Here is a 417,337-nt window from a genome sequence, read left to right as displayed (position 1 = left end):
TTTACACCTTTTGCTATAAGCAGTGGCTTTAAGAGCAAAAGCAATAGTTGGTCCTTATGATGTGGAGCCAGTGGTTTGCCTTGATTTGAGGCGTCATTCTTTGGTGCTCGAGGGCTCATTTCCTACCATGGCCAGCATGTTTATTTTCTATTTTATAATTGCACAGACGGCAGTGGAGATTACCTGGATGGTGTGGTGGTTCTGAGCGTGGGCGTTAAAGATGCGGCTGCACTGTCCAGAATTTCTCTGTGCCTTTGGCTACAGTAGTTTAAAGCCTGAGCTTTTGGAAATGGAAGGATCATATTGTACAGACAGGGCTGGTAACGGTGGTGTTACCTGCTCAGGTAGAATTAAACATGCAAATCACTGCAGTCTTCCCAGAAAGAGGAATTTTGAAAATGGCTGGGAAATAAATGAACTCTGGCACAAGTGATTTCTGGCTGCTTTGGCCGCAGGCCTCCTGTTGATAGAAAGTTTGGCTTCAGGTGTTTTTCCGAGCTTTTCTAAGTGTTTATTCTTGGTGCCTGCTAATACCTGAGACCATATTCCTACCTGGCAGTGGTGTGTCCACTGCATCTCTCCTTATGTCTTCATGCCTGCTCCACTGCACTGTGAAGGGTAAGGCCGCTGTACAGCCCCTCACGCCTCTGGATCCCCACGTTGCCAGGACCTGCACCTTACCCGGGCTGGAGGTGCCCCCAAACCAACCGACCGCTGCACAGCGCCCCATATAGTCTTAAAGCTGTTAGAAATGCCTTTGTACTTACACTGCCCCCCCGCCAGCCTGAGGTAGGAGCACAAGGCAAAGCCCAGGATCTCCCAGCAAGCCATGGTGAGTGCACACCCAAGGGGCCAGTCCTCAGAGGCAGCTTCTGTGTGTATATAAACACCCATCCACCCCTATGGACCCTCTGTGCCACTGCACTACAGCCCCGCTGATGTTGCTTTTGTGGGCTGGAGGCCAAACCTAAGGAAATATCTCAGTCTAACAAAAAATGCTGAAGCCTCACACAAGTACGGGAGGCTGAAATCATATTAAACCAGGCATTAGGGCCTGTTATCGGCCACTAACGAGAAACCTTACACTCGTAACACACTGGGGAATGCACAAGGCTCAGAAAATGCCAGCAGACCTTGAACTTCTGTGACAGGGTGGTAACAGTCCAGCCAACAATGGCAGACTAATGGCCAGAGTGGCCAACCTCTCTGCCCCGCTGCCTGCTCCCTTCAGTCCCTGCTAACTGCTGGGGAAGCCAAAACAGAATTGAGAAGTGCATCAGCCAGTGAGGACAACATACGCTACATCGCGCAGAAGGGAATTACTCACTGCCAGAAAGTGGTTTTTCCTGCTGGCTTTATTTCCAAGATGGCCAGCGAGGCTTGATGCTGAAGTCACAGCACAGTATTTTCATTCCCCTTAGACAAGCAGAAGGGCAGCACCTGCCCGAGGGACTCCAGCAGCATCGAGAGCTTCCCCCAGCACCGCCTCGGGCACCTTTGCCCTGCCCTACACGGCCACCAACCCGGCCAAGGTGCACTTCCCACCATGGAGAGATCTGGGAAGGCAGCTTCTCCTCTTCTCAGGTGTGCTGCCAGCGGGTTTAGATCCTGGGAGTTTGCCGAGCTTGCTTGAGGGCTTATTAGCCAGCAGTTATGACAACAACAGGCAACGGCTCCCTAACATCAGGAACGATGGCCATCAGCAGTGCAGACAGGTCATCAGCATCTTAGTGCAAGTTCTGCTTTCCCACACCCTGGGCATGGTGGCTGAACCCTCAGCACTCAGGGAACAGGAGCAGAGACGATTCTGTCCTACAGCAGCCAGGCTGCTCACTGAGTTCACACATAGTCCAGAATTTCTGTCTCCATTTCATTTTCACTCCCATCAGAAGGCTTGAAGTCCTCTTCCTCCTCCTCCTCATCATCCTCATCCTCTCCAGACTCATACGCCAGCTGCTCTTTGCCATCTTCACTGCTTGTTGTATTTGAGAATAGAGCTTAATTGGGAAGAAAGACAGACACTGTGATGCCTCTCTCAGTGAAACCTGGGGGCATTTGCAGTGGAGTTCATAAAACGCGAGAGGCAGGCAGAAGCCGGAGGGGCACAGCTAATGTTGCCCATCTTAATAGAATCTGATCAAGCCCAGAGCAATCTGTCTTCATACTCCAGGAACGCTACAGCAGATCTGCAGTGCTGTGCTTCCTCTCCTACCTGATTCTGACCTAATTCACTGGGATACTGCTTTGACCCAGCACCACACAAAAATAATTTCTTCACTTCTTGTTCAATTAATAACATTAATAAAAAGGAAAATGCCACCAACAGATACATCAGTAAGAGTAAGATCTTGATGATCACTGTACAAAAACATTTAAAACCCGAAGGCTGTGATAGTGGGAAGATGAAACAGAAAACCTTTGCTCCCAGTCTTTCCCAATCCCAACCCATGTTCACGCTGCAGGACAACAGCCTCAGCTCAGACTGTAATGAGCTGGAACACAAAGAACACCAGGTGGAGCACGAAGGAGGCGGCAAATACGGGAACGCTGCTGCCCCAGCGCTGGCTGCAACATCCTTATTCAGCCCACAACCTCTCAACACCCTCAGGAAGGCAGTAATACGCTGCAGCAGTAGGCAGTGAGGCAGTAATACACTTTGATGTTCAGAAGTACCCTTACCAGGTCTTGTGGATCTGATGATCTGCTTTATCATCAGGGACATGGTATCTCGCAGATCATCACTAGTCTTTGGAAGGCACCACCCATCCCGCTCTGTGCATTCTGACTCTGTGCCGTCATTCCGACGGATGATTTTCTGTAGGCTAAAAAGCAGCAAAAGGAAAGGAAATGTTAACCTTCTACATTCAGATGTAGGCTTCTTCAAGCGAGACAGACTGTGGCTTACTTCCATTTTACTTCACTGAGTTGGAATAGCATATTTGGTTATTCAGGTAATTGTCATATTGGAAAGGAAGTTCATGTGTGAGAAGCCTGTTCTATTTTTACTCAGAAGCTAAATACCTCTTAAGTTTCTGGTCAAGGAGAGAGAGAGGAATGGACTGGATATAAACAAAAGGCTTTGAAATCTAGCTCTAACAGAAGACTCAGCTGCCAGTGTGCAGTACCTTTCCACATTCAAATCACAGAGCTGGTAGAACATCTGCCGATAAGGGGGTAAGGCTCCTTCTCGGAAAATGTAGATGGATTCCTAAGAGGAGGAAAGAAGGAAAGGATTAATGCACATTTTATGGTGTAACAGGACAACTGGCATAACTGAAAAGTACTGCCAATGGACTGATTCAAGAATAAGGCACTTCCAACACAAATCAGTTCCAAGGCATAGGTCTGCATATGGTAAAAGATAAAGCTGAATGAGGAATGCAGCAAAATTTCACTGCAGCCATAGTTGTGCAGAGAACACACTTCATCTCTTCAAACTGCAGCTGTCTGCAGCCTCTTACTGCGTAACAGTGGATCACAGGTTTCATTCTAGCAAAAAGGGAAGAATAAAAGACTCCTGTTTAAATATTTATTTTGCCTTGCTGGATCTTGCAGGACAACCTGATAAACACATGGTGATTTTTTTTGCACTTCACCGCCCATAACATTCCAGTTTTATCAACTGAAACAAAATGCTCATCACATCTAAGACCGGGGCTGACAGTACCAATCCCATCTTGCAGCACGTAAGAAACACATTCAGTGCACAGCCGGTGGAGTTCTGTAGTGCCGTGTACAACAAGCAGCTTCCCAGGTAAACCCGAGGACATCAGCTCACTCACAACTGTCCCCGTAAGGACTGACAGAATGGGAAACACCCCTTTTTCACTAAGCTATTTCAAGATTCTTGTCACAGAGAGTAATGCTTACCTTCAGTTTATACCTGCTGGAGGCCGGTTTTTTTGCACCGGATGCACCAGACGTACCAAGCCCCTGTTTCAGATCGTGTACACTGACTGTATGACTTACTGACAGACAAAAAAAAGAGAGTCCTAATTAGGGACATCTTTCACTCCGTGGCTTTGTACTGTCACTTCTCTTTGTTGATTCAACTTTGCTGTGCAGCAAAACCCAGACCAACCCAGCAACTGAGCATGTGCTGCTCATTCTTCAGAGACGTTACTGGACAGTTATGGGAAAGGTGGTGAGCTTGGCGGGTTTTCCGCAGCAAATATGTTCATAATTTTAACATTTTCTACTCTCCCTTGACAAAGAAAAGAGAACAACTCTCCCCTTACTCTGCACCACCACTAAAGTGAATGCTGAATTCCCAGAACTCCTGTCTGCTAATAGATACTGTGGCTCAGCCAGACACACATCCAAGACTCTCACACCATATTATAACCAGAAATAAAGCCCCAGTTTTGGCTCAGCTAGAACACAGAGATACCCTTCACCACCTGTGACTAGGATGGGGTAAACAAAGAAACAGAAGAGCCAGACAGCCCTTCTGCTGGCACAGCATACCTTGCTTCTTGACAGTGATGGGCAGACTGTAGTTATACGTGCTGCGTTTTGCTTTCACGGGCATATCATTAGGGGCGTAACCTAGAGGTGAAAAAAGAAAACCAATAATGAACTGAGGGCAAGCACCCTGCAGAGTATCCCTAGCTCAGTAACAGAAGTGCTGGACTGGTGTGTGAATGGCTGATCCTTGGGGTACGGTGACTTCAGCAAGGTGGGGAGAGGAGAAGTATCAGATCAACAAAACCCTTTCACTTGGAAAGAGGGAGATGTGATCTGATGGTAATGACTGGATGCCAGCTGTCAGGGACCTACCAGATGACCTCAGAAAGTCCTTGTCCTCAACAAAATCAGAGCAGGGGAACCCTGCGTCCCAAGGTCTGAGACCTGGCATCCTGGACAAGATGTTGAGGTCCTTGAGGAATAGCTACTGTGTAAGCAATGGAATGTACTGCTCAGTGCCTCCCCTGAGAGGGAAGATGGTGTGCTGCATCTACCTGGGCTTTGAACAGGAGGAAAGTCAGCCCACTGTCCACTGAGTCTGGAATGTGCCAAATGAGGAAAGACATATTGCATACAATTAAATAAAGTATTAAAGGACTTTACAGAAGAACTACGGTAAGCAGTGAGCTCAAAAGGTGTCACCTTCATCAGAGCAGAAATATGGCAAAAGTGTTTGAAAAACAAGTAAAAAGAAAAGTACTACCAAGATTAACCAGAAAGCAGAGAGAGCTTCTCTGTGGGTTGGGCCCTTTTACCATATTTCATTCCACAGCGAATTCGGAAATCCAGCACTTGATAAATCTTTGCTTCAGGGTGTTTTCTGGGGTCATACCCAAACCTAACCCACAAGCTTCTCCAAGGACCTGTTAACTGCATAAACACACATGGGGGAAGATGGTTAAAAAAAACAGTAGCATTGCAGAGCTTCTTATAGAATTCTAGTATTTCCCCTCATTGCCCAGAGATTATTTCTTTTACCAGCTCTTCCTTCATCTGCCACACCAGTATTTATATACTGAAATTGGGGCAATCAATGCGTCAAAGCACAAATATTTGTGTGCTTTTACAAACTAACTTGCAAGATCACAATGAAGTGTTTGTCTGGAAAAATTCTGCTACTGTTGCCAGATGAACAGTCAATTTGAGTGTCTGACTGAACTGCAAAGCTGATTAGAACCAATGGAGCAAACAGGTATCGAATCCTCCATGGATTTAACTTCTGTTCAAAAGCAAGGGGTTCCTTCCCTCTTTCTCTTTACATAACATTAACCTCAGGGACTTAGTGGTAGGACCTAAGACACGGTAAAGGACCAGGAACACCCAGCTGATGCTCCCCTGCTTTGCCTCCTAAGAGCCTCAGACAGGCACGAGGGCAGATGTACAGACTTACCATGTAATAGGCCAAATACGGCAACAGAAGTTTCAGCTTGTCTGGGTGGACACTGATATTGGCTTTTACTGCATTCCGAGACCAGACAGGACGGACTTCAAAGAGCTAAAATAATACAGAAACAACCATGGAACAGTGGGAAGTGGCTTACCAATGGCAGTTGAGCTTTCCAAGTGGACTTTCTTCTGTATTGGGGCTTTTGGCCCATAGTATGAGCTATCAGAACAGTAATGTAAGAACTAGTGGCACAAAAAAGGAACTTACTGTGAGTTGGCTGCAAACACAGACCCAAATCTTGACTTGCATCATTGAACTGAACACAACAGTGTCAGTGGCATCTACTGACACTTGCTGTATCAGTCAGTTACAATCACCAAGAACTTTTGGAGAAGTCAGAGAAAATGGCTGCACGCAGATTTTTCCTACACAGCATGCTGCAGTATAGTGCTCAGCTCAGGAGTAAGGCACGTACCTTTCTCAGCTCTTCCTCCACCTTTTTATCCACAGGATTGGTGCACATTTTCTTCCAGGTCTGTACAGCAGCATCCAAAGGTTTAGTTGGGATTTCTTCATCATCAAAGTTCACAAAGATAGCGTTGTGCGGGCGACGGGCCCTGCTGAGGCCAATCAGGTTCTCACCAGACACCTGGGGATTGTTGTATCCCTCCCTAAGAAACAGGGAAAGGATCGGGTTTGCTTTCTGCCTGTGGCATGTATGGATTTGGGCCTTCACAGGAACAGACAAAAATGGAAATTTGTGCTCGATTTCAGAACAGAAGGGACTCAGCCACGTGAGCAGTGGGTTGGTTTAACTTCGGCCCCATCTCCTTATCACATACTGGTAACAATAATGAAGACTCTTGTGACACCACTGAGAAAATTTAAATTTAAAAAAAAAAAAAACCTGCAAAACTACATCCAGCTGCACAATGACCCCTGTACTATCAGGCAGAAAACCCTCGGGCAGTTGGCTACTAAGCGGTACAAAATGCATTTGCAGCACAAAAGGCTTCACCCTCTGCATTTGCTCTCCTGTAGTTACTGCAGCTCAGCAGGGTACAGGGACAAGGCAAGATGGAAATGCAGTTGAGATAATATTTTTTTTTCAAGTGCCGATGAAGGCCTACAGTGAGAAAATGAAAGATGTTTCCTGTGGGAGATCTCACAGATTGTTCTTCTGGCAAAACCAGCCGGGGGCCAGGAGGGAACAGGGCCGGTGAGCGCGGCCACAGGAACATTTGGCATCACCTCCTGCGCCCTCTCCCCTCGGCTCCAGCCCACGGGAAGCAGGCAGACAGCCGGGCTCACTGCCCCCCGCGCTGCCTGCAGGGTGCTGGGGAGGCAGCCGTCTCCACCAGATCACCAGGTCCCCTCACCGGGCGAGTCCTCAAGCGGACTTTCGCTGAGGTTTCTGCTGCCAGGCAGCTTCTCAAGCATGCCGGCCCCTGTTGTGCCAAATCAAGAGGGATACAACAGAACAAGGTGGCAGCTTAAACAGGTGAAATAAATACATGAACAATGTATTTAGTGCTGCTTCAAGAGCAGAGATCCTATAACAACAGAGATTGGAATGGATTGGAGGCATCTTCAAGGGATGAAAAAGGAAAAGACTGTTAGAAGTATATATCAAATCAGCAAAATGTTTCACTACCTATCCATTCCAGAACCAACACAGCTATTTACTACACTGTGAGAACAGGCACTAACCGGTGTTGTATATCTGGCCGATAAAAATAGTCAACAGGAGTGTCCAGACGTGAGAAAATTGGTGGCGGGATGTAGAGAGGTAATTCTCTGTTGAAAAATTCTTCCTTCTCTGGTTTGAGCATTAGAACTTTGTCATACATGGAGGTTTGTTTGCCATCAGGACCAGAGTGCATTGCCAGGTACTGGAAATCAGACATTCCTGTGAGAAACAAAAGTTAAAATATTGTGAAGTTTGTTGTGAATATCACAGTATTTCTTGCAACACTCAGCTTTCAGGAGCAGGAGTCTGATAAGTTCATGCGAAGGGTTACACAGCAAGGAGGCTGTAACAACAGGACACTTGATTTACCTTCCAGCCTTGAATTGTCTATAGGGAAACACTTCCCCTTCCCCACAGATATGCTCGTCTTTAAGCCATGTGGACACAAAGCTATTACCTTGAAATCTGTAAACGGTAGTGACAGTCCCAAGAATTTCCATTTCGAACTGGACTTCTGGCTGGATTTGTTCTTCGGCGTCCAACTGCTTCTTCTTCTTGGTCCTCCTCTTCACCTTGAGCAGCACGGTGGAGGTGGGGAAGCGATTGGCACAGACGGGATGGCAGTAAGGGTCCTTGGGGCGGAAATACAGCTCCAGCCTTTTGGCAGGGTCCGCGTAGATCTGTCGGCAAGGGCGGGCACGGGCTCCGTCAGTCTCCCCTGGGCTCTGTTTGGCCCCACACCCTCAACCGCGGGCACCCGCCGTCTCCCCTCACAGAGCCTCAGGGACGTGAATCCCTGCTCCACCGCCACCACACCTGCGGGTCCCATCCTGCCCGACACCTCCCGCCTCCTCTCCCGTGGGCAGCAGCGGCCCAAGCGAGCGGCCTCACCCCAAACCCACGCGTGGAGCCTGCGTGGGGACACGCTGGGCCTGAACGGCCCCGACATGGCGGGTCCCACAGCGGGGGGCTCCCTGGGCCGGGGCTGGGCTCCCCGCCCCACAACCCCTCTGCTCCGGATACAGCCCCCCCCCCCCCAGCCCCCGGCGTCCCCCTCACCCGCGACACCCCCTGCTCTCCTCCCAGCGTCCGCAGCATGGCCCCGACGTCCCGCACCAGGCCCGGGTACTCCACGCACACCAGCCGCGGCGTTCGGGGCAGCTCCAGCACGGCCGAGCCCCGCTCCCCCCACTCCCTCCCCGCCGCCATCGCTCCCCCGCCCCGCTCCCTCTCGGCAAGCGCTTCCCCCGCCCCGGCCCCGCGGCCGCGGCACAAAGGTTCCGCCGCAGGACGGTTCCTACAGCGGCGGGGCCGGGCCCGGCGTGGGGGGGTCCGTGGGGTAGAGCGGGAGGAGGAAGAGGAGGAGGAGGAGGAGGCCGGTCGTCCTTCTCATCCAGCCCGGGCCCGGAGCTGGAGCTCCCCAGCATGGCCGGGCCTCTACCAAGCAGGGACTTGTCCCCCTAAACCAGTGTGGAAAAACCTCCCGTTTTGGGTTGATTTTGCCCTCGTTGAGCTTCTGAGCTGATTTCTGTGCACGTATGGCAACAGCTCACCGGTTGGTTTGCGTGCCTAAATTACAACTGTAATTATCTAAGAGCTGGTTTTTATTAGCGTGGATGTGGATGGTAACGCGGGGATATCCACAGGACAGGTCAGGCTTGGGCCTTCCTGCCAGGCTGGCAACGAGGAACAAAAACCCCAAGCCCAAACCCCGAGCTGGCAGAGCAGGCCGAGCCGCGGCCCTGTGCGTCAGCAGCTTCGCTGGGATGTTGTTGTGTTACGGGCCGGGGGAACACACTTTGCCCAGGGCCTGGATGTCACTTGCTGCCTGACCTTAACGTTAGGGAGAAAATCCTGACACGGCAAAGACACAGAGAAGCCGGAATCGCTCAGTTACAAGCAAGCCTTTAATGAATTTGGCCTCTCTTTAAAAGGTGTTTTTTCTTAGCTCCACAGCAGTTCCTCGGCCATGGAGATATTGGCAACCTGCGGCAGGCTCTGATAGACCGAGTTCCAGAAGTTCACGTACCGGGATCTCAGGTTCTGCTTCACGGAGTCCTTGTTTATCTTGTTGTTGATTTCCAGGTAGTAAGTGCTCTCGCTGCTGTAGGGCGGCCAGTTAACCGGCACCTCTGAATTCCCTTTGTTGGGATCACTGGGGAAAAAAGGAGACGTGGAAGTTCAGTTTTATCAGGGCAGCTTGTGGATGCAGCAAGGTTTGTGGTGTTCGGCAGAGACCCCGTCTGCTCAAGTGAGGCTTTAAGGGAGTGCCAAGAGAGAGTTTGACACTGGGAGAAACAATAGCAATTCTGCCTGCTAGGAGCGACTTGCCAACCTGCAGTCCCCCCCAGCATCGTCCCTGGCTGCACGCAGGGGCTTAACTCTTGTCTAAACGCCGGCATTCAGAAGCAAACCTCGTCATTAAGTTTAAGCAGTTTACAAGTTCTGAAAATGCTTTTGCTGTCCCCAGTTATTCTCTGGATGAGGAGGACTCAGCAAACTCCTCCACTGGGAGACACAGAGCCAGACTCACAACAGAAGCACAGACAGAGGACACCTCGCTTTTGGGAATTGCTCCTGAGAAGGTAATAGGCAAAAGCAGCAGGTTGAAGTGCTGCAGCAAGCCGCAAATGTGGAACTGGAATCACTCACCCTGTCCTGGCAAAGTTGGTCCAGTAAGCAATCATGGCACTTGAGACAGTCCTGTGCTTGGGCAGGTAGCCCAGGGGGGTGGCAAAGGGTTTTCCAAACACGTACTGCAGGTCATCAGCATGGTCTGCCCCCACCCAGCTTGGGTAGATGGGCATTCGGGATGGCTGGGAGAACAAGTAGCTGTATGTCTTGCCATTTCTGGGGAAATAAAATAGACTTGCTAAGCAGCTGCAAGTGGAGAGCAGAGAAAGGGGTGCAGGGTCATAACCATGCTCCAAATACCAGCTGAGCCAGAGATTCAACCTTGGAAGATGCTCACATGCATCTAAGAGGTGGTCTCAGGAGAAAACATCCTTCTATCCGGTAATTCTTAAGTCCCATTTCTGATTCTCACCCTAACCCTCATATCATCCAACTGCCATGTCTCATGGCATCATACATTGCTAGGATGAAGTTGGAAGTTTTTAGGAGGCAAAAAGTTGTTTTAATGGGAATGTAATACGAATTCCTAGCATGACTCCCATGCAGCATTAGAGAAATAGTGTTTGTACAAGCTATGTGTGAGCATGTACTCAGTACCAAAAAGCCTGCCTCCCTCAAGTTCAGCCCTCTTAACCCACTCCTCAGCCCCTTGTGCTGGAAACACAGCATTTCAGCCCCCAGGCAGGTGTTGGGCTCCTGCCAGGGCTGAGCTGCTCACCGGGCATTCTGCAGGTGCAGGTTCAGTGCCCACTGTGTGGGAACCAGGAAGATGTAGTCAGTAATCACATCCACCACTGTCTTCTTCATGGTCTCCTGATCCGGTTTCTCACCCCACACTTGCGTGTAGATATTGTATGTCGCATTGGCTCCACGCTCACCCCTGTCCACAGTAAGTCCTTTAAACAAATTATAGACCTCATCCCTGAAAAGACAAGTAGTATCAACTAATTACAGACCGGCAGCTTCAAGTGGGGCAGGGCTCCTGGAAATGGATCCCAGCTCCCGTTGATGTTCACATCCAACCCTGTAGTTAGCAACAGTTTAGTGGAGTAAAAGCCAGTGATTTCATTCCAGGTCTTAGACGGTGGGCAAGTGCTTCCCAGCTTTCTCAGCAGAAGAGCTTGGGGCCAAATTGGCCACAAACTCCTTCTGTCCACAAAGAGGAGTCTCACGGGGCGGGTGCCCAGCATGTCTGGCATGTACCTGCTCTGGACAGAGAGCATCAGGGCTGCCAAACCTATCGCTGGTGCTGAGTTCAGGAGCACCTTAAAGGTATATGGGGAGGCTTCCCCACTAGCTGGTCCTTTCTCTTGAAGGCTCTGGACTTGGCAACATATGCCCTAGGCACCCTGGCTTGGAGTGACATCCTGTTTTGAAGGTAGTGCCCTGTCCACTCAGGTCTAAGTCCTTGGAGTTTGAGGACTACATAAGGTTCCTCCTCTTACAGGTTTTAAGGGCATCACTTACGCAGTGATTTTCACAAGTGGGCGGTTGATAGCAGGTAAATCAATGCCAGCAAAGATGTGTCCATCCATGTTATTGATCCCGGCAATGTAGTCAATGTCAGCAGCATTGGCAAAGAGTTTCTCAGGCATGTCTGGGAGGAAGTCTCCATCGATGACAGGAGTGAGGGCGAGTGTGTGAACCAGGGGAGCTGCAGCAGAAGACAAAACCAGAGTCTGTAGGAGCTGAGAAAAAACAGATGTGTGGCCTGGCATACCCCATGGCTCAAGGAACTGTGGAAGCAATAGGCTGAGGTGAATGAGAGCTTGGGTGGTGACTCCAGCGTGACCACAGGATCATGTTCAGTAAATCTCATGCCTGTAGGTGGGGGAGAGGAACAAGAGATCTGCCAGCCGAGTACCAGCAGGTAACATCAACAATTCCTCTCCTCCTTCCCCCAGCCCCTGCCCAAAAAGCCCAGCCAAAGGTAGGGAAGAGCAGCCTTCTCCCCACCCCATCTGGCTGCACTCACTCATTGCCAGGCCAGCCGGCTCCGACCAGTGCAGCTGCACAGCGGTGCCTTGGCCACTCTGTACTGGGCAAGGCTAAGCGCTGGGGCTATTTATTAGGAGCATGAGGAGAGCAAGCAGGGAAAGAAATCCCCCCAGGCAGCAAAAGCAGAAGCATCCCCTACCTGGTGTGAGTCCCACACTCCACCCAGCGACTCAAATGAAAATAGCAGGGTTGTGGTCAATTATTTTTTTTTTGTTTGTAAGCTGTGTTCTGGAACTGCTCTTGCTGCTTTCACAAGACAGAAAGCCCAAAGGGTTGCTCTGGGGCCAAGGCATGGCCCCTGGGTAATTCCTCTGCCACTGCTGCCATTGCATGATGGACAGCGTTCATTCAGCACAATGTGCACCCGCCTGCAGAAATGGGACTGCAAGATCTGTCGTTGTTGTCCCCTTTCTGAAGGACACAAGCACTGCTTCAACAGTCCTGGCAATCGCCCCAGTGTCCCGCCAAAGGCATGGTGAGCCCTGAGTGGGTGGTGGACCACAGCTCGGGCCGGGGGACTTACAGGGCAGGTTGATCAGCTCCAGGTGGTAGGCCAGCGTCACAGCTTTGGGGTCGGAGATGCGCAGGCAGTGGGCCAAGGTGGTGGTGTTGTCTGTGGGGCAGCCCACATTTTGTGCAATCTGAAGGAGGAGAGAGAGAGGAATCTAGCATTACCTTCTGAAGCCAGGCTTCATTACTGACGTGATCGAGGCAGAAGAGTGGTTGGTTTTACTCTCAAAGCAGCGTGTTTCCAAAGCTCTGTTTGGCAGCATGGTGCCTGCTGAATCCCTTTCTAGTTATGCTCTTCTCTAGGGAATCACTTTTGTGGTTTTTCCATTCCCTCAGGCAGGACTTGCATGTTACCTTTTTAGCCCAGGCAAGAGGGTCCTTCTGGATGGCCCAGCTGCACAGACCGACGCCGCTCTGGCTGATGGCCCTCTTGAACAGGCCCTTGTTCTTTGGGGTCAACGTCTGGGGTGCAAAATAGAAACAAGAGAGTTTCAGGTACAAACTCCTGAAGAGAATGTCGCCTGCGAGCTCTTGCACTATTTCACAGTCTCAGTTAAAGTTAGAAGGTGATATGGTGAGAAGAGGAGCAGAGTAGGGGGACGTGACAAGTAAATACTATTTCACCAGAGGTCCCAAAAGTGAGGACAGGTGCCTGCAGAAGTGGGGCTGATTAAACTGAAGAAGGAGGAGCAGCTACAAAGTGAAGAGGCTGAGCATTGCTGTCCCCAGGCAGGAGAGGATGTTAATCAGGTGGCATGTGGAGGAAAGCAGTGGAGTGCCAAGGGGACCATCTCTCCTGTTTACAGAGAAGAGAAGTGGCTCTGGTGGGGTCCAACAAGGACAACACACCTGCAGGGAGACACTGACAGCACCTGCTGATTCCCCAAAGATGGTGATGTTTTCTGGGTCACCCCCAAAGGCCTTGATATTCCTCTTCACCCAGGCAATAGCCATGTGCTGGTCCTTCAGCCCGTAGTTCCCTGAGTGACAGAGAGGACCCACCATTGAGCGAGGGCACAGCAAAGCTGATGAGCTGGGGACCCATGACAGGGTCCCCTGGAGAGGGAGCAGCTCTGGTACCTGGCAAGTTTGCATCTCCAGTGCTCAGGAAGCCCAGGGGCCCCAGGCGATAGTTGATGGTCACCACGATCACGTTGCCCCGCACGGCGATCTCCTCACCATCATAGAGGTAGTTATTGAGGAAGTTGGCTCCCTGGCTCCCTCCTACAAGGAAGGCACCACCGTAGATCCAGACCATCACTGGCAGGTTGGTAGAGACTGGGAGATGAGGAAGAAAAGCAGCGTGAGCCACAACATAGCTAGAAGGTGCTTCCCATCCATCCCCATCCCCACTTGCTGAGCATCACTCCACCTGGGCGTGAACAGACATGATGCTTTGCATTTGCCTATGGCCAAGAAAGTCCACACTCTGCAGAGGAGGCTGAAACTCCCAACAGGCTGCAGCTGAGGGACATTGGTTGACATGGCTGCCACCTTTCCCTCTGAAAACCAGTGCTCTTGCAGTTGCCCACTACAGGAATGTAGCTGCTGAGAGATGCTCCAGAGGAGTTAGGGCACACAGAAGGTAGCTTTAGGTTAGATATAAGGAAGTTCTTTACTGTGAGGGTGGTGAGACACTGGCACAGGTTGCCCAGAGAAGCTGTGGCTGCCCCCTCCCTGGAAGGGTTCAAGGCCAGGTTGGACGGGACTTTGAGCAACCTGGGCTAGTGGAAGGTGTCCCTGCAGGGGGGTTGGAACTGGACGATCTTTAAGGTCCCTTCCAACCCAAACCATTCTATGTTTTTATGAATTTGTCCACAAAAGGCAACTGAGAATCTCCTCCCCAGGTCTCTGCCAAGCACATACTGTGTCTCTTCTTTTGAGGGATCCAGATGTTCAGATAGAGACAGTCCTCACTCCCACGGACATCAGTTTGTGTAAGTGTCATCTGCATGCAGCGATTTTTGAATTTTTTTGCCTCCAGTGTTCCTGAGAGGAGAGAAGGAAGACAGCAGGTCCTAGTTAGAGGCATCAACTCCATCCTTTAGTTGCAGGCTGTCTGTCCATCCATCCCCTCCTCTGTGAGCCCAGTGCAGAGGCATCAAAGCATCCCCCGCCACTGTGACCGGTCTGAGGAAGTGACAAAGTAGGACCCTTTCCCATGTGAACTAGCTCTAGACTGCAAAGGCATGGGGAAGGGAGATGCAGGTGCCATGCTTCAGATTTGTTTCTTCATGTGGTTGTTTGAGTTGCTTGGGAACACTCAGAAATAGACTCTCATACCCACCATGAGACTAAAGGTTTCTTCTTGGGACTAGATGAAAGTAGTAGATGAAAGCAGGCACCAACATCTTTGGCTCGTCAATAACGGACTAAAGAGAGAAGTGAAAATAAAACCCCAAACCAAAGCATTCAAAAGCTGGATCTTACCATCCCAGCCAGGATGAGGTTGGGGGTCTTCCAGAGTCTTTGGAGGGGCAGCAAAGGGGATCCCTCTGAAGATGTCGATGTAGTCTCCAAAGAGTCCCAGTTTTTTATTCTCACCTTCCACAAAACCGCCCTCAGTGTACACCACACCCAGCTACATGTGACACCATTGAAAAGAGAAAATCCATTGCACAGTTGTTCATGCCTCTGGCATGTTCCCACCTTGCCAGCACCCACCCCTCGCCCTGGCCGGTCCCCCCAGACAGACCCACTCGCAGCCCGCCTTCCCCAGCCGTCCCTTTGGAAAGCCCACAGGTGGCTGCCGCCGGTGATGTGCCCATGGTGATGTTCTGCAGGCCACCCTTTGGAGCAGGCAGGCAGCAGCAATTCCCCTGCAATCCCAAAGATAAAGAGCAGAAGGTGAAGACCTTCAGCCTCAAGATGTAAACCAGGCCACACCTGACACAAAACTGTGCAGGAACTTTTGGAAAAAAGTCGTTGAGAGACTTTGCCATGTTTAGGGCAGGAAAACACCCCACCTTGGCTGTCACGGTCTGCAGGGCCTTTTCCATGGGCTCAGACCAGACATAGAGGGAGTTTGCTCATTCAGGCAGGCAAAATGTCTGGCAACCATAAGAAGTGCTTTTGTACTTACAGTTGCAGCCCATGCTACCCCGAGGTAGGAGCACAAGGCAAAGCCCAGGATCTGCCAGTGAGCCATGGTGAGTGCACACCCGAGGGGTCAGTCCCAGGTGGAGGCTCATGTATATATAGGTAGGAGTGCAGCTGTGTGTCAATGCCATCACCCAGTCTTGGCTTTAAGGTAAACCAGGGGAGCCTCTACAGACTTGTCCTTCAGTAGGCTGAGGCCAAACCAGGGCTGAGGTAGACTCACGTCACTGTGTGAGAGCCCTGCAGATGTTGCTTTTGTGGGCTGGAGGCCAAACCTAAGGAAATATCTCAGTCTAACAAAACTCCAGAGAACATAAAAAATGCTGAAGCCTTGAGGAGCCTCACACAAGTACGGGAGGCTGAAATCATATTAAACCAGGCATTAGGGCCTGTTATCGGCCACTAATGAGAAAACTTGCACTCGTAACACACTGGGGAATGCACAAGGCTCAGAAAATGCCAGCAGACCTTGAACTTCTGTGACAGGGTGGTAACAGTCCAGCCAACAATGGCAGACTAATGGCCAGAGTGGCCAACCTCTCTGCCCCGCTGCCTGCTCCCTTCAGTCCCTGCTAACTGCTGGGGAAGCCAAAACAGAATTGAGAAGTGCATCAGCCAGTGAGGACAACATACGCTACATCCCGCAGAAGGGAATTACTCACTGCCAGAAAGTGGTTTTTCCTGCTGGCTTTATTTCCAAGATGGCCAGCGAGGCTTGATGCTGAAGTCACAGCACAGTATTTTCATTCCCCTTAGACAAGCAGAAGGGCAGCACCTGCCCGAGGGACTCCAGCAGCATCGAGAGCTTCCCCCAGCACCGCCTCGGGCACCTTTGCCCTGCCCCACACGGCCACCAACCTGGCCAAGGTGCACTTCCCACCATGGAGAGATCTGGGAAGGCAACTTCTCCTCTTCTCAGGTGTGCTGCCAGCGGGTTTAGATCCTGGGAGTTTGCTGAGCTTGCTTGAGGGCTTATTAGCCAGCAGTTATGACAACAGGCAACGGCTCCCTAACATCAGGAACGATGGCCATCAGCAGTGCAGACGGGTCATCAGCATCTTAGTGCAAGTTCTGCTTTCCCACACCCTGGGCATGGTGGCTGAACCCTCAGCACTCAGGGAACAGGAGCAGAGATGATTCTGTCCTACAGCAGCCAGGCTGCTCACTGAGTTCACACATAGTCCAGAATTTCTGTCTCCATTTCATTTTCACTCCCATCAGAAGGCTTGAAGTCCTCTTCCTCCTCCTCCTCATCATCCTCATCTTCTCCAGACTCATACGCCAGCTGCTCTTTGCCATCTTCACTGCCTGTTTAACCAAAGAAAGCCCTCCTGCTGGCACAGCATACCTTGCTTCTTGACAGTGATGGGCAGACTGTAGTTATACGTGCTGCGTTTTACTTTCATGGACATATCATCAGGGGCGTAACCTAGAGGTGAAAAAAAAAAAAAAATGAACTGAGGGCAAGCACCCTGCAGAGTATCCCTAGCTCAGTAACAGAAGTGCTGGACTGGTGTGTGAATGGCTGATCCTTGGGGTACAGTGACTTCAGCAAGGTGGGGAGAGGAGAAGTATCAGATCAACAAAACCCTTTCACTTAGAAAGAGGGAGATGTGATCTGACGGCAATGACTGGATGCCAGCTGTGTCAGGGACTTACCAGATGACCTCAGAAAGTCCTTGTCCTCAACTTGCCCTCAAGAAAATCAGAGAGGGGAACCCTGTGTCCCAAGGTCTGAGACCTGGCATCCTGCACAAGATGTAGAGAACCAGGAACACCCAGCTGATGCTCCCTTGCTTTGCCTCCTAAGAGCCTCAGACAGGCACGAGGGTAGATGTACAGACTTACCATGTAATAGGCCAAATACGGCAACAGAAGTTTCAGCTTGTCTGGGAGGATGCTGATATTGGTTTTTACTGCGTTCTGAGACCAGACAGGACGGACTTCAAATACAGAAACAACCATGGAGCTGCACACAGCAGTCTCAGTGACGTCTACTGAGACTTGTTATATCAGTCAGACTTCGGATTTGCCCATCATTATCCTCAGAAAAACCGACAATGTCCGTCCAGCAGCCAGTCTACTCTCCAAAAGGGCTGGAGAGCTCTGCAGAAGTCACATTGCAAAATTTATTTTCAGAACATGGGCAGCTCTAAGGAAGAAAATTTCATAGCCCTCAGTGGCATTTCAGATACATGCCACTCACTTCCCTGACGTGACATTGTCATGCCTTGACAAATTTTTATCCCATCCATCATTTCAAGGGCAGCTGCAGTTGTTTAGGAAGCCAAATATTCCTGTATCCCTGGCAGAATATGCCAGTACAGACCTTCTCATTTGATAGATTAGAGAACAGAAAAAGCAAATGTGTGTTTTTCTAAGGGCACAAAGAGCAGCTGATATCGAATGAGAGTGGAACCCAAATTAGGGTTTCTGGCCTAATTCACAGGCCCATATCTCAGTTGTTAACAAGGTTAAACAGGAAATGCAATCACAAAACCTTCAGAGAAACCAGCAATAGTTACAACCACAATTTTCGGCAAGGTCTGCATGCCACAGTATAGCACTCAGCCCAGCTCAGGAGTAAGGCACGTACCTTTCCCAGCTCTTCCTCCACCTTTTTATCCACAGGATTGGTGCACACTTTCTTCCAGTTCCATACAGCAGCATCCAAGGGATTAGTTGGGATTTCTTTGTCCTCAAGGTTCACAAAGAGCGTTGTGTGGGTCATCCTGAGGCCAACCAGGTTCTCATCCAACCCCTGGGGATTGTTGTATCCCTCCTGAAGAAACAGGGAAAGGATCGGGTTTGCTTTCTGCCTGTGGCATGTATGGATTTGGGCCTTCACAGGAACAGACAAAAATGGAAATTTGTGCTCGATTTCAGAACAGAAGGGACTCAGCCATGTGAGCAGTGGGTTGGTTTAACTTTGGCCCCATCTCCCTGTGGATTTTGGAGTCACATAGTGGTGACCATAAAAGACTCTTGTGACACCACTGAGAAAATTTAAATTTAAAAAAAAAAAAAACCTGCAAAACTACATCCAGCTGCACAATGACCCCTGTACTATCAGACAGAAAACCCTCGGGCAGTTGGCTACTAAGCGGTACAAAATGCATTTGCAGCACAAAAGGCTTCACCCTCTGCATTTGCTCTCCTGTAGTTACTGCAGCTCAGCAGGGTACAGGGACAAGGCAAGATGGAAATGCAGTTGAGATAATATTTTTTTTTCAAGTGCCGATGAAGGCCTACAGTGAGAAAATGAAAGATGTTTCCTGTGGGAGATCTCACAGATTGTTCTTCTGGCAAAACCAGCCGGGGGCCAGGAGGGAACAGGGCCGGTGAGCGCGGCCACAGGAACATTTGGCATCACCTCCTGCGCCCTCTCCCCTCGGCTCCAGCCCACGGGAAGCAGGCAGACAGCCGGGCTCACTGCCCCCCGCGCTGCCTGCAGGGTGCTGGGGAGGCAGCCGTCTCCACCAGATCACCAGGTCCCCTCACCGGGCGAGTCCTCAAGCGGACTTTCGCTGAGGTTTCTTCTGCCAGGCAGCTTCTCAAGCATGCCGGCCCCTGTTGTGCCAAATCAAGAGGGATACAACAGAACAAGGTGGCAGCTTAAACAGGTGAAGGTCTCCATCCCATCTCCACCCCACACAACCAACCTCCCCCGCCGTCCCTGGGCTCCCCCTTTCCCCTGGGTACCCCCCCCACAGCAGCCGGGGCGTGCGGGACACCCCACCGCCATGGAGTCCCTGAGTCAGGGTTGGAGACATGTCTGTGTGTGTTTGTGTGTGTTTGGGTGTCAGTGTTACAGCCACTGCTGTTCCTCCTGCTTGTCCCAGCAGCTGTGTTCATTCTGTGAGATCTCTGACACGGGGCTGAAGCAGAACCGCCAGCCCCAAATACCCAGGAGCCATGAGCCGGCCTCCCTCTCCAACTCGATGAGCCTGGCTTAGAAATTGTGATTAAAAAAGAGTTATATATTCGCTGTTTTCAGCCTGTAGGGTGCAGTAGTACCACATTTTGATAGAATCATAGACTCACAGAATACCAGGTTGGAAGGGAACTGTTCTGGTCCAACCTTTCTAGCAAAAGCACAGTCTAGACAAGCTGGCCCAGTACCCTGTCCAGCTGAATCTTAAAAGTGTTCAATGTTGGGGAATCCACCACTTCCCTGGGGAGATTATTCCAATGGCTGGTTGTTCTCGTTTGAAAAATTTTCCTCTTGGGTCCAACTGGAATCTCCCCAAGAGTAACTTGTACCCATTACACCTTTTCTATGTGACTCTTTGTGAAAAACGGAGTCTCCATCTTCTTTGTAGCCACCTTTAAATACTGAAACATGGTGACAAGGTCTCCCTTTTTCAGCTTAAAAACTGTAATTCCCTTGGCTCTGCCACTTGAGCTTTAAGAGCACACCTGATTATTGTTAGACTTGAGAGGAAACCCCCAAACCTGTGAGAGCAGGTAGCAGCACTGCACAGGGAAATGCTTTAAAAGGAGACAATTCTGGCATTATTTACACCTGGCTTACATAGCATTAACTCCCTGGGTGAGCTTGAGAGGAGGTCTTCTGGCTTGTGCTGTGGTTGCTTCCTTTGTGTTTCCTAGGGAAGAGCAGCAGGCACTGTAAGTGCATTCACCAAAACCCTGCTCCCTCTGGGAGCCCTCGGAGAGGGGGCAAGGAGGTTTCGTGAGCTGTAAGTTGTTGGTGAGGTGAATACATAAATATTCATGGAGAATATACAAACTCATAGCAAGGTAAGTCAGTCCTGTATTGCAGTGTCAAAACACTGATCTTTCTGCTGGTTAATGAGGTAAATCAGGTGGAGTGTAAAAGCAATGTGAGACCAAAGTCAGCTTCAGTTTATCCATCCACAATACCCCTACACACGGTTCCCGAGCTCCCTTTTCTTCTGTGCTTATTTTTTGTGTTGCATTTAATCTAGTGGAAGGCTGTATCTCTGTGTCTCTCAGATATCAGCGGGCTAAGAGATTCCACAAACATGACATGAGCTCTCCCTAAATTGTGAACTTTTTTTTTTTTCATTGGGATTTCATGGCATTCTTGGAAGAGTGGGCTCTGACTGGAGTGTCTGGACTGAATACCATTAGGGGAAATATTGCGTCTCCTAGCTAAGGTCTGGCTGAAGTTTCTTCTTTACTTTCTCTTCTACAGACTGTGTACTATGAGCTGTTAAGCTGACACTGTGTTCCATCTGAGGAGCAGTTACAGCAGGAAAAAAAATGTTTATGGAAAAGGGTTATAATATATAAATATGATACAGTGGCCAAAACTGTCAGAAGTTAGAACATTATTTCTAACTGCCCTCTGCAACACCTTAGATACCAAATGACTTACAGAACTTTTTTTTCAGGAACAGTGATGTTCAAAGTGCCTGATAATGGGGCTTCCAAACTATTGAAAATCTTGGCTATGGAGACCAGAAACTCCTGAAAATAGTTTGTTTGGTGGAACTTTGTTCCAGTGTAAACCAGAATGGACTATTCAGCTTTCAGCTATACCAGTAAAAATCCATATCAGCCCTGTGCAATGCCCAGATAGCAGAGGGCAGAATATGCTTCATTTCCTTCCACATTGTGATCTCTTTTATTGTTAGCAATGTTTCACAGTGTAAAGAATCCAAGTTACAACCTTATTTTTCACATTATTATTGCCTCCTTCCAAAAAAAAAAAAAGTCTTTGACAGGCCTTTCAGTCCTTGGATCGTGCAACTTCACCAGCTTTTATCTCCCTCCTTTGAGACGCAGTTTTTGCCCGCTCATCTTTGTAATCTGACATTGTGATTTGTTCACTTGCCTGCTTGTTTTTCTCCTCGAAGAAGATTTGCTGAATCATTGGGGAGGAGGCAAGAGCTCTAGAGGCAGCTGGTGGCCAGTGATAAAACCACGGCCACATCCAGTCTTCAGGGTTTGCAGATGACAGCCCTTCAGTTGAAGGCCTGAGTCACATTCCCTTCCGAGCTAAGATTGCTGGGGACTTTGGGATTGAGGAAGTGGGGCTGAGGAGGTGGTGCCCCAAAAATATAAATTATTGAACCGTCAACCACAAAGTTTGTGTTGTATGTCCTGCAAAATGTATAATGATGCTGTTGAGAGAACTTGCAGGCTAGGGGCTAAATCCTGCCAACTGTTGTATATTGTGCCCACCTCAGTGGGAACACATATTTAAGAAAATAGGGATTTGGCTTGAAATATAGTGTGGAGTAGCTGCTTCCAGACTTGCAGTAGCAAGGTGTAGTGTGAGCAAAGATGTGCCAGGGCTCCAAGACAGTCATAAGCCTGTTTATTTGGAGAGGATGCACAAAATTCCACTGGTACAACTTACACAACTGTTTGTATGAATTTTGCCTGCTGCCTAATGATCAAAATAAGATCTGGGAGCTAAAATGCCTTGTTTTACTTTCTAGGTCTTTCACTCACTCTCTGTATGACTTTGAGCTACTTTCTCTCTACCTGGTTCTTGGTTTCCTCGCAGTAAAACAGAGATAAGGTGTTTCCATCTTTGTGGAGCATTCTGAGATCTTTAGGCAGAATTTGCTATTTAAATGAGGAGCATCATTAAAGAAGATAAGAAGTAAGAAATATCTGAGTCCTCCAACACCACTGTTGTGGCACTATGCAGCAAGCACGTGAACATGGCGCTCTGACTTTCTAGCTAATTGTTTCCTTAAGTTCCAGTTAAAATGGGAAACCTCAGTTGTCCCGTGTGCATTCAGTCTGAAACAAAAGGGTTTTTGCTCTGTCAGCTCTGCCTTTAATGTAAGGCACTAGAAAATGAGTTTTGTGCATATTTTTGTGACCATCTTCCAGAACTTGGAAATAAAATCTTACCAATAGTACATGATACTTTTCCCAAGAACAGTGTTTTAACTTGGGATGTTTTCCTTAAAATTATACTTCAAGGAGGTAAGGTAGAAAGCTGGTTAAGAAACAAGACTGGAAGTCCAGGTGACCTGACTTCCATTTCTAGTTCTCCTACTCAAATTTGGGAAAAGATTTTAAAGTGAAAACTGCATATCAGGTTGGTATATCACAATGCAGAGACTTTGCTTTGATGCTTTATGCCTTTTTTTATGGGATTTTTCACAGTCCTGGGTGCTGCTCCAGCATGAGATTACTGTGCATCTGCAGCAATTCTACCTAGCTCTTCTCTGTGGATCTCGGAGCATGTCCGTGTTATTATCCTCACTTTGCAGATGGGAAACTTGAGACACAGAGAGGGGATAGTGACTGGCTCAGATCAGCTGACAACGGCAAAGCCAGGAATACAATCCTCCTTCTTTGAGTTGAGTCTCATATTTAGCATGCTCCATGATGCTATGATATCAGAAAATGCAGCTGCAGTTTCTGGGCTTTCTTTGCCAGGTGCTGTCACACCTGGGTGTCCATTGAGCCTGACTGATTTACAGTCAAGCTACTACAGGCTATATCTAAATAAGGAGCTGGGGCAGGGATGTCTGACTGACACATGGGTTCACCATGTCCACACTCTCAGGATGGGGCCCTTTCAAGAACAGGAATGTTCCATCATCTCTGACTTCCCCTTCCCCAACTGAGGAAAGAGATAACTTCTATTTTATAAAGAGAAGAAACCAGCAGACTTGACCACTGCCAAAAATCCTGCCAAAGCTCCTAATATAGAAGGGCCTGGGATGTAAGATAAAGTCCCATTACTTTAAATTTATTCAAAAGGAAGGCAGAATCAATGGGGTAGGGGGTTTTAACTCCTCATTCTTCATGAAGTAGTCTTGAACCTCAGAGTTGTGTTGACCAGCGCTAAATGTGTCTGTTGTATTTACAACTTGCTTAGGAGCCCTTGATGCACAGGGGAATTAAATGGCTTCAAGGTTGCTCATGGCCTGGAGAACAGTAGATTATGGGTTGGAGAAGAAACAGCTGTGAGAAATTTGGCCTGAGAGTGGTGCAGAAACCACAGGGGTGTGACTCATTTCATGTAACTTTAGATGTCTACAGATACTAGGCTCCCTTTCTCTTCAGGGAGAGAAGTAGGTTCGTTGAAGGCATGACCTCTGTCCTATTTTAGGTATGTGCTTTAGGAGGAGCTAAATTGCTTCCTAGATATGTTATTTACCAGAAAGGGACCCTTTGAGTGACTGTCTCACGTTGGACATATCCTGGCCTACATAAGTGCTGCAGAAGGTTTCCTGACTCATACCCCACTGAGGGCTTGGGACAGCACTTGCACCCAGGCAGCCAAGTATGAACACATCCTCCCAGCGCAGGCTCAGGGCTTGTCCTGGGGCCAGCTCTCGGTAAAAACCCCTGGTATAGGCAGAACCCAAGCCACCAGCTTGAACCCAGCCAAAGCCCCAAAGGTGGGTGGGAGGCAGGATGACAGCTATCCATACGGTCTAAATGAGCAGTGACCTGGCAACAGCGTGGTCTGACAGGCTGAAGAAACATGGTGTGTTGAAGCTGTTGATCTGATGCTGGTTCTATCCTGCACAGCCCATCCTCAGCAGGGAAACCAAGCAGAGGATGTGCCACGCAGGGATGTGGAATCTCTTATTACCCTCCCTGTCATGGCTGAGGTATATGGACAGGGAGCTTGCACAGGCCCAAGGGAGCTCATACAAATGTAGGAGAGTCTCTGCTGTGATCTCCAGCTGTATTGATTTGGTTATTGCTGCCCTAGGAGTAGGTGTGGGCGAGTATTTGCTGGCCCATACTCTTGCAGCTCAGATGGGAATGGTCAGGTTTTTCTTGTTCTATTCACTTGAGGCTTTTAACTAATTTTCAGAAACAGTAAAGGGGAAACAAAGCAATTATCAGTACACCAAAAGTTAGTGACTAGTGTTATTCTGAAGTGCTAGATTCCCCTCCCAAACCTAGGGAAGGCAGCGTGGGGGAGAGCTGCTGCTCTGGGCACTGAACAGGAGCAGCTTGCTCAGTAAGCATCTGAATTGTTTGCTGTAAATCTGACTCTCCCCGCTGGGCAATGTTCCTCAGAAAACCTTCCCCGTGCATTCCCTCAGGTCCCTATGTTCACATTTGCAACTCTCATGCTGCACTTACCGGGGTTATTTGCATGGATAGGGGCTCCCTGTTGATGCCTGGGTGGCAGAAGCGAAGGGCTGACAGGCCTTTCCTGCCAATCTGTCTGTTGTTCAGATGAAGTGGTTGGAAAGTGCTCACTCTCCAGTTCCCTCTTTGGCTCAGGCACTCTGATAAGGCATGGGCTGTCCTATCTTGCCCTGGGAGCTGTTCCTCCTCCCTAACAGGCCCGCTTCGCTGGCTGACAGTTAGCAGCCGGCAGTGCTTGATAAACTTATCAGACCAAAGCTGAGCTCAGTGTGCCCTCAGCTCCTCCCCAGCCTCAGATTTCCCCATTCTTGGGGACTCTTTGCTCTCTGGCTCCCTTGCCATCTGGTACGGTGAACACAGATCACCCTTGGGCCAACAGGTCAAAATCAGCCCAAGGACCAGATTGAAAAATGCTTGTATTGAAGCAACACCTTTAAAATGAGGCGTCAAGTGGGTTGTTCATAGCATCCGTATCCAGCTCTGTCTCTCTCCCAGGAATATTATTCACCAGTGTAAATGCTGCTCATGTCTGGTTTATCCTCTCTGTGTTTCTGCTCACCCTGTTTCGCCGCTCATTTGACAGTTTAGTGTTTTTAACGTAGCGGTCTCGCTGTGCACGCTTGGAGGATTTCTTTCCAAGCCAGTTACAGAATTGGGTTGCTTTGCTGAATTAAGTTTCTATCGGTCATTATTAGTATTGCAGTAGCACTTAGGCGTTCCAGCTGAGATCAAGGCTGTGCAAGGTGCTGTATGTGGAAGATAAGGAGGGGCAGTCCCATTCCTGACTATCTTACCGTTGAAATAAACAAGTGAAATGAAGGGGAGAGGGGGAATTATTATCCTCTTCTCACAGATGGGGTGAAGCTTTTTGTGAGCTTTATAGTGCGCTGAACAACTTCAGAAATCCAGCGCTCACGTCTTGCCCGAGGTCATGCAGGAAACGTGTGGCAGATCTCAAGTCTCAGTTCAGGGTTGCAGCCTTACGATCAGGGTGTCCATGGTGACTGTTAGTTGAAAATGGTGGCTCAGGAACTCTGCAGGGATCTGTGTTTTCTTAGGTCTCATCCAGCACAGAGACTGATTTAACTGTTGTTGAATAATTTTGGTGTGGCTGTTCTGGGCTGTCTTCTCTGTGTGCGCATGCTATGCCAGGGCAAAAGTGAAAAAACATCTCTGCTTTTTGAGCAGAATAAGTGATAAAAAATTGTGTGTGGTGTACTTTTTTTATTCTGTAGCAGCTTTGCAGGTCAAGCTCCCTATCTGTTCCCAGGTTAGGCCTTTAATGGCAGGCAGGAATGTTTGCAAGGAAATGTGTGTATGCAGCTATTTCTGGGAGATTGCCTAAAGCCTTCAGGTTTCCCCTTGTGTGCTGTGCTGATGGGCTAGATCTAACCCACTGGTGTGTCCCCATCACCTACAACTGTGTGGCCCTGCTGCGAGGACAAGGGACTCTGCTCTTATCTTTTTTTTTCACTGAAAACGCTTTCTCGTGAAGTCTAGGGCGGGAAGCAACTGGACTCAGCATGTAAATTTTTTTTTTTTCCAATACAACCTGTACCCAACTGGAGCCTAATTCTTCCCTGTCCTTTCTCTCTGTTCCTTTTAGGCCTTCCCTAACCATTGCCAACACAACATGAAAACTTCAAGGTTTTGCCTTCTCTAGGATTCCACTCTGTGGAGGTTAATACAACCTGAAGATAAGCTCCAGTGTAATGCTGTGCTAGCTGGGAACACACCTCTGCTTCCTGCAGGTGTCCCGTGGCTCTGTCTTCATTAGGAAGAGAAAGATGCATCCCGTGTCCAAACTTAAATCCACCCTTGTTCATAATATTTCTGGGCTGCTGCACTCGGTGCTTGAAGGCTGTCTGGAAGACACAGAGTCACCTTTCTCCTTCTGACAGATGCCTGAGGTTATTGCTTTGCATGTCTCTCATTTGCTAAACAAAACAGCCCAAAGACCAGGATTTTCTTTCCCTGGCAATAAAGGGAAGAAGGTGTGAAGAGGGCTGGGGAAGTACAGGATACAGGGCGGGCTCAAGAGAGAGGCAAAACCAATCAGCTTTTTCTTCAGCCACAAAGATTAGTTGAGATTTTGCTTTTTATCTGTTTCCTTGATTGACCAACCAGAATGTTTTGTTGTTTTTTGGGGTTTTTTTTTGGTGCAAGCGGAGATGGTGGGAAAGGGGTGTTTTCAGAGCAGTCAGAACTGGGGAGGATTTGCATGGCTGGAGACCAAGGCCGGGTGTGTTTGGAGCTGGTGACAGCCACAGCCTGATCCCGACAGGTGCTGAGCATCCTTGGGTACCCATTGTGTGGATTCAGTAGCTCCAAGGATCAGGGAAGCCCTTTGCTGCTCCATGCAGCAGGCCTGCCCATGGCTGGTGTGTGTTGGGAGAGGAAGGCTCTCCCCCAGCCTGGTGGGGTGAGGTTTGGGTAATGCCAGATCCTTCCCTGCTCCTTCACCTGCATTTCCAGAGCTACAGGCGGTGCGGATGAAAGCCCAGGGAACCATGCAGCATGCTGCTGTCGGCTCCGGAGCAGAGCCAAGCTGGGTCCTTCCATCCTCAGGAGACAGCTCTCCCCGATCAGGGATTGCAGTCAACGTGGGGCTGTGGGGCTCTGCCTAGTTTTTCCTTCGGGCTGCTGACATCCATAGTCCTCAAGGAAGGACGGGGCCCAGCAGCATTACCTGGTGTTCTGAAAGTGGCCCCTTGTTACTCTAGGAAAACTCTGCAAGTTAATTCCCTCTCCTCTTCCTCCCTTCTCAGGTCATGTCCTGACTCCAGCCGTACTGTCTTGCTGGCACCTTTTCCAGCTGGCCTCCACCCACAGCCTGTGTTTCTGGAGATACACTCCCAGCCCCTGTGGGAAGGGGTCAGCCTGCCCCCCCAGCTGCTTTGGCCACAGACACGTTTTCCTGAGCACAGCTCTGCAGCAGCATGGCCTAGGGCCATCCCAGTCTGCTTCTCTACTTGCTGCCCACCCACGTAAAGCAGTCCTTGCATCTCCTGGGGATGTGCTCACCAGGCTCATCACAAATATAAGGGTAAGGCTGACACTGTCTCCTCCGGTGTAAGTGCTCTTCAGTAATCTCTGGGCTTGTAACCACAAAAATGGTGAAAGCAGCTGCCTGCCCTAGAGTTCTGGAGAAATAAAAGACAGGAGTGGGGTGATCTGTGCTTTGTCAGGAGGGAGAAGCAGGCTGGAGAAGCACAGCCTTAGGACAGAAGGCCCCAGCTGCCCGTTGAAGGTTATACCTCCTCTGTACCATGGAAATCAAAGATAGGAATGGAAATCTAATGGATACAGTAGCTCTTGTTCAGCAGGCTCAGAAGAACCAGCTGTCTGATTTGTTTTTATGAGTTGTTTTACAGGCAGTCTTGCCGTGGTGCTGATCAGTGGGTGCCAGCACTTCCCTCCAGAATGGCCAAAATTGGGGTGTTTCAGATGAGTCAGACACACCTGCTGTCCCCAGGACACAGACGGGGAAGTCTGTGCTGGTGTGCCCATGTGTTTTGGGGCTGGAGGGTGTTTGCTCCTGAGCAGTTCAGACGCTGACATGCTCTTTAAATATTTCTGTTTGCAGATTTGTGAAGGACAAGGGGAATAACAAACATGGTTTGCATTTTTGGCAGCAGTTTTAATAAGCTGAAATGACTTTACCTTGAGTAAGGCTTGTGCATGTGTACACGTGTGAGAGTGTTCACACGTGTGTGTGTGCCTGGTGTCATGGTCAGGCCCTGGGGTCCAGTTCCCTAAGCCCAGTTCTGTCACGGGTTATACACCTCCCCTGGAGTCCCTGCCCTCAGCAGGTTCTGGCGTGACCCAGGAAAGGACAGCAGAGTTTTAACGGGGGCTTTGGTAACACTGTCTGCTGGGCACACAAGCCTGTGTCATCTGATGTGGTTGTAGCTGCACAGCCCTCTTGCTCTGCAGAGCTGACTTGCCATCACTCTGTAGATAAATGTCCCCTGATCCCAGGCATGGAGCGTTGTTTGTGGCTGTTCTGTAGCCCATAGGCCCCTGCTCCCTGACTTTGAATGCTTTGATATCTAAGTTTAGGAGCCCTGTCCTGCATGTGAATTTCCATCTTTATTTCCACTCAAACCGTGTGGGGCAGTGCTGTATTCTTTCCCTTCTCTCCCCCTCCATCCCCACTGCTTGCAGCTCCACGGCCAAGTATGAGCCTTTCTTGAAATGGATGTTTTTAACATTAAATACACTGCGTTAGTCCAGTTATTGGGAGGGAACAGATTTATCATATAAATACCAGCAGGCCTGTACATGTTGTCACTGTCTGGTATAGTGCAATAAAAATATACATTAAAATAAGTATAAATACATATTTACAGTGTACAAGTAAAGCCAGGAGTACAGACTCTGGTTTGAGCTTCCAGAATGCATATTAATGACTAACAGCTTAGGCACAGCATAAAACAGGGGCAAGTACACTTTAGGTCTTAGAAAAATAACTTTGGATTTACAGTGGTGTAACTGAGTGTAGGACAGACATCATCTCTCCTGGCGATAAATGAATTTTCCACTTGGACCGTTTCTTCTTTGCCCATGATGGCAGCTTTTTGTAAGCATTTGGAGTGAAATGGCTAGTGCCACAGTTCTCCAGGCTAATTCCCACTGGTGTCATTGTCCAAGGCCATGTGTTCAGGCATGTAGTTATGGAGTGGGCTGTGCCCTGCTACAGTGCTCTGCTTAACTGAAAGCTCTTGTCTTGTTAATGCTACAATAATACTTTGTCCTTCCTGTTAAGAACTCAAGGGACTCTACAGACCTGAGTGAATGACTCCACATCACCAGGGGGGGTGGAGAAATAAAAACCCAGTGCAGTCACTTGCCATATAGTGCGAATGTAGCAGAGCTTGGAGAGGAACTGGCTCTTTACTTGTTCCAGTCCTTTGCTTCAACCTCTAGACCTGGAAGAAGGAGGAAATACCACTGCTCTGTTTGTATAATATGTGTAAGGCACCTGCATACTATGTCACTGCGTATAGCCTAGGTCACTTCCTCCTTTAAGAGAGTGGCTGGAAAGCAGAACTCTGGCCCTTGACATCGATATCCAAGGGCCGTTCCTGACCATGCAGTGACACAGGACTGCCCAGGACAGCTCTAAATCGGTATGTCCAGCATGCAGTGAAATATTGTGGGACATACCAGCCTGGATTCCAAGAGCAGCCAGTCTCTCTTGCATGGTACTGAGACATGGGGCTTATTAGTTTATGCCTAGTGCTGTGGCATGGCTCTTCCCAGAGCTCGCTTGGTTGCCACTAACCCAGGATCTTTGCAGCACGGTGCGTATGAGGAATGCATGTGGAGACCCCTGTTATCAGCTACGGATAGAAGCTGATTTTTCAGTATTTTCCTCCCACTCCAAGCTAAAAATACAACACAGTTAACTTGTCATTTGATCACAGTAAATGTTCTGCTGAAAGAAAATGACTTTAGGTGTCAGTTGCCAGAATTTATGACCTGGGCAAGTCTCTGCAGAGGCCCTGTCCAGGTTCAACACAGCTCACTGAATGCAATCTATTTGCATGTCCTAGCCTTATCTTCCTAACCATCAAAGCAGAACATGGGTACAGCACTAGCTTGGCACAGATTGTTGCTGCCACTAGCCCAGGAGTTCCCACCTCACTGCTGGTCAGTCTGATGAACCGGATTCTGCACACTGTGTAAACCCAGAGTAATAGTGGCTTTGGAGGAATTCCTCTGGATTTGCACTTGAGCAGGTGATGTCAGATCTGGGCTGGTACCTGTTAAAATTGAAAAGCGAGAGCTCCCACAGGTTTCTTTGTCACCTACTGGGATGTGCAAGGTCCTGGGCTGCCAGAACACCAAAGCCAATGTCAACTTTGCCAGTCCCCAGGGGAACATAGGAACCTATATGAGTTTTATGAGATGGGCAGCCTGATGCTGGATGGAAATGCTGGGGAGAGTCTTCTTCCCTGGAGCGTGCACTGGCAGTGGGAGCTCCAGCAAAGACCTGGTGCCAGCCCTCACTTGAGACTGTGTTGGGTCTCCCGGTGCCTCCGCAGATCCACCTTGCGCTGGAAGCCCTTGGCACAGAGCTCACAGCTGAAGGGCTTGAAGCCGGTGTGCTTGCGGCTGTGAGTGATGAGGTTGGAGCTCTGGCTGAAGGCTTTGCCACATACCTGGCATTTGTGGGGCTTCTCCCCTGCAGGGCAGAGAAAATTGTAAGCAATACTTTAACAGCTGAGAGAAGGGGGATAGAACTGCCCTTTAGCAGACTCAGACCCAACTGGCTGTGTTCGGGCAGCAGGGTGCTGCCAGCCCAGCTGTCCTGCTAAGCATCTGCACTCTGCTCCAGCACCAGAGGAGTCCTCTCCAGCTGTGTGAGCCAGGCCCTGCCTGCATCCAGGGCTGGGTACAGCCTTGACACTCACTGGAGGCTGGTCAATAACCATCTCCTTGTCCCACAGAGGAGGACATGCATCTTGGTGATGCTTAGACCTTTGGCTGTCTTACCGCACAGGGAAGAATGACTTCCCAGTGCCTCTGGACACTCCTCCCCAGTCCAATACCTCTGTGTCTAGGGACTATGTATGTGTTTCAACACGATGGACTCTAATTTGCATTCTCTTATTAGGAATATTTTGTTTCTCACCGGTGTGGATGTAAGTGTGTTTCTTCATATCCGACTTCTGGTGGAAGCGCTTGCCACAATATTGGCAGGGATAGGGCCGTGTGTCTGAATGGATCAGGAGATGAGTGGAGAGGGTGGAAGAACGTTTGAATGTCTTCCCACACATCTTGCACTCAAAACTTCTTTCCTGTTAGGGAAAGAAAATCATGGGGTGTCTGTGGCTGCAAGACATGTGACAGAGCTTGAAGAGTGTTAAGAGTCTCGAGAATAGTAGATTTGATAAGCAAATCTCCTCAGCTCATGGACTGACATGCTAGGTACGGTACAAAGAGAAGGTGGGGAGGGTTACTTATGGAAATGGATTACATCTTGTGATCCAAACTCCTGCACCCTTTAGGAGGAGGCGAGGCACGGAAGAACCAGTAGCAATGATCCTCCCCTCCCATCCAAGGAATTCTCAAGGGCAGTCTGAGATTTGTGAGGCCAAGATCTATGATCTATGGCCTTCAGAGCTCCTACCACTGTCATTGGGTGCTACAGGAAAGCCATCACGTTTGTAACCTAGGAAATGTCACTTCCTTTATAATGGAGTAAACAACAGCTAAGGTCCAACACTCATCAGGTCCGGACAGCTGGTTCTCTGGAATCATGTTACCCACCTGGGAGTGAATATTGGTGTGCTGCTCCAGGCTTACAGCGTGTCCAAAGGTTTTACCACATACTTCACAAGCAAAGGGACGGGTCCCACTATGAGACCTTCGGACATGGACCTCTAGTCCATGGGGAGTGGAGAATACCTGCAAAACAAAATGCCAGTGATTTTTTTGACATAAGGCAGCTGTGTCTCCCTCTCTGTTTTCAATTCCTTCTCTTTATTTGAATCTTCCCTCTCGTGGGCCACGTGAACTGCATCCTTCCTAGCACCCTTGTCCCCTAGTCAGGAGAACAAGTAGGTACCATTCTGAGCCGCATGCATTGCACTTTGGTGTAACCCAGTGAAACACTGATGTATGCAATGAAAATCACTCCAGCCCCTCCCCGTCTCTAAGGTTCTCCTCTGTGACACACCTTGTTGCACTTCACACAGTGGTAGGTCTCCAAGTCCGAGGAGTAATGCATGCTGTAATCCAGAGGGGGCTCGGTGCTTGGCAGGAGGTGGCTTCCATACAGGCTAACTGGGTGTTCCAGGAGGGCTGACTGCATGGTGGAAGACATCTGTTGGTAGCTGTATGGAAAATGGAAAGCATCCCAAGAAAAGCTGGTTTTGTAGAAGGTAGGGGTGCTTGTTGTGTTAGCGCAGTCTTTGATCTGCAGACCTGGGATGGCCATCTCTGAATCTGCGAAGGAGAAGTGAGTGTCATGCCATTGCCTGTAGCTGGGCACCAGTAAAAAAGCTCCCCAGGTACCATCCCCCCCATTTAATGTCTTGCCTGACCTTGGGCGTTGCAGTTGATAACTCCTCCTTCTTTGATTTGATTCAAATCCTGATCCCCACACAAAGTTCCTATTATGACTTTGATTTCAATCTGAGGAGATTTCAATCTGATTTCAGTCAAAGGAGAGGGGATGCTAAGGGAATATGAACCCCCCTACTAGCCCTGCTTCATGTAGTGTTTGAACAAGTATCATGTGGACACCTGCCTTGACCCATGTAGCACAAAGCTGCATTAGTCCTTGAGATTTGGAGGCTCACTCATTAGGTATCATAGCATCATCCTGCAGGGAGATGCTGATCTAGACCAGAATCACAAAGGGAAATACAGAATGCTTTTGATGAGCTCTGCCAGGGAAAAGTTTGACCATTGATGTCAAAATAAGAGCTGCCATTTACTGAAAATCTGGACCCAGTTGTAGGGGCTCCATAAGCCAGCCCAGCCCTGACCTCTTTTGAAATTGTGGTCTTGGGTAGCAGACCTTGAGCTGATGGGCCTGGCAGCATCCTGCTCAGGTACTGGACAGGGATGCTTTCTTCCTTCAGTTCAGATGGGTCCTTTTCTTGCTTTGGAACCACATATTCCAGGTCCTGTTTCTTGATGTCCTCCAGTGTCTTGTCTCCTATGGCTGTAATCACACCGTAGTGTCACAGTTAGTTTATTCTAGCTGTTAAGAGAAGAGTCTGTTAAGGTGGGTTTTGTACTTATGTATGAACTCATGCTTGGATACGTGAGCCCATGCTCAATTCCCTGAATAAGTGCAGAGTGGTGCAATCAGCACAGCAATCAAGGTCTGTCCACTGCTGACAAAGGGAAATTCCAAGCAGGATGAGATAGGCAAGGTAGAGGGGGGCAGGAAGAAATTACAGGACCCTTGATACCCTGTATAGTTAGAGAAAATTAACCCTAGAAGGCCACATGTCTGTAAGAATAATGTCCCTATTTAAAACCATTTTCATTTGTGTAACTCTCAATCACTAACTTATTAAGCTCCCCACCCCTCTCCTAGGCGAGTTTGGTATTGTTAACCTGAATTTATGGACAGCCAAGTAGGGAAGCAGAGAGGGGAGGTAACTGCTTACACAGTTGAAAAGGTGACCACAGAGCCTCATCTCCTCCTGCCCATACTCCCATTTCTTCGTGCTTGTCCCAGCCCTTAAAGAGACCAACCAGCACTTGTTAGAAGTAGACTTTATAGTAAGTCTAAAATGGACAGAGATCCAACGCATGTGCCTCCTTTCTGCTGGAGATGGGACTGGGGTGCTGAAGGATGTATTCATCTGTTATCCAAACCCTCTTGTGCACCAGAGAGACACAACAAATGGCAGGAATTGAAATGAAAATGTCACGTCCTTTCTTTTTTATCAAACTTATCATAGGGCTGGACTCTAATTCGATAGCCAGGGCTAGAACAAAGGGTAAGTTGATACTTGATTTGAATAAGGAAAATTTGAATGGTGCATGAAGGAAGAAGATAATTGCCATTGCTGTGGCCCTGCCACTGCATGGATGGCTGTGGGAGAGCCTGAACAGGAGCAGAGGGAGGACAGCAGGCATAGGCAGAAGCAGTGTTGGTTGGCCCTTCACCTGTGAGTGTGCAGGACTCCTCTCACAGTCAGAGATCTTCCTTGCAAAACAGCAGGAGGAGGTGGTAGCACACTGAGGTAGAGAAGATGTAGGTCCAGAGAGAATGTGGGCAGTGAACATAGCAAGCCCAAGATGGAGGTAGCAGAGTTGTGAGTTTGTAGAAGACTGACAACCAAGCACAAGCTCTTTCCCAAATTGTTAGTTGCCTGAAGTTGGCCATCTTTCCCAAGTGTGACCAACACCACACAGCAATCTTGTATCTCAAATCTCCCCAGCAACCCAGCAGGAAAAAAAAGGGAGATTCTAAATTTGGTTTCAGTGGAACAGTGTGGATTTGGCCTAGAGAAAGAGGGCACACAGCAGGGGATCAGTTTGTCCTTAGACTGACATCCCCATGGGAAGCCCTTAGTTGCTCTTTAGCTCACTCATCCTACTCCCTTAGCTTGCCTACTCAATTATTGATTTGCCTTGGTGTATTCTTACAAGCTCAGTGGACGGATTGACTCACCAGTGAAGGGAGAGGTTATTGGATCCCACGTGAGTATAGGCAGGTCATCTTCCACAAAGCGGTGCTGATGATAGCTATGAGCCTTTTTGCTCTTCACCAAAAAGGAACGTGGCATTTTCCATTCACTGCCTGGGCAGAAACACAGAAAAACAGCAGGTAAATCTCTGTGGTTTGGGGGATAATTTCTCATTTGTTTCCCCAGCACATCAGGTCTATATGCAGGAGTGATGAGGATTAAAACCCTTCTGCTGCAGAGACAGAGAGTTCATCTCAGAGGTCCAGCTGAAGAGGGGGGAGTGGTTGCTTGGGTTTAGGTGCTTGATGGATCTCAACTCTGGGGAAAACACATAGCTGTGGAGGGGGCTAAGTGAAAAAACTTACTGCCAGACAGTCTCTGCCACCAAACGTAGAGATGGGACAGCAGACCAAAGATGGGATTGCAGATTACAGCATACTCCTTACAAATTACACTTCCTAATCTACCCCTAGGTTGAGGCAAAGGATTATTGCTATCTTTATATTGTATTGAGTGCTGTGTTACAGACCAGAACTGTGTCTGTGGCAAAGATACATTAGGAGCAGGATCTCTCTGTTGTAGCTCTCTGCTCTGGCTACAGGACACGGTGCACCTCTGACCTTACCCTCCCACAGAGGACACGGTGGGAACCGTGGGTTGGACATCAACCCTTTAAGAACGGGTCTGTCTTAGTGTTTCTATCGCACCTAGAAGAGCGCAGTCCCAAGCTACGAGGTGGGCTCCTCTGTGAAATTGCTACACAATAATTATAGAAACAACATCAATAATAGCAGAGGCGCAGCGGAAAATCACCACAGCCGTGATGTGTGGTGGGTTTCCTTCTTGTTGGCCATAGCTTGAGTATTTTGTATTCTGGCTGACAAACAACAGTCAAGCAGAGGCAGAGCCAAAATGCTGGGTGAGAGAGGTTACCTTTTGGATCTGACTCAAATATCACAGACCGTTGAAATGACGGGTTAGGAACAAACATAAAATGCTGAAACTTAATCACACAAAATTCTCTTGCAATGCATCTGTTATCTTTACTACCCAGAACCCAGCCCGCCCTGTGCCCGTTCCCCATGGCTAGTAACTGTTCTTGTGTAGGCAGTATGACAACAGGCTCAAAGCTGTGTAGGGCAATATCAGCTGGCACCTTATTTGCATATGTATTTGCATTTTCCCTTGTAATTGTTCAGGACAGTGGCATTAAAAGCAAATCTTGCTATATTTCATATGAAAAGTCAGCAGTAAGTCCTGGCTCTCTGTTGATGGGAAAGTACATTATTAAGTTTTGGTTTTTTCCTGAGAGCTGTTGAAGAGTAGCCTACTTTGTTCTTTTTTTTTTTTTTAATAAATAAGTTTGCTCCGGTTAAGTAAGAATGACCTGAAACATTTGTGTGAGTCAGGACAGAGCAGTTTGGGCTCCTGGAATCCCAAACAGCCAGGGATGGAAAAGGTCTGCTCCCTAGGGTTCAGAAGTGCCTGCATGCTAAATATAATTACATAGCCCAGTGATGTTTTGTTTAAAGGTCCGAGGGCACATTTACAGTGGTGCCTACGGCTGCAGGTACATGTACGGGGGAATTCACCCAGCGAGGTCTGCTGTGGACAGGTGGATTGCCAAGCCCACTGCTGTGGGTGAGAGTCAGGTGCTCACCAGCCCAGCTGCCTTTGGAAATGCAGTTATAGCTGTCTTTTTAAATCTGGTCCAGCATTCCCAGTTTCTTTTATGACTTTGGGGATAACTCTTGGTGTCTCCAGCCATTTTTTCTTCTGAAATGACTCACCTGTTTTTCTTCATCTTTTCCCAAGAAATTTGCATGTAACTTGAGATGAATAAGAGAAAACAGAGGCCAAGAGTAGATTTGTTAATTTAATTTTAGAAAGAGGACAAAACAGTACCAAGAATGAACCGTCAGTATGCCCTTGAGGGAAGGGACGCTGAAGTACATTGCTGTATTTACTCTTCCGGAGGTTCCTTCTAAGTATCATAAAGTGTATCTCTGCCTGGCGAAAGGCTGCGGGCACAGAAATACTTCCAGCTCAGTACAAACACAGGCGTGTTCTGCAACGGGTATAACCCTTTTAGCAATGTGCTCTGCTGAGCCTGGGCACCATGGATCCTAGCAGAAGTGCTTAGCTCAGAGGGTCTTGGTCAGGCCCAAATGGGGTGTCTGTGCCTGGAGCCGCACTCTGCACTCTGCCCCAGGTCCTGCCACAAACTCTATACGTGGAATTTCCACTCATGTTGAAGGGATTTTCCCATGTGGTGGGGCAGGACTGTGTCCACAATGGAGGGTATTCATACCAGCAAGCTTTAGACATTGGCTTTCTCTGCCTGAATTAACCAGTTAATTTCCCTGGGCTTCCTACACAGTGGAGGCAGCAGCTCTGGCAGTAACTCTGAATGTAGGGAGAAAGCCTGCACTCCCTGCCCACCAGCAAGAAGACCCTATGGCCTATTAGCCGGGCTGGTTAGCCAGGTAGATCAGAGGACTGGAGATGGGTGGCATAAGCAATCTTGCAGTGTTTTATGGTAGTCCCCATACGCTAAGTGTGCGAGGGCACTAAGTACAGCCCCTCTTTTTGATGGCGGTTGAGAGGAGATGCACATGAATCAATGGGATTTTTCTGGATGCATTTGCCCCAGCATATGTAAAAGTCAAATTTGGTCCAGTATCTTGACTGCTGATAAGGGCCTCTACTGAGCACAACGATCTTTAATGTATTACTGAACGTTACAAAAGGAAGTTACCTTCCCCCACCCCATTTTACAGAGAAAACAGGAACTGGGAGCCCAAAGCATAGTTAATTAACAACTGCATTGGACTGTCTTTGTGATTCACACAACCAAGTTAGAGGAAAGCTAGAAGCACAGATTGTGAGAGAAAAAATACTATCTCTCCTTGAAACTCAAGATTATCAGTAGTGAGTGATCAGCTGCTACTAATGGCTAATGATATTTCACAAGGAATGTAGTGCTATGGACAACAGACCCTGCTACATCTTAAATTCATTGAAGCTTCCGACAGAATTTAGCTTCAACCTTTCGTTAAAAATTAAACTTTATTTTTATGGAGTCTGCTCTCGCCAGCCTCTGTGGCAGCAGTTTCTACCTTGACTGGCAAGTGCACAAGTGAGTTCATTGCTTGGGCAGGAGTGCCTACACAAAGTGGAAGTGTTGTGGCATTTTTTGATTCAATACAGGGTATAAAATCAGTAGCCAGATAGCATTGACATTCTTATTTACCATTCACGTAGCTGTACAATAATGTTGTAGTAAGCTGCCCTGAGGAAAAGACAGCCAAAAGGACCCAAGGGAAAAAAACCTTCTTCACTATTTGAAGCACCTTAGAAGGGTTTCTTTTACTAGCTGTAAATTCCCCAGTCAGATCTGAAAGCGGACCCAGCATTCGTGTGTTCCTCTCCTATGTTCAAACTCAAAGTTCCTTCATCCTCAGTGATGCTCTCTGGTGATTTTGCAGAGTATCACATGTAAAACTGTAATGTAATACTGAAACACTGGAGATTGTGCAAGAACCAAATTAAAAGGGGGTTTTTTTTAGGGGGTGGTTTCTGACTTCAGGATCCTAATTTCACTTGATCCTACGTTCCTCGTGAAGCCTTAACTCCCACTTCACTGCACAGCAGCTTGCAGTACCCAAACATACAGGATTGGACCCTTTGATATCATTTAGAAGAAATTCATGTTCTCACTGAATTAGATTATGGCGCTGTTCTTTCTGGTTCCCTCAGTGAGAGGATTCCTAACACGAAACACTGTATTTGGGAACAGGTGTTTGTGGGATTGTGCCACACTGAATCGGGAACCCAATTTGCAGCGTAAGTTCCATTCTAAAGCTGACTTTCATCTTCCTCTAAATTCAAGTAATCCTATTTTTGAATTTACAAGGTTAATTGTAGAGATGAAACCCTTTTTCCCACTACACTCAGCAGAAATACTTAATTTTAACTTGCAATCGATACATGTGCATATAAGTTGATGAGCGCACAAAGTTTTAGGCTAAAAGAGGCTTATTTCCTTCCCATTGCTTAATTTATATTTTAATCTTAATATTGCTTTTTTTCTGTTCTTTCTGGCAAAGGTGAAGCTTCCAAAATAAAGAATAGTCTTTCAGAAGACTACATTTTTGAAGAAAAAAGCACAAAACAGAACATGACCTGTGTCTGAAATTTTTAAGACCCCAAATAAAATAAGAGTTTTTTGGACTTTTTATGGACTCCTGACTCTTATGAAGTCATATTCACAAAGAATTTCAGCTCTTTACAACAAAATTAATCATGCCTTCACTAGTCCACCCTTGCAAAATCAAATGTATTTTGAATGTGGCTTTTTTAGTGTAAAAATGAGCAGAACATTTTTAATTCCTGTGGTAAAACTGGGCAAATATACATTATGGCAGGGGTAGCAAACTATGGTGGAAATTTTGTCCAAGAAGTGGAACGGAAATGCTTGTACATCTGTAGTATCTAGAAAAAAATGTTTAGAATATAATTTCAGCATTTGTTCTTTAGAAACCTCATTTAGCCCCTAGTGATGGTGGGAATGCCACTGGCTTTAGCAAACTTTACCTTAGGCTTCCATAGATAAACAGACGTATATAGTGCAATCTAACAAATTCTATGTCCCCTTAACGTATAGATGCGCTTACTGTGTGGACTTGCAGATCATTTGCTTTCCTGCTTAATGTATTGAATCAATCTGGTGGTATATGAGGAGCGTCTATAAATAGCTAATTCCATATGCTAAAAATTGTTACACTAATCAGCCTATACTTACAGAGGATGGGAAAATAATAAAATAAAAGATAGATTTGAAGCAAAAATCCTAAACAGGAGAGACTGAATTCTCATCTAGCAAAACTGGCACAGATTAACTGATGTCAGCAGAGGTGTGCTGTTTTCTGAATTTAAAGGTCTGGCCCTGTAAAAGAGCAATTAAAAGGAAAGATATAGTATGCCCTCTCCTCAATGCTTAAGTACAAAAGTCTACATCTAGAAACTATTCCTGCTACATGGAGCTTGCTGGGACACAGGTATCTGAGACCATTGTCACATCGTCAATATTTTGTTCTAGTATTACCATTTTCACATGTGAGAGTGAACTAAGTATATGGTATATAATTTTAAAACAGTTTGATTAATTTGAATTAAGTGAACCATTATCATTAAGGATTCCTCAGGACAAGTGACTTAGACAATGGAATATGTTACACATTTGCAAACACAAGCAAAGAAGAAGAAAAAGCTTAGAAAAACATATCAGAGAAATGAGAAAAACAGTGAAATTAAAAGTGTTTAAAAGAATAAATCAATCACCTGTTTGGGGGACTGTGCTTTACTGGATTCGCCTTGAAACCTCCCCAGACAAGCGAGACGTCGTCTTCTCTCTGGACTCCTCTTCCACTTTTTCACTTAGTCGCAGTCTGCTGAAATAGATACTTCTCCTTTTTTCTCTCTCAGTTTTTCTGCCCCTGTTCCCCTCCCTGATTTTTCAATCAGATTATTTGTGTCAAAATCTGGCGGTGAAGAAACAGCCAATAGAGAAGCAGAGCCCAGAAAGTATTTGCTTATCAAAACTTTCCAGGACTTTGAAAACTTGAAGAGAATTCACGATGCCCAGCTCAAAACCCTAGGGGCAGCACCCTTCACTTTCTGGGGCAGCTTCGCCTTCTGCAGGAATACTCCTCTGTCATATTGACAAAGAGCATGACACGGTGAAATAATGTACAAGCAGACATTTGTTATTTTGTCTTTTCTTAAAAAAAAAAAAAAGAATAGCTCTTAAGAAACCTGTATTTTTACACACATTCATCCACGCATCGTATCTTTCACAAACAGACACACCATCTGTCTCACATGCACACACTCACATACTTCAGTCTCATAAACAAAACCATCTAGCACATATGCACAAAATTATTTTATTCCAGAATGGATCTTGTATCTCTCCAATTTCCAAGGAAAAAGGAATAAATACTTGCACAGTAATAACTGAAAGAGATGTGTGTTAATCAGCCTTCATTTTCCTAGGCATATGTGTGTGCAATCCATACATATTTTAGGCATTGCTCTATCTATATACAGCTGTATATAGGATATAAATATAGATTTAAGAAAGCTCATTAAGCAAGCTCATTAACAAGCATCTTTGCAAAAAGCTCTTCAAGAGCAATAATAAGAATTTGCACTTCTATCACTTGCTTTCAAAAAAGGTTTGAAAATGGGTTTGCAAATGTGAAATAATTGACTGCCAAACCCCCCCTGTAAGGGCAGGACGGAAGGAGGGAGAATGAAGCAGAGGCAGAGTGACTCTTCTTAGATCGCCCGGTTGTTCTCTACTAGAGGTGGAACAGGAGCAGTGATTTTCTTCTGAGAATCCTTGTGCATGACTCTATTTGGGGACAAACAAGGAGAGCTGATCTCCCCAAATGCTTGGGCTGGGGCGGAGGGGGGGGGGAAGTAATTCCTTGATTTCACCCATTCTCTGGTTATCACAATCTTTCTGACTCTGCAAATGCACAGTGGCATGAGCTGTATGTGGCCTCGGTTATCCCCTCCTGCACTTATAGCACACTCTGTGCATGGCTGGAACTGGGACAGCAAAGATGCCTTTCAAGAATTTTATAATTTAAGATGTATATAAGCATACACGCAGCTGTTGAGTGCCAAGTACTAGGACATCACCATCAGAGAAATGCCTTTATATCACGGCATTTTTCTGCTCCCTGTGAGCTTTTAAATGCATTTCACTCTTTTCTACAGCTGGTTGCATTAAACCAGGACTCAGCTGGGTCCCTTTTCCTACTGCAGCTCAGGGTGGTGAAAGCATCGGGAAGCAATAATCGTTTTTCTGCTCTGCAACAGGGTCAGCAGTAGCCTGGTGTTTCCCTGATGGAGCAGACGTGGTCCAGAGACACTTCAGACTCACAGCGGAGGCATTTTGCATCCCGCCATGGCAGGCGGTGGTGCCAGGCCTGCTGGCCCTCGCGCTCTCCGCCGGGACAGCCACAAGTCACAGCTCTTGTCATCGCGCCCCGTGCGGGCACCGCGTTGCCCCACGGCACCGGACGGGCTGTGCAATGCGTCTTGATGCAACTCAGAGATAAGAGTGTAGGTTTCACCCACATTGAGAAAGATTCAGATTTTCATCTTAACCCATCTGTCATTTACTGAACATAATTAATTCTTGTTGTTTATAGAAGCAAACAATCCCTTTTCCCTCTCCCTCCTCCTCTCCTTATTTATCTAGCTGGGTTTTGCATGAAAGAAACGTTCCCAAGGCATTGTGCTAGCAAGCTGATTTGCATCCTCTTAAACACAGGCATTTGAAGGATTACATTTCCCGCTACAAAAACAAGCATTGTAACAGAAAACCAAAATGTACACTGCAGCTTCAGGGTTTCATGTGAAGACAGTTACAGGAATTAAACAAAACAGGAAAATGACAAGCTGCTGAAAGGACTGAGATGTTGTTTTATGAAACATTGGAGCTGGCTTCTGCCAGCACCCCTAAGCAGACTTTCCATTGACATAAAGTGCAAATGGCTGCAGAATGTGGCTCTTACACTAGAGACAGTAAAAGCAAGTCAGCTGCACAAAAAAATTACAGAAAACTAGTTATGCAAAAAAATCTAATAGCATGTTCAGTAAAACCTCTCCAGCCAGCTGATTTGAGAGGTGCTCCAAAGAGCACTGGGCACAGCCCTCTGGAGAAGGAGGATGGCTATGTCGCCCAGCGTCAGTAACCTATACTGCAAATAAAACATCTGTGTCAGCTGTTCTGTTTTCCCCCCGTAGCCATCATCTCGCAAAGCCCAGATATAATTGCATACAAACTGATCCCTGAGGTAATGGGCACAGATATTCTCTTTTATGACTACTGCTATTATCACTACACTAGAATGCCTGAAGAGAGATGGGGATATGGCTGTGTCTGGTTCAGCTCTTGCCCACCCCCTCTCCCTTTATTTTACTTCAGGAGTTCCTACAGACCAAATAGTTGCAGGATGGGAGCGCAGTCAGCCACCGCCTTGGCTTGTGGTGTTCTTACTCTTCCCTAGATTTCTGTTTATGGCTTCTGTTAAACTTATCACCTCTCCTCTCCTCTGAAATCACCATCAAAAGGCAATTTATACAAGCTGAATTAAAAAAACAGAGTGCTGGAGATGCGTTTGGGGCTAGAAGGACCTTTCAGCTGACCCCGTGTGGTCATTCTTATTTCATGTTCTTCCTGTTGATATAATTTTCCCTGTTCTCTCTTCTTGTTTCAGGGCCAGCAGAGAACGGAGAGCCGCAGAGGGTTTATCCGGGCTCACATAGGCTTGTGTTGGCCCTCATCCACAGGGGCCACGGCTGGATGTACAGTGAGTTGAGCTTGCATCCGAGGACAGTTTAATTGTGTGTATTGCCATGAGTTCTTACTACATGTCATATGCTCCGCTGCATCCTAAGCAAAGAGATTATTAAATGTGTAACTCAGTAATAATAAACAGGTTAATTATAACACATCATGTCCATTCTAATGCAGTCTTTTTCCCTTTCAAATCTAGCAGCAACCCCCTCCTGTAGCATCCATGTTTTCTTTGTCAATTTGAATGTTACAGCAATTAAGTCACAGTAAAATAACACAACTAATTACTTCCAGCTCTTTTCTGAGGCTCATCCTAATTTCCACTCTTTTCTGTGGCAGATTAAATAAACATGTCTTCTGCACAGCAGGAAAAAAATACCATCACTCAGTCCAGACTGTAATAAATATTAATTGCCATGCACAAGGCAGGACTAGATTAAAAACATGCTGGCTCCAAGCAACTCTATCTCATCCAGAAGCAGGATGACCTATTGCAGGTGCAGCGTGAAGGAGCTATCTCAGCCCTGCAGGGATGAGAGCTGTGAAACACCACGGCTAGCGCCACTGAAGTTAAAAATCAACCGATGCTGCTCAGATGGAGTTCTAATCTGCTTTTATTTTCTTACACCTAGTTTCTACCTTGCAAATTTAATGTCTGCGATTCCTACTGGCATCTGAGGACGATTTATATGGGTTGGAGAGTTAGATCAGCAGCTTGCCAAGCACCCTCAGCACCTCCCCATGAACCACTCCTCCTTGGACAATGAGGAGCACCAAGACCCAGCCAGGCTGGGGACTGGAACGTTAAGAACCTGTTGGTGTGGCATAAAAACCGAAGGCTGGAGAACCTGCCTTGAGGTAATTTCCATTCTTCTTTCCCAGACTCTGGATTTTTCATGAGAAATAAACCTTATCTAGAAGGAAGGATGAAATGTTTTTATGTTGTATTTCAGCAAAAGAAAAAAAAAAAATCCTCATCCAATGGTTTGCATGAAGCATGCGTTATGTGGCCCAAAATAGGAGGAATGGAAAGTTTTGCATGTTCGTGAAGCAGAAAGCAATCAAACTTTGGGTGCCGGTGCTGGAGTTTCCTTCTGCAGTACAGTACCCGGTAACGTTACTACACACACACACACACACACTTTTGAGGCCTTTTTATTCCCTTCCAGTGCATTTACACACTTAGAAGAAAAACACCATGCTTTCAGGCAGGAGTCTGGAACCGAGTTGACGGGGCGGCCCGCGGAGCCGCCGCACAGCTCCTCAGCCAGCCTGCCCTGAGGGAGAGAGGGCGGGAAAGCGGCCAAGCTGAGGCCCGAGAGCAGCCGGGATCCCGACCCGCACCCCGGTACGCCGCGGGCGGAGGGAAAACAGGGAAAATACAGGCCCCTTCTCGGTGGGTGCCGAGAGCCCACAGCCCGAGCGCCATGCCCGGGGCGGCCGCGACAGCCCTCCCGGTCGGGCCTTGTTTACCGGCCGCCGCCCGGCCCCGCCCCGCCCCGCCCCGCGTGACGCTCCCGCCGCCCGGGGCTCCTCGCGGCACCGCCCCCAGAATCACGCGACCTCTGGGGGCCGCATCGCTCCCGCGCTGAGATACCTCCGCCGTGGGAGGCCGGGTGGGCGCGACGGTCGCCACCCCAGCCCTACTCCCCCACGGGGAGAAAGGCCCTTTCAGGGGGGAGAGACGAGCGGGGCGGTGAGGGACCGGCGCGGCGTCGGGCGAGAGGGGAGTGAGGCGGGGTGGAGGGACTAGTTTGTGCGGCGGAGTGATCCGAGGGGAGAAGCGGCCTGTGAATGGGAGGGGGAGGGGGAGGCAGGGCCAAGATGGCGGCGCCCTGTGGGCTAGAGGAGCCCTGAGTGGTAAACAGCTAAGGGGAGGAAAAGGAGAGGTGAGTGCGCTGGGCCTCCTCCTTCCTCCCCCAGCGGGGCGAGAGCGGAGGTAGATGGGGGGGATGGAGAGAAGGAGGTAGAGAACAGAGAGAGGGGGGAGGTAGGGAGAAAGGGCTCGGGGAGGAGGCGGCAGGAGAAAGGGAAGGGGCTGGGGGGATGGGGAAGGCGAGGGTAAAGCCTGGCGGCGGGGGGCGATGTTCCCCCCTCCGTCCCCTTTCCCTCCCCTCAGCCAAAGTTGCTCTTGGTCGCTACCCGCCCCCGCCGCGGCGGGGCTGCCCGGGGAGGGGGGGCTGGGGGCGCTGCCCCCCTCCCCCCCCCCCCCCCCCTCCCGCAGGGTGCCCACCACCAGCCAACGCGCCTCTTTAATTCAGCAGGGTTTATCGAAAAAGGTTCAGCACCTCCGTTTCAAACGCTTGAGTAGCTATTTTCAGACTTCTTCTGCCTCAGTTACTTGCTGAGGAGGTTCCCTCGTCCGGGGTTAGGTGTGAAAGCAGTTGTTAAAAGTCTGTCCCCTTGGTGAGGAAGGCTTTTCTCATTTCCTTGTTCGTGGGTAGGTAATGTGAAGTCAGGATGTTGTTTACTTCTACAAGAAAACATTTTGCTTCCTGTTATCACAAAGAACTTAGAAGACTGCAGTTCTGAAGTTTTCGCCCTTTGTTTGCTATGGATGCAGCCTCTATCATTGGTTTATCAGTTTAGTCAGTGCTTCTCTCCTTGTTTGTTTTTTTTTGTTTATTTCTTTTTTTTATTTTTTTTAAATGAGTCTTTTACAAGGCAACGAGTGAAAGAAAGAACATGCCTTAAAGGAGTATATGATTCAAAACCCGTAGAAATGACACAGAAACCAGGATCAGGTTTTGTGTGCAGAGCTGTTTCCAGAACTGCTGTTTCCAGAGAACCTTCCAGTGGATGTTAATACAGAAGGTTTTCATTCTTTGTCCTGACTGATCCTGTAGTTTCCTGATGTTAACTTCTGTGTCAATTTGTTAGAAATCCGTCATAATTGAAGGACTACTAACGTGTTCCCATTTGGTGAAAAAATTCCTCTTCAGTTTACATGTATGAACAGCTAGAAACTGAATCTTTGAAAACTCAAGAAGTTTTAATAATTAGTGCAAGCATTGGGAATACATACTTCTGTCTGCAGTTGACTTTACTTTGCTCAGCAGCAATCAGGTACTCTGCTTATCAGCTATGCCATGTTTAAACTTAAAATCATGAGCTTAAAATCCTTTACTCAGGAAAACACTCTTTTGTTTTGTTTTTGTTAGTGCATTTTGTTTGGGGTTTTTAGTTAACAGCCTAGTCAGCCCAGGACTAAATTGTCTTTGTGGGGAGTTGCACAGACTTACTCAGATGAAAATATAGTCAGAATATCTAATGTGTCATGAGATAAGCTTTAATTAAAATGATTTTATCTTTGGCTGTGTTTAATTCTGGCTCCTTAACTCTCTGTTACTTGAGAATTTACTTTTATGGTGACTAATAAAAAGTAGCATTATTAAAGGGTTCACATGTGAGAAATACTGTCCAATTGCAGATGTTTTGGTGTTTGAACAACCATTTGACTTTAACTATTTGTAGTTTAAAATGAATGAGAGCCCCTTTTTAGAGCTGGACTGCTGGGACGTTGACTTGTACTGATCCCTGAAATTCTTGCAACTGCCAGACACCTTATATGAGCTGGTGGTGTGATTACCAAAGTCAGTCTCTGTAAGAACTGAATAGCCTATAGCACAAACACACACATATATATATATTTGGAAAAGACACCTTCTGTAATAAGCAAATTAAAGAATCAAAGAACTTTTCAATGGTGGAGGCAGGGGAGGGGTACCAGATTTTAAGGCATGTTACAGACAGGTGTATGTTTTTTGAAAGAATGTTACAGCTGGTCTGGTATGTAGCTTTTATATTTTCGTGTAGTTTAATAAACATAATGAGGACAAGTAATAATACTTCCTTTGTTAGCATAAGCATTTCTTTGGGTAGCACATTAAGACACAGAGCAAACTTCTTGCAGTGGTGAACTGCTATCACTTTCCCTGGTATTCTTTTCTGGCTTTAATTAAAAAGTTACACATCATTCGGTATTGTTCTGTGTAATGCCTACTTTAATTCTTGGAATAGTTAAAATGCCTCGACAGAGCACACTAGGTAGTTTGCATTGGTTTCAAGATTTACTGAACTGCAGCCTAACTCTTTGAATATATTTAAAGGTTTCTTTTGGTGGCAAAAAAACTGCTGCAGAGATTTAGGAGTCTCACTCCTTGTGTTACTGCAAAGTCTAGAGCTCTCTGTTTACCTGTTCATAGTTTTAAAAAGATTCCTTAGTTGAACTTACTTTCCTTGTGTACTGTTAATTAAATTGGCACAGAAAAACAGTGCTTGTTCTTATTTATTTATTTGTTACTAATATATGCAGTCGTGTATAAGGAATTGAAATAATTCCCTCTCAGGTTAGTAACTGGCTTGTTAGCCTGGCTTCTGCCGAAGGGTTAAGTGTCAGCCCTACCATGTTGGGGCTTTTTGCAACATTCATTGCTTTTAAACAATTTTTCCTCTGACAGAAATTTGATGGGTAGCAATTAGCATAGTGTATTAGCGCAGCATAGTTTCAAAAGAATCTAAAAATTGCTGAATACGATTATCTCTCATTGTTTGGGGTTATTGGGGTTTTGTGATCCTCCTGTTCCTGCATCAGTTAAGCACCTGTAATAAAGCACAGGAGAATGTATATAACATTGAGTTATAACTATAACTAATTATTGAGTTGAGGAATGGGGTCTTCTATCAGATTGTAAAATAACCAGAAAAAATAGGGACTGCTAGAAGCAGCCAGACACCTTCATTCTTTAAAAACGAATAAATAAAATGGATTGTACTGCCAATTGTAGTGATTGGTTTGAACTGAGCTTTAAAGTGTTTGGAATTGTTATTTCTGGGTGGTGAAAAAGGGAGTGATCAGCTGCTTACTGTCCCATTGCCACCAGTGGTTTTTCTCTCTATTGTCACTTTTCATTCATTGCTTATGTCAATTCTATAATGGTAGTGCTTAGTTTACCTGTGAAGAAAATGTAAAATTGAGTGTTGTTAGGAAACATAAAGCAGGCTTGGATTTTTGTATATCAAATGGGAGGGAGTAAGGTTTGTCCTTTCATAACAAACATTGCAAAGATTTGAGTGAGAAGGGCTGCTTTGTTGTCAATCTGAATTTTTCTTTGAAAACAACAATTGGTGCAAAATAATTCTGTCCTCATTCATGGCCTTTGCCAAAGCAGTACGTGAGAACCTTACTCTACCTGCAGTAGAAATCGGATGGAATAGTGTGAGTCTTGAGGTCTTGTGTTGAAATCCCTTTTCTCTTGGGGGTGGTGGTGGGGGAGCAGGGAATAACCATTTACTGGCATGCCCCAAATTTAACTTATGATTAATGAAGAGGGATGAAATGCTGGTGTTGATCCCCCCCCCCAACCCCCTAGAATAAGTGCTTCTGGTGTCTGAATTTCTACATTGTTACAGCAAATGCTAAGGATGTTTTGGGAGGAGTGTGCATTTATTGAGTGTGTCCCCCTCCTCCCCACCCCTCAGAGAAGCATAACTGGCACTACCAGCTGCTTTTTCATTTGGCTTGAGATAAAAATACACTGAACAGAAGAACATCTCTTGACAGAAATACTTACAGAAGTCAATCTTTTGGAATACTCTCTCTCTTTCTCTATTTAGCCTTTTCCAATGAATATTTTTACAGTCTTTTCCTTTGTCTTGAGTTTGTAGTTTAACTGTATTGTCTTGTGGTTAAATTAGCTACTGAAAAAAATTTTTAAAACAAATTGGTTCTTGGCTTTTTGGCTTCTCCTTTTTTCTCCTGTAAGCTGGCTCCAAAGTTGTATTTACCAAATTTTTAGTAAATGCAACTAGAATTTGTCTTTATGAAAGCTCTTGAATATAAGAGTAAGAAGTTTGCTATTGATGTTATATCTTCTAGTGAGACTAAAGTGTTGCATTTTAAAAAGTATTTAAACAGATCTTTTTCATTCTTTACTGTCTAGTGCCTTGGATCTTTTATAAAAAAACCTAAATCTAAAAGTTAGTGAAGAATCAGTGACTCAAACCATATGGAAAGATACTGACTTGGTTTTAATCCTGTTGGTTCCAAGTATGGCTGTAGGGATGTAGAAATTCTAATAGGGGAATGATTACAGCAGCTAGGGGTGGAAGCATTAAAGAGACTCATCTAGTATGCTGTGTATTTGAGAAGAAAAGACATGGTTGTGATATGATACTGTAAAGATTTGAGGGAGATCTGTTCACCACAGATGTATCAATCCCAGATACAAAATACTGGGGCATTCAATGGATGATCTCGCTGTTTTACAAGGTAATGGAAGTTCCTTAACCTGGCCTGTCCCGAGTTCCTTATCTACAAGATTCGAAAATTGCATCACAAATTGCTGGTGGGACTGGTCATAAATCACACTGACACCATGGGCCCTGGGAGCTGCACTTCATCTGCCAGAACACAGTGCTTTCTGAAGTTAAAGGCCTGTTGCCTGTAAAGTAGTTATTCAGCTGTCTTTGCTTAAAAGAAGTGTGACGCGATTTAAGACTATTGCTGGTATTTCCTGGTTTGTTCATTTGTGTTGGGCATCACAGACCCAATATGATTAGAGGATCTCAGCCTTAGTCTTACTTGGGTTTTCAAATCTGTTCCTCACAAATGACTTTACAAGAGATCCTGCATTGAGAAAGTGGTGATTTCCTTTTTTTTAAAATGTGACTGTTTGTGTATAGCAGGGTGACATTATACCAGTGTTTATATAATTTCAGCAGATAAACTTTCCACCTAGTGAAGCACCTATGTGTAATACTGTCCCATTTTTAGATCTGGTATGAAATACTTCTTTAATATTTTTGAATACAGGCTTTTGGAGTGGAGATCATGATCGACTGATTGACAAGTTTATTTAAGCTATGTTGGATTTATTAGCACAAGGTCACTTGAGCCATCTGTTTTAGTTTAGGGAACTTGGGAAATTATTAGTTACTTATGTGTATAGCTATCGGCAACTAAGCTTGCGTTATCAACCTTGCTTTTATCTGATTGTAGTGTTTGTGTGTGCCGACAGGCCAATAGCATAAAGTTTGAAATCCTCTTACCTACTGAACATTTAAACCAGTGTTTTTCTCATCTGTCTGGAAGTGTATTGTTGAACCTGGCTTCCAGAACCAATCTACAGTGTCTGCAAAGGCATGTTTCTTGATTTCACCATGCTATAGTTTTTCCTCCGGCAATACCAGAATTAGCAAAATCTGCTGTTGAGGTTTTTACTGGTGTGATGAAGATCTGGTCCAAGTATAATAGTATTACTAGAGGAAAATAAGAAATAAAAGCATTCTTTTCACTCTGATGGGGGACGTGGAATCAAAGAAAAGAGTTGACAAGGCCTTTATGGGGTAAAAAAGCAGACACTAGTGTTTATGCTGCTTTAATTCTCAAAACAGGTTTTGCTTGCAGCTGGTTTGGGGGTGCGGTCATGCATCTCTTCGTTAACAAGACTTTAAACAACTACTTCATGTTGCTTAGGAAGCTGGTGAATCTATTGCTTAACCATAGCTGGGACTGTATCCTGATAGAAATTGAGGCACCCATGTTAGCAAGCCCTTTACGGCCTCAGGTGGTCTCAGAAATAAAGGAATAGATTACTTGTAGTAAACTATTTCCCCGTATGTAGTTCTGCATGCATTATGGGTGTCTCAGTGTAACTGTGATTTAGTAAATTAAATATTATAGTGGTTACTAGAAGCTAAAAAAGCAGTCAACTCCTGAAAATGAGTAACAATGTTGAAGGTTGACTCCTTAGGTTGTATGGATGAGTGGCTTTAAGCTTTTTTAAAGGATGGTGTCACTCTTTGAACATTGCTTGCCTTCTAAACAGCAAGCTCTTTGAGGAAGAAGTTGGAAGCTTGGAATTCTGCACAATGTACAGTTAAAAAAAAAAAAAAAAAAAAAAAAACCAACCACAAAACCCCAAGCCACAACAAATCCCAGCTCTAATATTTTTGGAAAGCAGAGATCCCTTCTGGTTTTGAGTAAAAAGCAACTCTTTTCCCCCACCTCAAGTTTCTGTTTTATTATCTTTAGTTGAAAGTCTTGCTTACACTACCAGCCAGTTTTAAGTTTGCAGTTTTTAAGGTCTTGCCAGCATGGGACTTGAAATAGCATTTAAATCTGAAACGCTTCGATTAGCAGACTCTGCTAGCTGCTTGTAGATGAACTGACATTTTATTTGGACTGTTCAGCTATGCAGTATGAACACTGAAAACTGAGGGTAGGGATTTTTTTGTGTTCTGGAAGGGTGATTGCTGGAACACTTAAAGTTTGTTGCTAATGAAATGCCTGTTGTGAGTGTGGTGCCATATTATCACCTTTGAATTTGCAATCAGTGCCAGATTAAGTAAGCTGATGTCTTGTGGCCCTAATAAAAGTGACCTTGGACAGTTCTGCAACTATGGAGTGATATGTTGCAAATGACAAAGTTTACTGGTAGACAGGTTAACTCCTGCTGTCCAGTAACATTGTTAAACATAAGCTTTCAAGAAAGTAATATGTATATAAGTAGTTACAGCATTATCATTTAAAATAGAGCACTGATATATGGTCCTTGACTAATGTCTAACAATGTTCTAAAGACCTAAACAATTACACTAATTATTCAGAATTTGTTAGGATAAGAGACTTCTTTGTGTGTAAGATTTTACCTACCATAAATAAAACTCCTTAGCGGCTTTTGAAGGTTCCCAGTACAAAACTACAGTCTTGTGAAAGCCATCTAGTTTGAGGCAATTGCACAGCTTAACCTGCAGACAATTCTGGAAGGGGCAACTGTGCAACACCTTTTGGTGTTTTTCAAACTAAGGGCCAACTTTCCTCACGCAGGAGGTACATAGCTCAGCTATTCTTAGTAAACTTAATGCTGTCCTGAATATACAAGGTTTGATAAGGAGTTAAATAAGTTGTGCCTTTTGTTAACCTCTTCATGCTTTTTCTTTATTAGTGATCATGAAAGGTGTGTGGCTGACGGCATTGGAGACAGAAGCTCAGCTTGTCCACAGAACAGGTGCCGTATACAAAATTGCAGTAAAAAAAAAAAAAAGAATGTAAACTTGACATATGTCAGTCTTGTCTTCCATGGAGAAAGTGAAAAATGTATGCTAGTTGGAAGTAGGAGGAAAGAAGAAACCATTGCTAATTAGGTGTGATGCAAAGCCACATTCTTTCTGCCACTGGGAAAGGTTCAGCATAGGATTCTTATGGATGAAGAAAAACTTGATTCATTTTGTGACAGATAGATAGATGTGGTACCTGAATCCCTCCGTTGGTGGTACATGGGAGAAAGCCATTTTAAAAGCCTGAAATGGCTTAGATTTACTCCTGCTTAGTACTGTGAAGTTGACCAGTCACGTTATCTGCATACTTTTGCATTTAATAATCAATACAGTTTTCACACTGCAGAGTTTTTAATATTCACAAATTATTCATGTGAAAACAAGGTATGTTAAGGTATGCTAAGCTTGTGATTTAGTATGCACCGGGTGGCTGAGGAGCAACAGCTGTAGTAACCCTAACTGAGTTTCCTAACAGCTGCAACTTGGCCACATTACAAGTATTAAAGCACAAATCTATTAGTATGCAATAATGCAAAGCCAAGGGCAGTGAATTTCTAATCTAGCCACAGGAGTGGAGAAGGATCCTGCGATGCATATTTTCTCCAGAGCGTAGACCATTATGCAAAGGACTTGAAAGGTTGGTTGAGGAGGAGTTGCTGTAAGAAAGTGAGAGTGAGTGATTCCAGGGAGCTATTTGCATTTTATTAAAAACTTTAGTCTTAGTTGACTGACCTGGAGATCAAATGAAAAAAATAGGGTAACGGAATGCTCTGACAGTCTATATATGCTGGCCAAGGTCTTCTGCAAGACTGATTTAATGTCTTTTAAAAAAAGATTAAGAAAATCCTGCTTGTGACTCGTTGGCTTCTTCAGAAACCTTTCTCTTACAGCTTTTGTTGCAGGTGTGTAAACTCTAGCAATCTAGAAAAGAAATAGGGAAGTGATGAGAGATTTAAGATGGAAAGGGAAAAAGGAAAGTTCATTCATCTGCTCTCTCTTCTCTCCTAGTCTGGTAGAGAGGCACCAATGAGGAACTTCCTGAAATTTTAAACTCCACATTCATGTCAGTACGTGCATCATGGCACAGCAAGGAAATGTTGGGGAGCTCCTCTCAATGCTGGATTCTCCAGTTCTGGGTGTCCTGGAAGATATAACAGCTGCGTTCAAAGATAATCTCATTTGTGGTATGTACCCTTTTAAGTCATTTGAGGAAGGGTTTTTCTTTTACACCAGTAAAGGTAGAATAATGGGGTTTTTTCTGTCAAACGCAGTCTTTGCAAATGCAGCTTGAAAGAAACTCTTGATAATTGGGTTTGAAATTGCTTTAAGGATTGAGGCTTCTCTTCAGTCCATTTTGCTTAATGGCATGCCTCTTGGAAGGTCTGTTGTATAATTGTTAAAATGCTATTATAAAATGACTAGCTTTTCCTGGGGCGTAATCTCAAGTTGTGAGCTGATGAAACTTCATTTGTCAATTTATCATTTGTGTATCTAGAAAAAATTAGGTGTTATCCACATTATGGGAACTAGTGGGATTTTGTTAATTTGAAAAATAAACAACAAAAAACCCCAACCTCAAACAAAATAACAGACCCAGACTTTCTGGAAAAATGGTTGCTGCTATTAAGGCATCCCTTATGTTGATAGAGCCTTTTCAGAACATGAGAGCACTGTCATTGTCCTTGTCCCTGAACTTGCTCTCCTTTATCTGCTGAAGGGAGAGAATGTAAAGTTACTCCTGAACTCGTTACCTGTACTGGATAAAATACGCTTGCAGTTCAGCTGCCTCTAGGTTTTTAAGGTTAAACAGTAATTGTTAGTTATTAAAAAAGCTAGCTACTCTCCCTGAACTGAATGCAATTGCTTGAATGGTTAGGAACTAGAAAATGTAGTTGGGAGATCTCCTTTTCCTAAAGGTCTGGTAAACACTAAGTACTGGTTTATGTTATAAATTGTGTAATGGTTGTTAAAAAGTTGTGCAGTGTCCCTGTAAGAAATGCTTCATTTTTAGTGTATTGAGAATGTATGTTTTTTTCCTTGGCTTTAAACAAACTGACAGACCGGGGACCTATGCTTGTGAACAACCTGGTGGACTATTACTTGGAAACCAATTCTCAGCAGGCACTGCATATACTGTCCACGCTGCAAGAGCCTCATGACAAGGTAAAAAAATCTTGGTGTTAAGTATGGCAGATTTTAGCCTGGTATTGAAGCAGCCTTTAAATAGCACCTGTTAGAACTCTGTTTTTCCGTTATGGTATAGAATTACCTTGTTGTAGAGATGTGGTATCTGTAGTAAGAGTAGTTAAGCTTTAAAAAAAACTTCAAAGGTCTCCATTTCTTGGATTGCTTAAACTGTCCCAGTTAAGCAAAGAACCTCTATAAATGAAAGGTTTCTGAGCACTAGTGTTGTCTCTTTGCAGTGTTGCTGCTTGTCCAGTGCTGGATGTGTTAGCCTAAAACAAGCTGGGTATTTTGAGAGCAAGTAAGGATTTTTAAATAGCTTGAGAGAATGGCACTAAATTGTTTTACTTCTGCTGACCAGAATTTTTTTGTTATTTATTTATGATAAACATTTTGAAGTGCAGTGACTGCTTCTGGACTGAATAGTTTGCATTTCACTACCAGCAGACTTAAATTTATTGCTGGGTTTTATTTGCTCTTGGGTCCTGTATATTTGTAAAATGCCCATAGTTTCCATCATTGGCAATGGCAAACTGCTGAATATAGATAGGTGAAAAAGAATATATATCGATTAAATATAACTATCTTTCCTTTTTCTACCACTCTCTGCAAAATCCTCTATCAGCATCTACTGGACAAAATTAATGAATATATGGGCAAAGCTGCTACCCGTTTACCCACTCTCTCTCTGTTGGGACACGTGATAAGACGACAACCATCTTGGAAACACAAGCTTTCTCAAGCACCTCTCCTACTTTCATTGCTTAAATGTCTCAAGGTAAGAACTGTCAGTGTTGTCCATAAACACTTGTACGCCTGATGTAAACATACATAAACATGCAAGGCATTTGTTTTCTGTTTTTGATGTCATTTAGTTAAGCTGTGAAAAGAGATAAAATGTTGATCAAAATACTGAGCCACAGTGGGATTACATGAACTAAATACTCTGCACTGATCCTGTTATTACTGGCAATCTTGTTTCTAAAAGCCACTGTCACTTTATAACTTTGAGTTAGGAAAGTTTACTAAAACTTTTCTAAAAGCAGGTTAAAGACAGGGCCATTGGTGAAGTTGATGGATGTCTTGAATGTGAACTTAATGAGAAACACAATAACACCCTATCAGTGCACTCTGAAATTTGTGCATGTAAGGTAATATACTTGCAGTGTAGATGGGCCATGCAATACACTATTCCATGCTGAAATTACCTTGGAATCAGCAGACTTTCCCTTCTTAGCTACAGACATGCTGGATTCAAGGAGGTAGCTGTTTCCCTGAGCTTTTTTTTTCCATCTGCAAATTTTTCAGTTATAATACTGTACAGCGTTGTAACAGTGAATAAAGAATGGAAAGTGTTTTGAGACCTAGAATGCGTTGTCAGTAATATTATTTAATATGATAGTGAAGAATTTGTATTAGTCATTTAAGTCACATTAAAATGCATGATGTAGTCAAGTGCCAGTGCTCTTCAAAACAAAACCACAACTAATTTGTAATGAATTTGTAAGAAGAAGCTAAAAGTGCTGTTACTGGGACTCCTGACCTGCCTGACAAGACTTCTGTTATCCTTTTCAGTGTGAGTCTTACCTGATCGTGAGAGGAGTGAAGTGTGTCAGAAAGCTGGTGGGAGTAGAACAGACATGTGGAAGTGCTAGGGATGCGTACAGCGGGATGGGGATGGACATGAAATGTGCTGTGAAAGGTTATGTCTGACTGAGGGAGAACAGAGGGTGTAGATGACACAGAGGAAAAAAAATCCATAACACTGAATATGTCCGATCAGCCCGAGTGGCTCTTGGGAGATACCAAGACCAGCTCAGTGGCATCTGGCTGCAGGTTCACCTGTGCTGTTTACACCCCTCTCCTGACAAAGCAGAGGAGCCACCAAGGAAAATGCATATTAAGCTGGGGAAGCAAGTAGTGATGCCACTGAGAAAGAGTTTGAACATTTTCTGTGTCCTGTCCTAAAATCTGATTCTCTATTACTGTTTTGTCTAGCTAAAGATTTTTACTGCTACATCCCTTTCTCTCGGTGTAAGCCACGGGGTTCTAGTTATTGTTTGAATTACTGCTTTATGAAATATTTAGCAGCCAGGTTCATCAACCAGGTTAAATAGAAAAGCTTTTGACCCTTGCATTGGTAATTGGCCGACATCCTTGAACACCCTGATCAGATTTGCAGTTTCTTAGGCTCTAAATGCTGTGTGTTCTTAGCTCTAGGAAGGAAGGAAGACAGTACATAAGATGCCTCACATACCAGTAATTTTTTTCTACTCAGTTGTGGAACTGTGGTGATGTTCCCTGTTTAAGTCAGTCAAGTCTTTATACAGAAAAGCAGCAACAGCAGAATAGGGGCAAGAACCCCAAATCTTTTTTTCTTAGTGGTGGATGAAACAGACAATAATCTTGGTTCATTAAATTGTGGTAGGTTTCAGAGGGACTGTTTGAAAGTAGAGAACTTTTTCCATGATGATGATTCAGTGTTTGCTTCATCCTTGGAAAAAATGAAGTTCAACACTTTTAACTGACTAATGCAGGTTTTCTCCCTTCTTGCAGACTGACACAGATGTAGTAGTACTCACCACAGGTGTCCTAGTGCTAATAACCATGTTGCCAATGATTCCTCAGTCTGGCAAACAGTACCTTCATGATTTCTTTGGTATCTTTGGGCGTCTCTCAGCCTGGTGCTTGCAGAATCCAGGTGAGATTTCAATTTTGTTGCATGCAGTTCTGGTTCAGTAGTATCCTTGTGACTTACGCAGTTGGTGAGCACATTCTTTTGTGAGACTTTTAATGGTCTGAGATTATGTAAATGCAGAAAATGATGCATTAAGCCCACAAGCTATTCTGTTCTTTGATAGTTAGCATCAGGGAGTGCTTTGCTCAAAATTTAGAAGTCTCTTAGATTTTTTCCATGTGGTGCTGCTACTACATGAAGTTTCACTGGTCTGAAATGCTACCCTGATGACAGTGAAAAGCAGAGATTGATCTTAATGGGTAGAGAAGGGGAAATGCTAACATTTGAGGCAGATACTTGGGAGCTTGAGATTCCCAGGTATGGATGGGGAGGGGGAAGAAGCAACATGTAAGAGTTTCTTTTAATGTGCAGCTATCAATAGTCATGAAAGTGTTGGTAAAACTAGTCTTCTCAGTTACAGCATTGGTTCTGATGAATGGGTTTTGCTGAATTTGTTGTAAGGTGTCTGATATCTAACACTAGCGTTATCGGTGTATGTGTCTCATGGCTGTATGAACAAATGCTGTGTTAAGCACACAGAGATGCTATTTAGAGGGCCATTTTCCATTACAAGTAGGATTGGAACTTATAAGATGACTAGTAAGATTCAAGTCTGTCATGATTGCTTTTTGCGGATACAAGCTTTTAGTTTTTACCTTTGAAGTGAAGCAAACCTTAGTTTTCTTTTTTAATCATTCAGTCAGTCTTGCAAACTCTGGCTCATTATCTACAGGGGTTTCAGGTTTTAACTTGAATTAAAAATGCTGTGCTTTGAGAATGACAGGATACTGGCTGGAACTAATGGTCCATATCATAATTTTTGGTTTTGCTGTGAACTGATGAGTAAGTGTTGCCTATTCTCAGAAGACTTCACTGTTTCGCTAGGGACTATTCGTATCTCAGAAGACTTGTTCCAGTTAACATTTCAAATTTAAAAGTACTTTGCTTGCATTCTTATAAGTTTTGCTCTTTTCTCCAATGTAATGAAAAAGATTCTCACTACTTTTTGCAGGTCATGTGGCAGAGATTTATCTTGTCCATCTTCATGCCAGTGTTTATGCTCTCTTTCATCGTCTTTACGGAATGTATCCTTGCAATTTTGTCTCCTTTCTGCGTTCTCACTACAGTATGAAGGAAAACTTGGAGACCTTTGAAGAGGTAGTCAAGGTAAAATGCTGCTCATCCCTATATTATCTGAGACAAGAAATTCATAGCTGTATAAAGGCAGGTATTTGCTAATTTAATACACTGCATTGATTTAACTGAGGGCTGCTCAACAAAACAGAATAAAAACTGGCTATTGGAGGACTGAAATCTCAGTTGGGAGCAAGATCATCTCTTGAAGCTGTGATGATATGCATTAGCTTTATCTGTTAAATGTAACACTCTGAACTGTTGGGATCAGTAGGTTGCTCATCAGCTTTGTGTAGTTTAGTGCAATCAGAAACTGCTGTACCGATAATATGTACTTCTTCTTGCTCTTGCTCATCCAGCCAATGATGGAACATGTGCGAATTCATCCAGAATTAGTGACTGGATCTAAGGACCATGAACTGGACCCACGAAGGTATATATGTTCACTCTGCTATTAGGAAAGGCTATAAACGAGCAGCTTTTAGCTGGGTTATTTCAGAAGGCTTACAGCAAAACCTTTTTTGTCAGCTACAGTGTGTGCCAGTGGTGTTTTGCCACCCGTGGTCATAGGTACACCAGGTAAATACGTAGACTTTCTTCATCCAAGCTTACAGCTGGGTGAATAAACAAAAACTTGCAAAAGGCCATTAACAACAATGTTGGGGTTCTAAATTAATTTTGTGTCTGGGATAGTCTGTCTTCTGCTTAACAGTTAACTTTGTCTTAATTTTATGACTTAACAATGAAACATCCTCATAAAGTTCTAAAAGAATTTGCTTATAATGAATAAAGAGAAACTACCACTGACCTGCTTCATTGGCTTAAGGTTTGGGTCTTTTTTTTTTTTTTTTTGGTTTGTTGAAGTACTTGGTGGGATTTAAGTGTTTAAAATGGCTTCAGTGTGTCTTGTTTTGGTACCTAGATATTGGTTCAGTTAACAGATCAATTCTTTTAACAGGTATGTCTTAACATTATCAACTGTATTAGTTTTCTTTAGAAATAGGCTCATTTGCCTGCAGCAGCACCACTTGCTGCTTTTCTCTTGTCTCCACAGGCCCAGCCACTGAAGAGGAGAAATTGACTCTTGTTGCTGCACAGTAGTGCTCTTGCCCTGCTTTTCAGAGCCACTAGGAAAACACTGCTAAATGGGAACCTATTGAATATCACAATGCTCAATTTTGCAGGCTTCGCCCAGACAGGGGGGAGGGTGGCACCACTAAGGAGTACAGTTGGCACAAAACTACCAGTTGAAGCCTTCTGATTTGGTATCTCGCACATAATATCTTACATTCAAAAGCAACTCGGCCTTTAAGAGACAGCCTTCTGTGCTTTCTCTTCTTTACAGTGAACTTTCATCCCCTGAAATATTGGGCAGATCTAATCTGGCTACTGAATTTAGTGAGAAAAAGTTTTCAGAATGAAGGAGGTAGTAATAATAAAAAACATTCCCAAAACTTGGGAGGAAAAACACAGACCTGAAACTGGCATTGCAGATGGTGTTTGCTTAAATAATATAAGATTCCCTCACTGCTGCTATGTCTAAATTTTGACTACCAACATCTGAGTCTAGTTGAGCTGATTTCTACAGCTGCTGAAGCTCAGGATCAACCAAGTCTTCGTATGCTGTTCCTCCTTTCCAGAGTGCTCCATGGCAGACCTTTATGGATCTCTGTGTCAAAGCTGTTTGTCTTCTCTTTGAGACCCCCTCTTACAAGTCATCTGGTTGCAATTTCTGTATGGTGCCTTGTTCCAGTTTTGGCTGGGAGCATGCAAAGCTGTCTGGAACAAATGAGCCATCCTACGAGCCAGTTCCTCATATCTCCAGGAACTCTTGTTTGTAACAGTAATTGACTAACTTACTCTTTTGGATCCAAAAACTGTCTGCAGGTGGAAAAGACTAGAAACTCATGATGTTGTGATAGAATGTGCCAAAATCTCCCTGGACCCTGCAGAAGCCTCATATGAAGATGGCTATTACTCTGTGTCTCGGAAACTCTGCACAAGCTCAAAACATCATCAAACTGACCCCAGTGCCAGCTATTACATTGACACACAGAGCAGCTATGGTAAGATCTGCCTGACAGCTAATGGAAATACCCAGTTCCTGGAGGAAAGCTGGCCCTATAGCAGAAAGACATCTTACTAATTTATCCCACTTAAAGTCTGATTCTTAGGCACCAGAAAATAAACCGTCATTAAAAAATATATATATATGCGCTGTGGTCATGCAGACATACAGCATGTTTGCAAAGTTGCCTTTCTACTACCACTTTCTTCCCCGTCCCCCCCTGCCCCAAAGCAACAAACCAACCAAAACACAAAAAAAAGTTTTAGTGTGTAATATATTCAATAGATAATTTCTTGGACTGGAAAAAAAGTCTCTTGTTTGCCAGCTACAAATGTGTATGTTGAAAGGATCTGAAATGCTTTGCTTAAATGCCTTTAAGTACTAGCCAGAAGAGTCATTGATTTGTGTTTGATGTGTTGGATACTTTTAAATTTATTACTTTTTTTAACTTTCAGGGACTTCTACCCCGTATTCCACTCCTCGGCTAACACTATCACAAATGCCAGGGCAGCTACCTCAGATTCTGAGCCCACAGTCAATACGGCTGTCAACTGAGCCACAGCAGGTAAAGCAGAAGATAAAGCACAGCATGTTTTTAATGCTTTGCATTTTGTTTGTAGTTTCTCGTGACACTCTTAAAAATTAGCATTTCTGAGAAGCACTGTGAATTCTTCAGAACTTAGTGTACGTTTCGGATTTAATCCCCATCTGATTTCCTGTGTCAGAACCTGGATGCAGGTGTGTCACATGTTCCTTTTCTGAGCTTCACTGATTTGTGTTTACTGTGTATTACTTTTATACAGGTTACCATCTGGAGTCCTTCTGCAGTTTGTGGTATGACCACTCCACCAACCTCCCCTGGAATCGTCCCATCGGAGTCATCCCAGTCTGCATCACAACCTTACAGCAAAGCTTTTGGCACACCTGGTATGTGCTGAATTTTGAAATTAGGCCTTCAAGGTTTATTACAATAAAAACTCTGGCTGTAAATTTGCTGTCAGCTTCTTAGATGGGAATGCCACACCATGGCTTAAGTCATTACTTCTGTGAACTGAACATCTGGTCATCTAGAGCAGTGCTAATGCAAACACTGAGGTAGGAAATAAGTCACAGGGAATTAAGTGCCCAAGTCTGAAGCAGGCCTTTTGGAAACTGCACTTTTATCTTGATAAATAGGTGAAAGAGATTTAAGAAGTAAATGGTTGAGATAGTGTTTAAACATGCAATTCTTCACATACAAATAGTGTTTAAACATGCAATTCTTCACATACAAATAGTGTTTAAACATGCAATTCTTCACATACAAATAGTGTTTAAACATGCAATTCTTCACATACAATATTCAGCTGAAAGGAGGAAGTGGGAGCCTGCTGAGAAAACTTCTGCTCCTTTTCAGCAGGGGGGAAAGGAACACCTTTGGGAACGCCAGCCACATCTCCTCCACCCTGCACGTCAGATGACTTTGTGCATATTTCACTCCCTTCAGCTGCTGCCACACCTCCTAAAAAGGTATAACAAGATTCTTCTGCCAAACAAATATGACTTTTTTTTAATTGACTTGTTATATATGCAGTGACCAGAACTGAGAAAGAAAAATCAAAGTAACAAATTTACAAAAAAAAAAAAAGTTGCATTTCATTGCAAAAGCTCATTTTCTTCTAAGTTTAGACAACTATTGCCACTTCCAGCTGCACAGTTTTGACAACTTATATTGGTTTGCTATTTAAGCTATCTGTTTGCAGGAATTTTCTTTCTATGAAACTGTCCAAGAGGTTTGTTTCCAACAGATGTCTGATGTAAAGAATCTACTTTGGGTTTTGTTTTGATTTTTTTCAGGAGGACAAACCAGATCCTGGGAGGCCTTTACTGTACCGACAGCAAAATGTTATAAACAGCGATAAATCATTGGGTAAACTCAGTTTTCCTCTCCCCATTACAATAACCTATTGTAAACTAATCCTAGTTTTATTGACACATGTTCCAATTGCCAAACACTTTTCCACAGGTTTTTCTCTTTTCATTTTTTTTTCCACCCTGAGTTCTTTGTAGTTCCAGGATCCTGCTTTAACCTGTGATTCAACTTAAAACTTTCTTGTGATGCTTTTGATTTCATTTTAACTATCCACTTTCAGAAATATCTTGCAGAATATTTTTTTTAATTGGCCCTCATGCATTCTTATGCATGTTTAAATATACAGATCTACACTGAAGGCTAAAAAAGGATGTTTATTTTTGTTAAAAAACCTGATTCTTTCAGGGTGAATTTTTTTATTAGAAGCAGCAAGTTGTATATGAAGTCTTACAAGTTTTATGTCACATGTCTGGATCAAACTGTAAGGCTGCAGCCTTACATAAGGATAGATGTGATGCTCCCTTTTAAAGGCTCTTGGAAAAACTTTTTCTATCTACAATTATATTGCTGTCCTTGAACCTTTTCTAAAAAGTCCTGTGGAATATTGAAATCAACAGTGGATGGTTGAGGAACTCAGCTTCTAATAGGTAAATCTAGATTCCATTTTCTGTTCTGTCATCTACATCTGTGACAGCTGTAGAAAGGGCTTTTGGCAGTGTATTTGAGACTTCTGTACTGTGAATCTTTACCATCCTCAGAGTGGAGATGATAGTGAAATTTAAAGCTGGTTTTCCTTGGTGAAGTTGTATGGCAACAATGGGATCTGAACTTTCTGAATTACAAGTTAAGGACAGGCTAGGTTTTTCACTGGATTCTTAACCTGTGACTGAGCTGCGAGCATGAGGTTTCTGTCCTGCATGCTTTAGTGTATATCTCCCTGGCAGCTGTCTCTGTTTTGATCAGTAGCCACATATTGTCAAGTTTGTATTGCATCAGTTTACTAAACTTTCTTTTTTCAGCTAAGTACTGTGTCCTTGTGCAGCCAGATCAAAAGCTGAAGGGGAGTTTAATGCTGATGTGGAAGTATAGTAGTCACACTACACTTTAGCCACTTTTTAAAATTGTTTAATGGGTAAAATTGCAAACAGCATATCCTTATTCATAGAAGCGGTTGCCTACACTTGTGCAATAGCAGATGTTAACTTTATAAAATTACATTTTGGGATCAGAACCATCCAGTGACTGATCTCTGAACTGATTTCCACATGGAATGGAGCAGGGTTCAGATAGCTTCCTCTTTGGGGAAGCATCTGAAGGAGGGACAAGCTTATTCTAAGGACCTTACAGCAGTAAAAGATTTCTGGTTTGTGCTGTGATAAGGCTGGAGGAAACAGCATCTTTATAACTAACTTTGCTTTTTTCTTTTCTTTTCTTCAGACACACCCAGTAGTAAAAGTTCAGTAACCTTAAGTGATCTTCCAGAGTTTTTAGGTGGTTTGTCTTTTGAAGATAGTGCTGAAAAGGACCGAGAGGAAGGTAATTTCTGTCATTCTTAGATATATTGTAACTAAGGAAATGTTTGTAATGTTGAAATACAGGATATGTAATTATGCTCCCCCCTCCCATCCTTCTCAGATGCAATATCTAAAGAGATCTCCGAGATCACAACCGATGCTGAACACATGGTGCCTAGAGGAGGATTTGACTCTCCATTTTACCGCACAAATGAAAGTCTGTCAGGCTCTCAAAAGAAGACCCATTCAGTAGTCTCTAGTGTTCAGGGACACAGTCAGACCTCTGAGCCTTTAACATCTTCTCTGGACAAGCCTGGGCCTGAGAGTGCACGGGAAACACCCAAACAAACATTTACTCCTATAGACAAGCCCTGTGGAGGTTCAGGTGAAAGCCCTGCTGGTAACAGGGAAGGAACCTCTGGGGAGACGAGTATTCTCACTCCCAGCCCTTGCAAAGTACCAGCACAAAGAAGAGTGGTGTTTGGGAGTGGGCAGCCTCCCCAATATGAGCACCTTTTTGAGGTTGCATTACCAAAGACTGCCTACCTCTTTGTTGGCAAGAAGACTGAGGAGCTGCTAAAGAAAGCCAAGGGAACGCAGGATGATGACTGCATGTCCTCTACTTCTCCTGTGGAAGTACTGGACAGGCTGATACAGCAGGGAGCAGATGCACACACTAAGGAGCTGAACAAGTAGGTGACTGAAAATCTTACTTTGCATACTTTCTTGTTATTCCTTTTTGTGCTGGCTTTATTTTGATAGCTGTGCCTGAAAAGCAGGTGTGTCTGGAAATCTGCAGTGAAACCATATTCTGTGAAACATTACTGTTAACAGCTAGGGGTTCTGGGTTGAGGGTTTTGGTGGTAACGTGTTTGCTTTGAGAGAAAAAACAGGGCTGTGACTGTTTTACTGCCTTCACTGACAGCCTGGGATGAAGAAGCAGGGCTGGTGACTGTGCTGCAACTGTGGTTTGGGTACTACTGTTAGTGAGATTTGCTTACTTCATCGGGTTTTAGTCCCACAGTAGACAGTCAAAAGCAGATGTAGAGGCCAACGGGAGATTGACACTTTCTTCTTTCTAATATACATGAAGCTAAGAACTGAAGAACCAGATTTAAGGTTTAAGTGTATCTGCTGTATTCCTTCTTTTCACTTATTATCCTGTATTCCACTTTGCTCTTAAGCTGTTTTCTATGCCTGAGAGAATTTTTCTCTAACTAGCAAGAAATGATGCCCTCCATCACCTCCCTTCACAACCTGCTGCTTGCACGGTTCATCCTTATTCCTTTCATACCAACTGGCCATAATTGTACTTTTATTAGGCTGTAAGCTCTTTTGAGATGGGCATTCCATTTTAAAGTGACTTGCAGAGTGTTTGCATATTTAAACTTACTATTTAATGCTGCATTTTCATTTTTCAGATTGTCTCTGCCAAGCAAATCTGCTGACTGGACCCACTTTGGAGGTGAGGAAGTTTCTCGTGTTTTGGCAATCTGTTCCTCTATTATTAGACTTGCTTAAACAATGACCTGCATACTTTTTCTGCTGCATTAGTAAAAAAAAAAAAAGAGAAAGATGGTGCCCTCCATTAAGTCATGGTTTATCTGCTTAGCAGATAGACATCTGTGTTCCAGTGGGATGAGCTGCTGTTTTTCATCTTTGAAAAGTGAAAACTGCCTTCCCCACAGTTCTAGACATTTCTGCTTTTGACCATTTAAGATCTGCTAGCCTTCAGAGTGATGCTGATCATGTAACAGATCCTTTCACCTTTAAAACACTACTTGAATCTAAACCGATTGTTTTTCTTGCTGCTTCACCTGTGTGTCATGGTTTTGTGCTGTTAGGCTTCTGTGGTGATGGTGAGCTTGGCTTTTTTTCTTAATAGAAGGAACAATCCATTTGAAGCATGTACGTGTTGCTCTGGGAAAAATGTTTTAAAATTTTAAGTTTGTGTTGGAGATCAAATGGAGCAGACAGATTTTTAAGTTGTCATTTCAAAGAACTCGGATTTGCTTATTTTAAAAGATACTTCCCATATGTGGAACAGGGACAGTACAGTTCAGTAACGTCTGTCTTCTAACTCTAATGCAGGTTCTCCCCCTTCAGATGAGATTCACACCCTGCGTAACCAATTGCTTTTGCTGCACAACCAGTTATTGTATGAACGCTTCAAAAGACAGCAACATGCCCTTCGGAACCGCCGACTCTTGAGAAAAGTGATTAAAGCAACAGCACTGGAGGAACATAATGCTGCCATGGTGAGCAGGGGTACAACTCTAGCAGTGATTTGAACACACTGGTGCTAGAACAAATATTAGTTGGTTTGGCCAGTATCTCAATTAAAAAAGCAGCCTCATTTCTCACCTTATTAAAGTCAGTGTTTGTGGAATGACTTGTGGACAAGTTACATGCACTGAGATTATTAAAACCAGTAGCTTCTGTTTGACTGTAGGCACCTGGCTCGGTGGATGCCTGCACGCTTGACCCCTGCCAGCACTTACCTTTGGATAGTGTTAAAGGCTTCACAGATAGTGGAGCGGTTACTTAATGCCCAGCTAGACACCTTACTGCATTATTTGAAGAAGTATTGTCCTCACTTCTCAACGAAAGAGTAATAGCAAAGAATTGGAAAACTCAAATGTTCTTTTCCAGATGTATTTACTATGATAAAATTTGAAGTTATAAGTGCATTGAAGGATGTCTCATTACAGATTTAGGCATGTTTCATTCTGTATCTCCATATTATAGCTAATTCCATCAACAGTTTCACCTTTTGGTAATTCAGTAGAAGAGCCAAAAATAGACTTCCAAATAGTTTTTTGGGAGATGAACTGTTGCTTCAGCTGTGAAGTCCAAGTCCCTGTTGAAAGCATGAGGTGCAGTGGAATAATCTGCTGTTGCTCATTGTGCCTTTGGATGTGACTTTGAGTTTTCAGGCTGTCCACTCTGTCATCATTTAATCTCTCTTTGAGCCAAAAACCAAACCAAACCCCAGAAGCCTTAAGAAGCTCTATATAGAATGTTCTGTCTATGGATAAGTGTTATGCCTGCATGCTAGTGATAGCTTTACTTAGCTAGTGACTTAAGACAGATGTTCTAACTGACAAAGCAGGTGTCTTGTCTGATGCTTTGTATGGGGTTCTTAACAGAAAGATCAGCTGAAACTACAGGAAAAAGAAATCCAGGCCTTGAAACTGAGTCTGCAGAAAGAACAGGCGAGGTACCACCAGTTTCAGGAGGAACATGAAAATATAGTGGCTCAGCTTCACAGCCAGATCAGACAGCTGCAACACGACCGGGAGGAATTCTACAACCAGAGCCAGGAATTGCAGGTATGAAGCACGACACTGAACAAAATTATGTTATCTACTTACTGTGGTTTTAAAAATAACCTTTCTAATAACATGGCATGAAATACCTGAGAGGAAGTTACATATCTCTGTTAGAGATATTCTCGTAATTCAGAATAAGACAGTGTGTAACTGGAAACACCTAATTTAGTCATCATCCTTTTGTAGTTCTCTTCTGTCTTCAGTTTGGAAAAAGGAAAATGCAGTTTCTTAGCTGGTTTGGGGACTTTCACAAGCACTCAGTATAACTTGATTTACAGTGCCGGGGGTTATGGCCCTCCAGCCATATGCCATTGCGAGTCCTTATGAAAGTTTCAGAACCCTGAGTGAGTTTGGTTTTATTTGAACAGACCAAGCTGGAAGACTGCCGGAATATGATTGCAGATCTGAGGTTAGAATTAAAGAAGGCTAACAACAAGGTGTGTCACACTGAATTGCTGCTTAGCCAGGTTTCTCAAAAGGTAAGGAAAGTCACTGTTCCCAGGGTCCCTTTGTGTCTTTCTGTTTGGTTTTTTATGATAATTTGTATCAGGTGCTTTTCCTTTCTTGTTCTGAAAGAAGCCTGTGTTTAGTTGTATAGAATCTGATAAAAATTGCACAAAGACAACAGAGAAACCTATTTTGGTGAAGAAGCTTTGAACTTGGTTCAGAGACTTCTGAAACTTCTCATTTTGGCTGCTTTTTCCACAGTAGGAATTTGCAGCTTGAGCAATATGGACTTGTATTAAAGCTTTGCTAAGACTTGGCATCTTAGAGATCTTGTTTATATCAGAAATTGAATGGACTTCTGTAAGTAGAAACATGGTTGTGTTAAGGGAAGCAGTGCCTGTATGGTGAAGTTCTGCATGGACTGTCACCAGCTTTATGAAAGCTAAGTTATTTAACACTTATTACCAATGATGTATTGGATTCTTATCTTTGTCTCCCATTATAAAAATACCCTGTGAACACAGAGCTTATCGACTATGACTCCTACTGAACTATTCATTCCAATGTTTGATTCTGTTCAATTTCTCTTTAAAGCTTTCCAACAGTGAATCAGTGCAACAGCAGATGGAGTTCTTGAACAGGCAGCTTCTGGTTCTTGGAGAGGTCAATGAGTTGTACCTGGAGCAGCTGCAGCACAAGCACACAGACACTACAAAGGTACGATCGCGGAGTTGCAGAGGAGGCCTTTTGGGAAGACATGGCTTGAGGTCATCAAGCTGTTCTCAGCCTGGTGTTCAGAATGAAGGAAATGCTTCATAACCTAACAGATACGTGGTTTTGAAATGGATTTTCAAGGATTGGATTTCATTTTTAATCTTCTGTTCAGATATTTTTGTGCACCATGTCATTACGAAATATCTTCAGTGCGCTGTGCTTGAAAGCTACGAAGGGGGTGTTTGGGAACACCCGAAGTCAGTTTTAGCCACTTGATGTAAATTCTTAGCAATTTTTTCTTGCCAGAGGCCAAGACTTCACTGTGTTCTTAATGTAATTGGCAGCAGATTATTGCTGGTAAAGTAACATTGGGCTCTTACATTTGTGAAAGTGCATAATGTAGGGTTGTATTGCTAGAATTTGTAGAAAGATCTTAACTGGGGTTTTACCAGGTTTTGTGATGCACTGTTTTTAAAACGAGCAGTCTTACTCTTCTCAGTCATTTTCCTCGTAAGAGTTAGTATTAACTTTACTAAAACTTCTGTGGTTCATATGGTTTTACTTCCTGACTTCAAAGAAACCTTTTTTTAATTAGAAGTAAGTAAATTACACAACAATATAACTGTTTCTGCGTGAGAGCAAGTACTTAAATAAGGTGGATAAGCAGCCAAAAAAAAATAAAAAAAGTCTTTTACTGGTATTTAATGAAGGTCATGTTGCAAAATCAGTTTTAAAATTGACTTTGTGTATCCTAATCTGGTGCAGAACTGCCAAGTTTGCTTTGCTGAAAAGGGGTTTTCATAAGGAACATTAATGTGCTAATAAGTTCCAGTGACGGATAGTTATTTTCACAGTAACTTAATAGCGTGCATCCTCAGAGTATCCAGTTTTCTATATCTGTTTTTAGAAATGCTTCTTTTATTCCATCTTGCTTAAAAATGTGCCTATTTATAGCATCAGAAACATGTCTAAATATTAATAAAAATAACACATGGTCAAATTATACTTTAACATTTTGTTTTTTTACTTCAAGGAGGTTGAAATGTTGCATGCTGCTTTTCGGAAAGAACTGGAGAAAGCGAAATTGTGTGTTCAACAGCAAAGCCAAAGGCTTGATGCTTCCCAGAAACGGATAGCTGAACTGGAATCTCAGCTTGCTAAAAAGGACCACCTCTTCCTGGAGCAAAAGAAATACCTGGAAGATGTCAAAATCCAAGCAAGGTTGGGGTTTCCTATGTAGAATTTTAGCTGTGCATTGACAGATGCACTGTCATAGTTGAGGCAGAATCTGGAGACACTGGACCTGATGGATTTTGGTTTCTTTTTCTGTTCAGAGGTCAGCTGCAAGCAGTAGAAAGTAGGTACAAGGCCCAGAAAAGAATCACACAGGCATTTGAGCTGGAGATCTTGGATCTGTTTGGCCGGCTGGAGAAGAGCAGCCTACTGAAAAAACTTGAAGATGATAAAACAGAAGCAGCTGAAGCAGCAGAAGAAAGGTAAGGCTGATGATGTAAAATATGGTGGACTCATGACCCAGCTCCTTGGAAGTTGATATCCTTGTGGAATTTGTAGCACTTGGATGCATCATCTCAAAATACTTCTGTTACTCCCCTTTTTTACAGACTGAATCTGTTTCAGGACCCTGCCCAGGTTACTGCGAGGCATTGACAAAACTGGAAGTGCTCATAAAGTACTTATCAGATAGCTGAACCGTTACTCAAAAGTTTGAGAGGAACCTCTGGGTTGTCTCATAGACCAGTCTCTTTAATCTAGATATTGTTACACTGTTTTTTTATGTGTGTCTAGGTAGTGCTGCGCTTGCCTTCAGATCATACCTTTTTTCTTTTTCTACATCAAATTCTGCTACAGCATCAGGGTACTCCCTTGCATGGCCAGCAGATCTGGGGTGATCACCTGTATTTGGGTTAGGTAAAAGAAAGATCTACAATCCACAGAAGATGTACAGATCTCTTCCTTTACCTTAATAGATCAGGATCCAGTTCCATTCTGCTTTGGGATTATTGTCAGCTTTGGACTTAAAACACTGGATGTTGCAAAGCTGAGTGTGTGACACTTCTGGTTACTCTCTGTCACTTCTGCTTTGCTGCAAAACTGTGAGAGGAAAACTGTTAAAGTACATGTGCGTAGTAGAAATGGAAAGTAATCAAAGTAACCTGCCTTGCCTAGCATTTCCCTTTCCGTTGTAAACGTGCTACCATTTCCTTGACACTGTATCATCTCTCTTTCCAAAACAGGTTGGATTGCGGCAATGAAGATACTGTGGCGGGATACAGTGAAGAAACAATTGGTAGAAATGGAGAGACCAAACCTCCCAGCACTCGAGGGAGTAGTAGCAGTAAGGGTGGCAGCAGCAGTGAACTCTCCACCCCAGAAAAACCCCAGAACCAGAGATTCAGCAGTCGCTGGGAGACATCCGTGTTGCTGGAGCCCTCGAATACTGTCCCACTGACTGTAGGTTCACTCCCCAGCTCCAATAGCTTCCTTGGAATGAAGGCACGAGAATTATTTCGCAACAAGAGTGAGAGCCAGTGTGATGAGGAGGGTGTAACCGTCAACAGGCTTTCTGATGCTCTAAAGACTGAACTATGTAAAGATCCAAGCATGGAGACAAAGGCCCCTCCAAGCCCCGATAACCTTAGCCTCTCGCCGAAGATCCAGGAAAGCAGTGTTGGACAGCTTCATATCATGGACTACAATGAAACTCATCATGACCACAGTTAAAAAGGAAGATAGTCAATCAGTGTTATTTTCATATTCTTGGCATAGAACAGGAGGCGTGAATGCAAGTTTAACTAAAAGCTTTTATGTTTCTTTGGTCTGAGCAGCTAGCTCATGCAGCGGAATAGGATTGATGTCCAGAAACGGAAGAAGGCTGATGAATGAATGCAAAGTGGCTTTTTGGGTCTGGAATTGAAACGCCCAGCCTAACTCTTGCTTCTTTCTCAAATTCAGTCCTTAGCAGCGTGTACTAATTTGAAGGGACAACTGTTAGCGTTTGCAAGTATTTTTTCCCTTTCTCCCTGTCCCCAGTTGAGTGGCTGCGTTTATGAACTTGAGTGCAATATGAGGCCAAATTAACATTTGTGAGTCTACTATGAATGCTTTGTATTATTTCCTTGCAAGCTTCCAATTTAGAGCAGTTAATTGTGCTGCCTGTCTGGGTGACTTCGGTTGCTTTCATCCTGGAAAGAAGCAGCACTGGAATTTCTAGTGCATTCATCTAAAGGTCTCTATTTTGCCTGTCCACTGTCCCACATCTCTCAGAGCCCAGTCTTCGTTAAGTTGGACTCTGACTGAATACCTAAATGTTTAAAGAACAGTGTACCTCTGCAAAACGATTCATTCGCCCTAATTCATGATCATTGTTTATATTGTCCTTAACATTTCCTGGAAAGTTACATTTGAACAGACACTTAATAAGGAACTGGAGCTTGTAATGCAGAAGAGACCGTATGTGCTGAAGACTTGTTAAAACACTAGCTTCTGATCTTTTTGGTATTTTAAGTGTTTACCTGACAGACTGGTACTGACCTCAGACTGGTTCGTATGGGAAAGCAACTGGGGTGGGAGAAGAGGGAGAAGGAAGCTTTACTCGAGTAGGGAGAGCATGCAGAACATGTATGTAGAATTGCAAGCTTATGAAGATCTGCAGAAGAGCATTTATTTCTCTAATCGGGGAAATACTCGTGCTGCCTGACCCTCCTTCATAGTTCTGGTCTTTGTTCCCGGTCTGAGCAAGACCACTGTGTTTTGAGTCCAAGAAATTGGCTTCGTTCTTCCTGGGAATACGTTTTCAGGCTTGACTTACAGAATATGGTTTCCTTTGAGTGCTGTTCTGCTCAGACTGCAGGACATTTTTCAGCTCAGCAATGTCAATTTGACTCTAGGTATCTCCCCTTTGCCCTCATCCCATTTCCTAAGACGACGAGGCTGAGGAGGAAGCCTGCTCAAACTGAGAATCAGGATTCTGTCGTGGAGCCTTTCTGCGTTAATCATGTTTTTAAGTGAATGATGAGCCTTCTGTGAAGGAGGATTGTGGGATCAGGGCTTGTCAGTGGTCAGACTCAATCCCCTGTGAGACAGAACAGAGCCTGCTGTTGGGAAGGCAGTGTGCTTGCTTGAACGTTAGACGTATCTGGGTCCAGGCACACTTGGGCACATCAGGCTTCACGGTTAGCCTGCATCACACGTGGCCTCTCCTTAAACATTCTGTGGGTGGCAGCTGCTGTTTAAGACCTGTCTCAAATATAAATCAAGTTCAAGTACACTTGCACTTGTGGTTCAAATTCCTTAACCCCAAGAGGAACGGGACTCTGTCAAAGCAGCTGGCAATATGCTAACTTGCACCTCTGACAGTGCTTTTCCTCCCATTTCCGCTTCTTCCAGACACCTAGGGTCTAAATACATTTCTGCCTATCTAAATTATTCTCAGTGTCCTTTCGGTTGGTCAGTCCTAACTCTGAAAGTAAAGGTGAACTTCAGTGGTTTTGTCAAAGCTTGAATCTGCATGGAATAGAAAATAGAGAGTTGGTTGTAAGTGACAGACTGGTTTTGTCGACATGTCTATAGGCTTTCTAAGACTTAGTGGTAGCAAACGTGGTAGCGTATGTTTCGGTCAGATTTGGAGGTTTCCTGCCCCTCGCCCCACCGGGTCCCAGCCCCGGGAGTGAGCGGTTTGCACATTGCCCTTAAGGGCCGGCTCAGCCCTTGGACGCCGTTGTGTGGGAGTTGTTCCTTCACCCATCCTTCCGCTGGGCCCAGCCCAGGAGAGTCTCGCTTAGGTGACGACTTCACTTGCGCTGAGGAGAGGCGGTTTTTGTTGTCGGTTACAAAAATGCCCTGGCGGTAACGCAAGCTCATTGATAAGGTGGCTTTTTTTCTTCTTTTAAAAAGGATTTTAGCACCGGGATAGTAATGGAAACCACTTTAGGTTTGTTTATGGACCACAAAGATTATGGAGGAACAAATTTTGCAATTTTTTTTGTAAGTCTAAAAATCACGGATCTGCTGTATGTAGTTAACTTGCAGTTCGTTTGAAGGGGTCCCATCAGTGAAGTGGAAACAGATTTTTTTTTTTAACTGACTGCTTTTAGTTAAATCTAAAATTGCTGTCTTTGTCAAGTTAATCTGTTCCCTGCCTCGCTCTTTGTAAGCATGTTAAACAATCCACATTAAATGCCATAAATATGAAATACGAGGAAATGGTACAATCGTAAGCTAAAGAGAACTTAAACCAAAAGGAGGTTTTGCTGTCCTTATTAGAATGTTCTAAAATGTCAAGGCAGTTGCTTGTGTTTAACTGTGAACAAATAAAATGTATTGTTTTGCACTACTCTGTGTTAAATTCCCTGCAAGCCGACCTCTTTGGGACCGAGCTGTGCTGAGAGAAAACATGCAGAAGCGAGTTCAGTATCGAAACATCTTCCAGGATCTGCCCAGTACAGAGCAGATAAGTGGTTCTGCCCCTTTTTGCATGGGCTTCATCCTCAGAAGCTCAGTTTTCTGCATGGAGCCAAAGCCTTTCTTCTTCTGTGAAAAGCTCAACAACGACATGCTGGTATAATCCATAAATTAACTGCAAACAATTCAGTACTGCAAAACTGCATCTTGGCTTTTTGTGTGTGTTGTTCACGTAGTCTAGAGACTACACGGCGGTCAGACAAATGAATAGCTGAGAATGTCAAAGCTGGGGATGCTCTCAGAAGCCGGCCGGCTCGCTCTGTCCCTGTTACTGCTTTTCTCTTCTGTACCCTGCTCAGGAGTCGCTGTGCACACAGGAGGGGACAAACCAAGGGGAACTTTGGGGCCACTTTACTGTAAACAACCTCATAAGATCATTATTGTTTCGTTTTTCCTTTTTTTTTCTAGGCTGGCACTTTCTTACTGCGTGGTTTTGGTTGGGGTTTTTTTTTGTTTTTTCCTGAAATAAATGAATATTTGAAAGGTTGCTCAAAGCAATTTAGAAATTCATACATGAACCTCAACGTGAAACTCAGCAATTTAAGGACTGAGTCTAATTCTTAAATCTGAGCAAAAAGTGCAAGGGGATGGGTACCAGTGACATTCAGTCTGTCTGAACACGCTTTGGCTGAGTAACGGTGTTTATGGAGAATTTTATATAAAAGTTACATAAACATTATCTTAGGGTTAAGGGATATAGAGAGTTGTTCTGGGGCCTTCTGCCTTGGGGTGAGTTCGACAACACAGTGTAAGTGAAATGGAAACAAAGCAGAAAGTGAATTTGACTTGCGCTTACCTTATTTTGAACCCATTTTGCACATCCCTTAACAAGCTTAGCATTGAAAAGTAGTGCTTGGCAGTGTAAAAAATAATCAGATCTTACCCAGAGAAGTACCTCCACTAGGGTACAAAAAGAGAGTAAGTACTTTACCTTCCTTACTCAGTGCTAAGTAGTATGTTTAGTGGTTTATAACACAGCTAATAAACATGCAGTAGATGTTAGGGAAGGAAATAATTTCATTTCCTGATTTTAAAGTATCTTTGCTGATTGATCTTTACTGTAACTGCTCTGTGGATTTTAAAAGTAAGTGGTTTCAAAATAGTTTAGAAAAGCAGCAAGAGTTGAGTTACTTTCTCCATACATGCAGGAGCTCTGCCAGTAAAGCTTCGTTATTGTTCACTTAGGCTTTACTTTTCAGACAAAACTTTATTCCAAATAATTTTCACTGATGCTCTTTGTCATCTTGGTGTCTGTGAGCCTGACTTGGCTGAACCGTTTTGCTCGAAGTTCCTCGGCCTCCCTGCGTGATCTTCCTCCTCCTCCTCCTCAGGCTTCCTCCAAAGAGGCCCCGCGCAGCCTTCCTTGACTAAAAGCTCCTTTGAGCTGGTGGGTTCGGTTCTGGGGAAAACCGCGCCCCCCCGGTGCCCCCCTTCCGCGTCCCCCCCTCTCACTGGCCCGGGCCTTTCCCGGACGCGGCCACTAGAGGCCCCACGAAGCTCGCCACTCCGCTCCCCACCGCCTTCAACGACATTTTTGGGAGACCGAGTTTCCCTTCTCCCTTGAATCGCCCCCTCTCGTTCCCTCAGGAGCCCACCGGGCTCTGCGCTATCCCCATCCCCTCGGCGTGAGGGACGCAGGAGCCAGATATTTAACCTACAGAAATAGTTTGACCTGATTACAGGTTGACAGAAGCCTGGTTTGACCTTTGGCTGAATCAAGGGGAGCACAGAGGTAACTTAGAGCCTACAGGTGCCAGGATTCTGTTGAGATCACCTACCACCAGCCCATATCTCTGTTTCAGTCTTTGAACAAAAAAGCAGCATTTATTTCCTCGACTGACAGATCTCTAGGTGAGTCAGTCTGCTGCCCTGCCTGGCTTCTCAGTGTGTATCTTGCAATTTTATGCTCCCAGAGTCTAAAGTAAAACTTTATTGCACTTCTGTGTTTGGCATTTACATCCTGTTTATGTAAATTCTTCAAACAGCTTGATTTGTAGTAAAGAAAAACAATTCTTCCTGTATCTTTTTGTCTTTTGAAGTGTCCATCCACTCTGGAAGAGAAGAACTTGTATGGAAATTAAGTAATTTGTCTAGGTGTTTTTATGAGATTTAACTTTGCAGTCTTCCAACAGATTCTGGTCATGTCATTACCAAACCTCAGACTGCAAGTTTTATGCACTCATTTTTCTGCTTGTGTCTTAAAAGTTTGGCTGCGTAAGACTGATTGAGGATAGGGCTAGGCTAGAAATGATTATTAAGGTTTGGGAACTGCGTTTCTTGCGTGTATTGCAGCTTTTGTCAAGCAGGAATGGACAGCACTGGCAGTTTGAAGAGCGGCGTTGGGGAGGTGGTAGCCTGGGTTTGATGGGACTGTTCTGACAAGCACTTTGTGCTGTACTGTGAAAGCTGAAAGTGAACTACAAACTAGAGAAAAATGTGGTCTCATCAGAGCTTGTGTGTTGAAATTTAAACTATATGACAGGGTGAGGATGGCTGGAAATGCAATCTGGGAATAGCATCCCTTGTGTCCCCAACACTTGGCATCTTTCAGTCCACATAGCGTGTACTTGTTTTGAAAAACTTTCCAAGACAGCAACTGTCATCGGACACTTGTCTTTGCAACATGAAACATGAAACACAATAGGGCAGCTGCCAGCAACTGATTTTTCTGCCTGAAGCTGCCTCTGCCACAGGGCTCTCAAGTAAAGCCTGAGGGGGTAACGGTCCCGTTTAGCTGCTGTGGCCCAGGCAGTGCCCAGGAGCCTCTGCCTGACCCCAGCAAGCTTCGTGACCTTTCTGAGTTCACCAAGGTTCAATTCAGTTGGATCATGATGTCTCCTGAAAACAGGCTTCTACTCCAGCGTGGGTAGATGTATTGTATCGCAGTACAAGTGGAGAGGGAAGGGAAAAAAGTGTAAAAGAAGGTGGGGTTAGGTGAGTACAAATGCTCCTGAAAATACTTCCCCTTTCATCCGAGCTATCCTTCCTTCCTATGCTCCCTCCTCTGTATTAATCCTCCCTTCTTTTTTGGCTGCTTGTTGCCAAAATCTGGTCATCTTAAGGCAAAAGCTTTCAGTTTTAGCAAACAGAGCCAGGTATGCAAAGGGAAGTTGTTTATTCAGTAGCGTCTTCCAGCAGGAAGCAAAGAGCAGGAGCTAAATTGCCTGTGGAAGGGGAAAGAGCAGTCAGATACTGGGAAGACACCACGTTACTGAGATCTTAAGTTTGTAGTTAACAGTGCTTGAAGAAAAGCACCACTGAAAATGTGTATCAGCTCCAGAGAATGAGCAGAGCCTGGGGCTCTGCTGACCCTCCCCAAGCAGGCTGGGAAACAGACCCTCCCCACCAGGCTGTTTTCAGCGCTGGTGTAAAGTCACTGCGCTGGAATTGCGAGCGCTGTTACAAAAGCGGCGTGAGACTATTTCAAACGCCTTGCAGTTTTAATGAACTAAGCCTCATAACATCCTTGAAAGCTAGGCAAGCTGAATTCTCATCTCGAAAAAGGGAAAGCACAGACATTCTAACGTGCAGTTTGGAAAGGGATGATCTGAAAATGGCCACAGCTTTCTCAGTCTCTCTGCTCCCACCAGATCCCCGTGAATCACACTGACTGCAAATGACTTTGTTAGTTTTGCAGAGCTCTGGGGAGGACAGGGGTGCTTTAGTCAAGTTTGGATATTGCCAGTGCACCAAACTAAGTGCAAAATGAAGTTTGTTGTCCTTTACATCTCTAGCTCTGACAGCAGAGGAGTCAAACGTGTAAGGGAAGATGTTCTGAGGGGTGTGTACTGGCAATGGTGTGAGAACCTGCCAGGAGGATGCAGCAGAGCACAGTTGGTGCAGCTGAAGCACGCTGACTTTTTCTGTAGCCAGTGGCATGTAAGGGAGACATTAGTGTCCTGTAGACTTTGATTCTTTGGTCCAAATAACCAGGTAATTTCAGTGGGGGTGAGGGAACTTTAGGGATGAGTCTAAATCTCGAACACAGGTCTGAATCCATAATGAGAGGCCTTTGCTGCTCTGCATCGCGTCCTTCGGGCACGCAGGCTCTTTACACCCCGGCTTCAGCGAGTGAGGGGGTGTTCCTCAGAATGGAGTCTGAGAAAGTGTAAAATCCCATTTCAAGTAGCTTGCCCAAGATTCGTATCTGCGTGATTAGAACCCGATTGCTCCTGACTGTTCCAAGCTCTCCCTGCAGTGCTGGTCAAAGGGAGCAGCTGTAGTGCTACAGCTGCTTCTGCTGGGATATGACTTCGAGGAGGAGAGCGGAAACATCAGCAAGGGAAAGAGTGTGTACCTGTCCAGGGCTAACTCTTCAGAAAGCACACTCAGAGAGGAAGGATCTCTAATATTTATTTCACTGTCTTTAATCAGCCATCTGATTAAAGGTGGGAAGCAGAAGATGCATGAACTTTGGTCCTTTAAAAGGCGTGTCTACCTGGGGGTTTCCAGGGACGTTTAAGTTTCCCACTGTGGTTTTCTGTGTCATTCAGGTGCTTCTTCTGGACATGCTTACTCCCCTGCACTTGCACATTATCTTTGTCTCTAGCTGAGCTCTGAGCTTTGAGGTGCACAGAAGGAGGGTTTTGGGAAATGGCTGCCCTAGCTGGTGCCTCCTGGGGTGCCCTCTTCTCAGGGATAGCACTTCCACCACTCACGTTATGCAGCACGTCCTGTGGGAGCTTCTCGGTGTGGGTCACCCACTCCTTCATGCAGTCTAGAACAATGGGGATGAGGCTCACCACACCTCCATAATGATTCTTTGCCTCATCACAGCTCAGGTGATTCACAACGTCATGGGGGTATCTGTGGGACAGAAGGAAACAATTGGCAGAGCAGTCCAAGCAATGCAACCCTGGTGAGCCCACAGTGCTGCCCTGAGACCCCCCAGGAAGAGCAGAAATGCACAGGCAGCCATTTCCCCAGAACAAAAAGGCACGGATAGAATTGTGTCTTGAGAAGGGAGTCCTGCCAAAGGCAGCCTGCTGGCTGCGGGGCTAGGTCTGGAAGAGTTCAAGAGTGCATACAGGCACTTGCCTCACAGAAATCAGCTCCGTGCAGAGCAGGCGCAGGAAGAAAGAGGAGGTAAACTGCCTGAGCATTGTGTGGGACTTCAGGGACTAACCTGCCTGTATGTGCCCTTCCATGCACCAGCAGAAAGAATGAATAAACAAACAAAACCCCTTCTGGTGAATGGAGGCTGGCAATGTTTTCCCAACAGCTGGACTAGTAAACTGGGTGGCACCTTGTGCCCTCACTAAAGCCAGAAGGGTGTTGTAACAGAACTGCTGGAGAAGTGGGAATGTGCATTCTTGTGACAGTTCCCCAGCACTGACAGTTGCCCCAAAGAAACTGAGCTGATGGAGAGACCTACTTGGCCCGGATGGTGCTCAGGTCGTTGTTGTGGCTAAGGAGCAGTTTGCATCTCTCCAAAATGCCATTGGTTATGGTGTTACCGGAATGCGTGGTTTCCAGCTTGTGGCAGAGCTTGCTCAGATCATTGCAGATGTTTAGGAACGTGTTGAGGATACGCCTGTCTGTGGAACTGTTACAGTGATGGTCCATGTAGGACTGTACCTGTACATGGGGAAAACCAGAGTCATGCGTATTAAATTACGTTTAACTGATGCTGCAAAGTTGTTTAGGTTAGTGATGAGAAGCTGCTTTCTCTTGTGACTCTGCAGGCACGAGCCACTATGGAAACCGCAACACAGTGGCAGGTAATGAGATTTCTTGAGCGTGCCCGAGATGTTTGCTTGTCATTCATCATGACTGAAGGCAGCTGGGGTGATGGATCTGCTCATCAGCACACCAGTGAGCCTTCCTCCTTCTTTGAAGAAAGTGTAGGAGTACCACAGCCAAAGCCACAGCTCTGCTGCAAGAAACAGGTTGAGCGTGGGCAGAGTTTTCTGTCTGCTCTGAGTGGGGCACCCTCTGCCGCTGCCATGGCTGCTGAGGCAGAGTGGGGTGGGGGGGTGAGGGCAGCACCCAAACTGGGACTGGTTTGGAGTAACAGTGTGGATGTGTTTGCACATACAGGCATTTTTGTTACTCAGAGTGAATGGCATTGCATGATTAAGAGATTGAATATCTTCTCCAAAGAAATTACAGGCACTCAGACATGAGTGGTCAGAACATAAAATACTGAGTGGCTGGTTGGCAGTCAGAGCCAACCAACATCCTCAGTGCTTTCTGTAAGATTTCAAGACAAGAACGAAGTAGCTGTTCCAACAGCAGTACAGTTCCTGCATACGGAAAAGCCATGCTGTGTGCTTGGGCAAATTCTCAGCAGGTTTGTAAGAAAAATAAAAAATGGCCCCTAAGGGTCCATTTCCACTACAGATCCTCCTTCCACACTGTTGGCTGAGCATTGTGTCCTTGTGACTGGCAGGATTTTTTATCGCTGCTGTGAGCAGAAATACTCCTAAAGAGAATAGAGTTTTAGCCTGGATGTTCACTGATGGGATAACAGGACTTCTTTTTGTCCAGATAAAGAACAGAGAGTTAATGCACCTGCGTAACCAGGATGGGGACCAGGACTACAGGAACAACGGCTGTGAGGGCTGCCCAGCTCTGCGTTAGCCAACTGCTGATGTTGAGCTGCAGCCCAGGGAGTTCAGGGGCAGCCCCTACACTGGGCCAGTGTCATGACCACAGCCATGGACTCACTGGGTGATTTGAATCTCAGGCTGAAGCAATGACTGAGGAGCTTGTCTCACAAAACCACATGGGATTTGACTGTATACCCTCCTCCGTGTAGAGGTCTTTAAGGAGCTGTTGCCATTGCCTGACGATGATGTGCTCTTCAAACTTTCCATCCTTCTATGCTTTCCTCTTTTCTCTGAGAAATGTTATCACTCAAGACTAAAAATGCTACCACATACAGCTTTTAGGGGTTAGAAATGCAGCCATGTTCAAGTGCAATATAATTTTTTTCTGTAGTGCCTATGTTTACGTGCAAAGAAAGCTGGCAGTCAAGTCAGCTGTGGGCTGAGACCACACCTAAGCATTTGTTGCTTTTATTCTTGTGCCCTCCCATGCAAAATGAAAAATGGGGTTGGGCTGATTCAGAGGAATGGTAGTGAAATAAAACGGATGTCTGGTTTTGTCCCCAGTGAACTTTCTTTGGTAGTGGTTCAGTTCCTGCACAACGCATCAGCAGTACGTGCTGCAGCAATTGCTCCCTGTTCTCCCCAGTGACATGCTCTTTTCACTTTCCCATCCTCCCCCTGGGGTAACACAGTTACACCCTCAGGGCTACCCGTGCAGTTGAGTTTGCCACCACTATGTTCACATGTCCCTGTACCACGATGCCATGGATCAGTGTAATTGCTGCAGCCGTTACCTACGAGGTTTCACCCCCACAACAAGCAGGCCTTCCACCTCTGCCAAGAAGCAGAGTCCAAGCTTGTGCAGTGCTGCTGAAACACTGGCACTTTTAAAATCAGGATAATGTTATACAAAAATCTCAATGACTATTTTTGGAAAAAATGGTTCAGTGTAATGTCTGTTGTGATCCTCTTCAACGTTATGAGCAAAGCCCTTTTATTAGAGTCAGGACTTAAAAAAGACAACCAGCTCACTTCTGTGTCCTAATCCTAATAACAGCTTGACTTTCACTCTGGCTTTGGCATCCCTCTGGGTTTTGTGTCTGGGTTCTGCTGTCTCAAATCCACAATTCTAATTTTATTTAGATTTTTCTTCCCCCTCTGTCTGCAGGTGGTCTAAGTTTTTCGCACTACTTAAAACATCCCAGTTATAAAAATTCCAAGACAATTCACTTACCAGCCCAGAAAACCTCTAGACCACTTGGGACTTTCAGCCCTCAATCCATCATCCTACCTCTGTAACACAGCCATTATTTTTAATAAGCACTATAGAAAGATACAGCAGCACCGATACCAGGGGGAAGAAGCAAGCAGTGCTGGTTACTACAAGTTAAGGATTACAGATTCCATGTGTGGCTGGGGAAGGAGGGTTGGTTTGGTTGTTTTCTTGTACCCTCTATTTCTGGCTGTGCCGCAGCAGTGAAATGATGGTGTTAAACTAAATCATAAAATGATGCTCAGCAATAAAATTCCTTCTCTGTAAATGGGAAGACCTAACACAGGTATTTCTCTCCCCTATTTAATCTTTTGCCACTGTTTTGCAGAGTTACACACAAATGTTACTAGAGAGTTTTTGTGCATCTTCCCTTAGTAAAAACATTTATTCATCCCCGAACTAGACCCAAGTGCACCACAGCACTGTGTTGGTCCCTGTTTTCATTGGCAGAGAACTTTGTGCTGAATGCTTTGTACCTGGCTGATGCTTGCCACAGGTCTGATCATGTCATGTGCGTTCTCTCGGGTGTGTTGCAGCGCTCCAATAAACGTAAACTGCTGCTGCAGGAAGAGCTTGTAGTTCCGCTCTATGTTTCTTAGAGCCTCTTTTACCTCGTTCATGTTTCTCCCTCCTGGATTTTGGGAGAGAAACGAAGCTACTTTACAGCATGCAATTCTACATATGTAACTCCATCTTTCACCTGAGTTGGAATTGTGTAGGTTAGTGAAAAACTTAAAAAAAAAAAAAAGAAAAAAGAAGAAAATAAGAGAAGATATATTGTATCAAAGCTCTGCAGTCCCAGAGCCCCAGACAGTAAGTCAATGAGGTAGTAATGATGCTGCAAAAAGAGGTAGAGAAGCCAGAGGGGACCACTGACAATCAGATGCCATAAACCCTAGTGGGTCTATTGTAAAGATAATGTGGCAATGCATCAAGCGCACGGCTCTGAAGGGACCGAAGGCAGAGATGGCTTCTCTTACCCGGTGTAAAACTATTGCCCAAGCGGCTTCAAAACTCGAACATTAATGGCAGCCAGCTCGGCGGGCAGGATACGGTGCCGCGCTGGGGAGGCCCGGGGCCATGGTCAACCCCGGCCCTGCCCGCCCGGGGGGGCCCCTGCCAAGGGGCGGATTTTTCCCCGTGTTGCCCCAAGGCAAGCCTTGCCCGCACCCCTCCTCCCCGCCGCCCCGCCAGCCGCGTCCTCCCGCCCGCCCCGGCAGCTCCCCGGGCCCCGCGGCTCCCTCCTACCGGCCGGTGCAGCGCGGCGGGCGGGCGGGCAGCGGCTGACCGGGCCTTCCCCGGGCGCCCCGGCACCTCCGGCCGCGCCGCCGTCGCCCCGGCAACCGCGCCGCCGTCTCCCTGGCAACGGCGCTCCGGGGTGGGGCGCGTCGCTATTCGATGACGTCACCCCCGTTGCCGTTCGCCAGGCTCTGAGCAAGGCGGGGCTTTTCCGCGTCGCGGGATGATGACGTAGTCCCCAGCAACGCGGCGGTGCGGCTAGTTGCTAGGGGCGGCTATGGACGCCCCCGCCCGGCCGTGGCCGCCGCCGCTGGGCGTCTACGCGGAGGAGCGGGAGCTGTTCCGGCTCCTGCAGGTGAATGGGCCGCGCCCGCCCCGGGGGCACCGCGGGGACTCTCCCCACTACCCCCTCCGGAGCGCGGGGACGGCCTGGCGGGCCCGGGGGGGGCGGTGAGGGGACCCGCGAGCACCGGCCTGTCCCCCGGCGGGGGGTGGCCGGTTTCCTCACGGCCTCCGCCGGCGGCCGAGCGTCCCGCGGTGCTGCCCCGGGGAAGGCCCGAACTCCACCTCGGGTGGGCCCGAGAAGGCTCGTGGGGGGGCAGCGCCGCGGCCATTTCCCCACAGCGGTCGGTACCGGGCTCCTGTGGGAGCGCGCGGGCGGGGTCTCCGTGTGAGGGAAGGTGCACCGGCCGAGGGCTCTCTTAATTAATTATTTTAACAATAGCCTGGCAATTGTTAGGGTTCATACATGTCATTTTTTGCGGAAGAAAGTGGCAGCCTCTGCAAGAAAGGTGTTGAGTCCATGAAAGGAAAGGCAGGCTTGGCAGGACAGGGAGGAGGAGGAGGCGGTAACAAATGAAGCGCGGGAAAGACCGAGATGAAGGGTTTTGCCCTTCCTGAGACACGAGCTGGGGAGGTAACGTGCGCGTTGCAGCCCCTTTTATCAGCATTATCTGCTTAAAATTCTTTCTCCTGCTGCTATCGTGGCTTTTCTGTGGAGATGTGTGTCAAAAATAAAGAAAAACCACACTTCTAACATCGTTGTGATTTCAGTAAATAGCAAGATTGGTTTGCCTGCCTTAGAGGAAGGCATGTTTTGTTCTGTAAGTCTGGAAAAAAGCCCTTTTGTCGAGTGTGGGGAGGTTTGTGCGAGCGGCTAAATATTCTGGTGCTGTTCTGATACGAGAACTTGCTAGAGAGACTCCCCCTGTGTACCTCTGCGAACTCTGGCTATGTTATAAAGTCTTTCTACTTTTTCACATCTCACGAAAAACACACAGATGCTTATTTTTCTTTCCCAGTCTTTTTTTCACTCTTATTTTTTTTAATGTAACTCAAGGCCATTTGGAATGACCAGTGTGGTGTAATATTCGTGAGTTTTTAGTGGAAATACTGTGTTTTGCATGCCATGAGACATTGAATGCAGCTGCAGGACCTCATATTACATAAAATGCTTATGGGATTTACTCAATCTTCTTCTCATGCTTCAATTGTATTCTAGCAACATAATGGTACAAACAAACACAGCTTGAAAGTATTGTCCTAAACTTAAATGTTTACAAAACCCTAAATGTGAAACCTAAAACATGAGACCCAAAATGTGAACCTCCCCCAGAGATTAACAGAACTGCTTGTGTAAAATTAAACTGAGGTTAGCAGAACTGAATAAAATGAAGCATGCCTGTAAGTGCTGGTAGGACTTGGGCACAAAACAGTAGAAGTATCAATCACTGTCAGTCTGAAAAATTTTGAATCCTAATAAGACCAGATTTTCTTAGGCTTGTTATTTTAAAAGCTGCTGATAATTGTACCAAATTCAGTTTTCTTAATTTTAATAAATGTTGCTGGAAAGTAGTAATTTTTAAATGAACTTTCAGTAAAACCAGAAATGTTACACTTTATACTCTGTGCTACCCAGACCTTGAAGCATCAGAACTTGCATGTGGAACAGTTTATAAATAAAATTGAGTGTTTTAATTATTTTAATGAAGTGGATGAAGTAGAAAAGGAAAATAGGCCACTCCAATAAAAGACAATCAATTGGTTAGAACATAAAATTTTATGGAATATACAGACTTTATGGAATTTACTTGCAAATATTAAAGTGTTATGACTGATTTTTAGAAAAAGATGTCCTATTCCAGTGCGAGCATTTCAGTAGATAATCTAAGTCAGAACATTAGTTGCTGTTTGATGACTAGTTTTAATTACAGAATTCTTGGCTGTGCTGAAATGTCTTGTAAGAAAATCTATGGAATTGGTGCTTCTCAGTGTTACTTCTTTCTCTGCCTGTAAAGCCGGAGTCCTCACTGAAATCAGCAGAAGATCCCCATTGCTATCGGTGGGAGCTGAAGCAGGGCCCTGTATAACTGCAAACATTTGAGAAGGGGCTCCGAAACAGACATTCAAAGAAATGCTTTAAGCCTTTCCCCCCCCCGCCCCTTGCTTTTCATGTAGGAGGAAGACTAATACAGTTACAAAAATGAGATGTGCTGCTTTTGTGACTTTGATTGGTTACTGGTTTTGTGTGTTCTGCAGGTCTTGTCTGTTCTGCAGTCCTCTAGGCTAGTCAGAAACTTGTGGGAATGTGCTTGAGAAGGAGGTTTAACTTGCCCTGCAGAGATACTAATTTAAGTTGACTCTGGTTTTGAAACTCCTTGTATGGTTTTTATATCAATGCTGACTCAACCATTATCGACCCCAGACTGCTCAAGCCAAACCTTTCTGGTGTCTGTATGTATCATAAATAAGCCAAATTGGTAATTTTCTGACAATGCTTTACTTCAGTTTTTCAGCATCTAAAATAGATTTAGTAGTCTCAACTTTGTCCATGAAAGGGGCCTTAAGAAAATAAATAAGCATTCATAAACTCTTTAAGATCCTCGTTGTAATATTGCTGTAAAAATGCAATATATCATGACTGCATAGCTATGTTAAATTTCCCCCTGACTTTGTCCTATTTTCAGAACATGCTTGAAGAACTATTAATTCATAAGCCAGATGATCCCATTCAGTATATGATAGACCATTTAAAGCAAAACAACGATGATGGTAAGTGAAAATTGAGACACCATAAATAGTTCCATTCCTTATTTGTAAACAGCTGTTTCGAAGCTGCGCTTCAGTTGGCAGATGATGGATAAAACTTTTCAGACTGTGTCTTGAGGGGGGGAGAAAAAAAAAAAAAAAGGTGAGCATTTTGGAGTTGTTATAGGTAAGATGCTTTTAATTTCTTTTTTTAGTGGGTAATCTAATAAAAAATGCACTTTAACAGTTATAACAATGAAACCCTCTAAGGGAATAACAAAGAGTTCGAGTGTATCAATTATTAATGTGTTCTGTGCCCCATCTGATATTTCCTGTTGTCTTTAAGCTCGCTAATTACTCCTTTTGTCAGGTGTAAATTTGGTTTCCTATTCTACCTGGGCTGGCAGATTCTCTGTTTTTTGATTAGTTAGTTACTAGCTGCTGTTAATGAGTTCCACTGCTCAGTGGCATCTCAGATGAAGGAACAGTGAGCACGCCTACTTGTATGTATAACAAAACCTGGTAAATTGAATAGGAAGTCTGTATTCTGCACAATAAAAGCATGTACACTCAATCAAATTATTTGATTTACAAACTGTTCACCCTTAGGCAGATTATATTTGGATATGCACAACTGAACTATAATTTTTGTTCTGCATGAGCTGTCAGGGATAGCTGGTGTCATGTTGCTTTGATGAGTCTTTAAAACCATAGTAAACCATTATGAAAGTTCTGCTGCAGCATCAGTGAAATCATTATCACTAGAGGTGCTGTGAGCTCTTCGTGGTGGTGATCAGATGGATGTTGATTGAAATGCTGCTAAATATAAAAAAAAAAAAAAAAAAGTCCTGCAAATTGTGTCCAGCCTTTTCTGATGCAGGCAGCATGGGTAACCAATCTGTTTTAAAGACCCATGGAAAATATGTGGAAGAATTTCATGTGGTTTGATAGAATGCTGATAAAATTTCTTCACATTAAGCTAACATTTGTTCTTAAGCTCCACAGTATTATTTGAACAGAATTAGGCAGGTTTCCATTTCATGACTTCAGTACTTAGAGGCTAAAGATAGAACTACAGCAGTTGTTTGTCAAAGGAAAAACGCTGTCTGCTTTTGGTCTGGAAAAACCTATTAAGAAAGGAAAGGAACTCCCAATTAAAATTAAAACCTAAATGTTGTTTTAAGAATAAATTATATGGAAAATAATGTAGCAGAAATCTGTAGCAGAGTTGATTTTACTTTTTGATCATGGCGGAAGGTGCTGACTATTTAGAAGAAAAAAAAACCTTATTAGAGCCATCAGTAGAGTGATGAATTTTCATGATCTTGCCTTGCTAGACAGTTTTAGCCCTAGAGAAAATTTCAAACAGAGATGTGTGGAAAAGAAGCATTGCATCTATCCCAGGTGTGAAGTTAGAAAACCTTTTTAATTAATAATAGGATCTAAAGTATTCTTAAAAATATAAACAAGTCTAATGATGATTATAGCTTACAACTGTCTTGAAAATCTCACAGGTCAAATGTGGGGCTAAGTGTTTGTGCTTAAGGCTCTGTACTATTGTTCTTTCATGTGTTCCTTCTAAAAACCTTAAAGAACCGTATGAAGACTGGTAATTCTTTCATATACAAAGATGCTAGTTTTCTGCATTGTATCTTGGTTTGTGATAATGAAAAAAGCTTTCAGGATCCAAGTGGCATTTCTGTGAGTTCTTCCTTTACAGTCAAACCTCTGAAGAAATGTAAAAAAGTTCTGCGAGAATGTTCATCATGTACTATGTGCTTTTCCTGTTTGACAAAGGATTTCTCTTACAAGTTCAGCAAATTTTGTTGCATTAATATTAATCATAGAATCTTTTGGATTTAAATGGAACTCAGTGAGTCCAGCTGTTCTTTTGCGTTATTCCGGGATTCATTTTGTTATTGCTAAAATCATTGTTGAATGTTAAAACGCACTTTACTTGGAAGAGTAAATCCTGTAACTTCTCATCAAGACTAAACATGGAATGAAATATGATTTGTTACTGAAGAAAAAGGCATTTTCTAGATTTCCCTGACTTCATTTAGCTGCTGGTTCAGACCTCCAGTATTAAATACTGACTATTTGCTGATTGGAAGGGGTTAAACATTACATACAGTGGTGTCCCGGTTGTGCCCTTGTGTCATATGTTTAGGGAGAATGCTTTAGAGGAGTCTTACAAGTGTGCAAATGAGTAAATCAGTGAATTACACTGCCCCATCTGCTGCCAGCCACTAAGCAGAGAGAAAACCAGATTTAGTACAAAGTGAGCATTTACAGTAGCCCTGGGCAATATTAAAGCGTGATATGGTGTATATAATGGTATGTTTCGTTTTTTATCAAACGTTTGTCCAAGAAAGCTGTGTATTAAAGCTTCAATACCTAAGGGTTTTCTTGTGAATTTTAAATCATGCTCCTAGTTAAACCTCAAAAGGATCTGTGGATGGAAAGGTTTTTTGATTTTCTTTGAAGTGGTTTGAAGAAGTTGATTAGTGTTGGCACCCGAGCACTCTTTTATGACGCTGTTTATAAATAATTCCTAAGTACCGGGCTGGAGTTTCAAGGTGTTAGATTAAAAAAAAAAAACCCTAGGATTTAATCACATTACATTTGAAAGAAATTAGGTGATAAAAACAGCTGATGTATCCTTTTAAAGTATTTTTCTACATTGTGTACTAGTTCTGTTGCACTTGCAGGAACCAATAAGGGGGGAGTTTTTCTTAAACCTTCCAAGTCAGATAACTTTGTAAAGATGAATCTGTAATTTGGGTTTCATGTATGTTTAAAAATTGTACCTGCCCAGTAACTGTTAAGTGCATGGAAGGCCTCATAAAAATACATTTCACATCCTTCCCTGTCTGCTGCCATCAGACATTGTATCTCCCTTGATTATCAAGAGCTGAAAAGGTTTCTGGGTGAGTAGGTCCCTCCTCTGTTTTGACCTATGTTACTCCCAGTAGCATCAGTCCCTTCTGTATATAGTTTGGTTTGTTGTTTTGGGGTTTTGTTTTTTTTTCTTTCCCAAGGTATAGGGGAAAAAACATCAAATATGTTAATACAAAATGACAGTTCAAGGGATTGCAGCCCAAGGTGTGTTCATGGAAAAACTCCCAACTACTTTTCTAAGAGTTACTCCATTTTCCCTTGTTTGTCTTGCCTCTAATTCATTCCCAGTGAATCTTACAATGGTAATGCCTGTTGTGTTGCCTGTATGCATTAGATTAAGAATTCCTCAGAACTGGCATGCATTTTTTGCACCTTGCCCCCTCAGGGAAAAGAGAGGGACATGCAATAGAGAAACACAAGATACAGAGATGAAAAAAAATTACTTTCAACGATTACTGGAAAAATGGAAGGTAGCTGTCAAAAAGGGTAGAGAGAGAGTGCTTAATTTTGCAATATCTAAATCTTCTCTGAACCCTGACACAACCTATTTAGGTGAAACTAAAAAGTGAAATTGCATTTTTTGTGATGAGAGCCAAAAGCTTTGACAAAATAAAAAGTATTTTTACTACCATACTGTGTAAGGGAAATGAGAGAAGAGTCAATCTCAAGAAGTCCCATCCAATCTCAACCATTCTATGATTATGATAATAGTCACTCTTAAATAGTCCTGTCCTGCGTGTACAAGCTAAAATATTTTTTCATCACACAATGTGTTAGGTCTAAATCAATGTTTTGGGAATAAAAGATGAACTCAGATAAGGAAACATTCGTATTTTGTGCTCTGGTTCACCCACTAAACTATCAGTGTGTTTAAATGTGGCATGTTTAGTCAGAGTATTAATCTCATTGACCATGGAGGTTAAAAGGAGACCTATCTGGCACTGACTTAGTGTTCCCCTGTTCCCCCTTTTTTTTCCCCAGTGAAGCCCAATCCTGAAGTCTTCATTCAGGCAGATTTCCAACTGAAAGGATTGTTTCATTGTGATTGCGTTTATATTACGCTGTGCAGTTGTGGGAAACGGGCTGGGATCTTTGCTGTTCTGCACCTTGACATTCACATATTCTTGTTTCACAGCTCCACGAATTTGTGTACTTGGTCCACCTGCTTCTGGGAAAACTACAGTTGTAAGTACACTACCTTCAGTGTTGTAATACTGTGCCCTTACCTTTTGACTTTCTACTGAGCTCAGCACTTGTGAAAATTTTATTTTCAGAAAATAATTTTTAGAATTATCTAAGTGATAGAAGACAAAGTGAAGGATGGCATTCCTAAGGGATATGCCTGTATATTACAGTACAGGTTAAATGGAAGCGTTCAAGTGAGCTCTCTGAGAACTCACTCAGGCAGCGGTAATGCAACAGAATTCTGTCTGCCTTGTTTCCCCAGCTTTTTAGAAGGACTAATTAATCTGGGAGGAGTACCACAGTTACACATTTGTGGTATTCCTGTATTGTGGATTGCTCTATTTGCACAGCCAGTTGTCTGTCATGTCCACTGGTACCACTTAACTGAAAATGTCAAAGTTGTATTTGAACCACAGAGAAAGCTGACCACAGAAACTGCAGATGATGGTGGTATGTGTGTGCTAGGAAGAATGCTTTCTTCTCTAAAATCTGTGTTATAGTACCGTAGATGAAAAAGACCTTATTCAAACCTGTAGACTTGAACATCTTTAAAAAAAAAGCTATTTAGTTACACATATAGTCTGTATACTTAAATGGAAGACTAGGAAAATGCTCTGTCTTTCTGCAGCCTTCTGAAAAAATGCTTCACTTTCTTTCCAAATATTTTGACCTGTATTTTTTTTTTCCTTCTTCCCTCAGGCAATGTGGCTTTGTAAACGTTTGGATGCCATACGTATCTCTCGGGAGACTTTGTTATTCAAGGAAATATTAGCGCTGACAAAGGAAGCAAAAGCATATAAAGAAAGGAAACAGGTGTGTAAGAGGATATAATAATAGTAGTTCTAATGTCACAGAAGAGGAATTATGTGGCATTCCCATGATTTCTGTTGCTGAGTTGAGTGGATCAGAGTAAATGTTCTATCTATGGTGGTTTGTACATCGGGGTGTGTATATACAGGTACAGGATCTTTCAGAGAAGAAGGGTAACCTCTGCTAGATAAGAAGATATGAACAAAGATAAAAATGTGTCAGGGTGTAGAATAGCGGCAGGAGAGAAAGACAATATAAAGTAATGGAGGTCTTGAAAGCATTAACCTTAGACATGAGCAACAGAACTGAGAGAAGTCCAGGTACGCACAATAGAATTCAAAGAAGGGTTCATTATATCATTAAACAAAGTGTCTTCTATTTCAGCATGTTTGATAATATCAATAAAATAGGCATGAATCTCTGAGGTCTCCTTCGGTACAAAATGCTCTGGAAAACATGTACACAAAGAACTTTTTTTGATCTGACAGTGCTACTTAGTTGTGCATGCTTGATTTCTCTGTAGCATGACACAAATAACTACCTTGGCGCATTAACTCAAAAGGAGTTTGACAATCCAGTTGGTTACTGAAAACCCTGGAAGCTCTGAAGCTGAGGCAATAGCAGCCAACTCAGGAGATCGTTCAGTTCTTGGGTTGATGCACTCTACCCAACTCCGAGTCCTTGGGTTGCTCCAGACAGGTGGAGCTTCACTGTGGGCCTCCTAACTAATGTCCAAAGAAAGGTTTTTCCCGATGTTGTGACTCACAGGATTAGTTGATGAGCAATGTAATTGTCTTGTTATTGAAGTCTAGTGACAAGTAGATTGGAAAAATATGTTGAAAGAATATCCTGAATACACAGAAGCATCTCTGCTTCTAATTCCTGCCTTTTTAACTGATTCCTTTCTCCAGGTGTCAAGGTGTTCCATGAGTAATAGAATGAAAGAAGTCTGGGTTTTTGTGACACTCTCTAGCAAGTCCACTAGTTTGAGTTTATCTTTTCCCCCTTGCCACCTGTTTTCATAAAAATTTAAGCAATTTCATCTCTGTGAGAAATCCACGCCCCTGCTAAATTTGTTTCGAATTGGCCAACAGCTTCATAATTTGCTGAGATGGTAGATGGTGTGATACATAGATTAATTTATTTTTCCATAGAAAATTAGGCTGAAAATAGGGTAGTGTTTTATTACACTGAATTAATGAATGAAATTTGAAGATGCCTCAAGTAATATACTTAAAGATCTGAGAGGAAAGAGTTTGTTGAACCCACTGAACTTCCTGGCAAAAAGGTTTGGTTTTGGCTGTGATGATATAAAATTATTCTTACTGAGAATATATACTTTGAAATCTTTGTTCTAATTATTAAAGATTGTTTTGCTTGGTTCATAAATTTCAACTTGGAGGGGGAGAATTTAAAACAAAAATTCCCCTTGGTTTAATTACTGTAATTATTAACATATTTCAGACTATACGGATGCACTTTCAAGGGTGTCCTTTTGGGCTTATTTGATTTAAAAAGATGGATGGTGCAGAAGATGAAAGTCAAAAATGTCAAGGCTAATCAGGTAGTAAGGAGAGCCCGAAGAGCAGAATCTGGTGGTGGTTTAGTGCTGTGCAGTTTGCCTTTGTTTTTGAGATGTTAGATCCTAGAAGAACGTTTTCACTAAATTATCTCTTTTGTTCTTTTATATGAGTTTGATTCTTCAAATGTAACTCCTAAAACTAAAAGGGAACTCGTTGCTTCCTCTAGATCAATGCAAGCTTTACAATGACTTAAAATGTAGCCAATTTGTCATCTCAAGAGCTGTATTTTCCCTTACTGATTCATGTCTGCTGGCTAAATCTACTGTTGCCGTAAGTGACCCCTGGTTCTGCTGAAGCAAGTGGTAAACTTGACTCCTGTAGCATACGTAACATCCATTAGCACTAAGAGGGTTTGAATGTCTATTCAGGAACAGAACAATACCTGTGTGTACTATCTTTGATACAGCCAGGGCACTAAAAAGTTGTTGGCCTGGCCAAAGCAATTTAATAAATGGGAAGAGGATAAATGGGAACTAAGACAGTGTTTTTGAAAGCCTGCTGTGAAGATCATATAACACAATTTAATGTTGTTGGAGGAATATTTCATGCGTATAAGGTTACTGTGGCTAAATTAACCCCAGTGCCAAAGGTCGTTCATTTTAGGTCAGTAGGCCAATGTTACTAGATCTGGGCAAACGCTGCAAAAAGGTCTGCAAATGTTTGTTCACATATTTTACTTACCTTTAGCCAAGCTTTCATCTCTTTTGTGTTCGCTCTCAGTGAACATTAAATCATTTGAGTTTTCCTGGCACAGGAATTCATGGAAGGTGTATTTAAAATATGTGGTTATTCTCTGAAGTTCAATTTTTAAAGTTGGACATGCAATCATTCACTAACACACACCTGGCCACTTACTAATGAGCAGAGCTCAGGTAGTGAATTTTAAATATTGACTGTTCAAAGCAAAATGTGATCGTGCTGCATGTAAAAAATATTCCAAAAAGTAGTAAAATATTTTTGAATATTCAATAAATTTGAAGAACCACGAGCTATCACTAAATATTCCATGAACAGAAAAAGAGGCTACATTTTTGGATAAATCATTGCAAATTATTCCCTCATCTCTAGTTATTATAATGTTAATAGGAAGCACCTTCAGGTTTTTCCTATAGTGAAGACTAATGATGAGCTATTGCATGTTTCACTTTTCCTGTTAACTGGATAAAATAAGAAGTTGAAAGAACTGTGGTAATTGTGGGCTTGTGGGATGGGTGTGCTCTTAGCGCTATACTAAAGTGCAGTTAAAGTGCTTGCCTACTACTTAATGACTTAAAACTGCTGTAGAGTTGCATCATATTCCCATGCTTTTTAAGAAGAAATATAAGAAAAGAGAGGAAAACCCAAGGCATCCTTATCTATGCATGTTCAGCATTCTGATCTATTCCAGGACAAGCCACTATGAAGGAACAAGTAGGAACTGTCCCAGTCTTGTGTATACATAAAAAAGACCAGCCTTTCATGTGTATTTATATGAACAAGCTACAAATAATAATTCTTGGAATACTAAACCAAATTTCTTCAAACTTGGCTGCTTTTCTCTCCAAGGTTGTTTTCAGAACAAATATATCCAGAACTTCCAATAAAAATGTCTGGTGAAAGTGCTCCCCACCCGCCCCCCCAAAAAAAGTGTAACAGTTTTACGAAAAGATCACTGAAATGTAATTCTGAGTAGATCAGGCATGTAAGTTGAAGTATGATGTCCCTGAAATACCGTGGAATATTTAAAATTAATCATGAATGATTACAGTTTTCCAGCTGTATGGTAATAGTGATTAAACCAGCATGCATAGAACAGTGGTCTGAACATAAACAAAATACAGTAGCAGCAGGTCTTTCCATTAAATAAACTGAATGCTGGGACAGGCTCCGAGTGCCTTAGATAAGATACGGTTCTGCAGTTATCAAATGTCTGTGTGTCATTGGCCATTATTGCAGATTTCTGGGAGGTGCAGTCCCATCTACCAGTCCCATGATATATTTATGTGAATGTTTATGAGAGAGGAATTGTAAATGTGCTATCTGATATGTATCAGAGTTAATGATTTCTAGTTGAATAATTAGGCATTCAGCAAGCAACCTATTGAAAATAATTTTGTAGGCCACTGCTCAGTAAGAGGAAAGCTGACCAGGAAATGAGACTGGAGTTGAGCCACAGAGAGCAGAAGGAACTAAACCACTGAAGTACCCACATGTCCTTGATTGTTTTTGTGCAATAAACCCCGCTCCAAAGAGAGGACTAAGAATACCACTGCACTGAAAGAAGTACAATTTTGGTTTAAATTGGTCTGGCAAAGCTCAGCAGAGTGGACCTCCGGCAGTCACTAGCCTGTCTTGACATGACACATCAAAGAAGTAAGAAAGACGCTAGCTGTTTCTGATAGCAGCGTGAGGTACCTTTGGAAGGTGACAGACTCAAAGCTGCAGACCTGGGCTCCAGCAGCGAGAGGCTGCAGGAGGCTTTGACACACCACCCTGTGGGACCTGCTGACTTTCAAGAAACACAGCAATTTCTTTCCCTTTTTCTCTTCCACCTGCGTGAATGTTGCGTTATGAATGGCTGATATTAGGAAAGGCACTGAGAACTGGGGACAGTAGAGATAAACAAAACAAGAAAACTCACTGCCTGACTGGGCCACCTTGTCCGTTCCACAGCCAGACCGGTCTCTTTTGTGTATTCTGGAATGCTTTCTCCACTCTGAAGTGACTCGTGTGGTAGCGTTTCCACCGCTTCTGGTGAAATTGTTTCACGATACAATGAAGAAGATTGTTATGAAATCTTTCCACATAATCAGCTACACTTTCATTATATCAATCTACATTCTTTTGTATAGCATAAGCCTACAGAAATACTCTATATTTAGGATTATGCCCTTCAGACTGTTTGGTTAAAAAAAAAAAAGAGATGGGTACCCACAATATATGGAACTGCATGGAACAGAGAGTCAAGCCCACGTCGTTAAGTGAAAGATAATTTTTTGACTTGGAAAGTAGAGAACCTGACTACAGAATTTTTTTCTGAGTATTCATTTTACCAATAATAACAGAATGGATGAGACTGAGACAAGGCATTTAACCAAATGATTAACAGCTGTTCTGACTGGCATGGCCAATGGTTTAGACTTTATCGAGTTAAACTGGCTAACATAGAGTTTGTTTAACCAAGTTCAGTGTAGAATGAAGGCCTAAATTAACAATATAGTGAAGAAAATTCTTCCAAGAAGGAAAGAAGGGTATTTTTAATTTCTAGTCAGGAAATCTAATATAATAATGGAACAAATATTAGGAAGGGGGAAGGTGAAATCTGTGGAGGAACTTTGTTCTTCTGTCAGATAGCAAATACTGTCTTACAGAACATCTCTAGATATGGGCAAAGTAATAGTCACAGAAAGAAACAGCACTTCTGAAAATATTGGCACATGCAGTTTCAATTCTGCTTCACAGTCCTGAGTTTAAAAATAAACGAACTTTAACATTAAAATTAACCATAAAATGTATTTTAAATAAACTTTCTGGATGATGAAAGAGCAAGAGTTACTTGAAACTATGAAACAAATCCGAAAATCAGACTCTTTCTGTTATTTGCTCTGTGTTTGAGATTCTCCTTGTCTCACGTGATATCTGTTAAGGTCGCTAACGCTGAGTCCACTGACACGTGAAGTCAGTGGGTCAGATACTTGTGGTAAAAAGGACTACTTGGGGATGTGATGTTCTTAGGGATCCCTTTGCAGGTCTGGTGTCCAGTGTGTGTGTTACTGTGCAAAACTTGGCACTGCTTCCATGTTAGCGTGCAAAAAGCATGGATGTAGGCTTTGTGTTCAGCTTACCTTTAACACTGATTTCTGTGCCCTTATTAACTCTCTGATATATTAAGTTAATGACTTGAGACTTGCACAGATTTATTTATTTATTTTTAAGACGACATCTCACTTCACCTTTAACCGGAATATGCCTGCATGGTAAAATTCCTTTTGAACTCAATTGTGAATATTCAGCCTTTTTTTGTTCTTTCTTTAGAAAATTCCCAATGCGCTTTGGGCCAATCTGATCCAGGAACGTCTGTCAAACGTGGACTGCATCAAACAAGTAAGAATTGCTCCTCAGAGGGCCGGTGGATAAGCACTTACACAACTCGTGCATAGTAGTTAGCATTCCGAGTCCTGAGCAGAGGAGGGAATGGGGGCAAATCATTGGGGGCTCTGGAGCGGATTGCTTTCTTGAACATCAGCAGAGGGAGTTTGGAGCTTTATTAACAGGATAAAGGGGAGGATGAGAGTATGCATATGCTAATCTTCTAGCACAGAGATGATCAAAGGCTGAACAAGCGTAGCTTTGTTGATTGCCTGGGGCAACTGGCAGAGATACAGTGGACAAAACAGATAAACAGAAAATATATAAAAATCAATATGTTGAGATTTTAACTCTTGTTGAGGAAAGGGGGAAAAAAAGAGTCTAACATTACTCATTTCAATTTTCTTTATTTCTCATTGTGTCTTTTTTTTCTTCCTGTGTTAGGAAAAACTGCATTTGAATATGTTCTCTTCTAGGTAATAATTAATACGTTCACTGTTAGTTTACACAAATAGGCAACTGAATAGGTTTAGCTGTATTCACAGATGTGTGGCTATTATTTTTCCCTATGTGTTTAGCCTTAACATAGGTAGAGACTTAACGTAGAACCAAAAGAGAACTTAAGTAGATTAATATTGGTTGAAATTAACATCTGGACTCAAGGAAAGCAAAATCTCTTGTATGTGTTTCCTTTAAAATCTCAGATGTTGTTATGGTTTATTGAGTCCATTATCAGCCCATTATAAGGGATTATTTATAAGAGACGTAATCTAATGGATAAAACCCTGTTTCTAAACAGTGCTAAAATACAGACTACACATTACTTGATGCACTTCTTGAGAGGAAGAAGTCTGGTTCAAAGTAGGTGTTACGTTAATGAAGGACTAAACAGCTTTTTTCAGATGAATAGTATGTGATTTCAGAACAGGCACTCTGTCACACCTACACCTCTGGGTCAGGGGATGACTAGTACTTCCTGACCTCCTAGAGAGATTGCAAGGCTCATAGTTTTATTAAAATCTGTTGCTTCTCAACATCATCATTATCTACCTTGTTGGTTGAATAAAGCAGGGCTGATAATTAACATTTCATTGAAGTGTGAAAATTGCTTCCTAAAGCTTCTCAGCGTTGGGCACTGAAAGAAACCAGAAATGCTGAAAACCTTATATCTTGTACTTCTTTCTCTGTCTCCATGATTTTTGGTGTAGTCTGCAATGATCTGCACACTGGATCCTTCCATCCATGTAAAACAAAATCATCTTGGGGGCTGGGCCATTGCCTTGTAGTTTTTCAGAAGCACAGAGGTGTCTGTAGAGAAACATCAACAAAACTAGCAAGAAGAATTGAAAAAAGTTTTTGCTCCTGGTTGAAGGTTTCGGCTTTTAGAACTCAGCTAATGTGAACGATTGCCAAAGCCTTCATGTGCTTATGTGCAAAGTCAACTTAGCTAAAGCCACTGATGGAAGTGGCTTTCAATGGACCTGCCTTGTGTAAGCTAGATCAGATGGTCAAATACAGTCTATGAACTGTGGAAAGGATAACTTGGTCAGGATGGTAATGAATAGCTGGAGATGTAATCTTTTAAATTGCTCCTGCCTGAGAGCTTTGATAGAGGACACGTCGCTGTCATATTTCTGTTGTGAGCATATACCTATAGCAAAATAGGTAGTATGCTGGTCTCTAAGCAGTAGCTTAGTACTAGCAATAGCTAAACTTTCACTTACCCCATTATCAAATCCACTGGTTGCATGAGAATTTAATTTAGAATACTACCTGCTGGTGTTTAATGTTACTGAGAAAAGTCATTAAACTAAACCAAACCTTTCCTTGCCCAGCTAATCTTGTTCTTTTGCCAGGTCATAGAAGAGTGCATGACAGTGCCCTTATTTGCACTGAGAAGTGTCTTGTTATAAAGTCCTTCTTTTTGAATCAGTAGAGAAAGCTCTGGAGGAGTAAAAATAAGTTTGTGGCTGATGTTTGAACATTTTGTTGCATTTTTAGGTAAATCCAGGCTTAACAAGAGACTGTAACAAAACTTTGGCATTGGCTCCCATACGTATTTACAAATGATGGTATAGGACTCCTCCTCCTCCAAAGAAATGTGAGCAATTGTTTTTATGAAGGGAAATTCATGAAACAGAAACCTAGCTCATCTCTAAATTATTCTAGATTTATACCAGATATAAAGCCCATTGACATTCATGGGGTTGAATTCCTGCAACTTTGGAGTAACATAGTGATGAGTTGAACCCTGCACTTTAAACTACACCAGTATTTGCTTACACGGGGAATTGCCAAGATGTTAGGATTTTAAAATGTACTGGCAACTCTAAACTGCAAAGTGTGGATTTTCCTGATGCCCTCTCCTGCCTTCTTTCCACTTACAGTGAACTAATAAAATCTACTTCACCATACACGTTTTAGGCAAAATGCACACTGCTGTTAGTTCTAACTCTTATTTTCTTCCTAAACCTAGCTGTTGTTTCTCTTTGAGTTCCCTTCCTACACTGGTATGATCGAGGACTGGGGAGACTGTGGAAGAATTTTCTAGTTCATTATGTTTAAGAACACGACCCCCTCCTTTTCCAAATGGACCATTTTTTGTGTGGTTTAGGATCCTGTGTTTCTTGCTCCATGCTTCATCATCTCGGAGATTGAAACATTGATTTTTGGATCCTTAGAATGAAAGGAGTAAAAAGATTTGTAGGAAACCTAAAGGTTATACATTTTTCTCTACAAAATACTGTATGCCTTACTCCGTCTATTAATTTTGAATTTACAAAGTAGAATTAAACTTTCGCGTTGTTAGTCACTGTGCTTGAATTACATGGCTCTGTCTGATTTCTCTTGAAGGTCTTTTTAGCTGAGCTATTTTATTTTATTTTATTTAGACTCACAATAGTTATTTAGCACTCCAGATCAAATATCTGGTAGTATTTAATGTATTTGTTTATCTGTACTAAATTCACACAGGACTTAGGCCTTTCAATTGGCAGGAGAACCTGTTTAAAAACAGGCGTGTGGTGTACCATCTTGCTCATTTTTGTGGCATTTTGAATTAAGGAGGGTAGCTGAGGAACACCTGAGAAATCAATATTGTCAGCTCTGGATATACTAGCAAACGAGCAGCAAAAAAAGACTATGAATGTCAACATTTTTTATGTAAGCAGTGCAATGAGATATCATGGATATACAGCAAGTCAGCTGATTCTATGATTTACTACCTTGTCTTAGTGGCAAGATGTGGAACATCTATCTCAAGTCAAACTTCTCCTCTAGTGAGTATGTTTAAAATATCTTTAAACCTGTAGAAATGAAAGTAAGTTAGAAAGATGATAAACCCAAGAGAGAAACTGCTCTTCTGACTGCTAACTGCCAGGCTTTAGGCTGGTTTCAGACCCCAAACACAGGCCCCCTCAGCTTAACACTTAACAGCTTCTCTGGTTGTGCTACTCGTAGTTAGCAGGTAGGATAGAGGAGATGCCAGGGTATCCCTGGTGTTTTCAATAGCTTTGTTAAATATTTTCTCACATGATATCTCAAAGGTAGTAGTTGCTGGGGCAATCTGTCCTCTAATAATCTCTGGAGGAGAGCTGTTGGATGGCAGTAGTTGCTGTAAACTAGCATGTAGGTGAGTAACTTCAGTTTAGGGCTTTTATAAGACTAGCTCTAAAACCTCTCCAACATGCTTATTTTTCCACATAAGTCTCTTTGCCTGATTAAAAGAAGGTGTGTTTTCAACAGCTAATTTTTCCAGTGTTTATTGTGATACTGTTACGGTGAGTTTTACTAACCATCAGCGTATAAGCAAAATCCATTGCTCTCCAAAGGCTGCATCCACACTGTGCTTTTTTTGCCCCATGCTTTCTATAATTGTTGGCATGATTCTAGTTCTCCTTTTAATGGTGAGGGAAGGATCTCTCAATGACTGTTATTTTAAGTATTAGGTCATGTAAACTCTGAGGAAGGTGACAAGGTGGTTAAAATGTCAACAGCTGCAGTGTCCTGCCTACATTTTATGTTCCTGTTGTTATCACCAGCAACATTGAATCAGTGCTGGATATCTGGGGGGGGAAAACAAACCCTTTATAAACCTTCCCTGACATTCAGCAAGAATGGAGTGGATGTTATTGATCTAGTTAAGTTTTCAGCTATTTTTAGGAAAAACACATAACTGACTTTTCAAAGTTCTGGAGGTTATCAAAAGTCTTTTAATTAATAGATACTCATTTGTGGTCACTAAAACTTCCTCGCAGTGTATATGTCTTTTCAATTTGAAAGCAGATCTATGCATTTTAATTGCAATATTTTCCCTGTGTGATTGGACATAGAATTAATGCTGTGGATTTTTTACATCATTGAACAGATTTATGCCATTTCTTTCAAAACATGAGTCAGCATTTTTTTTACTGAAAATGTTAATAGATTAGGAGCAGTATGTTGGACCAGAGTACCACCAGCTGTTTGTTTTATTTCTCCTTGTGGTGTCATTGGCTTGGCATTAATTGTACAGCTTTCATCCCAGTGACAGTAGGAATACGGAATTTTTTGTGCCATTGTTTTGACACTCACAGGTTTATGGATGTCACAGGCATTCTCTAAGGAGAACATTTTTATTGATCAACAGCTCTGCTGAGACTCTGTGTTATGTGTTCTTTAATACAAATGTAGTTAGGACTGTGAGGGATCAGACGGGTAGGTCTTCCAGCATACGCAGAAAACTTATTGCAAGCATTATGTTAGAACCTGGGACTTGTGAAGCTGATATGAAGACTTTTCATCTTACAGGGTTAGTACGTGTTGGCTATGGCACCTCTGACTGCTGGTGTGGGGGGAATTTATAGAACTGGAGGAGGCTAGTGAAGAGATTGCTATGTGATGGAGTTGTGAGAGAGCGAGCTGAGCAACCTTCCTGATGTCTTAGGACCATTTAGAAACTAAGCTTAGGCCAGTGATTCACACAATGAGCGGCAGAATTACTTTTGATTGGTATTAACAGTTCAGAAGGGTAGTGGCTAACCTTGAAAGGGAAGGCAAAGAGAGCAATGGCTACTGGTTCTTTTTGGGTTTACCCTGGCAAATAAAGATCGTCATGTTGTCTCTGTGAAACCCCGTGCAAGGATAGTGATGTTACATAGATCTCTCTGGGGAGAGAATCTGCCTATTCACCATCTTTTTTATTTTCCAAGAAGAATGTGGCTTTTTTTTTTTTAATAGCTTTGCAGCCTAACCTACAAAAATAATGTGGGGAGTTTCTTTCTAATGGGAAATTTCGTGAAGTTTGAGCTTCTTCTGTCATCCATACTGCTAATGTTGATGGACTGCAGGAGTTGAGTTGGCAATATTTCTACAGCACTCCTCATTCGGCATTTTTCTGAAAATCTCAGAAATTTTAGATCCATACTGGCAAAGCTATTACTGATACTATTTTTTTTTTGCACTATTGTCTGTCCCCTTTCTTCAGATGGGAGTGAAAGGCATGAAATACTTTTTTAGAAATACTGAAGATGTGGAAAAACTGTTGTGATGACTTGTTTTCCCAAAGGCAGCAGCATTCACGACCTTTGATCTTTATGCTTGTGACTGAGATTGTTCAGATGTGCCATGTAATTCACCATAATTTCTTTACGCTATCCCTTTTCATTATTATAAGGCAGTGCCAATTTTGGATTTTGTAATTAAAAAAAAATAATTGAGGATGTACGGATTAAGTAACAAGAGAGAACTTGAATACCCAAGTCATTATTATTGGGGTGGAAAGTGTGAAAATATGTAGGCTTGGTATTATAACTGAGAGTAGTGCCAGCAAAGGAATGAGATTTACATTTGGGAATGACCTTGAGCATTTCCTTTTCTCCAAATTCCTTAAATCTGGAGAGGGAAGTGATGGCTTTGAAAGTACTTCCTTGTTGCTGCTTTTCAGCATGGCACGGGTCTCCAAGGAGCACTTCACCTGGCATTAAGGCAACAGCAGAATGCTGTATTTACAGCAGTCTTCATGTGGGAAAGGATTGAGGTTCCCAGCTGAAAGAGAGGGAACAGTGACCACAGAGTAAAGGCACTGTGGAATTACTCACTTTTAGCCTTTGTTCCACACTTGATGTGATAAGGTGCAGTCCATGCACGGATGTAAGGTTACTGCTATCAAGAACAAAAAATAGATGGCTTCTTAAAGAAACAAATTTACCATGTGAAGTTACTAATTACACTTTAATGATAGTCAGGAGGGCAAAAAAGACCAGTGTTTGCATAAAGCATGATAGGCATATTTTAAGTCAGGTCTTGCTCTGCTGTGTCTTGCTTCCTCTTGCTTCGTTCCCAAGCCACACTCCCTTTTTACTCTCTTTTTTCTTTCTTTTTTTTTTTTTTTATCTGTGACATCTGCTTGGAGCTTGTCCCTCCTGTGATACCATACTACTTGCAGCTGTTCAGACCTCCAGCTCTGAGCTGTGCATGGGGTGCCCTGAGCATACGGCCTTTTTGATGTGTGATAAAACAGAACCAAGCCACTGGGGGTATGGAGAGGGAATGCAGCAGAATATCAATAAACCTGTTCTGAACAAAGCTGCAGCTCTGTGGTGGAATAGACATTTCACTGAAGTGTCAAGTAGATGGATAATGTATTCTAATTAGGGACTGACTGATACCCTGGAACTCAGAGACCTTTGGAAGTAAGATCCAAAATGCTAACTATTTTTGTAGCGTGTGTTTATTTTGCATTTGTTTAATGCCTTAAAATGTATTTGTTGCAGGAAGCTATTTATTGAAGCTGTGTTTTCTTACATTGCAAAAACTTTTAGCTATAAAATTGCCTATTGCCTGTTTTAAGGACCACTGAAATTTGTATATAAACCTCTTGAAGTTTGCTATACACTATTAAAATACAATATTGTGTTTACTGCTTGTTGCTCAATATGTGATTATGAGCAATAAGCTGTAGTGATGACATCCAAAGCAATGGTTTTGTGGGGTGGTTTTTTTCATTTGTTTTGTTTTAGTTTCCAACAGTGTTGCACTTGGAGTGGAGAAAATGAGTCAGATTTGTAGTCTCTGTAAAGTGGCATAGATTTATTTGCTTCAGACCTCTGATGCCACTTCTCCCTAGAAGAGGATCTGGGCCTATATATATGTTGTACAGGCACAATATATTCAGAGCTAGTACTGAAGTTCCTAGCATACTGCTGAAAATATTGTGCAGCCTTACCTCCTGCAAGTCCCAGGGGGTAAATTGATTTCTCAGCACCTGTGTGACCTTAGACAGTGGCTCATTCTAATTTGATAGAGCAAACACTGGGAGTGGGAAAAATGGCTTGCAGTTACTTGAGTCTCTTATTTTCTACAGATATCAGCAGGATGACATGTTCCTGAAACCAGGCTAATTAAGGAATTTTAAATAGTCTATTTTCTTGTATAATTGGATTGTCCCAATTTCCTCCTACAGAAGTCATGGAGATATACTTCCCTGAAATACTTCTAAAACCTTTGGACCCCGTAGTGACAGAACTTCAAATTTATGTGGCAGATGATAATGATTGCTAGCTAATGCAATATTAAAATATCTTCTTTATTTCAGTACAAAGATGGTTTCCAGGTTTATTGCAGTATCACAAAGTTATTTTGAGGTATAGGGTATAGTGACAAGGACGTGTGGTTAAACAACTCACAAGTAAATTAGAGAACGTTCAGAAGATTCAGACTTGAGACTGGGAAGTGGATTAGATTTCAAATACTGCATCACACGGAAACTGAGTGAGGCTGCAGCTCTCCTATGGTATTTCACAGATCTGTAAATGTTTTTTTAAAGATGCTCAATCCAACACTTAGCTGGCTATAACAAGGACTTAAGGGAGCAAAAGGCTCTTTTTTCTTTTTTCTTTCTTTTGCTCTGTTGCTTCATTAGCTTTGGGAACACGGGTTCCATTACTGTGAGTTTTCCTGTATAATTTAAGAAAATAATGAAAGCGTGCATATTTTCCTCAGTGTTCCTGGCATTAAATCTGTCTTTAAATTTGTTTAGCCTCTTTTTTATACACAGTGTGGGCTGGTATCCTTTTGAATATTTCAAAACTGTAGAAATTGTTTTGGGTTGTTTTTATTCAAGATAGAAGTTTATTCTTTTTTCTAAGATTGAAACATGAAAAAAAAAATCATTGCTACTATACACACGTTCCCTTTGCTCTGTGGCAGTGGTGTTAGTGCATGCCATTTCACAAAAATATCAGTGCTCCGTGTTTGCTTTCTTCTCCCACAAGCATCCATAACAAATGGTGTGCTGATCTGGGATCAGAATGAGGTATTTTTTGTGCAAATAGCACTGATAATATTTAGTGATAATTTTTGTTCTTTCTCTTCCAGGATCAATAACTCTTTCATGGTTTTGTTCAATAGGGATGGATTTTGGAAGGCTTCCCTGAAAATCAGGAACAGGCATGGATGCTGCAATCATCTGGCATCATTCCTAGGCATGTTGGTAAGCAGAACAAGTTTTATATGTGATTGGCATCCAGTGGGAGAGACTAGAAGTGTTTCTCCCCAAAAATCTGCAATAAATTCAATGCCAGTACTGAAGACACCAAGGTCACCAGACAGCAGAATGTTTCAGGATGGTTCAGATTCACTCAAAAACTTGAGGTAACCTGGGAGACTTTAAACCCTGTCTTTCACACATGAACCTTTTTCTTCTTACACATTAGAGTCCTGTAAATTCAAGACCACTCCAGCAAGTGTCTCTGAGCAGCTATATGTAGTTTTGCTTCTGTTGTAGGGGTGGGTCTAAGTTTTCTCAGACTTCCATTTCTAGGAATCAGCCTTTATCCTCAGACCAAAACAACTCCTCATGTACTAAATACAAATTCATCCTTCTGTTGAATTAGAGAATGCAAACTTTACTCCACCAAGTGAAGTGGAAACCATGATTTTAAGCTTGACCTTTCAGAGTATGGGTGGATTCTGACTTCATTTGAGGGAAGTATTTGTTTACTGGCAAAGTGCTGATAGAGAGGACCTTGACAGGTGCCCTTGCCATCTAGAAGCCATTTGTCTCAAATTAATGTAGTTAGAGGACCTACTTAGAATGTAAGAAATTATTATGATTGTGTGGAATACACTGTAAAATGATAAATGTAGAGCTTGCCGGTGGATAGTGAACAGAATGTTAGCGAACTTGATGAATTGTCACTTTGGATTTGATTTGGATGAGATTCGACTGTTAATGAAGAATTCAGAATCACTGCAATAGAGTTAGGCAAAACTGTTTAATGTCTAGTACTTGCATGTATTTTTAATATAGCTAATAACATCTGAAGTTGAGTTTTGCTCACAATTATATCTGTGCTACCAAGACCAGAATGAGAATCTTAAAGCTCAGTCTGTCTAGTTAATCAAAAAGAAGACTAAGAGGAGATGAGATTTACGGTGTGTGAGTACCTTAATAGGGAAAAAAGCGTCTGAAAGAGCTATTTGATTCAGAGAAGAAAGTCATAAGAACAACTTGTTTGAAACCTGTAATCAAATGCACTGAATATAGTAATTAAATTACAGTTTAACTGTGAGGATGATTAGCCAAAAGCAACCTAGGGAACTGAGAGATTCTTCACCTTTTGGTGCTTTTTAATCAAGTTTGAACACTTTTCTGTGAGGTTATCAAAAATTAAGTTTCCCTGGTCTTGCTACCAAAGTACCCGGGTGAAAAGTAATTGTTTGTGGTATAGGAGAGAATTGATCTAGAGTGATCTGTGGGTACTTCTGTCCTAGGCTCCAGATACAGGATAAGTGAGGAAGAACCTTGTTAACTGGTATGGATGGCGGGGATAGCTCATGGGTACTGGACTAAGATTAATTTATATTTTATCCTACTATACTGCTTAGGAGGTGGAGCAAAATTCTGATTAAAAGTGAAGTATTTGCAGGTAGAATACTGGGAAAGGAGAATGAGGCAAATGTGCTTGAAACGCATTCATACCTCTAAACAGTTACAGAAAATAAAGCAAGTAACTAACAACAGCTACGCTTTTTTGCTTTTTTTGTACCTAGTTGTGCTTTATGCTCCAGACACTGTGCTGATTGAGAGGAACAGTGGGAAAAGGCTTGATCCCTTCACAGAAGGTGCAGTATGTGTTTGTTCCTGATCTCCACTAGAAACTGGAGTGTTGCTTGGTCTCAGAAACATTGTAATATCACTGGGATTAAAATTTAAATGGTATCCCTTTAAGAACTAGTAGGAATTTATAATTATAAATTTAAACTGTTTGGAAAAATTAATTGTTGGCATTATGTTATTTTCTGTGCCAATAAACTAGGGGAAAATGTAAAGCTCAGTCCTGAGCCTGCAAACAGTAGACTATGGCAGTACAGAATATTTGAAGGTTAAATCTTTCCATATGAGCTTACATTTTTCTGTGCATCTTTGCTAGATCCTGGAGGTTTTTTTGAGGTGCAGGTATGCTTTTAGGTATCTTCCATTAAATTACTGTCATAGACATAGCTCTGTGTTGTCTGTTGAGTATTGTTATCAGTCATCAACCATGAAATAAAATCCTGACCGCTCAATAAAAAAAAATCATGTTGGATATTTTAGGAGTGGAATTAGGAGGCATGTTCTTAACTAAAGAAATGGCTTTTATTTGCTGTAAAGGAGATTTTGCTTATCAATGGTCTTGCTTAAGGTTCAGCTGAAGAATTTGAAGAGCTGTCCCCAGTTCCTGCTTCTTACTCATCGTTCTGTCTTGGCTACATGGGTGGGCAGTTACCTTGGCCGCTTCCTATCTGTGCATCTGCAGAGTAATGGTCAGCTGTCAGTACAAGCAGGGAGGGAAATGCACAGGTTATTGCTTGTACCACAGCATAAAGCTTAAAACAAGGACCTTGATTTTGTTTAGGAAACATTCTGGAGCTGAGCAAGACCTATTAAATCATCCTGTTAGTTCCTAATCAGTGTCTAACTTCTAGAGGTGTACCATACGACCTTTGACTGGCCAAGTGATCTGCTGGTACAGCAACGTTTGGTGGAACCAGAAGATCTGTCTGAACAGGAGATATCAAAGAAACTGATGGAATATCACAGAAACTTCCCTGGGGTTTTCCAGATCTACCAGAAAGTTTTGAAATCAATCAATGCAGACCAGCCTTCCATGGATGTCCTCTCACAGGGTAAATATGTACCTTTATGGCAAATCTGACAGTTGATTAAACTCTTATTTGAAAGGTAGCTCTTAGCTGTTAGAGACAGTCTGTAGGATTAGGATTAGTCAACACAGATGGCTCCCCGCTGAGTTGCATTCTCTTGAGTACAGTGTTTGGGCTGTTCCTGGTAATCATTTTACAGGACTAGAGTAAGTGCAGATAACTGGAAAGTCTTAGTTCCACAGTCCTGCCAAGGAACAGCTGGCTCAGTAGAGCAAATGTCACAGTTACTTCTGCGAGAGTCTCTTCTAAAAGGCTGCATTGTGGCTCAATTGGTAATCTCCCAAAGGACTAGTACCTTCCACAAGTCTGATAACAAGAAGTAGGAGTAGCTCAAAGCCGGTAACATTTCATTATTTAAAAGCTGTTTGTGCTGGTAGCTTTTCTGTTCAACAATTCTTGTTTGCCTTTGCTTGACTGTAATGCAATCTGACTTTTAATGTTGATTCTTCAAGAAGAGAATAAGGAAACTGCCAGAAAGACCAATTGATAATGTACTTTGTAGCTGTCAGTCTGTAGATGATCTGTTATATCCCAGTAATTTTGCATCTCAAAAAGGTCTTTTTTTAATAACAAGTGCTGCACTTTTAAGATAAACAAGTAGGAAGTTTATATTCTGAATTTACACATTAATTACCTCTAAATTACTTAATTAAATTTAAAAGTTCATATCATCATTCATAAAGAATTCATGCCTTGAATTGTAAATAAAAATGTGAGTGCCTGAATATTAATTATTATTAATTAATAATGTAGTGAGATAAATTGAAAACTGGAATGAAAAAATCCTCTCTAGATCTTTTTTCTGCAGTGCATCAAGCAGCCAGATTTTTTTTTTTAAAGAATAATTAGATGTGGAGACTGTCTAGGGGATCATTACTCCTAATTAACTTGGTTATTTACTGCAAATTAAGCATCATTTGTAAGCAGGGTGCTTTGCCTGTAATGTTTGTGCTTTCCAATACACTGGGTTATGGAAAATGTTCAGAATAGCTAGAGCACTCCTTGGGTAGCTGATATTTGGTTTTTAGCAAACACTATTTTCTGTTATGATTTCCCAGGGTTTTTATTAAGTATTTTTATTGCTACAGATAGAGTTAAAAAAGAAAGAGGAAATTGCTCATCGATATTAGTATTATTATGGATTGCTTCATACAATTACAAAATTTTGTAAACTCTTAAACTTTAATGCAATTACTGCTAACATATGCTAGGATAGGTGACATCAAATTCAGTTGTACAGTGCAGTATCCCAGTGCAGTTTATGGTGCTGGAGAAAGAGATGTATGCAAGTTTGAGCTGCAGTTTGAGTTAGTTTCTCAATACTTTAGGTCCACTATCTAGAAATAGGAGAGTTTGCTGCAGAATTGAAAAGAATTTATGATACCAAAGTGTCTAGCAGAGGGTCCTCAGAAAAATTATTATTTAGTATACAGAACTATGTTAACAATCATAGTTAAAATACTGATCCTTATGATGTTTTCCATCAATCCTTTTGTGTTTGTTTTTTTTTAAGATGGGCTTAGGATTCATATAAACATTAATGTCTAAGCCAGTCCTATTTGTTAGACTAACAAGGACTCTTCAGTCTAGAGCGTCTTTTATTTGAACTGAAGATGTCTAGGCTAACACTTAATTGTATCCATTGCAATTACAGAGGAAATCGAAGCCTGTGTAGGTGTGCCCACTCTGCTTTAGTCATGGCTAACCATGGCAGTCAGGGGACGGTGGCATGAAGTTTAGCCTTGGCATTTGAATCTGTGATCCCTGGAAAGCTTGCCCAGCTTGTGCTGAAGCTTGAGCTGCTCCCTTCACTAGTATTGTTAGCCATGAAAGGGGCACGGGGAGTAAGAGTGTTTCGCTATGTCCAAATACAATCCTAATTTGTCCTCACTGCCAAGCCATATCTTCTTTTAGCTTCTTGGTGATCTATCAGGTTCTCTTTTGAGACTGGAACAAAGTTCAGATCTCTGTAACACAGCAATGCTGATGATGCTTCACACGTCCGGTGGTCTTTCCAAAGCTCTTATAATCTGTAAATTGACCTGAATGTCGTATTTCCTGCGCAATACAAAATGTAAAAGAATGATGTCCATGAAACAGAGCGGAATCAGACAGAGAAGCACAAATGTCCTACGTAAAGGACATGCAAAAACGATGGACAAAAGAATAAAATCATACTCAGTTATATGTTGTCAATGGTGTATTGTGTCATGACATCCTATGCTACAAGTCTATAATATTGTAATTAGGAGTCTGTTAATCACACACACAGCTGGGTAAATGTCATATTAATTTAACATCCTGAGTTTTTACACTTAAATATTTGTTCAGAAACTGCAGAAAGTATTAATATAATTATATCCCTCTATAATTTGCATGGTAAAACTGTACCTATCAAGCAAAAATTACTTCTGCTAAAAACAACATGGTAAAAGAGCAATTATTAATTGAATCTGCTCTTTAAAATGGTTTGACATCTACTGATGAAAGAAAGTATAGGAGTGTAATGATAGTAAGATTTCTAAAGTGCCTCTCGGTGTAAGTTGCTGACATGACAGTTTTGTCAGAGTCCTGATTTTGGTTGGAGTATGTAGAGATTTCAGTGCTAAAATAAATTATGATCAACATGACAACATTTTTTTAAAAAAGAGAGAAGTTAATCAATTTTTTGTTTTGTTTTGTTTTTTTAAAAAAAGGAGGATATAAACTGTATTTCTTACCTTCCTCTCATGTTCTAGTTCTTACCTATGTCCAAACACGGCACCGATCAGCCGCCCCCTTTACACCACGGATTCTCTTTTGTGGACCCCCAGGCAGTGGGAAGAGCCTGCAGGCAGCACTAATAGCTCAGAAATACGATGTTGTCAACAGTAAGTTCTCAGTAAATATGCACTTTGCTCAATTCCCCCTTTCTCTCTTCTTGATCATTTATCTTTTGCTGTCTGTCTTTCTTACTTGCTCATAAAATTTCTCTGTTTGTCCATTGCTATGGATGTCAAATTTTTGAGGGAAGTGAAAAGTATTTCAGTGAAGAAATATAAACCAAGAGAGCATATATTCTGTGACAAACCAGCTCTAACATTTTTTTATTCATCATTTTTTATACCCATTACATCAGTATTTTTGCGAGTGTTAGATTCCGGTAGTGCTTGGAATTCTTCTGTGGATCAGTGGATCATGAGTAATGTCTTTGCAGTCTCAGCTGTCTGACCAAAATTGGGGCACTTTTAAAACAGCATTTACTCTGAACTTTAATGAAGACTCAGGTTCTGTGCATCTGAAGTAATGTATTAGAAAAGGAAGCAATTATTTAGAAGTGTATTCTCATTCTTTTGTAAAGGAGGCCCAGAAAATTCTATTTGAGTCTTGTTCATAGTCAACATGCTAATGTTGAAAAGTCCTATAATGTGAATATACAGCTTGGTGATTGGATCAATGAAATGTTCTAGAATGTCTTCTAATAGTGGAGTAGCCATAAATTATTTTAAACAAATGTCTGGTTATCTGTAAAATTTGCTGATTGGTCATATCCTCTTTGTTAAGTAAAATCCAAGTTTGTTTCATTAACGTTCTTTCAATGTATCCCAAATGAAAAAATGAGAATTACGTAGATAGTGAATTTTATCTTTGGGAGATTCTTTAATAAGTGGAACCCAGTCGTCCGTAGTGATGTGCCAGTTTGTTTGTGTCTTCCCTGAACTCCTGGTGAAGTCAAAAGATTTCAGTGAACCTGGATTTGGCTTTACATGTGAATAACAACTTCATGATCTGAGCGGTATTGTTTTCAATTACAGGTTTAGTTGATCTGCTCAGAAAAGAAATAAATTTTTTCAGTTTCAAACTTCAACCTTCAGAAGAAGCCATATGCTTTCCATAGAATCATTCCAACTAATGGCTACATCATGGGTTTGTGCAGTTCCATTAAAGGCACAGAAATTGCTATGAAACTGTCTGCCTATTGGTTTGGGATTTTAGGTTTAGTATTTTTGTATTTTAAATCTTTGGTTTAGTGTTTAAAAAAAATACATGAATGTGACTAAAATGATATCCAGTGAACTTGAAAAAGGTAAATTTAAATTATTTTAAAATCTATATTACAATACTGATAAGCATTAAAAAAAATTGATAGAATGTTTATGCTATCAGTTATTTTAATATTGCTGGTTTATGATTTCATATTAAAAAGAAATATTTGTAGATTTATTCAAAGCTGTATTTTTAATAATTGTATAATTGGCTTAATGAAAAATAAAATGTTTGAATGTATTAAAGAAAAATTAACTTGTTCTCATGTTTCTGATTTTTTTTTAACTTTATTTCTGAAACTGCAAGTTTGATAGTGTTTTCATCTAGGTCAAAATTCCCATTTTTTTAGAAGTAACTACTATGCGAGAGAGTTGCAGCTCCCTTTACTAAATACCATTACCACTGCTTTACCCATATGTTGAATTTTATTTTAAGTATATTGTAAACCGATTAATTAAGTATTTAGTATTTTAAGAATTTAAAACAGAGATGGAAGACCATCATTTTTCAGAATAGTATTCAGCATATCCCTCATTTCCAATTAGGCCATTGGGATTGAAGCACAGGCTTAAAAATTTAAATCTTTGTTTAAATAGCCTTATGAATTGTACTGAATTTAAGTGTATACATATTAATTGTCTTAAGATGAGGTCTATGCACTGAGATTCTGTGGTGTTTTTACACCATTTATTGTGGATATGAATTTGCTTCTCCAGGACAACTAGTGACTGTTAAAATTGGTGTTTGTCCCTCGTCACTTCAAGATTAAACTTCATCAACTTTATCCAAGAAATGTTCCTGTGGAGCATTCTTACTCTTTCTTGTGCCAAACAGTGTGATTAACAGTGATAAAGCTGATGAAAGGGCTTGCTTCTTTTTCCATTAAACTGAAGCTGCAGGTGTTGGTGCTTGTTGATTTCAAAAAAGGGGGAGTCAACTTATGATTATTAATTGAAAGGTCATGCAATAATGTACAGAGTGACTGTTATCTAGTATGTACCAAAACTTGAGTTCAAACTAGGACCTGTTGTGATGTTGTGTAACCTCTCCATGCCTTAGTTCCCTCTCTGTAACCTAAGGGTCAGGACTGTTGTACCTAAGTCATGTGGGGCAGTAAGACTCAATAACTTTAGTCAGAAAGTGCTATCCAAGCCCAAAGTAGCAGTATTTTATGTACAGTTCTCCTGACTAAAACTTTAAATCTGCATCTCCTGGTGTTCTGTGTATTTGAAGTCAATGATAATATTGCATTAGCACAGTTTTTTATATATAATTCTTACATGATCATTAAATGATCCAGGGAGTCACTTCCTTGAACTGCGTATTACCCTGCACCTCCAACAGTGTGGTTCAGATGCTGTTCAGCAGGTGTAACTTTATTCAGTAATTATAAGTTTATAAAAAGTGAAAACCACTAGCAATCCCTTGAGTTATTATTTCAGAAACATATTTGATTAATATCTTTCTCTCTATCTCTGTTTTTAATATGTTCTTTGCCAGATGTATTCTTTTTTATTCAGTATTCTCCCCTGCTCAGTCTCTTTGCTTTTCGCTCTGCTTGGCCACAAAAATGTATCCTAACAACAAACCCAAAAAACCTACAACTTTTATTTTATTCAGTGACCTTATTCCAGTATGCAGCTTCTGGGTTTTTTTCTTTTCTTTGTTGCCTCCTTTTTAAAATTTAACCTTGTGTCTTTTTTGTTCTTCCTTCCTGTTAGTTTGCTGTGGGCAACTGCTAAAGGAAGCTGTTGCAGACAAGACAAAACTTGGAGAACTCGTTAAGCCTTATATTGACAGTGGATACCCAGGTAGGGCACGTTGTTGTTTCATTACACCGTAGTTACAAATTTGTGGTGAAAAATAACTTGTGAGTGAATTTTTCTTGGTCAGATTCTAATCTGAGTTACATCAGAGTAATCTGGAAGTTGATTAATTCCATTCATGACATGTGATTTGTAGCACTGCGTAACAGAAGTTGGATTTCTAAGCTCTTCGATAGCTTCAAAACAAATAGTTCGCTGTTTCAGTGAAATTCAGCTTTCTTGTACACATTCCAAAATTTGAATTGCATGTTTTTATCTCTGAATCAAAATCAGAATTCCGATGTAGATGTATACATTTAAAATGTTTAAACCATTATTTAAAGCACAATACAGTGTTTCATTTTTATTTCAAGTGGGCTCTAAGTTAAAGACTCTGCTTTTATATGTGGATTTTGACTTTTAGATGTACTGTAGATTCTCCAAATATTTCACACAAATATTTTAAACTTAAAAATAAAGTTTCTTTGCACTTAATTTCTATCAGCACTTTTGGTTGTAAGAAGGGACTACCACAAAGAATATTTAAGCATACTTCGCTTTTGGAAGGCTCTGCAGTGATTTCAGCTAAATCATAAATACTGTAAGCTCCTTAGGGCAGCAGCTTAAACTTACATGTTTGTTAGTTGTCTTGCACATGGATAGCTGTCTGTATGTGGTGGGTATTAAAAATCAGAAAAGATCTGTAGTTCTAAAGGATAAATTGTATTTCAGTAGGGTGGAAGAATGTTTATTTTGCCAAATTACAATGGCCTGCAAGAGGAACTTTCAGTCCTGATTCTGGCAACAGGCCAAATGGTTACCAATAATACAAATATAAGGAGACAGTCTTGCTGAAGATTGAGAAATTTAGGTTAAGCTTCAGTATTAATGGAATTTTGAGCAACACCCCCCCCGAGCAAAGAGAAATCTTCATTGTCTTTTATTTTTGGCAAGGAAAGTAATTTGGTGAGGTGGAAAGCTTGGAAGTCCCCTTTTTTGCACAATAGCTTAATTCTGAGACTGAATTACACAGATCTGAAACATGAGCCTATGAAATTAACTGAGGTTCCCTTGATACCTTACCAAGAGATTCAGTACTTTTCTAGGCATTTCAAAAAGACCTTTGGCAGCCTGCAGCTTTGGGTATTCTATCCCTCTGTCAGTCATTTTATCAAGCCACAAGGTAATACATTTTAACTCTAAACTTCATCTCTAGTGAATGGATTGCATTTATTCGTAATACAGGAACTCGGCTAGTTCAGTGCATTAATTTTCTGTGGCAGCCACCATATTGCTGAGACTAGGAGCTTATGTGGGAACCATGGGAATGGAAAGCATGAATCTACGGCCTGAAAGAGAGAAGCTGGGTCCTCTGTAACACAGGCACAGAGATCTAGGAGAGGATTTTCTGATTTAGAGACACTGCTAATCAGAATGGGCATTTAACTCAAAGGCAAGAGATCTTAGCGTATATTAATAGCAACGTATCCTAGATCTTCGTGTCTGGAAGTAATTTCTTTGTGTGTATAGTCTGATTGACTTGAATGTGGCTACTTGTGTATGCAGTCTAACTCACATGTGGAGACAGTTTTAAGTTCTGGGCCCATGTCTTTTTCATATTACCCATTAATTTCAGAATCTTGTGTGTATACTGTAATTTCACTTCTCATCTCTGTGAAGTAGAGGACAGCCACTGTAAAAACCTTGCTCTCTAAATTTCAGTTATGGCTGAGATGGGAGTTTGGATGATCTGTTTATTCAAAGTCCTTTAAGAGCTTTCTTTACTAAAACGCTGTTTGTGTATTTTATAAACTTCATCTTAACCATTAAAGTTCCTTAAAGGAGATACCAAAAGAATTCCCAGTAGAGTAAAATAATTGCACAGATTGTAATTTTTAGCCCGTCCTAAAAATATGCACATCCTTAGTCCAAGGGAGCTGCTTTCATTTTAGGAAAACGAAATTGAAGTTGTAATTCCTTTCTTCCTCCAAATTAGAAATTATTTCAGATTTAGATTAATTTTTTTAATAAAGCATGCAAGGATAAAGCTGTACAATGATTCTGAATGTTAATGGAAAATCATAACTATATTTCAGTGCATTGTGGTAAAAAATTCTCCCTTAGTTTTTGCTTATATGCACATATATTTTATGTGGTGGGACATGCTACAAAATTAAGGGCTGAATAAAAATAAATATTATATAGCAGTACCAGAAATAATAAGTTCTGTCATTTTGCTAATCCTCCTCTCCCAGGGATAACAAAGAATGAATTTACATTAGTAAACACTAACGAGAATTCATTACTGCCCTCACAAGAGGCTTGGAGAAAATGAAACAACATAGTGTACTGAAGAGGAAAGATGGGCAAAGAATCCTTGCTGTCTTGCTACAGAGTTACAACCTGGTTAATACAGAGGAAAGATCCCCACACTATTGTTGACTATATTCAGTTTCAAGAAAATCATGTTTGAAAAGAGTTAGTTTAGTCAATAGCAGACAGTGATATAACTGGAAAAGCAATTAGAACTTCAAAATTTCCATTGCGTTTCTAGTTATATACTAAGTAATCTTAGATGTTCCTTTGGGCGAGGAATCATGCAAGTGGTATTACCCCAGAATACGCTGGAACCAAAGACAGACCACAAAAAATATATGCGTTCAAATCATTACTAGTCAAAATGAAACTAGTGCCATAAAATCTTGAGGACACGCCTCATATATTCTTAAAATGCTTGCCCTAGGGACTGCTCTGTGTGGTTTCCCTTCTTGTGGACACAATTGATTGCATACAATTAGTCATTTAAGATATGCCAACAGGGTATGTTGCGGTGTCATAAAAAGGCTCAAGAACCAGCTTATTCAAAGCTAACTCATTATTGAGTTATTGAGGCTGTCCACTGTCTATTCTGTTCTAGTTCTGGTTGACTAACTCAAATCGCTTCTTGGGTTTAGGATTCGGAAACATTCTTTGTATTGTTTTTTCCTGTACTGCTGCTTCATGTATACAACATGTATTTCGAGAACAGCCCAGACAATTCTATTATTCACCCCAGAAGGCAACTCAGTGCATTTCCATTTTCTGTATTTTCTAGTGTTGGCTGTCTCATAAAGACCTTATCTCCTGCTTTATCAAACTTCTCAGTTTTGTATGTGGAGATTTATTTTGCATAATGAAGGTAGCATAGATATTTTTGAGCCCATTAGTTTTTTAATTCCCAGGACATTCTAATCTACAGTTGGTGCACACTAGATACTGAAAAATGCATTTTCAGTGAAAAGTTCAGCAACCTGACTGCTTTCTGTCTGTCATAAACGTAGAGTTGTTTTTTGGACAACCAGTCTGAAATGCACAGACTTTTCCTTCAGGGTACTGTGGTTTCCACTGAATACTGGGCAGTTATTGCTAACTATACTCTGGGCATAAAATTACCCGCATTGGAGTCTGAGACCAGTCTTCTGGTCACTAACTCCAGTTAGTTTAAATCTTGTTCAATAATGCTAAATTTAGCACTCACCGTTTGCTTGGGCAGCCTAGGAAGACTTCCATTTGGAGTAAGAGGTGAGCATAGTGGCCAGAGCTCTTCCACAGGCAGCAAGACAACTCACAGAAATTAATTCATTCAGATTGATTCTTTCTGACATGTTGTGAAGAGACCATTCCATAGACTGGTCCCTCCCCTTCTAGGAATTCAGGCTATGGACAAAGGATGCATATGTAGATAGCCCATTCATAGACTCCACAGGCTTGATGAAGACCTTTATGCAGAATTCGTGTCCTCAGGTTGCTGTAATTCTGGGGAGGGCTAGCCTGCCTTCTGGACCTGTCTCATTGAAAACATGGGCACGCATTAATTTAAAGTTCCATCTGCAGGCTCTATGTTCACCGTTTTAAAGGTGTCTGTCAGAATTTGATACCCTGGGAGAAAAAAAAAATGTGGAAAGCATATCTGCTCTTTTCCCTCCTAAACATCCCTGGTGTTTGCCCCTTGAGATGTTTGTATTTTATTAATGAAAATAGAAGCAGAAGCATTTTGGCACTGGGGGCATCACGAAAATAGGAAAGGTCATCAGTCAGTTGAAAAGAAATTAGCATCCCATTCTGTCTGTTCAATTTTCCATGTTTTCATGGTAAAATAGCATGGAGTGATCACTGCTAATTAATATATCTGTTTGCAAGACTGCAATAAATGGACCAAGGAAAGTGAGATGACAGGAAAACATCAGGAAAAGACCCCACTCCCAAACCAGTAAGATTCTGCTTTTCAGCTGGGAGAACTGCTATTAGTTCAGGTAATTGTTTTTTTCACCAGAATGAAGATTCAGGTGGTAAAGAGAGCTGATTCATGGAAGACAGCTAACATTGCACTGTTTGCAGCCTGTTAGGGTTGAACACATACAATCTGTGTTGGTTTTTTCCCTTCCTTTTTCTATTTTTTAAGTAGTAATATCTGAAGCTATCCCCAATGGCAGTCTGCATGTGGGGGGTAAAATCTGGAATTCCCTAATTTCTCCTATTTTCTAATAAAAACTATTACTGTACAAATGTAGATTCCCCCCCCCCACCCCCTCCCATTTTAAATTGGAATGGTTTTAAAGGGGTGCTTTTTGGTGTAGCCTCTGAAAGTTGGGGTCCCCTGGTGATTGTGATCACAGTCTCACTGAAAGCACTTGGGTTTTTTTTGACATCAAATTAATATTCTCATCACTAAGTGTGAAGTACAGATTTGACAATAGAGCAGCTTCCTCTTTGTTAAAAACTTGCAAAGAGTTTCAGAGTTGAAAGGCTGAGTAAATCTTTATATCTGAGGAGGTAAGCTTAGTGTTATTTCTTGTTTTTAACAGCGCTGTACTGGCGAGCTGCAAGCTGTCTGAACATTGGAGAGAGACCCTTTGGGAGCTCCATTGGTTTTCAGCAAGTCTTTGCATGCAGTGTGTTTGTACTAGCTGAAGACAGCGCATGGCTCTCTAAATAATTTACAAGTTGATTAATAGACTCACATGGGTATAATTAGAAGAGGGAGAGACAGCAGCTACAGTAACGGGTACAGTGCTTGGGGGAACTAGAGACTTTATTTTTTTTTAAAGAAACTTTCTAGGGTGCTGGGCGTTTGAAGATAAGTTGGGAAGAGCTCAGTGCCTCTTCTCTTTTGAAGTGGAAATAGGACAGTTTGAATCCGTCGAGTTTAATTTTTCACAAGCTTTAGGGGCCCTGCAGTGCAACTCCCTTTTTATTATTGAAAAAAACTCTCCATTTTTCTTTCATTTTTCACACACATGCACACACACACACACACACATATACACACAGATCCCAAACAGTAGCTAATAAACAAATTGATTTTCTACTTTATTTAAGTTAGCTTTATAACGATGCTATATGTTCACCTATATGTGCACCTCAATCACAAATATACTGTGTAAAGTTACGGAGATATTTATGAATACACCATACTTTAATTTATGCATTTTTAAGAAACCTTCACCTCTGTTTGACAATGCTTTTGAAGTAGCTCCGTTTTTCAAGTCAAACTTTTGACTTTTCCTCTGGGACTGCTACAAAGGTTTTTTTATGGAAAATAGGTAGCAGTCTTCTTTCCTACTAGGAGAAAATTGGTGGTCAAGAGAACAAAATAAAATTTAATTTTTTTTTTCTGTTTTAGGTGTCCATATCTTAATAAAAGATGCAAGGTTGTAGAATAGGAAGTTTTACATGAATGCATATAGGCAGTAACTTGTCATCTTCTTTCCTGAATTTTACTTTTTTTATGTGTTGAATCACTACAATATGATAAATTAGAGTCCCCTTTTCCTTTATTTGAGAATCTAGAATATATTTTTTTATTCTACACAACATGCAACAATCAAAATTGACATCTCTGGCTAGCAGGTATTCAGGGCTGGAGTAACACTTTGGAGACTTAGTCTATGAAGACATTTTTAAAGGCCACCGCATTTAAGAGTAAAAACAAAACAAAAAAACCCATGCCAAAAAGCCAACCCTGGAAGCCAGACCAGACAAAATAAATGTGATTTTATTTAAGAGTCTAGTGTAGTTGTTTTCTGGAGGAATTGTGATAGTCAGTCAGTTAGTGGATCTGGTTCTGCCTATATAAATTTTGCCTGTCGCCTGGTTTTGCAGCAGTATTCACCATTATTATTGTTAGGGGAGTATCTATAGTCCAATATTAGGCATCATAGCTCACAGGGATAGGGCTGCTGGAGTGCGTGGGTTTGCGTGAGGGAGGGGGTAAAACAGGTTGTTAAAATTAAAGTGTATCAGATGCCCACAGTTCCCATTTTTGGTCAGTGGGCATCACTGTGCACCACCCAAGTGCCACAAACCCTCAGGGTTTGAGTGAAGTTGTGGCCCTTAGCCATGCAGGGCCTCATGGTTATCAGGGGCTTTTAAACAGCAAAGCACAATAGAAATACTAAGCATTAATCTCTTCTGTTTGTTTTGTTCTTTATTGCAGACAGTCATTCTTAAAAACTTAAGTGGTGGTTCCTTTCCTGCTATTCTTCTTGCAGTACTAGTTCCTCAGCAAAGGGCTGCTGAATTGAATTCTGTTTGGAGTTTGGGATGGGGAAATCACATGAGTTTTTATAAGAAAACTGGAAGAAAAAGCATGTTGCATGTTGGCAGCATCCCTTTTTATGGTCTTTGGAGTTTAACATCAAGTTCTGGCTTTGACTCTGTTTCACTGGGTGTCATACACACAGAATCAGGCTCCTGTGTGAAACAGACTTTTTTAACAACAAGCAAAACATTTAATAGCTCTTATGTATCACTTTACATTTTTTTAATGTGGCTGGTAGGTGTCAGGAGGAGCGGCAAGGGGATGCACAGGGCTGGGCAGCTGATCCCACTGTTGGGGATCCAGAGTGCGTGCTGGGACCAGGCACCACTGGCGAGGGACAGCAAAGCCCTTCACGTCCTCTCTTCTCACCGCGCGGTGAAGCGGTATTTAGGATAGAAAGCCAAGATGTTTTTCACCAAGATTATCAGACTAAATTATTCTTTTTTTCATATTATCACTGTCAAAAGGGTTTTGTAGGCCAAATTCTATCCTGTCACAAGCCCTGTATTCTTCTGTAGAGCTGAACTAGTTTAGAAATAAGGAGGAAATAGGGAACTTGGTTGATAATGGAAATGATGTGTTAGATGGGTTAGAGCCGCGGTCGCAGTCTTGTGTCTAGCTGTATTCCCTCTGCAGAAGCTGAAGGAGTAAAAAGAAGTAGCGCAAATTTACTAGTTTTAGAAACTTTCAGGTTAGAAACATCCCTGTGAGGTAATTCACAGTAGCTTTCATCTTGCAGGTGGGTAAACTGAGGCAGAAAACCTAAATCAAGTCTGCAATCAGTGAGGGAGCGTGGATGGGAACCCAGGTGTGTGGAGCTTGACCTCCGTGTCAGCCCACTAGATCATCCCGTGACTCACTGGGAGCCTGTGCCGTTAGGCAGCTACACACAGACACCGACAACATCACAGAGGCTGTTTTTAGGGAAAAAAAGCTTTTTGTGTTTGTATGCTGGATATTCAATTTGGATTGAATTTCCATTGCTAAATCTGAAGATGCCACTAACAGGTAAAGCAGCGTAAGGGGCTGGAATCTTTCCTAGTCACTGCATGTGATCAGATGTAGATTCCTGAATCTCTGGCGTGATAACTGTGAGCAAGCCCGGTGTGCTCCTTTAACATGCGTTTCTGAAAGTCTTGCTTTATCACCTATCATTTGATCAAAGATTTGGGACCGTACCTACTTTAAAAATGGCATCACTTCCTCTTTAATACAGCTAACTCCTATTTTACATTATGAAAAACTTTAAAAAAAAAAAAAAGGTTTTAATATATTCGAAGAAACAAAAATATTTAAAATGTAGAATTTTATATATGTGGAAAATATAAGATATTTAATATTTTATCATATTTATTTTACTCTATTAAAAGAATTACTCCAGTTCTTACAGGAGGCCATTCTCGGCAGTGCTGTATATGCAAAATGAGCGAGCGGAGAGTGTGTTTCTGTGTAAATGATCCCTTTGACGACGTCCCTAACGCGCTGGGACGGGACTTCGCAAACGCCGCTCACTGCTGTTATTTGTTCTGCCGCCTCTTTATTTGCCGCCTTCGCCTCAAACCCGAGAAACTCGGAGATGCCGCCAGGCTTCCCCTGACAGCCCGCCGGTGCCCGGAGCTAGGGAGGACTCGGGAGCGCTCTCCGTTCCCGTGAATTACCGACATTTCGGCGGCTGAACGGCCCCTCCGCAGCGGCGGCTGCTGCTCGCCGGGCGGGTACCGGCCGCCGCCGCCCCGCGCTGCCCGCCGCGCCCGCCAGGTGGCGCTAGAGAACAGCCAACGGCCGCCGCGGGGGCGAGCGGGGCCTGGCGGCGGCGAGCGGGGCCGGGGCTCGGCTCCCCGGGGTGAGCTCGCCCGGCCTCCAGCCCAGCCCGCGGCGAGGAGGAAACGTTCCCCTTCGCCTGGCGGCGTCGGAGTGAAAATGGCCCTTTTCGTCCCGCCGCCGCCGCCCCCCTTTGCGTTGAAGACGCGCTCGGGTTATCTGTTGTTATTCACAATAAGCACAGTCGGCTGCGTGCTATGAAATGGAAAAATTGCCCGTTTTCACAAGTCTGGCGTGTTGGCAGGATGCAATTAAAATATTGATCAACCTACAGGATGGTAAATCACTGTTAAATCATTCTCAAACACATTAAAAACGAATTGATGCAATGTCTGAAGACCTTAATGTGGGCAAGGAAATAGAATCCTTCTCTGAAAGACCCGAATAAAATGACCCATTGTGAATAATCCAGAGTTTATAGAGCAATAAAATAAGCAAAACTCATGCTTTGCTAAATTTAGGATTTACAGGACAATCCAGGAAAGTAGCCTTTGGCAGTAGCTTATACTCAGGGCAAGATGTTAACTGTCAAGTACTGGGATCAAGCCTCAGGCATCTGAATTAGCTGTGAAAGTCTTCAAACCTAGCTAAAACACAAAAAAAATCTCCAAGAGAAGGATAAAGAGTAAATGGACAATACTGTCAAAAGGACCTTAAACTTTTTACAGCACAAACCTGACAGAATTTACATCTGCAAATGCATTTATGCTGTACTTAGAATTGAGGTTTTATAGGTTCGGAGAAGTGAGTCAATACCCTTCAAAAGTCTTTTTTAAAGAGAAAGATATGGAGGAGGAATCAATTTAAATATGATAATTGTATAGCTTGGAGCACTGACAGCATTGAAGCTATTGGAGAATAGTGCCCTGTAATCTCTCAAGTAGTGTTTTTGCATTTCAGACTGTGCCTTTAATGTTCTGTTACTTTTGTCTCGAGCAGATGGTATGATTTTGTCAACTGATTGCCTGATACGGTTTTCCATTAGTCCCGCAGATCTATGGGTTGGGTAAGAGCTAATAGGCCACACTCCTATGAGTTTCATGAGGAAGTACTTTTCATGAGAAGTACCTTATACTTGTGAAAACCTTTGAAGCTCTGGGAAGTAAATTTATTTTTTAAATGGTCTGCTGGAAGGTGCTGATTGACAGCCCTGGCGATAGAAAATCTCTAGGTGTCCACACAGCAGTTTCAGCATGAACAGCAGCACTTTAAGCCTGTTCCCTGTACCCTGCCTGATCATACCCTTGAATTGATTAGATCACTTCTTAGGTCCACAGCTGCTAATTCAGCTGTGTAGTCTAGACCATTAACATGGTCAAGACAGGCTGGGAGGTAAAGGAGATGTGGTGTGTAGTACTGATGTTAGGCAAGAATGTATGCATGAATGCATTGCATTTCTATCTGGAACTGGCTGTGGCCTCATCCTGCCGTGTACACCATTTCTGAGGTTCACTGTGCCCTTGGTCCACAGCTCTGTACAGTGCTCTCAGCACAGGGTAGCCCTGTAGCTCAGCAGCTCTGCTGCATTACTTCTGAGGGGTGAATTTTACTCCTGTACCTTGATTTCTTGCCTTAATAGAGATGTGCTTCCACATTACCTAATCTGGATATCTCTTTGTAGCACATTGTAATTTTTACAAGAAACTTATCTTTGGACTTCTCTAATGATAAAGTAAAATCTCTCTAGAGTCTCATTCCCCCAACTTTCAGAGTTGGTAACTCACACAAGCTGATGTTGAAAAAGAATTGATTATTCAAAGCTCTTGTGCTTCATAATCTACTTAAAACATGTAGATTGACTGTCTCATCAGAAAAGCTCTAAATTTTACTTTCCTGTATAGCCCGTTGGGTCATGTGCTTAAGGCCAGGAGACCTCTGGCTAGTAACTTACAGAGTGTGTGCCCCTCCAATTACAGGTTATTAATTTGCCTTACATTCAGGAGACAGTTCCACATGAGTGAAAAGGAATACCGTATTGCCGAGTTCTTCATTACCTACTCTGTCTGTACCACAGCAAAATAAGAATAATACTGATTTCTTTCTTCCTTTTTTCTCTTTTTTTTTTTTTTTCCCCCTCTGGTCTGTGGAAGATGTTTTACAGTTTTAATGCAGCTGTTTTAAGTGTGACTGTTCCTGTTCAAGGGCAGCTGATGTACTTTGTAATGCCATTGAACAGCCAACAAGCTATGTTCCCCTATTGTGTTGAAGTGATAGGTATGTTTGCTAATCAAGAGGAGAGCAGAGCTTGCTGTCTGACTTGTTTATGTTTTATTTCTCACCATCAAGCTTTAGAGGGAGGCACAGAAAATATGTAAGCATCTATATTATTCAGTGATGTATATATGTACATGAGTGTACAAACAGTCTGAAGTGTATTGCTGATACCTTCTAGTCAGTCATCACTGAAATTAGCAAGGTGTCAGGGTTACCACATATCCCCAGTATTACTCAAAATACCCCAGACCTGGCATTAATTGTCACTGCATCTTCATTTTTTTTCCCTCTTGTCAATGCTTCAGTTTTGTTCAAAAGTAGTGACCAAAGTGGAGGATTTCCATCATCAGGATTCACAGAAGGCCTGTGGGAAGTGATCAGATAGAGGAGATGCTGCTTGGTTCCCATAACAATTGCTTTTTAATTTTCTTGTAGGCTGTAGTGTTTCTCCTTCCCATATGCAGGATGGAAGGAGTTTGGCCTCTGGAACTGGAGAATCTCCTACAATCTGCTGGAGGTTCAACAGCACTGTATACCCACTTATTTCTCTGTGCCATTCCTGGGGCTTTCAGCCTCTGCCCTGGTTCCCTGTTCATCTCACAGGGATGTCAGCTCCAGCAGAATCCTACCTGCAGTTTTACTCAATTTCTTTGCAAAACTTTCTTTAAGCATTCTGAAAATGTTTCAAAAAAACTATGCAATTTGGCATCTTTGTATATCCACGTTAATGATTCCAGTAGGAATGGTGAAAAAATGAAGACAAAAAGTTTAGTGCTGCAGCCAGAAATTCAAGACTACCAGGAAAATTCCACTGGTCTTTGCATGGAATATATTTTGGGGAAAGAGAAGGTGGAATGTGTTTTTTCTTTCTTCCTACCAGGATGTCTTGGTTTTGTATTAGTTCTTGTAACCTGGAGGGTAGGGAGAACTGCCCTGCAAAGAGCACTGAAATTCTCCTGTTATCCCCTCTCTGCCCGCCTGCAGCTCAGGTCTTAGATAAGTATCATGTCTAATAACGTTTCTGCCTGCTGCTGCACTGTTGTATAGTTAATTTTATGAATCCTGTTTTTAACCGAATGCCTAGTTTTGCATTGTCATTTTGCTCTCTGTCAAGTGTCTGGTTTTATTCAATTCCTTTTTTCTTGTAGCAGATGCAGAATATTAAAAAAAAAGTTAAGGGGAGTAATAATGTGAAGTGGGTATCCTCAATTAATACACCAATCTGTTTTCTAATTAATTCCCTGCGGTTTTCCTCCCTTTTTGCTGGTGCACTGAATCCTGACTGCAAGTCTTTAAACTCAGTAATTTGATTACTTAAAGGAGAAGTAATGAATTTCATGGTAAAGGTGTCAGTCTTTAGGAAATGTTAAATTTCAGGAAGCAAAAGGATTCTATTATTGTGGTTTAAAACCTGCTTGTACCCAGGGTATAAATGTGCACTGCTAATAATATACACTACTAAAATACAGGCGCATTCCTGTCAGCTAGTCCTAAAGCGAATTGCATTGTTAGAAATCTGATGCATACGCTCTCCTACAAGCACTTGTTGTTGTATTTTTGTATGCAGATGCGATGCCAGGGTGAGTATCAAAACATCAACATTCCATGATGTGGATTTATGTAGCGTTTTTTATCGCTTGTTTCCAGTAGAGGCAACAGTGTATTAGACATACTGTACAAATAAAGAGAAGGGACTCTCATTGCTTTTTGAAAATTGTTTTGGCTGCTTCTTTGGGAAGTAGCTTGAGGTGATTTTGCTGACCATTCTCTGCGGTTATTTGACACTAAGCCCAACACATTGCAAGAGTCCTCGGAAAATTTATAGTCACTCTTGTTGAACCTAATCATTTATTTCTTCTGTAAAAAAAATTTTGAAAAAATTACAAGATACACATTTAAGTATCTTGATTGAAATATTTTACTTTATGAAGGCTATAGTGAAAATATGCAGGATACCTCCTTGCCACTGTGTCCCATTAAATAGAATTTTAAAAGCTGCATAGTAATCATAATCCCAGTCAGCATCTTGCCCTAAAGAGAAATAATAATAGAGGAAAGAGACCTTTTATCTCTAAAATTAGGGAGTCATCAATGCAGTAATTACAGTAGTTGAAATACATTTTGGAAATTTATTTTCAGTTATAAAAGCTTCCAGCCTTTGGGCAAATTGGAGAAATATTGCATCTAGCCTGCTGTGGCAGAACCATTATCATCTGCTAAGTTAAATATGGAGGACTACAGAAGTTTCTTTCCTGTTTTAGGATTTCTTTTACACAACTTGGGTCATTATTTTTGCATTTTGATAAGATTGTGTCACACGCTTCATTGTGACATCAGCCCAGTATGGCTGAGAGAAAAAGTATTTTGCAAAATTATGTAGGCATCAGTTTTTACCAAATACTTTGCTTTAGTCCTGCAGTTCCTTATGAGTTTGGGGGTTCCATGAGAGCGCAGTAAATATGCAAAAGTCAACATTAGCTCTTCTCTCCAAAATCTATCATAAATGGGAATAACTCTTTGTGTTTTAGTTCCTGTAGCAGTCTAACCAGAAAAAGTAGTGTGTATCCTCCTTAATTGCAGACTCGGCATACAAAATAAATGTCATCTTTTTAATCCTTTGCAGTCCCAGACAACCTTGTTATGAAGATCCTGGCAGCACGCCTAAACGCACTAGACTGCATGACCAATGGTTGGGTGCTTTATGGCTTCCCAAGAGACGTAAAGCAGGGAGAAGAGCTGCAAAAATCACATATTATTCCAAACAGGTAAGATATAAATTTAGCAATCACAACATTACATATATGAAAAATTTGTTTGTGGAAAGATACAGGTCTTTATTGACATTGTATAGGCTATTGCATCTTATTTATTTATTGCTTCCTTAACTAGAAAAGGGGTCTTTCTCCTGGAGAGTAGGAAATAGAGCATTGGCCTTACAAATCCTCCAGATGGCCAAACTGTGGGAGAGAGAAGAGGTTTGTTCTTCTGGTTATTTGTTTGAGTTGTCTCTAAAGGCAAACCATAAGAAATGGATTAAAGTTTGGATTATATCAGAAGGTGTATTTTATTTGCAGCAGGAGGGGGGATCTACATCTTCTTTCTTTAGCATTGGCATAATATCATGGAAATATATTAGTATTGTGAGGAGCTCATTATGAGACTTTTGGGTTTTGTGAAATAATTAAAAACAACATGAGAATTACATTTTATTTGAGCTATAATGAAGTGTTCAGAAATGTAATATAAGAGAAGTGAGCATCAAAAGAGAACTGTTATGACTGCCAGGCAAATAAAATGGAGTTATTCTACAGCTGGTCCAAAGGTGGTGAGGATTTGAAATGCTGGTGTACTCATCAAAGCTGAGAGGCTTCTCCATTCCCCTCCAGGGATTCCTGGTTCAGTCCATACCACCGGCTGACACAGTGGCCATTCCAAGAGCATATATGTTGTAAATTTGTAGTCTTTATGCTTCCAGGAAGCTTATTCTTATCTAAAAACTGGTAGTGGGAAAGGTGTATTACCCACCTAAGTGTTTTAAGTTGGCAAAGTTATCCTTCCTGTGTGTTCTGTGTGGCTGCCCTCAATCCCCTCCCCACTGCTGTAGAGGGTGTAGTGAAAAGATGTAAAAGGGTAGGATTAAGTAGGAGAAAAGAGGAGAGTGAACAGGAAGAGAGCTAGCAGTCATGCCATCAGGGTTTAAAAATGAAAGTATGTGAAAATAGCAGTAGCTGGATTAAAAGTAAGGCAAAATACATCTTAAACAGCAACCCATTTCATGAAAAAAGGAAGAAAGAATCTTGAAATTTATGCTAAATTCAGCTAAATAACATTTCCCATGACTTATTCTTCATGTGCATATAGAAGGTAGATCCTGAGTCCCTAAACATGTATCTGAGTACCTGAGATGAGTGTGAATACTCAAGTGTATGCTCCTTTACAGGATTGAGACCTCATCAGGTGAGGAAGAACAACTCATTATAAAATTGTACGTGTGGAAATTTGGCGCCGATACATTTGCTCAGCTTCCATTTTCTTTAAAGATCTCTGCACATTCATATCTGAGTTAAGAATTTGGCCCCTACTATTTTATACAGGGGTTGAAGTAAGGGACAGAAATAGACATCATGCTACCTGATTGATTTTGGAGCTGATATTTTCCATGAAACTGAAGTAGTAGGTATATAAGGGAGAGAGGGTGATTATAAACAAAAGGACATATTGCAGCTAGGATAGCAGGGCAGTAATTCAGTTTCAGTTGTGATGCTAGTTATAAAACACTATCTGCAGAGGTGGTGTTTCTGACATCAGGAGAAAAACCTGATAGAATTATGGCCTTGAAATCAATCTGGGAATAGAATGCAGAAATCTATAAATCAGACACAGAACAATCTACAAAGTCTCATTTTTAGGAGGGCTCTGTTGATGAAATTAGATTAAAATAAATTTACATATATATCAAGTTTATTATTAAAATCTAGTCACATCAGTAAACAAAATTATTTGTGAAAGAGTATGTTACTCTGTGTTTTGAACTCAAAGTAGACCTCTTTGGCTGATCAGAACACAGAGTTATTGTCTGCTTGTCAAGTCACAAATCTATTCCTTAGAGCTAATAAATGGTTAGTGTTCAAATACTATGTTTTATCTGACTCCCACCTCATAAAGCTAGTACACATAATACTAAATTATACAGCATTGAGCAGGATCAGTCTCCTGACTCCTCCATCTTACAGAAAGAAAAACAAACCTAGTAATTGATGGTAGAAAAGAAGGAAAATAAAGTTATTTGAAAACAAACAAAATGGGCTATAAAGTTTGTTAAAATGTAATAATAAAAAAAACTCATACAGCATCAGCCACTGCATCCAAAGAACTGCCCTGGAACAAAAAAGAAAATAATTCATTTTCCACTGAAAAAGTAAGGTACAGAGTTTTCTTTAAATTAGAATTTGCAGTAGAGCGAAGGCTTGCTTACAGACTGGTACAGGAAGACCTGCCTGTATCAGACAAAACCTGTCTACCAAAGCACTGCTCTTTCCGTACTCGGAGAAGACATGTATTGCTTTCTGTGTTCCTCCCTATGAAGCAGTTTCTGCTTAAGTGGACAGGATCCTAATCGTATTGAACTGTGGCAGCCTTTAGGGCAAATAAGAAGCTGAATCTATTAGTGGTCTCTCAGCTATCTAGTAAAAGAACACCATTAACCACTTAGTGCCTACGGTAAGTGGGAATCCAAATACAATTACAGGTTGGTGTCTGAAGCTCAGAACTACTGACGCAAAGGACTGAATTCAGTTCCTCATCCAAATGAGTGTAAATAGGTATTTTAGCTTTTTTTATTGTTAATGCTTGAACAACAATAAGAAATATATAGTATAGCCATGGATAGTTCTAATATACCGAAAACTGTATTTAATATCTACTGAAATATTTCTTATCCTCTTCTGCTCTAACTCAAACTTACAGTTAAAATAAAATTCAGCAGCAACAGTGTCATCTGTTACATATCTCTTGTCATTAGCTTCAGCTGGTTCATGACCAGCTGTCTGCTGGTTCCAGGCCAGCTTAAGGCAATCAGCAGTTTAAGGATTCCCTGAGCCAGAGGGTCATCTGGACAACTGTCTAATAGCCCATTTTCCTTGACTTTATAGTCTCTTTTTCAACACTGTACTTTTCACCTCCACCAAATCGTGTGGAAAGGAGTTTCACTTTTTCACTGGGTGTCATATGACAATACTTCACAGTGTTTTTTCCAGGTTCCTTTCTCCTGTTGAGAAATAGTTATACACATTCCCTGTTCATGTCTTCTAACGCTCCTGATTTTATAAGTCTCTTGTATATGCCTGTTCAGTCACCTCTTTCCCAGGCAAAGAGCATCAGTCTGTTTACCCTTTCATTTCCTAGAAGTCATTTCACTCTTCTGATCATCCTGTCTCCTGTTCTTTACCTTCTCTAGTTACTCTAGCTGTTTCTTTGCTGAGATGGGACAACCAGAACTGCATTCAGTTTTGAGGGTGGCACTGTGTACTGGATGTATATATATTGCCATAAACATTTTTTTATTTTGATCTTAACTCCATTCCTGATACTCTCTTAGATATTATTGGGATAGATTTTGGAAGAATGTCTTGTCTGTGTAGACTATGGTAAATATACAGTGGCTCTTTCACTGAAAATACACTGAAAAATCACAAAGTGTCACAGATCTCAATTGAGTGTGTACAAACTCAGCAAGGAGCCTAAAGACCCTGTAACTCAAGGTCTCTGTAGTTAAAACTGTAGCCAGGATTGTGTTCGCGTTCTCCTCAAGCCGATAAAGCAAGCCCTTCCATCTGTGCCAATGGGCTCTGCTAAGTGTGTCCTGGGGTTCCCAGTTCCTCTGTTCCATCATTTCCTTCAGTTTTTTCCATCTGATGTGAATCCAGGGCCAATTGTTACACATTTCAGTATTGATTAATTATATTACAGTAGTATCTACAAACGATACAAGTGCACAGAGCTGGGCAGGGAAGGGATGAACTTGAGGACTGACCTAATAATGCATGTATAATATGTTTCAAATATCCATTTTTCCAATATTAAAGTTTTTTCTTTCCCAGTAGAGAAAATAAACAGCACTAGCTTCTCCAGTGCAAGTTTTGCAGCAGTGGTCTTCAAAACGATATGGCTGTATCCCCGATTATGTCATCTTTTTACATAATATATTTAAAGCTTCTTTTTCATCACACTACTAATACTAATACAGGTTCGTATTCAAACAGTTTAGGGTAATGAAGTTCCTAATTTCTAAGGTAGAATCTGTGAATATATTGAAAAGGGAAAAATTGGAATGGAAAATTTTTTTTTTTTTTTTTTTTTTTTTTTTACTATTTGGTCTTTACATGGGGCTTTCATATTTCTGCAGCTGATCCCAGTGTGGATTAGGGACAATAAACAGCCTATTAATGGAGGCCTGAACTGGGAAATGGAGTTTGAATCAGCAGCAAAATTCAATGGCTGCCGAAGGTTAATAACTCCATTACTATCAGCTCTATTTTTCAGCCATTTGAAGAGCTAGGTGTTAGCCTTATCTTACTCCTCATTAATTGAGCTAATAGAACCCCAGTGACCCTACCATGCTGCTATTATCTGAGAGTTTACCAGACATGGACTAGAATACTTATCACTGAATATGTATTCCTCAGATTCATTTTTACATCAGAAATATTTTTGTTAAAGATTGGCTGTCTTCAGGTTTCTTTTTGTCTTTTCATTTCCTTGCTGCCTTCTGTAACAGCTACATATTTGGAAATTAAATGTAAATGACTTAATTAAAATCCTATCAAGGAACAAGCTAAGTCCCAAAATAGTTGCATCAAGGAAACATAATAGTGATTGAATTATTCTGACATGGAAAAATCTTACAGGGCATTTTTAAAATTTTGGCCTAATTTAAATGATGGATATTGTATATTTATAATAGATGTGGTTTTAATTGATGGCATACAAAAATCTGATGAGTAACAAAGAAGAAATGTTATATCTCCTTATTTTCTGCTCATTTTCAGGGCAAAAAACAAAAACAGAAAAATGATGTGGTAATCAAGGTACTAAATCGTTACAATAAAATTTGTCTGCACCAGGGAGAGAGAAGCAGTAGGAAAATCCGACATATGTAGGATTTGGCTTAATTTATAAATAGAGTAGTAAAAATAATAAGCAATTCTCTCTTTCAATCATTCTAATTTTTTGTCTCTTCTGATTAGAAAGCAGCTTGCTCTTACCAGAGCCATTATATGGTTGCTGGTTTACTAACTGTTGTCTTCACTAATGCTAATTGGTTTCCTTTTTATTATCACTTTGCATATTAGTGCTCCCATCTCAGCTGGTCTCTTCCTCCCCCTCACATGTTCAAACAGACTGACTGGTTTGGTAAAAACTAAGGGGCAAGCGGGAGCTAAAGGGGCAGGATCTTCTTGAGGTCAGTGGTACGCTTATGAAATAGAAACGTATTTTGGAAAGTGTGTTTTAGGTGATGAAATCTTATTTGTCTTCCCCACCCCAGTGGAGGTACTCACCCTCTTAGCTATGCTGACTCTACATCAAGTACATGCATGGCCACGCTCTGAGGGAGCAGAACACCTTGGCCAAGTGATAAAAATGATAAGGTTTTTTCCCCAACCAAAATCCATTACAGATTGTGCTTATTGGGCAAAATTAACAAATCTTCCTCTCACCTGGACTGTTGAATGACTCGTCTGCTTCACTGAGTGAGTGGGAGCAGTTTAATCCACAGTTGCTACCCCTGTAGCCTTTTCCAAGCTACAATAATTCAGGCATTGTGTTACCTCTTGATGCAAGTGTTTTGAGATTTACCCTGTTCATTGACAAGATTTTAATGAAGTCCTTTACCTTTGTTTCCTGATCTGCCTCTATTGCAAGAGGCATCTCTGAACACCCCATAGGCAAAATATATGAGGGAAGCTCCCATTATCTTATGTGTAACAGCCGTGCATGTACAGCCATGCAGGTATATGTTGCTCTGGCATGAAGGCTCTATTAAGCAGTCACACCCACAGGCTACTTAATAGTGACAACTAATTCTCTACATGTCGTGCAAAAATCTGCACACAGCGAGTCTTTTGTCCTACACAAAACTGATGGAAGCAGCTCCTTACGCAGATTTCTGAGGTTTAGCTGTAGATGGGGAGTCCATATTCTCCATTCTCCCTCTCTTCCTTAGTAGATTGTGCTCTCTCTTCCTTCATAACATAACACCAATCTGAACAGAAGCTCTTGCTATTAAATAATCCAAAGGATAGAAAATTGGATGATGACAATAAAAAGATGATGTCACTTCTGCTGCATGTTCTGCCTGACCTATATTGGTACCATAAGAGCCTTTCTATCCTGGGGAAAGGCGTTAATATGCATCTTGAGCCAACAATAGCAAAACATCAAATGCACTTTTAAAATCCTTCTATGGGCTTTCTGTAGGATGCTGTATTTGCTGTCACAAGCTTATTCTGCTCCAACAAGAACAGGAGGTATATTTGGCTTCAGTTGTGGGAGGCAGGTATTATTTTTAGAAGTTACCTCATACAAGCTCCTTTTGATGGCTGGAGTGTTTGGTGAAACCCTGAATACAGCAATTAAGGAGATCTCTGATCTCAGCAAGCTTCCTCAGTCTCCAGGAAGAGAAAGAAGAAAACCTTCTATTTCTAAGTCAGTATTTTTATTTTTATTTGCTAAGGACCCAAAACCTCATGCACAATCCTTTCAGTCTTTTTGCTACTGAAATGAGGGATATTTTTCTGCAGTAGCTGTCTCTCACAAATGAGGAGACATTAGGAAACCTGAAGACTTTCTATCCTGATTGCCCTTACGTTGAAACCATTTTTCTCACAAGATGCCACTAGTATCAAGGTTGCCTTTCTGAACTCAATACCTAACTGGAGAGATAGAGAGAGAGAGAGAGAGAGAAAACTCTGGAAAGGCAGTAGAGTCCAGGCTACTTTTCGTATCTTTGGCAATGGTAGCAAGTTTTAGATGAGTCAAACCAAACCAGCAGCATCTCTGCTTTCTCCACATGGGAACAGATACAGTCAAACTGTGAAAGCTCTGGGTGTAATATTAATGCTTTCAGTGCTTCTTCACAGAGTGCCATAAGTATCCATGCTTTCAAGCAGAGGTCCTGGCTCCTCCTTTAGCTGCCAAAATTAGACACCTGTGTAAGCAGCAGCAATTTGAACAAGGTGACTTTGAGTAGGTGGCCTTGGGTTGTATTTGAATCTTGAAGAGTCAAAGAACTTCGAATGATGTCAAATTCAACATTACAGGAAGCTTTCTGTTTGAATACTTGACTCTGCAGTTTGGAGGGAGCTGGCTAAATCAGGCAACATTTCAGAAAGAGTCAAGATCCAAGAAGGCCTGATTTGGTCAGCTACACGAGTCCTGTGACTGACATGCTCTCAGTCACTTCAGGACAAAGGACTGGCTTGCGTCCCCACAGACAAAAACTATTTACTGTGGGGTATAATTATTTGAGATTGTCTCTAGTTCCTAGAAGAAACTGAAGATTTTTACTGAACCTAGTAGGCAAGTTCTCACATGTTTGCATTGAAACCTTTCCCGTATTACTGAGGAAGCTGAGATGAGAGGTGTCCTGTGGTCAGCATTGGGAGTTTGCACATTTCCATCTTGTCAGGGCAAAATATGTCCTGAGAGGAAACCTGAGAGCTGTCTAAGAGAAGAACCAGACTTTTAAAATCCTAATTCACAATGACAACTTCATGGTACTAATCTCTGCAAATCAACAAAGGTTGTTTAAGGCATTCACCTAAGACACAACTTCTGTTTAAGGAATGAAATGAAACAGTTATGGAAATCAAAGTGTTATCATTTAAGTAGTAGTCAAGTCATCTAAGCTGTGCTTTTCCCCTCTGCGCTGTCTTTGCTTAGGTTTTTATTCACGCATTTTGGTCACCAAAGAACATCCCTGAGAGCTCACTGAACTCACAGAACTGGGTTCCCTCGGGTCTCCCAGTTTGCTCTCCATTCATCTTGCTCTCCATGACTGACTCTCTGCGTTGGGATCCAGCAGTATTCAAGGTGCTGTTTGAGTGCTGCAGCACTGAACCTGAGGGGCCATCCTGCAGCTCTTCTCTGAGGCTGTTTGGTATAGAGTCACTTTTAACTAAAAATTTTGCTAACATGTAAAAGATGTAGCTGCACACAGTCATGCACCATCAGTTCATTTCGTGGAATGTAACACTGATTGATCTCAGCAGGGTAAAATATGATGTGCTTTGTCAATTCTGAATATTTCTTCATGGACTAAAGCAGTCATTTTCAAAACTTTACCTTGATTTCCTCAGTAGTTCATACACAAATAAGAACCATATACATTCAAGTCTGATTTTGTAGGATTTAGGAGCTTTTTGGAAGGAATATACTGGTTTCAAGATCTGACTGGAACCAGAATACCTTTTGAAAAATAACTGAGGGAGAAAAACTTTAAATATAATGGTTGGCAGCATTTTAATTTGCATTGGGTAAGAGAACACATATAGATAAAACCGATGAGAGTTTTGCTTGTGTGAGAACTGTGGATGGAGACTTGGTGTCTGCGAAAGCACGATAGGAAAAGAGGGCTGTCCAGTGTTGTCAAGTGTCTCACATCGTGTTGATCTCTTACCATTTACTTCAGCAGCGTGGTAGCAAAAGTTGGCTGAATATTATTCTGAGTAAAGGTAGAAAGGTTGCCCTTACTGTACAGGTTAAAACTGAGTTTATGAAAGTCTGTTACTGCATTTGCTGTCTGATATTGAGAGCACAGGGGCAGTACTTTCAGAGGAACTACATTACAAATGTACATTACCTTGAACTCCATGATTACTAGAATTCAGGAATTCTGGAGTAAAAACTTAGGACAAGATTGTGCCAGCTGTGCTCTGATTTAGTAGTCTCTTTGGATCTGAGACTAATCCCAGAGTAAGCCATTACTGAGAGCTAGCGTGGCTGGCAAAATTGGCCCATCCTGAAAACCACAGGCAGAACAGGCATTGCGCTTCTTTTGCTTAGATTCTCCAAGCTGAAGATCTGGGAAGACAAGTGCATCAGTCTGTAGCAAATATAATACAGCTTGGGTGATTAAAACTGTCAAGTAATATTGCATATTGAACGGAGACTAGTTCGTCATTACCATGAGGATTAGAAAGTGTAATCTTCATTAAAACATCAGTGGATTTACTGCTGTTTGTCTTGGAACAAGGTATTTGCTCAGAATTTTCTAGTAAGTAAATTTAGCAAGTGCAGGGCTATTTAAGAGAGTGGAGCTGAATACTGTCATAGCTTATTCTGCAGGAAAGATGTAGGAATGATCCCTTATGTCTGACAGATGCCCTGGATCTAATTCTGTTGGCCTGGATCACCTGCAGTCCCATAAATGTATTAATCACCATCACTTAAATTGGCTTCCTTTGGCTCAGGTGTAAGTGGTGACGCAGTGTTTTTGTGCTGTGTAAGGATCATCTTTTCTGTCCCTAAATACGTTATGTTTACAAAATTCTGTATTACAGAACTCTGTCCTTTGTAAGGCTTGAAATACATTTTGAGTAAGGCTTTTAGCTGTCCCACAGAGGCTTTTCAAAGTTATCCTTTTCTAATGTGCTGTATTTCTGAGCTCAGTAAGACTACTATCATGGTTTGTGCGTGATAAAAATTATTTTTTAAAAAAATTGTAGTCTAATATTGTCCTGATATGAATGTTGATTAACATCTCACTGATATGCACTGAGTGAGCGATCCAGAGGACAGTCTGTTCTTTTGATGTAACTGACCAAAGATCAAGGTACAGCAGGTTAAAAAATAATTTTTTAATTTAACCTTCTACTAAATGCTGCTACTTTTGTGAACATAATTTAAGCTGATTTTCAGGCCAAGTATATAGGAAAAGTTCCTCCTCACATACTTGCAATGAAACAAAAGGATTCGTATTGGCCATGAATGTGCCCTAAAGTTAAAGAAAACAGAAACAAAATAAGGAAATCATGTGGTTTCTCAACCCCTTGAGTCCTGTGGGGTCTTCAGATTGACATATATTTTTCTTAGCAGTGTTTGCAGTAAAACACTGAACTGTCGAAGCTTAAGTGGTGGGTATGGTGGACTTGCCATATTTTTGTAAAGTTTACTTTCTCCTTTTAAAAGTATGGTTTCCTCACAGAATTCTGACTCCATTCGCACATTTCTAACCTCTATGCATGAGACTGCATAGAATTAACTGGTACAGGAGCAAGCCCTTAGCTTCCATTCCATCATTCAAAATATAATCTCAGCTTGAAAACCTGCTGACATTTTTTTTTAAAAAAATGTTACGGCTAGTCCATTATACTGAATCCAGGTTTTTATTAAGTTTCTGTTAATAAATAGCTGAAATGCATCTTGCTCAGTGATTATTAAAGAATTCCTTGTATTCCAGTCCTGTAATTCTTACAGTAAGTAGCTGTTACTTGGAAAAAATCAATAAAACACAGCAAAAACAGTGGTGGCAGGAGAGAAGCTTGGGCATAATGACAAGGGAGAACTAGGAACAGATTAATTTCTTGAAGTCTCTTCTATGTCCTTCTTTGGCTGTGTATTTGCATTGCAAACCTAGGAAGTTTGGTCAGTACAGCTTCCAAATTGTTCTGTCTGCAAAAACTTGGGAGTAGCTTCCTCTGATTTATTAAGCATCATGTTTTACTGCTATGTGTAGGAGAGCTCCATATTCAGGATGAATATCTGTTTTTAGTTTCTGCCTTGTAGAGAATTTCTCCAGTGGTTGCTAAGTTTCTTATCATGCTGTCTTCCTTCCCCCCACCCCTACCTGACCCTGCTATAGATCTCAACTGTTGTTTTACCTTGTTGATGTTTTGTCTATATTTGCTTTAACCAGATGCCCCTCTTTGCATGCAGCACTGGGACTCATCCCCTCTCTCCTATCAACAATAATTAGCCTTGTAAGACTAATGGAAGAAATCGTGTCTAATTACCCTGTTGAAGGCCCAATTATGTTATTAACATTTGTGGGCTATAAGCTAATGATGAGGAGAGCCTCTCATTTGCATAGCATTAAGTTAATTGAGCTGGAAGCTATGGGGTGGATAGCAGTGATGATAGCAGGATTCTGTTACAGAATGGATAATGATGACCGGAGCAGGACGATTCACCTGACAGGTTTATTAATTAACGGCTATCTGATTACCTAAAAGAAATGGCAAGTGGCAGTCCTTCTGAAAGAAGCTGCAGTATTTTTTTAATGAAAGATGCTATATCACTGCTGATATTCTGGGGTGATTTATGGTAATGGCAGTGTAAGCTCTTTACCAAAGCCTACACAAAAACCTGTTCTGGGATCCTCCCTGCCCTTGCAAAAATGTGCTGCAAAGGTCTGGTATTTCTGAATATGCCAAATTCTTGCATGGTACATGAAGTAGGGCTGTGCCAGTGACTTTGTGTGGTTGTATGAACAGTGTATTTTGAAAATCCTTAATTGTTATGTAGTCTGGGAGTTTTGCCCTTGAAAGAACTGGAGGATTTGATTTTGTAAAAGGTTGGTTTTCGTTATGGTGTTAGGCAGGATTCTATGTTGTTTTAGGGAGAAAATAACTATAAACATTCAGCTTTTCACATTTTCCCAGTATGTACAAACTGCAAGTGAAGGTGAGTGCCCTTACCTTCAATTTATTTCTAGGTACAAACAGTTATGCAAAGTTGTTAGGCCTTTTAAGGAACAGGCATCTTTTTTATTTAAAGCAGTTCTAAGAATAAAAATCCATCTTTTTCTTTTTGATTAGATGTCAGGTTCTGTCTGGTTAATTCCAAACACATTGTAATTCACAATAGATTTAGACAGAATCTTGTTTGAACTATAGTATTTTGTAGATGAAAAAAATCCCTCTGTTTAAAAGTTGCCTGTGCAATCAATCCAAGGCTGAGTGACTCGCTGCGCAGTTACTCATTGTTAGAAACCCACACCTCAGTTCTGAATGTATCTGAATGTCAAATACAGCTTCCAGTCAGCAGACCTTTATAGGTTTTTTCAGCTACCTTGAAGAGCCCATTATTAAATCACGTGAACTCCAGACCTTACCTACTGACTAAGATACCCAGTTCGTTCTGGAATAACCTTTGATCAGACTTGTCCCAGGAAAAAAAGAAAACACTACAAATCTTAACCTTTCGGAGGATGACTTTTTATCCATTTAGGTGACCTGATGATTAGTGTTTCAATAGTAACAGATCTGTGAAGAGTAGAGACCTATAGATGAAATACAATCACCATTATTTTGCTGCTGCAGAACTTAGATGCACAAAGTCTCCCTGCATGCTGGGACCGGCATTTGTTGGGTACAGAGGAGCTCAGAACATTGCCTCGATCTGGTGCGGTAAAGAGACTAGAATTTTAGTTTACTAGATGTAGATACATTCACAAATCACCACAGGCACTTTTGGTCAAAAGGAGAATTAAAATGAAAAATCAAAGGTGAAGGAAGTAATCTGGGAGAACAGCTCCTGGAGCCAGCTAACAGTCTGCTCTCTTAGGGGTTGTGACTCGGAGCTGCCTGGAAGAATAGAGAGTCCAGTTGGTTACCGCTGATCGAGGGCAACTTACTCTGTGTAGCTGTGGACACCTGTGTGGTGTGGAGCAAGTGAGGGAGAACTGTTCGTGTAATGTTTACAAGGAGCATCTTCCATCTCCTTCCAGCACGTGATGGTACAGAGCCTAATGTCTGTCATTGTGTAGAAATTACCTAAAAAGGTTGTTCAGGAAACCTAGCACAATAAATAAATGCCTTTGCTGGAATTTAAACCCTACATCCTCCTGGCCCTCATTAGCTTTCTGTAATCACTAAGCCACACAGTCAGGGTTGGATAGAAATATCTTTACTGTATAAATTAGTTTTTCTGTAGGGTGTTCTGTAGTTCACTAGAGTGCCTTGCTGTATAAAATAGACAAACACAGCATCGAGCCAAGGTCTGATAGATCAGGAATTATGTATTTAATTCAGAGTTCTGTATAGAGTGCTCATAAAAGCTTGATCATGATAGAGGGGCCAATAAACATTTGGGAACATAAATATTTCTGTAGGAAACGGCTTTGTGAAACATTTAGTTGTTGAGTAATAAGAAGAACAGAGAAAATCAGAAGAATAGAAATCTCTAGGTACTAATCTGATGGGTTATATATGTTGCAATGTTAATAATGTTGAGAGAAAATTTTTATGGGACCAGTAGCAACAAATATGTTGAGTCCTGTACTTTTTACTAATGTCTTCATCTTCTTGTGCTTGCCCCACTTGCTATCTCTGCTGCTCCAAAATTCAGCTTTCAACCTAGAAAAGCAGTGAAAGAGACCTAGGGGTGCTGAGCTACTCCTCTGTTCGGGCACAAGGGTGTAAGTCCCCTGAATTAGCATGAGCTGAGTGTTCCGAGCAGGCAGGGCAAAGCCTTGGAGTCTCAGACCATGATCAGATGTTCACTAGAGGAATGGATCAAAATCTACAGAAGCCCAGGCAGCGATTGTTGTCAGGGGTGAACTGCAAGGGAAAATATAACTATGTGAGGATTTCAGGGGAAATTATGCTCTCTCTGTCTTCTGTTTCTCTGGAACATCCATTACTTGACTATTTAGGCATCAGTCCAGCCAGACAACACAAGGAAATAGATTTCAGAAAAGCGCACATCAAAAAGTATTTTAAATGGCCAAATCGTAGAACAAAACATTCTGGCAACACAGCTGGTGCTCTTGTCAGCCTCTAGGCTAGAAAATAAGAGGAGAACAAGTAAGAAAAATAAAAACAACCTAGGAATAGCTAATTAGGTTAGAAGTGATGTTTTGGCTGCAAGGATTTTGAGGGCTGTAGAGAAAAATAGAATAAGATTAGAAAATGTTTGTCCATCCTGGATGACAGATGTGGGAGAAGATGTAATCATTTGTTACTTCTCTTTTTTCCTCTGAAAACAGCAGCAGCAATGAGCTGGCAGGCACAGTGAAATGCAGTTAGCAAAAGTAATGGGAGTTGAAAGTTTGACCTTTTGTGATGGAAATTTGATATGAAAAAAGGGTCTTTTGATAATTTCTCTAGCCAATCAGATATGGGAGATGTCTTGATCCTGTTTCCTCATTTGCATGCTGACTGATCTCATTTGAAAACCCAATCATTCAGAAATATTGGGACGTCAACAGAAATGTTACAAGCAAGGAGCTGTTTTATCTGAAAGGTCTGCAGGATGTCATCTCTTGTTTTTCACTCCAGTGGCCTGATCTCTTCTTCATGATTCCATGTTTTTATTGGCAGGATAAGTTGAACATATTGAAATGCAAATAGCCTTTTCCACATTGAACCAAAATATAGGAGGGTTTTTTTGGTATGATTGATTGTATCCAGGGCGCTTGAAAAGCAACAAAGAAAATATTTGCTGCAGTGCCTCTGATTTCTTGACATTGCCAAGTTCTGATGTTTCCTGTTAGCAGTCATTGGCAGAAAGTGATTCCTGGGCCTGTGTCTCACCTCTGCTTTTTCCCCGTGTAAGGCCCACATCGATGCAGCTCGCTGGCTCTGGGACTGGTGCGTGATGTCATTTAGTTTGCCTACACACACATACACACTTTGTTGTTATCCCAGGTGCTGAGTGTCGTAAGTGTATTTAATGGATTTTACCAAATTGCAGATGTGTTTAATCCAACAATGGTTTAATTCAAAGCCTACCAAGATCACATGTTGGCTTTCAACTGTGTGTATAACTGTCCAGATGATTATCTGGCTAGTCAGATTTCAGATCCTAGGCGCTGCCCGCTTAGGTGAGTTTAGGATCAACTTTATCTCCCAGACAATTTAACCTTTCTATTTTCTAGAACAGGCAATCCAATTTCCATTTTACTCAACCACACAGTGGTTAATGGCACGTTTTCCTGCTGTGTAACTGGTGTCATTATCCCTTATTTCGGAGACTGCCTATTAAACGAATGTCTTAAGCCAAAGTTTTTCATTATTTAACCCAGAAGCTAGGGGCGAACTAAGAATATATAGTAGTTCTGGATACAGGAAATTATTTAAGATTTATTGGCATACTACTTTTTTAATGTCAGGGTCAAGCTATGCGATATAATTTTTCTTTAGTATCCCAAGATTTTTTTTTCCCACCTGTTTCTCCACCTGGACGATCCCTAGCCTGCTAATCTGAGTGCTGTCCTGGGAAATGGGATGTTCAACTCCTCCTTTCTGGGGCTTCTTAGGCTTGCTCTGCTTTTTAGAAAAAAGTAAATATTCATTGAATGTAAGTCTCTTGCCTCCTTGCATTGAACGGCAAAGGTATTCTGCTTTTCTGGTTTGATGTAATTCTTTATACCTTTATACAAAACAGAACAATTTCAACAGGAGAGCAGAGATGGATTTTCTTAGTTTAGCGTTGTGTCGCTTGGCTGGGAAATGGTTCATAACTGGAATGTCAAGATGAAGCTGGCACATTTTGAAGAGTTATCCTGAGCACCAGCTGTTGGCTGCCCCTACCTAAAAAACCCTTTCTTAAAACTGGCTTGATTTTGCACAGAGTTTTGCTTCTGGCAGACCAGCACACCCTCTTGTTTCTCTGGAGGGCAGATGTGGAGAGGGGATTCCAAGCTCTGTGGTGTAGCAGGTGGAGCACATGAGGAAGAGAGGCACAAACTGGGGCGTCACTGAAGGCATTCTGCAGGGACCACTTCCCAAAGCCAAATCCCAGAGGGAATGGGTGTGATGAAAGGGATGAACCTGATTATAAGATTTATATAATAGGATATCTTGAAAGTCATTTAGTTGGTGTTTGTACAACACTTGGAAATGTAAAGCTCTAAATTAGACAGGAGATCAAGATTTCTCACAGTGTTCCTCAGGTGGGTGACCATATACCTGATTGGGGATGCACAGAAGTTTTCAGTCTTAACCATTGGGCTACAAAAATAGCATATTTACCCAGTTTGTTCTTTCTTCAATAAATTTCAGGGCCTAACCACAAGTTAGTGCATGTGTTTGTGATATTTATCTGACAGTACCTAATTTCTTCAGCAATACATGTACTTCTGTATATGGGTTGGGGATTTCACTGCTAGAAGAACATGCCTGGTTTTGACTGAGGACAGAAGCAACTTGACTGATAGGCCTCTTCAAATCAAGAGAGTCTGTTTCATCAAATCCTCTGGCCTGTCAGCTGGGGGGGGAGCGCTTTGTAAAACAGCAGAAATGGTAAATTCCCCCATTCCTTGTGTAATAAACTGAAGTTGTGGTATGACTAGCTAGTACGACTCAGCAGCGCTCTGAATTAGATATTGAGCATTCTCCCAGATGGGAAATCAACCTCCTTAATCTCTTATGTATTTTAGAATATCGAACCATATGAGTTAAAACACAATGTATTTTTCTTGATAACCACAGCAATCTAGCTCCTCCTTGCTGGATTTTTTTGAATATACTTCCCTCCCCACCACCTACTTTTGCTCCTCGGTATTAAAAAAAAAAAGCAGTTTAGTGTACCAATATTTTCTCTGCAGTGAAGTCAGAATAGAATATTAGTGTCCAAAAAGTTGTAAAACAAAAGACTATCATATGTTGCACCTTTTAATCATGTAATTGCTGAGTGACATTTAACTCTGAGGCTTTAAGTTACTCCTTTGTCAGCCAGCCTTCTCCTTCTGCCCCTTTCATTCCTCCCTCCTCCTGAAGCAACCTGCTTTTGCAGAGTAGTGCTTTAACTACACTGAAGTTTGGCTGGGCTTCTACATATTACAGCAGCAACACGAAAGCAAACAATTGAAGTATTTGAGAACAATGAAATATGTATGGCTATCTGTGACAGCCCTATAAAGCAGAGCAATTAGCCGCGTAATCCGAGAAAGCCAAAGCGACCGGCAGCCCACGGTTCCCTATTAGTTAAATGCTTTTTGTACGTCCTCATCCCATCAAATCAACTAACACTTCCTTTAATTGGTTCATGAATTATACAGCTTGGCTGCATTATAATTTAATCACCAGTAAACATTCCTGGGGCCCGCTGTAAAGTGTATAGCGCTCATTAATTCCTTAATTTCAGCAGATGGAAGGGGAGATCGGATGAACGGTGGCAGTACAGAGCGCCTTGGGCAATGGAAGAAGGAAAAAAAGGTGGGGGGCCGTTTAGGTTTTTTAAGGGCTGTCAGAAACTCAATCTGTGAGCTGTCAGCAGCTTGGACCTGTTTCCCCCCGCCTCCCCCTGCCTTCACCCCACCTACTGCTGCAAGTGACTGACGGATTCATATGGAGGCTTGTCAACCCGTCTTTAAACATCAAGCCAGCGGGTAAACCAAGCCCAATGTAAATTAATTCTTGTCTTACGGGCCCCCCTTTCTCTGTCCCCATGAATATTTCATGGCGGGCAGCATAAATATTAATTCTAATAGCTCTGCACAGTGGTTATTATTTCTGTTTTATGACAAATATTCATAAAATATTCAGGACCCTTTTTTAGAACATTTACACACTTGATTGTGAAATTTTCCAGCTTCCTGGGGACACAGTAAACATATTGGGGTTCTCTTGATGGACTTTTTTCTCTCTTAATTAATACTATGCCACATTAATATTTAATCAGATTTAGTTTTCTTTTCCCCAGAAGTGAACCCTATTACATTTGAGGATTTATTTGACAGTATTTAAACAGGGAATTTTTATTCCCTATTATGAAATTGGTTTCCTTTGACACATATATAAAATGACACCTTATAATCCATTCTTTTATTCCCTCCCCTTGCCCCCAAATCATACACTTTTTTGGTGTCAGTTCTTTATTTTATTTTATATACCAAATATCCTACCAACAGCAAAAGCCAGTGTTTAAATTATGGGGGTGGGGGGAGTTTAATGTAGCATTTTATAGGAACACTTAAGATTAAACATCATTTATTATAAACTTGAGTTCATTTATTTAATAAGGAAGAAGAGTGTGGGTTTTCTTGTTAGGAGCAGAAGCTGCTAGAGGAAGGCTGCAGACAGGTAGCAAAGGCATCAGTTCTGATATGAGTTTGCTAGTGCTTAACCCTGGAGTTCTTGCTCCACTCAAGATTTGCTTTGCAGAATCTAATTATTGCAGGGGAGGGTTGCAAGCATCTAAGGAAACATGACTGCATTTGGGGAAGCGGGTTCGGGTTCCTGACCTCGGGCCTCCGGGGCTGCAGAGGCTTTTGATTATCTGAGACTGAGTTTGATTAACCTTGCGGATAGTGGAAATCGTGCCAGCCACATTACTCTAAAGCAGTGCTGGCTGCCATCTTATTCTGTGATTCATAAAGCACCGCTGGAATGAACTCCAGGGGGAATGCAAAGATGCTGGAATAACAGCTGAGAGTAAGAAGGAGACAATAAAAATGAGGGGAGAAATGTAAAGCAGTTTTGAATGGAGGTACTAATGCATCCAAGCCACTTATTACATATGGAAAGCGTTAATATTGCCTTCTCAAAAGAAGCTTTAAAAATGCATTGAAACCCCTAGTATGAAAACATTTGCTCTATATATCTGTGCCTTTCACTGTGCTTATGTAATGTTTACACAGCCGGTAGCTCTTCAGACCACTGTCGCGTGGAATGGCTCTCGCTGCCAAAAGGCCTGGGGTTCTTCGCTGGTGTAAATCTGTGTGACACCAGTGGAGCTACTTTGCTTTATCCCAGCTCGAGATCCAGCCCATTGTTCTATAAAACACACAGACAGTGCTACCCAGCAGGGCTGCGCCTGTTCCTGCTGCGTAAGCTGGTGTGGCACCCGCTGAGAGGCTGCTGAGATACCAGGCTGGTGGGGTGGGATGCGGGAGGGACCCTGCCACCTCGGCTGTCTGGACTGTTGGAGGCTGAGCACATCTAACGGGTGGGTGGAAAACATCTAACGGTCATTACTCTGCACTGCTGGTGAAGGGAAGAGACATCTGCAGCTACGAAGGATGTTGTTCATCTCGCTCCCCTGGTCAGAAGCCACGTCCTGGGAATAGGGGCCCACTTAGCTGCCTTTTGTAGTTATTCGACAGAAATGCATCCATTTGAAAAGAAAGATCCAGTGTCTGGAAATAGCTTGTCATCACATGAGTCGTTATAGGAGCTCAATGAGCAAAACACTTGTGCCAATTAACCTGTGTTTCAGTGTTTATGCAATGTGTTTTCCCTTATGGTCAAAACCTAGAGGGTGATATTATTTCCCAAAATAGAATCAAGCATCTTTCATCAGAAGATATCCCAGAATTTGAAAGACGTCAGTGAATAAAACCTCCCAACAGCTCCTTTCATAAAAAAGAGATAAGGATCATTTCATCCATTGCAGAGACATGCAGAAGCAGTATTTAGGGGAGGAAGCAAACGAAGATCCATGTCCAGTAGTGCAGCCTCAGAAGATCCTTTGTAGTCTGGTTACCCATGGGCAAAATACCTCGTTTATCACTGCATTGAGAGAAACCTGAACAAGAACGGGGAAAAGGTAGATGGGATCTATATTTATTTTTTTCTAAGTTTACTTTTCAAGAGGGAATTTGGGGATGCAGAATGTAATTATGGAAATAAAACGTGCTGAGGATCCTGTGGCCGGGCCCTTAGTTCTTGAGAAGAGGCCTAGCCAAGTTTTCAGGTTCAGTGTGTCTTTGTACTACAGGAAAGGGAGCATTTTTCAGGGGAACTGATTGATCCAAGTCAGGTATCTTTGGCTAGAAAGTCAATAAAGACAATATGACCTGGGTTTTTGCTGGGATTAGTCACTTGGATTCAAATCTGAATTTGTACCCGTCAGCTTGAACCACTGACTTGATTTGCTGTATTATTGTGATAATTCAGTGGTACTACCCAAGAAAAAGACCTTTTAGCAATGCAGATTTTTCTTGTATCTTGGCCAAGCCTGCCTTCCTACTCCTGTCTGGCTTGTGGTCCCTGTATGATCCAGAAGTTTGCACAGTTTTATGCATTTTTGGAAAATTTTAAAACTAACAAATGTGGTCAGTTTTAACAATAGGTCTTACCATTTAGCCAAATTCAAGGCAGTTTCTAGAGATGGCCCTTGTCTCTCTGCCAGTTCAGTCCATAACACCCCCCAAGGCTTTCCCATCCTTTTGCAAGAACTGTGTTATTTCCTTCTCCGCCTGCTTTGGCTCTGTTTTATGAACCAAAGGGAGGAGCTTGCGTTTGTGCCAGTGGTCACATAAGGATTTTACCTGTGGTAGCCTTTTAGAGAGCTACTGCATCCATACAATTCAACAGCCTCATCCTTTTCAGCTTTATATCTCAATTACAAAAATTGTAGCCATTACATTGCCAGAACTAAGTCCTCCAGGAGAGTTATTTTCCATGGGGAATTGTGCCATAGCATCAGATAACACTGTATTGCTATCTCCATGTTGAGTAAGATGTACTGTACCTTATGAAAGGCTCAATTTTCTAGCCTTGAATTTGACATTTCTATTTGTCTGCCTGGAAAAGAGAGTAACTTTGTGTCCCTTCGTCTTCTTTCTCTCCTGCTTCTCCTTCCTCTGTCTTTCTTGTGCTCGCTCCCTCTTGCTCTCTCTTTCCTGTTCTCTCTTGCTCTGATTTAGCTGGAGTTTTGTCAAAGTTCTGCCAGCAAAGTTTGCTGTAACTTTGAGATCACACAGGCATCTGATCTTCACATTCTTCTTTTTTTAAAGCAGACTGATGTGGTACGTTGTAAACTGCCAGGAGCACTTGCTAATTTAGTAGTTAATGACAGTCACAGAGAGTGTTTTTCTTGCCCCTGGAGAGGTTTTAGACACAGCTGGGGTAGATTTGCCACTATCAATTATGCACAATTTTAAACAAGAATTGGCCAGCAGGGGCCTCTTTTTTTTGCAGAGTGTGGAGCGTGAAGAATGGGAATATGGCAGCTGGTACCTGCCTACGAGGGAGAAGATATATAGGAGTCAAGCAAATAAGGGAAAGATTAATAGCTTACTATTTTTAAAGTTGCAGTTTCAACTCAAAAGTTTAAATGCTACATTAAAAGTGGCCCAGTGTTGTTTGGTGTTGTGTTGTGGGTTTTTTTTAATTCAAGCATCCTAACTTTATTGAAAAGCTTGATCTGGCTCTAGTATGGTCACAAGCAAGTCAGTAGTCTCTGTTTTTAAAAGCCAGCTAGGGAGTAACGATTCAGTCTCAGATACCGTGTTGCATTATCTTTTCATCCTTAAATGAAAACAAAATATGAATTCAGTTAGATCTAATGGTATAGGTTGAATTTCACAGACAATAATTTTACAAAAATGGCTTGGCTTTGGGCTCCCCTCCACCAATGTCAATCCAGAGCAACTCCAGGTAATGGGAAACGCCAAGGATAAGAATCTGACCTAAGTAAATAGCTCAGGTCTAGAACAGTCAACATCTGGATCTATCTAGGTCAGCCTCATAAAACAGCTATGTTTAAATTACAGGACCAAAAAGAGAGGAAGGCCATAGCTTACAGGCAGAGTTTTAGCTCTCTCGAGATGTGAAGGCAGCTGGCAAGGCAGTGGAGCCAAGCTGGAAGGTGACTGTCAGTACGCAGGAGGAGCGTGCCTTAATCCCTAGCTCAGTGATACCAGAATTGGGGCACACAGCACTTGCTTGTCTTACGGCAACATTCATAATTTTTCCATTATAGGTGCTTTAAGTCGGTGACATTATATCCACAAAACAAGAAAACCACCACCAAAAAAATCCTCCTGAGGACAACTCTGAGCACTGTCAATTGTTAATAACTTGGATTAACTAGGTTGGTTGCCATCTGGAACAAATGCAGTTCAGGATTAGATGAATGCTGTTATGTAGCTCAAAAAACCTTTCTTCACATATTGTATGGTTGTGACACATTTTTCCAAAAATGCTTTCTCACAATCAGGCATGAAATAAAACTACCACCCATACTTTTACCTTCTCCTCTCTCCGTTTGCGAAGGGAAACCATCAGGATGCCCTGGTGACCTCTAGGATCTTAGGCGATGTTGTCTGAATAGTCAGAAGCCAGAAGCGATTGGAATACCCTGTTGGAATGCCAGATGGCTGGTAGGAAAACAACGTTGTATTCCAGCTGTTAGAGGCCGTATATATTTCATCGTCATCTGAAGGCGACTAGTTCTCATTCGACTAGGTACACAGTGAAGGTGTCATCAACATTATTAATTTGTTGGAATTTAATCTTTCTAATGTATCTGAAAGCTGTAATAGATTAGATAAGTGATGTCAAGTACAATGAGCAAGAGGCAGGATTTTGACACAAGATTTTTTTTTTCCTTTTAACATTTGTGTTCATGGTTTTATTATCTGCAGAAGCTAGGTGACAGGACAGGACCTTCTCTCACATCCCTCTCCCTGGAGAGGGAACAAAGGGGAGAGGACAGAGCTTTGCTTACGCATCACTTGGCTTCAGTCCTGCCTGTAGCAGCAATGTTGCCACTCAGTGGTAAGTTAGGGGGACGTTTGTCCTCAGAGACCTGGGCTGAGAGGCTCTACCGACTTAGACCCCAGCGCACCAATTTGTAACTGGATGCCAGTGGTTTTTTGTTGTCGCTAGGTAGATGCTGAGCATGAGGTGATGCAGGAGTGAGGGTTCTTGGTGTGTCTCTGCCCAGCCCTCCCTGCTGTGCACCTCGTGTTGCTGCTGAGTGACGTTGTTCACCTGTTGCAGAGCTGAACTAACAACTTGCCAGCTCTGAAAGAGAAGCTGCGCCAGATGCTAATCTAGCAGTATAATGTAGTATACTTTGATATGAGGCTGTGTTTCCTTGCCTCCCTGTCTACCAATTCTGATGACATCTGTTTCATATTTCCCCTTGATAGAAGTTGTGACACATTACAACATACAAAGCCTGGCTGATTCCTAAAGCAAGCTTTACAGAGGATGCATTTATGTGAAAAAAATGACACTCAGTCTGTGAAAGGGGCCAAGCTCTGCGGGGAGATGAATCCAATACTTGTAGGGACTCATTCCAGTTCCTGCTGTAAATGCTGGATCAAGGTCGGGGGTGCAGCCCTCTATCTTACGAGGATTTCCAAGAGAAATCCAACAAACATGTTACCTGGGCAGCTGGAGGGTCAAGTTTGTTATGTGATCAGAGTCATAGTAGCCTGAGAACGGGTGAAATGTCGCTCAGAAATACCTTGAGGAGCTGAAGGAGCTGTATCATATACCCAAGGCTAACACTTCACAGAGAGTGCATACATGTAAATAGGCTTTACTCATGTGAGTAAGCCTCCTGGGGCTGCATAATAGACTGTGTGTGGTATGTGTCTCCCTCAAAATGATAATAAAGCTTTCTAATTGGAAGTATTTTAAGTCTAGACAGTAGTTCTGTCAGTGTTTTTCCCCTTCATCTTTTTTTCCTGCTTTTGAACGATTCTAAACTGACAGCCCTGGGGAGTGTTGTTCCCTCTTATCCATGGGAGATGTATGGTATGGCAGGGTAAGGCATCCCACCTTCCTCTGGAAGGACCATTGCATCAGGAGTTTAGGCTGTTGTATAGTATATTCTGTGTGTGCCACTATATAACGCGTGTGGGGAAAAAAAATCCATATTAGCAGGGATGTCTATAGTCTCCCACATCTTCCCCCTACACTCTTCTTTAATGGTGACACCAGACTGGATAATAAGAAGCATCTTGTATAAAAAAGAAGGGAATCGCAGACAAGGCTTTCAGGGTTCATTTTGTTGGCAGCTTTTTAAGTGGAGTTTTTTAGGCTCTTCTGTTTCAAATACCATAATACTTTTTGAGTTAGTAACTATGAATTACGACAAGCTTTCTTGATATGCCAGGTTATAATCCTTTAGTGGTTTTGTTTATTTCAGAATATAATAGGAAGCCGTATCAATTATCATGACTGTATAAATGTTGTTCCTCTCTACTAGAATATTCATCTTGAGACATATCATCAGATGTTACCTGTTCTGACAATCACGTTTTTGTGCCATTGTTGGGCAACAGAAACAAAGAAAAACAAAATGTTAAGAGTGTAAGGGATAAAAGAGTGTTGAAACTGTTGTTCTTTTCCTGTCTTTGGAATCTCCGAGATCTTGAATGTTTTATTCCTGGCTGTTATTTTGTTACCACAGTGTGAATAGAAGTCATTATCTGTAAACATTTGAAAAGAGAGATGATTTTCATAACTTTAAATCCTACAAAGGATTCTAGTAATCTGCTATGTGCATGCCAAGGTAAAACTCAGCCTTTCATCTGGTCTGATCCCACCCAGTCAGTGTAAAATGTTCCTTTGGTGAATGTCTAAAGCATATAGTATCTTTTGTGAGAGGCAGACAAAAACAAAAATAGGAAGCCTGGCCTTGAAGGCAGCAGCAGGAGAAGGTGTATTATAAAGAGAGATGTATTTACAGCCTTCAGGTCATGCTTAGCTGGTAAAAGTTTATTTTCGTAAGTTCTCAAAGGAAGACTTATTTTTTATGTTGTTCTGAGTTAATCACTGAATGTGATCTTTGTCCAGATCCGCTTTAGTGTCCAGTAGCTGGGGGACAGGGGACTCACGTCTTCTCATTCTCAGCAGTTTGTTGAGAATTTTCTGCTGAAGAGCTTTTGAACTAGAATATAAAATTAACAGGATTGTTATAATGAACCAAAATGCCAAGGAGGAGTCAATGTGAGACAGGCATAATGGTTTCTACACAACAGTGTAATGTGACTGGGGTCAGTAGTGGTGTATATTGTTTTCTGGCTCTGCATCCTTGATTCACATCAGGGCTCTTGTGTAAACTGTATGAAATGGGTTGGCAAGTCCCACTCCATCCTCTGGAGAAAAGCTCTTCATATCATGGAACCCACACCACTGGCACTGAGCATCTGACTTTTTAAGATGCTGAACAACTGTGTCTTATTCAGACTCAATGAGAATTGCAGATTTTGATCTTAAAATGAAGCATTAATATTTCCTCTTCAAGCGGTCTCAACAGCAAGGCTGATTGTTGAGCAGGTTATGCCATACTGAGCTGCCTTCCTTGCCCTGGCGCTGTTCTCTGCAGGTCTATGCTAAGAGAAGGGACGGGGAGTTCTCAGCATCATAACGTCACAGGTATTCTTATTACTCGTTCTGCTTTTAAGGATGCAGGACAGGAGTGGGAGACAGGAGGACTCACACCGTGGGGCTGTGTGGGGAGGCAAGGGCAAAAGAAGTGGAAGTGGACTAAAACAGCAAGAGAAAAATCCCTTTCATGGGCACTGAGTTGTGCAGGGCTGTTATTAAGGAAGAATGCATAATTCTGGCAGACAGGCTCTTTTTCTGTCCTTGACAGGAACAGTAGCAAATTTTTATTTATCTTTTGCAGAATGTCATTGTGATTATAATTGCTAGTTGGGTTGAGAAGCTGGATCCAGAGAAAGTTCAGAGGTAACTGCTGGATTGTGAGTGGGCTATGATAGAGCCTGAGATAGGCTCCAGCTGTAGTTCAGTCACTGTATTGTCCAGTGAGCCCTGCCAGTGCCTCAAAGAGCTTCTGGCTTGCTGAGCTTGGAGACTAAACAAGATGTGAGGAGAAGAACCAGAGAAGAGAGGTCCTGGGCATATGCTACTGGTTTCTGATGCTGCAGTTTTGAGTGGTACTGTCACTTCCACGTCTGTGTGTGCCATTTGTTTGGGTAAAGATTAACTCACACTCTGAAGGTCATAAGTGGTGTTCTCAGGATGTTAATGCACTTAACTGTTATGTTTTCCATAGGGTATTTTTCTTTAATCTCCCCTATGACTCCATCATGGAACGACTGTCTCAGCGGAGGATTGATCCTGTCACTGGGGAAAGGTTAGCACTCATGTCTGATGTTTAACATTTTTCAAGACTGCCAGTGAGATGAAAGCACCAGATAGACTTCACAGAAGTCTGAGGAAACTCAGGAATATTGTGCTTTTGCTTAGGGATTCCTTAAAAGAAAAGTTAAAACTTTCATAGCTACACTAGTACCAACCCACCTACCTGCTGCAGCAAGCTCCTGTTGTCAGAATAGGACATTTTAAAATCTTGGAGCCTGAAATCTACAGCAGCAAGTAGCTCAGGTCTAACATTTTAATGGTAACTAAATTGCTTGGTAAAATAATGCCGAAGGAAGATGTCTGAAACCTAGCCTAAATGCAGATGGTTTTCAGACATTCCCATGGGCATTTCGAAGGCTTCCCAGCTGCGGAAAATGGAAAACTTGCTGCATTTTACTTCCCCCAGCTCCTGTGATGGTTCTGTCTGCTCTGAGATACTGATATATTTCCTGCTCAGTAGAGCAAACTGAGTCACTGAGTCGCTGTAAGATTGGGTCAGCTGGCGCTCGCATCACCCTGCCTCACCAGTGACCTTCAGGTTTACTGTCTTCTCCACCCTTGTTTTTTGGGGAACAAGTAACAATGAAATATCTTTCTAAATAACTGCTGGAATTGGTGTGGATTTGCTACTTCACTTGTGCTCTGTTTTTATGATTCCTCACACTTAAATTGTAAACCACTGTTTTACTTTTCTAATGGTGAAATGCATCCTATTGAGTCAAAGACAAATCCTGAACCCTCAAAGATTAACGCCATGAATACTGGATTTGTCCCAGAGTGATACGTAATTATTCAGACATCTCACTCGAGGTGCAACATTAACTTGTGACAGCAACAGTGCTTTGCTGTAACTGTTCTCTTTGTTTTAGTAATAAGTGATCAGTTGTTCAGAAGTATGAAGCAAATCATTCACACATCTTTGCATTTCTTATCATTAGGATTAGCCTGTTCAGTATCTGCTCCAGTTAACACGCTTCCTTCTTCCAAACTCTGGGTTTTATTCCTTCCAAATTCATCGTGAATTGAATTGGTTTAGATGCTGCGTCTAATCCTCGGCATTATGTTAAACCTGCACTGCTGGCTACAGTGCAGTGAAGAGGGTGGCCTTCAGCTGTGTTCTAAATAATTCTACTGTGGAACGAACTCTGTGTCCACATCATTGTACCAGCTGGAGCTGCAGTGCAGTTCTGTGCAGAGACAGAGACTCTGCTTCTCTCCTCTGTTTTGCATCAATCCCAACAGTTCAGAAAATTTGGCTGTACAGGAAGAGGGATAAACTCTTCCTGCATTAGGGTAGGGGAGACTTTTACTCAGAAGTAGAATTACTGTGGCAGGAAATTTAAATACGTTTGCAAAAGAGCTTTTAGCCACTGTTGGGAGCCTTTGGCAATGCAGAAACATTGTCAGAATTCTTTTGGTGTCAGCTGTCTGGGCAGACGGAGCTGGAACTGTGGCACTGCTACATGATTCTGGTGATGAAAACCTCTGTTTTGCAGAAGCTTGGTGACTAGTTGAGTGAATCTACAATTGTGAATTCAGGGAAGCCAAATTCTGGCATTTTGGAAATTAGAAATAACCAAAACCTCACAGTGAATTTGTATCTTCAGCTACTATAAAAGATGTTAGCAATTATATTCTCTGTGTTATCTGCCCAGACCAAGGTAGAGTGTTTGTGTCTTCTTAACTTCTTCCAGTGATGTTTAGCACTAACCCTCCTTGTAGTGGCTTGCCAAGAGGAAGCATACCTGTCCTTCAGGCCCCAGCCTGTGGTGATCTGCAGACTGTCCAGTGAGGGCTGTGCTTCTGCTACGCTCCTGCCGCTCACTGGAAGCGCTCAGCCACATGCCTGCTAATAGGAAACACTTTCAAAATTTAGTATTGGTGATCCCGGCCCTATTGCTGCGCTTTTGAATCTTGGCAGGAAAGCCCCCAGTGTCTGAGAGCCTTTAACACATTTTAAGTTACAGGCCCTTCAGCAATGCCTGGACACAGGGCTGTTTGGGCTCACCGATTCAGTGCAGAGAAAGCACTCAAAGTTTGGCAGTTTTTTCCTGACTAATGTCCAGCATCAGCGTAACAGTAAACCACAGCGTATATTTTTAACAGGTGCTGAGGTTTAAGGTTAGGCTTTTTTAGATGCTTTTTTTAAAGATAGGAGTCAAAGATTACAAGTAAAACATGTTACCTTGGGATTGGGTCTGGAACAGATCTGGAAAAGCTTCTGAACCTGGAGCACCAGGTATGTTGTAGGGATTTCTCCACACCTTGTGTGAAGTATATAAACACTAGCATCACTCTCTCAGTGTTACCTCAAGAGAAACACTTGGCTTTCGAGTATCCAGGATTCTTGAGAGCAGGAATGACAGATTACTTGCCCTGAAATTTCCAATCATGGTTTTAAAACCCCAACCTAGAGTAGAAAGAGGCACTTCCAAGGAACTGTGATAGGCAAAACATGGAGTATCTTAGGAAGTGGTCACTGTATCCCCAACTTGAGCTGAAGCTGCGGCATTTGTATCTCATCTCCAGATACCACACTACATTCAGACCAGCACCCACACCGGAGATCCAAGCCCGCCTCAGGCACAACCCTAGAGACAAGGAGGAAAATATTGAGAAGCGTGTGGAAACCTATTACAGGAACGCCAAGGAACTGGAGGATTTTTATGAAGATGCCTTTTACGTCAACGCTGACCAGGACCCTTATGTTATCTTTGAGTTTATAGAAAGCTGTATCATTAAGCCACTTCCATGCAAAAAAGTGAAAAGATCATAATTAATAAGGATGATTTCTGGAACAGTTAATTTTAAACTTTTCCCTGTAATGTTTGCAGTCCGGTCACTGAAGCAGCCACGAGTGAAGTCAGCCAAGGGAAATAGAGGCCAGAAAAATGTGGAAGCCAAAAAAGGGGTGGGAGCCTCAAAAGAGGTGGGAGGCCAGAGGGAAGTAGAGGCCAGAAAAAAGTGGAGGCCGAAATAAGGTGGGAGAGGTTTTTTTTTTTTTTTTCCTCTGGTTGGCTCTGGCTGCAGTAAATGCTCAGGTAAGTCTTCTTAACTGGAAAATCCTTGATGAAGAGCCCAGCGCTCTGTTAGCTAGCTCAGACTCTGGCCATGGAAATGCACATTCTTAATGCTTCTAAGAAAGGGGTGTGATTTGTTGTGATCCAGCAGAGCACTGAGTTTGATTACTTTGTTATGTCTCCTTCTATCCTCCCTTGTGTATGAGTGTGAATTCCTCTTGACCAGGGGATGGGGAGGAGCTTCAACTTTCTCCTGGAACCCTCTGTCTGTGGGAAGATGCAGGAGGCACGTGTCTTCTCCTTTCAGTACAGGCCTCCAGGAGCCTTTTGGTTTTAGGTGACTTCTCCGATCCTATTGCTGTGAATAAGTTTGGGTCTTTGTTGCTGTCCTTGGTGGTGTGTGTCTAGGTCTATATGGGGTGCTGTAGAGATGTACGTGCCAAATCTCCTCCTTGCACCTGTAAGTTCAAGTGGGAAAACCCTGGTTATCCAGATGGAGATATTGTATTATTTTCAGAGAGTTTAAGGTCAGAATTTTCAATACCTTTGGGGGGTTTGGTGAATGTGAATTGGACTTTCCAGCCTTGAGGGCAGCTTTAACAATCTCAGAATAAATATCTTTGAAATCTAAGAAAGCCAAATCCTCTGGCACCAGCAACACAACTCTGTGCCTCTTGCGTTGAGAAATTCCAGCTCGTAGTGCCAGGCTGAGGCAGAGGCTGCTCCCGCAGCACAGGGCCCAACCCCAAACCCTCACGTAAAGCTGGGCAAGGGCATTTATAACAGTCCTACCTGTTACAAATGTGCTGTTTGGTAACCTACTTGGGCAGCTGTTTTTTTATGCTGTTGCTATAAAGATATGCTGTAGCATGCATGCATAATTGGGAGCCCTTCTATTAATAATACATGGGAAGCTCATCTTGCTAATATCACCTTCATCTGAGTGTTCCTACTAAATATTTTGATAGATGAAATGGATAGAGAGTGTATTTAAATACTGTTTGTACTGCAGCTAGGGTACAAAAGGGACAGTGCATCTTTAATTAGACAGGTACATCTGCTTAATTAATTTAGCTGTAAAGCCCTTTTTCCTCTTCATTCTTTCATCTATATGCGGACGCTATATTAGTTCCGCTCTGCTGGTTCCATAGAAACTGAGAAAAAGAGCTCGTCTCATTGAGATGCGCTTGGCATGTCTGGGTACGGAGTCTCAGGTCAATGGTCAACCCCCAAGGGTTTGCAGCAGGCCTGAAGTGCAGAACGTAAGGGTTAGCAGAACATGCTAATACTCATGTAGAACTCTCCCTCAGAAACAACTAAAACAATTGACATTCATTTAATTACTGTAAACGAAACAGCCCCTGCATCACTTTGCATAGTAAAGCCTGTTAATACCAAAAAGGTTCAGTGGGTGGAAGGAGGAATTAGGCTTTTATAATTGGAATGCAACACTTGAAAACCAATTTGGTAACTACGCTTGATTTTATTAGCATCTTATTCTGGCAAAACAAATGTTGAGCAATGAGAAAAACAAGGTAAAGAGGAGGTGGTAAGAACGCAGCAGGGACCAGACGTTACTTATTGTACAGCTTGCCCAGTTCTGAAATGCACATCTTTTATCACTCCGCTTTCCGAAGACGCTTTGCAGAGAGGGCTGCTTGGAGGTTGTGCTGTACCCTATATATTATGCTGTTAATTACGGAGTTCAGCAACAAATGAGTGTGTCCAACTGTTCCACAAACTTTCATGTCCGTCTGCTCCAAACAATATTCAGTGCACAGCGGTGGAGGGACGCTGCAGCACCCCCAGGTTGGAGACCCCGTCCTCAGGGCTCCCCTGCAGCTCTTGAAAGATTTCCCCCGCTGCCTCCTTTGGTGTCTCACCTTTCCCCACAAGGCTTGGGTGCTGCTGCCAGCACAGAAACCTTAAATGTAGCTGGTTTTGCCACCATTCACAAGGTGCTGTAGAGGCTGCGGGACTGTAACGAAGGGAGAGCCAGCCAGGCGTTCGTACGGGTCCTTAAGATTTGGTTTAGAGCAAAGACAGGCTTGGCAGGTTCCTGTGCCTCAGTTCTGCTTCCCAGAGGGGCAGCTGGAGCCCAGCTGATCTTAAGTAGGAGCGACCTGTGGTTATGACCCCGTAACTGCCCATCTCTGTTGCAGTTGCCAAAACTGAACCTGAAAGGTGGCTCTTGCCTTGTCGTACAGACTTCGTACAGAAAATGGGCTATTCCCCTCTACAGGCAGGCTCTCCTGGGTTATTCTCCTCTTTCTGCAACAAGAACTGTTTGATTCTACGGAAGAAAAGAAAAGGTGATGTCAGGCCCCTTCCATCAAAGAAAGTTGGTTCTTTAGTAGAATTGTTTTCTGGAGCTGGAGTGCTGCCACGCGGCGGTTCGGGAGGCCGGGGAAAAGAGGGGTTGAACTACACTGGCGAGGATAAGGGAACAGTTGTGTGGCTGTAGGGCACTGTCAGAGCCCAGGTGCTCTCCCAGGCTTCACCACTGGTGTTCTGTGACAGTGCTCACAGTGAGATTTTTAAGCTGTTTTGTTTTTTTTTTTTAAAGTGTGAAGGCTTATGCTGAAGGACTGAGTGCTTAACTACACTGCTCTTGCCAGTCTCAGCTCTTGGTGCCCCACGCCCCTCCCAGGAGTTCAGTCCCTTAAAATACAGACATTACAAACAAGTACTTTATTTATTTATTTAGAATAAAAAAGGAGCAGGATTACAATGCTACTGTTGCAGTATACAAAACATTCATCCAGGTTTGTTTCACGTTTACAAAATGTGCCATATACACAGCATCAATATTCACATCACCTTTGTCAGACCCTCCCAGGAACTAAGTCTCAAAGGAAAAAATCCAGAAACTAAAGCTTAAAACTCAACTTTGCTTTTCATTCAGGCTGGTGACCGTGTGGTCGGCCAGCTACAACACCCGCACCCCAGAATGGAATTAAAGTAGCATGAAGAGATCAACTAGATTAGCGGAGCAATTAAATTAAATTCTCCTCTGTGCAGTTCCATTTGGATGGCTCTTGGGTTTTCCCTTTTCAGGGCTGGCTCCTAGTTTTGTGTTAAGAATGCTGCAGGGCTGGCACAGCCCTGAAACTCCTGCTGGGGGCTCTCGGCAGAGGTGAAGGTCCTCCAACACACATCTGGGTTGATTCCGCTGCAGCCTAGGACAGCACGGGGAATTACTCTGCTTTCTGTAGTGTAGTTAATGCTAATAAGTGCCCCACGTACCAGCACTTAGTGTGAAAACAATCCCCCACGTGACAGAGCAGCAGGAGTTCCAGGTTGTTTGAGTGAAGAGTGGTAAAAACTGAGTGAGCATTAAAAAACAGTGAGAGAATGAGAGTATTCCAACTGACAGCAAGGGTCTGGGAACATCTCCAGTGTAGAGTTAGAACTGAGTACAGCCAAAGATTAGCACAGATGGAAGTTTAAGTGAGAGTATGTATACAAGGCCCTCCTCCCTTAGAAGTGAAAACTAAAGCTCTTGGGCATCGCTGCACACACATCATAACCTCTACAAGTTGTGAAAAACTCTCCTGGATTGAGACTTCCAAGAGAAGACTCGACTCCATCTTGTTAAGACTCCTGCACCTTGGACAGATAGGACAGGACTCCAGATGAACAGAGCCAAGCTCAACTTGTCCTTGTTTACCCACACAGAAGGAAAAAAGCAGCTTTCCAGCCTGGTGTTTGCCAGCAGAGCTGTCCCCTAGCAGGCACCTCCATGCAGACATTTGTACCAGTTCTGGTTAAAGAATAAACCCTGCCCACTGCGATGTATAACCAGCGTCATCTGTGTGTTTACAGGCCTGATATAGAAAGCTTCAAAAGGGAATGTAAGGGGGATGAGGACAGATGTAGTATTGATAACTATTGTGAGCATCTCACCTTTATTTACTGGGAACCCATAAACCCCTTCTTCCAGTTAATTTAGATGCCCACTATAAATCTTTTGCCACAACTACAACACTTTGAGGCCAAGACTGCTATTGCCCTTACTTCCAGCTGCAAAAGTATGAACTAGTGCTCTGCAGTAACAAATCTTGAAGTTTATATTGTTAAGTATTAGACTGCTACTAAGTACACATTAATAAAGTGACTGCCAGAAAGAATTCAATAACCAGCATGAACGAGGTTGTAAAATGCCAGCAAGCACTTTGTCGTGATGGACAGCAGAAGCAGGCACATGGTGGTCTCTCACCGACGTACCCAGCCCCACTCGTGTGGAAAGGCAGAGACCAAAGAGGCACCTTCCTCTTCCTGCAGCCACCGTCCTGCCCCCCTGAAGAGAATCTCCTGCTGGACACATCTCACTGGCCTTGTACAGGTCTGGCACGCAAAGTTTAGATGTTGTCAAAAGAGCAACAGCCTCAGTGATTAACCCCGCGCCGTGGCGAGGGCTCCGAGGAGCATGGAGGGGCTCTCCCCTCGCTCCCTCCCTGATGCCCTACCTGGAGGTGGCAACTGAGACTCCAGCAATGGTGCCTGCAAGGCCACTGCTTCACAAACTGGGCAAGTCATGCAGGGAGGGCTCCGTGTTTTGAGAAACTACTTGTACAAACAAGTCTCCTGTAAATGTTAGTTTAGGGCAGAACAACAAAAGTGTGATTTGTTAGCCTTTAACTAGGACTATAAATGTTTGCATTCAGTTCTTTTATGTCAAGAAACCCTTAATGAGGATAGAATAAATGGTGTTACGCTGCCCATAATCACTGATGATACATTAGCCAGTGGAATACCTGGTAAGTTGAAGAAAATCGGGGAAATACTTACTGTCTGTATATATGCATTAGCAACCATAATATTTCTTCCCTAGAAATATACAATAGGATTAATAGGATGGGGGAACATACAAAAGGAAAGGCTGACTGAATGATGAAGTCCCCAACCCAAAGCTGAACTGAGGTAAAAGGCAGCAACGAGTTCCACTGTCACCAATTCCAGAGCAGGAGGTGGAGTTTGGAGACCCAGGACAGAGCCCTCATGACCCCAAACTTTCAGCTTAGCTCAAACAATGGCATCTAGCACCAAGGTACAGTGCAGAGCTGTTCTGCTGAGGCATCGCACCTGGACTGGGCCTGCACTTCTTCATCCCAGTGGAGGAGGGAAAAACTCGTTATCAGCGTGAGTAGCAAATCTTAACTGCTATCAGAAGCTACTTATCAAGGACAATGCCACGTTAGCTTCAGACACAAAACACAGCATCTCTGGCTATTAATTCTCAGATGCAAGAGCAAGTACCACAATCCTTTTTAAAAAAAAAAAAAAGCAACAATGCATCAAGAACTGCTTAGTCTCTCTGCTGGGGCATAAACAGCCACAGTGTTTATTTCAGCACCAAATGGCAAAGCAGTTCAGGAGAGCGAGCCTTCAACTATTCACTTGTTTGAGAGATCTGCCAAAACTTAGTGAGATAAACTCTGATTTTATGGAATTTGTTCGTTGAATACTTCACCTGGTGTCTCAGATCAGACTGGGCCTTAATATTGGATAGCTCCACTACGAATCAGTTTGGGAAGGCAACTCTGTTCATGGCAAAATAGCTCGTAGCTTCCTCACCCACTCACCTGCGCCGTGTGGGGTGAAAGCAAAGGGTTTGGTTAGGACCCCGGGAGGGATAATGCATCCAGGGGCTGCTGCGGCCCTGCCGGTGCTTACAGTACTCCAGCAGGAACGGGACTAAACCTCCACATTCCCAGAACTGCAAGTCATGAGTCCAAGACGGATAAAAGGTTTCCTGAAGGAAGTCTCTCAGCTGTTAGCTGGGCAGAAAAATCCAGTAAGATCAGCATCAGAGGTTAAATGTTACTGGTCTGAGGTGTGCCGTACTATTCAAGCCTACACTAGTTAAAAATACACTTCGGGACCAGCAATGGTTTAAAAAACAAAATTAAATCACAATACCTCTTTACCTGTTGTGAATGGGTCAGGGTGAGCAGTGAAAGCTTTGTGCTAAAGGATCTCCACTGGCATGCAGACAAAGCCGACATCATTGGCTTTAAAATTCCATTCTCCCAGCAGTCATAAATCAGGTTAAATAAACTGGCAATGGTATAGTGAGTATCTACTGCCTTGAAAGACAAGGAAAATAAACATTAATGCTAGGTGTACTAGAGCTTCTGCATGTCCAAAGCATTAAAACTCAACCCAGGGAAATTCAAGGGAAGTGCTGAAAGTAATCACCAGGAATTAATCTAATGATATCATGCTGAACCTTTTGGTGAGCCAGACTTAAACATTTCAGCAGATCAGGGTATTATTATGGTTTCTAAGCCAATATCAGAGAAATGTTCTTTGACTTTTTTTAAAAGCACTTACACGTGGTTCTGCAGAGTGCTCTCGCCTTTTCCAGTCAGGTGAGTTTCTGAATCAGAACACTTACTGATGAACTGCTCAGGGCTGCCTGGGCAAGGGCCTGCAGCTTCCACTTCAAATGTTTTCTCTACCACCATGAATAATCCTGTTCAGCTCATATTGGAAATTGATGTTCTGTTCCCCCCAAAACCCATCAACGCTGGGAAGAGGATAAATGCTGCCCAGGTACAGTACCTGCCCCCAAACTACGCACACGTTAGGTATCAAGGTTACTCTTTGCTTTACTAGATGCTATCATGATCTACATTTTCTTTCTTTGCAGACACACTGAAGTAATTTCAATTTTCAATGCACAGCAATAAAAAACTAAACATTTCTTTAATACAATTATGATACCACTTCCAAGGATATTTACAAACAAGGCTAATTATTTTACAGATGAATGTGCTTCTGCTGTTCTGGGCTACTATATTAATATTCTCAGTCAAAGCACTGTCATGCTTAATGCATGAAACACCGAATAATAAGGACAGCTGACTTGTTTTGATGTTAGCTGAAATAAATTTGCTCCTACTAAAGGTGAAGGAACGTTAAGAAAATATGCATAGTCATTGAATCAAGGAAATTAAGCACCAATCCACACATGCATTGCTGGAGACTGATACTGTCAGGACAATTCCTTGACTTTTCAAATAGCTACTTCACACACAATTAGAAGTGTCATGAATCACAAACAGGGCAACACATCTGAGTGTCCAGATCAGTACTCTGAAGAATGTAAATACATAGACTTTGGATTATTTGACAACATGGATTTAAGTTAACAAGACAAACTGTACTAAATAACCATACACACTTTGGAGGTATTATTCCTCTAACACTGCATAGGAAGTCAAAAAGGATTCTCCTGCTCCCCCGAGGAACTAGATGCCAAAGAGAGAAAGATTTTTTTTTCTGATAGGACAGTTAAAAGGCAGAATCAATTTCTGGGCTCAGCCATGCTACATCACTGGCGTATTTATGAACCTCTTGATGAGAAGGTCGAGGTTATACAAGAATAGTTTCACCACACTCCATGACCACCTGTGGAAGCTTTACCTGTAACATGTCAGCCATGGTGGTGTTTGGGTTTGGGCTGTTCTGTTTGGGTTTTTTTTCATTGCATCATTATGAAAAGAGAAAGTGTCAGCTGGGAGTGATTACTTGTGTGTCAAACTTCTGTAGAACTCAATTATTGTATGAGGGAGACTCAATTCAATTGAAAAATAAATCGGTCATGTTTTTGGTGACTGGACACTGGAAAAGATTATTCCTGTTGGTAGAGGGTTAAGGGAAACAAAAGGCATACACATTGGCAAAAGCTAGGAAGTAGTTAGAGCTTAGTTCAGAAAAAGAAAGTGGGGCAAGAGACTTAGAGCATTGGAAATTATATATATATTAGTGTTTAATCTAGTTGCTATTAGTTTAATAATTATTACATTTAAAAATTATTCTTACTGATCCATATTTGACTCAGGCAGCCAGTATTACCCTTCTGACTGCAATACTGTTAAGACTTAAGAGGCAGTTATTCTTCTAGACTTTAAGTGAAACTAATATAATGGCCAATTTCTTTCATATGGCTGTAACTGGCATACGCTTCACTCTGCAAGAAATTAGAACCACAAATTATTTTGATAGTTTAATATTCTGCAGCAAATGCCAGTGCTTGTTAAAAAGCAAACGAGCGCACTACAAGCTGAAGCCTTCTCTACCCACCAAGACCATTCACGAGGCAGCTCCGCTGTTCCCGTCCGGGGAAATCACCCGCTGTCGGGCGGGAAGGACAGTTCACAGCACGTCCTTAGCACTTCAGTTCCTTTTCAGTAAAAGGAAGCGTGTGCGGCTGCTGACGCTTCAAGGGGTGCATTTCCAAACCGCTTTATAAACTCACTCTTCCAGGTGCACTCCTGTTTCTGGAGCATGGAACGGGCTCTGGACTTAAGGAGTTCCTAGAACCTCCGATGTTCTATTTACAGGGCCGTGGACAATGTCTTCCCTCTCCAGTAAGTCTGTATTCCTGTGCTCTGTATCCTTCAAGACTGAAGGGACCTTATGCAGTACAGAAAATACTTTCAATCTTTACATAGCTTTTCTCTAGAACACAGGAGAATCACAGAACGTGCAAGGTCCTTGCAATAACCGCTTGATCCATTCAGGATCTGCAAATAAGAAAACAAGTTGTTTAAAGCTGGAGGTAGAGGTGAACACAGGAGTGACGCCCGAGATGGACAAACTAAATAATAATCCTGAAACAGTTTGTATATATTCACCATGCAGGATTAACTGAGCATTCAGAGGAATCCAACTCCAATTCTGTCATGAAATTTCAAGTAATGCCATCTTAAATCCCACTTCAGTAGGGGACAAGATTAAGGTGAAACAGTCCATGCTGTATCACTACATCTCATCTTGATAGCTATATAGGAAAGAATTTAAAGGATCACCATGCCACAAATGTAGCGTCCTCATTTTCTTAACCAAAATTAGATCCTTCACATAATGCAGTCCTTGGTTCCTGTTTCTTTGTCCCTGTCCTATGGAAGGAAATCAAGTTTACAGCCCCTCTACGGAGGTTTAAGTTCTGTGTTGATCCTTAGTGCTGACTGGAATACCCACATATTATGGGGAGAGGAAAAGTATCACCTACACTTTAAGACAAACTGTTAGAGTACTTGATCATTTTTTTAAGTGCACCAGTTGGGAAGAAAGCAATTTTCTTGCACAGCTTGTTGTCCCTCCTCAAACTCTGAAAATGCAAAGCCAAAAGGCTGACTGGCTCCCAGAGCCTGCCCTTATTGTCTCTGAATGATGTACTTATGGCAGGTCTGGGACCCACCCCAGCAAGGTGCCAACTATTGCTTAACCTGTGCTGGATCAATACAGCTTGCACTGAAACAGAACGTCAAAGACCATCAGCTCCTGCAGAACTGCATGCTAATATATTCAACTTGAATATAAACTAACTGTTGTAGCACTCCAGCATAGATTACGTGTTTACCCAGCGCTCATTAAAATTAAGTATTTATAAATTAATTTCTGCAGTCACTATTTTGTAATTAACGTATGCCACTAATGGATGGACAACAACAGGACACTGTGAAATGCAGAGTGCTAGTGCTTTGCGTGATAAGTGCCTGAAAGAGAAAAGTCAGTGAAACCAATTCAAATCATTTTGCAGATAAAATTTAAGAATACATAATCCTGCCCCCTTTGGCTACGGGAAGAGTTTACCTTCTGGGGTTGGATGCCGTGCAATGCTGTCGTGAAGCAAACACCTCCTGTATACCAAACTCTGGCAGGATTGGTAGGTTAGGAAGCACCTGTGAAAGGACAAGTAGTTTTATCAAGAGGCTTGGGGTTGTATTGTTTTGTTTTGTGACCTGCTCCTATGCCCTGGCTGGAGGCTGGGTTCTGTTCCCAATGGACCTTGCTTTCTGAGAGTAAGGGCTGTAATGAGCTACATGAAACATGAAAATTAATAATTTACTAACTCAGGTAAATGAAACTTCACAAGCGTACCCAGTTACATATGGTCATGAAAATGAAAAAGGCCAAAAATCAGTATACCACTGAGAAAAGTTTCCTCATTAGCCAAAAAATTTTAGCATACAGTAGAAGAGGTGAAAAGCTTGAGGGTTACTGTACAGGGGAAGAACCAGGTGTCTCTTTAAGGCAACCACTGTTTAGCCAAACTAGCACATAGTATCTGTTAGGCAAAGTTTTTAGTTTCTGACAGACTACTGACTTGCCAAGCCTCCAGGAACAATCACCATGTACCCAATACATGGGTGTTGGAATATTTCCTTTTCTAGCTGTCCCAGAACTTGTCTGACTTCTTAAACTGGCTGTTCCCAGTGATTTGTTAAATCACTTTGTTTCCAAATGCTGAAGGAGCTAGAACAAACCCTCCTTCATGTGCTGTTCCAAAGGATGACTTGTGCTTGATTTTCCCTCGCCTACTTTCCCCTGCCCCCATCCTCCCCCTGCCTGAAGAAAAAAGTTAAAGACGATCAAAAGCATTTCATTTAAAAACAGTGTACTGATAAGAGAACCAAATCCAATCTACAATGACCTCTGGACAGGTAACAGACAGAAAAAATTGCTTAACTGCAGCATGGATAACATGCTTCACAAGTCCACCACTAAGAAGTGGTTTAGGGTAGCTGTTTAAGTATGTTTCTATTATCCAGAGGAGGGCAAAAACTTTTTAAGAACCAATTACCTGAGCCAAATATGTCCATTGGAGCAGACTGCCTGTTTGCGATCAGTGAATGGCAGGATCTCTTTACACAAGCTGCAGTGCTCTGGAAAAGTCTGTTTGTTCATTTTCTTTAAGATATGCCCAATCAGCACCTGGGAATACACAGCAGTCAGCGTTGTTTACAGCAAGACAGCTGCCTAGTGAAAGGTGGAAACGTCTCTCAGGATATTGTGATTTCAGAATATAATACAGGATGCAAAGATCTATGCTCTTCACTGAATTCAAAGAAATAAAAGCCTAAGAAATAGAATACATTGATAGGTATTAATTTATCCTCATTTTATTGTCACCTCCTAAAGATTTCTGTCCCACAATAAAGGGATGCAGAACTTAAGAGCAGTAGTGTTACGTTAAGCTACTTGCAAATTTAAAAAGTACTGAAGAAATTGTTATTGTACTGCTTTAGAAGATGCCACTGACCGTTACAGCAATGCTTTCACGTTCTCATGTCTATCACAATGGATGTGCTAAAAAAAAAAAAGCCCTGTTCATAAACTACCTGGATGCATGTCATCAGCAGTTATCTTAGAGTATACATAATGTTTATAGTAGAACATTTACGTGATCAAATTTGTCTTTGACATTTCAATAGATATAAACCACATCCCAAGGGCCTTTAAAATGTGACAGCAAACTGAATAGATAAAATAGAATTTGGAAGGCAGCTTTTAATCACTATAAAAAGAAGAATCTTGTTAACAAGATAAGAAAAGCAACCTCTCAAACCTCCATTTGTAGTAACGGCATGCTAGAAAAGCACAGCAGCTCTGCCAGAACGCTTTCCCAGGGAATTACTGGTGGCCACACTGTGTGCCGCTTGCTTGCAAGTCCAGCAGAGAACAGCACACCACCTCAGCAATGGAAACGTGCTTCCTTCCTGTGCTTCCTTCCTGTCTTTCGGGATGCAATGTAAAGGTTGATTTTGAGAGTTCAAGCGATTTAAGGGCTTAGGTACTGAAAAGAACCGTTCTCTGCTCATATGAAGAGGTACAGAGACATCTGAGACATTCTTGTCATCAAGTCTTAAGAGCTGGGAGGCCCGTGGCAAAGCGTTCCCATTGAAGCTTCCTTTGTCTGACATCTACATTCATGGCCCAGCCAAGCTTCCCTGATCGCTTATTTCCTGCCATCAGTGCTTACTCTACACACTGCCATAGGCGGATACTGTCCTTGCAGTTATGCTTTTATTCTGGTAGGGAGCATTTCAAGTTTGGGAAGAGTTCCTATCATGGCCAAGCATTCAGTTCTGCTTATTTATTGTAGTTCAATAAATGCAAGCGTGCCTGAAGGTTCAGGCCGTGTATGTTATAACAAAGACATTCATTCAGCTTGCTTAACCGAAAGTCCTGCATAAAAGTTCTGAATCACTGGATTAACCTCATGGAACACAATCACTTTCTGAACTTCTGTAACTGATCTTGCCACTGAAGGCTCATGGAGCAGTGACAAGACCTGATGTACCACCTGAACGGTCACAGTACTTTCAATTATAAATACTGCAACTCTTAGAATTAGAACAGCAAACTAACTGCCTAGAGGAAATACCTCCTAAGTTTAGTTCTGTAGAGATGATAGATTAAATAAGCTTAGCCATGAAAACAAGCATCCCTCTCAACCAGTACATGTTCTAAACCCACCAACAGCAGCGGAATAACCACGGTCCTCTCCCTTGTTCTGCCAAAACTCAGGCACGCTTATTCTTTATTGTACCTGATCCAAATTTCAACATCTGTATTTATATTCCCTCCTACTCCATAATTTCAAGGAAGGACAACTTACGCTGTATGCTCTATAGAAGCTGACTGGCAAGGATGACATGATTACAGTTCTCTTTCCCACCCAAAGCTGTATTTTCATTTAAGGGTATGGAGGGGAGAGAAAGAAGTAACTTGTAACAGCGAATCCCCAGAGCATAGAGGTGCACTTACTCGTGCTGTTCTGTCATCATAGCCATCATCGGACATTAAGAAGTCACAGACTCCTCTGGTGGGAATACTGGTGTTTTCTGTAATCCATGTGTGTAGATAAACTTCTCCCAACACCCGTTTCATGTGCTCTCGTGTCAAATGCATTTCTACTGCCTCAATTTGTGCCTGTATTTCAAGAAGCTTTTCTTCCATTGGCTCGCGGCCTCCTATGTCACTTGACTGAGGAAGGGAATCATCTGCAGTGTCATCTATGTCCATACCTTTGCCCGTGTCACACAGGCTCTTCTTGCTGGCTTGTTTAGAAGTTCCTTCCTCTTGATCATCTTCAGTGCTGCCCATCCCTGGGGAATCCGATATCAGGATTTTTGCATCCTCATGTGACGGTCTCCACATGACCTCTGAGGGAGCTTTCTGCATTGACTGGTACAAAATCCTCAGGAGAAATAGCTTAAACCGCCAGAAGTAAGTAGAACCACAGCTCTCAATCTTTTTATCCAGTGCTTCCTGTAAGAACTGAGGAATATGCTTATCCTTCAAAATTTTCCAGCGTACAAGATCCGTCAAGTCCACTTGCCGGAAAAGGTTCTGAACGGAAGATTCCAAGAGCTGCGCAGCTGCCTCCTCAAAAGTCTTAAGGGTTACAAACTGAACCTGGTAGTTTTTGTTAACCGGGTGCAGGCCGTTAGTCATCCCCTCTGTCGTAATAACGGCTAAGTACGCCCCGCATGGGCTAACGGCTATTCCGTGAGTCCTGACTGAGCCAAACACTTCTGAGAGCTTAATCAGCTGGTGCTCAAACTTTAAAGCAACGTCCGTGAATATAGGAATCAGCTGCCTCACCTTTCCGTCACTGGAGCACGTATACACCGTGCCGTTCTGTTTGTCTGCAGTCATAGATACAATTGGCAAAGAATGAAGCCCTGTCACGTGGGAATTATGGACATTAAGACCTGCTTTGGATATCAACAGGAGACACCAAAATACGTAGGCTCCTCTCGCAGCCACCACCAGGCTACAGCTACATTTCTGGTAGGGGTGGTAAAGAGGAATGCATTTGATACTGTGCACTGGTAACTGGTCCATTTCTTGCCATAAGACTACGGGTTGTCTCAGCGTAAAGTAGCCTTTGACTGCTTTTAGGTTGACAGGAAGGATCTTAACCGGTCCAAAAGCACTCCCCACGATAAGTCCACTCATCTTTCGGTTGTTATGTTCATATTCCCACCAAGACAACACACTTGGGGAATTTATTCCGGACTCTATGGTATTGCAAGAAGTAATTGATTCCTTACCCAGAAATGGAAGCTGAAATTGCCAAACTGCAATGTTACCGTTTTCAAAGAGTACTGCTAAGAGCACGCTGCCGACATCCCGGCATTCGTTGTTGTGTTTAACCTGCTGAGTGGTGCAGATGCCCGACCACTCCATGCGCACTGGAGTCTGCATGCTGTGCCGTCGCTGAAATTCAGAGAAGTCTCCTAGTTCTCCCCTGGGAGTGTCAGCCTTAGAAAGTTTGTAACTGGCTTCGTACAAACGCTCCCCGTAGATTTCTGTCAGGTCCACCAGCTGCACCCACTGCAGTCTGTTGAGGTTTGCGTGGATGGTCAATCGATTGTCCATGGTTAAAGCTGCGAGCAGGCATCTCCCGTTCGCGTCACAGCCCAGCGGTGACCAGCTGGAATATTTGAATCCTCGCATGGGCGGCAGCGACTTCCCCTCGGGATTGAACACTCGATCTAGCATAAAAGTTTGGCTAACCGTTGGATCCACTGAACTTGCAAACCTTTCCTTACATTCAGCTACCTCCTTTTTTGGACCAACCTAAAAGATAACAAAAAGAACTTAAACAATAGTAGAACTTTTTTTTAAGATGAGTTTCCTGGAATTAATTCCCACTTGAAACAGAACATCCCCTATCACAACCCATACTACACTGTCCCCATGATTGATTAACATCACTCTTAAAGACTTAAGCTTCATTGTTGGCCTGAATTTGTATAGTTTTGACTCTCAGCTACTGAATCTTTGGTGAATCAAAGAGCCTGTTTTCATAGTTCTCTTCTGAAGTGTGTACTTAAAGATACTTGGCGTAACATTCAAACTGTAAAGCACTCAGTATTTCAACTCAAGTTATTCCATATTCTCACTGCTCTTTCGGAAAAAAAATTCTGATCCAGAACAGAACTATTATTTAATAAGATATTCACCCACACTTGCCATCCCTCCGTGCCAAGAAGTGTGAAAAGTCAGATTACCCCCTGAAGCCCAAAAATCCCTGCTGCAAAAATCTTTCAGCCTAGGTAGAAAACCAAGAAATTCTTGTCACGTCCCGCTCAGACGAGGGAGACTGAAATAACTGTCATCAAATTACCACAGCTCAAATGATTCTTAGAAAAAACTGATAAACTTTAGAATCCCTGAAATCCACTTGATCCTGGATCATATTTCACCCTGACATTACTGGGCTACGCATGTGTTTTTCTCCCCTACGTTTTTAAAACGCATCAACGCATGAAAGACTGCGCGCACTGCAAGTTGTGCGCGGGGCAGGAGCAGCCCAGGGGGGAGGCGGCCCCGGGGGCTCCCCCGCCACCCCGGGGGGACACAGCGCGGCAGCCCCGGGCCCCGCGGAGCGGGAGGCGGCCGGTGCCCGCCGCCGCGGCGGGCTGGGCTGGGCTGGGGGGGCTCACCTTAAGGAGACAGGCGGCGGAGGGCGCGGGCACGGCCGTGCGGTGGATGACCATCTCCTGCCCGCCGCTGTGGACGTCGCTGAGCTGCTCCAGGACGGCGATGCTGCGGGCCGTGCTCACCGACACCCGGTGGTCCTCCGACCAGGCCAGCGGCTCCAGCCCGCTGACGCCGTGCTGCAGCCGCACCGCCGGCTCCCGCCGCACCGCCGTCAGCCGGAACCCGGCGCTCGGCGCCGCCGCCGCCGCTTCCTCGACGAGCGAGTCGAGCCCCAGCGGCGGCTCCTCCTCCCCCGCCGACAGCGAGGGGCTGCCCCCGCGCTCCGCCGCCGCCGCCATCTTACCGCCGCCTCACGGGCCGCTCGGGCCGCAGCGCGCATGCGCCGCCGCCGCCGCCGAAGCCCCCGGCCGCCCCGGCTGGGGCTGCCCCGCCGCCGCCTGCGCCGCCCCGCGGGCCCGGGGCCGCGGGTGGGAGGGACGGGCCGCGCCCCACCGAGCCCCTGCCGTGGGGCGGCTGCGGCCGGGGGTCCCGGGCGAGCGGCCGTGCCCGTGGGGCGCCCCCCCGCCAGCCTCCCCTGCGCCCTCGCGGGCTGGGCCCGGCCCCAGGGGCGGCCCCGGGGCCCTGTGCAAGGCGACGGGCCATGGCGGCAGGCGGGCCGCTGCTCCTCAACCTCAGCTCGGCGCCGCGGGGCCGCGGGCCCGACGCCTCCAACCGGGTAGGTGCAGCCGGGCGGCCCGGCCCCAGCCAGCCCTCGCGGCCAGGGCTCTGCCGGGACCCGGGGTGGTGATGTGGGCCGGAGCCGCGGCTCTCGGCCTGACCCGACCGGGGCGGGGGGGGCACCGGCTGGGGGCTGGCCCGGGGGAGCCGTGGTCAGCAGGAGGGGACCAGAGCCAGTCTGAAAAGTTATTAAATGGAACCTTTGGCTTTTCCCCTCCGAGATGGGTCGATGCCTGCACGGGGGCTCGGCAGGGAGACGGGCCCGGCCCCCGTGGGGGGGGTGGTGGAGGGGGAAGACTCGTCAGGGAAGACTCGTTGGGAAGCGGCGGGTCCGAGCTTCTGTGAGGCTGGGCTGGGGGATCGCTCTGCGCCTCCCTGGCGCTGTTAGCGGCTTTGGGCTGGCGGGGGCTGACTGCTGCAGCTGGGGTGATGCTCTTACAGGCCTCTGCCTCGCTTAGAGATGCTCAGAAATGCTGCGAGGAAGGGGAAGTCTTATATTTTAGAATAAACTTCTGATTGTGGGCATGCGATGAGCTGCGGGAATAGGTGCTTTCAGGTCATAAGTTTGAGGAGAGGAAAACAAGAATGGGTTAAATAGACGTTTTCAATTTTAAATTTATTGTTGCAGTGGTTCTGGGTTGTTTCAATTGTTCTTCCGAATTTTTAAAGCATTCTTAAAATACTGTGCAAAAGTATGTGAGAGTTCAGCGATTGCCAGGATTTACCCTGATTATAATAGGTACTTTGAGGAAGAGGACCACCACCACCAGTTTTCTGATGGTGAATGTTGGTGGAAGGAGGTTGGGTTTTGGCTGGTTGTCAAAAATGTGAAGAAACAAGTGAAAAAAGTAATAGAGCTTGAAAACAATATGGTTCGTAGGAGGACAAAGAAAATCTGTGTGCGGCTAGGAGTGAGGAAGAGGGCAAAAAAGTGGGGCAAGGTTGTGCTGGCATTTCATGTGTTTCAGGAGTTTTGCAATTGTGTTGGGAAAAACAAGTTCATTGAAAAAGGGGCTGTGGGACACTGAAGAGCTCTGGGGACCAAAGGAAGTTAAATTTAATGTTCTTCACTGTTCCTAGAGGGATAGGGGGAGCGCAAAAGTTTTTCTTAAGATGACTGTAAGATCAGTAAAATAAATTATTTGCTGCAGCAAAAGAAATAAAGAGCTCAGAAATGCTGAAAGCTGGCAGAAACATAAGTTGGAGTGAAGTACAGGCCATCCCTCCTGCCCACAGAAAGGAGGAAGCCTACAGGGATGGCTTTAATGTAATCGGGAGATTTGCAGGGCTTTTCAGAGAGATTTTTAAAGTGTGTTCCACTCAGTTACTGGAGAAGCTAGAGGAAATCCTTTAGAGATGAGCACTGTATATGACTTTAGATTTTTCTTTGCATTTCAGTAGTTTCAGCGGTCTCAGGCATGGTGGTGAATCAGAGTAGGAACTGTCTAGCCTCAAAAATCAAACTTGTTTTATTTAGTCGTGGGGTAGGGATTCAAAAAATAAGGGATCTATCTGTGGGCTGATGCTTATATTCAACATGATATCGTGTTGTTAATTCTCAGTCACTAATGAATTCTTGCTATCTGGTTTGTTTGTTAATATTAAAGCAGTCGAACGCTCTGAAAAGAAAGCTTCAGTCCTCACATGGAAACCCACCTTTGAAACGTAAACGTAAGCCATCAGTAAACACCTTCAAGAAATGTGCTACGGAAGCTGAAGTCAGGGAGAAGGGAAGTTCATCACAAAAATCTCTTCCTAAGAAGCAGTTGACTGACAACCGAAATGAAAGCCAGAAAAGCAAACCTTTCATTAAGACATCCAGCCTGTTTAGAAACAACCCTGATATCCCAGAAATTCACAGGTATTTTAGACAAATGAGAGGAAAAAAAACCCTTTCAATGCCTTGAAATTCAGTGTCTTGAATTTTTGCCTTGCTTAGGCAAAGTGGTTGCTGGGTACATGTAGTTTCGTTGCTGTTTACATAGAATACTGTTGTATAATTTTTAACCACGCCATATGCTTTGCTTTGTTTTGGTTTGTTTCCCCTAACTCAGAAAAGCAGTGCAGCAGGTGCAAGAAGATGTTTTCACTACAGATTCTTTTAACCAGTTGGACCTCCATCCACATCTGGTGAGTGTCCAGAAGGCTGTGAGCCTTGAAAAATGCTTTTTTGGGTGGGGAGCAGGTTAGAGAGCCAAGAGGTGCACCTTTATTCATGGTGACTTGGACATGCTTGCCAGTACTTTGCCTGATGTTGTTGCAGTCTCTTAGCTCAGTGTGCTGGCTGGTGTCCTGGCCCGTCCCCAAACACGCTGTCTCAGCACCAACCTTACAACTGTTTGCAGTTTTAATACCAAAAAAACACAGAAAACTCTTTGGAAGTGCAGTATTTTAACAAGTCTGATATTTCATAATGTGCTAGCAATGGTGTAATTCTGATGAACCAAGAAGTATTTGGAGGATGTGGGAACTTTTACATCCAGTTGCCCTGGACCAGTAATGTAGAGAATAAGCATCAGTGTTGTGGTTTTTTCCTCTATCTTGTACCACAAGAGGTAACAAAAGGAACAGTTTGACAATGAAACCTGTTTACTGCTCTTTATTATCTCTCTAGATCTCCACCATAAACACCGTCCTAAAGATAAGTAGCATGACCAGGTAAGCAAATTCATATAAAACTTCTGCACTTTGCTACTCCTTAAAGCCAGTCATCTATGATTGTTTCATTACCTGTAATTGGTTTGTGAAGACCACAGGACCTCTAAGCTGTCCCATTTGCCATAGGGTTTGTTGCTTTCAAAATTTGGAATGAGAAATACCTTGTAAGTTACACAGCAAGTCAGTTGTCATGGCTCAAAATGGAACCTTGGAGTCCTGCCTTCTGATTTGGTACTTGAATCATAAAACCATCTTTTTTCAATTTATCACCTCTGATGCCTGTCTAGTGGCTTTCCTTAGAAATCACCTCTACTGATGTAGCTGCACAGCAGAGATGAATGCGTGGAATTTGGGGTAAAACGTTTTGAAACAGTCGCTGTATGTTAAAACCTTAAGATTCTATCCTGTTGCATTCGTATTTCCTAACCTGTTTTGTTTGTCACACAGTGTTCAGAAACAAACGATTCCTGTGCTCCTGCAAGGCAAAGATGCTCTAGTGAGATCTCAGACAGGTTCAGGTCAGTATTTAATTGTCACTCTCCTTCCCTAGGGCATGTTAAACCGAATCCCAAATACAGAACCAAAGCCTCACGTTCCCAGTACAGCTCATAAAGTGACGGGCTGGGAAGCCTGGCGTGGGGCTGCCGTGACACAGGCAGATGCTGTGCAGACTGGTGTGACAACGCAGTGGTGGGACTGCACGTTGATGTGCAGCTGCCAGCCACTGCCTGAGCCTCTTCCTGGGCTGCTGCCAGGGTGCCCATCCAGGAGGCCAGCAGAGCTGAGCAGCACACGCTCTCCCCTTACAAACTTAAGTGCTTGTTTGCAGCAAACTATGTCTGGATGTCTCATGTCCTTGGGTGGGTGAGGATATTTATTTAGATAGATCGCAGTCGGATACCACCACCTCCTTTTTTTTTTTTTTTTTTTAAATTTAACCCTTTGGTGAATTGCCTGTCAATCTTCCGTTCTGGAAATGTTCTACTTAATTAAAACTTTTCCAGACTCTGACCTCAGTTGAAGAATGGTAGGATGAGCGGTACTTTAACTTGCTGGAGTGCTGTCATGGTGACTTTTTTTTTTTGATGGAAAGTCTTCCAATTTTCTCCCTTTTAAAAAGGTAAAACGCTTGCCTATGGGATTCCACTTGTACAGTCTTTGCAAGGAATGGAATCCAAAATACAGGTAGGTGCAACAGAATTAAATATATTTGCTTTTGATATTGAGATCAATAAAAATAAAATCCAGCTCTTGTAGCCATCAGTGTCTCTCCTTGATACAAAGGTCAAGCAGTCTCCCTTCCCCTTTTATTTGTGCATGTAGCTTATGTGATCGTCCTGTACTGTTGAGATCCAGAGGATGCAAGAACAGTGTTACACATTCCCCATTGCTTCATGCAGTAGGCTAAATTGTCAAGTTTGGAGTAAGTAGAATGCAGAGGAGGCGATGGTCTGGAGGCTGGGAGAACTGGAAACAAAGGTTACTGCCATGTCTTTAGGACTAATAAGTTTCTAATCTTGACGTGGAGTAAAATTTGATAATTGTCTCCAACTTGAATCCTCTGGTTCACCAGAAAATGCTGCTGCAGATCTGCCATCTCTTGTGTGTTTCATGGAAAGAGGTGATCCTGACTCTCCTTGTGGGTTGAAATGTTTCCAACCCATCCTGGATTGTTACTTCCTGCAGCTGCTACCTACAGATTGTTGCTGTGCATCAAACATGAGAGTTTTTCTGCAGCTCAGAAATACAAGAGTGAAACAATATGTGTATGGAATAAAATGTTAGGTGTGACTGTGAGCAGGTTTCCAAGCAGGAAAGAGAAGGCAATGCAGTACTGATGTTTGAAAGACTGTTGATTTTTTTTTTTTTCTTTTTTTAAAAAGCTGGGAGTAGAGAATCCCTCAAACTGTGTGTACAAACTTCTACTAAAACCCTTCAGAATTCACTTTGTTGGCTAATAGCAGTTAGGCGTGGAAGTGCTCTATTTATCAGTGCTTCTTAGTGGACCTCTTGTCTTCTCTGTTTGCAGCGCAGTGATGGGCCTTATGCACTCATATTAGTCCCAACAAGAGAGGTAGGTGGCCTTTTTGCTTTCTGATTCTGTCTGAAGCTGAGTGTTTGAACACTGATTTTTAGTGTGTAGATGTGAGTTCACCAGGGACTTAGGAAACACTGTCCTTTTGCTCAGATCTTGCCCTCACAGAAGGAGTGTTTGCTCTCTGGATGTGTGTTGTTATCTTTGTTCAGTGTCATACCAAAGTAAGAAAGAAGGAATCTCTAAGTTTTCCTCATGCAGTTGGAAATAATTGTGAAGCCTGGAGAAACTCTGTAGCTCAGTGCATGGGAGGGAGAAGCTTGCCTAGCTCACACAGGGGGAGTAAGTAAATCCAGTGAAATCAGCTTTGCAAATGGGTAGGCTTATACAAACGTTTCATTTTTAAAGCCCTTTTTTCAAATCCATAAGTGAATGCTGAAGATGAGTCTTCCAAGTGTTGGTTTCTCCACTGAGCTCTCTTCTATTTGATTTATATTATTTGCAATTGCAAAGGCAATTTCAGAGGAGGGTAACAACCTTTTTTTTTTGGTATGTCAAATGATAATAAGTTCCATGTGGAGAATTGATTGCAGGTATCTAGTTTGGGGCACAATATTTTATGCAACCTGCAGTGCAGTATCTCAGCTCGGTTCTGTGAAAGGAAAAAGCTCTGAAGCTATTTAAATTTTTACAGCAGCAAACTTACTGTTTCTCTAGGATGCTGTATGAATACTAAGCATGTAGAAAACTGTTCATAAGCTTGTTTAAAGGGCTGCCATTGAGAGTACTTATGAAGATAATTTGTAATTACAGTTGGTATTACTTTTAATTTGTATTGAAAGCAATGGCTTTTCTTGAGAGCTTGGCAAATAATAGTATATAGCAAGTGTAGTCAAAGCATCTAGAATAGTTTTACTCCCATAACTAAGCGCTGCTCACATACACATTCCATGAATGAGTCAGGGTGACACCGTTGCCTTTCTTGGTCATCTTCGTTGCACAGCAGAAATGGCTGTCAGGCAGCACATGAAACCCAACAGCTAAATGCTTCCTACTGACCAGACATTTAGGTTTGCAGGGTTTGTGCATATGACCATCCCTGTTCTGCTGACTGGGAAATGGAGAGGCAGAAAGATCCAGTGGTGTGATCACTAGGTGGGGTCAGGTTTGGGAATAATGTGGTCTGCCCTGACTGCCAGAAGATAGCTAACCTCTGGGCTGTGTTTCCTTTTCATAGCAGTTTTCTTCCAGAAATTGTGCAGTTTTCTCTTTTACTCTTCCACTGGAGCAAAATCTTCTGTGGCTTCAGCTTGTTATCTCCCTGGGGTATTCACAGAAGCCAGCAGAAATCTCTGTTGTCCTGAGAGCTGGCTTGTGGAGCTGAACCAATAGAGAGTTTTTTGAACAGGTCCAAATATAATAAATGAAAGATTATGCAAGAGAATAAAATAATAAGCAGCTCCCAAAAGAAAAATTAAGGGTGTATTTAGAATTCTAATGATATACATAACTAGATTAGCTTACAGATTTTTGAGCCAAAGGGGTTTGTAGTCCATCTTTGTAGTCCAGGGACCTTTTCAGAGCTCACTTTCTTTTGTTGATTTCCATAGCTTGCACTACAAAGTTTTGATACAATGCAGAAACTACTTAAGGTAAGAATTTATTGCTCTGTGTTCTTATTTATTCCTTGAGCCTCTTGCTGTAAGATGCTAAGCAACTTCAGTTCCTGTGAATTCAACTGCGTGTTTGAGGAAATCCAGCATCTGGCAAGATACATGGTTCTTAAAGATAAATCTGTTTGTCTTTAAGTGTGTGATTTCCCTGTGACATGTTTTAAACTATTAACACGAACAGTTAAGTTATTAATTATGGCACCTTGGTTGCACGTGTTTTCATAAACAAGTGTTGATATTCACAGTGTTTTAGTTTTAGAAGTACCCTTGTTTCAGTCTGAGTTATGAATGGAAACTCTCACAATGACAAGCACTGTTTTACTGAAATTAATACTAGACAGATGGGTTTCAGATGGGGAGTAGAACTTGGTGAACTGCGTTGCCAATTGAATGGCTGGAGAAATTAAAAGGCTTCTAAAATCATTAAGTGATAGTGCTTTCCTTTTAATTGAGGCAAAGTATCTTACCATGGGGCTAGAAGGTACCTACATAATTTATCTGATCCATATTCCACACTCTCTTCTGGTTTTTCCCTTGAAATAAGGCAGCACTTTCCAAGTCTTTTTTTAGTGATGGAATTACCAAGTAAGATTGTGTTGTGTCATGCTGAGGTTTAAAGTACTTCAGTCTTCTTCCATAGTAATTAGAAGTTACTACGAGTGGACTTCTGATGTTGTTCAAAGGATGAAATCAGGACTGACCCCCTCTAATTTTTCTTTGTCGCATATAATGCGTAGTAACCATCAAGTCCAGTGTAAACTGTCACACTGACCCAAAGCAGAAGATTTAGGCTGTGGTCTGACTGGACCTTGGAAGGGCTGGATGATGGGAGAGTGTAATATGAATATGTAATTACTGAGAGAGAAAAAAGCTGTTTGAGCTGCTCCTGATGCAATTACTCTAATGCCTGCTAAGGTTTTATTGCCTGGATCTTGCGTGAACATCTTCCTTATTTTAATCCTTAAAAATTGAAAATCTTTTTATAGAAACTATTTTGTTGGAGCGTTTCTGGCAAGCAGTGACCCATGCAAACTTAAGCCTATTTACCAGTCACGCATTTGTGCAATCCTTAGAAGCTGTGCTCTGCTCCTGTCCTGCATTTCCTCTCGAGGCAATGGCAGTACTGTGCTTTTGATTATCTCCCCTGTAAATATTGGGCAATATTGGATCCAGTGAAGGATCAGACCTCATTAAAGTAAGTGGCAAAAACTGCCAATATCAATGAGATGAACATTAAATGTTCACAGACATGGTGAGTGTGTGCATGTAGGTCTGCGTACATATACATAAACTTTATAGGTCCTGAATTTTTTCTTAAATTTTCCTTGGCCATGGGAATATATTGCTTAAAGGCAAGATGAAGAAATGGGATTGTAGCTTGTCTTTGAACATTTAGGCTACATGGGGAGAAGGAAAAGAAATATTATTATGTGATTGGAAGTGGTGCAAAATGATTGCATTTCTGTCTTCCTAGATGATGTGGGAAGCAAGTTACATGTCTAGAACTAAAGGTGCCATTGATATGTAGCTGTAGGTGAGAGAGTGCAAATAGACTGTATCTGTTAGATCAAATCAGATGCACACTGCTGTCAGCCCCAGTCTGTCCTCTTTTTGCCAAGAAACATGATTCTTTGATTGGGCTCTGTCTTTTTATTAAGAGGAATCTATATTGGTCTTGGTTTTCCTTTCTGTAGCCATTTGCCTGGATTGTGCCTGGAGTGCTAATGGGGGGAGAAAAGAGAAAATCGGAAAAAGCCAGGTAGGAAACCAACTTAAATTGTATTTTGGGTTCCTCTGCTCTACAGTGTTTTTATCTGTTACTCTTCTTTAGTGTTTTTCTTACTGGGAGAGAGGATTGTGAGTTTGGATCAAGCTGTGATCCCTCTGGATCTTACACAGACACAGTGACTGGGTCAGCAGGAAGTGTTCACTTCCCCCAGTTGGATCTATTTCTAAAATGTTGATGAGCCTTCTGAGATGATGATCTCTTGTGTCAGTATTTTTTTTCTCTTCTGACAAACACATGTATTTGCTTACCACCGAGTGCTGTCTACAGTATTTGTTATGGGGGAAATTGCTTTCTGGAGGAGAGATTTCCTGGTGTTAAAAATCTCTTTCTTTTCCCTTTTCAAGAATTGAATTGTAAGCTGGTAATCCTAAATGGAGTTTTAATTTCTCTCTATATAAGCATATATAAAAAGAAGTTTACTCTTGACAGTAAAAAGAAATACTCAATTAGAAAAGAAAACCTAGCTTGGATATTTTAGACTTTTTAAAATATTACTAATATTTCGTTCCACGCTGTCCTTATCACTGAGTATGCCTCTGAGTATCAATTATGATCAAGGATAAAATTTAGCTGTGCAAGAAGTTTCTGTTTTAATCAGTGAGAAAATACTGTCCCTGCTAATTTTACTATGGCCATGATTATTTCCTCTGTAGGTTCCAGTTTCTCACTCTGGGTTCCTACTCCAGAGTTATTCCTAACCTGTATGTTTCCTTTTTTCTTTCTTTTTTTCTTGTTCATTTTTCTTTTTTGTGTTTTTTGCTTGTTTTTTTAATCTAAACAGATTACGTAAAGGGATAAATATCCTCATTTCAACTCCTGGTCGCCTGGTTGATCACATCAAGTCCACAGAATGTATTCATTTCCGTCGCACTCAGTGGTTGATTATTGATGAAGCAGACAGGTAAACTTCCAAGTCTTTAGATACGGAAAATAGTTATGATACCCTCTGCATCATAATTCACTAAATATTTTAAAAGAATAAGAGAGAGAGCGTGTGTGTGATCTTAAACCATTCATGCTCAGTGGCCTCAGCCAAGCACCAGATGTCTGAGATTAGGAAGAAATGGTCCCCTTTGGACAGATTATTGTGCAGTTATTCATTGCAGAGATTCTCTCAGTGTCTTCTAACATGTCTGACCCTGGCAAAAGTTGAAGATGGAACATGAAGCTATACAGGCCAAAGATCTGAGCAGCTCTAGCACTTCCACTCTTCCTGATTGGCTCATGTAGCATTGAGGCTTTCTCCTCATTCCTTCCTACAGCATCTTTTGTCACCTCTGCTGTCTTTGTAGGATCCTGGATCTGGGCTTTGAGAAGGACGTAGCTGTGATACTCAATGCTTTAAATGCCGAGAGAGACACACGTCAGAATGTCCTGCTCTCAGCCACCCTCACGGAAGGTAGGTTATAGACAGGTGGTGTCTCTTTTAGCTGAATAATGCACAGGCAACTGCAAAATAATTGGTTGAGTCTGATTTATTACAGCCCAACCTGAAGCCCTTAGCAGAAGCAGAATAACACCTCTTGATTTCTTTGGGCTTGTGACACTTGCCCTTCAATACTGGAATTTCTGTCAGTGTATTTACTTACATGCATGATCCCTACATGTGTCTGTCCAATTCCAGAGCAAAGTCAGTGTGAACCTCAGAAACACCGGTTTGTTTGTTTGTTTGCTTTACAAATATAGAATTAAGGCAAAAAGCTAACGGCAGGACAGGACAGGTGGTATGTGATTTGCTCAGTATCATACAAGAAGTCAGCTGCTGGGGCAGGAGTTGAGCCAGGCCTCATGATTCCTGCACTCTTGATAGAGTGAAGATCTGTTGGTTTTTTTACACACACAAAGTTAAAAAACAGCCAAGTGCTGTCTGTCTGCATTTATGTAATGCATATTATGTATTATATACATCAGTGACATGTAATGTAAAATAGCACAGTTGACTGAATTAGTGTCTTGTGATGCTTTTGGTGGAGTCCACAGCAACTAAGCCTGGCTAAGCCCTGAAAAGTCTGAAGTTCGGGGAGGTATTCTGTCAGTGTCCGAGGCACGGCTTATTAGTTCCTCGCCCTTCACAGCTTTTCACTGGCATTGCATTAGTTGTTTTATTTATGTTAATATATCATCACCCTCCCCAGCAGCACCCCAGACTGGACCTCACGTATTTTTTATTTTCTGTGATTCAGGAGTAACACGGCTGGCCGATATCAGTTTGAATGACCCCATCAGCATTTCCATAGCAGATGAAATCCAGAAGGGACTCAAACCAGCATCGCACACAGATAGACAAGCCAGTAGTTCATCAGACTGCATGAAGCAGGAAAACTTTGCTGTTCCAGAGAAGCTCAAGCAGTATGTCATGATGGTCCCCAGCAAACTGAGGCTTGTCACGTTGGCAGCTTTTATCCTTGAGAAATGCAAGGTGAGACTGTTTGCATTTATATTACTAAGTAGCCCTTTGCCCTTTCCCACTCCTTTATCTGTTACTCTGTCAAGGATAGCATGGATTAGATCTGGGGCTTTGAAGTGCATCTAGCGTATGGAGAGCCACAGGAGAGCTGAGGTGCTGCTGTGTCTTTCGTGCTGGCAGTGAGATACCTGTGCAGCATGTACTTGTACTTCTTTTGTGGGCTCAGTATTTGGTGTCAGACTCCGTAATTCTTTCCTGGATAATTGTATCTCTGGAAGTGGAAGCCACCTAGACCTTGCAATAATCAGGGAATTGGGAGAGGCCTGGGAAAGTGGTCATGTGCAACTTTCTTGTTTTTCTTGCAGTTTGAAAAACACCATAAGATGATAATCTTTTTCTCCAGCTGTGAACAAGTGGAATTCCACTATGAGCTCCTTCTGAAGGTCCTTGCAGGAGGGCTAGAGTCACAACAACCTGGGCGTTCATCTGTCTCCCCCGCACACTTACAGCTTCTGCGACTGCACGGCAACATGGAACAGGAAGTAAGCATTCTCAAAATGTCAGGATACAGCGTTTTATTCCTTATTCCCTATGATATATTATGTGGTTATTTTGGGGGGGAGGGCAGAAGAGAGGACAGAGAGTCATTTCACCTCTAGGGGCCTCACTCTTCCATCTGCTAATGAGAATAAGAATATTGTCCCACTTCTGGAAAGTACCTTGGTAGCTATATCTGAAAAACACAGCTGAAGAGGCAAGAGGTGTTATTTCAGTAGGCTGAGGCAGCCGTTCTGTATTCCCAGTGGGTGCGCTTAAACCATTTATGTATCCATGGTTCTCTCTCTCATGCAGTCAAGACAGGCTTTTAATGCCAAAGGGAAACCTCATCCAAGCCCCAAAACATTACTGCCCAATAAGTTGCACCCATTAGATGAGGATGGAGCAGTTTGGCTTTGGTTTTGAAGAGCAGTGTCTTGACAGACTGCTCGTTTCCCTGGGATGGAATAATAGCAATATAACAGTGATTACCCCAAAATAGGTCTAGGTTTTAGCTGGATAGGCCTGAGTGATGAGATTGGAGCTTGCTACAGAGGGCTGAGATGCCAGGAGAAGAGTGTCAAATGAACTGTCACTGCAGCGTTTCTCTCAATACCTGAGGGACCTCTCTTGAAAGTTCAGCCCCTGATCCTGCCCTTGGTCTGTGATGGAGAGTTACCGCTCTACTCTGAGCTGCACAGCAGAGATGGTAAATGAGTAGAGCTCCTCTGATGAAGCAAGAGGTGAAGAGCCATTGTTTTTCTCACTCATTCCCATCCTGTGGAGACCAGAAACATGTGCTTTGCTGTCCCTGCAGTCTGGCCTTTCCTCAACCTGCCTGCCTGAGCGAGTGAGCAGGCCTGGTCTGGCCCAACTCTACCCTGACCAGCTGTTAAGCCAACAGAACACCACTAAGTAGCTGGCACCAGGGGAAGGGTTTTGCCTTTTTAGTACCCAGTGTGTAATTAGTGCTTGATGTCTTCAAATTAAGAGCATTAATGGAGCTAAATTGTGGATCCCATATGGTACTGCTGAGCACGGCTGCTGTCATTGTCAACAAGATACAGCGTGCTCTCTTCTTTAATTTTTGTCAGCAGAGGGTTCAGTGTGTCGGCAAGGCCCAAGTTTTCCTTCTTTCCTAGAACAGTACCTCTAGCTGGGAGTCAAGTATGTAAGGTTTCTTCTATATCATCAACATAACAGGACATTGACTTAACTCCGAGCTAGAACTCTGAGGAGGAAGGCTTGAAACATGGAAAGAAGGATATTTTGGAAGGAGGAAGCAAAAGGGGCAGGAAGGAAATGACTGTGGTGTCTCTGAGGCCAGAGACAGCCTGAGCTCTGAAAAGGAAAAGAGTAAATGGAATCAGATCAAGGGAATGTGAGTGTGTGGTTGTTTCCCACAGCTGAGGAGAGGGAGTGTAGGTGGTACTGGCAAGCAAAGACCAAATGAGGCCTTTGGTAAGTAGTGCTCAGAGGTCATCTTGTTGATAGCAATTACTGTTGTGATGCAATGTGGGCTGGAGAATCAGTTTTTGTTGCTTTTATCAAGAAAAAAACACCCCCCAAAACAGTTAGTTAAACTAACTGAAGTGTGCTTAGGAAGATTTTTGGGACTGACAAAGCAGGAGGTTTCTGAAGGTAAATGAGGAGCTGTACTGGCAGGTTCCTGCAGTTCTGGGGCTCAAGGCTCAGGCTGCTGGCAGTGTAGTTTGGAATCTGGGGCTGTGGACAGCCCTGCCTGGGAGCCTGAGCTCGTGTTAGAAAGTGGGGCTGCAGGAATTCTAGTGCAGACCAACGGTGAGGACAAGGCTGGGGAGCGCCCGCCTCTGACGCTCCTGGGAAGGAACAACCTCCATCCCCGTGTCAGCAGTCCTGTTCGTGGCCCTCATGAGTACCTTCCCTTCTTGTGGGAAGGCCGTGGGAGGGTGCCCTGGGAGCCCGGTGGCAGCTGCCTGCAGGGCCGGGAGTCCTGCCTCCATGCCCCCTTGGGCAGGGGTTTCTGACCAAGGTCTCATCTCTCCTGCCATGTTACTTTGGAGACTTATCCCACAACAGTTCACGTGAGCAACTGTGCAGCTGAGCATCCCCGATACTTAATAATTACTGAGTCAGTCCAGTGACTGCCTGCATGCCCCATTGGGCACATGATGAGGCTGATTTCCTGTGATGTGACTGTATCGCTGTGTCAACAAAACGGGCTTATCCTGCCCATCGTGTGACTGGACAGACAGCCGTTAAGATGTCCAGCTTTTTCTTGCATTCACAAAAGCTTGTGTTGCCCATAAAGTATGTCAGTGCTTCTGTTGCTGTCGCCTAATCTTTTGTGGATCCCTTCTCCATGTAAAACAGTTACTGCTTTTTGACATACACAGGCCATGCTTCTGTGCAAACTGTGGAGGTGTTGGCTGCTTTGGTTTGACCGAATGCATTCAGGCTTGCCCCAGACGCTCTCCCTTCCTACCGGGGACCACACTTGTATGCCATAGATTTATTTTTTCCGTTTGCAGGAAGAGTCTGACTGGAACTCATGAAGTCAATTCCTTTGCTTTTGAAGCTGTGCATGATAGAGTGAACAAAGCATAGTTGTTCAATTGTTACATTAGCTAATTTGCTTTATGTTTGATTATAAAGTACATAAGCACTCTTTTCATTTTTCTGTTTCAATCTTCTAGGAAAGAACAGAGGTCTTCCAGGAGTTCCTAAAATCCAAGACTGGCATCTTGCTTTGCACTGTAAGTAACTTGGAGTCCCTTTGCAGCTCCACGCTAATGGGCCTGTCTGATATCTAATGGTAGAACAGAGGATTTGGCACTGAGCTCTAATTCCAGCTCGCTGTCTGACCTTGAGGAAAGTCATCTCCTTTTTCTGCATTTCACATGTTAAATAAGGAGTGGTGCCCTCTTTGCAAACTGTTACATGGTCTTTTGCTGCAAGGTACCATATACAGAAAAAGTGTCTGTCTTATACAAGAGGCCTCTAAGTATTTTGCATGGTCTTATGTCTGGAAAAATTCGTTCATTTGAAGTTGGAACCTTGCCCTCTACATGCAGTCAGTAGAACGCAATCCTAATTTGTAGTATGCCCCATAACTGCCAGGTAAATTGGATGTAATGTGATATTTCCCATCTTAATGACTACCCCAAGGTTAAAAACAAAAACCTGCAGGGATGGAAGGGAAGCCCAACCAGAGAATGGTGTCATTAGAAATGCACATGCTCTGCTGCTCTCCATGCTTTGCCCTTCAAGCTTCCTTCAGGGGTGCTGAGGGAGAAATTGTTGTCCTCCACTGAAGTTTGCTGGCACCCTTGTGTTGTGGTGGCACCTTCCACTTCTCCTTTCTGACCTGTCAGTGCCACAACTAGCCTGCTGCAGTGGTGCAGAAGGCTGCACGATTTGCTCTCTAATAGTGGCAGCTGTTGATCTGAAAATGTGTGAATCTTGGCGATTTCTACCCACCGCAAACTTGTAAATTACAGCGATCGGGAGTAATTAGAGCTGAGAAACCCTCTCCAGCTCTGAAATGACTCCTGTTCTTGCAGCGCATTATTCTTAAAGGAAACTAGTTGCCATTTTTTTCCAAGTGGGGGCTGAATTTTATCTTATTTTTATGCCTGCAGTTCAAACGAGGACTGCCATGTATATAGGAGTGTTTGATTTAGCATTGCCAAATTACGTATTGTATCACCTGTAAAATTGTACTTGTTACATGCTGGTCTTGGTCCTCCTTGGGTGTACAACCTTTCAGTGATTCAATCAAGGTCAAAATGCATCTTTGCAATGCATAAGTGTAACTATAACTTGGTTTCCCTGTATATGGTGGTAATACTTAAGTGTCTCAACTGAGGAGGATAGCAAAGCTTAAATCATTCAGTGGCGTAGATTAAGTGTTTTGAAGATAAAAAGTGTTTGCTAAATTCTAAATAATAAATAGCTAAACTTTGTTATCCTTCATGCACATGCTGTCTATAACAGAGAAATTTCAGGAACATGTCATGTTACAAGACATGTTCCTGAAATTTCAGTTTAATGAGTTTGGAAAGACGGTGAATGCTCAATTTTAGACAAAGAGAAAACAGAATCATTGCAATCACTGGGATATCAGTTCTGGGTGAGACCGTTTGAAGGGGAAATGCAGCCCGTGGCAGGAAAAATCTGCCAGGAAACCTACAGCTGTTGACAAGATAGGAAGAACAATAAGTTGGATAAAGAAATCCCAGTGGATGGGATCCCCCTCTTGAGACACTGGAGATGTGGTTTGATTTCCTGCCATGCCACAGACTCCGTACAAGTGGATGTGGAATTGTGATGACAAGGCAAGTAGCCACATGTCAGCTGAGCAGCGATAGTTGTGTGTTTGCTCCTGACCTGTCATAAATGGGAGGTAACGTGAATTAATCTGGATTGCCGTGAAGAGGCTAGTGTAAGGTAATGCATCTATTGTAACCCTCCTTCGTTTCAATCTAAGCTACTGTGCATTAACTGCAAGGCAGGGATGCAAATCCTGACAGTTACAGTTACTGTGGCTCAGCTGGCACATGCTTAGCACGTTAAGCACAGTAAGTTGTGTGTCTGAGTCCAAAATCTCTCTGTGCTTCAGCTCCCCATCTGTAAAATGGGGATAGTAGCACTGTTCTATCTTACAGAGATGTTGGGAGGACAAATGCATTGAAACCAGGAGGTGGCCTGTTACCACAGTAATGGGGACCATATGGACACCTTAATATAGAGATACACTTTGCACCAGTCCCACATTACAGGTGCCTCCCCAACGCAGATGTCCAAAGGGCAGCCAGGCACTGTGACCACCTCCTGCCTCCGAGGGCATTGCTTTTTCTGACACTTTTCTTCATGCCGGCACAAATGTTCTGCAGAAAGATGGTTCTGTTCTTTTCATTGCGAAATCATGTTTTGTGCCCACAGAATTTTGAAACCTGGCTCACAAAAGAGCAACACAAATAATGTTCCTGTCCTTCCCTTGTCCCTTATGCCATGTTCTCCACCCATCTTTCCGCTCTAGTAAGCAATGGGACCTGCTGTTCCTTTTATTAATTTGCTCTATGTCATATGTATATTAATATATTCCATAAAATATTTTTGCCAGACAATATAAGCTGGCAGACAAGAAAATAAGGAAGGGCCGTGTATCTCAGAGGGTCTCATCCAGATTTATTTCTCTCTCCTTCACTGAAGTTCTTTGCGGCTTCCTTTGGGATGTGCCTTTTAAACAAGTTCATCTCTTCCAGGGAGAGAGGAAAGATCATTTGGAGATTGTTTGCTGTTTACTCAGTCACGCTAACTCATCTTGCCAGTTTTCTGGCGGCCCCAGCCAAGAGCTTTCGCCTCTGACAGCTTCTGTGCTCTCTCCTTCCTCCTCTGATTACGCAGCCCAATCTGTCACCCTGCCGACGGGGGTCTCTACCCTGCTGATGGCTTTCCACACTCGGCAGTAATGACTTTTGGCAGGCCGGGAAGGCGCGAGAGCTTCTTCCCCAGCTTGGAGAGCCGTTAGGCCCTCTCTGCCTGTTAGCTAAAGCACTTTGTGAGGTTCTTTGGTAAATAAATGAGTCATTTTAATCCAACTGACAGCCTGGCACCTGAGCAAGCTGCCTTCCATCTGTACTTCTAGGCCTCATGTAGGCAGCCAATTGTCAAGCTCAGGGCCTTCAAGACCTCACCATTGAGTGTCTTTCAAAAGCAACTTTAGCAATTTCCTTTGCCCTAATTAGATTGTGTGAGAGGGACTGAGCAAACCAAGGCCCTTGCAAAACTTTTGTGGCTGTGCTGGTTCTGGTCTTCTGCAGCAATATGCCTCGCTTTTGGTGTGGCCTTTTTGCCCTCCGTTCCCTTGCACCAACCCCTCTGTACCCCACCACCACAAGCACAGGCTGGTAACGCGAATTCTTAGAAGAAAAAATTTCAGCATTTTTGGGGATCCTCAGGTGGGTTGTACCTTGATACTGTGCCATTGTGTGACTTGGAACTGGGATCAGGGCGGGAGCGTGGTTAAGGCTTCAGATTATTGTGTATGATTCGCATCTGGGTTTTCTTTAAAATTGCCCTGTTGTAGATTATTTCTTGCTCCTGTAAGATGGTCACTTAATTCTCCCTTCCATTGCCCATTGAAAGCAATCAGCAGTGACCTGCTGAGGTGTCGTATTCTTGATTTCCCTGTTATTAAGGAGTGGTGGTGTGAGGTCATGCATGGAAAGGGGAATGCCGTCGGGGGCAGTGGGGAAGGGAGAGTAGTACATTGGAAATCTATTGGGCTTCTTGAAAGAGTACTGGCAGCGGGTTAGTGCTTCTGTGTGTGGAATAAATATAACGCTAGTAAAACTGGGTAATTGTTGCTTGAGCTGTATTCTCTTCCCTGGTAAGGTGACCCACAAGTATTTTTCTAAAGATCTGAGAAGCAAGAAGCTCATGGGCTCTGCCAGTAGAGGAAAGCAAATCAACTCAAACTTTTTATCATAATTCTACCTTGCTGCTGTCTACTAGGGTCTTTGAGGAAAAGAAGCTACAGGAGACGCAGGTGGACTGATACTGAGGAATCTTTGAGAGTTTGCAAAACACTCCAATTACCAGTAAATCCCAAGACACTTCTGAAAGAAAGCCAAGTTAAACCCCAGGAGAATAGCTGCTGATATGTGTCAGTAACAGCTGAGTGGAGTTGGTGGCATTGTGAAAGCAGTAGTGAAGACAAGGCTGATGATGGGAGAGAGCCTCCTTCTAAAATGTTGTCCCTGGCTATTTATTAGGCTTTTGGTTAACCTTTTCAGCTTTCCTGCTTGCTTTGGCAAAGGCATGTGAGAACAATACTGTCAGTGACAGTAGTTTCCCAAACAGAGGTGTTGAGAAAAGGTATCTTAGAAGAGGAGAGGAAGAATCCTGATGGATGAGAGGGATGGCTCCTGCCCCTGCTGTCTCCTCCTCCTCCCCGTGTTGGAGGTGCCTGCTCCTGACCACGGGGATGACTCGGCTGCTGTTTATTTTGGGTAAACTGACTCTGTCCCAAGGTCAGAGCCCTCTCAGCAAACACAGCCTCTCCTAGACTACTGGGTGTGAGAAAGAGCACAGTATAGGAAAAGACCAAAGACTTGTCAGCATGGAAGTATAGAACAGAGCCAGCCAGATCGGAATCAGACGTCAGCACTCCTGTCTGATCGTGCTGTAGAGTTTATAATCTTGTTATCCTGGTAACTGCTGTACACGTTCCCCGACTTGATTTATTTCCTCCAACCTCCTTTAAATGGCTTTTTGTACATCTGTTCATTCTGACTCTGGGAACAAGTCGTTTCTTAATGAGCGTGCTGGAGCGAAAGTGTATATTATTTCAGAGTGGGCGCTGTGGAAAGTGTCTCCTCTTTTACTGCAGTTGGAGCCACAAAGCAACCTGGCTAGTGCTTATGGGAAGGCCTTTGCTGCCAAAACATCAGCTTCCTAGTCTTTTAACGTGTGTGGGAGTTGCATGAAAACACTTCAGTGGGTGGCTGACACATTTTTAGTACATTAAGCTCCTGCTTACGTTCTTAATATATTCTATTTTGCAACTAGCTAAAAGATACATGTGTTCCAAAACATTTCCTAACAGAGTTAAATCTGCACACCTGCTCTGCTATTGTGCGTGGTGAATGTAAAATCCAAGGAGTATGTGAGGACATTACTAATGAACAGAAAATCAAGAAGGGAGATTGAAACCTGTTTACACTCTCTCTCCATTTCGAATAGTATTTAAACTCTCTTTTCTCTTTGAAAGAGTATGTTTTTTGAGCTATACTGGCTGTGGATAACTAAAGGGTCTCATTCAAGTCTTTCTCCAAGTTGAGGGGTTTTCTCACCAGCTGGCACATCAAATAACACTCCTGACAGCAGCCTCAGACTCTTCTTCAGGACTGAGTTTTGTTTCTCCAAATCAAAGCCAGACGGGTGAAAATCTAAGGGATTTCCCCTCTCCTTGAGCTGTCCTCCAGCTTCCTGCAGATTCTGTTAACTTGTTTGTTGGCCTTTTATTGTAGGGCCAGGTGACCTGCAAGTCATTGCTCCTTGACTTCAGACCATCACCTGGGAAACGACTAATTATTTGTAGATGGAGATCAGTGCATCTTTGGACATTCCACTCAAGGCCTAGAATCCTTGACCATTTGCTTTGTGGCCATTTTCCTTTTCATCATAAGCAGCCTGGTTTTAGTTCTTAGGCTTGCTGTGGAGAAAGGTGTGCTCAGATACAGTGTTGCCTTCCAGAGGTTTAATTCTGGTTTGGGTAGTAGGTGCCTACAAGCAGATCTGTTTTCATCAATGAAACAAACTGAAGAACCAAAGGTATCACTGCCATTAAGACAGTTGATTCTCTCAGGTATGATGTGAAGGGACTGTAGCAGACTGCTGTAATTCAACACCACTATCCTGAAATCGGTAGTTTTATATCCTCCAGGCTTTGGGCCATAGTAGTGGATTATCTTTTATTGTATTAATCTGTTAACAATATTCCTTGCATTCTAAACCTTCAATATTATTTCTGACCTTCAGTCCATCTCTCCCCAAACTAGGCACATAAAATTCCTACTTGTGTTGCCAGTTGTTTACTGGCATAATTGCCATCCCAGAAGAGTTCTTACTTTGCTGATATTTTCAAAGTATTTTTACTAAAGTAATTTCCTTATTCGTTTTAAAGGATGTTGCAGCACGTGGCCTAGACCTGCCTCAGGTTACATGGATCGTACAGGTAGGTTTGCTGTGTGCGTAGGTGTGTGCGTATGTATTAAGTGTGGTCTTGCTCAGATGAAATCCCTTTCCAGTCCAGACCCTCTTTCTGCAGTTTGCTGGTCTTTGTGCCGATGCCCACAGGTGTGGGAGATCCACGTGTTCCTGACTGCAGGACTGGGACTCAGGGTTTTGCTAGGATACAGTATTGCTATCATATCTTTGGTTTTGACAGTCTCTTTTCCTCCTCAATAACTCCAGTGTTACCAGCTGTGTAATAATATTCCACTCGCTGGGAGGAAACACCCTCTGTTTCCCTCCACAGGAAGCCAAATCTTGTGAAGTACTGGCCATTTCTCTTGCAGTTCTGTGTTTCTATTTTTCTGAGCTTGCTGGGGAGGCAGTTCCATAAGGAGTTTTAAGTGTGATCCTAATGTTAAACATTGAGTAGCCCAATAGTGTCTGTGCAATGACCTGAATGTTTCAAGCGAGGCTTTGCTGCGTTGGGGCTGGGGCTGAGTAGCTGTACGCATTCAGCTTTCAGTAGAACTGCATAGCTCAGATTTTCCCTGGGAAAAAAAAAAAAAAACCAAAAAAAAACAACAACAAAAATCCAACACTGCTGCATTGCTGTTGACAGAAATATTGTCTTTGGAAAAAAAAAAAAAAATAGAAACTAAGGGAGATGGATTGAACCTTAAAAATAGCAACCTGTCATTTCAAAGAGGAAGCTGAGAGCATGAAGCAGATTTCATTTTTATAAAAGATTTATAATTAAAAAAAGGTTAGTTGAATTGAGGAAAAACTGATCCAGAGATTCTTGTGTATCAAGTGACACCTGGGTAAAAAGAACAGGGCACAGAGCCTCCACAAAGCTTTTTAATTTCTACCTCATCCCTTCAGGTAACAAATTTGATTTTAATTTTGTGTTTTTAAAAAAGAAAGATTTTGTAGCAGCTAGCTAGTTGGAGAAGGCTGAGGAAGTGAAGTCTTTAATTCCCAGATCTGTATAGTAATATAATTTAACCAAAGATATAGTTGCCAGTGTTAGAACGCAGTGCAAATTACCTAAAGCCCTGGGAGACTTCTGTGTGTCCAGAAGGCGAAATCTCAGCTGTCCTGAGAGCTGTGTCCAAGAGCAAGGACCTGCAGGGAGCAATTAGATTGCTCACAGCATCTTACTCACACCTCTAGCCAGTAGAAACTTTGCCAGAGGGCACAGGTATAAACACTAGAGTGGGCTTTGGTTGTTGGGTTTTTTCCAGTTAAACTGCTGAGGGCTCATTTCTGAGCAGTATCTCTGTGCATGTTCATTTTTCCAGGAAGGGGGCTGGGGGGCGGCGGGGAGAGAAGAATAGGGGGAGGTTAAAGGGAGGGAAATATGTCACCCTTTATCAGATCTTGCAAATGGCTGGGCAGTTTTGATTCCCAGTGAAGTAAATGAGAGGCCCCACTATGTCAGGGGGGGCTTTAAGCAACATTTTCATAGTGCCTGATAGTTGTGCATGGGAGGACGGTTGCTACCTGTATCGTATGCTGCTGAAGGCACTTAATCCCTCATCTCTCTTAGATTTCTTCTATCCAGTAACCAGCTATGATTTGCTTTAATCAAAACAAAGCAATTTAGCCCAACTCCAAATCTTAATCCATTTTAATTTATGTCTTTTCTCCCAAATGCAGAGCAGGCAGCTTCCTGCACTGTATGGGCAGTCCTGGGGCTTTTCTTGGTCTGGGTTTTTTTTTTTTTTTTTTTTTAAGGAAAGCAAACAGGTTCCTGACGTGCCTGTATAGAAATAAAATGTAAAAGGCAAAGAGAGACACTGAGATGGGGAAACTGTCCTATTATCTGAAAGTTGGCCAATGTGTCACATTCACATGTCAAAAAACTGCTGTGGCTGAGGGGCTGAGTGATGGTTACAGGGATGAGCCCAATGGGCTCTGTATAAACAGGCCAATTCCGAGGGAGGTATAGCATGTGGGTTTTGCTAAGATCCCTTTTGTTTCAGATGAGCGGGCTGAGTGTCTCGTTTATAATTAACATGCTGTGTTCTGTTAATTCCTCCTTTCCCTTCTCATGTTCCCTTTTGAAGTATAACGCTCCGGCTTCACCTGCGGAATACATCCACCGAATCGGGAGGACGGCTCGCATTGGCTGTCACGGGAACAGCCTGCTTGTCCTGGCGCCTTCGGAGGCAGAATATGTCAGCTTGCTGGCTTCTCACAAGATTAAGTGAGTCAGAAACGCGAACAAAAGTTTCAGCTCATCCTTGCTAATTAACCTTCCATGGCACTTTCAGCGGGACTGTGTCTCGTGCAGGTTTTAATAAGAATTTATTAATTCTTGTGATCCAGGACCGGCCCCAGACTAGCAAAAGGAGAAGAGGAAAGTGTGTGAAAATCATCAGCCTGACAGATTGTGTGTGAGTGAGTGTGAGGGTGAGGGGCAGAGAGGAGACGATAGTCGGAGATCCTTTGCACTCCATTGTTATCTCTCTGGCCCTGGGTTCAAACCGTGGCTATGTGGAGATCACAAGTCAAATGAGCCTGTCAAATGCTAACTGGCCATCTGCCTGCATAGCACCATATTGTCAGAGATTGTGCTTTCTCTTCAGGAGAGATCCGGTGGAGAAATAGCTAGGGAGCTGTGGGTCATATCTGGCAGGTAATTGGCCAAGATGTGTTGTGTAAGTGGCTTGTGACAGGAATAGTAGAGGCTTTTGCAAGTGGCGAGTACCCAGTATGGTCCTGGAAGGCAATAAGGGGGGTGGACTCTGCAGACCAGAAGTGGGGTGTGCTTCCCGGCTAGCTGAGAAAGCTTCTCTTACACTGGCTCTAGCTCAGACTTGGGAGTGGGCAGTAAGGAGAGCAAGCCAGGCTGGGTAAGGACCAGCCCAGTGTGCAGTCAGCTACCTGATGGCCAACACGTGATGGGATTTTAGTCCAGCTCTGGTTGTGCAGTGGTCCTTTTGTGAAGAAAAACCACAACTTGCTGCTCAGCATTACTAGTCAGGAGTACTATCAGGTCTCAAGCCTCCTCAGCAGTCAGCTGGATATATGTGACTCCCCTTGCTCCCTGCACTGCTGTCTCTCAGCGTTTCAGAACATCAGCAAAGTAGAGTCCCTTTAGTGTTCTACTAGTGTTGATGGAGCCCTGTAAACTCATGCACAAATTAGTTCTCTCTTATTTCTTGTGTTTATGTCGGGTGGAGCTGCTTGGAGTCAAATTTGGTTTTGCATCCTTGAAACAAACAAATGTTGGCAGTAAATACAGGCTTATTCTAGGCTGTGAGCCATTTAGTGGTCTAACAAAGAGCTATCCATCATCCCAGGTAACTATCTATTAAGCAGACACCAGCAAGACATGGAGGGCTAAGCTGACAGGGGTTTTTTTCATGTAACAAACAGCACTGACATTTAAAGGTGAAATCCCACATAATTGTGAATTTTTAACTCCGAGTGGAAAGTTCTATTTTTCTATTTTACAATATTTTGGAAGTGTTGGAGGAAGGAGAGGGAAATTTCCCTCCTTTTTTTTTGTTTTAAATGTTAATGCTTTTATCCAATTTGGGGTTTTTTTAACAAGTTTAAGGAGCAGTGTCACTCACACTGCTAATTATATCTGCTAAGGAGACCTGTTGTTGAGCTAGCCATGTTCTTCGGGAATCTGTAGAAGACTGTGCTGAATGAGCAGAGGGAGGTTTATGTGAATTTTTTTTTTTTTCATCCACTTCTCAAATCAGTAGAGCCAAAGAACTCTGGGGATTGTCTTTTCTTGTATGTTTGTTTTATGTTCTTCATAAAATGTGCTGCCTCGCAGGTGAGGGACTTGCCAAAAAAAAGGAGTATAATTTGCCTTCCTTGACCCCCATCTTCAGACGGAAGAAAATGAGTGTCTAATTGGCACGGGTGGTTGATTCGGCCTGTTGGCAGTCATGTGTCCTCCGCTCTTCCTACATAGTAGCTCATGGTGTGAGAAGGGGCAACGGGATAGAAAAGAGCTGATGAATTACAGAGAAGATGCAGGAAGGCAGCTTGAAGCTAAAGGCAGCAAGTGCCATCAGCACAAATTGCCGTTACCCTTCATAAACAGAGCATTATGGTGATAATCCTGACAATTTAATTCAGTGCGAGGGCGAAAGACAGCATGTGTTGGACTGTCACTGATCCTCTTAAGCACTGATAATTTTTGTTTCTTTACCCTAAGTCTTTGTAGCTTTTGACTTGGACTGCACAAGTTACTGGAGTTTGCATTTTTTTATTCTTTGCTTAATTTTTAAATCTCTTGGGTTTTGTTGAGGATGGATGTGTGTTGTGAATTTTTTTTAATTTGTTTTTTCTTTTTTAAATGAAATTCCTGCTGGGTTTATTGAAATGTAAATACTTCATAAAATATGTATTTCTAAGAAGACAAAGCATGAGATGGGTCCCCGCAGCCTTCAGCTGGTGTAAATGAGCAGTGCCGTGCTGATTTACAGTAGATGAGGATCTGACCTAGAGTTTTTTCTTAAGCCCCTCCACCCACCCCAGCATGCATGGGAGTAAGTCCAGAAATGTTGAGAGTCGGAAGTAATGAGAGCAGACGTGGCTTTGTTCCTGGATGAAAATCCACTTCGGAATTAGGGATGACTGCCTTTGAAATTGGAAATCGCTCGCAATTAATTTTCACCGGTACCTGAAGCCTCTCCTTGGCTTCCACTGTGGAAAAGCAACGTTAGCCTTTGCCAAAACGATCTCACTTTGGCTCTGCTGAGATCAGTAATTCCCGTTGGGGCTCAGGAAAGCTGCATGCCTCTCTGCAACTTTCTTTTCGGTCTTTGTGTGGCTTGAAGTTGTGGCTCCTGTACCTGACTGTACATGTGTACGTGCATGCACGTGCACACTCATGTTTTCTGTACATTTCCTCTTTTCTTTTTTCTTTTTTTTTTTTTTAAAGGTTAGACTCCGAAATGTTCTGTCTCGGCTCTAAACGTAACTAACAGATTTTCCTTCAAAGGGAGGAGGCAAGAAGCAGAAGAAAGTCAGTGAGGTTCACTTTTTTTTTTCCCTTACATCTCTTTTAGTTCCTTCAACTGCAATCTAGCAGCGCCTGCCTCGACAGCTATCAGATAATTTCTTTATCTCCTAACGGCGGCCTAACTAATTTATAAAGGAAAACGCATCACCGTGAAGGCACGAGTCATTTCTCTCCCTTCTCTACGGTTGTGCTTGCCCCCCTCCCCTGCTCCCCTCACATGATGCTCCCCGCTGTGAACCAAGTTCGCATATCTGTTAGGCTGCGAGCTGGCAGCGCGCCAGGCGAGAGGAGGATCGGAGAGGGGGTGACATCTCAGACAAATCAATGTCAAAGGTTTGACGTTTTCATTCATAGCGGTGTCAAAGGAACCTTTGGGGGGGATGGGGAGGTATACTTTTCTCTTGCTTAAGTGGTTGCCATTTATGTTTTAATTTACTGTTATACTTTTCAAAACCAAACAGAGAAACCCTCAGTTGTCTTTTTATGCTCCATTTCCCTTTCCTCCATCACTCCCCCCGCCTTTCTCTGTATCCTCTGCGGAGGAATCTGCTACATCGTGAGTCCCAGCTGCACAGCAATGGGGCTTGTCTCCCATATAGGATATCTTCTGGCCACACTGGCCTGTACCTTCCAGGCTGGATGGCTATTCCTCTGGACCATCTCTTTTCCTGTCCTTATGTTGTGGTGGTGAGCTGGCTGAGGTTGAAGAGGCAGATTACAAAAGTAAAGGTATTTGTTGCTTTAACTGGGAAGGACTGGGGAACGGGTGAGGATCACGGTATGGCAAAGATTCCTCCGTTCCTCCTAGCCAGGTTTTTAGAGATCTTTGAGGGAAAAGCAAGGGGATAACCTTGTTGTTATGATTTCTTTCTGTACTTTACAAATTGAAGAATATCAGCAATGCTTCCTCTCAGAAACCACATACATCTTTCTGACCATCTGAGATTCAGGACGCTGAGAACTGTTGGACCCCCAAGATTTCTCTCTTCCTTAGACTGATGTAACCCCAAATGATCTCCTTGGCTTCCATGTAGTATTTATGATTTATTTTGGTATAAAAAGGAAAAGAATCTCTTTTCTAGAGATGACCTTTGCCCATTGCTGAAAATTTGGGCCCACAAACTGTAGCTTTTATCATCTGAGTAATTCCCTTGGAAATGGGACCCAGTTTGGATGCAGCTGTAATATTAATGGCCTGGAGCTGCACAGCTGTTCCTGTACTGTCACCTGGTGTGCGTGTGCCCCACAAGACAGTGTTAAAGAGGATGAAGAATTTCTAGTCTCCTGTAAATGCACCTCTAAGTAGGACCACTCACTTTAAAATGAAGCAGGTTTGTAAGCGTTTCCAGTATCTGGGCCATAACAGGACCCAGCAGTGTCTTGCTATCAGGACTGGAGAATAAATCATCTGGTTGAATCTACAGGAGGAATGTGAGTCGACAGAATGAAAATAAATGCCCGATGTGAAGCCTGACTAGGACAGCTGACTGAGTCTCCTGTATTTAAAAAAAAAAAATGCTATGGGGTCCCTAATGGGCTGGGCTTTGGCTTTACACTTCAGCTGAGAGGGAAGGTGAGTTCTCAGAATGGGGAAGGAAATCAAGCCATGTATTTGATGTTAGAGGTGGCTCTTGAGGCTGTAAATGAATTGGAGAGTGTGTGTGTCCATCGGGAAGTGTGTCTCTGAGCTTTGACCCAAGTGACATAGCAAGAAGTTAGAATGATGTAAGATTTTGTGGGAAAGAGCGATGATGTGACCAGAGGGAAGGAAGCTGCAGGAGAGTTGGCTTGATAGGAAATGTTCCTTGGGATCCTGTTGTTACCCTCTGAGCTTGAGTCACTATGAGAAGGAGCTGTGTCTTTACACAGCTTTAGTTTTAGCTCTTTGGTTTTGAGAGCGTGGTTGCTAACATGGGTGGAAACAAATGTCTGTAAACATCAAAGCACTTTGTCCCTTTGAATGAGGGTTGAGCAATGTCTAATTCCAGAGATTCTGGAAGGTAAACTGAGGGAGACAAGACGTAGGAGAAGTAGCAAAGTAAGCAGAGCACATCTTTCCAGCCTGCGTGTGTGTCTCAGTCAGTCTCTTTCTCACACTTGCACAAGCAACCAAGTGCAGACACCTGCTCCCTGCCCGTGGCATCTGATGTACAGTAAAATGTTTGACACCCTCTGGGTTCAAGGTGGAGGTTACAGATCTTATTGTTTATAGTTGTAAAGCAAATCTATAAGAAACATTAGTGTTATGAGCTGCTTCAACTCTGGTTTGAGTTTCTTTTAGTGGAAAACATAAGCAAATGGTTCCCAGTTGTCTTGGTGCTTCTCAACGCAGGGAAAGAAAAATTATGAAAACAACAGACATATAATTAAAAGCCTAAATTTTTTCTTTAATCAGTTACTCTGGTTGAGACCCAAGGAGACTTTCAGTGAACTGAAAGTCCACCCGCAGTTATTTTGATGCTCTGTTAGAATTGGAGTGTGTGTTGATGACTTGTAACAGAGACAAGATTGGGGGTAAAATTGTGTCTCTGTTTCAGTGAAAGCACCAGTTTAGCTGGGGTCAAGATTTTACAGTAGTTACACTTTTAAGGGTTGCTGAGGGAGTGTCTGGGGTGAGACCTTATGTATTTCAGGGAAAAATTCTTAAGTTGAACATGTAAATCTCAATCTTTTAGCTATCTTTTATCAGCCTGTGGCTCATTAGACACTATATTTGAAAAGTAGGAGAAATGGTAATTTTTTTGTCTTTGTTGCCTCAGTGTTTCAGAGATAAAGATGGAGAAGGTATTATCCACCCTGATGAAAGATGATCGCTTCAAGTTGCACAGACCAAGAAGCAAGGTGAGTTGTTATGCTGATTTGGAATTGCTCCAATTTTCATTTACCTGTTAAACATCACAAGTATTCCTCCCTTAGCTTCTATGTTTACAATATGAGGGTTGATATATCTGCAATGTCAAGCAGTGCAAATAATTCTAGAATTGCCTTATATCACAATTGCTCAATCTTTAAGCTGTTGTCCCCAAAAAGCAGTTGCTTCTAACTCTTCAGCAAATATTTTTGTTACAGACAGTGAATGTTTCTGGCTGCAAAAGCTTCGGGCTTTTTTCCCCCACAGTGTTTCTGTTCTTGGCTTTTCTGCACTAAAATGCTGTTGGAGATCACAAACGACACTACTTCTCTGAAGAAATAAGGCAGATGTATTTGGTGATGTGTTACATAGGTTTTTTTTATTATCTGTATTTACTTGGAGCCTAAAACAAAGCTCACTGTGTTGACAGGCATCTTTTCATTGACTTCGGCAAGCTTTGGGTCTGCCTTCAAGTTGCTAATTCACAGAATTCAGTCATTTGCAATTGATGTCTCAGGCATTTCTGCATTCTGGCAAATTAAATCCTCCAAGAACCCTCATTTTGAATGGAAGTCAAGAATGTGTCAAGCATGATGCAGCATGCTCTTTTTTTTCTCTTGTTGCTGTTTTGCCTGCTCGTTCTTTCTGTTATACCATGTATGAGCCTTCTTGTTTCCTGCAGATGACTGTTACGAACTGTGGTGTTCTTGGTAAACATGCTTTTGAAAGATGTTCAGTTTTCCTATGTGCCCTATATTTCACAGAAAGCCAGATCTGTGGCTCATCTGAGATACAGCTCTATTTAAAGCTCTTTCCCACCACTGCACAGTTTTTCACTGAAATCAGCCTGTAATGCCTATATTTTAAATGTCTGGAACATGCGTAGGATACGGCTTCTTAACTTGTTCAACAAATATGTAAAAGTTTAGTCGTGCTTTGTCAGTGCAGAAATTATTTCAAATAATTGTTGTGTGTATAAATACTTCCCTTTTCTCCCAAATGTGCTTATAGGCAGGTAACTTTGGGTTTCCTTTGGAGACTTTTTCAACAATTACATTTATGCAGAAATCACACTTTAAATTTGTTGCTGATGTGGGACAGAATAGTATTTGTACTGGGCTTGAGGACAAATGTTATTGGATAGAAAGTGAGCAAAAAAGAACATGTTTTTTTAGGAAATTATGATCTGACTTTTGAAAAGTGACAGGAGAAAATGCCTGCTCAGTGTTGTTGAATGTCAGAGCCCAGTACTTGCGCGGGTTCGAAATCATTGATCCATTTGGAACATTCTCTCCTAAACATCTCGGTGCCTTCGGAACAGCAATAAAAAGCTAACAAGTCTGTTTGCTACCAGGACTGATCAAATTGGTATTTCTACCATGCTTTCAAATTGTAAAATACTTTACATGTATAAGCACAGAATATTCTAAATACTCTTGGTTTATCTTTCTCCCTTTCCTTCAAAAAAAATACAAAACCAAACGATATTTGCAAGTAGCTCTTACTCTGGTTTTTGCTCAGCAGCACTGCCCGGGCATGCTCTGCCATGCCAGGCGCTGTACAGGAGTACGTGTACAGAAGGAGCTGGGTCCTTTCACTTGCAGCCAAAGGTGGGATTGAATTCCTCTCTTCCTTCTGCCATCAAAGCAAATGGGGTTTTGCTGCTGACTTCACTGGAGCTGAGATATACCCGCTCTGGCTGTAGGATGGTCTGAATCTGCTGCAGGAACTTATAAATACAGAATAACCTATTTTTTTATGACTCAGAATCTGAAAGGATTGGGACTAAGAAATAAGTTTCTCTTTATGGAAAAGATTCTGTGTCATTTAATGGGGATGAAATTATAGTAGTTCTGTCAATATCAAATAGGCTTCTTCAGGAGTTACTTGAAATATATATATTAAATGCAATCAAGGATTCATGCTGTTTGTTAGCTTTGTATTTTATTGCCATCAGAGGCTCTGTAAGTGGTCTGCAGTGCTTTCTCAGAAGCTGCAGGGGCGTGTTTCCAAGTTTTCAACAGGGTTAATTTCTGTTAAGTTTGCTGTACAGTAAGCTGGGAATGCAATGGGACATTGCGTAGGCCAGAGAGTGATTGAGGACTTGTTAGGAGGAGCTGAACCTGATCCGTTTGTGATGTTGCCATTCGAGAGAGTGTTAGCTTTGCTTATCAGCTCTCCATGCATTGAGTCATGTATATATTATGGTCGTGCACACAGGAACCTCATTATAATGCTCTTCGGTTCTCGTTGCCTCAACTGAAGTCCATTATAAGTACCACGTTGGAACATGTATTTTTTGGGCTTCTGTGTACAGCCAGGGAGCAAGCTGAAGTGCCTGTAAAATGTATATTTTATATTTAGGTATATAAAATATATATGTGGCTATGTCTGGGTGTGTGAATGTTCACCTGCCTACAAAGAGAATAAATTTGATCTTTCAACTTTTATGGAGGGGGGCAGGGGAACTTGGTGAGTTCTAGAGAAGGTGTGTGGAGGTTAGTAAAAAGTTGTTATTAAAACAAAATCCTTCATTTTGTTTTGAAGTATAATGGAAGCAGGAGATGTTACAGCCTGGCTTTTTGGCGCTTTTCATCCCATCGTTTTTTTTTTTTTACTGTTTCTACGAAAGAACTTTTCTACCTCAGTCTAGTTTTACTGTATTTCAATTCCTTCTCCCATTAACATATTCTCTTAATGAAATCAGAAGCTTTCAGTACTTATCCCAGCCTCTCAAACCTGAAAGCTGCAGTCTTTATAATCAGAAGTTCCCTTCTTCTGAAAGAAATAAGTATGCCTCTTCCTGGTGTGGCTGGCGTTTGGCGGAGTCCCCTTGATGACTTGAATCAGTTAAATAACACTGCATCCAGGCCAGTTTCATCTTTAGGCTCACGGATATTGTTATTGATCACAGTCATTACGCTAGTGGTTAGGGATCTGCCAGAATAGGCTCTTATCCTAAGCAAACATGTGGTAGAGAAAGTTCTCCTATCCCACTATTTCTCCATAATGGCAATAATGCTTCTTACTTAACAGATGTAACAAATTCATCTAGATGGAGAGTAGATAAAGCAAACCTCTGGGGTAGGCTTTTATCTTTTGGGTCTTGGAAAAATGTGTAAGGTCTCAAATTAATTGTCCTGTTCATTCAAACCAAGATACGAGCAGGATTAAAGCTTGCTTGTGTGAGTAAAGCATACAGGATGCCTTCCAGTGCACTTCCAGTAGCACTGTTTTATTTGATCTGTCCAGACACTCACATGGTGTGCAGGTTTTATTTTCACGGTTTGGCTCTAAGTCAGTTTTAAATTTAGATTTATTTTTTTATTATTATTGTTTTGGTTTTGTTTTTTTTTTTTTTTTTTTTTTAGATAAACCTCCCTGAAAGGCAGGAATCAAACACGGATTTTTTTTCATGCCCATTAGGGGGCAATTTTAAAATGAGATCTGTCTCAAGGGGCTGAAGGGGATAAAAGACAAGGTGGAGATGGGAGGAGGGGAGAAGCTGTTTTCTGAGTACATTATGTTTCCTGCCATTTGCTTTTTTTCATTTATTTCTCTTGGACTGACCTCACACTTTGGAAATTATGCACCTAGTTTCTTATCCCTCATTTTTGTCTTACCTTTTTTTTTTTCCCCCCAGCACCAGGAAGAAGAGATGCCTCATTTTGAAACCTAAAGGGGGGAATAAGAAAAGTCCTTTGTAATATATTGCCATATTATCACTAAATCCCCTGACAGTTGTGACACAGAAGCAAGTCACCTGTCACTTAAGCTTGAGGTCTCTTTAATTTTCTCCTGGAATTCGCACCAGGCTGTCTTTAATTTGAGGCCTTTATTGGAATTCTGAAACCTTTCTGCCTCCCCGGTGCTCAGATCTATTCTGAGTGCTGTTACAGAATGTATACAATAACCAACAGAGGGATTCAGAGGGGGCTGAAGCACTGTTTATTTAACACTCTGGAGGGATTTTCGTGCTTATTCGGTCCTGGCTACCCGGCTTTCAATATCGCTTTGACAACCGTTATGCCCTTCTCATTAATTTTAAACAGTTAAAACACAGGAAAAAGAGAAAAAGTTTTCATTATTAAAGTGCTTTACTTTTTAATAACAGAGGATTCTGTCCGCCAGGGGAAAGGGCAAGCCTCACTAATTTCACATTCATATTAAAAAACGCTGGGAAGGTGACACTTTGTGCTGCCAGGAGGCTTAACAAAAGAAAAGTGATGGGGGCTAGGAGGAGCAGGTGGGGGGAGAAAGTTTTATGTTTCACGTCAATGGAAACTTGTTAGTCACAGCAACGAGTGTCCACTTCGGGGAGGCAGCACCACTTGTAGTTTATTAAGCCTTTACAGAGGCCCCTCGACTGGAGACTGTCTCAACTGATTAATAGGCGGACGTTAAGTCAAACTAAAAGGATCTGTGAAACGATGTGTGTTGTGAGTCTTTCTCGAGTGGACTGGGAGACAGGTAGCAGAGAAGGGAAATCTGGGAGACTCATCATGGAGGCTTAAAATACCCGCCTTGTCTTTGGAGATGCAGATGGACAGTTAGTCCAGGTAGGGAGTGAGCAGGAGCTCTAGTCCCCACGTGTGTTTGCTTTGTTGAAGAATAACCCAGTGGCTGGAAGCTGTGGGATCCTGAGTTCAGAAGAGGGCACTGTGCAGGGAGTTTAAACTACATTCAGGGTCTGTCTCTGGTCAGATTTGCTGTTAGGCTATAGAGTGGCAGATCTGGGTCAGCAAAACATTTTGTTTAGGGTGCCAGCAGCATCGCCTGGCTTCCACGATCACTGAGGTTCGCGGTGTCAGTGTGATATGGTTCCCCTGGACTGGCAGCAGTGCTGACACGATGCTCGCAGCTGCGAGGGAAGGAGGGTTTTGCAGCATTAGCATGCAAATCTACCAGGGAGGAACAACAGGATTGTTGCCTTGGCACAGGCCTAGCACAGAATCCTGGGAGCTGGATGTTTGTTTTCAGTCAGCCCTGGTCAGATGAGGGGGTTGACCAGTATCAAGTTACTGCCTTGGATCTGGCACTCTTAGACTTGGATGCTGGTTCCTGTCTGAGTAGCTTTAGAGAACTGTGGCCCTTTCTTTGGAGAGGTTCACTTCCATGGCTGCTTGGCTTTGCACTTTGCTGTCAACTTTCTATCAAAAATTCTCTTGTTTTCTTCTGCTCGGCTACTTTAGAGGGAGATACAGCCTCTTTTCTCCTCCCAGTAACAGCTTGGTCCCAGGAATGATTGTTTTCCTGAACTGCATCCTACAGTCTGATCCTGGGGAAACATGAGCACATGCAAAATTGCCCTTTTGGTCTAAGTTTCTTCTGTCATCCCTTTGGTGCAAGAGGCTTGTCTTATTGTAGAGGAACCACGTGACGGCAGTTACAGTTAAGTAACTTGTTGACAGTGAGCAAACTTCATGTAGGCATCGAAAACAAGAAGTTCATTTGGCTGGCTTTGTTCACAGGTACTAAATTTTGTCTGTTCTCTGGAGCTTGGGGGTGAACATAGATCTCCTGCCCCATAAGTGCCAAGAACAGGCCAGGTGTTTTGGGAAATTGCACAGGGGAACTTGCAACATCAGTCTAAAACTGTTAGCACGGAGTCTGAGGGGAGTTATTCCAAATAACTCCAATGGAAACAAGCAGTGGTATCTGGCCTGTGGAATCTGGGGGGAAAAAAAAAAAAAAAAAAGGCAAGGGAAAAAGATACGTGATAGATGTTAGAAAACACAGAATTAAAATTGATTTGCTCTCCTCACCACACAGTGCTCACTGGCTGCTTTGACTTTAACGTCTTTATCTGTATTTTTTTCCTCTAGTAATATTGAGAGGATTACCTTTGTTGGCCCCTGGGTGGTTACTGTGTGATTTTACTGTTATTAAATCTATTGTAAACTGCTTCATTATTCCTGACTCAAATTCTCTCTTTCCTCTAATCCTCCCACCACCCTTGTAGAAATCCTGTGGCACGGGCCCTCAGGAAGTCCGGGAGCGGGCCACGGTCTTGCAGACAAAATTTGAAAATTACATTCACTCCAGCGAGGGGACTGTCCGGTGGGCAAAGAAAGGTCAGTGCATTTCTTTTCAGTTTATTCCAGAAGGGTTCATATAAGCTGCCAAGGTTTTATTCTGCGGGAGGCCTTCAGGGAAAAGGCCTGGAAGAAACATTTTGGGGCCATTGGGCTCTGTAGGGGGTTGAGATGGGCCCAGAAGGCTTTGTGATGATATTAAATGTTAATTTCTTGCATTCCCATATTACGTGCAAATGAGGTTTAATCTTGGCTTTCAATAGGATTCACATCCGAGGGCTCTGACCCAGTCGCATGAGCGAATAGATTATGTGTGTTATGCTGGAAGGTCATGGGTGACCTGCTTAACCACATCCTGGTGCAGTACCCGTTAGATGCTTTCAGTTTACACCCGGGATGAATTTGAAGCCTGTAAGACAGGATGCCTTGGGAACAACTCTTAACAGGCAGGGATCTTAGGCTGGGGTTGTTGTGTGGGATGGGAGAAAAATGTGAGAGAAGGCAACTACTCAGAAAGGCAGAAAGAGGAAAAAGTGGGATGGATTTAATAATAATTGTAGCTAGGGGTAAATCTGGGATTTGATCTCCCATCTTTGCCGAGCAGGATGCGCAGCGGTTGTGATTGAGCGGTACCAGAAACTTCCCTTCTGCTTCTCAGTTTGGAAAATCCAGAGGAAGGTGGATTTTAGGGAAAGATTAAAAACTTGCCAGGGATATAGTTGGAAAACAAACACTGAGTAGTCTCCTGAGAGGATCCAAAATGGTGGTGCAATGTAGGAACCCCTCTTCTGTGTCCTGCTCTGTTGCCCAGTAAGGCTGATCTGGGTGCACCTGAAAACTGAGTAGCTGTTGTAAAGGGAATGCGGGAAGTCAGGCCCCAAAGGTCCTTGACAATTACTTGGAATTTCGTTGTTAAATATTGAGACAAGTCCACAAAATACAAACTCTCTATGCAAGAGACTAAATGACTCTTGCTCACAGTATATAGGACTAGAGCCTTTCCCCTTTTTTTGAGCCTCCTCTTCCCACATGTCTCCCTTCCCCATTGTTTTCTTTTTCACCTCATTTGTCACTTTGATCTGAGTCAAATCCTGCTGTCTAAGCTTGCACAGAAGTCCTGTTGATGTCAGTTCTGCAGCACTTCCAGTTAGGTTTGGATGAGAGGGGTCCTGATGAGATGAATTTTAATGGTCTACATGATTTCTGTTTGCCATTATATATACCTGCTGAATGCGTGTGCGTACAAGTGTACCATATGTGCTAAACTACATAAATCACCTACCGAGGGATCCAAAACCAGTGGGGAAATGGGCCTGTGAGCTGTACAATGCCATCATAGAACTGGATAAGGGAAGGCTGTTCTCAACTAGAAGTTAAGTTCAGCATTAAAATGTTTGGAATAATGAGAAGTGATTGTTCAAGGGTTCGAAGGTGCTGTTTTCTTCTGAATGCTGTACTAACTTGTCAGGCAATGACATAGCAGAACGACTAGAGCTCGTACTGTAACTACCTGCTTACCCCAAATTATTCTGCATGCTTTTAACGGTGCATGGCCATAGTGGTGGACGAGGTATTTGAAATGCTCCTGTTCTGCTCTTTGCTCTGCCCTGTGCCACTGCATGTCTCTGTGCTGATTCTCACTCCCCCTGCCCCCAGTTGCAGTGCTTATTTCTTTCCTCGGGGTTTCAAAATACCTTTCTCCTACAGTGAAAGTGTTAGAGGCTTGCTACACAAGCAGCTTGCTTGCACCCATTTTCAGGTGTGTTGTGCTACTTGACTGGTGTAATTACTTTTTATAGCTGCACTTTTAACTCCACAACCTCAAAGCATGTGGCTAATATGATCAAATCCTTGATTCTGCATGGATGAGCTTCTTGTTGCTCCCCTGGGATTTCTTATACCCCATGCAAACTTCTAACCTGAAATGATTGTGACAGGGGGAACAACTGAATGGCTCTGGTCACACTTAGAAAACCTCTGTGGTTTCTCTCTGTGCAGCACATGTCACTGTGCACACACACACACACCCCCCCACGCACACTTGTTGCTGATCTCAGCTCTAATAACTTTTTTAGCCACGGACAAGAAGTGCACAAAATATATCAGGAAATGCTGAAATGTTGTGCATCCCATTTATCTTGTACAGGAGCACTCCACCTCTTTTTCCTACTCTGCTATCTACATATGCAAATTTTCCACTGCTGAGTGGCTTCCATAAGCCCCCTTTTCCTCCCCTCTGCGCCAGGCATCATGAATAATTAACATGGCAGCTGGCTTTTGCTTTCATGGCAGACAATCAATTGGAAACTGTGCCAGAGATGCATTTGTTTCTCTCTCTTTTTCTCTTTTTCCCCATTTTCTGACCTAGTCAATGTTAATAAGCAGTGTTTTCACTGCAGCCTGCTTTCAAAAGGCGAGTGGCTCCCTGCCCACTCACCCCTTCTGCCTCTTGGTCCTGTGTCTTCCAAACTCAAATCAAATGGTTCAGTGAAGGTGCTGCCCTTCAAACTTGATTGACTGATCAGCGGTGAGGTGGGTGGGAGGAGGGGTACGGCTGGGCCCTGCTACCTGAAGGCTGAATCTCATGAAGTGTGGGGTTCCTTTTGGGAAGTGGAGGACTCATCCAAAGGGTTGCATGGTGATAGGTGTTCTGTTTTGGAGCTGTGGGGACAGACAGAGCTCAGGAGACTGATCCTTTGTGCCACTGGGGTTACAGAAAGGGTAAGGAAGCAAACCCTGCTTTTCTCCTCCATGTTTCCCCATTTTGTAGCCAACAGTTGAGCATTTTGCCTCTGTCTTCAGCATAAGTGTGTTGAGAGGGACAGCAGAGCTACAGGAGCCCACTGCCGTGGCACGATGCTTGAATCTGTGGTGGTTTTAGAGCACTCTTCCTTCCTGTTCCCACACGCTCTGTACGCTGGCAAAACGCCTCCACCGGTTTATCCAGCCGTGCGGCTGAGGCTGCGCTCTGGGGCCAGCACTGGGAACTGGCTGCCAGCTGAGAGCGTGGTGAACAGGTTATGTCACCTGTCTCACTTTCATATCTCATTACTCTCTTGTCCCCTGTTTAAAAAATAACCAACAAACCAACCTATCTAACCTCCATCATATGTAACGCTCTCTTTTTTTTTCTTTGACTTTCCACACTTCCATTTCCTTTAGAAAAGTGGGGATGCACAGGTGCAAAGGACCAATCTAAATCCACTCTCTTACATGAGTGCAAGTCTGAATCCCACCCCAGGCCAGTATACAGTTGCCTTCAACTCATGTTGGTGTGGCAAAAACTGTAACAGCTGAGGCAGTTTGCTCCTGTGGCGTTAAGATGAGGTACCCTTGATGTGAGCTATGGCCTGACCAGCGCTGTTACCAGTCTTTTTGAGTTGTTTTCATAAAGCTCTCTTTGATCACAGAATTATAAAAGAATTTCAACTTTTAAAAAAAAGCTTTTAATATCTGGCCACTGTAATTGCACATAAAAGCCAGGAAATGTGATTCTGGCAGCACTGAGGGGTCTAAAGACCTGATAGTAAAGATTTAAAGAAGAATCACACCCACAAAGGTCTTCATTTAAATCTCATGGGGGCTGTAATGAACATTAGCAGCTCTGAGCTCCTTAGAGGTGAGATGGTTGCAGGAGCTGAGGTTTCGACCTGCTGGTACAGGAGGGCTGTTAGTTCTGCTTTGGGTTAGTGTCTTGCAGCTCTCGCTGGTTTTGCAGGCTCTGACTCAGGACTGGATCTGGCAGTTGTCTGTCAGGACTTTGGGAAGAGGGGAGCCTTTGCCACTTTGATTCTCTAACTGATCTGGGGAGTTAGTACCAGCAGCCTTTCCTATCTGAAGAACTGTGAGAGGTGAGCTCAGCCTTCATAATAACAGGATCTTTAGTATCCACCATTTCAAATGCTGTGAGAAAGACAGCTATATTAGCTCCAACAGGACCAAATTCGGAGCGGGAGCAAGTTTGTTTTGTTCATTTTGAAGAGTTACACCTGCTTATAGCGGGTGAATTTGACCAATAACTTTATGAAAAAAAGCAACAGGTTAGGGTTTTTGAGAGCATTTGAGCTGGTTTATAAGCCCTCAGAAGGATATGGCCTTCAGATGAGACACCGAGATGGGGTATTTGGAATTTAGCATTCTCTTTTTGGGAAAACACAGGTCTTCTGATGCTCAGGTGCCTCTGAAAGTAGCGTTGTGAAATTGGGAAGAAGGTGCAAAAAACTCAATCTTTTCTTCTCATCGATTGGGAAAAGGAGTTCGCTTTACTCAGTAAACAGAGATTTGATGGATTCCCAGGGTCCTTCCAGGAGCTGATCTGCTAAAATGACATTTTTATTACTGTTCATAAACTCCAATCTCCGGCTGCTGCCAAGAGATTAGACATAAGCTGTGGGCAAACTTGCTGGTCCGGTGTCTCAACAGGCAAGGGCAGGAGAGGTTAGAGTTTAGAGCTTGCTGCTGTCAGGGGTTGAGAGACAGAGAAAGATGTAGGTGGTGGTTGGAGTGAGGGCTGCGAGGACACAGGAGGTTTAGCAAGCAGAGTAGCAGCAAGGGATTGAAGGGAGGCATTTTCTGAGCTGTGGAGTTTCCTTACTAAAAGTCCCTCTATTCCCCAAAGCAGGGAGGACAGCCTGGGTGTAGTTAATGTTCCGGGTATGTGGAGGAGCAGTGGTAGTGTTCATATTAGTGGATGATCGTCTTTAGAGCAATGAGCCCTGAGGGAAGGGCATTACAGGAATATAAAGATGTGAAGGGAAATTTGCACACAATTCTATTATTTTTCCCTTTCTGAGAAGGTGAGCTCTGTTCTCAGTGTGATGATGAGTCAGGAAATCCATCTGGCTCTCAGATATTTATAAGGGACTAGCTAGTAACTGGTGAAAAATACATGGGCTACTGGGACTGTAATATCAGAGCAGTCTTCCTATGCCATCTCCATGCTTTGCTTTCCCTCTCTTCCTCCCTGTATCTCTATTCCCTCTCTCCCCTTACCTGCTACCATTTGATGTCAACGACTCGTCATGTGAGATGTGCTACAGACATTGTCCTTTCTGGCTAAAGGGGCATCCCTGCAAGAGGCAAACCTAATGCAACTTAATATAGCTTTGTTTCAGTTCCTAACACTCCTCCACCACCTACCTTCCCCTTTCAGGATTGTACTAGTACTATACAACCTTCACAGATTTTTAACATACCAACCTTTTCTACCAGCTGCTGACCAGAAGGTGTCCCAAAGGACAAGACCAATGTTCTTTCAGCTGGAACAGCTGAATCTTTAAGTATATATATATAAAAAAATGCAGTAGCAAACAAAATTAACTTTTTTTTTCTCCCCCCTCAGCACTGCAGTCTTTCCTTTGTGCCTATACCACCTATCCCAGAAACCTCAAGCACATCTTCCACATCAAATCTCTTCACCTGGGTCATGTGGCCAAGAGCTTTGGCCTGAGAGATGCCCCCCAGAACCTGACTGCTCTTCCAGCTGCAGGCTCAAAGAAGAAAACCAAACCAAGACCAAAAAGGTAGGCCAACTTGGTGTTCCTAAGCCGAGGAACACCACACGACAAGCTATGGTGTGCTTTGCTCCTTCAAGGTGGTTGTGCTTGCTCCAGGAATCATAGAATGGTTTGGGTTGGAAGGGACCTCTGGAGATCATTAGTCCAACCCCCTGCCATGGGCAGGTCACGTGTGATTGTTCCTGAGATGCTAAATCATGTTGAGCCATTGGCTTAGATTGCATTGCTCTCTCTAATGTCTTTAGAGACCCTAAAAATTACATTTATTAAACCAACTTGGTTGAACATTTGAGTGTGGATTCAGTTTGAAAACACAAAAAACAATAAGCAAAACAAAAACAAGCAGCTCACCATCCTTTGAGTCTCATGAGCAGAAACAGCCTAATTTTTATTTATACTTCACTCAAGAGCTATGTTGAAGGATGAGGAACAGTACAGGCAGTGAGACTTCCCATAAATTGGAGTGGTTCTCTTTCTGGCAAAGGTCTTGGTTTCTAGAGCTCCAGCAGCAGTCCCGTTGTCATGGCCAAGCACCTCCATTGTAGAAGCTGCCAGATTTTTTCACATCCCCCCCTTCCAGTCACACAGTCCAACAGAGAGCTGTGATCCCTGGTGCAGGATCGCATGCAGTAGCAACTCTTTGTCCTCACCCCTGTCTAGGGAAAGGTGCTCTCAGATACAGCTGTGCTCATAAGTACTTGCTGTTGATATAAGGCATGGAATGATAAAAGCATCAAGGGAACACCAGAGAAATTAATATTTTTGCTTCTCAGATTTGAAGTTGACTGTCCTGCGCATTATGAGCAAGGCTGTATGAGTGCTGATTTATCTCACAAGATAGCCTCTTCCTTCCTGTTCTTGACAAATACCACTGCATCAGGAGCAAACTATGTGTATTACTGTCTTTAAAGGCCTTCTGTGGCCTCCTCTGGCCTTTTTTTATCACCTTTTCTACACTAGACAGGCAGTCTTTTGTAGGCTTTCTCCTGCAGTTCCACCAGCAGTTTCCTGGCTGTCAGATTTGCCGTGGGACAAATTGTGTCCATCCTCTCAGAATGGTCAGCTGCAGCTTGGACTGCTTATTCTTCTCCCTAAGAAGACATTAGCTTAGTATGTGAAGGAAAGGGGAGGCCTGCAGTGTATTTTTTTAGGAGTTAATTATATGATCAACTGTAGTTATATAAGTACAAGCTCAAATCAAAAAGCAGATCTGTTGGTAGAAATGATCCTTCTACAAACTTGTGTTCAGCTGCCTGTAGATTGAAGTAGTTCTGACAAAAGCATTTCTGCAGAATCTTGTGGGATCTCTCCCAGAAAGAGTCTGTAGCAAACCTAGAGTTACAGCTCTGTCCCCTTTGGTCTGTGGACAGGGCTTTTCCTGGGTACTCCTTCCCTGTGTAAGGAATTTGAGACTCCCTGATGCTTCTGGAGGAACAGAGCCCTGAATTCTCTTCTCTGCTTGAAATGGAGCTGGAGGTGCTCAGTATGTCCCATCCTAGCTACTTTGGGTGGGTTCCACAGGATAAATAATCCTCCCTTTTGAGATTACAATGTTAAGGGCTTGCTGTCTTCCCTAGCACAACAGCAGGATACAAACCTCTGACTTAGCAGTGAAATAATTCAAAGGAGGAAAATAATTTTTCTTTTATCAGTATCAATTGTGACTCTTTCCGTGTAATTGTTGCTGCAAACTCCATTATCAAACGTTAGCTGTGCAATTAAAGCACTAATCCACGTAATTGTTCCTGGGTTGGTGACATCTCTTGCACATGTATGTATCTTGGGGAAGGGGGAGGGGGGAAATTGCAAGGGGAAGGGATTTTAAAATAAAAAGTTGGTGACCGCATTGTCCTGCTTTGAGAAGCCACCAGGGACAGGCCACTGATCTGCCTCCTGCTTCAGCTGACCCTCACCAGCAGATGGGCAACAGGATGGGAATGCCCCTGTGAGCAGGGGATTTAACGGAGCTTTATTTCAGGAAGAATAGCCTGATTAGCCGATAAAGAGCATGTAAGATGGTATGGGGTGGGCTTTGATGTCTTGCTGGCCCAGCAGGGTGTCAAGCTATGACTGACAGTAGCGTGTCACAGGATTACTTGGCCTGCAACAATGCCTCTCTCTGTTCCTATGATGTCGCTACTCTGTTAGAGCTACTTTTTCCCTTGTTACAAACCTCTTTTAGACGGCATTCCTCCTCCCCGAGTCTTCATCCTATTATGGTACAGACAAGCTCAAGATACAGTAGGTAGTTTATGCATAGGACGCGTGGGGTTGGGGGATGTGGAAGTGTTAGGACAAATGGTCTGAGAGTGATTTGAAAGCTCATTTGCACGTGGATCATATAATTGCAGCTCAGGGAAAGTGGACAGACTTTGCACAGGTTCGTCACGGCTCAAGCTCCAGATTTCAAATCCGGGAGCATCTGGAAAGTTACGATTCTGCAGAAATAGCCAAAGTTGTGACGTGCAACAATTGTTCTTGCCTGTGAAACTTGTTTCTAATCAACTTTCTCTGTGTGTGCTTAAAAAAAACCCAACAAAACCAATAACAACAAAAACCAGAGAAGATATATTAGTATTTATAGGATAGTTTAGGAAAAGTGAATGTAGATTCATCTCCACTAGTATAAATTCAAGATAGTGCTGTTAACTTAGAGAATCGCTTTTGATTTCACACTGACAAAGCAGAAAGCAGAATTTAACCTGCCATTTAGAAGGCAAATGGTTTTTAATTGTAAAATGCAAGGCTTGAAACTATAACAGCATAGTCACAGAGCAATCTTTTTAATTATTTTTCTCACGTGATACGATGAGTGTTGGTTGTCGTATTACACATTGTCTCCAAACATCCGATACTTGTTTTTAATCAGTCTGCTCACTAAAGCCTCATCTCTCAGCACCTGCTCAGAGAATAAAGAACAGGCAGTCTAGGTTGAAAGTGGGGTAAAGGCAATCATTAAATGTTTCTTTAAGTGGACAAAGAAAACTTTTCATTTCTTTTGAAGTCTTCTTTTGTGCTTAGCACCTCCTTAGAGAGCCTGCTTGGGGAAGGTGAGACAGGACGACAGAGCAGCCAGGTGTGTGACGGTTCAGTGCTGAAATGTGGAAGGAACCCTCCCCTTCTGAACACGCGTGTAAAGCTTCCATGTGTTTCTTAAACCTCTTTGTGCAAACCAACGGTCCCCTTAGCTGTAGCGGTTCTTGCAAAGCCTGATCCGAAGATGGGAAAATAATTGCTCGTGATTTTTTTTGAGAGCTGAAATGCTGTATTTAGGTAAGAGATGAGCACATGAACCAGATACTGTATATTAAGTTACAGTACATCAGCTTAGTAGGTGTCTGGGCTCATGCTTTTACTGAAGGGTAGACGCAAGGAAGCTGATCCCACTTCCATTGAGGGATTAACTGTCTTTCCTCACTGCAGAGAAGCAGCATGCACAGGAAGTCGCTGACGTGCCCAACAGGCATGTCTCTTGACTCTTTCACAATGCCAAAGACCTATTGCCATTCCAGCAAGCATCCCTGTGCTGCTCAATCTTTTGCATTTTGGATCAGTGGGGTTTTATGGGATTTTGTGGTGACTGATGGTCTGTTTTCTACTTTTGAACTCTAGAAGACTGGTGTATGTCCCCAAACGGTTTCACTGTAATGAGGAGTTGCAACTTAATTTGCCTTGTGAATTCAAGCCATTACAAAGAAAGAGATAAATCTTTTAAGTTCGGTAGATTCTGTGGAACTCATTGCTACAGGATATCTCTGATGCCAGAAATGCTCAGAAAGGTTGAATTTACATATGAATATCAAGTGTATTCATAGTTGCTACAGCATGTGCAAAAAGTGAGTATAAAAATTAAGGTGAAAGTCCCCTCATGCTTCAGGGTTTAAGTCCAACCCTGAACTAAAATGGGATCAAGAAAAGGTGTCCAGGGTGATTCTGTTTGAGTGGATTGATTTGTATCATTATGACGTTGCCGTTGCTCTAATATGGATATCATCATGCCCTTAAGGTTTTGACTGCAAGATTATTGTGCTAATTCGTTCTTCAGCATTTAGTGGTCAGATAGAATTAGACTCCTGCTGAGAAATATACCTTTCAACCCTGCATATCCTCCTCTGTATGGCTAAGGCAGCAGTCTCCTTCGGGTGAAAGCTCGTAGCCTTTTACCTTCTCTCCTACCTCATATCCTTGATTCCACTTTTGATCATCTTGACATTGACAATTTTGGAAAGACTAATGCTTCTATTGACAGGGCTTGTGAATCAAGGATGCAGCTGGGTCTCCCTGCACAGCAATTGTCTAATCATTAGAAGCAGTTTGCCTGCCAGTTTTTGCGTGGCATTTACAGCTTTCCTAATATCACTTAATTAGTCAAAATGCAAGTTTGGAATTCTGCCCACTGGGAATTTCACTTGGTTTGGGCAGTCTGCTCTAGAAAGCCAGGCTGGAGCTCAGGTAAGGGCATGTATTCATGGACTGATGTGCAAATGGATCCAAAAATTAGAGTAAGAGACATGGCTGCTGTGAAAGGAAACATCACCATCAATCTTCATTAAGGCAGTTCAGGGACAGAGATGAGTCCTGCTTACCACATCATGATGATATAAAAAAGTCTTGTTATGAAATTAAAGTTTTATAATTGTAAAATCCATCTGATTGTTGTCTGCATGCAGCAATGCCCTTTATTACTGTCCTGTTCCACCACGGCTGCAGCACAGAGCCTTTGCTCCATCTTTGAGTGAGCTAATAGGGCTTGCACGTGGAGCTGGAAAACGTCTGTGCTGGTTGGTACGCACCAAAAAAATGGTCAACTCTCTCTAATTCAGATATATTCTGTCCTTTAGGCTGGGAAAGAGCCTGACAGAGGCAAGAATGCTGGGAGGTTCCCAGTCTCCCATCCTTTCTCCGTAGGGTGAAGACAGACCAAGGGACGGTAGTGAAAGTAAAACTATGGGGTTTTGTCTCTGTGTAGCTGAAATACAGTTGACTTCAGTAGGGGTAAGGTGGACTTTACTGTTTAGCATGTCTCGGCGTGAAGATTGCGCTGCTCTGACTGTTCTGGAACAGCGCTTGATGATCAGTCTGACTGGGTAATAATTTTCCTTGATCTCAAGCTAGCGTTTGCCTTGGCTGATAACAGAGTACCTAGGCCATCTGTTGACTTGTCGAGAGCAGGGTAGGATTGCTGATGAATTTCTTGCCCCCACTCCTCAAAAAACAACAACAGAAAAACCAACCCAAACAGGGTTGTGTTGGCTGCAGATGGTTCATCCAACACTGTAAGTAGAAAAAGCAGGTGTTGCAGCAGCCTTGGCCCAGAGGTAACCCAGCTCTGTTGCTGGCACAATTTCAAAGAGCTGTTGGAGATTCTGTCAGGCAGATTGATAGTGCGATCCATGTTGAAATGTTTTCTGATAAATGAAACAGCCTACTCTTGTCTCCTCCAAAGACACACCATGAGTTCTGGGACTGTGCATCAGAACTTTTTACTCCTTCTTCCTCAGCTGGAGCAATTTGGGAGCCTTTGGTTGCTGCAGATGCTGCGAGTTGATTAAAGGTCACTACACTTGCTGCACTGCATTGCACCAGCATTTCACACAGCTCAGGACAAAGGAACAGACAGCAATGCCAACCAAGTTGAAGGAGACATCTCTAAGAACAGGTAAAAAGACTAGCAGAGGTATCTTCTGAGCCATCAAATGATATACAAGAAACCACACTTGTATATGTACCACTGCTCTGGCATGTAGGAGTTTTTGGCTTGGAGATCAGCTGGTGATTCAGTTCTCTAAAGAAGCAGATGTGTCAATGAAACGTACCTATTAGAATTTTGAAATGAAAATTAAAAATGGTGTCAGATATTCATTCTTTTTCTTACGGTTGTCACTTGGTCCTTTCACACCTGAATGTTTTGAGTATCCGTATCCAGGATCATGGTTTGCATATTGTAACAAATCCAATCTGACAAAATCAGCTGATCATTCTTATGATCTTATCAGTAATGCTTGGGAGAAGAATAGGATGTTATACAGAAAACAGAACAGTTTGTGTCTGCTTTTCTTCTTTATCTGTTTGTGCCTTGGAGCTGTCCACAGGATCTCAGCTAAGTTGAACATCCTCAAAACTTAGTTCAGTATACTTGTCTTCGGGTTTTTTTGCTGTAGTATAGCCTTTGTTACTCTACCATCTTGTTGCTAGTGACTGTGGAATTCAGCAGACAGTGTCTTCAGAGCTCCCAAAGCCATTGATCACCCAAGGTGTGGGGAAGTCACAAACTGAGTGTCTTGAAGGTGTGTTGCATGTAAGCAAGGTGGGACTTCTGTGGTGAGTTAGTATCGTTTAGTGGAGCAGTGCACCTACGCTACATTCACCTGTTTGGGTTTTGGGTTTTTTTTTTTCATGATGTGAAAAAGGATTTGCCTTGAATCTTTTCCAGTACTCTTGGGCAAAGCAAAGAGTTGAGAGTCAAGGGGCCAGAAGAGGAGACCGACCAAATCATTCAGATTTCCTCTGAGGTAGAGGGTTGGGCAGCACCAGCACGTCTGCAGACCCCTGTGGCTCCTGAGTGGGTGGGGAAGGGGAGCAGCATCCTGGGAGTGGCTCTGCAGATGGAGGTAGATGGAAGCTGAAGCAGAGGAAAGAAGGATTTTATTCTCTTTTCTTCACTGGGCACTTTTTCTGTCTTGTTTCTTTTAGATGCTCCTTTCCTGCTGTTTCATCATTCAGTGATGTATTTAGCAAGATTCACGAGTTTCTCATGTTTAAAGAGTGAATAAAATCATTACAGTTTTCTGGAGGAGGACAGAGGGGTTTTTGTCTTTAAAAGTTTGTTTCTGGCTTGGTCTTTCCTGGCCTTTCAGAATATAACAAAGTCATCTGGGGACAGATCCTCTGTTTCCTTGTTGTCTCTCTGCTGAGGCTCTTGATACCAGCTTTTGTGAGGCTGCAACTTAATTACAGATGTGCACAGGCAGCTGTAAACCTGGGTCTTTTATTCCTTCCTCTGTCTCCATGAGGAGGAGGGGAGCTTTCTCAGACCGTGCCAAGCAATAACTAGGCTCTCTGCCTTCCCTTCCTCACTGTGCAAAGCACCTTTCTCTCCCCTTGGTAATGAGGTGATTAGATAGATCTGGGGTGATATGGGGTTTGCCCTATACCTGGAACATAAAGCCCAAAGCAGTGGTTGGGTCTAGGGTTAAGCCTTGCAAGTGAAGGGATGATGTTTCCCCCACTTGAAGTTAGAAGGTGGTGCTAACTCATCTCTGCTGGCTTCTCTGACTACTTACCAATTCCCATCTGGCTTTTATGGGAGTCCTGATACCCCATATCTAGCGTAAAAGAGTAGTAGTCCAGTGGTGCTTCTGCCTGGTATCCGGTATATCACAGCACTCAACGCCCAGTGTGCTGGCCAGTAACACAGAGAAGTCAAACAGCTTGTGTTCAGGGAGAGGTTCTTCCTAACTCGCGTGTGGGGGCTGTTTCATTTTCTGAGTTATGACTTCTCTATTCCTGTCTCATTTTTCCCCAGCTGATAAAAGTGGCTATTTTCTCATCCGTTTGAACATTCCTTTCTCCTTTAAGCCCTGCTGAAATCTTGGTGCTGTAGCACATTGGGATGGGTCAGTCATTAGTGAATCTTTTTTTCCCTTGCAAGTTCCCCTTAGCTGCACTGTTTTGTAGTTCCCCACCTAAAGACTGTTGTGTTTGGAGGGAGGGATTTAAAGGGCTGGGGATTTCTCTGCCCGTTATCAACATGATATGTTCTCATTAGGGCTCAATATAGCGTGATATCTAGACACGAGATCACAGAAAGAGATGCTGACAATCCATGTGTTTATCCAGTGATGGGAACATGGGCTCTGTCTGTGTTGCAAATGCATCTTACATTTACAGCCTTTCTGTGAAGCTTTTTGCCACAGTATCCAGTATCACCACACAGCTCTCTTAAATTAATATCACACCAGCCTTCGGCAACAGGGAAGATGCAGTTGACCTGGGGTATGAGGTGGGAGAATGGACATGAAGGCCAAAGAGATTAAATACCTTGCCCAAGGATGCTTAGAGAGTATCAAGGTCTTGCTCTGTTCTCCTGGGCTTTGTCTCATAACCACAGGGCGCCTTTCCTCGCCGATGTTATCTAGATGGCTCTGGCACAGCCCCAGAGGCTTTCACCAGTTGAGCAGGGAGGGGAATTTAAGGTTTACAACAGGAATCAGAATCTGGCCAGGGACTGTGTGCATTTTCGTGGTGTGCTGTCAGCTGCAGACTGTTGCTGTTGCCTGTGGCTCTTCCATCTCGTGGTTAAACAGGGCCTTGACAGCTGCTTTTCTTCTCTCGGTGATCAGCACAGGTTCCACAGCACAGCTCCATTGATTTTTGTGGCCCTGGTTAGAGGGAGAAACCTCCCTTTTCCCTGCATCCTTGCACTTCTATGTACAGCTGATCACCACAGCAGGGGGTATTGATTTACTAATTGGGCAATGATTTCACCTGATTGATAATAAAGCGTTGGACAACCTCCCTGCTGAGCTGAAACTCAGCCCGGCAGCTACTGGTGGATTACTTGTCCTTTTGCAGCAGATAGTTCCCTGTTGTTAAGTAAAGTGATCTGTTGCTTGGTAACCCTCGAATTACTGTAGTAAATGCTTGGAGACACAATGGAAGTGTCAAATAGAAACTTTACCAAGTGATGGAGGGGACTGAGCTGCGCTACAGAGTTCTTGCAGCAGAGCTGGGCTGGTTGAGGGCACACCTTGGCCCGGCGCTGGGCATGCACCCAGCAGCATCCCGCCGTGCTGCTGTGGCTCGTACCTTCAGGAAGGATGTTCCACAGGGCACGTCTGCTCTGCTGGCACTGCAGGTACAGCTTCACCAACAGCACGCTGCTTCATTAGCTGTACGGTCACTTTTGAGTTGATTGTCTTTTTGTCTTAGTTTCTGTGAGTTCAAACCGGGTGGTGGCTGTGTCTTATTTCACCAGTATGTCCAGTCTCTAGCCCTTCTGCCAACGCAGAGCTTGAATGTTTAATTAGGGTGAGGTTGGGGACTACACCAAAGGTAGCTCAGTCTTCTCACATGTGTATTCCAGGCTTTCTCTTCTCAGGAAAACCATCTTTCAGTGGTAATCACACCATCCTTCTTATCATTCTGGTCCATCCTTCCAAACCTACTCCAGCCACGAAACCCACACAGGGGTGGAAAACAAGCTGTGGAAAAGGGGGCAAGCAAATACCCTAGACAGCCAAGAGCTTGCTTCCCTTGCTGCCTTTGTGTGTTTGGCCTAATGAATGGATTGATCTGTTGCTGCAGCCAAAAATACTTCCTGTGAACCCCAGCATGGTTCTGGACACCTGAAGGAACACTGAAAGGCAGTGCTGTAAGGCGCCAACCTTTAGGACTTCTGTTCACTTCTCTGGGAATTTTTGAGACCTGTTACATAGCGCTGAGGGATCTGGTGGAGTTGAGAACGGTCAGTGTGAGGTTAATGGTTGGACTGGATAATCTTCAAGGTCTTTTCCAACCTAGATGATTCTGGGATTCTGTGGTCCTTATTATAAAGAGAAGAGCGGGGTGTCCAGACACCAATAGCTGTGGATACCCCATTGTGCCCAGGACCACGGGAACATTGTAGGGAACGATGTGTCCTGCCCCGAAGGGATTGCAGTTTGAACAAGTGAGGGCGATAGCAGCAGTGAGGATGAGATTTGCCCAAGGTTATAGAGCAGGACAGTGGCAGAACTTGTGGTGGAAAAATGCTGAGTGGGTTTTTATATTTATAGCTGGCAGTTTAGGGCTACAGGGAGATCCATGTTGGAGTTTAGTGGCTGGGCAGAATGCAGCTACCTTTGCAAAAGCCGGTCTCTGGAGAGGGAGGCTGTAAGGTGCATGTGATGTCTGCAGGACACTGCAAGAAAAGAGTCTGTTGGGTTTAGACTCCTGACTTTTTTTTTTTTCCTTCGTGTTTGTTTGGGTTTTTTGTGTTTTCAAGCTCTGGATTTAAGCTCTGTTTATAAAATGTTTCCATTGTTCAATGTCTTAAGGCTGTTAGTTTTTTTTATTATTATTCCGATTTTCAAACTGCTGTGTCACCTAATTCATCAGCCTTCAGCGCACAACCTTCCCTCCTTCTCCCCGCCACCCCTGCAAGAGCATTTGTACAGAACAAAGGCTTGCTTTTAAAAACGGCATGATATTTTGCCACCTTTGTGAAAACCTGTCACAACAATATCTAATTTTGCATGAGACAGAATTTCAAATCAAGCCTCAAGAAAAGGAAGCTGTTCTTCTGCTAATGCGCAAATGTCATTTTCCACGGCTATAAAATAAGTAACCCACCTAGCAGCATTTCAGAGAGAAGGAAACCTTAATTCCTCTTCTCTTCCCTCTGCCCAGGTCTGACCTTCTCAAGAAGACCCACGGCAAACATCGCCTTGCTGAGATCCTGCGATCTGAATATTCCAGTGGGATGGACACTGGTGTATCCAAGGTCAAGAAGAAAAAACAGAGAAAACCTGGCAACCAGCAGATTCCAACATAAGCCGGGACCTTCCAGTCATTGGCTGCAAAACCTGCTTGAGTGCCTCAGCCGGGGGTCAGGGTGACCTGCCAAATCAACTGAGGAGTGTTTCAATTTATCAGGCAGATATGGGAGGGGTCTTGGGGATCTTGGCCTCCTCCCCTTCATTCCATAGGTCCAAATGGAATCGAATCCAGGCGTGTCCTGTTGCACTGCTGCAATTAAATGTGGCTTCCTGAAGATGCACCACATTTCTAAGGTGTTTTTTGCAAGAAAAATAAAAAATGTTAAATAGAGTTTTCAGAGAAATGTGATGTCTATATAACATGAAAGCGAGACAAGTGTACTCGGACAGGAGATGCTTCCCTGTTTAAAAGACCTGTAGAAACACTCCACAATCTGCTTACTTGCTTATTTTTAACCAGATAAAGAGTAGTGACAGAGGAGGTGTTCCAGGAGCATGTTTAAGAGGAGAGGGGAGGCTGCCCTTTCCCCTGTCATTATCCAGGGGGACACTTTGCTCCTGTCTCAGGTAATGTAGCCACATTGCTGCCACCTTCTCTCCTGTCCTTGTGCGTTGGGGCAAGGTCTGTCCCTGGACACTGATCATTAGTTAGATTTTGCCCCCTGGAAGGAACCTCCCTGATTTCAGTGCAGGCGGCAGGATTGTGGAGAGCTCTTCAGTGTAATGACACATGGTCCCTTTGGGGCAGAGCTCATGGGCGCAAAACTTCATGTCAAAACCCCTGAGTTTGGGAACAAACGTTGTCACTGTGGGAAGGAGCCAGCGTGGAATCCAGCAATCTCCAAACTTCTCCTTGCCTGCAGCATATTGTCATACCTAATTATATAACGCAGAGTATGTATGAAATGTCTCACCTCTCTGAACATTAAAGTCTTTGCAGGCTCTTGCTAACACTTACCAGTAGTAACCCTGGATTTTGGGGTTCTCTCTGCTTTGGCTACACCTATTTTGAGTACATCCCAAGCTAATGGATTTTGCTTCTTGCTTTTCCCATTTGCCTTTTTTCTTGTTCTTGCTTATCAGAGAATTGAGGCTGCTGAGAAAAAGGATGCAGTATGGCCCCAAATGTGCCAAGGCTCCTTCACCATTGCCCAGCGTGTGAAATGGAACCCGAGCTCTAGTAGAGTCTGTGACAAAGCTCCTCTTTGAGTTGGTGAGGAGTAGGGGAGAGCAGGTGCCCCCCAGGGCCTGCAGGAGATGTACAAACTCCCCCAGGACCTACAGGTGAGCACCCACCTCCCTCTGCCTGCCTTCCTCGCTGCGCTGCTTCCAGCACCTCCTGTGACACAAGCAAGCAGTACACATTCAGAAACGGTGCTAAACCCTGCCAAAACAGCTTTCTGCTGCCTGCGTGTGTCTTCCTCAAGGAAAGAGATGAAGAGCAGCCCACCTGTGACCCAAGCCGGGCATGCTGTTTAACGCAGGACCCGAAAGTGCTCAAATCCAGTGGCAATTTCAGGTGCTGGAAGGGAAAAAGTACTGAAAAAGGTGCATAACCAGATGAAAATGATATCTGCTTTGTGCATACAGAATTGAGGGCACCTACTTTGGGCTATAGTGAGTCATACTAAAGACTGTAGGAGGGAAACAATCAGTCCAAAAGTATTTAATTTCTGAACTGAATGTAACTTTTTGAGAAACAAATCTTTTTTCCTCACAAGCAATTAGCAAACACACGGATTTTACCGCAGTACTTTTTTGAACACTTGAGAAAGATGTTAAAAAGGCACCAATATAAAATTAACCATGTTTTTGCAGAGAGAATGAAGTTGCTAGCATTTATTAGATTAAGATAAAATAACAACAAAGCCCACCCGATTTTGTTATGAGTGCTGTTTGGAAGAGTAATCAGGTTTAAGGCAAATGTCAACTTAAACAGAAAAGAAACCCCTGAGGATGAAAATGACTCAGAGTGATGCAGAGAGTGTAAGTTTGGGAAGAACTGATCGTGTGCATGAGGGGAAAATATATGACCTTCTCCTGGCTGACTGTCACATATGAATTAATAGGGACTATTGGCAAATTCATAATAGTAGGAATAAAGGCCAACAGCACATTGGTGAGAGATGTCAGGAAATCTCATTGCTGTCTGTGCTAACTGGGCATGTAACATTACAAACGGTTATGATGAATAATGTGATTTTTTTAAAAAAAAATAGAATGCCTTTTTCCTTCAGCTTTACCATCTTTTAGCAGATAGTGCTGGATTACTTGCATGATTAGGGAAAGGAAGAAGAGGAGACTGTTACACAAGAAGGATTGTTAAATGCACACGCACCTGAAGCTAAGCCAAGTTTGCTCTTAATAAACTTGAAGGCCGATGTGCAAAATGTGTTTGAATTGTAGCTGGGTCAGCAGGAACCAAATTCTGCCCTTATTTATGCTTTGGCAGCTCTAGCTGGGCTCTGAGCTGGTTTTATCCATACACACCACACAATTTGGGAAGAATCTGGTGGGTTTGGAGTTAAATTGTACTCAACTCAAAGCATCTCTTCACCAAGGCAGGGCAGGGGGCGTGGAGCAGGGGTGGCCGAGCTCGGAGCCCCCTCAGCGACAGCAGGAACGGGGTCTTGTGGGCACAGAGGCTCCCAGGTCATCTGAGCACCTGAATGCTGGAGGAGCTGCTGGGGTCACGGTGGGTTCCCTGGGCACAGCCCTGGCCTGGAGCCCTGAACTGCTATTGAATTTGTCCCCTCCTGCTCTGAGGTGCGTGGCGTGTCACAGGGGTCCTGGCTGGCTGGAAACTGCTCAGAAGGGCAGGGAGGTCAGCTCCTGGCAGCGTTCGGTGAAACTGTGCCTTCCTCTGGCTGCACCAGCATGGCTTTGGTGAGGTTTGCTTTGTTGTCTTAATTGTGATGAATAGCAGGGGCCTTGCTGCCCTGCAGCTTGATGTTTCTGCGTTTGGTCTGGAAATAATGGCCCTGTGGAGCTTTTCTATAAAGCTACCTGCGAGTCAGGCCTGGACGTGGTTTGGGTTTGCCCTCCCTGCTGCTCCTCCTCTCCCTGCTCTCATGCCTGGAGTCCTGCCTCACCCAGGAAATGCTCTTGCACCTTTTTCCAGCTCTCTTCTGGCTCCGTGTCCTTTGTGGTAACAGGAGCCCACATCCTCCTCTCCTCTGCAGCTGGAACATTTTGAGTTTGCACTTCAAGGCTTTGGGACAGGAAGAGGCAAGGAGGTCACCTTGGGTCAAGGGGCATAGTTGAACACCCGCTTTCAGCGTCTAGGTCAAACCCAGGACCCCTTAGCACTGGTACCCCACTGCTGAGAAGCACCCCTAACTAAGCAGGACAGAAAGCAACAGAACTTCCCTGTTTACAACAGCTTATTTTCTCTGTAAGCCTGGGGAGAAAGCATGAAAAGCACCGATTGTTCTGGGCTTTTCATTCTGGCATCATTTTGTTTGGTGTTCAGATGAAACCATAAAATATCTTGGCTAGAAACAATTCTGCTGATTTCATTGGATTTGTGTGTGTTGGCATGTTCAGAGGAGCAGCTTTTGTTCTTTGTCTGTTCCCAGGGTGGTGGTCCTGGTTAAAGCTGTGTCAGGAGGGGAGGAAGATGGCCCTCAAGCTGGGTAAAAGCCCAGAAGGGGCTTGAGAGCCAGGATTGTGTTTGGTCCTGGCAAACCCACTGCACTAACTGGTTTGTGTCTTGGATCCAGAGCCTGGAGCTGCCTGAAACCAACCCCCAGCAGCCTGTCTGCTGGAGCCTCTGTACCCTGGGAGAAATTGGTGGCACAGAACTGGTGCAATACTCCAAAGGTTTCCTTAATGGGGACTGGTGTTCCTTCTCAACTGTGCCATTTTTACCGCTTCATCTAATTTCAACCCAGCACAACCTGTCCCACTCCCCAGGACTTGCCAGGATCGTGCCCACCTGGCATCGGCCTCTAGAAATGAGTTTCCAGCCCGGTCAGGGGCTGCTGTAGGTGCAGGCCCAGTGCTGGTGGGTTCTGCTGGTGGACAGCAGGTCCTGCCTCTGTCCCTGCACACAAGCTGGAGGTGAGGCTGGTCCTTCAGCAGCTTCTGAGGCTGCTGAGATCCTCCCACACAAGATGCAGTTCGTGGGGCAAATGCGGTGCTCTCTGATGGGAGCCTACAGCGTGTGGTGTCTTCCCTACACTGATTTATTTTGAAGCTTGCCTTGCTTGACTCTGCCACAAGATCTCCCTGGAGGAGACTGCTCCAGCTCTCACTTCCCCTCTGCTCTCTTTCCTTCCCAGCCAGACCCAGCACGGGTCTTCCCCTTCCCGGGGCAGAGGTTTCCTCAGGGCTCTGCTCCGCTTTCTCCTACCAACCTTCTACCACAAACCGGACCCTGTCACTGCCACGGCGCTGGCTCAGACCCCCTGTTACAGGGGAGTTTCCAGCCTCTTCCAGATGTGCGATGGCAAATTTAAATATTGCAATTACAAACGTGTAACGAAGCCTTGTACTTCATTAATGTAAGAGGAGGAATCTGCTACGGCTACAAGGACAATTAAATATTAGAGAATGTCTTTGATTCACATTCCTGCTGTGTAAATGGGAGGAAGGTTGCTGTATGCTCCTTGCCTTTGCGCTCGCAAATGAAAAGCACACCCACTGCAAGTTGTCCTTTGATAGATTTTTAATATGATTTTAAAGAGTTTTGTTTGGCCTCATTCTTATTCAATGAGATTAATTTAAAGCACTTATCCCCTGGGTTTAAGTCAATCCATGTAGGATTTGGGATGGGGGGTTTGTTGCCTGGGGAGGGGGGTTGTTTGCAGGCCTCTCTGAAAGACTCCTTTCCCACTTCATTAACCCCGAGCTGGGAGCGACCCCCCTTCCTCCTCCTCCTCCTCGCCCCAGCCGAGGCCCGGGGATTTACCAAACTCCCCCATTCACATGCAAAGGAACAGCCCGGTCCACAAAGGCCGGGGGCTCTCGCCCCCAGGCGTGGCTGTGCATTTGGCCGAGCCGACAATAACCCCCCCCGGCGGGGCTGGGGCGGGGGGGGGCCGGGGCAAAACTCCCGGGACGGAGCCGGGCTGGGGGCACCGGGCTGGGACCCGGCCCGGGGGAGCTGGGGGGATGCTGTAGGGGGGCGCGGGGGGGGGAGTCCGCAGACAGCCGGGCCCGCCGGCTGCAGAGGGTTGGGGGGGGGGATGGCGGAGGGCCTGGGGGGGTGGCGGAGGGCCGGGGGGGCCGGGTCCGCAGCCCATCTGTCGGCTCCCGGAGCGGGCGAGCCGCTGCCCGGCTGTCCCGGGGACCAGCTGCCGGGCTCGCTGGCCGCGGCCAGATGAGCGACACTTTTAAAGGGTGGAAACAATCCATTTTCCAAAGCGATCATTTAAAGCACTTAGGCAATTATACACTTAAGATTAGCGTTATTAATTCACCGCGCCGGGCAGCATCGCCCCGGTGTCCCGGTCCCCCCGCCCCAGCCCCGCGGCGGAGCGGAGCGGCCGGCCCCGCATGCCGGCACTGGGGCCGGGCCGGGGCGGGGGGGCGACCCCCGGGGGGGAGCCGAGCCCCGGGGGGGGGGGCTCCCCCTGCGATGGGAGGTGGGAAAACTCCTCTTTGCTTTTCCCTTTCCCTCGGCGGCGGCTGATCCGCCAGAGCAAACAAGCAGGAGGGGAAGAAAGGGCCGGCGGAGGCGAGACCCGTTTGTTTGTAAAGAAGTTTTATTTCCACATTTAAAAAAGGGGGGGGGGGGGGGGGGGGGGGAGCGGGAGCGGCCGCGGCGCCCCGAGCCCCCCCCGCGCCCCCCGCCCCGGCCGGGCCGGCCCCGGGATACAGACTGACAAGAATCACTTACACAAATACGCCCTCAGGGTTCACAAATAAATAATTCATATACATTTTGCGCACCGTATTTACATTTCGCCGCGCTTTTTTTTTTTCTTTTCTTTTTTTTAAATTTTTTTTTTAAGTTACGGACGTCCCAAAGTCTCGCTGCGGCGGGCGGGGGCCGGCGGTCCGGACACACACCCCCCCTCAACGGCCCTTCCCGGCGGCGGGACCCGTGCCCCGCGGTCGGGGAGCCGGGGAAGGCGGGGACGGGGCTCCCCGGAGCCGTCCGGGGCAGGGATGGCTCGACCCCCCCCCCCCGGCAGTTCCTGGGGAGGGGGCGGAAAGGCAAAGCCCCCCCCAGAGCTGCCCGTGCTGCCGGCGCCGTCCCAGGCTTGGTGGGGGGGGAACACGCACGGGACAGCAACGGCCCCGCTGCCCTTCGGGGGCACAAGGGGGTAAGGCGGCGAGTGCCCCGCGGGGGGGGGGGCAGCTCTGCCGGCTCTCCGTCCCTCCAAACCTGCCCTTGCTTCTTGCATTCTTTATATATATTTAAAAAAAGACGGGGGGAGGGGGGAGTTCGGTCTCATTTATATATATATATTTATATATTTGGGGATGAGCGGGAGTCTGTCGCTTGCTCGCGGCCCCAGAGGTGGGGTGGCCCCCTCCAGCCCCCCCCCCCAGCCCGGTGGGGCTGCCCGGGCGGCCGGGGCTCACCGGGGCTGCGCGGCCCGGGGCAGGACGCCGGGCAGCGGGGGCAGGGGCGGGGGGGGCTCGCTGCCGCCCTGCAGTCCGTGGATGAGGATGCGGGGCACCAAGGGTCTCTGTAGGGCGGGGGGGGGCGCGCTGGGGCCGCGGTACAGGTAGAGAGCGGCGCCGGGGTCCAGGTTGGAGACCAAACTCTGCGGGTAGAAGTAGGGCGAGGGGAACATCCTCTGGAGGGCTGAGTAGTTGCCAGCCTCGGCCAGCAGCTCCAGGCCCACCGCCGTCTGCCTTTTCCACTTGGTCCTGGGGGGGGACAAGTTGAGAGAAGGGGTCAAGGAGGGAGGGATGCTCCAAAACCCGCTCCCGGGCTCTTTTTACCCTTCGCACACCCGCTTTCCCCGGGCTCCGCTCTCCTTGCGCATCCCCTCGCCCCGTCGCTGGCCCCCGGGGCCAGTGTCCCCCTGTACGGCCGGGCTGGGCTGGGCTGGGCTGGGACTGGGGGGGGACCAGCCCCGTGCGGGGGGACGTAGATCCCATTAACGGGGCGAGGGGGTTTCTCTCCCCGCGGCCCGCCGCGGCAGCCCGGTGTGAGCCCCACGGAGCCTCCCCGGCGGCACCGGAGCCGCAGCCGGGCTGGGATCCGCTGGCGGGGTGAAAATCCCTGCGCTAGAAATCGTGACCAACATTTCCGTCCCTTCCTGGGGGGCAAATCCCAGATTGTGAATTGCGAACGGCATCTCGCGTGTGGCAGCCACGGGGGCCCCTCGCCCCGGCAGCCCCGTCGCTGAGCCGGGACGCTGCCGCCGCCACGATGCTCCGGCCCCGCGGCTCCGGGACGCCCCTCCCGGGCCGGGGCTGCCGGGGCCGGGCCGGGCCGCTCGAGCGGCTGCGGGAGCCCCGCAGGGGGACACGCGTGGGGCAGCGTCCCGGGGCATTCGTTTGCGGCATATCTATATATATTTATATGTGTATATATATACATACATGCATGTAGATTTTTATATATATGCATATATCCGTACATCTAGGTATAGGTATGTGTACATACATATACATACATATACACATGTGTGTGTGTGTCTGTGCCGGATCTCACGGAGAAGCCCCGGACCGGGGCTCTCGCCACGTCGGGGCCGCCGACCGGGCCGGGCTGGCCGGGGAACGGGGCTGGGGGCACCGGTCCCGCTCCGGCGTGTCCTTGCGGGAGGGATTTAGGGAGAAGAGGGGGTGAAGTCACGGCCCCCGGCGCCCCTAAACTCCCCCAAATCCCCGACGTGTTGGTAAGTCGCGGATCTTTGCAGATGGCGAAGCGGGACTGGAAATGAGGGGGGGAGGGTTAAAGCCTGGGGTGAGGGAGGGGTGGGGGCTGCAGCCGGGGGTCCCTCGTTTCGTGGTCGGGGCTGGGGAAGCGCCGACGGGGGTGTCCGGATAAAGCCACTGAAGCCATCACACGTCTCCAGCCCTTTTACAGATTTGTCGCTGAAGCGCTAAACCTATTTCCATCAGTAAATTATTCATCATAATAATAATTGTGTAATTACTGTAAGGGGTGTTAATTATTGATGCCCAAAGCAGTAATTGGTATCTATTATTAATGGGCCGATGTGTTATGCTGTTGTGTTTAGCTGGAAGCCCGGTCCTGTCTCCCCGCCTTGTCCGGGCTGGGGGCACGGATCGCCCCCCTCCCCCGCGCCCCAAACCTGCCCTGCCTCGGCATCACTTTTCTCCCCCTTACTTTGGGGTAAAAGGCCCCCGGGGAGGGGGACACACACATGACACCGCCCCTCTCCTGGTGCCAGGAGGGCCGGGGTGGTTGTGGGTGCAAAAGCCCTGCCGGGTTTGGGGGTGCGGGGCCGGGGAGAGGGGCAGGATGGGACCCCGGCGCTGTGGGCAGGAGGGAACGGTGCATTTTTTACCTTCTGTTCTGGTACCACGTTTTCACCTGCGTGTCGGTGAGGTTGAGGGAGGCGGCCAGCTCCATCCTGTCCTGCACGCTCAGGTATTTTTGCCTCTCGAAGCTGCGCTCCAGCTGGGCCAGCTGATGGTCGGTGAAGGCGGTGCGGGCTTTGCGCGGCTTTTTCAGCCGCACCGGGGGGCTGTCCCGGGAGCTGGAGATCTCTCGGTCCCCTTCTTCTTTCACTGAGCCAGGAGGGAGGAAGAGAGGCCAGGTCAGGGCGGGAAGGAAAGGGAAATCCCCTCAAAAGAGGGGGGTAACCCACTGCAGCCATAACCCGGCGGAGGTACCGAGCCGGGCCCGCGGCGCATTTGCTCTGCAGCCCCGTCAGTTCTAACCCCGGCTGCCCACGGGGGGCTCGGGGGGGTCCCCGAGCCGGGCCCGGCCTTTCCCCGTCCCCAGGGCCCGGGAGCGGGGCCGGAGCGCCGGGACCCGCCGCCCTCCTGCCCAGAAACCCCCGCATCTCCCCCCGCCCCATATCTCACGGGGCAGGACCCTGCACTGGGTTTATTCCCCAAAACACAACGGCTTTCTCGATGCTTGGATATTTTTTCCCCTTTGCTTTCTTTTTTTTTTTTTTCTCCTTTTTTTTTTTTTTTTTTTAAACCCAAACCAACCCAAAATGACAATTCCGAGCCCACATTTTTGGAGCGGAAAGTCGCTGGGGTGGTGCTGCTTCCCCCCCCCCCCCCTCCGACCTCCCGGCGATGCTGAAAACAAACCTCCCTTCTCCAGGGCGCACAAACGAAATACTGGGGAAGGGGCTCCGTAAGCCCGTGCCCATGCTGTTATTTATCTTAAAAAAATGCCGAATGAGACGGGCTGGCGGCGGTTCGTTAGCGCGGTCGGTACATACGCACCGGCGGACCGACGCGGGAATTTACGCCGTGAAATGTTAGTAGGTGACGGGAAAATTTCCGAGCAGGGAAAAAAAGAAAAAAAAAAAAAAAAAGAACGGAGGGAAAAAAAAAAAAATCCCTGTTTGTGCTCGCCTTCCCCAACCTCCTGGAGGAGATTACGTAGCAAAAAGGCTCAGTTTATACAAATCGGCGGCGTTTGGGTTTTTTTTCCGGGGTTTATGTTAAATTTGCTGGTGGCGGGGGTTAGCAGGACAGGGCTGAGGCCGAACGCGAGCTGATTTCCCTCTGTAGGAAGACAATAATCCAGTTAATTGAGCCACCGGGGAGCGAAACCCTTCAACCAGAAATCCCGGCTCTGGCCGAGCAGTTAGAGCCCGAGCTGGGGACGAGCCTTAAAACACCGAGACCCGGCTCCGGTTCCCGGGAAAAGCCCCGGCACCGCCCGGGAAGGGGCCGGATCCAGACCGTGCAGGGCGGGGGAGTGGGTGGGGAGGGGGGTCCCGGTCCCGGTCCCGCTCCCTTCTGGGAAAGGCCTGAAAGTTTGTGCGGAGTTTTTTCGCGGAGGAAAACCGGGTCCGGCCTCCCGCACCCCGGGGAAGGTAAATCCGCCCCCCCCCGGCTGATCCTCGGCTCCTAAAAAGTTCCTGCTCGCCAAAGGGCTGCGCTCGGCGGCGGCTTCCCCGGCCGGCTCCGGCTCTCTCCCCCGGCTATTCCTAGCTTAAAAAAGAAATAAAATATATATATATATAAATATATATATTGTGTTTTTTTCGGTATTTAGGCATGGGCCAAATCCTGCCGCCGCCGCCGCGGGTCAGGCCCGACCCCGCAGCCCCTTTGCGGGGTAAATCAGGGACGTTTTGCCCCAGGAAATGCCGTTTTACAAAGCAGCAAAAAAAGGATCGCGTTGAGAGCGGAGACCTGCACCCGCTACCCCGTTGAAACGGTGTTTTCCCCCTCATTTAAACTGTGGTTTCCTCCCCATTTAAGCTGTGTTTTTCTCCCATTTAAGTGGTGTTTTTCCCCCGATTTAAGCGGTGCGTTTCCCCACCCACCCCACCCCCCCCCCCCATTTAAGTGAATTTTTTTCCCCATTTAAGCGGCGTTTTTACCGTGGCCGTGGCTGCCCCGTCGCAGGGGCAGGCGAGGAGCCGAGGGCAGCTGGGGTACCGGCCCCCACCCCAAACCGGCCCCCCCAGCCCGGGCTCGGCCGGCTTAAGGGGATGCGGAAAACCCGCGTTTCTTCTCCTCCTCCCTCGCTTTTTTCGCGTCTCGGCGATTTAGGGGAGAAAAGCTGAAGGAATTCGGGGGCGGGGGGGGGGGGGGGGGGCGGGGGGGGGATGTAGGAGGCGAAAACAAAACGCCAAGGTGGGAATCGCGGCTGTTTTCGATCCCGGCCCTGCAGAGTGGCGGGGCCGATCCCAGCCTTTCTGCCGGGTCACTTCCAGCCCCGGCACCGACCCCGGGCTCCGTCCTTCCTTCGGGGCGAAAATCCCCCCGCTATGCCCTGAGCCTCCCGCCGCGTTTGGAGGCTCTTTTGGGGGAATATTTTTTATTTCTATGAACCGGATTTCAGCGTAGCTGCTCCGGGAGGGCCGAGGGTGCATTTGCAGCCGGGCCGGGGGCTCGGCCCGTCCCCCCCTTTCCTGCCAGCCCCCCGAAAATCCAGCAGCCCCATCAGGAGCCATCGCCTCCCCTTTTCTGCCCCCACCCTCGCCTTCCACCTCGCAAACACCCGGCAAACAATTTTCCACGGGTGAAAGTTTTTTCAGGGGTGATGGGGGCGGGATGGGCGAAGACACCCGGGATAAATTGCTCCGGGGAGCGAGGACCGACCTCAACTCCCCCCCCCCCGTGCTGTTCCCGTGCACCCCCCGCCCCGGCTGCCGCAGGGGGAGGCCGGGAAGGGGCTGCGAGGGGCCCGGGAGGCCGGAACCCCAGGCCCGGGGCGAGCAGTGGCCGCATCCAGCCCCACTCCCCGCCGGTGCCGTGGATGCGGCCAGGGGCTCACTGTCTGTCGTGTTCGTTTTTAAACCATCTCCAAAATAATAATAGAAATAATACAAATCGAATACAACCCCGCCGACTTTCTTGTTCATTTCTCACCGGAGCGGGAGAAATACCCAGCAAAACCGTGATTATTTTGTTATTGTTTTCTTTCTTTTTTTTTTTTTTTTTTTTTTCCCCCCCAGACAGAAATCCGCCCCCGGTTCTCCTCTCCCCGTTCCCCGCGGGTAGGAACGAAACAGCCGAATCTTCCCCGCGGAGAACAGCCCTGCGGATCCCCCGGGCGCCTTCGGCGAAGCGCCGATTGCCTCAACCCCTTCCACCGGGCCGAACACTCACCGAGCCCCGGCATCCCTCCAAGTTTTCCCAAGTTGCTGCCGACCCCGCGGTCATTTCGGGGGCGACCGGTGCCACGACCCTCCCCATCCCCGGGGCGCGCCGCGGGCGGCTCCCGGCGCACCGGGAGGCTGCGGGGCCGCCGGAGGCGTTGGGGTCCAGGCCGCCGTGCGAAGCCCAACGGGGTGAGCGGCTCTTACCTTTGTACTCCGAGTCCGAGGAAGAGCTGCTGGTGTTTTTTTCCATTTTCTCCCTAAAGTCCTCGCCGGGCTTGGTGGGGATCCTGCCCGCCGGCTCCTGCCCGCCGTGAGGTCCATTGGTGCTGGAGTAAGGGGCGCAGGCGGCCAGGGGCTTGCAGTCGGCCAGGATGTCTCTGATGAGGAAGGAGGACGTGACGGTCCGGGACTGGGAGGGAGCCGAGACCTGCCCCGGCTGGAGATGCGCATCCAGGCCCGGCCGCGGCCCCGCCGCCTCCAGGCACTCGCGGCCCGGTGAGCGGGGCGAGGGGCACCCGCTGCTGCCCTCCGAGCGGGGGCTCAGCTCCAGCGGGGACCGGCCGTCGCCCACCAGCGGTTCCCCCTTGGGCACAGCCGGGCTGCCGGCTCGGTGGGAGAGGATGGAGTCGATCCCAAACCCGGTGGAGCCCTCCATGGCCCCCGCGAAGTGCCGGCGCTCACACGGGCATTGGCGGGGAGGGCGCGGCGGAAGCGGTTTGATAATGATAATTAACAATAACAGGAGGGGGGGGGGGAAGGCAAAAGGAAAAAAAGGTAAAAATAAAAAATAAAAAAATAAAAGAGCAAAGTTCAGCCTGGGTTCCGGGCAACAATCGCTGCAAGGCTCTCCGAGGCGCCGCGCGTTAGATCCAGGGCTGCTCCGTCTTCAGCATCGCGCCCAGCTGCACTCACAGACAGACAGACAGAAGAGGGGGGGAGAGGGAGGCAGAGTCAAACTTTGGCCGCGAAGGGGGTGGCGGGGGGACGGACCCCAACCTCACCCGGGGTCCCAGCCCCTTTCCCGGCCACCCCACCCTTGCCCGGAGCCGCGGCTGGGGGGCAGCGCGGGGGCTCCCAGCCGGAGGTGGGGAGGCAGCGATCGATAGTGAGGCTTGGCAGCGCCTTAACCACTTAATGATCCAGAAATCAATGGGGAAGGGCGAGGGGAGGGCGGAGGGGGTGGCCAGCCGTCGGGCCGCCGAGGCGCCCCCCTTCCCCGCCAGCACCTCGGACAGCGCCGGGAGGGGGGTGGTGGGGGGAACCGGAGTCACTCCGGAGCTAAGGAGCTTCTTCAGCACCTCGGACAGCGGCCGGACGCCGGAGTCACTCCGGAGCCTGCGGAGCCTTCAGCACCTCGGACAGCGGCGGGAGCGCCGCGCCCTCCGCGGGGGGGGGGGGGGGGGGGGGGGGCAGAAAGGGGGGGAAAATAGGGAGGAAAAAATGAACTTGTGCCACTCCGGCTCGGGGACCCCGGTCCCCCTCCCCGTGTGAACGCGCCCATTGGCCGCGAGGCGTTTTGGGGGATGTCACTCCCCGGCGGCGACACCTTGCAGCTTGATTAACGGAAATTAATTGCCGGCCGGTTCCCCGCGCTTTCCGGGCGGTTTCCGCCCTCTTTTGCTGTCATTATCCCACTGATGGGGCTCGTAATGGGGTGATTAGCCGCCGGGGGGGAGGGGGGGGATGTCGCGGGGTTGCTGCTTTCTGCTCGCCTTTCCCCGCGATTAGCCGATCTGCCGGTCCCTCCCAAGCAGGGAAAGTTTCGCTGGGCGTTAAAATTAAAAAAAAAAAAAAAAAAAAAAAAAGAAAAAAAGAAAAGGAAAAAGCACGGAAAACCTCCCTAAAGCCCCAGCGCAGAGGCGGCTGCTCTGAGCCCGAGGTGAGCCTCGGAGTTGCGAATTTCGTTAAATCCCTTCGAAATCGGTTGTGACCGAGCGGAGAGGTTCAGCGCCAGCAGCCGCGGGGGCACCGGGCAGCCGCCTCCCCCGCGCACCGCGGCGGGGACCGGGCATCGCCGCTCTTCTCCTCTCCCAGCGCCCAGCGGCGGTACCTACTGGTGCAACTGGGAAGGGACCACGCTCAGGGTGGATTTTTTCCTGCCGTCAACCCCGGTTTAAATAAAACCGCGATGGCCTCAGCCCGGGCTGCCCGCCCTGCCCGCCGCCTGCCCGTTTCTCCCGGAGACACCAAGTTTCCTCCCTCCCGCCCCGTCGGGGGGTTTTGCTGCTGCTGATCTCAGGGGGACCGGCTCACGCAGGACTCCCACCTTCTCCCGGTCAGCCTGGCTCCTGCCTCCTCGAGGGTTTATTTAGGGGCTTTTCCTGGGGGCAGACCCTTCGCCACGGAGATGAGGAAAATGTCCACACCCGGGTGCGGGAAGCTGCGCCACTTTAAAGCGACGTCGCTGGTTATTTCTCAAATACTCGATTTCTTCTGTTCCCCACCTTCCCGGCCAGGCAGCTGCATCTTGTCCTTCTTCCAAAGCCGCCCTTGGCCGGCAGCTTGGAGGCGATCAAGGAGGGGAGAGCCCCCCCCACCACCCCCGGGAAGCCCGGCTGCCAGCTGTCGGGCAGCGGCGCAGGCAGGGCCCCCAGCACCTCCTGCCCTCGGCCCTGCAGGCTCGGGCCGGCTGGGATCGGGGCAGCGGAACAAAAGAGTCTTATAAGAGGAGAAGGCCAGGGACAAAATCAGCATCAGACCCGGTCCCAGCCTGCCCCCACCCTGCGGGTGCAACTGGCTTGGGGGGTCCCTGGGTGAAGGATCCCAGCACGGAGGTGCTGTCCCAGTGCCAGGGACTGGGAGCCAGGCTGAAGGGTCCTGGTCTGCCGGGGGTCGGTTTTGCAGCATCCGTCCCCCCAGACGGGGTCGGGCCAAGCGTGGCTTTGGGCTGGACCAGAGCAACAGATGTGCAGGAACTGGTCCCAGTGAGAAATGGGGCAGAGACTCCGATGGGGTTTCCCAGCTCTTTGCTGTGTGACTGTGTTGGCTCCCGGGCTCTGGCAGCCTCCCTCCCCAACCAGTAGACCCCATTTGGGATGGAGGTTGGCACTGGGATCGGGACCAGCACTGAGGTTGTGTTTGGGACCAGGAATGGGACTAGAAGAGGGAGCAGGGCTGGAAGTGAGATTGGAATCAGGATTTGGATCAGCCATGCAGGGACAGGTTTGGGCTGGTGGGTCTGCTGCTGTAGTTCTTTCCCTTGAACAAAGTGCCTGCCTTCAAACAGCCCACTCTGATGCTGTGCAAGATTTTGGGGGGTAGGTGTGTATGTGGGGCCCAATCTTCATCCCTGAGCAGACACTAAGTTGTGCCACCCCCAGCCAAGGCCCTGGGGACAGATTGTCACTCCTAGGCTGTACTTAGGGCTCCCAGCAGCTACAGATGCACTTGCTACTCATGTTTTAATGTCAGTGTGGCTGACATTAATTATTATGAATTATTAATATTATTATTACTAAGTTGTTTCAAAACTAGACTTCCCAAGGCAGAAACATGCCCCATTCTGCTCACATGTGGTGTCCCCCACTACATCACTGGACACTGGACAAGAGGGGTCCAAATGATTTCCCTGTGGCTCCCAACACAGGTAGGAATTCCTGGGTACAGACTCTGAGCAGCATACACTGCCTTTCCTCTGTGTGTGTCTGCCCTTAAACCTCATTTTCTAGACCGTTCCTGTTCACAAATACACAGGCATGCACCAAACAAGAGCAGACCCCCAATGCTAGCCGTGTTTCCAGTCACCTCCTCACAAGCCCCAGTCGCACGCTGGGGTTGGCTCTAGGACTCTGACAGTTTTGGGAGCTGCTGTGCATCCCACCTCGCCGGGTGCTTCATGCTCTCCTGGCACCAATGCCCAGTGAGGTTTGGCCCTGGAGCCATGGGGCAGAGCTGTCCCCCAGCGTTCCTAGAGGTTTGGGGTGTGGGGAGAGCTCTGACAGGGCTGGGGGGCACCTCCACAGCCGGGACAGGGGCTGGAGGGCTGTGGCTGCTGAGCTGTAGCAAGAGTTAGTCCAGAAGTATCTGCTGGCGGTGCACAGGCCAGTATCCTGGAAGGGTCTGGCTTAGGCAGGAAGATCCCCGGAGGCTCAGTTGTACTGAATTTCTCTCTGAACCCAAGCTGGGTGCTCGGAAAGGCCGTGCCCAGGCAGGCGTAGAGAGATGCTCAGCAGCGACAGGCTTCGGTGGGATGCTCCGGTAACGAAACGAATGTATCTTCATGAGAGAGAGAAGGGCAGAGAGGCTCGGGGGGTGGGGGGAAACGGCAGAAAAGCGGGGGGAGAGTCAGCCGGAGGATCGCAGTGGCGGGGAGGAGCGGGGCCCGGCGGTGGGGAACCTGCAGCAGCGTTAAAATCCCCTGTACCAGTGGGTGTCACTGCAGGACAAGGAGCGTCCGGCGGCCGAGGCTGCGGGGGGGGTCGGGACCCCGGCACGGCCGGGGCAGGGGGGAGAGGAGGGGGCCGCCCCGCTTGTGGCTTGCTTGTGGCCCCCTCCCCGTGAGCTTAGCCACGGGCTGGGGGCGGTGGGGAGCGGGAGCCGCCGTGGGGACGAGTCCGAGGTGGCACTTCGGGGGGACGGGAGACATGCGGCTCCATCCCTCGCCCCCACGGCGGGGCCGGGCGGGGGGGTGCCCGGCCCCACACGGGGTGCAGGTGGGTGCTGATGCAGTGGGGAGTGGGTGCCCCGCGCTCCCGCCGGACAGCCCGTCCGAGCTGTAAGATTCGGGATGTTTCGGGGCACGACCCTGCTCAGGATTTCGGGGCACAGCGGGGCTGTTGGCTACAAGCCCCACTGAGTGGTGTCTTCTCCTGAACACACTTCGTTTGACTCGGCTGTTGCTTTTTGGGGTTCTGGTCTCTTTGGTGGCTTCTTGGGCCTGTCCCGAATCTGCATGGGCTTGGTTCATGCCGTGTTTGTTTGCCAGCGCTTTTCCAGCCTATGCGGGATTGGCTGGAGATGTTTCCTTCCCCCCCCCCCCCCCCCGCACACCCCAAGGACCTGAGCAGTTGCTGCAGGCAGACACTGATGCTGTGGCTGGAGCAAGAGCTGGATGTGGCTCCCACCAAGCAGCCGGGCAAACCTCGTGCCTGGGTTTCTCACACACTCGTGAACAGTATCATTTTTAGCAAGACAAGTCATTTAAGGCCCGGCTTCCTCCCTCTCTGGGGAGGTGGGAAAGGTCTCCGGCTGTAATCCACCCCTGCCAGCATGGCAGACCCTACTGTTATCCCCCTAGTTATTTTAGATGGGTTTTATTTAGAGGCCTGCACTAAAAAGAGGGAACCACATACCAGGTGATTCCTTTCCTCCCTCAGCTCAGGTGTGGGCAGGGTGGAGTTTGCTACCGCTGCTTCCTTATATAAAGGGCAGGTTGAGGCACAAGCTGCTCCTAAGGAGGGGATGTGGGAAGTGCCAGAGCAGCTGCTGTGGAGCCTTCCTTGTCCTGGCAGGGGTAAGAAAAGCTGCCCCTGCAGTTTGCTTTGTTCTTGTGTCCTGAGCAATGCAGTTGAGTGTTATGAAGGATTCTGCTCTTTGAGGTTTGGGTTTAAAAGTTTGATTGAAAATCTGATGGGGAATGAGCCCTGGGAGGGCTCAGAATAGCTTCTTCATGTGCTGGTGGGTCTATGTAGAAAGGCTGGACTAGCCCCGGTGCTGAGGTGTGTGGGGCAAAGTCATGCTGGGCACATCCACCCACTCTGCAGTGCTTGTTACTGGCCCCTTCTTGAGCTGGGGCTGCCCAGGACAGCAGATCCCATCTCCTGGAGCATGGCCCTGTGGTGCCCAGGCTATCCCAGGGTGAACACACCTGAGCTCTCCAAGTGCCAACAGGATGATGAACATGAAATCTGAAAACTGGACTTAAATACGACCTGGTACAATTGGAGATAAAACAGTAGATTGAGAGGCTGACTACATAGGAGTAATTAATTATTCCTCTAGCAATCTTGGAGATGCACAGTTAATCATGGTTATCAGCAAGCGGTATTTTCTTAAGGTGAAATGCCCTGTTGGTTGGAGATGGATTTTAAATGTGTTGGTACCTGTCTGAGCCTCTGGTGTCACCTGTTGGTGACCAAGCTGGGTTTGGGTGCTGTGATGTTGAGTTGGTGCTGGTGCAGTTTGAGTTTGTTCAGCAGCTGCTTGGAGAGGCTCAGCCCTGAGGGACACCAGGTGCCAGCAGCTCTTCAAGGGTAAGCGTGGAACTGGCTGGAGCCATCTTCAAGTGGTGGCATTGCTCTGTGGTGAGGCCTCAGCTTGGCAGAGCCCCTAAAGCAGGTGTATGGATGCCTTCACACAGGTAAGGGCTTTGTGGCATCAGGCGGTGATGGGAAGTTTACTTGGCAAAGAAATGAGAAGGACTGATGGATTATGAGATATTATAGACCTGACATCGCCTGGGAGATGGTTGCATTTAATACATGTGTTCAGAACAGACAGTGAAGGAGACTGTTCTGCTTTCCCTCTGGGGCTGTACTGGTGCGAACACTGCCCTGTTCCTGCTGGGAGTGTTGTTACCTTGAGCACGATTAGAACTGTGGTGATCAGACTGAGTAAGGTGGTGTGCATCTGACATGAAGCAGTGAACAGGCTGAGACAATCATTCCTCTCGTATTTATGATTTATTTGGCTATATCTGCATTTGCATAACTCTTTAAAAAGAGAGAGAAAGCCCATTGCCTGTGGCTATGGCAGGGTCTAGGGGCTGTGGTGCCCAGCACAGCGCTTCAGCCCTCGCTGCAGAGATGCTCTGGGGAAGGGGACCACTCTCGCAGGCACTTCTCAGTAGGAGGCACTGAACGCCTTTTTACGAGCGTCACGGTCTGGAAAAGTACTGAGATGAGGCCCAACCTATAACGAAAGGAGCAGATAGACGATTGGTTACAGGGAGCAGCCAGCCAAAGAAAATAGGTTGTAGCACAAGCAGGGAAGAGACTGCAGATTAGCACAAGGGTTTTTGCCTGTTTAGGAGATGTTGCTCCAACCGAAGTTAAACACTTAACCTGTTTAAAATGAGGACTGGTTTTCTGATTGACTTCAGGAGATTCTTATTTTGCTCTAGTAACAAGATCCTGTAGTCTTACTATGGTGTGTTGGTTGTCTGATGTTTTCAAATGCTGGCATGCCTTAAGATGGACCCTGAAATAAATACAACTTGTTTTCTACAGCACAGGACTTGCGTGCTTCACTGAGGGGGGCAGGATGGGCTCAGAAGGCCCTGTTGGGGTCAGGGATTCTTACATGACCTCCCCAACAAACAGACAAGCAGCCTCTCCCCAGGAAGCAGCTTGGAGGGGGGGGTGGGGGTGTGAACAAATACCCATGACAAATAAACAAAGGGGAAGTCATCTGGGGGAGAAAGGTCCCAGGGCCTTTTGGGGTGAGCAGGGGGTTTACACACAGCTGCATGCAGCAAAGCTCTACAGTAGATGCAGAGTTACTGAGATGTGTGAGTATCTTCATCTACGAAGCTGGTTTACCATGGGGGGCCACGGGCTTTACCTGCCCCAACACAATTCCTTGTGCCATACGTCTGCCTTGTGGGGATGTGCGGAGCTGCCTCCCGCTTCCCCCACCCTGCTCAGGCTGGCTGGATGTCGAGTTTTGCATATGTAAAAATACACAGCAGTCTCTGCCCTGAAAAGCTTGCTAGTGATCTCATTAATCAAGACAAACAAAGCATATTTAGCTATTCCCCCTCTCTGGAGGAAGGCGTTCAGGTACTTAAATATGCATTTGAGTGCCTAACTTCAGACAGTTGTTTCTGGATGTTTTTGCTTTTTCACAAGCAGCAGCAGTGACATAAGCCCTCTCCGGGAGGGAAAGGTGGGGGAGGCAGAACCAAGGGCTGCTAAAGTAGGTGGGTAGCCCCTGGGAGCTGGCAGGGACAATCCCCAGCTGGGCCAACTCCAGTCTCCCATTAAAGATGCAGGAGTTTTTCCTTCAGAGCTGGGATTGTTAGAAAAATCCAGTGCCTGCAGGTAAGGACAGCTGAGCTGCTTCTCTTGAATGTGCCTCTGCCTTCATGTTCACTGCCCACCACTGCTGGGAACTGGGCAGAGGGAAATTTCTGCCTGGGATTGGGCTGAAGCTGCAGGGGAGGAAACAGCAGTTCATTCACTTTAGTCTTGGTACAAAGCTCCCAGGTGAGAAATGTCACACTGAGCCACAACTGGCAGTAATTAAAATTAGCAGAGCCTTGACAAACTTGAGGGATGCCAGCTTTTGCCCTCAGCATGAGTAAGTGGGAAGCACCAGGTGTAGGACAGGGGACAAGTACTATTTTAAAAAATGAGAAACCCTCTCATAATGAGGGCCAGTAATTAGATTAGAGTCAAGATAAGGGTGTCCTTGGGTCAAAGGTCTTATTATGACAGAGACTGGTGTTGAGAAGTCACTGCCAGTGATGAATCCTCATCTCTGATTCTTGTAATTCACATTTTAAATGATGAACCCAAAGGTACTTCCTCTAGAGAGAGCTGATGATCTTTACCATTACTCTGATGTGGTTACAGACTGTTATGCCAGGATTTTGTCTGAGTCATGGATTTGGAGCATTGGCTGTAGCAGGACAGGAATATAGTTTGTAGGCACAAGCCTTGGTGTTTTTTCTTGCAGGATGATGGAGCTGCAATGGTTTTCAGCTGCAGATTAGAAGCAATGTTTTGCTGTTGTTTCTTGCATTTGTTATTGACAAATTAAAACCTGCAGGACACTTGCAACTGGGATGTGTCATGTCAGTGCTTGCTTCAAAGAATTAGAGGGGCAATAAAATCCTTATCACTCTTCATCCTTAAATATGTATTTGGGGGTTATTTTCATTTAGGTTTCCCAGTTATGATAATGTTTTAAATCGGAGGCCTGTAAATGATTGTTTGTCAAGCATTAGTACCACCACATGTGTGTTGCAAGCAGAAGCAGGATGTTAATACAGGACTAATAACTTGATGTGAGATGCAGAAAGGCTAAGCTGGTACAGGGAAGGCAGAGCTCCCCTGGCAGCAGCAGAGCATGTACCCCAGAGACTGACCAGGGTTTTGTGGGTGGTGTTGGCTTTGGGCTTGTCGATGACGAGGTCGGTGCTGGGGTGTGTGTGCTGTAGCTGCTGGGCACTGTGAGCACCCTTGAGTGGTCAGTAAGTTTAGTTTCTGGGGGGAAGTTTTAATTAATATAGCTGGATTAAATGGTTTGTGATGATTTGTAGAAGGTGTTGAGAAAGAACCTGTGACAAGGGCTGATGTAAGGCATAAGCAGCTCTCCTGCCCTGGAAGGGTCCATGCTCAGCTGCAGGGAGATGTGGCTGTCCCATTCCTCCCAGCACCTGCCTGGCTCTGGCGCCTGCTCAAAGGCAGCTTCCCAGCCTTGTACGATTTTTCACTTTAACAACAAAGCCGCCCCTAGACTCAGCCTAGTTTTTCCATCATCCATTTGATCGAATTCTTTTAGTGGGTGACAAAACACTTTCTTGAGCTCTCTTTACAGGAAACCAATCTCTTTTCCTTTTTCAAAACCTCCCTTATTTACAGGACTCTAACAAATCCTGGGTCTTTTAAGTCCTCTCCTGTTTTTTTTTCTCAAAACAACACAAAACAGTGCCATGTTTGTAGATTTTTTTTCAGGGGTGGGGGGGAGGAGGGAATAAAATACACAATACGGAGAGGGGTAGGGTGTACACGCTGACGCACGCCGCGCCGAGCATCCCCGTACAGACAAAACCCGCGCGCGCGCACATCGAGATGCAAATGATTTCCGTGAAGCTATCACTTGTAAAGCTTGACAGAAAATAATGAGAAACACTAAATCTTTTATAAGGTCAACACTCAAGCAGCTGTCAAACAAGAAAAGAATTTAGCGAAAGATCCGCAAAAACTTCCATCGCCTCATTAAATCCAACAGGGCCGGGGCCCGGCGTGGTGAGGAGGCACCGGGGCGCCTCCGTTTTGTGTCAGTAATTTGCGGCGGAGGAAGAGGGAAGACGAAACAGCCAGCGCCGAAGGGGCCTTGGGGGAGGCTGGGGAATCGTTAGTGCGCCAGGAGCGGCCTCGGCTCCTAATTGGAAGCATTGGGCATTATCAACGGAGGATTTGCCTCGGCTCCCTGACAGCTCTCTAGGCCTGGAATGATAGCCCACTTGTCAGTGTAAAAGACCATTAAAAACAAACCATTTTGATTTAATTGGAGGCGGTGTGCTGGGGGCCCAGGTGAGGCGCTTCATCAGCTGATGTTGGCTGCTGATGCCTTTTTCCCCCTGTATTGATGGCTTTTTTTTTTCTCCCCTCCCTTTCAAAAACTGTCTAGGAAAGAGAAAGAGGTGCTGAAAGATCCTTCACAGCTGCATTGAGAGCGGCTTTCAATAGGGTTGTCAACAAATGCCATGACAAGTTAGAGAGAGGCAGGTACTTTTAAAACAGACGTTATTCTGTCCAAGATGAGCTGTGCTCGGAGGTGTATGCTGGATTATTAGGGTTACAAATACTGTGGCTTTTCCTGACAGTAGCACGCTTAACCATTTTAATGAATGGGGTTGATTTTTCTCTCCCCACTTTTCTAAGGACATAGGAAAATGCAGGACAAGGGGGTCTGGGTAAATGATCCTTATTTGCTTCAAACCCAAGAAGATTTCAAAAAGTGCTCAGCAATTTTTGACTGCTGTATTTAACGCCCCACGGGGCTTTGGGATTTTTTTTTTCCTTCTTGAAAATAAGGGCCACAGATGCTTTCTGGAGTTCACTGGTCACTTGGTCTGTTTAACAGAGTGAATAAAGGAGAATTAACCCACTGGAGCTGTAACCTAACATGTGCCCCCCCTTGGCAGATGTCCAGGGGTCAGACCAGAGCTGGCAGCTTTCACACCAACTTCATGTTTCTGAGATCTGAATCCCGACCCTTTTCATGCCAGGCAAGAGTTTTACTTCAAACTGAGCTGCCTGTTGGTGAACAGCATCTCTGCAGAAGGCAGAATAAGTCCATGAACGAAACCCCAAGTCCATTTAAAAAGGAATTCTGCGAATTTGTGTATGAAACAGTAGGGAGCACTGAAAGCAATGTAGGTGCTCACCTGTAACCCAACACAGCATGTGTGGTTTTACTCTACTGCAAGCTGTGAGGCTGCAAGCACCCCAAATCTGTTCCTTCTCAGGTGAATATCTCCATAACCGCAGTGGCCATTAGCTGCCAACAGTTGCTTGTGCTGCCTTTGGACACCAGGGCTTGGATGTAGGTGGGGACTGCCCTGGAGATGGTCCAGGCTGTAAGGCTGCACAGGGAGGGCTGGGGTTTTCTTGTGTCAGTTGGGAGATGTTGGAGAGCAATAAAAATGACAGAGATGATGGCAGAGATGGCAGATGGGTTACCACGATTCTGAGGAAGGGCTGAGCATGACAGAGCAGCATTAGTGTGTGATGGAGAGGTTGAGTGTGTCCAGGGCACATGCACAGGGATACTGGGCAAGGCTGTGATTTGAGCAATTGAATTGCTGGAAGCTTCAGCTATTAGGCAAAACAAGAAAACCTCCAGAATCTGCAAGAAAATGTAGTGATGGTGACTGGGGCCCGGAGCCTGTGTTTAGTCACAGAATGGCTGCGGTGTGGGAGGTGACAGCTCTGCTGTGGTCCCAGTGGAGACGTGCAGGGATCATGCTCAGGATGGCTGGGTCTCTGCTGCCCATTTGGAACCCTGCGGGGTGTTGTATTTTTTTTTGCATTGTTGTAGGCTGGCCACCACTGAGGGCCAGCGGTGCTGCTTTGGATTGTCACTGTGGGGCTGGGACCCACCGATTCATGTCACTAGGGTGAATGAACAGCCATCAGGTGACACTTTTTTTTTTAGTTTTGGTCAGCCAAAATCCTAGCTGAAGGGAGGTTTGATCTGGTACCATGGTGACAGAAAGCTCTTGAACTCATTGCTTTATTCTTTAAGCACTATTTAGGCCCCAGGAGACAAGTTTTATAACACTCTAACTCCATGAAGTTTTGCTACCCTCAAACCTGGGAGGATAAATGCTGTATCTGAAAAGCCAGCTCACCGTGCGCGGTGCGTATCAAGCCTAGGTTATTTAAGCAGAGACTATGGCTTTTCTGACAAGACAACAGTTGCAAGATTACATGAGCTGTGTTTGTCAGTTCAGCTCTTTAGACAAAAATAGAGGTAAGGCATTAAAAAGAAATGTGGAACATTTTTGTGTGTATGTGTTAAACCTCAACTGTTAATTCTGATGAAGGATCAGGCTGTGAGCAGATATCGGATCCCTGGTGAGAATCAAATTCCGGAGCCCAGAATTTTGCTGCAAAGTTTATACAGTGGGGATTCCTCTAATTACTTTCAGTGGAAATTTACCTGACAGAGCTTTCCCAGGTAACGCAAGGCATACGCGGGAGAGCCGCTCAGTCGTTGACAGAGCCTTTGATTTTGTGCCAGGTTGCAAATTAAGTCTTTTGCCAAGGTACCCGAACACTTGCTCGTCAATTGCTTATCGCTTATTCATATTGCGCATCGAGTGCAGCTCGTTTCATCTGCTCGGGAAGGCAGCGCATGTTGACAAAAGTGTTGTCCAAAGTTGCTGCATTTTCTTTCCTCCCCCTGTTTGGTCAAGTAAACAAGACTATTCTCCTTGGAAAGCCACCTTGAATATCTGTGCAAGTTGGAATTCTCTTATGAGCAAAGGAAAAACCCTGGTGTGTGTCAATGACACGTGGTGCATGGAGCTATTTTGACATATTGGTGAATTCTGTCCTACATCACTGCTGCGTGAGATGTTGCTACCTGAATTCTTCTGGATTGACTTGTCAGAGCCCTGGGACTCTATTGCGGAATGGCCAGCATTGACTTACTGGTATGGATTGTGGCTGTGAAATATTCGGATGGAGGTAAGCTGGAGCCTCACCCTGGGCTGGCACAGACAGGGTTGTGGGGATGCTGTATTTTGGCAGCAACACCCATTCCAGAGTTTGGTTGACACCAGGGATGCCATTCTGCCTGGGCCAGCATGATGCTAGTGATGAGTGACGCTGGGACAGGACACATCCCGTGAACATGGTGGGCAGGAGTATTTATGTCCATGCTGGGTGCCTGAGGTACAGCCCCCAGGGAAGGTAGTCCTGCATCTACAAATATATAAAGTCTTGGTGCACAGGCCCAGCTGTGTTGGCAAAACCTGAGCTCAGGAATCATGTCATTGCAGGCAGAGCAAGGCAGAAGCCATTTGCCTTGGGGGGTGACTGAGGAAGAGGAGGGCAGTAGAAGTGTCTTGCTGAGGTGAGTAAGGAGTTAACTTGTGTTTGGTTTTGTAAAAAAAATACTAATAATGAAATACTTCAATTCAGCAACTTTCCCTAATGAACTGCCCATCAGGACAGGACTGGGTCCCTGTGACCTGTTTGCTTCAGTGAGCTGGAGGGCCCAGGAGACCACATGCCAGGTCGGTCCTTCAGAGCGAGACGTGGAGCAGGAGCGATCACCCGGTGTGGGAGAGCCTGTAAATCACCCGGTTAGCTTAACAGTGTGGGCCATTATTCTAAAGCAGTGGGGCTGAAACCTAAATCCAGATGAAAATGTAGTCAATTTGTCTATACTTTACTGACTGAATGACTACATAATGTCATGCAGCCCTGTCAATGCAGGGAGCAAGCAAAGGCAATTAGTGGGGAGGGCAAAGCTCCTTTGTTTTCTTCTCTTAAACTTCCTCTGCAAGCTGTAGCATGGTGCCAGGAGATAGTCTTGCAGGGGCTGAATGGAAAGTCCAGTTTAAGAGCCAGTAGTGACATCCACACCCAGTTTCTGCAGTTCTCTAAGGGATCAGGGTGGGAATAGAAAAATCCTCCTTGTTGATTTTTATGGGTCTAAAGGAAAAAAATCTCATCTTCCTCCTGTTTCCTGCTTTGGGTTACAACCATCTTGGTAGCTGGGTGCTCTGTATTGCTCCCCCCAGCCCCCAAACGAGCCAGACTGAAAGGCATCATGCCACATGACAGGGGGTGACTGTGACACGAAGGATGAGCGGCTTGAGGACACGTCACACCCCCACACCTTGCACCAGCGTCAGGTCACATGGAAAAATAGTCCAAAGTGGGGTTGTGGTCAGGACAATGGAGTCTGAATATTCTTGCCCAGAGTTTGAAGCTGTTCCTATGAGCACCTTCTGTAATGGCCAGAGCAGGACAATGTCAGAGAAGGCTGGTAGGAAATAATATGCAGATGCAAGTCTGCTAAAAGGTTTTTGTAAAGTGATATTTTTGTGGTTGCTTTTCATACTGCTTTTTGTGCAGTAGGATGAGGGTGTTATATGGATTAAAGACAGTGTTTTGGTAAACTGCCTACAGTGGTCAGTGCTAACAGCTGGCCTCCCCAGGCCATTGAGACTTAAAAAAACCCATAAAGTAGTTATCTACCACCGTGGAAAAGCCTGAGAAAGGTTTCACGAGGACAGAAACATTGTAAGAACAAGCTCCCTCACCTCTCTGGAACACTGCTCTCTATTCTCACCCTTGTAAAGGAGGGATTGATAGAGTGACTGCTGGAGTCCGTGGGTTTGGTTGAAGAGTTAGGCCACTGCCTTTCAAGACCCTTCCACCACTACCTATGTAGAACCCAACTTTACAGAGATAGTTAAAGCATAGGTTGGAGGCTACTAAGTGTCGTTGGGAACTATCAACTTTCTCTGGGTTGTTACTACTTTTAACTGGGTAAACATTTATGGATGTTCAAGAGAACTTTTTTTCCATGGGGGAAACCATGCACTGAAACTCAACTTGAGTAACAAATTTCCTGATCCAAGTTCTGATATGGGCTGTGCCTGTTAGATCTGCAGCTGGGGAAAGGCAAACCTTCCAGGTTAATGTAATGAGAAAGGACAAATACAGAAAATCTGCAGAGGCTGTGCAAAATGAGCTGTCCCTCCTCCCCTGGATGCTGCTTCTGGGAAGGAAGAGAAGAGGAGAGGAAGGAGAAAGTCAAAGAGGAAGAAAAGACTCAGAGGTTTGAGAGCTGTGGCTGGGGGAGGAACCCAACCACAGTCATGGATGAAACAAAAGGGAAAGCATGAAGAAAAACACAGGCTGAAAAATGAATAGTGATGGAAAGGTCTGGGGTGAGAGGAGCTCTAAAGAGGAGGCTTGCCCCAGTATCTCGTGTGACTTACACAATCTGTTTAACAGCGATCGGTCATGTTCTTTCCCTGACACTAGCCGCAGCAGCAGCTCTGTGCTGACAGGCAGCAGGGATAAATGATTACTGACATATGCTAATCGGACAGTCTTAGACAGGACTTAAGAGGAATACATCAAGGTGGTGCAAAACACATTTCTTGGTCAAAACTCTCCAACTTGTAGAAGTAAATTAGCTTCAGGAAGTCACAAGGTTTCTTCGTTGGTTTAAACTGTGGTTAAAAATCAACAGCATGGCAAAAAAAAAATAACCCCATCAGAACAAGGGCTGGGGCGGAGGGCTGAGAGGCTCTTTGCAGTGTTATCTATCAATGCCAGATATGATTTTGGCCATGTAAACTCCTTGCAGGGTTTCAGTGTTTTCAGACTTTCTGGTGTCTCCTTTCCATTCCGCTTGCCCAGCTCTTTTCCCTTCTCTCCTAAAATGCCCCCTAGCTCTTCACTTGAAGTTTCCCTATAATTTACAGCACAAACAAAGCTAACGAAATTCAACCAAATACCCCAGAGCACAGCAGGATGCGCAGCTGAATTCAGGGAGATGTTTAGATCCCATTGCTAGAACAAGAAATCTTCACCTTGGCTCTTATTTGGATCAATTAAAGGAAGTGTCATGCACGTCTGCAACCTGTCTAGACCCTTTGCTCAGTCTCAGGGTGAACATTGTCAATCGGGTAGTTTAGAGAGGTATCAAGAGTGCAGGCTTTCTGGAAAGCTCTAATTCTTGGGGCGAAAATGCTTCTTGAAACATCTGGTGTGGTTTGAATTAGTTATGGTGAGAGCTGATAAAATGTCAGGCCACCAAAATGCAGGTTTGTCTGTCTTGCTTGTGTAGGGCAGTTGTGGTAGTACCAGCAGAGAACCAAGGCCACCCCAGTACTAATGGGGAGATGTAAAAAGATGCTTCTCATCTCATGAAAGTTCACATTAGATAGAAAAAAAGTCATTAAGCTTTTATCTGGGCAACTGCTGCCTCTCTTCCAGGGCTTATGACTGCAAAAAATATCCCACCCTGAAGACCAAAAAGAGGCTGATATCTGAATACATCCAGTGCGGGACCATTTTAGGGTCTGGGTCTTGGGGAGCTCTGAGCTAAGAGCCTCATGTCTACCTTCATTGTGTGCTAAGGGTGTTATCAGGGCATGTGGGCAAGGTTAGAAGGTATCCCTGAGTTCAGTCGAGTGCTCCATACCTTCTCCAAGTGGGGCAGGTGCCAGAAGGACTCCTCCTTTGCAGGTGGTGGGTGTTTTCGCAGAAACGTGGTGCGAGTTTCACACACTTTGTACTCCTGTAACTAAAGGTAAACAAGAATGGGCTGAAATGGCTGCACAGTTATATACATCAGGCTGGTGCCGTGCAATGTAATGACACTGAGATGAACAAGACTAAAAATCACTTGGGACTGATGACCACAAGTGCCTGATCTGAGTAGTTTACATGTCCATGCAGCTAATACTGATATCTAAAACATAGTGATGAGAAAAACATGAGCAGCTGCCAGCTCTGAGTGTCTGCTTTATCCAGCATCCCAGTGAGATGCCAACTGCCTGCAGGAAGCCCTGTGCTCTGGGCTACAGCAATGGCTCATCACTAGCTGGGAAAGTCACTTCCACCACCCCCACCATGGGGGCGTTCCTGGATGTCTGGTGTGTGTTGCTCTCCTGATTAACTGCAGCTTGCAGTGCTTCATAGTCTCAACACAAGATAGTGAAGGTACCTGCTGAATGTTTTGGCCACTGCGTGAAACCCTGGGGAATCTGTCTGCTCTGTGGTCTAGGATGTAGGTTTGTGTTGCTTAACTCAGTAATTGGTGGCTACAGGCTTTGGGAACTTGATGGAGGGAACTTAGTGATTAAAAACATCAGTCCTTAATAGATAAGGTAGGAATGCACTTTCCAGCATCCTAGGCTTGTGTATTCATAAAGTAGCTGCTAATTAAGAACACTGTATTCTTGCACTTCAACTATAAAGCATAGTTTGTGATGGCAGTAAGCCCATTGAAATTGGTCATTACCATATTAGCTTGACTCTTCTTTGAGCCATTAACTAATAAAACAGTCATTGGCTCCTTTTAAATGTTATTACAATATTGGTGTGTTTAACAGCACAGCGTTGCACTCTAACAACTGCTGCGGGTGCTGGCATCACACCATGCCAGGATCAGGGCTGGTGCTGGTCCCAGGAACATTTGTTGGTTGTTCCTTTGTTTTGTCCACTGCCACAGGTAACCTGAACAGAGCTGATGCAGTCCAAAGGACAGTCTGCAGGGCTCCTGGCAGGCAAATGACATAAATACCAAAGATAATTTGAAACTTAATTCTTTGTTACAGCAGGGTGTTTTACTATTGTGGTGATGCAAAGAGAACCAGAGCCTCCATTTTGATCGATACCAGGAGTTTACCTGTGACTAGAGGGACACTGATGCAGACAGATGCTTGATGATTGCTAGAATGGTGTGTCTACAGGACAAGTGTCGCCTTTGAAAGGCCTTGGCCAAAGCACTGCTGCCCTGGAGAGCTTGCTCAGCTCCTGTGCATATCTTCAGATACAAAAATACTTAAAAAACCCCCCCACCTTCCCTTTTATCTCTAGAGTATTTTAATGAACACACACACATCTGGATATATCCCACAGCATCACCCCACAGGACATGCTCTTGCTGAAGCCAGACCCATCTTGGCTGGGAAGCTGCTCATCTTTGTTAGGCTTCACCAGCCTTCTAGTAGTCAGGAAGGATGTCTCCCAGCTGGGAGAAGTCTGTCCATCGTAGGGTAGGACAGTGGGGCTTGTGCCTGGTAGCAGTGCTGTGGAAAGCAAGGGAAAGCATTGAAGGTGTATTATCACCTTTTTCTTTTCCACTCTCAGGGCTGCTGTTAGGGCTCTCTGCTGCTCCATCCACAGCTCCTTGTATTTGTGTTGGAGGAGGTCAGAAAAGGAAGTGCAAGACCTGGAAAACATTGAAAAGACAACAGTATAATCTCCAGGGTTAATACCTCTCTTTACCTCCCCATGCTGATTCATATCTCTGCTCCTGGAAAGCGTGTCTGGTGAGAACATGAATAAAATCCTCATACTGGGAAAAGCTTTCATTTCTTCAAAGACTCAAACCCACATTGATTTGCAGTTAATACACCACAGCCTGTGATAACCTGTAGCAGGACTGTGCCAGGGCATTGCCCAGAATGGGCACAACCTCTTATAGGGCCTGTATCACCACCTCTGCTGAAGCCCCGGTGTGCTGGAAGGACCATGGAGCACCACAGACTGTGGCTCAACCTTGGGCCCTGCTATGGCTCCAGGAGAGCATTTCCCAGCTGGTACCCGATGGTGGGCAATGAAAGCACTGAACGGGGCCGTGCCCAGAAGCAGAGAGCTGGGCTTTTGCTCCTCTGAGCACCAGGGTGACAATGCAGCTCTGGTTGGGTCCCCTCCAGACTGACACAGCCATGGCAGCTGCCTGGGAAGAACCACTGGGTGCAAAGTGTGTTTTGCTAAATAACGCTGCTTTTGCTATTAAAATATCACCACTGTGGTATACCAAAAAGCTGCAAACAGATGCAATGATGGATTGGATGAGAGGAGTAAGTGCTGTCCTAAGCAATCTGCACAGGGATAAAAATGGACTCAACGCAGATGGTCAGGTGTCTGCAGCAGAAAGGGGAGCTGAAATGCTGAGCCCTGGTCTAGCACCTCAGCTGCACAGACCAGATGTATTTGCCCCCTGAAACAGGGTACCAGGGAGCCTCTTGGCCAGGAGGAGACAGCAGCAGAGACCATGGTTATAGAAAAATAGTAAAAATAAAAGGCAGTTAGTTGTTGGCCAGTGTCCTGTTCACCTGCTCTGAGCTGGCATTAACCTGACCAGCTTGTGGGAGATCTGCAGCCTGAAATTGTTGAGCCTTGCTCCTTGCAAGTGAGGATACTTTAACTTCATCAGCCACCATGGGAGGCAGAACTGGCAGTGGCAGCCGCAGCAGGGTTCTTGCCTTAAGGACAGCATATCATTTATTGCTGTGGTCCTGCTGCTATTCTTTTCTCCCAGTAGCAAACACTTGAAGGTGATGGAGGACCTCAACCTCAAGTTTTATTGCTCCTTGTTCTTGCACACCTTGCTGGGGAGGGACTTTTCCCATCTCAGCAGCAACCAACGACTGTGGAGCCATTGCCCCAAGCTCTGCTCCCACCTGTAGCCCGCAGTGCCTTCAGCTGCAGCTCCTGGAACAGAAAGGCAGTGCTTTCCTTGCCTCTCCGGATGGACTGCGAGATGTTGGAGACTTGGGCTAACTGCTGGGCTGCTTCTGGGCCACCAGCTCCACCAGGAGATTGCTTTCTGCAGAGAGCCCATGTGCCACAGAGTGAGCTGGTCCTTCACAGCTTTTGGCAGGAGTGAGTCCAAAATTGGTAGCAGCCAGCTTTTAGCAGTCTGGAGCATCTTTGACGATCACGGAGGGTGCCGACGGCACGTATGCAAATAGTAACTCTTCTGTTTCTTGTTCCTTCACCCCTGTGGTGACTTTTATTACTTAATTATTGCACACCACATGCTTCAAAACAGCCTAATCTATGGTCGTGTTTTCTAATGATACTAGATGTGCAATCCAGCAATATACATCCCGAGGGGGCATTCATATCAGAGGAGACATCCTTCTGCAGACCTCCTGTTTCATAGATCACATGCTGCAGGGCTTTTCAAGGCTTTGCTTACAAATCAGCTGTGCTGCTCCAGACCGTTATCTGGAGACACCCAGTGCCAAAGGCGACACCAACATTTACCCTTTGTTGTCCCCTCTTCTCTCCCCTCTTTCTCTTCCAGTTTGGCATTTCTTATTGATCAGAGCTGGGCAAAATATTTACAAAGGATAAAAGATGTGGCAAACCTCTAGTCAAGTGTCTTTTTGTCCAGGTGGGTCTTCAGTCTCATTGCATGGTGTAAATTTTGGTATTCCTGGCACAAGCACATGGTGAGCCTTACACATGGGCTTGTTTCCTTGGCCTCTCCCTTTGCCCTCCAAGACAGGAGCTTTCCTGGTGTGCAGGAATAGCAGGTAGGGACACAGAAAAACATTGAGCCTTTGTGTGTAGTGTTTGATTATTGATTTTTGTGGTAGCTGTGTGTGTTTTCACATCTCCATGGAGGTGACTTTTACCATCTTCAGTGGACCAGCCAGTTGGTGACTGATTAGTCCACAGCTGGCTTGTAAGTAAATGCTTGAAAGGACACATTTGGGTTGATGCTCTTCAGAGATCCTTCCCTGCCGTGTGATTAATCGCATTTAAGTCCTGATCCAGCAAAGTATAGAATCATGCCTGGAATGATACATGCATGAACTGCCTCTTTGAAATCTGTGGGAATGACTTGTGTGCTTAGTTATACACGTAAGCTCTGGCGGGGCTGTAGGACGTGAGGCTTCATCTGTCACTTCCTGCCTGCTTTGAGAGAAATACTGAGAAAGTGGGGAAGAGCAGGGGGTATCAGGTAACGCGCGTTGACTAAGGTTACTGGAGAGATTTCAGTGAGGTGGCTTTTTCTTTGTAGGTCAAATGCTGATCTCATCGGAGTGGATGGGGAATTTTGGCCCCGGTATCGGTGCTGCTTGGCAGCGTGACAGTATTCCTCATTTGCAGCTGGCCTTTGGGAAAACGTCCTCTTGCCTTAGTGTTACTTAAGGACAGGAATGAAGGGCTTGTGTGTTCTGTTTCCTTTTGTCACCCTGCCCAGATGTCACTCCTCTGAACTGGGAGGATTTTGCTGTTATCGTCTGCGGATGCTGTGTGGAGAGCAGGGGAAGCATCCACTGAAAACGCTTATTGAGGATTAAAATCCATCTCATTCAGAGTAACTCAGATCTCCTTGTTTTGGCACAAGCACCCTGCCACAGAAAGGAAAGGGAAAGAAGTTCTGATAGGATGTAACAAATTATTTATAATTGTGGAAAAAATAATCAGCTGCTTTTATAGTCAAATAGGAGCCACTTCTAATGTTGACGTTTCCTAAATATTTTAAAATTTATCTGTGCACATTTTCAGAACTATTATCCTTGAAACAGTTCCTGTCTCTTTAATAGCCTCTCTCTCTAATTTACTTTCAAGAGTCAGGGTACAGACCTAGTTTCAGCTGAAATGACAAGCGCCTGCTAACTTGGTTATACAATGTGGTATGCTAGTCTGCCAGAAATCTCCTGGAAAAGAAGCTGCAGCCTCCTAATAGGCTATTTTACTGTGAAAACAATGTTAAAAAGTATAATAAAGTATTAACAATATTAAAATAAAACAGTGTAGGCCTTAAATGAGCTACAAACTAGTTAAATCTATTCTGCTCAATATGAGCCTTCAGTGCCTTGCAGCTGATACCTCAGAGCTGGGATTTATCTAAAATGAAGGCACCAGGGACATGCAAGAGAAATGGTAATTATAATTTGCAAACATTAGGCTGACACTTTTTTGTGTATGTGTGTATAAATTCTGACAGCTGTGATTTGTGCCATGCCAAATAGTGTTCCACTGGGCTGGGAAGGGCTCCCTTTCTGGCAGGCCATCCTCAGAGCAGCAGCTCATTAAAACTTTGGAGAAGGAGAAGTTGCCGAAAACAGGAAGGCGTCAGAACCATCTGAGGGACTTTTGGTACACGCTTGTTGAAAGGTGTTTGAGAAGAGAGCCTTGGGTCTGACAAACTGGAATTTTAGTACGCCTCTCCGTTCACAGTGGGGCAAAATAATTGGTCATCAGTGACTACTAATTTGGTTTAGTAGCCAGAGGCGTTTTTTTTCTTCCCAGAAAATCAATGACAGTGCCGAGGCCTGTTCAACGTGATTCAGCTCAAGACGGGTCCTCATTTAGCTCTTGATGCTTCTTCCACTGGAGACAGCTATTTTGTTAAAATGAAATTAAAATCTATCTATAATACACGGCTCAGGGAGCAGCACCCGTCAATGCCATGCTGCTCTTGAGGTTTCAAGGTTGTCAGTCTCCCCTCAACCTTATTTTCAAAGGCTTATATATCAACTGAAAAAAAAGGTACTTGGCAAAAGTGGATACAAAGGATTTTGCTCAGGAAAGGGGTTTATATCAGCTTAAAAGGTGCAATCAATTTGAATGCTAAGTTGTGTTGTAAAAGGGTAAAAACTTGACTTGTGACTGCCTTTTTCTTGTATAATTCAATAGCATCGGGGCTTGTAAATATTTTAGCGGAAACTTCAGCCCTTGAATTTTCTGGGTAGCTCTTCAGCCAGTGCGGACGGCTCCTGCAGCATCACCCTGCTGCTGGTCAGGATGGGCTCCGGCGGGGAGCGGAGCGAGGGAGCAGAGGACACACGTGGGCATCGACTCCCCGGCGGCTGCGCAGCTGTTTGGGCTGTGCTGAGAACACTGCTCTGATTTCAGTGGCAGCAGGATCTGGCCCTGCGTGGGTGCTTATGCAACGGATAAATTATATAATTGACTTTTTTTACAGTTGTGGTATTAAAACTGTGTTGCAACGCCACTGCCTATCCTGAAACTTTAACCCTTGAAAGGTTAATGAGGTTTCAGGGGTGTTTAGTCCTTGCTGGTGTCCTTCCACCTAAGATGATGTGCTTTTGCTGCACAGCTGGGATCTGTCTTTGGGGTCTTCAGTCCACAGGGGAGACAGCCCCAGGGGGCACCACCTTTGTGTTCCTTTCTTGTGTACTTTGTGATGGGAAGGATTTGTCCTGTGGTGGTAGTGTCCATATAGAGATCTACCCCTGGTTTGTGGCTGGGTCAGCTGAACCAGCTCCCAGCAGCTCAGTTTCTTATTGGGAACCAGTTTGGCTTCCAGAGCAGGGCTCCTCGGTGTGTCTAGCACAGATTATCTTCAGCAAATAAAGCATAAGCTGGGGTCTGTGATTCTGCTCGGGGCCTTGGGGTACTGCCAATGGAGGCAGCGCTAAGGCATTAATGCTCAGGTCCCTCTGCCCTGAAAGGGGGCTGATAGCACAGGAAAATTCTGATTACAGTTCCCTTGTACTGCTATATTGTCTCGCTTCCTCCCTCGTTACTGATGGGCTGGAGCTAGCAATCTATCTACCATTAATTTGTCTCTGTGTAGCCCAGCAGGAATCTGGGGTATGATTACAGCTCTGGCCCTTGTGTGAGAGCCGGCAAGGCCCCGGCATCCCCCTGCAAACTGCCTGGCTCTGCCTTGCCTTAATTGTTCCCCTTTGGCCGGTGGACCTGTCTCTTCTAACAAGGGCAGTGAGGAGGGCCGAGGTAATTGAAGCACTTAGCCACACTCCCAAGCATTGCCTCCTGCAGCTAATTAGGAAAGAGGGCCGCTGGGCTCTTCGTTATTTCTTTTAATTGTTTGTGGGTTTTGCATAACAGTGAATGGCAGAAGAGGGATGTGCAGTTAGTGGTGAATTCTTGACTTTGAAATTTGTATAAAAGGTCACTTACAATTTGTTAACGCTTTCACAAGAGTGAATTCAATTAGCGGCTCCGGCAGTCCCTGCACACACGTGCGGGTGTGTTTGTAAGGAGAGGGAGAGATGGCAAAACAAGCAGGGCGTAAGCTTGTGGACTATACAGTAAAGTTATAGGCCCCTTACAGCTTTATGGTCCTCTAAATAGGTCCTGGCAATAAACCCATGGAGAGGCCTGAAAGATCATTTTTAAATGATCTCCACTTGTCCTCGCTTTCCATTAAACACTGACGAAAATAACAAGAGAAAAATTGGTAGAAAACACTCAGGGACCAATTTTTTTTGCAGTCTTTGGGCTGGCAAAACTCTCAGTTGAAATAGTGAGTCTTTCACCCACGCAGCAGCTGCAGGATCTGTGCCGTCAAAGCACTGATTACTCTGAATTTCTGAAGCTTCTTTACAATCCTTGTAATTTTGGATGAGGAAATAACAATATAAATTATTTCACTGTGGGCAACCAATGAGGCAGTGGTTTCTTCTAAGTGTCAGAGGATCTGTTATTTTGCTCAGAGGGCTCGTATGTATAGAACAGTAAAAAGAATAAAATCCATTGTAAACATGCACTTTAAAAGATTTATCAGATGCTCATAGCTGTACTTAGGAGTACACATGGTTACAAGAGCACCAATTTGCTTTACTATTCCCTCCCAGGCCAAGAGTGAGATGTATACTTGTAACGGTCCTAAATGTACACATGGAAACATGTGTCTTGTAGTGAAGATACCAAGCCAGCTCTCACCCATTAAATAACTGGCTTCACAAGCTGGAATTTGTGCATTAGCATTGATTTTTTTTTTTTTTTTTTTTGGTCTGGAGATACCCTTTGGCTGACTTAATTGAAGATTTGGATTTGTCTTCAACACATTTGTCTACTGACTGGAAAGCTGCTGTTACCCTCTGAGAAATTCAAGTGGGATGTGATTACGGGGCAGAGCTATTCTGCCTGGAGGTCCCAATCCGTGTCTGAGAGTGAACATTGCTCAGTCTGCAGCCATCAACAAATGCAAAACATCCCGATGAGTGAAAAACCAAGAAAAAAAACCCCACAATGCTGAGCAAAACAAATCAAAGAGCAAGGTCTTCCCCTTGACCTCCATCCCATGCTTGAATTTCTCTGGCTGGGTGGGAACATTACTTCGTTTGAAAGGAAAAGATGTCAATGAGGGCTGAAAAGCTTTGCTGTCACAAAAAGGATTCCATGGTTATTTCCCCCTGACCCAGGCTTTCATTGCACAGACTGCAAAAGCAGAAGTTTGCAAAGGAAAAAGTCCACTTGTGGCAAGTAGTTTTAGATGGTAAAAGTTTTGGAAGAAATTTTTCAGCCAGCTGTAAAGAGATAAACCCACAGACAACAGCCAGTCTGTGTGACAGAGTATATTACTTTCCTATTCAGTGCAATGCAATTGGTAAAAAAGGGATCTAAATCTGTTCTTTAGATCTTTTTTTTTTTTTCCCCAGCTCTGTGGCTGACATGCAGGACCTGAACCTTATGCCAAACCATGACTTGGCTGTTTATTTTCTCTTAAGCTGGGAGCCTGAAGTAGTCAGAAACTGTTAAAACTGCAGTAAATAACTACACTGAAGGAGAACCAGTATCTTCACGGTGCACTCAGGATTTTTTTTTTAAAGGGGGTAACAGCTCTTTCTGCCCAACTAGATGCTGTGGCCACCTGGGCATAAGGCAGCACTATCCAGGCAGATGTGGCTGGGAGCTCTGCAGTAGCTACTGTACACATGGCAATGCGAGCACATACCCAGCCTGGAACGTCTCCAGTAGAAGAAAATTATTCTTGAAATAGAAATTCTTATCTTAGTGATGTGAGAACGGTGGCAGATACACAGAGTGCCTTTTGCTGTGGAACTGGATAGGCTATGCAATTATCTGAAGTGATGGGAGTCCTCTATATTTTAACTTGGTTGCATTTTTCTGGTGCCTTCAGCCTCACAATGATTCCAGCCACTGTGTTATATTTTTACAATTTGTTTTGTCAGTGCTCAGATTTTTTTTTTCTAAAACTTTTGTTTGCCCCAGTCTTTTGAATTTTAAACTCTGTTTGGCTTCCAGTGATCGTGGGTCAGATGTGGGCTTGCTGTAATAATCATCTTTCTTGCCTGTCCAGCTTTTCCTGGTGGGTTCTTTCCAGGAACACCCTCAGCTCTTCAGTATTGTTTTTCTGACATACCTTTGCAGCTGGTCTATAGCTAGATTAGCTTTTTTTCCTAGGGCCATATATTAATGTCTTGAAATGTTCTTTAAGTGCCTCAAAAATAAACCCACCAGTGCACTCTGTGTGCCAAAGAGATGCTGGAAATATCTCAGCACCTTTTGGGCAGCTTTCTAAACTTTGTTCTGGCTGTGTGCAAACAGCATGGACGCTTTGGGTGGAAAGGCCACTTGCAAAGCAGAGCATGGCCACCGCAACCTCCCCTCTTGGGGAAGGTGAAAGATAAGGACAGAGCAGCCAGTTAAGCCCAGAAGCTGCAAGGATAGCCAAGGTAACAGCTGAGCTGCTAAAGGCCAGTGAGACAACTGTCAATGGAGCGTTAGGACAATTGCAAATGATACAAAGAAAAGGGGAGGTACCGGATAACTGATGCCCTTGGCCAATTGTAACAATTTGAAGAAGAGAGATTGCTGTGACCAAATGCTTTAGAGAGGTGAGTTTGCTGTAGGAACATGGTGAAAGCAGCTGCCAAAGGATTAAGACCAGTTTTAGAGGATGGGAGGTGGAATGGTAGGAGGGGATGAAGTTAGAAGGAAAATGGGATGTAAAATTCAGGAAAGGGATGGTTGAAGCGAAGGCAGACAGTAGGGGGGGACCCGGCAGGAGACATGGGGATGACAGAGTGCCAGGGAAATCCTGCCAGCACACCCAAGGTCAGCCCAACCTACAGGCCAACTGCCAAGTGGATGGCAGCACGTTGGAGGCAGGGTTATGGCCGTGCAGGCTTTGAAGGAGGTACAGGTGTAGAATGGCTGAGAATGGCACAACTGTGCAGTCCTTGTGTCCAGGAATACGTTCTGGGACATAGTACGCAGAATTAGGAAACTTGTGCTACTAAGAGGCAAATGAAAGCTTTTCTCTAAAAGCAGCCCCAGAAATGCTGGACAGTGTGTTCATGCTGAGGATGCACTCTGCGCTGCAAGCTCCTGGGGAGAAAACTTGTGCTTGGGGTACTGTGTACTGGTGTGTTTTGGCTTCAAATTCCTTGTGTGACCTTGTGCAAATCAATATAATCTAAAACCTAGCTGTAGATAGAATCCATATCTTCGTGCTTACTTCTAGTTCCAAAAATGACCATTTAATGTCTGCTAATTTCAGTGCACAGTGAAATTCAATCAGAAAAGCTGGTTAGGAAGATAAATGTGTGTCTGGTCATCTATTGGGGTTTTCAAATGCACCTTGAATAACACCAGTGAAGACACCAGTGAAGATCCTGGAGGCCTTCACAGACCCTCAGTGTCTTTAGATCTCCGGTATCAACAACACCCAGCCCACTCAGTGCCCTGCATCCTCCCTCTTGTAAAACAAGGTCATTACACAAAGAGTATGGGGGTTGAATACACCTGCTAGTAGTACTGTGGTGTGGGGTTATTTTAAATTAAAGGACCTAGGACTTGGGTCCAGGAGGACAGCAACCCTATTCTGCACACATCTTACAGTTGTGTAATGTGGCATGCACAAAGCACGTGGATGGGGATGGTTTTAGCTCCTGGAAGGGGAGGTATTGCCAATGATGGGCATTTTTCCTTGAAAGAAAACCTGTAGACCTGTTTGCGGTGGGGATGAGGGCTGGGGCGGGTGAAGCTGAGCGTGCATGCACGGTAATGTGGTCGTTACCCCAGTGCCTGCACTCAGTGGACACGTGCTCTCTTGCAAATTGTGGCTTGCACAAGGCAGCTCTTGTAGAGATCAGAAGCTGGAGCACGAATCGGGGGAGCCTGACTGGAGGATGCCCCATGGGGGAGGCTGGGACCCTACCACATCCTCGTTACCGCTGACCTTGGCACGAGCGCTGCCTGCTGATGGATCGGCTACGGAGCTGGACAAGACCCTGGGGAACCACTGTATTATCTATTATCGTCCCATCAGTGCCTCCCCTGACCCCTCCCAGCTCTGAATGCCACAGGCATCAGGGAGGGAATAAATCTCTGTCTGATACTGAGAGAGAGAAGGGAGCGAGAGCAGGAAAAAGGAGAGATGAAAAATGTCCTTTTTATGACTCTCACAACAAAGCTGGCCACATGATTCGTAGCAAACATTTCTCTGGGAAAAGGGAGGGAGAGAACGGGGGAGAATCAGCAAAAAAGCAGAGCTGCTTCTCTCCCCTGGAAGATGCCCATGGGGAATTAATAGAGGGGTATGGGTGACCTTTGAAGGTAAATATCCCAGGAAAGGAAAGGGGCCTCAGAGCTTCAGAAAGCTCACTCCAGTGTCTGACGCTGCCTTGTGAAATGCTCCATGCAGCACACGTCCACCATGAACGGAAAGCAGAGGCATAAGCCATCGGCCGTGCTAGAGGGAGCAGCAGGGCCAGGGAGTGATTAATAAGGCACTAATAGCAACCACAGCATTTGTGTTCATTTCTATGTGGGATGATCCAGGAGAGCTCGTACTTGTGAGCCTGGGGAGAACTCCTGACCTTGCTGTCTTTAGGAGACAGGAGCCTTTAGCAGTGCAACCCAGGGCCTGAGAAGGGGCTGGAAATATGTTGCCAGGGCTTGGGAAGCCGCCTGCACATTACCCACTGACAGCTGCAAGACGACAAATGTGTTCCTGTGACAGCCACTGAGTTGTTTGGGCCTTATAACCCCCTGTGCTGCTCTTCCCAGGGAGGCAGCCCAGCCCTGAGGCTGCGTGCTGGCAATGCCAGCTGTGCAGAACTCCTACAGTGCTGTGGGTGCAGACTGGGAGGGTTCGTGCTGGCGTTCTGGGCGCTGTCCCAGAGCATCACCATCATGGGGCAGAGTGGCTGCAGCCACTTCCAGTGCGATGGGAAGGCACCTTTGCTCTCTGGCCTTCCCAGCTGTGCTGTCTGTGCTCCGCCTTGGGCTAGGGAATGACGTGAAGGTTCTGTTCTTGCTGAAAAACTTCACTGTGCCTGAGATGTTTATCAAAGTTGGCCTTCCTAAAGGCAAGCAAGTGCTTGGAGTCGTGGAAAAAGACTGTATGCCACCGTTCTCTTCTGCCCCCAGAGAAGCATATATTTCAGTTGTGAGTGCCTTCCCAATTAGCAGCACTACGAATGCAGTCGTACCAGGCTTAGAGTCCAAAAGCAGGAGCAACTTAAATCCATCGACAACCAAGACATTTTTAACAGGGCGGGTCTTGCTGAACCTGGCCAGCTGTGACTAGGGACAGGCTTGGGCTGGGGAGTGCTCACCAAAGCTGGTATCTTTAACTTGCCAGTCATGGGAAAGTGTGTTAAATTCCCACTTTTACCAAAATAGCTGTAACAACTCCTTGGTAATCCCAGTAATTTGATTTTGTCTATAACGTGCTTTTAAAGTAAAGGGATAAATACAATCAGTCTGCATAAAAGGTAGCTATTAAGGAGCAGGCAAGTTGTACAATAATAACTTTAAATTAAAAGCCCTTTCCCACTACTTCTGCTGTTGTGGGTCTGCAGATTTTCCTTAAAACTTTTGAAACGTGTCTAGACTTCTTACAGGCAGCCATTTAACCTCCGTTTATGAAGAAATAAAGCAAAATTGATGTTGATTTTGGTCTACATTGGGGGATACTTTTGCAACATAAAAGCCCTTTTGCCTGCAATTTGCAGAGCAGCCCTGTCACATTGGTGAGGGCTGATACTGATAAAGATAAAGCTTTATAGCTGGGGCATTTGCGGCTAACAGCAAGCTAATGCTACATTTTCATTTTGATGCAATTAATGTTAATGTCTGCTACGAAAATTGTCATTAAATACCATTTTAAAATCCATTCAATTTGCATATGCAAAGCCCATTTACTATCATGTAAAATACACGGTGCTGTTCATCATGTCTTTTCTCTAGAATTTGTAGCTGTTATTTTTCTGGTAGTGATTATTATCCAGCTCTTAAAATGAAACCTAATGTCTGGTCCAGACCTGCACAGAGCAAGAAAACCCTCTGTGCTCCAGCAGCAGCGGGGCTGCTTCGGAGCCCCTTTCAGAGGCTTTGAGCACTTGTTTGTGCTGGACTCACACTGGCTTTTCTGGACCACTGTGCTCTCCAGCCTGCCCCGCGCTCCCATGAAGGACAGGCAGTGGAAGGACCTCGAAGTCAGTCTAAGGTGCCAATGTTCTCCCCTGCAGACTCCTTGTTGCCCAGTTCCTCATGAGAAAGCAGCACAGCAGACGGTTGGGAACTGGTACATGAGAGGGACGTTAAAGGGGTCACTTCTCAATGCTGTACCTGTTTGACCTTCAGGCAGGGCTCATGTATGCTGGATGCTTTTGTAAAAGTCTGTTGGAAGACACTGTGATGCAAAACACCTAACCTGGTGTGAAGCCTTAAACATCCTGCTGCATTGCAAGGGATGAATGGGTAGGCGTATGCTTTTTTAGAGGGGTTGTTTGGGGAGCAGCAGGTACCAACTCCTCTCCAGTCCTTGGGAGGGAGCCCAAGCAAGTGGAAGAGAGAACAGTGAAAAGTTTTTTGGTGGGGTTTGGTTTTTTTTTTTGCCTCCATCTTGCTGTACTTACCAGTTTCTGCCCAATGCAGGGTGATGAACTAACAAGTGGGAGAATGAGATAAAGAACTTGACCTGATCCTTAACTGCACCATAGTATTCCAACCAGTGCAAACAGGTAGAAATGCTGTTGCTCTGATTTTCTGACCCTGGAAAGCCATTATTCTGGCTTTACAACTATTCATGTTCCTTTAAGTTAAAGGTTTGGCATTGAATGTATTTTTAAGAGGTTCCAAGCCCTTAGTGCCACAGGAGAAATGGGCACGTGTTGTGGCATGTACATTAGATATAGGTGATTGTCTGACACACATGTGCAATCTGACAAGGAAGTGATGCTGTGACTTGGTTGCAGTATGTCCAGCTTCAGGACACTTTTGCTCTGGGGACCGTGCTAGCTGAGATGTGGGGGAGATGTAGATGTGAGGATAGGAGAATGAGGATTCTTCATTCTGAGAAGGGCCCCAAGCCTTCCCCCTTACCGTGTTGTGATGCCATAAGTCAAGTCTGCAGGTACTTCAGGAGGACATCTCTTGAAGTGACGGTGTTCCTCGTTTTTGCGCCGAATATCCTTGGCCTTGTAGTACAAATTAAATTCATGGGCTGTGGTATAACCGGCCTTCAGAGCACCACGGTTCATGGTGATAAAGTCTCGGGGCATCTTCTGAACTAAAACAGTTCTGGGCTTTACTGTGTTCCAGTGGCCTATTGCTGGAGATGGAAGGAAACATGAGAGGCAAAGAGAAAAAGATCAGGCATCTTGGGTAACTGATTTGGGAAGGCAGGCTGATGTTAGTGCACCACGCACAAGGGCCTTGCGTGTATTTTGCCATGGCTTCACTGTGGAGTGACTTTGTATCCTAACCCACTGCATTTCATATGGGAGCATCTTCCATCTGAATCGGATGTCTTCCCAGCCTCCACCCCAGCTTGTTCAACAGGTTTGATTTCACAGGGGAATTGTCCCTGAGAGCACAAAGCAGGAACTCAAACAAAGTTATGAAAGTGGCCATGTATATCACCCTTTGCAGGTGCCATACCCCTCTCTGCCTGGGCTCTGTGTGATTCTATAGAAGTTTCCAATATGATAGAGAAACTTTACAAGTCACTACACAATTTGGGTGGTATTAACGAAAGTGGGTGAATGTTGGTGTTCACCTCCAGCTCAATGAGAAGTATTGAAGAGTGCTGGGAAGGAGAGAAGAGTCCCTACTAGCATTAGGACTTCATTGTAGGTCTATATTTTAGTGGCAGTGTCATACCTTCAGGGACTCCTCCGTCTGTCCTGTGGATGTACAGCCCATATGAAAAATCAAAGCCTGGCAGGGTGTAGCAGCTTCTCTGGGGCTTCCCCAGTTCTGCCTGCAGAAGAGTGAAGTTAAAGGAGAAGTGTAAAGAACCTTCCTGTTAAGCTAAAGCCCCTGAAAATAAAAACTTGTAACAGAACATGGCCACAAGTACCAGGAAAGGCTGTGACTCCACTTGGCAAGGGTTTGAATCCCACTGCACAAGTGAGTGCCACAGTGCAAAAGGAGAACTCACAGCTCTGATGCTTCACCAGAGCTGAAGCCTGAGGGATGCTGAATTTCACACAAGTTTACCTGAGTTATAAAGAGACCCAGCCTTGCTGGAAATAGGGATCCTGACTCAATATCTATGGACTTGGTCTCCTTATTGTGCTAATCTCTCCTTTGGCTGGGATGCTCAGCCATGGTGTCTGCTGCGGAGACTCTGCAGCTAGTCTTAACTTTCCTTTCAGTTATTTCCTTTCCAAGTTGTGCATCCTCCTAGAAAAATGGTGTAAACTTCCCCAAGCACGATCACATTGCCACACCTGCCCGGGATAATCAAGACGCAAGGCATGTTGCAGAGGGAGGATACGGCGGACGAAGAAGGGGGAGGAGAGCCTGGGGTTTATAACACAGAAAAGAACTTGAGCTCAATAACCTCATTTCTATTTAGTTTTAAAATGAACTCTTCCCCAGCCCATGTGTGTGCCAGCCTGGTGGTGTCTGTGGGATTAACTGACCTCCCCTCACCCCTTTGTCTCTACCCTCCCATCTCCATGGTGAAGTCACTGCAGGATGTGTGTGTCTTGAAACCTTATTGCTGCTTGAAAGGGAGGCGGCAGAGGAGGGAAGGGGCCTGGCAGCCTGGGTCTGAGTGTTCCTGCTAGGGGAAGCTGGGCTGGTGTCAGGCAACAAGTCCCCCGGAGCCCTGAGGCATGGTGTGCGTGCTTTGGGACAGGTTATTTTCCATGGGAAGGGTGTTGGAGGAGCTAGGGGGTTGTAGGTGTTGGCAGGTCTTGTTGGGAGAATGAAAGTGCTGAAACCCTACTCTAATGCTTCTCAGGGGTGAATCATTGAACATTAACATTGAGATGACCATTATTATGCTCCAGAGTGAACACTCTCTGGATCAGGAGATGCTGAATCAAATTCAGCCCTTTCTGCAGGGATTGAGTGAAAAGAGCGAGGCTGAAAATGAACCACCTCCAGCTTGTCATTATGGCAGGTTGAGGCTGCACAGTGGTCGATAAGGGATGCTGCTTACTGGATCTGCTTGTATAGGAACATCATCCAAACCCAAATTTATGTTCTGCTCCCAGCCAGCACCATGCAAACAGCCACAGCTCTCCTGCCAGCCTGGTGGCCCCTTTCCAGTGTGCTGTTAAAGGGTACTCACCAAGTGTGCATGATGCTGCCGAGCAGCTTGAGCTGTTCTGCATCATTCTCAGCTCAGGCAAAACTCTCACTGAGCCAGTTTTGCCTGGAGAGCAAGGGTTAGTAACCCCTGCCCAAAACAGGTACCTTTGCAGAGGGCTCTGTGTTGAGGTCTCTAGAATGTGCTCGTAATTCCTCAAACTTTTTCTCTTGGAGCTATTTTTTTTGTGCATTCAGTTTGGAGTTTCTCAGCTCCTGTCTCTATATGCAGCTACATAAAACCTTAAAAACACGCAGTGGCTGTGGCGTTGGGATCCTCACCAGCGTGTCCAGGGGGTGAGATTGTGCCTGCTTGCTTGAGCAACTTGTCCATGTTGTGACAACGGGTGTGCTCCTTTGCAGATCCTGGCAAGCTGGCTGGCAGCTTTGCCAGTTTATGATCACTGGGCCTGCAAGTGATGCTTTCAGGTAAATCCAGGGTCTTGCTTCTCAGGTCTGGGAGGGAGGTGCTTCACCTTAGTCCCATTAAATCCATGCACTGTGACGCTATAAAGCAGCTGTGGTATTCCCACAACTCTGAGGAGCACAAGTTCACCAGAAAACAAATTTTCTGGGCTTGCTAAGATCCTTTGATAAACTTGAAAACCTCATCAGGGTCTTTGTCCTGTGCGAAGCTACAGATCCTTTGTTGCAAACAGATCTTTTTGAAAGCAATCGACTCGGCTGCCTGATACAACCTGTGTGTAACATGGCTGCATTCCCCCAGCTGCCTCCCGTGAACTGCTACCAGAGGAGGGGACTGTCCCTTGCAGATGTGTCCAGCACCGAGCACGATGGGAGTGAGCCGGCTTTTAGTGCTGCTGCAACTGAAATATCACACGGCAACACTAAACCATATGTGCATGCTGTGTGTGAGCTGGGGAGCTCGCACACAGCGTATACACCGGTGCCAGGGATGATAAAGTAGCTTTCAGTGCTGATCTTTCTCCTGTATTTACAGGCATTTGTATGCTAGCTATTTTTAGATTAGTTGTCACTGATATACAAGGGAAATGGTGCAATGTTCCTCAGATGCATGAGAAAAGGCTTTTTCCAGGGGCCACGTTCTGATACCAGATCAGCTAAGTGAGGTCAGAAATCTGCTATGATGGCAAAGGTGTGGCAGGTGGGAGAAAATTGCTGAGAAACTGCAGGAAAGGAGAGAGGTTTGTAACCTGTGGCAAAGCTGCTTCCAGACCTTTGAATGCAGAACTCTGTAGAATGGAAGAAATTATGGGATTTAAAGATTCCTTTTTGTAGAGCTCTTGAAGTTAACACAGTTGGGTGTTTACTTCATTGCAAAATGAGTGCACGCTGTTTCCTTTTATGATCAGGTGGCATTTTACAGTCACTTTGCACTGAATAAATAAAGCTGAAGGTGCTGGATAATTAATTAAAAAAAAAAAAATCTGGTCCAATATGTTGAACATGGAGAGAACCTGTGCCTGAAGAAAATCAATGGACTCAGAGGACTCTGGTCATCTGCCAACATCTCTTATCCACAAAAGCAAAGAAGGGGAAGGAGGTAGCAGGAATGAATCTTGCTAAGTGTAATCCAAGATTACAGCCCTTCTCATTCATAAATTAGCAGAACGCTGTGGCAACCTCATGGGCTGGTTTAATTTGTTTGTCCTGGGGCACTGTAGATGTGCTGTGTCATAAAGTGGTGGGGAGAGCGAGCCAAAGTTGATGCAGAAGGTCCCTTTTTTCTTCCCCAGCTCCAGCACCATTTCTGTGTTCAGGTTTAGCCTGTCACAAAGCTGCTTGGCTGGAATACAGATCTGTCTGACAGCTGTGCCCATCAGCAGACAACTTCATTAAACCTCATTAAGATGTCATTTCTCTGCCTTATTTCCCACCTCTTGGCTCTAATTAAAACCGTCTCTCTCTGCATCCCAGGCGGTCCTAATTTTCTCTGGGTACCTTCTGCAAGTTTTCTCCCTTTACGACCTCAGTGAGGGAAATCCGGCATCTTAAATACTGTTTATCCAGCCCATTCGGAAAAGGCAACTCTAGACTTTTTCCCGAAGCATTCCCAGAGCATCCTGCAGAGATCATCACCTCCTCCCAGGGCTGCGAGAAACGTGTGCTGAGGCTTTGTTTGCGCTCTCAAACTGTCTTTAAGGACTCATCTTATGCATTCATCCTTTCCCCTTGGACATGATAATTTTCACGGTTGAAGCAGGTGTGTCTGAACCAGGTTTGGAGGGTGCCATGCTCAGACTGGCTGCAGCACAGCAGTGGAGGTGTTTGATCAGTGAGGATCCCCTGGTCGGCTGAAGAGCGAGTGGTGTTGGGTGTATCGAGCTCCCTGGCCTTTGCCAGGTACTTTCTGATTTGTGCAGCCCTGGATTTGTATTTGAATGCCTAATGGTGTTTGAAAATTTTTGCTGTGAGGGAAGAGGAAGGCTCAGAAATGGGTCTGTTTATAAGAGGTGGGTGTGTTGCAAAGGTGTAAGGAAGAACAAAACCTTTACGGATTCCAGGTTTTGTTGCAAGACATATTTGTGTTTCATCCCTTGGTATTTATGGCCCATCGACACACAGCATCAATTTTCTAAAGACGACTGATGCTGCGAGAGAGGTAGGAGACATGTCTGTGCGGAGATGTACAGCGAGGGATGGAGGCATGGATTTTTAATCCCTGCATCTAAGGCAGCCCTCCACTGGGAGGGAATGCTGGTCAAATCCATGAATCCTCTCTGCTCCAACTCAGCCGGGGCTGCCCCGTCCCCTCCTTGATGGTTCTGCGCTGTGGACACCTGCAAACCCCACGCCGGTGCATTTTCAGCCTGCCAGGCCCTGCTTCCTTCCCTACCTTCTGTTCCCCTTTTCATTACACCCCCTTGTACAGTAAAGCCTCCCGTCACGCTGCCATTACTATTATTATTGCAGATTTACTGCACTTGCAGAGTGAAGTGATTGCAGTGACAAGGCCCAGCATTTTTCCCTCCTTCCCCCCGCGACAGCTTGAAATCAAGCCCTTCATTTGCATTTACATGATCTTGCTGTGCAGCTTATGAGATCGGGAGATTTATTTGCTACTTAGCTTGATGTTTGATTACACTCTAAGAAGGCAGTGAGCTACAAAGTGCAGGGATACATCAGAACTGAGCTACTGAAAGCCTCTGGGGGACAGTAACTCAACATCAGGTTTAGGTAGATGAGAAAGGGAATGTTCAGTGTTTTGAGAAAGGCAAATTTGATCAGACTCTTTTTTTTTTAAAGATGGAGGGAAAAAAACTTACTTTCCCTCTCTCACAAAAAATGGTTGGGAAAACAAGAATGTTATAAAAACGCACCTGAAAATCTGGATTTGTTAGTGCAGAAGAAATCCTAGCAGGGGCTGGTGGCTGCTGGGCTGCCTGCCGCTAACTGCTTGTAACTTCCAACCCCAAGAAGATTATTAATAATAATAAGCTGGCACTTATCTTCGAAGATTTTCATAAAGTCAAAGGAAGTTTTGCTTGATGGACTACAAAATCTGGCCCTGATTTATTAAGCTTCAAAACATGCCACTGAGCATAAATCCTGCTGTAATAATGGGGAAACTGAGGCAGGGAATTAATGGGCCCATGCAGGACAGCAAAGGGAATGGAGTTTGAGCTGGGGAGAGAAGCGAAGCAGACCGTTCCGGTACTCGTGTTCAGAGTGAGAGACCAAATTATTATAGCGTTCCACAGCAGGGTGAGAATCTTTCAGAGAAAAGGGTGGTGGTTGGGCAAACTGCTGCCCTCGGAGTCAGGAACGGTAAAGCTCAAGGATCTTACTGTGAGTTTAACTCCCTTCATTGCAAATACTCCAGACAGGGTTAGAGACACTGCTAACCCAGAGAGTGCCTACACACGCAGTCCACACTAACCTGTGCTCCTGACTGACCTGCACTGGGAGCTGTAGCCTTATTTAGATACAAGTGTCAGTCTGAATTTGAAAGATTTTTCCCCTCTAGAAGCTACATTTTGCGTAACGCCGGCAGCAGAGGACTCCGAGGATGGGTGGGACACAGGCGTCCCCTCACTGGGTTCGATACGGCGGTTAGATAAAGCAGACAGCACTTCCAGCCCAAAGCTCTACCTACCCAACCCCAGACACCAGCCTGCCCCTTCCCATCTTCTCTGCTCACAGTGGGGCTGTGACACCAACAATTGAGGGTCACGCACACGGGTCCCCGACACAGAAACCCATATCTAAGGAAAGACACCCACTGTCTGCTAGAGTAGTTTTGCATGTGAACTGTTTGTACTTAGCTTTTAGTCTTGAAAATTGCTATGAGATATGCTATTACAATTAATCATTGAAGACTTAAGAAAGAGTATACCCCATTACATAAAAGACTCCAGCGATGATCTTTATCCAACTTGTAAAATGGGCAGACTTGATGCGACTGAATAATTTTCCTCTCATCTGCACAAAATCATGAATGCAAGTCATACTTTGAGCCTGAAGTGAACATTGCGAGACCAGCCTATAATTACCAAAACAGAAAAAAAGAACAGCATTTTCTAATGAATGACAAGCCACTAGGTGGAAATCTAATTTGGTCTAATTAAGCAGCCTTTGTGAGGATTTGTCTTTAGATGAAAAGAGGGAGCCAAAGAGATCTAAATGCAAATGAACTCTATCATTTTGGTTTTAAAGGGCCAGACAGATATTAAAGTATTTGTGTACACAATATTTTCATTTGTCTTCATGAGTGTATTCACCTTCTAATTTTCCATTGAAAAATCCTGTTTGCCCCAAAATTCTGGGACTCTGAATACTAGTCACTGTTGAGTTAGAAGATAACGTGCTGTTACAGGGACAATTTTAGCAGTAGTGTATCACAACTGTTAAAATTGCCTTTTTCTGTAACAGGACTGCTTCTTTCTGCTGTTTGGTTTTGGAAAAAAAAAAAATGCTTTTTGCTAGGGAGTCAGATCCCAAGTCTGCTGCTGTCGGTGTGTGGCACCATATAACTCTCGGGTCTTTTGGGGCATCTGCTGGACCCTGAGCTCCTCCTCGGCGCCTCTGTGTCAGTATGAATTACTTCAGCACTGATAAATCACCAACACCTTGCCCAGTTGTGCTATTTCTGCTGATTCTGCCGACAGTTTCAACGCTGGAAGCAGGAGCCCACGTACAGCCCCAAAGGCTGAGACTCACCGAGGTGTTTGACTATAATTGAGATGGAAATATTGAAAATGATCTTCTCCTGCTCTATTAAATCTGCTCCTGACTTTAAGATAAATTTGTGTCTGTGTAAGGTTTCGTGCCAGCATTGAAGGTCAAAGAAGCATATGTGTTTCTGTAGTGGGTGTCACAGCTTGTGAAGTTCACATCAGGCTCCGCTTGCTTGCAAGCCCTGAAGAAGCAGTGTGGTTTGTGGTCATAAGAAAAAGCTGCTGGCAGGAAGGACAGGTTATTCGGGCTAATCGAGGACGGGTGCAGTTTACAGTTACTGCTAGACTGAGGTCTTACCTGTGCCTGATCATTCTTGAGCTACAACCGCTCTGCACCTACTAAGAGGCAGAGTAAGCCTGGGAGAGATTTGAGGACATGCAGAGAGGTTTGGTACAGCATGGGGTGGCCCTGGAGCAGCTGAATCCTTGCTCTTCCTATAGGCAACACCAGGGGAAAATGGAGTGTATATGGACAGATCAGGGTGGGAAAAGCAGTGGAATAATTCTGTCTTTGTGGCAGCAGTTCTGGGGGCTTTGGGGAGAATGCGGGCAGAATAGTGCATAACACCTTGACAAAACCCACTATTTTAACATCTTTGCATTTGACTCCCCAGAGAGATATGGGGTGTCCAGAGAGTGGCTGGGAAGGGTGTAGTGGGGTTGTAATTTCCCAGAGAACCGCAGCCTTGGGGATACCCACTGTGTTGCAAACCCTGAAGTCAAATTCTGCCAGGGAATGCTTTTGCTCAGTGTCTGTTGGCTTCAGTGGGAGCACTGAGGTTTAGCTGAGAGCAGGATGTGGGTTATCTGAGGATGAGAAAGAACATTCCTTAAATGTTAAAGAGATGGGACAATATTTTTAAAAAAAAAAAAAAAAAGTTTCTGTCCTCTTCCAGCAGTTATGACCTTTTCTCTGTGTTTCTTCCTTAGTAATACCTGTTCTATAAACCTCCCCATCTGCTACTTCAAGAAGAATCCCCTTATGTTCTCAAGGCCAGATGTTGTCCCAGATTACGTCCAGCACAACTCAACTTAGTGAAGCCATGTAATTTGCTGCTGGCTCTTCCAACTCTGTACAGGTAGTATTAATCTTCTCCTCCTGAATTTCTTTGGGTGTTTTAGAACACATTAGGCTAAATGCTGCCAACATAGCAACCATATAAGCCACAGTGACATTAAAGGAGCTGAATGCAAGTGAGAATTTGACTGTGGGCCTTTTCAAGCAGACTGAATGTGGCCGCATTCCCTGTATAGCAAAATAGTTCCCCTGTAGCACAGAACTCTGGTACTTAGGGCCAAATTCAATCCCTGTCTGCAAATGAAATACTGTCTGCCTTGAGAGCTACCTGTTATTTCACAGCAGATTTTTCCTGAAAATACACTTGTGGTACCTCCTAGAACAAAATATTCAAATATTTCAGACTAACAGACAACTTGTTAATTGGGCAAACCTCTAGTTCGGGAATCTCTCTGCTTTCACTCAAGGAGAAACTCTGATCACAGATGCAGGAACTCACTAACTTCAGTCATCTCATGTACAGAATAATCTCCGGTTTCATTAGAGAATAGATAAAGTTTTTGCTGTTAAAAAAGGATGCTGTTTCTTTAATGTAATAAAACCTCAGCAGGACAGAATGTCTTTACTAGACTATCCCCCACTATTCCCACAAGAAATCAAATATAATCCTATTTAAGAAGCTTTAAATAATTTTGAGCTTTCATATTGACTTATTAAAATGCAGCTTAAAAAACGCCTTCCTTGCAATCCCTTTACAAGGGTCAGGGATATAAAATTTGAAGAAATATGATTAGTAGATCAGTTGGAAAGATATATGCGCAGCTTCCAATTTTATTATTTAAAATGCCCTTTTAGAAGAAATGGTGATTCTGTAAAAAGTGGCACCATCTCACTGAAGGAATCTAGTCCTTGGGTTTCCAGTCCTGTCTCCTGCATTCAGCACCCAACACATCTGCCAGGTTTTTCTTAAAGAGCCCTTGCAGTTAGGACAAAAGAGTTGGTTTCTGTGTCCTCATACTCCAGCAAAATAGAGGTTTATCAGGCTCTAAGCACAGAAGAAGCCAGTAGCACCTGTGGCCATTCATTGCTTGGTGCAGAAGACAAAGTGATGGTAATATTGATGCAAAGGTGGCACAGAGGACAGAGCCATTGCAGAGCTGTAAGCAAGGTACAGTTTGGCCCACAGCCTTTCTTTTTCCGCCTGGAAACTTTGAGGGATGAAGAACTTCTGTACCCTTTCAGATGTTGATCGGAGTGGGATGAATCCCTTTTTCACCTTCTAAATGCTGCGTGTTGGAATAGAAAATTATAGGATGAAACTGGGATCCTGCTGTGTTGCCTTGAACTCTCAGCAGGGTGAACTGCATCTTATACAAGCAACAGCTACAGACACCACCAGTGTGTCCTGAGGGGTCCAGGTAGAAATCTCCTTCCCACAGATTTCAGTCCAGTTGCCCATGTTCAGCCCTATCAACCTGGGAAGAACTGGGATTGTAACCAAGAACATTTTGGGGCACATTGCTAGAAAAATTAACTGGAAGGTGCTAAGCAGAGAAAATTGAGTCGGTTACAGGTTGTCCTGAGCTTCCACTCTGCAGTTCTCCTGGGATTAGCAGGGTTGTATGGATGTAAATGACGAGACAATTTGACCCCCGCTCTTGAAGTATATTAAATACAATGAAGACCCAAATTGTGCTGTCAGTTAGACAGAACTCCCATTAAGCACAGAGGGTCTTGTGCTAATGCAAGAATCTGCCTGAATCATTTGCTCTGTCCTACAGCAAAATGTATTCAACATGCTGAAATTTAACTGCAAAACCTAGTGAGCAAAATCACACCCTGCCCATTACATTTACAGCCAGTTACTGTGAAATCCTAATGTGTCAGACTTTCTCTGGGAAATAAGGTAACTAATAACTTTACTCCTGCCTAAGGCTGGACTTTGGTCAAGGCTGTCAAGGCTTCTATGATTTTCATGTGTTTTTTAAAAAATATCCATGATTTTGACACGCTGGGACTTCTGTGTATGAGCAAGGAGGGAGCTGTAATAGCTGAACTTCCCCGAGAGCTGCAGTGCTCAACCTTGGGCTCTCTGCAAGACAAACACCAAAGGGTCCTGAACCCACTAGTGCCTTTATGTCTTCAGCTCCCAAAGAAGTCAGTGGCAGTCAAGTGTGATTGACTGCTGGCAGGATCTTGCCCAGAGTTTTCTCCTGTGGCAGAAAAAGAAGCAGTGACACCAAAGGCAAGACCAGCAAGCACTGGAGAGAGCATTAGTCCCCCAAGGAGTTGTCATGAGGTTTTTCTCTGCCCTGCCTTCCTAATTTTCTACATTTATGACAATAATTGTGAAACCTGGCTGAAATAGCACTGGGAAGTTGCTGCCAATGGTTAAAAACTATTGTTGCCTATGGGTTGATCTTATTAATGGTGCTAAAAACATGACAAAAGTTATCTGGCTTACATGCTCGTTATCTTTGAAAGATATCTATTTCTAAAATTCCCCATAATCCTACATCTCACTCCTTCATTGCTTTCCCCACCAAATTTTCTCGACACAATCTCAGCTCTGTTTTGTTCTATTGCTTTTCTTTCTGGTCCTATATTTTTTTGAAAGGGTAGAACATAAGGGGTCAGACACTGCTGAGGTGACGTACACAAGTAGCCCAATTGCTTTCAAAGGGGCTACCTTGAGAGGCAACCAAGAGTTGGCTCAAAAAAGTCACTTCATAATTGCATCATATTTGCTAAATCAGATGTTTTACGCACTTAAGAATTCTCTGTGTTTCCTTTGTGCTCAGCCATTACAAAAGGTTCCTGCTCTGCTGGAGTTCTGACCCATATTTTCCCTGCTGCAGTCCAAATTTGGTTGCTAAAAGGTAAAGGGAAAAAAATCTCTGTCTCATCACATCTCTCCCAACCCCTGTTCAGCTGCTGTGGTATTTTCCTTCATTATGCTGCTGCCTCAGACTGTAAACCTCTCTAATTTCCTACATCGCAGCTATTTATTTAAATGCTAACTCGCATTATGAAGTGATAATCCACAAGCGCAGGAGATAATTTATGAAGCATTTAAATTAAGAGGAGCAGCTAATTGGGAGCATGTGTCTTATAAGCCTTGCTAACACCAGAAAACTACAAATTAGGGAGAAAATGGAAGATATTTTTATCTTGCTTTTTTCTTTTGTAATGCACTGAGGAAAAATATTACCATACATCACACAAACACTGCTGTTCACAGAAGTCTTCTGTTGTTCGCTTCGTAGTTAGTCTAACACACAACACTCTCGTTATTACAAATTCCTCATTATAACACACAATCTTTGCTCTCAGAGAAGGTGGAATGAGGTGGGGTTTTCTGTCTCCAAATATAGTGAAATAAATTTTCCAGGAAAGGTCCCCTTCTCAGCTACATGCATTAATTTAGAAGAGCAAAGACTCCCTTGTTATATAGGGATGTTAAAGTGCATTTAATTTAGGACTGCATCGTGCTATAAGAGTTTTATAGGTTTTTGTTGAAATGAGAATGAGCATAAATGACTGTGAAACAGGGAAAAGCAAATGTGCTGCAGCCACAGGGCTGGAGGGAATGCATTTTGGATACTCTGTTCAGGTTTTGGCACCAAAGTCACAAACTTTGACTTCACTGCAGCTTTGTGGTGGCTTATTCATAGAGATGAATATTGACCTGAATCTGAATAGCGATGTGCCCCACGCTGTGTGATTCCCATTCCTGGGGTACAGCTGTATGACAGAAATGGCTCACTAAATGCTGCTGGGATGGGAAAGGGGGTTTTTGACACCCAGGCCAAGACAACAGCACTGGGGAAGATGATAACCATCCCCACCTTGAAGTTCACAATCATGCCCCAGATTCCCTGGGTTTGCTCTTGGAAGCTGTTGCCTTAACGGGGAAGGTGCAGCGCTGGGTGTCCTCGGGAGGCAGCTGCTTTTGCCTGTAAGCGTAATGTCCCTTTGGCTGCTTTTTTGGATGTTGGTGTTTTGATCAGAGGAAACGGCTGGGATGTTCTCCCGTAGGAGCAAGAGGGTTTCTCTGCACTCTCCAAAGAGCATCCTGGGCACCCAGAGGATTGCACTCAGAGGGAACTCATGGGATATGGAGAGTGCAGCCGACACCTTAATGTACAGCCCTCTCCCAGCCTTCAGCAACCACTTTAGAGTAGTTTTCAGTACAGTTGTGTGAGTTCTTCAGTTAGGATCCTCCTTTACTAGGCAACCAATTCTTGTGGGTCCCTTGTGTGGTTACTCAAGACAGATTCGCTGCTAGAATAAAATATTGTGAGCACACTTTGCCTTGCAGGGTGCTTGGGAACCGCGCTGAGGTCCTTGCACGGAGGATGCTCTGGAAGTGTGTGTGCGAATTCAGCCCCTACACATGACTGCATATGTGTGCACTGCATGTCTAGAAAATACCTTGCTTTAATCTTTGCATTCCTGTTTCTTCTCTTACAAATCTCCCTTTACATATATCCTGTCAAAAGCAGTCAGCAAACAGGCTCTGGCATTATTGGAGTTGCTCCTCGATTCGAAGGAAACCATAAATCTGAAACTTCAATCATATCTTTATGATCATTCAGCAAACAGAGATGGAGGATTTATTCAACATGGGATAGCAAAGGGGAAACTGCAGGGGGTTATTGCAGGAGATATTGGTTTAGCTAAGGCAGAACTGCTCCCTCGGGCCTCTCTACGGCCGAGCCAATGAACAATGGCACCAATGACAATAACAAGGCAATTATGGGGAAGAGGGTGAGGAGGGGGTAATGCTTTGTTAAAGATAGAGGTAAGATTCCAGCATGGTGTCTCTTTTGTGTGCTCTCGAAACTAAAGGATGGTGTGTCTGCCTGGAGTGGTCTTATTAGGAGCTGGTGATCCTAAAACCACAGCAAGGGCTTCAAAGAGCCTGTAGCTTGTGTGTGATTGTGCTGCTCTTAGGAGGTTATGAAGATTTCCTCCCTAAATAAATTGGGCTGGTGATAGGTTCCCCTAATCCGTGCTGCACTCTAGGGCAGGAGATAAGTACCTAAACGTCTGCTGACAGAGGTTTGTGTCACTGGCTGTATGATGATGCTGGTTTTTCTGCATTTAGGTCTAACCCTTGTTCCCAGAAGGGAACTCAGGGGAACTCCCCTTGCTGGGGGGACGTTCAGACCTTCACCCCAGCCTGGCCACAGTGTCATGCCACAAACACTACAGCAGCCCTTCCACCAACTTGACCTGGAAAGGTTGTTTTGAGATTGCTCAGTAACCTGGTGCCCAGCCTTGCACTGCTCCCAGCTTCACATTTTAGATGTAGCCAACATTGTAGTCAACTTTCAAAAGCCTGACTGGAAAAAGAAGCCCAAACCTTAGGTTTCAAGCACAAAAAGATTTTTGAACACCAGCTGTGGCCGCTCTCCTGGGGGTCAAACGGGGCAGTGCCGGAGGGGGCCCCTCCTGTAGTACACCAGGGCTTCAACGTGCAGCGGCGCCAGGGTCAGCTGTGCCCATGGGCCTCCAGCAACAGTTTCCCAAGAGCAAAATGGGAACACAAAAGCTTTGGCACAAAGGGGTGGAAATGTTCATGGGCGAGCTGGATCCTGCCACCGCTGCCAATAGATGGGACTTGCATGAAATTTGCATCTTTTCAAGGTGCGTTAGAGACAAATGGCTCTTTTTAAAAAGATGCAATCGTGCAAAAGCAGGAACTAAGTGATCCATCCCCACCTGTCCTGCCTCCCCTCCCCTTCTTCTAGCAATTTTTCCTCCCCCCTTTCCCTGGCGAGTCCCTGAGCAGTTTGTTTTTGCCTGCAGAAGGAAGCTTGAAATATTGCAAAGGGGGTACAGGCAGCACTCCCTGCGGCCTTGCCCCTGATGGCACGAATGCAGACATAAAATAACCCAGCGCCATCAGTAACCTGTCGCCAAAGCCCCACTACGAGGTGAGAGTTTTCCTCCCTGCCGTGGCTGTTAGCTGCAATGTATTTCTCCCTGCACTAAGCACCGTCTTTCCCAGGGCTGCATTACAATGATTTATAAACCCCATTTCTGGGGAAAACTAATAGATCAAAGTGAGGAGAAGGAAAAGGAGACATGAGCAGCTGGAAGAAGATATTGAAGCATGAAACAAAAACAGAAATGAAAAAGTAGTTTGTGGCACTAGTGAGTTGTTCTGTGCTGCACTTCTATTATTGAAAAATAATAGGGGGAATCTGTATTTTAATCCATTTTTTTAAGAGGCTTTCAAGTAATCTGAAAAGCTCTTCCTAGAGCCAGTTGCTTTTGTGTGTTTGTGCATCTCTTACAGAACCAAACACTTATTTTGCTGTTTAGCCCTTCCCTGTCTATTCTTGTGTCATTTTTAGACTTTCCATCTTTCAAGCAGTATCTAGATTTTCTAACGGCGTAAACAGAAAGCATTGCATGGAGGACCTGAGCCTAGGATGTGCTTGTTCCTGAGCTGAGACTTGGTCAGGTTTTACAAAGGGACATTGTGGGCTGAGATCAAGGCGGCTAGTGAGGTGCTCTGCCTTTGTTTCTGTTTCCTCTCCTGCACAGTGGGGATGAACGGACAAGATTCGTCATGGAACTCTCAGTGTCAGTCGAGTTACATCCCGACTGAACTGACCCAGGGGTACAGAACAACGCTCATCTCTTAGTTTTACAATGATTAATGCATTAGTGTTTGTAAGAGCTTTAAGAGCGATGAGAAGCTAATTGGGCTTTTGCATGTGTTCTGCTTGTCTGGTTCAGCCACCAGACATCCCTGACTTCAAACATAGGCAGTGGTGGAGAATTATTATGAAAATATCCATAATCCTTGTGCAGCACTTCGTCTATTCAGAGGACTGCACAAACCTTCTATCTACAATTTCCCCATGTAGCGCTTATGTAAGTGCAAATGTTATACACAACAAATGAAACGCATCGAATAGGACAAACAGCAGATTTGATGGAAAACAGACGTGTGTGGCAAGACTGCACGGGCTTTTCTAAGAGATTGTACAGAGCCAGGAGATGGAAGCTGACGAATTATCCCTAGGCATGTTCCAAACTTGTCTGAGGTTTGCAGGTTTCCATTCAAAGTATTTTCTCTACATTCCTGTTTGTCTTGTTTAAATTTTCACTCTTGCTGGCAATTTTCCGTTGCCAGTTAATGCCGCCGTGTTGTGTTAACTTTAGGCTGGCTGGTTTACCTTGGTTCCTGACTTCTGTTGCATCTTTTGGCGTTGGTAAAAGTGTTCCTGGGGGAACGCAGGTGCAGGGATACCTTCCTGGACATGTATAACTTGCAGATACCACAGGAAGCAAGCGCATGTTGAACGTACTTGTCTGCTCTGCACGAGGAATGTCTGTGCTTGCCACACAAAGGACCAGTGTGGGCAATGAAGCAGTGTATTTTCCTTTTGGTGACTTGTAAAAACATGGCCTGGAGAAGACACATCTAGGATGGCATTCAGGAGTGAACACATATGATGTGATCTGCCTTCAGCTCCATTTCGTGACTACTGATAAGAGCACTAAACGTGGCCATTTGCAAGATCAACACCTGCCCATTCCATCAGTCTAAGGTGACCAAGATCCTTATAATCCTTATGGTCTCTTCTACCTCGAAATACTCTATAATCCTCACAGCTGAGCCTGACTTTTGGCTCAGGGCTTTGATCAGTAAGAGCTGAGTGAGTTAAAATGAAAATACCACCTTTTTTTCCCCCTCGTGCCCTGTGTGACTCAATCTAACAACCTATTCAAAAATGCTTCAAACCAGAGAGATCATCTTGCTAAGATGTTCATCCCCTTCCTCCTTTTGACTATATAGCCCCAGGCAAACACCACTCCACTGAGCCATGAGTCTGGCACTGATGTCGTAGCTGGGACCTGGCATGGGGGCACACCAGGCAGCTGCAGAGGCCCTATTATTTTCACTGCATGGATCCTGCTTACTGCTGACCAGAACCTAACACAGCCACCTCTTCCATAGACCTTGCACTGGTAGCTGCTGACTGCATCCCCTACTACAACAGGCAGAAAAAGCTGTCCATGCTCTAATAGCTATTGTAACCCTCCTAAAACTATGACAACATCTTTCTTCTGACTCCCTGTGGCCCAGCCAGTCTTTACTCTTCTTCTGTTTGCTGTCTGCAGAGAAAGCTTGCAGGATGAAAGACAGCTAGGAAGGTAGGGAGAGCTGAATGTGGACTAAGAGCTGCCAGAGGAATATGAGAGGAGAATTTTGCCCTATAAGCTTTAATAAGATGGTGGGTTAAGAGAAATGCAGCTAGGGAGAAAAATGGGGAATGTTCTCTCTCCAAATGGGCACTGCTTCAGTTTGTAAAAGCACCAGGGATTCCCCATGTGGCTTAATTTATTATTTTCCCACTCGTTAAATGCCAAAACAATAAAGCAAAATCTATTGTTAGCTTTAAAATGCAGGTGATTTGCATATGGCTGTGATAGTCCTACTGCTGCCTTCATTTAAACTCAGTAAGCCGAGGTACCTTTAAAAATTATGACTTGTTTTACATTTAATATACTGAACTATGTTAACATAATATTAAGGGGCTGACTTCACAGCTTAATTGCTGATCACGTAGAAGGCTGCTTTAGCAGAAGCATTAGTCTGGCAGTGCTGTACGGCCTGATATGAGAGCAGCTGGAATAGCAGCCTGCACAAAGGGGCTGTGAGCTGCTCCTTCCCTGCCACGATGCTCCCCCTAAGAGCACCCTGGAAACCCAGAGTAATTTTTACTCCGCTCTTGGTTTACTCCCTTGTGCTAGAGCGTATTTGGTGCCCTGTTGCAGAGCAGTGCTTGCACGATACAAGCAGGACATAATTGTACCTGTACAAAACAGTATTAGAAAATCAGGTGGGTTTTTTTCTCCATTCGCCATGATTTTGCAGAGGGGAAGGAATGCACCTTTTCCTGGCAGAGCTGAACATGTTCTGTACCTCCCAGCCCCAGGTCTCCAAGTTGCTGTAGAGAGATTGTACAATTCTAGTGCTGCTGTTGTATCCTCTCATTTTCTTCCTTCCTTCTTCGACACTTGCTCATGTCAGGCTGAATGCAAAGAGGGCAGGTATCGGGAATGGGAACCAGGTTCACACAGACTCTTAACCTCTCCTTGAATTCAGAGACCCTGTGACAGTATTTTGGTTGATACGGTTGGCTAAGGCTGCAAGCTGGTGCTTGGGAAGGGTGAATGGCTGCAGTTTCCTTTACACCTGTATTTTCAGCATGCTGAACCACTGGGCCAGCACTCAACAGCAGGGCATCACTTTTAAGGAGGGAGCTTCTGCAAATGGCTAACTCGTACTTGATCCCCAAACCTCTGGCAGCAAGTGGCACACGGTGCTACACTTCCTGTCCACTGCGTCAAAAATTAATTAAGGTCTGAATACTACCCCAAGATGTGTCCAAAATAAGAGGCACTCATAGGCTTTTCAGGAGCTGAAGAGGCATCCAAGCATTACCAGCTACTCACATCCATGTGTCTCTGATTTCCACACATGGCTCCAATTTGGGAGTTCTGGACTCCTTAAAAAATTTGCTTTTTTCCTCAGTTAAAAAAGCATATAGATTGACAGAGATGTACACCAAGTTCTAGCCCTCTATGATTTAAAAGAGCAAAGTTATAGGCCCCTGAAAATTGTGGTTTATAATAGAAGCACTGGCAAACCCTTAACTACAGAGAAGCTACCAGGCGTTGCAACAATAATTGGGAAGGGAGGGAAAAAAAATCACACTGTGTTTTTCAGTGCTTAGCTAAGAAATACAACAAGAGAGTTTATTGCTTGCAAAACACAGCTGCACTGCCTCAAATTGGATGGAAAAACGAACCCTGATAATTTATTACACCCCTAAAGTCACAAGAATGTACCCATAAATTACTTTTTTGGAGGGGGAGGGAAGCGGTACCACTGTAGTCCATTCTGCACAACCTACTTATTAGTATCATAATTTATTATTATTATGCCCTGCTGCAAATAGAGAGGCAGATAAAACTCAAATCTATTAAAACAACCGCTCCACTTTCTCTGAGCCACTGAGGGACACCATTCCAAAGGAAATGAGATAAATTACTAAGACGAATGTATGAGTCTTGCATTACAGCACGTAGCTTGTATATATGCAAGAGCAGGAGGATAATTCAAGCAAAAAAGAGTCATGTTAAGTTTTACCATTCAGGATTCAACACAGAGGGATTGGAATAATATCAAGTGGTCAATTAAATATTTCTAATGTATAGATTTTTTTTTTCCCAAAGATATCCTATGTGTTAACTGGGAATGAATGTGCAACACTGAAATAACTGCCCTGCTTCTATTGCAAATGTACTTGGATCAGCATGTATTTAAAAATACTCTTTTCCCAGCTATTGTGAGGAAGTAGACACTATACTTATAAGTCTGAAAATTATATTGATAGAATTTATACATCCATGTATATCAAAGCAGTGCTTAATTGCAAAGCTGATTTGAATTTAAGGTTGGTGAAAGACACTGCTCTGCAGTCTCAGAAGGGCAAAGTGGCAGAGCCAAAGGTGCAGTTATAAACTTCACCACATGCCTCTGCTAACGGGTTTCAGATAAGTCAACAGGAATTTTGTAATATTTTTCTTTCTCTTCATTTCCTTCTGGGGTAGTCAGCTGGACCAGCAGTTTTTAACGCTGTCCTCCCCTTCCCTGCCACATGGATGGATTAGCAGAAATGATAATTGTATTGGGAGGTTATTGCTCATTGCCCTCTTCAGGACATGGGTCAAGTGCCTGTTAGGTTACTGCAAAGTCAGGATGAGTTTGGTGCTCTTGGCCATAGTCACTGGGGTATAATGGAGCCCTGATTCTTGAGGCTGCTGGTCCAGAATGGGTTTGGGTACAATAACTGCCAAGTTTAAGGATAAACCTATCAGCGATCTTCTTCCTACACAGCCAATTTGTGGTTTTCAGTTTTTTTTTTTTTTTTAAAAAAAAGAAAACCGCTGCATATGTGATAAAAGTTCATACTGGACTTTTCTAAGTAATGTAAGAGTTGTGCAGGTTTAGCTGGCTTCACTTTTATGAATGCTGGGGATTCTCAAAGCAGAGTACATGAGACACAAAGCCAGTGAAGCCTCAATGGTCCACAATGTAAACAAACTTAATGAGAAGAAAAGAGTCAGCAATCATTTCATCTTCCCTACAAAGCCTGCTGCTCTGATCGGGAAAACAACATCCAGGCCACGCAGTAAGACACCCAGACTTTGTGCTCTTGCTACAGAGGTGGGGGAACAGGAGGGATTGACGAAGGAAGGAAATGAGGCCATCTACTCACTGTGATACTGCAGATTTTTGTATTTATGGACTGCTGGTAGCCTGCATCAACCTGTACATCAGATTATTACTTCTACACTCTTACATACTTGTAGCAACTGTGTGTGTCTATGTCTCTCTTGAATGATTCTCTACACTCTTTCATATTCCATGTGTTGGCCTTTTTTTTGTGGGGGGATTACTTTTCATATTGATGGTCGTGGTACTTGGAGTGAAAAATGGAAAGTAAATAAAACTATTTACTTTCTGAGCGAAAAGCTATATGAAATACAGCTTTATGAATGTATATAATATTGCTCTAGGTTTGGACTTGGACATCTGTTCCTGCAACTTACCTCTTAAATTGTTTACGTAAGAACACATGGGAAGAGAAGGCAGAAACTTCCACCTTCATTTGAATATCACTTGTCAAATCCAACAATTTTAGCTTTTTCTTTCTGGGCCTTTGTTCAGATCCTAAATATTAAAGTTCCCAGGGAAAGCTGACTTTCCACTCTCCAAATGACAAGCTGTGCTTTGTAAGGGTATTTCCTTCACATGTGGCATTTGCCTCTCTGGCAAATTGCAGGGCTACTACTTTTGGCAGCTTTTCCTCCTGCTTTTGCCTTTGCCCCAGGGAAATGTTCCATTTGCGTGACCCCGCAGTTTCTAGTATTTAGTTTTGTAGCCGGTTGCCTTTCTCCTGAGGTTCTGGCACTGCCCATTTACAAGCGGGAAGGCAAAGAGGGGCCAGGAGAGGACATCTCCTTCTCCTTCCAGGCTCAGACACATGCCTGTGGTGCTTAGTTTCTACTGTACATTGATATTCATAGAGAAACCTGTGGTTTCCCTGTATTGGAAGCTGTGGGTAAATCCCTACTCTTTCATGACATCATAGCAAATAGCTGGCTGTGCCTCTGTTGCACTTTTAAAGCATCAGTAAACAGCATGCTTTGAGCACCGGCTGCGTTTCTAATGGTGGACTGTGAAAGACTGCTGCAGAACCAAGGCTCTGAGATTCACCTGCTATTGCTGACCCACAAGTATTGGCTGAAAGCCATGGGCTGATGCCATCTCTAATGAAATAATGAAATACAGCATCATTATCAAATGAAAAATAAGAACAGTAGCATTTCCAGGGGTTTTTGCATTGATTAGATGGATGATAAAAGCATATCCATGTGTGATTGAGAGACATAGGATGGGTGATGTTCACCTGCCTTTTCCATGTGTTGTAGGAACCCCTCTATATAAGAATTGCAGATGGAATTCCCAAGATGACTGGATTTGGAAGATCCAGTGGCAGAGCAACATGGCTACTTCATATTGTATAAAATAGTCCATTACTGCTGGTCACAGCAATTACATTCTCACTTCCTAACCTGCTGCTTTCTGCACTACAGGTGATGTTGGGCAGCTCTTGTTCAAGCTTGGATAGGATTTTGGGAGCTAAAAGAAGCACTGCATGTACTGAGAGGCAGGACTAGACAGCCTGGCATCCCCAAACTGGGGACATCTCTGACCTCCATCTGTACATGGGGAGGGCACATGCCTGAAGAGGTCAGCTAGGAATATAGAAAGCTTGATCTCAGTGAGCTATATTGTGTTGCTCTAGGATACATGTTTCTGTTGAAGCCAAGTTTGCAAGCCAGTATTTCCTCTTCAGAAGGGAAGAGGATGATAGGAGCCTAAGCGGAGCAAGGACAGTGAAATTTTAAAGTATTATGACACACATACATTTAATATTACATCACATGTAAGGGAACAAGCACATATGATTGCAATATTACAAGATGAATATAGGTCCTATGACATTAAATTTAGTGCCTTGTGATTGATGATCCTTTGTTTGCAGGTTTTCTTTTACGTATATATTATTTCTGTAGGATAAGCATCTTACCAGCTGGAAGAAACATACAACTTTTTTATTTTCTAGCATGTAATTTCTGTTTGATTCACAGCTAATAAATAGGTCATCTTGTACTTTCGAAATGCCAACATGCAGTAATTCAGTGAAATAGAGACTCTACATTAAAAAGCTGTCAACTTCAGTGCAATTTTCCTGCACCCTACGCTCTGGAAAGATACCTTGTCACTCATGGTTCAGCTCTGTTTTCCTGAAATATCTCTTCTTCTGCATAAATAATGAATATAGTTGCATGAAAATATCTGGCACAATGTCTGTTCTTCCTCCCACTCTAAGGAGCTGCGGTACAGACTCTGTATTTATTGGTTGATCTTCCCAACAAATCTTACTGAAATCACAGGTGTGGTAATAGTGTGGCCCCCTCCCAGCTGCAGGCAGGTGTTCTCCACCGTGCTAACCCCATCCTACCCGCCTGGTTGGAGTCAGGGAAATGCTGCCTTAAAAAAAGCCTTTGCTATTTAGTACTTCTCATAACGTAAAGGCTACACGATACAGAAAAATTTGAAACACTCGCTTTCAGTCTCTTTCCATTTCTAATGCATTCATTATGCAGGTCTTGCACAGGAAAGGTGTGGGGCTGAAGCAGATCCCAATTAGGAATTTTTAAAATTCATTCTCTTTTTTAAAAAAAGCTGGATATAAAAATGATCTGATTACTAAGCCTGTCTTCTATTTCATAGGCTCTGAAATGCACAATTTACTGTGTTTTTATGGCTTTCTCCTGGTAGTCCACTAGAGGTGACACAAGGATGGCAAAACCTGGTTCTGCACCTCTGATTTCAGCAACAAACCAGTGGAGTTGGGCTGCTGTGGCACTGCTGCTCGTGACGGGGAAAGAAGGCAGCCTTGTTTACTCATAGACTCAAAGCCAGGAGGAGTCCTGTAATTTTCTAATCTGCTCTCAAAAATCGTGATGCATTCAAGGGATTTCACTTCCAGAGACAATTTTCAGATGCAATGCAGGGAAATTGCTGCAGTGCTGATTTCAAAGTCTCTGAGTATTTATAACCCACCATCACAGTACACAGACAAAATTTCAAGCCAAAGATTTAACCCTGCAGGTGTTACTCACATGAATGGTTTCCCCTGACCCTAAGTTTGATAATGCAGTGTGAGGCAGCAGCAATGCTGTTTCAATGAAAAACTGGACGGGCTCAAACCATGAAAAATTTGGCAGTGCCTTTTGTGGTTTTGAATTGACAGAAAGTTGAAACTTGCAAGATGTCAACCCCATAAAAATGGGAAAGCGAGGTGTGCTAACCCCCTGCAAACCGGGTTTTACAAGGGATAACGCTGCTGAATCCTCACAGTGAGGTCCAAAAGTAATTTAAATCTCTTCCCTTCTCTCCTTGCTCCCAATTTCCCCATCCCAGTTGTTGTTAGATGCATCAGCTGAGAAGGAAAGTTAGAGAGCGACACTAATAAGGAGGGCTCAGACGCACTAAGAGTATTAAAAGGTTAGGTCATGGTGTGTTCTATTAAATAGAATATTAATTGAATTCTTGACATCTGAGGTGAACTGTGACATACTCATGGGATAAATATTGCTTTTAACAGAGCATCATGACCTAAAGCTCTAAATACTATTGAGCGTCAGTGCCAATCCTTCACAATAGATCTTAGTCTCAGTCCTCAGGGTACGAATGCTCCCTTGGAGTTTTGGAAGCTCGAGCTTAAAAACATGTTTCACGTTTCTTGTTTCTGTTCTCAGTTAAGTCCAAAATTGCTCCTTCCATCTCAAGGCTAAACTCCTTCTCAGACTTTCAGTTACCAACTCTTAATATATAGCTAGAAATACACATTTCAAATGCCATGCATTACAACCTATTGGGCACGGTACAAGAAAGGTTGAAAGAAAATTTCTCTGTCTCCACCCCCACACTGTAAAGAAGATTAAAACATTAAAAAGACCAATTAAAAATAGGGAATCTCATGGCAACATTTTCATTAACCCTCCCCGGTTCTTCTTTCTGTCTCATTAGTCATCACAGGGAGAGGAAGGATCATTTTAATTAGCAGCATTGTAAAGCTTTATTTAAGGCAACTGCCCCTCCTGCTGCTCTCTGGATTACCCTGCCGGCTTATAAATACAATACCAAATCATTAACAGCCAAAAACAACACCACTGAAGGGTTTGGAAGAAAGAAGATCCACTATGGTCAATGTTTAGGGCTCTTTAACAATGTTCTTTCTCCTTATTCAGGCATAATTCAAGCGTAATATTGGGCTTTATAAAACAACTCAATATCCTCTTACAGCGAAGCCCTTTCTAGTTGAGGATACCATGTGTTCAACTTTCTTCCCCTTTGTTTTCAAGGCAGTGAAAGCACAGAACCACATCTGATAGGATAGACATGGTAGATAGGATCACAGGTTTTCCAACGTCCCAATTTAGAATTCCTTGTTAAATTCCCAAATTAAAGGGACTGCTGCACGCTAACAGTCTTGCAGGAGGGAGGTGAGCAACCAGGGAAGGCTGGTGAAGCATTTTAGAAAGAGGTACTTGTGAGTTTAGGATGAAAACAAAGTGAATGCCCACATTTCATGAAAAGGAAATTGTTTTTTCCAGTCATCGCTTGCTGAATTTCACATTTTTGCAGAAATGAGCCCAATGGGTCTGTTCTGTTAAGAAGCCCTCAGCCAGTGTTTTCAGCCAGCAGTTTCCATGCCAGGCAGTGCAGACCAGAGTACATGTCTGTGCAGAAGAGCAATTTTGCTCTCCCTCACACGCTGCAACGTGTGAATGACCCCACTGCAGTGCACATGTTTATTTTGAAGCCAGTTTGAGTCACTACATTTCAATCAGGAATTAGACGTGAACCAAGATCTCTCACCCTCTTGCAGAGTCCTGAGTCAGAGACACATTAATGGAAACAAACAGGACAGCGTGACCCCAGATCCTGAACACCCCAACACTTGCAAAGATCAGAACATTGCCTTCCAGCCCCTGGCTATTTTGTAGTCTTGCAAACAAACAGAACATTTTCCTTCTGGACCATACTGCAGCAGCTTCCTCTTTTGCATCCAGCAGAATAATGATGAAAACATCACATTTCTTAAGACATAAGCTGCACAAAATGTCCTCCTTACCACGAAACCACAGACTATTAGGATTCACCATTTAGATCTCTGGCCTACTTTCCCTGACCTGAATATGTAACTAGGGACTCTTCAGTACACCTGGGTGCTGCGATCTCTAATTGTTCATCACTGTCCAGCCAAGGCAACCCAGTGTTTCCCTTGGAGCAACCTATTAGCTACACACAGGAGTTTAAGCACTGCAAGTACTCTACCACAGAGTTTTCATGTTGGGATCACAGTCAGGATTTGATTTTTTAAAGTTATAACATCACACAGCTGAAGTTAGCTGAAATTTTGAGTTATCTTTGCTGGTGGGTGCCAAGTTGCAGTAAGGTATATTAGCCACCTAATTCTTCCCCCTTTATTGCTTGACATGACAAAAATCAGACCAGAGGACAAAAACTCTTAACACTGAAGTCTGAAAACACAAAGTGCAGTTCATCTCCCCCTGAAAGCAAGCTTGCCCTGACTTCAGTTGGAGCACTAAGCAGAATGTGGAGATAATACCAGCTTCTTCAAAAATGTTCATATTCCTCAGGAAAGGTTTAAAAATGACTAGGTATACTTGACTTTACCTACATGAACTGCTGTTTAAGTAGTAACAAAAAGGAAGACAGTAATGATGTATCACTGAATGATTAATGTATTGCTACATAGAGTTCATTTCACATTAAGTCAAAGATATGTATGTGTGGAGGTTTGCAGGGAGAGGTGGTATCTTTTATGGAAGTAACTGCTATGTGTCAGACTGTCACAAATGTAACTGAATTAGAAATAAGTAAAATATTTCCACTTAAAAAAAAAAAGGCGGGGGGGAGGGAAAAACGTCAAAGTTCCAGTTTGGGACTGACCAGCCCCTCTGCCCCATCTCAGACAGGCTGAGCAGGTCACAGACCTGAGCCACTAAAAGCTCATCATCAAAACTGGGGGAGGCTTACAGAGGCTAGCGCACTGCCAGGGCCTGAGCAGGAGAACTGCAGCTTCAAGGGGTATCAGTCTCCAGAGATCATGGATGCTAAACTCACTTAAAAACAGACAGTGATGAATAGTCTCAGTAACAGTCATTGTAAAAGTTTATATAGGAATTGCTTTGTTTTCTATTTATAACCGCACCGTATTTTTCTTGTAATACATTTTTAATGACTTATAAGGCCTAGTTATTTATTCTCCTGAAGCCAAATACTTTCTCACCCTGATAATGCAAGCAAATGAGCTTTGCACAGAAGCGCTACATGGGAGATGGCTGGATCTGTTCCCTGCACTGGCATCAGGCTGGGGGAATGCTGCACCACTCTTGGGAGCCCCACGGCACCCAAGGCACTGATGCAGTGGGCGCCCCAAGCATGCAGCTCCCTGCTGCCTCTCTGCAGAGGGACTCCCTGGCCCTCCCTGGGCCAGAATATTTCCAAATTACTAATTATTTCATCTCCACACAAGCGAATCTCTTTTTATGGTTATTTTGCTCTACGTTTCCCAATCCAAAACAAACCTTAGTTAAAAAACAATCCCCAAACCTGCAGTGGCCCCTTCCATCTATGTGTTGAAAAGTTAAGTAGCATGAACAACAGACTGAACAAAAGCAGAAGACGGGATGCTTTGAAATGGCAGGTTTTTGCATGAAATGTAATTAATCTGCTAAACCAGCATCCATCCCTAAGCACAAATGCTGATTGCCTCATGATGAGTCTAACCAGAATGGTATTAACTCTACTGTTTTCTCTAAATTGTTATATACCCAATATTTTCTTTGACTCTTCTTTATATTTAGATTAATAACTATGTAATCATTTCATTAGTTTATTTAGATTATGTTATTTTAGGAAATGATTGTTTAGATCAGCCTTGTCCTTCCCATCTATCTGTGCTTTCCCAGAATTAAGTAATATCTGAGGAAACCAATTAATTGCAGCTCGACCGCTGTAATGGGGTCTGCTCTACACTGTAGCAATGTCTAATGGAGTTTTAATTTCCCCGTGGTGAGTCAACATTTGCTTAAAGAGAGAAGACTGTTAGAGCAAACCACTGCCTGAGACAAGCACAGCTTCTTCCAAGCTGTGGGGCTGAACAGGCATCTTGGGGCCACTGCTTCTTTTGATGGGGGTAAAATTCACAGAGGGTCGTAGTTGAGGCATCAAAAAGCATCCCAATTCCCACCACAGGCTGAGGCTTCCTGTGGACTTGCAGAACATGGAGGACATACAGCCCTACATGGCTCTCAGGCTGCACCTCTCAACCTTGAAGGGGTCCTGGGAGCTAAAATGAACTTGTCACCCAGTGAAGGTTTGACAGCCCTTTTACAATGCATGGTCTTCCTTGGAAAATATTTATTTAACTGCCCTGGGTCCTCGCTATGCAGTCGCACCATCAAGACCTTGTCACGGACCAGAAGTCCATTGTAGTGGGGGGCTGTCAAAACCAAAATCCTGATCCCCAAGGAACCTGCTGTACCCATGTAACTGGTGCCACACATGGGACAGCAGAATTTATAATGAGATTTTTTTCCATTAATTGTATTGTTTGGAGTATTTAGTACCACCAGAAGTTACATTTGGGATTCTGGAGGGAGGCGAAGCACCCAGAGCCCTTTGAAATGTCCCCAGTCCCTCCCTTGCTCAGGCCTTGGGCATCTTTGCAAACCTCAGCCTACGTGCTGTCGACTAATGACTGTTTTGCTTGGTGAACGCTGACAAACTTCTGAAGTCGGTCTGCCTTTCCCAATCTTCTGACAGCTTAAAAGATTTGAAACAAAGCTACATTATGATGCAACCAATTTCAGCAGCATCTGATTAACAAAAAGGAGGCCACAGCTACCTGACAGCAGCCGGTGGTTATTTTTTATTTCTAAAACAAACTGATGGACTCAAACATTCATACATGTATTTATTGTTTTGTTTAAATGTCTCATTTCCAGGGTTTTTTTGGATCGTGCAGGGAAATAAAGTTTTGCAATTCTTCTTCTCATAATAAGTCTGTCCAAAAATGATGTTGCTCGTTGTGTTGAAAGATGGTTTCATTTTCTACTCAAAATTGGTATGAAAAATTTGCCTTGCCAAATGAACATTGTATACTGAACTTGTCAAATCCTCTCTCCTGACACAAATAAAAGATAACATTGGGTGGCAGCATGTAAAACAGCACTGACAAGACAGCTAGGATGGAAGCAAAGAAATGCATATTTTTCTCTTTCTCTCTTCCTGAGAAGGGTAGGGGAAAGATCCAGGTGAGTGAATGCTGGCATGTTACAACCAAAAATAAATCATCTAAAGACTTAACAAGCCATTTCAGTGCAGGCTTTAAGATGAACGTAAGCGATTCAATTTCTGATTAGCAAAATCATGACAAAAGTCTCCACTTTTTCCAGGCAACCAAGAAAGCTGCTAAGTAGAAAGAGTGGCTGGATGAAAGAGGGGTATTCAGTTAAAAGTTCACAACTCTGCTGTGCGGGCTGGAAGGACTACTCATAGCACTGCTGAAAATTATTCTGAGTATATTTAAAAATAAATAAGGTAATGATAGTACTTTCATTAGATCTGCAGTCACACCATGTAAGTGAAATTATTTTTTTCCTATTAAAATTGTCGATTGAAGGCCGTTAGCTATTTATCAGCCCAAAATTACATTTCTCCTCTCCTAGGGGTTGCCTCTTAAAAATCACAACAACTGCCTAGTTAGTAACAAGAAAAGACTCCTAAAACTGCAGTTTTGGGTTGGGGGGGAGGAATACAAGCATGAAACACAGATTGCACCTTCAAATCCCCCATGGCATCACGCTTCTTTGTTCTGCTAAGAAAAATTAACCTCAATCTCGGCTCAAGGTCCCCCGATTGATTATCATAGTCATTTAAATACTGTAATCTCATTTTCAGCATCAGGGAAAGGGAGCGAAAAGAAGAAAAAGAGAAAGAGGTGGGGAAGCAAGGGGGAGAGAAAGAGAAAACAGAATAAATTATCTGACAAAAGGAAAAAGGGCCTTTCTGCTTACGGAGCCTATTTCAGATCCTTCCACTTGATTGGAAAAGTTGATGAAGTTTAAATGAAGCAGAATTAGAGGCTCAGGCCACTGAGTATTGACAGGGGCCCATGGAAGAATGTGCAATTCAATAGGCCTGATTTCTGTGGAAAACAGGGGAAAGGCCTAAATGGTATAATCTTCAATCAAATCTAACATCGACACTGACAAGGCAGGGTAATGAGATAGGCCAGATCAGGCATGTTGGTTAAAGAAATTAATCCCTCTCGCTGCACCAAGAGTTCAGCTTTGATGCCTATTGTACAGACCCCCGTCCCAGCCTATCTAAATGCTAACTAACTGCGAGTGTGATCTGGGACTGTGCTTTTCATTGCTGGGGCTAATCTGATAACAATTTTAGCTCCCTGATTATGGCGGCAGAGGTAGCACGGCAGCCCCTCGCCGTGGCACTGCGGAGAGGGAGGAGAGAGGGGCAGAGCGCGGCGATGGATGCAGCCGCGCCGGTGTGGGGAAACTTGCATTTCGGCGTGTATTAGAGCTTTAACACACCGTAATACATGGTAATTAGTGTAGTTACAGTCGCCTCCTGACCAGCTGATTGGTATCTCCTGGGAACCACGGAAGAGGCTGGGCAGCGAGCAGGAGGGTGATGGGAGAGAGCAAATGTAAAGGGACGTTGGGAAGTTAAAAAGCGTGCTGCAAACAAAGGGGCTCTTCTACCTGGGCGAGCAGCCCGAAGCTCGCGATTAAAACCATCTTTATTTTTCAGGCTAGTTAGCTCTTCACTAAGCAATAGAAGGTTCACTGTGTTTGCTTTTCTGATTCCCCCCCCCATCCCCAGCCTGGGAATTACACTATTATTTTTAATCAGATTTCACTTGTAAGATTTTCAGACATAAAACCCGTGGCGGTTTGCTTAAAAAAATCAGACTAGAGATATTTCCCCTGATAGTGAAGTTTTCTTAAAGGTTGTTGTTGGAAAACTAGTAATAGGGTCCCACTTTCATTTATCTATACTAGTTCAAATAAATGTGAGTAGAAAAGTCAGTGTAATTTATTTTGTAAAGTTCCAGAGGTTAAAAAAGAAAATATCCTCCAAATGCAGGTTCTCTCTAATCTTTACAATGTGAGCAGCCAAGCAAGAACAAAACAATCCCTGCAAGATGACAAAGGCTTCTCAAATTCAATAATTAAGCATAAGAGCATCTCTAAGAATTTGTGTGGAAAGCGATCTGCCCTTGGGGAAAGTGTGGCTAAAAACTTGCAAAAATGCAGAACTGAAATGTTGGTCCCTGTGATTGTCATGGACATGCTTCGTTTGCTCTATATTCTGCTAGGCAGCACTCAAAAAGAAGGGAAATGATTGTGGGAAAGGTTTAAAAATTAAGAGATTTTCGCTTTTTCTTTGGGCAGCTGCCCATCGGTTGCCTGCCCCATGCCCTCCTATCCAGGATGGTCCTTACTGAGCCTCTGCCAGCTTTCCCCTCTATGCTCAGGTCATTTTCTTGTGCCTCTTCCAGAGAAGGAGGGATAGTTACTGTTGGAGTGGGAAGCTGAGGACAGAGAGGAAGCAGGGCAGAGATATTCCTGTGCTCTTATAAGTTTTAGATGGGTCTCTGGTGCTGCTCTCAGCCTGCTGCGTTCAGTGTCTCTGCCGAAGGGTTTGTGGGTAAGAGCATGTTATTGAGATTTGGAATACCCCTGACTTTCTGCATGGTGTCTTTGATTTGAATTAGTCTGAACATCGTATCTTGGCTTAACGTGGTTTGTGGCCAATGCCATAAACTGGTGTTGGCTCTCCCCCAAAGTTTCTTAAATCTTTCAGACAATAAAGCCTGAGTTTTAGGTTCATCATAAAAATTTATAGCCTGCTGCAGCTCTGGATGCACTGTGAGTGCATGGACCCATGTGTGACCTTTTCTCATTTTATTTTTTTTTCTATTCTGCCTACATTCTCTCGTCCTTTGGCTTAATTTCTGCTTTTATATCACCAACAACTCAGGCAAGAGCCTGTACAGATGTTCTCTGCTATGACAACGCTGCTATTAGGGTCATAATGCAGCAATTCGGTCTAATGGTTATTATTGTGCTGGCTGACTTCAATAATGCACTTTTAAATCAAAGGGCCTTTGAAGCTTTATTTCCATTGTATTAGACAAATAAACATAGAAGATTTTCACAAACATAAAAGGCATTCACCTTGTAATGTTTCTGGGCTTATTAGTCTCACCAATTTGCATTGTTTTGTTCACATAAAGGATCAAAATGCCCTTTTGCTTGCTTTTACATTTTGCATGCCGATCTTGGGGGTGAGCAGCTACGAGTGCCCGGTGCTGCTGGTGGCATCCCTCTGTCCACTGAATCACAGCTGGCAGTTTGTAGCCTAAGTCCTGTCTTCAAATAACCAGGAGAAAAACCCACTACTTTCATTCATGCAGAATGTTTACTTGCCTCTTGGAAATGCCTTATTTATTTCAGTGGTGTCTGTGCAAAATATGGGAGGGCACTAAAGCTCATAAGGAGTTTAATTTTTAGTGTACCAAATAATTCATTTAAAATCTTAAATGAGTTCATGCTGAGAAGAAAACCCTTAGAAGTCAGAGCATTGGCAAGACAAAGCTCAGAACCAAACCTAATGATTATTTGACTAACCAGCCCTTCATTAGTTTATTTCTCTAATGAATTATTGAGCTGTACTGTGTAGACATTTCAGAATACATTTTTAAAAGCACAACACTGGCCTTAGATTGCAAAAATGTAATAGTAGTAGCAATATAATAATAATAGTAATAAGCACACAAAACGCTGCATAAACACTAATTAATCCTCAGCGTCCCCAAGCAGCAAGCACAGAAGGCAGGATGCTCAGCACACCTAGTTATTTGAGGTAAACAGCATAATTAACACCAAATAAAAGATGACCTTATTCCAAATAGAGCTCACAGTACTTGTGGCTACTCTGCTCTGTGTTAGGGGGTTATTCACCTGAGACAGCCAAGCTAAAATCTGTTACCCCGACCAAGTTTTCAATAGATGCATTGATTCCAAACAGCTGAGAGCATGTATTAGGAAAGGCAACAGAGTTATTTAAATCAACAAAGCTACACCTGAGGGAAGTTATCCAAAGATGTGTTGTAGGGCTGAGATGCTGTCAGCAGTGTTTGCCACACCTGGGGCTCTTGGCCAACATGGAAGTTGTTGTGAGATCTTGGCTGTGGCTGACCCCTCAGATCACTTGAGGAGAGCAGAGGTGTGCTGCAGAGACTACAGGGCCCTGCGCTGCCTCGGCATGCTCAGAGGGAATGATTTTGGTTTCTGTCATGCAGCTGTCGCACAGACGCTCCACCTGCACGGTTTGTGAGGCTTGTACAGCCGCTCCCTGAGCTTCCAGTGATGGGTATGTTTGTAAGGAAGCCTTTATCTTATCATCTTCCCTTCCTGTGAGGGTTAACAGTCCTTGAATAAAGGTGGATGAGGATTGCAAAGGTGAGTGGTGCACCCTGGCTTTGTCCTGAGAAAGGGCTTGGCAAGATGGGAGCATCATTCGAGGTTCACCTTGGCTCCTTGCTACAGCAGTGCTGCGACAGCTAAAGATGAGTAGATTCGGAGACAAGATTTTAAAAAAAAAAAAAAAAAGAAGGAAGGTGAAGGTTAAAGGCCCAAAGATTGAGCACAACATTCAGATGTAAAGGCCCTGTTACAGCCACAATGCAGGTCTATTAATAAAAGCTTCATGGATGGAAAACCTGCCCCTTCAGTAATTGCAAGAGATGTTTGTGATGCATGCAGTTTACGACTGGAAGTTGCAATATTCTTTTTCACACCATGCATTTGTCCATGTTTGTCTCTTGCATAATTAGAGCTTTTTTTCACGATGTGACACAATTTTAGTTTGATAAAATGCCTCTACTTGCTTTTCTTAGCTGCCCTTCCTATGGATTATTCCAGAAACCAAAATGAGTTTGCAACAACTCTCAGCAGTGCCTTGCCCTGTGACAAGTCAGATGGCTCAGAAATACTTCATGATAAGGTTCAGTAGGCATGAAAGGAAAAAGATTTCTGCCTTTACCTGGTACCCACATGGTGAGTGGAGTCCCACGGCCACCTGACTGGTGCCCTGCTGCCACCCACAGCGAGCTGCTCTCCCTGGGCATGGTGCAGGCTCCCGGGTGTCCCCTTCCTCCACTAAAAAGGCCAGTTCATCCTCCCTGGCCTAGCTAATCCTTCCTCTGCTGGAATTGCCAAAACCAAAGCTATCAGTGTGCCAATTCCCGTGGTTTTGTGAGGTTTTTTGGATTATATATTATTCTTCTGCAAACTGTAGCTGCTGAAATTTTATTGCCCGAGTCCTGTAGCTTTTGTTCAATCTTATTTGGAAAAAAGAAACAATTCCAGCCCTCAGGGCTGGAGATAAGAGCTTAGGAAAATGAACCCTAAGTGGCCTGGCATTCAGACCAATAAAAAGAGCCAGTTGTCATGTAAATAACAAGCTTTTAAAACAAATATTGGGCATTCCAGAAGTGCTGAAAACTTCTGTTTGTTAAATCTGGTTCTCCAGCAGCCTGGATGAGTTGGATTAAGACCTGGCACAAGCCTTTCCCGGCCAGCAAAGCGCCATCACCATCCTCCTCCTCAGAACTGCCAGTTCTGAAACAACTTTTTAATGTTGAGAGCTGAGGTTGGGGCTCTGAAGGCAAGTTGGATGCCTCTCAGCTCTGAAGGTGTTTCATGGAGAGCAGTTCCCTGCTTTCTGCGTGTCCCCTGGCCACACTTTTAACAGGTAAGAGGATGCTTTGACATGTGGGTCTGGCAGCGGCGATTTCCCATTTACCTTCACATACCACCAGCTCCAGGCTGGTGACAACGATGACTTTGGCAGCGATATGTTGAACTTGATTATGGCATATTATCCAAAAGATGTTAATATAAATGTAACCAAACTGGTGTGGGCCACTTTTTCTGGAGTGTGTGTCAGGCATGCTGAGGGTTAAGTGTAGAGAAGTCTTGTTCCCTGCCCAGAGCTGGCTTATTTTTGTAACACAGTAGTTTTCAGTAAGTTTGTACTGAGAAAAGTGCTTGGCTAAGGCTTTTACTGGTAAAAACAAACAAACCAAAAATGCTTTGCTCAGATTTTTACTGGCTTCAGTAGATGAAATACTTGCCTGTTTTATGCTGCAAGCAAATATATATTGATAAAGTAAATTAATTCCTTGATTAATTGAAACACATCTTACATTCTACCAGAGAAAAATAGAGCATTGATCCCTAGAAATCTTTCTGTGAAAAGATGATGTTTTTAATCTGTGATAGCGTCTGCAGACACATCGCAGAAGGAGGATGGGGCTGGGCAGAGCTGAGGCAGGAGGGTCACTCGGTCTGTGCAGTGGTCTCCGTTTGGATACGTGATGCCTCATTTAGAAGATATGTGAGAGAACTGGGAGAGGAAGTAGGGGATCCTGTTGTTAGCTGCTGCGGTGTAGGAGGTCTGTCACACTTGCACTAGGGTTCTGGGGACTAGTTGGAGGAAGATCAGGGACTAAGCGTCCCACTCATTGCTTCTGGGCCTCAGGTTCTTGTGCAGTTGCTGTTGGGTGAACCTTAGTGACAGCTGTTGGAGCTGTGCGTTCCTCAGTGCCTTCCCAGGGCTGCCAGAAGCACTTGTCCAAGCAGCAGTTGTCTCAAAACCTTTTGTCCCTTTCTTCTAAACCATCTTTATGTCCTTGGTTTTCAGGTGGCACTGCAGAGCAGGAGGGTGGGCACTTGCTGGCCATCCGCTTTGGCAGCTCTCTCCAAAATGCCTGGTCCCTCCCCCGGAGGGGGAAGAGATCCCAAGCTGCAGTTGGAAGCATGAAGAGGACACATGGCAGAGGGCTGACACTGTGAGTTTGCCACTACTGGTGTGTGCACCAGTGACCGGGACTGGCCGAGTGCCAGCACTTGTCCAGTAAACTGCCATCCCGTCACTGTCACCTCCTGGCAGCAGAGGACATCCTGGTAAATTCAGCATTCAGTGGGGCGTGATGCAAGGTGGGAAGGCAGTTGGCAGGGGGTCAGCAGTTTACTGCGCAAACTTTACAATATAATTTACCATGAGGTGAAATTACCGCTGGTTCCAAGAGTAAAAGGATCCCTGTTAATAGCCCAGTTACTTCACAGGAAAGGATTGCATCATGTGGATGCAGATCTCTACATCCTTACTGGTTGGCTCAGGGTGAAGGACACCCTCCTGTAAAGAAGCCCTGAGGGAACAGAAGTTGTCCAGCCTGCTAAAATTTAACACTACTTTTTCTCAAAACTTGCTCAAATTTGAGTTTCACCTGGTCAGATAGCAGAAATCCAGATTGGGTCTTATTAAAACATCCCATGATTTATAACTGCTCACAATTCCCCCTGCCGGGATGCTCTGCAACAGTTACGCTGAGAAAAAACTCAAGCCCTAAAGCTGAGGCTGAGCAAACTGCTGAACCCAAGGGAAGAAGACATCAACTGAGCTCTAGGGACAGGCAGCGCTCGGCCGAATGCTCCCATCCAGACAGGCAAAACTCCCACATAAATCAACATAATCTTAATGACCGCATATAATCTACCTGCAACATATACACTACAGGAGAGGAGCCACCCTTTGTAGGATTACCCCAGTGTTATACTCGTAGACCTGGGATTTACGGCGCTGACGGGTGGTTTATACCTATTTTAATTTAAGGAACGTAGATGCATCATGAAAATAAGTAGGATCAACTCAACCCCTGCAATTATGCCTTATCGTACCTTAAGTGCCATATAATTACATATTCTTCTGATTCATATTCATGCATCACCTAAAAATGTATTTACTGGCACACTTTTCTAAGAAAGGCAGAAACAGTTTGGAGGGATGGGGGAGACGTGGGGCTGCCTTCCGTCCCCCCCAGCAGTGCAGCCGAGGGGGTTTGCCCTGTGTCTGTCCACGCCAGGTCTTTCTGGGGGGCAGCTGGGTGAGGAGGTCTTGCCCCGGTCCCACTTAGAAGCAAAGATACCGCCACTTCCTATCAAACTTACAGGATCCAGAGAAAAAAGAGAAGGAAGAAGTTTTGGATTTGAAAAAGTGAAGCTGGTTTTGAGTTATGATGCAAAACCTACCTTTTTTTCCCTTTGCTTTCCTAATATAATTTCCAAATCGATTTTTAGAGTTTCATGAGGGGCGAAAAAAAAACCGTTCAGTGTTGCAAGACTAAAATTTTCTGTGATATTCCAAATTCCAACATTTTATGGCCGACTTCCAAGCCTGCCGCTGCCGGGGTACTCTTACCGGGGGAACTCAGGAGCGTAACTACCGCAGCAGAGGCTGAGCAGCCGCGGTTTAAATGTCACCGCTGCCTGCTGTGGAAAAAACAACGACGGCTTTTGAGCAGGACTGGCTGCCCTCGCCAGGAGAAGAGGGAAAGTGCAGCTGGTCGAACCGCTCGGAGCCCGCTGCGGGGGGCGCTGGCGGGGGCTGCAGCCGCCGTCTCTCTCCCTCTGCACCCTCCGAGCAACGATCCGGCTCCCCAGCACTGGAGGGGGGGGGTCAGTACCGGCCCGGCGGCGTGTCCCTGACAGGGACTGGGGTCGGAAAGAGCTGGTTTAGGGCACGAAGCTATTCTGCGAGTGCCATCCAGGGGACGAGAGCTGTACTTCAGCTGCCGGCTGGGGCGGGGGGTGGGGGGGCACACGCACGACTCGAGGGAAGGTGAAGGGTTAAAGCGCGACTTTCTGTGGTTGTGGCTGTTGATCAGGAGGAGGGAACCGAACTGAGATGCCTGAAGCTTTCTAAGGCCCGCCCAGAGCTCGGCCTAGCCACAGGACGGGGATACAAGTGGAATCGGTAAAATGAGAAGCGTCAGGAGTTTGTGAAGTGACCGTAACCTCCCCTGCCAGTATAAAAATCCTCATTTTGGCGGTTAGAGTTTGCGTCCCCCCTCCCCAGCACCCCTCTGCTGCGGGGGGGCTGGCAGAGAGCAGCACCAGTGACAGCTTGGTCCCTGTCCCCAAGAGCTCCTCAAGCCGTGGTGGGGTCAGTGCTTGAAAAAACACCCGAAAACCCCCCCATCCCACGCTGCTGCCTGTCACCATCCAGGGGCTACCGGGTGTTTAACGGTGATAAAACACGAAGGACTAGTGAGAAAACACATTTTCCCCTCCTTGTCCTACAAATTATTGGGGGGAAAAACTGTTTTCAACTGCTGTCACCTTTCGGGTGCTTTAACGGGAAACTTTTTTGCTGTGTAGTTGCGGCTCCCGCGGGGACCGTGACACACATTCCCCCCCCCCCCCCTCCCCGGGGTCCTGTTCGCCGGTACCGGCGCTAGGATGGGGGGGTGGCCGTGCTCGGGCAAGGAGCGGGGGCGGAGGGGAGGGACCGGGAGGCGCCGGGGCTCACCTTGAGGATGAGCGGGTTGCGCAACATGCTGTCCCGAGCCACCCCCAGCCGCTCGTTCTCGCTGCCCGGCTCCACCTCGGCCAGGGTCAGCGGCCGCCGCGGGGGCAACGCTCCGCCGCCCGACATGTCGCCGCTCGGGCCGCGCTGGAGGGAGTCGGAGCTAAGGCGGGTGGCCCCGTGGGCGAGTGGCCCCGCCGGCGCGGCCGGGAGGATCCGGCCGTGGAGCTGCAGCTCCCACCCGTGAGCGTGGGGCGGCGGACGGGTGGCGGTGCCCCGTCTCCTAGCAACGGCCGTTCCACGCCGTGGGTCCGTCGCTTTGGTGGGTCCGGCTGGAGCCGCTTCCGCTGGGGCAGGCGGGAGGGTGGGGGAGGGAACGGAGCGTCCGGTATCAGGGTGTGCGGGGGGGGCAGTGTTACGGGCGGACGCCGGTGGACCCGCGTGGCGCGGAGGTGCGGCCGGAGGCGCCGGGCGGGACCGTTATTCCGCGCGGGGGCGGTGGGACGCGCTGTCCCGGCCGGGGAGGGGGCGAGGCTGGCGGGGAAGGTGTCAGGGTCCCTGAGGGCGCTGCGGTTTCCCCGCCTCGGCCCACTCCGCTGCCACCGAGAGGCCTGGGGTTGTTCTGCGTGCTTCTCTCGCCCTCCATAGCCCCGGAAGGAGGCGGAGGGTAACGGCGGGCCGGCCGGTGCGGGGGAAGTGCCTCCGCGCAGGGGGTGACGCGCGGTCTTGTCCCTCCTGGGCGTGCCCGCGGCCTCGGCTTGTGGCCCGCGGCCTGGCTTTGTTCGCAGGAGCTGTGGGGTGGGGCGTGGCTCGGCGTTTGTCCCCGGAGCTGTGGGGTTCGGCGTTTGTCCCCAGAGGTTTCAGGGCAGCCGCTTCCCGGCAGCCGTGGGGAGGTTGATGTCTGGTACCGGGCAGCACTCAAACTGTGTTGGAGAGAATTCGAAGTCCTGTGTTTCAGAGATGACAGGGTGTTGCTTTGTGAGTGTTTTGTACGTGCTGGCCTTAGAAAATGTGCTAAAAAATACTTACTGCCTGCTCTGTGTAACTCTGTAGTTTTCAGGAATAGATTTATTCTGGCTACAGAGTCCATTGGAGCAGGTGGGCCTTGGCTAGGCTTGGGCCTGCTGGAGTACGGGCAAAGCCAGTCAGAAGCTTCTAATTAGGGAACTTGTTTTTAGTGCTGATTAGTTTAATATTTCTTTATTACTTTTAGCTTGTTGCTGTTTCAGTGCTGAAAGCAGTCTGTCACTGCTTAGTTATTCAAAATCAACTTAAAGCTGGTAGTTGTGAAAGTGTATCTTTGTTGTTACAGGAAGGCAATTTTAAGGCTGAATACAGCTGTGATGCACATCTGTTTGATGAAGAAAGCGCTGCTTTTTCATAGTCACTTCACAAAATTAGCTGGATTGAAAAGTAAGTATCTTTATTGTATGCTTCTGAGATGATATTGAGTAGTTCTATAGTATTTTAATGTTTTGGGTGGGTTTTGTTTGGACTGTGTAATAGTGTGTAACAGCACATAAATTATAGCACTTGAGTAAAACTCATATCTTTATTATTTAAGATAAGAAAAAATATGATAGAAGAAGCAAATGCAGATGACTTTCAGGTTCAGAATTTTCTTAAGAAGAAGAGAAAAAAACACAAACAACACAAGAAGAGACATGAGAATGATGAAAGAGGAAGTATACAAAATGCAGAGCTCAGCTGTGCTTCTCCAGTTCTGTTTGAGGAACACGCAGCACAGAGTGACGAAGGCTGTAAAAAGAAGGAAAAAACAAAAAAAAAGAGAAAGAAGCAACAGTATTCATTAGATAATTCTTCTGTAGGACTGGAACATGAAATTCGTAATGAAACTGGAGAGGATGCTTCCCAAAAGAAAAAAAGAAAGCAGAAGTATAGTGATAGTACAGATGAGCAAAGCGATGTAATTTATGTCACAGTAAATCACCATAGCACTGATTGTCAGGAGCTCAATGCTGATTACGTTTATTTAAAAAAATCTGTTAAGAAGAAAAGAAAAGAAAAATTGCCTGAAGAGGATGAGGTATGTGAGCTGCTTCCCTCCGAAACATGTGATAAAAATGACAATAAAAGATCAAAAAAGAAGAGAAAGAAAAGACGTGGTAGTACCCAAGGTACTCAAGAAGAGACAGATGTAACCCTTGACCAGTCGCTGTTGTCATCTCCAGAGCAAAACAGGCAAGAGGAAGGCACAGTTCTGCCCTTACCTACAGCAGAGGGTGGTGTAGCCACACCCCAGCAGTGGCATGAAGATGGTGACTCTGGTGCTTTTCCTGCCAGGAGTGAAGATTCCATGGAGGTACCTGCTAATTCTTCTAAGCTGACTAAAGCAGCTGATCGATCTCAAAAAACTCCAGTTCGTGCTAAAAAGATAAAAAGCCGCGCTTTTGTCATGGAAGAAAGCTCTTCAGAATCTGATGTACCGTGAGTTTGCGTTTTGTTTGTGGTTTTCTCTTTTTTTTTTTTCCCTTCCCCCAATACCCCAGATATGTTTCTACGTTATCTGGGTCCCAGGTGTCTCTTTAGTCTGTTCAGTATGTATTTTTAAAAACAACATACTGTCAAGGTTTTTGAAGATGTTATAGAGACCTACTTTAAGAGCTTAAAGAGTTTAATGATCTTGTGAAGATACAATGAAATTTTCTAAGAATACACCAACATTGCCTTCAACATAGAATATTTTTCTCCTATTTAAAAACTAGGTATGGAAATAATTTATGTGCAAGCAATTCATATTTAGTAAAAAAAAAAGCAGGGAAAAAGGGATTTCATTTGTTAAATTTGGTATTTATAGTGAAATATATATTTTTACTAAGCAGCTAGTAAGGTCAACTAAAGATTTTTAATGTTCTGTGCAAACAAATACTCATGTAAGTAGCTCTTGGTGCTTTTACAGTGTCTAGAACCTACAGTAAGAGCACTAGTAAGAGACAGGTGGAAAAGTTCTGTGTTGCCAGTGGTAGCAAGAGACACTATTTCTTCTGTATGTCCACCTGTGAGTTTTGTGGGAAAGGTGCAGATTGTCAAAACTTCAATAAGCTCTTTGAACGTTGTAAGTATAGAAATTTGATAATAAATTACATCTGTGTTAAAAGGTTGGAAATACAAGGAGGTGAATGTGTTCTTTAATTAATTAACATTTATTCTTTTAATGGTAGAGATACAAACAAAATATCTGTTTTGGAGCTCTGGTGGTGTATTTTATTTTATGCTTTTTTTTTTTTAAAAAAAATCAGGACATCAGAAACCTTGACATCAAATAGAAACGAGGACCAGAATACTTCCTTTACCAGAATGGCAGCCTCCGATGAGCTTAGTCTGGATGATGAAGAGTGCCTGGACTATAGCACGTGTTCAGTTTTGGATTTGGATACTGCAAAACAAGAATTGGAAGAGTTTATTCCTCATGTGAGGAATATATCGGACAGTTCAATCAGGAAGATGGCAGGAAGAGACCTAATGAGGTTTAAACAGTTTAAAAAACAAGGTGAGCTCTCCAAAATATTGTTGCAGCGAGGAAGGACTGTGCAGCTGTGTGAATGCTGTGACAGAGGGAAAATATTTTGTATCATGTCTGTCATGTCCACGGAGTCTGGTTCACTTCATTCCAATGGACATATTTTCTGTTTCTCTGCTTCATAACATCTACTTCCTCATTGTCAAATTATAGTCCAAAGCGTATGCGTAAATTACCTGCTCCCAGCTCTTGTTTTGTCTCTTCCAGTTTTCTGTTTTCACCTTTTGAATTTGTTGATCTTTTGTTATACATTTGGTAAAACCTGAAATGTAACGTAAAAGAGGTGGTACTTGAGGTTTGATTTTTTTTTTTTTAATTTTTTTTTTTTTAAATTTAAAATAAAACTTTCTGTGTGTTTTAGGTATTGCTGTCAAGTTTGGCAGATTTTCCCAGAAGGAAAATAATCAAATCCGGAAAAATGTTGAAGAGTTCTTAACGATTACTGGAATAGACAGTGCTGAAAAACTCCTGTTTACTTCGAGGTATCCAGAAGATAAAGAAACTATCAATCGCCTAAAAGCAGAACATCTTTTTTGTGAAAAACTTTGTAAGTATTTAAGTTTCTTCTCAAATAGCTGAATGTTACATTCCACAATCTGGTGATATGGTGATGTATTTTCTAAAATAATTTTTTATTGAAAAGCACTAATGTTGCTAAATTTGGCAAAAAAGGAGCATGCTGCTGAGATTATGTAGTTGATGATCTATACAGTATACTGTTCTTACCTTGGGTGTGAGGAGTTTAGAGATTAAAATATCATCATGACTAGGAGCACTTACAGACTTTCAAACTTGTATTTGTGCTTTATGGCTTAAGGTGCATTATTTGCTAGGCATATGCTAAGCATAGTGACTTAATAATGGAAGGTGTGATGAAGTCCTATCTGAAATTGTCAACTGTTCTTAGAGCACATAAATAGGTGGTACATTTAGGACTGAGTGATGGCAGGAACTGCAAGAACGTAGGTTGTTAGCCAAAGCAGGTAGTTTTTCAAGACTTGAGGAAAACAAAATTCTTATGGCTAAGATTCTGTTTGCAGGAGGAACATCTCTTCCTCTTTACTCATTTTGTTGGGCTCTTCTTGGCTGGAAGACGTTCACACTTCGTATAGTAGACATGCTCATTTTGTAACATCTCTGATGAAGCTACTCTGTGCACCTTCTCAGTGGCTTTCCCTTCTGTGTGTGTTCTGTATCATTAGCGTAGGCAAGACAGAGTGAATGACAACCTGTAATGGATTTGGATACTAGTGTTTATTTAAGGATCAGTGAGGCTACAGATTTGTTCCTCCTTGGTTATTTCACACAGAGTGATTCCCTCTGCATCGTCACATTTGCCTGACATTGACTTCCCTTCCCATCTGGGAGATCGCTCCTTGCCTGGGAAAACTGGGCAGAAGGTCATGTTGGTGTTAGGCGAGCTGCTTGCAGTCACCTCTCCTGGGCATCCTGACCACGATTGTTATGTGTTCCCAGGTATTGGTCTCTGCGGATCTTCCCCCACTTCAAGAATCTTCCCTTCAGCCACGATATGCACTTTTTTTTTTTTTTCTGGACGTCCCCAGTCCCTGCTTTTCCCAATCAAAATAGTCTAGATGCAGACGCACAATATCTCATCAGCCTCCTGACTGGTGGCTGTCTTGTGTCTCTCTATTAACGGGAGTATTCGGTATGTTAAATTTTAATTACATCTGGATCAAATGTGCAGACAGTCTGTACAATTTGTAGCTAGTGAATAGCAGGTTTGTGCTTGAGAGTTGAAAAGTTCAATTTTCAATATTTACCCGCACATATGCAGGCACGCACACAATTATTTACCAACTGTCAGTATTCACAGTCTCACCATGGTCGTAACAACTATATCTTTGAAACTCCTCGAGAGATTCTGGTCAGACTATTTCCTGTGCAGTTACTGAAGTGCTGTAGAGTACGTTCTCCTGAACGGACAGAATCTATCGTTGACAGCACAGTCATGAAAATGTATGTTGTTGGGTTTTGGTTTCATTTTGGCTTTTTTTTCAAAGTGGCCTCACCAGTGTGAGAAATGTTTTTCAAAAATGAATCATTTACCTTCTAGCTGAGGGTATACCACGACCCTGGAGGCTGATATATTATCGAGCAAGGAAGATGTTTGACCCAAATAATTATAAAGGGAGGTAAGCGAGTCATTTGAGAGTTTTCAAATGCTTGTATCAGTCTCTGATGTTTATTAGTACATTAAAAATGGATATAAATTAAGGTCATCTCTCCCATTTGTGCCAGTTACTGTGACTTAATTGACAGTTCATTATTCAGAGCAGTCCTTATCAATAACTCTGTTCTAAAGTGTGACTTGAAATGGTAGTGATGAGTAACATTGAAACGCCTGTAAAGATTACAGCTCTTTTAAGATATTGGAATGGTTTGAATTTACAGCTGAAGCTGTGCCCATTTCTTCAACTAGGTATACTAAGGAAGAAAAAGAAAAATTAAAGAAGTACCATGCTATGCATGGCAATGATTGGAAGAAGATTTCTGAGATGATGTCCCGTTCTAACCTCTCAGTAGCTATGAAATACTCTGAAATCAAGTCAGGTATGTAATTTTAAGAAAGACAATTCATTCTGTGTATTGCAATTTGAGAAGTTACTTTAACTGCATGTTGTACGTGCCCTAAACTTTTGGAAAAAATCCACAGAGTGGATTTTTTTTTTTTTAAATTAATTTGTGGTGGTGGTTTTTTTTTTTTTCAGACCACTGATTGCATTTTCAGGGGATAAGGGATAAGAGCAGCCTCTGATAGAAAAGGGAAAAGAAGTGGAATAAATGCAACTCTTTATTAAATGGAACTGACATCTAAATAGGTGCTTTTAGGGGGAGTGTGGCAGGAATTTGACAACCAGGTTTTAGAAGATAGAAACTAGGGATCAGTGCTGTTCTTCAGTGATTGGGCTGAACTCCTCTCTCAAATCTGGTATGCAGAAGAGTTTCTAGGAAGTGTGTTAAGAAGCTTGTCTTGTAAATAAGAATAATGCAAAGCAAAGCATTTGCTCTTTTGCCTTTTTTCCTAATCATTTATGATAAGTTATGCTTTAACCTTATTTTTCAATTTTAGCTATCAACTATGGACCTTGGTCAAAGGAAGAGACCCAGAAGTTAATGCATGCAGTGGAGGAGGTGATTAGGAAAAGAATGGAAATGGAAGATGGAAATTCTCTTCCATCATCAGAAAAGTCGAATCGAGATCTGTCCATTGACCGTGAGAAACTGTACCAGAAGTTACCATGGACTGAGATTGAAGCTAAAGTGGGAACTCGCTATTGGAGACAATGTAAACAGAAATGGTAAGGTTTTATACTAAACTGAAATAGCAAAATGTGTTCTGAGGAGTATTTAACTATTTGGTGAAACTCTTTGTACCATGATGGTTGTTTGGTAATATAGGTAACAAATAGCTTGTAGACTATAGGAGAGGCGTTGCAAATGTGTTTCAGACAAATAAATAACTCTTTGCTAGCTGTGGTAAGTTTTCTTGCTGTGATAGTGAAGCCTGATTCCTGCTTCTCTGTAGTAGCAGTATCATCTTGAAGACTCTTCCTTTTGATGCTTGGAATTTCTTGAAATGATAGAAACCTTTTTTTGTGTGTTTTCGAAGGACTACAATTTTAACAAACAAGATGACCAAAGGGCAGCAGTTATATAGGGGGACCAAAGGATTACAGGCCAAGATCAATCTTATTAAAAGGTATAGTTCAGAAGTACTGGAATGTTTTTGTATCTCTTACTGTTCTGAGTTGTGTTTATAAAAGCTTGCAGGGTGGTAACATGCTTGCGGTTTCATATCGGTTTCACAACCACTCTTTCTTTGGACAAAATGTCCTGTGACTTCTGACTGGGGGAGCTGTGAGCATTATTGAATTATTTCTTGAGTTCTGCCTACAAACTGCTTTTGTATTTATATTCATAGGTTGTATGAAATGAAAGTGGAGGATGCAAATGACATAAACTGGGAAGAACTCAGTAATACGATTGGGTAAAGCTTTTTTCCTCTCTTTATGGATACAAAGGATAGTTGAAGCAGTCAGTCTTAAAAATTCCACAAAGGAATCAAAGTTCTTAGACCTCTACAACTATAGAAAATGTCATTTAGTTTGGTAATGTACAGGTGTATATCCTTGCATAGTACTCAGCAGTAAACCATGCCTATAAGCTCTGAAACTTATGTTTAACCATTGAGGCAACCCTGACCGTATTCCCAGTGCGTTCTGTCTACTAGAACTGCGACTGTGTTACGTAGTCTGTGCTAAAGTCTCTGATAAAAGACTTTCCTGGGTGTTAATCAACACACAGGAAAAAGAGATAATTATGTGTAATACAATCTAATAGTCTTCTTCCATACAAAGTAAGTGTTGAATATGAAATTACCAATACTGTGAACACTATACTTTCTCTCCAGTGCCTTTTTTTTTTTTTTTTCCCTCCACATGCTTTCAGTTTCATTTACTATTTCTTTTCACTAAACATATAATACGTACGTATGATGGCATGGTTTAGGTTCTTACCTTCGAGGGGAATTGCTGTCTTGAAAAACTGTTTTACTTAGGATTTGAAATCCATTCTTTCTACCTAAAGCTAAGATACTGTTTGACTGGCATCACTTTCATGAGTGGATAACTCAGTAACAACTAAACTTTGTAATAGTTCCTAGCACCACTAAATCTTTGAACTCTTCTCTTTTCAGAGATGTCCCTAGAGCCTATGTTCAAGCAAAATTTTATAAGCTAAAAGTCTCCTGTGTCCCTTTTTGGCAAAAAAAGAGTTTTTCTGGTCAGTATCCCAGCTGTTTGTATATACTCCTGAAGGTTTTTGCTTGAATCTAAGAGAATATGTGTTCTAGTTCAAGTCTTTCTGGTAGCTTTCCCTAAGTAAATTGGCTAAAAATCTCAGGCTTTATACTTAATTTACTAAATGCTTTTTTTTTAAAATAAGAGTTTAATTTTAATGTCACCTTCATGCAGTGCTTATGAACGTCTTCTTTTTAATACTTTAGCTTTTAAAGTTTTATGACTGCTTTTTTAGTTTATCTTTGCATGTATGTATGTGCGGCTACAGAACAGTGAGATTTTTTGCATTTAACACTGACAAAATAATTTTTGTCTGTGAGATCCTGTTTCCCCTAGGCATCCAGTTCTTCTACAGATCCAATTAAGACTACTTTTTTCTCTTTTTTTTTTTTCCCAAAGAAATTATTGATTATCTTTTCAAAAAGAAACTTCCAGAACTTGAAGAAAACTTAGAAAAAAGGAAGGGGAAACAACTTAGTTCTGACAATTCAACAGCCAGTCAACAGAAGAAGGCTTTCCAGCTCAGTGACATTTTTGACTCCAGTGAAGAGAGTGATTAATTGACTGCCCTAAATGCAATTCCTGGTCTGCATATTGAACTGCAAAATGGATCTGGTTGTCAGTGGATGCAGATCAACAACAACTGCAGGTGCACAGGCTGTCTAATAATGGAAAAAGTAAAGATATGCACATTTGATTTTCTTGTTTCATATTGAAGACTGAGGTAAATACAGCTTTTGTGCCACCTTTTATTACCTTAATTTAGCTCTGGTTTTAGAAGTCTTCATTTAAGCATCCCAACTTGCTTTCTGAATGTCTTAAAGCCAGTATTTTTTCCACTGCTTTTTTTCTGTGGAGTTGAAAGCTGCTGTTTACCCTTTGTACATGAACTTGGTTTTCGGAACTTTAATGAGTTTTAAACCATTAAAAAAACCTAAATTCATGGAATTGGGAAAAGCCTTTCCATTTGCTTTTAAATCTCTGTAATAAATCTTAAGACATCTGTGTTGATGGAAACAGCACAACTTCGAGTCTTTGGGGGTTTTTTTAACAGGTGTCTTGTTCTTAAAAGCAACTGATTTTTATTTCTGATGTAGACTTACACTTCTATCAGCCCTTCTAGAGAAAATGGATTTTTGTCCATTACTATTCATAAATTGCAATGTCATTTCATGCTAACCAAACAATGCATTTAAAATGTTTTTTTAAATATTTGGAATACAAAGACAAAATAGATAATGTGTATATATATACATACATACATATATTTTTTTGTTGTGCCAAGGAGAATTTATACGTTTCAATAAGAAAAATGAGAGATAAGATGGAGGTTGTACTCATGTCTTCGGTATTTTTAACTCTCTGCCTAGAGTGATTAATTGTAAATTGACCGAGTGAATGTAAAAAAAAAAAAATCTGTGTGTAAAGTATTTGTGTAGCTTGTTTCTATTTCCTATATGCTGTATAGAAAGTAATGAAAGAAGACTTGGTCTCTGACATACTACTTTTTGATGGTCATTTTGATAAGTGAGAATTTCCTCCTTTAATTTTAAAAATTGTTACTGAAAATGTAGAATTTTCAACGGCTTGAAATAAAGGCCTTGTTGGAGGTTCTTCTGGACTGTGACTTACAGGAAAGAATGTTAAATGAGAACTTCCCATATTTAACTGTGTCTGGCTTCAGTCTCTCTGAAGATAGAAAACAGTGTGACTTTTGTGAGTCAGGCAGGACCCCATGAGATCAGCCACTGGTATAAGGATGAGTTTTCCAGGCAAGAGATGAAACCGGGTTGGAAGGAAGGAAAAATGTACCAGCTGCCTTGCACTTAGGCATTTGACTTGCCTCTGCCTTACAGGTGTGAAGGTTAAAAGCGGAAGAACTTGAATTTTTGAATCTAAGCCATTTGTGTTTTTCAAGTTTTGTTTCCTGGAAGATGGAGATCCTCTGAATTTTCTGCAGGCTAGAGCACAAATGATTGTGTGGTTGTAGAGTTTGTAGAGTAGATCTCTCAGAAATCAACTTCTACCTCCATAAGGAGATTTATTTTATCCTTTGCTTTAAAGGGAAACACGGATAAGGGGAATGTACCTCACTCAAAAAAGAAGCAGCAATATGTTTTACTGAGGTAAAATAATAATTTGGCAGAGTTCAGTAAATTCAATGGAGTTTAAGAAAGTTTAACAGTGGTTTACCAAGGTTCAGTAAGTTTGATGGCAAGGTTCACCGTATTAATTACTTCATGGGAAAAACATACAAAGGAAAATGATTTAGAATCGAGTTAGAATGATTCACACAGAGACTGGAGACGCAAAGGGTAAGGAAGACTCTCCGTCGAGTCACAAGGTTCAGAGTGGACCCCCTTGCTTTCTAATCTCCTGATGGACCCTAGATGCAGCTACGTCTGGACAACGGTTATGTCTAATGGAATTATTTGTACAAAGTTCATAGTAATTGATATTGAGTAGCTACATGGATTAGTAATGTTTCGTTAGTATTAATTCAGCATGCTGTCAGTCACTTCCCAAGGATTTGTTGCGAGTAAGAGCTCTCTCCGCCTTGGGCAAGAAAGGATCTCTTAGTCTCAGGTAAGGAATCTCAGACCTTGAGAAGTGTCCCTGCTCAAGGAGAGTCACCTGGAATGCAGTGCAGGGAGAGCTCGAATTGGGCCCATCCTGATGGCAATATTTATAGAGTGAAGCAGTTGGCTGCTAGTCAGTAGTATAGACAAGATGGATGTCTTCGTTTTAGCTTTGGTATCTTGTTCTGTACTTTGGTTATCTTGCATTTTTGGGCTTCGAAAACACCTTTTGAAATTTTTTTCTGACGCATCTTTGCTACCTTGTACATGACCTGGGAGCTCTCCAGCTCGTAGGTTCACCGCAGGGCGTGAGGCCTGTTGCTTGTTAAAAAAGCAGTTTCTCTGACAAAAAAACATAAGCAAGCCAGGGTGGGAACTGTAAACTTGGAGCTATGACACAGACCTGACCTCTGCCACACATGAAAAAATGGAGAGACTGCATCCCTCCTCCCTGCAGCTCTGGGAATGGAGTAAAGAAACAGCTTCTTACTGGCATCTCGTTGGGTAACGTGATCTGCACATGGGCAAATAATTGGAGGAGGAGGGATCATTTCACATTTGCTGACTAACGGCACTTAAGAGGGCATAAGAAAGCAGCTTTTCCCTTTTCCGTCATTTTATAAAGGTGCATGGGAGTGCAGGTGGGGGAGGCAAGTGTTTCATGTGGGCGTTTGAATATTATTGAAAACAGAGCAAGCTCCAGGGAGAGGTTTAAAAAAAACAAACAGGCTCCACGGAATGGTGATGGAAATACCATTCACAAAGCTTTGTGTATCAGGCTGCATTATAAATAAGAGCATGACAGATCCTTCACGTCTAAAAAGCACAGTGAGTCCCCTAAAAACTTCGGTGATTCAAGCAGATATGTCGCTTCAAGCATTTTCCTGGTGTGTTAATGGCCTGAATGGTGTTATAGAAAAAAATTCTTGGCTGTGTGCCGTTATCAAAGACTGAGACAGCCAGGTTACAAGAGTTGCGTTTGCAGCAGAGAAGCACTTCAAAGTTGAGGAGTGTTATGGTGGCAGCAACTGAAGATCAAACAGGGACTTGCCTTTTCCACCCCCCTCTCCTGTAAAGTCTTAAACAAGGAGTTGAAGAAAGGCAAATAATCTCTGTTTGATTCCTCAGAGCTTCCCAGGCTGGGGGACAGCATCGTCCCTGCGACCTGGAGGGTCACTAGATGCTGAGGTGGGGACACAAGCCTCGAGCGAGGTGGCTTCATCCCCAAGTGCCCGGGGCAAGCCTGAGCCATGACTGACATTCTCCCACCTCTTTGGGGTGTGCGGGAAGAGGGATGTGGAGGCTGTGAGGCAGCTTCCCCCCAGGGGTTATTGCTTCAGACCTCTGAGGAACGCCCTGCGCTTGGCTTGAGCATGGATTTGGGGTGGGACTTTATTATTTTAGTACTTACATAATTCTATCCTTGAGGCAGTGCCCTTAGCTGTGCTCCCTGGGGCTCAGACACCACTTGCGTTGACGTTTCTGCGCAGCCCCCCCCCCCGCCCCGTACCTCAGTTTCCCGTCGCAGTCGCCCCTCGCTCGTCCCTCGTTACTGGCCCTTTAAGGCCCCGAAGGGGCGGGGCTTGGCCGCACGCGGCGGGCGGCCCCGCCCCCGGAGCAGGCTGGAGCCCACTTCCGCCGGCGGACCGGAAGTGCGGGGGGCGCCGCCGCCCCGGGCGGGGGGGAGGGGGCGGGAGGCCTGTGGCGGAGGAACCACGGCGGCGGCGTGAGGTGAGTGGGGAGGGGCGAGAAGGGGCTTCCTCCCTCCCGTGACCGGCGGAGGAGGCCGGGCTCTTCTCGGGTTCCCTTTTGTCTCAGTCCCGCTCTCTCCCTCCGCCTCGGGGGAGGCGCTGCCCCGCCGGGCCGGGTTGGGCCGGGCCTGCTGTGGCGGGAAGGCGGCGGCGCGCTCCCCGGCTCGGGCGGCCTCCTGGGGCGGTGGGACCGGGCAGGGCTGCGGGGCAGGCGGTGCTTCGGACGGGTGCGCCTGGGACCCTCGTGGGGGAGCGGTTGGTAAGTGCCCGGGGAGCTCCGCGGGGCGGGGAAACGAGTAGCTGGGAGCGGCTGCGGCGGCTTGAACGGGGAAACAGAAACACCCTTCGCCCCGTCTCCGCTCGGGTGTTTCTGTGAGCAGGCGTCGATACTCATCAGTGGGCAGCCGTTAAAGCGTTGCAGGTAAAGGGTTCTGTATCCGTGCGCGCTTGTTTAAGCGATTTCCTTACTTAATGTGCGTAGATAACACCTTTTGTTAGAAGAAGGTGCGATATACACTGTATTTGAATGACAGAAGGGATTCAGTTGCAAATCATACCGAAGTCTTTTAATCTAAATACCAAAACAATTTGTAGTCTATAACGTGTGAACTGAACCGATTTCTGGTGATTGCTGTTTTGCTCTAGATCCTCGAAATACAATCAAGGCGCCAGATACCATCAAGACGCGGTTACCAGGGGATGGATTACTGAAGATAGTGCTTTGCTCTGCTGTGCTCGAGGGCATGTACGGCTGAAGGCGTCAGCCCCCTTCCCTGGCAGCAGGGCAGCGCTTTTCTCTTTCCCACCATGTGACCCAGCACACCTGCACAGCAAATAGTTTCCTTTTCTAAAGGTCGATACCACAATTGTTTTTTTTCCCTCAGTACGTATGTATGAAGAAATGTATGGTTTTGCTTTACCTAGATTTCCCCTTTGCATTCGTTGTTATGCTAAATAACAGAAGCAATTTCAGTTTTTCTTTTTACATAGTTACTTCAAGTGTTCATGCTTTCCCAGTATTCAGTTGACTTTTTCAGACTAGCAGGATTTGAGATGACTGTATTGCTGCTTAGTGAAGAAGTTTTGTTTTTAGAGGAAGCAATCTGTGGTGAGAATTTTATGATGCTTCCCAACTATAATAATGAAGACAGGAAAGTTCTGCATAAATATCCTTTGCTTTTAGCAACAGGGATTTGTTGACCTATAAATTTTAGCAAGAGATTAAGCAAAAAACCTAATTAAATTTTGTTCTCATTAGACCTAGATTCTGCAGATACTGTTGTCCGCAAAACAGGGTTCTTCACCTAGTGTGTAAAGAGCCAATTAACACACAGAGTTGAGATATTTGTGTTTGTTACAGTTCTGCACAGAAAAGGGTGCTAGGCATCCAAGTGGCCAACACACCGACTTACAAACACACACCATATTTGTTTGATTCTGAACACACAAACACACACCTCTGTTAGTATTGGTTAGTATTTCATCACAGTATCATCTGTTGGTTAGTTTTATTCCTCACTTTCATTTAAAGTCACAGTACCTATTGATGTACACAAGCTCAAAGGGGCTCTGTGAAGAGGTGGGTAACTTAAGTTATAGAGGTGTGGTTTTTGTATTATAATGAGCTAAGTTCACCTAAAGGACACAAAAATAGCTACTTCCTACAGCATGTTTTCAGATTATCTTTGGTGATAAATCTTAACAATACAATAGAACTAAGCAACCATAGATTTGTTTATAGCAATAGTGATCCTGGTTACAAAAAACCCCTTAGATTCTCAGCTGCAGATTCTATGAGAAACATTTCCTTTTTGTCTTTTGCTAAATTTTTACTCTCTTTTACAACAATACCATTAAAGCAATATAATGAACTTAAGCATTGTAGTTCTGGAAACTCTGTTAAGTGTGGTTGAGGGGGTTTTTTTGTGTGTAAAGTGAATTTTCATGTTTCGTATATAATTTTACTTTGGTGCTTTACTTTTGTTTGCCATTCAGCAGGCATTTTTCTGTAATGTTCATTTAATGCTTTAATCTGTATTTCTTCATTTAATTACATGCACTTACGCGATATAAGAACATCCAAGAACATAAGCATGTAGGCTGCTAATGAGTTACCTAAGTCCTGATACTTGTTGTGTTTGAAAATTAGGTACTATTGTGGCTGAAAGGGAATATTTTGCTGCTTTCAGTCTTTGGACTTCTGTTAATTCCTTCTTCTTTCTATCCAAAGAATGAGCACATGTCGATGGTGCACACTTAGTGGTTCTGACACCACTGAGTTCCTGAAGAGCTATGCTTCTAAACGGTTGTCCCCGGAAGATCTTGAAGGATCCAGTGATGATCTCTGTTACTGCTTGGAGTGTGTGGTTGAATACCACAAAGCAAAGGAAAGATTGCCAAGGTTGCATGAGGTAATTAAGAAATGTGGCTCCTGCCCATTACTGAGTGGGAGGACTGAAGGAGAACTTCAGAAGAGACTTCTGTGGTCCAGCCTCAGTGTAGGGGGGAGTTTTGTGCAGGGATTGTGTTTTATTGGTTTTTGGGAATAGGGTTTTAATTGTCTGCTTTTTTTATATTGAATTGCAAAGAGCTGATTGTAAACCAAGATGAATCTTGTTTTGCATATATTCAAATTGGTGAGAACTAAAACAGTAGTGGGAAGTTGCTGACTAGCCATTATAGCTTGAACTTTTTTCATGCTGTGATGGTTTGATGTCTGAAAGAAAGAACACCTGCCAAACAAACTAACAGCTTTATTTCTTTAATGTATTTTCTTCCTTCCGCTGGCTTCTGTTCAGCTTTGGGTTTGTTCCTCTTCTTGTATGCTTTAATTTCTCATCAGTAGTTTTGTACTATGCTTGAATTTCAGAGATCTGATCTTGCAAGCCTGTGAGACTGTGTAATTAAAAACAATCAAAAAAGTTTTAAAACTTTATTTTAAGCCTTTTGTAACGCTCCCTCACTAGTATCCAATTTTGTATTTTGAAAAGCTGATTTTCCCTTATGTGTATCTGTATGTAAAATGAATGTTTGTAGCTAATTGATCATAATACAGATGTCAAAAATCTAGCTGATTTAGCTAGATTTCTCCAGAGGGCAATCCCACCTGAGCATAGATTGGAAATGAGTGGCTGGGCTGCTGAAAGTTCCTTTCTGTGTCTATTAAATGTTGGAAATAACCTTGGTTTCTAGTTGAGATTTGGAGCACTTTAGATGAGTAAAATGTTAAGTGAGCTGAATGCCCTACAAATATTCAGCAAGTCAGCCAGGCTGTTTGCATTGTTTACATTCACTCCCTTCCACTAATACATTGCAAAACAGGTGAGAAGGCAAGATTTAAAAATTGCTTTTCCCATCTTTGTAAATATGATTGTTTTCTGTATCATGCACTTCTTTATATTGGCCAGTGGAACAAAGTTTTGTGACTAACCTATGGCCTGAAATAATTACTGAAATAGTTTATGAATATTTAACAGAATTATAAAAATGCTTTTGGTTTGAATGCCACTCTTTTAAACATTGCTTTATAAGCTTAACTTTGAAGTGAGAGTTTTGTGATTTGCACAATCTGAATTCCATGTCAAAACTTTGTTTCACACCATGCTTGGAAAGAAACTTTTCAAAATTAAGTTTTGAAAGTCTAGTTAAGGTTTCGGCGTGTGATAATAAATGTCCTTAATCACTTTCTTCCCAAATGCACTTTGATTGGTTCTTTTTCCCCACTAAATAGGTCTTGTGGGAGTTGGAAACCTCCCGTCTTGTTGCCCACATTGAGAAATCCATGCAAAAAGAAGCTGGAGAAGATGACGAGTTGTTTATAGTGGATGAGAATGGAGACACACAACTATCTGGTTACGTGGGCCCGGATTTTGAGAATAACCTGCGAGTGCCCCTTATAGAAATACTGAAATACCCATATCTGCTGCTGCATGAGAAAGTCGGTATGTATCTCATCATATACAGTTGGCAGGGAATGGTGGTGTTTCTACTGAAGGAGGTGAAAATAACAAATAGTAGTTAAACAGAAATAAGTGTGTGTGTATTATACTTATTTTGACACTAAATAGTGTGGTTTTGGTTTTGTGAGCATGTAAATTAGTCCTTACCATAACTCTTTATCCTTTTAGCTGAGCTGTGTGTAGAAGTGCTCTGTAGAATGGAACAAAGTCACTGCTCATTTCAGGTCTTTGAGAAATACGCAGGAATTTATCTCTTTTTGGTACACCCAAATGAATTGGTAAGTTACATTTTCTGTTCCACTAAAACTTAGTTTTAAATAGTATCAGAACAGATTCTTATTTTTAATGACAAGAATATAAAAATAGTAGCATTCAGTATTTCAAGTGTTTGATTTTCTGTATTTTTCTTTAACAGTCTTTATATAAATGAGATTTCCATAGGAATGTAGTTGCTGTTGCTGAAGGAGAGAAGACTCTTTTGTAATAACTTCTTGAATCACTTCACTGTTTGCATTTAGTCAGCAAAAGTTACAGATGTTCAACCAAACTGTAAATTTATGCCCTATACTCCCAAATGGAATTCTTAAGTGGGTCAGGGTTTGTAATTTAGTGTATTAATCCCCTTCTGCCCTGTTCTTTCTCCATCCCTAGAAGCTTTCACGTGTTAGTAATATTCAGAACCTTAAAACTTGAAAAAGTGAAACTAGTGTAGTTACTTGCAAGAGGAGATGCTCAGCAGTGTACTTCCTCTGAAGTGCTCTTTAATTGTCACTGAATTTTGTCATTACAAAGGAGGCAATACCATGTTTTAATGGATTTGTGTATTCTGTGGTGGGACAGCTCAAAACTCTGCAGATCTTTTTATTTGGCCTGAATCCATACGGGATAGTTTCATATTGAACGGTCAGAGATCAAAAGTTCATTTGAAAGTGTAAACAGGAAAGCTCCATTCTTTGTGGTATTTAGAAGTATCAGCTGATCTTAGTATGATTCATGTTGGTGTAGATAGTGGAGACTGCTCTCTTTTTCAATCCAATCTCTTAAAGTAACAAAAAGAGAAATTTTGGAATACTGAAAGTGTCTAGGTTGGAAGGGTTGAGAGGCTTTGCAGTTGTTGTTACCAACAGTTCTGTTTTTTGTTGGTTAAAAGGATTTGAGAGATTACAAAAAAACCCCACCCCTGAGTTTCTCAAAGCAGTACAGATGTGTCAGAGTTCCTGCTTTTCTGCATTGTTTTGAAGAAAATGTATTATCCAGCAAGAAGGCTGCTCCTTCAGGCTACATACACGCATCCTAGAAGTGAAACTGATACCAGTAACAGGGAAGAGTACTGGAAAATAGTGATAATACAGAGATCTTGGGAACACACACCCTGCTACAATTGGGAGGGCCTGTTGAAACAGTGAATCCTGATTTCATGCACTGTATTAATACTGAAGGGGGATGGAGTGCTTTCTTTGCATGAGTTTAGAAATGTCCCTGTGTGGTGTGTTTCTGTAAACTGAATTTGGGTGTGTAACTGTCAAAGGAGCACTGAACTGTAACTCAAGTGGGCTGTTTGTTTATATGGAGAGAGTGTGAGTTCATGCTATTGTTTTCCTGCCTCGTTTGATGTGCTTTGGAGAGTCAGGTTACATTTGCTGTGGCTGGTGGGCAGGTTGTGGCTGTATGGTTTCCAGGACTGGCTTACTTAAACACCAGTGGGGACTACAAAATTTCAAGTTGTCCTAAGTATAAGGCAAGAACAAAACCAAATGCTGCCCCTTTGTCACATGAATCCCAAGCAGTTGTATTTCTATATATTACCCTGAATTTTAACTTCTTTGTTACCAACATCTCATAAGTATAGTAAGCCTGTTTCTAAGGTTATTTTGGAAAAAGGCTAACTCTTACTTGCAATTATGAGACCTTACTGTAGTAAAAATACACTTTTGTCCAATTTTTAGTAGCAGTGATTCCTAATCTTACAGCATTGTGATTTTATTTGTTATTAATGTATAACTTCTTTGTTTCAATCCTTAGATTCGTCGATGGGCCATCCTAACAGCAAGGAATTTAGGGAAGGTTGACAGGGATGATTACTATGACCTACAGGAAGTGCTGACTTGCTTGTTCAAAGTTATTGAGTTGGGGCTTTTTGAGAGGCCAGATATTTACAGCTCTTCAGTGGTTGAAAAGGGTAAACTTGTCCTTCTGCCATCTCATTTATATGATACTGCCAACTACAAGAACTATTGGCTAGGTGAGTATTTATGATCAGAACTGAATTTGTATGTGTAGTCTCTCATCTTCTAAGCACTTCTTTAAAGTCAGAGTTCTTCTATTTCATAGGTGCTGTTTATTTCGGGGCATGTCAAATGGGAAAATAGAACGTTGCACAGCTGCAGCAGTGAGGCAGCATTTAATTAGTTTCAGGTTGCTGCTGATCTCTTTGGTCAAGTGTTACACTGGTAATGGCATTTGGGAAGTGATCCTTGATTTGCTGAAAGTTAGAACAAAGTTTTGCAAATATACAGACAGGTTGCTTTTTTTTTTTTTGATAGGGATTTGTATGTTGCTGACAGTGCTGGAAGAACAAGCTATGGACTCCTTGTTACTGGGCCCAGACAAACAAAATGATTTCATGCAGTCTATACTTCACACCATGGAGAAAGAAGCAGCTGGTAACTAGTTTTGATACTGAGATTAGGACAGTTCATAGCTTATTTTTCATCTTTATCAAACTTCCTTGTTTAATGGAGTAAATTCTTAGTAGTGTAACACTGAGCTGATTTTAACTGAAGCTTGTTTATTTTCTGGAGGATGGACAATATTGCACAATATTTAGGCAATACTGACAAATACTGAAAAATGACATTCAAACAAACTTAAGTGGAGAAGGGATGGCAGTGCTTTGCATAAGGCTGACAGAGATTTTGAGAGGACAGATCTATAATTTCTACTGTATTGTTTTCATTTAATGTACAGGTTGTATGGGAATGTGCATTTCACTGTGGCATGAAGTTTGAATTTTGAGTCCTAAAATAAAGAAATACCTTCTTCTGAATTGCTGCAACTTGCTTAAAATTTGACTCCTCTGCCCGTCTGTTTGAGGGAGTCCCTTTTGCAGCTGGGAATTTAGACTTTAGACTAGTAGCCCTTCTTGTGGCCATTCTTGTAGGCCACATGCCACAGCATAGCCCGGGAATGGCACATGAGCTCAAGACCAGAGCTGCTGCTTAAGTGACTAGATCTTTATAAGCTTAGTGTGTTTATTGAGGATATGATATTATCTTATATGAAGAAGGAAGAACACACTTGAAGGAAAACCAATTGCTTCTAGCTTGAATTTGAAGTGTAAATTGTGATAACAGTGTAAGTTGTACCCACTTCTTAGAACAGCACTGCAAAAATCAGTGTGGAAGAATCAGTTTCAGAGCTGGGAAATGTTAGTAATAGTTATCCAGGTTCCTCTTGATTTAAGACTGCATAAGGAGCAGTGTCTGTACGGGTGAGTGAGGTTGACTTTTCTTCCATCCTTTCTCTTTTTCCAGGTTAAAAAATATAGTTGCAGCTTAGTAGAATACCTTTCTTTACACTAGTATTTAAGAAAAATCAATGAAAACCAACTACTTTCAACTTGAGCTTAGTCTAAGAATGTACAGGACTCTTGCATTTCAACTCTCCCCAATATTACTGTTATGTTTCAGATGATTCTGCTGACCCCTTCTGGCCTGCGCTGCATTGTTTCATGGTTATTTTGGATCAGCTCGGATCTAAAGTATGGGGTCAGCTTATTGATCCTGTCCAAGCCTTTCAAACCATTATCAACAGTGTGAGCTACAACAATGAAATAAGAAATATACGCAGTAGCTTTAAGAGGTCAGTTTTATTAAGAGACTAGAACAGTTTTATGATTTTAATACAAGGTAGTGTAGTACCTTGGTCTTGGTTTTCTTGTCAGTGTTGCCTTAATTTGTGTTGAGGGAGGGAAATGGCAAGGAAAAAAAATCAGATGTTGCCAACTTGAAGCAATGAAAAGATGAACTAGGTCTGTTAAAATTGTGAAGTTCTTCCAAAAAATATATGGTTACTTCTTTTTGACTACTGTGAAGTCTGTTACGCTTTTCAAGATTTTTTTTTTTTTCCTTAATCAGGAAGGCTGATAACTGTTTAGTGCTTATTTAGTGCTATAACCAACTTGCACTTAAGATTAACGAAGATTGCCATGTTTGAGACTCTTGGTAAAATTATGGCAATTTCTGAATTTTCAGTGGTTGACGTTGTTTTAGATTTTATTGCAGTTCCAGGTGACAACTGATTTGAGTTTACTTTCAGCTCGTGTTAAGCCTTAAATATTTCTCAAGATTAGATTTAGTTAACACTGCTGTATGGTCTTAAAAGTTTTATGCCTTTTCTGAATGTATGCCTGTCAGGGAAGGTAATAAAGTGCATGGAACTATTCTCTAATAGCTTGGATAACATAGTGAACTGCTGGAAAGGAAATGCTTTAAAACGTGTAGCAGGCATCAGATACTCCTTTGGAGGGTTTTGTCTTCATATACTTACATCCTAAGATAAAATTGATTTTTTGGAATCACTTCTGAGTGACAATATTGTTAGTATTGAACAGGAAGTTAATTAAGTAAAGTGTTTATTCTGTGCAGAAGTCAGTACACTGCTGGGAAGGCTAGAAATAGCTTTGATGGAAAAGAATCTTGCTACGTAAGGTCCCAAGACTTTAGGAACACTTCTGACTTTGAAAAACTGAAGTTGTGCCTTATTTTAAAAGGTTGGTGGAAAATAGTACCTGGACAGCCATACCAGTTGTTTACTGTTTTCCTGTGATATATTATGAATCAACTTTGGTAATGACTTAAATATTCAGTATTTTTATACACACAGAGTCTATAATGTTATAGATATACAGATATGTATCTATGGAATGTTACAGGTAGCTGAGGAAGGGATAGTAAAGGAAACTTTCTTCAGTTAAACAAGATATTTGAGTGTTATGTTCAAATAGTTGCATACAAAGTTTCTGAGTACGTGGTCATGACTGAACCGCATCTATGCGCAGAAAATTCAAAGCAAATGCAATTCTTCTGGGTGTTTGTTCTAGGTAGTCAACTCCATGGCTTACTAGAAAGCTCAGTCACTTCCCCTGCCTCTTAACGACCAGGATAGAACTGAAACAATTTTAGATATGATATCTTTTCATCAGTATGTTTTATCACTGACAAATTCTAAGTCACGTGGTCAGTATCTGAAAAGTAAAATCTTTCTTGGCCAGTTGGCTTTCTTATAGTTTAAGTCAGTTGTGTGGAGTCTGTAATGGTTTGTATTTCTTTTTAGGACAAAATCTGAACCGGAGTCAGACTATGATGATGACATGGTTACTTGCAGTCAGATGGTGTATAATTATAACACAGAAAAGCCTCAAAAGGTATTAAATACTTGATTTCGCTGTTCTTTGAACTCTGATCACTGAATGACACTGTCAGTTTAAACCATCTATAAAATACAGAGGGGAAGATACACTGTTTCTCCTAGCTATGTTGTAAAGAAAAGATGTATGTCACTATTGTGTGCCTTTAAACAGCCAGTCTGGTCACTTGTTCAGCTGGTACTTTCAGGCTGTAAGAGGAAAGAAGAATGTGTTTGTGAATTAGACAGAGATGGTATTAAAGCACAAGAATTTCTATCAAGATTGAAACAAACATTGGTACCTCAATGAAAACTCTGAATTAAGTTTTAAAAGCTGCTGATTGTTTTTTTTTTTCTTTTTACTTTTTGTTTCTCGATATTTTAAACTAATACATTGAATATGGAGTAATGACGTATGCTTTGATATACTTTCAAATGTTAGATTGTGCTCCAAAATGGCACCATTTTTTTTCTTGTTACAAAGCAGAGTAAACATTTTTGAGTATGTTCTTCTCTTGCTGATGGTGTGTTGTATTTATGAAATGTCTTTTAAAGGCTTTAAATGTATATTTGATTATCTAATGTTAAATTATATCAGCATAACATCGTCTTTGGAGGGTTTCACAATGGTTTTTAAAGGAAATACTACTTTACACTTATTTCGTAGGTTATGTTTTAGGAAGTGAGTTCCTTATACATGTGTTATGCGTTGATCTTTATTTTTTGCATTTTTAAAAATTTCGATTTTTGACTTCAGGATGTTACTCTACTTTTGACTGACTTTAAAGATGTTACCATTTAACGAACATATATTTGAAAGAAAGTAACCTTTATAGCTAGAAGACAAACCTGGCAGATAAAACTGTGCAGATGCGCATAATGAGGATAATGTGTGGTGAATTTATTTTTCAGGATGCTGGCTGGAAGACAGCCATTTGTCCAGACTACTGCCCCAACATGTACGAAGACATGCAGACACTGGCTAATGTGCTTCAGTCTGATATTGGCAGAGAGATGCGTGTCCATCACAGCATGTTTCTGTGGTTCATCCCTTTTGTTCAGTCACTTATGGATCTCAAGGACTTGGGTGTAGCATATATAGTAGAGGTCATTCACTACCTCTGCTCGGAAATCAGAGGTATTCTCAATGAGAGAATGCAGCAGTGTGACAAAATCTCTGAATTTTTTCTCCTGATCTTGGTGTCGATTATTGAACTACACAGAAATAAAAAGTGCCTGCACTTGCTATGGATTAGCTCCCAAGAATGGGTGGAAGCAGTGGTGAGATGCGCTAAGCTTCCAGCTATAGCATTTACACGGTGCACTGAAAAAGCATCTGGACACTATGCAAGAGGTTCATCAGCAGTATCTTTACAAGCCTCTAACTCTGTGCAGCATGCCTGCGTGCAGTTGATACGCAGCCTTCTTAAAGAAGGCTATCAAATTGGGCAGCATGCTCTTTGCAAGCAATACCTAGACAAACTTAATCTTCTTCTGCGAGGAAATCTATCTTCAGGTTGGCAGCTGAACATCCAGGAAACCCAGGAATTACAGATGTGTTTAAAGCAAGTTATAAGAAGTATAAAGGACAGAGTATTTAATACCTCCATGTCTGTAGGAAACAATGCAAACTCTACAACTTTGCCTACCATTTCTATAAAGCAAGAGAGGAGTGTATATAGTGATGGATTTGAGATGAGTGTACACAGCAGAGATGACCTTTGTTCACCATTTGCTGCTGTATCGAAGGAAGGCAGAGGTGGAGATTATCAAGAGAACCCTTTCCCTAGAAGAGAGACTGCCTGGGAAGAGGAATGTAGAGATGCATCTAAAAGTTCAAGATCTTGGACATCCACAGATACGAATATTAAAAAGGAATGTAATGACTTCACAGCTTGGGAATATGTCTCCCTGCAGGACTCTTTGGCACCTAAAGTATGTGGGAAAGTTCAGGAAAATAGAAACAGTGACCTTGTGGCAGGGCAATGTGATACAGATAATCAGTGCTTTAATCCAAGTGCCCAGCATTCAGATTTCAGAAGAGGAGGAGAGTTGGAAAACAAATGTGAAGCAGGATCCATAGCACCAATGCATCTGGCTGCTCAAACTCATACTGGTTCTCCAGAACGTGTTTATAGCTCAGATGTAAAAGAAAGCAATACGTCTCCCAGTTCCTCTTCAAAGTTGAAAGTAGATGTGGATAAGCTTGCGAATTTGAAAGACAAAGTACAGAAAATCAAATGGCCCTCAGAATTATTGAAGCCAGCAAAGCCATGTGGCTTAAAAAAATCCAGTTCAGCAACAAGTGCTTCAAAAGCAGAGGTAGAGCAATCTAAGTTTTGCACTGGCTATCTTTGTACAAGCAAAGATTGTCATAAACATCAGGGAGTGAATACTGCGTGTGGAAATGAAGTCTCTGTTGATATTCCATCTTCAAGGAGTTATGAAAGTACACGGGAGAAAAGCGTCAGCAGCGCTTTTCAATCCAGACTGGTCCTCACTAAACAGGTATCAAAAGGAACACCACTAGATTGCTCTAGCTCCTCTAAAAATGTACCTGGTGTGCAGGAAAATGAAGATGGCAGTATTTTGCTTCCAGGAATTAGTGACACCTCACTGAAAAAAGTAGCCACTGAAGAAAAATCAAGTTCAGTGTTGAAGTCTGTGTTTAAGAAAGACACTGACATGCAAACTTCAGACCAGGGACAGCCTAATCTAAATGACTTGGTTAATTATGACTGTAAAGGTCAAATTTCAAAGACATTTTGTATGGATAAAACTTCAGGAAATGGTCATGTTCCATCTAGCTCTGAAAACAAGAGGGATGTATCCAACTCTGCTTCTCAGATCAGGCCACTGTCAGTGAAGTGTGAATCAAGTGACAGGTTGTTTGAATTTTCAAAATATTTCAAGAGAGAAGACAATTCAGTGGGGAAGGAGGAGGAGGATTTTGCGAAGATGGTTTCTGAAGATAATACTTTAACAGATTCCCAGGTTGATAGAGAACTCAGTAAATTATCTTTAGCTGCATATGCCAAAAGTGTCGATTTTCATTTTGATTCAAGCCAGGAAACCTCAGCGCATCATATTTGTGGTATTAAAAGGAAAGTGAAAGGTGCAGTAAGGTCTTCCAATGATGACCAAAGTACCAAGTCTCCCTGTGATGCGGATTGCCTTGACAATCAAGTCATTATAATTTCAGACTCTTCCGATGAAGAAGAAGGTGTGGCTGATGAGGAGGAGACAAAAAAAAGGAATGAAAGTGTGTGTTCTGAAAAGCAGCCTTCAACTTCCAGCTGCATTTCTGATAGCGGTAACAAAACAGAACCAAAGACTCCAAAATTTGTCATGTTACTGGAAGACTGTGAGTCTCAGTGCTTTGAATTTGAAGCAGAAGCTGAGGTCTTTTCGGTTTGGCAAGATACTCAAGCGTATAGTATGGAAGCAACTCAGGAGTATAAACAAGACTGTGTTTCGACATCGGTTGATAGTAGTAATTCAGATGTCTTACTGAACGATCACACAAATGAATGGGGTTATGATATGGATTACATGAGTGATGATACCGTGGAAGAAGCAGCGAACTTGATAGAAGAGCCGGTAGAAAACATTTCTCATCAGAAAGAAGCTGATAATACAAAAGAACTAACTAATTCAACATTGGAAGAATCTATTAGTAAGGGAAATCCAAAAGGTCAACTGGAGGATTTTGCAGACAAAGGTACTGTTGCTAAAGACTTCACCCTGGGCTCAAAAGTGACTGAACCCAGAGCATCTACATCTAACATCTCATTAGCTTCAAAATTGGCCCTTAAGAGGAATAGCATGAGCCCACGGAAGAAAATAGCAAAATCTGAGGTAGCAAGAAATATTCAAAGAAGTCCTAAAAAACCTCCTGTTCTTAAAACAGCACAAAATAAAAAACTACTTCAAACTACATCAAAAAATTCACAACCTGGTAGGTTAATGCCTGCTGTGGTTCCTCCAAGGAAAGTTCGACAGTGTCCTGCACCAGCATCAACTGTAGAAAAACTTGGTCTGAAGAAGGCACCCCGCAAAGCATTTGAATTATCCCAGCGCTCTTTAGACAGTCTAGCTCAGTTGCGCAGCTATGGTAAAGCTGCAGGGAGAGTTGGAGTTGCACAGAAACAGAAGACTAAACTAATTGCTCCTCAGAGTTTGTCCGTAAAGCACAATAAAAAATTGCTAGCCTGCCAAGACCGTCAGTTTTTAAGGCAGATAAGGCCCCAAAAGAGTGTCAGAGTGAAAAGTCCTGCAGGAAGTTCTGAGAGTAGAAGTAAAAAAGTTAGCAGAGTGGATACAAAATCTACGAAACAAAAGCCTAAAAGTTTTGAACTGGCATCTGTTGAAAGATCTGTCAAAAACCAAAGAGAGAAGAAAAGGGAGGAGACGGTTTGTCCCTCTGCCGGTGAGAGAAAATTTGAAAGCCTCTCTGTGAAGGAGACGTATGTCTCTAAAATGCCTCGTTCTTCGGACTCGAACAGAAAATCAGAGGATAGCAGTATGATGGTTCCTCCTGTATCTAGGCATTCAAGTCTCTCTTCAGCTGCACTTGTTGGAGATAAAGATGAACCTTCAGGAGAAGGTTGCATTGTGCAGCCTGAGAGTGAGAAGACAACTTCAGAAGAAAATGGATGTAAACCTAATGAAAACAGTGAAGATGATGATGGTTTATTTTTAACTCAGTTAGATCCTATAGATATGGAATTATGTTCTCAGGAGGAAAGTGTTCAAGATACTGTAGCTAGTAAAAAAACAGAGGAAATGGGTACTGCTGAAAGCCTTCAGCAGGATGAATCCTCGACTGTTGTGAAATCTAAGTACAAAGACTGTGTGGAAAAAGCAGGAGAGGACTGTAGTAAGCATCCAGCCACCAGCTCAGAAGCAGATCACTTGTTCGCCAAACCTTCTCTCCTGCCACCTTCTAAAACAAGAAAGCCTTCCACTACCAAAACTTTCAGCTCACCAAGTTCTTCACGGAATGCAGCCTTCAGCAAGGATCTTGAAGATGTTAAAAAGCTACCGTCAGCTTCAAAAAGCAAAGTGAAGGCAGCAAAACCAGTGGTGGCCAGGCCACCAACTGCGAAGGCTTTACCAGTAGGAAATCAAACATGCAGGTCTCCAAGTTCCAGTAATGTACTTCAACCCCGTATTTCTAATAACGTTCTGCAGTCACAAAATAGACAGAATGACAATGCTTCAAATATTGCCCGAAGGCCTGCCCCAGAACCATATTCTTCCTTTCTTGGTGTTCAGCAGCGTGATGAGAGTATTTTTATTAATGGAGTTCTACAGTGGACGTACGAAATGTTTGCACACTCCAGCCAGTGTGGACCTCCAGTTAATCTCCTGCATTCTGTAGTAGCCTCTGTTCCTGTCCGATTTCAGGGATACGATGAGTATTTTAATACATTTTTCCCCTTGATGATGCTAAATGCCTTTGAAACGGTAAGTAGGTATCTGCCTCTTGGTTTGTTTTCATCAACCCTTACAAATTTTACCAAGAGATTAAATAACTGTTTTATGTCCTATATTTACCTTCTGAAAGTGTTCAGGTACAGATCTGAATAGAGGAATGATTTGGGGGAAATATTGACAGTTACGTTTAACGCTGGGGACTGTCAGTGTTACCTCAGTGAAGTTTTTTGAGTGTGCACCCACAGTAGCATGCAAAATGAGGGGAAAAAGGAGGTGGTTCCTCTTTCTTTATAGCATATAAAGCTTAAGATCTTTAAGAACCTGAGGTCTTTCAGTGACAGCGTCTGTAAAAAGAGGATAAGAATGTAGTGTTTTGGTTTATGTTGAGAACTTACATGAGAGGGTAGGTTAATCTGAGAAGTACTTTTTTTCCAAACAGCTTAACTTTAATAGTTTATAGTTTAATGGTGGGAGAACGCAGTGCTCCTTCAATTAAAGTCTGTATGCTTTCAAGTTCAGTCATTGCATCACTTCTCCTGTAGAAATAAAGTAGAAAATTAAGTCAATACCAGCATAATACTGGTATTTTCAGGTGAAAATGCAATTGGGGGAATTTGTTTTGAAGAGCTTTGTAAGAAAGTACATTAAATGGGGGGTGTGGGGGGGAAGCGCTTTCATTTGCCCTGTGTGTTTGTATTACATTAATATATTTGTGCCTATATTAAAAAAAAAAAAAGATAAGGCTCTTTGATGTCTTGTACTTGACAGTCTGTTAGCTTTCTTTTATTTCTGCTCAGTACTTTTGCCCTCTTGACCCATGATAAGATATTCTGATACACTAAACCCTTCAGAGTATTTTTATTTAACTTTTACTTTCCAACATGTAGCTGGCACAAGAGTGGATAGAAAACCAGAGAGCAAAAGAGAAGAGTTACTACTTCTACTTACAGAACTTCTGGGCTGACTTGAATACGGCAAATTTTACAGGTAAGAGGGTTTTTTTTTTTTATATAAAGTAGACAATGCCTTATAATGAACCAGCACTTACAAGTAGATTTTTTTTTTATTTGGTTTACATACAGAAAGGATCTTGAATTTGCTATTTTACAGAACGCACGTAACAGATAACATTTTTTGCAGGGAATTTGTGCATTGTGTTCAGTACAAAAAGTTATTTGATTGCTGTTGAAATACTTTCCATCTCATTTGAGATTTTGTTTCAGCTTTTGGTAAATAGTCCTTGACTTGCTCTATTTTTATACAGTGCTATGTTCAGGCTTTAGAGTGCAGGATGGAGTTAAAACTCTTCATAGCGTTTTGTTATAGCTTTAATAACTTTAAAAGTTAAGAGATGGGTATTACTGAAGTATATGCAATATGTTAATTGTAGTACTTCTGTAGTCAGAAAGTAATTGTAACCCTTTTCCTTTTAATGGTCTAATTTAAAAATGTGTTTTGGGTAGCTCATTTTCAAGAAAGTGATTTGGCAAAGCAGCTTCATCCAAAGGAGGATGACTTAATTTTTTTTGTGGTACAAAAGAAAAAAGACACCTTTAAGGAAGAAAGTGAGATGGAGAGCCATACAGTGAATCACGTTGGTCTTGTGAGACGATTTTCTCGTGCGTCTGGCTGTTCAACTAGTAAGTAAATGGGCTTGGGATAAAAGTGGGATTCTTCTGGGTACTGTAAAAAGCTTCTTCATAGCTGGCTGTTGATAGTTGTAATATACCACTTACCTCAGAGGACATGGAATTGTTTTTCCACTGCAGCCTGTCTGTTCCATGTTAAAAGCTTCATTAAAAGCCAGGAACTGAAGCTGCAGGCCTGTTTTCCATGCATTTTTCTAGGGGCTTCCTTCAATACAGATGTTAATACTTTGTGTAAGAACAGAAACTAATGATGAGTAAGTGCTCTGCATACAACTTCAGGAGTGTGTTGCTGTGAGATATGAAGTGCCATGAACTTCAGTGGGCTCACTGACTAAAATTTCCACTCTTCTAGAACTGGAGTTGTGAATTACCAGGATTACCAAATATCAAGATTAATGCTGCCTGATTATAACAGTGATCTGAGTTGTTTTACAGAGCACTGTTTTTTTTCTTTTGGGTTGGTTTTTTTGGGGGGATGGAAGGGTGGTGGTTGTGTTTTTTGCAAGAATTAGTTATTGACTCCCTAATAAAAAGCAGCACCTGGTTCTGATGAATTCTTTGAGAGACCTATTTGAATGTCTTTCAGTTAATAATTTAGATATTCTTTGAATTAACAACTTGTGTTTTGTTTTTTTTATTCCCTCGCCCCTCCTTATAGGAGAAAAGGAGCAGCATACCGTCTGTCATCTTTCTGTGCAAACTCAAGGCAATTTGTCATTCTTCATAAATAAAAAAGTGAAGTGTGTGGTGGTTGGCTCCCTGGTTACCACACGCCGAACATTCAAAGGTCTAATACTACTGCCCAGGAGTCTCCTGGCTAAACCCATCATGGATCCAAATTACGGTGACTTCTGTCCCAGAGGTTTGCCTGTAGCTTCAGAAAGTGCTGTAAGTCCTGCATCTAGAAGTGATAGTTAGGGATGGCAAAGGGGACATTTGGATCTCCTGAGTTTTGTGAAACTGGCTTTGTGTGTTGTTTTTGGAGGTGACCGAGTGCAAACAGACAAGTTTCGAAAGCACCGAGGTCCTGTGCTTTTCAGAGTTGGTTGATTGGGTGGATAGAGACGAGTCTGAAGTTGCTCAGGTGTTTCTGCTCTATTGACATAGATATTAGTAGTGCACTTTAAGCAGCTTTCAGGTTTCTCTTCCTTACTGGGGAGGTGTCTGTTCAGGAAATAAGGTGTATGATGGAAAAGGTAACGCAAAATAAAGGTGTGTAGAGTAAACGAAACCTTCATTATGGCTTTTGAGTCAGGATTAAGGTGTGCATCTAGAGCAAACATAGAATCAAAAGTTTCCATGCCCTTCCAAGTTTGAGTCCTAGCTTAGAGGGGTGGGGGACATTCTGAAAATACATAAAATGAACACGAAAGGTTTGATCAACATTAGGTAATTCATTATTTTGTTTCCCTGTCTGTTTCTTCAGGCATCAGATATGAATGAATACAATGAAGATCAAAAGAGAGCCATTGAGACAGCTTATGCTATGGTAAAGGAACATCCACAGCTTCCCAAGATCTGCCTCATCCACGGACCACCTGGAACAGGGAAATCAAAAACTATTGTTGGACTTCTGTCTCGTGTTTTGAGAGAAGTGAGTGAACGTGATGTGATCGCTACGTGCTGGTGTTTGGTTTGCCAATGGGAGTCAATAATACCTTAAACTAAGTGGAGTGTAGTATGGGTACTTACTGGGAGTATAATTCATTAAGATGACTTAATTAAATCTGTACTGTATAGGGTGTAAAGGTGGAAATAATACCTTTTGGGCATCTTGGAAAACACTTATTTTATAGAACTTAAAAAGTAAAATCAAGAAAAAATGTGCTATTGGTAGTATAAACACTTGTTACATAAAAAAACCCTTAATATTTTGATGTGTTAAAGAATCTTATTTGGCCTGTCCCATTTAATGGTTTTCATGTTATCATCCAGTAGATTCAAGTATATAATGTTGAAGGGTATTTATGCAAATAGTACGAATACATTTGACTTGTTGTTACTCAGCGTAGGACGTATCTTAAGAGATATTCAAGTATAATAGTCCTCATACTCTGCATGTTGATTGATGAGCATACAGTCTGGCTTTTAAATGACAACAATCTAAATCTTGGTTTATTGTTAATTAATCTATAGAACACTAGGAACGAGAAGACAACTCAAAGAGTGAGTTCCAAGATCAAGCCAAACCGGTTTCTAGTTTGTGCACCATCAAATGCTGCTGTTGATGAACTCATGAAAAAGATCATCATTGCATTTAAGGAAAAATGCCAAAACAAGCAGGAGCCTTTGGGTATGGTTTATTTTAAAATTCTGTTTATATGTTAAATAGACAAAACCTGAAGGAGAAACTGGAACAGTTGATTACATACAATACTTATATGCTACTCTAAGCAGCTTTTTTCTCTTGTGGAACATGACTGGTACATCCTCGTATTGTTATTAATTTTAATGTGCTTTTCTAAAAGGTGTATTATGTTTTTTTAAATTGCACTTTGTCTCTATATAGACATTGACCATTTTCTCATAGTTTAGTTTCAGTTCACCAGTTTTTAAGTACTTCTTAAAGATTGGAACACAGACTATTACCTTGATTTTGAGTAAAATTGGACTTTGCTGATCATGCTAAACAGACTCTTTTTTTTCCTCCTAGTTTGTGACTAATACAAAGTAGGTAAATTCTGAACAAGGCCTCTAGTCTGTGGTGGGGGAAGAAAAAATCTACATTCTGACCAAATGTTAATTTGGTATTGACTTACCAGCTTCATTACTGGTGGTACTCAGTAATTTTCTAACTTAGGAATTCTGAATGTTTTAGATAAAGAAGCCTAAGAATAAGAGGTTATTCCAAATAACATTCTTAACTGCTGGCCACCACTAAAACAGGCAACATCTTTTTTTTTTGAGTTTGGAATTACTGAATTTTTTGTAGCTGCTTTTAGATAAGTACAACTAAATTGTTGCAAACCCAGAAAAGCAGAAAAGGAAAAGCTTTGTTTGATATCCATGATGTTTAAATTTTTTTCCCCTCTCATACCACAGTGCAGAGATGATTGGAGCAATCTAAATATATTTTGATTTTTTTTTTAAACAGGAAATTGTGGTGATATCAAATTAGTGCGACTTGGTGCTGAAAAAGCAATCAACAGTGAAGTCCGGGGATTTAGCCTGGATAAGCAAGTTGAACACAGAATGAGTAAGTAACATGCAAATCAGACTTTTCTTCAGTCTTCTTTAAGAGCTTGATGATGTTTTACACTTGGGACTATGTGTCCCTTAAGAAGGAAGATCTGGTAAAAGATTTTTCTGCAACAGTGCTTCATAAAGTATTGTTTGTCTTAGTGGGAAAGTGTCAGCTTACATATGGCCTACAATCTAAGCAAAAATGAAGAAATAAGATGACTTCTTGTTTGTTTTTTTTAAAGAAATTATAATAAATGCATGTTAAAGCCATCATTTTTAAGCAATGCGGCTGTGCAGTGTTTGAGAGCTACAGTTGGAACCAAGTCTCATTATCTTGTTTTTGGAAGATAAGACCTCAATAGAAAAAGGGAAAATGCAACAGAAAATCAGTTTGTCCCTTTGTTTTTAAGATGCACGACTGAGAGCAAGTACTATTATAACGTATCTTTTTCTATTCCTCCTGTATGTTTTCCTGTGTCTTATTACAGAACGAAAGCCAACTGACTGTGACCAGGATATTCAGAAGAAAAAGGCAGCTCTGGATCAAAAACTGGACATGCTGTCTCGTCAGCGTGCCATGCACAGATGTGAGAGGAGGGAGGTAGTAAGATAATAGTATTTTTAATCCTGTTTTTGTGTTTTTTTAATCCTGTTTGTGTTCATAACTGAATGCATGAAGAACTCTACTGTATTTTAATGCCATCTCTGAGAAGTAGCTGTCTCTTCACCTGCTTTTTCAACTAATGGAGATGCTGGTTAGCACTGTGAAAGGGAATGATGACCTTTACATCAAGATTTTTTTTTTTATTTATTCTAGCATTTTCAACTGGTTGATCATGCCACTTCTTGCTCTAGTGTTCAGTAGACTTTGTTTGGTTCTGTCACCAGTTAGTTTCTAGGGTAACTGTATTTATAAATCGTAATGATTTAATTTGATTGTATACTTCAAAGCTCTGGTTTTGTTTAATTAGAAATAATAAGATACCTTGTGATCTGAGATTTTTGGATATGTGTTGCACTTGAAGTTTTCCAGGTTTTTGTCTAAAAATTTGACATTTGTGCTCAGATTACAGATTTCTGATGGTAAACCGTTTTCCCAGTTGCACAGAAATGTAACACAAAGTATTGTGTGTTGCAGTGTCTAAATATGTTGACAACTTTCTAAGAAACTGATCAGCTTCGTCAGACACATTTGGTATTAAAAGACAGTCTGAACAAGTCTAAATGTTTAGGAAGTGAATTAAGGTGTGGGAGGAAAAAGGTGTATGGGAAATGTGTGGTGTTAATTATTCCTGATATGTGGTTTCTCTGTTTTTTCCCCCATCTAGAGTCAAATGTTAGATGATGAAATTGGCAGACTTTCAAAGGAGAGACAACAGCTTGCTTCTCAACTAAAGGAGGTAGGAATTTATCTTTAAGGCAGCTCTTTAATAAACCTCAGCTAAAGTGTTTATATACTTGGTATCCTTTAATTGTAGTGAAGATTTGGCTTTGTGGCTGGGAGTATTTATAAAGTAGTAGGTAAATAGATAAAGGTCATAAGCTGAGTAAGTTATGGACAGCTTGGTGTGAAATCCAGGTGTACTCTGGCTTCATATTGCAAAAAAACCCCAAATGGATAGGAATACTCACTCTTACAGTTAAGGGTGAATTTTAAACGAAATGTGGGCTATTTGGCAAACGAGGTAATGGAAACGTGCATGTCGTTGTGTTCTAGGATGTATCTTCATCACTACTTTGATGCCCCTTACAGTCCAACTGGAACTGAGATACTTTTAAATGTTTTGAAGTAAAGCGACAGGTGGAAGAATATTTTTGTGTGTGGAGATACAGAACTGAAAGTAGAAATAGGCACCGATAGCAAAGCCAGTAATTAAGACTGAGTAGCATGAACCATGATATGAATGAAGGTTCATCTTTAATGAATATATGCTGACCCTTAGTGGTCACGGAGGCTTGGAGTTACAAATGTGATGGCAGACTAAACTTTGCTCACAGTTAGTGTGTCTAGTTGCATAGTGGTAGAGATAAAGGAGTGCTGCTTTCCAATTTGCCACCTCAGTGGCATTGATCTGTAAGTGAAAGTAACACTTCAGTTAAGTCGTGACTTTCATTTGTAGTAATGGAGATAGTTTTATTGGGATGATGCATTATGCATGATCTGTTCGCCAGTTAGATTTGTCCAGGCAGTAGGAAATTGCTCTAAGGTAGTTCAAGAAAGCTAAAAGAGAAGAGGAGACATGGTGTCCTGTTGCACTTGAAGGTTCGGGGGCACTCTCAGAAAGTACAGGCAGATATCATCTTGGAGTCCGACATCATCTGCTGCACTCTGAGCACAAGTGGAGGAAGTCTGCTGGAATGTGCTTTTTGGCGGCAAAGACTTGGTCCTTTCAGCTGTGTCATTGTGGATGAGGTCAGTAAAGCTATTTAGAACTACAGCATGTTCCACCTCTAAGGTCTGCCCTAGGCTGCTTGTGGTTGCTTGGCTGCTGGTGTAATATATTGCAGGTTCACCGCCCTATCCTCACCTTTTAACCAGCCTGTCCTGCTATGTAGAGCCATGAGAAGAAGGAATAACACTTAATTCCTGCTTTTTCTGGCTTGTTTGGTGCTTTAATGGCAGACAGCATTTACTTAAAAATCATGGCTTAAGTGTGGTTCTTGCTGTAGAGATTTCCAGATGGTTGGGTTATATTTGTATGTGTTTGGAGAGCTCTGCATATTTAATGATAAAAGAAAAATCTGTTTGGAGTTTTTTTATTAGGGAAAAGTCCTTCTTTTTCTCTCTTTTTAATTTTTTTCTCTTTTTGGAAGACTTTAAAAGCATTTGAGTAATTCTGGCTCTGTTACAGGAAATTTAACATATTTCCCTCCACTCCTTTGCTTACAACTTCTATTTTTTGTCCTGTTTGCATATACAAAAGGCAGGGCAGTCCTGTGAGGTTGAAACGCTGATTCCACTGTTGCATCACTGTTCTAAACTTGTCCTTGTTGGAGATCCCAGACAGCTCCCTCCTACTGTAAAATCAGTAGTAAGTGTTCAAACTGTATTTTTTTTTTTGGTGCTGTATAGTGGATATAGTATAAGAACAGTATTTATAGAAAATATGTAAAAGGAAAAAAAGGCACTTCCATGTCAGATCAGGATGTGTATCAGATAATAACTTTTGCCCTGCAAGTTTAGTCTCTGTTATGTGGAGACCATATCAATACTGCCTTCAGATGTGTGAAAAAAGCTAACACAGATGTGAGTGCAGCCTCTAGAGACTTTTCCTGGTGTAGCTTGGAACCAATTCGTGCACCATTAGGAGTAGCTGTGGCAATGCAAACTTCCGTGCAGCTCGGCCCTCGGTTTGTGACGGGCGCTGTGTTTCATTACGTGAGCTTCGGTCAGTGTCACGTTCCTTAAGGAACGGAGGATGAAGACTGCCTGTTTGTATGGGGACTGCCTCACCCCGCAGATGTGTTCTAAGGATGAACGTATAGGAGCACTTTCTTGCAGCCAGCAGTAAGGAGAACTGTTTTAAGCATCTGATAAAGAAAGGAGTTAAAATAGACTGGCTGCTCTGGAAAGGTAAACTGTCTGGAGGCTGTGTGCTTGTTTAATGAGATCCCACCTGGAAGATCTTGCTGTTGCTGTAAAATTTTACTATGTTGTGACTAACAAAGGAAAGTTGTCTTGCTAAAACTACACTGAAAAATTCAGATTTATGCAGGTGATCTCTACTGAAATAGTAAGACTAATAAATAGAAAATTGAAGTGCACATAGTTGTCATTTTTGTCAGTGATTTAGAAGTTTAAAAGAAAACACTGAATAGTTTTAAGTCCAGAAAGCAAATTCCTATTGTTAATTTGGGACCTAACTCCCCCGAAATCAGTCTCATGTTTTCTTTCTGGCAGAAAGCTCAGGAATATGGCTATGGTCAGTCCTTGATGGCACGCCTGCACAGGCACCTGGAGGAGCAAGTGCAGCAGAACGTTTTGAGAAGCCTGCCGGTCGTGCAGCTGACAGTGCAGTACAGGATGCACCCCGACATCTGCCTCTTCCCATCCAATTATGTTTATGGCAGGACTCTAAAGACGGACAAGTGAGTAGCTCTGAGCAGGGGGTATTTCAAAGAAACCTTTTTGTATTAGGATATTCTTTTGAGTCTAAAAATTCTTGAGGTGGTGTGCTGAGGGAAGATGCTTAATGGAAGAAAACTTGCATTCCATCTCCTGTTAGTGCTGGCTGTGATACGTGAGTTAGGTAGCTCACTTCAGATGGAGCACACTTCCTGCTTAGAGTTCATTTTCAGGCCTCAGGATATGCTGGTAGCAGTGAAAACTAAGGACTCGGGGGGGGGGGGGGGGGGAGAAGCTGAAAGCTGCTCCTATTTGATAACCATGGTGTAAATAAATGAAGTATCAGTTCTTAGAGTTTCTATAGGATTACCTAGTGATAAAAATGTTATTTACAGAGCAACAGAAGAGAACAGATGTTCTTCAGACTGGCCATTCCAGCCCTACCTTATTTTTGATGTAGGAGACGGTCGTGAGGAGCGAGACAATGAGTAAGTCCTGAATTCTACCCAGCCAGATATTTTAGATTTGCTGAGAATTAATTACAGAATCACAGAATCATCTAGGTTGGAAAAGACCTTGAAGATCATCTAGTCCAACAGTTGGCTGTTTGTTTGCCCCAGCTCCTTCAGTAAGAAGGGGAGATGGGCTGTGTGACAGCCACCAAGTCATTTGCTTCTGCCGCTGAGGAGCGCGTTGCCTGCTCCCTGCCCTCTGTACTCCTTCCCTTAGGAGCCATGCATTGGGACAGGTTTGGGTCCTGGAGCTCCAGCGAGAGGAGAGCAGGGCTGGGACAGAGCCCAATGGCAAGGGAAGTGTCCAGCAGCATCCCCTCCCTGCTTAGCATCTCCAGCACACAATTCCTCTACCAACCTAAATCTCCCTGACAGCACCTGCTCCCGCAAAAGCTGCAGTGGGGCTGTACAGCATGACCCCAGCTCCTTGAGGCTCCTCTGCCTTTGCTCCTCCTCAGCTTGCTGGCTGTCCGGGTGAGGAGCAGGCTCCGGAGACCAGCCAGTGCGGCAGTGACCTCTAGTGACACTTAGGGGACACTTTTCAGTCCCCACATCTGAGGGGTGACACAGACGTGGCCACAGACTACCATGAGGGATGCTGACCTTGTGAAGTGAGTCCCAGCTCAGCTGGTGGGGGCATTGCTGTTCCTGGGTAGCACTGGCAGGTCCTGGATGGGGAAGGGGATCCCCATCACGGAGTCCTGGCTTGTCCCCCAGCCTCCCTGCCACTGACCTGTCCCTCTCAGCTGCACTGGAGCGTTCTTCCTCCTGATGCCCATGTACCTGTTAAAGTCCAAGGGATGGAAAATTCATCGGCCATACGATCCTCCTCTGATTAATTGGCCCTTGGCTCCCGTTTTACTGGAAGGCAGGTTTCCCTTTCTGCTCAGGTGAGTCAGCAACAGCTCTGGAAGGGGTTTCCCCCCAGAAACCCTCTACTGAGGAACTGTTGCCTCCCCAGAGCATCCTGACCTATGCAGGCATCCTCCAGACAGGAGCCCAGGGGGACACAGAGCCCAGGGATGCTTAGCCTCTCAGGTAATTGCCATACATGTCGGGGGACGTGGCCTGCTTTAGGCTGTAGAAAACGAGCAGACACAAGAGCTGCACTCGAGCAAGATGGTGCATGTCAGCCCGGGCTCAGCAGGGAGCAGCTGAGGGGGTGCAGTGGTCCCCAAGGACATGCCAAAACATGAGCTGATCGAAGAACAGGGTCAGGATGTGTGTGAAGCAGGCTGTGTGCCCCAGGGAGCATCCACACCATGGGGCTCTGCTTTGGGGCTGAGGGGCTGGTGGCTTGGTATGCCCAGCGAGCATGGTCAGACTTTGGAAGCAGCAGCAGAGAGTGCTCGAGCTTCCAACTGGATAAAGAGATACGGCATGATAAAAAGTGAAAGGGAGAGAGCAGCCCGGGCTGCGGGGGAGGAAAGGGCCGAGGAGAGAATGAGCATAGTACCAGACCCATCATCCCCAGCCCCTGCTCCACCACTGGTTCCCAGGCACTTTCGCAGCACTTGCACTCACACGAGGGCAGAGGAAGGACGGGGTCACTGCTATGCGAGTCCAGCAACACAAAGAGGGGTTCAGAGCTCTTCCCGATAGAGCTGGCTAGCTTCCCTCCCCCCTCAGAGTGGGTCTTCTCTGTGCCTCTGTCTCCATCTTCCTCTTGGGCCATCTCCTGGACCAAGGTTGTTGCACAAAGCCGGGATAATTGCCCTGCCTTGGAGGCCCCTTCTCAAAATCAGCGTATTCAAGAAAATGCGTCTTTGAGGTCCTCTGGTGCCCAGCGGTTGGGGCCATCCCGGTTCCAGGGACAGAGCTTGTATTCACACTTGTCGAACAACAGGGCATTCAGCAGAAATGAAGAGACAGTAAATTCAGAAGTGATGAAAAAAAGCATCTTTTCACACAATCTGCCTTGGGGAACTCAATGTCATATGATGCGGCCAAGAGCAGGGACTTGTGGGATCAAACAACTGCTGAGCTGACCCTGGGTATTTCTATTACTCCAAAAAATAAACTACATACAAATGGGGAAAGCCCGCTGAGTGAACCACACGCAAGCACCAAAAACCGCTCGGGCTGTTTTGCCTATGAAGCACCACGCTGGAGAAGACTTCCCAAGTAGAGACCACCTTTTCTGGAAACAGGTTCTAGGAAGAGCCTGGATGTGGACTGCAGGACTTCATGGAACTTTCCCTGAGGTTCCTGGTACCAGCTGATGCCACCCTGGCTGAGTTAGGTGTTAGCTAGTGACAGTGGCAACTGACACTCCCATCACAAGAATGGGTATCATGACTTGCTCCTTCCAGCCACTCCTGGAAGGTTTCCCTTGTACCCAGCTTGATTGCCCAAATTCCCATAACCATTGCTGGGAAGATCTTGCCTCCTTCCTCATCTCTGTGCCTGCCCTGCAAGGAGCTGCAGCCAGCATTAAAACTAGGTGCTGGGCTCAGGTGTGAGGGCACCTGCAGCTCCAGCCCATGTCACAGAATCACAGAATCATCTCGGTTGGAAAAGCCCTTGAAGGTCCTCCAGTCCAACCATGAACCTCAGACTGACCGTTCTCAACTCCACCAGATCCCTCAGCGCTGGGTCAACCCAACTCTTAAACCCTTCCAGGGATGGGGACTCCCCCCCTGCCCTGGGCAGCCCATTCCAATGACCAACAACCCCTTCTGCAAAGAAATCCTTCCTAAGAGCCAGTCTGACCCTGCCCTGGCGCAGCTTGAGGCCATTCCCTCTTGTCCTGTTGCTTGTTCCTTGGCTCAAGAGACTCATCCCCCTGTCTCTGCACCCTCCTTTCAGGGAGTTGTAGAGGGCCATGAGGTCTCCCCTCAGCCTCCTCTTCTCCAGACTAAACCCCCCCAGTTCCCTCAGCCGCTCCCCATCAGACCTGTGCTCCAGACCCTGCACCAGCTCCGTTGCCCTTCTCTGGACACGCTCGACTCATTCAATGGCCTTTTTGGAGTGAGGGGCCCAAAACTGAACCCAGTCATCAAGGTGTGGCCTCACCAGTGCTGAGTACAGGGGTAAGATCCCTTCCTTGTCCCTGCTGGCCACGCTAGTGCTGATGCAAGCCAGGATGCTATTGGCCTTCTTGGCCACCTGGGCACACTGCTGGCTCATGTTCAGCCGGCTGTCAATTACCTGCAGAAGAGCTCTCTTCTCTCCTCTGTTATTCCCAATACGCATTAAGTAGCCAGAACTGCGTTTTCAACTTCATTTAATTTTACAAAAAAGCAGGTGTTTTTGTTTTTTTTTTTTTTCAATCTGAAACTGGTTTTAATCCTGATTTGACTATCTGTTAGACACCAGTGAATGCCTACAGTCTCTGCTAACTCTAGTAACAGTTTACGAGTTCCTGATTTTTTTATCGGTGACTTTCCTTTCACGGCTGCATGCTGAGGTAACACCGGAAGGTGGCAGGCTCAGTCCTCCCCTTTGCCTGTTCTGTAAGGAAAGCAAAATGGGAAGTGCAGCCTTCCACTGCTAACACTTCTTGTTGTTAGCCACTTGTCAGGGCCTGCTCGCAAAGTTCTTTAAGCTGCTATGTGAAGGGGGCTGCAGGAATTCAGGATGGAGGCTTTGATTTGAAATCCCCCCTACAAATTGGGCTGAAGCATTGAGTTTGAAAGAGCTGTCAAACGTATTTAATGTTTCCGTTGTGTCTTGTTCAGCTCTTTTAGTAATCCTCAGGAAGTGAAGCTTGTGATGGAATTAATTAGAACAATTAAAGAAAAAAGGAAGGATCTGGGAGTTCGTCGCATTGGAATCATTACCCCTTACAGCGCACAGAAAAAGAAAATTCAAGAACAACTGGACAGAGTGTTTAGAAATAACAGGTAAAGAAACTGTGAGTTTTCAAATGGGACTTGGCTCTTGCATATTAGTGCTTTGTTTATCCTCTTTAAAATAATGGCAAAAACTCTCAAAACTTCCTTCTGTACTGCTAAAATCTGTACTTAGTCATGACTTTAAGGGGGCATACAAGCCTTTTGCCTAAACCAGGCGTGACCTATTTGTTCCATTTCTTACTTGTATACATGCTTTGATTATATTGCTGTTCTGAATAAAGCTGATTCAAAAGGAAACCTAAAATTCCAAGCTACATGGACCTGCACAGCTTTTCAGTAACGATGCTGGCCTCAGAAAAGTAAATTTAGCTTTAGGTTCTTACACTGAATCTTTTCATACACTGAAGCAGAAACTTACCCTGGGTTATTTTGACAGATGATCATTAGGGATAGTGTTTAGGCTATTCGCATCAGTGGGTTGCTTAAAAATTCAACTAACATAATGTAATGGCTTGCTAATTCTTTCTTCAACAGCCCAGGAGAAGTGGATACAGTGGATGCATTCCAGGGACGAGAGAAAGACTGCATCATAGTGACGTGCGTCCGGGCGAACAGCACCAAAGGGTCCATTGGGTACGTTTCTCTTCAGCGATTTGTGACTCTGGTTTCCAGTGACACTCTAGATATAGTTGTCATATTTTTAATATAACCAGTAAGAAAGTTACAGAAAACAAGTCATAGCCAGCAAATTAAAGGGTATTGTAACGCATGAATTAATGTTTCTGGTTTGAGATCTCCGAACAAAAGGCACATGGAAATGCCAAGTATTGTGTTCTGCATTGCGTGCTGGTGAATTTGGATGGCTGCCTTAGCCTGTCACTCCTTCAGTTTGGCAGGATGGGTCTTGGAAACTTGGCTCCTTGCATTAGTACTGACGCATTTATTTTTCTTGTAGCTTTTGATAGATATTGTGACTTTCTGAATGCTGCTCTCTTAAAATGAAATCAGTTTTCTGTGACTGTTGCTATCCTATTAATATAGCATTCTGTCTGTAAAAGTATTGTTAACTAAGTTACATACATTGCTAGGAATGTGATGCAGACGAGCTGGATCTTTGATTTGTAGATGAATGTGCTCGTTTTGAGTTGGGAGGAGATTTACAGGAAGTCTTGATTCAAGATCACAGATTTAATAATTTTATATGAGTGTTTTTCCTGTCTGAAACAGAAGGAACTAAATACTGGGTGTGATATTTACCCCGAGAACGCTTCAATCGTTGATCTGTTTCTGAAACTTACTGATTGTTTTAGTTTAAAAAATGACAGTGGAAACATGTTGCCTTATATAGAATTCATTGGCTTTTATGTTAAACTATGGGAAGTCTGTTCGCATAAACAAAAGTCTTTGTTTCTACATACCAGCTTTCACTAAACTACTTATTCTCTGATAGTAACTTTCTGATTGCTAGATAAAGGGCTTTTGATTGTGCTGATTCATGCTACTTTGGGAAGAGAAAGAATCCAAATTCTGTAGTAAACAACAATGATGCTTTGGAGATTTCATAATCTGGTTTGTTGAGTTTGGAAACTGAAGGCAGCTAGAACCTGCCAGTTCTTTTGGCTGACACCGGGCTTAACCTCTATCTGTTCTTTTGGAAGAAAACTTTCCAGCTTACTGTGTTGCAGGTTTATATATTAAAGCTTTGGCTGTGCTGTGCCTTAGAAACTGTACATGCTGATGACTTGGATGTCTCTGTTTCAGGGTCAGGTGTCATTGGCAAGGTGTGATGGGAAAGTTTGCATCACCCTTACCTATGATCTTGTAGCTGAGCAAAGTATTTTGGTCTCCAAGGTTGCTAGGCCAGCATTAGATGCAAAGGGAGGAGAAAATGCCAAGAAATGACAATGGATTTTTTTTTTTTTCCTTTCCTGAGAAAATAGTCGTCTTGTCTTTCAGCTTTAAAAGCTGTTAGGAATATTTAGTAGTCTTTCAAGGCCCTTTTTTTTTTTTTTCCCCTTCCTCCCCCAAGACCTAGAGAACTATAATATCTGTGCTGCTGGTTCCACTCCCCCAGTATGCTTCCTGCATCTCTCGCTTTTCCTGTACTGTCCAAATTTTCTGGGGTGGCTCTGGGACTTTTGTAGTCTTTACTGCAGTGGTTGTGAATTCGCTGAAGAGCAGGTCTTGGTGCCATGACCACCGTGTCAGGCACTGATGTTGGTCCCGCTCAAGCTAAGTTGAACAAGGACTTGACTTTGTATTGCAAACTTTGTTAGTATAGAATAAGCCATGCATTTTGGGGGCTTTTGCATTAGAGAAGAAATAGTTTGTATTAGTTTCACAAATGTTTTTTTGAGTTTTGGTAAACAAGCTGTAACAAATCAGCCTTTAAGAATACACTAAGCATTTGTTTGTTTAGGTTTCAGTACCTTGGCTTGTGGTCCCACATAAACAGACTAGACAATTTTCATAGAGCAAATACAGACTTTCTTCTGCAAGAATATACTTTTACTCTTGAAGCATGACAAAGCAAAAGTCTGTCTTCATGTGCTTCCAGTGCAGGTCACCTTTAAAATTAAATATTCATGTCCAGTATTCAGTATTTCAATAGAAATTTTTCCCATTAATCATGCCAAATATTAATCTATTTCAATTTGAGTCAAAAAGAAGCTTAAAGTCTTGATAGGTGAAGTGAGGTTGATGTCTTCTGTACTTTGAGGAACATTTAAGGAAGCAGTGGTTGGCATTAAGGGGGGATTTGCTCTAAGAAAGGAAACATCAACGGCAAGAGCTGGAAAGAACTGGAATTCCCTGCAAGGAGTCAGAGTGGTGAAAGAAAGAAAACACAATTCATACAAAGTCCTTCACGTTAGGCAGGGCTGCTGCAGCGGGATCTGGGAATGGGTCATGAACTGTCGCCGCCTTTGTAACTGCTTCTGTTATCTTCATTTCCCTGAAACTGAATATTAATCTCTTTTTTCTCATAACACGTAAACCTCGTGGAAGTAGTAGTTTAGGAGCTTAGTTTTGTCTTGTCACCTAGGTTTCTGGCAAGTCTTCAGCGTCTGAACGTTACAATTACCCGAGCCAGATTCAGCCTCTTCATCCTTGGAAGACTGAAAACGCTGATGGTAGGTACAGTGTTAATCAAAAGATCTCCTGTGATCCACCCTTCTAGGTCAAGTCAGGGTTGGGGAGGTGAAAACCATCCTCAGACTGCTCCAGTCCATGAAAGGGGACCCTTTTATAGTGTGTTGTTAAATTGGTACAATCCAGGCCTTGGAAGGGTTCTCTTTGAAAGCTTTGGCTGTAACTGTCATAAAAGCTGTTTAAAAAAAAAAAAAAATCTATTTTCCTTGCTTCTAAGAAGGAAAGTTAGAAATTACTCTCACAATATTCTTAGTAACTAAATTGTAACAGAGTCCTTTACAGTTCAAGTGTGGGGGTTGTGAAAAATCTTTTCTACTGGTAAGATACTTTCCTGCTTGATCCTTACTGTTCTTCAGCTCCAGCTGTTGAAGTTGTCACTGGATACTTGAGCAAGGAAAATGATTTAAAAAAAACAAACCACACCAAAACATTCTTCCAATTTTCAGATTACTGTTTTTGACACTACTTTGTGGTTTCTGAGGATACTCTTTGCTTGTACTCTTTGCAAGCAGTGTTTCTGAAACAAAACTACATATTTGGGGGACTATAAAGGCCCACTGAATGTGTAGGGAGTGCTCTTGAATAGACTTAATATCTTACAGTATTTGATTTTTATTCTTTTTCTAAGGGTGGGGGTGTTAGCTGTACCACTAGAGGCCATTAAAGCCCTGTTTCTGTTCCACTCTCTGTATGAGAACACTCTTCTGGCCTTCATAAATATAGAAATTGTCATTTTGAGTAGTAGCTCAGTGATGGTTGAAAGTACCTTCCCTGTGTTACAGCAGCCAGAGTGCCTATTGCTGTTTTGCAAGTGAAACATAAGATTCTTCCATTCCAGAAGGAACATAACAGTGGTTTCCATGACAGTTGTGTCAGGTACCTTGATTAAAGGGGTTGTGCATCCTCGTGACACCTCTGTGTGTTGATTTCTTTCTGATAACAGTGTTCTTCTATTTTGGGGGGGGTGTGTCTTTTTTTCTTTAAAGGAAAATAAGGACTGGAATCAGTTGATTCAGGATGCTCAGAAGAGAGGTGCCATTATCAAGACATCAGAAAAAAACTACAGGAAAGATGCTGTTAAGATCTTGAAGCTCAAGGCAACGGTACAGCCCCCAACCAAAGCAGGGACAAAGCCACCTCCTCTGTGGCAGGCTGGTTCTTCCAGTAGCAAGAGGGGTGAGCTTGCAAATCCAAGGGAGGCCAGCAGCCCACGGGAGCTCGCCGCTGGCCACGCAGCACCGCAGGGAAGCAGAGGGCCCCAGCAGGCGCAGGGTGCTCAGGCTGCAGACTCCAGGAGAGGCAGTGCCTCGGCACCCAGGGAGGCTGCAGCGCTTCCTGCTGATAAAGAGAAACCACGGGACCCAAGGCTGGTGAGTATGGCCACTAGAACTGAAACGCAAGGGAAGGAGCAGGCCTCAAAGGACAGCAGTCGGTCAGCACAGAGCAACCCAGGGTCAACGTCACAGCAGGGCCTCAACGTGTCCTCAGCTGCCAGGGATCAGATTTCCGGAACAGAAATGTCTAAGAAGCCCCAGCAAACAACGGGACAGTGCGACGTGGCTTCCACGTCGCCTTACGCAGCTCGGCACGAGGGCAACTGGAGAGCTCCTGTATTGAGAAGCAGTTCAAGAGCCCCCAGTGAAGGAGGTCAAAGTAATAGCAGTAAGTGGGACAAAGACTATCGTGTTTTAACGAGGAGAACGCCAGAGGAATCACCAGAGAACACAGAATCAATCAGTGCCAAGCGAAGAAAGACCTCTTAGTGACTTCAGTATTGGCTCATTACTGAAAATCTATTCACAGATTTCTGTCTAGCAAGGACTGCATTTTAAATTATTTAGTACACCTGGAACTCCCTTATATTGGTACCACCACTATCAGTAGATCCCTCTTTCCCATCCTGTCCCTAATTGTGAAGGGGACTTTGTACCTGAGTTGATAGCTTTGAGCTTTTGGAAAGAAAAGCTGGGTAGCTGCATTGTTTGGAAAAGCAGTGAATTTTGTAATCTAGGAAGTTATGGTTGTAGATGTTTAATGATGTATATTTGTACAGTATACAAAATTATTTTAAGTTTAAATTGGCAAATACGTAGCTGCTTCTTTCCTTGTGCAAATGCTAATTTCTTAGTAATGTAATTTTTTATGAAGAACCAGAGCAAAGCAAAAAAGCCCCAGCAACGCCCCCACAAACAAAAACCAAAAAAAACCCCACCCCAAATCCAAAAAACAGCTAGACTTCTTTTTCCCTTTGCACTAGTAAGTCTAATTTATTTGATGGCAAAGAGTGAATGTTGAAAATGTGGTAGCAGTGATTCTTCCTCATGCTCCACTAGTGCCTCAGGAAAGGCTGAAGGCAGATGTACATTGGTTGAATGGAGAGAATTCTACTTATTTTGTATTTTTTTATTGCCTGTTCTTATAGGAACAGAAGAGCTTTCGTTTATACAAATGTGCCTTGAGTTTTGCTCTTGCTGCTGCTTCATCAGTTGGAATCCTTTTCTTGTTGCAGTGGCAACACAAACTGCAGATTAAAGCCTACGAGGTCTGTTTGGTCCCAGTGAGTCCGTGTGAGGAATAATCAACAGCACTGTGGAATCTTAGTCAAAGATCTAGTTAACACTTACTGGTAATGACACTTTCTTTGTATAGAGCTTTTGGAGATCTACAGGGAGAAAAAGGGTGAGCAGTTCATTCCAGGTGTTATTACTGGATTTTTTCCACTGTGTTGATGAAGAGTATATAACCAGTAAAATGGGGTGGGGGGGAAAAAATGAACTGTTTTTAAGAAAGCCTTCCTCTTATAACATTTCACAATAAAAGTAGAATTATTTCTACTAAGCATTCTTTTGGGTCACTGAAGTGTCACTTTCTTTTTCTGGAGTCTGTGTCTGTCTCATGGAGGTGAAGAGCAGCATTTCACGTGCATGGAGTTTTGCGTGGGGATAGTCTGGAGCGTTTCTGCCAGAGAAGGCAGCACCGTGCTGTGTTAGTACTGGTTGGGGGTGTGGGTCGGGTTGCTGTCTCCATGCATCGGTGTTAGAACAGAGCCTGCTCTGAGGCGGGCACTACCCTGCTGTCCCTCACTGACTGCCTTGTGCTTAACCAGGGTAAGGGCAGCGGCTTCCCCGAAGCAAATGAGCTGCCAGACTTCTCTGGCCAGAACTTAACCACAATCTTTAGTTACGTTTTCTGTCCTGACACATTGATTGCAGTGATTAGTGTCAGCTTTGTCCTTTCAACCCCCTGCCAAAGTCCAGCTCAGTGAGGTGCCTTACCATACAGAACATCAGGTAGCAGTTCAAACTGTAAGTTCCAGTAAAATCCTTAACGTGTCCCAGCCCAGAACAAATGTGTCTTACTGGTACCAACTGTGTTGTAGGTGTGTTGGGAGGCTTTTAGTTGCTGTCTGTGACTGTCCAGCTCATTGTGCTGCGTAGTACAGAGCATTTTAAGATAAAGGAAGAATCTCTGAGATGGCTGTGAAGTGAAATCAGCATATGTGCATTGTTTACCTTTAGTTACTCGTTATGTTGCAGTCTTAATCGCTTCAGTGAACCCTGAGCACCTCTTGTCAGCAGTATACGTGCTTCTAAAACCGCCGTGACTCTTCCTTGACGTTGTGTACCTTGTGTGAGAAGGAAGGCTGCCTGAATGAATCTGACTGTCACGAATTGGACATTTTGGTCACCCCCACATCACAGAATCCGTGTCCTATGTGTTACCTCCTCTTATGTTAATGGGAATATTTCAATACTGTCATCTTTCAAACCTCTTGGCTCTTCTTGGCAGGGCTGTGCTGACCTGCCTGCTGTTCCTACTTAGCACATTAAAAAGGCTGCTATTCTGCGAACGGCTGTAGGATCCTATAGCTGTGGAAGCCATTTAGACTGTCTTTATGTAAATAAAGTGAAGCTGGCAACAGTGTGAATGAGAAAATGCTTTTCTGGTCATTAAATACAGTTTTGTCAAAAGAATGTTTCTCTGAAACTTCTAGTTTTCTTTCTTCATTTCAGAACATGTTTTGAGAGTTATACTTATCACATGCTGGAAGGAATTTTGTTTCAACATTTCATTTTTATTTGTACTCAGCACAGAGGTCATGTACTCTCTAATGCCTGTATTTTTCCGTAACTCATCTTTGAGGCGTGGTCAGTGGCTCAGACTTTTTTGCTTATTTAATACTAGATTTATCTGACTTAAGTTGTCAGTCTTTCAGTGGTAGCTTATTGCTACTGTGTCAGTCTGTATTGTTAATTGTGTGTTTAATAAAAAAATGTTTGGGTTATTGCACTTAGAACACTTTTCCCTCTCTGCACATCACTCAGAGTAGGCTTGTAGTTTTAACTAACTTTTTTTCCCCTCTCTTTCATACCCATAACATGGAAAAACCAGTCAACTCCAATCCAAAGTACACTTCTCACTAATTCAAATAAAACCTGCATTGGGGAACAAACAGGGTACAACTTTCTTAACTTCTCTGCTGTTTCCATGGTCTGTTATAAAATACTGAGTAGTGATGGACAGTCTGGTGGTCAGCTGAGTGCAGACTTGCTTTATTTAGTATCATCTTAGAATGAGTGACAGTTGGAGGAGATTGATCAGTGATTGCTCTCTTCTGAGTGTTAAAGTCAGAAAAATCAGTAAAGAACATATTCAACACAGCTTAATGTAAAACAGTTTAATTGAAGTTTGTGCCAAAAAACTTTGGAAGAAGCAGTATTTGGGGTTTTTATACAGAGGCTTCCATGCTTCTTCCAAGCTTGGCAGCTTAATTCTCAGTGCAAAACCAGTTCCCTCTGTGGTACTACTTGTCTCTGGTATCAGTAAGAAGGGAAAGGCTCTTCTAAGTGTTGGACTATTTTGTTCATAGTTGTTGGTTTTTTTTATTTTATTCTTTGTACATGAAATAAGCTTTCTAGTAAAGGTAGAATATAATTCTGGTTATTCCTTTTCCCTTTAAGGTTTACTGTAATAGTTCTCCATGTCATTACTCCAAATTATGGTGATGTGAGAACAAACCAGAGCCCTATGTATAATGATGATACCCAAACAGGTACTCGCCTAATAAGTTTTTCTTACCTATGTTTCACTGTACATGCACTATGCTATGGAGTGCTGGCTCGCCAAGGGTGGCTTTATCCCTTGTACCTACGGGTGCTGAGCACCCAGAGGAAAACCAGCCCTGTGCAGGAGCGTGACCCCGCTCCGGGATGCGTGGCAGGGGGGACCTTGACTCCTGGGAGGGTTGGTGGCAGCCGGTGGGCCTGAGGGATGCTGAGAGCTGGTGGTGCCTCTGGGTGGGGAATGGGAGCTGGGAGAGCTGTGCCACGCTGCTGGGGGATGAACGCAGCGGCCTCCCCTCCTGCTCGCTTGTGGTACATTCCTGCTTCAATGCTGGTGGGGCAACGAGTTTTTACAGAACTGACTCCTAGCTAAGCTGGGTGCAGTAACTAATTAGCAGCTGGGTCCAAGAGCTGGAGGCACAGGAGCTTGGAGATGGCGTTGTGCAAGGTGTGCAGACTGGCAAGGCACTTTGCCTCTCCTTCCAGCGAGGCCGTAAAATGGAAGCATCCCTCACCCCTGCTCTGCTGAGGCTAGGGAAGCGCTGAGCAGCACGTGCTTCCAGAGCAAGAAAGAACTTGTAGTGACCAAAAGTGTTGATTGAGAGTAAACGGCATTCCCAGTCCCAGGTGACATCTGAAAAATAACACGGAACCCCAGTAATTTCAGAGTTGAGACTTTTTTTTTCTTTTTTCAGTTACTGAAGTGTGGTGAGATGCTGAGTTCTACTTTTGCATATAAAAGGGAGAGACTGGAGTAGCCAACAACTGGAGCTGGGCTGTTCATTCACAGCCCAGTGACTGTAGCAATACCAAGGATACACAGAATCACGGTCCTAAAAATGCAAGATGTTCTCTCTAGTCTGCATGAATAAATGATGGATGAAATGACTGCTGTACTGTAAATGGAATTTATAATGTTAATGATACAATACAGTCTCTTGCCACAACGGGTCCATTCCCAAGTCATATATAAAGTCTTTCTCGTCTTTTTAAGTTGCTTGGAAAGGAGCCCAATGCCTTATTCTTTAGTGCAAATAAATGTAAGCTAAGCAGCCTTGTACATCGAATATCGCTGACACATGAGACCTTCTAGCCATCTGTACCTGTCTGCTAAGGCCTCGACTAATTTGCCACAAACTCCCAGGCAAATAGTGATAGAAATGAAAGTGAAGGTGGTTTGAGTGCACATGACATTTGGTATTGGGAAAACGTGGAAAACCCTGTTTTATAGCCTGACAGGCTACGCTGGTGTGGCTGTCCAGTTTTGTCACTGATTTCACTGTTGCATCAAGCAAGAACTCCCGTTGCTACAAGGAAATCCCATCAGTTTCCCCTCTCTTTATTTTAAACCCTGAAGTAGCACAGAGTGGGGTTGGGATGGAGCTTTTGGAGCCCAGTATTGTTCCTGGCCAGGAGAGAAGGTAGTTACATGGTAAAAATGGGTGGGTTTAGGCTTTCCTCACACGTCTCATCCTGCAGTGAAACTTGTTACAACACCTAGAGAATCAAAATGATAAAGGAGCCTTTAGGACAGTCTGAAGCTCTTCTCTGCATCTCAAATCAGCCTGGGATTTTTAGCCAGTTTCTGCATGATAGTGGCCAGACTCTCCAATTCCCTGCCAGAAGGGCTGAGAAGAGGGTGATACAAAGCTCTTCAAAACCTAGCTCTGCTCTTATTTCTGAGCAAGAACGCTGAGCTCCTCCATTATACTTTGTTTTATTTACATTTGGGACTTTTCACAAAAGCCAATTATAGAACAGAATTGGTTGGCGAGACCATTAATTTTATTACCACTGAAGTGTTGGTTCTCTTGTCACTCCAGCCTCCGCAAGGCTCCTTACCAATCACTCTTGTAGATGAGATGTCTGCTTCCTCATCTTTAAAAAAACAAATAACATACCTGGTAAGTACCAATGGAAATTTTTCCCCCCCTCCTTCTGTCTCCAGCTCCCAGGGACTGTAGACTTAACATTTTATCTGGTGAGTGAGCAAATAGGCATAAAACCAGACTGCTGTTGACTCCTCTGCAGCTGGGGCGTGGACTCAGCCTGGCCGCAGCGATCTGTCACATCAGGCACATTTTTGTAGCTCTGGGGCTTTGTTTATTTAGATTTGCTAGTACTCTAAATAGTTAAAATCAGAGTAGAATTTGAGGTAAACAAGGAAAAATCAAAAGCTCTACTTGTACTGTTTGAAGAGGTCACTTTTGTGCAGACAGAAGTGTAGTTTTTAAAACTTTTTCAAATGAATCAAATGCTGGCTGTGTGCCGGCGACAGGATACACATGAAAACCTCTTGAAAGAGCGCAAGTGGCTTTTCTCGGAAAGAGAAGTACCTTTTGGTTAACCTTTCCACAAGTAAAGTATCAGGCTCATTGGACAACTTCTCCCATTTGGAAGCATTAACTGATGTACAAATGTTTCTATCTTAAAGAAGATGAACTTTCGGATCTGCAGACACTTGCTGTGATGGTTTCGCTCTGTATTATTTCAATACTGCTCTATTCTCTTCGTGTAGACACTGATGTGCTAACAGATGCCTGCAGTTAATGGATCTTCAGTGCTGAAGCCTTCAGAAGCTTTGAATTATTTTCTTAAATACCAAGTTTAAGTTTAAATTTTGTGTGAGAGGGTTTTTTTTCTGTCTTGCAGTGGTTTGTGTGATGTGATTGCAAGTTCTCCAGCACCTTTGGCCAGATAAAGTGCCACCCTGCTCTCCAACGCACCGGGCTAGCTTTGTGTCTGGGCCTGAAGATGAGCTGCGCGGCCCCTCAGCAGGCAGAGCCGCAGGAGGGAGGTCTGAAACTCCATCTCTTGACTCTGCCCTTTCTCACGGTCTAAAGGCCATTTGATTTCTTCTGCGAGATGAAGCACGTCACGTTTGTCCTTTGCAGTTACTATTTCACAGAGGGCTTTGCTTCTGCACGACTAGGAAGAGCCTAAGAATGGTATATGTAGTGTGGAGGACGGACTTGTGTTTTGTTCCCCAAGATTTTTCAGGCTTCCTTTGGCATAGCTGCTGGAGGGTTAGCACCACAGCTTTCTGCTTCTGGTTGAAGTTACAGAACTATTCATTAGGCTCTGGTTAAGGAAGGTCCAGGACTGAGCATTACTGGTATTTTGGGTTCATAGGGAGGTGACACCATCTCTGGAGCCGAGTTAGGAAGCCAGGGTTGTTTTATCTTAAAAACAAACAAACAAAACCCACCAACCAACACCCAATCAACCAAGAGAAAATCCTTTAAACCTAAAAAGGTCTGGAGCAGTGGTCTATCACCTTCAGCAGCCTTTGTTCCTGGGCTGTTCTGAGCTTTGTTGTGCCCTTCTGAGGTTATTTTCTACGGGAATTTGGTGCTGCTGCTTGGCACATTTCTGTTTGCATCGCAATAAAAGTGTGTGTTTGCAGGGAATCTGCTGGGTGCAGAGTTTGTCTGGGACACAGCTTTATGAAGTAGTAAATTCTCAGTTGCGAAATCTAATATTCTAGAGAAAAACACTAGTGCAGGGGAAGGACAATGTTGCTTCACCTTCCAGAAGGACCATTAGAGATCTTGATCTTGTTACAGTCTTTTTTATGCTATTACTTGTAAGAACAGCAACATATGAAGATTTTAAAACCTACTGCAGTCAGAAAGTACAAAGAGTGAGTGTGTCAATACCAACAGACAGCGACCAGCTGCATTAAAGGGAGGCAATGCTTGTGCCAACCCAGTCCCTCGAAGACCAAATCTCAGCAGGGTGAGTTTAACCCTCATTTATTTTATGGTGGATTAACTAAGCCCTGTGGCCTGTCTCTGAGATGTTAAACACTGCTCAAAACGTGCACCAGATTTGTGTTGCTCTTTGATGTGACAATATCTGAATATCTGTCCTGCACCTTCGCTCCTGTTTTATTCTCCTCTTTCAAAGTACAAGTTCACTGTCCTCCTCTCCGTGGAGGTGGCTGCGTTTCGGGGGCACTGGCTGTGTACGCAGTAATTGCAATGTCAGGCTGGAAGGCGCTGCAGGCTCTTGCACTTTTGAAACATGGGCTGCTTCCAGCACTGGCCCCCTTGAGCAGGATGGGCTCTAAGGGACAGGACCATGGAGACACAGTGTTGAAACAGAACAGACATTGGTAAAGAAGCTCTTGAAGTCGTCTGGCAAGGACACCAGACCTGGAAATGCCAGTGGAGGCTCAAGTGTGGGTTGTGGGGGGCTCCTGGGCTAGCTCAGGGAGCAAGTGGGCTGGGTAGAGCTGGGGCGGTGACCGAGGGCTGCTCCCTTGTCCAGAAAACTAGCCCAGAACTGAATGAGCTGGAGGTGGGGGGTGTCTCTCATCTTCTAATCCTCCACTCAATCAGCTCTTGGCTTGGTAAATCTGGACATGACACAATTAAAGCTCTTGTGTTCATAACATTCCTGTTGTTCTGATTGAGTTACATCATGTCTCTGGTTTCTCCTGCTTTCGTTTATGCGCGTGACTGCAAACGCTTCCTCAGGCAGTGGCATGTTTATGAGCTTTAAATGAGTTGATCTAGTCCCTGTGAGCTCTATATTGAAGTTTCAGGCTGGGTCTGCTTAAAAATATTCCAAATAAACAGCTTTTTCTGCCAAGGCGCATCATGGCACCAGCTTGGGGGGGGGATGCAATGGTGTTGGATAGCTGAGGTCCCCCTGGAGAAGCATCCCTGGACTATCCAGCCTTCTGCCACAGGCTCATTTGGAAATGGCCTTTCTACACAAGACCAGTGCTTAATATATCACTCAGGCTTTGTTCATTGCCTACAGTTAGTAGTCTAACCTAGGTTCAGCAAAGTAATTAGGAGAAATAATTAACAGCTCTCAGTGATGAGGCAACTTCTCTCTCCCTCCCCTCTCCCTTGCCATGTGGTGCACCTTGGTACTGACTCAGAAATCACAAGAGGACATTATGAATCAAAAAATAAGTCTTTACCTGTAATTAACTGTGCACACAAAAAGGAAAACGTGGTGATCAAGCAGCCATTAATAGTTGCTTTACTGGAGGAGGATACACCAGAATCAAATGCTCATGGCAAAATGTCCCTTTAAGTTGTGGTTCTTTTATAACATTTAATCCAAACAAAAATAAGTCTCTACCAAAAAAAGTATTTGAACCGTACACTCTACGGACATGTGTGGATAAGACACTGCACTCCTCACGTACCATATGCCTAATGGCCCCTGCGTTCTCCGTAAGTGCAAGAAAACAAAACCCAGCAATGAAAGTACAAAATCAATGCAGCAACTAGAGTTGTAGGCAACAGTATGTGCGTGGCCAGGCCAGGCTGATGGTGGGACGTGGGACTATGCAGCAAGGATGGACCAGAGTCCCCCCTTCCCTCCCTCCCCTTCCCCTGCCTGTTGTGTTATGGGGCTCTGGAGCTCTCATGACAGGCTCTTTCAAAACAGGACACTAAGAAGAGGAAAAATAAGAACACCCCAGCCTATACCAAAGTAAATAAAGTAATAATAAAAAAAATATCCCTTAGATCGCGGCACTATTTCATCAGGGCCCTGGTGGCCCTGGCCCCAGGTCGCCCTGTGCGGAGCAGGGAAGGAGAGTCACTGCGCGGAGGGAAGGACGGGCCCGTGTCCGCGCTGGGCTGCGGGACCGTGGCCCCGGCACAGGCTGGTGCAGTCCCCGCACCGCTGCTCGGCAGCCGGCTCCGCGCTGCGGCCACCCCGGCTGCTGCCGGGACGGGTTTGTGAGCAGGAGTCAGCCCCTGATTTTCTGCATACCTCTCTGCTTGGAAAGTGGACCAAAAGACGTTGTGCAAGTCCTAGCGTGAAGGAAGGCGGAGGAGACGGTGGGGAGAGCCACCCGTTACCTTAGTCTCCCCAGGTCCCTCGGGTGACATGCCTGGGCTGGGCTCCCTCCTCTGTGGCTTCAGAGGTCCACCCAGCCGCGCAGCTGGAGGGCGAGCACCCCGAGGAGGATGGTGCCGAGGCTGCCGTGCATGCTGGGGCCACCGTTGCAGTCTTTTTTGTCAGCTTCACACCTGGATTGCTGGCACAGGACCCCCTTGAAGCCCACGGGGCAGACGCAGCGCTGATTCTGGTAGCAGGTGCCGCCGTTCTGGCAGAGCAGGAGCTCGTCGTCGCAGACGTTGGCTACAAGGTGGGAGGGAGGGAAGAACGTGGGTGTTAGGCTGGGGTATGTTAAACCCCTTGACTGCAGCAGCAAGTAGAAACTTTTGGCTTTCTTCTCTAGCTCCTAGGGGTTAAATTATCCAACCCTCGTAATGCTAGAACAGCCCCAAGGCAGAGGAACACAGTGAGGGCTGAAAACTCCAAGTGAAAAGCCATCAAGTCATTTTGGGTTCAGGAGGAATGGCTGGAGTCTGCTCACTCTACACCCTGAGCATCATGGGGCTCCCGGACAGGTGGTGCTAAAGATCCCCCTCTTGTTTGTACCCATCTCGCACCTCCCTCCGTCCCTCTGGCTCAGGTACTTACGGAAGCAGCCCTGTCTCCAGTAGTAGTTGGGCAGGCAGTCGTCGCACTTGGGCCCTGTGGCACCTTCTTTGCATTCACAGTAGCCGGTCTCGTTGCAGCGGTCGTGCATGGAGCCGATCTGGTTGCAGTTACATTCTGGCCAAAGACAGGGCTGTTAGTGCCTGTCCTGCCTGGGGGCTTTGTGTCTGCTAATGCCCTGAGGGTGGTGTTGGGGACTTTGGAAAAGCCTGGCTATGTGCTACTGGAGGGGCCTTAGAGAGTAAGGGGCTGGGATGGTTGCATGGTTGCATGAGAGGCTCCAACGGTGCAAACAGTGCAAAGACCACCTCCCCTTAGGAGCTGAGCAGCTCTTAGTAGAGCAATTCATCTGTATCAAGTTGGAAAGATATTATTTGGGCTTTGTTCTCAGGGAAGCCTTGGCAAGCTACAGAGACCATTATGGCTGTTGTCCTTGGGAAACATGCAGGTGGACACACCACCCTCCAGAGAGGGGCTGAACTGAAGCCCATCCCATACAGCACGGTCCCATACGAGCCATCCCACATCCAGAGCCGCTGATCGAGGCCCCCGGAGCGCTCACCTATGCATACATTCTCGTCATCCAGCTCCGCCGAGCTGTTGCGGTAGAAGCCCAGGCGGCAGTGCTGGCAGTGCTGGCCCCTCGTGTTGTGCTTGCAGCTCACGCAGGTCACCACGTTCAGGAAGTCGATGTAGCTGCAGCGGTTGGAGTGGCCGTAGCACTCGCAGTCTGCGGAGAGGAGGAGAGAGCTGGGCTGGGAGCATCCTCCCTCGTGCCAGGCAGAGGTGAGGAGCCACGAGGCTTTGGAGGAGGATCCTGCTCTGGTGAAATGCCACAGCCACTGCTGACACAGGGCTGGGGTGGGCTGGGCAGGATGAGTGCGCAGAGCGGCTGCTGCTCCTCACTGCCATGGGGGGATCGGGCTGGAAGTTGTTGCTCAGAGAGCAGAGTGGGGTCTGGGGGACTCTGTCCCCTGGGGTGAGGACAGGCAGGAGCCAGCCCCCAGCTGTCCCAGGAAATGCATAATCATGGGAGCAGGCAGTGGAGGGGAGTCAGGTGTTAATTAAAGAGCTGCCTTGTTAATGAGCAGAGCTCAGTTTGGGGCCTGGGTTTGGTGCTGGTGGGGCTGCAGGACCTGTGAGGGAGCTGCTGGGGTGCAGAGCCCCAAGGCCGTGCTCGGCCTTGCTGCGGCAAGAATGGGTGCCCAGGCCCATGGGACGGGGCTGGCAGAGGGTGCAGCAGCACTTGCTGCCTCCAGCAATGGGAAGGCTCTGGACAAAGCTGAGGTGGAGCTGAAGCTGCTGTGTGTCCAGGTAAAACCTTGCTGCCTCTCTGGCTTTTCCCCCTCTGTGTCCTTTCTCAGCGTGCCCCTTGCTGTTGTACCTCCCAAACCAGAGCTGGTTGTGAAGTACGGTGACTCTCAGGTTAAATGCTTAAAATGGGTCTATGCAAGGAAGCGTGGCTTGTGTGGGGCCCTTCGACAGACGGGGGATGAGTGCGGGAGGGTTTGAACCAGGGCTGCCTGGCACAGCACGGGGACAGCTGCAAAGGCTGCTGGCGGGGTGGGAGATGTCGCCATCGCTTGGCCAAGCACTGCTCCTGTCCCCAGGGCTGACCTCTCTCAGCTGTGGGCACGTGTTAGCAAACAACCAGCTAGGTTGTAGCCAGAGGAATTTGGTTACTTGATTGTTGTGTTTGTTTTTTATTACTGTGACTTGGGATGGTGACTACCTTGCAGTGTTAGATTCTGGGCGCTGGATCTTTCTGGGAGTTTAATAGTGTAATGTGGGAGGGGAGGAGTTACCCTAGTTGCCTTGTGGCCCAGCTGTCCTGGCCAGGAGGTGGCCCAGGCCAGCGGATAACATGAGCAGAAACAGTGTCAGCCAGGTCTGAGCTTCCCCAGCCTTTGGAGAGGAGGAGGGAGACTCGGACCTGTGGTTCTGATCCAAGCTCTAGCATTAAACATTCAAGGATGGCAGAGGGATGGTGTGGGTTGGCATGCACATGCAACTGGAGGAGGAGACTTGTCTAAATGAAATGAAGACCAGGGAAGATGGAGCAGGGCAGAGGTTTCCCCATGGTTCACAGCTGCCTGAGGAGGAGCTGAGTCCGCTGTAATCTTGACCTTCTGTGAAACAACTTCTGCCTGTTTGACCAATACCCAAAGAATTTCAGCTCAAATACTTCCTGCTGCTGCAATTCCCAAGCGTTGTTTCACCCTAGGGATGCACTCCTACATACAGCTAACCACAACTCGGATAGACAAACCCTCCCCATCTTCTCCATGTCGGAGGCTGCTGGACCACATCACCTGGGCAAAGACTGGGAGCTCCCTCCTCTTACCTTTATATGTTTCAATAGGAGCCACTGGGCCAGAGTCTGGTTCGAGTCGGATGAGTTTTGAGCTCTTTGAGGATGCTTGAGAAAAATCAGAGACACGTTTTTTCTCACCGCTTAGCACCGCTCCGCGTCCTACCCTACTGCAAGCAGCTCTGCTACGAGAACAATGCCGAGCTGAGCCAAGAACACCGCTCTGGCAGCACTGGCATCTATTTCTGCACCAGACAGCTGGTAGCCGCTAAATTTCTCTTCTTCTCCCCTCCTCAAAGTGTGATGTATGGAAAAACTCAATGCACAGCGCTATTGCAATGCGCAGAGCCGGGAGGAGCTACTGACACATCCCCCGTCTATGCACGTTCTGTGGCGTGAATCGGGTTATTCAGGATAAGGATCTACAAGTCTGAACTGCTTAAAAAAAAAAAATATTCTACTGGCCATGGCCTCAGTTTGATGGAGGTCACGCCAACTGGCACCCAAAAAGCTGCTAGGAGTGCAGCTAGGAGGAGGAATGCTATGGAGGTGGTATCTGGCAGGGCTTGCTACAGGGTCCTGCAGAGCACGCGCCACTCCAGCCCGGCTCGTCCCCACCAGCACGTACCTGGCTTCTTCCCATGCCTCTTGCCTGCAGAGTGTGCTGTGCGCCCTGCTTTGCTCTTCAGAGCCGCTACGTCAGATGATAAAACATATCTGAGTGCTGTGGTGGGGAGAGGGCTCCCAGCATGGTTGGGCTGGGATATTTCCTCAGGGTAAGGGGCTGCCCCAGCTGGGATGGTGCTTCCTTGGGGCTGTGTTGCCAACCAGACCCCTGTCCCACACAGAATGACCGGGGTGCTGGGGGTAAAGGCCGTTGCTTCCAAATTGAGCTGATGGGGTTTGGTGCTTGGGGGGTTTTGTGTTTTGTTATCCCCAGTAAAGGGCAAGGTTGAGCAACACTGAGGTCCCACAGGGTGTTTAGGAACAGGTCCCACCAGTGTTTGTGGCGTGCCAGCCCTTGCACAATGCTGTGGTGCTCAGGGAGGTGCTGGGTGGGCACTGCTACCTCCATCCCACAGGTGCTGGTCACATCCCCACAGTGACAGCAATGGCAGGAGGTGGCCATGCTCCCCACCGCCAGGGCTCAGCCATGGTCAGAGAGGGCCCACCCCTGCCTCTGACGCCATTTGTGAGGCACCAGGGACTCCTCAGGTCTCCATGGCTTCTCCTGGTCCATGGTGGGCTGGCACCGTGTCCAGACCCTCATTTGCCAACACGGCCTCTCCAGCCACCACAGCCAGGCCACCGTGGCGCCCAGGCCCTGCTCACCACCACGGCCTCCTCCATCCCCTGGCACGATGGCCAAACATGGAATATGGCAGCCTCTCCTCACAGGCATTCAGCAGCAGACTGGCACAGCTCAGGGGGACCAGGGCCTGTTGTCCCTGCTGTGAGGGAAGTGGGGCAGCCTAGTGAGGAAGGAGCAGCTCACTAGGTCCCCAGGGTGCTTCAGAGCCCCACATCTCTGCAGTGGGTGCTGCAGGTGGCCCTGGGGGCCATATCCCTGCGTTGAAGCCCCCACGGTTGTCCCTATCCCTCACAAGGAGGGGGCCATGGCCATGAGGAGGCTCCACGGGGTGTTGAGAGCAGAGTGATCTGCTAACAAGGCTTGGCCTGCTGGGCCAGATCAGCTGATCAGCCCAATTGATTTTGCCCAATGAATTTTGGCTGGGGGAAGGTGTGTGCCCCTCATGCCATGGCAAGGACCCCCTTCCCAAAGCAGCTGAGTTGCCCATGGTCTCTCCTGGGGCCCAGGGACACCCCTGTAGCCATCCCAGCCCTAAACACATCTCTAAAAAGATCTCCGTGGGGCTGGATAAGCAGAACTGAGCTGAGGTGGACCCTCTGAGTTGGAGAGTGGATTGTAAAATGGTGATTCGTGCTGAGGATGGGTGGGTTGTCCTGACCTACAGACACTAGGGGAGAAACCTGTCCTGCTCTGTCCTTGGGGAACAGGCACGGCCTTACCTCGAATGTTCTCAGGAGGATCTAGTGGCTTCGGCTTGGGTCCAAGTGCTGCTGTGTTTGGTGGGTGCTGAACAGCTTACGGTGGCATCAGTTAGAGAGAACATCAGATTTAATACAGATCTCCCTCTTGTTTGCTTAAAAAGGTGGCAGAAGCTCTAAGCAGGTATCTGGGGTGTGTTGGTGGAGCCATATCTAGTTGAGGATGTGTTGAAGCAGGAATGAGAGACAAAGTCTCCTGGAAATTAGAGTCTTTAAGTGTGAAGAGAGACAGAAAAAGTACTCCTAAGGGGAGGGTGCGGGAGCTGCTGGATGGGTGAGTGTTGGCATGTGGTCATTACATTGCCCAAGCATGGAGAGAAGCTGAATCTGCAGACCACTGTCAAGACTCAGGAGCCCCACCTTGTTCGGCACAGACTGTCAGCATCACCTGGCGCTGATGCCCATGGTGTAGGCCTATCTCTTGTTACTGTATCAGAGACAGATTTTGTCTCTCTGTGAGGCCAGAGACAGGCCTGAGCATGCAATTTCAAAAAGCCTCCATTTCAGCACTTTCTGCCCCCCAGTTGAGTATTTCCAGACACTGGGTTCTGCCCTGGGCCCAGCTTCAGCAGTCGTTATGTTCTGCACTGGAAGGGATGCTAATGTCTACGGCTGGAGCGAGCTACAGGCATCTCGGCTGGGAAACAGGACTTGAGCACCAACGGGCAACTGCCGAAGTGTGTGTGTTGGTGGGAACCCCGAGGAGGAGAAACTTCAGCCTCAAGAGCCAGCATGAAGCCTCCCAAGGGTCCTGCCGGGAGCGGCTCACCTTAGGCAGTCAAGCAGGAGTCCTGAAGCAAGGAAATACATAAGAAGGCGTCTATGCTACAAATGACACAGGCCTATCTATTTACAAAGTTATTCTGCTCTTCAAACAGACTCCAGTCTCAGGAGACGACAGCATTTCCATGATCCTCTCCATTCACCCCAGCAGCAAGCTGTGAACAATTTCTTCTACCACTTGCCATCCTCATCTCTCATGTATACAACTAAACCCTGAGGCTCAATCCAGCCTTACCAGATTCCCAGCTGTGTGTCGGGCACAGACAAACCCAGAGCTTTTTCCCAGGTGGGAGAAGGAGAGAGCTGCATGGAAAACGGAGATGCAGAACTAGAAGCTAAAGCGTTCGCTGAGCGTCGGGAGCTGGGACTCGCTGGCAGGACCCAGCTCAGCCGCGTGTCTCCTACCTTCTGCTCCCGGGCCAGCCTTGCCCACTTGCAGCGGGGCAGCCGCCGACAAGCCGGTGTAGTCTTGCAGTGATCAGAGGGGAAAACGGTGTTACCGGGTGTGCTGAGGGGAGCTGGCAGGCAGCGAGGAGCTCTGCAGCGCTCTGCTGGAGGGCCAGGTCTTTGGAGAACCACACCAACCCAGCCCTGTGCCACGCGGGTTTCCACGCCTGCTCCGTGCCAGTGCCGCTGCTGGTATTGGGCAACTGGTGCATCCTCGGGCACTGGAGAGGGCAGGCAGCCCTCGCGATGCGAAGGGCAGGAGGGTAGAGGTGTGCTGAGCTGCCCGTTCTCAGCCCCACCTGAACGCGTGGCGTTTTGCTGGTGTGTTTGCATAAAGACCTCAGCGACTGATCTGCACCCCTCTGCTTTGAAGTAATGGAACTGAGAAACAGCACAGGTGTCTTAGGATGGAGGCACAAAGTCCTGGTTTCTAATCCAAACTTCTAGGCCCTCCTTCAGGCTCTGCTCTTCCCTCAGAAATACCAATTAAAGAATTTGCAAGCCACTGCAGAGAAATTAAACCAGCAAGAAATTTATAGATCACTCGTTTGATTTCCCTGCAAACCCTCACTCCCACTGGCTCCATACCCCTCCCCGTCTCCTCAATATTGGTAACAATCTTCAGGTTTGCTAGAAAACAAACCAAGGGATAAAATTTTAAAAGCCATATTATTAATTTCAAGCTCCAGTTGGGTAACATAAGGAGGAGGAGGAAAAAAAAAAATAAATCTCGATCCTTGCCAAGTTTCAAAGGACAAACCCGAGTAGGAGAGAAATGTGATTTCCCAGCCTCGTCAAGGGGATGATAAACAATGCAGAATAAAAAAAAAAAAAAAAAAAGATTATTTTTTTAATGACGAGCTTTAAGAGAAGGTGATAGACATTGTCCTTTTCAGCTGGAAAGTGGAAACCAATTGATATTAATATGGTGTTAAAGAGAATATGAAAAAAGCCCTGTGCAAATTGGCAAGGGTTTAATTAGAGTCACAATAAAAAACAGCCCTGGAGGCATTTTGCTTTTTAGTCATTCACATACACCTCCACTCAATCGCATTTACAGAGCCAGGAAAATTATTAATGCTCATTATCCTGAGAACCTTTCCCTTGTAGCTCTGGGACATTAATGGACAGTTTTACATTTTGGGAGGGGGAAAGACATGTTTCACCCCCAGACCTAGTTCACACAAATGAGAAACACTGGGCAGCTCTTATCTCGGGGGTTTGTATCAGCCCTGATGAAAATTGCTGGTCTTGGTGGATTTCTGAGGGAGTAGAATAAACTGAACCAAGAAGTCACACTTCATAGCAAAAACCATTGCGGCAAACAGCGCTGGAGTAGTGGGGAAGGACCCTGAAAAAGTCCTTCTCAAAACATAAACACGGGGTCCCCTTTCTGCAGGACCTACACAGAGCCAGGCTTTTGGTGCTCTCTTTCTGCTGGAGCTCTTAACCATCAAGCAGGGTGCAGGTTGGTTTTGTTTTTCCCGGAGGTGAACTGGCACTGATGAAAGTGCTACAAACCAGAGGGGGAAACATGGAAGCAGGAAAAAAAAAAAAAAAAAAAAGCTTTTTTTTTTTGCTTATTTTGAATGTGGGAAAAATGTAACAAATGGCAAGGAAGAATTTGACAGACTTCAAGGAAGGTTTCAAAATAACAGAACTGCAGAAGGCAAATGAGAATAGCACTTAATTCATCCTCCTTAAGGTAACTCTGTGATTTCCCTTCTTTCTACCTATTTTGGCAGCCTCGACTGCCTTCAGACCACAGACCGTGCCCAACTCACTCTTCTCCCACCTCTCACCACACGACAGGTGACCGGGCACAAAAGCATCCTACGAACATGACGACAGCTCCACCTTGACCACGGAAAACACCACGAGCAGCCAAAGGAAGCAGATGTCTAGCAGATTCATGCAACCCAGAGACAACCCAAATCTAATCTACTCCTCTAGCCTACGTGCTACGTTGCTTTCTGCCTTGCCACTACCCACTAGTGTGCGGAGGCATGAAGGAGAAGGGAAAAACACATCGGTCTGGATTTAAATACCTGTTTTTTTCTGTGTTGCTCTCACGGGCACAGAGGCAGTGAACTCAGAGGCTGGTCTGATGATGCTTGCTTATGGTGGGAAGCAGAAATTCAGAAGCCAGAAGACAGTGTGTAAATTAGAGGGTGAAACATCACAGGGATGGGGTAGGGCTGTAACAAGACTTTTTTTTAAGTGGCTGGCTGGCTGAGCTGGTTTTAAAGCAAGGAGGGATTCATTTAAAGCGTCTAGAAGTCAGAAGGAAGGTGACAACAGAGTACCTCATTCTGGGACTCTGACCCAGCTTGGGGTTATTGCATCTTCTGCAAACGAGCGTCTTACCAGGAGCTCGAAGGGTCATCTCTTTAACAAGGTGTTTCCCTTGAGGTCCAGATGAGTTAGATTCACAGCCCCTTGGGGATGCCATGGTATTTAAAGAAGTACTTTACATTTTGCGGGACAGGAGAGGGAGGAACATCTCTGGTCAAAAGCAGATCAGAATTAGGCTGTGCCTTGATTCCCTATTGTTGGTCAAAGGCACAGAGTGCACCTTTGGCATCAACCCCAGCATGCTGCCCATGTAAAAGAGCAGGTCCCTGAGCTGTGGGGTGGCCCTGACTACCTTCTTATTTGGAACAGCCCCTCCAGGGACTGTCTCCATCCCCAAGCACACCGTTCTGGGGTAGGACCCAGCTCTGCAGAAGCATGGATGGGGGTCTGGATGGGGGCAAGGAGCTCCGAGCTCAAGCCTAACCGTATCACACCAGAGATGTGATGGCTGGACTGCAATTTATTTATCTATTTTGTCCCTTGGCATCAGTTAATATGAAAGCACTATGAAAACATTTTCTCTGCCCGAAGCAGGTTTTGACGAAGCAATAAACCCTGAGGTGCATGATGCCAGGTCCCTCAGGGCAGTTTGGCAGGAGCGACTACCCCACCAGCCCCAACCCCACACAGATGCCATCCTGCCCACCCCAGATGTATGACACAAGAGATGCAGAGCACTGCAAATCATACACAGGACAGACACTAAACACACCATCCACACGTGCACAGCACTTGCAAGAAAAATAGACCTAAAATGTTGCTATGGGTGAGCATGGATAAAAATCAAATGACCCCAAGAGTGTGGTGCAGGTGTAGATGTGATCCCTTGTCACTGCTGAGGTGATGGTGTGAGCCCTGGGCAGGGGTGGTGGATGAACCTCCTCCTGCACGTGTACAACATAGACCTGCGTGAGGAGCACTTAACGTACCCGAGACTTGCACTCTTTTGCCCGGGGTCACTCCAACTCCATGGAAGTTGGAGTTAAACCCTCGGCTTCCTGATTAAGTACTCAAGCAGGGTACTTCCATGAATATATCTCTATTTGCATAAACATGCAATCAAGTTTCCTCATCCCTTTGACTGGCTTCTGGCAGCTCCCCCAGACAGACTGTTACTAACATACTGTGGGTGTAAAACGTCCTCCTGGGAAATATCAGGCCCAGAAAGCATGGCAAGGGGAGGAATGCGTGTCTAATTCCCCCATGAGCAGCTTAAAAAAAAAATGTCCTGCTGTTAAGTTTTATCTGCTCATTTCCAAAAGACAAGTGAAAACACTGTCTCCTTGTTCACGGGGGGAGGGAAGGAGGAACCCCCGGAAAAAGGACAAAAGTTTTCCTCCACAGGGTGATTTTAGAAATTAGGAAAGGGTGTTTCTGGCATGTGTGTGAGCTCCAGCCCTGCACGCTCCCTCGCTGCTTGTACAGCAGCTGCCTGGGGAATGTTAGAGTGCAGCTCTGCTCTAGGAAAACTGCCCTTGAAGACGCAGCCAGCCTGCATTACATCCTTGAGTCTGGCCACAGGGACTCGATGCGGGGCTGGAAGAGCCAGCAAGGACAGAGGCAGCTTCTCCCGTCCCTGGCATGGCTGCTCTGTGTCTGGCAGCAAGTGGCAGGAGGTGGCTGCTCGCACGCCAAGGCTGCAGCCCCCCATGGGGAAGGTTCCTCATCTGAGTGAGTGGCTGGGAGGGGGGGCAGAGCAGCACCCAGCCTTCCCCATCGTGCTCTGAGAGCAACACCCAGCAAATACAGTGTGGGCAACTCTCCTGCCAGCTCTGCTATTGCATGTGGCGCTCAGGGATAGAGCAGGATGGGGTACAATTTCCCTCTCTTTCCAGCCAGGCAAGACTGGATACGTCATTTAATTTTACGGTGGGACAGTAAAGCCTTCATTGCTCTCCTGCCCTGCCTTGTGATAGAGCTGTAAGAGAGCATCTCTCACAGCTGTGCCAGCCCTGTGCAGGACAACGTTGCCAAGGGGCTCTAGGAGGGATGGATTTTGAAAAACTTTTCTTTTTAAAAAAACAAAATTGAAATAAAACAGGGAAAAGCGTTGTTTCCCCCGCATCCAGTCCTGGCTTCCCTTCTTGCTGCCCTGATGATAACAGAGTGAGAGCAGAGTGAGATCAGCCAGTGAAGAGGAATGTCAACCCATGGTGTGGTTCTCTTGGCTTTGAGGTGGACCCGTTGTGGCTGGTTCCCTGCTTATAGGGGCCATAATGCTTGTCCTAGCCCATGTTACACGTGTCAGTGTCCGTGGACTGAACAGAGAGAACAGCAAACCAGGACTGCCCAGAGGCTTGGGGACGTGAACAGAGTCAGGGTGATTTTTATCCATGTCCCTTTATCATCCTACAAAGCAGATAACCAGGGCCACCGACACGGCAGCCCCGTGCGTTCCCCACTGCCACCGGCGGAGCCGGGATGGGAAGCAGCTGAAAAGAGGAGCCCGACGGCAAAGTCCTGGCCCTCCGAGTGAGGCAGGGAGCATGGCACCCACCTGGCTGGGTGGTGGTGGCAGGCAGGGGGGTGCTGGTGGTGGTTGTTTTTGCAGTGGTCGTTTTTGTGGTGGTGGATTTTGCAGTGGTAACCCGCTGCCGTCGCTCATACGCTGGCAAGCAAAGAGAAGAGGCGGGAGGCACTTACTGGGGGGGAACGGAGGGTTTCCTTGCCAGCCCACACACCCACGAGGCTGCTGCTGGGGCTGAACTGGTGACCGATTTCTCAGCACGGTTAGAACTGGGGCACCAAGAGGATTAAGGCGATGGCGGCTCGATGACGCTGGATGCGGCGGGTGCGTGCAGGGGCCGGGGGCTGTACCAGCTTACTCTGTTGGTGCAGATACCAGCTTAAATACTTACAGCTCTATCGTAAACTAATTGCCAATTAAGCTGAAAAGGGGAAATGAAAGCACACCTGGGCAGAGATGGGGTGAAGAGCGGGTGGGGGGTGCAGAGGAGCCCCCGGCTCGCCCTGCCTGCAGGTGGGCTTCCACTGCCTGACGTCTACGTGCCAGCTGGCAGGGCCTTGCCCACCCCGGCTCCCTGCACAGCACCCGTCCCTTCTGCCACCCCGCAGGCAGCAAACTACCTGGCACCACCAAAACCAACCCGTACCACTGGCATGTATTAATTTCCACTGGCACCCTTCGTTCATCAGGGCAAATTAATTGATGGCTTAATGTCAGCGAGCCCCCCCCGATCCCGGGTGCGGTGCCCAACCCCCCGTGCTCGCCACAACAGCCTGAACTAAAATAACACTCAGAACACAAATTCCTACTTAACTTACACCTGCTGCCCTCCTGTCCTTGTTTGTCCCACTGCTTCATGCAGATTATCATGCTTAATTTCATAATAGCCCTGAGCTAGTTTAAATACTTAATTTAGGTCACTTCTAGTCTCCTATGTGGGCTAAATAATCTCTCCTTAACTGGCCTTGGACACAAATCCCTTCTGTCCACCTCCTGTGCGTCGCTCCCAGCACCCTCCCAGCTATTCCCTAGCAGAAAATTTTGATGGGAAACATTTTCCAGTGAAACAAAGGTACCAGTGAGGATGCCAAGCTCTGTTAAGGGGGAAAAAAAGAGTTATCGAAATGGTTTTGACCAGAAAAGCAAAGAATATTTTGGACTGTTAAAACATTTAAATTTTTTAATCCTAAATTACTTGAGGGAGACTTTTTATTTGTATTTTTAACCATTTAAATTTAACTGCTTAAAATCTAAGTGTGGTTCATTTACCCAGAAAAACCATCCTCCATGTTTCAATTAGGTGCATTTTTCTTAACTGCATTTGCATTTCTCTGAAACTGTTTCTCCTCCAATTTTTTCCACTTGCCTGCAAACCAAAGAATTCATTATTCATTCTGCTCTCCGATTTGTTTCTTCTGGAGGGTAATTCCAAGCCACAAAATTCAAACCCAGGCTTCTGCCTACCCAAAACTCAAGGCTCTTTGATATCAAACTACCTCCAGCTTTGTTAAATAAGGAGTCCTATCGTACCATCAATCTTTCAATAGAAATCCCCGCTGAGCTCTACCGTCTTTGTTACTGACACTTCATAGACATCTGTTTGCATACATACACGTGTACATACAGATGTACACAAACTCTATACATGTTTTTTTATCGATAGCCCAAGGTGACCCAGAGTGGATGCTATGCCAAATAATTCAAACCCAGCTCCTTCTCAGAGCAGAATTCTGCAATTCTGAAGGGGGTGGGGGGGGGGAAGTTCACAGTGAGCACTGGTGGTTTTGAAGAGTCTTTTTTTATTTCCTTTCCGGCTGCCATACTAACGAACCTCATGGGGGGAAACCATGCCAGAGGAAGAGGCAAAATGAGGCTACTGAAGTCAAAGAAAGAAAATATAAGACTCTTTGACAGGACAGAAAATGAGGCACAATTAGGGATGACTTATTGCCTGGAAAATGATAATGGACAGAAAATAACCATTTTTTTTTTCCCCTAGTGACATCCACAAGGACTATGCACCGAGGTGTTAAATGCCAGCATTTCAGTTATGTTTTTACTTACTGCCAAAGGCTGAGCCTGCAGCTGCACCTGGAAAAACAAGAAGAAGCCGGGTCACTGGAAGCAGGACGCCATCAACTCTCATACCAGCAGAAGATCAAACAGGTACATGACATGGGACCGAACAGCAACTAATTAACGGGGGTCTTGCTCATAGGCATATCAGTTTGCTGCAACATCTCAAAAGCTGCTTTTGTCAAACCACAGAGGCAACCAGACAGTGCTGTCTGGGGTCTTGGCATCTCCAGCTTTTCACCTGGGGAAGAAAAACCAGCTTGGTCCTTGCTGATAGTTTTTTCTGTTAACCATTTCCTTGACCTACAGTTAAAGCCCAGCAAAGGACAAGCACATCTGCTGACGTGTAATACACTGTGCTAAGTATAACCTGTAGGGTCTGAACCAGCTTGTTGCACCTCTGTGAGTGAGAAGGGTTGAAGACCCTTCCCCCTGCAGCACTCGCTCAATGGGACGCTGCAAAGCCACCGGCTTCAAACCCGCCAGTCAAAGGGCATCCAAGGAGCAGCTTCTGGCTTTCGGCATGCAGGAGACTAATGGCCGTGCTCCTCTCTGTTATAACAAGTGGATGAATCATGAAAAGTCTCAGCTTTGCATGAACATAAAGCACAGGACCACCAAGAGGAGAGGACTTCAGAGAACTGCCTCTGTTGCAGAGGAAGAGGATGCTGATGGGGGAAGGAGGAAGTAACAGAGAGTTGGGGTTGGGGGGGAGGAAGAAGACTGAGTGACAGATGGGAAGAGAGATGAATGGGAGAAGAAAGAACAGAAGAGAAAGAGAAATAGGAAGAGACACAAGGAACGGAGGGGAGGGAAAGAGAGAGAACAGCATGTCTGTGCCTGTCAACACCAGAAACTCTCCCAGGCTCCTTTGAAGCAATGCAGCCGCTTGGTGGGAGCTGACAAGCTCGTTCCCTTTCAAAGAACCTGCTCGTCTACCAGCCCTGGCACACACAAAACATTCCCGTCACGGCCTTCGGAGCCTGAATTTCAGCTTTGATCATCTTAAAGCACATAAATCTTTCAAAAAATTTTGGGGGAGGGAAGGAAAAGATTCTCTTTGGTAATGCTCAAAGCTGCTGCTTGAAAGGCTGGAGTGGCTACTGTGGCTCCGTGACATTTAAACAAATCCGCTAATGTGGACTGGACAGAAACCCAGGAGAAACTGGCCCATCTGTGATGATTCCTGCCCCAATTCCCCTGCTCGAATGACGGTGGGTATGCATCCTTCATCTCGTCTGCGCGCCTTTGCTTCTGTCAGTGCCTTGCTCCAGCAGGCAATTGGATGAGACTGGAGCTGCGCAGAGGGACTGCAGCTCGCGGCGCCTGCCTGAAATACCGACATACGCAGAACGGGACCTAGAAAGCAATCCAGAAAGCAACCTGCCCTCCCGCAGCTGAGCAGTGCCAGCGCTGAGCCCTACTTGACAGCCAGTGCTCTACTGTGGCTAAATAATGTCTTCAAAGGAGAGTCATTTGCATTGCCACAAAGCCATGGACCTACATCTTGGCCCAACGTCATCCTTTCTATTCTCAACCATCTCAACTCATCACTCATCTACCAGTAACCAACAAATCACCTCTGCATCCACCCAGATCCTCTCTCTTTTCTCTGTGTACCAAAGACACAGATAAATACCCACTTCCCTTTCAAAAGTAGAGTATCCTGCACTGATTCAAGATGGAGAAGGACAAGATGAAAATCTGCTCCCATTCGTGGGCGTTGTGCAGCCCGAGGTGGGACTACGGCCAGGGCCAGCTTGCTGCAGGTTACTTACATGCATTGGGGGACCCGTTGGGGAGAGGCAGGTAGGATCCTGCTCGCCAAGACCTGGAGCGAAAATTCTTCTTGCACTTGCCGCAGTCCTGCCCCGTGGTGTTGTGCTCGCACTCGCACTGAAGGCTGCCCTCCTTGAAGGTGCACAGGTTAGCATGGAGGTTGCATTTACACCTGGAAGAGGAAGACAGGACAAGAGCTGTCAGGTATTACTGCTACTCCTCCCTGCCCCTGGTGTAGTGCCATCTGTGTGCATGAAAATGTAGCAGTGAAGCTGGGCTGGTTACCCCTTTCCTGGTCCTTCTGCAGGACTTTTTCACTGAACTCAGCTGTTTTCCCTGGGTATCTGGTGCTGGGGTTATGATGTCCACTTCCTTGCCCAAGGTGGATCTGCAGTCTCTATTCCAAGATACTTGACTCCCACTATCCGACCGCAGTAGCACAGACCACTTAATGGTAAGTCAACATTTCCAGCTGAGACTCCAGGAAGGAGTCACACAGACTTCAGGCTGTTACAGAAATCTGGGTGATTAGCTCAGATGGAGGCTTTTACCTGGAGGCAGAGAGGACAGCCTGGGGATTTAGATGGAGGAGCATGGCTAACACTGGTGGGACTCAGCCCCATGACCCCTGCACACTGTACTGAAGTCAAAAGCGTTTTCTCCCATGGTGTGATGTGGCACAACACAAACCTTTATCCCTGTGTGCAGCACAGCCCCAGCCTGCTGGGACCAAAATAACACAGAGAACAAGTCACCATCAGAATCTGCCTTTTAGTCCCTGCCTCATCAGAGAAGGCAACAACGAAAAACACTATTCAGCAATTTGCAAACATTAACAAACTTTTAATGAGCTGTAGTGCAGTACGCAGGGAATAATTATCTCTGTGCACAATAATTCCTGTTGCTCAGACTCTGGAGGTAACTTGCGCAGAGCACAGAGGCTGAGACCATAACTCACACGCGGCTCTGGTGACTCCTGGGCCCGAGCTCAGGCCATCAGACAGAGACTTCAGGGACCAAAACCTCTGATTTAATTCCAGACAGTGGATCCCTAGCACAGCCCGCTGTTTTTTCACTGCTTTGTGCAATAATTTACACTCTTAGAAGCTGAACCATTAGAAAATGGTAATACTGTGCCTTACGTGAACGGGTAGAGAAGTCTGACTGGGTAGTGCTTTGTGTTACAGGGCTAATTACAAGAGAGGCAGAGCTGAGGGGAATGAGCTGCTTGCAGAGAAGATAGAGGAAACACGGCCTGCTTCTTCATGTGCTCTGTCTGCACTGGGATAAACAACCTGGATTAGGCTGGGCACCATGAGCTGGGTCCCTCCTGGCTGCCAGCTGCTGGTGCCTCTCCCCCTCTCCCTTGGAGCCCACAAAGATGCTCCCAGCTGCCCGTCTGACCTGGGGAGGCCGCCTTTGCTGTGCTCCTCCTCACGCATGGCTGGATAAGCTGACCTCATGTATGATTTTTTTTTCTCCCCCTCCCCTCTCTGCCCTTAATTCTGGCAAACCCCGCTCAGAGGCTAAGCATAAGCTGGATGAACAGTCTCTCTGTGTCTTACAACTCTGCCCTGTTTCTGACCATGCAGAGGAGAGAATATTGCAGTCTTTAAAAGGGAGGAAGGAAGAAAACATGGTCCATGGAGCAGAGGCAGACACACTCAGCATGCTCCAGCTGAATCTGTGTGTTAGTGAGAGCTGGAGATGCCATGTCACGCCTGAAAGCACTAACAGCCTCTGAGCACCAGTGCTCCGGGAGCAAGCCGTGAATTTGAGTGTCTGGGGGAAGGAAGTGGCTTTGGCTGGTACCTACACAGGAGGGATGCTGTGTTTCAACTGCTCTGTGTCCCCTCTGCCTCTGATGAGGAAGGATTTCATCTGAGTTGTCCCAGCCCTTTAGCAGAGGCGATGCCCAGCCCCGGGGTGCTGCGGAGCCAGACTGAATTATTCAGCGTCCACACATCACGGTCTCCTTCTCTCACTTCAAAATGAGCAGACGGGAGGAAAGCAGGCAAGATAGCAGGTTAAAGCAGGTCAAAGCCTCACTGCTGCCGCTCTGGGCCCAGCCTGAATCAGAGCAACAGCTTCTGGGAGCTGCAGCTCTCCTCCCTCCTCCCTCTGGTGGGAGCAAGGCAATGGGAGCCAACAACCTTAAAATGCAGCTGAGGGGGAGTTTAAGAGCCCCAGGGGAGGGGGTACAAGGAAGGCAGGGCCTGGTATCCCCCTTATTTCCTCTGAAGTCTGCGATGATGTGGATGTAGCACTTGGCTCCTGTCCTTGACCCTGCTAGTCTCGCAGTGGGGACGTCAGCCCTGGGCGACCACCACCTGGTCCCCCATGGCGACCTCGATCACCCCTCTGCTGCCTGTAACACATCCTTGCTCCTGGCATCCCCTGCTGAGGGCCAAGCAGCCATTTCGGGGTGCTTCTGCTGGCTTCAAGCTGCTGCTGTGCAGGAAGGTGAAACCTCCTCACCATTAATTTAGCTCCAGCTACAAAAGCTCCACCACACAGTGGGACCCAGTCTTTGCTACCAGGAGAGGGAGGCACGGATGCGTGCAGGAGGCAGTCAGATGTGCCTGCTCGTACACATCCCCCCCACTCGCTTGCTGCTGAGGAGAGCCAGGAGCTGAGCATCAGCTCCCAGGACAGCCCCCAGCTGCCCCCCACCCCTGCAAAGGCACCTGCGCTCCCCTGCCTGCAGGATGGGGACAGGGTGGGTGCTCATGGACATGCCCCAGCCACTGCGTGTAGGGGTGATGGGGCACTGCTCTTCCCAGAGAAGACCCTCGCTCCCTAACTGGTTTAAACAAGGGGAATTAAATAAAGAGAAAGCAGAGGCAGCTGATCACCCTGTCTGCCTGCGCCCGAGTCACTTATATTTCTCACTGCTTGGTCCTTCGCCACTGTGCAAAAGTTTTGTTATCCAAAGGATCAATTTTACTGGGGAATTGCTTTCTGAATTTGACCTTTGAGGATCATCAATCTAAGCAGAGAACTGTAACCCCAGCAAGCTGACCCCGCAACACAGCACTTTTCAGCCCAATCAATCAGGCTGCATTATTTAATAGCAAACAGCTGAGTGCCTTCAGCCAGCCCTGATTGCCAACCCCATTTTGTGTGAAGGTTTCTGTATCTGGGCCTCCCTGCTGCTTGGGCTCGGCTTTAACCCCTTCTTCAGGCTGCTTCTTCTGAGCCTGCAGCCCAAGGACGTGCTCTCACCAACGATCTGTGCACAATGTCTTTCCCCAGCCAAGATCCAGCTGGTGGAGACTGGAGTAAATGGCATTAGCCCTGTCCCCTGGGTGGGAGCTGCTAGTCCTGCTTGCCTCCACTCATCTTCCTCGGGCGGCCAGCCATCGCAGGGAAGAGAGGATGAAGGGAAAGGTTAGGAGCTACTTAGCAATGAGGCTTAAATAGCAGCAGTGGGGCAGACACCTGCGCTGTGTCCTGCAGAAGGCAGCGATGGCCCCGCTCCAGTCCCGGGGCCGCTCCAGCAAAGCGCTGGTTGCAATATGGTCTCCTTGGCGCCAGAGGAGATCTGAAGGGCTGGGAGCGTTTCTCCTCTCTAGCTCATGGGTCAAGGCTAGCGGTGACAGTGCTGTTTCTCGGTGAGATTCAGAGCACACGTAGGGTGCAGCTGTGGTGGGGCACAGCCCGGAGGAGAGCAGCCCCAGCGTGAGCTACAACACCCACAGGCACCCTCCGTGGCCCAGGGACACCCAAGCCCTGCGCCAGGCTCGTACTAGGTGCACACAACTGCCTTTTGCATTAAACAGAAACTGGTTTACACCGTTCCCAGCAAAAGTGGCTGGAGCAACGTGTGGCCCAAGACATTACAGTTTGCATGACGGGGTATTTATGAGTTTATTTTAGTGCAGGTCATTCAGCTGCTGCCTTCCCTCAGAGTGGTGCAGTGTGCTCTGATGCTGCCAATGTCTCCACCAGGGAACATCACAGAGCTTGGAGCGCCAAGGAAAGTTTACAGGAAAGTGTCCTCTTTTTTTTTTTCTTTTTTCACAGCCATAAAGAACAGTCCCTGCATTTCTCCAGGTCAGCATCCTGGAGGTCACAGCAGCGAGTGGCTGGAGAGGCGTCTGGGGCCAAGCTCATGTACGAGGGAAGGAGATGCCCGTGCACAGGCGTAGGAAGGGGGTGAAGGCGGGGGTGAGTGCCGCAAACCTGCAGGAGCCGTGCTGGGAGTGGGAGAGCAGCCCCTGTCCCTGAGCTTTCATTAATAATTACTTTTGAAATAATTTTAAAAAGCTACCCCAGCCCTTTGCTTTCCTTCCAAGGATTCTTATGTGTTTACAATCTCTTTTCTGTCCATACTCCCACTCTGCAGAGCAGGGAAGTAGGACAGAGAAAGGCAAAGACCATCTTTTCATCCCTATCCCTCCCCGCAGGGCTGAGGCAGCCATGGGGTGCTGGCAGCCCCCACTCAGGCCTGATGCCATGACCCCACTGCTGTGCTGGGTAGGGCTGGAAAAAGCCCTCGCTGTGTGGAGACCCAAAGAGCTGCTCCATCCTTGTGCACCTCTCGCTCAGCTCCCACCGTGGCCCAATCTTGTCTTGCCCTGAGCTCCTTAAAAAACCCTGGGCGAGGATATGGGGCAACAGATGTCCACTACGGTGGGCCACCACCTCCCTTCCAAGTGTCCTTCCAGTCCAGCCTGTGCTCTCATCTCCACCCTGTGCTCTCCATGAGGATGCCACTGCACGGCTGCGTGGCCCCAGGGATGCTGTGGAGACCTGGTCCCCTCCTGTTGGCTCCTGGGCCACCGGGCTCCGGCTTTCCCCCACCATCGGCTTGGCAGTGGTAGCCCCTGCTCCCTTTCTGCTTGCCCGAGCTGGCACTGGGGAGAGGCAGCACGCAGCAGAGAGCTGCTAATGACTGCCATCCAAAGGAAGGCTTATGATAGCTTTCCCCTGAATTGTTTGCTCTCACTGTAATTGATGAGCCTTTAATGAGTCTCATGGGACAATGTGTTTGAAGGGAGCTCTTTCCTCTCCGTCCCTGAGGAAAACGATGTTTCAACTGATCTCAGCTCTCGGGGAAACATGAATAACTCTTCTCCATCTCTCTATTGTCATCCCCAGCCGTTGCTCGCAGCACACTCCGGCAGCTGCCTGGCCATGACTTACCCACTTTTTACCCGCTCCTTTGCAACTGTTTTGGCAGCTCAGCAAAAGCAGAGCAAATCTTTTCGGCAAAGCATAACGGGTGCTGAGCTTGGATTGTTTCTGGCCCATCTGTGCGTGCAGAAGCAGGTAAAAATAACTTCTAATGGCCGGGCCACGGAAGAAGCACCGTCCCTTTGTGGAGAGCTGTTATATTAGGATTCGCCTTGCTGGGAGATCGCTCCGCAGAGGTTCACTATTGCCAGTGACTGGAGCAGGGCTGAAAGGGCTGAAGAAGGTGACAGCAGCTCATTCATCCCAGGAGCAGGGCTGGGAGTGTAACTGAGCCTGCGGTCCAGGGGCTGAAGGGGGAGGAAAAGCCATTTTAACATATTGTTTCTTTCCGCTTGAACCAGAGAGAGAGGCTTCTGGGTTTTGCTGCTTTTTGCAGAGCCAAAAATCTGAAAAAAGCCCTGGGTTAGGTCAGAGGGACATGTTGTGAGTATTTTTTTTTCCTTGTGGGTTTTCACTTTGGTTGTGTGGTAGGGACAGATGAGTCCTTCTGGCAGGGAGGAACCCTCCTTGCTGCCCTTCGAAATGATTTGAGGTTTGGGTTACAAAGAGGAGACAATTTAAAAGATGCCAAAGTGGAGAGCACGCTAGCTGGCTGTTCCCATTCGAGAGGCTATTTATTTTAAATAAGTTGACACTCACCAGCTGTCAAGATCCTGCTGACTGGTGGAACATTATTTACATTCAAAGCTGCCTTAAAAAGCAAACACAAAACCAAACTTCCCCATTAGGGGGTCAGGCAACAGAAGGGAGGAAGGGTGAAGAGGACATCACACAGATACGTGAACATAAATATTTGCAGAGTAATGTGTATAAATGCTCTTGGTCTTTCTCCTGGAATGCAATAATGCCTGCAATTGAGTTCATTGGCCAAATTGAATTTGGGCTCCTGTAGAAGTCTCTTTATATTAAGTGCTTTAACATACATCACCTTCTCAGTCTATCGATGAAATTCTATTATCCGCTCAGGGCCGGATGCAACTCGGCAACAAAATCGGAGGGGAAATAAAAACCTTCACAAACCAAAGGCAGCAGCAGGTAATAGGACCTTGGGCATCCGTCTCCGGCTATTGACAAAGTGTCACGAGCATCTGGGGGAAGGAGGAGCTCTCTGGGTTTCTCGCTAACTTCCTCCCTTCTGCTCAGCAAGTTTCGCCTCCATCTTGCTGCAGTGGGAGTAAAAACCTTTACGAGACTCAAGGAAAGCCAAGCAAACAGTTGCTGAGCATTAACTTAATTTAACCATATGACCAAGAGCAAAATTTTGCTTGAACTCCAGCTAATTCCAGCCTGGAGGAACGCCAGCAAAATTCAGCCATCCAGCTCTCGGGGGCTGCCCAGCACGGAGGCGAGGATGGGCCGAGGAATGCGGTGCACCATTGGCGCAGACTTGGCCGTCCTTGACACGAGGATGCTGTTACCTCCTGGGACCTGAAGTCTGGCTGCCAGGAGCTGCGGGGGAAGGAGCAGGGACAGGCACTGGCGGTGCTCGCCCTGGTTTCCATGGTCTCCCCAAAGGTGCTGACTGTGGGCGCAGGCTGGCCACGCTCTGCAGGGGTGTTGGGCTAGTTGTTGGGGGATGTTTGGGTGAGGTCATGGCTATTTTGGGGGTGATGCTCTGGCATCACTGGGGCTGGGCAAGCTCAGCTGGGGAAGTCCACACTCTCACAGATCATTTACCCCAGGTCCCTGCCTGTCCTCTTTCTGCGAAGCAGCAGCGGAGCAGCTGGCAGGTCCCACCCTGCTTCCCAGGGAAAGATGCACAATGGGGGCACCGGTCATTACACAAAATCTAAGAGCCTCAACAAGAGACTGTTCCACAGACCAAACCTTCTTCTTTTCTCCCTTCTAGAGGCAGCTTTGTTGGAGAACTCAAGATGGCAAAGCTGTATGGCTGGAGGCTCTCCAACAGCTTCATCAACAGTCAGAAGGAGAAATGTCCAAGCAGGGTAAAGCAGGCTGGAGGCAGCCGGGATGCACTATGCGGTGGCACCCCTGGTTTGAGCTGAGGTACAATCGGAGGGGAAGCATGCTGAGCTGCCATTATTGTGCTGGCCTGGAGGGCAGAAGTGGGAGGCAGCTACCAGGCTGCGCAGGAATTGCTTCATCTTTAACAGCAATACAGCATTGAGCATCACCACATCTTGAGAGTCACCAAGAAGGCAGAAAAATATATCCCTTGCATGTGGGTACCACTGACAATTAACCAGCTCAATTTATTGAAGGAGGTGCTTTGGGGAATGGCTTTGATCCTCCAGGTCTGGAGTGCCTGATCCTGGCTGTTGGCACCAGGATAATGGGCTGGGCAAATTTGTTCTGCTTCGGTAGTGCAAACTCTTCGCTCCAAGTCATGTGGAGAGCAAAGCCTCCCAGAGAGCATCCACACACAGCACCAAGAACTGCACAAGGGGAAGGCAGGGATCAAAGCAGGGGAGCACAGAGGGCCTTTCCCTTCAGTTCCTTTGTGTAAGCAAAAGAGAAGCCAAGGAAACTCTCAGAAAAGCCACCGGTGAACGGAGGACAGGACATGCTGTTAAAAACTGGAAACCTCATCTTGTTGGTGCCTCTTTAGCCTGAGCAAAGCCTGAGATGAGGCACTGTTACATGGAGCTGCTCAGTGATGAGTAACGCTCCCTCCTCCTGCCTTCCCCCGGGGACTGCTCATCACCAGCAGGATGGACAGACAGACAGACAGAGCATGCACTGGGGCAGGGGAGGACGAAGGTGAGAAATCTTAATAATCAGCCTAAAATTGATTCATTTCTGCTCAATCTGATTTCTCCTAACTGGATCCACATGTCCTGGCCATGGCACATTAACTTCAATTATGGCTTATTAACGTCTCCGTGATGGAGCGTGCCCTGCTGAGCACTGCGGTGACTGACGTTATGAAGGGGAAAAAATTACTCCAAAGAGACACGGTGTGTAATGGAAAGAGAACCAGTGGCTTTCACTGCGCCGGCCGTCAGTCCTGGCAGCCAGGAAAAGCTCATTCACCCATTCCTGAGAAGATGACCGAGCTCATTTCTGCACCGAGGAGAAAACTAAGCTGTGAATAGAGAGATCTGTGGGGAAAAGTCTTTCCGCTTCTCTTCCTCACCCTGCCTGGCACACACACAAGCACACAGGCCAAGGGCTTGCTCGTGTCTATTCCTGTCTTGACTCCTCTGCATCTCCAGTTACTCCTCAGATCAATAGGGACAGGATGGAAGAAGAAAGAAAAAGAAAAGAAAAAGATACCGAGAAGAAAGAGAATAAAAATAAACTGTCAGCTATGAACGGAGAAACGGACCTGGCTGAGGTTATGGGAGGCGGAGATCCAGACGGAGTGGGCAGAGGAGGCCCTGAAGCACCCAGGAAGGATGCAGTGACCCTCAGGATTCACCAGATCCTCTGGAGATCCTGGAAAACTGTTGAACTACCCTGGTCCATCTGACCTACAAGAGGAGAGAAGGCAACAAACTCCTTCCCCTTTTCCCCATGTTCTTTGCTCCGTCTCTTTCTGCTTTTGCCAAAAACTCTGGGAGATTGCGATGAGGGGTTTTCCTTGTTGGGAAGCAGAGGGGTGAAGGATGGGGGCACTTGTATGGGGGCCCAGGAGCACGTGGACTGAGGGGATCAGAGAAACCTCTCTGAGCCCACCAGCTAAGGCTACGGCATGAGAAACCACCCAGGCTCATGATCTGCTCTGAGGGCAAAGCATTTTGCTCTTCCCTTGACTGTGAACATCAAGTGGAGACGAGCTGCCATGCGTCTCAGCGCCCCGTGGACACTGCCAGCTGCCTGCCAAAATCCTGGCACCGTACAGGGACACAGGCGATGCCACGCACTCTGATGGCACGCCCTGCTCCTCCAGTGCCACACGCCACTGCCGCCGGGCACTGCTCCTCCAACCTCCTGGGGCTGCTCACGTCTCTGCTCTCCAGCTGGAATTTTCTGGTTGCTTTTTGCCTTTGAGCCCTCATATCTTCATAATTATCTTCCCTCTCATTTCCCTGAGCTCTGTAGTGGATCCCTAACACCACCCCCTATTTTATCTAGGCACTTTCCTCCTGTTCCTCAAACATGGTTGTTCCCACGTCCTGGAAGAGGCAGCGTGTGTCTGTCCCCAGCCCTGCCTGCCCTGCCTCCCCCCTTCCCCGTGCAGCGCTCCTGTCAGGCTCACATTGATTTCTCCTCTCTTCCTCTCAATAACCCACCTCTTGTTGAGCCATACGCAAGATTTAATTTGGTTTTAGTCCTTGCACTGTAACTGGCTTTGCTTACAGCTGGAATTAGATTGCTTTCCAGCGAAAAAACCTGCTTGCTGGGACTGGAATAATCACAGGAGCAGAGTTAATTCACATGAAGCTTCTCCACCTTATACACCAGTTATCCACAGCTCCTCAGCCTGTCATCCTTCCCTGCCCTGTGCCCATCGGAGCTGGGAAGAGTCAGCCCAGGACAGGCATCACCCTCTTCCCTGCCCAGGATGAGTGTCCTCCTCTCCCGGGACTGGCCCAGCAAGCGGGGACAGCCAGCAAGAACTGAAGCAGTGCAAAGCTGGGGTCTTGCTGTAGCTTAGGACTTGGAGTTTGGGCTGGAAAAGCAGTTTTCAGAGTTTGCTTTGTCCTTGGCCAAGAAAAAGCCGTCTCCTCCCAGAGGCTCTGCTATATCCGAGGAGTTGCTGTCAGGCAGCTTGTGGTGAGCAGAGCCAAGAGGGAAGCAGGGGCAACCAGGAGCCGCTGCTCTGCAGGCAGCCGTGGGCAGCCGTCCACGCAGGCAGCCATCCACGCAGGCAGCCGTCCACGCAGGCAGCCATCCACGCAGGCAGCCATCCACGCAGGCAGCCGTCCACGCAGGCAGCCATCCACACAGGCAGCTGTCCACGCAGGCAGCCATCCACACAGGCAGCCGTCCATGCAGGCAGCCGTCCACGCAGGCAGCTGTCCACGCAGGCAGCCGTCCACGCAGGCAGCTGTCCATGCAGGCAGCCATCCACACAGGCAGCCGTCCACGCAGGCAGCTGTCCATGCAGGCAGCCATCCACACAGGCAGCCGTCCACGCAGGCAGCCATCCACGCAGGCAGCCATCCACGCAGGCAGCTGTCCACGCAGGCAGCCATCCACACAGGCAGCCATCCACGCAGGCAGCCATCCACGCAGGCAGCCGTCCACGCAGGCAGCCATCCACGCAGGCAGCTGTCCGCACAAGCAGCCGTCCTCACAGACACACGTCCACACAGGCAGTCATCCTCACAGGCAGCGCATCAGCTCCAGGGGGAGGCTGCCAGGAATTAGCCAACAAACCTCAACCCATCTCATTCTGGCCCCAGCAAAAAAGCAGCGTTGCAGCTTCCACTGGACATTGGCAGCCTGACCCTCCCTCGCCAGCACCGTCCTCGGGGTGCAGGCGGCTGTGGAATCTCAGATGACTCATAGAAGTTGTGTCCCCCCTCCCTGGGGTGCTTGAAAGGGTTTCCCTCCACTGCCCTAGTTGCCTCTTTTCACAAAGTTTGCAGGGATTTTATCTCTTGAAACAATCTCTGCTACTATCAGATGGTATTAAATTTGGCCAGTGAGTTTGGAAGCTGGTGGGGGACTGGGTGTGGGGGGAGGAAGATGGCTGACAGCCAGCAAAGTGCTGGTTTGTGGAGAATCCCACCAGCTGAAGTCAAAAGTACTGATGCAACATAACGTGCCTGAGGCAGGCAGGAAAGGTAGAGGGCTCTGAGGAAGAAGGCATTCACGGGACACCAAGAGTATTTTAACATGTACCTTAAAGCATCGAATACGCTGAAACTGCTGTAGGTGCAGTAACAAGTCCTGGGTTATCTGCACAGTTATCTCCATGCTTGGAAGCCAAAGGTCATTGCACAAGCATTGACATCAAACACTGACATCAAACATTTAATCCCAATTTACCACTTTCTGAGCTGAAAACTCTGCATCCCTGTTACGGAATCTAACCAGCCCAGCTAACTCGATACACCAGCTCCAACCCTTCTTGCCAGCCATCCCGGTCAGTGTGGGCCTTGGCTGGGAATTGATCCCTGAGGCTTTGCCACTGCTGCCAGTAACATCAAGCATCCCTGCGGGCAGCTCGGCTGCCCAGGGGGAGTGAGGCTGCGGCAGATGAAGCCAGGGCAGCTCTGGCTGTGGTTGAGGTGGAGGGGAAGGCAACACACTGGCTTTTTCTCTCACCTTTGCCTGATTTCCCTCCCTTCCACACTCCTTACTTTGCTATTTTGCCCCATCCTGAGCTGTCCAAGGACTGTGGATATTTAGTACACCTGGCAATACTTCTTACGGGCAGGTGTAAAATGTCTCTCTGCACATATTTATACAGAAGCACATTGCACCGACACCTGAGCGCTCACAGACGTGCGCAGAGGTGCTCTCCCACAGGTCTGCCCGTGTGCCTGAGCTCCCACGGGCTCCTCCCCAACCAACCCCCCAGCTGGCACCCCGACATGCCACCAGCCCAGCAGAGAGCCACAGCTGCTCATCTGACAGGCGACCACACCATGAGAGAGATCTAGCCCCTCTGCCTGCTGCTGCCCTCACTGCTGTCTCCTGCCTGCTCCCGCGGGAGGAAAGGGCTCTCCCATCCCTCGCTGCAGCTTCCTTCCCCTTGGAGCTGGTTCAAAGCCAGCCTCGGTGGCACCTGCAAAACATTTTTGCTTGCAAGTCTCAGAATCAAACAGTTTGGAACCGATACAAACAGCTCCTCTGTCGCTGTGGTGATTCTTGTTAGCACGGGGTGGGTGATGGGGAGATTTTTCCCCTCTCGCCTGTAAGTCTCACACAAGCTGAATCCACAAGCTGGATGGGAAATTAGCCATCTCGGCATTTTTCCACCTTACTTTGCTTTTTCGGTTGATGTCATAACGTAACATATGGCATCGTACAGAGAAATGAAAAACAAAAACCAGGAGAAACAAACCCCCTCCTGCCTTCCCCTGCCCCAGATCTGTTGGGGGGTTTACCTTCATCCCAAACTTTGTCTGCTGGAGCCAGAGCTGCTCCAGAGGTGCAGGACTGACTCGGGATGACCCATCCTGCTTGTACCAGCAGTGAACTGGAGTTTAGTGGGGCGAGCCTCATTCCTCAACCCCCCAGATCCACTAGCATTGCTCCTGAGATTTTTGGCCATGTTTGCACAGCTGGGGACAGGGTATCTGAGAGGGAACTCAGAGCCCAACCGTCCATCCAAGCCATGTCCCAGCTCCCCTGCACCAGCTCCGGGAGCACACAGCCCTTCTCTCAGACACAGCCTTGGAGGTGCCCCAGCCGTTCCCTGCAAGGACACATCTGTTTTATCACTGATGCTGCCCTGCCTGGGGAGAAAGGGTATCAGAGGGAGAAACACTGATAATCTTATCGGTTGACAGAAACGCTGATGGCTTAATTTTCTAGCAGTAACCCTCTTCTCATCCCTCTGAGAAGAGACGCCCAAAGAAATACAGCAGCCGTTACCTGCCGGTGACTTCAATGTTGGAGACAGCATAGAAGTACTTGTACAAGTTCTCCCTCTGTACGTAGGTGCCCCCCAGGGCCGGTCTCAGCAGTCTCATCCGCAGGTCGGTCACAGTAAAGAAGTCTTTGAGCCCTTTGGCGCTCTCCAGACGGGTGTACAAGTTGTCCATGTTCTTGAGGTCAGGGCCAGCAAAGATGGCAAAGCGGTCCCTCACCTCGAACCGGACGGTCTTCTCTTTTTTGGAGCCCGCCCAGCGGGAATACTCCTCTGTGCAGAGGACCCTGTTGGCACTGGTGGTGGAGAGGTCCCGGACCCTCCGTGCTGGCATGCTGAAGGCCTCCATGCAGTCATCTGCGTAATATTGGTACGGGTGCCAAGTCCTCCCGTTGTCCAGCGACTTCTCCAGCATCATGATGGTGGGTCGGCCATACTCAAAGGTTATCACAATGTCATCTGTCAGCTCGATGCTCTTGTTCCAGGACAGCGTGATGTTGGCCAACAGCGGCTCTGGGTACCGGCGCCATGTCACGCTCTGCCAGTACGTGGCCAGCCCTTCATCCTCACTGTCGAACATGAGTTTCGGCGGGTGGGCCAGGTCCGGGTTGGAGGCATCGCACTCATCACTGCACAGGTACGGGTTCTCCTGGAACAACAACAACGGTCACGAGAGAAGAAGGCAATGCCTGGGCATCGCGTGGGCATTGCGTGGGCATCGTGGGCACAAAGCCGAGCTCGCACCACTACTGGACCCTGGTTTTAGCTGCTTGTGTCAAACGTTAACTGCTGGGCTGAACTGGAGTATGCTGGGGGTCTGGCTCTGGATGATGCTGGTTTTGAGCATAAATTTAAGACAGAAATACGTGGTTTTGCCTTTGCTATAAGAATGGCTGAGCTGTTTCCTTTGAAAGGCCCTTCCCTAAAGGGAAATCAATTTGGCACGAGGACAACGTTCATAGAAAGCGCTTTCTCTGAGACAGTCTCTGAGAAACTTTGCTTAAGCTTGGCCAAGTTACAAGCCTAAGGAAAACTGCGTTCACCCCTGCTCCCTAGCAAGAATGGAATGGCTAAAATCCCCAAAGTACATCTGTGCCTCTCATGGCTCCTGGTGCCGAATGGGCAGGGGACACACCGTCCCCCCAGTGCCTCTGAGCATGGCTAGAGGAGGGAAACCCAATTTCCCCAACTCTGAGCTGGGACAGGACTGGGCAGTAGCAGACAGAGCAGAGATTTGGGCTCCCAGTGTCTCCGTTGTCCCCACGACAGCATCCTGGCCTCGGGGACACGCAGAGCAGGTATGCTCGGGATGCACCCGCTCAGTCCGACGCGGTGACCATTGCTGGTCACTCAGTTCAATGTACCCAAACTAACCGGAGGCTGAGCTCACAGGGGATTGGGAAGGGAAGGGGGCAGGCAGCTCTGCGCCCACCCACCAGTGCCCAGAAGGGACCTGGGACCCCCGCAGCCTAAACACTGTCCCCAGCCACTTGCTGCTTCTCCAGGCACCCTTAGCCCGTGGCAAATAGACGGGAACATCAGTTAACGTCTGTCTTTGCAGAAACCGAGTTACGTAGCTGTGCCTGGCAGCCCCACAGCCCATGGGGACAGGCTCTTCCCAAGCCGTGCTGCCTTCCCCAGCTGCAGGCAGGAGATGCAATGGTCCTCACCCAGCCACAGGGACCACAGTGGGAAGGATGGCTCATCCCATCCAGGAGACAATGTCTGCTGCTACTTCTGCTGCATCACTCATTGCCTGCAGGCCTGGGCAATGGGAAAAAAGGTCCAGCCATCCCATTCTGCCCACAATCGACAGTGCATGGCCAAGCTTGCGTGTTTTGCAGGGACACACGCACGCATCCACATGTGCTGAACTGCACTAAGGACACATCGTCAAGGTCACACACCAAATGTTGAAGTTTTGGAGGCGGGCATCAGGGTTAGCTGTGCCAATGGGTTTATTGCTCATCCACACGTGTGTTAAAGCCATCGTTCCTTGCCCTGCAGCCCCTGCCTCCAGGAGCATGTGGGTCAGACCTGCCTCGGGGATGATGTGGGGCTGTGCTACAGTGGGTACCATCTGCAAAAAAAACCTCTGCAACGCACTACAAATCTTTTTTGCATACGAATCATCTCTTTGTTGTCGCTTTACCTCCTTCTCGGACTCAAAATCCAGAGCATCGGGGAGGGAGAGGGATTGGTACGACAGCTGTGGTGGGACCCCCGTCAGGGGGGCAGAGCCACCTGGCAGAGGAGGAGGTGATAAAGCAGCTGGAGCTGCTCAGAGCTGATGGCTGGAGGCGAGGAGCTTGCTGGGGTGTGAGGTCTGGCCCTCCTGAGCGCAGAGGACTTGCAAGGTAAGACAGCTTGGGTTTTGCGGTTTGGTTTGTGAATGCTTTGTGTGTGGTTGGGAGAGTGTGGAAAGGTGCTGCGTGGAGGGAGCAGCATGCTCCTGCCCGGGCTGTGCTGGGGTGCAGGGACCTGATGCTGGTACCTGGGGTCTCAAACAAAGGAGGTGCAGGGCTGGGGTCTGCGCACGCTGGTTGTGTCCCAGGGCTGGGAGAGCCCTGCTGCAAGCGTGGGAACAGGCGGCTCCTGTGTCCACAGCACTGGGGACTGATCCTGCACCATGGGCTTGCTTTGACCTGGGACACCGTTGGGAGTCTAAGTGCTTGTGACGTGCTTTTAGGGTGCCCCATGTACATCCCAGGCAAAGCAGGGGAGGAGATCTGGCTCGTACAAATGGGTGTTCTCAGGTGCAAAGTGGGGCTGTGGGGTTGCACTTTGAATATGGAAACTACTGTGTAACATGAGGTGCTTTGGAAAATCTGGGCTTTGCTACCTCCAGCTGGGCAACCAAAAGTCTTGGGAACTACTCTGAGCTTCTCCACTCCATGTCTGTAAAATGGGCCTCTGGTGCCTCCCCGCAGCTCAGAGACACGCACTGAATGTGAGCAACTGTTTGCACAGTGAGTGGAGGCCATAGGGCTGAGTAGCCTAGAAAAGCTCAGGAGGACATAAATAATTCTGTCTTCTGAGTAGTGTGTGAGTAGCACGCTGTAAATGAGGCAGAAGACTGCTCCACCAGCAGTGGGGATAAAACAAAATAGCGAGCAGCTGATCTGTACGTGAGCACCAGGCTCCTTTGCAGGGGATGCAGCAGCAGCCTTGGGGAGAAAAGGGGACTCCTGTAAATAAAGCATGTGTTGTCGTGCATGTGTGCATGAGGCTGCCGTGGAAAGCAGCAGAAGCCAGTTGATAAAACAGGGTAAAACTCATCCTGCTTTCAACATTGTCTTGCTCTCAGACACATACCTGCCCGACAGTAAAGCCATGAGTGCCGTGCTGGGATTTACTCCCCCTGTTACAGCCTGTTGAGCATCGTGTGGCTTTTGCCATCTCCGTATGTGCTGGGAGGAAGGGCTGCAGCCGGAGCTGCTGAGCTCCGGTGCGGTGCCCATCCCCGGAGCAGGGTGGCTACTAAATGGATGTTTCGGTTGATGTTTTAAAAGCAAATGGCTGGATAGTTTTTATTCTTTTTTACTTGCTTGCAGCTGTGCCAACTGAGCAAGGGAAATCAATGGAGTGTTCAGGCTTGCTCGGGTGGGTGAGGGCACCTGCCCAGGTGCTCCCCATTCCCTTCCCAAAGAGGGGGGGATGCCCTGAGCAAGGGGAGATGCCAGATGGGGTGTGGCAGAGTTCTGAGCCATGCTGGGGGGTCCTCTCCTGCTGTGACATGCTGTTCCGGAGCAGGGATTAAAAAAACCTAAGGTATTGACATATTTAATATGCTCTCCTGACTCGTCACGTTCAGGGGAATTGTTTACCTCTGCTAATGAGACACAGCTTCCTGCCAGGGGATGTAGCTGCCTCTTAGCGCAGCTTTACAGCGGTGGCTGATGGAAAAGGAAGAAAAATCCCCATCAGCTGAAGCACTGGGGGCTCTGAGTACATTTCCTGTGCTGAGGCAACATATTGTGTTGCAGTATGGTCCTACCGCCAATGTGGTCATACAGATGGCTTAATAGGAGGGTCCTGAAAAGACCATCCGGGAGGTCCGTTTTCAGCTCTTGTCTGAAAGAGGGTGCAGCAGTGCAGCATCTCGGTGGGTTCAGGTGGGCAATTGGCTTGAGATGGCAGCAAAAAGTTCTCCAATAAACCCGACTTGTTGCTGAGAGTGGCTCTCTATGAGCAGGAGTCTGCGTGCACAGAGCCGTCCTGGCAAGAATGCTCTTGCCGTGTGGCTTCCTTTCCTTGTGTGTGGCAGCCGTCGAGGCTGCCAAAGTCCTTAAGCTGGTCTAAGATGACTCTCCACTGAGTATTTGCTGCTTGAGTTATCCCCAGAGTGGCCACAGTGGCCAGCTTCACCTTCAGGGCTATGGATGATGCTCCTATCGAGGCTTCCTTAAGCAGTGGCCAAATTACACAAGGGAAGGACTCTGTGACCAAACCACAGTAAGAAAACATTACCCAGACCAGTAAAGGGTGGCCAGGGTGGGAGGTGGGACAGGTTTCCCAGGAGCACTGTGAGGGAAGCAGCCAAGTTTGACAAGTGTGATCCCCCTCCCACTGTCCCGTCTGGAGGGACAGGGCTGGCCAGGCATGTCTCTGGCAGGGGACCTGGCGGGTCAAGAGCAGGGAGAAGCAGAGCCAAAATTCTGCCTGTCCCCCATATGCTCGTCCCAGAGATCAGGGAACGGAGGTGCACAATCTCTGATGGCTCCTGTACAACATCCCAACCTGTAAACATGCTCAGCTCAGCAGGCACCAAGCCCAAAGTCGTCTGTAACCACTCCGATGCTCTGGAGCGGCACATGGCTCGAGAGCTGCAGGGTTGTAACAGGGCAAACGCAAAAATAACCTCTAAGTGACAGTGCTGAAATGTGGGGGAGAGCCTCAAAAGCCACCGAGTGAGTCACATCACTACGGCTTCCTCTGCTAAAATGAAGTGTTCCTTTTTGGTTTTAGGTTTATTGAATTGTTCTTCCTCCATGGGATGCTCAATGCATTTTCTGCTGGTGGGGTGGTTTGAAGTCAGCCGGGAGGGCAGGGGGGAGCGGAAACAGATGGCCATACTTTGGCTGCTCCATTGGTCCGGGTAAGATCAGTTATAGCACTGTTGAAACAATTCCAGGTATTATTTTTGAATCTGGTTTCCTCCTCCAAGCTGTGTGTCCTCCAAAGGATCTGTCCAAAGTCTCAAGATATTTACGTCTTCAATCTAAAAGTCAGAATGCATTAGGCAGGCAAACTTGGTCTCAGTGAGCTTAAAATAAACCAGTTCACTTTGAGTCTCACGCTATTAAATCAGTCGTGAGTGTCCTCATGGCAACTAGATGTTGCCGGTTTCCAGCTCTCCAGCATGCTCTTTTGGTTGTTCATTTCTTGAGGGTGCACTAAAGAGCACTGCAATCTTGCTTAGCCCCAGCTCAGCCCAAAGGGGCAAACTGCAAGAGCCTCGTTGAGGACGTTGTCTTAACAAATGGCATCATAGCGAGATCATGCCTCCATGGGGCAAATCATAGAATGATTTGGTTTGGAAGGGACCTTTAAAGGTCATCTAGTCCAACCCCCTGCAGTGAGCAGGGCCATCTTTGAATAGATCTGGTTGCTCACAGCCCTGTCTAACCTGACCTTGAATGTTTCCAGGGATGGGGCATCTACAGCCTCTCTGGGCAACCTGTGCCAGTGTTTCACCACCCTCATTGTACAGAATTTATTCCTTATATCTACTCTGAATCTACCCTCTTTCAGTTTAAAACCATTACCCCTTGTCCTATTGCAACAGGCCCTGCTAAAAAGTCTGTCCCCATCTTTCTTATAAGCCCCTTTAAGTACTGAAAGGCTGCAATAAGGTCTCCCTGGAGCCTTCTCTTCTCCAGTCTGAACCACTCCAACTCTCTCAGCCTGTCCTCACAGGAGAGGTATTCCAGCCCTCTGATCATTTCTGTGGCCTCCTCTGGACCCAGTCCAACAAATCCATGTCTTTCCTGTGCCAGGGGCCCCAGAGCTGGAAACAACTCCAGGTGGGGTCTCACCAGAGCAGGTCGGAGGGGCAGAATCACCTCCCTCAACCTGGTGGCCACGCTGCTTTTGATGTCGCTTAGGATACGGTTGGCCTTCTGGGCTGCAAGCGCATATTGCCAGCTCACATCCAGCTTTCATCCACCAGTACCCCCAAGTCCTCCTCAGCAGAGCTGCTCTCAATCCCTTCATCCCCCAGCCTGTACTGATACCAGGGTTTGCCCCGACCCAGGTGCAGGACCTTGCACTTGGCCTTGTTGAACCTCTTGAAGTTCACATGGTCCCAGTTCTTGAGCTGGAAATGTGTCCCAGTCCTGGTGACTGCAGACCCAGCCCTTGGGTTTTGCCTCCTCTGGATGCCTGGGGTCAGTGCTGGGTAGAAAGGCTGCAAAAGTGACTTTCTGAAGGTGACATCAGGGACTCGCTTCTTGAGAAGGATTTCTTAAGAAACAAGATAATGGTCTGACAAGGCATGGTGATGGGAATGCAGGATGCTGCAGTGAAGCTGCTCCCCACCTTGCTGGGGAGGGAGGAAAACAGCCACAATAAAAGGCCCCAGTTTTACAAAGTCCAGCTGGTTTCCAGGGCTCTTAATGAGAGCACAAAGTTGTTTTGCTTTTTTTTCCTGGCAGATAATGCCATTTTTAAGCCTCATAGCAAAAAATTATATATTTTTGTAGGTGAAATTACTTGATTAATCATTAAGCTGTTTAATATTTTAAACAAACTAGACATCTGTTGTCAATGGTGAAAGCTGCATGGAAATAAAACTGCAGCTTTTAGGAGATCTCCATGCCAAACGGAAGCTGGAAAGCAATTGCAAACACTAGCTGCACAATGAAGAATAATAATAAAAATAATAATAATATTAAAAGGAAAAAAATACCCAACATTTGAGCGAGGAAAAATAAGTAGATGATGTGAAATTTGGTACTGCTCAGCCAAGGATGCTCATCACGGCTCCCACAACCTGGTGTGATTTGTTTAATGGTGTCTTGGCTCAGGGAGTTGCTTTGCTTTCAGGGGTCTCTTCTGCTTGATGGAACTGTGGTGTTTAAGCCAAGGCCTCTGCTAAAACCCAGGTCACACTGGGACCAACTTGTTTTTAATTACAGCCAGTCTCCTAATAAGAATAATGACAAGGTCTCATCAACTTGGACTAGTTCTGGAAATCCAAATTTTGAATTTTTTTAGTTGGGGGAGGGGGAATCCTTGGATTTTTATAGGAAGGGGAAAAATGTTGAATGTATTTCTCTGGCACAAAGTTCTACGCTGTTGTGTGGATTGCTCTTGGGTCCTTTATTCTGTAGTGGGTTTTTTCCCCAAGAACTGGCTTTCAAACTCAACCAGAAAGCTCTCAGCCCTTGGGTGTTCCCAGGCTCTTCTGCAAGCACTGATGATAGTTGGGACCAGGGACTGTTTGATCACCCCCTCCGTAGCCTGAAGAGCCGGGTCTGGTTCCCTCGACACAGGGAGGAGCTTCCTGCAGTCTCTGAAATGAGAGATCTGCTTAATGAGCAGGCTCCTGGAGCAGCCAGGAGAAGGTCTGGTGCCCACCAAAGGCTGTCCCTCCTGGCCCTCGCAGGGCCGTTAGCAGCAGCTAGCACCTGCCACCGCTGCTGGAGGTGGAGGAGCTGTGGGTGAGGAGGGTTTGCATGGTGCTGCCCCTCTTATCTGTAGGTTTTCATCTAGTTTTCAGGGGGAAAATATCCCCGTGTGGAAGCAGTGTTTTGCTGGCCTGCAAGTCAGGTGGCTGCTGGAGGAATTTCAGTGGGGCAAGAGCACAGAAACCTCCTTCCCTCCTTCTCAGGAGTGCTTGTGGCTGAGGAAACCTCGGTCTGAGCCTCCAGCTCCACCCAGGAGGGGACAATTCCCTCCTTAGCACCTGCCCTGTCAAGCCATGATGCTTAAAGACCTCTCGGTGTGTTCCAAGGCCCTTCTGCTTCTTGCAGGGCACCTACAACCCTGCCTTTGATTTTCCACTTAAAGGTTAGCTGATGAGGTTCACAACGTCCCCACACTGCCTCGCACAGCAACAAAGTCCTTAAGTTGGTATCAAATTTCCTTCAGATCCTGCAAAACAACCACAGCGGCAAAATCCTCGCATGCACCTGATCCCTCCGGCCCTGCTAATGTCCCCGCCATGGACCAGTGCCACCGCGGGTGTCCTGCAGCTTCCCCTTCCCCAAACAACCCATCTGTCACGGAGAGGACTGATGGCCATGGCAGATGGGGGTCCCCAACCTGTGGAGGGGAGCGGGGGCCAGCCTGCTCCACCCCTGCCTCTCCCACGGGTATTCTGGAATACATTTCCCCCTAAGTTTTATCTTCTCCCCCTCTTTCTCCCCATCCAGCACCAAGTTGGATCCGTTTGCTCAGGAGGCTGCAGGATAAAGCTGAAACAATTGTCTCGGCGCGTTTGCTTTCCTGCTCTTTTACGCTCCACTGAGTTCCCCTGATTCACACCAGGATTGAGCTGTGGGGCTTCGCTTCACCTCCATCCCCTGCTCTGGCTCCCCTGGCTGTGTTGGGGCTTCGCAGGGATCTCTGTCCCTGTCCCCATCCTGGCTGGGCTGCGGCACCGGGAAATAACCCACCGAGCAGGGAGGATGTCATCCCTGACCCAGCCCTGGTGACAACAGCCTTTATCCGCCCCACTGATACTGAGTTAAATCTATTTTCTGCAACGCAAATTTTTGACAAGGGTCACACCGAGCAATGTGCATTTGTGGAAACTTCCTTGATTTTTCTTTCCATAACCGCTACAGGATGCGATGCTCTTTCCCAAACAGAATTGCTTTTACCCGGGAGAAAACGCAGGGTCGTCCTAACATCATTATGGGGTATTTTCACTCTTGATGCTTCTGACCTGAGGGTTCAACTGCTCTATCTGGATTTATGAAAAGACAAGGTGATTTTATGATCAAAAATAACATTTGTGGGTAATTAAATCTCATGCTTCAGGGCATAAACCATAACCTGCCAGTGGCCAGGGTGGGACTCCCAGAGAACTGGAAATATTCTCTGACAATTAATTTTCACTCTATTCATGGGCTGGGAGGGATCAGAGGGGTGAAACAACCGTAATTAATTTACAGCGATTATTTCCAACAGCTGGCAAGTGGCATAACTCACAGGCAGAGATGGCTGGGAGCATGCAGATAATTGAGGAGAAATACGAGGCCCCTCTTGAGCCAAACAGTTGCTCACCAGCCCTTCCCTGTGAGCCCGGGTGAAGGTTGGTGCCCTCCTCACTCAATGCACGGACGCAGGGGGACACCAGGAGCCGTGGGGAGGCCACGTGGGGCTGCCTGGCCGGGGTCCTCTCCTCTTGCACTAATTACCCCATCCCCCGGTGCCCAAGTGGGCTTTCCCCGCAGCACGGCTGTGACTCGAACCCAGCGAATGTCTCGGGAACAGCTTTGCCTGCGCCGTTTTGGGATGCCTGCTGGCACACAGGGAGGGGTCCCTGGCGGGGCCAGCACCGCAGCATCGGGCTGCGGAGATGCTGGGGGTGCTCTGAATGCAAAATGAGCCTTTTCAAAATGAAATCTTAATAGCTTTCTTCAAGATGCTATGTTTTCTTCTATTTTTTTAAAAAAATACCACTTTGGTCAAGCTCTATATATTTTAGATAATCCAGAAGCTGTCTAATATGGTAGAAGATACAGTTTTCCCAGGGGCTGCCTGTGTGGCTGCTGCCTGAGAGCCGCTCGGGTGCTCGGGAATGCTTCAGCAAACCCCTTGTCCATACACCCCGCAGCCATCACTCCCTTTTTCATGGTAACCCTCCAAGGAGATTATTTTAAATGACCTGTTCTGGCAAAGTATCTGTGGTTTGGTGAGGGGTTATTTCACAGCTTCACCTCCCAGGGGAAGGGCAGCTCCGGCTGGGAGGCAGCGGGCTTCTGGGCAGGGATCTTGTGGGGATGGGATGGGATGGGATGGGATGGGATGGGATGGGATGGGATGGGATGGGATGGGATGGGATGGGATGCTCAGGGTGGGCTGGTGGGGTGGTTTGCTCACCCATGTGTCCTTCCCTCAATGCCTCTCTCCCCCCAACCATCTGCAAGGGGCTCTTATTAGGGCAGAGACAGCAAAGGGGGAGAAAACCATCCTCGCTAACAAGCTGTTTGCTGTTTATGAGCAGGTAAAGGCAGAGCTGGAATGAATTATTAATAGGGTGGAAATGGGGTCCCTCCACAGATCTGCTGCTAATTCTGGCTCAGCTGAATGTCACTCCCTCCATCTTCCCCCCCAGCCGTGGTCTGGGGGATTGATTGCTCCTCTGCTTCCTGCCCCTTCCCCCCAGATCGGAGGTTGTCCGAGAGCAAGGTCACCCCTCGGCACGGCCGTTAGGACACGCTTTGCCTGCGTGCGGGATTCGGGACAGCGTGAGTCAGCAGAAACTGGCACCACCGGCTTTGTGGCACAGCTTTTAGCAAGTACACGCCGGGACGCGCTCAGTGAGACATTTTGCTTTGCTTTTTGCCTCTTCTGTTTGGCCTGAAGCAGATACTCATTCACTGAACAGCGTGCCGCTCGTTCAAGGCTCTTGGGCTCCCCTGGGCCCGTCTCTCCGCTGGAGAAGAGATTCAACCCGTACTCGCAGCTGCTCTTCCCCTTCCCCCTCCAGCCTGCTTCTGAATTCGAGAAGCATCTCGTTTGTATTTCATCCTAGCTCAGCACTGTGCCCTTCTCTCCACCAGCCGTGGGGAAACATCACAGTGCCAGACAGGGTCAGGTGGTGGCAGTGCCATGTCCTATCTCCAGGTGGGGAAACTGAGGCAGGAAGGGATTTCAGGAGCAGGTCTAGGCTTCACTGGGAGTGTTGAGGGCTCCACCTTTCTGAAGATTGAGCTTCCCCAGGCACCCGCAGCTGGGCAAAGTAGTGGTTCCTTCACTCAGTCTTGACATGAGGGTCAAGGCAAACCATGAGGGTCAAGGAACTCTCAGGTCTCACCCCACGCTGTCTCTGAAACTCGCCCCATGGTCTCCTCAGCACCTCCATGAAAAGGGTCTGAACTGCTCTCTGCACTGTAGATGGTACAACCTCTGCAGGAGGCTGACATCCAGGCAGGACGCGTTCTCTCTGCAAAGGGAGGATCTGGAGGGAGATACTGTCCAGCACACACAAGGACCAACTCAAGTCACCCATCCACCCTTGCAACGCAGGCGGCACTGCTTGTGCCCAGACACAAATCCCTTCATGCCCACTCTGGTTAAGCCAGAAATGGTCAGAAAATCTGGTGACACGATGAATTTTAACCTCCAGACTGAAATCAGCCCCATTCACAGGTGACGTCTCCAAGAAGGGCCTCGAGCACACTGTTTGCAGGGTGACCTCGGGGCAGCACTTCCATTTGCAAAGCCCCAGGATGGCCAGGCAGCAGCTTGGCTTCTACTGCTGGATCCACTGCACAGCCCCTTGTCCCGAAAGACGTGTGTGCAGCCGATTTGTGGGTGACACAAGGGTTAATGCCACCCAGAAAATTCCACTCCTAAGCAGATAATCTTGTCTGTTCTGGGCACACACACACATTGCCCACAGCCCGGCCTCCCATGGAATAATTTTTGAGCAGCTCTTTCTCTGTGAACTGCTAATCCCCCAGTGAGCCGCTCTAACCCCGTCCCTCCTGGTGCCCTGGCCTCACCTCTGCACCCACCTCCCTGCCGGGGCTGCACCCCTGCAACTGCTCCTTTTGCAAGTTTGTAGGTTAAGGGGTGACCTAGAGGCCGAGATCAGAAGCTGATGAACCAGACACCCTTCAGCCAGCAACCACGGGCACGCGTTCAAAGATGCAGGCATTTAATCCCATTGACTGCTTTTTAGTTTGTCTCCAAACCCGGACTTTCTGTACCCAAGAGTTGCAAGCTTTGCTCTTCCCAGGGCACTTCCCTGAAGCTTGTCTACAAATAAGCTGTTTGGATCCTGCCCCTTCCCTTCTCTGCCATATTATTAAACCCTTGCATCTTGCTAAAGAGATGTATCTGTGTCCGCAGCCCCACGCAGCCCCTACCAGCAGGAGCACAACAGCAGCGACCCATGTGCTGGGCTCCGAGTGCATTATTGATTCAGGACTAAGAAAATGCTTAGGAAGTAGGAAAAGTGTCCTGCTCTCTAAAAGCTTGTGCGCCTTGTAAGCTCAATACATGCAGCCTTTGCAGAGAGGCTCGCTACGCCGCTATTAATATTTTATTCTGTAAGAGAGGCCCTGATAGTTTGAATGGGGGAGGGAAGGATGCAGAGGCTGGGGGTGGAGGCTCTGCTGTGGTCCTCAAATGGAGATGCAGCTCTTCCCCAAAGCCTTTATGGGGGGAGCACAGTTGGGTCGTGGATACCCCTGCACCCGCCCCGGCCTCTGATCGGGGCTTCTGTGTCTGCTGCATCAAGCACTCTGCTTTTGCTGTTGCATGAAAAGTATTTGGCTGCTTTATGCTCTGTTTTAGGGGAACAGTTCAGCAGGTGCCTGTTAGTGGCTGGGACCATGATCAGCTCTGGCTGTCCCCGAGGGCAGGACTGCGATCCTCTCCTCTTAGAGAGCTCCCCCAAACCCCCTTAATGGCAGCACCATGGAGCTGAAGCAGCTGACTTGGCCAGGGCATGGGGGCTTATAAACCCTTTGGCTGAGAGTAAAAATCAGTTCAATCTGTGCTAGTTACCCCTTTGGGATATTCCCTCCAAAGCAGACATGGATGTCCTGAGGGCAGGGCTGGACCCAGCGGTGGCAGCATCCACGTGAAGCTCAGTGTTGGGGGAAAGGAGACCCCTTGCCCATGCTGGAACGTGCAGCAAAATGGGTGCTGGTCCTGGGCTACGGGCACCTGGGCGCTGGAGCCACCCGGCACCGCTCATGGATGTGTGACCCTGCAGCCCGCTCCAGCACCCATCACCACGCTGCTCTAATGACACGCTGGTGCTCGCCTGCCCTGCCACTTGTCGGAGGCAGAGGCTGGAGCCACGGTGCCGTGCGTGGAGCTGCTCCAGGGAGGGGAGGCTGCTGCATTAGTGGCTTCTGCACAGATGTGAGCAAGCAGGAGTGGTGGGAGCCAGCTGGGATGAGACCCAACCTGGTGGTTCTGCGTTGCTGCGTGCCTGCGCCCACTCCGCTCCTGGACGAGCAGCCCCGGCCAGTCCCCTCTTGTGGCTGGAGCCTGCTTGGGGACAGCTGACAAATGAAGAAGGCCTCACGGAGCCAAAAGCTGCAGGTCTCCCTAAGCCTGCCTGCTCGTAGCACGGAGCAGCGGTGCAGAGGCACCGGTGCCGAATGCTGGAGCAAGCGCAGGCTGGGGCAGTGGAGCAGGGGGGGTGCGGGGTCAACGCTGCAATGTGGCCCCTCTGTGGGTCCCGGTGACTCTGCCTGAAAGATGGGGGGACTTGTGAGAACCTCATGGGACACGTCTGAGACTGCAGGGGAGGGCACATCTGCCCGGGGCGAAGGCTGGAAGTCCAAACTGCTGTTTGCCAGGGGGTCTTAGCTGGGGCTTTGCAGGCATTAGCTTCTCCCCAGGGACATCTGAATGGTCACCAAGCAGTGCTGTGCAGTTCATGGAGGAAAACTGGTATTTTTCTAGCACTTGAACTGTCTCAGTAACGCCTGGGGCACATTCAGCACTGCAGGCTGGGTGCCCAGGGAGATGGATGCCTTCGAGAGGGGAGCAGCAGCAGCAGCGGTGCTCACACCATCTCGGTGGAGAACTCCTGCTAAGCAGGTCAGCAACAGCCCATGTGCATAACAACTCTGGCAAGTCAGAAATTCGGGCTCTGCTAGCCAAGCATTGCTGAGCTGCTGCTGCTCACGCTTGATGGAGCTCACCATCTAGGTCAGAGGAGGAATTCATTAACCTCGGGGACCCCCCAGCCATCGCTGTGTGGCCACAAGCGCTGTACCCTGCTGAGCTGCTTGTGCCGTGGGCAGGGGGAGCGGCACTGCTTGGGCACGTTTCCATTTTGGTTTCTCCAAAGCCATGGGGTGAACCAGGTGCAGCGCTTGGAAGGTGCCTGTTGAGGACATCAGGATTGTTTGCTCGTCACTGCACTGCCCCAGAGCGTAACCATGGGGGGGAGAGGTGCCCATCCAGTGCCGTACGTGATTTTGCAACCCCACTTCTGCAGTTTGCTGCTTGTCGCTGCTGCCGACGACCCAGCTGTTGCTGCACACGGCGCTGCAGCCAAGCGCTCAGCCCCGCAGCTGCGCCTGGAGCAGAAAGCAAAGCGGTTTGGGTCATTTTGGAGGTGATTTTCAGATGGATCAGTGAACTGGTCCGACCGACCATGGCTTCGCAGCCTGTGTGCTGCCACAGGGTAACAGTGGGGACGCGGCTGTCACTTGTGTGGGACAACGAGCAGGTTGTGGGGCTGGGTCAGCCTAAGCTCCACGCCTCAAAATTCTCATGGTAAAAAGGTTGTTTGGGGTCTGAAACTGTAACTGGGCTCAACTAAGGTTAAAACTGGACTTTCACTTAGGGAAACCCGAGTGTAGAGAGCACTCCTTCCCACTCAAGCAGCCTTTTCTGAAGGGAGAATTCCTTTTAAATTTTAATGGGAAATCGTATCTCTGCTATAGAATACAATACAGATTTTAAAATTAATAAATAGGAAGGACTTCCCTGAATCCCTTAGTCTTGAAAAGTTGCTTATGGAAACCTGTGATACATGGAGTTAGTGTATGAGTGAGTGTAAGAGCTGCTCTCCTGGCTCTGGCCACGCTCCCCAGAAAGTCTTCAGAGTCACTTCTCTCCAGCTTTTCCCATCTGGACACTGTTCCCTTTGAAGAGCAAAGCTTTTCTCAAAAGCATTTATTCTTCCCCATCTCATTCAAGGTGGGGGTAAACTTTCTGCTCACTGTACCAATTAAATCTACTTGACAGCTTGATTTTTATTGCTGCATCTTTTCCATCAGCAAGTGGAAATGATCCTTGTTAGGGGAGCAGCATCCCACTTTACAACAAGATGAATCCCGAACTGGGCATTTAAGGAAATTGCTACAGACTGTGAGGGGAAATCCCGTTTGCTCAGCACTCTCTAATTTAAAGCTGAATTGTATTCTTTCATTTTCTGTAAAGCCTCTGCTTTTATAACACCGAGATCCTGCCGCACTCCAGAGTAGCCTCTGTGGCAGTAGTATGTAATTTGCTGAGCAGCTAATAACATGCAATCCAAGGGTCTGGCCCCAAGGGCAAGGAGCTGCTGATCTTGACTTCAAATAGTGTTGTCTGCAGCAACCCTGATGCTGAGGAGTGATTAAGGGTGGGAACAAAACCGAAAGGCCCCGGCCCTTTCTCCCATGCTCGAAAGCAATGCCACGACGGGTGCAAGGGGTGGATTAGGGAAACTTTCATCCAGATGGAAATGGCAGTTGCCTCTTCCAGGCTTTCCCCAAAGGAAAGGGGAGTATCTTCCAGGTGTTAATTTAATGTACTGGAGGGTTCAAGGGAGAAAGGGGGTTGTTAGCCCGTTACAGATGTGAAAAGAAAGATGGGGCTTTCCATCCCCACAACCCTGACCGAGAGGTCATGGGCAATTTGACAGCAGAGAGTGGATTTCTTGTGCTGCTGACTTTTGGCATAAAGGCAAAATGATTGTTCCCAATGCCATATAGGTCCCATAAGGAAGGGCAGAGGGAGCTCTGACTCTGCTACGGTCAAGGATGGGTTTGCAACCAACAGTGGGTAGTGCTGATTTATACAAGGAGGGAGAACATCCACTTTCCTTGGAAAGGATTTTCCATTTGACTTGTCTACAGGCTTTGCTCAGCCCAAAGTTGCCCTTGAACCCTGGAGCAGTGGCAAGGCTGAGGACTGCTCACGCTTTGCCCCCATTTCTCCTGTCTGAAACAAGGTGCACGGACACATCCCTTGGGCTGGGTGAGCTGGGGAAGGGCTGTGGGTTTTGTCTCTGCTCAGGGTACCAGAAGGGCTGAATCCATCCTTAAACCACCAGATCAAGCTGCATCTTTGAAAATGCTTTTCAAAGAGCATTTCTGAAGCAATTCCATTTTCTTTCTTACTTTAAAAACTTCGACTTTAGTTGTAACCATCCCCAAACTTGCAATCCTTTGTTTGCATTTAAACAGGGGTATGAAGATATGGTTGGGTAGGGTTGTATGTGAGATGGGCTAAGCATGTAGGGAAAAGTGTTTCTGTGCCCAAAAGCTTGTCTGCTTTTTCCAGATTTAGCATCTGGTCTAAAAAGAGAAATGGTTCTTTAGTACAAGCCTTATAACCACATGTCATTCAGAAAAGTTTAGCTAAGAATTAAACTAAACATCACATTTGGCTGAATGTGTGATGAATAAATAAAGCCTTTTCCTTTCATGTACCTGTGCCAAAATCAACAAGCTCTATTAGCTGATGAAACAATGCTGACGCCAAATAAAAATACCCCTGACCCATCAATACGGGCTAAGAGCTCGGCCCTGCATCAAAGAGCGTTGTCTAAACAAGAAATACTGTCTCGACACCTCTGGGGAAAAAGAAAGGGCTCCCATCCTGGCAGCAAGCTGGGCTCCCTGTGCCGCCGGCTGGGTGAGGGAAGCTCTCACTGGGGTGTCAAGGAGCAGCAAAATCATTATGTGATGGCCGCTCTCTCACAGGCAGGCTGCTCCGGACAGCTCTCCTTGCTTTTGCTAGAATAATTTGGAAACCACCTGAGCTGCAAATGTATTTGAAGCAGGGACCGGGGTGTTTGCTTTGGTGTTTGCTTGCTCCCCGTCACCCACCCTGTGTGTAAATTGTCCACAAAACCTGCATATTTTTTTAACTTGTGTGCAAAATGCCGATGCTTGAAAGTGAAATTCTTAAAGGTCCCTGCTCAGTATCAAAGAAGTGCTTCAGCACCTCAGAATATCTCAATACCTGGGAGCACCCTGCCAACTGTGCCATCCTCCTCCTCCGCAGGAGGGTGGGATGGTGAAGTAACGCCACATCTCCCCTCTGCCCCACGCGGCCCGTGCAGCTTTGCTGATCCCCAGCCGTGCCTGTCCTGCAAATCCCTCTCATTTGAAATCTGCATTTAGCTGCTCCGTGCCGTGCCCTGGATGTGATCTCTGAAGTCTCACCTTTCCCTCAACATTCTTGGTTAAAAGATCTGTTCCCTATTAGTCTTCAGTCACACTTTTAGATTGATTCAGGCTTGTATTTACTTATCCATCTGTTTTCCTGCTCCCACCACTCCCCCTGCCCTGCCAGAAGGGAAAGTACAATTCATTTTCCAGGTGACCCTGCCAGAAAGGCATTGACATGAATAGGAGAAGGTTCAGCAACTGTGGAAAAAGCAAAACCCCGAACTTTAAGCTAAATGCTTCCCAGCCAGAAGGGAGCAGACAGATGTGACTAGAATTGCTATAAAACAGAAAAGACAATTCTCTCAATAATTCCTGCAATCTTCCAGACGCCTCCTTTTGCTGAACTCTCTGTGAGTGCTGCTCGAAGTTGTTACAACCGCAGCGTGCGATCCTGCGGGCTGTGCAACGCCTCCCCGCTCCCTGTACAGCCTCGTAGGAAACACTCGCTGTCTGACAGGGTCCTGACTTTCACCAGGACTCTCCTCCTCTGCCTGCCCGCAGCGATGCTCCACACAGGGACATCGTCCAGCTCCCTCCTGTCTGGTTGCCTTAAGCATGGAGGGATGTTTGTGTGTCTTTAATTTTGACTTCAGTTGTCTGAGCAGTGCAGGCGTCCTGCCAGGCTGCGCTTAATTCTGAGTAACATTAGTTTAACTGCACGGACAGTACCCTGCTGTTTTGAAAGACACCTAAGAAAGCAATATAGTCACCACAAGAACTTCTCTGCTGGAAAGCCAGGCTCCTACGAGAACCCACCTGTTACATAAAAATAATTAAAACTTGAAGAGAAAGGGTAACAGGACACCAAAAGGCATCCGAGCAGGCTGGCAGGCAAGGAGCTGCGCAGGATTCATGTGAGCCACTAACCCTCCCCTCTCGCAGCAAGGGCCAGGGCTTGGAGGTTGTAACGATCGGTGGGCAGCGACATTGATTTTTGTCCAGCACTTCCTTTGCGCAGGGGTAGCAGAACTCCGCTCACATCCTCTGCGGGCTCCGCTTGCCTCTCTCTGCATGTCAATAGGTGTCAAGTCACCACCCAGGACTGGGGATGGAAAGGCCATTTCTTGCTGATTCCACTTTCTACTGACCATAAGGGGATGCTCAGCAGTAAATGGCCACGTGTCCTTCTTTGTGACAGAGGCTGTGCAAATCTACCTTGATGGCCTCCCAGCACAGATCACTCAAGTCCTTAGGCTGGACTAGAGCCCGTACCCCTCCTGCAGCCATCTCCTACTCTCTGCACTAAGCGCTGGGTGGGCTCCTTGCTCACCTCAGCAGGGCTGCTCTTCATCTGCTTCATTTTTAAAACGCTTTAATCCTCCAGGACTGGTGTAAGATGGGGGAGAAAGGGCCATCAATACAGCAGCATTTCATAAACCTATCCCAAAAACATAAAAAACCCCTTGCAATATATTACTCCTATTCTTAGCTTGATTCTTCACCAGGGAATTGCTCCGGGACGTTGCCATGAGTGCTGGTTTCTGGTTTGGCAGATGAGAGCTGGGCCAGGCACGCACCCCGGGGTGAGGCAGGGACAGGAAGGCAAATCCATGTTTTGCATTTGTGTAACTCCCATTCACGGCTGTACACGGTGTTTGCAAGTGTTACAGCACATGGCAGGCGTACGCTACAAGGAAATACTGCTGGTGCTCAGAATAGAAAGATTTTAGCTCAGTATTGACTGAATCAAGAGATGTAGAGAGCTGATTGCAGTTTGTGTCTTTTGCTTCCTTGGAGGTCAGTGGAGCTGAAGTGTGGAGCATCCTTAGACAGAAAGAGTTTGTAAATAGCTGCAGTGAATGTAGTGGAAAGCAATCTGCTGCTCATCTTTTAATCCTTCTGCAGGCAGTCAGATAAATGAAAATACAGACTGACCCATCAATAGTTAACTGTTTTATTTGCAACCTTTGACTTAATCTTTCTTTTCAAATGATCTTTTAAAAGGAAAAGTTGCTACTTAGCTGAAACTAGTGAAAATGTCTTCCCTGGTACTAATGAGACCCCTTAAGCTGGAGGGAACTGGCAGCGTGTTCTGACAGTCATAAATGATTGGCATCTCTTGGTAGAGCAGCATTTTTCTCTTGGATTTTCAAGAGATGCCCTGAGCTGGTTGGGACCAGGGTATTTTCTAGGTGTTCGTGCATTTTCTAGGTGGCAAACTGAAGCATGGGGTATACAAGCCTGGATAATGCTGGCGATAGAAAATGGGACTCCCCTCCTCTGATTTAGAGGGAGAACTCCCCTTCTCATTACAAGCAATAGAAGAAAAAATAGATATTTTTAGAAGACACTCCTTGTCCAGTGCTCAGCCTAGTGGAAACCCTGTCAGCATGGGCTGGCTTGGTCCCTGTGCCCAAACTGCGTGCTTGGACCACTCCTGGAGGACATTTGGGAGGGGACGTTACAGCCATATTGTTTTGCTCTTTGCTTTGACCCCTGAACTCTTTTTAACAATGTAAAGCCTTGTGAATTATAAATCAAATGTTCCTGCTGAGCTTTGTGGTGCATGGAATGAAATGCAATGATTAATATTTAAGAGAAAATAAGTTAAAGATTTTAACTACAAGGGCAAGTGTTTGTCCACAGAGTTTTCTCATGTGGAGGCTAGAAGAGAGGGAGAACCACATTTTCAGGGACTTCTGTGAAATTTGTGGCTGTCAGACCAACTGCCTGAGCTGCCGGTGTGCTGGGGCCATGCTGGCACCCACCGCCCTGCCCCTCACTCCTCCTGAGACGCTGTACCCACCTCTGATAAAACCCCAGTGCTGGTGCAGCCTTTTGGGATGGGACTGGTGAACGCACCCCACACACTTTAGCAAGCAGAGGGACATGCTCAGAGCAGCTCGGGTTGTGTGCTCGCTGGAGGCAGAGCTTTCCCAAAACCCAGACCTTACCACCCCAGACCAGGAGTTGCTCAGCCCTCCCTGGCTCCTCCTCACCCTCCCCTCAGCGTGCCGGCACGTTCCCTGCTCTAGGGCTGAGCTGCTGTCGGCACAGCACCAGGACGGGCAGGACACCTTCTCCCCATTTTGCAGACCAGGAGACTGAGAGCTCAAGGCAGCAGCCACCGTTGCCACCCTGAACTGAAATGTCCCTTATAATGGCATCTCGGCAGGACACTGCCTCTGGCCACCTGCAAGCAGAGTGTTATAACACATCAAATAAGGAGGGAAACACTTACATGGGTGCAGAACCTCTCCGGTGGGTCCCCACAAGTGATTCCTGCCGGATCCACCCGTACTGTCACATAATCCTTCATCCGCATGGCCTTCGGTTGACAAGCATAAAACTCCCATGACGGGCCATCGTCCGTGGTCACCCAGGACTTGCAAATGTCATACTGTCCCATGGCCAAGGGGAGACAGTGCAAGAGGAGAGCAACCAGGTAGAGCATGGCAGCTGCGGCCAAGTGCGGGACCCCTGGGCGAGGGCAGTGCCGAGAGTCCCGAGGAAGGCAGCTACTGGGCTAGGGGTTGCTCTCGGGATCAGCATGGAAACTCCTCATCTAAAAATGATCCAGTCAAAGGAGATCCAGACGGTAACAGGAATGATCCCACTCTGCACGCTGTATTTGGATGTGGAAAGTTTCTCTCGATGCAGAAGCCAACTTTGCAAATCACTTGATTGGGAAAGTTTTGGCTGGAGTTGCTGATCAGTGGTCAAAAGTCTTCCTTAATCTCATTTCCCCCCCCCCCTTTATTGTACTGAAACAGCTTCCAAATCAGCATGAAAATATCTAGAGGTGACTCCAGTCAATCAATAGAAAGATCATGTTCTGAGTTGCTGATGAAATTTGATAGGGCAAATTGGAGAGGCTGTGAGATGGTGCTGGATCAGGTTTTCCTCAACTTTCTTGTCTGCTGCAAATGCGTCGTTGTGGAAAGTGCCTTAAATTGTGATCTGCCTTAAATGATTATTGGGGCTTTTGAACGTTAGTACATAAAATAAATACAGCATCTGGTCATCAGTACAACTCTGACAAGAGAGACTCTTTGGAGCTAAAATTCCTTCCTCCCAAAACATAAACACGTTGGGTGGCAAGATCCGCAGTGGTCCCAGCAGGATGCTGGGTGGTCAGGGGGTTGACAGGAGCAGCGCTGGCCTTGCTGCTTCTCCCTCTGTGTCTTGCAGCGGTGGCGAGGCACTCACAGGCGAGGATTTCTGTCTGAGTCTGCCTTTTGGCAACTGAGCATCAAGTTCCCGAAGCCTTCAGCTGCAAGCCATGCTGCTACCTGAGGTCTCCTCTCTCTTTCATGGTCAGGACAAAGGGAGAGTTCATTAGCAGGCTGCACCTGCAACAAATTGAAAGACAAATTAGCTGGGAGCAAGGCGGGGGTGCAGTTGGAGCAACAAGGCTTGTAAGAAAAGGGGTCCCCCAGGAGACACAGCCCTCAGCTGGGCTTCCCAAGCCACAAGCCAGGGCTTTGTAAAAGGGAGATATACAACTTTAATAAAAAGAAATCCATAGTAAGATGCTTATGGCTCTTCTGCAATTCGTGAGATGGGAAGGAGTGCTGCCCCATTTAAGGTATCTGGTTTGTAACAGCAGCTGGACAATAAGAGCCCTAATGGGTCTTCAAATAATATCAAGAAGCAGCTATAGGTCATTAGAAGACGGAGAATATGCAGACACAGAGCAGGGACAGACAGACAAATTGATAGTCTTAAAAAGATAAGAAAAATAAATAAGACAGCTGGGGAGACAGATACATTGTCCAGCATCCCCACATATGATTTATCTGAACAATAACATTTAATAAAAAACAATTTAAAGTCCTAATAACATTTAAGGTTTACCTAATACAAAGAGCAATGACCTTCCCAGTATTCATTTCAGGTTAGAACAACATTTCTGCAATTTTGTCATCTTTCCAGTAGAGCTATAAAAATCTTAAGTAATTACAAAACAAAATGACAAAGAACTGGAAAAAAAGAAAAGAAGTAGCCAAACCCTCTGTCAGCATTAGATCCAGAAGGGAGATCTCATACGAGAAGGTGGGAGGCACATATCCAGAACAGAAATTTAGCTCTGGATAATTCCCTTTCTATTTGATTCCCCAACTTTTTCTTCCACACTATAGGGATGTCTGCTTCAACGGCATGCTTAGTATCTGCTTTCTCACAAAGCTCAAAAACTCCAGGTTAACAGATGCATTGATCCATGTTTGGGGGCTTCACATCGCTGTGCTACCATCTCCCTTTCCCCCCTTTTTGGTTGAAAGATTGCCGATTGAGATGAATGAGTTCAGAAAACAGAAGCTATCTCTCATGCTTCATCGCCAGCTCTCAAAGAAGAGCCTATTATAGCTGCGTTGGACCTGAATAAACTCCCAAAGAATAGACTGGCTGCTATTTTCACATTATGAGTAAATGTAGTAAAAATAATAAACTGGTGTGACACAGTGTTTGTAAGTCCCGCTGACATCAGAGCTGTCTTTTCAGTGATAACAAGTCAGTTTTAACAAGTCAGTTCCTAATTATTACATCAAACTTGTCACAGTCAAGTGCCTAATAACAGCGGAAAGCGTGAGACTCCAGTATTGTACAGAAAACAAGCAGGGTAGTTTTAATGAGGACTCCAGCCCTGTTAAGTTTATGGATCTATTTTCATAGCCTTAACAATTCTATTTTGCACTTGAATGGCTGTCAGGGAAAAACCCAGGCAGAAAGGATCTATAATATCTATTAGTGTCTTGTTATGCTGACTAAACGTCAGATTTGCAGGGAAATAAAAATTTGCCAGAAAATTTATTTACTGTCAGTCAATCAGCCAGGCGTGCAGGTTCCCTGCGAAGTCTGCGGTGCAACACTCAGCCGGTACAGTCCCTTTGCAGAAATAGTTGCAGAGTGTTGCTCTGAAATAAGCCAGCATACTGCAAACGGGGGAGAGAGCCTCTCGGAATTAAAGGTTTTGCCCTGCTTGATTTGGTTTGATTCTTAGAAAATAAATCTTCACCTGATGTTATTAAGAAACTGCAGTTCACGGGAACAAATAGAATCAATGCTCTTTGTTTTCTTTGAAGAGTACTCAGCAGTCGCTGGGGACTGATAGCCAGAGTATTAAAAACACAGAATTAGATTGTATCTTGACTTAGCTGGTTCCTTTTTTATTATTATTGGATTAACACCCTATTGAAATAAAGGGATGACGCTGAGCAACAACCGAGCTGCTCTGGAATTAAGACCAAAAAGTAAACTCAATGGAGTTTTCAATTTTCTTTCAGAAGTGCTGCCTTCAAAATAAACCCCAACCACTCTTCCCCCCCCAACCCTGATCAAGCGCGAGTTTTTCTCTTCTTTTCCCTTCCCCTCCACCCTTAAAAGCGAAGTTAGGAAACACCCGCTCTGCCTGCGATGTGACAGGAGGCTGAACCCTCCGAATAACGTCGCAAAGCTCAGAGGAGCGCCGGGCTCCCAGCAGAAAATCCTCCAAATCTCACTCGCATCCAGGCGCTCTCCTCAAGGCGTTTGCGGTTCCAGGCGAACCGATGCCGCTCCCCCCCCCCCCCCTCCGCCCCCCCGGTTTCTTTTACACTAAAGGACTTTTAGGGACTGCAAGGGCTGTGTTAAAAGTGGGCAAAGCGGAGGGGAGCATCCCCGCCTGCCCAGCGCTCCGCGGCAAACTCCAAAAAGGAAAAATAAAATCCAGCCCGATGTGGGGAGCCGGGGGGGGGGTGGGGGGGGGGGGGGGGAGAGACACCCTGGGGGAGCCAGGGAGCAACTTCGGACACACACACACACGCTGGTATTGGGGCGATGGGGGCAGAGGGCAGTTGCCGGCACCGCGCGCTGCCCGCCGCTCCCCCCGTCCGCCCCCTCCCCTTCACCCCCCCCCCCCCCCCCGCCGCCGCTGGCCGGTGCTCGGCGCTGCAGGTCCTTACCGGGAGGGAGCTCTGCGGCGCGGGGCTCCCGGCGGAGCCGTGAACTTCGGGGCCGGGGGGGACCCCCCCCCCACTCCTCCCACCCCCCACCCCGTCCCTCCCTCCCCAGCCCGGCGGGCAGCCAAGGGCAGATGGCCGGGGAAGCTTTGTGCAATCCCTGGCTCCCCTCGCAAGTTAATGCCGAGGCTGAAATCCCTTTTGCTCTCACTTTCAATCACAATCGGAGCTTTTATCTCCGTGCCTGATCCCGGCTGCGTAACTTCCTCTGTGCAGCTTTAGCACACACCATCCCACCGGCGAGCAATGTGCTTCTTAAAGGTGCAGGGAGGAAATGCGGGCGGGGAGGGGGGGGGGAGGAGGGGGAGGGAGGAGGAGGAGGAGGAGGGAGGAAAACCACCCGAGGAAGAGGAGGCTGCGAGCCGGGAGCCTTCAGCCCCGGCGGTTCCCGGTGGGGCGGCTGCAGCATCCCCGCCGTCCCGGCTACCGGGCAGAGCCCGCTGCCTCCGGTTAGATAACGGCAGGCCGGAGTGCCACTCCTTAGTGGTTTTTTCTTTTTTTTTTTCTTTTTCCTTTAAGAGCTTAAAAAAAATAATAAAAAATCATGAGATCATGTTTGCTCAAGGAAAAAAAAAAAAAGCTCTAGTCACGAGGGTTTCCCCGCACGTGTAAGTTCTCCGTGGTGTGCCCTGAATATTTTGGGGAGGCTTCTGCTGGCGAAGATGCTGTAAATGAGGCTGCGTGCGTGTGTGTTGGGGGAAGAGGGGGTGGTTGGAATTAATAGGATAAACAGAGCAGGAACTCGGAGATGGGGAAATCATATGGCTGGGAAATGCTTTGATAATGGTGGGAATGTGCTTTGGGGTTTAACCAAACCAGGTTTTTCTTTGGTAAGGCAGGGGATTAACATGCAGGACTGTAAGGTGTGAGAACACCTCCCAGCGGGGGCATGCAGAAGCTATAGGTGTTGCTTAGGTCAACTCTCCTGTGTCCACGCTGAGGGGCAGAGGAGGCTCCAGCTTTGGAGAGGGTGGATAAAACTGTGGCAGGTAAAGGTCAAAGTTTTCCCTGCACCACGGAGGTGCTGGAGACAGGATCATTCCTAAGCAGCGACAGGTTTTTGACATGGATAAATGACAGTCCATTTATGGGGAGGAAAACCAAAGAATACCCACTGCCCCCTATGCTCACGACCACCAAAAACTGACTGTTCCTTCCTAACCAAGAATTCAATAATTTCTAAGCCAGAAAGTGCATTGCCCAACTTGCGTGTAGTTTGCAACCCCATCGACTCAGTATTTTGTTACATGATTTCCTTTGGCCCATTGCTCTGAGGTCTCTAGGTGGCTTCTCCCATCTAAGAGCCCCTGGAAAACGCACGATCCATCCTGTGACCGGGCAGAGGTGATTTAGAGCTCTTCTGGGAAACGTTTCCCGTATACTGGAGCATAAGCGAGATTTATGAAATGCTGGCGTGTATCTTGACTGTGGCCCAGCCTAAATGCTACGCTGCTGCACAGGGTGGTCTTTACCTGCAAGAGTGTCTTTAATTCTAGCCCAGTCTCCACTCCTCTGGTCAGGGCACAGACTGATACTTTCCACATGGTAATTTTTTCTGTAAACACTGATTTTATGGCAGCAGTATTACTTAAGTGAGAAGCCCTGGCTGGGAATTCACGGCTGGCTAATATTCCTGGATTTCACTTTGTGCCTGTAGGTCTTCTCTGTAGTAATGACTCCCCTGGAAATTCCCCACGTCTCACTTATTACTTCTTTATTAGTTATTATGGTACAGTAACAGGATAAAAAGGAGTTGGTATTTCATTTTCATTCCCTCTAATAGCCACGGCAAAGACCAAGTGGTGTGCTGATTATTGACATCAGAGTTAAGTGATATGCACGCATCATTAGGTTTCAATTGGAAAGAATAACAGCACAGTATGAGTCGTCACACTTCTAAACTACATGGCATTTAAAGAAACACCAAAGTCGTTTTTCTCAGCCCTGCAAGCTCAAAAGATCAGAAGCTAGCAATAATACTTGTATAGACACAGGTAAAAGGCGCTAGCTCCAGGCAAATCACCAGAATTAACTAATCGGCGTAATACCCTGGAGAGGCTGGCAGCAGCTGTGCGGCTCGTCCAAGGTTACGCCGCGATTCAGGAGATCCAGGAACAGGCTCGGAGGATGGGAAATCACGCTGCTCCTGGGGCAAACAGACAGGTCTGGCTCCGAGGGTCCTTATGCTGGGATGGAGAGAGCTCATCCGTGGCACTCATGGACACGGGAGCCCGAAGGAAGCGACTGCAAAGCAGCCGGCAGTGCTGCTGTCACAGGCAGGAAGGAATGGGGAAGAGTTGCAGCAAATGTTTAATTTTAGACCATTTGTATTCTTTTACCCAAGCCCATTTTGCAAATATTTAATGCTGAATATTGTTTCCTTCTGGGTGAAATTTCTGCAAGGAGCAAAATGGACGTGCTTTTCCTTGAGGGGACAGCTCTGCCCCTCCCGCACGCTGAGCACTACCTGAGCGCGGTCGAAAATCAATGGGTCTGCACTGAGATTTAATTACTACAGCGTAGGCAGGGGTGGAGAATAAGGCCCTTAATATTTAATACAGCCTCTGCTCCCAGAGGGATCCCCGGGGCTCAAGGGCCAAATGTAAACCCATTATAAGCAGGTGTAATTCTATTGACATATGCGGGCTCGCACCTGTTTATACTGTGGCTATATTTGGCTTCCTAAATCTAAATGGCAAATGGTGCTTTTGACATGCACAGGAGAAGAGGGAAGTGTTTTCCTGAGTTGGGATGATAGAGGATATACTGAAACAACAGAAGGTAAACGTGACACCTCGCAGTCCCCCTTCGCAGTGGCGATGCGCTTGCTAACACTTGAGCTGAGTTGAGTCCGGAGAGAGAGATCCAAGATTACTGCCAGAATAATAACCAGGCTTATAAAGGATCTTTCATTTGAGGATACATATTGCTGTATCACCTATAATAGCAATACGTTCTTTTTATAGTCCTTATCTAGCAGTGTGCGGCCAAGGATGTCAAAGTGCCTACTGCAAGTGAGTAAGCATTTTATTTGGTGGAAACACAAGGCTCATAATTGTGCTCCGAGCCCAGGAGCAGGCGAGAGACCCCTCTGCAAGGGAGGGTCTCGGGTAATATTTGACAAGCGCAGCTCAGCCCGACCCCTTGTTCCAGCAGTGACTTTCTCCAGCCCACTGGGATCTCCGGGGAGAAGTTTGCGAGAAAGGGGAAGGAAATTACTAGGGGTGCTTTTGTTTTAGGGATGATGGAGGGGAAGGCTGCTTGAACCTTGTGCTTATCGGGGGGGATTTGTCTCATCTCACCACCCTTGTACTGTTCTTTTGTTCTTAGCAAGCTGAACGTGAAGAAAGCTTCCAGCTTGATCAGAATGAAAGGCTTGTGCTTCCCAGTTCCTTGTGCATGATGCAAAGACAAAATCACGGAGTTTTAAAAGGAAGAGAGACATAATATTTTGTAGTTAGGAGAAATGCTGGAAAACCCACACAAAGCCTGAGAAACTGAGCAACAGACAGCTTTGGTACATGCAGTCCAGGAGGGTGGGTGGGGGATATTTATTTTCTTGCCCTCTCCGCTTGCCGCTGCTCTACCCTCAGGGCCAGGCTACCAGGCACTACCGGTCCCCTGCTCTTAGGCACACACATACCCCAGTGAGCAGGAGAGGGAAGAGCTGAAAGCTTCAGTCCCTGGAGTACTCTACATTTTTTTCCTTTGTGAACGCTGCTGGGGAGATGGCAGAGAGCATCTGCTCTGGGAGGGGCGGCTTCCCCCAGCTCCCTGGCTCACACCCTCCCGCACAAGACCTCGGATGCATTTTCTGCGGCTCAGAGGGTTTTACAGGGCCCTTGGTGAATTTTGCCCTCCCTGATTAGATAACCAAAGGAGCAGTGACTGTACTCTCTAGAGAGAAGATGCTGTCTCTTTCCTGCCAGAAGGACAGCTGGAGGGAGGGTGGGATTTTCAGCGTGCAAGCACTTAGCCAGATCAAGGAAATGGGATGCAAAGCGTTTTAGGCTAAGAAAGGTTGTTGTGCAGGGAAACATGAGGCTGCTGTTCTGTTAGGGAGATAACGCTTCGCAAAATGCTCCTGCGTGCCAAACTGCAATCCTTAACTATGGTAGGTCATTGCCTCTTTAAGGAAAACAAGCATGACAAGTCAGAAAAAAGCCCATCACTGTCTTTGCTGAGAAACTTAGATCATTTAAATATTATTGATGCACATTAACCCCAGCAGAGTTTGGCTGGGTGATGGGAAGTACTTCACCTTGACACAGGGAAAATATGTTGCTTTCTGTTGCCTTGTCTTTTGCCTTGTCTTTTGTTTCATATATCAAATCAGAGCTTAGCCAAGTGAATCAGCTCAGGAAGCATTTAAGATTTATTTGATTTTGGGGAAGGTAGAGCTTTCCTTATCGTTACTAGCTGTGGGGGAGTAAGTATGGATAAAAACAGGAGGAGCGTTTAAAGGAGGGATCTATAATTAACAACCCCTCAGAAGGGGAACTTTCCTTTTAACTTACTATTGAAATGGAAGTGTTTGAGAGTATACAGTTTTGGCTCTGGGGATCTCCTCTGTATCCTTGACAGAGCCCCGCGAATTCCTCTAATCCCTGCCTCAGAGCACGTCCGTGCTTTAAAAACAGCTCCTGCCACCCCACGGAGGACTCCCCTCAACCCATGGATTGATTCCCATGGGAAGCCCCAGCGTTGCCCCCCAGCCTCGCTCGGGGCGGGTGGCAATGGGGACAGGAGCTCCCCTCCCAGCACGGGGCTGTGTTTCCTCAGCAGCCCCGAGCCTCACGCTGGGAGGAGACGCCTTCCACAAGCGCTTTTCAACCTGAGGAAGGAACGTGTCACTTCTAATGGAGCTGACAGCAGCAGGGAGGGTTTTTAGGTTAGTGGTTGAAGAACACACTTGTAATGAGTGAAGTAATTGAATAAATGCTGACAATTTGATGTGGAAAATGCATAATCAGCTAGCTGTGGAAGGTTGACTTGTTCTTTTTTCTCTCTTTCCTTAGCACTGGGATAAACACGTTTATTCTCTTCCAAGCAGGTGATGTGTTCAGCAGCACAAAACCAGCAGACACATGCACATGTTTCCCTCCCAGGCACACACGTGCTGATTGCCAAATAATTGACCCACTTGTGCTAATATGCTATTTGCATCACTGGAACTTAAGAAATACATATATAATCAATCTCAACACTTAACTTTTTCTTGAGTCATGTGCTGGTTGAATACTCACTTCAGTGGTTTCACTGGGTCTAGCCCAGACCACAGTAGCTGTGCCTATACTAGGGAGAAAGGTGGCAGTCCCTGGGCAGATAGAAATGAGGCCACACCAAGCAGCACCAAGAGCCGATCGTACAGGAATAACTGGGAGTCCAACTGACTTTTCAGATCCCAAACACAGCTAATAAATTGTGGATGTAGCCAGTGGAGCTGGCGTATTCCAGCGCGGCGACTTTCCCTACCCAACCATCATCTCAGCTTTATGCAGATGGAAACTCAGTTAATTTCTTGTCATCAAGCCCCCAGTTTTAGTCTGACAATGGGAACAGCATCATCTGTGTCATGTATGTTGGAAGCAATGAATAGAGCTGAGCTTACTAATCTATTTGCATATTGAAGATATGGAAAAAACCTCTCTTCTTGCTTACTCTGCTGCCTACTCAAATATCTCTGACACAAGGAGGAGAATATGGGCCTTCTTTGTACTTCAGGTCTCTGTACCCTTGAATTAAGGTGCGATTGCTCAGTCCAGCCTTCTGGCGTGAGTGTGAGACTCAGAACTAGCTACGGTGACAAAAGCTCTTCACATCTGCAGGCTGGTGGACAAAAGGCAGCTCCTGGATTAAGAATGCTCATCAGGATGGAAACTTTGACTTTATGTCATCAGGACACCATCTCCACTCCACATCCGAATCAGCACTTACATATCTAGGGCACAGAGGTTTGACCTGCCAACTGTTAAATAAATTATGGCATACTCCCCCCAAATTATTAGCATGGAATGACACACATCCACAGGAGAGATAAGCTAAGGACACAGCAGTGCACAAGAGCAATGAGCCGTAGGAGCTTTTCCCTTTGGATAGAGTTGAAAGAGTTGTTTATTACAGAAAAAGTGAAATAGCAGCACAGAGTAGTTCATCCGTATCCTATGGAGGCACTGGGCTATGACTCCATATTCAAGGCTGAGCTGAAGTTTGGGCTTGACTCTCCATTCGGCAGCTTTAGATTGTCTTCTTTTTAACTTGAACAGATACTTTTCCTCTAGGTTATAGCTGTCTTAAGCAGTAGAAGTGAGATCCAAATCAGGCTTTAAGGGTTGGAATTTACATGCTTTTTCTTGTGCTTCTGGTATTAATTTCATATGCAGTGGAAAAGTAATATCCTGTCTGTCACTAGAGAGGAAGAGATGTGCATGCGTGTATATGCAGTCATTGCTAACTGTTGAGCTTTTTGACTCAAATTTCGTTTTTGTGAAAATTTCTAAATTAAAATGAAAATCGGCTGCAGAAACAATGAATGTGAAATACCAATAAGGCAAAAGCATGAGATGTTTTCTCTTGTTTTCTTAACTCATGGTCTTTGTGTGTAAGAGTGTATTGCATGGCAACTGCATTCACACTTCTCTTTAATAAAAGATCCTAGCAGATGGACCCACTATTAACGTGTATCCCCCAGATTTGCATATTTCATATTCATGCCAAGATGGCACTAGGCACACATGGGATGAACAAGGCTGATATAAACACAATTGCACCAGATTAATGCGGTGATCAAAGGGTATTGTCCCAGCATCCCCGTTAGGAACCCAATTTAATATTAGTTATTAATATTGTTAAAATTCTACTGGAGTCAAATTAAGGTCTTCCAAATACAGTCGGACAGGGCTCTTAGGTACTACAAGTTGATGAATATGTTATGAATTCCTGAGAGAGCAGGCTAAGAAACAGCATTTGCATCTGAGCTGTGAAGAATCCAACACTGGAAATGTGCAGACTTCAAGGTTTGGTCCAGCATGCTGTCTAATTAGGACTCGCTTGAAATTCAGATCTTATCCAAGATCTGGATCTGAGTTTCTCAGAATTCAAGTGCAATCTCATCTAGTCAGAAGACAAGCCTATCTGTAATATCTTATCAAATATTAGGCATTACAAAGTGGTATTCTGGAGCCCAAAATATATTTGAACCCATTGTTCTAGTCTATTAATCAAGAACTGCATGGCACATACTAATAGGATCAAACATTAGGAAATATTTATGAATGAGCATTGTTGTGACTGCAAAAATTAAACACAGCAGGTTTTAAATACACAAGATCTCGAAAGGGAAAAGTTGATTATCTGGTGCCAAATTCAGAGTGAATTTTAAGTGAATCTTAGGTAGTCTGTGCTGGAGTAATTTACACCTTCTTCCAGCTCCCTTCAGCGCATAAATTATACCTGCTTCCACCTATATTGAATCTGACCCATTGCACCAAGGATACTAATGAAATGATGTAGCACCAGATAATGCAGTTTCAGAGAGGCAGGGGACTGTGTGCACACACCGTGATTGTACTCGGGGTGTACAAGCTCAAAGCCATGTATGAAAGCCCTGTGCTGTGTTCTACATCTGCAGCTCTCAGTGGAAATAAGCCACTGCTTACCCACATGAGCACTACTGCAAGTGGAAACTGCTTCTGCGTGCTGGGTGGAATCTGGACATGGTAAAGTCCTTCTTGGATGCTGGGAGTTTTGTCCCTTATTCCAATGGGGACAGAACTTTGCTCGCTAGATCCAAAGGCGAGGCACGCCATTGGCACGAGGTATACAGTAGCCCCACAAGCTGTGGTTTTGTCAAGAAATAAATCATGTCAAACCAATCTAATTTTCCTGTGACAGGGCAGCAGGTCTCAGAGAGGGGAGAAGCTGGGGATGTGCTACATCCTGACTGCAGTAAGATTTTGACGCTGTTTCATGTGGTGTTCCCAGGAGCAAGGTGGGGCAATAAGGTCGAGGAGAAAGGCTGTGAGGAACCAAACAGGCTGGGAAAGCGTACTGAAAAGCTATCGGCTGTTTACTGTTGAAGTGGAAGGATGGCTTGAGTACAGCGCTGCAGGGGTCTGTGCAGGGTCTGGTATTACTCAATCTTTTCATTAGTGACTTGGGTAATGGAATATGGAGGAGACTTATTGCATCTGTTGACAATACCAAGCTGAGAGGGGCTGCAAGTGCTCTCAGAGAACAGGAGAAAGATTCAAAAATCTTAACAAACTGAAGAAATGGGCTGGAAAGAATAAATTGACGTTCAAAAAGGACAAGAGCAAAGCAGAATGTACGAGAACTATTGAAACGTGTGTCAGGAAATGGCTGCGTAGGCAGCATTTCTAAGGAAAAGGGGTAATATCGTGGGCAAGAAATTAACCCTGAGCCAACTGTGGTACCCTGGTGTGAGAAAAGCAAAGCTGACACCGTGGTATGTTAAGAGAGTGTGGTACACAGCTCCCATCTGTACTCAGTGTTGGGGAGGAGCAGTTTTGGTCATCAGACTTCCAGAAAAATACAGAAAGTGAAAAGAATGGTCAGAGTTCTAGAAAACAAACCTACCAAGAAGGAGAGAAGGAAAGAACTGCAGCTGATTACTTAAGGCTGACGAAAATACAGTAATAATCTCCCAAAATGTAAAAGATGCTACAAAAGTAATAAACTGTTGCCCACATCCACTGGCGTAGGACAGAAGTAGTGGGATTAAACTGAAGCAAATGCAATGTGGGTTATACTTGGGGGAAAATATTCCATCTATAAGAATAGCTGACACCCAGAATAGACTGTCTGGGGAGCTTGTGGAATCTCCTTAAAAACTGCCAGGAATGAACAGGTTAGAGAAACTCCTGTCAAGACTGATTTAGGCAGGGTTGATCCTACCCTGGGGGAAGGAGATGGACTAGGTGACCTCTCAAGATCTCTTTTCCTCTTATTCCCTGTGGTTCTGTGCGTATTTTGCATGGCGGTGATATTGTTAGAGCAGAGAGCTTGATTCTACATATTGGGTAAACATTTTACATTTAAATTGGTAAGTCTTGTTTACTTGTCAGTCTGTTGTTGTTTCAGCTTAGATCTTACTAATTTAAGTTGAATACTGAATTATAAATTACAGTGATGGGTGTATGAGGAATATCTGAGGAGACAGATACTGAAACCTATTAATCTATCGAACCCATTGATTGGAGTGTTTAATTTAGAATAGCATATTCCTATTTTTAAATATGTTTTAAAAGACTCCTTTAAAAACAATTTTGTTTTGTTGCAATGCAGAAATTCTACTCTCTGATAGGTGTATGTCCTTAAGCAGGCACACAGAAAAAATAGATGTTGGCATATATGAAAGACACAGGATGAAACCTTGCGCTACCACAATAAACTGAAGCCATCAGGTTTTTGAAATGAAGTCAGGCAGCGGTCTGGCTGCCAATTAATGAACATATTACTGTTAAGTGATAGCTTTAAAAAAGTTCCCCAGTTCTCATAACGGTTCTTGCTCCCCTTTCCTCCCAGTGTTACACTGGCTGCTCTTTTGCTGGGAGTGGAGCCCCTCCAGCAGCGGGATACAGTAGCTCAGGGCCTGGCAATGAATAAGGTTCCTGTACTGTAACTGTAAGGGGGGGATCTACGGCAGCAGAATGTAATTCCACAAATTAATTTGTTCAAGACCCAGGGATTAGCACTAATTTTGCACTAAGTACCAAGAGAGCTTTAATGACCGCAAATAGCAAACACTTCAATTTTTGCTTCGTCCCACTCGGAAGCCAAAACTGCCAGGTTTACAGTGCCCTCTAGTATCGCACTGGAGCATTAGCTTTCATGTGCCACCTACTGAACTGCCACATCGCAGAAGCGTTGCTCACTACAGCAGATTTTTCCTTCGTTATTTCTGCAGCGGAGAGCGGGAGCCTGGGCTGGCTGGAGCCACGCTCCGAGCACCGCCTGCCTCTGCGGGCAGGCTGGCAAGGTCCCCACTTCTGTCCCTAGGCACCACTGGTTTAGGATAAAAAGGCGTGGGAAGATAAAAGCGCATGCTCTCCTTAGAGGGTTGCAGTGACCAGGCTGCTTGGAAGAATGATGTTCAATAGTTTGTAGCAATTTGGCAAAGTGATATTAATAATAATTTGCCTTAAAATGGTATTTTGCAGCTGTTGCTGCATAACCACTAACTAGCGAAATGCACACTGGTGAAGGAGAGGGAAGGACAAAGGAGAAAAACCTGAGTCATACGAAACCCATTAGACATTACCCGGGACCACATCCTAGACAGCTTGAGGTCACTTAATGCAAGGACTT

The 417,337-nt window shown here is 45.0% G+C and overlaps 14 protein-coding genes across 34 annotated transcripts; 5 read left to right on the top strand and 9 right to left on the bottom strand.

Moving 5' to 3' along the window:
• Window positions 1-1,337: 1,337 nt before the first annotated feature.
• Window positions 1,338-8,753, bottom strand: GTF3C5 (general transcription factor IIIC subunit 5). The gene is made up of 11 exons (XM_074891319.1): window positions 8,604-8,753; window positions 8,002-8,224; window positions 7,565-7,763; window positions 6,330-6,525; window positions 5,858-5,962; window positions 5,223-5,337; window positions 4,468-4,548; window positions 3,871-3,968; window positions 3,126-3,208; window positions 2,680-2,822; window positions 1,338-1,997 (listed from the first exon to the last, which is right to left on the bottom strand). Exons 1-11 carry the CDS (start codon window positions 8,751-8,753, stop codon window positions 1,840-1,842), a joined length of 1,551 nt encoding a protein of 516 aa, XP_074747420.1. The 3' UTR covers window positions 1,338-1,839.
• Window positions 8,754-9,433: 680 nt separating this feature from the next.
• Window positions 9,434-16,322, bottom strand: CEL (carboxyl ester lipase). The gene is made up of 11 exons (XM_074891317.1): window positions 15,769-16,322; window positions 15,117-15,267; window positions 14,553-14,675; window positions 13,767-13,964; window positions 13,536-13,666; window positions 13,041-13,148; window positions 12,700-12,817; window positions 11,646-11,832; window positions 10,897-11,100; window positions 10,197-10,394; window positions 9,434-9,699 (listed from the first exon to the last, which is right to left on the bottom strand). The coding sequence occupies exons 1-11, from the start codon at window positions 15,832-15,834 to the stop codon at window positions 9,489-9,491; spliced, it is 1,695 nt and encodes a 564-aa protein (XP_074747418.1). The 5' UTR covers window positions 15,835-16,322; the 3' UTR covers window positions 9,434-9,488.
• A 135-nt stretch (window positions 16,323-16,457) lies between these two features.
• On the bottom strand, window positions 16,458-40,512 carry GFI1B (growth factor independent 1B transcriptional repressor). The gene is made up of 10 exons (XM_074891322.1): window positions 40,361-40,512; window positions 35,002-35,130; window positions 33,388-33,534; window positions 32,542-32,810; window positions 32,133-32,270; window positions 31,495-31,660; window positions 24,846-31,044; window positions 18,382-18,567; window positions 17,634-17,891; window positions 16,458-17,214 (listed from the first exon to the last, which is right to left on the bottom strand). The coding sequence occupies exons 2-7, from the start codon at window positions 35,114-35,116 to the stop codon at window positions 30,866-30,868; spliced, it is 1,014 nt and encodes a 337-aa protein (XP_074747423.1). The 5' UTR covers window positions 35,117-35,130; window positions 40,361-40,512; the 3' UTR covers window positions 16,458-17,214; window positions 17,634-17,891; window positions 18,382-18,567; window positions 24,846-30,865.
• Window positions 40,513-44,482: 3,970 nt separating this feature from the next.
• TSC1 (TSC complex subunit 1) lies at window positions 44,483-73,789 on the top strand. Of its 5 annotated transcripts, none has more exons than XM_074891308.1 (23): window positions 44,483-44,505; window positions 52,343-52,405; window positions 53,463-53,638; window positions 54,514-54,617; window positions 55,264-55,416; window positions 57,195-57,339; window positions 58,388-58,542; window positions 58,869-58,942; window positions 60,397-60,575; window positions 61,033-61,142; window positions 61,381-61,504; window positions 61,974-62,086; window positions 62,414-62,486; window positions 63,867-63,965; window positions 64,065-64,635; window positions 65,365-65,408; window positions 66,035-66,201; window positions 67,093-67,275; window positions 67,644-67,754; window positions 68,317-68,439; window positions 69,470-69,657; window positions 69,771-69,932; window positions 70,692-73,789. In XM_074891308.1, exons 3-23 carry the CDS (start codon window positions 53,533-53,535, stop codon window positions 71,176-71,178), a joined length of 3,471 nt encoding a protein of 1,156 aa, XP_074747409.1. In that variant the 5' UTR covers window positions 44,483-44,505; window positions 52,343-52,405; window positions 53,463-53,532; the 3' UTR covers window positions 71,179-73,789. The 5 variants fall into 5 exon arrangements, with proteins under 5 accessions (XP_074747409.1, XP_074747408.1, XP_074747411.1 ...); XM_074891307.1 differs by lacking the exon at window positions 44,483-44,505 and adding an exon at window positions 44,955-45,090; XM_074891310.1 differs by lacking the exon at window positions 44,483-44,505 and adding an exon at window positions 45,151-45,283 and having other exon boundaries at window positions 61,977-62,086.
• Window positions 73,790-78,097: 4,308 nt separating this feature from the next.
• Window positions 78,098-83,069, bottom strand: SPACA9 (sperm acrosome associated 9). The gene is made up of 4 exons (XM_074891285.1): window positions 82,990-83,069; window positions 82,218-82,372; window positions 79,292-79,494; window positions 78,098-78,723 (listed from the first exon to the last, which is right to left on the bottom strand). The coding sequence occupies exons 2-4, from the start codon at window positions 82,359-82,361 to the stop codon at window positions 78,339-78,341; spliced, it is 732 nt and encodes a 243-aa protein (XP_074747386.1). The 5' UTR covers window positions 82,362-82,372; window positions 82,990-83,069; the 3' UTR covers window positions 78,098-78,338.
• Window positions 83,070-83,226: 157 nt separating this feature from the next.
• Window positions 83,227-155,284, top strand: AK8 (adenylate kinase 8). Of its 2 annotated transcripts, none has more exons than XM_074891321.1 (13): window positions 83,227-83,335; window positions 85,947-86,031; window positions 90,044-90,093; window positions 90,793-90,906; window positions 96,501-96,569; window positions 104,943-105,024; window positions 106,605-106,658; window positions 107,502-107,702; window positions 110,477-110,608; window positions 113,486-113,575; window positions 126,808-126,949; window positions 152,391-152,471; window positions 155,009-155,284. In XM_074891321.1, exons 1-13 carry the CDS (start codon window positions 83,258-83,260, stop codon window positions 155,253-155,255), a joined length of 1,425 nt encoding a protein of 474 aa, XP_074747422.1. In that variant the 5' UTR covers window positions 83,227-83,257; the 3' UTR covers window positions 155,256-155,284. The 2 variants fall into 2 exon arrangements, with proteins under 2 accessions (XP_074747422.1, XP_074747421.1); XM_074891320.1 differs by having other exon boundaries at window positions 106,587-106,658.
• A 6,811-nt stretch (window positions 155,285-162,095) lies between these two features.
• On the bottom strand, window positions 162,096-166,982 carry LOC141953074 (general transcription factor 3C polypeptide 4-like). Its single transcript, XM_074891323.1, has 4 exons — window positions 166,862-166,982; window positions 166,097-166,227; window positions 165,106-165,194; window positions 162,096-164,033 (listed from the first exon to the last, which is right to left on the bottom strand). Exons 1-4 carry the CDS (start codon window positions 166,880-166,882, stop codon window positions 163,969-163,971), a joined length of 306 nt encoding a protein of 101 aa, XP_074747424.1. The 5' UTR covers window positions 166,883-166,982; the 3' UTR covers window positions 162,096-163,968.
• A 473-nt stretch (window positions 166,983-167,455) lies between these two features.
• On the bottom strand, window positions 167,456-170,568 carry GTF3C4 (general transcription factor IIIC subunit 4). Its single transcript, XM_074891184.1, has 3 exons — window positions 170,554-170,568; window positions 168,064-169,884; window positions 167,456-167,599 (listed from the first exon to the last, which is right to left on the bottom strand). The coding sequence occupies exons 1-3, from the start codon at window positions 170,566-170,568 to the stop codon at window positions 167,456-167,458; spliced, it is 1,980 nt and encodes a 659-aa protein (XP_074747285.1).
• A 231-nt stretch (window positions 170,569-170,799) lies between these two features.
• On the top strand, window positions 170,800-221,492 carry DDX31 (DEAD-box helicase 31). The gene is given in 22 exon segments (XM_074891324.1): window positions 170,800-171,105; window positions 171,107-171,204; window positions 171,382-171,466; window positions 173,076-173,329; window positions 173,523-173,598; window positions 174,083-174,126; window positions 174,574-174,644; window positions 175,247-175,311; window positions 176,156-176,200; window positions 177,772-177,813; window positions 179,529-179,593; window positions 180,405-180,524; window positions 180,916-181,022; window positions 181,807-182,042; window positions 182,396-182,572; window positions 185,243-185,302; window positions 191,239-191,289; window positions 193,358-193,497; window positions 199,041-199,122; window positions 205,095-205,206; window positions 210,509-210,689; window positions 221,073-221,492. Coding segments are annotated over 22 exon segments (2,562 nt in total). The 3' UTR covers window positions 221,218-221,492.
• A 5,355-nt stretch (window positions 221,493-226,847) lies between these two features.
• On the bottom strand, window positions 226,848-235,293 carry BARHL1 (BarH like homeobox 1). 2 transcript variants are annotated; one of them, XM_074891431.1, is made up of 4 exons: window positions 235,103-235,293; window positions 233,041-233,738; window positions 229,600-229,822; window positions 226,848-227,986 (listed from the first exon to the last, which is right to left on the bottom strand). In XM_074891431.1, exons 2-4 carry the CDS (start codon window positions 233,489-233,491, stop codon window positions 227,692-227,694), a joined length of 969 nt encoding a protein of 322 aa, XP_074747532.1. In that variant the 5' UTR covers window positions 233,492-233,738; window positions 235,103-235,293; the 3' UTR covers window positions 226,848-227,691. The 2 variants fall into 2 exon arrangements, with proteins under 2 accessions (XP_074747532.1, XP_074747533.1); XM_074891432.1 differs by lacking the exon at window positions 235,103-235,293 and adding an exon at window positions 234,135-234,217.
• A 4,144-nt stretch (window positions 235,294-239,437) lies between these two features.
• CFAP77 (cilia and flagella associated protein 77) lies at window positions 239,438-300,878 on the bottom strand. Of its 2 annotated transcripts, none has more exons than XM_074891230.1 (6): window positions 300,649-300,878; window positions 264,366-264,465; window positions 263,586-263,814; window positions 250,836-250,938; window positions 249,184-249,285; window positions 239,438-239,685 (listed from the first exon to the last, which is right to left on the bottom strand). In XM_074891230.1, the coding sequence occupies exons 1-6, from the start codon at window positions 300,772-300,774 to the stop codon at window positions 239,617-239,619; spliced, it is 729 nt and encodes a 242-aa protein (XP_074747331.1). In that variant the 5' UTR covers window positions 300,775-300,878; the 3' UTR covers window positions 239,438-239,616. The 2 variants fall into 2 exon arrangements, with proteins under 2 accessions (XP_074747331.1, XP_074747332.1); XM_074891231.1 differs by having other exon boundaries at window positions 249,184-249,279.
• A 169-nt stretch (window positions 300,879-301,047) lies between these two features.
• Window positions 301,048-310,622, top strand: TTF1 (transcription termination factor 1). Of its 3 annotated transcripts, none has more exons than XM_074891213.1 (12): window positions 301,048-301,097; window positions 301,958-302,058; window positions 302,210-303,093; window positions 303,906-304,156; window positions 304,548-304,733; window positions 306,264-306,342; window positions 306,630-306,760; window positions 307,281-307,509; window positions 307,821-307,910; window positions 308,133-308,198; window positions 308,907-308,992; window positions 309,409-310,622. In XM_074891213.1, exons 3-12 carry the CDS (start codon window positions 302,222-302,224, stop codon window positions 309,567-309,569), a joined length of 2,151 nt encoding a protein of 716 aa, XP_074747314.1. In that variant the 5' UTR covers window positions 301,048-301,097; window positions 301,958-302,058; window positions 302,210-302,221; the 3' UTR covers window positions 309,570-310,622. The 3 variants fall into 3 exon arrangements, with proteins under 3 accessions (XP_074747314.1, XP_074747316.1, XP_074747315.1); XM_074891215.1 differs by lacking the exon at window positions 301,048-301,097 and adding an exon at window positions 301,130-301,312; XM_074891214.1 differs by lacking the exon at window positions 301,048-301,097 and adding an exon at window positions 301,343-301,623.
• A 2,662-nt stretch (window positions 310,623-313,284) lies between these two features.
• On the top strand, window positions 313,285-350,451 carry SETX (senataxin). Of its 7 annotated transcripts, XM_074891611.1 has the most exons (27): window positions 313,285-313,319; window positions 313,985-314,192; window positions 315,570-315,750; window positions 317,070-317,280; window positions 317,467-317,576; window positions 319,321-319,540; window positions 319,842-319,961; window positions 320,988-321,159; window positions 322,633-322,723; window positions 323,617-328,173; window positions 329,031-329,130; window positions 329,607-329,783; window positions 330,451-330,680; window positions 331,219-331,386; window positions 331,929-332,085; window positions 332,887-332,988; window positions 333,464-333,576; window positions 334,304-334,375; window positions 335,239-335,388; window positions 335,900-336,007; window positions 336,877-337,064; window positions 337,437-337,529; window positions 341,234-341,398; window positions 341,885-341,983; window positions 344,394-344,481; window positions 349,462-349,553; window positions 350,259-350,451. In XM_074891611.1, exons 3-26 carry the CDS (start codon window positions 315,571-315,573, stop codon window positions 349,504-349,506), a joined length of 7,716 nt encoding a protein of 2,571 aa, XP_074747712.1. In that variant the 5' UTR covers window positions 313,285-313,319; window positions 313,985-314,192; window position 315,570; the 3' UTR covers window positions 349,507-349,553; window positions 350,259-350,451. The 7 variants fall into 7 exon arrangements, with proteins under 7 accessions (XP_074747712.1, XP_074747708.1, XP_074747710.1 ...); XM_074891607.1 differs by lacking the exons at window positions 349,462-349,553; window positions 350,259-350,451 and adding an exon at window positions 345,487-347,343; XM_074891609.1 differs by lacking the exons at window positions 349,462-349,553; window positions 350,259-350,451 and adding an exon at window positions 345,487-347,343 and having other exon boundaries at window positions 313,985-314,222.
• Window positions 350,452-354,473: 4,022 nt separating this feature from the next.
• NTNG2 (netrin G2) lies at window positions 354,474-407,032 on the bottom strand. 6 transcript variants are annotated; one of them, XM_074891122.1, is made up of 14 exons: window positions 406,952-407,032; window positions 403,252-404,362; window positions 382,983-383,626; window positions 370,328-370,500; window positions 368,538-368,564; window positions 366,504-366,614; window positions 363,700-363,768; window positions 361,610-361,672; window positions 360,383-360,457; window positions 358,980-359,045; window positions 358,385-358,459; window positions 356,603-356,770; window positions 356,023-356,157; window positions 354,474-355,677 (listed from the first exon to the last, which is right to left on the bottom strand). In XM_074891122.1, exons 2-14 carry the CDS (start codon window positions 403,462-403,464, stop codon window positions 355,454-355,456), a joined length of 2,043 nt encoding a protein of 680 aa, XP_074747223.1. In that variant the 5' UTR covers window positions 403,465-404,362; window positions 406,952-407,032; the 3' UTR covers window positions 354,474-355,453. The 6 variants fall into 6 exon arrangements, 5 of the variants coding, with proteins under 5 accessions (XP_074747223.1, XP_074747224.1, XP_074747225.1 ...); XM_074891123.1 differs by lacking the exon at window positions 361,610-361,672; XM_074891124.1 differs by lacking the exons at window positions 358,980-359,045; window positions 360,383-360,457; window positions 361,610-361,672.
• Window positions 407,033-417,337: the final 10,305 nt, after the last annotated feature.

The sequence above is a fragment of the Strix uralensis genome, chromosome 21 (assembly GCF_047716275.1).
Source record: "Strix uralensis isolate ZFMK-TIS-50842 chromosome 21, bStrUra1, whole genome shotgun sequence".
Taxonomy (NCBI): domain Eukaryota; kingdom Metazoa; phylum Chordata; class Aves; order Strigiformes; family Strigidae; genus Strix; species Strix uralensis.
Note: the sequence above shows the minus strand (reverse complement) of the source record. Positions and strands in the feature narration are given on the sequence as shown.

What these genes read in the sequence shown, in the direction of transcription:
- GTF3C5 (XM_074891319.1), bottom strand. Translation starts at nt 8,753, where the DNA reads ATGGCGGCGGGGAGGGAGTGGGGGGAGCGGGGCTCGGCCGTGCTGGAG. An exon ending in CGGCCAGATATACAACACCG is followed by an intron (nt 6,526 to 7,564) that starts GTTAGTGCCTGT and finishes CCTGTTTCTTAG; the next exon opens with GGAGGGATACAACAATCCCC. An exon ending in TGGAGGAAGAGCTGAGAAAG is followed by an intron (nt 5,963 to 6,329) that starts GTACGTGCCTTA and finishes GTATTATTTTAG; the next exon opens with CTCTTTGAAGTCCGTCCTGT.
- CEL (XM_074891317.1), bottom strand. Translation starts at nt 15,834, where the DNA reads ATGGCTCACTGGCAGATCCTGGGCTTTGCCTTGTGCTCCTACCTCGGG. An exon ending in CTGTCAGTGTCTCCCTGCAG is followed by an intron (nt 13,149 to 13,535) that starts GTGTGTTGTCCT and finishes TTTGCACCCCAG; the next exon opens with ACGTTGACCCCAAAGAACAA. An exon ending in CTGCACCTGCAGAATGCCCG is followed by an intron (nt 10,395 to 10,896) that starts GTGAGCAGCTCA and finishes TTATTTCCCCAG; the next exon opens with AAATGGCAAGACATACAGCT.
- GFI1B (XM_074891322.1), bottom strand. Translation starts at nt 35,116, where the DNA reads ATGCCACGTTCCTTTTTGGTGAAGAGCAAAAAGGCTCATAGCTATCAT. An exon ending in ACACCAATATTCACTCCCAG is followed by an intron (nt 31,661 to 32,132) that starts GTGGGTAACATG and finishes TTTCCCTAACAG; the next exon opens with GAAAGAAGTTTTGAGTGCAA. An exon ending in ACACACTTACATCCACACCG is followed by an intron (nt 31,045 to 31,494) that starts GTGAGAAACAAA and finishes TCTGCCCTGCAG; the next exon opens with GGGAGAAGCCCCACAAATGC.
- TSC1 (XM_074891308.1), top strand. Translation starts at nt 53,533, where the DNA reads ATGGCACAGCAAGGAAATGTTGGGGAGCTCCTCTCAATGCTGGATTCT. An exon ending in CATTGCTTAAATGTCTCAAG is followed by an intron (nt 55,417 to 57,194) that starts GTAAGAACTGTC and finishes CCCTTCTTGCAG; the next exon opens with ACTGACACAGATGTAGTAGT. An exon ending in GCTGAAGCAGCAGAAGAAAG is followed by an intron (nt 69,933 to 70,691) that starts GTAAGGCTGATG and finishes TTTCCAAAACAG; the next exon opens with GTTGGATTGCGGCAATGAAG.
- SPACA9 (XM_074891285.1), bottom strand. Translation starts at nt 82,361, where the DNA reads ATGAACGAGGTAAAAGAGGCTCTAAGAAACATAGAGCGGAACTACAAG. An exon ending in CTGTGGCAAGCATCAGCCAG is followed by an intron (nt 79,495 to 82,217) that starts GTACAAAGCATT and finishes CCCCATGTACAG; the next exon opens with GTACAGTCCTACATGGACCA. An exon ending in CTGAGCACCATCCGGGCCAA is followed by an intron (nt 78,724 to 79,291) that starts GTAGGTCTCTCC and finishes TCTGTCCCACAG; the next exon opens with ATACCCCCATGACGTTGTGA.
- AK8 (XM_074891320.1), top strand. Translation starts at nt 83,258, where the DNA reads ATGGACGCCCCCGCCCGGCCGTGGCCGCCGCCGCTGGGCGTCTACGCG. An exon ending in CATATAAAGAAAGGAAACAG is followed by an intron (nt 90,907 to 96,500) that starts GTGTGTAAGAGG and finishes TTCTTTCTTTAG; the next exon opens with AAAATTCCCAATGCGCTTTG. An exon ending in GCTTGATCCCTTCACAGAAG is followed by an intron (nt 106,659 to 107,501) that starts GTGCAGTATGTG and finishes TCTAACTTCTAG; the next exon opens with AGGTGTACCATACGACCTTT.
- LOC141953074 (XM_074891323.1), bottom strand. Translation starts at nt 166,882, where the DNA reads ATGCCGTTACTACAAATGGAG. An exon ending in TGCCGTTACTACAAATGGAG is followed by an intron (nt 166,228 to 166,861) that starts GTTTGAGAGGTT and finishes GTGTATTCCCAG; the next exon opens with GTGCTGATTGGGCATATCTT. An exon ending in ACGGCATCCAACCCCAGAAG is followed by an intron (nt 164,034 to 165,105) that starts GTAAACTCTTCC and finishes TCTTATTTGCAG; the next exon opens with ATCCTGAATGGATCAAGCGG.
- GTF3C4 (XM_074891184.1), bottom strand. An exon ending in ATGATGACAGAACAGCACGA is followed by an intron (nt 167,600 to 168,063) that starts GTAAGTGCACCT and finishes GTGACCGTTCAG; the next exon opens with GTGGTACATCAGGTCTTGTC.
- BARHL1 (XM_074891431.1), bottom strand. Translation starts at nt 233,491, where the DNA reads ATGGAGGGCTCCACCGGGTTTGGGATCGACTCCATCCTCTCCCACCGA. An exon ending in CTCGGACTCGGAGTACAAAG is followed by an intron (nt 229,823 to 233,040) that starts GTAAGAGCCGCT and finishes CTCCTGGCTCAG; the next exon opens with TGAAAGAAGAAGGGGACCGA. An exon ending in ACGTGGTACCAGAACAGAAG is followed by an intron (nt 227,987 to 229,599) that starts GTAAAAAATGCA and finishes GTCCCCCCCCAG; the next exon opens with GACCAAGTGGAAAAGGCAGA.
- CFAP77 (XM_074891230.1), bottom strand. Translation starts at nt 300,774, where the DNA reads ATGTCGGGCGGCGGAGCGTTGCCCCCGCGGCGGCCGCTGACCCTGGCC. An exon ending in TGAGAGTGGAAAAGAAAAAG is followed by an intron (nt 249,286 to 250,835) that starts GTGATAATACAC and finishes GTTTACCTTTAG; the next exon opens with TTACAGGAGTACAAAGTGTG. An exon ending in ACCTGCCCCACTTGGAGAAG is followed by an intron (nt 239,686 to 249,183) that starts GTATGGAGCACT and finishes CTTTCGTTATAG; the next exon opens with GTTGGGCCTCATCTCAGTAC.
- TTF1 (XM_074891213.1), top strand. Translation starts at nt 302,222, where the DNA reads ATGATAGAAGAAGCAAATGCAGATGACTTTCAGGTTCAGAATTTTCTT. An exon ending in TCTTCAGAATCTGATGTACC is followed by an intron (nt 303,094 to 303,905) that starts GTGAGTTTGCGT and finishes AAAAAAAATCAG; the next exon opens with GACATCAGAAACCTTGACAT. An exon ending in AGACAATGTAAACAGAAATG is followed by an intron (nt 307,510 to 307,820) that starts GTAAGGTTTTAT and finishes GTGTTTTCGAAG; the next exon opens with GACTACAATTTTAACAAACA.
- SETX (XM_074891607.1), top strand. Translation starts at nt 315,571, where the DNA reads ATGAGCACATGTCGATGGTGCACACTTAGTGGTTCTGACACCACTGAG. An exon ending in GCTGCTGCATGAGAAAGTCG is followed by an intron (nt 317,281 to 317,466) that starts GTATGTATCTCA and finishes TTATCCTTTTAG; the next exon opens with CTGAGCTGTGTGTAGAAGTG. An exon ending in TTGCTTCTCAACTAAAGGAG is followed by an intron (nt 334,376 to 335,238) that starts GTAGGAATTTAT and finishes TTGCACTTGAAG; the next exon opens with GTTCGGGGGCACTCTCAGAA.
- NTNG2 (XM_074891122.1), bottom strand. Translation starts at nt 403,464, where the DNA reads ATGCTCTACCTGGTTGCTCTCCTCTTGCACTGTCTCCCCTTGGCCATG. An exon ending in AACATTGAAGTCACCGGCAG is followed by an intron (nt 370,501 to 382,982) that starts GTAACGGCTGCT and finishes TTCCTCTTCCAG; the next exon opens with GTGTAAATGCAACCTCCATG. An exon ending in TCCTCCTGAGAACATTCGAG is followed by an intron (nt 359,046 to 360,382) that starts GTAAGGCCGTGC and finishes CATCTGACGTAG; the next exon opens with CGGCTCTGAAGAGCAAAGCA.